Source organism: Elgaria multicarinata, chromosome 6 (genome assembly GCF_023053635.1).
Source record: "Elgaria multicarinata webbii isolate HBS135686 ecotype San Diego chromosome 6, rElgMul1.1.pri, whole genome shotgun sequence".
NCBI lineage: Eukaryota > Metazoa > Chordata > Lepidosauria > Squamata > Anguidae > Elgaria > Elgaria multicarinata.
The window spans coordinates 120830671-121385543 of record NC_086176.1 but is presented as its reverse complement, the minus strand read 5'-3'; the positions used below and the strand labels follow the sequence as shown (position 1 = coordinate 121385543).

The 554873-nt window shown below is 53.0% G+C and overlaps 8 protein-coding genes across 16 annotated transcripts; 3 read left to right on the top strand and 5 right to left on the bottom strand.

The window, feature by feature from the left end:
• The first annotated feature begins 4119 nt into the window (after positions 1-4119).
• Positions 4120-21364, top strand: LOC134400479 (B-cell differentiation antigen CD72-like). Its single transcript, XM_063128811.1, has 6 exons — positions 4120-4342; positions 6544-6633; positions 6909-7298; positions 10388-10563; positions 14842-14948; positions 21142-21364. Exons 1-6 carry the CDS (start codon positions 4120-4122, stop codon positions 21272-21274), a joined length of 1119 nt encoding a protein of 372 aa, XP_062984881.1. The 3' UTR covers positions 21275-21364.
• A 6533-nt stretch (positions 21365-27897) lies between these two features.
• CD72 (CD72 molecule) lies at positions 27898-40695 on the top strand. The gene is made up of 7 exons (XM_063128810.1): positions 27898-28000; positions 28111-28194; positions 31801-31884; positions 33462-33671; positions 35149-35300; positions 35901-36004; positions 40521-40695. The coding sequence occupies exons 1-7, from the start codon at positions 27922-27924 to the stop codon at positions 40693-40695; spliced, it is 888 nt and encodes a 295-aa protein (XP_062984880.1). The 5' UTR covers positions 27898-27921.
• A 338-nt stretch (positions 40696-41033) lies between these two features.
• On the bottom strand, positions 41034-70769 carry TESK1 (testis associated actin remodelling kinase 1). The gene is made up of 10 exons (XM_063128371.1): positions 70564-70769; positions 51555-51676; positions 50642-50690; positions 50338-50484; positions 50116-50198; positions 49909-49999; positions 49593-49676; positions 45912-46001; positions 44434-44590; positions 41034-43104 (listed from the first exon to the last, which is right to left on the bottom strand). The coding sequence occupies exons 2-10, from the start codon at positions 51647-51649 to the stop codon at positions 42152-42154; spliced, it is 1749 nt and encodes a 582-aa protein (XP_062984441.1). The 5' UTR covers positions 51650-51676; positions 70564-70769; the 3' UTR covers positions 41034-42151.
• A 16658-nt stretch (positions 70770-87427) lies between these two features.
• LOC134400477 (receptor-type tyrosine-protein phosphatase kappa-like) lies at positions 87428-121720 on the bottom strand. Its single transcript, XM_063128809.1, has 25 exons — positions 121606-121720; positions 114090-114395; positions 113699-113796; positions 112135-112327; positions 110191-110302; positions 108798-109053; positions 108138-108194; positions 107646-107755; positions 107189-107259; positions 105802-105950; positions 105581-105668; positions 104319-104389; positions 103543-103579; positions 101825-101922; positions 101414-101530; positions 99443-99603; positions 99220-99355; positions 98151-98303; positions 96955-97054; positions 93301-93380; positions 92644-92778; positions 91904-92029; positions 88793-88950; positions 88184-88319; positions 87428-87487 (listed from the first exon to the last, which is right to left on the bottom strand). Exons 1-25 carry the CDS (start codon positions 121718-121720, stop codon positions 87428-87430), a joined length of 3123 nt encoding a protein of 1040 aa, XP_062984879.1.
• Positions 121721-128411: 6691 nt separating this feature from the next.
• Positions 128412-135934, top strand: CIMIP2B (ciliary microtubule inner protein 2B). The gene is made up of 6 exons (XM_063128380.1): positions 128412-128479; positions 130191-130414; positions 131534-131697; positions 133192-133330; positions 134278-134502; positions 135755-135934. Exons 1-6 carry the CDS (start codon positions 128412-128414, stop codon positions 135856-135858), a joined length of 924 nt encoding a protein of 307 aa, XP_062984450.1. The 3' UTR covers positions 135859-135934.
• A 1605-nt stretch (positions 135935-137539) lies between these two features.
• RUSC2 (RUN and SH3 domain containing 2) lies at positions 137540-193072 on the bottom strand. Its single transcript, XM_063128359.1, is given in 13 exon segments — positions 137540-138334; positions 139539-139721; positions 140617-141015; positions 141017-141560; positions 142297-142343; positions 143324-143429; positions 144319-144493; positions 146240-146316; positions 148536-148679; positions 151065-151280; positions 153195-153983; positions 163227-165254; positions 193058-193072. Coding segments are annotated over 12 exon segments (4788 nt in total). The 5' UTR covers positions 165154-165254; positions 193058-193072; the 3' UTR covers positions 137540-138153.
• Positions 193073-211617: 18545 nt separating this feature from the next.
• Positions 211618-294163, bottom strand: LOC134400092 (phospholipid-transporting ATPase ID-like). 3 transcript variants are annotated; one of them, XM_063128365.1, is made up of 28 exons: positions 293929-294163; positions 272479-272557; positions 255792-255850; positions 249565-249678; positions 249218-249316; positions 248148-248209; positions 246327-246399; positions 245950-246020; positions 244834-244916; positions 241000-241158; positions 234293-234381; positions 232646-232842; positions 231351-231559; positions 230600-230643; positions 230058-230223; positions 229740-229928; positions 229105-229220; positions 228235-228399; positions 225947-226058; positions 225081-225186; positions 224548-224692; positions 223467-223650; positions 220487-220710; positions 217330-217413; positions 216680-216925; positions 215820-215958; positions 214936-215066; positions 211618-213493 (listed from the first exon to the last, which is right to left on the bottom strand). In XM_063128365.1, exons 2-28 carry the CDS (start codon positions 272519-272521, stop codon positions 213275-213277), a joined length of 3528 nt encoding a protein of 1175 aa, XP_062984435.1. In that variant the 5' UTR covers positions 272522-272557; positions 293929-294163; the 3' UTR covers positions 211618-213274. The 3 variants fall into 3 exon arrangements, with proteins under 3 accessions (XP_062984435.1, XP_062984434.1, XP_062984436.1); XM_063128364.1 differs by lacking the exon at positions 293929-294163 and adding an exon at positions 279591-279740; XM_063128366.1 differs by lacking the exons at positions 244834-244916; positions 245950-246020; positions 246327-246399; ... (4 more) ...; positions 272479-272557; positions 293929-294163 and adding an exon at positions 242063-242132 and having other exon boundaries at positions 211620-213493.
• A 2789-nt stretch (positions 294164-296952) lies between these two features.
• Positions 296953-522188, bottom strand: UNC13B (unc-13 homolog B). 7 transcript variants are annotated; one of them, XM_063128352.1, is made up of 41 exons: positions 522110-522187; positions 477827-477856; positions 477046-477145; positions 474331-474448; positions 472694-472817; positions 469198-469271; positions 466880-466937; positions 452231-452266; positions 445087-445309; positions 441400-441525; positions 428664-428975; positions 428183-428273; positions 378570-378616; positions 371389-371467; positions 368899-368973; positions 367724-367943; positions 364253-364480; positions 363963-364104; positions 355048-355217; positions 349365-349480; positions 347126-347289; positions 344997-345147; positions 343954-344022; positions 341609-341698; positions 338222-338356; positions 337095-337228; positions 335942-336027; positions 330937-331063; positions 325187-325283; positions 323815-323958; positions 323610-323687; positions 322843-322920; positions 317211-317299; positions 315942-316085; positions 308994-309117; positions 305930-305986; positions 303910-303990; positions 303065-303212; positions 299941-300033; positions 299012-299171; positions 296953-297416 (listed from the first exon to the last, which is right to left on the bottom strand). In XM_063128352.1, exons 1-41 carry the CDS (start codon positions 522129-522131, stop codon positions 297131-297133), a joined length of 4926 nt encoding a protein of 1641 aa, XP_062984422.1. In that variant the 5' UTR covers positions 522132-522187; the 3' UTR covers positions 296953-297130. The 7 variants fall into 7 exon arrangements, with proteins under 7 accessions (XP_062984422.1, XP_062984423.1, XP_062984425.1 ...); XM_063128353.1 differs by having other exon boundaries at positions 441400-441522; XM_063128355.1 differs by lacking the exon at positions 305930-305986 and having other exon boundaries at positions 522110-522188.
• Between the last annotated feature and the right edge of the window lie 32685 nt (positions 522189-554873).

Here is a 554873-nt window from a genome sequence, read left to right as displayed (position 1 = left end):
TTTAAAGGCAGCCCCACATGGAGTGCATTGCAGTAATCCAGCCTTGAGGTTACTAGTGCCTGTACCACCGTGGCCAAGCTATCCCTGTCCAGGAGAGGCCGTAGCTGGGGAACCAGGTGAAGCTGGTAAAAGGCACTCCAAGCAGCTGCAGACACTTGGACCTCCAGCAACAGAGATCGATCTAGGAGTCAACCATCTGTCAGGGATGCTTTAGGGTGGATTCCTGCATTGAGCAGGGGGTTGGACTCAATGGCCTTGTAGGCCCCTTCCAACTCTGCTATTCTATGATTCTATGAGTGCCCCCAAACTACGAACCTGATCTTGAAGAGGGAGCGCAACCCCATCCAGAACAGAGAATGAGCCTGTCTCCCGGACTCGGGAACCACTCCCCCACAGGGCTTCCGTCTTGCCAGGACTCAGTTTCAGTTTATTGGCCCTCGTCCTGTGAGTATAACCCATCTCTGACTTTTAACCTTAGATTCACTTAAATGAAAGGAAGCTAATGAGAGAGAGAAAATGGGTGTGCCTTTCAAAAGAGGAAAAGAGCACAGTTTAGCCAAATCAACCAGGTAAATCAACCAACCTTTTCAAATTAAAAAAAAAAAAGCCTTGCTCACTCTAATAGGAATTGATGGTGGGTCTTACGCGTACACTGTCCACCGGGACCAGTATTGCCTACACTGACAGGCAGCAGCTCTCCAGGGAGTCAAACAAGGATCTTTCCCAGCCATCTTTGGGATCCTGGGAGCTGAATCTGGCACTTCAGACCCAAGCATGATGGGCCAGAGGCTCTCTGGCGTCTCTGCTGCTGGAAAAAACCCACACAGATCAAAACACCTTTACTAAACAGGGCAGTCACTGTCTCTGTCAAGGGCTGGATCGACATGTAGCCTCATTTAGTGATGAACCCACTGTAGTAATGCGATTTCTGTCTTGCGCAGCAATACCTCATAGGGCACACAGTGCTAATTACGGCAGTTTTTACAATCACTTACTTCCTATGCATAAGACTACAAGAGGGCATTTCGCTTCCCCTATGTTATTTAACATCTACATGAAGCCGTTGGGAGCGGTCATTAGGGGATTTGGAGTTAAATGCCATCAATACGCTGATGACACGCAGCTCTATCTCCCTGTGACAACTGAATCAGGTGAGGCTGTGCAGGTCCTGGACCAGTGCCTAGACTCAGTAACGGGCTGGATATGGGCCAATAAACTGAGACTGAATCCTGGCAAGACGGAAGCCCCGTGGGGGAGTGGTTCCCGAGTCCGGCAGGGAGGCTCATTGCCTGTTCTGGATGGGGTTGCACTGCCTCTGAAAGAACAGGTTCGTAGTTTGGGGGTATTCTTAGACCCATTTCTGTCGTTGGAGGCTCAAGTAGCCGCCACAGCTCGGAGTGCCTTTTACCATCTTCGGTTGGTTCACCAACTACAGGGATAGCTTGGCCCCAGTGTTACAGGCGTTAGTAACCTCAAGGCTGGATTACTGCAACGCGCTCTATGTGGGGCTGCCCTTGAAGCTGCTCCGGAAGCTGGAGCTAGTGCAGAATGCTGCAGGTCGGCTGTTGTCTGGAGCTGCCCCTTTCCAGCATGTAACTCCTCTGCTGAGGGAACTGCACTGGCTGCCTATTCGCTACCGGGCCAGGTTGAAGGTTCTTGTACTTGTGTACAAAGCCCTACACAACTTGGGACCAGGATACCTGAGAGAGCGCCTTCTCCCTTACCAACCTGCCCGGTCACTGAGGTCATCCGAGGGCCTTCTCCTGGTGGTTCCACCTAGATCCATCCTCCGATTGGAATCCACCAGGGGAAGAGCCTTCAGCGTGGTGGCGCCCCTCCTGTGGAATTCCCTGCCTCTGGAGGTCAGGCAGGTTCCAACCTTGTACTCCTTTCAGCGCCTCCTGAAAACATCTTTATTCCAAGAAGCCTTTCCTTAATATGCAGCCTTGGATCTCTGTTTTTGCCTCTTTTAAATTTTGTTTTAACTGTTATATTCTGTTTTTATTTTCATTTTACCTTGTACACCGCTCTGAAATTTTTCAATGGGGAGCGGTATATAAATATTCTAAATAAATAAATAAATAAATAAATATGCTAATAATGTCTTCTTTGCAAGATCCTGTGTTGAACCACTCTGATTTCCCCTAATTTCCTGCACATGTGCGGACGATGCAGGGAAATCCCAATTATTATTTAAAAGAGGAAGAAGCAGCAGCAGAAGCAGCTGAGTAAGCACTCTGTAGCTGTTTGAAATGGCAGCGACCAGCCAGGGCGGGCTGGTGACTCCAGTTTTGGAGGGGCAGTGATTCAATTCTGGGTTTTAGTCAGAAGCAGCCAGAACTCTAAAGGAACTATGTTGGTTCTGACTAAAATCCAGAATGGAATCACAGCCCCACTGAAATTGGAGCCACCAGCCTCCGCTGAGTAAACTTGAGCCCGCTGAAGACCTCTGCAGCCCCCCCTCCCCCACCAGCCATAGGCTATTGGAATGTCAACCAGTGTTGGAACACACCCAAGACCAGAGACTGGAGCACACAGCTAGGACACGCAGCAGCAGCAGCAGCACATACTGAGCAAAGAAGGAGGTAAAAAAGGGAATACTCGTTGAAAAGGAGGGTTGGGATAATAATACAGCATTAAAAGTGGAAAATACCGCTTGTACACCAGGGGCAGCATCATGTGCCCCAACAGTTATCACTGCACGACAATAACAGTAAAAAGCCTGAGTGTAGCTCCTCCCTCTGTCTCACGCACATGCACATGTGCTCACACACTTGCACACACTTTAGTTTGCTGCTTCTGCAGCTGCACTTCACCAAAGAGCCACCCTAGGAAATCAGCGATACAATATTCGGCCTCATGTTTACTTTGGCTTGGAGGCAAAGCTGTTAACACATTTTTTTATAATGAACATGCAAAACATCAGTTAATCATGAACTGCACACACACACACCTCCTTGTAGTGCATGAACACACACACACACACACACACACACACACACACACACACACACACACACACCCCTCTTAAGAGGGGGCATTATGGGAAGCACAGGGGTTTTCTTTTGAAAGAGACGCCTGGGCTTCTAAGTGACCCTTTTGCCAGGATGCCAACACAACCAGTTGGGCTCTCAGTTCTCCCTCTGCTCCTTCAGGAACCTGCACCTACATTTGCGGGCTCTTTCTCTCTGACTTCTGCAGATGTCTGTTCCATGACACCAGCACCCTGGGAGTCTTGGATTGGGGCCTCTTCCCTCTATGAAAGCCGCCAGGGTTATTTATTTATTTATTTGTTTGTTTGTTTGTTTGTTTGTTTATTCACATTTATAAACCACCTTACCTGCTAAAAAGCCATCAATAATAAATTGCGAAATATTAAAATTAAAAACAAGAACATTAGAAATGATAAGAACGTTAGGACATTCAACTACGTATTTTAAAAGGCTCGATGGAAATGATGCATCTTTACACCCTTTCTCAACGTGGGGCGGAGGGCAAGCGTAGTTCTTGAGAGAGCGCCTGCCATAGTTTGGGGGTGGCCCAGGAGAAGGCCCTTCCGCACGTGCCGGACAAAAGGGCCTCTGTGGCTCATGGCTCCCTGCCAAGGCCCTCGCCGGCAGGTCTTAATGCCTGGACAGGGTCCTGGCAAGACAGGTGGCCCCGTGGGTTGCGGAGAGGAAGGAGAGCGAAAGGCGGGCAAGTCACACACCCTCCAGGATAGTCTGGTGCCTTCCTGGCCAGGGGAGAGCAATGCATCACTGGGGTGGGCAAGCGGAGGGGGGGGAGAGAGTGGGGAGAGGGCGGCAGTTGAGATTTGCAGCTTGTGGGCCCAAGAGAGGCGGCTGGTGCTGCAGGCGGACCCGGCTTCGTGCTCCGCTGGCTCCACTTCTGCTTTCAGTCCCCAGTCGCAGCCACATCTTTTCTGCAGAGAGAAGCTGACATCCCAGCCCATCGACAACACACACACACACACACACACACACACACATGGTGGGGAGGCTCAGCGACACCTCTTCCCAGAAAGGGCACAAGTTCCAGCAAGCTGGGTGCTTCCTCTGGCCACTGCCAGCCACCCTCAAGTGCCGCCACAGAGGCCCAGCAGCTCTTCCCAGCCACGGGATGTCTCAGGGCGTGACCTACGCTGACCTGAGGTTCGTGAGGAGCCCTCTGGAGAAGAGCCAGCCGGAAGGCTCAGAGCCCCCACAGGGCTCCCCTCCCAGGTGCCTCCTCACCCCATCTCCTCTCCCAGAGGCCGGCCATGACGGGGAGCTCACCTATGAGAACATCCAGGGGCCCAGAGCCCAGGAAGAGAAGGCTCTCGGCAGCCCCAAGGGCACTCCAGGTGAGTCCCTGGCACCGTCCCTCCCGAGGCCCCTGGAGTGACTTGGCCTTCAGGGTCCACGGAAAGCTCCGTGCCAGACACAAATTCTAACCTTGTGTGGTATCGCGGTGGGTGAATTGCAGGGTGGGTGTTGTAGCAGAGGCATGGAAGGGAGCTGGGACAAAGAAGAAGTGTGAGGAGGAGCCAGGAGGACGGGAGAGGGATCGTGTTGGTGGCTGTTTTCAGCTCCAGTAGAGGCCAAGCATCAAGCAGCCTTTAAGGAGCTGCTTCTGGTGTCTTAGGATCCACACAGCGATTTGGCAACAAAGGTGTGGTGGCTCTTCTAGCTTTGACTCCCCCCCTTTCTCCAAACTCCAGGTGAGCCAGTGATTCCCTTTACTCCTTGGATTAGCATGTTTTAGGGTGACCCTATGAAATGGAAGACAGGGCTCCTGTATCTTTAACAGTTGTATTGAAAAGGGAATTTCAGCAGGTGTCATTTGTATATATGGGGAACCTGGTGAAATTCCCTCTTCATCACAACAGTTAAAGCTGCAGGTGCCCTGCCCTCTTTTGAACCTGTTCACTTTAGTATAGCTCCTGCAGCTTTAACTGTTGTGACGAAGGGGGGAATTTCACCAGACGCTGCATGCATACAATTAACACTTGCTGAAGTTCCCTTTTCTATGCAACTGTTAAAGATACAGGAGCCCTGTCCTCCTTTTCATAGGGTCACCCTAACGTGTTTGATACGTATGTGCTGGTTATTCATGATAAGGAACTTCCAGAGGCAAGGAAGTGTGCATTACTCCTCTGTTGCTGGACAAACAGCAGGAGAAACCACATTGCTTTGTGCATATGTGAGGAATGACAAACTGGGCCAATGAGAATAGGAGTTTAAAGCTGCGATCCAAGGAGAACTGGCTTTACCTGCCATTGTTCTACACCTGGCCCAGGCAGGACACCTGTCAAGTATTAAGCAATTAACACCTGTTAACAGATTTCCCACAGGATAGAGGGGAAAGGTGTAGGACTCCAAACAATATAGGGGCAGGGCTACCTGCCTTGTCACATGGGTGGGAGCAAGGCCAGTGCACAGTGCTTTCCTGATCAACGTTTACAAGGAGGAAATTGGACTTTTCCACAGCCACATAGTCGAACTTCCCCAACAATGTAGCAGCCCTGGATAAGAGAAGAGGTCTACTTATGTATCAATAACTGGTTTAAGAGCAGAAAGCAGAGCAGTGGTCACGTCTGGCATAGAACACACACACACACACACACACACACACACACACACACACACACACCATTCTCTTTTGTCACACACACTGTTACAGACTGGGAGGAAAAACTTTCCCTACTGGTAGAACTCTTCTTTACAAAGGTTTCTGTTCATAGAATCATAGAATAGCAGAGTTGGAAGGGGCCTCTAAGGCCATCGAGTCCAACCCCCTGCTCAATGCAGGAATCCACCCTAAAGCATCCCCGACAGATGGTTGTCCAGCTGCCTCTTGAAGGCCTCTAGGGTGGGAGAGGCATTCAAGAGGCAGCTGGACAACCATCTGTCAGGGATGCTTTAGGGTGGATTCCTGCATTAAGCAGGGGGTTCAAAATATCCAGCCAATTTGAACCAGTTAGTCTACTAATAACAAGTTTATGGATGATTATTGGAGAACAAGAATGTGAGATATGCCTATTTAGGTGTCCCAGCATGGTACCAACTTTCCAGATGTTCTAGGGGGCGCTGTTGAGCTACATCAGAATATAGGAGTTTGTCATTGCCGCAAATGTGTGCACATGGACACCCCACCACCACCCATTTTCTCTCTTTCTTTCGCACACACACACACAACCTGACACACCATTCACTCTCTTCAAAGACCACCAGTCTCAACTGAACCATGAACAACAGCTGTGGAAAGGTCCTTCTTTATTCCAGCCACGAAGCACTGGGCTGAGGAGTGGTTTAAATCTTCCCGTGGAGATAAGGAGCTGCTCCTCTCCACAGCACAAATTCATGACCTTGAATGCAGCAAAGCATACTGGGCTATTTCAAGGAATGGGAGGCCAATGCACTCCTTATGTCCACCGTGCCGTCTCTTGAGCAAAATGCAAGTTACTCCAACTGCCCAGTTCCCATCCACAGCCAGACTCCTTTCAGGGTAGAAGAAGCCATCCCATAAGACCCCCAAACTGACCCCAGTGGATTTCTCTTGCAGGGTCAGACCGTCGGACGTGGTACGCGGCCGTGGCTGTGCTGGGCACCTGCCTCTTTCTTCTAGCCACCACCATAGGACTTGGTGTCCGAAGTGAGTAGCAGGCGCTCCTGGACAAAGCCAGCCCTCCTCCAACAGGCGGGGGGGCGGATGGGTTGAACTTTCACCTGGACGGGGCATGGATTTATGCTGATCCATAGCTTACTTGGGGGCTTGTGTCTTAGAACTCCGAGGAGCTGCCCGGTCGGGCAGAGGTCGCACGGCTGTGACCGCCCTTAGTAGAGCACGTGGTTGCACTCTTGGCCAAGGGAACAGCCTTGCTCATCACCTCTCTCTTTCCTCCCGTGGCCTGTGGCTGTTCTCTGCAGCCTGGAAGGTCTCGCAGCAGCTCCAGCAGGCCTCCCACGAGCACGTGGCAGAGAGCAGCATCCTGACACAGAGAATCGAGGCCAAGGAAGGGAGCCTGGCACAGACCCAGCTCCGGCTGGACCAGGCCGAGGCAGAGCTCAGCTCCACCAGGCTGGCCCTTCACGAGAGCTGGGCAGCCGGAAACGAGACCCTGCAGCAGCTGCAGCTGCGAGAAGACTCGCTGAGGCGAATGAGCGACAATCTGGCTCGTGTGTCGCAGGAGAAGGGCGAACAACTGCGGCAACTAGAAGGGAAGCTGAGGGAAGCGGCGGACACTCTGGCTCGCGAGCAGCAGGTCCGGGAGAAAACGGAGGCAGACCTGCGCCAGGCCACGTCTTGCCAGCAGATGGGTAGGTCATAGAATCATAGAATCATGGAATAGCAGAGTTGGAAGGGGCCTCCAAGGCCATCGAGTCCAACCCCCTGCTCAGTGCAGGAATCCAGCCTAAAGCATCCCTGCAACTCTTTCTCGTTCTCTTTTAACGGGGTTGTTTTGATGCATTTCTCCAATACAGGCTTCAGTCATCGTTCCCACTCCTCAGGGAATCCTGGTGGTTGTAGTTCTATGAGAGGAAGTTTGGGATCCAATCCCTATCAGAGCAGTCTCTGCACTATCACCAAACTACAATTCCCAGAATTCTTTGGGAGAGAAGCAACAACGAGTAAAGCTGACGGTGGTTAGTGTAAAGGCTTTAAAACGGCGCATTCCCGCATTCCTCCCTTCTTAATTCACAACCTGAACGCAACATTTCCAGTCTAGGTGCATCTCCTGTCCCTCACTGGGCAAACGTCTTTCCTCAGTGTAGCAGCAGACCCACCGCCTGTCCCTCTCTCGTACTTCTGACCTCTGGGTTGCAAGTGTTTATTTGACTTATAGCCCACTTTTCTTCCATCATGGAACTCAAGATGGCTACATGGGGGTTCCCAGGTGGTCCTCCCTGCCAAGGTTCCAGGCCTTCCCATCAAAATGTGAGGCCACAGAGACTCGCTGAGCAACCCACAACGTCTACATTCAGCAACACAACAGCAGCAGCAGCCAGCTCTTCCCACCTCTGGGGTCTGTGAAGGCCAGGAGCTGCCTCCTCAGCCGGCGGCCGAGTAAGCAAAACAAAACAAGGCAGTTGCCTGTCTACTCAACCTACGGCTTCCCTACTGAGCCCCACAGGCATTTGCCAGACTCCTCCTTCAGGGAGGGCCCTCTTGACCTGGCTCCTGGCCCACAGCCCATCTTGGGCAGCTGGTCCCAACGTCTCCTGATCCCTCGGCCCTCAGTGACCCAACTCTAAAAGAAAATAGTCCTCTTTGTTCTTGGGTTCTGCCTGTAACCCAGGTAGGTTTGTGAGTATTGGTGCTTTTGGTGTAGATGGGATCCTGCACCCCCCAAGACTCTCTCTTTGGCATGGTCCAGACCCATTCCAGTCTGGGTTTCAACCTGGTTATGGGACTGAATCAGCCTTGGTCGCCCTGATGGGGACAGGGGAACGCAACCCTGTCAATCCTGCTCGATCTCTCATCAGCTTCTGATACCATTGAACATGGTGTCCTCTGGGAGGCTCCTTGGGATGGACATTGGAGGCCCTGTGTCCCAGTGGTCCCCATCCTACCTGCAGCACTGATGTCCGAAAGTAACATTGGTCCCCTCCCTTGGCCACTTGGCAACTGAACTCAGGGGTTCCGCAATGTTGTTTAACATATTTATGGAGCCACTGGCAGCGGACATTAGGGGATTCAGAGTCAAATGCCATCAGTATGCAGGGGGCCTTTTACCAGCTTTGTCTAGCTGTAAATCCTCTCAATTTTTCACTGCTGCTTCCATGGTCTTTGCCACCTTTACGGCTTTATCCCAGGTCAGATTCCCTTCTTCCAATTATTTCTTTTGGACGTTAACATTCCCAACTCCACCAAAAAAATAAAAATGTCTCTCAATATGTCCTTCAGAACATTCTCATAGGAATTCAGGGAGCTTCAGCTATTGGGTGGTATAAAAATGCAATAATAAAAAACAAAAATAAAAAACGGTGCTCATTGAGTTTTTGGAGGTCAGTTCTATACTCTGATATACCGTAGATTCACCTTCCTTCCTCCTGTTACAAAATTTGAATTTTTCCGCGATTATACTTGGCTTTGAAGTATAGATCTTTTGCAACTGCCAAACATTGATTCCCTGGCTTTTATGGCTGCAGCAAGCTTCTCAAAACAGCGCAGGGTTTTTGTTTTTACTGGCACACAACCGGAGGGATCTTGCTTTTTGCTTGTCCCCAGCAGTGATCTCATTTGCCAGAAAACAGTGGCCCAATCTCTGCACTGATTGCTGTCGGTCCCGCCTCCGGATCTGATTCCTCAGTTGTCCCGTGGGATGACGCAGGGAGGATTCCTCTTCTTCGCCACTGTGCCACTGCTCACTTTTCAGAGAACTCAGACTCTGCTCACTTTTGTCGGCCCAGGTCACGGCCTGTTTACTGAAGAACAAACCCAATTGCACTGAGAAGGAAAAGGAAGGAGTGCTCAAGCGCTAAGACATCCCCTGAGCAGACGATTACTGCATTACAGCTGAAATGGCCCCAATACAGATCCTCTTATGAAGCATCTCACCTCTGGATTTTCATAGACTAGGTAGAAATGCAGCATGCAATGCAAGGACTGCCCTGCCCTGAGCCATAAGAACAGAAGAAGAGCCATCAAGCCAAGGGTCCATCTAGTCCAGCACTCTTTTCACATAGTGGCCAATCATAGAATAGCAGAGTCAGAAGGGGCCTCTAAGGCCATGGAGTCCAACCCCCTGCTCAATGCAGGAATCCACCCTAAAGCATCCCTGACAGATGGTTGTCCAGCTGCCTCTTGAAGGCCTCTAGGGTGGGAGAGCCCACCACCTCCCTGGGTCATTCATTCCATTGTCATACTGCTCCTACAGTCAGGAAATTTTTCCTGATGTCCAGCCGGAATCTGGCTTCCTGTCACTTGAGCCCTTTATTCTGTGACTTGCACCAGCTGTCGACCAGGAACCCACAAGCAGGCCATAGGTGTAACAGCACACTCCCACCCATGTTCCCCAACAACTGGTGCATACAGGCTTACTGCCTCTGATACTGGAGTTAACATAGAAGCACCAGGACTAGTAGCCATTGTTAGCCTTCTCTTCCAGGAATTTATCCAACCCCCATTTAAAGTCATCCAGATTGGTGGCCATCACCACATCTTGTGGTTTATGAACAAGTTGAAAAGCATTGGTCCCAGTACAGGCTCCTGTGGGACCCCACTATTTACTCCCCCCCCCCATTGGGAGAATGTGCCATTAATTCCTACTCTCTGCTTTCTGTTCGTTAATCAGCTATTGATCCATGATCGGACCTCTCCTCTTATTCCATGACTGCTGGGCCCAGAAGCAGTTCCAGAGCTGGATGTGACAAGAACTTTTCTTGCCCTTCTATCTTTTCTCTAGGCTGTTGTCCTGATGGATGGAAGCTCTTCAGATGGAAATGCCTGTGGATTTCAACAGATCAAAAGACTTGGGCAGACAGCAAGGCCAGCTGTAAAAGCGAACAGTCTCAGCTGCTTATTTTAAAGCCCTGGAGTGCAAGAGAACTATGGGATGCTGTACTAGTAAACTATGCACAGGTCAGTAGGGTCCAAATGGTCAGTAGGGTCCAAATGGCCAGGGCTGAGTGGTGGACTCCATTCTCTTGCTTTCTAGCCAGAAGGAGGAATCTGGAAGTGCCCTCTAGTGGCAGAATTATAGCACAGCTCCAGCTTTACACACGGCCAATTTGGAGCCATTAAGGTTTATTCCAGTTTATCTCTGATCTTTTTCAAAGAGGAAAAACATGGGAGATGTCATGTAAGGGACTCGCAAACTTCCATAAGTCGCCAATTGTGAACATGCAATCAATCACTCATTTAAAGAAGCTCATAGACTTGGAAAGATAATTCTACAATTAAGCCTACCCCTGTATCTGTCTCAGGTCAGACTCAGAACTTCTCTACACTGTTGCATGCTCATGATTGGCCACTCATGGAAGTTTGCAGTTCCTTGACATGATGCCATCAACCTCCAGGATGTCTCCCGTGCTTTCCCCCAGTAATCTCACTTTAAAAACCATCAGAGATAAAATTATGGTGGGATATCGCGGGATATCCCAGTATGTAAAGTTGGCGTTATGCTATAAGATAGCCACAAGATGGTGCTGTTTCAGTTAACATTATGGAACATTGCCAAGAGGGGAAGTTTTCAATTGCAAATCACATGATCACTGTTGGTCGCCGTCTAAAAAAGACCCATAGTAAACATGAAAAGACCCCGGAAGAAGAAAGCCTGGTAAGAAAGCAGGGTTTTTCCTTAAGGTAGAGATGCTTTTAAGCTATCCAGAGAAATGCCCCCCCCATCTGTTTTCTAAAGCCTCCAAGGTCATCTTACACGACTTGTTTTCTGCTGCTGGGTTTCTCCTCTGATAAGACTCATTTTTCCAGTGTTTATTCTAAAGTACTTTTCCCGAAATATAGATGCAGCACTTTTTGTTCTTTTCTCCATGAAACGGAGTAGGGCAAACCTTCCCCAATCTGGTGCCTCCAGGTTGCAATTCCCAGAATTCCTACTCATTGGCCTTGCTGTCTGGAGCTGATGGCGTTAAAGTCCACAATATCTGGAGAGCACAAGGTTGGGGAAGGCAGCGTGCATTTCTTTTGGAACAAATGGAAAATAGCACCCACGGAGGCCCAACTGGCTAAGTTTTCATTCATTTCCAAATGAATTCTCGGAGGTTGTTTTTCATTATTATTATTATTATTATTATTATTATTATTATTATTATTATATTTATTTGTATCCCGCCTTTTGCCCAATGCTGGGCCTCAAGGCGGCCTTACAAAGTTTAAAATATACATGGGGGGGGGAGGGAAACAAAACCATAAACAATTAAAAAATACACAACAAAATTATAAAACATTAACATAGATGGAGGGCTGGATTATTCTCCAAAGGCCTGCTTGAACAAAAGAGTTTTAGCCTGCTTCCGAAAGTCCATCAAGGAGGGAGCCAGCCTAACTTCCCCAGGAAGATCTCTACACAATCCTCATTCATTTGGGGTTCAACCTTCTTTTGTTGGTGGCCACTCAGTGGCAGGGCCGGGATGGAGGGCAGCTGCCAGTGGGGTCTGACCTTTTTTTTTTTTTTAACCTTTTTTGTTGTTATTGTTGTCATAGAAGCTGACATTTCCCTCCAGAATGCCCCAGAAAGACTGGACTTGATAGGATGCTCCTTAGTGAAAGTCCTTTAGTGGCCCTGAGCAAATTAAATATTATAAGTCAATACTCTTTTTAAAATATCATGGATTTGTTTTAACACACACACACACACACACACACACCAACTCCTACATCCTTGCAACATTCACCCCATAATCCAGGGGTTGCCAGCACAGCACCCACAGGTACCAGGGCACCAGCGGACACCTCCAATGGTGCTCACAAAGGGGTCCCCAAGGGGTTGCTCATGGGCACCCACAAAACAATATACATACACATACATGGATTTTTATACATCCATAGCAATGAACACATACAAAATGCACACTGGTTTCTAGCCATTATATATGGGCTTCAACAAAAGCAGACCAAATACCCAAATAATTATCCATCTGAAGGTGGTGTTTATATGCCTCCCATTCAAATACCAAAAACATCATAAGGTTCTCAATATTCATTGCATTCTAGGCAGTGAGTGCTTATCCTTCCAATCTTGTAGTATCAGACTTTTAGCTGTCAAAAGGGTGCAGAGAGTCCATTGACCATTTATAAAAATTTCCATAAAGCAGGAATACAATTTAAAAGACAATGTACTGGGGAAAAGGAGGGATGATGATGATGATGATGATGATGATAATGATGATGATGATGAAAGTCAGTGAATATCACAGACTATTCCAGTACAAAATGGATCTCTGTAATAACCTCCTCCCAAAAAGAAGCAACTACTGGACATCCCCAAAACATACGTTGAAAAGAAGCATTGGCTGCATTGCACCGCCAGCAGTTCAGCGAATTAGACACTCCGGTATTAAAGAGAAGTTCTGGTGTCCAATAGAAATGAAACCATTTGTTTTTGCTGAACAAGATGCAGCCTAAGATCCTTAGACACAGCAGGCAGACGCCAAATGGTGAGCTACTGATTGGGCCTTTTGCGATGGTCCCCACAGCAGTTCCCAAAATTCCCAATTTTGCCCACAGGTCCAAATCGTTTGGGGAACCGTGCCACAATCTATTCACACGTGCACATTCACAACCACAGTCTGCTACACCGTGCTCACACAACAGACTCCACACACACACACACACACACACACATACACACAGAGATTTCAGAATAATTTGTGGGGTCTGGGGTCCTGCCTCCGTGTTTTCCTAAATACAGACCCCCTACTGCCTCTTTTCCATATGAGTAAGTGGGAGACAGTCCACTGCATGAAGCTTATGAAAGATGAAAAGGACGATCCCATCAGGACAACCATTTGCCTCCCAACACAGACCCCGTTGGGCCCAGAGTGGGGACAGCAGCAAAATGGGGCCCCCACCCGAACTGTTTCCTGGATTGGACCCCAACGAGCAGGAAAAGAGAACCGGGTGGAGGCAAAGGACGTGGTTTTGTTTGTTTGTTTATTCATTCATTCAATTTATGAGCCACCCTGTAGCCAAAGCTCTCAGGGCAACATACATAATAAAAGCAGAAACAATAAAACCAATTACAATAAGACCATTTTTGAAACTATTAAAAGTATTGTTTTAATAGCAGGAACAACAATTCAGCATTTAAATGAGACAAATAACTGAGCAGCTAAAAAGTTAGAGAAGATTATTTTTAAATGCAGCATTAAAGATATTAAGAATAAATGAAGGAGCAATTAAAATGCTTTTGAGAGGCCTGGGAGAATAAAAAACATTGAAAAGCTGAACAAAGTAGGTGCCAGTCGGTCTCCTCCAGGGATGGCATTATGTAGTTTGGGGGCCGTTGCAGAAAAGGCCGGCTCACGAGTAGCCCTCCGCTGAATCTCAGGGATCCATCACACCTATTTCCCCTCTCTGGTTTGTCTCCGAGTTTTTTACCTCCGTTTCATAAGCACTGCAAGGGCTCCCTCGCACACGGTCCCTTTCACGTGGGTTTTCGCGTGTTTGCTCTTCCATTCCATTCCACCCCGCCCCTCCTCCTCCAATTCATTGGTTGTGGGACTCTGATGGGTGTGGGCTCTCCCCCCCTTGCTCTGGCTTTGTTATCTACCGATTACTTTTAAGGTTTCATCTGAGCTCCATTTCTGCAGGCAATGGGGGTGGGTGGAGTTGGAGCACTAAAAAGTCCATTCAAGTGACTAATAAGACCCTACGATGACTGAGCTGGAGGAGGAGAACCGCCCCGCCCTCCCCTTTCTCCAGCAAGATTCCATTAGCCCCCAACAAAGGAAAAAGCGAGAGAGTAAAATAATCCAGACTTTCTCTGCACTGGGGGAAGGGGCGAGATGAGTGCAGGACAGGGACGACATCATGTGAGTCCTGCACTGCAAATCCACCTACCAGGCATGGCGAGTGTGTGATAAATCACTGGTGTGATGGAGCACCCAGTCAGTGTATGTGGGAGTACTTGGAGCGATGCTGGCCAGCGGCCTTCTGCCCGGTCAGTGCCGGGAGTCCTTCTCCGTTGAACCTTTAGCCATGCCGTTTCCCTGCCCACTGCAGCCAGAAGACAGGGACACTGGTTGGGGATCGGGGAGGGGGAGCAGAAATATCTTTTCCCTTTCTAAAAATCTTACACTAGTAAGGATTGGGACATTTACTTGATTAATCTGTGAAATTAACCCCTCCTCCAGAAACAGTGTGCTTAACTAATCCAACACCCTTTCTGTATTACCCTAGCATTATCCTCAATCATATGGATACTGGATTGGACTTAATAAAACGTGGCCTAGCAAGTTTACGTCCAAGTATATTTTGCTTTGGGACGACGGGTCTCGCTATGAAGGGTAAGTGCAGGAGGGACTCTCCGTTTGGTTCGTCGTCAGGCTGGATGGAAGGTCGGCACGGCCCACGCCCCCCCCTCCCCAGCAGCGGAACCGGCAGCCTTTTTCTGCCCCCCTTTAGGGACACGAGGTTTCACCTCATGGCTCCACTGAGCGCCACTGGGTCTCTTCTGACTGACTGCAGATCACCGAGGGAGGGGCCTCAGGGCAAACCTTTTACAGGAGAAGCAGGAGCGCCTCTACTGAGCAATGCCCCCCCCCACGCAGCCCTTCCGGTTCACAAAGTAACACGACATCCCCCCCCCAACAACCATACGACCCTCTGGGGTGCGGAGCAGCACAGATGGGCAGACAATGCCGTCACTCCATGTTTCTGAGGTGCGTTGGCGGATCGGATCAGATCAGCATCGGCCCTGGAAGCAGCTGGCCTGGGGCCCCTCTCTGGCCTCCCTCTCGGCTTCCTCTGCCCCTGGTGGCTTTACCAAGCCCTAATCAAGATGCAAACCAGATTATTAGAAGGGAGGGGGGTTGATTCCACTTCCATGAGTAAAGCCAAGAAGCAGTGGGGCTCCATGCACACACACACACCACCAATCCTATCATCCTGCCACGTGCATCAGGAAAAGCCAGCGCCATGGCGACCTCCTATTCCTCAGCCTCCCCTCCCCCATTCGTGGCTGTATCCCAGCCCCACGCGTGGGCTCCATGTCTGTGAGACCCCAGTTGACCACAAGGGGAGGCTGACTGTGTTGTCATGTGCTCCCCACTTCGCTGACCGGTGAGGCATTCCGGGGCAAGCCCCATCCTGCTTTGGAAGGAGAGCTCACTGGAGGCTTGGAGCATCGTCAGATGAGTGTTCGGCTCGAAATCGGCAGCATGTGAAGCTGCATTGCGCTATGAAAGGGTGCCAAGGGTTGCAGACCTGGGCCTCATCTACACCAAGCAGGATATTGCACTATGGAAGTGGTATATAAAAGGCAGGAGCCACACGACTGCTTTATAGTGGTACTGAAGTGCACTGACCACTGTTGGGGCCCATTGACTCAGACCACATGCCGCTTTCATACTGCTATATGCTGCTTGCTGTGGATCCTGCCGTTTATATACCGCTTGCATACTGCTTTCGTAGTACAATATCCTGCTTGGTGTAGATGAGGCCTTCAGCACAACCTTACATCTACTCAGAAGTAAGTCCTGGCTTTCCTGGGGGCTGTGAGGAAACAGATGATAACAAGACTCCCCTCCCCTGCTCCTTTGCACACTTGCCAGGCAGGGAGGGAGCCCCAGCAGACAGCAGGATCTTCCACCTTGTCACCCCTCTCCTCCTGTGTAATCCAGCCCGTATCAATTGCGCCAAAGTACCAGGAAGCACAACAGCCCTGGGTAAACAATGTGACTTCCCTTAATGTAGAGACCCTATACATCCATGAAAGCTTGTGTCAGAATAAACTGTTAGTCTTTAAGTACCCAAAGACCACTGCTTGGTTTGCTGTGACAGGCTAACACAGCTACCCCTTTTGAAAAATGTTACCTATGAACGTGTAACTTTTCCTCTGATCTAGAGAGGCAACTTCTCTCTCTTTGCAGGGAGCTCCTAGGAGACCTAGGCCAATTTAAGAACATCCTCCTGGACTAGCCATGTATGGGTCCAGCCCACACTGGACAATTCAGGGCCAAACTACAAGTGATACTAAGTGGCACCATAGGTCTGATCATAGAATCATAGAATAGCAGAGTTGGAAGGGGCCTACAAGGCCATCGAGTCCAACCCCCTGCTCAATGCAGGAATACCCTAAAGCATCCCTGACAGATGGTTGTCCAGCTGCCTCTTGAAGGCCTCTAGTGTGGGAGAGCCCACCACCTCCCTAGGTAACTGGTTCCATTGTCGTACTGCTCTAACAGTCAGGAAGTTTTTTCTGATGTCCAGCTGGAATCTGGCTTCCTTTAACTTGAGCCTGTTATTCCGTGTCCTGCACTCTGGGAGGATCGAGAAGAGATCTTGAATTGTGGAGCCCAGAACTGGACGCAATACTCTAGATGAGGCCTAACCAGGGCCGAATAGAGAGGAACCAGTATCTCATGTGATTTGGAAGCTATACTTGTACTAATGCAGCCCAAAATAGGATTGGCCTTTCTTGCAGCCATATCGCACTGTTGGCTCATATTCAGCTTGCAGTCTACAACAATTCCAAGACCCTTCTCGTTCGTAGTATTGCTGAGCCAAGTATCCCCCATCTTGTAACTGTGCATTTGGTTTCTTTTTCCTAAATGTAGAACTTGGCATTTATCCCTATTAAATTTCACCCTGTTGTTTTCAGCCCAGCACTCCAGCCTATCAAGATCACTTTGAAGTTTGTTTCTGTCTTCCAGGGTATTAGCTATCCCACACAATTTGGTGTCATCTGCAAATCTGATAAGCGTTCCCTGCACCTCTTCGTCCAAATCATTAATAAAAATGTTGAAGAGCACTGGGCCCAGGACTGAGCCCTGCGGTACCCCACTCGTTGCCTCTCCCCAGTTTGAGAAGGTTCCATTGATAAGTACTCTTTGAGTCCGATTCTGTAGCCAACTGTGAATCCACCTAATAGTTGTTCCATCTAGCCCACTTTTAGCTAGTTTGTTAATCAGAATATCATGGGGCACTTTGTCAAAAGCTTTGCTGAAGTCAAGATATATGACGTCCACAGCATTCCCACGGTCCACAAGGGAGGTTACCTTATCAAAAAATGAGATCAAATTAGTCTGACAGGACTTGTTCTTGACAAATCCATGTTGGCTTCTAGTGATCACCGCATTGATTTCAAGGTGTTTACAGATTGACTTCTTTGTAATCTGCTCCAGAATTTTCCCAGGGATGGATGTCAGACTGACTGGTCTGTAGTTCCCAGGTTCCTCCTTTTTGCCCTTTTTGAAGATAGGGACAACGTTAGCCCTCCTCCAGTCGTCCAGCACCTCACCCATCTTCCATGATGTTGCAAAGATAATAGACAAAGGTTCTGAGAGTTCTTCCGCTAGCTCCTTCATTACTCTAGGATGCAGTTCATCAGGCCCTGGAGATTTGAACTCATTCAAGGAAATTAGGTGTTCTTTGACCATTTGTTTATCAATCTCAAACTGCAATCCTGCCCCCTCAACTTCTGCTTCACTTTTTCCAGGGGGGTCATAGACCCGCTTTTGGGAGAAGTCTGAGGCAAAGTAGGAATTGAGCACTTCAGCCTTTTCTTTGTCATCTGTTATCAATTTGCCATCCTCATTAAGCAGTTGAACCACCATTTCTTTCCTCTGCCTTTTACTACTCACATATCTGAAGAAAGCCTTTTTATTGCTTTTAGCATCCCTTGCTAATCTCAGCTCATTCTGAGCTTTAGCCTTCCTGACGTCATTTCGGCACTTCTGCGCCACATGTCTGTACTCTTCTTTTGTAGCCTGGCCTTCCTTCCACTTCCTATATGTATCCCTTTTTGTTTTCAGGTCATCTCTAAGCTTTTTGTGGAGCCACATTGGTTTCCTCTGCTGTCTTCCATCTTTTCTCCTTGTTGGAATTGTTTGTAATTGTGCCTTTAAAATTTCCTTTTTTAAATAATCCCACCCATCTTGCACTCCTTTTCTCATTAGGCTCACTTGCCACGGGACCTTACTTATCATAGTTCTGAGTTTATTAAAATCAGCTTTCCTAAAATCCAGAGTACGTGTATGGCTACGCTCGACTTTTGTCTCCTTCATAATCAAGAATTCAAGTATGACGTGGTCACTTTCCCCCAGAGTTCCTGTAACTGCCACTTTATCCACTAAGTCATCCCTATTGGTCAATAACAAGTCAAGGATTGCCGATCCTCTAGTTCCTTCCTCCACTTTCTGTAGGAGAAAGTTATCACCCATACATGTCAGGAATTTCTTGGAAGGGCCGCTTTTGGCAGTATTGGTCTCCCCACAGATATCAGGGTAATTGAAGTCCCCCATCACTACTACATCACACTTCCTTGAAACACTGGCAAGTTGTTTCTCAAAAGTTTCTTCCTCGTCTTCTCCTTGATTGGCTGGTCGGTAGTAGACTCCGATTATCATGTTCTTTTTATTCCTTGCCCCATTTATTTTAATCCAGATGCTCTCGATAGGGCTCCCAGTCTGATCCACCTGTATTCTGTGCAGGGATAGGTATTTTTAACATACAGTGCAACTCCACTTCCCTTTCTATTTCTTCTGTTCTTTTTGAACAAGTTATATCCTTCAATTGCTATATTCCAGTCATGGGAGTCATCCCACCAAGTTTCAGTTATACCTATCAAGTCATATTTGCCTTCATGTAATAAGAGTTCAAGTTCGTTCTGTTTGTTTCCAATGCTCTGGGCATTAGTATATAGACATCGAAGACCATGTGTTTTATAGTCTGGCTTTGTTCCTACCTTGTTGCAGACACTATTTTGGGGCACTATTGGAGCTGTTCTCTGTACTGTGGTGCCTTGGCCTTCATCCATTGTTGCCTCGAGGTTTTCGTCTCCCGCCCCGGTAAGATTCAGTTTAAAGCCCTCCTGATCAAGTTCTTCACGCTGTGGCCGAACTCATTCTTTCCAGCCCTTGTGAGGTGCAACCCATCCCTTGCCAGCAGTCCATGTTCCAAGTAGCGTAGCCCGTGGTCCCAGAATACAAAATTCTCACGTCGTCACCACCACTGATCCAGCATCAGTGCTCTTCTTATGTACATTAATGCATTTAACGTCACATGGCTTTTGGCCCTCAAGCACTACAAAGTGTGGGTGTTGCGAATGGCCCTGCAATGATGCTTTATAAGCTGGAATAAACAAGGTACAGCTTGTAGGGTGAGCATATTTATTTATTTATTGCATTTGTGTATCGCCCCATAGCCAAAGCTCTCTGGGCGGTTTACATATGAAAAAGAGGACAGGGCTCCTGTATCTTTTACAGTTCTGTTGAAAGGGGAATTTCAGCAGATGTCTCTGGTCACGCTAATATAGCTCCTGCACTTTAACTGTTGTGATCAAGAGGGAATTTCACCCGGCGCTGCATGTATACAAATTCTCTTTTCTACAGAACAGTTAAAGATACAGGAGCCCAGACCTCATTTCCGTATGGTCACCATGTATTCTGATTCCCCACCCCTGCTTTTATGTCACAATACGGTTACTCTCTGAGCAGAGAAATGTCAGGGGTGCAGCTTTCGTGTCCTTTGCAAGAGGCCACAGAGGACTTGCTGGCATTTTGTGACATTTGCATTTATTTAGCAATATGCAGGCCGATCCAAGGTTGTTCCAACAGCCACGGCTTCCCCATTAGATTTCTGGGGAACCCGCCAATGCCAGGGGACCCTCACTGGGAGCAAGGATGGTGCTTTCTGCTTTTCAGTTCTCTCAGGCCTCATTGTTGTTTACAAACCCCACCACCCCAACGGGTGTAACTCAGGAGGACATGTCACAGACCTTCTGCCACGGGAAGGCCATCCGGTACCTTCAAGGTATTTGGGGGTTCAGATCCTTCAATCCCAGGCAGCATCCCCAGTGGTTGGGGATTATGGGCATTGCAGTCCACACATCTAGAGGACACCAGGTTGCTTAGCCTGCCCTTATTTACTCCCAAGGCAATGTGTTAATCTTTAAGGTGCCGCAAGACTAGGGTGACCATACGAAAAGGAGGACAGGGCTCCTGTATCTTTAAAGTTGTATTGAAAAGGGAATTTCAGCAGGTGTCCATTTGTATATATGGAGAACCTGGTGAAATTTCCTCTTCATCACAACATTTAAATCCTGGTTGTGCTTTTTATACTGTATTTTGTATTTGTGCTTTTAACCTGTTGGTTGTTTTATTATGGTTTTGATTTTTGTGAACGCCCAGAGAGCTTCGGCTATTGGGCAGTATAAAAATGTAATAAATAAAATAAAAAAATAAATAATAAATAAAGCTGCAGGTGCCCTGCCCTCTTTTAAATCTGGTCACTCTAGTATAGTTCCTGCAGCTTTAACTGTGGTGATGAAGAAAGAATTTCACCAGGTTCTCCATATATACAAATGACACCTGCTGAAATTCCCTTTTCTATGCAATTGTTAAAGATACAGGAGCCCTGTCCTCCTTTTCATATGGTCACCCTACACAAGACTCTTCAGTGTTTCCACTGCCACAGACTAACATAGCTTTCCCCCTGGAATTTGCATCTGGTGCAGTTTTTATTTTATTTCATTTCCAGAACTGAGAAACCTCTTGGTAATTACTATGATGATTTTATCAAAATTCACAATGGAGCCCTGGAATATGGTTGGCGTAATACACTGCAGCAATACATCTGTGAGAAGGCGGCCAACTCAATACAGCCCAGCTAATCTCCCGGTCAACAGGTGGAAAGACCTGAGGTGGCCAAGGAGGTGCAAAGTGGAGGTGTGTCCTGACCCCGAGCTTTGACCTGGAACCTGATTTGGCACTTTGGAAAATACCCCAACTCTGGTCGAACTCATTTAGGGGCTGCCTCTTTGACTTGAGCACCAAACCAGTCGAGATTTGGAAATCCAACTTTTGTGCCTCTTGTTGTCGGTCATGGAAAATCATAAAATAGCTACAGCTTTTTTTTCTGTTTGTCAGAACTGGATGAAATCTGCAGGCATAGTGGCTCCGTGGGAGGGGATTATGCTTGCCAAGTTTCAGAAAAATATATATGGTGGGTTTTGTGCTACGCACCTTTACATTTTGATTTTTTAAATTATTATTTTAGAGGCACTGCTGATAGCGTTATTATTTCTTGGCAGACTTGGATGAAATTTGCAGGCATAGCTGCCCCTTCTCAGGGGATCAAGCTGGCCATATTTCAGATGAATAGGTGCAGGGATTTTTGTGCAAGAGCAGCCTTTACATTTTAAGGGTACCTCAAAAAGGATGCACATCCCTAGTACAAAGCCTAAAAAAGGAAGGCCTTTTCCAGGGGACCAGATGGTTTCCTACAGCAAACTACCCACCACAAACTCTGCCAGTTGTGCCTGCCTACATGTCCCTACTAGTCTATCCTATAGGTCAACCGCTCTGCTGGCAGGAACAGTGCCTGCACAGGCTGGCAGGAGGAAGCCCTGCTTTGTCCCTGCTTTTATCAAAACCGCTCCTCCTGCATCCACTGCAATGCAAAAAAGGAGAAGAGGGGGCAGGGGGAGCATAGAGTCAAAGAATAGCAGAGTTGGAAGGGGCCTACAAGGCCATCAAGTCCAACCCCCTGCTCAATGCAGGAATCCACCCTAAAGCGTCCCTGACAGGTGGTTGTCTAGAGGCATTCAAGAGGCAGCTGGACAACCATCTGTCAGGGATGCATCCCAAAGAAGTCCCCTTCCCCTGCCAGTATTGGGTGGGGTGACCATATGGAAAAGAGGACAGGGCTCCAGTTGAATAGAAAAGGGGATTTCAGCAGGTGTCACTTGGGGCGGGAAATCATAGAATAGTAGAGTTGTATGCATGCATCGCCTGGTGAAATTCCCTCTTCATCACAAAGCTGCAGGAGCTATACTAGAGTGACCAGATACAAAAGAGGGTAGGGTTGCTCTCTTTCAGACTAACCTCTCTACAATAAACTCTGCATATGCTCTGAAACACCAGACTCTACTTAAGTAGGTAACATGCAACTTGCTTTAATTGACTGCACTGATTTATTTGCAATTCTCTGTGCAAGATAATTCCCCCCTCCACTTTTCCCATTTCTTTTTCCCGATTAAATTTATCTTTATATTGAGACGTTTGGCTGTGTTGTTTTAAAGGGAATTTCTCACTAAAAAAACCTCCCTCACATGACAGACGGCAAAGCTATCAAGCTACTGCTTGTGGTCTTAGGACTTCCACAAGGCTTTATGGAGTTTTATGTGTGTGGGCTTTGGGCAGGAGAATCCAAGGCACCCCTCTTTCCAGTGTGTCCCAGGGCTGGGCTGAAGAGGAGAGCCCCTGGAAGAAGGGCAGGGAAGTCCCCCAAGCAGCCAGGCAGAGGGGGGGTGTCAGGAGGGGCAGCCTCAATGGGGGCAGCCTCCCCCCCCGCCATCCCCCTTGTGAAGAAGGGGCCCACCAGCAAGGAACGTCAACGGCTCCCTTTAATGTTTTCTGTTTCTCCATCCAATTACTGAACATTGATCCACTTAGATCCTTATGGAAGTTTATGGATGAAGATGCTAATTGACGAAGTATACAGTCCATGGTTTCCCCCGTTGCCACTTTTCCTATATGACCCTGATAAGGCTAGATCCTGGATCGTCCAGTATTAAAGATACAGGTGTCCAAGTTTCACTTGCAGAAGGAAATACTACCTGCTGTCCCTTGGCATTTATCCAGCTTCTGTTAACTCTGAAGCCAAATACTTGTGAATATTAAGCACACAAAAGTGCAGGCGGGCGTTTACCCCTGCACATGTTCATGTGATACCTTCAGCCCATTTGAGTGGGACTTTGAGAGGGGATTCCTTATCCCAACAGGCTATGGCCTTGTGGCTCAGAAGAAATTGAAACCCTAAGCCATGCTTTGCTTTTCTGTAATTTTTATCAACATCTCCGTAATGAGCTGGTTAGCCCATAAATCGCTTTGAATCCCGGAAGATTGGTTGAATACCACGTACTTTTTCTTCTTTCTGATACAAAAGTGTCTGTTACAAAAATTGTCGCTAAATACTGCTGAGAGCAATGAGGATATGGTGTGAAATATTATTGAACTGGACTAAACTTTCTGCTTTCTGTTTTATGCTTTCTTTGTTCTTTATCTATAGTATAAATAAAGATATTTGATATATGTTTTAGGATTTTACTTCTGTAAGTCAAGTTATGGCTTTGTATTTTATCCTAACATGTCATCTATTGTTGTTCAGGACTTATTGTGGATCAATAAACTGATTGATTGATTGACATTATGAAAGTACAGTATGTCTTTAAGTAGCTTCTATCTTCTCCAATCAAACTGGGAGAATGGGCATTAAGACAGCAACCCCAAGGTCCCTTGGAGAGTGTTTCATAGGATATTGTGGAGTTCTCGTCGCTGTGAGGCCGTAGGCACAGCTGTGATCTTGGGAGCGGAAATCCAAATGGGAATTCTCCCCCTCCCCTCCGCAGCTGCCCCCCCCCCCCGGCCTGCCAACAGCCAACACAGAAATCCACCCATGGAAGGATATACAAGTTCCTTGACCCCACGGCCACTTGCATCCCTGGAACTCCAGTAGACATGCTCAAAAGTGCGCCTAGTGGAATGTCGGAAGGAAGGAAGGAAGGAAGGAAGGAAGGAAGGAAGGAAGGAAGGAAGGTGGAGAGAGGCCGCAATCCCTCCTACTCCTCTGGGCATCTCCTGGAGGAGGAGAGGGAGGTTTTGGGAGCCCTCCAGCATCTGAGCATTTCCTAGGTGCCCACTGGGTTGCTCTGCTCTATGGCAAATGCAGTTCAATATAAGCAAGTGTGAAGTGATGCACGTTGAGGCAAAAAATCCCATCTTCACATACAACCTGACGGGATCTGAGCTAGCCGTGACTGACCAAGAAAAAGATTGTGGGGTTGTGATGGACCAGCTCCGCGTTAGGCATCCTTAGAAAGGAAACTGTCAATAGTTTTCTATAGCCTCCTCTCATATGTACCTGCCCGGACCCTAAGGTCATCCTCAGGGGTCCTTCTCCATGAGCCCCTGCCAAAGGAAGCGAGGCAGGTGGCTACCAGGAGCAGGGCCTTCTCTGCTGTGGCACCCCAGCTGTGGAATAAGCTCCCTAAGGAGGTTCGCTTGGCACCTACATTATATGTCTTTAGACGCCAGGTGAAGACCTTTTTATTCTCCCAGCGTTTTAACAGTCTATAAATAAATTTTAACTTGGTGTTTTAAATTTGTAATTTTGCATTGCTGCTGTTTTTATCTGGTTGAGCTTTTATATTGTATTTTATATTATGGTTTTAAACTGTTGTTTTATACTTTGAATGGTTTTAATTTTTGTGAACTGCCCAGAGAGCTCTGGCTATTGGGTGGTATAGAAATGTAATAAATAAATAAATAAATAAATAAATACCGTGCTGCGCCTTTATACAAATCTGTGGTACGACCACCCTTGCTGTCTTCACGGGAGGTTTTGCGCAGCCAGGTTCCCACAATGACTTGGGGTTTGCTTAGATGCCAGGTGTGTGAGAAGTGATTTACGAGAAGCGATTTTGACAAATAGTTGCAAATGCAGCAAAGAGGTTGAGAAAAACAGGGACAGAGTAGCGATGGCTCACAACTGGAGTCAGATGCACGCAGGCTGAGGGGCCAAACTTGCCGCGGACCTGCAGTCACTCCTTTCTGGACAGACAGACAACTGTCCAAATGGAATCGAACCCAGGAGCGAATGGCTCTTCTCCTCTGCTGATTGGCTGGCTGTTGTGGCACTCAGAAGCCACTTCCTACACACACACACACACACACACACACACACACACACACACACACTGAGCAAGTAAAATGTCTTTTACAGCACAATTGCATGCATGTCTACTCAGGCGAAAGTCCCATTGAGATCATGGGACTTACTCTCAGGTAAATGGGATATGATTGCAGCCTAAAAACCCTGAACAGACTGACTTTTTAAAAATAATAATAAAAGCAATGGAAAATTTATATAATGGGGAAAATGGACTGTGATTCTGGGAAGAAAGGTAAAGCGCAGCCTGCCTGATTCATAGGGAGAGGTGAAAATTGATGCCAGACTCTAAGCTGGGTATGGCAGTAAAGAGCAGCAGCAACAGCATGGTGGCGCCGGCACACGGAGCGTGGGGGTGGGGGGCTGCAGCGCCTACGCTTCGCTTTGGCAGCCACTTTATAGCAAGGGCAGAACCCAGGTTGTAGCGGCTTGAGAAAGGCCCCGCGAAGGACGCTGCAGGCCAACAGCCCACTGCAGGAGTCTGTAAGGACAGGAAAGAAATGAGAGTATCCCCCATCATGAGAATAACCCCCGTCATGCACAGAAATGAGAGTATCCCCCATCATGCACAGTTACAAGATGGGGAATACTTGGCTCAGCAATACTACGAACGAGAAAGATCTTGGAATTCTTGTAGATCACAAGCTGAAAATGAGCCAACAGTGCGATATGGCTGCAAGAAAGGCAAGTGCTATTTTGGGCTGCATTAATAGAAGTATAACTTCCAAATCACGTGAGGTACTGGTTCCTCTCTATTCGGCCCTGGTTAGGCCTCTTCTAGAGTATTGCGTCCAGTTCTGGGCTCCACAATTCAAGAAGGACGCAGACAAGCTGTAGCGTGTTCAGAGGAGGGCAACCAGAATGATCAGGGGTCTGGAAATAAAGCCCTATGAAGAGAGACTGAAGGAACTGGGCAGGTTTAGCCTGGAGAAGAGAAGATTGAGGGGAGACATGATAGCACTCTTCAAATACTTAAAAGGTTGTTACACAGAGGAGGGCCAGGATCTCTTCTCGATCCTCCCAGAGTGCAGGACACGGAATAACAGGCTCAAGTTAAAGGAAGCCAGATTCCAGCTGGACATCAGAAAAAACTTCCTGACTGTTAGAGCAGTACGACAATGGAATCAGTTACCTAGGGAGGTTGTGGGCTCTCCCACACTAGAGGCCTTCAAGAGGCAGCTGGACAACCATCTGTCAGGGATGCTTTAGGGTGGATTCCTGCATTGAGCAGGGGGTTGAACTCGATGGCCTTGTAGGCCCCTTCCGACTCTGCTATTCTATGATTCTATGATTGCATGAGAGGAGATCCAGGTAGGGTGGCTTGGCCACGGCCAGCCTTGCAATCCCAGTGCAGGTCGAAAGTGCCGTTGATCACCTTCATGCCTTCCAAGACGGGCCTGCATCCTCCGTTAAAAAAAATACAAAAATACGCGTGGCTTGGTCTCAGAGCTGTTCTTCTACTTTGCCCAGACACAAAGGGCGCATCCTCCAGGGGAAATGCATCAGTTGAAGTCATCTTCTTTCTTGGCAAGTTCCTTCTCTTCTTGCATTTTAGGGACTTGTCTGAGAAGAATTGCTCCACTGGTTGTGCTATACCGAGAAGGACCCGGACCTCATGGATCCTGTCACAACGAAGGTGCAATTCTGGGCAAGAGAAAGGGGCCGCAGAGGTGGTGCACCACGGAGCTGTGGGGAGGCAGCCCATGGAGTCATGGCGGGCAGCTGGCTGGCTCAGTAGGACCAGCACCCTTGGTGCCTAGGAACTGGGAGGAAGGGCGTGTCAATATCGTGACATGACATATCTTTTGAAGGATGAAATTGGCAAGCAGAGCTCTGCCTCACGTTCACCCGTGACATCAACTGCGTTCCAGACAGACTGTCTAAGACCGGCGTGGGCCTCTCATTGCCGGTTTGCTGCATGTCAAGGATCGGAAATCATTCTCTGGCAGAGTTGCAGCCTTAGAGTTAGGACTGGGTGTGTGGCTGGGTGTTCATGTTCCCTTGGAGCCTCAGTGCAACGTGCCTCCCCTTTAGTTAGTTACCTGAGGAGTATTTACTTAACGTTCTTTCAAAAACTGCATCTCAGGGCCAAAGGTGTCCCTCGGTTGTTTGGACATGGAGGCTGAAACGCATCCCTCCAAGCAAAAGCAAAACTTTCTTATAAGCAGAAGCTAAACTCTTTTACTCTAACATGAGAAATTGGTGCCATCAAGTAACCAGGAAATCCTGTCTGCAGGCAAGAGGGTTCTGGTCTAAGACTTCCTTATTTCTAGGGTGATTTCCCAATGAACTGAAGCTATGCAGCATAAGGGGAGGTGGGATCAACGTACCAGTTTTTGTTCCCAGCTGAAAGGCAGTAAAGGACAGGAGTAAAGGACAGGAGAATTTCATTTCTTGCACTCCGCTGACGCGGTGGGCCGGGCCGGGAGTCCTGGGTTTCTGCTTGGGCAGCCCCATCTGCTCTAACTTCTGCTTATAAGTCATGCGTTACCCCAACCACATTCCTTCTGCAGCAAGTACATGACGTTCCAGGCTGCAGTCTGGCTGCTTTTGTCTCCCTGGCTCCCCGTGAGTGCCCCCCGCCTCAGGATGTCTCAGGCTGTGACTTATGCAGACCTGAGGTTCACAATGGCCCCTCGAGAGAAGAGTCTCCAAGCCCAGCAAGAAGGTAGAGAGTCAGGCAACACCGACAACGCCACCATCACCACCTCCCAGGTCTCCAGACAAAATTGCCCTTCTGCAGCCCAGCTAATATTTTGCTCCATCTCCTCTTCCCAGTGACAGGTGATGGGGAGCTCACCTATGAGAACATCCATGTGTCCAGCAGCCCCCAAGAGAAGGAGACTGCAAGCGCCTCAAAAGGTGAGCACCACACTTTTGTAATGTTGTAAGGAGGAAACCAGCATGATGACTTGGTGACAGCCTGAGTATGGGAACGAGAGAGAGAGAGAGAGAGAGAGAGAGAGAGAGAGAGAGAGAGAGAGAGAGATGGGGGAAGGGGCGGTGGACGGGCAAGCATGGAGGAATCACAGATAAAGTGAAGGCAGGTGGTGAGTGGCGACATTGTCATTGGATAAGTAGAAATTACCCTTCTTCTCTCTGGCCTTCCTTCGTCTCACATCAGTCCGCTGGTCTCTGTCCACCACTCTGCCGCTAAGATCATCTTCTTGGCCCGCCGCTCTGACCATGTCACTCCACTTCTGAAATCTCTTCATTGGCTTCCAATTCACTTCAGAATCCAATATAAACTTCTCCTGTTGACCTTCAAAGCTTTTCACGGCCTAGCTCCTGCCTATCTCTCCTCTCTCATCTCACACTATTGCCCCGCTCGTGCTCTCCGCTCCTCTGATGCCATGCTTCTCGCCTGCCCAAGGACCTCCACTTCCCTTACTCGGCTTCATCCTTTTTCTTCTGCTGCTCCTTACGCCTGGAACGCTCTTCCAGAACACTTGAGAACTACAAACTCAATCACTGCTTTTAAAACTCAGCTAAAAACTTTTCTTTTCCCTATAGCCTTCAAATATTGAGTTTGTTCTGACTCTATACTGTTTAGCTTCACCCTACCCGGTGCCTGTTTACACTTCCCTGTGCCTGTTCGCATTCTCCTTCCCTCTTTATTGTTTACTACAACTTATTAGATTGTAAGCCTACGCGGCAGGGTCCTGCTATTTACTGTGTTATCTGTACAGCACCATGTACATTGATGGTGCTATATATATATATATAAATAATAATAATAATAATAATAATAATAATAATAATAATAATAATACAACTGGAGGGCTTGGGAAGAGAGATGTCCAGAGGTTTATTTTTAAATATTCGTTATGTAACCATTTTATAGGCAGATACACTCCAGTCACTATTTATGCCTGGGCCAAGCGAAGGTCCTTGGTCCTTCATTGATCGCCTGTCTCTCCTGGGCCTTCTTCCAAGGAGCTTGGAGAGGCCCATCTGGGCCTTCCCTAGGGTGTGACCACACTTGGAAGACTGTGGGCAGTTCTGGTCACCACACCTAAAAAAGAAGATATTGTAGAGCTGAAGACAGTGCAGAAAAGGGCAACTAAAATGATGAAGGGTCTGGAGCATCTCCCCTATGAGGGAAAGTGACAACAGCTGGGATTGTTTAGCTTGGAAAAAAGGAGGCTGAGGGGAGACGTGATGGAGGTGGACAAAATGACACCTGGTGTGGAGAACGTGGACAGAGAGACATTTTTCTCCCTGCCTCAAAATACTAGAACCCAAGGGTGTCATCCCATGAAGCTGATTGGTGGGAGATTCAGGGCAAATAAAAGGAAGCACTTCTTCACACAGCTTAAATTATGGAACTCACTACCACAAGATGTAGTGATAGCCACCAATTTTTATGGCTTTAAAAGGGGGTTGGATAAATTCCTGGAGGAGAAGGCAATCCATGGCTACTAGCCCTGATGGTTGTGTTCTATCTGTTGTATTTGAGGCAGCAAGCCCGTGTGCATCAGTGGCTGGGGAACATGGGTGGGAGGGTGCTGTTGCACCATGTCCTGCTTTGTTGGTCCCTGGCCGACAGTTGGTTGGCCACTGGGTGAACAGAGTATGGGACTAGATGGACCCTTGGTCTGATCCAGCCTCAAGGCCCTTCTTATGTTCCCTCCCCCAGCAATTTTATCTTCACCACAGTCTTAGGGTGGTCGGATGGGCAGAGTGGTGGTGATGGCCCCATCTGCCCCACGCCGGCTGGGCTGTTTCCTCCCTTGCCTTTGTGCTTTTTCACATGCTGGGCAGCGCAAGAAAGCCATATTAAATGAGGCAGAGTTGCTGGAGCTTTCGTTTTTGTGCATTTTCATCTGCCACTGCTTATGCCCTTCCCTGTACAACTGGGTTTATGACCCAACTAGCCATAACTGGAGATTAAAATGTCTTGACCGTGTCTCCTGGGAAACAGGAGGCATCTGCCCAGCAGAGGATCTCTAAGCTGCCTGCACCCACCTCCCTCCTTTAAACATGCAGGCAGCGCCCACCTCTGCCCAACACACGCTCACATCTGAGCCATTGGTCTTTTGGCCCTTGCCTGCGCTATGGCTGGGTTTTCTATGAGCAATGAAAACCGTTTTCAAAATACAGTCTTTTTAAAAAGCCGTTGCTGTGTGAAGGCTAGTCAGGTGAGGAGGATTGCGCAAAAGAACATCAGACAAGCCCTGATGCTAGATTAGACCAGGGGTCCATCTAGTCCAGCACTCTGTTCAGAGTGGCCAGGGACCCACAAGCAGAACACGAGTGCAACAGCACACTCTGACCCATGTTCCCCAACAATTGGTGCATCTTGGTTTACTGCCTCTGATACTGGAGGCAGCATCCAGCCATCAAGATTAATAGCCATTGCTAGCTATTTATCCAATCCCCTTTTAAAGCCATTCAAATGGATGGCCATCACCACATCTTGTGGTAGTGAGTTCCATAGCTTAACTGTGTGCTGTGCGAAGGAGTCCTTCCTTTTATCTGTCCTGAATCCCCCACCAATCAGCTTCAAGGGATAATGACCCCACTGGGTTCTAGTCTTCTGAGAGTGAGAAAAATGCCTCCCTCTCCACATTCTCCACCCCATGCATAAAATTCAGCAGGGTCTCTCTATGCTCCTTAGAAGCCATGTCCAGGAAAGGATCAGGGCTCCATCCAAAGCTTTCTCACTGGCCCTGAGCCTCCTGCTCCTGTCCGGAAGGACCACGGAAGTCTCCAGGCAGGGCCACATGCATGCTGCAACTCTGTGGCAGCTGCCCACGGCCATGCCGTCACTCCGAGGGTGGTCACAGCCTGGGTGCTTCCAAGCGGAAGAGGGTGCTTGTGGTGAACACTCTGCAGCCAGGGCACCTTTTCTTCCTCGGTGGGTTTTTTTTTCTTTCTGGTAAGAAAAGAGAAAGACGTAGCGGCGGGGAGAAGTGGTGGTGGTGGTGGAAAAGGGCGCCCATGAGGCCTGGGAACTCCCCCGCCCCCTGCACTGCCCCAACTTCCGTGTTTGAGGCTGCACATTTGCACAATGGCAGAAGTCAGAGCAGGAGGGGGCGGGAGCGGGCAGTTCCCCACCGTCAGTCGTGCTTTCCTACTCCCGAGGAGTGCAGTCGCTGCTGTGGTAGTTCCACCACCACTAGAGGCGGGCCCAGGCCCCCCCTCCCACTACACCAGCTTGACTTATCTTACAGAGGGCAAGCAAGACACTGGCCTTCCGCCCCACACACAACCCCCCCCACACACACACACCCCATCACCCCTGCAATGCTGCTTTTCCCTTTCATCCTGGAGCTGAAAGGGGGCCGGGGGCCGGGGCCATATTTTTGCATGCTTGCCTTCATTCATTCATTCATTCATTCATTTTTAAACGCCTTTTACATTCCAAAGGAGCCTGTCAGAGAGCCGACGAGGCACAGGGACTCAGGGACCATTTCCTCCTGCCCAAAGGAGCCCGAAGTGAATCCTAACACGTTTCTCTTGCAGGCCCAAGCAGGCGACTCTGGCTGGCGGTGGCCCTGGGGCTTTCCCTCGTGCTCCTGGTCACCATCATAGGACTTGGCGTGCTGCGTAAGTAGTGCCAGAGAGAGAGGGAGAGAGGGAGGGAGGGAGGGAGGGGCGTGGAGGGAGGGGGGCCTCCCTCGTCTTTCCTGCCCATGAGACCCTGGCAACCGGGCTGGGGGGTCGGGTCCGTCGGCTGGCGGGCGGGCGGGCGGGCGGACCTGCAGGCAGCGTCCCCCAAAGCAATGCTCAGCTCATGTGTGACCTCTGTGGAGTCCTGGGCCTCAAAAGCAGCCCAAGCCGAGGGTGTGGCAGTTTTAGGAGCCGGCGGTGGGTGGGAGGCTGCCCCTGCCCCATGACAGAGTCTCATCTTCCAGAGGGCACGAATGAAGAGGGGTGGGTGGGTGGGGTGGCACAGGGAAGGCAGCCTTTCTTGCGCTGGCTCTGAGATGCAGCAGCCTGGCACACTCTGCTTCACGTGCAGGCTGCTTCTCTGCTCTTCTGGACGAGGGCAGCACACCCACACACCCACACCCTCAGCACCCTGGTTGTGGGGCAGGTGGAGCAGCTGCCGCAGGTGTGTTTGGGGTTCAGCAGCCCCACAGTCCTCCCTGCTTGCTGAGGTTGCGCTCCTTCTCGGCTCGCTTTCTGAGAGCCTTCTCCCCCCCCCTCCCCAGTCACGCACACACACCCCACACCCCGCCTCACGCCAGTCTGGCCAGCTCAGGCTGGGGCTGCTCCACGCCTCATGAAAGAAAGGCCTTTGCTGCAACTTAACCCACTCTGGCGAGGGTGCTGAGGACTTGGAAATCTCTCTGCAATAAGACTCGCTAAAACATTTTTTTAGAATGAAAAAGCTTGTCAATGGCCACCTTTTGCCATCGCTGCAAGGATATCATGCAGAAAATAGAAAAGTGTGAGTGGGGTGGACCCATTTGAGGATGCTCCACCCCAGGCAGCAACAGGTCTTGGGCCAGGACTGGTGCTGCAGGATGCGCTGGACTGAGTTTCAGACGAATGGTGGGCCGTCAGGGCTGGCTCGTGAGTTTGAACTTGGTTCTCACAGCTGTATTCGCCTACAGGGAAGGCCACTCTTTTCGCTACTAACAGAAGCTAGAGCAGAGTGCAATTGTCGCTCTGCACGGTGTGCACTTTCTGTACTGTGAGAAACTTATTTTACTGTTGAGGAGAGAGGGAAACCCCTCCTCCTCCGGGGTAAAGGGAGGGGTGTGTGTGTGTGTGTGTGTGTGTGTGTGTGTGTGTGTGTTCTGACCATTTGAACTAGAGGACAAGACGGGCTCTATAAAACCCTGAGCACATTGGCCGGCTACCTGTTCTCACCTGAGAGGGGGAAGGAGCACCATTTGTCCAGGTCAAGAGCCACGGACGATGTCCGTCACCCACACTGGCCGCTCCAGGAACCAGGGTGACCGAACGGAGAGTGGAGGGGACGTGTGAGCGTCTTTGCTTTTATTCTACCTGCATCCATTTCCCACCAATACACTCTGCCGTTCCTTCACAAGTGGACTTGAGCCACACTGGCGTCCTGGAACCCGGTGAGCGTGGTTCCAGGTCGGACCAGGCCCCGGCTTCAGACGCAGCAGCAGGGCATTGTTGTGGACTCACCCGGGCCGGTGCTTTTGCAGTCCAGCGGGTCTCCCAGCAGCTTCAGGAAACTTCTCAAGCGTACAAGGCAGATAACAGCAGCCTGGCAAAGAGAATTGAGGCCCAGGAAGAGAGCCTGCGGCAGAAGCAGACACAGCTGCAGAAAGCGCAGGACCAGCTGCTCTCCAGGGCAAAGGAGAAACGAGACTCGGAAGAGGCGCTGAACGCAACGTGGACCGAGGCTTGCAATGGTGAGCGGAGAAGCCCCCGGCCCTGACGCGCCATTTCCGTGGTCTGCGATTGCCCCCCCACCTCACCCCATAGCTCTCTCTCACTGCCAGGGGGTGGGAAGCAGCCAGCGGAGGGGTTTATGAAGATGCCACTGAATGGTGAGGTCTTGACCTGCATTCTGCCATCTAGCACTGAACTGAGCATGACTCAGGGCTACGTTTGACCCCTGCAAGACGTGTGGGGTGGAGCCAGGGGCTGTTTTCAGCACCGCTCATCCCTAGAGAGAGCTGGGCGTGTTGGGCAGCATAGACATGAACCAAATAAATGTATAAATGAAATGGACAGCAGACTTCCTCAGCAATTTGGCAGCCTCTCCATTGAGCCCAGGGGAACGTTCTCACTCTCCCAGGGGAGGCCCCCCTGGGATATGGGGCTGGGAAAGACCCCCACCCCCGTCTGAAGCCTTGGAGAGCTGCTAGGCGGACTGGCGGTGCAATTCGGTACACGGCAACTCCATTGCCGCCATCTTTTGCCAGCTGAGATTTCTGCCGCACAACATCCCCCCTTACCCTCTGTAACACTTGCCGCTGCAAAGTAAAACGGCTTCTTTCTGGATGCCCCCACCCCTTCGGTGACATGTGATCGTTCTGATCTCGTGGGTCACCCGGGGCTTGTCTGTACGCCCCACATATATTCCCCATCGTGGCTGCACAGTGGCACCCCGCTGTTTCTATGACACAGGCCGCCAACCCGCAGCTGTATTGGGCTTTTCCTCACAAAACTGCGCTTTTTCGAAGTGTTGTTTTACTGCGACTGTTTCCATTGCTCCGATGCCACCACAGTTGCCTCTTCGTCTGCCGGTGGTGGCTCCGATTTGGATTAAGCACATGGGCGCAGCTCTGAGCGGCTCACAATGCAGGGAAGGCAGGGGAAGGCAGGGCAGCGGCCGGGGTGTGTGTGCGGTGGGCAGGAGAAGCCTCGGAACGGCCGCCATGGAGTCCAGGGAATGAAAGGAAGGGCAGTGACGAAAGACAACCCAGAAATTCAGTGCCCTGTAGCAGCGCATCTGTGCTGCGAGCAGCTTCCAAGTTGCACAGCGCTGTCAGCGGGAGAAAAAGCTGTTCGTGGTTTTCCGGTCCTTCGGTATTTGCTCCCCAATCCCACCGTCTGACAACTGCGCTGCCTGGACGCCCGCGCTCACTCCTGCCGTGCAACGCTGTCAATCCTTGGGGGGAGTCAGCGAGCAAAGAGGCGGCGTATAGATGCCCCCCCCCCCCGATCGCATTTGTACTGATGCTTCCTCCAGAAGCAGCCACGTGGCTGGATCATGACCCCACATGGCATGGGAACAGGTGGACTCGCCTCAGCGTTCAGGGCAAGGGGGTGGGCGGTGCTGGCTGGAAAGACAGTGGGCCCCAAAGCCCCAACTTTGGGGGCCTCAGAAGGACGCCCTATGGGGCCCCCTCCCAGCCCCTTCCTGTCTTCTGTCTTCGGCAGACTGGTGCCCGCAGGACTGGGTGCTCTTCCAGGGGAAGTGCCTGCTCTTCTCCAGAGAAAAGAAGACGTGGAAAGAGAGCCAGAGGGCCTGCGAGGCCGCATCTTCCCGGCTGCTCATCATCACCAAGTCCTGGGGGGCGGTGCAGTTTCCGGTAAGGTGCAAACGGCCTTCACCCTACGGCGGGGCGCTTCTGCAGTAGGAACGAGCGGCCAGACGGACAGTGGTGCCGCCCCCTCCTGTGCAATCTGGGACGGGCGAGGGAGGGGCTCCCGCAGCATGCTCAGAGGTACTGCTTTCTCTGGGCTACATCCGCATCCCGAGCGCAGTGGCTCCGGGGAGGCTTTCAACCGCCCTGGCTTCTGTCCCTGAAGGGATCACGGGAGCAGATGCCCAACAGCAGGACCTGCCATGGTGAAGAAGCAACGTTAGAAATGCCACCACCGTAAAAACAGGTTTTGCCAAAGCCAGTCAGTTTATCTCAGCGTTACAAGCCAGACAAACTGAGCCAGGAAAGAGTTTATTTATTAATTAAATCTACGGTATATACTGCCCCATAGCCGAAGCTCTCTGGGCGGTTTCCCTAAGGATGGCGGGTTTGATGGCCATGAGCCCTCGAGGTTATTCACCCTCCTGAGCCACGAGAGCGGCCGCTCCCGGTCGCAGCAGGTCCAGGGGTGGCCAGGAGAGCCAGCGGGCAGGACGCTACCCAAGCTCATGGTCACCCAGCCCAGGGCTTTCTTTTTGTCCCCAGGGAGCTCTGCAGGGAGCTGGACATTGGATTGGACTTACTGCATCATGGTTGGCAGAGCAGCAAAAGTGGACGTGGGTCTGGGTCAATGGCGCACACTACGAAGGGTAAGATCCATTTGCTACCTATCCTGCCGGTTGCTATTTTAATATTGTTGTACTTATTGTTTTTGTTACTATTGCTGGCTGCCTTCATAAAATCACAGAATCGTAGAATAGCAGAGTTGGAAGGGGCCTACAAGGCCATCGAGTCCAACCCCCTGCTCAATGCAGGAATCCACCCTAAAGCATCCCTGACAGAGGGTTGTCCAGCTGCCTCTTGAAGGCCTCTAGTGTGGGAGAGCCCACAACCCCCCTAGGGAACTGATTCCATTGTCGTACTGCTCTAACAGTCAGGAAGTTTTTTCTGATGTCCAGCTGGAATCTGGCTTCCTTTAACTTGAGCCTTTGATTCTCCTTGGAAACGAAAAGTGGTGCATAGTTTGCAGTGGAGAAGCAGAAGTACGTGGGGGGGGGGCTCGACCCACCCTCACCTGCTGCTTTCCCTCCCCTCCCCCTTGCCCAGAAGCACGTTTGCCCCATTGCAGAGAAAAGTAGCTGCAATGGGGAGGGGGCAGGGGAGGGATAAGGGCTTCTTCCCCCACCCCTGACACACTGCTCTCCCACTTCAAACTGTGCCCCCTCCCCACACGGTCTGCCACTGTTCAGCAGAGTCCTGGGATCCCCAACCAAGGTCTGTTGCTGAACGTGGATGCCTGGTGGCCGTGAATGGGCACAGCCAGCCTTTGTGGGAGGGGGGGAGGGAGGGAGGGAGGGAGCGAGGCAGAGCTTGTCCGTGCGCTTTGCCTGGAGGAGTCCTGGATGCAGCAGAAGTCCCTGGCAGCACCTCCGTCTTTAAAAACTGGCAGGCAACCTTTTTAGGCCCATGGGCACATTCGGCAATTGGATAAACTGTCCTGAGCACCGCCAGAAAATGGCTGCCATGGGAGGCACAGCGAAGGACAAGCTGCTTGTCCCAAAGACTGAGGCCCTGTTCAAACGATGCACTAAGCCATGGTTAGGCTGCCGGCCCATTATTATTATTATTATTATTATTATTATTATTATTTATTGCATTTTGCAGCAAATGTTTAGTGAGTGTGTTTAAACTGTGGTTATGTCACCACCATGGTTAGGAAGGGTTTACATGACACACTACGTTTTTATTTACTTATTAAAACATTTGTACCCCGCCCTGTATCATTGGGATCTCAGGGCAGTGTACAGATAAAATCAAACAGTATAAAACAATAAATTGTGTACATAGCTAAAAACATATTAAACCATTAACAAGCTAAAAACGGGGGTGGAATCAAAAGCAATTAAAAACAATTAAAACTATGTGCAGCTTCAGTCTTCAAAGGCTTTGATAAAAAGCTATGTTTTAACTTGGTGCCCAAACGAAGCCAGCATGAGCACCAGTCAGGCCTCCAAGGGGAGGGCATTCCACAGCCTGGGAGCCACCACAGAGAAGGCCCCTCTCCCACATCTCACCACAGTGAAAGTCTCACGTTGGTGGGACGCAGAGGAGGTCTCAAATCTCGGGCAGGCATCTATAGGGAGAGGCACTCCCTCAAATACCGAGGTCCCACGCCATTCGAGGCCAGTGTTATGTGGCCTCTTCGTGATGTTCCGGTCAGCAGTCCAGCTGCTGCATGGATCTAGGAGAGCCCCCAAGCTACGCACCGGCCCCTTCGGAGGGAGTGCCACCCCATCCAGGGCAGGTCGCTTTCTCATTTCCTGGACTCAGGAAGTTATGATGTTTAGCTCAAAATGCTTAACCACCATGCCAGAGTGTCATCTGACGAGGGTCTGTGTGTGAGGTGGGGGGCTAAGCCCCCCCAACGGAATGGCTCCTTTGAACTCAGTTCTCAGTGTCAACAAAACCTGTTTCACAGCAGGCAAATTCCATGTTGTGGTGGAACAGGTTTTTACTCTATTTCTTCCTTTTTGTTTCTCTCTTTCTCCAGGACTTCCATATGGACATACAGTTCCTCAGCAAACGTCCCTTGCGCAATACTGAAAGAAGGTACCCTATCAAATCATCATTGCGATAAAAGGGCTTCATACATCTGTGAGAAGACAGCAGCTGACAAGGGGCAGCCGGACTCATTTCTCGGCTGATGGACCCGAAATGGGCAGGCTGCCCGTCAGCACCCACACTGGCCACATAGCTCCCATTGTGGCTTCTGGGACTCTATCCACGCGTGGCCGATAAAGGGCTCGGTGTTTCATCCTCAACAGGAGTAAATGTTTAGATGTTTTTGGCAGGTGGGCACCCTACCTGCAGGGCCGGGCTCTGAGACCGGTGCTGTTCAAGGAGGGGAGGGGGGCGGTGGGAGTATGAGAGGAAAGCCATTTGCACTTTTGAGCTGGAGAGTGGAGCTGGAGCCCTCCAACTACATATGCAACCTTTTGTGGGGGTGCCCCCCCAGGTGTCGAAGGGTAGGTCTTTGGTAGCCCATTTGCCACCACTGATGCTCTGCTTTTCCCTGTGTAAATCAAGCAAGTAGCGCAAAGATGGCTCAAGTCCTGCCAAAGAAGCGAAATGCCACGTCTGCCCTGCCGCACACGCCGGCTGCAGCCCATACGGTCTATTTCAGGATATTACTCAGAAGAGCCTCCTTCTAAAAGTGCCGCCTTCCACAAGATTCTCTATCTATGACCAAGCCCTGTGATGCAACCATATTTATTCTGCTTCTCAATTTATGGTTTTATTGTATTACTAGCTGATATACCTGCCATTGCTCAGGCCCCGTAAGATATATGTCTGCAAGGTAATCATCTTAAAATAGTAGGCCGGCGCTAGGCCTGGGAGTTAACTTTTAAACCTATTAAATTTGCATCTTTTTTTTTACCTCTCTCACCCTCACAACAACCCTGCAAGGTAGACTGGTGCTAGACCTGTGATGTAACCTTAAAACAAAATACATTAGTTTCTTCTCTCAATTTCTCTCTCCCTCTCTCACCCCCAACACATGGGGGTATCAGGGTTGCCTCCATAATTTTCCTTGTCTCCAGCGAAAACAACTTGCGGTGCCAACTGGCCCAATGGGAGCCCTGCCACTGAGGCTCATGGGAAGTGAAGTCTGGCTGAGCCAGCCCACGCTGTCCTGTGCCATCAGTGCCCAGAGGCAGGCTGTGAGGGGGCCGGATGGCTCACTGACTGACTGACAGTCAGTTTGGTTGTTGCCATTGGCGACAGCCCCGGAACTGCGCCCTCCTCCCCTGCTGCTGCCAGTGGTGCCTAACAACCCATTTATGTGGGTTGCTTCTTTTTATGTGGAATTGGGTTAACAACTCAAGACTGACCTTAGGAATCTGGGTTGTGAAAGGTATGCAGCAGCCACATGCCTGCGCACTCACAGTGACCATCACAGTCTAGTAAGTCTGGCCTCCTGCCCAAGGCATGCTGGGAGTTGTAGGCATAAGCCTAGGTTTTTATTAAATTCTTTAAAAAATACTTTTAACCCCCAAATTTCATGTTTTTAGATTTTTCTAGTACATTGTACAGCCACACCTATCAGCATGCCTAATTTCAACTTTCTACCTCATCTGGAAGTGGATAAACATTTCTGGACATACATCCCACACACATACGTTCAGGTTTAAAGGTAGAGATTGTATTTTATGGTTTTAAGTTTTGTTCTGTGAACTGCCCAAAGAGCTTTGGCTGATGGCCGGTATAGCAATGCAATGAACAAATGAATGGATAAATAATGTGTTGGGACAGAGACAGACTCATGACTGCTAGACTTGCATCAGCCATTTCTTAAACTACACTCCCCAACTGATGGACTGGGAAAGCAGCTCATCAAGGCCAGACTGGTGTCAAGGAAGAATCTACTTCTAGGCAGGACTCAAAGGGGACGTGGCCTGAGAGCGCTTTGCTCTCCCCAGCTCTTCCCAGCTCAAACCATGCCGACACCTCAATGAGCTGCAGCCTACAGGCCACCCTGGGCCAAACCGCTTCCCTCACACAGGCCTTCAGCTCCCCTACAGGCCCCGAACCTCTGACAGCTCACCAGCAACAAGAGTCCAGATGAAAGAGGCACAACCCCAGGGACCAGGCACTGCTACAGACCCAGATGCCGACTCGTGCCCCATATCCACTCTGACAACACTATTACAGGACCTAATAATGTCAGGCCCAACCTCAGGCGTTGGTTCACCCGCTTATCTTCCACTGTGGCAGATGCTGCCAACTTCTAGCAATGCCCTTCCACATGGGGTGAACAGGCCAGTCCCCATGGAAAAGGATAAATGGTATCAGAAAGCAAATATTCAGAAACCAGTGGAAGAACATTTCAGCCCACCCGGACAGTCTGTCGTTGACCTTAAAGTGACAGTTCTTGAACAAAAAAGCTTCATAGAGACTCTCCAGTGTGAAACCACTAAATTACAACTATCTAAGAAGTTAAATTATTTTATCTGTGGCCTGAACCTAGATAAAGGTTTATTCCACTACATGTGTCAATTAACTTATCAATGCCAGGACATCTGTGATAACATCAGTACTGCTTTGTGAATTGCCACAGTAATGATTAACCTATGTTTACAGGCTTTTACCATTCTTGTCCTTCAGGGAGGGTCCTCTTGACCCAACTTCTGACATGCAGCCAGTCTGGTGGACCACCTCCCACCTCCACCCGCTTGACCCTGGGGCAGAGTCTGGGATGTTGGCGAATCCAGTGCTCCCTCCCCCTCCGACGAAGGCTGAGTTCCCAAAGGTCCCTGAACCTGGGCCTCCTGTCCGATAAGCTCCTGGGGAGATTCCTCCCTGACTTGACTCCTGGAGAGTCTTGGGGAATTTCCTTCCCTTCCCTGCCCTTTGTCTTGACGAAACTTCTTTTAGCTCTGCCTCCAATGACTCAGGATCTGAAACCAAAGCAGAGAGCCTGGGCTCCATCTTGACCCCCTGGCCTGCCTAAACGGAGCCTCCCAAAGCACAGCAGAGCGCAGGGCTGCTTGCCAGTTTGTGGCCCAGTCGGGCATGATTCGGACACTCAGTCCCTGCTGGGGACAACCAGACACCCCGCAAGCAAACCTGAGCTCACAGGACCCCTCCGGAGAGGTAGCAAAAACCAGGCCAGCCAGGGGCAGTTGGACAGTCGTCTGTTTTTATTTTTCCAACACTTTAAATAAGCTGAATATATTAAGTAGCATTTATCATTATTAAAATGCAGCTGCATTCTCCACCAGTGCATTGAATATAGGAGGGCAAAAGGGAGTGCTGAGCCTCACACAGGATGGCGCTGATACACAGCCAGGAATATCTCCAGCCATCATTATTGCACCAGGGCAGGAAAGGAGAGGGCAGGTTGGGGAGATGTGTGGGTTACCCCCGCCCCCCCACCAGCCTCCGACTCCATCCGGTCCCGCGTATAGCTCAAGGCCACGCCAAGAGCTCGTGAATCCCGCCTGCGTCATGGAACCAAACGTGCATGCCCCCACCTACCAGCCCCCAAATGTTATACACACACACAGAGCTCCCTGCACATTTTTGCTCTCGTCACCCATGGGAGCGCCTGTCCCACCCACCCCCTGCGCTCCACGCCTCTGTCTCCCCTGACCCTCCCAAGCAGAGCAAGAATGGCAGGAACATGAGACCACCCTACAGAGGGACCAAGATCCGCCCCGCACCCCCGGCCAGTGCTGGAGGGGCTTCACCCTGCCTGGACAGCTGCTCTAAGGCTACAAGGGCGATGGGGCTGGGAGCGAGGCACTGAACTGAGCAGGGCAGAGCCCAAACACCCTGAAGGCAGCCTATGGAGGTCTCGGGTGCAACTGCCCCCCTCTCTCACAGGGAAGCCTCCAGTCCCCCGGTGGGTATGCGCACGTGGGTGCGGGGAGCCAAGTTATTGCACTTCAGCCTGGCTTTGTGGGGAGGGACCTTCCCTTCCTTGCGTCTCCACAGCACCTGTCAGGGCCAGAACGCCTTGCTAAGGCAGGCAGGCCAGCAGGCTGGAGGCTGGAGCTTTCGCCGCCTCGGCCTCCTGGTCCCCGGTGTGGCTCTCTGCAGGCTTCCACTTGCCAGGCCCTATAGTAGGCCGAGCATTGCCATGGGAACAGCTGCCAAGTTTCAGACGCTGCCGCATCCCCGAGGCTGCCTGAGGAGTGGAGGGCAGGGGGCCAGCGGCGCGAGGGTCCGTCGTGGATTCACAGCCCCCTTCCACCCCGCCGGGTGCGTCCGTAGCCCCGTCCGTCTCGCCGGCCTTAGGACTGTGCTTCCGGCAACTTGAGGCTGGGCTCTGACAACACGGGCCCCAGGCCTTTGCGGTGCCGCTGCGGGTGCCTCTCTGGGCACTGCAGGCTCTTGGCCTCACAGTTGAGGTTCTGGTAGCGAGGCGTGCTGGCGGCAGGCCGGTGGCAGACGGAGGCAAAGCTGAAACTGAAGGGGCCCAGGCAGCAGGCGGGGCAGGCCAGCACCTCGTCCTGCTCCATCACGCCAGGCGCGTTCAGGGCCAGGGCCGCACCTGCGTGTTCCGGCTGCACCCCGTCCACGCTGGGGGGCACGCTCAGCTCCGAGAACCCCCCAGCCCAGCCGTGGGGCTTGCTGTTGTTGTTCAGGAGGAGTCCATTTGGAGGCCACGGCTGGACACCGGACACCGCGGTGCTGATGAAGTTGCCGTTGGCCAGAGGCGGAGCGAGGGCCGGCGCAGCAGGGCCGGGCGGCTCCGGGGCGGGGCTGTCGGGGCTGCAGTCCATGAGCTCGCTGGCAGGGGAGCAGGGGGGCTCCGGGCTGACGCAGCCCAGCGCTAGGAGGTCGCTGCTGTGAGGCTGGGGGGGTTGCCCTCGGCGGGGCAGCTCCGGGGAGGCGGGGAGGGAGCGGCACCTGCGCGTGAAGGCGACGGGCTCAGAGAAGTCGCACTGCGCCTCCACCCCGGGCTCTGGGGTGATCGGGGTGCCTGGCGGGAAAGGCGAGGGGGGCGGCAGGTCGAAGGTCAGGGATATCAAAGACTTGCTGGGCGTGTCAAAGAGCTTGATCCTGCCCCCTTTGAGGTCCTGGCGCTGAGAGAAGGGGTTGACGCGCTGAGGAGTGTCCTGGGCACGAGGCGCGGCCGGCGGTCGGGGTGGGAACATGTCGGACTGGCTGCGGGAAAGGCGCTGGTCCAGGGGCAGGAGGCCGGACGGAGCGTTGGGGACGAGTGTTTCTTTTGCTGCTTTCCCTGGAAACAAAGGAAGGGCGGTCAGGGGCCAGCCAGAGTGGGAGGCTGAGGCGTGCTGTAGGACCATGAAGCTGTAGTCGAGGCCCAGCGTGAGAGCTGGGAGCTGAACCCCATCATGTACGAGGTGTCCCTGCATGTAGCCTTTGCTGGATGGTTATTTGCCTGGGCCAGAAACGCTCATTAGGACCAATCAGGAATGGGACCCCCCAGCTCCACCCTTTGCTCAGAGGAAGGAGGAGCTACAGCGATGGCTCTGCCGTGTCCCCCGTCCAGCAGTGGCAGGACCAGCGTGGCACGGTCCTCCTTCAGGACTCGCCGGCCTAGAATCACAGAATACTAGAGTTGGAAGCGGCCTATCAGGCCATCGAGTCCAATGCAGGAATCCGCCTCAAAGCAACCCTGGCAGTTGGCTGTCCAGCTGCCTCTTGAAGGCCTCTAGGGTGTGATTGTGTGTGATTGTCTTCACTGCCTTCGTCTCATCATTGGCACCCCTCTCTCCAAATACCAGAACCCAACAGGGTCCTCCCATGATGCTGATTGGAGGGAGATTCAGGACAAATAAAAGGAAGGAATTCTACACACCGCGCATAGTTAAACTATGGAATTCAGTACCACAAAATGTAGTGATGGCCACCCATTTGGATGGCTTTAAAAGGAAAGGAAAGGAACCTCTCATGCAAGCACTTGAGTCATTGCTGACTCCTAGAGGGACGCCTGCTTTCACGGACGTTTTCTTGGCAGACTTTGTAGCGGGGTGGTTTGCCGTTGCCTTCCCCAGTCGCGGTTACCTTTCCCCCAGCTAGCTGGCTACTCATTTTGCCAACCTCGGAAGGATGGAAGGCTGAGTCGACCTGAGCCGGCTGCCTGAGAACCAGCTTCCGCTGGGATCGAACTCAGGCCGTGGGGAGAGTTTCGGCTGCAGTAACTGCCGCTTACCACTCTGAGCCACACGAGGCTTTAAAAGGGAGTTGGATAAATTCCTGGAGAAGGAGAAGGCTATCAATGGCTACTAGTCCTGATGGTTACGTGCTCACTCCAGTATCCAAGGCAGTACGCCTGTATGCACCAATTGCTGGGGAACATGGGTGGGAGGGTGCTGTTGCACCTGCGTCCTGCTTTGTGGGTCAACAGCTAGTTGGCCCCTCTGTGAACAGAGTGCTGGACGAGAGGGCCCCTCGGTCTGACCCAGCCTCAGGGCTCTTCTCATGTTCTTAAGGCAGTGAATACCGTTGCCGTACGTCCCCACGCTACAAAGACAGCCGTGACCACGGGGCTGCACTTTGAAGGTGGCACTGAAAAACATCCACGTTCCGCCTCCCAAAGCAGTACCGTTCAGCACAGCTGCTGCCGCTGGGCTCCCGGGCGTGATCTTCACGTCCCCCACCAGGACACCCTCGCTGGAGCCTCTGGCTGCCCGCTGCTGCTCCAGGAACGCCTCCAGGCGCTGTGTGATCTCCAGGAAAGAGGGCCGAGACGTGGGGTCCATCTGTAAGGGAGGGGGATAGGGAGGAGGAGAGGAGAGGAGGCACATTCAGCAGCAGCAACTAAGGCAAGGAGGGCAACCCTGTCTTGGCAGGGGCCGCGCTCCCCTCAGAAGCTTGGCCCCCATCTGGGAGACTTGCTGTTGGCAGTGGCTGGGGAGCTTTTGGACGGCTGAAGCTAGCGGTCCCCCATTCCTGCAAATGTCAGATCCGGCCATGATGGCTGAGTTACATTCGTTTTGTCCCACCAACACGTCTGATGGGAATGTGAGGCGGGGCCTCCTTGGCAGCTGCTCCCAGGCTCTGGAACTCCTGGTTGAGAAAAGCAGCTTTATTCAGACTGTTTGGCCTCACTAGCTGATTTGTTACGGCCACTGCAAAGATGACGTAAGGCGTGTAACACGTTTTTATCAGCCTCACTCACTGCACTGATGTGTTTCACCTTGTTTTAATGCTTTTCACGTTGCATGTTCTCGCTGTCAGCTACCTGGAGAACCATGTGGTGGGAAGGGGGGACCCACACGGAACCAGTGAGGAAACGAAATCTGGGCTCTAACATCCGGAACTGCCAAGGGATTCAGTCAGTGGCTGCTGGAGGCCAAAGATGCCACCAACACTCCCAGGGGACGGCAGAGAACTCCACTGGGCAGGCCCAAGGCCAGGCTCATGGCTCCCAAGGGCCAGTGGGACCCAGGAGAGGCCCAGGAGCCTCCGGGGCTGGGGCTACCTCCAAGGGCTTGGGGCACTGCCCACGATGGTGGTTTCATGGCCACCTCAGCAGACTTGGCTAACTCAGGCACGAGGGCAGCCCAGGGGTTGCCGGGGCCACTTTGTGCTTGGGGAGAAAACAGCCGTGACGGATCCCTTGAAAGAAGAGGAAAGCGCTTCCAAGGGCAGGGACGCAGCTCCAGCGAGCCCTCTTTATCCCTCACAGCCTGGAGCACCCACAAGGCCAACCCCACTCCTCCACGCCCCACCCAAAAGCCAGGGCTGCAGCATCACGCAGAGGCGGCTGCTGCTACTGCTGCTGTGAATCAGCGGTCGCAGCTTCCAAGCGCAGAGCGGCTTGTCCGTGACATCGAGAGGGCGCGTGCCTCTAGCAGCCGGGCCTCTGGGAGCAGGCTTCCCTCTCTCACTGCAGGCACCCCACAGCTTGAGTGAGCGGCACTGGGTCACCCTCCCCACACGTGGCCTGCAATAGCTCTGCTAGTGGGGCGAGGGGAGCAGAGGCGGTTCTGAAAAGCACTCTGGGGCACCCCGCTGTCCCCGCAAGGGGGCCCTCAGGGGCCAGGGCAGGAGGGCGGGCATGGCATGGCAGGGGCTTACGCTGCAGCAGTGGAAGGCCAGCTGGAGGAACGTCGTGGGGCAGTCAGCGCCCACCAGGTTGCAGAATGCGGCCACGTCCAGCCCAAAGTCCTGCAGTAGAGAAAGGGAGGGAGGTGAAGGCGCTTTCGGTGCAGGCGCCCGCCGAAGCCCAGGCCGCCCACCTGCCCCGGTCCCATTCAGCGGAACACAAACCTCTGCCTGACCCACACGAGAAGCGCACTGGGGGAAACAGCCCCCACGGGCAGGCACAAACCAGCCAAAGCCTGTGCCGGAGAAGGCGAGAAGGGGAGAACTCGGGGCGAGGGACCTGGCGTATGAACCCGTGACAGGCAGGGCCGGCTCAAGCCCACGTGCAATCCGGAGCCAGCGCTCAGCCCACGGTTTGCCCCCTTTAGGGCAGCCCCGGCCGGCCTGTCAGGTGCAGCCCAATGGAGGACTCTGGGGAAAAACTCTCTCCCCCATGGCACGCTCAGAAAGATCAGCGCAATGCGGATCCCGGCCACCAGGTGGCAAGCGCCCCCTTTTCAGCACGGGGACAGGCCCCACCGCTGCTCCCCCACCCCCCTTGCTCTGCCCTGCCAGCCTCTGAGGTCCAGGAGGCCTTTCCTCTACCTGGCATTCTCCAGAGGGAGCCCAGGAGCGGTCACCCGTCACTGCGATGGGCCGGCCCAGGACCTCAGAATAACATCCCACACAATATCCTTGACCCCCTGCAGAAGTTCTGCCTCCAGCCTGGCTGCACCTGGGCTCTGGTCCGGCAGCTGAGCACCTCCAGGGAAGAGGGATGAAATGGCTTCCTTTGCCCACCGCTGGGAGGGAGCGGCAGGTCTGGTGATGGGGCTGGGACCAGGGACCCTGAGGGGCCACGTGCAATGCTGCCCCCTCCCTCCGGCAGCCCCCTTTCAATTCGGAGGAGGGCCAGGGGGAGCAATCAGGGACAAGGGATCACACTGAGCCGTGCTCCGGCAGACTGGCACGACTGAAGCTCCTGTAGGGCCCGGGGGAAGGGGGGAGGCAGGGGTGTCTGAAGCCCCACGGGCCCAAGAGAGCAGCCTTCCTTGGCTTTGGGCCAAGGGAGAGAGCCTCTTCACAGGGGCCACACTGGGCAATGGGCATGCCCCACGCAAAGAAGCATAGAATCATAGAATAGCAGAGTTGGAAGGGGCCTACAAGGCCATCGAGTCCAACCCCCTGCTCAATGCAGGGATCCACCCTAAAGCATCCCTGACAGGTGGTTGTCCAGCTGCCTCTTGAAGGCCTCTAGGGTGGGAGAGCCCACAACCTCCCCAGGCAACTGGTTCCATGGTCGTACTGCTCTAACAGTCAGGAAGTTTTTCCTGATGTCCAGCCGGAATCTGGCTTCCTTTAACTTGAGCCCGTTATTCCGTGTCCTGCACTCTGGGAGGATCGAGAAGAGATCCTGGCCCTCCTCTGTGTGACAACCTTTCAAGTCTTTGAAGAGTGCTATCATGTCTCCCCTCCATCTTCTCTTCTCCAGGCTCAACATGCCCAGTTCTTTCAGTCTCTCCTCATGGGGCTTTGTTTCCAGACCCCTGATCATCCTGGTTGCCCTCCTCTGAACACGCTCCTCTGAACACGCATCTCCCCTCTCCCAGCCCCACAGGGTCCAGATCCGCCGGAAGCGTCTACCCAAAGGGGCTCCTGCAAGACCAGAGGAGAAAGGAAGGGGGCTTCACCGGGAGCAGGGGGGGGGAGAGGAGGGGGCACAGCGCAGCCAGCACACAGCTGTCCTCCCTGGTCCCTCTCCTTCCTCCAGCCTGGCCTTGTCAGGCTAACTCTCCCGTGGCGCTGGGAGAGGTTCTGGGCCCTGCACAACCAGTCCGGAAACGCCAGCCTGCCAAGGGATTAGGAGGACGCCGTGCCGCTTGCCACAATGAGGCCACGGGCCGCTCGCGGGAGATGCTTTGCCAGGCGACTCAGCAGGTGATGCAAGAGCTGCCGAGGCTCCTGCCTGCCTTGCACAACGCCTCCCCAGGAGCAGGCGGGGGAACTGGGCCCGCTCGCCCCCCCTCCACTTGGCCACCAGCCAGAGCTTGAGGAGCCTATCTCTCGCAGAGGAAGCTTTTGGAAGAGCCGTTCTCTTCAAGGGAGGGGACCAGGCAAGGAGGAGAAAGATGCCAAGGGGCGGCCGGGGGGGGGGGGGGGCGTTGTCACTAAAAGCACGCCGCAGTGGTTTCGGTTCTTCCTCCTCTCCTTGGCTTAATGGCTCCAGTGCCACCGGCCTCCCTGTGAGCCATCCCTAGCCACCCAGGCCGATGCATTTATTCACTGGTTAAATCAGGACTCAAGCGGGGGGTGGGGTGGGGGATCCACACCATCTCCTCTTGCTGTGGTCCTGACTGGGATCATCCCCCCCCCCCCATCCACTATCGAAAGGGAGTTCTTGAAAACGTAATTTTAAAAAGCCCGTTAACATAATGTGTAGTTTGGCCCTGAATGGTCTCACGAACATCCCTGCCAGACATGCCAGGGATCTGCCGTAATCTGTATCTGACAGCGAGTTCTCTGCGGGCCACGGCAGATGTGGGGTCGAGTCCAAACTGTGACTCCCTGCCGTTGCTTTTAAGGGTTTAGAAACAACCACAACACCCTACGCGGGGAGGGGGGAGGCTGAGCAGGGACCTGGCGCGCTGGTCCTCCAGAGCGAGGGAAGCGAGCCCGCCCAGGGGCCTGTCCGAGCAGCGGGAGTTCCCTTGCGCCTCCACCTTTTAGTGTCACGCCATCAATGAATCCACACATTCCTGGAGAGGAAACCACCCGTTTGCTTACAAAGGCTCAGGTAAATCCTCCAGGGTTCCGCACAAGATACACATTCCACAGGTGGGAGAGGAGGGCCAATTAGCCGCCTTCCGCAACGGCAACCCGGGCAATTAAGTGCCTGCGGAACTCCCAGTGGGAGGGAGGGTGGGGGGAGGGAGGAGGCCAACTGGTTCAGCAGGGCTGGGCGGGCATCACCTGCTGAGTTATCGATGGATTGCTGCCGTTTAAATCCCGCCTTCCTACACACAGCACCCAAAGTGGCTAAGAGCCACGGCCACAAAAATACACGAGGGTAATGTTCTGAGCGTCTGCAACAGTAAGGAAGAGCTGGAAGGAAAAGCCCATCAAGCACGCACCAAACAAGGGCCCCATGAGAACACGCATTCAAGAGGCAGCTGGACAACCCTCTGTCAGGGATGCTTTAGGGTGGATTCCTGCGTTGAGCAGGGGGTTGGACTCGATGGCCTTGTAGGCCCCTTCCAAATCTGCTATTCTATGATTCTAAGATCACCCGTACAGAGCTGAGCTCTCTCCAGCCAAGCTACATGCCCTCCTCGCTCGGAAGGGGCGGCTGGGGCTATTTGAGGCCAACCCCCTCCCTGAGATTTAGCGAGACCCTAATTCTGCTGGCTGAACAGCACCGAAGTCTCGCTTCGAAAGCTTCGGCTGGCTTTGTGCATCGCCTGCCCTTTGGGGCTGGGAGGGGCCCTTCGGACCAGGCCTCCCGGTGCCCCAGAAAGCTCCTGCAGCCCTGCCATTCGCTGCCCCTCGGCCCCTGGCCCAGTCTCGGCTGACCGCTCCACACCGAACAGGCAGGGCAGGGCAGCGGCACAGACCTCAGCAAGTGGCACCCCCCAGCCAGAACACTGCAGGGAGGGAGGCAGGGAGGGAGGGGCTCACCTCAGTGCGGGGCAGATAGTCTGGGTCAGCGGGCACCCGAGCGATGGTCTCGCACAGGATGATGCCGTACGCAAAGACGTCCGCCTGGCGGGATGGAAGAGAGGAGACAGGCCGTCAGGCAGGCAGCAGAGGGGGAGCCACTACTGCAGCCCCCCACCCCCGTGGAGAGCCAGCAAGAGGAGAGGAGACCTGGCCACCCTGTCCAGCCTCCGCAGGACACTCGAGGCCCAGCGCCTCCATCCGCCACGCTGGCCCACAGCCAGGCTGATGCAGCTGTAAGCGGGGGGGGGGGTCGTGCATCCCACAGCACCGTTACCTTCTCGTTGTAGAGCTCCCCCCGGAGAACCTCTGGTGCCATCCAGTAGGGCGAACCAACCACAGCCAGGGGCTCCTTTCCGCCCCCCTCGCTGGAGGGAGAGAGGGGAGGGGGTGAAAGCAGTAGGATTAGCACGGAAGAGGAGCCCCCAGGGCACGCACACACACACACACACACCCGAGGCAGGGTGGGGAGAGCCAGACTCACCTGTACGTGGGGATCTTCTCGGCCAGGCCAAAGTCCCCCACGACAGCCGTGTAGCCGTTGTCGTCACACCTCACGAGGCAGTTCTGGGCGGGAGGAGAACAATGGTGGCGCGTGAAGCCCCCACCCCCCCCAGCCCAGGCAGGCAGCCGCTTCCCTGCACAGGGGGAACTGCAGCAGCACGGGCCAGCGGGGGAGGGGGGCAAGCCAGGAGGAGCCCCCTACCTTGGAAGTGAGGTCACGGTGGAAGATGCCCTTGCTGTGCAGGTAGCGCAGGCCGCGGGCGATGTCCAGCGCCAGCTGGATGCGGACCGGCCAGGGCAAGGGGGTGGGGCTGTCCAGCAGCTGCTCCAAGTTCCCACCGTTAATGTACTGCAGGGGGGGAGGGCAGAAAGCAGGGAGGGAGGGGGAGGTCAGGCGTCGCCCCTCCTCTGAGCCCCCACCGCCCCACTTCCCTCAGGAACAGGCCTGGGCCAGCAGCGGCTCCCCGGCTGCCTCTCCTTGGCCCAGGCAGGCAGGTGGCTCTCACCTCCGTCAGTGCATGGAGCTGGCCCTGGTGAACGCAGACGCCCATGAACCTAGGACAGAGGGATGGACAGACAGGAGCCAGTCAGGACTCAAGCCCCCGAGGGCACGTTCCCCGTGGAGCCCTGCCAGCCACCCTGCCAGCCACCGCCTCGGCCCCCAGTGAGCCCCCCCTCCGACCCAATCCCTGCTCAGCCACAGGCTCCTGAAGCCGTGCTGAGCAAGCGCCTGGCAGCCTCAGTCCTCACTCTGTAAAATGGGACTGACCAAAGGGTGGAAAGCCAAAATCTGAATTTCTGAAGAGGGGGCAGGAACAGCCGGTGGGATAGAAGACACGGAGACCAGGAAGAAGACGGGGAGCTGGGAGGACCCCCACCCCGCCAGCGCGTTTCTCAGCCTCTTCCAGAAAGTGCTGGCTGTTTTTCTCCACCGCCACCACCTCTATTATTTTAACATTTAAAGGCCAAAGACGTGCTAAGCAAGAGAAGCAGCAAGGACCCTGCCCAGAGGGGCACGATCCTCCTCTAGCCACTCCCCTGCGCCCTCCCTCCCGGCCTTGCTTCGAGAGCTCTGCTGGGATCTTGCACGTACGCTGCTCCAGCCAAGACTCTGCTGGGCACGTGGGGGCGAGCGAGGCAGAGAGAGCCAGGCGACCAGCTCCCGGCTACAGACAGGCACCTCGCGAGGAAGAGCAAGGACCTGGAGGGTCCGGCCCATGAGTAGCTCAGAGAGGACCCTCTCCAGGCATGGAAAGGGGGAAGGAGGCAGTGGAGGCTTTGAAACCAATGTGGCTGAGGCCGGCGGGGAGCGGGTAAAGGAGCAACCCCCCACTCACCACCCTTTTGGATCATGGCTCTCCCCATGCAGAGAGCAACGTCAGCCCCCCTCCCCTCCCCCCCATGCGCACGGGGCCTCACCGGAGGATGTTGGGATGCGAGAGGCGGTTCATGAGCTGCACTTCGCGCAGCATGTTGCCACGGTTACTCATCAGCTTGTTCATCTTCAGCACCATGATCTGCCCCGACTGGCGATGCCTCACCTGCAGGGAGGGGGCAGTTCTTAGGAGCCCCGGGAGCGGCCCTTGTGCAGAGACAGAGCCCACCCCCTCCCCCCGGCCCATCTGACCCAGGACTGGCGGGCCGGCAGCAGCGACACGGACTGGCAGCAACGCTCCCCCCCCCCCGGGTCAGGCCTCTTTCCTCGCCTTCCCTGGAGCTGCTGCTGGGCATCAAATCCGGGCCCTTCGGCACACAAAGCCAGGGTGTGACCCCCGAGCCACGGCACCAGCGGCATCTCCCAGTTCTCAGCCAGGCTACAACAGCGGTCCACAAGAGCTGGAGCAGAGGGGGGAGGAACCAGGAGCCCCAGCTGAGATGGCAGGAGAAGCAACCCACCACCTCGCAGTTGCACCCCGCAAGTGCCAGCCTCAGAAAGCCACCTGCCTTCAGCCTTTGCTGCCGGCAACAGCGTCAAAACACAGCAGCAGCCGACTGCAAAGCACTTTGTACGGAAGAGAGACGTGAAGAGTGGACTAGCAATGAGGACCTCATAGGTTCAGAGTAGCTTTATGGGGCCCACAAAAGCCACTGGGACTTCTAGCCAGCCAGCCAGCCAGGTAGCCAGCCCTCTGAAACACCAAAGAAAGGTAGGAACACGTCTGGCTGGAGCGAGAGGAGAGCATCACGTCCACCCACACAGAGCCCCTGCCCCCACCTGCCTCTAAAACTGGCACAACCAAACCCAGCTTCCACACTCCATGCGCCCACCCTGGCCTCAGTCCGCCCCATCCCCACTGGAACACCCCCAACACAAACCCCGCCCCCAGAGAACACAGCTGCCCAAGGAGCAGGCCTGAGAAACCCGCTTGAAGATACGTGTCTCATCAGTACAAGCCCATGAAGGATCACAGAATAGCAGAGTTGGAAGGGGCCTACAAGGTGATCGAGTCCAACCCCCTGTTCAGTGCAGGAATCCACCCTAAAGCATCCCTGACAGATCCAGCTGCCTCTTGAATAGGGTGACCCTATGAAAAGGAGGACAGGGCTCCTGTATCTTTAACAGTTGTATTAAAAAGGGAATTTCAGCAGGTATCATTTGTATATATGGGAAACCTGGTGAAATTTCCTCTTCATCACAACAGTTAAAGCTGCAGGTGCCCTGCCCTCTTTTAAATCTGGTCACTCTAGTATAGTTCCTGCACCTTTAACTGTTGTGATGAAGAGGAAATTTCACCAGGTGCTGCATGCATACAAATGACAGCTGCTGAAATTCTCTTTTCAATGCAACTGTTAAAGATACAGGAGCCCTGTCCTCTTTTCCATATGGTCACCCTACTCTTGAAGGCCTCTAGGGTGGGAGAGCCCACAACCTCCCTAGGTCACTGGTTCCATTGTCGTACTGCTCTAACAGTCAGGAAGTTTTTCCTGATGTCCAGCTGGAATCCTGTCACTTGAGCCCGTTATTCCGTGCCCTGCACTCTGGGAGAATCGGGAAGAGAGTCCAGGGTACCAAGTGGCAGTTCAAAAGCGGCCGGGGGGCGGAGGGCAGGGTAGAACCAAGGAAATGCAGATCGCGCCTGTGCTTGGGACTTGCTCCTAAACATGTCAACTGCACATGTTCAGGGCACGGGTGTGAGACTGTCCCCCCATCTCCCCCCCCCCCCCGCCCCCCAGAAGCCTGCTGAAGGTTTTGGAAAGACATTCCTAGTTCAAACAGCTTTTTATTATTAATTGCAGATTTCAACCAAAGACCTCCGTGTGGCTGTATATTTTTATTGACTTATTATTGCCCCTAAAATCCTCATGTGCTGTACAGAAATGAGGGACACCCCACCCACTGCCTGCCGGCTTACAAAGGAAAGAGAAGACGTTTGGAAAGGAAGGAGCGGCGAGCGAGACGGAAGCCGGGTCAGTCGCCGCCGTGCGCCAGGGTGAACAGAGGGGTCTTAAGGGGTCACTTGAAGGGACTCGTGGAGGAAGAGGGGGCTGGACATTGCGGGGGTCCCATCCAGCCCTCGGAGCTTCCCCAGAGGACCATGGCCCTCCCCCCAGCCCCACCCTGAAGGCTGTCTTTCGGGTGGCCATTACATCAGCCAGGTGGGCCTTGGAGAGGGGAGGCCCAGGAATCTGCCCCCCAGTCACGCAGTCCCCTTCGACACAAGGTGGGCCTCGCGTCCAGAGATGATCTCTGCCTTCAGTCAGGTCCAGGAAACAGCGCTGCCTTCCTCCTGTCAGGACGAGGTCTGGCACATGATGGGAGCCTACAGGGTGCTCCGGTTCTAGCTCCAGCAGGGCTCATCAGCCCTTGGCCAGCGTAGCCAGGGTCCCCGGGAGCTGTTGGCCAAAACATCGGCAGGGCCACAAGTTGCTCAGCCCTGATCTAAACAGAACCCCACCAGTCAGGCAGACAGACAGACAGACAGGCATTCTCTCAGGGCAGCGACCACAGCAGCATTTAGGAGCAATGCTCTTATGGAAGCAGCCCCCTGGCCCACGTCTGTCCAACACTACAAGACCGATGTGTTCCCCTGGGTGGCAGAAGGATTTTGCAGGGCCCAGCACAGAGGGGTTAATTACGATTCACCGCAGACCCGCCTGGGGAACACATATAGTTTTACATGTCCTCCTGAAGATAGGAGAAATTTCCCTTTCTGACCATGAATTTCTGCTTTGTCACTCTACGTACAATTGACCAGGCGTGGGTGCCTGCAATGAACAGGCCTGTTTGAAGGCCTACTCCGCGGCAATACAGGCAGTGAAAAAACTTCTTTTCTCTGCCACTCTTGCGTCTGCAAAGAGCCGTCCAGTGGAGCTGTTTCAGGTGTTCAGGGGTCTTTTACACACTGGCCCCCAAGAAGAGAATTCAGACCTTTCAACAGCCCTCTGTGACCAATTTGCCAAGCCCAATTTGTGGACAAAATCGCTCAGATCCACTCTGACTTGGATGCTGTAGTTGATACAGACCCAGTGGACGTAACTTTGGCACCTGCTTTACAGTGGCTCCATTCCTTCCTGGATGGGCAGGCCCAGAAGGTGGTGCTGGGGGGCTCCTGTTCGACTCCTTGGCCTGAGGGTTCTGTTTTGTCCCCTATGCTATTTAACATATACACAAAATCGTTGGGAGAGGTTATCCGGAGTTTCGGGGTGTGGTGCCACCAGTACACTGATGACACCCAACTCTACTACTCCTTTCCACCCAATTCCAAGGAAGCTGTTTTGGTGCTAAACCGGTGTCTGTTGGCAGAAATGGATTGGATGAGGCCAAACAAATTGAAGCTTAATCCAGACAAGTCAGAGGTGCTCCTGGCTAGTTGAAAGGCAGATCAGGGAATAGGGATTCAGCTTGTGCTGGATGGGGTTACACTCCCCATGAAGACAGAGGTCCGCAGCTTGGGTGTACTTCTGGATTCAGCCCTGAGCCTGGATGCTCAGGTTTCGGCGGTGGCCAGGAGTGCATTTGCACAGTTAAAGCTAGTGCGCCAGCTGCGCCCATTCCTAGAGATGTCAGACCTGGCCACGGTGACACATGCCTCAGTCACACCCCGATTGGATTGCTGTAACGGGCTCTACGTGGGGCTGCCTTTGAAGAGTGTTCGGAAACTCCAGCTGGTTCAAAGAGCTGCAGCTAGAATGTTGACCAGGGCTGGTAACAGGGAGCCGACAACTTCCCTGTTAAAACAGCTCCACTGGCTTCCAATCCAAAGTGCTGGTTATGACCTAAAAAGCCTACGACGCTTGCTTGCAACACACAGAGAGAGAGAGAGAGAGAGAGTGGTAGCTCAGTTGGAAATAGTTCAATTGGGAACAGGTGCTCCTGGCTACCAGAGGCCATTTCTGTCCCATTCTGTGTGATGGGATAAGACAAAGGCAGATAAAGCCTGGTCAAGTTAGGCAAAGACATTACAACAGACAAGGTCAAATAAAGTGCATCAAGTCTAGCCAGTCATGGCAGGCAAAGACAAGGCAGCGGACCTCTGACTCAGAGTAACAATGACAACAGGACCTTGGAGAGCTCCAAGTGAGCCCTCAGGACCATAGGAGGATGTTGTCTCAGCAGGGAGCTAGGCTGACAAGGCCTGTAGTGTGGTTAACTCCACCTGCCTGGAGGGACTGGACTGTAAACATAGGAAGGCCCACGCTGGATCAGACCAAAGCCCTTTTTAGTCCTGCATTCAATTCTTACAGTGGCCAAGCAGGTGCCAATGGGAAGGCCACAAGCAGGGCTTGAGTGCAAGGGGCCCCTTGCTTTACAGCGGCTACCATACAGAGACTTATTACCCATAAAACTGAAGACAATATATACACCCACCATGCCTTGTAGCCATTGAAAGCCTTATCTTCCACGAATCTCTCTAATCAGTCCAAGTTCTTGGCCAGTACTACTACCTGTAGAAGCATATCCCATAATCTAACTATGTGCAATGTGAAGAAGTACTTCCTTTCGTTTGTCCTAAATCTCCTACTATTCAGCTTCATGGGATGATCTTTTTGGGATCATTCACATTATAGATAATTTTAAAAACTTCTAGTATGCCCCTACCTTACTCTCCTTTTTTCTCAGCTGGGAATCCTAACGCTGTCATCCTTTTTTGAGACGCACCAGCCAGAGCAGTCCACCGTATTCTAAATGTAGTCACACCATTGATTTGTAGAAGACCTAGGGGGAATCCGCACATCATTCCGAGATCGCTTCTAAGCGACCCCAGTGCGGCGTGAAAGCGAGCGTGTAACTTGCCTTTTGAAGAGCCGACGAAGAGACATCCTTGCCGCCGCCGCCACCCACAGACCTCCTCGCCGACCGGCGAGGAGAGCTCGGCTGAAGAAGGCGGGGTTGAGAGCGGAAGAAGCTCTCCACCCCGCCTTCTTCCCCCAAGCTTTCCGTCCCAGCCGGCAAGGGAGTTGGGTGGCGGCGGCGGCGGGAAGGACCTCTCTTCGTCGGCTCTTCAAAAGGCAAGTTACACGCTCGCTTTCACGCCGCACTGGGGTCGCTTAGAAGCGATCTCAGAACGACGTGCGGATTCCCCCCAACTGTGATATTGTCAGTCTTATTTTCAATTCCTTTCTTAATAATCCCCAACAAGGAATATGCCCTTTTTTCACAGCAGCTGCACAGTGGGGTGACATTTTCATTGTGGTTTTCATCACAATTCCAAGATTCCTTTCCTGGTCAGTCACTGACAGCTCAAATCCTATCAGCAGCACATACGTGCATTTAGGATTTTGGGCCCCAAGCTGCATTACTTCCCACTTGCTTACATGCAACTGCATTTGCCATGTTGATGCCCACTCCTCAAGTCTGGAGAGATCCTTTTGGAATGCCTCACAGCCCCGTTTTGTTTAAACCACCCTAAATACTTTGGTCAGCAGCACACATTACTCCTAACTCCAGATCATTTATAAAGATTAAAAAAGCCCTGGTCCCCAAACAGATCGTGGGACGATGGCGACACTGCTTACATCCCTCCAGTGCGAGAACGGGCCAGTTATTCCTACCCTTGGCTTCCTATTCTTTAACCAGGAAGCAGAGCGAGCCCTTCAGCATACTGTGAAAAGGCCCTCCTGACGTGATCAGGCAGTCGCAGACTCCTATGAGGCCGGAGAAAGGGAGGCTGCACCGAGGGCAGGTGAGGGTGGCAGGGCTGTGCGCATTAGCCAGGGCGTCCCTGAGTAAGGTGCTGGAGCGGCACCCTTCCCTTGAGGAAGCAGCCTGAGCCTCGTCCTCATCAGCATCCTCCGCTCCGCCCTGCAAGGCCCAAGGGGCGCAGGGGGCCCTGACCACCTCCAGGCCCTCTTCTGGCTGCATCCTGCCCTCCCTCTCTTCCGACCCCGCTGAAATCTCAGGTCTGTCTGAGGAAGGGCTCCGGCTCACTCTGCCACCACAGCCCTCCAGGTGGTTGAACGAACAGGAAAGGGAACTTTAAAGGAAAAACCCACTGAAAGCTGCCAAGCTCACAAGGGCTCAGGCTGGTCCCTGTTACACGGAATCTAGGCATGGCCGGTCGGGGGGGGGGCAGGGTAGCCCCTCCCCCCGAGAGGGGCACTGGGATGAGACCCCTGCCTGCAGCCCAGAGGGAGGGGCCGGCCCAAAAGCTCCTGGAACACCCGCCAGGTGATACAGGAGCACAGACTTCGGGGGTTACTTGCACCCCGCACCACCTCTAACAGGCATTCGAGGCGCAGGATCCGGAGGGGCTCACAGCTTTGGCCCAGACCACTACACAGAGACACTGCAACGTGGCACTTGCCCAGTGTCCAATGGGGGTGCCACTGCTTCATGCCAGTGGGGGTTACCATGGGCTGCTGTAGGCATATGATGCTATGATTCTATAACCCCATCATAGCCTCCGCTATGTGGACTGGGTAGGCGCTGTCCCTCGCAGCACCAATGCCCACAATGATGCCGACGCCAGCCAAGCCCCACCTTCCACCTTGGAGCCTCAGAGCACGTGCAAAGGACTTTCACCGCCACACTGAGACGTTGCCTTAATGAAGCATCTTGCTGGTGAGGTGCAGCACTCTACACACGCTCAGTGGTTGCTTTGTGTCTGGGCAGAAGATCCATTGGCCAGCTGCCGCCGAGTGAGTCTTCTCCTGAACATGCTGCAAAGCTGGGGAATGCGGCACCCAGCGGCCGCCTCTCGCCTGGCAGCCTCAATCACCATTATTATTTATTTATTTATTTATTTATTTATTTATTTAGCACCATCAATGTACATGGTGCTGTACAGAGTAAAACAGTAAATAGCAAGACCCTGCCGCATAGGCTTACATTCTAATTAAATCATGGTAAGACAATAAGGAGGGGAAGAGAATGCAGACAGGATTGCTGAGGGGTGGGGTGGGGTGGGGTGGGGCGGGGTGTCACACCCTCTTTCTAAAGCAAGCACACCTGATGTCACCTCTTAGGCAGCCCCCCGCGTGCCCTGCCTGAAAGGGGCACAGGAAGAGGTCCTGCCTCAAACGCCAGGCTTGGAGCGCAGCCTGGGGAGGAAGAAGACCGTTTCCCCAAATGGGGACCAGCCAGGACCGGCAGCCCTGTAGCCCAATGCCACATGCCCAGGGCCGGGCGAGGAGTTCCCGGAGCCAGTAGAAGCCTCACAGCTGAGAAGGACGTGCCTCAGGTCTCCTAGAGGACGTGCAGAGAGCCCTTCGCTTCAGCCGGTCTCTGCTGTGGGGACCGGGCCCCACCACCCCTCACGCCAGCACTCAGGGCTGGACACAGCCTGGCAGGAGCCGCGCCGCAGCCAGACAGGCTCCAGAGCACGGCCTGATCCTGCCTCGGACCAGCACAGCCAGGCAATGCACCCAGCGGAGGCACAAACCCAGCAAAGACTGGCTCTCAGGCCCCCACCTGCGGGGACAGGCCTCCCTGAGCAGCTGCCCGGCCCAGCGGCTGCCCCCCCACCCCGGCCGCTCCTCCAGGGAGCCTCCCAAATTCCTCGGTGCTGCCGTCAGCGGCCTGCGCTTTGCCCTTTTTAGTCAATGCTCTCGCAACGCAGCCACGCCAGACCAGGCCTCTGTTGCCGCCTGCTTCCCTCCTCCCACAGAGGAGGCCACAGAGACCCCCACGCGGCCCGGCCCAGCCTCAGCACACCCGGCCTGCACGCTGGTGGAAACCGGGAAAGGGAGGGAGGGAGGGAGGGAGGGAGGGAGGCCCCTCCCCACTGCTGGAAGACCTTGGGTGCGGGGGCCGGGGGGGGGGGAGGAAGAGCATCTGTGACTGGGTTGGCTGCCAGGACAGGCCAGCAGAGCCCGGCCTCCACTCCCTGCCCCACCAGAAGGAGGAGGGGAAGTGGCCATTCCCAGCTTTGCTGACGGGGCCGCCTCCAGCCCCCTGCCTTGGCACATCCCAGCCTCCACGCCAGAAACAAGGAGAGGAGCTGGGGCTCAGGCCCAGCCGGAAGCTGCATTCTCCAGCCAGGAAGCCCTGCTCCACACCCAAAGGCATGGGAGGAAAATGCCCTCTGCACGTGCTCAGGGCCCCTTGCTTTATTACTTCTTTGCATCATCCTCAAAGGAGCTCTGGGCGCTTCTGGGGCTGAGTCTGCACCCAGCCCAGGGCTTCCTGGTCAGACAGCGGGCCGCGTCTCAGCTCCAGAAAGATCAAGTTCCGCACCAACACACGACCTTGCTTAGCTAAGGTGCCGGGTGGAGGCAGGGCTGTGGGGGACATGCCTGGGAGGGGCAGAGCCCCACAGCCCTGCCTGGGCCGTCACAGCCATGCCCAACCCCCTGGCACACCTGGTCAGACGCTAGATAAACGCTCTGGAACTAGGGGGCAGTGTGTGTGCTGGGGGTGGGGGGTGTCTCCCGACCGGCTCCCCCACCCACCCACCCGCCGCCTGTTGTGCAGGCTTGATCCGCGAAACCCGATGAGGCAGCCCAGCCTCACACATTCAGGCCTCCGTGCAGCTCTTTAATTATTGAGCCGTTCAGCCCTTGGCGGCCACAGGGATCAGGTGTTGCCCCATCTTGTCTTCCCTCCCAGGCGAGGAGGATAAAGGAGACCAGTTAGGCATGACCACCCACACAAGCGCTGGGATCCCGCCAACAAGAAAGCTTCCCTCAGACTTCTATTTATTTTATTTATTATTGCATTTATACCCTGCCTTTTTTCCTCCAAGGAACCCAAGGCGGCGTACATAATCCTCCTCCTCTCCACTTTATCCTCACAACAACAAACCTGTGAGGTGGGTTGGGCTGAGAGTCTGTGACTGGCCCAAAGCCGCCCAGTGGATTTCCATGGCCGAGTGGGGCCCAGAGCCCGGATCTCCTGACTCCCAGTCTGACACTCTAACCACTACACCACACTGGCTCTAGTCCCCGATCATGGCAGAGGACGGGGGTGGTCAACTTGTGGCCCTCCAGATGGCGTGGCCTACAATTGCCCTAGCCAGTACAGCCGTGACGGATGATGGGAATTGTAGGCCAAAACATCTGGAGGGCCACAAGCTGCCCTCCCCCGGCACAGGACAACTTCCCGTGCGTTGCCTGTTTTTACTAAAAAAGGGGGCAGAGGGGGCCCTCCCTGCCACTGGAGGAGAGGACATTTGGACTCCGATAGAAGCCCCTCCCCACAGCCCTCAGTTGCACGTGGAGAAAAGCCAGCCCAAACCCAGGAATTACACTGCTCTAAGCTCTTGGGTTAACATTTAAGCTTTTGCAAACGTTAACACACCCTCCCTGATGTTAGAGAACCAACAGGCTTATCCTGCAGTGGAATGGGGGATGTCCAGAGTTCGGCAGAAGTCCTTCCTCTGGATCCTCTCGCCCACTGTCAAAACAGGGTCAGGACGCACCTTTGGGACAAGGGCCTCTCTTTCTTGCTTGCATAAGAATAAATTGATAGCTGGAACAGGGAGGTTTGAGCATATAACACCGATTCTGGCCCACTTTTATTGGCTGCCTATACGTTTCCGAGCCCAATTTAAGGTGCTGGTTTTAACCTATAAAGCCCTACATGGCTTGGGACCGCAATACCTGACAGAATGCCTCTCCCGACATGAACCTACCCGTACACCGCGCTCGACATCTAAGGTCCTCCTCCGAGTGCCTACTCCGAGGGAAGCTCGGAGGATGGCAACAAGGGAGAGGGCCTTCTTGGTGGTGGCCCCCTGACTGTGGAATGATTTCCCCAATGAGGCTCACTTGGTGCCAAAATTGTTATCTTTTCGGTGCCAGGTCAAGACTTTTCTCTTCTCCCAGGCATTTTAACAGGATTTTAACAGCATTTAACAACATTAGTTTGTTTTAATGGCCCCCAGAATTGTTGTTTTTCATAGAATCATAGAATCATAGAATAGCAGAGTTGGAAGGGGTTAAATGGATACTGTTGTTTTTATACCGTTTTTATTTTTTGATGGTTTTTAAATTTTGTATACTTTTTAATGTTTACCATTTTTAACTGTTGTAAACCGCCCAGAGAGCTTTGGCTGTGGGGCGGTATATAAATGTAATAAATAAATAAATAAATAAAATGATAAAATACAGAATTCCTTCCAGAGGCTCCAAATACAGCCCCCACCTTTCCAGAATGCCGCTTTGTGCTACACGTAACCATTGGCCATGGAACGCATTTAACATCCATCAATTGCTGCCGTCTTTACCTTGCTTGTCTTTCCACACACAGAGACCAATTTACAGACTGGGGAACCAAGGCAGAGGCATGACCATTGGCCCGAGGCCCCACCAGGTGTGTGGCAGGGGCTTCTGTGGATCCCACCATCTCAGGTCATACAGCCACTGCCAAACGCTGGGGGCGGGGCGGCCAGTGTGTTGGTGCCCGAATTTGATGCCTCTCCTGTGGGGTTTCCCAACAGCCTGGCAGAAGCCTGGAGCTGCACACGGAACGGGCCTCTAGTGCGGACAAGCGGCCGGGGGGGGGGGGGGGGCAGCAAGAGAGCCTAAACCAGGAGGTTGAGGCAATGAGCCAAGGCCCCTCCCTCCCGGGAAGCTCCACACTCTGCAGCAGCCAGCGCGACCCAGCGCCTAGTGGACAGAGCCAAGGCCCAGCACCTTGGTGCCCTCGGCCTTCTGTGGCCTCTAAGATCTGAAACGAGGCCGTGGCGGCTCTCAGGCGGGTTGGTGCTTATCTTCTTAGAGGCCTGATCTTAAGTTTTCTTCTGATTAGCCTGGATTTTTTAAAAAAGAACATCTTAAGAGCCCTGAAGGAACAAACCAGAGCCACCGCCCCCCCCCCATGCCCTGCCCACATAGTTTTGCATGTTTGGCCTTGGCCGGCCCAGGCCTCCAGTCGCCTCCAGCCTGGCTCTTCACCACCTGGCATGAAGAGCAGGGCTGTCGCACAGTGCCGCTTGCAAGCATTCAGAGCCTTTTGCCTCCACTATGGAAGCCAGCTGGGAAGTGGAAGCGCGCACACACACACACACACACTTGCCCCATCGGGGGGAGGGGGGTGCCTCCCTGTGCCACCCGTCCCAGGCCCCCCTTGTGCTGCCCAGGCTCCCTGAGCAGCCCGGAGAGGTGTAGTTTTAAAACTTGATTTTGATCTTACTTTTATACTGTTAGTTTTACTCTCCCCTGTGCCTGTTTGGTGCATTCTCTTCCCCTTCTTATTGTTTTATTATGATTCTATTAGAATGTAAGCCTATGCGGCAGGGTTTTGCTATTTTATTGTTTTACTCTGTACAGCACCAGGTACACGGATGGTGCTATATAAATAAATAAATAATATTAATAGTGGGGCAAAGGGGAGGTAGCTGCCCCCGGTGCCACCGGCATCTCCCGTTAGCCTGTTCTCGTGCGAGGGGACCCGCCGCCCCGCCTGTGACTGGTGTCAGAGGGGGCTCAAGGCTGGGCTGCCCCAGACTTGGTACCTGACCGGGATGCTTCCAGTGAGGAGAGTCCAGGCAGCCACGCAGCTGTGGGAGGGCTGTGCGTGGGCCAGGCCTGGGCTGGCTGCTCAACCCTCCACACAGCAGCAAAACACAGCCAAGGTGAGCCAGGCTGTAAGGAGGCTCAGATGCCAGGGCTTCTGAGCAAGAGCCCCCGGGAGCCGTCACCCTGTACAGGAGCTAATCGGTCCTCGTCAGCACCATCACCAGACCACGAGGCCCAGCGCTATCCAGGGGGAAGTCCAGGGGCGCAGAAAGGCTTCCTGTTCCTCGCGCTCGCTGGCCAGGGGCGGCCTCCCTTCGGCACGGGGCCTACCCAATGGGCACTCACAAGCCGCACCAGCAGATCGGACTCAACAGAATCAGGAGGAGGAGCTGCACAGCCGTGGGCGAAAAGCAAGCAGCCGGCATCTTCGGGGGCGAACGTCTGCATGCCGCTTGCAGGGTTTGGGGCCCTGGCCGTGGGCATTTCGGCAGCATTCGGGGACCAGGCAGGCTGCTGCACCAACAAGCCTCAGGGGGGAAGCTCGGCCTTCTGCCGCATCCGTGGTGGGGCCACTGCAGCCTCGCCATGAAACATCCGGAGACGCAAACGCCCATGAAGCGACAAGCCAGAAGGCAACATCACGGCACAAGCCCCAGCAACCCACGGCATTTCTTGGAGAGCCGACAGAGGAGAAGGGGGTCCCCGGCCAGACCCAGCCGCCGGCTCCTTGCCCTCCTGTTCTCAGCAAGCCTTTCCTCCTCTCCTGAACGTTTCACACACACACACCCTTCTGCCCCGTTTCAGCAGTGTAGTAATGGCCACCCATTTGGGTGGTTTAAAAGAGGGTTGGATAAATGCCAGGAGGTGAAGGCTATCCATGGCTACTAGCCCTGATGGCTGTGTGCTATCTCCAGTATTCAAGGCAACAAGCCTGTGTGCACCAGTTGCTGGGGAACATGGCTGGGAGGGTGCTGCTGCACCCATGTCCTGCCTTGTTGGTCCCTGGCAGACGGCTGCCTGGCCACCGTGTGAACAGAGTGCTGAACTAGACGGACCCTCGGTCTGATCCAGCCTCAGGGCTCTTCTGATGTTCTTAACAGGCCCAGGCGGTGAACACCAGCAAAGGCACAATCATCCTCGGAGGCCCGGTAGGGAACATGTTGCAAGGCTGCTGCCGTTAGCTAACCCTTAGACGTACAAACAGGACGGAACAGGAGGCCAGGAGGCCACAAGGGCTCCTCACCACGGAGGCAGGCGCCAGGCGTCCCTCCGACACCTTTGAAGGCGCCAAGCCTCAAAGCCGGCAAGGACGCACGGTAATGTTTCCGGCCTGCGAGGGACGGAGACGCGCTCCTGAAGCAGCGTGGGGCTGCTGCCCTGCTTTGGCAAAGTCCCGCTGAACTTGGAAGTGTCAGCAGCTCTGGGCCTGCGGCCGGGGTGGGTGGGGCGTGACTGCAAAAGGCACGGCTGGGGCTGAATTGCTCCTTCCCTCACAGCGGGGAGTCAGGTTTCTAAATGTTTGGAAGGGAGGGAGCCAGAGCCCAGATTCTGCAGGCAGGCTGGCGGTTCAGTTACAAGCATCTCCAGGAGCAGGACTTGCAAAAACCTCCCACCCCTCTCACCCTCACCCCGCTCCTCCCTCCCTCCCTCCCTCCCTCCCTCTCTCTCTCTCTCTCTCTCTGTGTGTCTCTCTGTGCCTAAGACCGTGGAGACCCCCGGCTCAGCCCTTGCAGATGATTCTGGGCTTCAGGGGAACAATGGTTTGACGACTCAGTAGAAAGCAGCTTGCAATGAAGGGACAGAGCTCGCAGAACTCTGCTGACCATTCCTGCATTGAGCAGGGGGTTGGACTCGATGGCCTTGTAGGCCCCTTCCAACTCTCCTCTCCGTGGAGCCTGCTGGGCCGGGCCTGGGCACCTGATGCCTCCCCCCTCCCAGAGTCCCTGCAAACAGGCTGGGAAGGAGATCAAAGGAGACGGCTGGGCTACGGCCTAGGGGTGGGGGGAGGGCGAAGGGGGAGCACAAAACCTGCTCTTGCGTGGCAGAGGCGGGATCATCTCTCTCCACCCCCCCTCAAGGGGCACACAGCACACACACCCCTGCAAGGGTAGCTGAAAGGGCCACCCCACCCACTCCAATGCCTGGATCAAGATGAAGCCACTCCTGGCAGAGACGAGAGCCACCCCCACCATCACACACCCCTCTTGGCAGGACCACCCGGCTGGAGGCTGCACCCAAAAGGACCCGGGCAGGGGGCTCCTCCACCAACCTTGGTGAGGGGCTGCTGAGGCCTCCCAACTCCGGTCCGGCCGAGAGAAAGAGGGGCGAGAGCAGCCGAGATGCCTGCCGTGATGCCAACCGCCCTCCTCTCCTCCCCCACCCCGGCCATTCCCACCTCCTGGCACCAGGCCCGCCGTCCTGGCACATTCCTGGCGTTGAGCCCTGTCAGGCCTGCCACCCACCTCCCAACACCAGCCAGAGCCAAGCCGGGCCTCCACACACACACACACACACTCCCTGGGCTGAGCCCTTCGCCTCCCCACGGGCTCCCAGGCCTTCGCCTCCCACCTCCTGCTCTGCTCTGCCTCCCCACGGCTTCCAATCCCATTCCCTACAGCCTGGCTGGCAGCTCCGGCCCCAGAGATCTCCTCGGTGGCTTTGACAGGAAACGCTGCCGCCTTGATTACAGCAACATTAATGAGCCGGTCCCAAGGCGCCAAGCTGGGCCTCTCCCTTCTCTAGGCCTCAGTGCAAACACACAGAAAATGCGCCACAGCCTCTCCGCTGGGCCTGCGCCACGGGCTGAGCCAGCAAGCCGAAGGCAGGGCAGAAGCCACACCTGGGGGTTGGTGGGCTTCCCTTGCCTGGGCGGGTCACAAGTGCACAAGCCTGGCCTGGAGGCTGCAGCATGTGTGCGCGCGCATGCGTGCGCCTTTCTACTACCTCAAACACCCTGTCAGGAACCTCCACTTGCTGCTTGCTTTTTTCTTTGGGTAGGAGGGGAGGCTCATACAAAAAGCTCCAGTTGCCATGTTTTGGAACCTGCTACAACTCCCCAAATACAGAGGAGGGGAGGGGAGGGGAGTCCTCCCCGTCCATTGTGGTGTTAAGTTAACCTTCCTTTCGGAGAGAGCCAGGGCTGAAAACCAGCTTCAAGGTTCAGCCTCCAGCGGAGCCACAAAGCAGCAAACTTCCTGAGCAAAGCTTTGGCACAATGCGCAATCCCCTCTGATGCACAGCCCCCAAAGTTCACCACATGCACCTCCTCTGTGGGAAACACTTCCTGCAGCACATGGGCCTGGTGGCAGAAATCCAAACCACCAGTGCGCCTCGCGGGAGGGAAACCAAACGGCCAACCCCAACCCCCCCCAGAAAGGTAGGGCCGGCCCCGCTCCGGCTCCACCAGGCAATCTTCCGCAAGCTGCGAGGGGCCCCTCAGGAAGGGCCCTGCAGGGCAAAGACAGCCTCCAGCTGATCCAAGCCAGAGAGGCAAGGCTCACGCGACTGGAGAAACCCAGCTGAATAGCAGCAAAATCCTGCCCTGACTCCAAAGCCTCAGCCTCAGCTCCCAACACAAAGAAAAGCACCCAGCAGGGCGTCCACGATTTTCACCAACGAAAAAGCCTCCACAAGCTGGAACGGACCCAGCGACATGGAGCCACTGAGGACTCCAGCATCCCTAGTGCAGAAAGGACAGGAGGCGGCAGCCAAGCGACCCAGCCAAAGGCAGGAGCTTCCTGGCACCAACGGCTGACCAAGCAGAAGCACCCAATCCAGGGAGGTGCTGAGCAGAATCATCAGAGGATGAAGGGGATCCTTGGTAAAAGGAGAAACCCAATCAGCTCAAAGACGCCCTTTTGGCCTACGAACACAGTCAGGAGCGGGGCAAAGAAGGCACAGATTGACTGCCCAGGAGCGGGGGTGGGGGGGGGTGGGGGGAGCCCGATCCACACACAGCACCCAAACTGCGCAGCTGGGAGTCTCCGAAGAGCAAGTCCGTTTGGCTCAGAAAGGCCTTTGGGAGGAACGGGCGCAAAGCCCCCTTCGCCTACCAACACAAGGTGCAGCAGCAGCAGCAGCTGTCCACAAACAGGCCAGGGCAAAACCCAGTCTCCACAGCCCAGTGGCACCAGCCACGGGAGCACTGGGCGTAAGAAAAGACGCAGCCCTCTGGTGGCCTTCGCCTGTTCCACAGCTTTTCACCCTCACAAAGAACTTTTCCTATTTACAACAAACACCCCCCCCCCCCCCGGTGTTTTTCATTTTAAACGGAACGCGATGCTCTGAGCTTCAATATCTGGAACCCTGGATCTGCCCTCGAACCGGGAGCCCAGAAGGGAGGCTCCCTGAGGAGCAACGAGCCAGCTGGCTGGGAACGCCAGGGGTGCTGCCGGGGGCAGGGCTGTGAAGGGCCTCGCGCAGTTGCTGCCCCCTTTGCAGAGAGGAGTGACAAATCCAGCGGACATGGGGCTGGAACAGACCGAAAGAGCAGGCGGCTCTGCTGCAGACAGAGCGGGGCAGAGCCCCTCACGCCCGGCCTGGCCCTCCCTCTCCCCCACAGGTCCGCCTTCTATTATTTATTTATTTATTTATTTATTCCTATAGCACCGACAATGTACTTGGTGCTGTACAGAATATACAAATAAAACAGCGATACCCTGCCTAGAGGCTTAGTCTTCTGACTGAAAGTCTCCCGGAAAGGGCCCCTGCTTCTCCCAGTTGCTCCCCAGCCGCGCTGCACGCTCACCAAGCATGTCACCGTCCCACCTCACTCCGGTGTGGCCCTGCAAGAGCCCTGCGCTCGGGGAACAGGGTCGGCCCAACTGCACAAGCAGCAGAAGCAGCTGTCCAGGGCAGGCCGTGGGGCCTTTTGTGCTCCAGCAGTCTGGGCCTGCGTGTGCAACGTTGAGAAAGACCTCTGGCCCGGCCGGGCAGCTATTCAGGGGCCCAAATGGCTTGGACCAGCCTTGGCAAGAGCTGCGTGTCTCTTCCTTTGAATGAGCCGTGTGGATGCGCCCTGGCTGGACCATGGCCCACACTGCAGGAGTGTGGTGAACTCCAGTTCAGAGCCTATCTGCAAGGCGCAGCGAAATGAACGCACAGATCTCTTAGGCAGACTCACCCTGGGCTTGGCTGAGGATTGGGCCCCACCTGAGGTGGCAGAAGCCTGGTGACAAACAGCCCAACAGGCCAGCCGGGATGATGCAAACGCCACAAGGAAACCCTGCCCGGACCAGCCATCGCCGGAGACCCGGACCAGCAGCCCTCCCTCCCCAGAGCCAGCTGCAAGGTGCACCTCGCTCTCACCGCCCTCCCCTGTACCTCAGCAGCTCACGGCTTATTTCACGGAGCTGGCAGCTCCTCTCCCGCCTGGGCACCGACAGGCACCGTGGACGTGGCTGCCCTGAGAGTCCTCTCCTCCTCAAAGTCCTGCCAAGAACGCAGAGGCGGCCACAGGCATGGCACAATCCCAGCATGCACTGCTCCAGAAACTGGGACACCTTCAGGGCCACGTCTAAACAGTTCAGGAGACGCTGTGGCTATAAGGAAGCCTCTGCCACCAAGACGACCAGAGAGCCCGTCCAAATCAAGGTGCCTTCAGCAAACTGGTCACAGGACAGCCAGGTCAAGCAGAGACGGGCACATCACATTGCCAGAGGCCAGCAGCAGGCAGCCAGGTAGCCGGCGGGGCAGAAGCAGTGCTAGAGAACCACTGGACGGGGTGGGTGGGGAGGAGAACGGGCCGACTGGCAGAAAGCTCCAAGGGGCGCGGGGTCATGGCCAGAATGAAGATACGCCTGCGCTAAGGCCCAATGAAGAGTTCCTTTCTCCTTCCTGCTCAGGAGAGGGGCATGAAGCCCTAGGCAGATGGGGAAGGCTGGGGTGTGAGGGTGCACTGCCACAGGAGACACCCCGGCATGCCACAGTGGCTGGTTGCTCAGAGCTCCCACGTGGGAGAGGCCACAGCACAGCTCTCCTGGGTGACTCCAGCGTAGCACCGGCTACCTGTGTGGTCACAGAGAGATGGGCCTGGAGCCGTGTGGCCTCCGTTCAAAGGGTGGCTCACGAGGGTGATGAACCGCACCACTGGACATGAAGCAGGCCGGACTGCAGACATCCTCCTCATCAAAGGGTGCCAGAGGACCACGGACCCAAACAAGCCAGGGGCACACCCAGCAGAAGAGCTGTCCCCCCCCCCCCCCAGTCTCCAGCAGCCTTCTTGGCCAGGACAGGGTCCCCCAGGTGCAGGCTCTGCCCACTCGGGATTCCTCAGAGAACAAGAATAGGAGCGGCATTTGAATTCCTGCTTTGCATAGATGACCTCAGTCACCTTTACCACTGCCCTGTAAGGTAGGCCAGGGTAGCTCTCCCCCATCTTGCACATGGCTGAAACTGAGAGTCAAAGGCTTGCTGGAGGACTCCAAGTGGTCCTGCCAAAGGTCAAATTGGAACTGACGCCCTTTTCACCCAGTGCTCGGACTCTCGGCTGCTGGACTGCTGAGGAGCTTTCTTCTCATGCCACAGACAGGCCCAGTGGCTGGAGGAGGCTGCCTTTCCCCAAACTGGAACAGCCCTCCTCTGGCCAGCTCAAGAGCAGGCAGGAGCTGGCCTTCCGGGGCCAGACACTGGTTCACGCGGCCCGGGCAACAGCAGCACCTGACCCAATCCTGCCTCCCAATCCCCCACCCCCAGGGGCGGAAGCCTCACCCACACTGCCTGAAAGAGGCGGGCAACCCCACATCTGCCCCAGTTCATACGCGACCTCTACATTTGGGGCTGGACAGCCAGCCCCCCCCTTCCAGGGCCTCCTCCGGCCAGCCATAGGGGGCAGAGGCGGGGGTGCCCTTTCCTGGTCTCCCCCAGGCGCAGGCCTGGCTGTGCCCCGAGAAGCGCCCGCCGGCCCACCCAGGCACCCACCCGCGGCCTGGGTGCTTCACCCCTCCCTCCTCAGCCAGGCTCGCAGGCTGTAAACAGAGCCGGACCCTCCTCCTCGCTCGCTCGCTCGCTGTCAAACGCGGCCTCAGCAGCAGCGGCCGTGGCGGAGGCAGAAGGCGCCTCCTGCCCGCCCCCTCCCTCCCTGCCGTGGCCTGGAGCAGATCCCATTCTTAGCGCCACAAAGCTCCGAGCTGTCAACTCCGAGCCAGGCCTGGAAGCACGCCGCGATCAGGCCGGAGCCACGCGGGGCGATCCTGGAACAGGGTGGCCCGGGAGGCCCCCACACGACAGCGCCGTCCCCCGCAAGGCACGGGAGCCCGCGGGGTCCGGGAGGCTGCCCCGCGCAAGGCCGCGCCGCCCTGGCAAGGGCCGGGGCGCCCAGTGCGCCCCCGAAAGCCCTGGGGGAGCCCGAGGGCCCTGCGACCGGCGGCCCCGGCTGGATGGAGGCGCCCCGGCCCCGCAACGCCGCCAGCCCCCCGGGCCCTGCGCTGCCCAGCCCCCGAGGAGCGCGCCGCCTGCCCTGCCCTGCCCTGCCCTGCCCGGAGGGGGCCGCCCACGGGCGCCGCGGGCCCCGGCCGAAAGGCCGACAGCAGGAGCCGCGCACCGAGGCGAGGCGCCCCCGCCGCCGCCCCCCGCCGCTCGCCCCGCTCACCTTGAAGACCTCCGAGAAGAAGCCGGCGCCAATCTTCTCGCAGTAGAAGTCGTCGATGCGCGCCAGCGTGGAGACGGCGCTGCGCAGCGCCCGGTAGGAGGAAGGCCGCAGGCGCCCCCCGCCCGGCCAGCCCCCCGGCGGCTCCCCCTCGGCCTCGTCCAGCCGCAGGGAGAGCCCGGGCCGCCGGGGCAGCTTCTCCCAGTCCATGTCCGGGGTGGCCAGCAGCAGCGGCCCCAGGGCCATTCACATGGTGCCCGGCGCGCGGCGGCGGCGGCGGCCCCTTCGCCCGGGCGCCGAGAGGGGCGGCGGCGGCGGCGGCGGCGGCGGCGAGGGGGGCGGGGCGCGGGCCCGACACCCGCGGGAGGATCGGCGGCGCGAGGCGGCGGGGCGCGCGGGGGGGGGGGCAAGGCGCGACGCGCGGGGCTCCGGCGGCCGGGGGCGCGGCGGCGCGGGGCGGCTTGCTCTGCGCTGAGCTGCGACGGCGCGGGGCTCGGCCGCTCGGGATCTCGCCTTCCCTACGGCCCGCGGAGCGGAGGCGGAGTCGGGGCGGGCCGGCAGGCGGGGCGAGCCTTAACTCCTCGGCTGCCGCGGCCGGAGCCGAACCGAGCGCCCCAGCAGCAGCGGAGCGCTGGCGGCCCTGCCGGGCTTAGCCTGGGCACCTCAAGGCAGCGGCCGCGGAGAGCTCCGCGCCCGGGACGGGACGGGACGGCTGCCTCGGGCCCGGGCCCAGCGCGGGGGCTTCGCGACAGGCCGGCCTGCGCCCCGGCACCCGCCGCGGCGCCCCTCCCTTTCTTCGGCCGGAGCGCCGCCTGACGCCGGAGAAGCCCCCAGGCTCGCTCGCCCCTTCCTCCGCCCCGCTTGGCTTGGCCGCGCCTGCCCTGCTCCTCCCTTGGAGAAAAGCGGGGCCCCCGAGAGCCCCGGGGCAGGCAGCGGGAGGCGGCCTTGGAGGCCAAGCCGGGGCGGAGGCGACAGGCAGCCCGCCGCCCTGTGCCGCTTCCCCGAGACTGGCCCTCCCTCTGCCCACGGTCGACCCGCGTCCCCGCGAGGGCTCGGGAAACACGCTTGCTGCTGGAACTCCCTGCCTCAGGATGTGGCCAGGGCCACCGAGGCTATAAGGGGGCGGGGCGGGGGGTCAGACAAAACGATGGCGGTGTCTGCTTGCCCAGGGTCATCCATTCCTCAGGATGCCCCCCACCCCACCCCGGTCTACTTTCTTTGAAGCATTTTTATGCCGGGCCTCATCCCGGCATAGCCGTCTTACATGCACTGAGTAAAACAAGTCAGAGCCCCTCTTTGCAGGCTGCCAATCTAAAAAGACACAGCACACAAGGAATAAAGGAATGGTGGGATAGAGGGGATGAGGAAAAATGAAGCTGTCCTTCAGCAGGCGTGGCCCCCTTCCCCTCTCATCTCCCTCATAGAATCATAGAATAGCAGAGTTAGAAGGACCCTACAAGGCCATCGAGTCCAACCCCCTGCTCAATGCAGGAATCCACCTTAAAGCATCCCTGACAGATGGTTGTCCAGCTGCCTCTTGAAGGCCTCTAGTGTGGGAGAGCCCACGACCTCCCTAGGTAACTGGTTCCATTGTCGTACTGCTCTAACAGTCAGGAAGTTTTTCCTGATGTCCAGCTGGAATCTGGCTTCCTTTAACTTGAGCCCGTTATTCCGTGTCCTGCACTCTGGGAGGATTGAGAAGAGATCCTGGCCCTCCTCTGTGTGACAACCTTTTAAGTCTTTGAAGAGTGCTCTCATGTCTCCCTCAATCTTCTGTTCTCCAGGCTAAACATGCCCAGTCTCTCTTCATAGGGCTTTGTTTCTAGACCCCTGATCATCCTGGTTGCCCTCCTCTGAACACGCTCCAGCTTGTCTGCGGCCTTTTTGAATTGTGGAGCCCAGAACTGGACGCAATACTCTAGATGAGGCCTAACCAGGGCCGAATAGAGAGGAACCAGGACCTCACGTGATTTGGAAGCTGTACTTCTATTAATGCATTTGCCTTTCTTGCAGCCATATTGCAAGAACCTCTGTACAACCTGCTGGAATTGCCTCAAGACCAGAGGCCCCTTGCCCCTGAAGGCCAGGCTCTGAGTAGCAGCAGCAGAGCGTGGTGATGGGGGGGGGGGGGGCTATGGTCATAGAATAATAGAGTTGGAAGAGGCTTATAAGGCCAGTGAGTCCAACCCCCTGCCCAATGCAGTGGGCTTCCCCACCCACCCCCTGGACATCTGCTTGGCCACCATGGGCCTTTGGACTGACCCTGCCTCAGGGCTCTTCTCATGCTCCTGATTGTCCATCCAGACTTTGTCTCATTCACCACCTTTTGGGGCAGCGAATTCCATGAACTAATGATGTGCTGTGTGAAGAAGGGCTTCCTTTTGTCTGCCCCTGAATCTCCTGCCAATCAATTCCTGGATGATCTCCAAGTCCTACTGTTATGAAAGAGAATTTTCCCTTTCCTCTCCAACCTCTTACGGCTTTCCTCATTGGGAAGATCCACACACACACACACCCGCCTAGCCTAGCATTTGCAAGGGACCGTCCTTTTCCATCCCTTCAGCAACATCCCAGCATCTATTCCTGGGATGGAGTGGCCGGGGATGGGCCCCCAGCTGTGCCACATGCAGCAGGGGGAAACTGGAAGGGCCCCGGCAAGCGCTCTCCAGGTGAGGGAGGAGAGGACAAAAAGAACCACGGATGCCACGTGCCACTTTTTTTTTAAAAGGCAAGAGCAGGTGCAGAGAGGCCGTCAGGGCTGTGACGCAAGAGAGGTGTGTAAGCGTGTGTGTGCAGTGGAGGGGGCATTAACAGCAGCATCTGTGAACTGTGTGTTATGTGTGTGGAGGATCAACGCAAATCCCACCCTAGGCAGGACAGTTAACAAGAAGATGAGGTCATAGGTCAGAAGTCCAGCAGAGAAATAACATTTCTCAGGATGCTTTTTAGAAGAGCTGGTTAATCATGCACCAGAAGGGTTCTCAGGAGGCATCTTCTGCCCCATTGCAGGAGCAATGACCTTGAAGGTCAGCATGGGCCCGCACTGAGACACTCTCTCTTGGAAATGACCCTTGGATGGATGTGCTGCAAGATGGGGCAGCTGGTTCCCTCATTTTCCTTCGGAGCAGCAGGCTGGGAACTGTAAATCCCAGGGCGGAAGGTAGTCCTGAGATGGGCCGTCACTGGGGCGGCCTTACGGCTGTCCATCACCCGCACCCACCACTGCTGTGGCTACTTGCCATTTCATATTGCGGACCCATTAAGTTGCCAGCTAGAGGTCTCCTTGGACACCTTCAGTCTGGGCTTGGAAACAGAGCTCAGGCAGCCTGAAGGAGGGGGTGGTTGGCACCAGTCAGCCAGCCCCAGGCTCTGGCCCAGCCAGAGACACTCTACAGCAGCGGGGTCTTCTTCTGGGAGGGAATGCCATTGTTCAACTCTGCGCTGTGTGAAGAAGTCCTTCCTTTCATCTGTCCTGAATCTCCCACCCATCAGCTTCATGAGATAGGACCCCACTGGTTTCTGGTATGATGGGAGAGGGGGGAGAGGTCTCCCTCCCCACTTTCTCCACACCTGGCACCATTGCTCCTCTACTTTCAGAGCAGCTCAGTGAATTCCTCTCCGCCTCCAGCTTGGTTTTCAGGGTCTCTTCCTGCCCACAGACTCTTTTCTATACATAACTTGGGCTCCAGAATTGCAGCAGTCAGAGAGAGGCGGTGGCGGCTGTAGCTGCAGATGGACGGTTGGGACTGATGCAAGGCGGCTCTTGCAAGCTTAGCAACCGGGGGCTGGGCTGGAGATCACGAGATCTTCACGAGCCAGTGATTCAGCAAGCAGGGCTGGGAATCCAGGGGCGACGCACTCCCGCAGCGGCTCCTGCACCTCGTAGAGCCACAGCAACGGGCCAGTGCATGCAGCACATGCCCCACGCTCTGGAGACAGGGCTGGAGGAGGCTGGTGGCGGGCATGATAGGCAGCTACGCATCTTCACAGGTTTCCAGTCACTCACTGTTGTGGTGCCCACATGACTTGGCTCTCCAAGGATCAAATTACACCTGACATTTGTCAGGTGCTTAAACAAGCATGCTTCACCTGGCCTCTTCTATTGTGGAGAAAAAGCAGCCATTGGGCTTGACCCAGAACATGCTCCCAGTCCTGTTGAGGGGCCCATGCGGGTTTCCTGCAGAAAAGCAGTACGACAATGGAACCAGTTACCTAGGGAAGTCGTGGGCTCTCCCCACTAGAGGCCTTCAAGAGGCAGCTGGACAACCGTCTGCCAGGGATGCTTTAAGGTAGATTCCTGCACTGAGCAGGGGGTTGGACTTGATGGCCTTTGAGGCCCCTTCCAACTCTACTATTCTATGGTTCTATGAAATTGCTCCCTCCTGGCTACTTTCTCCCCCACCCCACCCCACCCGAAAGTGCTGTCTGCTGCAAACAACGTCGTCAGGGCAAATAGCTCAGTTGTGTGGGGGTGGGGGAGGGGCGTTCAGTAGGGGAATTGCTACCTGGATCTGGGCCCTTGGCTGCTTTTTTCTTCCAAACAGAAGTGGCTAAGTGAAGCATGCTGGTCTGAACACATGACTCAAAATGTCACCTGTAGTTTGGCCCTGCGACACGCAGGCAAGGTGCAAGTCCTCTCTGCACAAGGCAACACAGTATAACAAACACATGACACATACCTACGGGGAGGGGGGTGAGAAAAGCCCGAGGGAGGTTTGCGTCCCCCACAGCTTGTGGTTGGCCTGGGTGCCAGCGTGGATGACACATCCAGGACCACAGGAAGGGAGCCTGGAAATGGGAACAAAGCTCTGCTCCAAGCCTCCCTCCCCCTTTCTGCATGAACTGTTTTCTCGAGATCGTATGAGGAGGGAAGCTGCCCGGTGCAGAGGACCATGGTCACCTCCTTCGCTGTCCGAACTGGACCGAGCGTGCTAAGAGCCCGTCTGTCTGGGGCTGCGGAAGGGTGGGATGTCCGGAGGCCTGCCAAGAAATTGTGCTTCCTGCTGACTCCAGGAACCGCCAGGGAGGGAAGTCCGTGGTGCCGGCTGGCACCCAGATATCCACGACTGGCAGGGTTCCCAGCTGCCCCTGCCCCACGCCCCTTCTGCCTGCCCCAGGAAGGGCTGGGCTGGGCTGGGCCGGGCGTTCACCTGGCTTGGGGCCAGGCCGGGGAGGAAGCTGGCCTTGCCTTCCCAGCCAGGGCTGTGTCCAGCGGGTGCTTTGGTCTGTCAGAGCACAGCTCACAGGGCACCTTCCCGGCAGGAGCACCCACAAGCCCTGCGCCTCCCCCGCCATGTGCCATGGACTCCACTGGCTGAGAGTCAGTGGCAGGCGGTGTTTCTGCTCCAGAAGCCGGCCTCCGCGCCCTTTACAGGCCTCGAAAGGTCCGGGGCGTCATGCACAGCTGGGCCCCTGCACTGACTTGGCAGGTCAGCAGGCCTGGATGGATGGATGGTGGGGCAGGAGAGGAGGGCGGTGTAATCCTCCCCTGTGATGGCTTCTTCCAGCCAAGGCTCATTTGCAGCTAACCAGTTGTGTGCACATCATCTCTGCTGACATTTTCATCTCCTTTGCAGCCAGCCCAAGCTCCCAGGGTGAAGCCCTTGATAGGGCAGAGTTCGGGGTGGGGGGGGGCCTGCAGCCGGCATCACTCACTCAGATGCTGCAGAGCCTGTGAGGGGGCAGCAGAAGGGCTCTGCACCACAGCTGAGGGAGCCAGAGCCTCCCCTAAACATCCCCACATCTGGGCTGTGCAGATACTTCCCAGCAAGCTCAGTTGGAGCATGGAGGGGGCGGAGGGGCAGGGGACCAAACGCATTATTTTGTGAACCGCCCAGAGCGCTCTGGCTATTGGGTGGTATAGAAATGTAATAAATACATACATACATACATACATTTACTCATTGTATTTTAAATCACCCTTTCATCCTTACAGATACTGGAAGATCAAACAACAACAACGTAAGATGGGAAAAGAGCAGCAAATTCCTATCCCGAAGCTCTGGAAATATTGTCATGTCGGCATCTGTGCCAGCACCTCCCTTGGGAGGGTCTTCCACCCCTGGGGTCCCCTTCCACAAAATGCTGCTTCCTTTGCTGGCAGACAGCCCAGAGAGATGCTCCTGCGGAGGCTGATGCCTCAAGCCGTGGTTGGGCAGAGTCGTGGAGTGAGAGCAGGAGCTCCCCAAGGCGGGGGGGGGCAGCGAATACCCCTCCCTCTGTTGGCAATCCAGGAAGCAAGCCCCACGGAGGAGGAGGCCCACGGACCCAACAACCACTGGAGCCAGTTTATACCTTTGCATCAAGGTGTGATGCACTCACAGCCTTGAGCACCAAAGCCTTCCTGCAAGTAGACAGCTGCTCTGAGACCTGGGTGCAAGGCTCACCTTTGCCACAGCATGGGCACATTGCTCCTTCTCACCTCTTTTCCTTGTACCTCTACAGTGCAAGGAAGAGGGACCACATTTTGTGAGTGACAGACAGCCCCCCCCCATCCTGCTCAGCCTGTCCAAAAGGCTGATCCTCCCCTCTGTGATGCATGGGGGGGTGAACTGGCTGCTTCACCCTCCTCAGAAGGATTGCAGCTTTTGCTTCCAAGGCAGGGGGGCTTCTAATTTCTCCCTTGATTGACTTAGAAATGCATTATAACTGGGAAACTAAAATAACCAGAGCTGACATACCCACACCACCAGGGTGAGGGTGGGTTGGGTTGAGCGGCCTGTTCCTTCCCGTGTCACTGCTGGGGCTGGGCCTTGAGTCACTAAGATGGGAAATTGGAGATAAACACAATGAGCCAAGGAGGTCACCTGGTTCATCTGTCAGGTGGTGCAGGATGTAGGCAACAACAGGGAAACCGAGGCCTTCAATCAGGGAAGAGGAATCCAGCATAATAACAATTCCTGGGAGAACTGATCATGCTCAGCCCTGCCCTTTTCAGCCTACACAGCAGTGACCTACAGCTGACTAGCTTAGGAGATGTCCCAGTGAGAAGAGGCCACTGTTCAATGGACGCTGGTGGCTTTGGTCATCATGTCCTCCCCTGCACAGAATGGTCTGCAAAGAAGAACCCAGGAAAGGAAAGGCCAGGGAACTGCCAAGGGTGCCCAGGTCCCCTCCCCTCCCCTCGCCTCCCCTCCCAGGGCCAGAAAGATGGGGACAAAAAGAGCCGTGCTTGTTACAAGAGACCAAGGCCCAGCTAACCCACCTTCCTGCTTCCTGGTGTGCAGCCCTGACATGCTCCTTTGAATCTCAAAGGAAGGTCGCTGTATGAAAGTGACAGGCCTCCCCCAATGTCTGTCCCCATAAGAACACAAGAAGAGACCGGACTGTGGATCAGACCAAGGGTCCATCTAGTCCAGCATTCTGTTCACACAGTGGCCAACCAGGGACCCACAAGCAGGACAGGAGAGCAACAGCACCCTCCCACCCATGTTCCCCAACAACTAGTATATATAGGCTTACTGCCTCTGATACTGGAGGTTGCACTTAGCCATCAGGACTAGTAGCCATTGATAGCCTTCTCCTCCAGGAATTTATCCATGCTTCTTTACAGCTGCTGCACACTGGGTGGACCTTTTCACTGAGCTGTCCACTGCAACCACAAGAACTCTTTCTTGTTCGGCCACTGCCAGCTCAGATCCCATCAGGTTAAAAACTTGGGTTTTTTTGTCCCAACGTGAATCACCTTACACTTGCTTACATTGAACAGCACCTGCCATTTGGACGCCCACTCTCCCAACTTGTGGAGATGCCTTTGGAGCTCCTCCCAATCCCTGTTTATTTTAAGCACCTTAAATAATTTGGTGTCATTGGCAAACTTGGCCACGTCACTGCTCACTCCTAATTCCAGATCATTTATGGACAAGTTGAGAAGAATTGATCCCAATACGATCCCTGTGGGACCCCACTATTTACTTCCCTCTATTGGTAGAATTGACCATTTATTCCCACTCTCTGCTTTCTGTTCTTTAATCACTTAATGATCCATAGAGGACATCTCAGGAGTCTTTGATGAGGGACTTTATCAAAAGCCTTTTGGAAGTCCAAGTAAACAATGTCCACTGGATCCCCCCTGTCTACATGTTTATTGACATTCTCAAAGCACTCTAAAAGATTACTGAGACAGGACTTGCCTTTGCAGAAGCCATGTTGATTCTTCAGTAGGACTTGTCCTTCTATATGCTTACTAATTTTGTCTTTAATAATACTTTCAAGCAACTTACCTGGAAACTAACCGGCCTATACCCCCGGATCCCTTTTTAAAAATTGGTTTTACATTGACCATCCTCCAGTCCTCTGGTACAGAGGCTGAGCTTAGGGACATGTTGCATATTTTGGTTAACGTTGCATATTTCGGTGGGCCTGGAGCCTTTCCTTAGGTGTCCTGGTGGAAGGCCTCTCCCCTCCTTCACCTGTCCAATCCACTCTATTTGCTTGTGTTATTTAAAATATTTTATCCCTCTTTTGTACTAGGCCTAATCTACACCAAGCAGGATATTGCACTATGAAAGCGGTCTATGGTCTGTGTCAATGGGCCCCAACAGTTGTCCGTGCACTTCAATACTGCTCTGAAGCAGTAGTGTGGTTCTTGCTTTTTATATACTGCTTTCATAGTGCAATATCCTGCTTGGTATAGATCAGGCCCTAGTCATATCTAAGGCAGCTCACAATTCTAAAAATCATAAAAAAAACCCTAAAAATCATAAAAGAAAAACAATTAGCAATTGACACAACAAACATTACAACTAGAACAGCAACACCAATAGAGGAAGCAAAAAACCCCAAAGCCTCCACAGCTGAGAAGTCATGAAAGAAATGTGCCAAACGGTCAGCGGAAGAGGAAGCGTCAAACTCCGTATCTTTTCCCTTCCTCCGGCAGAAGGTTCCGTGTTACCTCTCTTTGTGCCTTTTCCAGCTCTGATGTGCTTCCGCCACTGGGATGAAGTGGCCTGGGGCCTCCTGGGCCTGGGGGAGCCATTTCACGGCCAATCAACCCCTCCTCCTCCTCCGCCTCCCCCTCCCCTCCTCTCTTTTGAAATGAGCACCCCCAGCTCTTGTGGCATTAAGTATATGCATCACGCAAAGAACTTCTGTTTGCCTTGCATGCACCTGGGTCCCAGCTTCAAGCCCAAGTTTTCGTGGGGCCGGTGATGCTCCCACCCCGCCTGCCCACCGCACCCCTCTCCCTCCACAGCACTCGGGGCTCCATCCGTTGCACCGTTTCCTTCCCCCTTCCGTCTTCCTTCTTGGCCCAGCTATTTTCAGCTACTTCCCTGTTCCCCAACCAGAAAGAGGTTGAGCATATTTTTCCTATGTATTTATATCATATTTTAATACTAGCTGAGTGGCCTCTTTGAAGAGGGTTCCCCCCCACTCAACCCCAAGACGTGGATGCCATCTTCTGGGGCAAGTGGCCCTGGGACGTTGCTCCAGGTGCACCCAGGCCTGGCAGCCTCAGGTGAGGCCTCCTCCTCCTCCTCTGTATCAGGGGACACGTCAGGGTAGAGAGATGAGGGCGAGGGGGCTCTGCAGCGGAGGGAGGGAGGGAGGGGCCTCCGGGAGGGGGGACCCCTTTGCTGGGCGAGAGAGAGCCAGATTGCCTCGTGCGCCTTCCCACTCCCTTGGCCTGCTTGACCAAGAAGGAGGGGCATTCTCCCATCAGGGGGGCACCTCCAGCCTCCCTCACTAGCCCCTTTCCTGAGGGAGGGGTTGGGAAGGCCTTTAAATACGTACATGGAAAAGCCCCGGTTACCTAAGAACTAACAGAAACTTACGTAACCCCAAGTGTCTCTGTGGGTATTTTAGTGTCTACGAAATGTTCGCCTTGGAAATTTATCAATCCCATCTATTTTTCAGTCCACAGGCGCTACCGCTTTGGGAGACCACCTGCCGCCACGGATTCTTAACTTTCTTTTCCCCTAACCAGACAATCCCTTATTTTAAAAACAAGCTCTCGTTCTTTCAATGGAAGCCGGTGTGAGATAAATGCAACAGGTCAGTGGGTTTTCAGAACTGCCCTTGGCAAGCCAAATCAGGGCTCCGGGGCTCGTCTCCTGCCTCTTGAAGGAAGGGCCGTAGCTCAGCAGCAGAAGAGCCCCCGCTCTGCAGGCAGAAGGTCCCGGGTTCGAGTCCCCAGAAGCATCACTAGGTGGGGCCGAATGGGAAAGAACCACCTGAAACCTTGGAGCACCATTGCTAGATGGCCCAAGGCCCGGACTGGTGTGAGGGCTGCCTCGGAGGCTCCTCTTACACAAACGGCCGCGCAAGCCCAGTGCAGAGCGGCTGCCGCGGCCACTTGCTGCTGTGCCTCGAGACGCTTCATAAACGCAGAAGCTCCGTTTGTGCCAGAAAGTAAGGTCTGCCCCTCCCCAAAGAGTTGCAGGCAGCTGATCAATCAAGAGAAACATACGGAGAGATTTAATCCAAACTGTTGGGGCATAAATGGAGACAATAGATTTGTGTTCCAGTACATGTAATCACACCTGGTTAATCAACCAGGATGAAGGTATTCAGTCAGTCAGTCAAGTTTATTGCTTTTGGCCAATGGCCTTTGCATAAAACAAACACCACAACAACAGTACAATCAGCAACAAATATGAGAAGACACAGAATTTACAGAAGTTAAACATGTGCATATAGACATCATTCATAGAACACTTGATATACAAAATTTAAAAATATAAAATAGTCTAAAATAGTGTGTCATCGTTGATCCATAAGTGATATGATGTAAATCAGATATGGTCAAATGCAATCATCTCCTTTACAACTGACGGCTATCTCTGCTATGTATTTCTTTCTGATCTTTTTGGCAGCTGTGGCAAACAGAGCTACACGCCGTCACATATTTATCCATATCCAATAGGAGGTAAAAAATCACATCCAGTGGGCTCTGGGAAGGACAATTTTCAATCAAGGGTGTCACAAATCATTCCCTTGGGTCACTGTACAGTGGACAGTGCAAAACAGAATGGACAAGGTCCTGTGGCTCAGGGCGACCACAACTGCAAGTAGGCTCATTTATCGGGACACCCCTGTGTCTCCCATCTCTATAGGCAGTATCCACCATATTTAGCCTTAACTCTGTGAAAGATTTCCCAAGTTGTACAAATGTTAAATTGTTAAAGTAATCTGCACATTCACAAGCCTCTTTGAGTTTAAAATATAATGGTGTGCATGGGGATATATAAGCAGAGTTTAGGTCCTTTTGGGTGTCAACCTCCCTTATAATTCTCTTGATGGTGGTTTTCTGTATATCTGGTGGGAAGCTTTTAAGCTCAGTTAGTGAAAACCCATATTTGATGGTGAGTTGAGCAGCATGATGTACCCAATTTTTAATTGGTAATCCATTACATAATTCTATCAGACATTTTTGGATAGTCTAGTATTATCCATCTGTTGTACCTTAAACCAATAGCATATTATTCTTTTATCAATTTGGCTCTCTATACTCAGGTTTCTAACCTAATCATAGCAGACAATACATCTTTAGGCAAGCCTAGCAAGGCTCTCAAAAAGTAGTTTTGAAGTGGTTCTAAGCCTAACACCTTCGAGGTGCCCCAAACCTCTGCCCCATAAAGGATTTGTGCCATTGTTTTGGCTTTGTAAACAGTTAAGGCAGGGTGATCATTTATTTATTTTATTATTACACTTATATACCGCCCCCATTGCCAGAGCTCTCTGGGCGGTTTACAGAAATTCTAAAATTGAGATAAAAACAAGAATACAAAATTTAAAAATTTAAAACACAGAACATACACACATAAAGCATTAAAAACTGTTAAAAAACTAAACGTGTGTGGTTAAGATGTGCTGCCATATGCCTGGGCAAATGGCATCATCCATTATTATTCTGAAGGGTCACTTAATGGAATGGTCACAGACTTCTTTTTTGCAGGCCATTGCCTGTTCTGACCCCTGTTTACATCTCCACCCCACATACCCTGGTGTCTATGTACCTGGCAGCTGAGGAGAAGACTTTGTGAGTCTGATGAAGTGGGCAGCCAGCTCATGAAAGCTTAATCGTTTGAATTAGTTGTATGTATTTTATGGTGTTTTTATTTGTATTGTACCCTGCCTCAATCCAGAGAGAGAGGTGGGTAACAATTATTATTATTATTATTATTATTATTATTATTATTATTATTATTATTATTATATGCAAAGTGCCCTGATGCTGGATCTGACCACGGGTCCGTCTAGCTCAGCATTCTGTCCACACAGTGGCCAACGAGCAGGACCTGCATGCAACAGCATTCTCCTGCCCACATTCCCCAGTAACTGGGGCACATAGGCGTATACCAGAGGAAGGATATAGCCTTCAGGGTTGCAGCCTCCAATCACCTTCTCCTCCTCCATGAATTTGGCCAATCCCCTTTTAAAGCCGTGCTAGCTGGCAATGCTGGGAGTTGCAACCCAATGAATCCGGATGGCACCAGGTTGGGGAAGTGGAAGAAAGAGAGGCGAGCTCTGGTGCTGTGTGTAAATAAACAATGAACGTTTTATTTTTGTAACGATGTAAAAACGCTCGACGTTTCGGATTCAGAAGAATCCTTCCTCAGGAATAAGAAAAAAGGATGGACAAGCTGCAAAACTGCAAACACAGTTGGCTTGATTAAGAAGCCTCAGCGTTTGTTAACCCAGCTCACACAACCCAGAAAATTTGTTAGTTCTGATAGCAAGACACTCTACAAACGCTTGGTGCCAATTCCCTTCACCTACCAGTACCAGGTTGGGGAAGCCTAGTTTAGGGCGCTACCAGACGTGTGGTGGTTCCCACGGGGCGGAAGGGCCCCCTGCTGGCTCCTTCCGAAATGACACCGCTGCTGCCACCACAGAAAGAGTGGCAGCCTTCCGCCCCTGGGGCTGCAGCGGGGCTTCCAGACGTGGTGCCATGAGCCATTCCCTGTGGCCGTCCTGAGCAGATGTCTGGGCACTTCCAGAGGAGGCCTCGATCATCCCATTGCCCGGCTGCTGTCTCAGCCACAGAGTTTTCCTCGGGGGTCCAGACACCCCCTCCAAGATTCCACAGATGGGAAGAGGGGCCAGCTCGACAGACCCCCAGTTCTCCTCCCACGGCTTTCTGCCCACCAGACCTTTCAGCGGAACAGGGGAGCCCTCAATTCTAGGTGCTGTAATGCCCAGCTCCCACCCACTCCTTACTACCTTCTGCGAGAAGTCTGTGCCACAGGCCCCTCCGAAGGCAACCACGTGCTGTGGATTGTTGCATCTGCTCTTGGCCCCGGCACCAGAGGAGGCCGGCTGGACATCAGGAAAAACTTCCTGTTAGAGCAGTACAACAATGGAATCAGTTACCTAGGGAGGTTGTGGGCTCTCCCGCACTAGAGGCATACAAGAGGCAGCTGGACAACCATCTGTCAGGGATGCTTTGGGGTGGATTCCTGCACTGAGCAGGGGGTTGGACTTGATGGCCTTGTAGGCCCCTTCCAACTATGCTATTCTATGATTCTACATTCCCCAAGGCTCCCCCTCTCTTTCTCCGGACTACTGTTCAAAACAAATCCGCACTACTTATGCGCTCATGGAGGGGGGCATTTTGTTCTCCCCGCAGATGCAATGATTTGAGATGCATCTGCGGCAAAACAAAATGGTGGCTGCAATTTTTAAAAAATACGTTGTTGTTTATTCGTTCAGTCGTTTCCGACTCTTCGTGACTTCATGGACCAGCCCACGCCAGAGCTTTCTGTCGGCTGTCGCCACCCCTAGCTCCCCCAAGGTCAAGTCTGTCACCTCCAGAATATCATCCATCCATCTTGCCTTTGGTCGGCCCCTCTTCCTTTTGCCTTCCACTTTCGCTAGCATCAGCCTCTTCTCCAGGGTATCCTGTCTTCTCATTATGTGGCCAAAGTACTTCAGTTTTGCCTTTAATACCATTCCCTCAAGTGAGCAGTCTGGCTTTATTTCCTGGAGTATGGACTGGTTTGATCTTCTTGCAGTCCAAGGCACTCTCAGAATTTTCCTCCAACACCACAGTTCAAAAGCATCTATCTTCCTTCTATCTAGCTTTCCTTATGGTCCAGCTCTTGCAGCCATAGGTTACTACGGGGAATACTATTGCTTTAACTATGCGGACCTTTGTTGTCAGTGTGCTGTCTCTGCTCTTAACTATTTTATCAAGATTTGTCATTGCTCTCCTCCCAAGAAGTAAACGTCTTCTGATTTCCTGGCTGCAGTCAGCGTCTGCAGTAATCTTTGCGCCCAGGAATACAAAGTCTGTCACTGCCTCCATGTTTTCTCCCTCTATTTGCCAGTTATCAATCAAGCTGGTTGCCATAATCTTGGTTTTTTTGAGGTTTAACTGCAACCCAGCTTTTGCACTTTCTTCTTTCACCTTCGTCCTAAGGCTCCTCAGCTCCTCCTCGCTTTCAGCCATCAAAGTGGTGTCATCTGCATATCTGAGATTGTTAATGTTTCTTCCTGCGATTTTAACTCCAGCCTTGGATTCGTCAAGCCCAGCACGTTGCATGATGTGTTCTGCATACAAGTTGAATAGGTAAGGTGAGAGTATACAGCCCTGCCGTACTCCTTTCCCAATCTTAAACCAGTCCGTTGTTCCGTGGTCTGTTCTTACCGTTGCTACTTGTTCGTTATACAGATTCCTCAGGAGGCAGACAAGATGACTTGGTATCCCCATGCCACCAAGAACTTGACACAGTTTGTTATGATCCACACAGTCAAAGGCTTTAGAATAATCAATAAAACAGAAATAGATGTTTTTCTGGAACTCCCTGGCTTTCTCCATTATCCAGCGGATATTGGCAATTTGGTCTCTAGTTCCTCTGCCTTTTCTAAACCCAGCTTGTACATCTGGCAATTCTCTCTCCATGAATTGCTGGAGTCTACCTTGCAGGATCTTGAGCATTACCTTGCTGGCATGTGAAATAAGTGCCACTGTCCGATAGTTTGAACATTCTTTAGTGTTTCCCTTTTTTGGTATGGGGATATAAGTTGATTTTTTCCAGTCTGATGGCCATTCTTGTGTTTTCCAAATTTGCTGGCATATGGCATGCATCACCTTGACAGCATCATCTTGCAATATTTTAAACAGTTCAGCTGTTCAATTGTCGTCTCCTGCTGCCTTGTTATTAGCAATAACAATATAGCAGGGTAGAATTATGTGCCTTATTTGGGGGGGGGGGGATATAGAAATAAAGTACCTGTTCAAATTTGTTTTTAAAAGAGGGGAGATGAAAGAGGAATACGGTGCCAAAACACATTAGGTTTGTTTGTTTGTTACATTTTGAACTGCCCAATAACCGAAGTCCTTTAGGCAATGCAGAAATTAAAAGCATTGGGCTGTATACAAGGCTGCCACGGTGCTAACAGCCATAGTGCTGATGGCGTTGCACGAGCGTAAGCCCACATGAACGCAACATCCTTTGCACAAGGCAGGGATTCGCTGCCCTATTTCAGCGGTGAAGTTTGCCGCCGGGCGTCCGTCGCCCATCACCACTTTCCCTGAGCCTAGCAAGCGCTGATGAAATCTCGGCAGCCTCCTGCCCATGAAATGCTGGGTCACAACAATAAAAGAAGTCAGATAAAAACAATATAAAACCAACAGCAGCATGCATTATTTATTTATTTATTATTGCATTTACATCCCGCCTTTTCCCCCGCAAGGAACCCAAGGCGGCGGACATAATCCTCCTCCTCTCCACTTTATCCTCACAGCAACAACCCTGTGAGGTGGGCTGGGCTGAGAGTCTGTGACTGGCCCAAAATCACCCAGTGGGTTTCCATGGCCGAGTGTGGGGCTAGAACCGGGATCTCCCGGCTGGCTCCCAGTCTGACACTTCAGCCACTACACCACACTGGCATTAAAATGGAAAGTGAAACCATCAGTAGGGATAAAACAGTGCAAAGATCTAAAAGCACTAAAAACTATTCATAAAAAGCCTGGGGAAAGTAAGAAGGGCTTTTAGCCGGCACCCAAAAGAGCACAAGGCAGGACCCCGGTGAGTCTCTCTTGGGAGGGCATCCCACGGGGCGGGGGCAGCCTCCGAAAAGCCCCTCTCTCTTGTAGCCGCCCATCTCACTTCACTTGGCAGGGGCCCTGGGGGAAGGGCCTCAGGAACTGGGTAGGTAAATATGGCTGGAGACCCTCCCTCGGCTCACCTAGCCCCAAGCCATTTAGGGCTTTCAAGTTTAAAACCGGAGCTTTGACCTGGGCCTGGAAACGGACTGGCAGCCAGTGGAGGAGGACGAGCACCCAGTGATCACATCAACCAGATCTCATTAAACCCTGCTGTCCTGCTTTGGATTAGCTGAAGGTTGGGCGTGGTTTTTCAAAGGCTGCCCCGTGCATTGCAACGATGGGAGTGGGGGGTGGGGGGTAATTCCCTTCAAAGATTCATTATTTAACTGGGGGTTGTCAAGCAGGTTAGAAAGAGATATTTACTTTTTCATGGGGCGGGGGGGGGAGTTTGGAACAAATAGGTCTTTAAAAATTAAGGTGGGGAAGGAACTGTGAGAGCAACATGGTGTGTGTGTGTGTGTGTGTGTCAGCATTCCATTTTCTCTGAAAATGGTCCCAGAAAGATGGACTCCAATGTTTAGAGTCAGAGAGAATGGGAAAGAGAGACAGACAGACGGGTGGAGGGCAGGGAAGGCGAGAGGTTGTTGGTCCTTTTGTAGGCCACAGTTGGGCTCCTCATTTCAGAAGGTCCAGGAGGTCATTCGTGGAGAAGCGCTGTGATGAGGCTCTCCTAGAGAGACAGAATCCGGGATTCCACCCACGGCTCTCCAGCCGAGCACGGGCCCCTCTCCGCAGGCCTGTCCTGCAGCGGGAGGCGCGCCAGAAGGTGCCAGCCCAGAAAGGCACTGGGCTGGACCCCCACCCGATGGGCCCCTACGGTTGAAAGGCGGCCACGTGACGAAGGGCCAGCTCGTAGCACAGTCTGTACTGCCCCTGTGGAAAGAAGTGGGGGAGGCAGAGGTGGGCCGTCACCCTCTGCTCAGCTGATGCATCAAATGGGATTTTGCGTAGGGGGGAGCCCAGGTCTTCAGGAAGTGATGCTGCTCTTGAGCCTGCCTGTCAGAGTGCACCGTTCCTGACCATGGACCTCTGAGGAGGGCTCCCTCAGGGGTGGGGCAGCCTTGGAGGCCACCTGAATGCCCAACTAAAGCTGTGTGCCACCACAGTACATAGCTAGGAGCAACAGGCATCTCAAGCCCAGGGGAGAGGCAAAAACCTCCGATGGAGCTTCTGTCAGCACACTGACGCCGCTGCGCAGAAGCAACGCCAGCAGAAATCTGAGCAAATGCTGCCTGACGCAGCCACAGCCTTGCATGCCCCCCATCTGAAGAGAGCTAGACCCGTGAAACTCTCCACGAATCAGAAACCTCCCAGAGGGCGCCTTCTCTCATACACCAGCCTTGATGAGCTGAAAATCCTCACAGGTCGGTCCCTACAGTGGCCTGTGGGTGGAATTCTGCCAGGGCAGGGAGGGGGGGCACCAGACCCACCTCCCCCCGCTTTGCACCGCCTCTCCGGTTTGTGGGCTTCGGTCCATTCCTGTGCCTCACCTAAGGATGGACTGAAGGGGAGGGTCACGCCGGTCATGTCCATGTCAGGTGAGGGGAAGGGGGAGACACGGGCACTCACCACGTCCCCGATGAACCGTGGCTGGCGCCGTTTCAGCATCCGCACCGCCTGGGAGACGTCCAGCAGCCCTTCTGCCCGGATCTGCTCACACAGGAAGCTGGTGGCGCAGAAGAGGCCGCAGCGGCTGACCCCATCCCTGGAGAGGCAACAGGACAGTGGTGGTGATCACACAGGGGGAGGAGGGTCAAGACCCGGGCTGTGCATGCAGGGAGGATCTGGCAGGAGCCCCCCAGGCCCTCACCGGTGGTGCCTCAGGACGCTCTCCTGGCTGGCACGCAAACACGGCTTGCCCCGGATGCTCAAGACCCATCCTGCTTTCCTTGGCAACGGGCCTCGGTCGGAGCGCTACAGACAATCTGATGACTTAATGAGATTCCAGGTGACCCTCTGGGCTGCCCCCACGCTTTCAGTCAACACAGATCTGAGATGTTTCCTGCACGCACACATCAAACGGGGGGCAACTTCATAACTGATCCACTCTAAGAGAGCCAGTTTGGTGTAGTGGGTCATGTTTAGGATTTAAATACGAAGAGCTGGGTTCAAATCCCTGCTAACGACATTAACTAGACAAAGACGGGATGGAGGAATGGCGAGGCCGTGCGTGCTCACCGGCAAGTGACGAGGACAGGGCGGTCTGGGTTGCTCTGCGAAGACTCCTCCACTTCTGCCCACAGCTGCAGGAGGGTGGCCGGATACTGTGGAAGCCGTTGCGCCGTGGGCCAGTCATCCAACTGCCAGAACCGGACCCCCAAGGGAGGGGTCTGGGGCTAACGTAATGATAAAAGAGTAATCGTGACCGGGGGCCAGGAAGATGTGGGTTCTGAGTGGTGGGGGAGGTCAGGGAGGAAGACATGGGCCAGTCTAGGGGAGGGCTAAATGCTGACTTGAACGCCGCTATTGACTCAGAGTCTGAAGAAGTGTCCAGTGCGTCGTCTCATCCCGTTCTGTGGGATCAATTTCAGGTTTTGGAGCCTGAGGATGGGGACAAGACACTCGCATCTCTTCGACCCACCACATAGAATCATAGAATAGCAGAGTTGGAAGGGGCCTACAAGGCCATCGAGTCCAACCCCCTGCTCAATGCAGGAATCCACCCTAAAGCATCCCTGACAGATCGTTGTCCAGCTGCCTCTTGGAGGCCTCTAGTGTGGGAGAGGCCACAACCTCCCCAGGTAACTGATTCCATTGTCATACTGCTCTAACAGTCAGGAAGTTTTTCCTGATGTCCAGCCAGAATTTGGCTTCCTTTAACTTGAGCCCGTTATTCCGTGTCCTGCACTCTGGGAGGATCGAGAAGAGATCCTGGCCCTCCTCTGTGTGACAACCTTTCAAGTACTTGAAGTGTGCTATCATGTCTCCCCTCAATCTTCTCTTCTCCAGGCTAAACATGCCACATGCTCTCTCTACCCTTGCCCATCATGGCATGTTCGAGCTAGCCACGGTGGGGTGGGGTGGATCAGGGGAGTGGTGGATGCATGTCTGTGGAATAGTGTGGTCCCCACTGCCTTGAAGGAGGCGGTGGTGCGACCACTCCTGAAAAAACTCTCCCTTGACCCACAGATGTATAGCAACTGATCCGGTCGCCAATACCCCATTTCTGAGCAAGATGCTCGAGAGAGTGGTGGCGTCTCAGCTGCAGGCACTCGTGGATGGAACTGATTATCTGGATCCATTCCAGTCTGGGTTCAGGCCTGGTTTTAGGACGGAATCAGCCTTGGTTGCCTTGACGGTCAACCTCCGGGAGAAGGAAATGGGGAGTGCGACCCTGTTACTGTTCCTTGATCTCTCCGCGGCTTTTGGTACTGTTGACCTGTTATTCCCTTGGACCGCCTCCATGAGTTGGGAGTTGGAGGCCCTGTTCTACAGCGGTTCGACTCCTACTTGCGGGGCCACTTCCAGAGAATAGCACTGGGGGGCTGCACTTCTGCCCCATGGCAGTTGAACTGTGGCGTCCCACAGGGCACCAACCTTCCACAATGTTATTCAATACCTACATGAAGCCGTTGGGAACGGTCATCAGGAGATTTGGGACAAGGTCTCATCAGTATGCTGACGACACCCAGCTGTGTCTCTCTATGACATCTGAATCGGGAGAGGCTGTGCACGTTCTGAACCAGTGCCAGGATACAGTTATGGCTCGGATGAGGGCCAATAAACTGAAGCTGAATCCCAATAAGACAGAGACCTTGTAGATCAGTGGTTCCCAGGTCCGGGAATTGGGGTGTTTTCTTGTTCTGGATGGGGTTCCAACTCCGTCTGAAGCAGCAGTTCCAGAGTTTTGGGGTGCTCCTGGATCCATCTTTGTCATTGGAGGCCCAGGTGACCTCAGTGACCTGGAGTGCCCATTATCAACTACGCCAGCTATGCCCGTTCCTGGATAGGGATAGCCTGGCCACGGTCATTCATGCACTGGTAACCTCACGATTACGACTACTGTAACACACTCTATGTGGGGCTACCCATGTGTGTGGTTCGGAAGCTGCAGTTGAGTGGCAATGAAGCGCTCTTCTTTAACATATGAGCAGCAGCGAGGGTGCTCACAGGGACACCTCGCTCTGCCCACATAAAACCCAGGGTTAGCAACTGAGCCACATACAAAGTCATGCTTTTATCTTTGTTGTTGTTGTTTATTCGTTCAGTCGCTTCCGACTCTTCGTGACTTCATGGACCAGCCCACGCCAGAGCTTTCTGTCGGCTGTCGCCACCCCTAGCTCCCCCAAGGTCAAGTCTGTCACCTCCAGAATATCATCCATCCATCTTGCCCTTGGTCAGCCCCTAAAAAACTTGGGACCAGGTTACCTAGCAGACCACCTCCCCTTATATACACCCAGGGGGCATTTACAATCTTCAGAGGAGGCCCTGCTTGTGATTCCAAGATGAAGAGATTGTCGCCATGAAGAACCTCGACGGCGGGGCCTTCTCTGTGGCAGCCCCCTTCCTATGGAAAATCCTCCCTCGTGCGGTTCAGGAGGCGGAAAATGAAATTTCTTTTAAATGCATCCTAAAAACATGTCTTTTTAGACAAGCCTTCCCTGGACCATAACTTAGCTGGTTTTATAATGGTTTTTTAAACTTTTAATGTTTGAAATTTATCTGGCAATGTTGTATTTGGTAGTTTTAACTGTGCACTGCCCAGAAAGCCTTGGCTAATGGGCAGTATAAAAATGTAATAAATAAAATAAAAATAAATAAATGCACTTGCATCCCTTCTACAAGTTCCTGGTCCTCAGTGTTGTGCAAAAAGTGTTAGAAGCAGACAGACAACCAGAGACGTTTAAGAAAAGAGCTGGGAAGCGTTACTCAAATCTAAAAGGTGCTTGGGGGAGGAATGCTATTTCGTCTGCTTTTGTTCCTATGCTGCAATGAATAAGTTACAGAAATGACACGCCCACGGCTGGTCATCTTATTTTGGCAACAGAAGCAGAAAATCTCTTCCCCCCCCTTCCCTTGGCAGTAAAAATACAATTATAATAAATTCAATCACTGATTTTTTTGCAGCCCTTTTGTCACACCTAAATCATCTGCCTGAAGCTTACACACATACAGCTCTGCCTCATGGTAGGACCAGCCCAGTAATGGACAGTATCCCGCTCTGTTCCCACTACGTTCATGATAATCCAGCCCCAGCGGGGCAGGGCCCCCTCACTCCCCAGGCACATAGCAGGTGCCAACAGCAGAAGGCCCCAGCACCCAACGGCCCCATCCCTCCTTGGCTCCCACCTGTCGGCTGTTGGCTACCGTGAGCGTCCGCAGGGTGAAGCCAGTCCGTGGCTCTTCTGAGGACAGTTTGATGCTGAATGTGCCATACGTGGAGTTGCTGGATGAGGACCAGAACCTGGGGTATGTCTGGGTGGGAGGGAAGAGGCACGTTAGCTCTGGGGAAAGAGGGAGGAGGCTGGAGCATCCTCTGTCCAGGGCAAGGGGGGACGTCCAGGCACAGGCAGCGCGGGAAGCAGACTCCTAGCAGGACAGCTTCGGCTGCTCCATCGTCAGACGCTGCACCTGCATGAGCCACCCGCCTCCCTTCCTGGCTCTTCTCAAAACCCACGACGCCTCGGCTCAAACCCCAGTTCCTCTGCTCGCCTGTCACGGAGCCCAAGGTCACGATTCACCCCACCTCTCCCTTTCTCTTCCTTCTGAGCGCTCCCAGGCAAAGTTTTTACCCTGCATGGATTGGGGTGGGGGGAGGTGTCCAGATGAATTCTTCCCCCTCTAACCCTCTCATGTCATCCCACTGCTTCCTTTGGCTCCCCCCCCCCCCCCGCGCCCCACCACACACACACAATCTGTTAAGGAAGAAAAGGAGGATCAGCTGCATGCTCCCTTTCGACTGGGAGTGCCAGGAGCCCTCTGCGTCAGTTTTGGAAGTCTGCAATCCCCTTGGGGCAGGGACCTGTCCTCTTGTAGTTTGAAAAGCACCGTGCCCACTGGCTGAGGAGCAGGGCAGCAGAGGAACTCACCTGGTCCAAATCCTGCAGGCTGTTCAGCAGGACCAGGGCCGTGCAGCCATAGTCCCAGACCAAAGCCCAGAAGTCCAGGAGCGTCTCCGAGAGTGGCAGTTGCGTGGCAATGAAGCGCTCTTCTTTGGCATATGTCTGCAAAGGACAGAGACGCTCTGAGAGCCACCACCAAGAAGTCCCAGCCCAGGCCCAACATGCTCAGCTTCTTGATCCGACCCTCAGCCGCGCCGTCCTCCTGCCCTCTCTGGGACCGGCTAGATGCCTCCAGACCCCCAGCACTGCCCCCATGGCAAAGCAAGGGGGCAAAGACAGTGGCATGCCTGCCGTGGACCAGAGCTGGATCTCCTCCATGTCTGGGACAGATGAGACCTGTGCAGTCAGGATTCGCCCTCGGAGGAGACGCCTGGAGAAACCCTGGCCCTGATCCTCGGCAGCGGCCACCTCTCTATGGAAATTATTGACATTTCCTTTAAAGAGATGCTACATTGTGTTTCCAAATTTCATGGGATCCCTGCGGGTGTTTTTAAGGTGGAAAGGGGGCATATAAGTCTTCTGAACCACATGCTTTTAGCATCAATGCAGGCGAACGTGTGTGATCTTTTGGGGCTGCAGCTGTTTCCAAGGAGCTGTGGAGTGGTGCCGGACCCAGAGCCTTACATCCACAAAGGTGGCGTTGATGTAGCCTGGCGTGCCGTCTGAGCTCAAGGATGACATCAGGATGGGGCGGCTGCAGTCCGCTGGTGAGGAAAAGCAAGGAAAAGATGGTCAGGGTATCGTTGAGTGGGGGCCCTGGGGCTTCCGACAACGAGACCTGCCATTCCGGAAGGAGAGCTGAGCCCTGGATCACTGGAAGGCGAGGCTTTGGGGCTTGGAGACCGGAACAGGATTGTGTGAGACCCTGGCGCTGGGTTCCCCATCCAGAAGAGGGAAACACCCCAATTCCTGGACCTGGGAACCTCCAACCCACAAAGCCTTTGTCTTATCACGATTCATCTTCAGTTTGTTGGCCCTCATCCAAGCCATAACTGTATCCAGGCACCGGTTCAGAACGTGCACGGCCTCTCCCGATTCAGATGTTACAGAGAAATAGAGTTGGGAGTCATCAGCGTACTGCTGACACTTTGCCCCAAATCTTCTGATGACCATTCCCAACGGCTTCATATAGATATTGAATAACATTGGGGACAGGATGGTGCCGTGGGGGACACCACCGTTCAACTTCCATGCGGCAGAAGTGCAGACCTCCCGTGCTATCATCTGGAAGTGGCCCCCCAAGTAGGAGTTGAACTGCTGTAGAACAGGGCTGCTGAGAGATCGAGACGTAACAGGGTCGCACTCCCCCTGTCTCTCTCTCAAAAGAGGTCATCCATTAGGGTGACCAAGGCCGATTCTGTCCCCAAACCAGGCCTGAACCCAGACTGGAATGGATACAGAGAATCAGTTCCATCAAAGAGTGGCTGCAGCTGAGATGCCACCACTCTCTCAAGCACCTTGCTCAAAAATGGGGTATTTGCAACCTCACACTAGTTAGCATAAGTCTCTGGGTCAAGGGAGGTGTTTGTTCCCCCCCCCCCAGGAGTGGTCACAGCACCGCCTCCTTCAAGGCAGCAGGGACCACCCCATTGCGCAATGATGCATTCACCACTCCCCTGACCCTGTCGGTCAGCCACCCCTCCGTGGCTAGCTCAAACAAGCTCAACCAAGCCAAGATGGCCAAGGGTCGAGAGAGCATGTGGTGGGTCAAACAGATGCCAGCATCTTGTCCACATCCTCAGGCTCCAAAATCTGAAACTGATCTCACAAAACGGGATAAGACGATGCACTGGACACCTCATCAGACTCTGAGTCAATAGCAGTGTTCAAGTCAGCATGAAGGTGAGCGATTTTATCATCAGTAGGCACAATTATACGCTCTTACGCGTGTTCAGTCACCTTCATGACAAGTCTTACGCCACTTATGCTCCAGCCGTCTTCATTGCCCGGAGTTTCCCAGTAAACCAGGGGGCCTTCCGAGCTCCACAGTGTCAAAGAGGGCCTTGTAGGCCCCTTCCAACTCTACTATTCTATGATTCCATGAAGAGGGTGCTCAGGAGCGGTTGTGTCAATGGCCCTTTGCACACTACCCTTCCACAGTGCAACAAGGTCCTCAACAGAATCTCCAGCGCTGGCTACTGAATATTTCCCTAGAGCATTCAGGAATCACTCAGATTCCATAAACGTCCGGGGGCAGAATGGGTCCCCTACCTCTGCAGGGTGGGACTGGCACCGCGAGACCAAATTTCACCAGGAAGTGGTCTGACCAAGACAACCGGGGGGGGGGGGGATGGCCTTGGAGGCCCCTTCCAACTCTGCTATTGTATGATTCTATGATTTTATGATTGAGACAGCCCCATGGTTGTCATGAAGGCCATGAAGTCCTGAGCTGGTCCTGGTAAGGCAGCCTCAGTGTGAATATTGAAATCTCCAAGGACCAAGGACGCCCTAGGATTTTCCAACATCATATCCGAGACCACCTCAGCCAGTCTGTCTCTTAGGTCCAGCACAAGGTACAGACCCTCACTGCCTATCCCAGGGCGGAGGGGTTTCCTGGCAAGCAAGATTGAACTTTTATGGATCATGGCGACTCCCTCCGCCCCCCCCCCCCCTGCCCCGGCCCTCAAGCCTGGGTTGCTGATGCACTGAATAACCAGATGGGCAAAGCTGGGCCGTATCCACACCTCCCAGCTCAGTCATCCAGGTCTCATTGGTGCACACCAGGTCGGCTCCCTTATCCACGACCATATCATGAAGGAGTGAGGTCTTGCTGCGAACCGACCTGGCACTCAGCAGCAGCACCACTGAAGGTGCAGTAGCACCTTCCACCAGGAACCTGCGGCATGGGGGGGGATCAGAGAGGGGAAAGAGCTCACAGCCATCTGGCTCCCCCACAGTTTTGATGACATTTCCTCCCCATCGCGCCAGACCTTCCTTTGCCCATGGCAACTGCTATGGCAGCACCCTCTGCCTCCATGTTACCCACTCTTCCACCTTGGCGCATCCTTGTTCGAAACAACCTCTGCCCCAGAAATGTAGGGAAGAGAGAAAGGATAAGGAAAGAGAAAGGAGAGAGAAAGAGGGGAAAAGGTTAAGAAGCTGCAACAAAGGGTTAGGGCACATACACAACGCTCCCCTGTAGTGACATTCCACCACCGCCGCCTCGGAGCTCTGAACATCTACTCCTGCCTCCCCTCCTCCCCTGACTCTCCCTCAGGGGGGGACCCCACGTGACACAGCTCCCCAACACACACCTAGGCTCTCGCCCTCGGTCGGGGACACAGGCCGGTCTCTCACACAGAGCCTGGCAGCCTATAACCAGCCCATGGCAGGGCTGGCTCCTTTTATGAGCCTCTTCCCTGAGCCGGTCCAATCCCCGGTGAGGTTCCAGCCCCAGTGCAGCCCCCAGCTGCAGGCACGGAGCAGCAAGCGGCAAGTTAAAGCAGTCCAGCAAAGCAAGCTAGCAAGCAGAGCTAAGAATTCAAGAGGCACAAGACGGCGCTGACAGGTGGAACGCTGTCGAGGCAGAGGGCGCGACGTTGTCGCCAGCCAGCCAGCCCGTCCCGCTCTGCCAGTTGTTCCTCTGCATTGCTCCCGGGAAGCAGTTTTCCTGCCCTCCCTGGAGACGCTGCTGGGGATTGAACTGGGCACCTCCTGCGTGCAAAGCGGGGGTCTTCCACTCAGCTACGGCCCTTCCCATTGCTGGGAATGTGCTCCTGATGCAGGTCAGGGGGGCGTGCCGGCGGGCGGGCAGCCTGCCTGCTGAAACCTCTGCCCCTGCTGCCCTTTGCCCTCGAGGGTGAGGAGGCAGGTTCGGCAGGAGGTGCTGTGAGCCCGAATCTGGGCCAGGAGCCCGTTCCCGTTCCACCTGGTGGCTTTTTCTAAAAGCATGTGCGGTGCTTGCGTCCTGCCATGGGCGCCTTGGCCCTCCAGCTCTCCAGGCAGCACTGAAACGGTCAGGGGCAGTGAAACGGTCAGGGGCACCCTGGAGGTCTGCCTCTCCACCTGCCTCTCCAGACGCATGGAGGTGGGATGCTTAGGGGGCAGCGCCCACGTCTGCCTTGGCTGCGAGCCCCATAAGGGAATCCTCACGAAGAAGGGTGACCCAGGAAGAGGCCCTATGCAAGGAGGCAGACGGACGGACCAGGAGGGGGCAGGATCCAGGGGAAGGGAGCTGCCACCACTAGGCCTGGGAGGGGGAGGGACACCCCTCCATCAGGCAGGAAAGAAAGTCCCCGTTTGGTCTTGTCCCCTGGAAGCCCCACGTGCAGAACTCACCCGGCAGAATCTCCGGGCTCCGGTTCTTGGAGTGGTTGTGCCCTTTCTGGGCTTCAGCGTATGAAGTCAGCTGGAAGAACTCAGAGAGACGTTCAAGGGCCTGGAAAGGGGAGGAGACGTTGCAGGATCCACACCCAAATAGCGGTCTCTCCCCGCCCCCTGCCCCCCCAACACCTGCCTTCCTAAGCACACTCATTCATTCATTCATGATTGCATTTATATCCCGCCTTTTTTCCTCCAAGGAACCCAAGGCGGCATACATAATCCTCCTCCGCTCCATTTTATCCTCACAACAACCACCCTGTGAGGTGGGTTGGGCTGAGAGTCCGTGATTGGCCCAAAGTCACCCAGTGGGTTTCCATGGCCAAGTGGGGACTAGAACCCGGATCTCCCGACTCTCAGTCCAACACTTTAGCCACTACACCACTCACAATGCCAACCGCTTTATTGGAACCAGAGGAAGTGGGGTGGGGAATGGGGCATGTCACGTGAATTCTCTTCAGTGTTTTGCTCCTGATTTCTACGGAAACAAGTGTGGCATTTATTTATTTTGAAATGGGCGCAATCCACCAGGACATTCCACCACGCAAGCCCAGCTGAAAGAAGTTGGAGCCACACAAGCGAGACCCTCCCGGCAGGGGTGGGTGGGTTTGTGCTCAAATCATCCACGGTAATCGCCGGATTCAGAGACCGCTCTTTGCCTGCCTGCCTGCCTGCCCTGGCATTTGTTATTCATCTGTTTACTAAATGCTGAGCTTGCATAGAAAACTATGCATAGAAAACCGAAGTGGAGCACACTTTAAACCTAATGGATTCCTCCTCCAAGGCTGTGACCCCCACCTTCCACCCGACTGACCTACTGAACCAGAAGCAGCCATCACAGACAGCCATGTCCAGATGAGGCATTTGTGGGGCCCCATTCGCAGAACGTTGTGGGGAGGGGGCCCAGGCGCCGTACCCCTCCCACGCCCCTTCCTCGCAACTTTTCTCTTGCTGCGGAAAGCGCATTCAGAAAGAGAAGCCGGGCGAGGCCTTCTCGCTGGTGGTGGTGCTGGGCGCTCTCCATCTGGAAGCCCCCGAGAGACTTGTGGCACCTGAAAGACGGACACGCCTTCGTGGGCTGCTGTGGGGGCCACTTCCTCAGGCGCACGAAGCCCAGCCTTCCCTCCGTCTCCTGCCCTGGGCCCTCCGGCTACCTGGAATTCCTGCGCGTATCCGTCGCTCTGCCTCGGGCCCCGCAAGGCTTCCAAGCGGCCGGCGTGGTGGCTGGCTGCCCTCTCCACCGGGAGCCCCGTGTGGCCACAGAGCAGCCCCTCCAGCAGCACTTCGTAGAGGAAGGCATATTGGTCCTGCGGGGGAGCAAGGCGCGTGGTCAGTTCAGCCTGAGCCCAGGATCGGGCCCCAGCAGACACCCCACTCCCCCCAAGCAGCCTGGAAGCGGAGCCAGAAAGGAGCAGCAGAATCCAGGAGGGCTGATGAGGCCAGGTGGGGCAGGGAGGGAGAGGAGGAGGAAGAGGAGGAGGAGGAGGGCCGGGCAGCCCCAGGCCGGGCGACCTCTTTGCGGCCGGACCGAATCCCATGTTTTGAACGCCTGGGTAGAGTCTCATGAAATCTCCGAGGCCAGCGGGGGCTGCTGGGTCAGGATGTTTCATCTCCCTCCAGGAGATGAAGATCCTAGACCATCCAAAGGTGGATTCCTGAGCAGTGTTCCGGGATGAAATCCATAATATAATAAAAACTCCATAAGACATCAATCCATAGAACTGAGAGGGATAAAACAGTAGCCCATTAAGCAACCCCAGACCATACAAACGTGGGCAGCTGTAAACCAATTAAAATGCCTCAGCAAAACGTTTTAACCTGGCACTTAAAGGGTGGCGGCAGCATTGGGGGCAGCTGGATCTCCTGAAGGAGGACATTCCAAAGAATTAATCATGTAGATTTTTTTTTTTTAAAAAAAGTGTTTATTAAGGTAGCAAGGTGCAGAATTTCGTGGCATAAAACCTAGGCGGAACCACAGAGGGCTGGAAAGTCAGTGGTGGTGTTTCTCCAGAGGAAGCGGGATTCTGGGCCAGATGCCCAGCTTTTCGTGTCTGCAGCAAAAGCACACAGCGTTGTGTGGGGACACTTCGAGGGCGGGGCAGGGCGGAGCAGGGGGTCGGTAGTGAACTCTTTGCCTCCTTTGGCCTTGCGGGAGGAGCGGGGCCACCCTCGGGGTGGAGCAGGATTCCTCGTCAGGAGGGAGGGAGAGGACACGCGGCTTGCCTTCGTCTGCACCATGCAGGTCCGTTGCTCCCGCAGCCCCTGCACGCAGCGGAAGACGTCCACGTGGCCCTCGGATCGGGCCATCTTTAAGAGGCAGTCCAAGGCAATGAAGGTCCCCGTGCGGCCGACCCCTGCACTGAGGCGGGAAGAGGGGGAATGAAGAGGGGGTACTGCGCCAGCCACGCCACTGACCCTGCTGCTGCCCCACCCCACCCCTCCCTACCTGCAGTGCACCAGCACTGGGCCCGTGGCTGGGGCTTCGGCCACCTGCTCATTCACAGCCTCCACCAGTGTCAGGAGCCTGGCAGGGTTCTGGGGGAGTCCGTGGTCCGGCCACAGCAGGCACTGGAACTGCTCTACCTGCCTGGGATGAGCACAGCCGGCCTGTGGAGCAGAGACAAGAGGCTGGAGGGAGGCAGACTGGGCCCAGGCCAGGCAGAGCCCAGGGACAAGAGTGTGTGTGTGAGAGTGAGTGTGTGTGTGTTGGGGGGCATTATGTCCCTCTCGGGTGACACAATTCTGGCTCATAGGCAGCAGGAGAGGGTTCTCCATACCTCCTGTGGGCATCAGGGATTGCCCCACCTGGAGCTGTGGTGCCAGATGGTATGGAGCTGGGGGCCATAAAATGCCCACTTACAGTCACAGAATCATAGAATCATAGAATAGCAGAGTTGGAAGGGGCCTACAAGGCCATCAAGTCCAACCCCCTGCTCAATGCAGGAATCCACCCTAAAGCATCCCTGACAGATGGTTGTCCAGCTGCCTCTTGAAGGCCTCCAGTGTGGGAGAGCCCACAACCTCCCTGGGTAACTGATTCCATTGTCGTACTGCTCTAACAGTCAGGAAGTCCAGGTTGTGTCTCGCATTTTTTATTGAAAGCCAGAATTAAGAACAGAAGAGGAGCCCTGCTGGGTCAGGCCAAAGGCTGGACTGCTGGTATTTTGGGAAAGGGAGGCAAAAAAACCTCCTCTCTGCCCATTTCCATCCCCCAACCCCCGTATGCGTAATTTCATACACCTGCATCAGGTCCCAGGAAGGCATCAGTGTGAGAACAGTGTGTGTCTCTAGAAGGGGCTAAAAAGAAATGTTGATATCTGTGAGTGATAAATGGATGGATAAAGTCCAGAATCCTGCGTTGGGGAACAAAGGAAGAATTTTCTTCTACAATGAAATGGACACATGTTTAGTAAATAACTTCTTATGACCTGCACTGAGCAGGGGGTTGGACTCGATGGCCTTATAGGCCCCTTCCAACTCTACTATTCTATGATTCTATGATTGACCAGGTAGGGATTCAGGTATAAATACCTCAAGATGCTTTATGAAACTTTAAAAACAAAATAGAAAATAGCATTTGCTTTAATAAAATTATGTAATCAGGGTATCCTTATGTGAGAGTTCATGTAATACTATTGATGTGTGAAGTGGATCCTTTTTGAAAAAAATAAAATGGTTCTCTAATGACCTGAACTGTGTGTGGCAAGATTGTTTTAAATTGCAAGTGACTGGAGTGATCATACACAGTTCTATCATTTTTCTTCATGTCGCTGCTTTTGAGTGTGGGATTATCAGTTGCCCAAGCTGGTCTGACCCTTAACAGCATCAGAAGAGCCCTGAGGCTGGATCAGACCCAGAGTTCATCCAGTCCAGCATTCTCTTCACACAATGGCCACCAGCTGCCCCGATGGGGAAGCCCACAGGCAGGACAGGAGCGCTCTTCAAGCACCCTGCTGCCCATGTTCCCCAGCTACTGGAATTGAGAGACACGCTGCCTTTGATTCTGGAGGCTGTGCACGGCCACCAGGACTGGGGCTGCCAGGGATGGCCTCCTCCTCCGGCATGATTTGGTCTAATCCCCCTTAAGCACTATCCAGCTTGGTGGCCATCACTACATCCTGCGTTCATGAGTTCCACAAGTTGGCCGTGCCGTTTTGGATTCAGACTCTCTCTTCAGTGCCTCCCACAAGTGCTGGGTGCCTTGCTCAGCCCCACCCCAAGCTTTGCATGGTGGGGTCGCAGAGTCCAGGAGGCACACAGCCCCACTCTGCAATGGCTCTCCAGATCCAGCTGGCATTCCAGCCACACCCAAAGTTGCCCCCAATTGGGTCCAAAAGCCGTGGAGGTGGCTGGGAGGAGCCTCCTGGCCAGGGTGTCTCTGCCATTCCTCCCCCCACCACCTCAGCTTTCCTCCTACCTTCCTGAGGCCAAAGGTGCGGGTGATGAGGCCAGGCGTGGCCCGCGTGCTGCGCAGCGTCACCGTGATGTCACCGTGCGTCTGCTCCTCCGTCGGCCAGTATTGCTCACACTTGCGCTGCCCAGGAAACAAAGGAGCCTGAGCCCACCCACCGCCAGGTCCCAGGGCGGCATGCAGGGTGAGAGGGCAGGTTCCAAAGAGGCAGAAGGGCTCAGCACCTCACTCCGGATGCAGGGAAACTCAGCTCTCCTCACATCTGGGAAAGCCAGAGTATCACCACAGCCCATCCGCGTATGGGAACAGCGAGGCTCCCTCCCTGCCCGTCCATGCAGCCTGAGGAAGTGTGGCTGGGGAGATGGGAAAGAGGCCCAAGGTCATCTGGGAGGGGGGGCAGCCCTCTCCTCTCCTTACCTTGTTCTGCTCCACCAGATCTGTCAGCATCACAATGACCGGAGTCTTCTCCTGCCAGATCATCCGCCAGAAATCCAGCACCGTGCCAGAAAGAGGGCCTACACACCAGGAGAGGAGGGGACACTCATAGAATCATAGAATGGTAGAGTTGGAAGGGGCCTACAAGGCCATCGAGTCCAACCCCCTGCTCAAGGCAGGAATCCACCTTAAAGCATCCCTGACAGATGGTTGTCCAGCTGCCTCTTGAAGAACTCTAGTGTGGGAGAGCCCACAACCTCCCTAGGGAACTGATTCCATTGTCGTACTGCTCTAACAGTCAGGAAGTTTTTCCTGATGTCCAGCTGGAATCTGGCTTCCTGTAACTTGAGACCATTATTCTGTGTCCTGCACTCTGGGAGGATCAAGAAGAGATCCTGGCCCTCCTCTGTGTGACAACCTTTGAAGTATTTGAAGAGTGCTACCATGTCTCCCCTCAATCTCCTCTTCTCCAGGCTAAACATACCCAGTTCATAGAATCATAGAACCATAGAATAGCAGAGTTGGAAGGGGCCTACAAGGCCATCGAGTCCAACCCCCTGCTCAAGGCAGGAATCCACCCTAAAGCATCCCTGACAGATGGTTGTCCAGCTGCCTCTTGAAGAACTCTAGTGTGGGAGAGCCCACAACCTCCCTAGGGAACTGATTCCATTGTCGTACTGCTCTAACAGTCAGGAAGTTTTTCCTGATGTCCAGCTGGAATCTGGCTTCCTGTAACTTGAGACCATTATTCTGTGTCCTGCACTCTGGGAGGATCAAGAAGAGATCCTGGCCCTCCTCTGTGTGACAACCTTTGAAGTATTTGAAGAGTGCTATCATGTCTCCCCTCAATCTCCTCTTCTCCAGGCTAAACATACCCAGTTCATAGAATCATAGAACCATAGAATAGCAGAGTTGGAAGGGGCCTACAAGGCCATCGAGTCCAACCCCCTGCTCAATGCAGGAATCCACCCTAAAGCATCCCCGACAGTTCTTTCAGTCTCTCCTCATAGTGCTTTGTTTCGAGACCCCTGATCATCTTGGTTGCCCTCCTCCGGGGGTGGGGGCTGTAGGGGTCTGGAGCAGGGGCCAAGCTGCTCCCGGCCCCACCCACAGCATCATGAAGTCTCATGTTATGGGGCTGGGAGGGGGAGCTTTGCAAGATGGAAATCCACCCCTCCTTCAGCGTTGCCTATGGGCAATTCTGGCGTCAAGGCAAGAAGCTGTCTGACTCTTTCTCAGCTAGTCCTTCATCCTTGTTATCTCTACACACACACACACACACACACACACACACACACACACACACACCCCTTTCCCAGAAGTAACCCTTCCTGATGGGGGTTGGAACCCAAATAACTCCAGATGAAGGTGCCAGAATAAGCAGCAGCCATTGGTGGAAAGCTGCTGCAGGGAGAGAAACATTCCAGCTGAGGAGCCACGAAGTGGCCGGTTTGGCTGGCTTGACTTTGCCTGCTTCCATTCTCCCAAGGGGCTGCCTGGCCACAGGGGCTGTTCACAGGGCGCCGTCGTCCTCTGTTTCAAGTGTGGCCGGGCAAAACTTGCGCTGCAGCAGAAGGCCGGCACTAAAGCAAGCGGCTGAGAGCAGACCCCTGGCCAGATGGGCACTGCTGGGAGCCCATTTCCAGGCACCAAGGCTGGGGGGGGGCAGCAAACATCCTCCAGCAACCAGGTGCACCTACCCTGAGCAGCAATGAAGAACTTGGGACTCCGGTAGCTCTGTGGGGAGAGGAAAACAAGGGCAGTCAGTCAGCAGGGGCTGCGCACACATCTACGTGGATGGAATCTGGGGGAGGAGGAGGAGGAGGAGGAGGAGGAGGAGGAGGAGGATTCACTTTAATAATCATGATCACGATAGGAGCCGGAATAAAAACAACAACCAGTTTCCAGATCTCATGGCCGCAGTGCAAAAACGACGTCCGAGCCAGCTCACGAGCCCCCGCAGTCTATGCACAGCTCTCCATCCCTCTAGCCTGGTTAAAGCTCTTTGCTCCCCTCCCCCGAGGACAACTGACCACGCTCTCCACGTGCCGTGTCCTCCACGAAGTTCCTGCCTTCTCTTCCTCCCCAGCTCTTCACCCTCTGCAAACACAACAGCAAAATCTCGTATGCTGAGAGATGGTGCAAAGCAAGGAAACGGAGCCGTGCCAATGCAGGACGTGCTCATGGCTTGTTGTGGTTGAAGAATAGGCATTTCCTTGGCCGACGGTCAATACAGAGACCACGTGTGGCAACCGCGTATCACTTAGGTGGGTGAGCTGGGGAGACGTCCCCCTTGCCATCCTCAGGAAAATGCTTTCTCTCTCTCCCCCCCCCCCCCCCCGGCCAGCATGAGAAGCCTTGAAGGCTCTGGGCTGCCAAGGAGGGATGGTGCGCCTCCATGAATGCATCCGGTGCATGGGGGTGGTCAGGATTGGGGCCAAGCAGATGCTCCCTCCACCAGCATCCCGGCACTCACATCTACGTAGCTGGCATTGATGTAATCGGCTGTGGGGTCGAGGGCCTGGAGCACCACCCGGGACTCATCGTCTGCAACGGAAGAAGTGGGAGAGGCGGTGGGTCACGGCCAGCCTCTGGCATGCAGCGTGTAAGCAGCGGAGGCTTCCCCCTCCCTGACAGAAACGCTCCACCTCCTGAGCCTCTGCATGTTGGTCTGCTTTAAAGGCATGGGGGCCAGTAGCCAGAAACCACGGGCCCAAAACCGAGCTCTGTCATACCCTGCAGTGTCGCACCTAACAGCGGAGGCCTCCAGAAATCACTAACGGTGTGAACGACTAAGCATAGGACCAGCCAGGAACACTGGAAGCTGCCAGGCCCAGAGGCAGACCAGGGCGGCCTCTAGCCCAGTACTGTCAACACTGACTGGCAGCAGCAGGCTCTCCAGAGTATCAGGCAGTGGTTTCCCCAGCTCCGCCTGGATTGAACCTGGGGCCTTCCGTGTGAGAAGCAGGGGCTCGGCCACTGAACCACGGCCCTCTCCAAGTACCCTGTGGCAGCTTCCCAAGCGGGAGTTAGGTAGAGGATCAGCCGGCCATTCACGGGGCCACGCTATCCACAATGGCTCTGCCACGCCTGCCTGCCTCCCTCCCACGGCTGGGCAGCCTTCCCAGAACTGAGCTCTCTACTGCCCCCTGCTGCCCTTGAGTGGAAGAGCACTGCAAGGGGGCGTCTCTGCCACGCCGCTTTGCCTACTGGCTTTGCACTGCCACAATTCATTGAATTTATGTGACATTCATCATAACTGCCCTTACTTTTGTTCCCCAGAGCTCAATATCGCCACGGCGGCCATTACCAGGCTTGTTGAGCCCGGCCCCCGGCCCTGCATTCCCACACCTGGCCTGCACTGGGATCTGCCCCTAACTCCGCCCACTCTCTTAATGCGAACTGAAGCCGCCACTGACAAGCACCAAACAACCATGGTGACATCAGAGCAATGTAAAAAGTCCCAGTAAAATGACACATTGAGAAAGCACAGCTCCACGGGGAATAGCGCCATGCGGCTGCGTCATATAAGCAATGGGGCACAACTGCACAGCCACGACGGAGTACATAGAATGTATGGACAAGCCCCAGGACAAGCCCCTCATCCCCCTAACCCCTCTTCTGCGCTGCCCCTGCCCCTGGCGAAACCCACGAGGCAGGCAGTGGCTTCTTCCTTTCCCCAGGGAGCCCCCCGGGCCGTTGCTGCTCCCCTGGAGCGCCAGGCCCAGCTGTGCTCACATGGAAGGATGTCCTTGTAGCGGTTCTTGGGCCAATTGCGGGGCTCCTTCCCAGCCAGGCAGGGATGCAGCAATCCCGAGACAAGCTTCTGTAGGGGGAAGAGAAGGAGGTGAACGGGGGGCGGGGGGCGGGGGGAGAGCAGGGGGAGAGCACAGCTAAGTCAACAAAACACCCCAGGACGCTGCCATGGCCCCAAATGTGGCGCCCGGCTTGCCACACACCTGGTATTCAGCATCTCGCCCGGTGGCAAGCTTCTCGAGCGTGGCCTCGTCACCTTCCGTGGCAGCCGCCTCCATCTCTACTTGTCTAAACCTCTTCAGCACCTCCAGGAGCTTGGCCACCGGGATCCGGGTGTGCAGCTTGCTTGCCCCTGCAGGCCGATGGAAAGCAAGGCATTGGCAAGGCCCTGTAGCAGCGGGACAACATGCCCCAGAGCCCAGCCTCCGGGGAGGGGATGGCATCCATCTGCCTTCAGCCCCGCTCGAGAGAAAACGGCTGGGATTTCCGCTTGGAAGTTGGGATGGTTTTAATTCAGAAAACATCAACCACCCACCACGGCTCCTGTTCCGATGTACGTCCCTCCCTAGCAGCATGCTGGTTGTGTGTACATGCATCAAGCCCAGTGGTCTCGAGGCATGGATCTCTTATGCCACAAGGCTTGGGCTTTGGCCTGAAGACGGGTTTACGTTGCATTCCCAAAACCCAAGGTGAGTGACTGGAAAGCGTCAGGCCCTGGAGTCTCTTGTCATATCGCAGTTTGTACAAAACAGGACTTTGTTTAAGCCAGGATGCAACCGCAGAACCCGTGAGTTCAGCCCTCCCCGCCACCCCCTGCCAAAGTGCCTTCATCCCAGGTGGTCAGTCCTTGAACATGCGACGTAATGACAAAGAAGAGAAGGCCTCAGAGCATGTGCAGGGTGTGCATTTCTCTCGTCACCCCCACGACCAAGTCATGACAAGTTCACCATCACTTGGCAGCCACTTTTGGGATTGGGGGGGGCAGGAGGAGGTCCAGGTGGGCTTGAGCATCAGGACCCCTCTCCCTCTAGAAAGGAGGGGGACTGTCTTGGCCCCACAAGCCCTCTATTGGGATATGTTGGTTTTATATTTACAACCTTATTTAGTTATTGCCAGACTGGGCTTCTGGCCAATAACCTTATAGCAGAGTTTTTGCAGCGGTTTTCAGCAAAGTCAGCACAGACACAGATTAAGACTGAGACTTTCAATAGGTTTAAACAAACCTTTACTGGCATTTAAAAATATAATTTAGTTATGGCAATCACAAATACAAATACTTACATACGGTCAGTCAATACAGCTCTGATACATAGATGGCGTGATCTCTGATACAATGATCTCTGATCTCTGATACATGTACATGGGAATACAATCCTTTTTATAGGCTAACTGTACAGTGATGCAACTGCTTGCAATCCCTTAATTGAAACAATCAAGTTACCAATTATTCAATCATGACATCAATGTCCAGGTGCAACGTTGACCTTTAAGTTTTCTGCTGAGTCTTCTGATTCCTCCAGCTCCTCAGCAATTAGTAAATCCATGGAAACATAACCAGAATCCATTCCAGGATCCAACACCCTCACCCACCTCCACGGCAGCGCTGCAAGGGGACAGCCCCGGCGTGGCTTCCGGGCTCCTTCCTCTTGCTCGTCTTCTTCCTGCAGAGAACAGCGTGAGCCTGGAGAGCCAGTGGAGGGATGCTCTCTTCTCAGTGCTCGTGGGTCCTCAGTGGCGTGTGAGCCGAACAATGCATCAAGCAGGGATGTGCTTGAGCCCAGGCAGACATTTTGCTGGGAGAGGAGCCCCGGAGAGACGGGCCGTTGCTCCATTCCCCTGTTCCAGAGAAGCAGGGAGAGGCACATCCCACCGGAGACCCAGGCTTCAAAGAGAGAAACACACACACACACACCCCGCTTCCACCCTGCATGGCAGCACCTCGGCCCAGCAGCAGAAGCTGCCCAGTGAGGCGGCCAAGGGGAGGACTGGGCTCCCAGCACCCAGGCAGCCCATCCTGCTCCCAGGGAGGAAGCTCTGCAGCACTGACCTGGCCACCACAAGCCCTAGCAGGAGCAGCCCAGCCAGCACCAGAGCCAGCAGCAGCAGGGCCGTCACTATCAGTGGCATCACCGCTCCCGTCTGCTCACCAACCTGGGGCTCCCCTGCAATGAGAAGGAGGACAGGCGAGGGCAGCCCAGGCCAGAGCTCTTCCTCGCCAGAGCTGCCTGGCTTCCGGGGTTTCATGCATGCAGACCGTGGCTTGGTTGTGACATGCAGTCCTGGGTGTTTGAGTCTTCATTTGTGGATGGAAACAAATCCAATGTAATCTGAGGTTGCGTTAATGGAACCATCGCTCCACGACAAGCAATAGTTCCACTTCAGTCCGGACGCCTCATCTGGAATCCTGTGCCCAGCTCTGAGCCCTGCGCTTTGAGGAGGAACCGGGTCAGGAGAGGACAATGAGGATGGTCGATTTGGGGGGAGGGCGAAGGGCGAAAGGGCTCCCAGGAAAGCAGGCCGGGGCTGAGGAGGAATGAACGGCCAAGTGCAACTTACCAACCGAGAAGTCGTAGTGCACACAGCTGCAGGTCTCCTCCTGCGGGGAAGCGAGAGCGGCAGCGGTGAGTCCAAAGAGATCCGGCGGCTCTAGAGGGCAGCGCTGGGCCAGCAGCTGCTCCCTGGGTCTCCCTCTAGGATACAGCCAGAGCGCTTTTCAGCCACGGGGAGGGAGCAGCCCCACCCTGGCCTGGCCGACTCCAAGGGATCGGGCTGAAGGAGGAGCGGCTCCTCTCCAGATTGCCCCGGGGGAGGGGGAGGAAGCCCCCCTGCGGGGCCAACATGAGGAGAGAAATGGGGGCAATCGTCCAGGCAACCCCCTACCTTGGATCTTGCCTTGCCCCGGGGGGGGGGAGTGGGGCAGGGGGGAATCAGATCCCTCTGGTCTGAACGGGAGACCCAGGGCTGAATTTAGGTCAGGCCCAGCCTAGTTTGGCCTCAGTCACTGGCTCCCATTTTGCAACTCAGCCCTTCGGACAGGCGATGTGGCAACAGGGGGGCACTGAGCAGGTCCAGAGTGCCTTCGCCTTCCCATGGAGTGACTGCAATGCCCCCCCTGGACCTGGGATTGGGGGGTTGATGGATATGATGTACCCATCGCCAGAACCTATCTTCTTTGGAAGGACACCCCAGGGAGACCCACCTGCTTCCAGCGACTGACGATGCGGAGCAGGGCCGTGTAGTTTCTTCCAGGGTGAAGAGGGGCATTGTAGAAGCCATGCTGGCTTGTCCCATCCCCAATGACAATGTCAGTTGGCCACGTCAGGTTGCGTGTCGGGAGCACAGCAGCCACATACACATGGCTGCCCAGGCTGGAGTTAAAATGCTGGAGCTCCAGGGAACGGCAGGCGCTGGAATCACTGGTGTTCTGCAGAGGGGCCACGAAGATCTGGTACTCCCTGCGAGGAAATGAGAGGAAGGGAAGGGAGGGAAGGCAGGGGCAGAAAAGGGGGCCACAGAGACCTTTTAGGCATAAGTACCAGGCTTCTCGTGGCTTCTTGTGTCCAACCCGGGAGGCCTGGCTGGTTGGAAGTGGGCAGCCACCCAAATGGGTGGTTGGAGGGTGGCTGCCCACTCCACGAAGCCAGGCTGCCTCGGTTTGCAAAACACGGCATGATGGTGGGGAAAATGTCACCGTGGCTTGTTTTCCACACCATGATGGTGCGAACCCCGTCTCTAGTTCCCCCGTTCGATAGATGCCTGCATCTGAAGAGACTGACTTTGTCCGCATGACACGACAGCCCACCATGGGTTACTTTCTCCATGGGGCTGTCACGTTGTGCTGGGCATAAGAACATCAGAAGAGCCCTGAGGCTGGATCAGACCAAGGGTCCATCTAGCCCAGCACTCTGTTCACGCAGTGGCCAGGCAGCTGTCGACTGGGAAGCCCACAACCAGGACACGGGTGCAACAGCACCCTCCCGCCCATGTTCCCCAGCAGCTGGTGTATATAGGCTTACTGCCTCGGATACTGAGAACCATGCAGAAATGGTGCTCAGGACACTCAGCACCACACAACAACCCCCATGCATAGATTAACCCACGGTGGGCTGTCGTGCTGTGCAAGCCCATTCTCCCCGGTATCTTCCCAAAGCCTTAGGCCTGTATGTTCTGTAAGGACAGAACACGTTTCCTCAGCCACAAATGCTTTTTGCCCGCGTCCTCATAGTTCAAAATCGTACACACTCCCTCTGCTCACAGTCGTCACGCTAACAGGAACCAACTCTGCCTTGGCGTACCTCTGATGGAGGCCACCAGCTGTGAAGACCCTTTCAAGGCAGCCCAAATGGTGGCGAAACATTTAACACCTGGGCTCCGAGGATTATGATCGTGTGACGATACGCTTTGGGCTGATTTATCTAAGATGAATCGGGACCCTCTTTCTTTCCATTGACTTGGGTTCCTCTGTGGAGCGGCCCACCTCCATGCCATTGGGGAGAGAGCTCAGCACGTGTCAGGATGGAGCCCTGCATGCCAGGGCAGGGGAGAGGCTCCCTCGGCACTGCAAGGAGGGGGCAGCAAGACGCGCTGCTTACCTGATGGGCCCGTGCAGGTCCGGGAGGGGTTCCAGCGGGAGCACAGCCGTCCCCGCCGAGGCCGAGATGTTATAAACGCTCAGCGCCCTCACGCTGGGGGGAACGAAGGGTTCTGCCGGGATCAGGAATAGTGTCGTTGGAGACCATAATTTTAACTTGGTGTTTTAAATTTGTAATTTTGCATTGCTGCTGTTTTTATCTGGTTGAGCTTTTATATTGTATTTTATATTATGGTTTTATACTGTTGTTTTATACTTTGAATGGTTTTAATTTTTGTGAACCGCCCAAAGAGCTCTGGCTATTGGGCGGTATAGAAATGTAATAAATAAATAAATAAATAAATAAATAAATAAATAAAATAAGTAATCCTGGGTCCAAAGGGTCACATGAGCTTCGTGTGTGCTCTGCTCTTTCATCCGGACAATGAGAACAATGCAATAATACGCTGAGCACTCAGGCCAAGCCGGGCTGAACCCTGTACAGCTCACGGCCCCTGAAGCTGCTCCAGCCCCATCAGCCCCAGCTCCAGTTCACTGCCTCCGGGGCATGTGGCGGGGGGTGGGGTGGGGTGCAGAAGCTCCAACTGGGGCTGCTCTGGGCTTATAGAAGACAAGGAAGGAAACGAGAGAGGGGCTGGGGGTTTGAACTGAGTTGGAACCCCCCACCCCAACAGGGCCGTCTATGGGGTGGCAACCAGGGAGGTTCCATGGGGGGGGCAGGGAGTGTGCCTGTGCATCACCTCAATGCTCCGGCCAAAAAAAGGAACCTCCGGAAGGCCACACAGACTTGCAGGAGCCTCCTGGACAACGGCAGGCCAGAGGAGAGCAGGTGACGCACCGACCCGGGCCTGCCTCTAAGGACTGCGGGCCTGGTCTGAGCATCAAAGGTCCAGCTCCCAAACGTACGTCCTTCGGTGGGTCCTGAGCAGCAAAGGGGCACAACCGGCTGGCCCTGATCTGTGCACTGCCCACCCCCACCCACCCCACGCAGATCCCTCGTTTGAGCTTGGGCCTCTGGCTGTGAGCACCCCGTTGCCTGGACTGCCCCCTCCATGCCGGCACCAGCACCAGCGCCTTTAAATGCTGCTGAGGCACGGCCACGGCCAGCCGGCACGGCCACGGTGGCTCCCCTCAGCCCCTAAAGCAGCATTATCCTATTCCCCACTGGCCCTCCTGGGGCAAAGGCAAACGTGGGCCTCGTATCGCTGCAGCAGCCCCAACCAAAACGGTCAGGCAGTTGCTCGCTGACTTTGTTTATTTTACTTTTCCTTAGCAGACTTGTGCTTTAACACACAAGGGGAAAGGGAGGGGTGTGTGGGTGTGTGTGTGTGTGTGTGTGTGTGTGTGTGTGTGTGTGTGTGTGTGTGATATGCTGTCTCGTGAAAGAAATGGGGGAAGGGGACTGCTGGCTAAGCCCCACTGAGCAGCGCTTGGGCCAGGAAGGGGGCCGGGGAGGGAGTGGGGCCCACACACCCCTCTTCCACACAGCTGGCCTGAGGAATGTTCCCCTTTCCTGAAAGGGCACCAAGGGTGCAGGGCAGGCAACGGGCAGCTGGGACCTGCAGATCAGCAACGTGGGCAGGCGTGCGGCTGTCACCAGCCACATCGTGAGCTGCGTAGTGGGGCGCTCCTTCCCCCAAGGCAATCCACCGCCCTTTTGCTGTTCTGCTCTGGACAGGCGGCACTGGAACCGCACTGCCCATCAGAAAATGTCCCACCGACCAGGTCTTCCAAACGACAGGCGGGCACCGGGAACTCACTGGAATCCCACCGTGGGGCGGGGTTCTTCTCGTCCACATACTCCACCATCACCAAGTGACCAAATGATGCCAAATCCAGGGGAAGGAAAGCCTTGCTTACGGTGGGTCGTCCGTGTCAGGCTGCTGTGTGGAGCTGTGGCGGAGGAGTGCCCCTCCCTCGCGTGCAAAGCCACAGAGGCGCTCACCTCCAATCCCAGTCTCCAGCTCCCAGCGCAGCGGCTTCCCCTGGCCGGCGGACGTGAGGCCCTGCACGGTCACTGTGTAGCTGGTGCCGCACTTCCAGGAGCGCTTCCGGTACTCGGTAACCGAGGAGTTGAGCCGCATCCGCTCCTCTTCCAGGAAAGTGGCATTGTAGGTTCTGGTGCCGGTGATGTTCACCTGGGGGGACCAGCCCGTCAGGGGTCGTCCAGAGGGGCTGCCGCCCTCCCCTCCCCAAAAACAGGGGTGGGGCGCCACCGTCGCTGGGCCCAACAACAGCCGCCCGTGCAGCGCCCAGGCAGCAGGGGAGAAACCCCCAAGGGCTGCGTGGCCCCGTAGCACTGCAGGCGCCTTCCCATGACGTGTTAGCCAGCCAGCGCTGGCTTTCCCAGGGGAGTGCTACCCCTCAACATCCCAAGCCAGACCCCGGCTCCTCCTGGCCGGTGTTGCTGACCCTGACCGGCAGCAGTGGCTCCCCGGGGCTTCAGGCGGGATTCCTCCTGAGCCTTCCCAGGAGACGCTGCTGCAGACCTGGACCAGGACCTCCTGCCAAGCGGGAGCTTGGAGCCCTCAGCTCCGCTCCCTCCCTGTTTGTGCTCTGTTGCAGAGACTTTTGTTTGACCCGGGCAGCCCCAGCCGGCCACCTGAGGTGGTAGAGAACCCACGGAGCCCCATCGCGCCCCTTCGCACCACCACCGCCTCACATCCCCCCTTCCTATTCCCTTTGCTGTCTGTGGAGCTCTGGTGAGAACGCAGCGAGCCTGGACTCACCCCCGGCTCGGCCAGCCAGATCTCCCAAGCGCTCGCTGGGATCTCCTGAGGCTCAGGGAAGCTCTCACGGAAGTCCCACGGCCACTGCTTCCAGTTGTGCGGCCCTCATGGCTGTGGCAAAGGCAGAGGTGCGCACCGAGGGGAGCAAGGGGCAGGGCGCTGCTCCAGAGAGCCGCCCCACCAGCCGCCCTCTCTCTGCAGCAAATGCCACGGCAGGAGAGTGGCTGGCTGGTGGAGCTCTCCGGAGCGCCCGCTGGAGGTGGCAGGGCAGCAGCAGTGGAGGGGGTGGTCGTGGGTCCTCTTGATGGGGACAGGGGTAGCGGGGAGCAGTGCAATTCACCGCTCCTCTCACTCCGCCACCTGATGCCGGCAGCCCACCCTGCACCAAGACAGGGCCGGCCCTGAGCATGGGCAGATGGGACTGCTCAGCATGAGTCCACCTATTAGCGGGCCTTAAAGGGGAGGGGGGGATTGGCCTGGCTTAGCCAGAAGGGGGCAGTTTGGACACACAAGGACCTTCTTTGGAAGATACATGGGCAAAGCAGGTGGGCGGGCGGGCGGGGATTCCAGCAGCCTTTTAACAACCCGTCCCGTAGGCACCTCCCCTCCTTTGGGGACTATCCTGTGATAGGTGACCCTGCGATGAAAGTGTCAAATCGCTAGGCTCTTGCGTGGTATGTGATGGAAAGAGTGACAGACACCTAGAAAGCCAATCCGCCTTCCTCACAGCGCTCAGAGCCATTCTGAGCTGAGCCATTCCTGAGAGCCGCTCACACGCACCTGGTACCCGAGAATCTCTCCTTTGCAAGGTGCAAGGGGCTTCCACCTCAGGACTCTGGAGGAAAGGTCCAACAATGCTCTCTCTGGCTTGTCTGGAACTGAAAGCGAGGAATTGCGGGTCGCTGCACTGGTCTCGGTGGCCCGAGATCCCTCCAGACTTCTGTCTAGCCAGCTATGGGGCAGGGAGTGGGGTCTACATAGCCTCCTCTTCCCCTTTGCATACAGCTCCAGAGGCAGCAGCAGCAGCAGCAGGAGACCCGGTGTGTTTTTTAGAACTGCCTTGCTGGGTCAGGCCAAGCCCACCCACCCTATAGTCCCACCTTCTGCTTCCCAGGTCATCCTGGCCAGGGGGCTCCAGAGGAGAAGGCCTTGCTTGCTTCTCCCCACTTACCTCCTTCCTTTGTTGTAAAATTTACTTCATAAAAAGTATGGGACCAGGTGGTGGAGGAGGACCCAAAGACTGCAATGCGATACACAGAGAAGGGCTTCAAATTGTTGCACTGCAGCTGAGGCTTCGCCGTGAAGCCCTGCTTTCCCTCTTTGGCTGGCCTCTTGCAGGAGCCCGTGGCAGGACCAGCCAGTTGACAGAAAGCCCTCACTTTCCAGGCCTGGCAGGATTCAGAGGGGCTGCAGCTCCAGGTGAGCCTGATCCTGGTTGCTGAGATCTGCACGTCTCCTGTGGCAATTTGGGGGCGTTCTGAAACATGAACGTGGGAGAGAAGTTTCCTTGAAGCCCGGCCATGGCCTGCCTTGTAGGCCCTGCTTTTGTCGCTCAGCCCCACCGCAGTTGGGGATGCGAATCAGCAGCATATGAGCATGGTCACACCGTGGCTTCCGTTGCCGTCTGCAACAGGCAAGAGCCCTTTAAGAGCCAAGATAGCTGCCCAGTAGGGGCAGAACCAGCAGCAGGACCAGGTTGGCCAACCATTAGAAGGTGTCAGAAGGCTTTTGGGTCCTGCTGAAGCAACAATTCCCCTTGCTCTAGGGCAGGGGTCTTCCACTGGTTCAGGCCAGAGACTCCCTTTGGACTCCCAACCTGCAAGAAGGGAACCATTTTCACAATTGCCCAACGTGGCGGTAACAGCTTTGCCACAACCCAGCTGGACTGATCTCGTGACCCACTTTGGGGTCTTGTGAAGACCACTGCTCTAGAGGAGGAAGCCTTCAGCCAGTGATCTGTCCAAGGTGCTGATTAGCTCTGCCTAGTGCTGGCCGCATTCTGCTCTACCAGCTAAGTCCAGGCTTTGCCCTGGACCAAGTTTGCATTCGCTTTACCTACTGAAACTGGACTGTGATCCGTTTGACTCTACTCCACCAGCTGCTAGGCCACCTGGTTAAGAGGTGCCACACCTGTCGCCCCTTCCCTGAGAGCTCAAGCTAAGGCAACACAGGACAACACCCATTGTTTAGCATCGTCTTCCCCAACAGGATGCCCTTCAGATGTTTAGACTACAACTCCCATCATCCCTGACCATTGGCATCAAGGCTGGGAAGGCTGGCTTAGCACCACAGTCTAAGTTCCCTCCCATAGTCTCCCCAGTGTGGGACTCACCAGTGCGGCGTGTACATCCCACTCCACACGCCCACCCTGGGCCAGTACGGGTCCCGTGCTGGCCCAAGTTACTGCTCCCGATGACAGGTAACCCAAGCCCAGTCATTGGCTGAGAAAAATCTTTTTCTGGAGAGGCAGCAGAGTCCAACCGGGGCAGGTCAGGACTTGAGCAAAACCCAGTGAGGAACGCCGTAACCGCTGGTATCTGCCTTTTGGTTCTCCAACTCCTGCCCTCCCTTCCCTTGAAGGCTCACCCAATAAATAACAGTGTAAAGCAGCTGGTTCTGCTCGGATTGTGGCCCTTCAGTCTGGCCCAGGAAGAGTTTAGTAGCAGCAGAGGAGTCAGGAAGAGATTGCTGTCTATAGGAGCAAAAGCTTTTGTTTGACAAAGTAAGAAGAAATGTTTTGATGTTTTGATTTTCCACCAGGGGTGGTGGGGGGAGGGGTCATAAAATAAAAGGTCACGCGGCTGACGTCCCAGACGGGGCGGCCCCTGTGCTGCACACAAATGGCTTGGCCTCCCATGGCCCAGCCAGGACAGGACACTCCGAAGGCGTTTGGCCCGAGGGAAACGTTGGCCTTCTGCATCCAGGGTTCCTCCATCTGGCACTTTGGGTGGTCTACAGGAACGGGGGGGAGGGGCGCAGTTAGGCCGTGGGGCGTCTGGTGTGGGGGGAAACAATGGCTCATCCTCCCTCTCCTGGCAGCTTCCATTGCTGTCCACGTTTTTTTATTAGTAAACAAATTAATCACAAGTACGCAGTTTCTCAAAGGAGGGGGCATCTCTGTGGCATGGCCGGAGCGGGCAGCCGGTGGTGCTCCATGCTCCAGCCTGCAACCCCTCAGCCAGCAGCCGAGCCTATGGGGAGGATTCCTTACAGCTGTCCCCTCTTCTAGTCCTTCCCCCAACCAGATGGTTCCTGGCGGCCTTATCAGCTTGCTCTCGGGTCTGGTGGTGCTGCTGCTGAATGCCAGGTCAGTCCAAAACAAAATCTCTCTCATCCATGATCTGATTGTGGATGAGGGGGCTGACCTGGTATGCATCACTGAGACCTGGGTGGGGGAACTGGGAGGGGTTGCTCTCACCCAGCTCTGCCCTCCTGGGTACTCGGTGCAGCACCAGCACAGACTCGAGGGCCGGGGAGGGGGGGTTGCCGTGATCTATAGGAATACAATCTCCCTCTCTAGGCTTCCTGTTCAGTCGAGTGCTGATCTTGAGTGTCTGTACTGTGTGTTGGGTACTCGAGACAGATTAGGGATTCTGCTGGTGTACCGTCCACCCCGCTGCCCCACAGTCTCCCTGCCTGAGCTGACGGAGGTTGTCTCGGACCTGGTGTTGAGAACCCCCAGGATGGTGGTTCTGGGGGATCTCAACTTCCATGCCGAGGCTGCTGTCTCTGGAGCGGCTCAGGACTTCATGGCTGCCATGACAACCATGGGGCTGTCTCAACATGTCATCGGCCCAACACACGCAAAGGGACACACGCTTGATCTGGTTTTCTCGACTGGGCAGGAGGATGGTGATCTGGAAGTGGGGGAACTAACATCTACCCCCTTGTCATGGTCAGATCACTTCCTACTGAGGTTTAGACTCTCGGCGGCCTTTCCCCTCTGCAAGGGTGGGGGGCCTATTAAAATGGTCCGCCCCCGGAGGCTAATGGACTCCGATGGATTCCAGAGGGCTCTGGGGGATTTTCCTGCTGGTATGGCCGGTGCTCCTGTCGAAGCCCAGGTCGCTCTGTGGAATGCAGAGATGACTCGGGCGGTTGACACGATCGCGCCCAAGCGTCCTCTCCCTCTGAGCAGAGCCCGGTCAGCTCCTTGGTATACACCTGAGCTGAGGGCGATGAAGCAAGAGGGGAGACGGCTAGAACGCAGGTGGAGGAAGACTCGTGCTGGGTCTGATCGAACACGGGTTAGAGCTCACTATCGAGCCTACTCTGTGGCGGTGAGGGTGGCAAAGAGGCAGTTCTTTTCCACCAGCATTGCGTCTTCTCAGTGTCGTCCGGCGGAGCTTTTCCGGGTGGTTCGCGGCCTGTTACACTCTGGGCCAGGGCGAGAGATGGTGGAACCCTCGGTAGCACGCTGTGACAAATTTGCACGGCACTTTGAAGATAAAGTCGCTCAGATTCGTCATGAATTGGACACCACACTTAATGCAGCTCCACTAGTAGAGGTGTTCAGAGCGCCGCCCGGTTCAGTTTTATTGGATGAGTTTCAGTTAGTGAGGCCCGAGGATGTGGACAAGGTGCTTGGCCAAGTCCGGTCGACCACCTGTGTGCTTGACCCTTGCCCCTCATGGCTCATTACATCAAATAAGGAGGGGATCGCCGGCTGGGTCCAGGAGGTTGTAAATGCCTCCTTGAGAGAGGGAGTGGTGCCGGCCTCTTTAAAAGAGGCGGTAATTAGACCACTCCTGAAGAAGCCTAATCTGGACCCGGAGGATGTTAACAACTATAGGCCGGTGGCTAATATCCCTTTCCTGGGCAAGGTGCTTGAGCGGGTGGTTGCAGGACAACTCCAGGCACTCTTGAATGAAACGGATTATCTAGATCCATTTCAATCGGGCTTCAGGCCTGGTTTTGGAACGGAAACTGCCTTGGTCGCCCTGTGGGATGACCTCTGTCGGGAGAGAGACAGGGGGAGTGCGACCCTGTTGGTTCTCCTGGACCTCTCAGCGGCCTTCGATACCATCGACCATGGTATCCTTCGGGATAGGTTGTCTGAGCTGGGAGTTGGAGGTACTGCGTTGCAGTGGTTCCGCTCCTACTTGGATGGCCGATTCCAGAAGGTGGTGCTGGGGGATTATTGCTCTGTGCCGTGGCACCTAAGCCATGGGGTTCCACAGGGCTCTATCTTATCCCCTATGCTGTTTAACATATACATGAAGCCGCTGGGGGAGGTTATCCGGAGATGTGGACTGAGGTGTCATCAATATGCGGATGATACCCAGCTCTACCTTTCCTTTTCATCAAACCCAGGTGAGGCAGTGGCTGTTCTGAACCAGTGTCTGGGCACGGTAATGGACTGGATGAGGGCTAATAAACTGAGACTCAATCCAGACAAGACGGAGGTACTGTTAGCGGGTGGTTCTTCTGTCCGGCGAGGTGATGTTTGCCCTGTCCTGGACGGGGTTGCACTCCCCCTAAAGGATCGGGTCCGTAGTTTGGGGGTGCTCTTGGATCCAGAACTGTCACTTGAGGCACAGGTGAACTCAGTGGCAAAGAGCACCTTTTATCAGCTCAGGCTGATATACCAGCTGCGCCCTTATCTGGACAGAGATAGCTTAGCTACAGTTATCCATGCTCTGATAACCTCTCGTTTGGATTACTGCAATGCGTTATACGTGGGGCTGCCTTTGAAAACGGTCCGGAAACTTCAACTGGTGCAAAACAGGGCAGCAAGGTTATTAACAGGGACTGGCCGGCGAGATCACATTACGCCAGTCCTTTTACAACTTCACTGGCTGCCAGTCCAGGTCCGGGCCCAATTCAAAGTGCTGGTATTAACATTTAAAGCCCTAAACGGTTTGGGGCCAGGTTATCTGAAGGAACGCCTCCTCCCATATGTACCTACCCGGACCTTAAGATCATCTACAGGGGGCCTTCTCCATGAGCCCCTGCCAAAGGAAGTGAGGCAGGTGGCTACTAGGAGGAGGGCTTTCTCCGCTGTGGCACCCCGGTTGTGGAACGAGCTCCCCAGAGAGGTCCGCTTGGCGCCTACACTGTACTGCTTTCGTCGCCAGCTGAAGACCTTTTTATTCACTCAGTATTTTAACACTTAATTTTAACTTAAATTTAAATTTTACTGTTTTAACTCTGTATTTTAATTCTATATCAACTTTGCTGTGTGGTTTTATCCTGGTTGCGCTTTTTATACTGTATTTCGTAATTGTGTTTTAAACTGTTGGGTGTTTTACTGTGGTTTTAATTTTTGTGAACCGCCCAGAGAGCTTCGGCTATTGGGCGGTATAAAAATGTAATAAATAAATAAATAAATAAATAAATAAATTGCTCTGCCAGGAGATGCTGCTGGGCCTTCCAGCCCGTCCAAAGAGCCCTTCGTGGGGCCACGAGGAAAGGCGATGAGCTTCACAGTCCGCGTTGTTCTAGCCATGAGGTGCGGAATATGGGAAGTGGGGGCGGCTTCCTTCGTTAAGCCTTTGGGCCCCAGCTCCCCCAAGGCGGCTCTCGCCATGCTCAAAACACGCAATGCACTGCAAGCCGCTACGGGCTGTGCGGCTCACACTGAGCGCCACGGGGCAGCCCTCTTCTTTGATGACAAAAGGCACCTCCGAGATGGCTTTAGTGTGGATGCCAGCGAGGCAGATCCACAGGCTTCAGGATGTTGAGGTCTCCGGATATGGTGCGCTGTAAGCCTCAGCTGTGGCTTTGAAGCCGCCGCTGCCGCCGCCGCCAATCCCTCCCTCATTCCCTCACTCCTGAGGCCCCTGGAAAGGGCGAAGCCCTCCTCAGGTGGGCAGCAGTGCATGAAAGGAACTCGGCCGAACGCTGAGCCCCCTCGTCAAACTCACAAAGGAAAAGAGAAGTGTCGCCTTCCTGTTCATGCGCCATCATACGACATGACGGGCCAGATCCTGCTCTTGGCAGCTGCTCTTCAGGAGTTGGAGGCCTCTTGGCTCAGTGCAGCCACACCGCCTCACTCAGCAGGAAGTGTGTGTGTGTGTGTGTGTGTGTGTGTGTGTGCGCGCGCCTGTGGACCCACAGAGCTCAGCCTCAGAGCACACACAGCCCCAGCTGTTCCGTAAGTCACAAATCTCAGAGGCCTGTGGTTCCCCAAGAACCAGGGCGAGTTGGTTGGATGTGTCACGCAGAGGGCTGGAGAGAGACCCAGGGGGAGCAGGCTGTCTCTGCACTCTCTCCTCCGGGTCACAGGCCAAGGCCGTATTTGGGTGACTTGGCTCGCCAGCACCGCGCTACTATCAGTTCGACGGAGGAGCTCAGTCCTGCTGCCAGCATTACTTTACTTTGCAGCGAGTCCTGTGCCTTTTTTCAGTTGTGTGGGGAGCCGTCACTCATGCCTTGTTCTGAGAATCGGGGGGGGGGGGGAGGAGGAGGAGGAGGCCTGGGAAAAGTGCCGCTGAGCAGCTGTTTCTGCCCCCTTAGCAATGAACGCCATGCCGGCCACTGGCATAAACCTGAGGGTCAGGCCTCTTCCCATCTCAAATCATCATCATCACCATCACGTAATTTGTATTCTGCCAAAACGGTGCTTAAGACAGCTGACAATGACCCTGTTCCGACGACACGCCAAGCCACGGTGGTGAAGCACGTTGAGCTACACATTCTGGCTTCGGGTGCCGTGTGAACCATTCCTCACCATAGTGGCTACATAGCTACAGTTTAAACACGCTCACTAACCAATCGCTGCAAAAGGGGTGGCAGCCTAACCATGGCTTAGCGTGTTGTCTAAACAGTCCCAAAAATAAAATACAGCTTAAAAACAAAGCCTCAGTTAAAACCGATCCATTAAAACATGACAATAAAAGGAATAGGGAGCAGCCCTTCCGCCACAGGCCAGCTTACATGCCAATGTCCTGCCTGAATCCTTTCAGATCTGCCTGATGGCCCAAGGCAGGATACGCCCCCACACCCACCCACACACCTCATACACACGCATATATGCATGCACACACACGCGCACACCCCAACACTGTCACGCCATCCCAAACCAATAGTTTGCTATAAGCACTGAGGAAGAGGCAGGAAACTGAACCTCAAGAAGGTGCGTGCAGAGCAGGTGACCCCAGCATATCTCAAACAAGTATAAGGGGGAGTAAAAAGAAAAAGAGAAAAAGCCACTTACAGTGACTCATCCAGATGACGAGCCCATCTGGGTTGTGTGGGGCAGAATTCATTCCTCATCCCGCTATGGTGAGCTGTCAGATCTCGACTCTCGAGTAAAATCCGTTCACTGAGCATTCCCGCCTCCCACCTTTTTCTCAGCGTAGTCCGCCCAGCCCAACTTGCATCCCGTCTTCCCTTACCACAGTCCCTGATGCCCCGGGAGTGGAGCAGTGCCCAGCCCCACACAACAGCCTGACACCCGAGGTGTGGAAGACAACACTTCCAGAATTCAAGGGCTCACCACTTGGCCTCCTGGAGCAGAACTCCCAGGATGTCCTTCAAAATGCACCTGGTGCAAAGCTGCAGAGCTGCAAGAGGACAGCTGCTCCAGGACTCTGTGCTGCCCTGGACCTTCTCCTAAGGGCGGATTTGTAGGCAAAGGAACAGCGGCCTCTCTTGCTGCCCGGCAGCTCCTCCGCCCACCGCTAGAAGGAGGGGAGCCCACTAGGCAGATCATGCAAGCAACGGACGGCTCCCCTTTTACTTACCTGCCTTGGCCTGCTCCGGGCCTCCAGGCCCAGTCGGTTCTGCTTGCATTGAATACAGGAGAAACAGCACAGAGGCCAGGAGGGTGGCAAGAGCCCTGGGGGCCCACAGGGCCATGTTGCCAGGTAGCCACACACAGTCCGCTCCGTTTGCTTTCTTCGTCAGCTCTGAAAGTCTGCAGGCACCACCCAGGAACCCGGCAGCCCAGAGAGGAAACGTTCTTGCATCTGCTCTGAGATGCTTCCTTTTCTGCCATGGGAACACGCGGCCCGGGCAGCACCAGCCTCTCTCCAGTACACTCAGAGAGAGCGGTTCGCACAGCAACTCTGGCCCTGATGGCCACTAACTGCCCGGAGAGATGGGCTACCTTGCAACACAGCAAGGCTACAAGAGCAAATTGCTCTTGTGTTTACTACAATCAACAGAATGTTCACCTGCACCTAAAATTGGACTTTCTTTGGCCTCATATATTATCTGTACTTACTGCAAGCTCTCAAGGTTTCCCCAACACCTGTGGGCTCTCTGTCACCCACCCACCTACCCCCACTGACTGTTGTGAATTTGTTTCACCTGGGGGAGGGGCTGCACATTTCAAAGGAACCTCAGTTGGGTTACTTTAAACTTGCCCTGGATGCCTAACAGAATGTGTTTGCCTCCTGCAGTGGGGGTGCTAATACTTGAATGGGTTCAGATGTGAGGAGCACGGTGGATTTATATTATGATTTCGCAGCAGAGCTAGAATAACCCTCACCTGAACTACTGAAAAATGTGGTATCACCTGCACCCATTCACTGTATTAGGTGACTGAGGAAGCTTGTGAAACCTTGTATCTGCATTTTAATACTTCATGCTCCCTACTTTGGGTTTAGCATCCAGATTTGTTTTTATTTATTTCTGACTATTTGGCTCTTGTACTTCTTATTACAGCTTTTGCAGGACACTTATTTAGTAGAGATTTAGCACTGGTTGCAACTTGGGAGGCTTTAAAGAGGTGTTGGACAAATTCATGGAGGAGGAGGGCTAGTCCTGATGGCTCCATGCTATCTCCAGTATCATAGACAGCGTGCCTTTGTACACCAGTTGCTGGGGAACATGGGAGGGAGGGTGCTGTGGCACTCATGTCCTGCTTGTGAGTTTCAGATGAGGATCTCTCTCGGCTGCATCCACCTGGGTGCAGCGTCAACATAGGTTTGGGGGAGGGGGAGTTCCCCAACGTGATGCCCTCCAGATGTATTGGATCACAAGTCCCATCTTGCCCAGCCAGCCTGACCCAGGGGAATTCCATCGCCCTCTCCAGAATGCCTGTCCAGCTGAGTCTTTTGCTTTCTTATGGATTTCCTATCAGATTTCTGTGAGAGGGCAGATCAGTGGTGTTTGCTCTGAGGCAAGACCGAAAAAAGTGTGAACAGCCTGGTGATCTGTTGCCATGGGAACTAAATATTTAGCAAATTGCTTCATTCTACAGGATGGGAAGGAAGGCCCAGTTGCTCAGGATGTCATCGGGCCTTGATGTTAAAAGGAAACAGAAAGACCTGCCGTAATCTGAGGAAAGACACCGGCAGAGAGCCGGGTCTGCCACTCTGTGGGCCGGCTCCTAGCTGGGGGTCTCTCCGGGGATCGGATGGAGGAGCGGAGTGAGTTTGGTTGGTCTGTTGCAGAATTCAGTTGTGCTTCCACCTATATTCGGTTATTGGGTAGTTAAAAATGTAAGTAACAAATACAGGTTTATAAATAAATGCAATTATTCTGTGCCTCCAGTGACAGCCTTCCAAAGGAAACCTTGCCTGGGTCTGCCCTGCACCACTTTGCACCGCTTGTAGAAATGGGGTGCACTTAAAAGTATTTTTGGGCTGGACCATCAAGACAGAGATGGGGCTCTGCTGGCATAGTGCCCATCCCCCGGCCCAGCAGTCTCTACACCTGAGCTGACAGGGGTAGCCCTGGATTTGGTAGTGAGCACACCAGGGTGTGAAGTCTTGGGGAACCTCAGTACATAAGAACATCAGAAGAGGCCTGACGCTGGACGAGGCCAAGGGTCCATCTAGCCCAGCACTCTGTTCACACAGGGGCCAGGCAGCCATCAGCCAGGGATGAACAAGCAGGACACAGTGCAACAGCACCCTCCCACCCATGTTCCCCAGCAACTGATGCACACAGGCTGACTACCTGGGATGCTGGAGGTAGCACTCATGCCAAGATGGCCTTGACAGTAGTGGTTCAGGACTTGGAGGGTTCATGTGTTCAAAGAGGATACTTAGTAACCCAGGTACGCGGGTTCAGAGGTACTCCCGCTAAGGGACCTTTGAACCTTGGCAATGGCAGAAGTGCCCCAATGATACACATATACACATATACACAATGATACACATATACAGGTTGCCTTGGAAACCGAGGGAATTTTATTAAGCACACAAGAATCAAAAGGTGCACACTGGTTAGTCTGAGGAAATCAGCTGCTTGGCAAAAGGCACTTCTACAAACTCTAAGAAGGATTCAATTAGTTCATAGATTACAAACAAAAATATGCAGAGCAAACAAATACTCATAATTGCAAAATGAAGAGTGTAAATACCCATGCACTGGGTTTGAATGTTGGGGAAATTAGCTTTGAAATCCACTCTGTGGTCAGCACAAGGGCTGTGGTGCAAGGATGACTTAGACATGGACGTGCCTGGATGGTCTGGGTTGGGCATCAGCTCTGTGTAAATATTGCTTAACCAATCGGTAACAGCGGCCACAGTGCTATCAGATTCAATATATACTTCAGTGGGAAACAGCCCAGGAAGTCCAACACAGTCACATTTGACTCCAAAAGAGGAAACTTTTAGAGATGAGGGAACTGGTGAAAAGGAAGTTGAAAGTTGAAAATCCTTGCAAAATGCATGGAGCTGACTTAAAAGCACAATAATAGAAGCTCAACTAAAATGTATTCCACAGGTTACGAAAGGTAGCACCAAGTCCAAGAGGTCACCAGCATGGCTAACAAGCAATGTCAAGGAAGCTACTGTAGAAAAGAGGGCTTCCTTCAGAAAATAGAAGTCTTGCCCAAGTGAGGAAAATAAAAGGGAGCACAAGCTGGCACAAAGGCAATGCAAACAGACAATGAGACTCAAAAAAGCATTTTGAAGAGCATATTGCTACACTATCAAGACCAACAATAAAGAATTATTTAACTCTATCAGAAGCAGGGAACCAGCTAGGGAAGCAGTTGGACCAATGGATGACAATGAAGTTAAGGGAGTACTAAAGGAGGACAAGGAGATTGCAGAGAAGCTGAATGAATTCTTCGCGTCAGCATTTACTGCAGAAGATACAGGACAGATGCCTGTGCCTGAACTGATGTTTTCAGGAAGGGAGTGTGAGGAACTGAAGCAAATAGTACTGACAAAAGATGAAGTTCTCAACTTTATTGACAAATTGAAATCAAATAAATCACCGGGCCCACATGGTATCTATCCTTATGTTCTCAAAGAACTCAAATATGAAATTGTGGATCTTCTAACCAACATGTCTCAAACCTCAGCTACTATACCAGAAAACTGGAAGATGGCCAATGTAATACCAATTTTTAAAAAGGGATCCAGAGTGGTCCAGGAAATTACAGGCTAGTTAGCTTGACATTTAGGGAGCTTCGGCTATTGGGCGGTATAAAAATGCAATAAATAAATAAAATAAAAAAATAAAAATATACCAAGTAAATTGGTTGAAAGCATTATTAAAGACAAAATTAGTAAGCCTATAGAAGAACATGTCCTGCTGATGAAGAATCTACACGGCTTCCGCAAAGGCAAGTCCTGCCTGTCCCACTAATCTAGAATTCTTTGAGCATGTCAACAAACATGTAGACGGGTGATCTGGTGGACATGGTTTACTTGGACTTCCAAAAGGCTTTTGATAAAGTCCCTCACCAAAGACTCCTGAACAAACTTAGCAGTCATGGGATAAGAGGAGAGGTCCTCTTATGGATCAGTAACTGGTTGAAGAACAGAAAGCAGAGAATAGGAATAAATGGTCAATTCTCCCAATGGAGGGAAATCAATAGTGGGGTCCCACAGGGATCGGTATTGGAACCAATGCTTTGCAACTTCTTCATAAATGATCTGTAATTAGGAGTGAGTGGTGAAGTGGCCAAATTTGCAAATGACACCAAATTATTTAAGGTTGTTAAAATAAAAAGGGATTGTGAGGAGCTCCAAAGGGATCTCTCAAAGCTGGGAGAGTGGGCGTCCAAATGGCAGATGCAATTCGATGTAAGCAAGTGTAAGGTGATGCACGTTGGGGCAAAAAAACCCCAACTTCAAGTATAACCTGATGGGATCTGAGCTGGTGATGACCGACCAAGAAAAAGATCCTGCAGTTGTGGTGGACAGCTCGATGACAAGAACCCAGTGTGTGACCACTGTGAAGAAGACAACTCCATGTTAGGTATTATTAGAAAAGGAATTGAGAATAAAACTGTCAATATCATACTGCCCTTGTAGAACTCTATCATGTGACCACACTTGGAATACTATGTACAGTTCTGGTCACAACACCTAGAGCTGGAAAAAGTGCAGACAAGGGCAAGTAAAATGATCCAGGGCCTGCAGCATCTTCCCTGTGAGGAAAAGTTAAAAGAGTTAGGATTGTTTAGCTTGGGAAGGGGGGGGGGGAGAGGCTGAGGGAAGACCTGATAGAGGTGTACAAATTTATGTACAGTATGGTGTGAAGAAGGTGGACAGGGAGGCATCTTTCTCCCTCTCTCAAAATACTAGAATTTACGTGTTACATTTTTATACTACCCCATAGCCAAAGCTCTCTGGGTGGTTTACAAAAGATTAAAACAATAAGAAACAATATACAAATATTAAAACCACAAAAACATACAACATACACAGAAACATATATCTAAAAACAGATCCAGGATCAGTGAAGCTCGTCACATACTGCTAAATGCCTGGGAAGAGAAGGCTACCCATGGCTACTAGCCCTGGTGGCTATGTGTTGCCTCCAGTATCAGAGGCAGTAAGCCTGTATACACTAGTTGCTGGGGAACATGGGTGGGTGGGTGCTGCTGCACCCATGTCCTGTTTGTTCATCCCTGGCAGACGGCTGCCTGGCCACTGTGTGAGCAGAGTGCTGGATTAGATGGACCCTTGGTCAGATCCAGTCTCAGGGCACTTCCGATGTGCTTATGTTCTGTGGATGCTGGCACTCAGCAAATGCTACTGGAAGAGTGAAGGAAAGGGGGGGAAAGCTTCAGGCGAAGACCTTGCAAGAGCAGGAAGGAGAGGAAGAATTCATGGAAAGTTTGGGTTTACCAGGGGGTGGCACACCAAGCCTGGTCCTTGTGCCCAGTCCCTGTGATGAAAGGGGAGGTCAGGACTGGGGGTGCCCACTGCCAGCACACCCACCCGCTGCCACCCGCACTCCTTGTGGGCCCTGCGCACACGCCCCTCCCCCTTGTCCTTTGGCAGTCTTCCTCCAGAAAGTGGCCCCAAGAGACCCCGCGTGTCAAGACGCCCTCTCCAGAGACTTTGGCTTGATTGCCATGGAGTGCGGGAGGGACAAGGCCAGGGCCAGTCAGGGGAACGCCTCGTAGGAAGTCTGGCTGCGATCCTTCTCACCAGTCTACCGGGGCAAGGTTGCACTCAAGCGGCCGAGAACGTGGAGGCTCATTGCCCTTTGGAGCAGCAGAGCCCCCCTGGGCCCAGGAGGACATCGGGGTGGGTGGGGAGCAACAGGAACCCCAGCCAGGCTGTGTGGCCAGAGAGGGACCTTCGGTCTGATCCCCCACGGCTCTCCTTCTGTTTATTTTATTTATTTATTTATTTATTTATTTATTTATTACATTTTTATACTGCCCAATAGCCGAAGCTCTCTGAGCGGTTCACAAAAGTTAAAACCATAATAAAACAACCAACATGTTCTTAAGGACGGACCCCAGGAGGGCATCTCACTCAATCTCCAGGCCCAGCACAGAGCAGAATATGGGGTGGGTGGGTGGGTGGCATTTTATTGATAATTATGCTTAGCTGTTTTAAGTTGTTTAAAAAATTTGTGTGCTTTAATTTGGTTGCAAATCGCCTTGGCTCTTTTTTTTTAGGATGGAGCCTAAGAAATTAATAAATTAACAAGAACAGCCTTTGGGCTCCTTCCTCCAGATAGCCATTTCCCCTCTGCTGCATCTGGCGCGATTTCTGGGAATCCCCCTGCCTGCCCCCCGCCCCCAGTCCCTGCCTGCTCAGCACTAAATCGGAGTTCTGGGTCCAGAAGAAGGAAGTCGGGCCGCCCCCAGTCATCCTCCCCCCAACCCCACCGAAGACCGGACACCCTTTCCGGGCCAGGCTCCCTCCCCGCAGCCCCCGCGCCTCCCCGCCCCCAGTCCACAGCCCTCTCAAAGGGGCCCTTTCCGCTTTTTTTCTGTTTTGGAATGGCAACCTGCGCCCCCCCCTTCCCCGCCTCTTCTGCTCCCCGGCCGTGGCACAGGAAGGAACGGAGGCTGGCAGGAGCACCTGGGGGGGGGGCTTTCCCGGGGGCGCCGAAGCATCCCCCGCGGCGGGAATGGGGGCGGCGGCGCTGGGGCACACGGCTGCCTCCCTGCCTGGCCGCGCCAGCCCGGAGTTCGCAAGGCGGCCCGTCGCTCAGCCGCCCAGCCCCGGGCGAGGAGGGGCGCGCCTGCCTGCCCGTGCCTGCCTGCCTGGGTCCTTCTGCGCGCGACGGCGGGGCGCGTGGCGTTGCCCGGGCCACCGGCTCCGGCTCCGCCCCCGCCGCCCTGCGCCAGAGCCCCTTCCCGGCCCCGCCGCCCAGCCCGCCAGCCCCGCCGGAGATGGCCGCAGCCTTCGCCCCCCAGGCCAGCCCGGCCCTCCTGACCGCCGACCCGCACTACATCCCGGGGTGAGTGCAGCCCGCGCGCCCCAGGCCCCTCGCGGCGCCTCCGCTCCTCCGCCCGCCCTCGCCCTTGTCCGGCTCCTGCGAGCCTTCGGGGTCGCCCTGGCGCAGGACGCCGGGCACGGGCAGGGCACGCGGCCCCCTGCCCCCCCCCGCTCTGCCCCGGCCCCGGGCGGTTTGCGGCTCCCTCGCCACGCCGGCTGCGCCCGGGGACCTCCGAGCAAGCGGGCAGGAACCCGGGCCGGGCAGGGGGGCCCTGAGGAAGAAGCGCCGGCCTCGGAAAGGAGAGCCCCGGGAGGAGGGGGCGCGTCCCCGCGGGCCGGGGAGCAGCACGCGCCCGGGAAGGGCTTGGAACGGGCGGGGCGCGGGGGGGGGGTCCCTCTGGCCAGGATCGCCTTGGAGGGTGTGTGTGTGTGTGTGTGCGCGCGCGCGCGCGTGTTTATTTAAGGTTGTCAAAATACAGAAGTAACCAGGATGTACACAGTTTTCATAGAAATCTACATGTATACTTCCTTTTCCAGTGGAGGAGATCAGCCCTATCAAGTTGGCTTTCTCCTTCACTTCTTTCTTTTTATAGATAGATAGATAGATAGAATGATTTGCTCTGGATCAGAGGCTACAGACGGAACAGTTGAAATTGGGGCATGGGCGAGCACCTAAATCAATGGGAAAGATCTAGCAAATAGAAGAGCATCAGAAGAGCCCTGAGGCTGGATCAGACCCAGGGTCCATCTAGTCCAGCACTCCGTTCCCACAGTGGCCGACCAGCTATTGACCAGGGTTCCCCAAGCAAGACGCCATGCAACAGCATCCTCCCACCCATGTTCCCCAGCAATTGGTGCATACAGGCTTCCTGCCTCGAATACTGGGGATAGCACACAACCATCAGGGCTAATAGCCATTGATAGCCTTCGCCTCCAGGAATTGATCCAACCCCCTTTTAAAGGGGGGGTTGGACTCGATGGCCTTGTAGGCCCCTTCCAACTCTGCTATTCTATGATTCTATAAAGCCATCCAAACTGGTGGCCATCATCACCATCTTGTGGTGGAGAATTCCATAGTTTAAATATGTGCTGTGTGAAGAAGTCCTTCATTTTATTTGTCCTGAATCTCCCACCAATCAGCTTCATGGGATGACCCCATTGGGTTTCTAGTATTATGCCTGGTGTGGACAATGTCCACATTGTCCACACCAGGCATAATTTTGTACCCCTCTATCATGTCTCCCCCGTAGCCTTTTCCCCCAGCTAAACAAATCCCAGCTGTTGTAACCTTCCCTCACAGGGGAGATGCTCCGGCCCCTTCATCATCCTTTGTACCTTTTCCAGCTCCATAGTATCTTTTCTTAGGTGTGGTGACTAGAACTGCCCACCGTATTCCACGTGTGGTCGCACCATCTCTAACTGCAAGCCATGTAAGTGTTTAATGTGCAGTCAGCTCATTTATTAAATGCTCTCCATGATAGTGGCATGTGCCTCTCAATCCCCCGGTGCCTTTGGTCAGAACACAACTCAGTCGAGGGGCAGGAAGCCCCGGGACGTTTGCGTCTCCATCAACAAGAGGCCTCACGGACCCTCTAGGGACGTCGCTCGGGCTCATGCTTGCTCACAGCCATCCCAGGCGTGAGCGGGCCCTGGCGGAGCGGGGCCAGTTCGCACACTGGCACCCCCGTCCGGGGGCTGCTCTCACCCACGCTGCTGTCCTGCCGCCCTTCCAGCTACAGCGGCTACTGCCCCCGCTACAAGTTCACACTGGGCCAGACGTACGGGAAACTCACCTCAGAGCTGCTCGCTAGCCCCGAGGCAGCTCACCCTGGCCGGCGCCTGTTGCAGTCCACCCGCTCCCCCGGCAGCCGTGATGAGAGCCCAGAGCAGGAAGAGGGAGCGCCCCAGGGAGAAAAGGCCCCCCTGCTTGGCCACAGCAGGATCCCCGGATACACAGGTAACCCCACGATTCCCTCCCTCCCTCGTCTTTTGTCAGGGTGAGCTTTGGGTCAGGCCACACCTGGCATCCGATTCCGGCAAGGCAGGGGAGGGGCCGAAAAAGTGGCCACGGGCGGGCTGGAAGTCCGGCACGGGCGCAAGCCCAGAGGCAGAACCGCGGCCCAGACACAGGCGGGAGGCTGGCCCTTTGCGCCTTCTGCCAACTTGCAAAGGTCAGGAGAGGAGCCAGCGCAGAAGACCAAGAAAGGGCCCCCCAGTTGTCCCACACCTGCAACCCCTGCTGACTGGGGGCACTTGGGAAACCCCGCGAGGATCAGACTGTCTAGAACCAGCTAGCGCTCCATTGGCCCCTCCGGTCACATGGTCCTCCCAGCTGGGCTGAAGAGCTGCAGTCGCAGTTCCGCCTCTGGCCACCACATGGGCGGCGCTGCAGAGACGAGGGGCTGAAGCCCTTCCCCGGAGCCCTCTGGCGCCTTCCCATCCCTCTAGACGTGAACTCGGTTGGTGCGGGCCACCGGAATTCAAGCCAAAACCTGGCCTCTGAGGGGTGGGAAGGAGGGGGTGGGCGCGCTCGAGAGAAAGGGCTCCAGGATCTTCAGAAGCAGGAAATAAAAATCTTTCAAAAAACAAACGCAGACTGTCCAGAGAGGGCTGAGCGTGCTCAGTGGCCACAGAAGAGTGAGGCTCTGTCAGAAAACAGACATGCCAAATTTCAGGGGTTCCACCACTGACCCAAGGTTCAGCTTCCTTTGGCAGGAGGTCACCGGAAGTTTCATATTTAAAGAAACCGTTAACTGTAGGGTGGCCCTATGGAAAGGAGGACAGGGCTCCTGTAACTATAACTGTTGTATAGAAAAGGGGATTTCAGCACCAGATACAAAAGAGGGCAGGGCTCCGGCAGCTTTAACTGTTGTGATGAAGAGGGACTTTCACCAGGTGCTGCAGGGGGCTGAGACGGAAAGGGGGCTGCAGGCCAGGTACCTGCCTGCCCAGACTACGGAGAGGCGTTTGCCAGAGGGGCCGGCCTGACGGATTCTGCTGGGACCGCCCCTCCTCCATCCAGCTGCACCCCATCCTGTGGGGCCTGTTCAAGCACTTCTCGTGTGTCTCCTGGCAGGATTCATCCCCCGGGCCCAAAACCACTTTGCCAAGACCTACACCGAGATCTGCAAGGAGGCCCGGAGTGAGTTTGCCCGGCAGCTGGCAAGGGGCGCTGCCAGGAGGCAGGCGTGGCAAGTGGCCGGAGGAGAGCCTCCACGGGACACCAAGCCCGTGCCTAAAGTGAGTGAGCGGCACCCGGGGGGGTAGCGGACTGCGTGGCCGCTGGCAGGCCCCTTCTCCCCTGCAAGCTGGTGGCAGACTCTGGACCCTCCATGGCTGCCTTGCAAAGCGTGTCGGGGCAGGGGGGCTCCCTGCCTCCCCATTGCCACGGAGCCCCCATGGTGTCCGCTGAGCGAGTCCCGTGGCCCCAAAGCCCACTGCAAGGGCCCGTGCCGCCTTCCTTCCCTGGGGCAAGAGCTCTCTGGCCTTGGGGAGGAAAAAAGACGGTGGGGGTGGAAGCAGGGAGGCGTCTCTGCCCCCCCCCCCAGCAGTTGCCTCTCTAGCAGCACAGGGCAGAAGGGGGGGACCAGCTGGCCCAGAGGCAAAGGCTGGATGGCCGTCAGCCAGGGGTGCTGCAGCTGCACCCTCCGGGAGAGAGCCTGTATGGTGCAGGGGGTGGGCTAGATGGTCTCTTAGACCCATCCAGCTCTCAGACTCTGATCTAGCCGGGGCACTTCTTCATGTGGAGGTGTATGAGCAGAGGCCAGTCTGGGGTGCTGGAGCGGCAAGGCCCCTGCCTGAGCAAGGGCTGGACTAGATGTTCTCTGAGGTGCCTTCCCACTCCGTGACTCTAGCCAGAGGCTCCTAGGCCAGCTGTAAGTGAGGAGGAATTCATGACACGCCAACAACTTGGCTGCAGAGTCTGAAAAGGGATCCAGGTCCGCGGTCCTTGCGGGAACAGCAGCCCCAGGCTTGTGCGAGTGAGGGGCTCCACACACGCCCCTCACCCTCCCGGCATCAGGACTCTGAGCTCAGCCACGCCAGGGCACAAGCAGGCCTCTCTGGGGCTTTGGGCAAGCACTCCGGGAGGGCCCCGTGCTCCACTCGGGGGCTCCCCACTCCTTCAGTAGCAGCCCTCTGAGCCTGTTTTAGTGGATCCTGTAGATGGAACGGTGGGGCAGTGCCCCCCCCCCCCAAGCACCTTCTCTGGGTAAAACTCAGAGGTTTGGGCAGACAGAAACACCCACCCACCCCCGCACACACAGAGCTGCACACTTTCACAGTCTTCAATTCAGGTCATTGGACCACAAATCGGACGTCTTCTGACCGACTGCTTGGGCTTCCGCTGTGATGGAGAGGAGGGGGGCGGGGGGGTTATATCCTACTATTTCCTCCTTGCCAGGAACCCAGGGCAGCTTTCATGGTCCTCCTCCTCCTCTCCATTTTCTCCTCACAACAACCCTGTGAGGTAGGTTAGGCTGAAAGTCAGTGACTGGCCCCACTGAGTGGGACTTCAACTCGGGTCCCCCCCACTCCCGGTCCAGCCCTCTAGCCACTGCCTCACAGGGGCTCCTTGAATGGAGCAATTCCTTTTCTGTCTGCCCCCCCCGCCCCCTCCCTTTACCACACTGGGAGAAGAACCTGCCAGCCAGGGGGGCGGTGCACCACGTTTCCCGTTGCCAGCCCATCGTGTCGGACTAACTGGGCCGGGCTTTGCCGCTTCTGTGCCCCCAGCTCTTCACCGCCAACTACAAGGCCCCACTTTTAGCCGTGTCCAAAGCTGCGGCCCCCTACGTGTCTCGCTGTGCCTTCAAGCCCCACGGCTCGCCCTACTCGCTGGAGAGCAGCAGCCCCCAGAAGTCCTTCATTCCAGGTGAGGCTGGGGGCGGCTTTCCCTCCCAGGGCAAAGAGCACCTTGAGGATCATGGGGGGGGGGGCATTGCCCCCAAAGGCTTCACATGTGAAAGGCAGAGCTGCCTTCACGCCAGCCTCTTGAGGCCCGGCAGGTGTGGGGCAAGGACAGTGCCACAGCCAGGCTTCCCTACGCGGTGCTGGCAGAGCCCTGATGCCATGTGCCACCCTCCAGTTCGTGGCAACCAGCGCCTGTTTTTCATTTCGGGGCGGCTGGGCCCATGGCATAGGCTGGAGCCACCTCCATTTCCCCAGAGTGGCTCTGGGCCCACCTGGCACTCCGCTCTGGGGCCCTGAGTTTTCTGTAAGGAATTTCCCTGCCCTCAGGGCACCTAGTAAGCCACAGGGGAGCAACGGCGGGGGTTCAGCAGTGGGAATGGCGGTGCAGCGGTCCACGTGGAAGTGCAGGCAGCCCCACGCCCCCCACCCCGCCCCCAAGGAGAGTCCCCAATGCTGCAGGGGCAGCTGGGCTCATCCAGCAGTTTTCCTCTCCGGCAGGAGGGGCAGGCAGGTCTCCTGGAGAGCAGCTGTTTCTTCTTTGCAAAGTTCAGAGGGAACGGGGCTGATGGATGTGTCCTTAGCCCAGCGGGAACGTCCTTCAGCCGGACCACTTTGCCTTCTGTGGAATGGGTGCATCGTTGTGCTACATGGGGTCCGCTCGGCGGTTTAGTATTTGGGCCTCAAATCCAGCCTCAGCCTCGTACGCAGTTTCTCAGGCACGCTACGTCCTTTGTGACTAGCCGTGCCCCACGACAGCCATTTTGTGAGAGTGCCCATGAGTTCCTCAACCGTGGCAGGGTTTGTCCTCTGTGCAGAGCCGCTGCTAGTAGCCCTGAGCCCCGGTGCTCCTGGGAAGGGCCTGTGTGGACTTCTGCTGAGGCTCAGCTTCTCATGTCCCATGTGATGCAGGATTCACTGGATTTGTGCCTCGTGCCCGGTATCTGATCGGGGCGAGCTACCCAGTCACCACGCACCGGGCTCTGGTGGAGTTTGATCGAATGCTTCGGAGGCAGGCGCGGGGGCCTTTGGGGAGCGATGCTGAGGCCCAGGAGGAGGGCGACGCCCTCCCACCGCTAGCAAAGACCTACCCCACGGACATGGGCCTCCTGCCCCACTACAAGGGCTACGTGCCAGGTGAGCAGGCCTCCTGGTTCCCTCTCCACCCAGCCCATGGCTCTCTACCCCGCACCTGACTGCAGCCCAGGGCTTGGGCAACACAGAAGCTTGCAACAGCAGTTAGGACAGGTGTCATTCGTGTCCCCCCCTGTGTCTCCTGTTCCAAATATGAGCATTGCGAGAGGGGGCAAACGGCCATCTTTTCAAAGCTGCCCTGAGGTGTCCCAAATAGGGGGCGGAGGGGGGCTCTGCTCGCTGGCCTGAATCTTGCACCCACTTCCGTTCAACACCTCTTGAGTTGGGGCGCAGGGGGGGGGGAAGCACCCGGTTCACCTGCCCTGGAGCTCCAGACTTCCTTTGCCTCCGGTTGGGACTCAGCTTCTGGGGTGGCCAAAGGAGCTGGATCAGAGGCCTTCATGCCCACATTGCTTTTGGGTGGCTACCAGATGAAGACCGTCTGGGATTGCTCCACACGGCTGTGGAAAGCAACCAAGAAGGTGGAAGATTCCAAGGGTGTCTCTGCATGAGCGGATTGGTCCCTCCCCCTTCCCGCTTCAGGCCGTGGGCTGTCAGGGCCTGCAAAGGTCAGGCACATCCCCGGGGGACCTTCTCTCCAGCTCCCCCCCCCACTTCACAGAAATGCCTGAAGCCTTGGGGTGCAATGGGGAGACTCCCCGTGACCCCAGGGCCTCTATCCACAGAAAGTGGTGAGGGAAGCAAGTTCAGCCGCCGCATATTGGGGGTGGGGGCTGAGCAGGCCAGACGTGCATTGGAACACGACCCAGGTGCCCGTCCCTGGCCCAGCCCCCTTGCTTCATGCTCTTAATCACTGCATGTGGAACCTCTATGCTTTGGAGGGGGCAGGGGGGGTTCTTTACTTTGCTCCCCCTTGGTGCTTTTGTCAAAACAAAATAAAAAGGAGCGAGTCTCAGGCAATCAGAGCGACTCTCTGCATTCAAATGGTCACTTAAATCACCCCACCCGCACTCTCTGGGGGAAATAGGGCAGGGAGAGGAGCAGGAGGCCAACGTTCCTATGGATTGTGCCCACTGATCATTTGCCAGACGCTACTCTGGGTAGCCGGCCAGCCAGCCAGCCTCCCCTCGGCTTTGGTTCTCCCTTCCAGGATGCCCCCCTGCACAAGAACCTCCCAGCCTTGCTCCTCGGAAAGGCCTCTGCCTGCAGCATTTGCCCCGCTGGGGCTCCGGAGGACTCTCAGCCTGGTGCACCTGGCAAGGCGTTGCTCACAGTCTTTTCTGTCTGCCTGCAGGCTACAAGTTCCAATTTGGCCACACCTATGGCCACCTTACCCGTAACGCTCTGGGCCAGAGCACACTGGAGAAGCAGATGCTGGACGTGCCGCCGCTGCTGTGAGCCGTGTTGTGGGGGGGGAGGGGGGAGGAGACACCCCCAACTCCCGCTCTTCTCCAAAACAAGGCCCTCGAGAAGGCTGGACTATTGGGGCAGGGGGGAACCCAGGGATGCTAGAGGCCAGGTAGCCCTGCTTTTGGGGCTGGACTAGAAGGCCTTTCGATCCCTCCTACCTCTTTGAATCTAGGCAGTCTCTTTTTCCTGAGGCTCTTGAACCATCAGAATCCTTGATGGGGCAAAGGGAAGTGTGGGGGAGGGAATTGCGCATCCGTCCGTGGCATTCACAAAGCCCTCTGGAGGGTTTTTCCCCCCCCTCACACACACACACACACACCAGGGATCCCAGTTTTGAGACGGGCAGAATTGCAGGCATCTCCACGGAACTCCCACCCTCTCTGCTCGAGAGTTGCTGCATGTTTGAGCAGACCCAGGCAGAGCAGGGGCCTGACCCGGCGTGAGGCAGCTGCGCAGAAATCCATCTTTCACTGGGACTCTGGAGAGGAGAACAGGGTGTTTGGGGCTGTGTTTATAAAAAGGGTAGTTTTCATCTAATAATGAGGAGAAAACATTTGGCTCAATGAGGCCTGCCAGGATTTGAATGTGTGGAGGCGGGGTGTGTGGGGTGGGCTTTTAGTGGCTTTCCAATAAAATACTGGAAATGAGAAAATGCAGGAAGTGTATTTTTTGCTCTAAATCTTTCAGCCACACTGAGGGTTTAGCCCTCACCGCTTGAAATCAATGCAACCTCTGCAGAACCTGTTCTAAATGAATCTTTTCCCCCTTCAGAGGCAACAACTTTGGGTTTCTGAGCCGTGGGTGGCCAGAGCATTAAGAGGGGCAGCCTCAAACGACCGGAGCTAAATGGGGGGGGGCAGGGGGGAGCCCCAACGTGGGGCAGAATCACCATTCATTGTCACAGGCGGGGGCTCTTAATCAGCACCTTTTTTATTAATATGCGTCATAAATAAAGAAATAAATAAAGGCGAGACACCCTGTTTTAACGCCAGAAATACAAATTAAATATGTCGCCATTTCCGCAAGAGCCTTTATGTACACGCAGGAGCAAACTTAGCGACATCAGCAATCCCCTTGGAATGGATGAGGCAGGGGCGGGTGGGGGGGTCAGGACCCCCCCGCCGAGCCCCTGAACACTGAGTGGCAGGCCGTGGCCCAAATACTGTCCACTGACCACCTGAAGGTGGGGGCGAGCGCATGGCCTGGAGCTCCCCCCCCTTCTCACTGTGGGTAGGAACACAGCACAGAAAGGGGCCACGGGAGTTTCCAGGCCCACAGGAAGCCCTTTTCTGGAACTTGGCAGGGGGCGATCCACCCGCACTGTCCTGGCTGGGCCTTGGCGGCACTGCCAGGCCCTCGGCTGCTGCTGTGCTGCGATGCCCATGATAATGATTAACTCTGGCGGGAGAGCCGCCCCCCCCCCCCACTGTGGCTGGAAGCACAGCCTCCCCCCACCCCACCCCACCCCTGCTCCAGCAGGGCCACCCCCTTCCCTGTTGCCCCTCCGTGGGCAATGCCCACAGACCAGCTACTTCTAACACGGAACAGCCGTCAACCCCTACCAACCACGACACACGTACACACACTGGCCGGACTACTTACCTGCGCAGGGGGCTCAGCGCCCTCCCTCCTCCCTCCCGGGGGGCTCAGCGCCCTCCCTCCGCCCCCCTCCCCCAGCTAGCCCTCAAAGTGGTTCTGCTCACGCTGGCTGCACGTGGGCCCCTGCGGTGTGGCGGGTCACTAGATGCATTGCAGGGTTTATATATCTACCTACCTATATATCAACGTTAGCACACAGTCCTAGAGGGTCTCGGGCAGGGGCTTCCTGAAATCCTGCCTGCAGCCACGAGGGGCAGCCTGCAGAGGAGGGGAGCCCCCCCTCCCCCGCCGGCACACTGAGATGGAAGAGAAGCGATGCATGCTGGGGGCTGTAGTTTAACCGCCATACTTAGTGAGGCCAGCCACATCCTGCCCACACTGCGTTAGCTAGTCCCAGCAGCCTCGAGTCTCTGCTGGATGAACGGCAGGCAAGAGTGGAGGAGGAGGAGGAGGAGGAGAGCACGAGGCGTTCCCCGGCAGAGCCAGGAGCAGGAGCATGCGTGGTGATGCTTGGCAACATGAGATCCCCGACCGCAGGGAGGAGGAGGACGAGGACGAGGAGGAGGAGGAGGGCGGCTGCAGCGGCTGAGTTTCCTGAACGGGAGGAGAGCAGCCGCGTCCGCCACGGCCTGGCCGGCTGGCCTGTCACACTCCGTGGGCCTCTGCGCCTGGCCGTGCGTCCCGTCAATAGTCCTCGTCCTCCACGTGGGTGACGTACATGATGGGCACCAGCCCGCTCTCGGCTCCTCGGCTGCACCGCAGCCAGTCGGCGTCCACCTTGCCCAGCACGCGCAGGACGTCGCCCTTCTTGAAGCTCAGCTGCCCGGACTCGGTGGCGATGTGGTGGCAGAGGGCCTTCACCCCGCTGGGGAGGAAGGGAAGGAGCCGTCAGGTGGCAGAAGGGCGCTGCGCCTGGGGACGGTGGGCGCAGCGCCGCCTCCTGGCACGCCGCTCTGCTGCCCGGGGCAAGAGGGTTCTGCATCCCTACCTCGCCTTTCGGGGCCCGGATCCGCTGACTCAGAGGCTGGGGACTGATAGCACCCCCGTGGCATCACCTCGCCTCGGCCGGGAGGGGGAAGCAGGGCTGCTGTAAAGCGCTCCTTCGGGAAGAGGGGCGCCCAGCCACGGGGTGGGTTGAGGCAGGCGGGAGGGGGCCGCCCCGAGGCCAACACTGCTGCTGCTCCTCTCCCCCTGGATGCGGGGCCAAGGGTGGCGTGTGCCTGGCGGGGGCCCGCCCTGTCCCTTCTAGCCCTCCCCTGGCTCAGGCAAAGGCATCCTTGCAGCACAGAAGCCCACCGGACGGACGCCTGCTGGGGCTAAAGCCAGGCTGAGGCCTTCAGCTGGCCACTGGGGGAGGAGGAGGAGGAGGAGGAGGAGGAGCGGAGTGGGCAGCTGCTGGGCTCCCCAGCCCCTCCCCCTCCCCCACCAGCCCGTCCGCACGTCTTTTGCCCTCGAGCCTCCTTAGTCCTCAGGGAGCTGTTCCTGCCCCCCAGATCCCTCCAGGATTCTTCCATCTCACGCACAGGTGATGCTGCTTTGATTACATAGGGCAACGGCACTCCCCCCCGCCCCCCCCCCTCAAGACTGGTAATATAGGGAGTGGCAAAGAGGCAGTGCCCACACTCAGGAGGCCCTGCAGAGAAATGAAACAGGCTCTCCAGTTCCAAGCAGGAGGCTTAAGTGACATCCTTGGGCACACCACTGGGGCTGGCTCTGAGGTCTCTCGCCTCTCCCCAGCCCCCTCCCAGAGAGCTCAGGGTCCCAAGGCACGCAAGGCCCCTGTCGCCAGCCCCCCCCCCCCGCAAACCATTCTCACACGGGTGGGGCCCTCGGTCAGGGCCTTCCATCCCCCACCCCGGGCTCTCTAGCCAGGCTGGTGTCAGGGCACCGTTGGGGCCAGGGGCCACGTTTGGAAGGCGCCTGGGAGTTTGCCACACAGCGGCCTGAGCTTGTGGCAAATCACTCCAAAGAGCCCTCTGGCCTGAGTGCGGCTGGCAAAGGGCCGCAGCCAGTGACCGGCCCCCCGCCGGCCCACTGTCCTCCATTCGGGCCAGGCCTGCGTCACTCACCACGGTGTCTCAGGGGACGCGCTCCTCTCCGGCTGCCCTGCTGGCCTTGTGGAGCGTGAAGGGGAGAGATCCGCAGGCAGCCCCTCGGGCTCCGAGGCAGCCCCTCGCCACACGCCGGCCCCCACCGTCTGGGCCATCAGCTGGAACACGGAGCGATCCAAGCTCAGCCACCCGGACGGCAGCCTGGAAAGAGAGCCGGAGGTCAGGCACGGCCAGGGCTCGCGGCAGGCGGCCCGGGAAGGGCAGCGCAGCTCTCGTGGAAGCCGAGGCCTGGGAACTCCCGCCTGGAGCAGGCACCCCAGGGCCTCGTCCGCTGGCGGCCCAAGGCCCAGCTAGCAGCTGTAGGAAGGGGGCGGCACCTGGCAGGGCCGCCGGGCGCAAGCCTGGCCCCCTGTTCCACCCCAGCCCGCGGCAGGACGACCCACAGGCAGAGCCTTTCCGAGGGCTCCAGATGACGCGCGGCAGAGGAGGCCGCCAGGGCTGCTCGGTTTCGTCCGTGGACGAGCGGCCCCCCATCTCACTGGCAGGCAGCAGTTGTTCAGTGGGGCAGCCCCGGTTTTGCATGCCAGAGGTCCCCGGCTCAATCCCCAGAAGCCTCTCCAGGGAGGGCTGGAAGAAGTGGGGCAGCCACTGCTGCCAGTCAGTGTTGGCAATACTGGCCACACATCGCAAGCCGCCGGACAAGTTTCCCCACGGACACTGGGTAGCCCCCACGGTTCTGCCGTTCAAACACCGCCTTCTGAAAACGCATCTCTGCACGCGGGCTTTCCCCGGAGCGTGGCCTAGCCAGCTATGGGGCTTGTAGCGCGCAGCAGAGCGTGCGGAGTTAGCGGTGATCCATTTGTGTTGTTTTTACGGTTTCATTTATTGCTGTTCTGATGCCATTGCGTTTCATGCCGGCGCTTGGATCCCTTTGTGGAAAGCGGCAGCGCATGGGGCAGAACCGCAACGAGGAGAACGCCGCCGGCCCTCCTTGGCCTGTGCCAGGCGCCCAGCCCAGCCCACGCTTCAAAGGTCCCCCCCCCAGCCCAGCCCAGCCCAGCCCAGCCCAGCCCAGGGCCCCGCTGTCCCCTCCTACCTGCTGGCCTGCTTGGGCTCCTTGGGCACCTTCCGAGAGCCGAAGAGGTGCCCCCACTTGGGCTGGCCGCCGGCGCTGCCCCCCTCCGGGCCCTGCTGCCTCGGGCCTGGCCCGCTCTCCTTCGCCTGGGTGCGTTTCAGCTCCGTGACCACACAGTCCGGGGGGCTGCCCATCCAGGAGGGCCGGCTCCCCTCCTTCGCAGGGTCCTCCCGGGCTGCGGGCTGGGGCTTCCGTGGGGGCTCCGTTGCCGCTGCCGGGGGCCTGTCTCGGAGGGGCACTTCGGTGATGGGGCAAGCCTCGGCCCCTTCCACCACTCCCTCCCGTGGGGGAGGCCCCTTCTCGGGCTCCGCTGGCCGGCCGCCCGCCCCCCGCCTTCTTCTTGCGCTCGTAGCGGATGCAGCGCGCGCCCTCGGCGGAGCCCTCAATGTAGACCTGGGAGCTCTGCATGAGCTGGTACCACCAGCTGGCCTGCTTGTCCTTCTTCCGCTCCGCGACGCCCTCCCGGGCCCTCCGCCGCTCCGCCTCCCCCCCTCCCTCAGGGCCTCCAGAGGGGGCGCCCACCCCCTTGAGTCTGGGTGGCGGCGGCGGCGGCGGCGCCTTCTCCGCGGGGGCCCCGCAGCCTCCTGGCCCGGGCTGCTGCTGCTGCTGCTCCGCCAGGCCCCAGCTGCCGGCGCCGCTCCTCTCGGGGCTGCTCCCGCGGGTCCTCATCAGCTGCAGGGTGGAGTGCGCCGAGAGCACCAGGCCCTGCTTGACGCGGAGCAGCTCCTTGCGCTGCTGCTGCTCTTTGCCCATCTGCAGCAGGCGGTGCTCGAAGAGGAGGTCCAGGCTGAAGGGCAGCAGCGAGAGCGGCTGCAGCAGGAGCAGCACCTCCTCGAAGAGGCCCCGGCAGACCCCGTGGGACAGCGGCAGGAAGCCCACCGGCTGGTAGTGCATCTGGACGATGTCTGGGGGCGGAGGGGACGGAGGTCACGGCCAGCCGCAGCCCAGGCCCTCTCAGCGCTTCCCGCCCTGGCACTTTGGGGCACGAGGGACCCCGGGATCCTTTCCCCTCCCTGAATGGGGCTGGACCGACGGCCAGCTACGCCGGACGACAAAGGTGCCCCAGCTTCTGCCGGAGGCCCCGAGCGGCTCTTCGCCCTCAGCTGCCGGACAGCCCCTCGCGGCACGGCGGGGAGGCCTCGCTGCAACTCCAGGGCCTGCAGCCCCCGCCTTAGCTTCTGCCCCCGGCTGCATTTCTTAAGCACCACCGCCAAGCGGGACGAAGGAGCATCAGGGCTTCCGGAAGAGGTGGGCCGTCAGGGCCCATCGACCTGCCTTGAGGCGCCTCCTCCTTTCTCCCCACCCCGCCCTGCCCCACCTCCCCAACAGGAAGGGCCTCTGGGGTTTCTGGGTCCCTCCCCCTTGGAAGGCCGCCCCGGGGCCAGATGCAGGCTCTGCAGGCTCCGCCTCCTGTCCCTGCCTCTGGGGCATCTCGCCCCAGCCCACCCCCTCAGGGGAAACGGCTAAACTGAGGCTGGGCGGCCATCCCCTGCTTTGCACAGTCTGCATTCCTTGGGGGGCGGGGGAGATCTAGTTTCTAAGACACCCCCCACAACCTCCAGGGCACCTGGCCCTGAGTGGGCCTGACATGCCAGCCTCACACACACACCTCCCTCCCCCCCAATGGCCAGGTGTTCTTACCTTCATGGTTGTAGAGGTGGTTAAACCAGAACTCCAGGGAACGGATGCTGTGGGAGAAGGAAGCAGATGAATGTCTTGACCGAGAACCCCACAGGGAAGGAGGGCGGCTGCCTCATAACCCATGGCACAAATGTGGAAGCAGGCAGACTCAGGGCCAGATCAAGAACAACAGGCTCAAGTTAAAGGAAGCCAGATTCCAGCTGGACATCAGGAAAAACGTCCTGACTGTTAGAGCAGTGCGACGGTGGAATCAGCTACCTAGGGAGGTTGTGGGCTCTCCCACACTCGAGGCCTTCAAGAGGCAGCTGGACAACCATCTGTCAGGGATGCTTTAGGGTGGCTTCCTGCATTGAGCAGGGGGTTGGACTTGATGGCCTTGTAGGGCCCTTCCAACTCCGCTATTCTATGATTCTATGATTCCATAAGAGCCTGCCTCGGAGCAGGAAGGGGTGGCGGCTGCTCTGCCGGTGGAGGACCTGGACTGCCACCGCCCCACGCGGAGGGACACCATCTGTGACAGTTGTTCTGTGCTCAGCAGCAACTGCCCATGTTCCTCCTCAGCCCCATGTGGCACCGCCAGCTGGACGGCCACGCCGGGCAGGGAAGAGCCCATCCAAAGACCCCGTGGGTCGCCACAGCTCCCGAGAAAAGCCCGGCTGTCGCACGAAGACCTCTGGCCAGAGAACTTCCTCGTGGGAAAAGGAAGGGTCTGGGACCCCGTGCCCAGGATTGGCTTAGGACCCAAAAGGCCTACCTCGAGGGAGGGAGGGAGGGAGGGAGGGAGCGTGCGGCTCAGCTGCCTCCGCCACCCACGCTCTCGGACGTGGCTTGACTGCTCTTGCCCGTCACGGGCAGCCAACAGGCTCACACCCACCTCCCTTGCTCCCGCCAGCAGCTTCAGAGACGGGCCTAAGACTTGCCCGTGGACGTAGCGGCTCCTTCCCCTCACCCGCCCTCCTTCAACGCCAGGAGGCCACAGCGGCCCACCCCCACCCCGTGGCAGGGAGACGCAGCAGCGGGGGCTTACTTCAGAAGGCCGAAGATGAAGGCGTTGAAGCGCATGGCGTGGGTGCAGAGCTCCGGGGACTGGCTGACTCGGCTGTAGAGGCCGTGCAGGACTTTGGTGGAGGGTCCTGAGGGGACAGAGGGAAGAACAGAGGCAAACGGTTTTCCCTTACTAATTCTTGTACAAAACCAAAATGAAATCAGCCCTAGAATTATTTTTGGCCCATGCTTCGTTTGAAGTGTATTCATCAACCGCAGCCCAGAGTTTCCTAAATACTGGAACTATCGTTTAAAAACACTCAGCAAAGGCCAAATTGGTCACAATTCAGTCAGAGTAGAAAGTCCTGGACCCGACGGATGGGGCTGTCGCCTGGTTCAGTCTACCGTGGGTTCCTGGTCCCCAGAGGAACGTGAGCCACGCGTGGGAACCTCCTAAGCTACGGATAGCGGGGCGGGGGGGTTTCTTGGGGGCCCAGCAGGGGAGTGGCCCCTCACCAACCAGCTGGGACACTTGGGGAGGTGGGAGAGCACAGCAAGGCAGAGGACCCCCACCCCACCCCACCCCCCACGGGCCCTCGCAGGTGCCAGCTCTCGCTTGTGAGCAGCTTGTGCAAACAACCCAAGACCGCTGGAGAAAGTGGCAGCAGGCCCACGCCACCCCCCCCCCCCCACGGCTGCTCCTCCCACCCACCCCCACCTGCACTTCAGAGCCCCGCCAGTCCCACTTCTTCAGCCTCATCCTGATTCGACCCGTGGCCCCAAAACGGACCCCCCCTTTCCCCCCACTCCAATTCACTCCTGGCTGTGCTGTAACTTTCCTTTAAATATATATATAAATGCTTTAGCAGACAGGCTCTGCAGGCCTCCCAGGTAACTTATCAGGGCCCCAGGTAGAGGTGTGTGTGTGTGTGTGTGTGTGTGTGTGTGTGAGAGAGAGAGAGAGAGAGAGAGAGAGAGAGAGATGAGCTTCAGCAAAGAGCCCGTGTCGGAGCCAGGCCCGCCCAAAGAGCCCCCTACCCAGCTGGGTGGAGGCCTCCACAACGCTCCAGGGGATGTTCCGCCTTTGGCCGATGATGACATCCAGCACGTAGGCCTTGAGCCCATCGCTCAGGACGTCACGGAGGGCCGGGCACAAGTACTTCAGGATCAGATGCCCCACGTTGGGGCTCACGGAGCTGTTCCCCAGCTTGGCCTGGAAAACAAGGGTGGAGAGCACAAGGCCTCAGAGCTGGGAGTGTGGGGCTGGGCCTCCTCCTTGGAGGCACCTGGGCGGCGGCGGTGGCAGCAGCCTCTCCCCCACCCCGTGCTCCCAGGACCTGGCTCCTCTCCACCTGCCATGCCTCCTCCTCCTCCTCCTCCTCCTCCTCCTCCTCTTTTGCATTTCCAGTGGATTTCCCGAAAACACGTCAGCAGAGGGGTGTGGGTGAGTGAGGTATGGTCAGGAGACCCCCCTGCCCGCCTTGCAGAATCCCGCCTGCTTCCCGGAGGCATCCAGGGAGAAAAGGAGGCGACCCAGGAAGAGCAGGCACAGCCTGCAAGCGTGGCGGGTCGAAGGGCAAATGCCCGTGAATGGCACAGCCGGCAGCGGCGGCGGCAGCAGGGCAAGGGGCACGTGGCCCCCAGTCACCAAGCGGCTCTGCGTGGAGGAAGCAGGGACACCCTTCGGCACTTGCATCCCAGGCAGGTTTTGGCGCCCGCGGCTCCCGTTCCCGAGGGAAGGGCCACGGTGCCACAGCAAGGCGCCTGCTTTGTGTGTTCAGAGCCCCAGGCGCCACCCCCCACTGGTGATCAAGGAGGTTGGGAGCGACGGCCGGGCCGAGGGGACAACGCCGGGCTGGGAGTCTGGCCCGGCCCACGGCCGCTTCTGCACGGGGGCCCCCTCCTCCCCACCGTTTCTCCCTTCCGGAGCACTGTTAGCTGTGTGTGTGGGGGGAGAGTGGCCTGCGTCACAGGGGCGTGGTGTGCAACTGCTAGGCATGACCCCCTGTGACCTTCCCTTCTACAGGTGGAGAACGGAGGCCGAGTAGTGACTCGCTAGGAGCGCGCAGTGTGGCTTTGCCCGTGGATCCCGAGGCTGCCGGGGCCACATCAGCTGTTTCACTGACTCATTGCGGGCGGGCCTGAGACACCGCACGCCGCTTTGGCACAAGGCAGGGGTGGGGGTGTTGTTGTTGTTATTCAAAACCAGCCTTGAACGGAGCCAAAGGCAAACGGAAGACCTTCCTCTCCGCGGGGTGAAGAGACACTCCGGTCTGCTTTAAGTCCAGGCTGTAAATCCTCGGGATTACTATAAATGAGGCTGCGACTGAGGCCCGGCTGGTACAGGGAGGGAGGCAGGGGGGCAGGCAGGCAGGCAGGCAGGCGGGCGGGCGGGCGGGGAGGCTCCTTCCAGGCTGCTCCCATCCAGCTTACGGAGCAACCGGCTGCTCTCCAGAAAGCACGGCCCAAGCTGCCCGCCCGAGCGGCCTTTCTCACTGGCCCCGGGAGCCCCGCTGAGAGCCGGGAGGGGCAGGGGATGGGGGGGGAGGAAGGGGAGAAGTGAAGAGAGAGGGAGGACTAACTCTGCCTGCAACGTCCCCCCCCCCCTGTCCTCCGCCTCCAGGTCGGGCCCAAGGTCCGGATTCAGAGTTTTCCCAGGCCCTGCAATCCCGGCGGCTCTCAGCATTGCCTCTGGGGCCTCCCAGCCTTGCGCCATTCTGCTCTGGCCTCCGCGGCTCTCTTGCCCGCCCCCACTCGCTCCGTTCCGCTCTGGAGAACCGGAAGCTGGAGGCAGCAGGCAGCGTTGGAGGCGCTCACGGGGCGCTGTGCTGGAGGCGTCCCCAGAGGAGGCGCCCACGCAGGGGCCCACCCCACGCGGGGCTCAGGATCCCTTCGGAGTCGAGGCGAGGCGGGAGGGAGGCGGACGGAAAGGCAGGCTCCGCGGGGGCCCTGGGCTCACCTTCACCCCGAGGTCTCTGCTGCTCCCGAAATGCGCCACAATCAGATCCACGGCCATGTTGATTGCCTTGACCAGACCTGGTGGGCAGAAAGACGAGAGAAGGGGTGACGGCCTGCTGCTGCATCAGCCGCCGCGCCCCCCAAGCGACGGAACCCCCGGCGGAGAGCGTTCCTCGGCAGCCTTCCCTGGGCCCCGAAGTCCCCTCCTCACACGCCTCCTCCGAGGGCCCAGGACCGAGCAGCGGCCTCCGGCCCCCGTTTCTGGCAGGAGGCTGGTGCCGGGCAGGAGGGGCAGCCAGGGAATGGCCAGGCCAGACGGGATCCTGCGCCACCTGGCTACAAGAGAGCAAGTGGGGAGGACAAGGCGCAGCCCCCAGCCCTGCTCCAGGCGCTGGAAGAGGAAGCTGCAGGAGGGCGGGCGGGGGGAGAGGGCCCCCCGTGTCCTGCGGGCAGAGGGACGGTCTCCTCTGAGGGAGGGTGGGCAAGCCTCTCCGGAGCCCTTTGGGCTGAGGAGCGGGAATAAAAGGCTGCCAATGGAAACAGAAGCCCGGATGTGTTCCTGGGGCATCAAGGTCCGTGACTGGATTTCCCAAAGTCTTTATCTCCCGCCCCCCCCCCCCACACACATACTTTAAATGAGTGGCTGGCAGGGGTCAAAGGCACTGGATTGGGCCCCTGGTGCTTGAGGGAGGAGAGTGGACTAATCATTTGCCCGATTCCAGTTGCCCTTATGGGAAAGGGCTGGGCCACCCCCCACCCCCACCCCGTGTTTCACGGCAGCTTCGGAGGTGCAGGAGCTTGATTTCTGCCAGGGAAACAGCATGGCTGGCGGGGAGGGGGGAGGGGGGAGAAGTAAAACCACCTCTCCCAATGCCGTGGTCCCAATCCATATACCCAGCCCTATGGCTGCATTTAAGCACAGGAAAGGACAGCAGATCCCCCGCGCGACCGTCGTGTTTGCCCAACGCCCCCCCCCCGAAAGGTCTCTCTTGGCAGTGGAGTCGTCTCCTTCCAGGAGAGGAGGAGGCTTCCTTCTGCAGGCCACGCAAGGCCTCCTGGCGGATCCTACCCACGGCAGCACTTCAAAATCTGCCTGCCTGCTCTTAAGGACGGGTGTGTGTGCTCCATTTTTCCCTCTCCACCCTTTGTGTCTCTCATGCCTGGAGCCTGGCCCTTGAACCCCTGCCTGCCTGCCTGCACACACGCTCACTCGCCCTCGGTCTCCGCCTTCACGCACTGCTGCCTTTTAAGTCAAGCCTTTGACTGGAGCGTGTTCAGAGGAGGGCAACCAGGGTGATCAGGGGTTTGGAAACAAAGCCCTATGAAGAGAGACTGAAAGAACTGGGCATGTTTAGCCTGGAGAAGAGAAGACGGAGGGGAGACATGAGAGCACTCTTCAAATCCTTAAAAGGTTGTCACACAGAGGAGGGCCAGGATCTCTTCTCGATCCTCCCAGAGTGCAGGACACGGAATAACGGGCTCAAGTTAAAGAAAGCCAGATTCCAGCTGGACATCAGGAAAAACTTCCTGACTGTTAGAGCAGTACGACACTGGAATCAGTTATCTAGGGAGGTTGTGGGCTCTCCCCCACTAGAGGCCTTCAAGAGGCAGCTGGACAACCATCTGTCAGGGATGCTTTAGGGTGGATTCCTGCACTGAGCAGGGGGTTGGACTCGATGGCCTTGTAGGCCCCTTCCAACTCTGCGATTCTATGATTCTATGAAGTGGCCCTCAGCTCACTGGAAGGACCCCTGCTTGGCATGCAGGAAGGTCCCAGGTTCAGTCTCCACCAGCATCTCCGGTTAAAAGGGGCCCAGTGGTTAGAGCTGACTGGGAAACGCCGCTCCCCCCTCCCCCTCCCCCTATCTCTGCCTGAGACTTTTGGAGGGCTCCTGCCAAGCAGAGGAGATAACCACCACACTGGGCTGGCTGGATTAAGGCCAGGGAGGGAAGCAGGATAGGTTGGTGGGCTTAGTGGAAACGAAGGCCGAGGGCGAGCGCCTGCCTTTTCTCAGCCCCCCCCTCCCCGCCCACATGCTGAAACCACGGAGACAGGAAGCTCATCTGGAGCAGGGCGTGTGTCCTCCTGGCCTTGGCTGCTCTGTGAAGCGCCATATAAAAGGAAGACCCCCGATGACCACACAGTGGCAAACCCCCCTTCTCCCCCCCCCACGCTCAGAGCATGCCACTGGCCAGAGGGTGAGAGGAATCGGGGCGCCACCGCAGGGCTCCCCCTCCTGCCTCCCCACTCCCCACCCCCGTCCTGTGGGGCTGCAGCAGCAGCAGCAAGGACCTACCCTTCTTCTGCAACAGATCAATGGAGATGGACTCTGTGTTGCCATCTGGCGAGAGGCAGAATTCAGCAGGTGGTTTTTCTGCCAAGGAGAAATAGTCTGGGAAGAAGTCGGAGTAGTTGAGCTGCGGATGTTTCATTGACTGCCCTGCAGGGGATCAAAAGGGGGGGGGACACACAGGGTCAGAGCCCCCTCCTTGGCAACACAAGAAGCAGAGTCAGCTTTGGGACTGGGGGAAGGGGGCTGTCATAGTGTAAGCTGTTTAAAGCCCTAAACAGCTTGGGGCCAGGTTATCTGAAGGAACGCCTCCTCCCATATGTACCTGCCTGGACCTTAAGATCATCCACAGGGGCCCTGCTCCGTGAGCCCCTGCCAAGGGAAGTGAGGCGGGTGCCTACTAGGAGGAGGGCCTTCTCTGTTGTGGCACACCGGTTGTGGAACGAGCTCCCCAGAGAGGTCCGCCTGGCGCCTACACTGTACTGCTTTCGTCGCCAGCTGAAGACCTTTTTATTCTCTCAGTATTTTAACACTTAATTTTAACTTAAATTTAAATCTTACTGTTTTAACTCTGTATTTTAATCTTATATCAATTTTGCTGCGTGGTTTTATCCTGGTTGTGCTTTTTATACTGTATTTTGTATTTGTGCTTTTTACCTGTTGGTTGTTTTATTATGGTTTTAATTTTTGTGAACCGCCCAGAGAGCTTCGGCTATTGGGTGGTATAAAAATGTAATAAATAAATAAATAAATAAATAAATAAGCAGACCAGCCGAACCCCCAACCATGTCATTTTACAAGGGGTCCAGAGATCGCCCTCTTCCGTTTGTAAAACAAACACCCCCAATCTTTTCCCACCGCTTCTCTTGTCTCCCCCATTAAAAAAAATAAACATTACGGAGGAAAAGAAAGAAGCGCTCTGCAAAAGCTGCCCAAGGTTGCCGCGGTTAGTACAGATGGGAGCAAAGAAGGTGGGGGTGGGGGGTGGCTTGTAGACCTCTCCGAGAAAGACCGGCTGGAGCCGAGGGCAAGGGTGGGCTCGAAGGAGGGCGCCCCCAAGGGCCAGGGCAACATTTGCAAACCCCAGGGGGCCACCATGCCAAGGAGGTGATCGTGACCCCTTTTCCCCACCTGTCTACTGTCAAAGCCGGTTAAATCAGCCTCTCGTCAGTTACCTTACGTGTTTGAAACATACAAGGATTTAAAGAATAAAATAGTTTTTAACACGTTTATCAAGCACCAGAGTTGATTTCTCTTTTTAGCATCCAAGCACACAAGGCAAGCCTATGTATTTTGGCAACTTCACATCTCTGACCAAAATATAAAGAAATAAAATATGCAAAGACGTTTGCACATATCCTAGGGCTGAAATCGTCGTCATCATTTCAGCCCCATGGGGGCAAACGTTGGAGCCTGAAGAAATAAAAAGGGTGTCGGGTTGGCAAATGAGTGGCAGCCCCTCCAAAGTGCCGCTTGGGCACCCCCGGAAGCCTGCCACTGTGACGTGGGCAAGATCACTCAGGATGAGCAGCAGGGGTTTCCGCCGCTCCTGCTGTGCGGCTCACACACCACGCCCACAAAGAACAAGCCACCTGGAGAACCCGTGGGGTTTTGTTGGGTTGTTCAGGATGGTGAAGAAGCCCCCAGCATGGTTAACAAGCCACCCTGCGGAAAACGTCCCGGGTTCGCACAACACAATAACCCACGGTTCAACAAACAATCCGTGGTTCCACAGCAACCCACACTCCGCCATTGAGCATGGGCTGGCGTGTTGTGTGAGCAGCCCCCAACTCCCCACCCCCGAGCTCCAAGGCTGTTCAGGCTTCTTTCTGGCTGCTGTTCACATCACAAGACACTTGCCTCTTCCTACCTCTTTTGGCCCACAGGCAAACATTAGGAAGAGCTAACTTGAACATCAATTCAGCCATGGAACCAACTGCCTGGGGAACGTTACGGAATCGCTGGGGCCCAGTTGTGTGGAAAAGAGCCAGAAGGACATTCCAGAGAAACCAGTCGCACTACTGCGCCGTGTGGAAGTGGCCAGAGGCCCACGCCCAAGGCTTTAGCGGTGCAATGAAGACGCAGCACTCTGTGCCACCGTGAAGGCTCACCCGTGGCTACCTCCTGCCTGCATTTCAGCGCCGCCACAGCAGAGGGCGGTACTGCAGGGGCCTGCTCAGCCTCATCACACGGCTCGGTCTCGTGTCCACTGGCTCCTGGACTAGGTTGTGACGGACCTGAGCGGGTCGGGGCCCCCAGGAGAATTTAGTGAATGGGGAGCAGTCTGATGACGTAGTAGGGACGTACGTTGGGGATGCCCAGTGACAGAGCCGTGGGCCAGCCTGCAGGAGCCCCTGTACTCTCATTCCAGGTGTAGGGCATGATCACAGGAGGCCCAAAGTCACGGTACTCTGTTGCCGCCTAGCCCCCCACCCCAGCAGCAGCCTTCCTCCCCGGGCCGAAGGGAGTAGAGCCTAGCAGGCCACGCAGTGAGCCGGGGAGGAGGGGGGCCTGAAGATGGCCGAGGGGGCGCACCGTTGAGTCGGCCGTTGGAGCGGCCCGCATTCAGGGCTGCAGGGAACTCGCAGGCGGGGTTCCTCCAGGGCAGCCGGCTCTCGTGCTGCTGCTGCTGCTGCTGCTTCCAGTCCAGGCTGCCCGCCAGACCCGCCGGCCCCGGGGCGCGGTCCAGCCCCAGCGGGTTTCTTCGCCGATACTCCCGCCACTTGAGCGCTTGCGGAGACAGGTGGTTGGCTGCACAGCCAGCCAGGAGAGCGGAGAGAGGAAGGCAGAGAGAGCAAAAGGGAGGGGACAGAGACAGCAGGTTAGAAGGGCGACAGCAGCATTTGCCTGTTTACACGGGGGTGGGGAGACGCGGAGTGTGGAGGAGAGGGCCCTGGGCACGCTCGGGGGTCAGGGGAGGGAGCCGTCAGTGCCGGAGGGGGCCTGGCGGAGGAGGCTGCAGAGGCCCCGGACAGCCACCTGGGCCCTGGGCCTGGGGGGTTCCCTGATTTGTGGCGTGAAACGGGGATCCTGTCATGATTTGCTGTGTGAAATGATGCCTTGTGTGTGCGGAACAGGGTGGAGAGATCCCCCTTCCCTCCAGGCGCTCTCTGGGCTCTCCAGGAGAGGCGCTGCACCGGAGGCAGGCCGCCCTCGAGGCGCAGGCCTCGAGGAGAGGAGCCCCCAGCCCCCCTGGACGAGGAGTCCAAGGGCGTTTACGCCCCTCCAGGGCGAGCGTGGGTGTCCACGTGGTGGAGGCCTCGCCCTTCCCACCACGCCCAGGGAAGGTGGCAAACTGGCCCTGGCAAAGGGGTGCGCGGGGCACCTGCAGGGAGGGCTGGGTCGAGCACGGCTTTTCGGCGCCATGTTCGTTTCTCCTGCCTAGGGTTTTTACGCCTTTGACAAGGCGCTTCACAAGGACGTGTGTGTGTGTGGTGTGTGGTTAAGCTGGCCCTGAAGCCACGTGCGCCCCGAAAAGCAAGCAGACCAAAAGCAGCAGCAGCAGCAGCAGGAGGGGGGCTGGGAGACCCCCACTTGGGGAAGGGGTCCCTGCCTGGCCGGAGCCCCACCGGGCCCCAGGGGAGCCTGAGGCACCAAGAGGAGCTCCTGCCTTCTCAGGCCCGTTGTGGTTGGGGCATCCAGGAGCACCCAGTGACCACGCAGAAGGAGTGGGACGGCTGTGCCTGCCCAGAGAGGGTGGGCCTCCACCCGTGGGCCTCCCCGTCTTGGGATGGTGAAAGCAGAAGGCTCCAGGCATCTGCACGACTGCTAATTTGATCGACAACGACCACTGCATGGCACAGTCTAGTTGGGTGCTGTTAAGAGTGGGATATAATCGTGAGTTTCTTTTCTTCAGGTGGGATACAGGGGCAGGCACGTGAGTGGTGAGGCCCCTGGCTCACGCGTCCCGTCTGGCACACACTCACTCCCCAGTGGCCTTGAGCAAGCCGCTCTCTCTCAGGGCTCAGCCCCAGGCCTGCAGTACAGGGACAGCAGCACCGGCCGACCTTGCCGGGACCTCCGAGGCCTGGTTTAGCCATGAGGCTGGGTGTGCAAGAAGAGCTGACCCACGAGGCATCCCATGCGCCTGGCCTGCCACTTAAACTGGGAACGCCTCACCTGCACGGGCAGCATGAACAGGGAGGGCCCAGGTGGCACTGCAGGCAGAGTGGCTACGGGCCGGTCTCCTCACGAAGCCCTGTTGCAGGAACGCTGCGCAGCACTGGCCCCTTGCACGCACAGCACCACAGGGACCCTGGCCCCTTGCACAGCACCACGGGGACTCTGGCCCCTTGCACAGCACCACGGGGACTCTGGCCCCTTGCACGCACAGCACCACGGGGACCCTGAGCCCGAGGTCAAGGGCGCAAAGCGCCCCGAACACTCTGCGGGAACGCTGCACAATCTCAGTCTCCCTCCTGACAGAGTTGGGCTGCTTCATGGTCCACCTCACTCCTTCCCCGAGGAAAATGACCCACGCAGAAAGTCCGTTAATTGCTGGAAGTATTTCAGGGTTTCGCAAAACGCCCCGTGTCTCCCTCCCTCCCTCCCTCCCCCACCCACAGAGGAAAACGAAACAGCCCCCTCACCGCCCGCAAAGCCTTTTCTCCTGGCCTGCAAAGTGGGACCCCCGGCAATCCCGCTGCCTCTCCCTTGGCTACCTACCATTGAGGGGCCGGGTGACGACGGTGCCCAAGGAGCCCACGTTGGCGGCCTCACTGCAGCCGGCCTTCCACTGGGGCTCGGCGTGGCCCCCTGCGCCGGCCACGGGCGGGGAGGAGCTGCCCTGGAGCTCGTACTCCACGAGCAGCACGCTCGGTTCTGGCGGCGTGGCCTCCTCCTCCTCCTCCTTGGACAGCAGCCTGGGGCTCCCCTTGGCCTTGCGGAGGCTGCTGCCGGCGGCGCTGGCACCGGGGGCCTGGCTGCCCGTGGCTGGGGAAGGCCTGGCGGTCGGCAGGAGGCCGGCAGAGATGGGGCAGGAGCGGCTGCGGGGGGGCTGGCTGCCTGGCGTCGGCGAGAGGCAGGAAGAGTCCACGCTCTGGAAGAAAGGCACGTTGCTCCGCACGGGAGAATAGCTACCCAGCGGGGACGGGCGGGTGGTCTCCGGGACGGGCTTCTTGGCGTAGCCGTCGGCGAGGGAGGCAGCGCCGTCCGCGGAACGCTGGCTGTGCACCAGGGCGCCCACCGCCATGGGCTGGTCGGCCGAGGTGGCGGAGGCCGAGGACTGGGAGGCGGAGGAGAGCTGCTGGCTGGCAGGCCGGTTGGCGGAGGCGGCGGCGGCAGCGGAGAGGCTGTAGAGCTGCGACAGGCTGGAGGCAAAATGGCTGTGCAGCGCCCGGGCCTTGCTGGGCTGCTTGGGGAAGTGGTGCTGGAACACGAAGGGCTGGATGGGCAGCGTGGTCGGCCGCTGGTCCTTGCTGTAGCGCACGACGCCCTTGCTGTCTGCTGCACCGCCTGCAGGGGGAGGCGGAGAGAGAGACAGAGAGTGAAGGGTGACTGAGACAGAGAGGAAGCCACACACCACACACACACACACACACATGGGGGGGGGGAGCAAAAGGCTGGGTGGCTGCTACAGGTGCAAACACCAGGGACAGGTGCAGGGTGGGGTGAAGGCCTGATGCGCAAAGCCCGGAGTTTGCCCAGACGTCCTTCCCATGCTCCACACAGTGGCATCAGTCTCAGATGCAAAGGGGAAATGGGGTCTCTGCACCCCACAGGCCACAGAAAACCTATTCACTCAAGCCTCCCTGGAGGGAAAGCGCTGCCATCCAATGCAGGGAATGGCGGGGGGGGGGGGCAGCATAAACACTGAAGCTGTTCAGTCATTGTTCTGTAGGCACCGCCCAAGCACATCCCATGGAGAGGAGACCGGCATGGCCACCCTCCCTCCCTCCTTCCCTCTCCCTTTAGAAAGGATGGCGCTGTTCCACCTCTACAGGTCAGGATGATTCAGCCCAACTCTCAGAATCCCCATCAAGCTGCCTCTGATACAGCCCATCTGCAGGCAAGGCACCTGGTACAGCACTCCAAATAAAACGACTGACCACTACTAGCACATCCAATTAATATTTTTCAATATAGATGTAAAGTTTTAAACACTCTAAAAAGTTAGAAAATAAATTTAAAAATGTTATCGCTTTAAAAAAAATTAAACATATACATTGTCTTAATTTTGCAAGGTTAATGATAGCTAGAAAATGGAAGGTTCAAGGGGATTATTATATAGAAGATTGGTATAAATAAATATGGGATATCGCTGTTAATGATAAACTAACATGTAATATTAGAGTAAGAAGAGGAGTAACAAAAAATAATGATTTTGAAGAGATATGGAAACCGTTTCTAGAATTTGTTTTATTAAAGGGCAGAGGAAAAACACCTCCAGAGGATTCAATGCATTTTTGCAAAGTAGAATAAGATCCCTGGGGATGCGGTGCACTTATTAATGTTAATGGGTAATAATAAGTATAATGTGTAGTTAAATATTGAAGATGGGCGTTATTGTTATGTATGTGTATTGTTCATATATGTGTAGTTAAATAAAAAATAAAAAAAGAATTTTGTAAATTGCGTAGAGAGCTTCGGCTTTGGGTAGTATAGAAATGCAATAAATAGATAGATAGATAGATAGATAGATAGATAGATAGATAGATAGATAGGTTTTAAAATCCAGTGCCTGTGATGCTGGAGGTAACATAGCCATCAGGGCTAGTAGCCACCGATAGCCTTCTCTTTCTCCAGCAATTTATCCAACCCAATTTTGAAGCCATCCAAAGTGGTGGCCATCACCACCATAGTTAAGCTATGTGTGGTGTGAAGAAGTCCTTCCTTTTATCTGCCCTGAATCTCTCACCAAAGGGAGAGGGAGAAAAATGCCTCCCTGTCCACGTTCTCCACACCAGGTGTCATTTTGTCCACCTCCACCATGTCTCCCCTCAGCCTCCTTTTTTCCAAGCTAAACAATCCCAGCTGTGTAATCTTCCCTCATAGGGGAGATGCTCCAGACCCTTCATCCTTTGAGTTGTCCTTTTCTGCACTGTCTCCAGCTCTATCATATCCTTTTTTCAGTGTGGCGACCAGAACTGTACACAGTATTCTAAGTGTGGTCGCACGATAGATTTGCATAAAATAGATAGGTGTTTCATGAAAAACACCATGCCGAGTGTTTCATGAAAAAGCACAACGCGGGAAACGGCTCTCAGGCATCCCAGGCTCCAGCAGAGATCCCTTAGCAAAGCAGCCTCCAGGAGCTTGGAGGGGATTGACCTGGGCGAACCAGGAGTCTTTCCTGGATCATAGAATAGTAGAGTCAGAAGGGGCCACTAAGGCCATTGAGTCCAACCCCCTGCTCAATGCAGGAATCCACCCTAAAGCATCCCTGACAGAGGGCTGTCCAGCTGCCTCTTGAAGGCCTCTAGGGTGGGAGAGCCCACAACCTCCCTAGGTCATGGGTTCCATTGTCGTACTGCTCTAACAGTCAGGAAGCTTTTCCTGATGTCCAGCCAGAACCTGGCTTCCTTTAACTTGAGCCCATTATTCCATGTCCTGCACTCTGGGAGGATCGAGAAGAGATCATGGCCCTCCTCTGTGTGACAACCTTTCAAGTCTTTGAAGAGTGCTCACACAGAGGAGGGCCAGGATCTCTTCTTGATCTCTCTGAGTGCAGGAGATAGAATAATGGGCTCAAGTTGCAGGAAGCCTGGGGGGAATCCGCACGTCGTTCTCAGGGCGCTTCCATCCGCCCCCAGTGCACCCCGAAAACGATCGTGTAACTCGCCTGTAAAAGAGCCGAGGAAGAAGCGTCCTTGCCGGCGCCGCTGCCGGCGCCGCCGCCACCCAACTCCCTCCTCGCCAGCCGGCTCGGAGAGCTCAGCAGAAGAAGGCGGGGTGGAGAGCAGAAGAAGCTCTCCACCCCGCCTTCTTCCCCCGAGCTCTCCGTCCCAGCCGGCGAGGAGGGAGTTGGTTGGCGCCGGCAGCGCCGGCAAGGACGCTTCTTCCTCGGCTCTTTTACAGGCGAGTTACACGATCGTTTTCGGGGTGCACTGGGGGCGGATGGAAGCGCCCTGAGAACAACGTGCAGATTCCCCCCAGATGCCCAGATTCCGGCTGGGCATCAGGAAAAACTTCCCGACTGTTAGAGCAGTACGACAAAGGGGGTGTTTAGCAGAAATATGTACAATGCTTGGGGAATGGGAACCGGACTGCTTTGCCCTCAGTGTCTGTGACTGGAGGGAATGGAACCACTGGGCTCCGAAGCCTGCAGTGGCCAAATACAAGCAAGCCCACCCAACACTGTGGGTTGCGCTTTGGGCTCAGAATGACGACGGGGAGATGTCCTAGCCCAGCCCACCCTGCCCCCAGCCTTGGTTGCTGTGGCTCACCAGGAGGCGAAGGAGCTTGGCACAACATGGGGTATGCATGACGGAAGGGCACCCTGCATGAAACCCGCATCCGGCCTTTCTCCAAACGTTTGTGCCCCTGGGACCCGTGGGGACTAAAAGGGCAGAGGCTGATGAGAGCTGCAGAGGAAAGCCAAGAGCAGAGCAGCTGCAGCAGCCTCCTTGCCAGGGCAGAGCTCCTCCCAGCCGCCCGTATCCTGGAGGAGGAGGTGCATCAGCATCCCAGAGAAAGGCTGGTTCTACCGTGAGGGCTCCCCTGAAGCCCACATCCTCTTCTCCGCACTCTGGGGTCTCCCAGGGCTCCCCGTGAAGAAAAACCGGGCGGCTCTTAACAGATTTTCTGGGGAAAGAGAAAAGGCAGGAGGGAGGGAGTGTTGCAAACCGAAGCCAACGTTGCCTGGGCTGCCCCCCCCCCAATTCCACAAAGGAGGTCCGGTCAAGGGGGCTGGACTCGATGGCCTTATAGGCCCCTTCCAGCTCTACTATTCTATGATTCTATAAGGCCAGGCCTGGAGGCCCCCTTCGCTCTTCACTTGTAAGCAGCCCTCATCCTCCTGGTTTCCCGCAACCCTTTGGGGCATCCACAGGCCCTGGAGCTGGACATGCACATGGCGCGCGCTCTAAGCCCTCCATCTTCTCTCCTGCCCTCCTCCAAAACTGCCCATTTTTCTTTTCCATGAGTTACACGCAAGCCGTCTCTCTCCTTCACAGACGTTGACCTCATATTACCATGGAGGCACCTTCCACCGGTCCAGCCACCAGCACCGCCAGCACCTCGTGCCCCATCAGGGGCTTCTGCTGGCCCCAAACCTTCTGCCCCCCTGTTCTGCCACCCCAAGGGCAAGAGACCCCTCTGGGCAGGGCACGGCCGTAGCTGCTGCTGCTGCTCGCCTGAGTGCAGCACGACATGTTGAGCGCGGCGCTGCACGGGGCCAGGAGCTGGAGCGCCCCCCCTCCCCTGCACACGGCTCAGCCAGATGCAAAACCCGGGGCGGGGGTGGGTGGCATTGCTCCCACTGGAGTCTCACCAGTGCCAAGTGGAGGGAGGCTTGCGCAATGTTTCTATGAATGACCATCAAAAGGGCGTCTGTCTCGGTGGCAATAATAAATAGTGGCTCGTTGCTGGCTTTCATTCAGCCGCAGAGGAGGCGCTGATATTGCCTCCCACCCCTCCCCTCTGCAGCATTTGGCCCCTGGGCGTCTCAGCGTATTTCGTGGCAAACATCTGCACCCCGGCACCTCTTCACACCTTCCATGTTTGAGCCTCAATGTCCCCCTCCAGTTCCTCAAGAGATTCCTGCACATTTCCGTTTGGGAATTTCCTCTCCCTCAAAATTGAGGGCTAAACATTTCCACGGTCACCTCTGCATCCTTACACGCACGCACACACTAACCTTGCTGGAATGCAAAAAGTAGTTTGCATTCTTTGATGTTCAGAACAAGCTGGGACTGTGCATTGTCCCCCCCCTCAACCAAAAAAAAAAAAAAAGCACAGTGAAACAAAACCCCAAAGAAACGAGACGTCTGTTGGTCCAGACCCACCTTTACTAAAACTGCCCTTTAAAGTTTCAATACTGCAGAAAGAGGACACAAAGGGTAGAAGGTGGGGGGGGACATACGGGTGTGCGGAGGGGAGGGGGCTGCCCAAACGAGCTGCAACTGCCCTTTGCACAAAGGAGGAAGCGCTGTTGACCATGTTAAAACAAACCCCTCACACACACACACACACACACACACACACACACACACACCACCAGCCAAAAACAGCCGGTGTGGCTCTGTGGCTGCTGAATCAGGAACCCCCTGATCTCACCCTCTGCCACGAAACTCACTGAGGCAGCCCCTGAACTGGGACACGTTTTCTCCTCCTGAAATCGCCCCTCCATCACCTCGGGTGACTCATAGTGCTATCGATCAACAGGCCCCGAGCAGCTCTGTATTCATATAATCATAGACTAGCAGAGTTGGAAGGGGCCTACGAGGCCATGGAGTCCAACCCCCTGCTCAATGCAGGGATCCACCCTAAAGCATCCCTGACAGAGGCTTGTCCAGCTGCCTCTTGAAGGCCTCTGATTATTTTATATTGTATTATTACAAATACATTTTTGTGTAAACTGCTTGGAGTTTATATTACATTAAATAAATACTCCATGTTTCTTCCCTCCATAACACATTTTTCCAGAAGAAAAGAGGCGGAAGAAGCAGTGAGCGAAAACCCATCGTCTGCCCCCTCCCCACCTGCAAATTCCGTGAATGAGGCAGGACCATTGCACCGGAAAGGCCTCGTGTGAAGGCACCACCTGTGATTTCGGATGGGGGGCAATACAAGGGTCAGGAGCACAGCTAACTGGGAAGGAGGGAACGGCAGAGCCTTTGCAGTCCATGCAGGTAGAAAGCGCAGCCCAAAGGGCGCCGGTGGGGGGGGGACCCCGCCCCTCTGCAGAGGAAATGCTTGTCAGCTGGAGCTCTGTGACTCAGCCAAATTCTGCAAATTTGCGGTGAGCAGAATCAACGAGGGGGATGAAGTTGCTGGATCATTTGATGCAATCCATCCTGTTCCCTTCAGCCTCTGGAGATGGGAGCTCACAGCTTCTCAGAGCCCAGAGGACCCACGCTGGGCTGGGCGCCTGCCAAATAATGTCAGAGCAAGGTGGGAAGAGCAGAAAGACTCCTCGGAAGGCGTTGGGTTGTGGGAGGGGAGTCGCAGGTGAGGCGAGGCAAGCAAAGGACTAGGAAGAGCGGAGAGGTGTGTCCCCCACACACCCCTCAATTCACGGCCTCCCCCTGCCCCCAGGCCCTCCCCCCATGTTACAGGGCCTATGCAGAGTACAACCACTGCGCTGGCCCTGGCTGGAGGCTGCCCAACAGGACCCCACACCCCTGGACAGGGGGGTGCCGGTCCTGAAGCCGCCCCACTAGTGCCCGAACTGGAATCAGCTGGACCTGTTCGTACTCGGCTCACACAGCGGCAGAAGGGCCCCCCCACAGCACGCAACCCTAACCACCCCCTCCAAAAAAACACATTTTTCTGGTGATCTCACGGCTAGAGACGCAGATCCTGTGGTTGGCTCACACCGGGCTATGAAGATGAGTGCCTGGCCCGGCCGGGGCTGCCTGGGATGGGAGAGCCCAGCCCCAGAGGGGGGTCACATGCGAGGCAGCCGCCTCCGCTCCCGGTGCACAAAACAGGCTTCTCCCCTTTCAGCCCCCCCCCCGCCCCTGGAGCCCTGGCCAGGCCGGCCGGTCCAGCTCCAGAGGAGGGGAGGCGGCTCCCTGAATGCACCAGCCGGCCTCTGGCTGCAGACGGACGCCTCTGGAAGACAGGCAAAGTCTGCCGCCTCCCAAAGAAGCCGTCTCCCATGCAGGAAATCTGGGGATGCCTCCCTGGGTAGGGGCAGCAAGTCCCAGTTCTACTGGGCAGCTTTTAAAGCTCAGCTAAAAACTTTTCTTTTTCCTAAAGCTTTTAAAACTTGATTTTGTTCTCACTTTTATACTGTTAGTTTTACTCTACCCTGTGCCTGTTTGGTGCATTCTCTTCCCCTCCTTATTGTTTTATTATGATTTTATTAGAACGTAAGCCTATGCGGCAGGGTTTTGCTATTTTATTTTACTCTGTACAGCACCAGGTACATGGATGGTGCTATATAAATAAATAAATAAATAAATAAATAAATAAATAATAATACTGGCAGACCATGGAAAGTGGGCAGCGGAGAAAAGAAACGCACCCCCAGTGCCCCAAGCCCACGGCAGGGCAGGACAGGGCAGGGCAGGGCAGGGCAGGCCCTTCTTCTGGCCGGCCGTGCGCAGCAGAAACTGCCCTGGAACACAGGAGCAGAAAAGACGAGGGAAGAAACGGGCCCGGGCGGGGTGCGGGGGGTCCCTCCGTGGCTCTGTGGCCCAGGGTGGGGTGGGGCCAAAGCTGGGGTTCCAGCTGCCTCATCTGGAAGCGCTGAGGTACATAACTCCCCCCTCCCCACTCCCCCCCTACACACACAGATGCCAGGTGGATTCGGGAGGCCCAGGTCTGCGCAGGCCCCTAAGAACAGATCGGGGGTGGGGGTGGGGGGTGAGTTGAGCGGAGCAGCCAGGCACTTGCACCGTGCTTTGACACATGCTGGGTAGCCTTTGGGATTGGGGCCCATCTTGGTAGAAACCGTGCAGAGTTCTCTTCCTCTCTGGAACCCAACAAGCTTTCTCTAAATTTAGAGCCGCCGCCGCCGCCGCCGCCTTTGGAAGATCCGCCAACGCAGAGCAATGAGCTGCTCTCCCGTGGGGGGAGGGGAGGGAAAAGGCCAAGCCCCGGAGCGGTGCCCTTTCGTGGGCCTCAGCCGCCCTTTGGGGAGTTTTATTTACTTGTTTGTTTCCTGCCCTCCTCTCCTCCGCAGCTGTTGGGCCGCAACCCCGTGGCCCAGACCCAGCTGAGGCATCCACGATGTTGCGCAAGCCAGCCCAGCGAGGGAGGGAGGGGGCGCAAGCCAGGAAAAGAGCTTCCTTGCAAACCTTCCCAGGACGTTTTCTGAGCACAGAGGCTCTGTGCGTGTGTGCGCGTGCAGGCGGAGAGAGCGCCAAGCCCTGCTGAAGGCTTCCTGCTCTCTTGGGCGCTGACCGCCTGGCACAGAGGAGGCCCAAACGGCGGCCACCACGCTCACAACCCAGCAGGAGCCAAAGAGGTGAGGGAGCCAAGCCTTCCCAGGCCAAAGCACAGCATCAAATTGCCCGAGCCCACGTGCTTGAGAAGAAAACGAAACAAGATCCTCCCAGAGGGCAGGACACGGAATAACGGGCTCAAGTGAAAGGAAGCCAGATTCCGGCTGGACATCAGGAAAAACTTCCTGACTGTTAGAGCAGTACGACAATGGAACCAGTGCCCTAGGGAGGTGGTGGGCTCTCCCACACTCGAGGCCTTCAAGAGGCAGCTGGACAACCATCTGTCAGGGATGCTTTAGGGTGGATTCCTGCATTGAGCAGGGGGTTGGACTCGGTGGCCTTGGAGGCCCCTTCCAACTCTGCTATTCTATGATTCTATGATTTTATGATTGAGACAGCCCCATGGTTGTCATGGAGGCCATGAAGTCCTGAGCTGGTCCTGTTAAGGCAGCCTCAGTGTGAATGTTGAAATCTCCAAGGACCAAGGACACCCTAGGATTTTCCAACATCATATCCGAGACCACCTCAGCCAGTCTGTCTCTTAGGCCCAGCACAAGGTACAGACCCTCACTGCCTATCCCAGGGCGGAGGGGTTTCCTGGCGAGCAAGATTGAACTTTTATGGATCACGGCAACTCCCTCCCCCCCCCCACATGTCAGGGATGCTTTAGGGTGGATTCCTGCATTGAGCAGGGGGTTGGACTGGATGGCCTTGTAGGCCCCTTCCAGCTCTGCTATTCTATGGTTCTATGATTGTGGTCACTTCCCTTGTACTTCTCCTAGATGTCTTTGGGCATCTGGGCCTGTTGCTCCTGCAACCGCAGAGGTGAGCCTGATGCCTCCCCAGAGAGCCCTCCCCACGCGATGATTCTGACCCCCACATTCAAAAGATGCCGCCCTTGTCCTCTGAATCCGTCAGCCTGCAGTAAGCCCCCTCCCCCTCCCCAACCCCCCAAACACCCCCCCACTGCTTCCAGGCCTCATCACAGCTGCTTCCCCGAGCCATCTCTGCCTAACGGCTCCACACAGGGAGTGTGAGGCGGGGGGGGGGCACAGTTTCTCACACGGACCCACCCTGCTTTGTGCCAAGCCGCCTGGCCAGCGCAGCCCATTCCTGAGGGGTGCCAGCGTTGGCACACTGATTCTCCCGAGAGCCGGGCTGACCCACGTGGGGAACAGTGCTCACGAGCCTTGCTGACGCACTGCTGAACCCCACGGAGAAGGGCTTTTCAGCAGCCGCCACCCTGCTGCCTCGTCCAGGACGTCTCCCTAAGAGGGGCTTCGGTTCAAACCGAAGCACCCGCTCCGCTAGGAAATGCCCACCGTCAGCCACTCCCCAAACCCAGCCTGCTTGGAGCCTCCTCTCCATTTGCAAAGAGGAGCAAGTCCTGGCTGCCAGAGCCTGGGGTGCCCCAGTTCCCTGCCACCATGGCGCTTGGCCTAGCAACCGAGGCCAGAGCTCTCCTTGCCCCACCCGGCGCTTAGCAAACCCCACTCCGGCATTCCGGGTCTTGGACAAACAGACACCAGCCAGCCAGCCAGCCCATCTCCGCTCCTTGGGGGCGGGGGGCCTCTGCTGCTCCCCTCTGCCAGCTACGAGGGAGAAGCCCAGATGCAAGGCAATTCCGGACCCGGAGGAGGCTTACCATCAGCACGGGCTCGAATGTCCTTCTGGCCATGGCTGCTGGCAGCGTTGGCCCCCGCTTCCGTCAACTCAGAGAAGAAGGGTTGCGCGGCAGCCGTCTCTGGCCCACAGGCAGGCCTCTCCCTGGCGCCCGCGTCCTTGCGGCAGGCGCTAAGTCCCCACTCGGCCCGGTGGTAGCTCTCACAGCTGCGGTTGAGGGAGTGTCGCAGGGGCATGGGCGGGAGGCTCTGGCTGTACGGCCCCCGGTCTTCGCGGAAGACGGAGCCGTCCTGCTGGTACTCCGGGATAGGGGAGAACTCCAGGGACGAGTCCCGGCTGGTCCGAAGCGGCGGGGAGGAGCCGTTCTTCTTCCGGCCTTTGGCCAGCTCTGCGAAGGACGTGACCCGCTTGGGCGGGGAGCTCTGGATGAGCTCGGGGTGACTCAGCTTGACCGGGCAGCTCATCATGCGTTCCAGCGCGCCCAGGCGGCCGGTGGGACTGTGGTCCAGGCTGCGGTCGTAGCTGCGGGAGCGCGGCCTGCCCCCGGCCAGGGTGGGAGGCGAGATGTTGACGTAGACCTGGCCTTCGATGGCGTTCCTCTCGGCCTCCCCCGGCCGCGACTCCTCCCTGGAGCAGTCCGCCTCGCTCTCCGGCTGCTGGGCCTCCGGCCTCTGGAACAGGTAGTACTCCGTGGGCTGGACGGGGCTGCCTTTGGTGTGCTCCTCGGAGCAGCTGGTGATGGAAGAGCCAGCCGGGCTGGGAGAAGACTGGGAAGACAAGTCGCACGTGACCAGTTTGTAGTAGTTCTGAGTGGCCACCACGAGCCGCGCCTGGCTTTGGAAGCAGGCGGTGAGGTCGGAGCCCTCCGAGGCGCATGGGTCGCAGAGCGGCGGGTACGAGTTGCAGTTGGCGTCCAAGACGGGGGAGGGCGGGTGGAGGCAGCCGCAGGCTTTCCCGGAGCCCTCCGGCAGGTGCGACTTGCAGGGCATCTCGGACTCCCTCGGCGACGAGTGCAAGTCGAGGTAAAAGGCCCCCGTGTCCGAGTGGCTGCCGGAGGAGGAGTCGCAGGACAGGTTGCCCGAGTTCAGGTTGGGGTGCGGGTGGCCGTTCATCTTGTTGTAGAGGGCGCTGAAGTTCACCAGGACCCCATCGGAGCTGTTGCAGGAGGAGTCGCTGATGTAGCCCATCTGCTGGTCCAGAGGCTCCGACTGGCTCGAGAGGCTGTAGCAGCGGCAGCGCTGCAGCTCCGAGCTGGAGCAGCTGCAGGTCCGGCTGCGGGGGCCCTCCGGGTTGTGGACGAGGTCGTCGGCGTCGCTGGCCCACTCCTGCTCAAAGGAGAGGCTGGCCGGGTCCCCGCGGTGGCAGCTGTACTCGTCCAGCTCCATGCATTCCGGCGCCAGGCGGCTCCTCTTCCGCACGTCGTCCTCGGCCAGCTCGTCTTCTTGGCCCTCCACCACGTCCAAGCGGCTGCTGGCGCTCCATGGCTTCACCACCGAGTGGGTGTCGTGCAGGCGGAAAGGGGGCAGGGTCAACTCGCGCAGCTGGAAGGCCGGCTTGCCATTGTGCAGGCGGAAGGAGGCCTGGGCCAGGTCCTCGGCGCAGAGGTCCTGGGCCTCGCCGTCGCTCTGCAGGAATGGATTCTGCCGCTTGTTGGCTCCGGGGGCAGCCGGGTCGCGAGGCTTGCCCTCTTTGTGCTCTGGCGTCTCCACCGGGGCCAGGTCCACGTTCGGAGCCTGAAGCAAGCTGCTGTAGAGCAACGAGTCCGTCTGCAAGAGGTCCCGCTCAGGGAGGGAGCCGGTCCGCGCGAGCCCCACGTCGGATGGGCAGAAAGGGTTGGTCCTCTTGCTGGTGCCACAGCACTGCCTGTCCGGGACCTGGCAATGCACCAAGGGAATGTGATGGACAATCAGCGTTTCTCCGGTCAGCTTTGGGGGGCTAGCCATCATCATCAGTGCTCTCCAGGCCCCCTGCGGGGTGGAAGCCACCCATGGAAGGCCCCTGGTCAGCAGCAGAGGCCACGGGAATGCATCTCATCAAGGCGTTCAGAGACCTGCAGAGACAAGAAGCAACACAAGGAGTCACCAGCCTGGAAAGGTGCCAGTGGCAAAAAGACTGAGCAGCCACCCCCACCCCCAAAGAACTCCTGGCAATTCTGGGCATTCAGCAATTGACAGAGAAATCTCACCACAAGGTGAGAAATCCATGCAATGCTTATGCAGTGATTTATTCTCAGAGCTGTGCTTACAAAGCACTTACAGCCCACCGCAGATCTGCCTGAATTGCCATTTTCCTCTATTTAAGAACATAAGAACATCAGAAGAGCCCTGAGGCTGGATCAGACCAAGGGTCCACCTAGCCCAGCACTCTGTTCACACAGTGGCCAACCAGCCGTCGGACAGGGATGAAAAAGCAGGACATGGTGCAGCAGCACCCTCCCACCCAAGTTCCCCAGCAACTGGTGGAACTGGTCCCTATGAAGAGAGACTGAAAGAACTGGGCCTGTTTAGCTTGGAGAAGAGAAGATGGAGGGGAGACATGAGAGCACTCTTAAAATACTTAAAAGGTTGTCACACAGAGGAGGGCCAGGATCTCTTCTCGATGCTCCCAGAGTGCAGGACACAGAATAACGGGCTCAAGTTAAAGGAAGCCAGATTCCAGCTGGACATCAGGAAAAATTTCCTGACTGTTAGAGCAGTATGACAGTGGAACCAGTTACTTGGGGAGGTGGTGGGCTCTCCCACACTAGAGGCCTTCAAGAGGCAGCTGGACAACCCTCTGTCAGGGATGCTTTAGGGTGGATTCCTGCATTGAGCAGGGGGTTGGACTTGATGGCCTTGTAGGACCCTTCCAACTCTGCTATTCTATGATTCTATGGTGCACACAGGCTTACTGCCTCGGATACTGGAGGGAGCACACCACCCTTGCAAGAGAAAGCAACTGAAGAAGGACTACAAGGACCTCTCAAGTCACGGTGAGGCTTCTGTATAGAATTGCCAGTTGGTGGAGTACCAGAGTATGTGGGTGGGTGGGGAGCTGTTTTGCTCACGTCCTGCTTGTGGGCTTCCCATTGGGGTATCTGGATGACCACGGTGGGAATAGACAGCTGAGCCATCTGGGCCTCTGGTCTGAACCAGCAGAACTCTTCTTATGCTCCCTGTAGATTTATGTCCAGGATCAACCTGAAAGGCGGAAGATTGAGACCCTTGTCTGGAGGGAGGAGAAGGTCGGGGGGGGGGGGCGGTGAGTGTTGCGAGCCATTTGTAACTCTACGCCTTTGGGTTTAGCACACGTTAAGCTGGCCATTGCCATGAGCCCGGGGGAATCCAGCCCGACCCAATCTCCACAACAGCCACGTGTCTGTGGTTGGGGGAGGGCAGGGCACGCGTGAGCACCACTTTCCTACCACCAAGTCAGCAGGCCAACCGAGGGAAGTGTTGGGCCATTGCAATTCATGGAATACCCACAGGAGGGAGCAAACATCTCACCTACTGGTTCCCCTGGACTAAACTGGAGTAAACTGTGTGGCCAGAGGCTGGTGGGTGGATAGAAGAACCTGCCCTTGGAAGGAGGGTTGGACAAGACGGCCTATAAACTACACATTGTACTTGTGGGATTCATTGCCACAAGAAGTTGAGATCACCACTAGCTTGGAGGACTTTAAAAAGAGATCAGACCAATTTATGGAGGCTAGTTGATCAATGGTAATTAGCCATGGTAGCTAAATGGAACCTCCAGCTTCAGAGGCAGCCTACCTTAGAATGCCAGCTGCTTGGCAGCTGACAGTGGAGAGAAGCCATGGCCTTCATGCCCTGGTTTTGGGCTTCATATCAGTATCTGGCTGGCCACAGTTGAAAGCAGGATGCTAGGCTACAGAGATGGTGGATTAGAAAGCCAGGTCCTCTTATGCACACAGGGGGCAACAGAGCACACACCATTGCATGCTTTCACAGAGCTCTAAGGGTGAAAGAGGCCAACCCCCTCGGGCAGGGATGGGGGATCTTTTTCATGTCAACAGCCACATTCCCAGGGGCAGTCTGTCAGGGGCTGCACTGGACAAAGCTACCACCCCCTTCTCAACGCGCCCCCCCCCGTCCACTCTGAGAAGGGTCAGATTGCTCTTGTCAGAGTACTAAACTGACCTCCCCCAGCCAGCCAGCCAGCCTGCCAGCCAGCCCCCCACCTGCCTCTTCACCCATTCCAGCTCCCGGCCCCTGCTTCCCCCCAGCCTGCTGCTCTCCTTGTCTTCATCTGGGCTCTCTTCCCCTGCATGCAGCCTTTGGGCGGCCAGTTGCCCGTTCCTGCCCTAAGGTGAGGCTGCACCCACACTGCGCGAAGTAGGAGGCTGCAACCATCCCCAAAGGGGCTGCATTTTGTACGGCAGAACAGATCCTCCGTCTCCTCTGCTAGAATTTCTGAGCCTTTTCATTCCGAAGAATCAGAACAGTAGAGTTGGAAGGGGCCTATAAGGCCATCAAGTCCAACCCCCTGCTCATTGCAGGAATACAATGCAGGAGGCCTTGTTACAAAGCAGCCCAAATGCCGCTCTTTGGGGAAGAGGGGGCCGGCCGGTCTCTGAAAAGGGACGAGGCCTTGCGTTTCCCTATTTCTATTTATTTATGCTTCTATTTCATTTCTATACTGCCCCATAGCCGAAGCGTGTCCCATGTGGCGTGGCCGACTTCTGGCGATACAACTTTCTGGCTAGCCATGGTGATCTGATGGCCTTCATTCCTGGGCGTGGACACCTGCAAATTTCAGAACCTGCCTCAGAGTGACAACCACAGAAGCCCTCACAGTGAAAGAATTTGTTCTGATTTCTAACCTTCTTTATTAAGCCAAATTGAAAGAGAAATTAAGAATTCAACACCTTTTAAAGCTGATGAGATGCTGAAAGCCAATATTGTGCAAACAGGCTTGCCTCCATGGCTCCTTTATCACCAAAATCCACCCGTTATCTTGCTCACCTAGACCGAATACAGCCAAATACGTGCAAATATCCGACCTACCAGCTCCCCCACTCCTGCTTTCCACACATCAGGAAGGAAAGTAGAGTCCACGGTCTTCTTCCTTCCCTTAATGCCTGCCACCTAAAAATCCATTTTCCAGCGTCCATGAGAAATTTTGGAGGAAGAACTTATTTTGCTTTGAATACTAAATCCTGAGAAGAGGGATAAAAAGAGCAACCCAAATCCATGGATTACACGGAAAGCAGAAAGGGAAGAAGATTCCTTCTAACCAGGAGCCCACCCCACCCACCCCGTACTTTCCGCTTGGAAGAGCACCACACACACCCTTTTCTCCTCTCCATCCCCCCTTCTTTTCCAGAGGAGTTCAACAGAGTTTCCCATCATCACTCTGCAGATCTGCAGATGCAGAGAGACAGATCTTTGCATAACTTCTATTGAATTAGGGTGACCCTATGGAAAAGGAGGGTAGGGCTCCTTTATCTTTAACAGTTGTACAGAAGAGGGGATTTCAGCAGGTGCCCTTTGTGTGCATGCAGCACCTGCTGAAATTCCCTCTTCATCACAGCAGTTAAAGCTGCAGGACCCGCTGAAGTAACCAGATGCAAAAGAGGACGGGTCCCATGTATGCCTGCAGCACCTATTTTCCTTCCAAGTAGTCCATACTCCAGTTAGTCTCATTTCCTTCCTCTTTTCTAATATTCCACCCCATTCCAGACTCCAGAAGCTCCCTGCTGCTCTTTTATATTTCTCAATCCATTTTCTTCCAAAAACCCTACATTTGCTCTAATCCTCTCCTTCAAAACTCTCCCATAATTCCCCAAATCAGCCTATTTGGTGCCACAACTCTGCACCGAGGGAGACGGAACCTGCCGTGGGACCCCTTCCGTAGATCTGAATGGGCTACAGGAGGGTGAATCACAAACAGCTTGGCAATTCAGCAATGGTTCTTGCGGCAGAAGCTGTTGTGAATCACAGCACACTTTACTGGGATGCATGAAACGGCCTCTGAAGCAGGCGGTTTCATTTGCTTGGGGACGGGGATTTGCAGAGTGAAGCCAAGAGCCTCAAATAGCGCTCGCTGCGCGCCCTGTTTCTATGCAGAGCACAAATGAATCTAGGACCCAATCGGGGCGGGTCCTGAGTGAGGAGCTTAGGGGAGCAGCAGACAGAGGAATGTCTCAGTGACACAGAGGGAAGAGGAGAGCAAACACGAATGACTCAGCAGCACAGCAGCAGAGAGACAGAGGGGGCGGTGGGCGCGGGGAGAGAGACAAGAGGTTCAGCAGGCTTCTCAAACCAAAGAGAGCTCAGTTGGGGTCACTCCTGGCAGGCTGCCCTTCTTCTGTTTCCAAACACCTCTTCCCACATCGGTAACCCAGAGGAGGGCAACTAAAATGCTCAAGGGCCTGGTGCATCATCTCCCCTATGAGGAAAAGTTGCAACATCTGTCATCGGAGATTGTTTAGCTTAGGCAAAAGGAAGCTACGGGGGGGGGGGGACCTGATAGTGATGTACAAAATCACGGCTAGGGCGGAGAATGTAGAGAGGGAGGCGTTTTCCTCTCCCCTAATACTAGAACCCAACGGAGTCACCATCCCATGAAGCTGGGCGGTGGGAGATTCAGGACAGGTGAAAGGCAGGACTCCTTCACACAACGCAGAGTTAAAACTATGTCATTCACTTCCACAAGATGTAGCGATGGCCACCAGTTTGGATGGCTTTAAAAGGGGGCTGGACAAATTCATGGAGGAGGAGAAGGCTCTCAAGGGCTGCTAGTCCTGATGGCTATATGTTACCCCCAGGTGGACATGGTATGCCTCTGTACACCAGCAGCTGGGGCACATGGATTGGAGGGGCTGTTGCAATCCCGTCCTGGGGTTTTTCCTGCCCTGTGGCCGGCCGTTGTATGAATGGAATGCTGGACTAGATGGCGTCTTGGTCTGATCCAGCATCAGGGCTCTTCTTGTGTTCTTATGAGGCTTTGATCTGCAGTCACCCTGCATCATTCACAGGAATTTTACACCGGGGAGGGGGGTGCGATCCAGATGACACCAGGTGCTTCTAAGAGAGGGACCCTAATGCTACCACTCTGAAGGCATGGCACAGCTATTTCCTATTCTCTTACTTAATGAATTTTCCACAGAGAGAAAATGGTGGAAGAAGCAGAAGGAAAAACCCAGGAGAGTTACAAGTGGATTGCAACAACGTCTCCCGCTCCCCCAGTAAAATTCCATAAATGAGGCAGTGCAATGGATGGCACCAGAAAAGCTTCATCTGGAAGCAGCCTGGATTCGGTTGCAGTCTGTTTACCCTCATACTATTGCAGACACAATCTCCTTCAACCAGTTACAGATCCCAGCCGAAAACCACCACTCTTGGATCTGATGAGAATGTAAGCTAGGGCTGGGTACCGTCAGCGCATCACACAGCCTGCCCCGCCAGGCCCATAGCTGTGCTCACCAAACCCATACTAGGCTGGGATCTTGGGGCAACAACACCACAAGGCAGGCAGGCTGTCCGTCCCACAGACCCCCACCACCACCAAAGCGTGTTGTCCAACCAACAATTCAGTCCAATACCTGATAGTCTCAGAACCCCCCCCCCCCGAGAGGGCCAGAAGGAATCACAGAGCGACGTTTGCCCTGCTAGGCTGTGTACACAGAGGTTGTTCGCCAGAGCCCCCCAAATGGCCTCGATCCCAAAACCAGGCCTGAAGAAGCCTGACTGGAGTTAGGCGAGAAGAATCAGCTGAGGAGGAAGCCTGACTTAGGAGCCCAAGACTGGGCTGCTGCCCAGAATACAGCTCAGCCTGGAGGCCCCAGCGGTTTCCCTCTAGCTCTGCCCAAATGACGGCTTTCCTCCCTCCAGGCTGGAAGCCTCCTCCTCACCCTCCTCCCTGCACCGCCTTCGGTTCCTGCTGCCTCCTCATGAGGCTGAATCATGCGCCAGTTCCCCCTTCGCCACCCAGGCCACCTCAAAGCCTCCGGAGGCCCTGCCCCACTAGGCCAGGAGAGCATCTTACAGCGATCTCGATTGCCACACCTGTGCGTGCCTGTAAACACAACACACACACAGAGACACACTAGCTAACAGAGAAGCTTTTGACCCTTATCTGCTCCAGACATTCAAGCCCTGCCGGCTGCGGATTGTTTATCTTGGACAAAGACAGACTCCCTCCAGAAGTGGTCTTTTCTTTGAGGAACCCACCATCAAGGGCTCCTCCGCCCAAGGGCCCTGTTAACCTCCTGACTTCTGGCCACCCGTCATTTGTTAAAAACTCTTAAAATTATAAAGATACAAACATACAAAGAACTACTCGCATTACAAAACAAAAAAACCACAAATGCAAATTAAAGCATACAGACCAAGATGCTCAAGTAATTCTTAACAACTGTCAGTCGCCAAGTATTCTAAGCCTTCTTAATTTTCCTAACTTTTGCAACAGATTATTATTGATAGTACATTGATGGTGCTATATAAATAAATAATAATAATAATAATTTATTTATTTATTTATATAGCACCATCAGTGTACACGGTGCTGTACAGAGTAAAACAATAAAATAGCAAAACCTTGCCGCATAGGCTTACATAATAATCCAGTATCCACATAAAAATTATACTAATAATGCAAAAGCTTTACATTTATTAATGTCCAAATTATATTGTTTCGTATATGAAATAAATGGCATCCAAAATGGATCAAATTTTTGTTTGTCTACCTTGCCATAGGTGAACAAATTCTATTAATTTAACCATTGAGGCAATGTACTATATCTTATTAATTCATTCTTTAAAATAATAATTAAAAAGGGAGTGATGGCTAATTGCCATTTGTCAGCTATGACTAATTTTGTAGCTATTAAAAGACTTCCTACTAATTCCACATGCTTGTTTCTTACAACACCATTAAGTCTCCAATCCTAGGCATGTTTACTCAGAAAAAGTCCACAAATCCCAGTATTCCCTAACCAGCCTGGGAGTCATAGGACTTATTTCTGTCTAAGCATGCATAGGATTGACCCTTAAGATACCCACACAAGATGTCCATTGGGTTCGTAAACGAAGGATATCCAATCTCTTCAAATAGGCTTTTTCCAACAAACATTTCCTAACACTAGAACACATCTTTGCCAGTCCTTGTGGTGTCATGTACAGACAGTGTAGTGCTTTATTGAAATTTTCTTTTAAATTAACACATGGGTCACAGGAAAAAATTATGTCTGTCATAAAATAAATATCTTCACTGATCCACAGAAATTTCTGCGGCTAATATCTTTTCCCCTTTGAACTTAAAATAATTTCCTTTATCCTCATCTGCTGCAATTAATACCTCATAAATATGAGATAACAATTTCTTAGTTTTATATCCTTAGTTAATTTTTAAAAAACTCTTAAACTTAGGATATTGATGCTACAAAGACTTTCATATTTTCCTTTTACTTACTAGATCAACCAAAGTTATTAATTTTCCAGGCTTTATCACATCACCAAATGTCAAAATTGTATGCCAAATCCAGTCTTCTCTGTCACCAAATAGTTGGAATGTACCATCATATTTAAAAGACTGCAGCAAAGAGATTTTACTTCTGAACACCTTTCTTCTGAACACCCCTGCTCACAGATCACTTTCATCCTGGCCAAGGGTGTGCCCAGCTACATGGGTACATAGAGCCATTGACTGGCCAATTCATGTGCTGAATGGAAACGGATATTGTGCGTGCTCCATTTTTGTACGTATCTAGCAGGACTTTAATTAAGTCTTGTTCCCATCAGAAGTTAGGTTAATGTGATAGTGTGCAAACCTACAAAGAACCCACGACGATTGCCCTCACGGTGTGGAAAGGGCCCTAGCCTACCATTCGCAGCTAAAGCCTTGGAGTCATGCCAGGAGCAACAGCAGAAGAAACTGCCTTATACAGAACCAGGGGCCCCATTGGTCCATTTAGCCCAGTGTTGTCAACACTGACTGGCAGCCGTGGCTCCTCAGGATTTCCGGCAGGAGCTTTTCCTGCCCTCCGCAGAGGCGCTGCCACCGGGGGCTGAAGCAGGGCCCTTCTGGATGCCAAGCAGGGGTTTCTGTGCAGTCAGCTAGCGCGCCCCCCTCCAGATAAGCCCTTTAGCCCCCTTAGCAACCACCTGAAGGGATACAAGATCCCCCGTCGTGACTGGGATGCTGTGGTGACCCATGAAGGGCAAGGGATGACTCAGCAGCCGGGTTAGATCATGGCACCAGAAAGGGTGATGAGCCGCGGTGAAGGGTGAAATGCAGCCCTGTGTTACGAAGCAGCCCCAAATGCTGCTGTTTTGGGAAGATGGGGCCCATATTTATTATTTATTTATTTATTTATTTATTTCATTTTTATACTGCCCAATAGCCGAAGCTCTCTGGGCAGTTCACAAAAATTAAAACCACAATAAAACAACCAACAGGTTAAAAGCACAATTACAAAATACAGTATAAAAAGCACAACCAGGATAAAACCACGCAGCAAAATTGATATAAGGTTAAAATACAGAGTTAGAACAGTAGAATTTAAATTTAAGTTAAAATTAAGTGTTAAAATACTGAGAGAATAAAAAGGTCTTCAGCTGGCGACGAAAGCAGTACAGTGTAGGAGCCAGGCGGACCTCTCTGGGGAGCTCATTCCACAACCGGGGTGCCACAGCGGAGAAAGCCCTCTTTCTACTAGCCACCTGCCTCACTTCCTTTGGCAGGGGCTCACGGAGAAGGGCTCCTGTAGATGATCTTAAGGTCCAGACAGGAACATATGGGAGGAGGCGTTCCTTCAAATAACCTGGCCCCAAACTGTTTAGGGCTTTAAATGTCAATGCCAGCACTTTGAATCGGGCCCGGACCTGGACTGGCAGCCAATGAAGCTGGAAAAGGACTGGTGTAATGTGATCTCGCCAGCCAGTCCATGTTAGTAAACGGGCTGCCCTGTTTTGTACCAGCTGAAGCTTCCGGACCGTTTTCAAAGGCAGCCCCACGTATAACGCATTGCAGTAATCCATGCGAGAGGTTATCAGAGCATGGATAACTGTAGCTAGGCTATCTCTTTCCAGATAAGGGCGTAGTTGGTATATCAGCCTGAGCTGATAAAAGGTGCTCTTTGCCACTGAGTTCACCTGTGCCTCAAGTGACAGTTCTGGATCCAAGAGCACCCCCAAACTACAGACCCGATCCTTTAGGGAGAGTGCAACCCCGTCCAGGACAGGGCAAACATCACCTCGCCGGACAGATGAACCACCCGCTAACAGTACCTCCGTCTTGTCTGGATTGAGTCTCAGTTTGTTAGCCCTCATCCAGTCCATTACCGTGCCTAGGCACTGGTTCAGAACAGTCACTGCCTCACCTGGGTTTGATGAAAAGGAAAGGTAGAGCTGGGTATCATCCGCATATTGATGACACCTCAGTCCACATCTCCAGGTAACCTCCCCTAGAGGCTTCATCTATATGTTAAACAGCATAGGGGATAAGATAGAGCCCTGTGGAACCCCATGGCTTAGGAGCCATGGCACAGAGCAATAATCCCCCAGCACCACTTTCTGGAATTTGGATGGGGACGAGTGTTTTCCTGGTCTTGAAGAAGACCAGAAAGGTGGTTCCATGGGATACGGAGGCCTTGCACAGCCCAAGTGCAGCTGCAGGTGTCTTGCATACAACTTCCTGGCCAGATGGCTTTCGTTCCCCAGTAAACACTTGCAAATTTCAGATCGTGCCTCAGGACAACAGCCACAGAAGCCCCCACCCTGAAATAGTGATTAAGCCATGATTAAATAAAAGGAAGAATAAAGAATTCTTTGGCGGGCGGTTTACAGCTGTAAGGCTCTGAAAACCCAATACTGGGTAAGAAGGCATGCCTACATGACACCTGCTGAAATTCCCTTTTCTACACAACTGTTAAAGCTACAGAAGCCCTGTCCTCCTTTCCATAGGGTCACCCTACCCCAAACAGTCTGTTTCTCCCCCATTCAAAGTATTCCAAGCTAAAACTTCTTTCCGTCCCCTCTTCCATGACACCCACTTTTTGATGCCTCCTAATGTATCGCATCTAGTTTTACTATTGACTTTGAATGCTTGATTATCTGTAACCTTCTCGGTGCTAAAGTGTGATTCTAATTCCCCAGATGTATGTACAATTCTAATTCCTCCAATGAGTGATTTCAATTCATTTTAAAGTCTTTTTAAATAAAACCATTAATTGCTTTCAGAGACCTTGCTTTGGTCCCAGACTCTCTCAACTTCTAGGGATATTCTAGGGATTCCTAAGTGCCCTCACGTGCATGTTTCATTTACATGTATGTCAGATGCACATCCGTGTAAATTAAAGCACACCGTAACACGTGCCTCATCTTGGCATCATGAAATCTGGCCCGTGGGAGGACTATTCATTGGACCGGGCGTTCATTCATCCAGCCTTCCTCTTTATTGCTAAAAAATGTGCACTCCAATTAATTTGAGGCAGCTTCACAATGACCAAATAAAATCACACACAACTAAAAGCAACAGGGTCTAAAGCAACTGAAGGAGGACAGCACTGAAAAAGCAAAGCAAAAACCCATGTGGAAATACAGCCAGAGTCAGATTAAGACCAGCAGCAATAAAATGCCAAAGTATTTTTAGGATCTGGAAACAAAGCCCTATGAAGAGAGACTGAAAGAACTGGGCATGTTTAGCCTGGAGAAGAGATTGAGGGGAGACATGATAGCACTCTTCAAAGACTTGAAAGGTTGTCTCACAGAGGAGGGCCAGGATCTCTTCTCGATCCTCCCAGAGTGCAGGACAAGGAATAACGGGCTCAAGTTAAAGGAAGCCAGATTCCAGCTGGACAACAGGAAAAACTTCCTGACTGTTAGAGCAGTACGAAAATGGAATCAGTGACCTAGGGAGGTTGTGGGCTCTTCTCCCACACTAGAGGCCTTCAGGAGGCAGCTGGACAACCATCTGTCAGGGATGCTTTAGGGTGGATTCCTGCATTGAGCAGGGGGTTGGACTCGATGGCCTTTTAGGCCCCTTCCAACTCTACTATTCTATGGTTCTATGATTTTCACCTGTCCCCCAAAAGCCATCAGCGTAGGTGCCAGGCATACTGGAGGCGTGAGGGCTTTCCCGAGACAAGGAGTCACCCCCAAAAAGACCATTCCTTGGTCGCCCCCTGCCTGACCTGAGCCAGTTGGGAACCCGGAGACAGGCCTCAGCAGCCCATCTCAAAGCACAGGCAGCCCTGTACAGGGCAAAGGTGCTGGTCTTTTCCGCTTGTTACTCATAGAATCATAGAATCATAGAATCATAGAAAAGCAGAGTTGGAAGGGTCCTACAAGGCCATCGAGTCCAACCCCCTGCTCAATGCAGGAATCCACCCTAAAGCAGCCCTGACATGTGGTTGTCCAGCTGCCTCCTGAAGGCCTCCAGTGTGGGAGAGCCCACAATGTGCATCAGTGCATCATATGCATCAGTGTTGTTGCATATTTTTTTAAAAAAGGAATCTATTATCACACAGGCATAAACGGAAATAGGAATAAATGAGGGCTTTTGAAAACTGCTACCCTTAAGGTGGCAACAGGTGAGACAGCAGATGGGTGCTTGTGTGATGCACGAGATGCACAAACTTTCATTACTGGAATAACTACACCAGGCCTGAAATCTGCAACCAGTAGCAGACATTCGAACCCACATTTTGCCCATAAGCATTGACTGGGGCTGTTTATTATTATTTTAAAGCAGAACCTGAGGACCACTTTCTATCAGATTTACAGTGCTGGGGGGGGGGGGCGGTGAGGGGGTGAATACTTTCCCCACACACAGTTTCGCCAGCCCAACACAAAGAAATACACATCCCTAAACTACTTGCTAATTGCCCCACCAGGGAAAACAGGCCTATGTGAACCACTCTCAGCATGTTTACCTCCTTTCATTGTGGGGAAGTTAAAGTCTGTTAAGGGACGGGGAATTTTAGATTCAGAATGAAATTGAATAGGGGTAAATGCCAAGTTCTACATCTAGGAAATAGAAACCAAATGCACAGTTACAAGATGGGGGTACTTGGCTCAGCAATACTACACACAAGAAGGATCTTGGAATTGTTGAAGATCACAAGCTGAATATGAGCCAACAGTACGTGGCTGCAAGAAAGGCAAATGCTATTTTGGGCTGCATTAATAGAAGTATAGCTTCATAGAATCATAGAATAGCATAGTTGGAAGGGGCCTACAAGGTCATCGAGTCCAACCCCCTGCTCAGAGCAGGGGGTTGGACTCCCGTGAGGTACTGGTTCCTCTCTATTCGGCCCTGGTTAGGCCTCATCTAGAGTATTGTGTCCAGTTCTGGGCTCCACAATTCAAGAAGGACGCAGACAAGCTGGAGCGTGTTCAGAGGAGGGCAACCAGGATGATCAGGGGTCTGGAAACAAAGCCCTATGAAGAGAGACTGAAAGAACAGTTTAGCCTGGAGAAGAGAAGATTGAGGGGAGACATGAGAGCACCCTTCAAATACTTGAAAGGTTGTCACACAGAGGAGGGCCAGGATCTCTTCTTGATCCTCCCAGAGTGCAGGACACGGAATAACGGGCTCAAGTTAAAGGAAGCCAGATTCCAGCTGGACATCAGGAAAAACTTCCTGACAGTTAGAGCAGTACGACAATGGAACCAGTTACCTAGGGAGGTTGTGGGCTCTCTCACACTAGAGTAATTCAAGAGGCAGCTGGACAGCCATCTGTCAGGGATGCTCTAAGGTGGATTCCTGCATTGAGCAGGGGTTGGCCTCAATGGCCTTAGAGGCCCCTTCCAATTCAACTATTCTATGATTCTCTGATCTTTTAGGGTCTTATGAGGTGGGGTGAGGGCTCCATCTTTAGAAAGCTTTGTCTGTTGGGCAGTATATTGCTTCGCTTGCTTCAAAATAAGGTACACGCCAACCCTGCTACACTGGGACGTTCCCCACCCACCACCCACCACCCACCCAATCCTGTCCTAACAGCACTAGTTTGTGGGATGCATAGAACACAATCCCATCGGTGCTGTGCAAACGCCAGGATGCACCCCGTGACACAACCAGAGCCTTGGCTAAACAACGAGGCAGAACAACATGGAAGATGAGACTTGACATGGCTGTGGAGAGAGAGGAGGCTGGGCAGTCAGCCTGTGGGCGTGCGTGCGTGCGTGCGTGCTGGCAGGAGGGAGCAGCCCAGCCCAGCCCAGCGTTGCTCGGGCGCTGTCAGGCCTGATGCATTTGCTCTCAGCTGAGCGTGTTCCCAGCCTCCTCCGAGGGACGCCCAGCCCCCATCCAGCCCCGCAAGGATGGAAGCCGCATCACAGCCGCCACCCCTGCCGCTGCCATCGGCTGGCCTGCTTTCTTCCAGCAGCTTCTCTGCCTTCCCGCTGCCTCTCCACACGGCCATCCCCCGTTGCCCTTGACGCCTGCCAGCGCTGCAAAAGGCTTTTATCTTTCAGTGGCGCCAGAGATTCTGCCAGCAGCAGCAGCAGTGGGGGGGGGGGCAGGGGGGCTGCAAGGAAGGGAGCATGTGCCCGCCAGTGGTGCTCACAGGCCCAGGGGAGGGGACCCACTCTGGTCGGGGGAGAAAAGGGAGCCAGGCTGGTGGGGGCTGAGCAGAGCCCAGGCAAAACAGTCCGACTTTAAGCATGCAAATGGAGGAGCCGGAGGAAAGAGGAAAAGGCCAGGCCAGGCCTCAAACCACTGAGCTCCAGCAATCACCCCAGGGATTGGGGTGCCAGGCAGAAGCTGTGCCAGCCAGCCAGCCCCCCCAGCACCACCCTCTGGCAAAACACCAGGGGGTCTTGCTTGCCCAAAGCACACTGTGTGCACTCGATCGTGTGACAGGTTTATTTGATTTATTTGTGCCCTTCTCTTCAGTAACATTCCCAGGATGGCTTACAAAATTTCAGAACGCCATAAGACAAATTAAAAATACACAAATTTAAATATAAAAAATACATTAAAACAGTAAAACTATTAGGTGTAGCAAGGAAACACCAAACTCAGCCAAGATGAAACAAATCAAATTATTATTATTATTATTATTATTATTATTATTATTTATTTATTTATTTATTTATATAGCACCATCAATGTACATGGTGCTGTACAGAGTAAAACAGTAAATAGCAAAACCCTGCCGCATAGGCTTACATTCTAATAAAATCATAGTAAAGCAATAAGGATGGGAAGAGAATGCAAACAGGCACAGGGTAGGGTAAACAGGCACTGGGTAGGGTAAACAGGCACATCGTTCACCAAAAAGGCATCGCGTGAGGCATCAGGCCAGCCTCCCCGGGCAGAACATTCTACGCCGAGGGAACCACCACAAAGAAGGCCCCTTCCAGGAGCTACCTGCTGCACCTCCGATGGCGGAGGAACCCTCTGGAGCATACAGGGAGGGGGAGGGGGCAAAGCCACCAATTCTAACTGAATGGAGATTTCAGATGTTTCTAATTGAAGAGAGATTTGAACTCTGGCTTTCCCAAGCTGCTCTCTCTCATCCTCAGATGCCTGTCTGTAAAACAGGAATAGCAGCCGCAGCAGCAGCAGCCGCCTACCCCACAGGGTTGTTATGAAGAGGCCTGAGAGAAGGAAATGCTGTTCCCTGCCAGGGGCAGCTGTGCCCAAAAGAACAACACGCTGACTTGCCCTGTGCCCTGCGGAATCCTTCCCTTGGTCCATCTAACCCAGTGCTGCCCGGTCTGACTGGCAGCAGCTCACCAGGACTTTTGGGCAGAGAGAGGCCTCCTCTCCCTGCCTTGCTGCTGCTGCTGCTGCTGAGGGCCACAGGACAGAAGAAGGCAGAGGCTCAGCCTGGCACCGCATACAGGCACAGCACTGAACAGCACCGAGTGGGGAGGGCCATGGCTGCAGGGCAGAGGCCTGGCTTGGCCTGCAGAAGGCCCCACCTTCACCCCCACCCCCAACTCTCTCTCTCTCTCTCTCTCTCTCCAGGAAACACTGAGAAAGAGCCCGCCTCAAGCCCTGGAGAGACGTTGCTGCCAGCTAGTGCAAGAATGCTGAGCCACAGACCCCACTCCAGAAACAGGGGGGGGCACTGGTCAGTCGCCCCTGGGTGTCCCTCCCCCATCCGGCACCCACTGCTACTTGCCCCACCCCCACTCCGGTCGTAAGGTGGTATGCTGCTGCAGCTGCCCCTCCCCCACCACCATGCAGACTTACCCAGGGGAGGTGCCGTAATGAGCCAGGGAGCCCAGCGGGTGCTCAGACCCCAGCCTATTGCGTCCCAGCTGCAGCAGCATACAAGTGCTCCTGTGAGCGGGTGGGGCAGCTGCAAACGCCCCCTCCCCCTCGCACTCCCAAGCCGGCACCATCATGAGCTGCAGCCCAGGCAGTTCTTGACCCATTACAGGGGGGCTGCCTCAACCGCCTCCAGGTGAGCCCACAAGCAAAGTGCCCAGAGGGCCAAGCAACACATCGCCTCGGGGGCCCACGGGGGCCCAGCAAATGCCTCAATATGCCGGCTGATGAGCAGGCCTCCTGAGCGAGACGGAGTATTGCGCTGACCCGGCAGAGGGCAGCTCCTCCCCTGCCGCGCCAAAGCCCCCTCTTTGCAATCCGGGGAGCCGGGAGGGGAACCCCACTGCCCACCGCTTCAAAAGGCGTTGAGGCCAGGCCTGGGGAGGACGAGGAGGCCAGGGCCCAGAGTGATCCAGCAGTTGTTAGACAGCTGGGCCTGGAATGCCCGACGCGGCTTCCTCTGCCAACGGCTCCCCAGGTGGCATGAAAGCCTCAGGTAACCCCCCCACACACACACACACCTGTAAAATGGGAATCACCGTGAGCTATTTTGAGGGAAGAAGCTGCAAGAAAGGCTCAAGGATCTTTGCAGATTAAAACAGCAATGCAAGCGGTATGTATCTCTCTGTCAGGGTCGAGCCTCTTGGGGAGGCTCCCCTCCCCTCCCCCCCTCCCCCGCTTCATCCATGTGGACAGGCTTGTGGGCAGTTTGAGGTGGGAGGGAACGGAGGGCTGGCCAGGGGCCCTGTGCTTGGAGCCACCGTCCCTCCAGCCGGAGGAAAACAGGCCCAGCGGCTTGGCCAAGGCGTTCCCGGGGGGGGGGGGAGGGGGGGGAGAGCGCAATCCCGGCTTCTTCTTCTGGGATGCATCTCAGCCTCAAACACCAGCCAACATTCAACCCGGACACAAGCTCTCGAGGGAATGTCGTCCCAGGCCCAGAAAGCTAACTGAGGTAGACGTTGCTGCTGCTGCTGCTGTTCTCATCAAGAGGAATAAATCTGCATCGCGCAACTGTACAAATCCGGACTCATCCGCAGCAGCCCTGAACCCAGCTCCTTTATTCTTCCCATTTTGCGGATGGAGAAGCTGAGGCTGGAAGCGGCTTTGCCAAGGGCAACCCCACGAGCTCTCGCTCCAGATGGGCTCCGCACGGCAGCACCCGACCCCTGTGGCGTCCAGGGCCCCGGGCCAGCCTGCAGGATCAGGCGCGCCTCGTGGGAATCCCAAGAGTGGCTCGGGATCCATCTGGGGAAGGCGTCCTGGCCCAGGGAGGCTCGGCTCAGCAGAAGCCCTCCAGGGCACACCGGGCCGCCCGCCTAAGGGTCGCGAGACCTCCCCCACCCGAACCCACTGGGCCTGCCTGGAAGCCCCCCGCCCTGCACGGAGACGCCCCCCCCCCCGGCCGCAGCGCAGCGCCACAACCCTGCAAGCAGAGATGGGTCCAAGACTGCCGCTGGGCCGGTCCGCCGGGGCCCTCGGCCCTGCTCCAGGCAGCCATTCTGAGCCCGCCCGGCACCGACAGAGCCCGTTCGGGCGGCCGCTCCGGGCGCCTTGGCGAACCTGGGGGCTTCCCTGACCCGGCAGCCCGCTCCCCGCTCGGTCCACGGCCCACCTGGCGCGGACTTGCGGGAGGAAGAAGGGGGAAACGGGGTCCCCCCCCCCAGCGCCGCCCGCTCCTCCAGCCCAGAAGCAGCTGCGCCGAGGACGGCAGCGCTGGCAGCCTCGAGCGGGTCGGGGGGGGGGGGGCTGGCGGCGGCGGCGGCCACGCCCGACGGAGCCTCCTCCTCGGGCCGGGTCCTCGGGCGGAGGGAGCAGCTGCCCAAGCGCCCGGCCAGGCCCGCCGCGGCAGGTGCGGCAGCAGGAGGAAGCGCGGCGGCAGCAGCATCCCTCCTCCCCCCCCCCCACGCCTGGCTGTCGCCCGCCCGCCTCGCCCGCCGCCGCTTCCCCCTCGCCCGCTCCCCCTCCCCGCGTCTACCGGCAGCATCTTCCTTTGTGTGGCCGTGGCGCTCCCTTCGCGGGGGGGGGCGAAGCACCAATGTCTCCCCCCTCTCTCCCCTCCCTCGCGGCTCCATCCCTTTGCTCGCAGCCCGGCTCTGCAGCGGCGCCGCGGACACACCCTGCGCACACAAAGGCGCCGCCGCTGCTGGGGGGGGGGGCCTCCGCCGCAGCCCGCGCCCCGCTGCGCCCCCAGCCCTCCCCGCCAGAGCCCGCGGGAAGGAAGGCGGAGGGCGGGCGGCGCGCCGGAGCCGCGATGCTCAGCGGGACCCAGACAGGCCGGCCAGGCGCGAGCCCGGCGCCCCCTCCCTCCCCTCCCCTCCCCTCCCGCGAGGCCAGGACTGACAGCCGCGGCCTGCGAGCCCCCGCCCCGCTCACCTGGGCCAGCGCCTCTCCCGCCGCGCAGGGCCCGGGCAGCCAGCGAGCGAGCGGGCGGGCGGGCGGCGACGTCGGGCTCCGGCTGCTGCTGCTGCTGCTGCCGCTCCTGCTCGCCTCCCAGCTGCATCCCTGGCAATGCGGCGGGGCTGCGCAATCCGCGCTCCGCCGCCGCCGCCGCCGCCGTGACGTCGCGGGCATGCCCACGCTCCCGCCGGGGCGCGGGGGGCGGGGAGGAGCGAAGGCCGCCTCTGCCCGCCCGCCCGCCTGCCTGTCCGGCGCGCGCCGCCGCTCCTCCCGCCCGGCCACAGCCCGGCTCGGTTCCCCCCTCTGCCATGGCTCACGCGGCGGGGCCCCAGAAGAGGAGGCCCGGGCCCGGGCCCGGCTGCGTCCTGTTCAGCCCGCGGCCCCCACGGGAAGCCCACAAGCAGGACCCCAGGGGCGGCGCAGCAGCAGCAGCAGCCCGTCCTGCCCAGCCCCGGGGGCGCCCGGCACCCCGCCTCTGTCGCGTGCAGCCCCGGCAAGAAGGGGCTGCCTGGGGTCCGCCCCACTCAGCTTCCCGGGGCGGCCCCTTTGCGTTCCCAGGCCACGAGAGAGGCAGAAAAAGGCCTCCGGCTCCCCGGCCTCCCCCCCCCCCAGGCACACTGTTGCGCCCCTCCGCCATGTCTCCCCTTTTCCCAAGCTGAACCGTCCCAAACATGGGGGGGGGGGCTTGCCTCACCTGCTGCAGCCCTTCGGTCCTGTCCGTCGCCCTTCACTGCACCTTTTCCCAGTCAGCCAAACCCTTTCCCCTTTTCTAGGTGACCAGAACTGTACACCTGGTTCCATTACAAGGATGTTCTTGCAGGGGGGCAAGGGGAGCACCCAGACTTTCCCCTTGCTCCCCAGACAAGTCACTCACAGAGGCAGGGGCTGAGGCTGCCTCAGGCAGCAGATGCAGCGGGGGGGGGGGGGGCGTTCTCTGCTCCTTCTGGGACTCCCCTCTCCCCTCCCTCCCCTGCTGGGCTAAAGGCAGAGTCAAGGACCCCCTGCAGTCACTGGTGTCTCTATGCTGGAGCTGGGTGGGGTGGGGGTTCTCGGCCTTCCTCTCAAGCAGCCTCGTGTCCCTGGCCAGCCCTGCACAGGTCAGGCCTCAGCCAGCTCCGAAGGAGCTGCAGCTGCACCTGGCAGGGAGGCCGCGGGAGACAGCTGGCTTGTGGTGGAGTAACTCAAGGACAGGGGAAGCAAGCCACAAGGAGCCGCTCAGCTCAGCAGCAGCCCTGCCTCCCCCCCCCCCCAGCTAAGAGAGAGAGAGAGCGCATCCGGGCCAACAGCATTGTCCTGTCAGCCCTAAGCAAGGCCGAGGTGCTGTAATGAGCAGCAGCAGCCCCAGAGCCTGGAAGGGGCCACTCCTTGCCCTACCAAGACCGCCCTCCCAGCGCCTGGCAAGAGGGACGCCCCCATCCCACCTGCCCACTCGGGCAGTGAGCGCTGCAGGGGCCCCAGCAGAGAGCCCCCCCCCTCGGCTGAGCAGGCCACAGGGTAGGTGAGCGGCCTGGTCCAGGTCACAGGCTGCAGCAGCCGAGGGCCTGCCGGGCAGGGACATGGCTGAGCACTTAGAGGATTGGGGGCCCAAAGACCCAGATCTGCGAAGGCTCATTGATACCTGTATCAATGCACACTGAAAAATTATTAGTAGGATTTATTTAAATTTCACAGGAGGCAAAGCCCTCCAAATTACTTTCTTATCTAAACCTTTTCAAATAAAATAAATTTTTCAATTAATGTGGCTCAGATCATCCTAAACTAATGGGGAAAGCCTTTCTCTATGCTTAGTTTCCATGCAGGGAAAGATTGGCAGAGGGCCTTGGCAAGGGTGGGGGTGGGTGGGGGTATTGCAGCTTGTGGGCAGGGGAGAGCTAACCCTTCTGCCCCTGTCTTCCATCCCCTTCAAAATTGCCTCCTGCGGGGCAATTAAACTGAGAAGAAGAAGAAGGGGAAAAACCTTCCACTGGCCCAAATGGACACTGTGGAATAGGTGGGGGGGACGGGGGGATGGGGAAATAGGTTCAGGGCCAGGCCTAGCAATGCCCCTGCTGTCAGCGTCTTCTCCAGCAGCAGCTCAAGTGTTCAGTCTCCGTGGGAAGGCACAGCCGGGGCAGGCCTGAAGACATGGAGCCTGTCCCTCCCTCCACTTCAAGAAGCAAAATGCCACTGAGCTCAGTAGCCCGGAGTAATCTGGTGGCAACACATTGCAGCTGGTCTACAGGGGTTATTTTTAACACTGTCTCACATCTGAATGCCTGATGCATTCAGAGAATGAAAATAGGCTGTTGTGTGTGTGGGGGGGGGGTATTTATACCCCAGAGCACCAGAGAGTGTTTCTCTTACTACAGACCCTCTTGTCGTTTTGAATCACACACACACACACACACACACACACACACACACCCGCAGGAGCACATAGGGATGGCTGGCACTAACCCTCAGTGTTTCCAGTTGCAGTTAAAGCCTCTCCTTATCTGTACCACCCGGATGGAAACGCTGGGGGGGCTGGAGCCAAGCAGAGCAGACCCTTTGGGGAAGGGAGGGGCAGCACACACACACACACCATGCACACACAGTTCCAGCCAGTGTGATTCAGCAGATCGAGAAATGGGGGTGGATCCAGGAGACAGACATTCACGATGCGCAAGTACACACACACACACACACACACACACACACATGCCTTCCCCACTACAGTGGCCACACTCTCACAGCCTCTGTCCTCCATCTGTAAAATGGGAATAACAATGATTCACCCCACGTGATAGTTGGGGAGTGAAAACACAAGGCGATGTGAATGACAGCCAACTCTTTGTTTTTAAGGTGTGAGGGGGCAGGTCCTAACAAGTCTCCATTGGGCCATATCATCCGTACAGTTTGCACAACCCGAGGGTGGTTAATAAGCCACCAGGACTTGTTAACCACACGTGGTCTGTTGTTGGGTAGTTGGGTGAAGCCTCCCAACCAGCCACCCTTCCCAGTTTCAGATGTCACCACAAGCTGCCCCTGGTGACAGTAAAATTCTGCAAGGCGGGCTGGCATATGTGGGGGCCGGGGGAAGAAGTCCCCATGTCTTACTAACCACCCTCATGTCATGCAAACCAGGCCTCTCTTTTAATCCAGGGGTGGTGGTGGTGGTGGTTCTGAAACGTTTCTAGATTTCTAAGGGAACTACCAAGAAGACACAACCATAAAACACTAAAACCTCATGAAATATCAACAGCATACTGTATAAATAATGTCTACTGATACTAACCATCTATAAACATATTGGGTGTTTGCAATTTGGGGACCAGCGAGGGTAGGAATATTTACAGATCAGATAATGGAAAGACAATTGATATCACCTAAGCAAGTGCTGAACAGAATTGCAGGAGCAGAGCACTACGTCTTTATCAGTCTTTCAAGGGCCCTGAAGTGACCAATGCCAACTAGTCAAAAAGCGGGCAGGAAAACCTTTCTGTCAAAGAGAGGCTGAGAGATTCAGGCAGACAAAAAGCTTGGCACAAGAGACCAGCATCTGAAGGTTAAGAGGAAAACGGGGTTAGGAAAGCGCCAGGGACTAGCACCTCTCCTCAATTTTAATATCCATGTAAGCCAGGGTGAGGAAGCCAAGGGCCTAATCCATTCCACCGGGCTCCCCAATCCAGCCTGCAAAGCTGACGGCCGAGGCAATGCCCCTCTTCCTGCAGCCACGGCCACTTGCCACGGACTTTCCTGTTCACTTTTTAAATTTGCCCTGTTTCTGCTTTTGATCCTTGATTGCTGGGACGAGATCCGTGGCTTTCCCACACATTCCAACTGGTCCTGACCTCAGGTGCCCTACTGGGTAGGGTGACTATATGGAAAGGAGAACAGGGCTCCTGTATCTTTAACAATTGTATTGAAAAGGGAATTTCATCAGGTGTCTTCACCTGGTGACATTCCCTCTTCATCACAACAGTTAAAGCTGAGAGGGCAGGGCACCTGCAGCTTTAGCAGTTGTATCAAAAAGGGAATTTCACCAGGTGCTGCATGCATACCAATGACACCTGCTGAAATTTCCTTTTCTATGCACCTGTTAAAGCTGCAGGAGCCCTGTCCTCCTTTCCATAGGGCCACCCTACCTACTGAGAAACCCTCCCCCTTCCTGGAGCACGTCAGCCTTTTCCATTCCTTCGCTTCTTTCTGGAGCTGCCTTGGGCGCTTCGTTCACCTCTGGATCTCCAGTGCAGCTTCAGAGCGACCTCCGCCACGGCTCAGCTCAGCTCTCCTCATTTAGGCACAACTGGCAAAGGTCCCTCTTTCAGCAAATGTGGGCAGGGAAGCGGGCGCTCTGGCCAGGGTTCAGAACTCCTCTTTCATTTCTGTACATCCTAGTGCACAGTGCAGGCCCAGCACCACTCCTTTCACCAGGGGGCAAGCAGAATCCGCTCCTTCTGGCTTGCAGGGAGCAGGCAGCCCTGGAAGAAACTCTCCCTTGAGGCCAGGTCTCTTCCTGGCCCGCTGCCCCAGACTCTGCCATGGTGCCCAGGAGCCCCACGGATGGGGGTCTCTGTTTCTGGCAGGGTGGGTTGGCCGGGGGCTCTTGCTACTGTTGTGCACTGCCTGGGGGGGGGGGGCTCCTGCTCTGAAAGGCAGCCTAGAGATACCATGAGTAGCTTTAAGTAAGAATAACATCTGAAGCAAGCAGTGGGGAAGGTATTGGGCCCAGCGGCCGGCTAGCTTGCTGTGACAATCCTTTGCCTCTGCTGGGCAGGGTGCTGGCTACCAGGGAGGGAGGGAGGGGCCCTCATGCCAGGCCCAGCAGCCAGCTCTGCTCTCCATGCTTTGGAGCAGTCAGCCACTGTGCCCCTGCCTGCCCCCCCCACCTCTTCTGCCGGGTTCCTCCCCCTTGCGGTCTGCAGAGCTTCTGTTTGGGAGGCGGAGAGAGGGAGCTCTTGTCCACCAGGGAAGCCAGGCCCAGCTGCTGATGAAAAGGCTCAGTGTCCGTGCAAAGGCCTCTGCCAGGGGCCTGGCACAGGCACAGTTCGGGTTTGCTTGGGAACTGGCCAGGAGGCCGTTGCTCTGCAGGCTTGCACTGAATCCGCTGGCCCAGGCATGGTGGCCCCATCACCGCTGCTGCCGCCACCAGCAGCACGACTCCCCTGGCTAGCCGTGTGAGTCTCTGTGAACCTGTGGGTCCTCCACATTGCCCTGACTGCTAACCCAGAGATCTCCCTGGCCCGTGAGAGGCATGGCAGCACCCACCGGTCCATCGGCTCCTGGCTTGGCTTGTTTCAAAACACTGGCTAGCAGCCCAAGGCCGGGACTCCTCCCTCTCCGTCTACAACATGCACAATCTCTAAAACCAAACTACTTAGAGATTTTATTATATGAAGAGGTATATAAGTATTACCAATAAATAGAAATTGCTAAATCCATCACGCTGTTCTTTTCTGTAACAGAAAGCCAAAGTTTAAACAAAGGTGCAAGCAACAGTGCACAAGTAGCTTCTGTTTGGGTCACCAGGTCCTTTTTGGGACATTTGTCCATTTCCAGGCTCATGGAGCAAGACACACTATTTCAGAGGCGGATGGTCACGTCACTGCTCCCCTGTCCATCCATGCCCTACAGCCGATCATACAAGAGCATCTCCTGGCATTTACAATGCTTGCTCAGCACCAATGATTATGTCCACCACTGTGATCCTGTGTGATGCATAAATGCATCAAGGCTTCTGCCCCTGGGCTTTGGTTCCTCAAAGCCACAGTCCAGCTCAGCATTGCAGCTCGTTAAAAACAGCTCACTGCCAGATGCTCCCTTTGCAGCATTGCTGCCTGGAGTACAGGGCTACTTGAAGGAAAGCCCAGCAGCTCCTGTGGCAGACAGGTGGACAGGCACGGTGGCCAGCTGGGATTTAGCTGCCTTCCTGCCAGAAAACCCCACTGAGCAAAACAGCTGCTGACCCAAAACCAGCCAGCCTTACTTGTGTTTTGCTGCCCTGGCCCAGGCAGGCCCCAGGCATGTAAGCAGGCATGTTTGGTTGACTCAAAAGCGGAAAGATTTTCTTTTCTAGCCAGACACACGCAGAAGCTGCAAGCACAGCAAGCCCCAGCTGAGCCTCTTGCAAGCAAAGGAATCTCCTAGTCTCTCAGCTCAGGAGTGGGGCTACGAAGATTTGCTCTAAGGAGCAGAAGGGATACGGGAAAGATGCATGCATTCCTGAGGCTGTCTCCCCATTTGCAAACCAGTTAGCAGGGAGCCGGTGTCACAACCACACTGGCCATCAGGCAGATTCCAGGGACAGGTCTGCTCAGCTTAGGAGCAGAACCTGGTCTGCACCGTCAAGCAATACGCCCCACCAAAACATCAAGTGAACCACCCTCTGTTTATTCCAGGGCACCAGAGCACCCTCCTGGCATCGACTCTTTATTACACAGCAGCCTTCCCAAATTTGCTCTTTCAATGACCCCCCCTGTGGCGTTACACCCCACAAGTCAGTTCCCAAATGTATGTCTGCGGTTTGTAAGTCTGTGGTGAGTTTAGAATATTGGCCTGAGTGGGCGGAGTCAGAATGTCTTGGGAGGGGGAGGAGCGATATATAAGGGAAGGACGGAGGGGATTTGGGGGAGACTTTTGAGGTCCTCTTAGAGTCTTTAGTGCTCTCTGTGTTTAGAGTACTTAAGTTCTGGGAAATTTGAGGTTCAGTGTAGAGAGTGGTGTCTTTGGAGTGTGGTGTGCACATAGTTGATGTATATTAATCAATATAGATAATAAAGAAAGCTCAAGAGAGATTGTGTGAGGGAAAGGAAAGCGTGTATGTGAATGAGTGAAAGGACTGGATGAAAGGTTTCAAAAAGGGTTTTAAATGTTTTATTTGAAACAAAGCCTGTGAACTTTTAAAAATACATTTTAATTATTTTGTTTTTAACTACCACAAAAATCCCACGTGTCTGTTTGGCATTTATCATCTGAAGTTTTCACATTTAGCACCCACTCTGACAGTCATTCACCTCAGCACATATAACTCACAGCGTTTTATTTTATATATTGACATCCTTCTCCATTTAACCCCTTTCTCCACATAGTTTGGAGGAAGGGGTTTTTTATCCCTCGCCTCAGGCGTATCAAGCGGTGGGGCTTGGCTTGAGCAGGGAGTAGCCGTGGCCGGGCCTGGTGTTCAGAGCCTGCGTCGTGGCAGCCGTCCCCCTGCAGTTTTGTCTTTTCTGTTCTTGTAAGATCCAAAAAGGACTGAGGACTGGGGGTGGGGTCCTATGGTGTAGGGGTGGATCTTTCCATGCCAAGCTTCCCTCACAGCTGCTTATTGGTGGGTGGGTGGGTGGGTGGGTGTGCACGCGCAGATATGTATGTACGTGTGTGTGTGTGTTAGCCTTGTGGTGCTGGAGGAACTGGGAAGCACAAATCCCCGGAGGCAGGCTGTTGGTAACCCAACCCAATTAACTTTCCTCTCCTTCTGATTGTTCTAGAAACAGCAAGGTTCGGCCACGGCGCCACCAGCTTTGGCCATTTAGCACCTTGGTTATTATTTTTTTATCTGAACCTCTAAGCCTCACCAAGAATGTCTAGCTGGAAAGCCTGCTAGCTGCTTCAAGCAAAGGCACCCTGTTACACCCGTCTGTTGCTCGCTATAGGGGAGCAAGATGGCTACAGGATACCTTACAGTAGGGTGACCATATGGAAAGGAGGACTGGGCTCCTGTATCTTTAACAGTTGTATAGAAAAGGGAATGTCAGATGGTGTCATTTGTATGCATGCAGCACCTGGTGAAATTCCTTCTTCATCATAACAATGAAAGCTTGCATCTGGTCACTCTAGCGGGTCCTGCAGCTCAAACTGTTGTGATGTAGAGGGAATTTCACCAGGTGCTGCAGGCATACAAAGGACACCTGCTGAATTTCCGTTTTCAATGCAACTGTTAAAGAAAAAGGAGCCCTGTCCTCCTTTCCGCATGGGCACCCTCCCTTACACAGCTCCCATTGTGCCTTTTCCTTTTCGATCTTTTGAGCTGCTCTCCCTCGGCTGAGCTCAGGGCCTTTCCTGGGTCTTTCGCTGTGTGACCAACCATCTTTAAGAGGAAGACAGTAAGGTGCCTGGATTGCCAAAGCACAGTGCAAACAGTAAAACTACAGTACCCAGCATGCAATGCACTGGGAGGACCAGACGAAGGCTCCCAGCTGTGTCTGCCCAATTGCATGCTGGACTATGTGGTATTCAAAAGGCAGATCTGCCTCTTTAGCGTCAACTCTCGAATTCGAAGCAGATTCTCGGAGCTGTATTTGACATCTTGAGCCTAATTTTCATTGCTTTGCCAGTTGGAGGGGGGCGGAGGGGGCAACGGGGGCGTTTAAATTTGCCTTCCCTAGCTGTCCTCCCAGCAGCAGCTGCACATCTGCCAAACTCTGACTCAGCTAAAGATGCAGTTCATTCAGGAGGAGCACAGCCCCCATTTCAAAACCGACCCACTTCCCAGGCTCTGCAAGGCTCGTCCTGGAACAAATCCCTCGAGGCATCAGCAAGTAGCAGCACCTACATCTCTCTCTCTCTCTCTCTCTCTCTCTCTCTCTCTCTCTCTCTCTCTCTCTCTCTCTCTCTCTCGTCTCACTCACACACACATCAGGGAGCAATGCTAAGATCACGCGGCTAGAGGAAGGTTGTCACTACATCGAGATAGTTCCTTTGATCTAACCCTACATGCAGACCTGGGAAAACTACTCTCCAGTGGGCCTGTGACGGAAAGGCACTCTGCACCTGATCAGAAACACTCTATTACTGACTTTCACGTGAGGGCTAAGCCCTTCCTTGGGGTCCGTTCTGGCCAACTGGGCTGCATCAGGGGAAGCTACAGCCTGAGTCACTTCCTCTCACTAATTTTAAGAACAGGACTTGCTTTGCTGAATCACATGGAAGACCTATTTGCTCAGTGTTGCTGGTTGGTCAGCTGATGGAGCTCTCCAGAGCAGGGGGCCGGCAAATTGTGGCCATCCAGGTGTCTGGGCCAACAACTCCCATGATGCCTCACCATTGGCTGTTCTGTCTGCGGCTGGTGGGAGCTGTAGTCCAACGGTTGCCCTCCCCACCCACCCCAGGTGTAGAAGTTCACAAATAGACCAGTCATCCCCTACTGCTTGTCCTCTGCAGAGGAGAGACTTCCTCTAGGCCCACCATCCATGAATTGCTTGGGTAATAATGTTCATTTGCATCTCACTTGATTGCTCACAACCCACCACACTCCCTCCCTTAACGTTTCCCTCTTGTCCAATTGTCTGCCCGGCACGTCTCCCCAGCATTCAAACGGCCACGTTCAGCTTCTCTGAAACAGCCGCTCCTTACCCCCAGATTTATTACTACTGGGATTACTGGGTGGCAGGTGTCGATGTGGATAGCGTTTAGGAACTGAATTATTATTATTATTATTATTATTATTATTATTATTATTATTGTTGTTGTTGTATTATTTACACTATTTATATACCACTCCCCATTCAAGAATTTCCAAATGGTGAACCAATAGAACAAAGAATAAAAACAAAATAAAAACACATTAAAATACATTTTTAAAAGAAACAAAGTGCAAATAAAATCGTGGCTGGTCATGAAAGGAAAAGGCTTCCTGGAACAATGTTTTCAGAGGCGCTGGAAGGAATACAAAGTTGGCGCCTGCCTACCCTCCAGAGGCAGGGAGTTCCATAGGAGGGGGGCCACCACGCTAAAGGCTCTTCTCCTGGTGGACTCCAATTGGACCATCGGACCATGTGGAACCACCGGGAGCATGTTCTCAGACGACATCAATGACTGGATAGGTTGATAAAAGGCGCTCTCTCAGGTATCCTGGTCCTACTCCCCCACACACACACACTGCCATTGTGTTAACTTCATTTAGATTTAAAAGCCATTTAGCTTTTAATTCTCTCAAGGCTGCACAGCCCCTCCTGCTGTGAAGCAGGCATCTAGGCACATTTTGAAAGGATAGGGTGGAGGCCAGCAGCAGCAGCAGCAGCAGTGTGACCCTTCCACGTCTTCATCATTACCTACAAACGTGTCCAGCACCTGTGCAAAGACTCAGACGCGGCTGCTGGGCTTTTACCAACCCTGACCCCTTAGAAACGGCACAGAACCCACCTCAAAGAAGTGGAAACAGCGACACACACCCCTTCTTTCTTCGCTACCCTCACCAGCCGTTGCGCACGGGGTGCACTCTGACACCCCGCTGAGCAAAGGAACAGGAGCCTCCACCAGCTCAGAACTCACCCAGATGTCAGCCTCTTGCCGGGCTCTGCTGCCGCGCAGGAGCGTTCCCCCGTGTGAGTGCCAGATCACAAGCCCAAGCTGGCTCTCCCTCCAGCACGCGCTGCCTGTCACTAACAGGCCAAGCAAGGCAGCGAACGGCGCACCAGGAAGGGCCGGGCTGGGTGTGCGCCGCTCTGGAATGTCAGCAATGCACGCTATGCTACACGCATGACTCTAGCCTAGGCCCCACGAGGTCCTGGGAATATCAAAACAACCACTCCAGGACAGCTCCGAGCAGGGCTCAGTTTAGCAGCACAGACAGCCGCCTGCCCTTAGCTTAGATCGCCACGAGTTTTACTTCTTGCGCTCAAAGCCACTTCTTGTCTGTGGTGGAAAGACCAGCGTCTCGAGGGGCTTTTAGCTGAGAAAAAGGGGGCTAAGGGTTAGGGGACAAGGTTTATCCATGGATGCCCGGTGTGGAAAAAATGGAGAGGGAGACGTTTTCTGCCTATAGCTCACCGTACCAGAATCCAACGGGGCCACCCTATGAACATGAACGGTGGGGGCGTCAGGAGGGACCGTAGTAGCTCAGCGACCGACCTACTGCTTTGCCTGCAGAAGGAAGGTCCCAGGTTCGATCTCCGGCAGCGTCTCCACACAGGGCTAGGGAAGGACCCTGCCGGCAATGCTGGGGAGCGGCTGCCCGTCCGTTTCAACCATGCAGGGGCAGACAGACCATGGGTCTGGCTCGGTCCAAGGCCGCTCGCGGTGCTCTTCTTCATGCGGCACGTCGTTGTGTCCGTCTGCGGTCAGGCTGCCGGACGGCACCCCTGGCAGCGGCGAACGCCCTTCCATCGGCCTGGCTGCGACGCACTCTCCTCTCCAAACAGCCTCCTGCAGTGACCATGCGGCCACAGCCATATTTATTTATTTATTGCATTTCTACACCGCCCAACAGCCAAAGCTCTTATTGAGCAGCTAAACAGAGCCCCGGGCAACAGGCGAGCGAAAATGCTCCCGCCGCTTCGCCACCAGCAAGTTCTAAACACGCCGTCATCTGGCACTGAGCGGTGCTCTTTAGCTGGAAGGAGACTTGCCAGCAGACACCCACCAACAGGCCCAGCCGAGATCACATGTTTCGGCCCAGAGAGAATTGGAGGTTGAGAGAAGCAGCAGAGATCCAGGTGTCCTGTGAGGTTTTTGTCTTGTAAGCCATCCTGAGGGCTTACAAGGTCAGGAAGAAGTGCCCTCAATAAATACATAGATAAACCACAGGTGGAATACACTGCCCCAAGGCGTGGCGGTCCTGGCTGCCGGCTTAGTTAAAAGGCACTTGCACACATTTATGAAGGAGGGCAGGTATATCAATGGCCATTAGCTTTGGTAACTGAAGGGCCTCCACGGTCAAAGGCAGCAGCGTACCACTAAATGCCAGCTGCCGGGGGGGGGGGGCAATCAGTGGCGGAGAGTGATGGCTTTCCCATCATGGCTTGCGTGCTTTTGAGAGGCCCCTGGCTGGCCCCTGTGGGAAGTCAGATGCTGGACATGAGGGTTACAAGGCACCCCCACATTCTGCTGTTTAGGGAAGAAGGGGCCCTGTATCCTGAAGGGGACCAGGGGGTTTTGGTTTTTGGTTTTGGAGAAGAACAGAAAAGCAAGTTCTGTTAGGATTCCACATCCCAAGTGAGGCTGCAGACTTTTTGCATACAACTTTCTGGCCGACCATTGAGGCCTGATTGCCTTAATACGTTTGCGTCAATACTTGCAGATTTCAGATCTTGTCTCAGGGTGTCAAGAAAGAAGCATGAAATATTTTATGCTGATTTCTAACTTTCCTGTTTAAGCTGAGTGGAAGGAAAAATTAAGAATACATCATGGTTTTTAAAGCTGTGAGACCCTAAAAATGTAATATTGTGTAAGCGGATGTGCATAAGGGACTCTTCTGTCACCCTTGTGTAAGACAATCACCAAAATCCCACTGGCTCACCAGGACCTGTGATAGGCGGAGATATTTATGCAAAAATACTTACCATCAACCACCCCCACCCCCAACACGCATTTCCTCACTCAGCCATTGTCTTCTTTCTTCTCTCAATCTGATACCTGCAAATCCATTCCAACATCTGATGGGCAACGTCAAGAAGGGACTTGTTTTGTTTTTAATTTGATTACTAAATCCTAAAAAGTGAGATAAAAAGAGCAATCCAAATACCTGTATTTTAGGAGAAGAAGAAGGAGGAGGAGGAGGAGCAGGAGGAGAAGCAGCAGCTGCTGCTCAACAGGGCTTACCATCACTTCATAGATATGGAGAGGTAAACATCTTTGCATTAACTCCTATTTTTCTTCTAATTGGTTCATGTTTCAATTATTCTCTCCCCCCCTTTTCCTAATATTCCACCCCACCCCCCAAAACGGCTTTTGGGCTTCCTTTTGCTCTGTGAATCCTCTCCATACACTTTCTCCCTAAACCCCTGGCATTTGTTCTAATTCCCCCCGCCCCGCAAATTCTCTCACAATTCAAAAACAGCCCCGTTTCTCCCCGAATTCAAATGATCTAGGCTGAAAGAACTTCAACATTTTTATTAATGATTTGGACGAGGAGGTGTAAACACCTTGAAATCAATGCAGTGATTACTAGAAGCCAACATGGATTTGTCAAGAACGAGTCCTGTCAGACTAATTTGATCTCATTTTTTGATAGGATAACCTCCCTTGTGGACTGTGGGAATGCTGTGGACGTCATATATCTTGACTTCAGCAAAGCTTTTGACAAAGTACCACATGACATTCTGATTAACAAACTAGCTAAAAGTGGGCTAGATGGAACAACTATTAGGTGGATCCACAGTTGGCTACAGAATCGGACTCAAAGAGTACTTATCAATGGAACCTTCTCAAACTGGGGAGAGGCAACGAGTGGGGTGCCACAGGGCTCAGTCCTGGGCCCAGTGCTCTTCAACATTTTTATTAATGATTTGGACGAGGAGGTGCAGGGAACGCTGATCAAATTTGCAGATGACGCAAAATTGGGTGGGATAGCTAATACCCTGGAAGACAGAAACAAACTTCAAAGTGATCTTGATAGGCTGGAGTGCTGGGCTGAAAACAACAGAATGAAATTTAATAGGGATAAATGCCAAGTTCTACATTTAGGGAATAGAAACCAAATGCACAGTTACAAGATGGGGGACACTTGGCTCAGCAATACTACAAACGAGAAAGATCTTGGAATTGTTGTAGATCACAAGCTGAATATGAGCCAACAGTGCGATATGGCTGCAAGAAAGGCAAATGCTATTTTGGGCTGCATTAATAGAAGTATAGCTTCCAAATCATGTGAGGTACTGGTTCCTCTCTATTTGGCCCTGGTTAGGCCTCATCTAGAGTATTATGTCTAGTTCTGGGCCCCACACTTTAAGAAGGACGCAGACAAGCTGGAGCGTGTTCAGAGGAAGGCAACCAGGATGATCGGGGTCTGGAAACAAAGCCCTATGAAGAGAGATAAACTCTTCTCCAGGCTAAACTGGGCATGTTTAGCATGGAGAAGAGAAGATTGAGGGGAGACATGATAGCACTCTTCAAATACTTAAAAGGTTGTCATACAGAGGAGGGCCAGGATCTCTTCTCGATCCTCCCAGAGTGCAGGACACGGAATAACGGGCGCAAATTAAAGGAAGCCAGATTCCAGCTGGACATCAGGAAAAACCTCCTGACTTAGAGCAGTGCGACAATGGAATCAGTTACCTAGGGAGGTGGTGGGCTCTCCCACACTAGAGGCCTTCAAGAGGCAGCTGGACAACCACCTGTCAGGGATGCTTTAGGGTGGATTCCTGCATTGAGCAGGAGGTTGGACTCGATGGCCTTGTAGGCCCCTTCCAACTCTGCTATTCTATGATTCTATGCACACCCACGGATCATCGGTCAATTGCACCAGCACCTCTTTTGCGACTGTGGGCTACAGACCGAGTGAGTGGCATCCCAGCCTTTAGTCTGATCTAATAAGGCGTTGCTTACAGTTGTCTCTAGGAGGAGTATGTACGCCGCCTTGGGTTCCTTGGAGGAAAAAAGGCGGGATATAAATGCAATAAATAAATAAATAAATAAAAGAAGGGGAAGATGCAAAGGCTAATATACAGCTTCAGCTCTCTGGCAGTATAGAAATGCCATAGGTAAAACAGAAATAGAGCACGTACCATTGCCAAGTCCTAACCTGAAGGCTACAGCTGTGCTTCGGATATGGGGCGGTATATAAATGTCATAAATCATCATCATCATCATCATCATCATCATCATCAACATCTCAAGGCTGCCATTTGCTATCTAGTTTTGTCCCAGAGCAAGCAGGAGCGGTGTGGGTGGGGAGGGGGGGTCCACCGGGTGGGGGGCAAAAAACCCACTCTTGATCGACTATCTCTGTCTAACTACCGACCTGTCTCTCTGTTGCCTCTTGTCTCAAAGATCCTGGAACGTGTGGTCTACTCTCGTTGTCTTGACTTTCTCTCTAGCAACTCTGCTCTGGATACCCTTCAATCTGGATTCCGTCCTCTGCATTCCACTGAAACAGCCCTTACTAAGATCACCAATGATCTTCTTACTGCCAAGTCTAAAGGCCATTATTCCGTTTTTATTCTCCTTGATCTAACTGCAGCCTTTGACACGGTTGATCACGATCTTCTCGTAGATTCCCTCCATGACCTTGGACTCTGTGGCTGTGTCTATAACTGGTTCGCCTCCTATCTAGAGGGTCGCTCTTTCAGCGTGTCGGCTAACGGCAGCTCGTCCTCCTCTTTTCCCCTTTCAGTAGGGGTTCCGCAAGGCTCGGTGCTTGGCCCGTTGTTGTTTTCTTTATACATGCTGCCCTTGGGTAAGCTTATTCAATCTCATGGCCTCTAATATCACCTGTATGCCGATGATACACAATTATATCTCTCATCTCCGGAACTTTCTCCTGATGTTCACGATTGTATCTCGGCATGTCTTTCAGATATCTCAGCCTGGCTGCTTCATCGTCGTTTGAAACTTAATATGGCAAAAACTGAACTGCTTGTTTTTCCTCCTAAACCTTCTCCTCACCTCTCATTCTCTCTTACTGTCAACGATGTCACGCTTACTCCGGTCAAGGAAGCTCGTAGTCTTGGCTTTATATTTGATTCCTCGCTCTCCTTTATTCCTCATATTGAGGCAGTAGCTAAATCCTGTCGTTTCTTCCTGTATAATATTGCCAGGATTCGACCATTTTTGTCTGTCTCTTCTGCCAAGACTCTTGTTCACGCACTGGTTATCTCTCAGTTGGACTACTGCAACCTTCTTCTCTCTGGCCTTCCTTCTTCTCACATCAGTCCGTTGGTTTCTGTTCACCACTCTGCCGCAAAGATCATCTTCTTAGCTCGCCGCTCCGACCATGTTACTCCGCTTCTGAAATCTCTTCATTGGCTTCCAATTCACTCCAGAATCCAATATAAACTTCTCCTGTTGACCTTCAAAGCTTTTCACGGTCTAGCTCCTTCCTATCTCTCCTCTCTCATCTCACACTATTGCCCCGCTCGTGCTCTCCGCTCCTCTGATGCCATGCTTCTCGCCTGCCCAAGGGCCTCTACTTCCCTTACTCGGCTTCGTCCTTTTTCTTCTGCTGCCCCTTACGCCTGGAACGCTCTTCCAGAACACTTGAGAACTACAAGTTCAACCGCAGCTTTTAAAGCTCAGCTAAAAACTTTTCTGTTCCCTATAGCTTTTAAATATTGAGTTTGTTCTGACTCTATACTGTTAGCTTCACCCCACTCAGTGCCTGTTTACACTTCCCTGTGCCTGTTTGCATTCTCTTTCCCTCCTTATTGTTTACTACAACTTTATTAGATTGTAAGCCTATGCGGCAGGGTCTTGCTATTTACTGTGTAATCTGTACAGCACCATGTACATTGATGGTGCTATATAAATAAATAAATAAATAAATAAATAATAATAATAATAATAATAATAATAATAATAATAATAATAATAATATTTTGGCCTGGTTGAAGCAACAGCCATAGTTACTTATTTGTTTTGCAGCTTTTCTATCAAAAATGTCACTCAAGGCGGCCAGGTCAGATGTTGGCAATTTATCACATGGAGCTCTTAGCTGATTCCTGAAAAAGACATATTCCAGATGTTCATTAGACTGAACTATCTGATTCCGAGAATCTGCCACAATCCCCCCCCCCCGCTTAGTAAGAGGCCGACATTTCACTGATGTCCGGGAGGCGCCCCAAGGGCAGGGGGACGTGGGTGAGTGGCACCAGGACCACGCCAAACGGGCAGCTGTGGAAGTGACCAGCGGTCAGAGAGAGGAATTTCCTGCCATGGCGGTTTCCTAGTGGGCAATTAGTGGATGTGTGTGTGGGGGGGTGTCACTGGGGGGGGGGGTGCAACAAAGGCAGTGATTGGGAGCCTCCCTGGCTGTGCCTTCCAGAGGGCAGGATCCTGTCCCTCAGCAGGTGGAAACCAGGAGCAAGGGTTAGGGTTAGGGTTAGGGTTAGGGTTGTGAGTAACGGATGGAGCAAATCCAGAGAAATCCAGTGCCATGCTTTGGTGAAAGACAAAATGAAGGCACACAATTAAGGGCGCAGCCCTGTTTAGGCCGAGTCCTATCTATGCAGGAACCGTGCGACTTCTTTCTGTCTAAACGTGCATAAGATTGCACCCTAAGAGACTTTAAATGCCAATTAAAGGAAACAGCAGCTCTTAATGCCGAATGGGCAAGCTCTAACTCTGTGCCGTAAAGGGACAGGGTGGAAAGGAATGGGCACAAAATCCACACAAAATTCAGTTGACGGCTTTCTGGCAACCATAAAAAAAATAGGGGAAACGTCATAATCAACTCAGTATATATTTGAGCTAGTTGCACGTCATTCATATTCGGTGGGAGAGCAGAGAAAAAAGAAATTGCATCCTTTTATTGATATAACCGTTTGGGAACCTTCTCTTCACTTGTTGATGTTACTTCGGCCCCACTTTGCTACCTTTAACATGTATTCAGAGCAGTTTCAAGTTAAAGGAAACCTTAACAATTGGTAACAATATTTGAGAGCCGTCTGTACTATCACAGAGTTAAACAGCCACGTTGACCGTGGGGGGTGGGGAGCACGTGCCCCGTGGTGCTTCCGGGTATGGGGGGGTGTTGGGTGTTGTTGCAGCAGCCCCACTGAAGCCCAAGAGGTCGTCCTTTGCCACATTGGTGTGGGGAGGGACAGTCTTTGTGTGGGGCAGAACTAAGGAGAAGTGAGACGGTGAGGGTGCAGAGGAGGAAGAGGCACAATGATGCCCGGCTGCGGTGGAGGCCAGAAGCACCACACCTGTGGCCGGCAGAGACCGGGGGTGGGGTGGGGGCAGGGAGACAGAAGTGCAAAAGCCTTTTCCGTATTACTGGGATGGACCCAAGCGCACTGTTGCTACGGTTACCAGATCCACAGGCTGGGCCTGGCTAGTGGCCCTTGTGTCTAGGGCTGCCATGGCAACTGTGCCAGGAGGCCTCTGCCTCGAAAGCAGGCCTGGCCGCCCCAGCAGAGCAACTGGTCCAGAGACACCCCCACCCCTGTTCCCTGAGCGAGTCAGAAACGCTCCGCTTCCTGCTCCCGCCCAACAGAGCCTTTGCCGCCCTTCCTCTCTGCGTGCAAGGAGGAAATGGGCCTTCCTTCCTGTCTCCTCGTGGCCAAGTCCTTTGGCTCCCACATCCTCCTTCTCCTCCTCCTCTCCCAAACTGAGCTGAGAACTCTGAGAAAGGGCTGGGCAGGCTGACCGAAAGCTGAAGGACAGGCCTGCCACGGGAGCGTGAGGCCAGCCTGGATGACCCCCAGAGCGGCCCAGCTCCTAAGATGGTTGTTGTGGGCGGCCACGACTGTCGGGCGGGCAGCCTCCTTTTTTGCAATATAGGAATAGACAAACTTATGTTTCTTTATTCAGAACTCTTTCCCCAGGCCTCTCTGTGGCTCAAAACAGCTCACTGCTTTTAAACAAACACAAACGTCACCAAAGTGAGTTTATAAACCTAAAAAAAACCCCGCCCAACAGCTGCATAGTTAAAATTATTCATCACAAACCATTCAGACTGCCAAAAGATCAAGAGATTCCATCCAAAGCTAATAATAGAAGCTAATTCATAACTAGACAGAGAGGAAAGTTGGCTACCAAAGAAACTATTTTAAGGGGAGTATTTGTGGACACGCCGGGCCTCTCGGAACAAGCAGCCATGACTTTGACCAGCTGATTAAGAAGTTGCAGGTTTTTAAATGGATATGTTCAGAAACAGGTGCTGTGGCACCATAAGCTAAATAAAAAACAGGTATTTGTGTACTTATCAACTAATTTAATTTGTGTCCCACCATTCCACCAAATATGGCACTCAAGGTTCTTCTTCGTGGTCTCTGTGCATGACACATATGGGCTCTGCGCCTGCGCAGGGCCAGCTTCGGAAACTTCTCTAGCTGAAAGTCTTTTAGGCGGGAACCCCTTCCCCACCGTCCACTGAGCATGCTCAGGGGTTCCCGCCTAATCCCGTCAGCTCTCGTCAACCGCCTGTAGGGTCAACAGCTTGTGGAGACTTCTCGTGTGTGGTATACTTTACCTCAGCTGAAAATATTCTATTTTCCTTCTTGTCTTTTCTCTCCAGTTTTCTAATCTTTTCTATTTAGTTATATATATTAAAAAAAAATCGTTTGTTGTTAGTTAGCCTTGTGGCTTATGGCACATCAAGGCCTCTTCAAGAAGTGCCCCGTTTGCGGGCTGAAGATCACGCTAACCGACGGACATTCCCTTTGTTTGCTTTGCTTGGGGGACACACATTGTGGAATCTTGTGTGTTTTGTCTAAAATTCTCGAGGCAAGCGAGAAAAAACCGATCAGACCGCCTTCGGGCGTTGTTCTGAAAAAAGGCGTTGGAGGCAGTGGAGGTACCGAGAGGATCTCGACGCTCCAAATCTCCTATTATAATGGAGTCTATGCCCCAACCTCCTCCCGCGCTTAGTGAAGCCTTATCGGTTCCCCCTTCCTCCTCTCAGCCGCATCAACAAAGGCAGCAAAGATGATTTCTAAGAGAGTGAGAGAGCATTCTGGGGCTGACAACCCCAGAAAGAAAAGAGCAAACTTAAGACGGAAAATGGGAAGAAAAAACCCCGTTGAAACCGACTTCGTCGGTACCGAGGAGCCCGGTACCAAGCACTTCGGTACCGGGGCATCCGACAGGGCACAGGAGCCCGATGTCGAGCCTTTCATTGCAAAGGTCTCCTCCGGAACCGATAAGCCCGATACCGAGGCTATCGCTACCGAGACCATTTTCGATACCGAGATGGGCAACACCATCTGCACCACCGGTATCGAATTCTCCGCCCCAGGCAGGACATGGTATCGGCTCACCGATACTTTCTCCACTGCAGATCATCACGGTACCGACAGATGACCCCAGCGTAAGAGCATTGATTTCGGAAGGCGAAATTAGAGGTTCCTCCCTGGATAATACCGTACCTGATCGGGGTCCCAGTTCCCCTCGGTACTGAGAGGAACCACAGCCCATCGATACCGACGGACGTCGGTACCGACAAGTGCCCCAGCAACCACCGGTCGATACCGAAGGCTATCGATACGCCTCCTTACAGATACGACCGGGGTCGTTCACCGGCTTTAGCTCATTCAGGTCCTCAATATATGACCTATGACGAGCGACATCTGTCCCCTTCAAGAATGTGGGACTATTACGCTGATTGGCAACCTCCCTAGTATCCTCTGTATTATTACGAGGATTGGAGACACAGAAGGCACCAAGATTACTATTATCGGTATACGTAGGAACGGCAACACGAGCCGTACCCGCGTTTCCGCCAACCACCCTCCAAAGCGATCTTCCCTCCATCCCTCCCAGAGGATGTCTTGGCCATGCCACCGCCGCCTCTACCATCTGTACCGAGGCGCGCTCCGCAACCAACGCAAACCGCAGTACCAACCGCTTCGGTACCATCGGAAGCATTGCAAACGTTGCCTACATCAGACATGGGACTGGATGTTCCATTGGAGGAGGATTACCAATCGGACTCCTCACAAGATACATCACCACCAGATGACCTCGTGGTCACTGCAGACGTGGTGTCCCCTTCAGAGGACTTAGCACACTTTACTGATAAGGTACAAAGAATGGCAAGGTCCCTAGGGGCTCAAATATCCCAACCTATAGAGAAATTTAATGACCCAGTTTACGATGATGTATACTGTGGGTCATCAACCCCAGTGGCTATTCCATATTTGCCTGTGCTGCTGCGCACAGCACAACAATCATGGAAGCTGCCCTCCTCTATGCCACAATGTCGAGGAGGCTAGACAACATATATTTATAAGATGCAGGACTAAATTGTCCCGTTCCTATTTACATACAAATAATGCACCAGTGGACAAAGAAGGCCGTAGGTTGCACGGCCTGGGGAGAAGAGTATACTCTTCTACAGCTTTATCCCTTCGTGTGCATAATTACCAAGCCACAATGGAAAAACGTAAGCTCTTTTTACGGGGGAATATTACATCTCTCTCCGGATTCTTGCCAGATGACCAAAGGGAACTGGCAGATGTTTTTGTATTGAGGCTATGAGACTTTCTCGACAATAGCTTAATACAGCACGCCACGCTACGGACTGCGCCTCAGAGCCATGGTAGTTTCCATTGCGCTACGAAGGCATGCGTAGCTGAGGTCCGCAGGGCTGTCCCAGCAGGCACGCACCCGCATAGAGGATCTGCCGTTCGATGGAAGCCAGATCTAACCACTACTGTTAGAGTCCCCATGGCTGGCCTCCTCGGTAGCAATAATAACTAGGTTCTTCAGTACACTGAAGCCTCTCGATACCGAGACTTGCAACAATGTAACTAGCTTCTTCAGTGCCTAGCCTGTGACCTCTCGGTACCTAGACTGCTCTCAATACCGAGAAACAATCTAACTAGCTTCTTCAGTGCGGAGCCTGAAGCCTCTCAGTACCGAGTCTGGCAACAATATAACTAGTTTCTTCGGTACCGAGAATGAATCCCTCAATGCCGAGACCGGCAACAATGTAGCTTCTTCGGTACAGACTGGAGCCCTCGATACCAACAGTGGCAATTACATAACTAGCATCTACAATGCAGACGCTGGAGTTCTCTATGCTGACACTGGCAATGAACATAACTGGCTTTTTTGGTACCAAGGTTGAAATTTTTGGTACTGAAAATGACAATAACATAACAATAATGTTAATAGCTCTTTGGTACAAACGCTGAGACTCTTGATACCAAGAGGGCATCTCGCATGCAGCTTCAATGTCAGAGGGTGAGATGTAATATCTCTCCCCTCCAAAGCCAATGGACATCTGTCCACCACATCAGGCAGTGTATACCTTGCAAGCTAACCACCTATTTCAAGGTCCCCATTCCAGAGTCTCTACGCTCTGAGTGCTTTGCTTTCAGTGGAGAGCGTTTTATTACCATGATGTCTGATGTCATCATTCTTGGGGCTCCCCCCCTCCCTTGGAAGAGGAGGGCATACAACGTTAAATGGGCCACGTCTCCTGAGAATACCATACAAGCATGGGTACTGGCTTTAGTACCGTGATGGGGATACGTACAACCATGGTCACTGTCATTGCGACCGATACACAGGGCTCAGCTGTTACAGCCACAATGCGTCAGCACAATTACTTAGCTCTTCCTCATTCCACCCCCATTCCATGGGACATTAGGAGATCAACTTGGGGAAGATGAGTTAGAGCATAAGAATAGACCTGATTCCCTTCAATCCTTTGAGGACCATCAGTCGGTCTCAACATGGCTCTCTTCTGCATCACCTACACAGGGCAGAACCTCCTTTGGAGGACTTATACCACTTCCCGGTCATTGAGGATGACCAGGCTTGGTATTGAGACACGTAACTGGGAAAATAAAGTGCAGGATTTTGTATCTCATGCTGTATGCACTGGAGAAGCCAACTCCAGTGTCGATATTTTTCCTCCCAGCACTGCTTCTGACAGTTAAGAATTCCTGGAAGGGCCCTTCTTCGATGGCTCTGAGATTGGAAAGTGCAGAATCTTTAAAGTGCAGTAATGGACATGGGGCTTGTTCTTTATGCACCCGTGTTCCAATTCTATATTAGTTCAGTTAGCCCCAAGGGGAGTTTTCAGAACATATTCATCTGCTTTGGGCCCCAGAGTCATACACTATCTAGTAGGCATGTGCTCCGCTCCGATTAGGAGCGGAGAAGCAGTAGCGGATTGGCCTGCTCCGCCTTACCCAGAGGCGGAGTAGAAGCGGACCGCGGACCCCTAGAAGCAAGGCGAAGAGAAGCGACCATTTTTCGGAGCGCCTAGTTCAGGCAGAGCGCTCCGGTCGCCATCTTGAAAACATTTCGCCATAGGATTGCATTGCGGGAAATAATCGCGCATAACTAGGTTGTTTTTGAAGCTATCGTTCTGGAAATTCTTGTGCACAGAGAGTCGTGGATGGGGGTCATTTTGAGACTACTCTCACCTCTCTGCGTCGTGCGGGTCGCGTGCTATATTTTTTAAAAAATTGGGTCAACAAACAGGGACAGCGCGGCTCAAACGGCAGTTTTTGGCTTTTCGCCCATAGGATTGCATTGCGGGAAAGAATCGGGGATAACTGGGTTGATTTTTAAGCTATCGTTCTGGAAATTCTTGTGCACAGAGAGTCGTGGATGGGGGTCATTTTGAGACTACTCTTACCTCTCTGCGTGGTGCGGGTCGCGCGCTAGAATTTTTTAAAAAATCAGCGGGAAAAATACCTTTTTCAAAGGGCTGAGGGGCAGAGTCAGCTCCCGGTCATGATCACATGATCCCAAAGTTAGAGGAGGGCATAGGCAAAACGGGTAACTTGGGATTCTGGGAAACTTCTCTTTCTTCATCTGAACGGACTTTTCCCAGTGTTTTTTAGCACAGTAGCCCCACCAAATGCACAAACACAACCTGAAATCATATACTAAGCCAAGAATAAGAGAGCACTGCTACCCACCCTAACTTTGGGGAAAAACTGAAAAGATGTGGTGCAAGGGGATGAGCTCCCCTAGGGCATCTCATCATGGACGTGCCCCCACTCTCTCCTGCACTGGAAGGCCATCAGAGCCTTCCAAAGAGAGTAAAACGGTGGAGCAATGCCTATCATGAGTCGAAGTGAGCGTTTACTTCTTAGTGGTGGAGCGATGCCTATTATGAGTTGAAGTGAGCGTTTACCTCAGAGCTCTTGGTGAAGCAATGGCTGTCTTGAGTTGAACTGGCAGCTGCTTCCCTCTCCCCCGGGCACGTCCCCCTATTACTGGTAAAAGACAGATATAGCCTTTTTTTAAAAGTTCTTCTTGTTGTTTATTCAGCAACACTGCTGCTTTTAATTCCACCCCTCCTTCGTTTATTTATTTATTTATTTATTTATTCCATTTTATATGCATTACTGGCTTATCCTTGGCTCACTTCCTTATGCCCCCAGAAATGTCTGCTGCCTGCCTGCCTGCCTTCCCTCTCTCCTCCCCTGCCCGCCTTGCAGGGATGTTGTGTGTGTCTGGCTTTGACTCAGGGGAGAAGTCCTTCCTGTGCTCAAGTTCCAAATCCATTTTTCAAGTGTGGAAGAAGATTCATATAGGTTGATCTCTACTCCCCAATTCATGGCATGTTGGGATTTCCTTTGAAATGCCCCCATTGAGAGGTCTGCAGGTTTAAGCCCTGCCAAAAAACAGGGGATGATGGGACTGCCTTGAGTCTCGGCGTGCGGTGTATGTGTATCCCTGGATAAGCTGTCATGGTGGTGAGTTTGAGGTTTCTAACGTGCAAATTGACGGAGCTATGGAAAGGGGTGTGAATGGGGTGCCCGATTTTCAAAAATTCCCCCAAAATCAGGGGATGATGGGATTGCCTTGAAACTTGGCATGCATGTGGACACATGGATAAGCTATCATGGTGGCGAGTTTGAGGTTTCTAACGTGCAAATTGACGGAGCTATGGAAAGGGGTCTGAATGGGGTGCCCGATTTTCAAAAATTCCCCAAAAATTAGGGGATGATGGGATTGCCTTGAAACTTGGCGTCCATGTGGACACATGGATAAGCTATCATGGTGGTGAGTTTGAGGTTTCTAACGTGCAAATTGACGGAGCTATGGAAAGGGGTCTGAATGGGGTGCCCGATTTTCAAAATTTCCCCAAAAATCAGAGGATGATGGGATTGCCTTGAAACTTGGCATCCATGTGGACACATGGATAAGCTATCATGGTGGCGAGTTTGAGGTTTCTAACGTGCAAATTGACGGAGCTATGGAAAGGGGTCTGAATGGGGTGCCCGATTTTCAAAAATTCCCCAAAAATCAGGGGATGATGGGATTGGCTTGAAACTTGGCGTCCATGTGGACACATGGATAAGCTATCATGGTGGCAAGTTTGAGGTTTCTAACTTGCAAATTGACGGAGTTATGGAAAGGGGTCTGAATGGGGTGCCCGATTTTCAAAAAATCCCCAAAAATCAGGGGATGATGGGATTGGCTTGAAACTTGGCGTGCATGTGTATACCCCCATGAGGTGTCATGGTGCCAAACGTGAGGTTTCTAACTTGAACAGAAAAAAAGTTGTTTACTTTTTTAGCTTTCAATGCAACCCTATGGGGGGGGGAAACGGAGCTCCGATCCGGATCCGGAGCTCCGAGCGGAGCGGAGCGGAAATGGGCGGAGCGGGGGCGGGGCGAAGCGGCCCGCTCCGAATATGGTGGATCTGCAAGTGAAGCAAACGCGTCGGCAGGAGAGGCTGCTTCTTCTCCAGTTCAGCCCAGAGGTGGGCGGAGGAAAGGGCGGATCCAGACGTGCAGCGAAAGGCGCTCACTCCTCCACCTCACCATCTATTCGTTCATGAGCAGGACAGGCGGAGCCGCGATGACCCGTCCTAGGACCAGGCAGGGCAGGGGGTATTTTAGGGCAGATTCCTGCCTGCAGGTATTGCATGCGCAAGGCTGAGCTGCTCTCTCAGCCAGAAAGCGGACACAAAAGGGGACGGTGCTGGTGTCATTTGCAGGTGAAGTTGTGGACGTAAGTGCACAAACATCTCTGTGGCTTGTTCTGGAACTGGACATTCATCCCTTAAGTGCATGATGAGTCCTAGTCCCAGGGCAAGGTCGGTGGGCAAAGGGCTTCGCCAATCTGCTGAACCAAAGTGGGTTTGGACTCGGTCAGGGCTTGGATGGCAGGCTGTCTGGAAGGAACCCCATGAAGGAAGAAGGGGGGGGGGATGCACAAAACCAAGGAGGACACCCACCAAGTGGGTGGGTGGATGGATGGATGTGGTCTTGTGAAATCAGCCTGCTGGCCAAGTGCACTCACGCCATCTGCATGAACAATGACTCCCCCCATGGCTCCAAGGAGAGGCCATTCCCAGCTCAACCATGTCAAGGCCTTTGGCATGGAAAGCCGAGCTATGGGGCCTGCCCACAGCTACGCTGCACCTGTTTATCTGGCCCCCTTTCACTAGTGCTGCAGCTTAAAACCATTGAATATTGGATTGTTCTTGATCAATAATTGTTTCTGAAGAGGGGAATAGATCATTCTGCTCTGAGAATGCTTCAAGTATTTGAAACCTCTGTGTCCTGTAAATAATGTTTTCTCTAAAATAAACAAACAAATATACCAGTTACTCTTCAGCGTATTTACAGGATTTGCTTCCTGGAGGCATCTTTGCGGACCTCCAGGGAACGCTTTCCAATTTGTCAGCATCCTCCTCCTTGAATCTGCTCCCTGGAAATCCAGCCAGTTCTCCCAAACCTGAGCCTCAGCAATTACGCAGAGCTATTCCCCTCCGCCGCCTCTCTTGGCAGCCTGCGATGTTCTAAAGAAAAGTAGCCAGGAGAGAAGAGCAGAAGGTGTTGGGGGACAGGTTGAGCGTCACACTGTTGAGAAACCTGTAAGGTCCACCCCATCTTGGAAACCACCACAAAGGGCTCATCATGCAGTGAGGGTCAACTGGGCGTCCATCGCTGGATCTGGCTTTGGGATGTATTGAAGCTCAAGAAGGCCCAACGTGCTCCCTTTTGCAAGGAAGGCAGCTGAACAGGACCAGGGCCGGATCTACACTACTGCTTTAAAGCACTTTATAACAGTTTTATAGCGCTTTAAAGCAGTTAAAGTGCTTTATAACTGTTATAAAGCGCTTTAAAGCAGTAGTGTAGATCTGGCCCAGATGTGAAGCTTCAGCTGGCCTAGGCTAAGTGGAGCAGGCGCCCGGTGGTAATGAGCTTTGCTGCTTGCCAGGAGAAGGGGCGAGGCGTTTTCCAACGCCAGAGAAACTCTCAAGAGGCAGCCATGAGTCTGCTAAGAGGATGGCCAGGAACTCAAAGCTTTCAAAGGCTCATCAGACATATCAGGGAAACTGCTTCCTAGTAGTAGCAGCACCAGGGCAGCCCAAGGGAGTGTGTGTGTGTTGGAGCCCAAGGGGACACATTGAGCACAGCTGAGCTTTCAAGAGAGTCAGCCTCCATTCTGGAAATCTGGCGATGTTTAACAACTCAGCAACCATAGGACAACTGCAATTTGTAATCACACCTGCATGGCCCAGTTCAAAGCCCTATGAAGAGAGACTAAAAGAACTGGGCATGTTTAGCCTGGAGAAGAGAAGATTGAGGGGAGACATGACAGCACTCTTCAAATACTTAAAAGGTTGTCACCCAGAGGAGGGCCAGGATCTCTTCTCGATCCTCCCAGAGTGCAGGACACGGAATAACGGGCTCAAGTTAAAGGAAGCCAGATTCCAGCTGGACATCAGGAAAAACTTCCTGACTGTTAGAGCAGTGCGACGGTGGAATCAGTTACCTAGGGAGGTTGTGGGCTCTCCCACACTAGAGGCCTTCAAGAGGCAGCTGGACAACCATCTGTCAAGGATGCTTTAGGGTGGATTCCTGCATTGAGCAGGGGGTTGGACTCAATGGCCTTGTAGGCCCCTTCCAACGCTGCTATTCTATGATTCTATGCACACCCACGGATCATTGGTCAATTGCACCAGTACCTCCTTTGCGATTGTGGGCTACGGATTGAGCTAGTGGCATCCTAGCCTGGGACTGTCATGTCCTTCTCACCTTGGGGAGGTGGGGGCACAAGGTGTGCTAATTGGGGCATTTAGCTTTAAGCTAAATCTGGGCTGAGGCTCAGCTGGGGGTGGCGGGCGGTATACACCCTGGTGAGAAAGATGAGATAGCCTCTGTGCACATGAAGAGTGCTTTTCTCCTGGGAGCAGTGTTGTGGGTTTTCTGGAAAAACTTGAACAGGAACACTGTCCAGGCGTTTCCCCGCTGCTGTTAGCGTCTTTCAGCTGGGGTCGATTCCCTTTCAGGGGGCAGCTCTGTGGGGCAGCGTCCCAGGCCTGAGGTTCTAAACCCCTGCTATAAATTCATGGAGATAATTAGCATTTTTACACGTATCCGAGTAGACAAAACTTTAAAAGTACGGCATGTTAATTTTGTGTGCTCTACAAATATGTGAAAAGTTTCTCCGGTAGGCAAAAGAAACTGAATGGCAATAACGGTTAGAAAACACAAAGTGCAGTTACAGTGCAATCTTATGCATGTTTTTTCAGAAGCAAGTCCTGCTATGTTCAATGGGGCTTACTCCTAGGTCAATGAAGCTATCATCCTATACCCAGTTTCCTGGGAGTAAAAGCCCCACCGGCACTTTTAAGTATACATGTGTTGGATTGTGCCATTGGGATGCATTAAATGTTATATTAAAATAAATTTAAAAATCAGGCTTTTCTTTCACTGCAAATATGTATAAATATTTTATTTACTACTCAAATAACACTTTCCTTATATTATTTAAAACTTGTGTGGGGAGGAGGGGGATGAAAACCAAAACCTTAATTTTAGCATGCATGAAGAGCTGTGTGCATAACCAGATACGTGCTTCAAAAAAGTTAATTGCATCATTGATTTTAAATTTGACTATTATAATATCCATTCCTATTGCCTAATTGACTTCGGTTGTGTTGTATTCATTCACTATATTCCTAACCATTATGAACCAATGCAGTTCTAGACATGGAAAGGAAAAAAACTCTGCAGAAAATACATAACGTAGCAGAGGAAGACTGAGCCTGCAAAAGTTCCCACCCCGCCCTGCACCAGGGCCAGGTCTCCGGGGTTTGGGGATCAACCCAAAAGGAAGAGGGATCTTCTGGGCCGTGTCCAGCTTCTGATGGGGCCACCAGATGGGTTGGGCTGGTGAACATTGTGCTGAAGGCCTAAGTTGAGAAGACGAACCCAGGCCCCTCTGGCCATTCTCTGCCCTCCTACCGCTCCAGCTGTGCTGCCCCTGTTGGTTTCTTCTCCAGGAGAGGCGGAGCCTGCTGGCAAGCCCCACCCACAGGGCATGGCTTAGCCTCAAGTGTCCCCCATCAGCCTCCCTTGCAGGAGAAGCTGGGCAGGCCGGGCCCCGCCTGCAAGCCACCTCAGCCTCTTCCCCCTGGGCTGCCTCCTCCTGGCCAGGGCAGAGCGTGGCAGCCCTGGCCACGTGCAAGAGTGCTTTCCACGAGGCTCCTGGCCGGGGGGGGGGCTCCCTGAGGCAGGGCTGGTCCTCGGAGCACTGCTGGCTGCCCCTTCCTGCTCAGGCGCTGCTGGGGATGAAAGGCCACTTTGCACACAGGCAGCATCCTTTGGATGTGGTTTTATTCAACGTTGTTGTACAGAAGGAAGACGGAAGTGTTTGCAACCCCCACAGCCCCTCCCCAGCTCAGCCCAGCCACAGCACTCCCACGGCACTGCCCCTCCCTGGCAGAGAAACGCCACACGGATGCGTGCACCCCCTTCTCCCCCCCCACCTCTGGATCCCAGGGGGCCAAACCGGGCCAGGGTGGATTCTGCTTCTCCTGGCCTGAGCACCAGCTGGATACACCGGGACATGGGCCCCACCCCATTCAGTGGCCCTCCTCTGAGCCCACTGGGGCAGGCCTTCCGGAATGGGAACGCACACGGAATGCGGCAAAGGCTGAGATCTGCTGCGCCGCTTCTGTCAGCACCCGGAGAGCCAGGTTCACACACACACACCCATCCCTGTGGACCACTCTGAAGGAGAAGTGGGGTGGGGAGCCTGAGGAGTGTCCAGCACCGAGACCGCCCCAGTGCTTCAGCCGCAGGTGCTGGCACCTTCTACCCTAAATGTGGCCAGCGCATCGGTCCAGCCAGAGCCCCCGTGCTCCTCCTCCTCCGAGTTCCATCCCAGGCCCCAGGGCAGCAGGGCCCAGCTCCAACGCACGCCCCTGCAAGCTGAGCTGCTCTGGGGCTTCTAACCTCCACAAGCCAAAGGCCCCTGGGGCTCTGGATTGGCTCCAAGGCCGTCAGTTCTCTCCCAGGGGCTCAGAGCCCAGGCTTGATCCCAGCACTGGGGGGAGGGAGACACCCCACCCCTTGCTGCAGGCCAGCTCGGTCCTTCCTTTGTACTACTCCACGGGGCTGTCTGAGCGCACATGCGTTGGGGCGGATGCCGAGGGCGGCCGTTCGGCCCCCACCCCGGCAGGTGGGCTTTCAGGCTCTTCATCCGGCAAGCTCCTTCCCTGCTCCAGATCTATGTGAACGTGGATTCAGATGAAGCGGGGGGGGGGCTGCCTTGCCCGGCAGGTATTTGGAGGCCTGGCCGCCGGTCAGTTTTATGCCCCAATAAACCCAGCGCTTGCCGAGGTTGTGCTTGACTGGAATCCCTTTGATCCTGCTGCACATCTGTGCCACATCGGAGCATTCAAACGGCCGCTGGAAACACGCCACCCGTCCGTGGCCTCAGCGCTCTCTGTGGAAGCCGCCCCGTTTTGGACGGGCAGCTGCAGATGTACTTGGCTTGCCAGTTGCCGCCCGCTGGGCTTGGGGGATGCCTCGGATTAATACGGCTCTGCGGGGAGGAAGGGTCCCTGCAACCCCACCATGTCCCTCTTTTTGATAGGGCTACGCCGGATCGATCAGGAGGGCGGCGAAGCTGCCAGATGGGCCTTTCTGTGCTGGGGGGAGGAGCGCAGAACAGTGTACATGTGGGGCGTTCCTCCACGGTGTGGTACGGAATAGGCCCCTGCTCTCCTCCCCGCCCACCCACCCTGGCGTCCCAGGCCCAAAGGGTCTCATCTCAGAGAGCCTGGAGGCAGGAGGAGGATCCGCTCCGCGGAGTTCGCCCCTGCAGTGGCCGCAGGGCAGAGTCCCGAGCTGGGAAGGGGCGCCGGGGCGCACGCGGCCTTCTCTCTTCCCCGACTCACTTCAGAGTGTATTTCTCACTGTTGGGCGAGAAAGACCCCGAGATGCCGAAAGGGGACTTTGGGCGCATGTTCAGTCCAGAGGTGATGAGGGCCCCGAAACCGTGCTGGTGGGAGAAGGCGTAGCCGGAGCGGCGGGAGGCCCTGCGCTGCAAATGCTGCGGCTTGGGCACCAGGGGGTGCGCCGTCTTCCGGAGCATGTTCACCTGGTGCAAAACCTGCAATCAGAAAGAGGGACGGAGCAGGGCGTGAGCATCAGGCCAGGCCATGCAGGGAGCCGGCCCGGGCCTCCACCTGAACCAAGCTGGCACTAAGGAGGCCTGGGTGGGCCCAGTCAGGAGCCGCTCCCCTCCTCCGTGGCGCCCGGCGGGCGCTACAGACCCAAAGGCCGAGGGGGGAGACACAGCGTTCAATGGACCTTTCGCGTTTTCTCTCATCGCACTCGAGACAGAAACGTCGGTTCCCCAAATACAGCCAGCATTCCCCCTCCCTCCCTCCCTCCCTCCCTCAGCACTGAAGTTGCTAAAAATGGGGGGGGGTTGTCCCTCCCCTCCCTGGAGTCGGAAGCTGAAATAGCTTTATTTGCACTACATTTCACTAACTCCTGAAGAATCCGAAACCCCGGTCGTCTCTCCCCCCTGTGCCAAAGTTTTAAATTAATTCACTGGGGTTTTTGCTTGTGTGTGCGTGTTACCTAAATGTGCCTATTGTCCTTAACACAGCCCACGTTTTAATAAATGGTGCCAGAAGTGTTTTGCTGTTATGCATTCAGACCAACAGAGAAACAGGTCTGGGTCTGGGTGTCCCTTCTAGGCCAAGGCCTCCGGCCCAGCCCCCACCCCCCACCCCCAGCCTCCAGCCCCTGCCAGGGGCTCTTCTCAGGGTCTGGGCAGCCTCTGTCCCTTTCATCGCACAGGAGTCTGCTTTAGGGGCTGGTGGCTGAATGGAAGTACCCAAAGGAAGCACTAGGTGGCAGTCAAGCTGCACGTGGCAGCCGTGGGGGGGGGGGCATGACTGGAACGGATCTAAGGTGAGAGCCGCCTCGCTCTCTCTCGCTCTCTGCCCTGAATGAGAGCCTCAGCTCGGGTTGGATCCTGCTGCAGGGCTTCCCGCCGCTGGGCTGGTAGGGCACATTTGCACGGCACGCCTGTGAAAGGGGCGCGCATGCACGGCGGTGCTCCTAGCCCAAAAGCTGTAGGCATTTCACACCGACACACACACACACACCGCCGCTTTTGCCGCGTGGAGCACGACTCCCCCTTCGGCAGGGCCTCTGCTGTCCTTTCCAGGGACTTTGCCTTCAGAGCTGAGGGCTCCAGGAGGCCCTGGCTGGGAGCAGAGAGGCCTCTTCCCGCGGGGGGCACGGCGCAGGAGACGGGCGCTCAGGCGTCAAGCTGCAGGCCTTGCGCACACTTCTAAAAATAGGCCTCCCTCCCGGCCCCAGCTCCGCCTAGCCTAATCCGTGTCTGTAATCCACACTTGGCTCCCAGCCGCAGATGGCCTGACCTGGGTCAGGAGCACCCTCGGCCCGGGCAGGCTGGCGCACAGGCGGCTGGGCGGCCGGCGCGAGGAGAGGCACACACACACAGCCCTGCTCCTCCTCCCGAAGGCGCAAGCAGGCCGAGGCTCTAGCCTGCAGCAAAGGCTGGCAGAGAGCTACCTTGTCACTGACGGTCGGCTTCAGCTGCTTCTTCAGGAACCGGAAACCAACGACAGGCAGGACGCAGAGGATCACGCAGAGGAAGACGGACAGCCACACGCTGGGCTGGTTCAAGGTGTTCCGAGCCGTGCCTGGCAAAGCGGGACACGGACAATGCAGCTGGCAGGAGGGCTGCCCTAGTCCCAAAATGCCTGTCCCAAAATGGGGCTGGGGGTCCTAGGTTAGGGGGGCTTCCCCCCCCTGAATTCAGGGTCCCTTTCAGGAGGTGGCAGTGCCCGGGTTTCATTGCGAGAAGCCTCAAGGCCCCCCTGCGCCTGGCCCTTGGCATGGCTGCCTTCCTGCCCCCCAACTTGCAGGCAGCGGCCACCGGCAGCCCCGTTGCGGCTGCCCTGTTTTCCAGGCTGCCGATGCACAAGGCTCTTCCTTGCTGGGGTGTGGAAGAGGCTGACTGTGGGCAAGAGGGCAGCTTCCTCCCACTTTTACCCACTGGATTGGGGGTTTCCCACCTGGCTTTAATGGGAGGCATCCTCAGTGCCCCCTGTTCTGCAGCTTCAGAGAGAATTACAGAGTTGGAAGGTCCTTAGAGGCCATCTAGTCCAACCCCCAGCCCCAATCAATGCAGGAATCTTCAACATCCCTGAGAGGTAGCCACCCAGCCTCTCTTGCAGTGAAGGACCCAGCCTGCCCGGCTGCTGAATCGCTCTCACTGCTGGGAAGTTTCTCCTAACGTTAAACTGAAACCTGCTTCCCGGCAGTTCCTACCCGTTGGTTCTGGTCCCGCCCTCGGGAGCAACTGAGAGCAAGTCTGCTCCGTCTTCTGCATGGCAGCCTTTCAGACACTGGGAGAGACCCCGCCCCACCCCCGCTGCGCCCCCAATACCTACCAACAAAGGGGAAGGAAGCGGTGAAGATCAGGTACATGCCGTCACTGTACATGGTGAAGGTGATGGCGAAATACAAGGCCAGGCTGCCCCAGATGAACAGCTGGTTCATGGCGGTCCAGTAGGCCGTGTCCAGGCCCATCTGCAACAGAGAGGTCAGGGAATCCAGGGGCCTTGCGTGCCTCAACTTGGCTGGCAAAAGGGGGAGGCATGCGCCTCTCTCGAACCCTCCCTCAGGCTCTGGCGCTGTTCCTCCAGCACCACCAGTGCTTGGTCTGCTCTGCACACCCGGCAGATAAGAACACAGGAGCCCTGCTGGATCGGGCCATCTGGTCCAGCGTTCCGTTCACACCGTGGCCAACCAGCTGCCCACGGGAAACCCACAAGCGGGCCATGAGCACAACAGCGCCCTCCCGCCCATGATCCCCAGCAACCGGAGGGCCACCCACTGCGGGCATCACTCCTGCTGCAGCAAGACCCTGCCTGAAGGTCAGCTGATCCCTAAGGGCCAATCCCTATGAAGCTCAGAGCGCCCGCCTCCGTCTGAGTGGCAGCAGCAGGAGGAAGACTCGGCCGACGGCGGGTCGTAGAAGCCAGCCTGGGTCGCTCAGGAATAAATCTGGCCCACTTTTGGGATTGGGTCACTAACTCAGTGGATCGTGGGACAGCGGTGGGCCAAAATTATCTGGATTTCAGCCCTTCCTGGCAAAGGCCATGAGGCCTCATAGAGCAGCGGCCACGGCAGGTGGAGAACTCACAGCACTTCCTGTACATGCTCAGTAATCCTTACAACAGCCCTGAGAGGCAGGCCAGTACACTCATCATCCCCATGTTGCAGATGGAGCTGGGGGGCGGCCCGTTACCTGGACAGAGACCACAATGAGCAGGCAGGTCTGAGCCGTGAGGGCGAAGGACTGGTAGTCCGCGATGGCCTTCCCGTCGCTCCGCACCGAGTCGATCATGGTCCCGTAGGGAATGAAGAAGAGCACCAGGGAGCTGTAGACGCTGTACAGCGTGCACTTGACAAACTCCCGCTTGTTGAAGTAGCGGTTCTCCTGGCCGGGCGCGTACAGCTGGGGGAACTGCAGGCTCCAGCGGTCGTCCACGTCCTGGCGGCCAAAGGAGGGGGCTGAAGACCGACGCAGGTGGGCTACGGAGGGGGCTGCCCTCAGCACCGGGCGCCGCCTCAGGGCCCACCATCCCTCCGGCCTCAGCCCAGCCGAGGCCATTTGCTCCCTTTCAGCGCTTGGATCGGGCCCACGCCTCTCCCCCTCATGAGAATATAAACGGCCCGGCTCTGCAGCTGTGGTCCCCCTGCGGGGAGGGGGGCACCCGCATGGGCAGGCCGCCACCGCCTCTGCAGCCCGTGGGCACTGTGGTGCCAGCTGCCCGGCCAAAGGAAAGCCCCGGTGCTCAGCAGAAGCTGTGCATCAGCATCGGGGCTGAAACATGCCGCCCTGGGCGAAACCCCTGCAGGACAAGGTCCCAGCAACGCGCTGCACATGAGGCGCACCTGGTCGAAGAGGCTCATTCCCAGCACAGGCATGGAGGTGTAGACCATGTTGTACAGGGTGATGAACCACTCATCATACACCGTCTGCGGAGAAGAAGAAGAAGAAGAAGGAGAAGGAGGAGGAGGAGGAGGAGGAGGAGGAGGAGGAGGAGGAGGAGGAGGGGCGGTGGGTGCAGGGAGGAATGTCCACGGGAGGCACAAACCAGTCCCAGCAAAAGGGGTCCCCTGGAAGGCAGCCAGCACAGGGGGCAGGGGCATAAGCCAAGGATCAGTGACCCAAGCTCAGACAGGCCGTCTCTGGCAGCCACGGTGACAAATGGCGTTGAGGAGGGCAGCCGACAGGCAGAAGCAAAGAGCCCACAGGTGAGCCTCCAGGAGGGGGTGCGGCAGGCCAAGGCGGAGTGTGGCGGGGAGGCCCAGGTCCCAGCCGCCACGGGAGGCCATGAATCTGAGGGGTGTCAATGCACACCTCTTCCCTGGGTACTGGTGCTGGGGTGGTGGTGGGGAAGCCAACGGAAGCCTGGACCTTATGTGGCCCCAAAAGCCTGGTTCAGGACCCCACCACGGGGCAGAAAAAGCTGAAGCGAGCAGGCCGTGTGCGCGTCCTTGAAGGACTGGAATGCCGGAGACACCAACACCAGAGTCCTCTTTTTCTGTCTAAACCCTAAGGAAAGGGTGAAGCCTCCTCCTCCTCCTCCTCCCCCCCCCAACAAGCAGGGGCGGGGGGGGGGGCTGGCAGCAGACCTCCCTGAGAGAGAGCACACGGGGTGATTCAAGTCTCCCTGCTGTAAAATAATCATGCCAAGGAGCGTTCACCTCTCAGATGTCCTTGTCTGGCTACGCACAATACAGAATATATTTTTAATTGGGATCTGCATCGAAGGGGGAGATCAGTCAATGAAAACATAGGAAATTTGGGGGGTGGCATTGAGAAAGAACCGGAAGGGTTCCTTTTGGCTCCTGGGCTTCGCTGCACTCCTCTTTTTCTCTCCTCGTCGCCCTCCTCGGCTTGACTGCTGGGGCGCGTCCCCCGACCTCGGCTCCTGCGCACCCGAGCCTCCTGCCCCTCTGAGGCTTTGCCCTCGGTGGGCTTTTCTTTTCAGAGCTGGAGCCACGTCCGAGTCTCGCTCCCTTTCTCCCTTCTATGTTTTTGGAAGTTTCACTCAATCTGTCACACAAGGTAATTATTTCCTTTTAATTATAATTTCCCCCTTCCTTGGATTTGAAGTTTTTAAATATTTTGGTGGGAAACTATTTTACTCGTGCTTCAGTGCAGACCCACTGAAATCAGTGACACTTAAGCTAGCCATGAATTCCAGCCGCTCTGCTCGAAGTTGGACTCCGTCTGGGTCCAATGAAAACGGGATGTGAAGGAGGCCAATCGGTGACAGCGGGGGGGGGGGGGGGGCTCCCCTTCTGGCCAGGTCCCCCCATTTGGTGCTTTGCCCTTTCTCACCTGTGTGCAAATATCTGTGACGATGGCGGTCTCCTGAAGAGATGTTGAGGGTTCTCAGCTGCCCCCCACCCACCCCCATTAAACTGGAAGAACAAAGGATCCCAGCCTGACCATTCATCGACACAGAACTCATTTTAAATTGGAGTGGAAATTCCTAATAATACTAGCAGTGCGTGGAAACCGACCCGAATGTTGCCGGTTTGTGCTGGTGGTGTCCGGGGGACGCCTTTCCTTGCACACCCGCGTCCCCTTCCCTGCTGCCTGTTGCAAAGCACACCCAGGTTCCACTGTTCTGGGAAGAAGGGGGGGGCTGTATCTGGAAGGGGACTAGGGCAGAGGAGCACATGATGACGCAGGGCAACGCCACACCCGCCCCAACCCACTGGAAGCACCTCCAGCCTCAGGAGGGTCTCAAGCCCAGATCACCCAATGGCATGGCTCACTTGGCATTTCCAAGCCACGGTCAGTAGGGGGCAGCAGCAGCCCACCAGATGCCCACGAGAAAGGGGAAGAATCAGCATGCTGGCAGGGGAGGGGGGGACTCACAGCGAGCCCTTCCCAGGCTACAAATGCCAGCATTGCTCTCTGTAACTGGAGGCGTGTCACAGGCTGAAGCCTGCCTGCCTGCGAGGTTGCAGAGGGCTGATTCTCACCTGACGCTTGATGTTCAGAAGAGCTCTTGCCCGTGGGAATTTGCCTGGAAAGTGTCAGGGATTGGCCAGCGCCCCCCACCCCCTGCTCCTCCATCATAAGACTGCAACCAAAATCAGCCCCCCACCCCATCCCCGGTGGCATGAACATCAGCCGCTCCAGCCCTGGTGTTGTTTCGTTTCTCATCTTGCCTGTTGAAGAGTTCTGGAGAACTCAGAAGCTTGCACACTACTTTGCGATCCTTCCCCTCCTGTTGGTTGCAACGGGAGGCGACCCATCTCCACCCCCTCCAGGGCTGGGATAGACTTGCAGCCTCTTTGGGGAAGGCGTGGGGTGCTGCAGCCCCTCTGCCCTGTGGCTGGGGGAGGGGGGAGGGAGGGAGGGGTTTCCAAGGTCCGGTCTCCCCCTCCCAGGGCAACTGTTCTGCCCCTCCACACACACCCCCAGAGGGGGAGATCCGAAGCTTCGCTCTGCCTTCCCTGGGGCATCCAGCCAGGGACCACAGGGCTGCAGCCTGACCGGGCTCTTTCAGGCAGACACGCTCTGTCCTGCCAGGCCAGGAAGAAGGTGCCCTTTCGGGGCTCCTGGGAGAAAAGGGCCGGGTGGAATTACATGCAGCCCGTGAGCTCTGGATGCGGGCAGGCCGGCCGTCAGGAAAAGCGATCCCCGGGTTTCGTGTTCATCAGATTTGGCACAGGGGGGATTAGATGTTGTGGGCGGGCGGCGGAGTGGGGGCGGGAATGGCTTCTTGCCACCCACCTTCTGCCTGGAGGAGAAAGCCTGCTAGCACCACTACAGTCTGCAGCCAGGGGTGTCTCACCTGCCCGCGGGGCACATTCTACAGCTAAGGGGGCAGAGGAGGAAAAGGCGGAGGAGGAGGTGGAGGAGGAGGAGGAGGAGGAGGAGGAGGAGGAGGAGGGCCTCTCTTTGTTTTGCCCCATGGGCATCCTGGACACACAGGAATCCTTCCCTCCCTCCCTCCCTCCCTCCTCGTGGACGGGTGGGGGCATTTATCAGAAGCCGAAGCGCCAAGGCGGAAGCCGGACCTACCTGCGCAGAGAAGCCAGAGAAGAACCCGTACCAGAAGTGCAGCAGCGTGAAGGCAAAGTTCTTGTAGAAGAAGTAGGCCAGGAACTTGCACATGCGGATGTAGGACCACCGGCCGTGGACCAAAAGCAGCCGCTGCAGGTAGCGGAACTGGGCGAAGCAGAAGTCGCTGGCCAGCACCGCCTGCATCCCCTCCTGGCCGCTGATGCCAACGCCGATGTGGGCGGCTGGAAGGGAAGCAGGAGACGGGGGGTCACGCGGGGAGCAGGGCCACAGGCCACGTCCAGCCAGGGCGCCTGCTTGCTTCCTCACGGCAAGGAGCGGAGGCCGTGGCTTGAGCGTTGTGCAGGCCCCCCGGTCCATTCCTGCCTCGGGTCCCACTTGAGAACCACCACCCCTCCTCCTCCTCTTCCCCCCTTGCAGATCTGCTTTGGACAGGACCCCACCCATAAGGATTCGGTCCCATGTGAACAGGTAGCAGCAGGAATGGGCCTCTGGGGAAGTTTGGCCTTTGGCAATAAATCACAGAGTCAGAATTCAAAGGATCCAAAGGTCACCTGGCGCAGAGCACCCACCCAGCAGCCCCTGCACATCACCCTCAAGAATGAGAAGGCGACCAGGAGGGCAGAGGGGCCGGTGCAAAGCAGGCCCTGTAAGCCACACCCCCGATGAATGAGGAGGAGGAAGGCCAGGGCTCCAAGGGCAACCGGGCTGTGGATGTCAAGGAGGGAGGCCATGGGGCTCCATTTTGCTCCCAAAGATGCCAGTCAGAGATTCCAGCCCAGCACTGAGCCAGGCCCCTTGTGGGATGGTCCACACTGACTGGCCTCCAGCAGAGAGGGGTCCTTCCACAGCCCCGTTGGGAGAGGCTGCCTGGGACTGAGGTGGGCCTCGTGCGTGTCAGTGGCGTGCTCTGCTCTGCCCCCCCCTCGAGCCACCTGCGCCTCCCACCCACGGAGGCATCCAAGCGGGCAGCAGCTGGCCAGGCTCCCTGGGCCTTCCGCAGACCCCTGGCGGCCCCTCCCCTTGCTTGGCCAAGGGCTCTGCTGCAAGATGAATACATTCACGGCTCCCCATTTTGCCTGCTTATAAAGAAGGCTCAAACAGCCCTTCCCTCCCGAGCAAGGCTGGCAGCAGCAGCTCTGGGTGGGGGCTGCAGGGAGCACGGTGGTAGCAGCAGCGGCGCTACCCCCTCCCGCAGAAGACAAGCTGCCCCTCCCTGCCACGTGCCTCTTCCCGCAACGTCCGCTGAGACCCAGACTGGCCACGCGCCTGGGTTCGTTGGAGGGCGGGGGCGGATGCCTGGGGCACCTGTGCTTTGGGACAGGGGCCTGGGGGTGGGGCTGAGCTTCTGCCCACGAAAATAATCCCAGGGTTCCCCTCCAGCCGCTCACGGCTTCATCCCCGGGGGCCCTTGCAATCAAGGCAGAGACTTTGAAGAGAAAGCCGCAGCCTTTTCCACATGATAAGAAACCGAGACGTCCCGTTTGCTCTGACAGCTAATTAGGCACATTTAACTAATGAGAGCCTCAGCGGCGCCTGGAGGCTGGCTGTGCAGATTTCCACGGCACGGTTTGCTGATCAGGTCTCTTCAGCCACTGCCACCCCTCACCCACGCCGGCTTCTGTGTCCCACGTGTGGCCAACTGCGCTGGCAGACTCCCGTGCGTCGTCACCGAGAGGCCCCCGCAGAGACGTTTTGGCAAATTAGCACAAGGCAGACGAGAAAGGGGCTCTTTGGAGGAACCTTGATTAAATTATGCAAACTTGGACGATTTTTGATTTTGGCATAACGAAATGCCAAAGGACAGCCAAGCACTTGCAGGGGTGGGAGGGATCAGAGAGCTGCCCCTGAACCGGATCCACGGGAACCCACGAACTTTTCATCTCTCTCTTGGGGGGCTGTGGCACTCGGGAGAGCCACATGGGCCGCCTCCAGGTAGAAATGCACGTTCGATGGCCCCGTAGGCCCCTTCCAACTCTGCTATTCTATGATTCTATGATTCCATGATCCTAGCTCTGACAGCCTGCTTTCTGGGAGGGAAATTTATCCCTATCCTGCTGATACTGGGGGAGCTCAAAAAACGCAGGGGGGTTCTCTACATTCAGCAAAACTCCCACAGCCTCGCCGGGGCCTTGTCTTCTGCAGTCTCCGCAGGTTTACAATCAGCACAATACATAGAATCATAGAATCATAGAATAGCAGAGCTGGAAGGGGCCCACAAGGCCATCGAGTCCAATCCCCTGCTCAATGCAGGAATCCACCCTAAAGCATCCCTGACAGAGGGTTGTCCAGCTGCCTCTTGAAGGCCTCTAGGGTGGGAGAGCCCACAACCTCCCTAGGTCACTGGTTCCATTGTCGTACTGCTCTAACAGTCAGGAAGTTTTTCCTGATGTCCAGCTGGAATCCGGCTTCCTTTAACTTGAGCCCGTTATTCCGTGTCCTGCACTCTGGGAGGATCGAGAAGAGATCCTGGCCCCCCTCTGTGTGACAACCTTGCAAGTCTTTGAAGAGGGCTCTCGTGTCTCCCCTCCGTCTTCTCTTCCCAGGCTAAAGCTGCCCCCAGCTCTTTCAGTCCCTCTAAACATGCACTCCTCACGCCCCTTTTTGCTGGTTCCTTCCTCCACCTGGTGCTGGGGTGGAGTGGGGGCATGACGAGAACTGCAGCCCGACACATTCAGAGGGTGTCGGGTGGAGGAAGGCTGCAGGGAGCAAACCACAGGCAGTGCCGTCCGCAGCTCCTCACCCCCCCCACCCCCCTTGTCTGGGCTGGAGCGAGAGGGAGGAGAACAAGCAGGCTGCAAGGCTGAAGAGGAGGAGGAGGAGAAGGAGGAGCAGCTCCAGGGTGCTCTTGCCGGGGGGTGCTGCTGCTGCTGCTGCGCCCCAGACCGCAAGCACGTCTGCTCCCAAGGGAGCCGAAGGGATTCCGTACTCCCCCTGGCCCAGGCCCAGGGAGAGGGTCGCGCCGCCCTGCCCCACTCACTCTTGATCATGCTGACGTCGTTGGCGCCGTCCCCAATGGCCAGCGTCACGGCGTCCTTGTGCCTCTTCACCAACTCCACCACTTGGGCCTTCTGCAGCGGGGTCACCCGGCAGCAGATCACCACCTTGCACAGGCAGGCCGTCCGCACCAGCTCCTGCTCCAGCGCCCCCTCCAGCGCGTAGGCCTGCAGCGGGAAGCACGCGCCCAGCACAGGCACATATATGAGAGGGGGGGGCAGGAGAAGGCCGTCCCGATGAGCCCACCCTGCCCCAGAGGGATAATGCAGAATTTGGGGGCGGGGGAGAAGCAGCCCCAAACCCTGGAGGGCCATTGCTGCTCAGAGCAGACAGTACTGAGCCAGAGAGACCAGTGGCCCGGCACGCATGCCAGGCCCTTGCCCACATCCCGATGCTGACCCTGGAGCTGGCAGGCCGCAGAGTGTTGGAGGGGGCAGCTGGCGCGGCGGTGTTCCGCATGTGACTCACTCAACGTTCCTTCCAAAAATAATTTGGCCAAAAAGGCCCCCCCCCTCTCTGCCTATCGCAGCCGGAAAGCCTGTTCTATATCATGGAGCTCTGGCGGTGGCCCTCCCTCAGCCCCGGGTTGCCATGGTGTCCAGCGGAGGCTCTCAGGGAGGCTCTCAGGGAGGCAGGGTCTTCGTGCCCCAGAGGCCCACGGACGGGCTGCACGACTGCTGCTCTTGCCAACTTCCTCCACGCAGGACTCTCGCATTGCAGCGAGAGCTCTTACATGCCGGAGGGGCCGTGGAGGGGGTCAGCTCCCTGGCTGCACCCCCCCTCGCCCCGGTCAGCAGCAATCGTATGAGTGGCTCAACTTCAGCACGTTAGGAAATGTTGTGCAAATGGGATGGCCGCTGCTGCACCCCCTGCATCCCAGGGGCATCCCAGGGCGCCTTCCTGCAAACACCTGCGTTGGCCCGGCTGGAGGAGATCCAGGTGGGCCTGCCCAGCCCAGCCCAGCCCCCTGCTTCCCAGAGCGGCTAGCGCTGCGCCGTCCTCGGAGAGAAGCCCTGGCGCCCAGAGGCCCCTCCCGTGAGCACGGCCCGCTGCCCCCTCCTCACCAAGCTGTGCCCGTTGATCACCAGGCCGTACTCCCCGTTGGGCTGCTCGTCGGGCAAGGCCCTGGAGCTGCCGGCCTTCTTGACCTGGACGTCGGGCTCTTCATCGCCCACCTGCGCGTCGGGCATCATCTTCCTCCTGGCTTTCCTAGCAGAAGATCCACAATGGCAAACGCCTCAGAGTGTTTGTCATTGACAAACGGCCTGTGACCTCCGAGCTTTGGGCTCCCTAACGGGGGTGGGGGGAGGCCTCCAAGGAAACGGGGCAGGGTGGCCTCTGCATGTTGGGTCAAGGGCCCCTCTGCTTGACCGAGGGGCCCCTGGATCCCTCTCACAGACGTCCATGGCCACGGCAACCCGGCCTGACACAGCCACGGACAGAGCCGGTGGGGCGTAGTGGACTGTGCTGAAGTCGCTGGGCCGGGGAGACCCACATTCGAATCCTACTCAGCTATCATGCCTGGGGCCAGGCGCCATCTCTCAACCCAGCCCACCACTCTGGGGTGGGGGCAGGAGGAAGTGGGGCAGCCCCTCACCTGAGCTCCTGCCGCACTGCCTCCGAGGTGTTCCCGTGGATGATGAAGATGTCCTTCATGGCGTCATAGAGCATGTTGCAGGAGTAGCCGATGTTCACTGCCGTCTCTGGAGGAGAAGACCCAGCCCCAACACCCCCACACACCCCCACACACAGAGCTCAACTGACTATTTATGGCAAGAAAAACAACGGAAGAAATACGGGACGGTTGCAAATGGGAGACGGCTCTGCCTGGAGCCCGCCATGACGTTCCACGAGGGTGAGGGCACAATTCGGGCCTCATCCGGAAGCACCCAAAGATGACATCCGAAGCTGAGGTGACGTCTGGGGTCTTGAGGCCCAAAGGAGCCCTGCGGTAGGCGCTCCACCTCTAGCTATATCTACGATTCAGCCCCCCCACTCATTGAGAAAAGCCTCAAGAGGCGTCTGTTTTCCCAGCACCCCCCTCCTCTAATTTCCTGACATGGCTCCAGCATGAATTTTGTATTTATTTATTTAAAAATTTTTTGGCTGCCTTTAAGGGTAAAAGCCACTCAAGGCACTAAAAGGGCCAGTTCTGGGTCTGCAAAACAAGCCCAGCTCCTAAGCAAGCGAGAAAGAACGGGCTGCCCCCCCCCCCCCCCGGCCTCTGACATTGACCCTGAACCCAGGGAGAGCGCTAGACGTTTGGCCCCACCAGTTGTGTGTGTGTGGGGGGGAACCAGCCCAGTGTGGGTTGAGAAGGGTTTTCAAAGGATTCTGGGGTTTTCAATGGGCGCCTTGCCGGAAAGAGAAGGTCGGGGCAGAATCCCCCGCTGTTCAGCTGGTGCCCCATGCACTGTGCCCCCCTCCGCCCCTGGCAGCCTCTGTGTCCTTGCCCCCCCTCACCTTGTTTGTCCCCAGTGAGCACCCAGATTTTAATCTGAGCTCTTCCCAAGATCTCAATAGTCTGAGGAACTCCATCTTGCAGCTTGTCCTCAATGGCTGTGGCACCGAGTAGCTGCGGGGGGGAGAGAGAGGGGGAAAGCGCTGGGTGGTGGGTGGCGGGGGGGGGACCTTCCAAACGACGGCTTCACCCACCACAGTCAAGCCCAGAGCCAGCCCCCTGCCTATGGGGCACAAGGGAACTGCCCCCAGATTACAGCGGGTCAGGCAATGGCTGGCAGAGTGTGTTCATGGTGGCCTGGGGAGGTTGAGTACGCCAGGACTCTCCTAAAATCAAGGAGCTGGAAGGGGCCACGAATCCTTGTGGCCTGCCCTGCATCGCCTGCCCTCACACACACACACACACACCACCACCACCACTATGAGTATTGCGTCCAGTTCTGGGCTCCACAATTCAAGAAGGACACAGACAAGCTGGAGCGTGTTCAGAGGAGGGCAACCAGGGTGATCAGGGGTCTGGAAACAAAGCCCTATGAGGAGAGACTGAAAGAACTGGGCATGTTTAGCCTAGGGAAGAGAAGATGGAGGGCAGACATGATAGCAGTCTTCAAATACTTGAAAGGTTGTCACACAGAGGAGGGCCAGGATCTCTTCTCGATCCTCCCAGAGTGCAGGACACGGAATAATGGGCTCAAGTTAAAGGAAGCCAGATTCCGGCTGGACATCAGGGAAAACTTCCTGACTGTTAGAGCAGTACGACAATGGAACCAGTTACCTAGGGAGGTTGTGGGCTCTTCCACACTAGAGGCATTGAAGAGAGGCAGCTGGACAACCCTCTGTCAGGGCTGCTTTAGGGTGGATTCCTGCATTGAGCAGGGGGTTGGACTCGATGGCCTTGCAGGCCCCTTCCGACTCTGCTGTTCTATGATTCTATGATTCTATGACCCTTGGTCTGATCCAGCATGACACTTCTTCTGCCCACACACACACACACACACACACACCACCACCACCACCGAGTACTATTTTGGCATTTCATTGCAGAGCGGAGAAAGGAAGACAGAAGGCCCAAGGCGCCCACTGGGAGACGCGCACAATAAACGGAAGGAAGGAAGGGCAACATCTCTTGGGAAGCCTCGAGAGCAGAGGCCAGCGTGAGGAAGGCCCTGTGGTCAAACGCAGAGGTTTTAGCAGGGGGCGGAAGGAGGAAGCGGAGGGGTCGGAATCGAGAGCTGAGCCCGGGTTCTGTGGCTCAGCAGAGAGCTGAGACAAGAGAAGGCCGGTGGGGGAGGAGTTGGCAAAGTTGGGCGTTTCCCAGTTGCAGCAGCCGGGCAGTGGAGCTCCCAGCCCTGAGGGTTGACGGCTCGACGTCACTGGGAAATATTCTAATTTCAGCAGCCTTTAAACTGGCTGGAGTTTGACCGTTGCCATCATTCATCATTTGATCTACTGTCCCGGCCATTTTTCAATTTGTTAGATGTGTGTGTGTGTGTGTGTGTGTGTGTGTGTGTTTTAATTGTCATTTTAGCTGCCTTGGACATTTTTGTTAAAATGGAAAGTTGACATATAAATGATTTAATGAATGAATAAACAAACAAAAAAACTACCTCACTTGGGACCCATTGCTCCAAGATTGTTATTTTTTAAAAAATATGTGAGGTCTTTAGAGGAGGAGCCTTGTGGCCTCCCTTTGCCTCCAACGGGCAGATTCCAGGGACTGACCAGGGGGGGCGGTTGGGTCCTGCTTGGGAGCTGGACTCCTCTTGAAGGAAGGTAACGCTGAGCAAGCCGCCCACTGCCTTGGCCCCGTGAGCCCGTTCTGCTGACCTTCCGGTGGCCCAGGCACCCTCACAGCTGTCAGCTGCCCGTCACCTCTGCTAGCTCCAGTCTTGCTTTAAAAGTGAGCAGCCCCCTCTCAAGCCCCCCCTCCCATCCCGTCCCGCTGAGAGAGTCCAAGCAGAAGCTGGGAAGCCGAGGGAGTGGAGCCGCCCGGCCCGCCTCTGGCCTTGCTGATCGGTTCCTATAATTCGGGGGTGGGGGGGTGGGAGGAGCAACTTGCGGCCCTCTTGAAGTTTTGGCTTGCAGCACCCATCAGCCATAGGCAGCATAGCCACTGGTGAGGGATGATGGGAGATGTAGGCCAAAACATTCGAGCGGCGTGAGTGCTGTTTTCGTGGTGGAAAGGCGGGGGAATGAATTGAATTACTAGACAAACGTTTGGAGGGCTACACGTTGCCCGGCCCTCTCTCGGGCTGATCCCTGACCGCTCTGTCTCCGCTCCGGCCACCTACCATCAGGTCCCTTTCAATTTCTTCATAGAGTTCAGACAGCTTCTCCTCGCGGTCCTCCAAGCTTGTGCTGGCCTCGTGATGCCGTTTCTGCCAGTCCTCAAAATAGGTCTCCTCCAGGTCTTTGTAGGCCACAACCAACGTCCGCAGCCCTTCCCCGGCAAACTCCTAGGAAGACACAGGCAGAGATGCAGGAGGGGGGGGGGGGTCAAAGCAGACCACCAGGTGAGACACCTCTCTCCTAAAAAAACATCCTTCCCCATTTCCACAGAGAAAAGGTTTGGCAGTTCAAGCCCTCGAAAGCCAGGAGGCCCAAAGCTCACGTTGTTTCGGAGGCCCAAAGGGGACAGAGGAAAGGGCCGCCCGGCCCGGCCATTCACAACGGGCAAAGGGGTGCACAACTGGCAACGGGCCAGCCAAAGCCTGGCAGATTCAGGGGGCGCCACTCTGCGAACACGGCCTGGGGCACCGAGGGGCCCAGCCCAGTTTAGCAGCTGACAGGCCCTCTGGCCAGCTCAGAGACCGGCCCCCAGCAGAAGGCTCATCAGAAAAGAGTCCACCTCGGAGTGCTCCCACTTCTCGCCTTGGGGGGTGGGCGGGGCGCATTTGTCCAGGGGCATGCAGGGGTGTTATTCTTCGGGAGGAGGAAGGGCAAGGGCAAGGGAGACTCTCCGTAGCTCACCTGGGGCCCACCTGCTGTACCTGGCTCTGGGCAGGAAAAAGACCAACAGGGTTTATTGGCGGGGGGGGGGTTAGGGGGTGTATCTTGCGTATTTTGAAAGCCACCCTGGGGATCCTTCTGGGCTGAAATGACAAACTTGGATGCCAGCTGGGTCGGCAGCACCAGCAGCGAGTCGAGGGGGCACCACTTACATCCAGGTGGGTCGTGGTCTCTTCCTTGAGGGTTCCACAGGAGTGATGGAGGAGTTCGAACAGGATCGTGTCCGCACCCTTGCAGTAAAGGGTTAGTTTACCTTTGGGGCTCCGGACTGCGGACAAGGGAGGAAGGGGAGAAAATGAGGGTGCAGAGAATTGTCTGGATCAAGCAGGATGAAGACACACAGAGAGAGACAGAGACAGAGAGACAGAGATGCGGAGAGCCCACCGGGCAGGGGGAGGGGTGGGGCGGTGCCCCTCCTTGCGTGTGTGCCCCCCCCCCCTCAACACAAGGGGATGGGCAGTCCTCTCCCTCCCTTCGAGGGTCTCTCACACAATCCATCAAGGTGAGCCACTGCTGGGTCGTTTGCAAGGCTCCAGTCCAAGGGAAGATTCATGTCCGTGGCAAACGGATTGTCAGAACTGCTCACCACAAGCACAAGCTGCAATTTCGCCTCACTCCAATAAAACTCCTGCTGAGGAGGTCCATGTCGATGGCCGTACAGAACTGCAGCTTGCGCTTGTGGTGAAGGACCCAGGGGCTCAATCAGGGCATGAAGAAAAGGTCCGGGCACTCGCACAGGCCAGCCACGCCCGGGGGGGGGGGGGGGATGGAGGAACGGGAGACCCACCGATGACGGACATCCTTTTGCGCACATTGTTGAAATCCAGGATGGCCAGCAGTTCGTAGACCAGCGTTTCTCCCATTTCCACCACAGTGATGGTCTCTGGCGTCCGGCCGCGAAACACGAAGCCAAAGTTCCGGGCAGCCGTCACCAGGGCTCCTTCGTCAGGGGACTGGGCCTGGTACACCAGTGTGCCTGCCGGGGTGGGGAAGAGACCGGCCGTGGCACCCGCGTACGAGCCCCGCCCAGGCCCCGCCTGGCACAGCTCCTGCAGCCGGGGCTGCCCCTCCCTGCCCACGGGGCCAGGGGCGCTCGCAGCCTCACCTTCCTTCTTCTCTTCCGGCATCACCGTGTGGCAGAGGGAAAGCAGGCGGAAAAACCTCCGGGTGGGGACGTCCCCCACCTTCACTGCTTCAACCAGGCTGTGGTCGTAGAAGGCGAACTTTGGGTCCGCCAGAGGGTTGTGCGAGAAATCGACCTTCTCCGTTTTCTGCAAGAGCAAGGAATTGGCCATCAAGCCTCTCTGCTCGCTTCCTGTCTGCCCGGAGGCCATGAGCAGTTCCACAGATCCTCTTCCTGTGTTGGAGCCCTTCCCACGCTGCCTCTGAAAGGGCATTGGCAGCCTCAACCCGGGAAGACACAGAAGGATCAGAAGGACCCCCAAGCCCAGGCAGGGGAGGAAAAGGCCTTCAGGAACCCAGCCACCTCACCGTGCCACCTACGGGCTGGGCTGGGCTGGCCAGCGCACTCTGGCAACGGCCAGGGCTGGGAACACAACAGCCCTTGAGCTGCTACACGGCATTCAGAATACAGAAGGGCAACACTGCCGGGGGGGCGGGGCTGGGGCGGGGTCCCTCAGTCCTTACCTCTGTGACCTCCAGCCGCTGCCCATCCACATCCAAGACCTCCCCTGTGGGTTAGGAGCACAGGCCAGTGTTAAGACGACAGCAAAACAGCCAGGCTGTTTTGGCCTGGGCAAGCCAGATGGCAGAAGGTGACGGGGCCCCTCTGAGGTTCCTGCTTTCCTTCTGGTCTGGTGCTTACCGGGGTGTGTGTGTCTATATGCTCAATTTACCCCGCCGTGGCTGCGCAGTGGCACTGCATTGTTTATATGATGCAGCCACCAACTTACAGCCATGATGGGTTTTTCCCCCCAAAACGGCGCTTTTTAAGTGTTGATTTACCGCAACTTTTCCCTTTGTTCCGAGGTCTCCACATTGATTTTTCGTGTGTCAGTGGTGGCCTCGGTTCGGATGATCTCATGGGCAGATCAGTAATCATTTCCTCATCAGGGCAGGGTCAGGCTTAACTAGCCAAATGGCCACCGGCTTATAGCTGTGGGGTTTTGAGGTGCCCTGGCACAAGAAAGCCCCAGAAAGCCACGAAGCAATGAACCAGCGCCCCTCTCTGGGCCAGGGCAGCCACTCAGGGCCAGGCAGAACAACCCCTTGATCAGTTCCACCTCTTGCACAACTGGGTTTTTCTCCCTACGTGAGGTTAAAAAACACAGACCAGTCTAGCCTATGCTGAGCGGGGGGTCGGATTTGATGGCCTTGTAGGCCCCTTCCAACTGTGCTGTTCTATGATTCTATGACATCTGAGACAAGGAGCCCCCACCGTAGGAACACCCATTGATGGAACACTTGTTGAAGGCCATGATGTTCTGGGTGAGCGTGCCCGTCTTGTCCGAGAAGATGTATTTGATCTGCCCCAGCTCCTCGTTGAGGGTGGTGGTGCGGGCCTGGGCGGGCATGTCGTTCACTGGGTAGTACATCTTGCGGTCCCAGTCGATGTAGAAGCTGTTGCCCAAACGGATGATCTCTACGCTGAAAGAAAGGAGGGAGAAGAGGAGGAGGAACTTCCTGGGCCCCTCAGGAGCAGCGCCTCCTCCGTCCTCAGCCGGCAGGGCAGCCCTGGCAGCTAGACAGGGGTCCTGAGCACCGAAGGCACGGGGCTCGCCTCCCTGCCCCTCTTGACCCGAAGCCGCCACCTTGAGCCGCAGGGCCTTCCCCGAAGGGGCTCCGTTTCGGGAGGAATCGGCGTGCGACCTGTGCACAGATTGTCAAGGGCCACCGCCCTACGTAGTGATTGGGAGGAGCCTCCACATGCGCCGCGAAGCTGCAGCTGCCACTGGCTTTGTAGCAGCGAGCCCTGAGTGGCCGTTGCCGTGAGGAAATGGCGGGTGTTCACTGAGGGAAGCATCTCTATTTCACTAGGCGATGTTAACGTTCATGGAACACCTTAGTTATGTACGACTGACCTGGGACCTCAGGTGGCGAGCGGGGCCTTGTCGCCGTCACCCCCCTCTGCTCCACCCCAGAGGCCACAGCGAGCCTCCCAAGCCTGCATCAACCAGCTATTCCCCCTCCTTTCACGGAGCTCCTTTGGAACGTGCTGGCAGCTCCCTCCTCTCCTGGCCAGGAGCGGCAGGCGCAGCCCAGGGTCGGCCCACAAAAGAAACCACGCGAGAAGGGGGGAGGGGGCAATAGCGGAGAAGCGGTGCATGCTGGGAACAGCACGTCTCCCACGGTGGGGTCAAGGCCTTGCCCAGTTGCTCCTGCCTGGGATGGATGCATGCCAAAGGGTTTAACTGGGCAGAAGGGGTGGGAGCGCCACGCAAAATGGAGCATGTGGCTTCCAGAAGCAAGGGGAGAGAGAGAGAGAGAGAGAGAGAGAGAGAGAGAGAGAGAGAGAGAGAGAGAGACCCGCCCTTTCTGTCAAAGGAGCTGCTGCTTAGAGAGGAGGAAGCCGTGGCCACGGCCGTTTCAGAGGAAGCCCAGAGCGCCCCCTCACCCTCCTTCCGGCAGAGTGGGGGGCTCGCTGAGCAGCCTCCTCTTTGGCAGCCGAGGGGCCATCCTGAGGGGCTTCCCGGCTGGGGCTGGCCCGGGCCCCTCCCTGGTCCCCCTTCTTACCTGACATAGAGAGAGATGGGCACCAAGGTGTTGAGGATGATGACGTAGGACCAGAAGACGAGGAAGGCAGAGAAGAAGGCAGAGTGGGTGTCCTCCGCCCAGGGCAGGTACACCTGGAAGTAGTAGCCCTCGTTGTACTCCCAAATGCTGTGGCCAACAGCCAGGACCAAGCACAGGGCAGCCAAAAAGGCAAAGATCTGCGAACAAGAGGAGAGGCCAAGTCAGAGGGAGGGAGGGAGAGAAGGGTTCACTCAGATTAGCCAGGAAATAACTGGGGTGAGCAACCAAGGGGTACAGCACGAGAGGACAGCCCGCAGGTCCAGGGACGGACTTGTGGCCACCCGGGGAGCTGCTCTCACACCCGGCCTTTTCACCCAGGCTCTGCGTAAGCCACGGCTGCCCACCCTGAAGAACGCTGGCCCTAGCGTCCTCCCAGAGACGGACTCTCCACAGGAGAGTCACCGCAAACATGGTCTAATCCAGACTTCCTCAGCCTGGTCCTCTCCAAAGGTGTTGGACTACAACTCCCATCATCCCCAGTCAGCAAACCTCCCTACGCAATCCAGACCACAACAATACTGTTAAAACTGTCAGACTGGGTCGGACCAAGAGCCCAGCAGAGACAAAACAAGGGTGGGAAAAGCCATCCCACGGGAAGCCGGACGGGTGCTGATCGGGTCCTGAACGCTGCAGGCCCCTTCGGCTAGAAGCGATTACGAGCCCTCTATGAACCTAGCTAATCTTGTTTTAAAAAGAAAAATCAAGTGCCCATGAATTCCACAGCTGAGTTCGGGCGAATGGCTCCTTCTGCAGCCCCCCCCCCCTGCCCTGCCCTACTGCCAATCAACTCGCGGACAGAGGGGTTCTCTTGCTGCCCTGATGCTCCTGAGACCAGAGGCAGGGAAGAAGACGTTCACACGCCTTTCATCCACAAACTCCGCCCTTCCTCCCCACTGGCCATCATCGCTGCTCTTCCCATGCACCTTAGAATCATAGAATCATAGAAGGCCTACAAGGCCATCAAGTCCAACCCCCTGCTCAATGCAGGAATCCACCCTAAAGCATCCCTGACAGATGGTTGTCCAGCTGCCTCTTGAAGGCCTCTAGTGTGGGAAAGCCCACAACCTCCCTAGGTAACTGGTTCCATTGTCGTACTGCTCTAACAGTCAGGAAGTTTTTCCTGATGTCCAGCTGGAATCTGGCTTCCTTTAACTTGAGCCCATTATTCCGTGTCCTGCACTCTGGGAGGATCGAGAAGAGATCCTGGCCCTCCTCTGTGTGACAACCTTTTAAGTATTTGAAGAGTGCTCTCATGTCTCCCCTCAATCTTCTCTTCTCCAGGCTAAACATGCCCAGTTTAGCCTGGAGTAGAGTTTATCTCTCTTCATAGGGCTTTGTTTCCAGACCCCTGATCATCCTGGTTGCCCTCCTCTGAACATGCTCCAGCTTGTCTGCGTCCTTCTTGAATTGTGGAGCCCAGAACTGGACGCAATACTCTAGATGAGGCCTAGCCAGGGCCGAATAGAGAGGAACCAGGACCTCACGCGATTTGGAAGCTATACTTCTATTAATGCAGCCCAAAATAGCATTTGCCTTCCTGCACTTCAGCCGAAATTCTGAACTGGGGCAAAGCAGGTTGGGACTCACCACCAGCACCAAGAAGTTCATCAGGCGCTCAATGCTCGTCCTTTTAAAAGTTGTCCTTCCACTGTTCTGCATTAATTTGGTGTCTGGCCCTGGGAGATCAAACAGACAGAATTTGCGCCGCTGTGTCTGATTTAATTCCAGGATCAAAGGCACTTCACACCCACACAGCCCTCCTGACAGGCATGCAATCCCGCTCCCTGCCTCTGCCTCCTCACACTCCCATCATCCACCACCCCCGGCCCGGAATTGGAACGAGAAAGAGATGCGTTTGAAGAGACCCAAAGAAGGGCAGCGTTTGGCCTGAAGGAAAGGCAGAGACACCCTTCAAAGCCAACTCTTCTTCAAGCAGCAGCGCCTGTGAGTGGGGGAGGTAGCCAGGGGACCCACTGCGAGCCCCGCCAGCACTGAACAGCACCTGTGCTGCGCTTCCCAGGGGCGGGCTGGCCGCGGTCTCCTGAGCCAGAGAAGCAGGTGCTGGAGGAGGCCAGTCAAGGCGGGCTGCTGGGAAGCTGGACACCAGTCTCACCTAGTGCAACGGACCGGTCAGGCCCACGAAGGCCATGTCGCCCATTCAGCTTTTAGCATGTATGTAAGGCAACTGCGCTGGCATCAAAAATGTAGACCTGCGCCAGGGCAAGCAGGAGCCATCCAGGAGCCCACCACGCCGGCACACCTTTAAAAGGATGCCTCCGCCTCCTCTTGCATTCGCCAGGGCAACAGCAGCCCCCGGCCCAGAACTAGAGGTGTTCCCAGAACTGCTGGCTCTCTGACCAGCTTGCCAGACCAACTCAACGGCTTCTTGGAAGTTAACACATGGTCAGCGCAAATGGATTTTCAGAGCCTTTATGACAGGCAAAAGACTTATACAATCACGTTGGAAGGGCAAACGCTCACCTCCCATCATGCAATGGACTGGGAACTTAACAACGCTATCAACATTTGAACGGGTGCTAATAGGCGCGACTTGCAAGTGGATAAAGACATGGATGTTTGGTCTGCTTTTCTTGGAACTCTCTCCCTTTTTTTCTTTTTTTTTAATGAACGGTATATCTGATGGAAAAAATGATGATATTCCTAGATATGTAATTTTCCCCCATGCTTTATCTTTTTGTTCTGTTTTGTTAATATTCATAATAAAAAGAGAGAGAGAGAGATTTTTAAAAAACTTATCATGGAATCATAGAATCCAAGAATAGCAGAGTTGGAAGGGGCCTACAAGGCCATCGAGTCCAACCCCCTGCTCAATGCAGGAATCCACTTCCCAGGCCCTGTAACAGGACAAGGGGAGGGAGAAGAGAAACACACACACACACCGCAATAAGTTGTGTTTTTTCCTCATCAATTCCTGTATTCTTCTGAGACTTAGTGTAAAGCCCAACGAGTCGCCAAGGGCCCTAGTGGCCTGAGGGCGAAAGGTACACTTCCCGCGATGTCCGTCCTCCAGAAGCTGTATGGCGGTTACTTTCCTTCAAGGCAACTGAGGACTTTTGGCCTTTATTTCTTCACACTGAACAACATTCGCTTCTTCCCCTCAGGCCTCAAGTCCACCTCCTTCCCTCTTCACCCGCATTTTAAAACCCGGTTTTTCCTAGGGCCACCCAAAAACATTCGCCACTACGTCTGCCACCGTCCCTGCGGCCAATATGGCCACTCCGAAAGTGAGCTCAATTGGCAGAGCCCAAGGCCCGCCCCTGCCTCCCTCCCTCCCTCCCTGCACCGCCTGCCTTTTCTCCCTGCGCGCCTGCGCAGTGCAGAGCTACGTGGCAGCTGTAGACCCCCAAACAAAACATACTATTTGGCTATTAAAGCTCAAGCGTTGAACTTCCTTGAACTTCTCAAATTGTCTGCACATCTCCTCCTCCTCTTCTGAGGAGCTGCAACTCCCTGAGTAGGGAATCAGTTCCCTAGGGAGGTTGTGAGCTCTCCCACACTAGAGGCCTTCAAGAGGCAGCTGGACAACCCTCTGTCAGGGATGCTTTAGGGGGGATTCCTGCATTGAGCAGAAGGGGGTTGGACTCGATGGCCTTGGAGGCCCCTTCCAACTCTGCTATTCTATGATTCTATGATTCTATGAAGCGTGACTTGGGAATTCCAGGGGAATTTCCATTTCTATTCCAGCCAGTGGCAGTGGGCTGTACTGGTTTGTTTTGTTTTTCCTTATTCAAGAAATGTTTTGCACATTTTTCTCCCCTGGGTTCTGCCATTTGTGCAAATTGTAATTTGCACAATTTGGGGGGGGGGAGATTTGACACTTGCGCAAATGGTGTTGTAATAGTTTTTTTTAAAAAAAATTATCGCCGCTCCTGCGCAAGAGCGCACAGTCGGGAGTCAGTCTGCCCTCTGCAGTCTGCAGAGGCCGGTTCCCTCCTTGTCCACCTCCTTGTCAGTTCCGCCTTCTCTACCCACTCCTTAGTTTAGCCCAGCAGAACCAGATTGCCTCTACTTTGTCACCCAATTCATCCCTTCATCCCTCCACTTTGGCATTTCCTGAGCAAAGTGGGGCTGGGTGGGGCAGGAAGGGAAGTGACTAGTTTTTATTCTCCCAGGATTTATGCATGCTGAATCCTGCCTCTTTAAAACTATTGTTTTACTGCCAGTTTGCATCTTTCTCTCTTCTTTTTTTTTAAATGTTATTATGAATGGGAAACTTGCCTGGGAACCACTTGGGGTGGGGTGGGGGGAAGGTCAGTATGCAAATGTCTTAAGTAAATAAAATGCAAAAACAAAGGGCAAAACTGAAGGTGGAGCTGAGGAGCAGGGCCTGCCTAGGCAGAGGGCGCTGGAGGGTCAGGCATCAACATGATCTCTCTCTCTCTCTCTCTCTCACACACACACACACACACACACACACACACACACACAGAGGCCTCATCTTGACAAGCATGGGAGGAAAGCACCTGGCTCTTAGGTTGGCAGGTGGGTTGGGGGGTTGGCAGGGTAGAACGTCAGCGAGTGAGGCCTGTCACACACACACACACACACACAGGCTCCCCCTGCTCCTGGTTGTATGAATGGGATTGGGAAGGAACTCATGGGGCCAGCCGGCCGGCCTCCCTTTCGATCGACTGGAGAAGCGCAGCTGTGCAAGGGCAAAGGAAAGTGTAAAAACTCCCTGTTAGCAAGCCTAGAAATGCACAGTTCTGGATCACAGAATCACAGAACAGCAGAGCTGGAAGGGGCCTACAAGGCCATCGAGTCCAACCCCCTGCTCAATGCAGGAATCCCCCCTAAAGCATCCCTGACAGAGGGTTGTCCAGCTGCCTCGTGAAGGCCTCTAGTGTGGGAGAGCCCACAACCTCCCTAAGTAACTGATTCCATTGTTGCACTACTCTAACAGTCAGGACGTTTTTCCTGATGTCCAGATGGAATCTGGCTTCCTTTAACTTGAGCCCGTTATTCCGTGTCCTGCACTCTGGGAGGATCGAGAAGAGATCCTGGCCCTCCTCTGTGGGACAACCTTTTAAGTATTTGAAGAGTGCTCTTATGTCTCCCCTCAATCTTCTCTTCTCCAGGCTAAACATGCCCAGTTCTTTCAGTCTCTCTTCATAGGGCTTTGTTTCCAGACCCCTGATCATCCTGGTTGCCCTCCTCTGAACACGCTCCAGCTTGTCTGCGTCCTTCTTGAAGTGTGGAGCCCAGAACTAGACGCAATACTCTAGATGAGGCCTAACCAGGGCCGAATAGACAGGAACCAGTACCTCACGTGATTTGGAAGCTATACTTCTATTAAAGCAGCCCCAAATAACATTTGCCTTTCTTGCAGCCATATCGCACTGTTGGCTCATATTCAGCTTGTGATCTACAACAATTCCAAGATCCTTCTCGTTTGTAGTATTGCTGAGCCAAGTATCCCCCATCTTGTTCTTTTTCCTAAAGCTTTTAAAACTTGATTTTGTTCTGACTTTATACTGTTAGTTTTACCCTACCCAGTGCCTGTTTACCCTACCCTGTGCCTGTTTGCATTCTCTTCCCCTCCTTATTGTTTTATTATGATTTTATTAGAATGTAAGCCTATGCGGCAGGGTCTTGCTATTTACTGTTTTACTCTGTACAGCACCATGTACATTGATGGTGCTATATAAACAAATAAATAAATAAATAAATAATAATAATAATAATAATAATTGTAACTGTGCCTTTGGTTTCTATTTCCTAAATGTAGAACTTGGCATTTATCCCTATTAAATTTCATCCTGTTGTTTTCAGCCCAGCACTCCAGCCTATCAAGATCACTTTGAAGTTTGTTTCTGTCTTCCAGGGTTTTAGCTATCCCACCCAATTTTGTGTCATCTGCAAATCTGATAAGCGTTCCCTGCACCTCCTCGTCCAAATCATTAATAAAAATGTGAAGAGCACTGGGCCCAGGACTGAGCCCTGCGGTACCCCACTCGTTGCCTCTCCCCAGTTTGAGAAGGTTCCATTGATAAGTACTCTTTGAGTCCGATTCTGTAGCCAACTGTGGATCTACCTAACTGTGGATCTACCTAATAGTTGTTCCATCTAGCCCCTTTTAGCTAGTTTGTTAATCAGAATGTCATGTGGTACTTTGTCAAAAGCTTTGCTGAAGTCAAGATATATGACATCCACAGCATTCCCACAGTCCACAAGGGAGGTTACCTGATCAAAAAATGAGATCAAATTAGTCTGACAGGACTTGTTCCTGACAAATCCATGTCGGCTTCTAGTGATCACCGCATTGATTTCAAGGTGTTTACAGATTGACTTCTTTATAATCTGCTCCAGAATTTTCCCAGGGATGGATGTCAGACTGACTGGTCTGTAGTTCCCATGTTCCTCCTTTTTGCCCTTTTTGAAGATAGGGACAACGTTAGCCCTCCTCCAGTCGTCCGGCACCTCACCCGTCTTCCATGATTTTGCAAAGATAATAGACAAATATGTGGAAATGTTCCAAACAGAGGGGTGGGAGAATGGATTGGAACAGAGGCAACAGCCAAATAGAGGAGAACAGGGCAATAGGGGGGAAACAGCTCAATTTTCCTCGAGGAAGCAAAAATCCCCAAGGATACTGGATTAGAATCATAGAATCATAGAATAGCAGAGTTGGAAGGTGCCTACAAGGCCATCGAGTCCAACCCCCTGCTCAATGCAGGAATCCACCCTAAAGCATCCCTGATAGATGCTTGTCCAACTGCCTCTTGAAGGACTCTAGTGTGGGAGAGCCCACAACCTCCCTAGGTAACTGGTTCCATTGTCGTACTGCTCTAACAGTCAGGAAGTTTTTCCTGATGTCCAGCCGGAATATGGCTTCCTGTCACTTGAGCCCGTTATTCCGTGTCCTGCACTCTGGGAGGATCGAGAAGAGATCCTGGCCCTCCTCTGTGTGACAACCTTTTAAGGATTTGAAGAGTGCTATCATGTCTCCCCTCAATCTTCTCTTCTCCAGGCTAAACATGCCCAGTTCTTTAGGGCCTGAAGGCTCCCTATGAGAGGGCCCTGTCACCCCACCCCAACTTCGTCACATTCCAGCAAACAGTAAGGGAGTAATAGCTGCTCCCCCCTCACTTCTCTCCCCCACCCCCCACCCCATTATGCCCACTGTTCCATGAAGAAGCAAAATCGCAAGTAATCCAAGGAGGATCTAAAACCTTGTTACTCACTCCTTACAGCTCCCCCTGCTACATTGTGGGAAGGGGAAGGAATGAATGTGGCAGAACTCTATGTTTATAAAACGGAGAAGCGCAGCTGAGCAGCACTAAAGTAAAGAATAAATCTCCCTCCAGCAATGTGCAGGTTTGGATATAGGTTGAAGCGAACTAACACGGCATCAGGGAAGCCCAAGCAAGGCAGCAGTTCAACATCTTCAACATCTAAAGTCCCCCTCCAGGTGCCTACTCCGAGAGAGGCTCGGAGCGTGGCAACGAGGGACAGGACCTTTTCGGTGGTGGCCTCCAGACTATGGAACGATCTCCCTGACGAGGCTCGCCTGGCGCCAACGCTGCTATCTTTCCGGCGCCAGGTTAAGACTTTCCTCTTTGCCCAGGCATATGGCGGCACATCTTAATCACCCACATGTTTAGTTTTTTAACGGTTTTTAATGCTTTATGAGTGTATGTTCTGTGTTTTAGAATTTTAAATTTTGTATACTCGTTTTTATCTTAATTTTAAAATTTCTGTAAACCGCCCAGAGAGCTCTGGCTATGGGGGCGGTATAGAAGTGTAATAAATAAATAAATAGTAAGGAAGCGCCCTAATCACAGCTCCCAATGGAACAGGCTAGGAAAGGGAATGCCCCCCCCCGAAGGGGCAGCCCCACCCCTTGGCCCCGTCGCAGCCAGGGCACAGGCGTGCCCAGGTTTAATGCAGAGGAGCAGGGGGCACGTGGCAGAGCAAGCGCCCGGGAGCCGCCTCAACTAAAAGGAATGAAGTAATAAAGCGACTGCCAGACTGTGGTCTCTTGAGGCAGGAGTGGCTGGCGAGATCGACATCATTTATTTATTTATTTATTTATTTTATTACATTTTTATTCCGCCCAATAGCCAAAGCTCTCTGGGCGATTCATCTGCCCCAAAGGACCTGACGTCGCACCCAAGCCACAGGAACTACCCCCCCCCCTGTGAAGACAGCTCCCCTCCGCTCCAGCCTTCCCTTCAGCCGGACGCTAAACGGCAGCAGTTCTCTCTCTCTCTCTCTCTCTCTTCCTGCCCCCGCCATGGAAATCCCACAGCTGCTCTGAGTTCCGATCTTACCTGCGAAGATGACGAGGCCGAAGCACCAGTCCGTGTTGCGCAGCGTGCAGCCCCTGAGCAGCATCTTCTCGTTGTCCAGGGCATACTTCCTCCTCTTGAAGACCAGGGTGCCCGTGAACCTGTCCAGCTTGTTATTTGGCGCTTCACACCTGATCTCACCTGCAAACAAATGCAAGAAGGACCCCCTGGGGGTGAACAACGGTCTCTCCTTGGGCCGGCCGTTTCCACGTTCCGCCGGCGGCTTCCTCAGTTGAGCCCAGGACTGAGCAAACTGGCGATCTGACCTGATGCCTTACTGGGGGCAGAGGTGGAGGGGAGCAAGGGGGGGGGAGGCAGGTGAACAGGCGGAAGAGGAGCACCTATGAGCTCACAGGCAGCCCTGGTGAAGGAGGGCGAGGCGGAGAGGCAGCAGCGGGCACGAGCCAATGCCGTGGGTGCCAAGGTGAGGCGGGCTCTCTTCGCTCTCCGTCTGCTTCTAGATGGCTCAGCCATCGAGCCACTGGGCTGCTGTTGCTTGGAATGCTGCTGTCACCTACCTTGCATGATTTTATTTGGGGAAACGGTGGAGGATTAAAGCATAAAAGTTCCAGGGGGTCACTGAGGACAGCCTCTGCCCTCCCCACTAGGAACACCGCTGACCCCCGCCCTCCATGCCCGCAGCTGCGCATGAAGCGGCTCTTTGCCCTTCACAGCCGTCGCAGCGGCTCCCCCCTCAGTGCACATGCTACGGCGGCAAAGACGGGAGGTGCTCCTGAGCACCCAACCATCCCATCCCACCAAGGGATGCTTTCAAGCCCCCCCCCCCCCCGATCCCTCCAACTCCAAGCCAGCCCCCTCTCCAGCCACTCGGTCTAAACAGCAACCGGGCAGATTCAGCATGGCCAGGACGGGTGGCAAAACCCAAAGCTGGGACTAGCGGCCCTGGGCTGGTTGCCGAACGGCTCGCCTGATGGCGCGGCCCGTGGTGTTGTTTGCCAGCATCCTCTCCAGCCGGCCTCGTCACACGGATGAGCAAGCGCCACGCCACGTGGAGCCAGAGTGGGAGACGGCGCTGCCAACCTACCCATCCGCAGAGGAGCCGCCACGCAGAGTCTCCCTCAAACAGTGTGAATACCCAGAGGAGTGAAGTGAGGCAGGAAAGGGCTCAGAAGAGGAGCCAAGAGGGCAAAGATCTGTGAAAAGAAAGGAGTGGGGGGTCTCTCGTGGGGGCAAAGAAACAGGCCGAAAGCAGCGCAGAGGCCACCCCCCCACCCACCCCCTTTCGTTCACTCCTGCCCCCTGGTGAAATGTGCGGAAGGCGCATGCAGGGCTGGATCCAGGGGCCTTTCTATGCTGCCCAGTAGCCAAAGCTCTCTGGGCGGTTCAAAACAGCTGTGAATAGAGGACAGCTTCCGCATTGCACTCTGAGCATGCAAAAGGTGCTACAATCCTGGTTTCCTTCATCATCGCGTCAACCCTGCAAGGGAGGCCCATGAAACTCCTCCACCCCACCTACCCCACCATGCACACTGTGCAGCCTGGGAGCAGAGACCAAGAGTTGCTGTCCGTGAGCCTCTGGCTGAAGAGGGAGTTGACCCTGGCTCTTCGTCCAGTGCCCTTCTCACTGGACTGCATCCGCTGCTTCTCTGGCATCTTCGCCATGTGCAAAGGGCCCTTCCCAGGGCAAATGCAGAAAGGGCCACCTTAAAAAAAGACACGCCCCGGCGTGGAGGCAAAAGTGTTCCCCAAACTCCTCCACAGTCAGAGTCAGACAAACTCTCCTGAATCCCTGCCTGGCCACGTGCATGTTTGACTGCATTTCCTGGGTGATTGCATTGCCCAGAAAATAATAATAATAATAATAATAATAATAATAATAATAATAATAATAATAATAACAACAACAACAACAACAACAACAACAACAACAACAACTGAAATGGATGGTGGGATAGTTTCGCTTCTCCCAACACACTCCTCCACCACTCCCGCAGCTGCAGACACAACGCCGCCCGCACCAGTCTCATCTGAAGGTCAAGATCTTCTCCGAGTTCTCTGGCGGCTTCTGGCAGCCACGGTGCCTTAAAGCGTTAAATGCCCAGGAGGAAGCTGGACCCAGAATATTGCTTCCTCTCCGCTTCCCTGAACAGCGCTGGAAGCCGCCATTAGTAAAAACAGTCGGGCAGCATCACTTCTTACACCGCCGCCCACATCAAAAGAGGTCCAACTTCCCGCCCATTGTTTATTTTCAGGGGCCGGGGGGGGGGGGGGGGAAACGGTCTCTTCGCAGGCTTGGGCGTAAGTCTCTAGTACTTGTCCAGGCAACCAAGCGGTGAAAGCAGACGGCCCAGAGCCTGGTCAAATATAAATCAGAGCTACACTTCAAAACTGCCCACGGAACCACAAGGGGACCCCCCCCCCCCCCGCCCTTTGACGGGTGCAAAGGGTTTTTGTATGAGACGACGGGCCCAGATGACGGGTGCTTTAAAACGCAAAGCAAAGGCTCCGAACGAGCACCCGGGGAGTCTCCTAAGAGGCAGCTGCCCAAGAATGCGTTTCTCCGGCGCATGGACCTGCCTGGGGCGGAGCCGGGCCACGGGTCCTTCCTGCCCAATCCCTGCCTGCTCCCCTTGGCAGAGGCTCTTTCCCCGGCCCGGTTCCCCGAGACCCTTTGAAAGTGAAGAGCCGAGAGCCGGAGCCCGCAGCGGCACGCAACGCTGCCGTCCTCCTAGCGCCGCCTAATCCTCCGGGGGCCTGGCAGAGGCCTGATCCTGCCCACAGGCCGAGGCTGGCCTTCCTCTCTCGGGATCCTCTTGCTCAGGGAGACCTGATCAAAGGGATTGGTAGAAGCTTTGGGGTGGATTTAAAACGTTCTTCTTCACGCGGTGAAGGCACGGCGCTCCTGCTGCAAGAGCTGGTGATGGCTAGATAAACTTACGGAGAAGGACGCGGAGAGGCCTATCAGGGGCTACTGGTCACGGGGACTGAGCCTCCACGTCCCGAGGCACCATACCCATGACTACCAAATCGTGCCTGGTCTTGCTCCAGCACCATCGCGCTCACGTGGAAGGGCCTTGCCCAGTGCAGGAGCGCCGTCCCAGGCGAAGGGGCCCTCCCGCCTCCTCCTAGCTACTTCTTGCCTTGCTGAGCGCACCAGGCTGCAAGAGGAACGTCTCTCTCCTCCCTGTTCAGCCCTGAGATTCCCAACCTTGGAAGACCAGGACAGCCAGTGGCAAAGCCCCCAGCGCCTGCCCTCATGTCCAGGGGCGAGAGGGCAGAAGGCGATGCCAGGCGCCGGGTCCCCTCGGCACAGAAACCCAGCACTCCCAAAACGCCACCTGGCTTCTCGGAAAGCTCTCCGGCCACGTTTTTGCCAACGCCCCGTGCTCGATGAAGTGTAGGGGAAATGTGTGGGCAAGACGGAGCGGGTGGAGAGCAGCCTGAGAAGAGGGGAAGAAATAACGGGGAAAGCCGAGGAGTCAAAGCCACCAGCCAGGAGTGCATCAAGCACCAGCTCTGCTTTCACTATAGTTGCAACACTGAGAGTTCACACACACACACACACACACACAGGACGCTGCGAGCGGAATGAGGGAGCCGCTGCAATGGGGCACCTGGCAGGCCCTTCTCCAAAGGCCCTGGTCATTGCTCCAGGGCTATGACATGGCCCTGGGGTCAGTGGCGGCCGCCCTCCCGGGGGCTGCAGGCAGGGAAGCCCCTCCCTCCCTCCTCAGCCCAGCGCCTGCCATCCCCGGCCGGCCAAGCTTCCTTTCCAGTGCAGCGGCAGCAGCGGAGGGGCTGGGGGGTTGGGGAAGGAGTCCGCTTGGGCTGCCCAGCTCCTCCCTCCCTGCTCACCATCAAAGCTGGTCAGTGCCTGCAGATCCTCTCCCATCTCCGCGGTGACGGTCAGAGCCTGTTTCACCTTCAGGTTGGTTTCCCTGAAAGAACAGATGGGACGGGGCACGAAACCCCAAGTCACATCTCTGAACAGACCCATCTCTGTCCTCGCTGCTGACGGGGGCGGGGGCTTTTCCGTGGCTGGCCACGTCCCATTCTTTGCCATGCTGGTTGCCAGCAGCAGCAGCAGCTCCTGGGTTGCATTTGCACCTGCAGCTGGTTTGGGCTGGTGGGCCGGAAGCCTCCGTGGCTTTAAAGGAAAGCTATGTGGGACATCTCAGCACAAAGGACCCAAGAGCTGGAAGGGACTGAAAGGCAGGTTGACAATTCCTTCAATAAATAAATGCGCCCTACTCTAGGACAGGGTGTCTTGACCCTTCCCCTCACCCCAAAATCACCCATGACTTTTGTCCACTCAACCTTTCCTTGCAAGCGCCCCCCCCACCTCCTCGGGCAGCTCATTGTCCCAGGCTGGGCTGCTCTTATGGGGCACACGATGGAGAAAGCAGGATTGAGCTCAGGTTTCTCCAACCTCGCTTGCTTGCACACACGGACCCCTCTGCTGGTTTCAGTGCTAAGCACACTTAGAATCATAGCACACTTAGAATCATAGCATCATAGAAGGACCTACAAGGCCATCAAGTCCAACCCCCCGCTCAATGCAGGAATCCACCTTGCTTCTGTGGAAGCAAGGCGGGGCTAAGGTACACGCTGCCTCCACCCCCACTGGGACCAGAAAAAGAGGGGGGAACTCTTGGCACCAAAATGGTTTATACACTGTTGGAAGGAAAGGAGGAAGGGATTCTTTGGAGCTCTCTGGGATCCTGCTCGGGGCCCCATCCAGCCATCTATCCCATCAGGAGAACAACCCCGGCTCACTCCAGCCACTCCTCTTCCTCACAGCTGTCCTTGGTGATCCCAAACCGGCTCAGCCCAGTTCTCATGAGCTAAGCACCGCTCCTAGCGCCCAGCTCAGGTCGCCTCAGCCCCACCGTGCGCCGCCTCCTTGCCCCCGTCGTCTTTGCGACGGCTGACATCCCATCAGCGGAGGCTCCGTGGCGCTCCAGCACTCACCCGTCCAGCTCGACGGTCTCGATGTACGTCAGGCTGTGAGGTTCGCTGCTTGACAGCAAGAGCAGGTCAGCCTGGGGGTGGTGGGAGGAAACAGCAGGAGACAGGTGTGACCCCCCCTCCAGGGCAGAGCAGCCGGAGGCACCGCCCACCCCGACCAACTGCTCCCCCGGCCACTCATCATTTCAGACCTTCCTCTTCCCCGCCAACAAAAGGTACCAGCCCCTTATACTCGCAATCAAGCAAAGCTAAACACAGTTCAGATTTAGCCACCTGACGTTATATTTTTCAGTTGGTGACCTTGTGAAAAGTTACCCACAAACTTCTCTGAGGACACGATAAAAGCCGAGGGGCCACCTGGGCGGGCCAGCGTTACTCACCGTCACAAAGTTATTGTTCTCCAACTTGATGATGTCCCCAACTTGAACGTTCAGCCACAGGTCCTCCTTCAAGCTGGAAGAAAGTCACACTTGACAAAGACAGCAGTGGGGGGTGGGGAGGGGGCAGAGGGTCTCCCAGCCTGCCTTCCTGAGGGACGGTGCGCTTGTTTCAGCAAGCGTCGAACGGATTGCTTGTTTTTTTATGTTCTGCTTTCTGCCTGTCTGGATGGAAGGATGGACTTTGAAATCAGGGATGGGGAACCTCCAGCTGGCTGGGCCAAGCTCTCTGGCCTACAGGGCTTCAGGTCATGAGTCCCCCCCCCAAAGCCCTTCCCCCTCCGAGAAGGGAGAGGGGCGGGAGCAACTGTGTCACAGCCTAGGGCAGCGGGCTTTGAGGCCGGGGCTCAGCTCGCTTTGCTCCTCCAGACGGTGGAGAGAAGCTGGCTGAGCACTCACCCAGCACCACAAAGAGCTTTCTCAGCCCCGGTTTCCAAATCGAGCCATCGATCGCGGGGCCAGGATGGTCTTGCAACCGACTGATGAACAGACACATCGGCTGATGGCAGGCGGGCTCCATGGGGAGCCTTTCTCCTCCCGCTGTGCTCGAGCTGGGCTGTGTGTGATCTGTGTGCGATCTGGACTCACCCAGCCACCCTCTGGGTCCTCAGGCTGGGGAAAGGGAATGGAGCACCCCTCAGCCACAGAAGCCACTGGAACCCGGAGAGGAGAGCAATTCTCCCAAGGAGAAGGCAGGGAACGCCACGGGCAGCCCAAGGAAAGGCCCAGCTTCCTCCTGAGGGAAGCTCGCTTCCTACAGGCCAAGGAAGTGGAGGTTTTGCCTTGGGGGCGGAGGGCGCTCAGGCCTGCCGAATCTGAGCTGCCTGTGGAGGCAGGCCTGAGGATGAGGGCAACCAGGATGATCAGGGGTCTAGAAACAGAGCCCTATGAAGAGAGACTGGAAGAACTGGGCATGTTTAGCCTGGAGAAGAGAAGATGGAGGGGAGACATGATGGCATTCTTAAAATACTTAAAAGGTTGTCACACAGAGGAGGGCCGGGATCTCTTCTCGATCCTCCCAGAGTGCAGGATACAGAATAACAGGCTCAAGTTAAAGGAAGCCAGATTCCGGCTGGACATCAGGAAAAACTTCCTGACTGTTAGAGCAGTATGGCAATGGAACCAGTTACCTAGGGAGGTGGTGGGCTCTCCCACCCTAGAGGCCTTCAAGAGGCAGCTGGACAACCATCTGTCAGGGATGCTTTAGGGTGGATTCCTGCATTGAGCAGGGGGGCGTTGGACTCAATGGCCTTGTAGTCCCCTTCCAACTCTGCTATTCTATGATTCTATGATTCTATGATAAAGGGCTTAAGTCAAAGGAAGCCAGATTCCGGCTGGACATCAGGAAAAACTTCCTGACGGTAAGAGCAGTACGACAATGGAATCAGTTACCTAGGGAGGTTGTGGCCTCTCTCACACTAGAGGCCTTCAAGAGGCAGCTGGACAACCCTCTGTCAGGAATGCCTTAGGGTGGATTCCTGCATTGAGCAGGGGGTTGGCCTTGTAGGCCCCTTCCAACTCTGCTATTCTACGATTCTATGATTCTATGCTCAGCCAAGGCCCAGAGGGAGCCTGTGGGGCAAGAGCAAGCAAGGCCACTGGCCGACCGCCGACGTGAATGCAGCACACCCACGCCCCACTTGTCCTGGGCTTAGGCAGCCCTCCGAAGGGTACTTGGGGCGAGCACGCCGGCCGCCTGGGCCTGGAAGGCTGGGAGTACAGCCTAGAAAGCAGTCTCCCAGGAGGGAAGAGAGCCCTGCTCACCTGCCGTTGACCAGCACCTTGACGGGGCGGTTGTTGACTTGCTTGTCGCTTGCATGTCGATTCTGGAAAACATGGAACAGCCAAGCTGTGGAATGGGAGGGCGCCTCCTGGGCCGCCCTCCCTCCCTCCCTCAGGCAGAACATCCTTTGCACAGAGCGCCTTGAGAAGAGTGTGTGCCCTGAGTGTGTCTTTGGAAAACCCTCCAGGAGAAGATTCCAGAGCCTGACCAAGGCAGCTGGACACCAGCACTGAACTCTCACTCCACAGGAAGTTCTCCCCAATATCTGACCCCAATGTCACTCCCCATAGTGGCGTTAGGGGAGGCCAGGGCAAGCAATAATTGCCCCCATATACAAAGGCTTCCAGAATACCTCCTCTCTGCCCCCAAACCACAGCCTGCATTGCTTTGGAATTTCACAAAGGAACGGGGTGTTCTGGAAAGAAGGAACCATCCCGGTAGGCCCAGAGGCCAGGAAGTTGTGTTCTTGCCACAACTGCGGCACAAGGCAGCCTCCGGAGACGGCCGATGCCCTCGGAGGCCCCGACTTTACCAGCTGCTACCTGCCTGTGTATGACTCAGTAACGTTTGCCAAGCCCTTCACTCTCTTAATTTAGTCTCCTGTATTCAACCACTTCTGCCAACAACTGTCAGCCACAAGATAGATGGGCAGGTAGATGTTTTCCTGACGGGAGGTCCTCCTGGCAGCAGCTTTTTTGCCTCCTGATGCCAGAAATAGCTATTAGAGGGCTCCAGGTGGCCTGTTTCTTCATCCTCCACGGTATGGCGACCTTTGCAAGCGCTGTGCAGTGAGACCCACCTGGACCGCTTACAGGATCAGCAGTGACCTCTTTCCACTGCACAGGGGCTCTGCTTCTCCATTATCTTGGGATCCCCTCTACCCTGACCTCAGTGGGGCAAATTGGCCGTGTCACTGCCAGGCACCCAGCAACACTGAGAGGCCCATTTATGAAAAGGAAGCTGGCCGTTACGTTTCTGGGGGTGTCTGCTTTGATCAGCCCCCGGCCATGCTCTGGGAGGGAAGCCCTTGCAGGCACGTGGTCTTGCTTACAACGTCGTCGATGGCATCCTTTGCTGCCGACACCGCCAGCACCAAGACCAGGGGCACCACGGTGGTGGACCAGGACAGGGAGGAAATGGCAGGGATGAGCTGCAAGCGGAGAGGAGAACAAGTGTTACGGATGTCTCCCGGAAGGACCCGCAGCGTTGTTAAAAGGCCCCCCTTCTCTCGCCCTGCCCCTGCCCCCGCAGGTCTGCAGCACTGGCCCAAAACGGGCCGTGGCAGAGCATGCGATCGCCGGACGATGCCCAACACGCGGCGTCCGGAGGCACTTTGCCGTTCCTCTCCTTCGAAGGGTGGGGCGGCGGCTGCACCACTAACGAGGGACGCGCTCCTACCTGCAAGATGAGCAGGACGAGGAAGTAGGCATTGGCAATCCGCTGGAACTGCTCAAACAGGTTGAGAGGGAGGAAGGTGAACAAGTTGTACTTGGACGTTTTAATGGAGTTTTTCTGTGGGAAGACAAAGTCAATGGTACAGCGACCGGGAGAGAAACTGCCAGGCAGCGTCCCTCGTGCGCCGCTGGCAGCAGCCCCGGCCCCCGGGGGCAGTTTCTGCTCCCCTGCGCCGGCTGCAGCAGAGCCTGACCTCAGTGGGCGCCTGCAGGGGACTCTCGAGCCGGGGGCGAGGGAGAGGGCAGCACAGGGGGCAAGGGGGCCTGCCGCAGTCCCAGGAACTGAGCGGGATTCTGCCCCACACCAAGAAGCAGCGAGCCGGGGGCAGGAGCGCCAGCCCTGGATATAGCTTTTGAGAAGGGCTCCTTTCTTGGCCTTTGGTACAATTTTGTATAGGTCTGCATTTGATTTTTTTTCTAGGCCGCCTTTCAGGGCAAAAGCCCTCCCAAGGTGACTCACAACATCAAACGTAATGCTGAAAGACTGGTATGATAATAAGGCAGAAAACATTCAGAAAACAACAAACTGTAGTCAAATCTACAACGTAAATCCGCATCGTACAGAGGAGAGCGCTCCAGGAAAACACGGCCAAGGGAAGGCCGGAGTAAACAAGTAGTATTTCAGGGCCTCCCTAAAAGCCTGCGGTGTTGGGGCCAGACGGACAGGCAACGGCAAACCATTGCAGAGGCGTGGGGCCGCTGCGGAAAAGGCCCTCTCTCGCGTCCTCGCCCACCTGACTGCCCTCAAAGCACCTCTGCTGCTGATCAGGGAGACGGGAGCTTAACTTCCCTTCACAGAAAAAATGAGCACGGCGTGGCCTATGCTGGGACACCAAAGGAGGCAGGCACCAGGACTGCCACGGAGCCACGGGGCCACGCAGGCAGGCGGGGCTTCCCATCCATGGCCTGCAGATACTTTTCCGCCTGAACCTTGCTCCAAGGCCCCTTATGTGGTGGGTGCACTGCCCAGTGCTGGCCTTGGGTGCTCTAGCCGGGGCTTGAGGACCGGGCAGCCCAGACTTGCTTTCTCCCACTCGGGGTTTCCTAGCAGGCTAGTTGGATTCTCCCAGGTCTCAAGCAACGGAACAACGGACCAGCCCAAAGCAGAGAGCAAGGCATTTGGGGTGTGTGGAAGCCCTGGAAACAGGCAGGAGATTGGTTCAGTCCAACAAGGCCGGGCTGTGCCCCTTGCAGAAGAGGTGGAGGGGGGGCGGCTGTCAAGGTGAGCACACTGCGCCCAACTTCCAAGCATGAAGCTGCCCATCCGTCCTGGAAGCAAGTGGGAAGGCTTGGAGCCTCAAAATGCTTTGAAACCATTTCAGAGACTAACTTCCTGCTAATCACGGGGGGGGGGGGGCTGGAGACCTCTCCCTGCCTCTCCCTGCCCCAAAATACAACTGTAAACAGAACCTCACCCCTCGAGAGGGAGCGGCCTTTTCCAGAAGCACATCTGACCCCCGCCGCCTTTGAGGTAGCTCTGGCATCCGCTTTCCAGCGATAGCCTCCCGGAAAGCAACTCAGTGCAATGCCTCTGCTTTCCGCACAGGTGTGCATCTAAGCCCCCGATCAAGAAGTTGCAGTCAAACTCTCACACATCCACACCCACGGACGCCCTGCGCCAGAAAACATGTCAGGGGGAGAATTTCTGTTCCCCTAAGAAGCAGTGCTCAGCAGACCTGAGCGCCTCTGGCCGCGGTGCTCACATGCTCAGTTCTACAACGTTTCTGGATGTGTTCCCAGATACACCATCAGGAGCGGGGAGGCACAGTTTGTGCTTACGACAATTCACAGGTGTCTCTCAAAACAGAGAGATTACACCGCAAGTGATTTCCAGTGCACGGGGGGGGGGGGGGGGGGCGCTGAAACGGGGCCTTTGTGGCCGGCCCCTTCTTGGCTTGGCTTTGGCGGCTCAGGTTGCAGGCAGCCCTCCTGGATTTCTTGGGCCGCCGGCAGAGAGTGACTTGCACCTGCCGTTGCCGCCTTTGGGAGTCGGTCACGACTGGATCAGTTAACGCCGTGGCCACGCGGCAAGTCTCCGTGGGGACTGCCGCCTTTTTGTGAAGCTGCTACAGAAACATCCTCTTATCAGACGGCCCCCTTGCTGCCGCCCCCCCCCCACTGGATGCTGCTGTCTTCCCTCGCCTTTACAGACCTGCATGTGCGAACTACGAGGAAAGGGATCCAGCATAAGCAGCAGGGAAGGGCCACGTGAGCCACGATCGTGAGCCCACTACAGGCTTTCCTGCAGGGTAGTTGCCAGACCTGGCAGGGAATCGCCCTCCTGGGGCCAGAGCTGGACCTCTTTGCAGTGGCTCTGCCCCCCGTGCCGCACAGGCCAGCAAGCCAGGTGGGGCTGGGCGAGTCCGCCTTCTTGGGACGACTTCCAGGCGGCAGGCAGAGGGAGGCAGCTCATCACCCAGAGGGGCGCAGCAGGGCCTGTTGCTGCCCGCGTGTTCCACACACACACACACACACACACACACAGAGTTCACACCAAGGTGAGACCGACCAGGAGCCAGCGGCAGAGCTGCAGTGCCAGCAAGAGCGTTTGCAGAAGGTGTCTGCTTCCCATGTCAACCACACAGCGTCCCGCTGGAACAGTCACGCTTAGAGAGCCTGGAAACGAGGCCGGGGACGGAGGGAGCGCGTCTGGCTGTTGCTTCGGAGAGAGCAGAAGACGGGCGCGAGAGGAGGCAGCCGGACCCGCAGACGAGCTTTGGGGCCCTGCCCAAGCTGGAAACAGCCCGTCACAGCACCCCCACCCCGCCCCCACCCCGTGGCCATCAGGTTCCGTGGGTGCTCTGGCCCTTCCGGCACCGTTTCCTGCCGTGTACAAAGCCAGGCAGCCGGCCACAGATTTCCTGCCAAGCAGCCACCTGCGTTTCCGGTGTTCATCTGATCAAAAGTGAAACCACGGAGGCTGGCGTGACTGAAGTTGGTGGGGTTTTTGTTTTAATTGTGGCATGTTGCTCCCAAACCTATAGGAACAGGCAGATCGCAGGTTGGGGGCAGCTACTTTTGAGGCTCAGGAGGGAGCTGCTCCAGATGCCACGGGACCCCAGAGCTCCAGGGCACCAGAGTCTGTGGGGCCAGCACAGGCGCTTAGCCCTGTGGGGCGCAGACCAGCTTTCCCCCGCTCGCTCGGTCCCTCCGGCTGTGTTGAACTCCCCTCACCGGCCATGGTGGGTGGGGACAATGGGAGCTGTAGTCCAGCAGATCTGAAGAGGCAGGCTGGCGTAAGCCATTGACTGACCTGTCTACGCTCAGGACCGTAAGTCTGGGCTACTGGAAAGATGCTGCTGCCCCAAGAGGAAGAAGAGACCAAGGGCCCCCCTGCCCCCCACACGCACGCATGCACGCACGCACGCACGGCTCCTTCTCCCTGGCACTCCTGAAGCAGCCATCATGGGATGGGGAGAGAGACTGGGATCTGCGGGTACAAAGCCACCCGCGATTCTCCTGCATCCCTCTGGGGTCTCCCCAGGAACCCTCCCCAATCCTCTCCAGAGGCCTGTATTGCTGCCCCGCTTGTGAGCACACAAGAAACCCCACTTTACTCATGGGAGGGCGATGACAGAACAGTTTCGAAATCTGGGTAGTCTCCTGGAAATCCTATTCTGCTACCTGGTCACCGCACAAAATGTTGCCAGGTCTGTCCGGGGAGTGTGTGCAATAAATCTGGGCAAAGAAACAGCCTACGGGTCTCCCACGTGTCTTATCATGGCAGATTATCCAGGCTGCTTCTCTCCCTCCCTCCCTCCCTCCCTCCCTCCCTCCCTCCCTCCCTCCCTTCCATGCCTACCGTGTGCTTACCACCTCCCGTCCTGCCCGGCCCATGCCCCTCTGGCACGTTCACTGGCATGGGAACTCCTCACACACAAAGCTACCTGAAACAAGCCCAAGATGGAGGCCCTCAGGGTGTGAGATGGCAGCAACGAGTGGGAAACCCAGAGGGATATTTTGGGAGCGCAGAGGAGGCTTGACGCAGAGCAGAGCAACTGTCAACGTGAGATGCTGGGCAGGTGGTGTGTGTCCCCCCCCCGTCCCCCCCGCACAGGCTGTTGAGGTTCTTGGGTTCCCTCTCCCCCCCACACACACACACGTCCTCCTCCTCACTCTCATGGAGCCTTCTGCATAAGTGATATCCGTAAGGGATGGGTCCATGGTCGGTTTTCTGCCTTGCTTGCCTCAGGCTTTACAGCAGGAAAATGCTTCTCAAGGCCTAAAGGGATCGTGGAGCGGAACCCCTGGCTTGTTTTGCCAAGTGGCACCAACGTTCAGAACGGAGCTGAAACGCACTCGGCGGAGGCCGTGCCAGGAAGCAGAGCTCATTAGCGGCACTATGAGGACCACTTTCACGGGACGTACAAACAGCCCAGAGCAGCCCAGGAACCCCATCGGTTGGTGCGGCTGAGGGCTTTGCTGCCTCCAGAAAGCTCTCAGCTGCTCCAGGTGACAGTGGCCTCCCTGAGACGAATGGTAAGCAGAACCTGCCAGAGTCTTTGGACAATCCAACATCCTTTTTAGCTTCATGGGGCTTTAAAACCACCCCCAGCAACAACCGCTTGCAATTTGCAAAGGTAAACTTCAAGCACATTGACAGCATGAACCAAGCCATAAGGGAGCCTCTGGAGCCCCAGGGGCAGTGGACACCCGGACAGCATCTTGGACAGGTGTCACAACAGGTTTATAGTCATCAAGACTAGAAACCAGAGGACGGATGGGCAAAATCGCCTGCGACAACTACAGACTTTGAAAGCCGAGGGATGCAGACAGAAGAGAGCTTCTCCTTGCAGGGTCGTCACCCGCCAGCCCTCCTGAGGAGGGGCAACGCACCCTCCCCCACCCCCGCTTGGACCCGGCAACCGCACAGCCGCCAGCGAGTGCTGGAAATATTTCCACTGTCTTCTCCCCAAAGCAAAGCAAAGCAAACAAGCAAGCACCTCAACGCACAGAGAAATGCATTTAGCGAAATCCGGTCGCCAAGCAGGACCAGGGAGGCAGCGGCAGGGGAGGGGGCGCAGGCATCCCGCCAAGCACGGACCACCAGCTGCTTCGCCCCCTCTTACAGAGCTTGCACCCACCGCGGCAGTGCGCCCCACGGTTCTCCCCCTCCACGAGGCCCCCCCGAGCACTCCGGCCGCAGCAAGCACTGGAGGGGGGTCCCGAGACGGGCTCTCTCTTCCGGCATGTCCTGCAGACGGAGATTTCATAACGGCGGTTTTGTGGGGCTGCCCTAGAGGACAACGAACCCGGAGCACAGCGTGGTGCCGCTTAGCACCGCCTGAGGCGGGCCTTCGAGCTCTCCGGCACCCTGGCTGCCACCCCGCAAGCTTCGTTTACTGCTTGAGCTTTGGGCTTCCAAGAATCCAGGCCAGGCTGGAGGCACAGCTGAGCCGGAAGAGTGCCAGCAAAACAGAGCACCCTCAAAGGGCTCCAGCAGCAGCCAGCAAGAAGCTCCAGCGGTTTGCTCATACATTTACTAGGATTTATATACCGCCGAACTGGCAAAAGCCCCTGGAGCAGTTTACAAGCATATAAACACGAAATAACAGTAAAATAACAACCCACCCAATGATACAGCTGATGAAAATATCGAAAAATTAAGGTATCAAAAACTTTTAAAATATTAAAAGAAAACAAAAAAACCAAGAGCAAATGAAGACTCAACGCTGCTTGGCGTCTCACGGCATACAAGGAAGTCGCCAGGCAGATCTCCCTGGGAAGGGCTTTCCACAGATGCGGGGCCACCGCGGAGAAGGCCCTCTCCGTGGCGGCCTCCTGCCACATCACAGTGCAGGCGTGAGCTCTTCCGGCAGCGCCCCAGGCCCCAGGAAACAGCCCCTGGCCTCCGAGTGACCCACCGGAGAGGGCGCAGCCTCAATCCCACGGATGTGGAGGGCGCGAGCGGCCCCCTCGGCACCTCCACGAGGCGTCCTGCCACTTACACACTCTTCTGTCATTATGTAAATAGTCCTGGATGGAGTGAGGTCGGGGAGGGAGTTTCGCGCACACAGGGGTGCGTTCCCAACTCTTTGCGTTTCAAGGGAAGCTCCCCCTCCTCACCCCCCTCCACAAGGCTGCTCAGATTCCCCACCCCACCCCCACTCCCTTCTCTTTACATAACCTTCAGCCCTTGAGTCTGAAGCCACGTCAGTGCTGGTTACTTACAGTGTAATCGAATTGCAGGTTGAAGGCCCGGTCGTTTGCTCGGAGGTGTCTCTCTTCCTCTGCAGGGAATAATAATAAGAAGAAGACGACGAGCGCATGAATCGCAGGCTGCCAAAGAGCCCCAAGGCCGGCAGTGCCCGCCTGGCAGAGGCCGCAGAGAGCGGGCAAGACGCAGGCAGGCATTAAGCTGACCAAGAGGAGAAAGGAAGCGGGCTGGAGGGGGGGGACGCACCCCCCTCCCACCCTGCTATAATATGTTTTCCTTTGCAATGAGAAGAAGCTGCAGCCAGGAGGGTCAGCCCTGGTGGGCCCCAACCTACCCCCCCCCCCGGTGGCCCCAGGGCTGGCACCGGCATGTTGGGCAGGCGTGCCTGCAGCTGGGCTCCACCACCGCCACCAAGCCAAGTCAACCCAGAGCCTCTTGTCTGCCCACTTTGGCACTGGGGGTGGTCGGCTGGTTGGAGGGAGGGAGGGAGGGAGGGAGGGAGGGAGGGAGGTGGGCGGGCTGGCTGGTGGGGAGCGGCCACCCCATCTTCTGCCCCTTCCACCCTTTGTTCCTGCAGCATCCCCTCTCAAGGTGCACCTCTTTGGCCCAGGCCTCAACCAATGGGGCTCAGGGGTGGGGTGGGGTGGGGGGTTGCTGGGTTTTACAGTTGCAAGAGAAGCACAGGCTGAAGAGGAACAAGGGGGGAATCCGCATGCCGTTCTCAGGGCGCTTCCATCCGCCCCCAGTGCACCCCGAAAATGATTGTGTAACTTGCCTGTAAAAGAGCCGAGGAAGAAGCGTCCTTGCCAGCACCGCTGGCGCCGGCGCCACCCAACTCCCTCCTCGCCGGCTGGCTCGGAGAGCTCGGCAGAAGAAGGCGGGGTGGAGAGTGGAGGAAGCTCTCCACCCCGCCTTCTTCCCCCGAGCTCTCCGTCCCAGCCGGTGAGGAGGTCTGTGGGTGGTGGCGGCAGCAGCAAGGACGCTTCTTCCTCAGCTCTTCCAAAGGCAAGTTACACGATCGTTTTCAGGGTGCACTGGGGGCGGATGGAAGCGCCCTGAGAACGACGTGCGGATTCCCCCATGGACTCGCATGGCTTCCCCCTCCCCCCCCCGAAAGGGCAGATTCTGGCTCCAGTGCTGGGAATGGAAACCCCACCTCCACAGCCTCCTGCTCCAAGCACTGGGAGAGAGTTGCCTGCATATCTCGCACTCAGGGCCCCAGCAGTTGGGCTGCGGAGTGGGGAAGAAACGTCCACCTTGCCAGGCCCAGAAACCCGACACGGCTCGGCTGCAGCCCGTTTCAATGAAGAGATGAGGGAGAGGATTATGCCAGAGGACGTTATTTGCCGAAGCTCATCAGAAGCAGTGTTAGATCACCACAAGCAACATTCAGAACAGGGGGTTGCTGCCCACCCACCCCCAGAGAAAAAAGCCAGGCTCTTCTCTAGAAGATAATTTGTGCAGTCAAAGTGGGAGTGACACAGCTTCATCAAGCTGGGCATTGCACCATAAAAGCAGTATGGAAGGCGCATAGAAAAGGCAGGAGCCACACCAAGCAGGATATCGCGGTATGAAAGCGGTGTGGAAACGGCACATGGTGTACATGTGTCCATGGGCCCCAACCGTTGTCCGTGCACTTCAAGACCGCTATAGAACTGTCGTGTGGCTCCTGCCTCTTATATACCGCTTCATCGTGCAATATCCTGCTTGGTGTAGATCAGGCCGCCGTCTTCCCCTGGGACACGCCGCCTCAAGAACTACCACTCCCAGAGGCCCTTGTGCATGGGCAGAAATGGGGAGGGGTGGGTGTGAGAAGGAGGGATGAAGAACCACAATAACCACGGAGATGGCAGACGCCAGGGGCAAGGGAGGCTGCCTGCAGGGGTTACAGGTCCAAAATACATCTACGTTCACAAGTCTCCTACGGACTTTTCTGAGTATTTTCCTTGTTCAATGTTCCACCTGAGAAAAGAAAACATTCAAATCTGCTTTTTGCCCAATTCTCTAATTAAATAAAATTTACCAAAAACAAAAACTGCAACTAATTCTCAGGGATGTGTGGCAGACTGAGGAGGAGGAGGAGGAGGCCTGGCCGGAGATGAAAGCAGTTTTGGAAAGCCAGAACTTCTTAAAAACCTGCAGGCTTTCTACTATGGGACAAGGACAGTGACACCACCTGGCTATTTTGTCTATCGAGGCTGAACTTGAACTATATGTAGACTTCGGGGAGATACCGTTACGCCAATGGAAAAGGCCAGGAAAATAAAGGTTCAAAAGGGGGGAATTGGGCCTTTGCCTAAAATGCTTGCAGGTGTGTTGGTCCATTCGAATAAACAAAAGAAAATAAAACATCAGCAGGTCATTCTCTTCATTTCAACCAATCAAAAAGTTATAAAATAGTCAGCAAACGCAGGAAAATTTGTCAGGCTGGATATTATGTTAAACAAAAATAGCAAGGGTTGGGGTGTTTCAGTAGCATGGTAGAAAAAGCCTGTGTGAGCCACGGAGCAATTTCAGAAATAGGGAAAATGTAACTAAAACCGAAACTTTTCTTTCGTGGCTCCTGAGATTGCATTTATGGATGGGATCCTGTCGTGTGGGGGGGGGAGGGGGGCTCTCCTGCAAGTTTGTTCTGGGGGCCCCAGAATGATGCTTGAGCCCTGCCTACAACCCCAGGGTAATCCTGACCTCACAGATGGCTCGGATCCAGAAAGCCTGTTACCCTTCCAACGCACTGCAGGTACCATTCACCTGGTGCCAAGAGCATGCAAAGTGGTGCAAAGAGCTGATAACATCCCTGCTGTTGCCCGAGGGACAGAGCAATCAAAGGTTGCGTTCTGGGACAAAGGTGGAGGAGGGAGGCAGCTGATAAAGGAGCAGTGGGGGTGATAAACCAGGGCAGGAATGGCAAGGAAATCAAGGTACTTGTGTTAATGAAGAAAATATGGGTGCACCAGGTAGCCCTTCCCCCAGCCCCATTGCCACGAACCCCCACCCCCACCCCCACTCTATTTGGGGCTGCATGCAAGCCCATGGAGGATGCAGGAAGGGGTCACACCAAACACCAGTGCTGAAAACAGCCTCGAAGTGGCTACCTGTGGAGGTCCTTGAGCTCCCCCACTGGGGATGCAAGGGGAGAAGCCGCGGAGAAGCTCAATACCCCAGCAGCAGCACCACACACACACACACACCCAGCAGCAGCAGCCCCCCCCCGCCCCCCGCCCCCCCCCCCCCGGGCACTCACGCCCTCTAGTCCACAACACGGATTATTATTCCGGCCGCAGATCCAAGCCTTCCTATCAAGCTGTGGAGAGAGCTAGCATCTTATCTGCTGCCCAGCCCAGGGACAAGGGTGTTCGCAGCCCTTTGGGACTGAGGCCAGCAGGCCCGAGAGCACAAGAGAAACCTCTTGGTCCCTTTTGAATGTGGACAAGACGAGCCCTCGGGGGATCGTGGGTCTTGTCAAGGTCAACCACAAAAGGCCGCATTCAAACCCTGCTGGAACTCAATAAAGCCTGCTGGGGGATGGAGGCCACTCTTGTGTTTTCAGAGGGCAGGCAGGAAAAAAATGTGAACAAGAGAGAAACATGTTCATGTGCTGCTGCTGCTGCTGGAGAAAATGACGAATGAAACCTCAAATTTCACTCCATGGAACACAAACAAGATTCCAGGCCTTGCTCCAACCACAGAAATTAGAGCACGTCCTCCCCCCTGCCCCCCGCCCCATCCCGGGAGAGATGCCACAGGACAACATCCGGACCGAACAGCCGCAGGGCCCCGACAGAAGGCAGCTGGGCCTGGAAAGGGACGGCAGCAGCGGGTGGGACATCTCTCCCCCATCCCAGGGGGTCGCCTGGTGTTTGGGGTCCTGCGGCTGCGACTGCCGCTGCTGCTGCCTTTCAACACAATCTGAAACACGTTTTCTTAAAAGTAAGCCCCACTGAGTCTAATCATTTTTATTAATGATTTCGACGAGGAGGTGCAGGGGACGCTGATCAAATTTGCAGATGACACAAAATTGGGTGGGATAGCTAATACCCTGGAAGACAGAAACAAACTTCAAAGGGATCTTGATAGGCTGAAGTGCTGGGCTGAAAACAACAGAATGAAATTTAATAGGGATAAATGCCAAGTTCTACATTTAGGGAATAGAAACCAAATGCACAGTTACAAGATGGGGGACACTTGGCTCAGCAATACTACAAACGAGAAAGATCTTGGAATTGTTGTAGATCACAAGATGAATATGAGCCAACAGTGCGATATGGCTGCAAGAAAGGCAAATGCTATTTTGGGCTGCATTAATAGAAGTATAGCTTCCAAATCACGTGAGGTACTGGTTCCTCTCTATTCGGCCCTGGTTAGGCCTCATCTAGAGTATTGCGTCCAGTTCTGGGCTCCACAATTCAAGAAGGACACAGACAAGCTGGAGCGTGTTCAGAAGAGGGCAACCAGGATGATCAGGGGTCTAGAAACAAAGCCCTATGAAGAGAGACTGAAAGAACTGGGCATGTTTAGCCTGGAGAAGATAAGATTGAGGGGAGACATGATAGCACTCTTCAAATACTTAAAAGGTTGTCACACAGAGGAGGGCCAGGATCTCTTCTTGATCCTCCCAGAGTGCAGGACACGGAATAACGGGCTCAAGTTAAAGGAAGCCAGATTCCAGCTGGACATCAGGAAAAACTTCCTGACTGTTAGAGCAGTGCGACGGTGGAATCAGCTACCTAGGGAGGTTGTGGGCTCTCCCACACTAGAGGCCTTCAAGAGGCAGCTGGACAACCATCTGTCAGGGATGCTTTAGGGTGGATTCCTGCATTGAGCAGGGGGTTGGACTCGATGGCCTTGTAGGCCCCTTCCAACTCTGCTATTCTATAAGTCTATGATTCTATGATAATGAGGCTTACTCACTAGTAAGTGTGTTTAGGATTACAGCCTTAGCTAAAGTGGTGCAAAAAGTAAGAAAACTGCTGCAGGCTGGAATGAGCCTGCCAGGCATAGAAGACCCCCCCCTCACATGCTCTCTCTCTCTCTCTCTCTCTCTCTCTCTCTCTCACACACACACACACACACACACACACACACACACAGAGAGAGAGAGAGAGAGAGAGAGAGAGAGAGAGAGAGAGAGCGCACCCCATCAACCTGCTCGGAACCTCTCACGTGGGGTGGGTGTCCTTCAGCTTTGATCCTAGTTGTGGCTCCTTCAGGGCTGCTGCCTTCATCCCAAGCACATACGGGAGCAGGAAACTTCCCTCACAGGTAAGGCAGGGAGTTTGCCCTCCCCCCCACCTCTGACACGGAGGTGCATTTGCCTGCCCGGCTTTCCTTCTCGAGGCCCACAGTGCCTGCTGCAGCCCGTGGAGCGCCCCTCTTCAATGCTCGGGGTGAAGCAGGGCTGGGAGGCCTCTTTTCTGCTCCCAGAGCCATTGGCCATCGTCCTCAAGGACCGGAAGCCTTGTTCAGCAGCCTTCCTGGCAGCCCGGAGCAGGCCATGCACAGACCACGGGCTGACTGACTCGAGTCCTTCGTCACAAGGGGAGCCCACTGTCATGTACTCTCCCCCCCACACACACAACTAAAGAGAAGCAAATTATTATTTTTTAAAAAAATTGTAGAGCCTCACAACAAAATAGCACAGACAAGCGTGGGAGAACTGTGTCACTAATCAACACATCAAACAAGGCATTTATTTATTTAAGAGCTTATATCCTGCACAGCTGTAGAAACGGTGCTCAAGGTGGCTTACAGCCATGCAAAAGTGAAGGAATCAACCCCCACTATGCTCAGCCCGGCGGCCCTCTGAGTACTCCAGCAACTTTAGATCCTTGCAACGCACGCACCGCCTCAAGGGGAGACCTGCAGGGCCAGGGCTCAGGTGCGGTCCCAAGCCCACCAGCGACTCCCGTTAAAAGGATCTCAGGTGGCTTGGCAGGGCCAGCCGGGGGGTGGGGGGGGTAGGCGAAGCCGTTGGAGAGCTGTGGGCAGTCAGGGCAGGCAGTGCGACACTCAGGGGACCACTGGATTGGTTCAGCATGAGGTTGGTTGAGGATCTTCTTTCAGTCCATTTTTGGATAAGAATTTAACAGAATCGCACAGTTCCTCATGTCTGGGATGGAAATAACCTGAGGTTTTTGTTTTTGTTCTTAAAAATCTTACGTGGGAGGAAGTGAAACTGACACATTTATCAATCCCTGGTGTTAGGTGGCTTCATGTGTTCCTAAGAGATGGGGATCGATCGGGCCTAGATCCAACCCAGTGGAAGGCCCAGGGAGGAGCTGGCGAATGGGGATGGCCGGAGGCTCTTGTACTCCACCCTTCGCAAACACCATGGGGGTGAATTTGTTAATACTTTGCTACCAACATCGTCACTTTGGGCATGCAGTAGTCTTAACACTTAAGCCCTAAAGAGAGGCGCGCGCAGGGGTCAAGGTGGCTGAGGAATCATAGAATCATAGAATAGCAGAATTGGAGGGGGCCTACAAGGCCATGGAGTCCAACCCCCTGCTCAATGTAGGAATCCGCCCTAAAGCATCCCTGACAGGTGGTTGTCCAGCTGCCTCTTGAAGGCCTCTAGTGTGGGAGAGCCCACCACCTCCCTAGGTCACTGGTTCCACTGTCGCACTGCTCTAACCGTCAGGAAGTTTTTCCTGATGTCCAGCTGGAATCTGGCTTCCTTTAACTTGAGCCCGTTATTCCGTGTCCTGCACTCTGGGAGGATCGAGAAGAGATCTGGGCCCTCCTCTGTGTGACAACCTTTTACGTATTTGAAGAGTGCTACCATTTCTCCCCTCAATCTTCTCTTCTCCAGGCTAAACATGCCCAGTTCTTTCAGTCTCTCTTCATAGGGCTTTGTTTCCAGACCCTGATCATCCTGGTTGCCCTCCTCTGAACACGATCCAGCTTGTCTGCGTCCTTCTTGAATTGCCACCCTCCCACTGAGACCCAAGCCTGCTGCTTAAGCGCAGACCAGGGGAGCTGGCCAGGATTATGAGCAGAAGCAGAGCCTTGCTATGCTCCTCTTTGTTACGCCATGGGTCTGACGGCGGACCCCTGGATCAAAGCCAGGGTTCTGGGGTAATCCTGACGCTTACAGTTCCCAGCAGCCCCTGCAGCCCTAAACGCAGCACGCTCACTTCCCCCACAATGCAAGGCCTGGCCTAGCCACAGCCTCTTCCCGTCTTTCTGGCAAGTACTAGGACTTCAGCAAGCATTCCTGGCCTAGGCTCATGACAGCTGGGTCCGCCCACCCAAACCCACATCATTCCTGCAAGGCAACTCTGGGAAGGCGGGCGGGCAGCCGGGCAGCCGGGCAGGCAAGCAGGCTGGCTGGCTGGCTGGCTGGCTGCTCTCAGTAAAAGGGTAAATGATTAAACAGTGAGAGGAATATCGTGAACTGTCAGTCAGGGCTTTCCAAGACCTCTTGCACGGCACTGGCACAAGGAATGTGGCGCAACGAGGAAGTGGCCACGCGTAACCCAGGCAACCCCCCACTCACCGCAAGCACCTCTGTCACAGGGGGGCAGCAACGTCCCAGCACCCACACAGCTGGACCGAGGTGCCAGGGCGATGGGCAGCCTCCATCAAACTCCGCATGGAGAAGGTACAGCACCATGTACATTGACGGTACCATATAAATAAATAAATAAATAATAATAATAAAGGCTGAGAGTCCCGGGCGCCTTTCCTATGGAAAGCTGCCGCCCTTTCTTCCTCCATGATTTTGATGGGGGTGTGTGTGTGTTGTTCATGATTCTGTATGTTCTGTTCTGTTTCGTTGTAAGATGCCATGGATGCACGTTGGGGCAGGAAAACCGGATAGGCATCATTTAAATACATAAATATGGTGACAATTCTTCCACACCCCACAACCCCTCGGCCACTCAGGAAACTTGGTAAAGAGCTACTGTAGGAGTTTGGCTTTGTCTCTTGGTCGGAGATCCGCCTTCTCCCACCAAGCACAGATCTTTTTTGGTTTTGCTTTAATTCTCTCTGGATTGTGGGCTCTGCCTGCCTTGAGCTGCAGCGCGCACGTTCTTTGCAAGGCATCTTGCTGTTTGGACCAATGAACTGGGGGCTGTCTTCATGGCGCGGGGGTGGCGATGCGTTCCCCCCACCCCAAACCCCACACTTTCGCTCCTGTGGGGTTGCGCCAGATAATCCCCATGCCGAGGAGCAAGTGAGGGGCTTATGGCGGTCATCCGCTCCCTCCACCATCTCTCCCTCAGCAATGTAGGGTGAGGAGGAGGAGGAGGAGGAGGAGGAGGAGGAGGAGGAGGCGGCAGCGGCAGCTTGGGGAAAGAATTCCCAAGTCTAAGTAACACATCAGTGTTTAAAACCAGTCTTACAATTTGGTAGTCAGGGATTAGCAGGCACAGAGCTGAAAAAAGGATGAGAAACAGATAAATGACACACTGGATGATTACAATGGGGAAAAATATATTTTGAGCAAGGCAATGGGGGGGGGGCATTCTAGTGGCCATTCGGCTCACCCAGCCCCTGCCAATCAGGGGTCACCAACCGCCGGGAACGCTGCCAGAGTGGCTCCTGTGCCAGGCTGCCCTCGCTCTGGCTGGGAAAGTCAGGGTAAGTCCCTCACGTTTCAGCCGCACGTCTTCGGCTCTTTCTTCCGGGGTGGTTTCGAATCTGCGGTTGCATCGGCTAACTGACGCCACGCAGATTCGGAAACACACCAGGGCAAAGAAGACATCAAGACACCCCCCACCCCACCCCAGCAAAGCATGCAGCCTGGATAGAGGCTAACGTCAAGGGATCCTTGCTAGGTCTACTTTTAGCGAGACAGTGTGGTGCAGTGGTTAGAATCTTGGACTGGGACTGTTGGTGTGAGGATAAAATGGAGAGGAGGAGGATTGTGTAGGGCCGCCTTGAGTTCCTTAAAGGGGTGGGGGAGGCAGGATATAAATGTAACAAATAAATAAATACTTCAGCTAAGAATAAACGCTGTTATTTTTCTCCCACCTGAAGCCCACAGAAACACGCTGTCAAAACGCCAATATGGACGACGAACCCGTCTCTCACTCATGAAGGCAGAATCCGGATTGCTCCTTGGGAGGAATCTACCCCATTGTGAAGCAACCGGCCATGGCGCAGAATCCCATGGAGCTGGGGGGCTTGCAGGTGTCTCCCACTTATTAAGGCACTAGAGGAGGGCCCCTGCGAAGAGGAACATGGCAGCAGCACAAAGAATTATTCATTTCTTCACTCACTAAACATGCCGTTACGCTATGAGTCACTGCTGCTGCTGCCCACTTTTCACCATCACTGAATTGGGAACGTTTAAGCCCCCCCCGGCCCTCCAGGCCCACATTGCCGGCCTACTTCTCCATTCCTACCTGCCACCCTCTGGAGGCCACTCTGCCTGCCATGCAGAAAGCCGCCCACCCTTGGGCTCCTCTCCACCCACCGGCTCCGCCCACCTGCAAGGTAAGAGCATGGCGGCGATGTGGATGTCGGGAGCCACTCTGACTGCATGGCCCTCTCACTACAACATCCCGCAGGGAGACAAGAGGGAGCAATGGTGCCCCATCTACTGAGGAGCAACGAGAGGTCATGGCAGGTGAGACGTCGGAAGAAACGTCCCACCTGGAGCGGGTCAGCAGCAAAACCAAGTCAGGCCCCTGGCTGGGATGTTTTGGGTAGAGGACCTCCCATCTCAGGGCAGCAGGGCTGACTTAGGAAGGTCCGCCGCTCAGTGGCAGAAAGTCTGCTTTGCCTGCAGGCGGCCCTGACACCTCCAATCAAAGCATCTCGGGGAGCTGGGCTGAGGAAGACCCCCTTGCCAGGGACCCAAAGGAGCCACTGCCAGTCAGAGAAGACCAAACGGGACGAGAGGCCACCTGGCCACCTGGCTCAGTGGAAGGCAGAGGTCCTGGGCCTGGCGTTCAGAAGGCCTCTAACGCCTACCGTTATGAAGATCTCCTGTAGCAGCAGGGCTGGCGAGGGCCTTCCTTTGCCTCCGCTCTCCGAGAGCTGATGCCAACCAGCATCAACAAAATGAGCCGTTGGCCTGACCCCACAGGAGGTGACTTCCCAGGTTCAGCTAGGTGTGTTTTCTTTCGAGGTCAAGGATGGGCCAAGCATGACTAGGACAGGTAAGTGCAGCCAGGTGGGTAAAAGAGTAAGGCATTCGTCCGGGGTCGTAACTTGTGTGGCCACATTGGCAAGGCTGCTTCAGTGCTTGCTCAAAAGCGGGACAGCAGGAGGGGACCATCTCAACGGTGCACGGTGCACGGTGGGTTAAACGCATCAGATCTCATAGTGCCTGTTGCGAAGCAGAAGGTGGCCTTGTGGAGATCTGTGGGTCTCTTAGCAGGATCCGGGCACCCCACGCACCAGCAAACATCTCCAGACTTTCCTTGGAAGCTTGTCTTTGGGCAGCTTATTGTCTCTTGAAGCAGGAAAGGGATGGGGTCAACTCCATGCTGTACAAAATTATGCAGGGTATGGAGAATGTGGAAAGGGAGACATTTTTCTCCTTCTCTTAACATACTAGAACCCACTGGGGTCATCATCCCATGAAGCTGATCGGTGGGAGATCCAGGAGAGATCAAAGGCAGGACTTCTTCACACAGCACATAGTTAAATTATGGAACTCACTACCACAAGATGTGGTGATGGCCACCCATTTGGATGGCTTTAAAAGGGGGTTGGATACATTCCTGGAGACGAAGGCTATCCGTGGCTACTGGCCCTGATGGTTGTGTGCTGTCTACAGTATCTGAGGCAGGAAGCCTGTGTGTACCAGTCGCTGGGAACATGGGTGGGAGGCTGCTGTTGCACCATGTCCTGCTTGTTCGTCCCTGGCCGATGGCTGCCTGGCCCCTGTGTGAACAGAGTGCTGGACTAGATGGACCCTTGGTCTGATCCAGCACCAGGGCACTTCTTCTGTTCTTAAAGCATGGGTTTTATCCAGGTGGGCAGGATTACAGCGGCCCTCAGGAAAGCTTGGTGACTGCCCTGGGCTGGGCTGGGTGGGCGGCCCACGCCTGCCCTGGAGATCCAGCCCCACCTACTGCTCCCCTCTATGGGCCAGAGGAAGTGGGCCTTTCATCTGACGCTGCAACCAGTTTCATGTCATTCCAGCCATTCAGTATCCTCCTCCTTTGTCAGGATGGAAGGATCCACTTTGCATTCAGGTGTTTTCACTCTCAAGCCTTCTCTCCCGTGTGCCTGTGTGCAGCTCAGCTGGACAGGGGACGGATGTTCCGGCTTCTCTTTGAATAGGGAGGCAGTCAGTCCTCCCCCCTCAGCACTAGAGAGCCACTGTAAAAGTCCTTTTCTTCCACGTTACATGCAAGCAACACCCAAAGGGCTCAGCTCGGTGTACCTCTGCTTGAATCCACCCAAGAAGCAGAGCTCTGACCCAGGAGGGAACGGCTAACGTTGCCCTCTGTTCCCATTACACCAGCCTTCGCCCTTCTGGCAGCCTCCAGGCACGGTGGACTACAATCCCATCATCCCACCGCCAGCTATCAGGCAGCCAGGAGTGGGAAGGAGGGGGGAGTCTCCGTAAAGGAGAAGCCAAATGCCTGATAACAGCTTTCAGATTTGTTTGACTGCAGGAACTGCTTCAGAGTTACCAAGTCTTGGGTTCCACCCTCAAGGGCAGCCTAGAAATAACTGCAGAGAGATTTCAGGCGGCTACTTCACGCAAACAGCCCAGTCCGCTCCTCAACAGCCATGTCTTGAGCCAGAGAGGAGGAAGCTGGCCGGCCCCACCCCAGCCAAGAGGCGACTTCTGTGATCCTTTCAGCATCCAGGAAAAGCCTCCGGTAAGGCCGCCACCGCTGCACCACCCCAGTTTACGCGAAACCGATGAAAAGGACGCTGCGCTTCATCTCCCGGGCGGGGCCAAGTGGGATTTTCCACTCGCCAAGACGATAACTCTCCACGTGGACCCTTCGTCTTTCCAGGAAAAGTAGTTGGCCTCCGTTCTCTTGGAAAGTTTTCGGTTTATTCATCTTTCTCATGAAACAGAGCTGAGCGTGAAGAAAAGCAGGAAGCTGTAAAGTCAACTTCTGTTCACGCTAGAGAGCTGAGCAGCCAGGAAGATGACAAACCCTGTTTGCTCCATCAGCTCTAAATTTGGGAATAAAGAGCTATCTTTAAAGCTGTGGCAAAGAAACAAGGCCATAAAGAGGAAGAAAGCGACACTCCTGAGGCGGGGCTCCCGGTGCCTTGGCTCTTAAAGCCTCCGTGGCGTGCAAGAGCCCTTCCCTCCCCTCCCCCTCAGTTCCTCTGCAGCTCTGCAGACCATGAGAGTTGACGCCCTGATCCTGGTGTTGACAAAATGTTAAGGCAAAATGGAGGCGGGAGGGGAGGGGGGCTTCTCAATTGCCACACTGCTCAGCCCAGCCCAGCCCAGCCCAGCCCAGCCCGTCTTGTCTTCCTCGGATGCCGGCCGGTCTTCTGTCAGGACTGCGCCAACCGATCCGGCCCTACTCCCACTGTCCAGGAGGCACGCGGGGCTCACGCCTGCGCTGCTTGGTTCAACGGCTTCCCGCCATGACTGCAACGGGGAGCAGGGGGGCACCGTTCTTCGGGTGCAACCCACAGCTTGGCCACATCCTCAGAGTAGAGCTGCACGCATTCTTTGGTCCACCAGATGCACTAGCGGTTTGCCACGCATTTGGTGTGCGCTGAGGTGCAATCTGCAGCCACCTCTTGCTGATGGGCTGGCCGGCCGGGCCAGGCCAGGCCAAGGCTGCTGCCCCCTTTGCCATCCTCCCACATCGGCTCCTCTGATGGATCCCTTCCGATACAAGGAGCAGCTTTTATACCAAGGCGAGGAAGAGTGAGAAGGTGTCAGCAGCTTCTGGACCTGCTCAGACCCATCCAGTGAAAATGCTACCTGGCTGAACCGGGAGTCTTCTCCCTGCAAAGGGCAGGCTTTGGACACCTCCTTGCCTGACCTCCCCTGTGGTTTGCTTCACTAGATCCTGACCATAGCACTCACCTCACTATAGAAACGGATCCCAAACGCGGCTGAGCACCCCGGCACAGCTGCCAGCCCTGTGCAGCTCCGTCCTCAGATGGGCTACCGAGCATCGGACAGGCTGCCTTGATTCTGCCCCAGACTCCGTGCAGCCTGCATGGCAGGCACCAAGCTACATGGGAGTGATGGTTTCTCCCAGGGCCTCAGACCTGTTTTCAAGGGCAGAGCAAAGCCATGGCCCAAGTGGAGGCACGGCAGAGGAAAGTCGGCCTCAGCTGGGATCGGGAATCGGGGCTTCAGAACAGGGCTCCATCCCGCCCCTCTCTTTTTTTGAAAGCAGCGATTTAAAACAACAACAGTGGTGTGTGTGTGTGTGGGGGGGGTTCAGAAGGGACCTACTTCATCTCTGACATCCCTGTGTGGCTCTTCTGGGTTGTTGCTCTTCTTGCCTTTCCGTTACTGAACCAGATCTCGCTCCTCCAAGACCAGGATCTGCAAAGGTTGTCATACCAAGCCTCCCAAAACCATAAGTAGACATTGACTTGAGCTTTCCCGGGGTTTAATCCATGGCTAAAGGAGGACAGCTCAACTGGCAGCGTTCACCACTCATCACCGGCAATATGAGAAGGGAGAGAATGGGGGCCGGTGTAAAGGGGGGCAGGGGGGCGCGTGGAATGCTGGGGAGCATCCAAGGAAAGGAGAAGTCCGTTGGTGACAGTTGGAGGGAGAAGAGGAGAGATCGTGGGGGGGGGGGGGGGAGGGAGGGAGGAGGAGGAGGAGGAGGAAAGCCGTGAGGATGAGAGCGGTCACTGGAAGGAAGAGGGAGACCGGACCCTATAATAAAAATAACAGAACTTTTTTTTATTACGGGATCCAACTACTATCCACCCAGTGACTTATAACTGACATCAGTGCCACATACTGAAAAGTCATTTGAGGCTGGACGCATTTGCATTTTTGTTTTTCCTTTGCTCATATGTGTTATTAACTTTGTGTTTAACGGTTGTAATCTATCCTATAAATAATTATTGTTAAGCATCTATCAGATTGTCAGTCCGATTCTCCTCATCACAATCATGTGCCAAGTGCATTACATGGAGCAAAGGTTCTGGTCTCCGAAGGAAACATCATCACCTCCCCTCCCTGCCCCCCCTGTCTCTCACACACACACTCGCAAAGGAAAATGGTTTGCAAAAAGTAAGTGGCGTGTGTGTGTGTGTGTGTGTGTGTGTGTGTGTGTGTGTGTGTGTGTGTGTGTGTGTTAAATCCCACAGGAGTGAAGGTCCTGCATTTTCTCCAGCTTACATGGGCAACCCTATTGCCAACGTGGGAAACCTTGGCAGGGCGAGGGAGCAGGTATCTTACACGGCCACATCAGAGGAGCAACAGACACACTACAGGGCATGGAGCAAGGGGCTTGATTTCCAGGCAGCAGAGGAACCGTAGCTCAGTGGTCATTGCCCCCCCCCCTTTGCAAGCAGAAGGTCCCAGGTTCAAGCCCTGACTTCTCCAAGGAGGGCAGCAAAAAGAGCCCTGCCTGGAACCCTGGAGAGCTGCTGCCAGTCAGTGTCAACAATACTAGGCTAAATGGACCAGTGGTCTGACTCTGAGCTTTTTCTAGACAGGGCTTTTAATCGACACTATCTGCTTTGGTTTTGTCAAAGAATTGAGATCCGAGCATTACATGAAGGGTGTTTCTTTTCCTGCTTTTCCACTACTTAAAAGGTTGTCACACAGAGGAGGGCCAGGATCTCTTCTCGATCCTCCCAGAGTGCAGGACATGGAATAACAGGCTCAAGTTACAGGAAGCCAGATTCCAGATGGACATCAGGAAAAACTTCTTGACTGTTAGAGCAGTATGGCAATGGAACCAGTTACCTAGGGAGGTTGTGGGCTCTTCCACACTAGAGTCATTCAAGAGGCAGCTGGACAACCATCTGTCAGGGATGCTTTAGGGTGGATTCCTGCATTGAGCAGGGGGTTGGACTCGATGGCCTTGTAGGTCCCTTCCAACTCTGCTATTCTATGATTCTATGATTCTATATATAACGTCTAAGAGGCACTGAGGTACAGCAAAGTAGCACAAATACACAAGAGGAAATTGTGCTTTCTTTTGCTTTCACTATTAAATGCTGCATTCCCCTGTGCTAAAAAAAAGAAAAGAAGAAGAAGAAGCACTTGCCGACAGTGCTGGTTAGATACAGAAGTGAAACTAAAGGGTCATAAGGCCATCTAAAGAACCTGTGAGTAGGGAATGACAAGCACACAATAAACGCCTCATGTAGAAACGCAACTTCCTACACCAGCACAGACTTGCTTCTGGCTCTGACAGGTTGTGCAACTTCCGCCCCTGTTGCTTAAGCTTCCCATTGAACAAGGAATTGCCGCCCGCCACCTCTCCACCCACCCACCGCTCACCGCCACCAAAAGGCTGTTGGAGAACATGGAAGCAGAAGCGAATGACGCTTTGAGTGATAAGACCAAAAGAAGGGAAAAGACCTGCAAGCAAGAGTCTTGGAGCTACGGGAAACAACCCCCGCCCCGCCCCGGTCCCTCTGGGAAAGGTCCTTTCCTTCCTCCAGGACGGCCCCTCTGCTGCACAGGGCCCCACCCAGAGGGGGCTGGATTGGAAAGGACCCCCAAAGGCCATCAGGGCGTGTGGTTGGACCCCCAAGCCTGCTACGCTTTGAGCCGGCCATGCCAAGGCTAAGAGTATCCCAGGATCCTGCCATCACACCAGCTCAAACTTCAGACTGGCAGGATTCCATTCCACATGGATCCACTCTCATTGGGAGTCATGTGTCCAGCTTTGTGCGCTGCGCATTGGAACGGGTTTCTGAGGGCAACAAAGATGGTCAGGGGGAGGGAGGGGAAATGTCCAATGAGGAAAGTTCGAAGGAACTGGGGCTGTTTAGCCTGGAGAAGCGAAGACAAAGAGGGGTAAATGACGGCACTGGGACCAGAGAAGAGGGCCAAGACAGGTCTGCTTCTGCCCCAGAGGGCAGGACTAGATCTAGAGGGCTGAAGTTACAGGCGGTCAGATGGTGGCTGCACACTAAGAGACGCTTCTTAATGGCAAAAGCTGTTTGAGACTGGAAATCGGGATCCAGAGGGCGGCTGGAGGACTCTCCTTAGCTGCAGGTCCTCAAGCAGCAGCTGTTGAAGACCTGCCAGGAACGCTCCAGCGTGGGGTTTCCTGCCTTGGCAGCAGGACACACGAGGTGGCCCTGAAAGCCCCCTCCCCCCTTAGATTATATAAGGAAGACTTGGATGGAAGGAGAAGTTGACAAGGACATCTCCACCAGTCGGCCTGCTTTCCCTAACAAATTGCAACTTAAGCTAATTTTTAAAGGGATGCATCCGCAAGGAGGCATTCCATGGGCTGAAGTGATGCTCCCACTCTGACCCCTTCAGAGGGAAAGAATCCCAAGAAACAAACACGCACGCACACTCCTTAAAAGTTATCTCATTCACTTCTTGCTGGAAGATGTTGCTCTGGAGCCCCCGTCTGCTCCTCAACCCCCCTCCCCAAATCCAAGCCCAGCCCAGCCCCCGCCCCCCAGCCCCGCTGCATCATTCAGGCACTTCTGCCTCCATCAGCTCACAGCACTTCTCCCAGGATAGTGGCTGTAACCAGAGTGCCAGGCCAGTGGGCGCTGCGCGGCTGCTACTGGGCGGGCGGGTTTGCACCCCCCAAGGAGCCTGGCAGGAGCCTGGCAGCTGCCTCGACGGCTCGGCTCACTTACCTTTCAAACGCTTTTTGCCAGATTTCAGTTCAAACCGCGGCATCCTGGCGGCTCCTTTCAGCAGGCTCCTCCGGAGTTCCTGGAGACCAGACAGAGAGAGGCTCTTTACTCGGGGGCCATCCCTCCCCTACCTGGCCTGGCCACTGCGGGAATAAGGTCCTCCAAAGCCTATTTCCTGAGGAAGCGGACACGGTTCATGTGGCAGGTATGGTTACACGGCCGCCGCCGCCGCCGCCACCACCGCCGCTGCCACCGCCTCGCTTCCACTCACCTTTCCAATGCACTCTGCGGAGAGGGGGCAGGTGGTTGGATTGTGGCGCCCACCTACCCGGGATTGGGAAGAGGGCGGAGGAGATGAGAAGGCGCAAGGCAGCTCCCACCCACCCCTCCGTTGGAAGGCAGGTGCCCAGCCAGCGTGGCAGAAGCCTGGCCAAGAGGCCCCGTTCGGCAGGGGACGCGTTTTGCTTCCTGGCCCTCTGGCTCACAACGCCAGGCCAGTGGGGGGAGGAGGGATGTCAGTCTGGGCCAAGAGGTGGAAAAGCCAAGAGTCAAACAAGAGCTTTGCCCAAACAAAAAAACCACCCTCCAACCTGGAGCGCTGTTGCAGGGCTCCGGGCGCCTCTTTTGATTTGAATGGGCCTCCCCTGGACGAGCTGCATTTGAAATAAGCGGAGCGTGACCCTGTAGCAGCAGCAGCAGCAGCAGCCAGCACAACGCACCCAGCCTGTCTGTCGGCACAACCGAGGGCCCACCTGCTCCTGCCACACCTCCGTCAGCCCTTGGGCAAAGCTCCACCCTCTTGCCTACCTAAGATCCTGGCAGAATGGAAGAAGCAAGAAGGGGAGAAAGGCAGGACCGGCCCCCGAAGGCCCCCTGCAGAGCAAGCAGCTCTTCCAAATGAGACAATCCACCTGTCCCAGGGAAAAGCCACCGGCTCGTACCCCTCAGCTCAGGCTCCTGGTCCCTGGGGGGCCTTAGGCAGACACGCTCCATGGCAGCCCTCCCTCCCTCCCTCCCGCCAGCCCCTTCCCTCTCACTGCCGCCCGCTGCTCGCGCTCCTCGCCCTCTTCCTCATCGTTGCTCCACCAGCTTGACGGGCAGAGGGGCCAGGAGCAAGCAGGCCGCGGCATCGGAGGCTCCTGCGTGCTGCTGGCACTAAATCAATGCTAAACAGCAGCAGCAGCTGCAGCAGCCCTAGTGGTGGTAACAGACTTGTAAAGCGTATAAATGCATCCATCCTTTGTTACTCTTTTCTCTCCGTTCTTTTGTCGTCCAAGTCTCCCTTCGCCTCCTGCCCCTGTCAACAGTGCCGGTTCCTCACGACAGGGATGACGTTTGCAGAGACGGTTGGAAAGCAGCATGTACACGGAGGATGAGGATGAGGATGAGGATGATTTCTCCAGCTGAGGAGACGCCATGGGGAGCCCAGAGCAGCAGAGGAGGCCAGATTGAAGGCGTTCGTCAGAGACCTCCCAGGGCACGGAGCAGCCGCCGGGAGACAGGGTCTGGTTCAAGGCCATGACGGGGGGAGCATGGCGCCCCCCTCCCTCTCCGCTGCAGCCCCAATCCAGGTCAGGGGGCCTGTGACAGTTTCGTAAACCAACATCGAGCCGGCAAGGGCCACGCGTGCGAGTCCTGCCGTGTGTAGTTTGGCTCTTTAGAGAGTGGAACGGCACGGGGAATGGCGAATGGGTGACGTTCCGGGAAGCAGAAGGGGACCTGGGAGCTGAAGGCATCAGGAGCATTTGGCAATGATACTGTTACATGCACAGAGAGGTGGCAAGTAACCAAAGAAGGGCATGTGTAGGCTACTATCTGGGAAGAAAATAATCTCCGGTAACATGAGAGGCTGAGCAATTAAAAGCCACCTAGTTTACCTTCTGTGCCCAGAGTTCGCTCATTTTAAACAGCAGAGAGAGAGCGAGAGAGCAAGAGAGAGAATGAGATCACGCATCAACAGCAGTCAACTTCATCAGATGGCTAAAATAATTTGCACGCAACACCGTGATGCCGTGAAATTGCCGCGACCAGGCCCTTTACACCATGGTTGCTCATAACCAGCTGTATGAAGGCTCCAGCAGGTAGACAGACCCATTGGGAAGGTTTTTCTCCCCACCCGCTCCAGAAGTGGGGAGACCCAATCTTGACACCCAATGGGAGACACGTTAGAGCATTCCTAAAGCTCCCCCCCCCCAGTCATGTAAAAGCACGGCAACATCACCACGTCGCAGTAAAAGAGTCCTCAGCAGCAGATGAGCGGAGATACAGGATTCCCCCCCCCACTCACCCCCCTCCCTATAAGATGCATTTAGGCTGTTTTAAAACCCTCTGTTGGTGCCAATGGAGGCTTTTTAGGAGGGCAGGTTTTTGGGGAGGGGGGTTGCTGCTGGAGAGGGGAAGGCTAACCTTTCCAATGCTGTGACCCCCCCGACCCCCTCCAAAAAACTTGCCCACTGTAATCATGCTTTTTAAAAGCCTCTGTCAGTGCCAATCAGGGTTTTTAAAAAGCCAAATTGCAGCAGGGGAGGGGCGATTTCATGGGGGGGGCGGATGAAGAAGGAAGGGCTACTCCTCCCTGTCCCTCCCCAATGCTGTGACCCCCCTCCCATACTCCATTTAGGCTTTTTAAAAGCCTCCATTGTTGCCAGTGGATGCTTTTTAAAGGTCTACTTGCAGGGCATTTTGAGTAGGGGGGAGTCTGTGTGCACGCAAGCGAGCGAGCGAGTGTACATGAGCGTGCCCTCAACGCATTGGTTTTATTTATTTCTTAAAAGCTTAGTAGTGCCCTGGGGGCAGTGAGGCCTGGAGCCATGGAGCAGCCCACCCTGTACGCTCCTATTTCGTTTTCCGTTGTTTTCAAGGCAGGCACGGCATCTGGGCTGGAGCCCCAGAGATCGTGGGCCAGAAGCTGTAGCCCCACCCCACCCTGAGGTCAATGGTTAATCCAGCCCTGCTGACCTGGGCTGGAAAAGGTGCCAGACTGAAGCCCCAGAACGCCACGAAGCTCGAGGGCGCCACGGCCAGTGGTGGCAAAGCAGTGCTGGAGGGGCTGGGGGGGGAGGTTGAGGGAGCCGAGAGGCCGCTCCCGCTGTCCCACCCCCACTGCCGCTCCTCAACGTCCTCTGGCAGAGTCGGTCATTCCTCCCCCCACTCTCAAGGCGTCCCGGAATTACCCTCCCAGCTGCAGGATTCGAAGGCGCAGCTGAGAAGCAGGAGCGGGCTCATGGGAGGAGGATCTGGCCGGCCGTCAAGCAGCGAGCAGGGGGGCGGGGGGCTCAGGCCGCGGCGGTGATGCTGTCCTTCTCTCAGCAACATGAACACCAGCTGCCCTTGGGGCACAAAGGCAGACGTGGAGCAGAGGGGACTTCCAAGGCACGGGGTGGGGGGTGGGGTGGGGAGGTCCTTCCCTGGCTGGCACGACCCTGGAGCATCTGCCACTCCTGCCTGCTGAAGGCCCCTCACATGAGAGGGCCCCCTCGGAAGCCTCTCCCTCTGGCCGCCCCCAGGCACGACCCCCAGGCCAAAAGCAATGACCTCCTGAATGCTCCAGGCCAGGAGTTCCCTTGCCCTGCCCCACTGGCACAAGCTCACCCACCCCCCAAGCGTGAAGGAAAGTGGCAGCGAATGCAAGACAAAGCTCTAGAATGGCTCCAGGAAGCCCTTGGCAGCCAGCGCTGCAACCGAAGTTCGGAAGGAAGGGTGTTGCTGCCACAATACTGAGGCACCACCTTGCTAATGCTCTGAGGGCACGGCATTGTAGCCCTTCCTGCCTCACCCAAAGCAACCCTTTGAGACTGAGGTCTGGGGCCAAAAAAGAAAAGAAAAAAGAAATAATAAATGTGTGAGACACAGCAGTGGGGAGTCCCAGTCCCGACCCGTCCCCAACGCCCCTCTCCCAGTTCTAATGAGATCAGCCCATGAAGGGAAGTCGGCCCTTGATTGCACACCGCTTTGCAGCCCTCTTGCTCCCAAAAGAGCCCTCCGACTACGTTCAGTCCCTAGAAGCAGCAGCAGCAGCCTAAGTTCACCAGGGGCAAATCTACACAGAGTCTTCGGGGCGCCTGGAGTGCGCCTGCAGTGCGCCCCGAAATCAATGATGTAGACAGTACCTTAAGCGTTCCAAGAAGAGGCGGAGGAGGAGGAGGAGGAGGCCCCGCATCGCCCCTCGCGGGGACGGGGTGAAGAGTTGCCGGGCCCGGCGGCTTCGCCGGGGAATCGGCTGCGTCCTTGGTGCCGCCCACCTGCCTGCCGGCCTCCTGTTGCCGGCGAAAGAGCCACCTGGGCCCACCCGTGTCGGAGATCTCGGCGGAAGAAGCCGCCGCCGGCTTCTTCCACCGAGCTCTATGACCCGAGTGGCTCTTTCGCCGGCAACAGGAGGCCGGCAGGCAGGTGGGCGGCGCCAACTCTTCACCCCGTCCCCGCGAGGGGCGATGCGGGGCCTCCTCCTCCTCCTCCTCCTTCCCCTCTTCTTGGAACGCTTAAGGTACTGTCTACATCATCGATTTCGGGGCGCACTGCAGGCGCCCCGAAGACTCTGTGTAGATTTGCCCCAGGAGGAAGCCCATGACCCTCACTCCATGACGGTCAGGCCAAGGGATGCCCTCAAAGCAGGTGTGTTGCCCGGCACTTAAAGATTTGGGGCCCAAACCCCACAGGATACAAATTTGCACAACATTTGCATGTGTTCTTCATATGCAAATGTAGAAATAATTACTGGGATTTATTTAAATTTCGCAGGAGGCAAAGCCAGCCAATTAGTTTCGCATCCAAACCACCCCAAATAAAATAAATTCTTCAATCAATTTGCACTTCACCTGGGATGATACCAAATCAGTGGCCCCTCTTTCGTTACGGTTGATTTGCAACGGAGGGAGAAAAGGTAACCTGAAGGGGAAGTAGGTGGGGGAGAGAGAAGAAAGACAGAGGAGGGTGCGTTGTGTGTGTGTGGGGGGGGGAAGAGGCAGAGTGGGCACACGGGGGGTGCCAAGAGGAGGGGGCTGCAGAGCCAACCTCACCCTGGGCCCCAGGAGTCAAGGCGTCGCTTACTGTTGTTGCCAGGAAAGGGCAGGGGGGGATCCCAGGGGGCTGCTGGGCGAGCACGGAGACAAGCCGGAGAGCGGGCAGCAGCTCAAAGTCAGCTCTGGGGTGGAAAAGCCATCCTGACAGGGCGCCCTTGAGGAAGGCGGCATGCTAGCCGAAGGGCCAGTCGGCCACTGGCTTCAGAAGGCCCGGTGGCCGGAGGGAGTCAGCTGGGGCCGCCCTCCCCTGCTGGGCAAACCAGAAGCCGGAGTCAGCAGGGGGGGGGGCTTTACAAGCCGCTTGAACTCTGCTGTGGACCTGTCAGCCCTTGTTGGAAGGAGGGAGGCTGGCTGCGAAGGCCAAGCCAGCCCCTGGCCCAGAAGCGCGGCCTCTTGAGGGAGGGGAAGCCCTGCTGGCCCTGAGGGAGGACTCTGAAAGGCAGCTGAGCCTGGGTCCCCTCTCCATTCCTCAGGGCTACGTGCCCCCGGACAGCCTTCAGGGTGCCTAAAAGCTCTTCACGTGGCCTGGTGGGTTTCATTTGGTGGTGGGTACTCACGTGGCTGTGAGAATAATCTGTGTGTGTGTGTGTGTGTGTGTGTGTGTGTGTGTGTGAGAGAGAGAGAGAGAGAGAGAGAGAGAGAGAGAGAGAGAGAGAGAGAGAGAGAGAGAAGAGAGACAGAGACTGAGAGAAACCCGGACAGAAAAGGGAAGATGCCATTCTTACTTGGACAGGCCACTGGTTCTGCTGAGTGACTGCAATGGGGCATGACAAAGGAACTCCAGCTTTTCCTTCTAAAGGTGAGTGGCAGCTGCTTTGGGCTGGGCTGCTTAATAGTCCTTTGCCTCTCACCTTTCCCCACCTGACCCTCAAAACAGCGCCAGTACTGACATTTGGGTAATAGGCAAACGCCTTCAAATGCAAATCACTTAAAGTGGTGGACGGACCAAGGATTGTTTACACCCGCCAGGAGCTTTGGGGGACTGGGTTAGTTCCCAAAGGTAAAATGTAATTAATGAAAACTAACAAATATTTTCTTTGCTCCTGATCTGAGGAGGCCTGGAATTAAACGCAGGTTCTGCTTTTAAGCTGGCCTCTCAGCTTCGGGATTTTAGCCCGCAATGCCTGTACTTGAGCGCGTTGTGCTGGAAAGGTTCAACCCGTAGGTGAAATTCAGAAATGAGCCTGTTCTTCACATAGGCTGTAGTTGGGTTTGGTGGTGGGGGTGGGGCGGTGGTGAATCACCCTAACTTAGGGCTGCAACGAGGAAGTGACCCTCACTGAGGGGCTGTCCAGCACGTTGCTAAGGTCTCTGTGATGTCCCCCAGAGCTCTCTTGCTCCCCAAATGGGCCCTTTCCTGCCCCTTCTCATCTCCATCGCCCCTGGCAACCTGATCTGTTAGCCCTAGCCTTCTGGCAACACCAAATACTAGGAAAGGTGGCAACCACAATGACCAGTGAAGACAGGTGACAGGCCAACCCAAGTCACAGAAGAAGAAGAAGAAGAAGAAGAAGAAGAAGAAGAAGAAGAAGAAGAAGAAGAAGAAGAAGAAGAAGAAGAAGAAGAAGAAGAAGAAGAAGAAGAAGAAGAAGCCGCGCCTAAACAAGAATGTCAGTGGTGGTCACATTTGCAAAGGTCTTTCACAAGAAGAACATGTGTATTCCCAGCGGCATCCTGAGTCTCAGGTATCCGCTGGTACCACATGGCGTGCTGCAGCTGAGCCCACAACAGAAATCCAGCTCTGTTTAAGGTCCTCTTTGGACCTAGACTCAGCTCCTCGGGAGGATGAGTTGCCCCGTTGCTTCTTCACTGCCAGGCTAAGGCACTCTGCACGAGTCAAAACACCACCGTCAGCAATTCCTTTCTTCCCCCAGGTAAGAGAGTTGCTCTCCAAAAGAGCCCAGTGGGTGCTTTGGACACTATCCAGCTTGCTCCACCTAGTGAAACAGCTACGTTTGCCTCGGACTCAAACCTCCTCCTAGACAGCAGGCGCTGGGAGCAGAGTTTCCCAGGCCCTTCCTCTCGAACACCAGCCAGGCCGCATCTGGGGCCAACAGGAAAGTAAACACATCACCAAATGAGGTCCCGTCTTACCCTTGAAGGTTTCTACCAGCCCCAGAAACAGCGGTGCTGGCTGCCCCCATGGCACTTTCCGACTTCCAGATGTGTCAGGCTTCGTCCCGCCCTAGTTCAAATCAGATTCGTCTCGCACGGTGGTGCGTGGGAGCGCAGAGGAAACAAAGAGAAGCCCATGCACATCTGACATGAGGAGCCAGCCCCGTGCACGCCCGTCTGAGGGTCTCAGCTCCAGGCAAAGGCGGGCAGGCGGGCCTCTCTGCGAGGTGACGTCCCAGGGACTGCAGAAGTTGGCTCTGCAGAGTTTCCTCCTCCTCCTCCTCCTCCCCACGCTGCTCTGTGGGCTTGGCCACGGGCCAAAGGCTTCTGTCAAGTTTCTTTTTTCCTGTTTCCTGCCGATAGGGAGAGCGCATTTGCTTCTTTCAACAAGTCCCTCCAGCTGCCAGGCACAAGAGGCAAAGAACTTAGATACCCAAGGCTGAAACTGAAGTCCGTAGGGCAAGCAAAGGAGGGCCAGGTGGTGCCAGTCAGGGCACCGATCAAAATCAAGGAAGAGACAGCAGGCACCCCCCTTCTCTCCCTTCCTCCTGGGAGACGGCCTCCTCCAGAGCTCTCCCAACCGGCTCTTGGATGTTCTGCCTCTCCCCACCCCACACACGCGCCTTGACACTCCTTTGCCCATACATGGGGGGCGGGGGAGACCGAGTCCAGAAAACAACAACATTCAGAAGCAGACTTAGGATCAAGTGGAACCTGCCACGGTTCTCAGTGACTCTGTTGCCAATTCGGGTTCCGGGATGTTCTCCCATCATGCCAGGCCACACTCTGCCTCACCCAAAGACGTCCAGGCCTTTGCTCCAGCAGATGACATCACTGATGCCTGCAGATCATGGTGGCTAAGCGAGACATCGAGACAAACCAGTTGCTCAGCTCCAGCGCTCCACAACTAGTGGAGAAGTAGAGCTTCCAAATCACGTGAGGTCCTGGTTCCTCTCTATTCAGCCCTGGTTAGGCGTCATCTAGAGTATTGCGTCCATTTCTGGGCTCAACAATTCAAGAAGGACGCAGACAAGCTGGAGCGTGTTCAGAGGAGGGCAGCCGGGATGATCAGGGGTCTGGAGACAAAGCCCTATGAAGAGAGACTGAAAGAACTGGGCCTGTTTAGCCTGGAGAAGAGAAGATCGAGGGGAGACATGAGAGCACTCTTCAAAGACTTAAAAGGTTGTCACACAGAGGAGGGCCAGGATCTCTTCTCGATCCTCCCAGAGTGCAGGACACGGAATAACGGGCTCAAGTTACAGGAAGCCAGATTCTGGCTGGACATCAGGAAAAACTTCCTGACTGTTAGAGCAGTACGACAATGGAATCAGTTACCTAGGGAGGTTGTGGGCTCTCCCACACTAGAGGCCTTCAAGAGGCAGCTGGACAATCATCTGTCAGGGATGCTTTCATCAAGGGATTCCTGCATTGAGCAGGGGGTTGGACTTGATGGCCTTTTAGGCCCCTTCCAACTCTGCTATTCTGATTCTATGATTCTAGTAGTACGATCTTTGGATCCAGGCTAGGCAAGGCACCCCCTGGTAGGCACCACGCAGCCATGCGCTGAAGGGTGGGGGCGGCTCACAGGATCCATTTCATTGCTAGAATCCCAAGATCCACCAACCAGACCCAGGTGGAAAACTTTGGGCTTAGGGCCCAGAAATCCACTTAGAAGCCAAGAACTGAGTAGCTCTGACCACATGCTCAGCTTGGGAATTTGTTTTGCTCACACACCCCTTTCACGCACAAATCCTGTCATCTTCTCTTAACCTTTCATTTCAGCATCCTAATTTGGGGGTGGAGGAGCCTTTTCCATCGGCTTCAGTTGCTAACGTCTGGGACTCAGGCGGCCTTTCTGCCCATCGACTGCAGGTTGCCCAGGGACGATTGCCCAGCGGAGCCTCGCCTGCCTTCTGCCCCCATCCCTGCTGTCTGGGGTAAACACTGAAGTGGTGGCGCGGCCTTCCCAAGTTGACGTGAGGGACACCGCCGTGTAACTGAGGGGCCGTGACCAGGCAGCCATAGGCAGGCAGCAGGCCAGGCCAGGCCAGGGCAGCTCAGGAGAGACTTTGCTGATGAAGGGCACCCTGAGGAACCGCTCTGGAGGAGGAGGAGGAGGAGGAGGAGGAGGAGGAGGAGGAGGAGGAGGAGAATTCTTTCATCAGCGACACGCTCCCAATAATTCAAGCAGTCTTATGAGGAGGGCGGCCAGCCTATAGAGCTCATGAACCCAAATAAAGCTTATCGGTCAACGTCGCCACCCAGAAATGAGGCGAGGTTTGGAGCAGGGAGCCGAGCAGGCCGGAAGGTCTGGTTTGAGAAGAGCTGATACTCCAGCAGCAAGGTATGTTCAGCTGCAAGGGGAGCGCTACAAGGCAGGCGCATGGGTGGCCCTCCCCCCCCCCCCGCAGCAGGCGTTGGGTGATGGGTCGGGGAGCCTTGCCCAATTGAGAACAGACCCAGGGCAACCTTCTTCCGGAATCTCCTAAAGGACGCTGTGGTTGACTGCAGGATTCAACTTCGGAATGGTGCTGTTCATCCGGTCTTCCTGCAGGTCTTGCCGTGGCCCATGGGGCGCGTCAGCTTAGACTTGAAGATGGGGCTGAAGTCGCTGGATGGAACGTTTAAAAACAAATTTGGTTGCCCTCCTGGCTGAAGGAAGAGAGAAAAACGAGCCTGCGGGCTGATTCAGACCTGGCACAAGGCACAGAGAGGGGAGCAGCAGCAGGGAGAGAAGGCGTGTGGCCGATTTGCTTGTATGGAACTGTAGATGCAGCGAGAAGGGGCAGCCGAGGCAGAAAGGAAGGGATACGGGCCCAAGGCAGCCCCAGGCCCTGCCCTCTCGTGCTCGTGGCCTGGACGAAAGACACTCGGCCTGCCTTCGTGGCACCGCGCAGCTGCCGCTAAACCCCGCAGCTTTGCCGCTGCGGGTGGTGGCAGGTAATGCCGGTGGCCATTCAGCCCGCCGGGTCTGGCCCTGCCTAGCTTCCGGTGACCAGTCAGAAGTCGCCTTCCGCCTGGCAATGCCCCCGGCTTGATGATGGAGTGAGGTCAGATGGCGGAAGAGCCGTGGTGACCTCGCTTCAGTGGGAAAAGTCAGGGCAAGTCCCCGACCTTTCTCAAAGTGCAGCTTCATCTGTTTGCCCCACAGTGGCTCTGAATCGGTGGCTGCATCATGTATGTGACGCAGCGCCAACTTGCAGCCACCGCAGAGCGAAGACAACGTTGAGACAGACTTCCCCCACAGCCACCTGCCAGGACTTTTTTCTTTGCTTTGCTTTTCTGCCTGTTTTTACCTACTCCACCCTCACAGTAAGGATGTTTGCAGATATACATTATAACCCACCCCACCCCCCAGAATATCATATAACAGCAGCCAGGACTGGATACTGGTAGCAGCAATATACAGCAAAGGGAAGGAGGCTGTAGGGGAAAGAAAAGCGGAGCGGGGATGAGCGGAGGAAGTGGGGCCTCTCTCCATGTGGCGGAGATGCACTGTCTGATGTGGTCTCTGGTCCCACGGCAGAGGTTAAGGTGACGACCACGGAAAAGGCCAACACTGTTATCTTTCCGGCGCCAGGTTAAGACTTTCCTCTTTGCCCAGGCATATGGCGGCACATCTTAATCACCCACTTGTTTAGGTTTGTAACAGTTTTTAATGCTTTACGTTTGTATGTTCTGTGTTTTAGAATTTAGAATTTTGTATACTTGTTTTTATCTCAATTTTAGAATTCCTGTAAACTGCCCAGAGAGCTCTGGCTATGGGGGTGGTGTATAAGTGCAATAAATAAATAAACAAACAAACCAAAGTGAGGGCCGCACACGTTTCTGGTCCCCACAAGTCTCCTGTAGCTCCCATTTAGTTATCATGACAGACAGGCGGGACTGAACCCTCCGTGAGTTTTCTCTTCAACTGATCCAAAGCAAATCTTGCAGCCCCTGTTTAAGCCTGCTGCCTGCGGGTGGAGGAAGGGTCTGTCCCTAGCCAGACAGGTCGGCCGCTGGGCCCCTCTCTGTGGCTCTCCCTGTTGAGCTGGAAGTCTCCTCAGCGTGCGCTGAAGCCCCGTCAGGCACCTCACAGCATTAGAACATCTGCCCTGTTCACATTCTTCAATGCTCCCACTGGGCTCCAGCTTCGGATTATTCTGCGCGAGTCAAGATGCAGCAAACCCACCCACCCACCCCCAATTTACCTTTGAGCGCATTTTCTGGTGATTGCCAGGGGAATCTCACAAGGGAAGGATAATTATAACTAATCAAGCCAAAGACACAAGGAAGTCAATAAGCCAGGAGACGAAAGCAGCAGAACTTGTTAAAGCTGCACAGGGATTAAAGGTCTTTTGGGAAGCGGCATGTTATAGCAGGACTCGTGCTGGCAACACACACAGCCATCAGCTCCAGCAAACAGCTGCACACGGCTGCGAGCCCCGGCGGCTCCGGCCCTGCTGCGTGGCTGCGCTTCCCTCTGGCGAAGCAGAAGCCTCCGAGCAATGCTCGACTCACTTTCCCCCCAACACCGCTGTGCACTTTCTGGAAGGATACAAAGAGCACAGAGGTATCTTCTCCCCAAAGCTCCTCTGATTCAGAGTTGGCAAGTTAAGATAACGCCACATAAAACAAGAGCAACTGACGAGTGATACGCTTACAGCGGTAACTGTCTAAGCCTCCAAAGTAGTTGCGTGAATGGGACGGCTCGCTGCTTCCTAATAACTCTTTGTCCCAATTCACACAGAATGGTCTGGGTGTCTGTGGCGTTACACCCCACAAGTCAATTCCCAAATGTATGTCTGCAGTGTGCAAGTCTGTGGTTTGTAGAATGTTGGCCTGAGTGGGCGGAGTTAGAACATCTTGGGAGGGGGGAGGAGTGAGATATATAAGGGAAGGACTGAGCGGATTGGGAGTTCTTGTTCTTGTCCTTTTCAGGAAACCTTTTCAGGGAGACTGGTTAGGGACTCTTAGAGTCTGTAGTGCTCTCTGTGTTTATGGTACTTAAGTTCTGGGGAATTTGAGAGTCAGTGTAGTGAGTGGTGTCTTTAGAGTGCCCGTAGTGGAAGTATATTAATCAATACTGATAATAAAGAAAGTTCGAGAGTGATTGTGTGAGAAAAAGGAAAGCGCGAATGTGAATGAGTGACCGGATTGTATGAAAGGTTTCAAAAAGGTTTTTAAATGTTGTTATTTGAAACAAAGCTTATGAACTTTTAAAAATAAATTTTGATTGTTTGTTTTAAAACTACCACAAAAATCCCACGTGTCTGTTTGGCGTTTATCATCTTAAGTTTACACATTCAGCACCCACTCTGACAATCATTCACCTCGGCAGATATAACTCACAGCGCATTATTATATATATTAAAATCCTTCTCCATTTTAAACCCCTTTCTCCACATAGTTTGGAGGAAGGTGGGCTTTATCCCTTGCCTCAGGCATATCAAGCGGTGGTGCTTGGCTTGAGCAGGGAGTAGCCTCGGCCGGGTCTGGGGTTCAGAGCCTGTGTCGCCCCATAATAAGTGGTGGCAGACGTGAGGTCTGGTGTTCAGAGCCTGTGTCGTGGCAGTGTCCCATCTCAAAAAAAGAAAGAAAAGGATATCAGAGAGCTGGAAAATAGCATTTTGGGTCTCATGAAGGCGCACGGCATTGCACAACAAGTTATTGTTTATTTATTTATTTATTTATTTATTTATTTCATTTTTATACCGCCCAATAGCCGAAGCTCTCTGAGCGGTTCACAAAAATTAAAAACATAATGAAACAACCACAAAATACAGTATCAAAAGCACAACCAGGATAAAACCACGAAGCAAAATTGATGTAAGATTAAAATACAGAGTTAGAACAGTAAAATTTAAATGTAAGTTAAAATTAAGTGTTAAAATACTGAGTGAATAAAAAGGTCTTCAGCTGGCGACAAAAGGAGTACAGTGTAGGCGCCAGGCGGACCTCTCTGGGGAGCTCATTCCACAGCCGGGCTGCCACAGAGGAGAAAGCCGCCCTCCTAGTAGCCACCTGCCTCACTTCCTTTGGCATCTTCGATGGCAAAGGAAAGCTGTCATGATCATGAACAAGTAGTTCCACATCTGACAGGCAACGCTTCGACACCGTGTTTTATTGGCCCCTTTCCCCAGCCTCCACTGAGGGATACCAGGATGCACAAACCAGGCAATCCTGGGCAACCCATAATTTTGGGCTTTGGCTCTATCATGGTTGGGTGTTGTCAGGTATAGGTTTCAGCAAGTTGTAGTTAGATTTATTAGAACTACATTGGAATGTCTGCACAAGCTTATCTCTGTCAGGATTCTCAGGGAAAGAGTTCACCCCCCTCCGCCCTCTGGCCTTGAGCCGCATAGAGTTCCCTGGGAAAGGGGGGGGCTTGTTGAAGGAGTCACTCAGATTGTAGCGTCATCTTGGTGGGCTGAGCGGTGCTGCCCTGTTTGGACACAGCCATGGCTTATGGGCCAGAGCCCCTGTCTGTTAGGTGGTTTGAGGCAGGCCCATGCCTTCCTTTATAAGCTGGAGCAAAGCCAAGGAGCCTTTGCTAGGATCATCTTTTGACTCATGGCCTGAAATCCCTCCCTGTTTGGACCCGTCACTGTTTGGGACTTTGAAAACACTCTGCACATGGACTCTCTCCTATTTGGACTTCAGATTTCTAAGAACTCTGCCATAAAAAATACTCTGAGGCTTTTCATAGACTTGAACTCTCGTTTGTTGTAGATTGTGCGTGTTTGTTCATCAGCCGCTCAGTGTAAGGGTAGACTGGGGCTGATTTTTATTGTTGGACTTCTTCTGTGCAGACTCAGGTGGCAGGGAGTTCCCTGTGCTAAAGCAGCAGCACGGGAGTTATTGTGCCTGAGATTTTTACCCAGCCCGGGATCTTGTTTAGGCTTTGGCCATGTTCCCCGAGTTACCCACGTGTGGCCGCGTTTGCTCGCTCCCTTGGGATGGTTTGTTAAGCCTTTCAAGAATTCCCCATTGTAATTGCCTGAAGGTTTGTATCAGGAATCTTTCCCCTCCCTTGGTCAGGTTTGGAAACCATTTTTGGAACTGTTAAGATGGCAACTGGGAAACTAGCGGCTTTGCTAGACCTACCGGGTGTTCCGTTGTTGAGGAGCGGTTGTTATTGTAATGAGTAGCATTTTCACTGTACGTTACTTTTTACCCTAAAGCTTTCTGACCATATATCAGCTGACCATCTATCATACTAGAACCCAGGGTCATCCCATGAAGCTGATTGGTGGGAGATCCAGGACAAATAAAAGGAAGGACTTCTTCAAACAGCACATAGTGAAATTATGGAACTCACTACCACAAGATGTAGTGATGGCCACCCATTTGGATGGCTTTAAAAGGGGGTTGGACAAATTCCTGGAGACGAAGGCTATCCATGGCTACTAGCCCTGATGGTTGTGTGCTGCCTCCAGTATTCAAGGCAGTAAACCTGTGTGCACCAGTTGCTGGGGAACATGGGTGGGAGGGTGCTCTTGCACCATGTCCTGCCTTGTTGGTCCCTGGCCGATGGCTGGTTGGCCACTGTGTGAACAGAGTGCTGGACTAGATGGACCCTTGGTCTGATCCAGCATCAAGGCACTTGCGTTCTTATGTTCGTAAGTATTTTTGAAGTGTGTAACCATTAAGCTTTTTACCATGAGATTTCCTCAAATAAAAGAAGTCTCACCGATTGGGCGTCCTGTGTCAATTTGTTAGCATGTGTGAATGCTGGAGGGAACGGGAATCCACAACAGGTTTCTGGCCAATAGGGACTCTGTTCTCGGACCACAGGCCACTAATGCTCCAAGTTACATATGGGACTGTTCCTGAGTCAGACCAGTATTGTCCACACTGACAGGCAGCGGTTCGCTAGGGTTATAGGGCAGGATTCTTTCCTCACCCTACCTGGAGAAGCCGGGGATAGACCCTAAGACCGTCTGCATGCAAAGCCCATGCTCTGTCACACTGAGCTGTGGCTCCTCCTATCTGCCAGAGAAGCCCATCCTAGCAGCCACGGATGATGGGGCACTCTACTCCACCGTCCCCCACAAAGATGGACTTCAAGCCATCAGGAATATTATCTGCGGTGGTATTATAGCACATCTTGTTACCAAACTCTGCCCCCCTCACCCACAATTGCTTCATCTTTGGGAGAACAGGCATCTACGGATCAATAGCGCTGCGCCAGGCTCACACGGGGTTCCACCACAATATGCCAAGACCTAGGCTGACCTGAAATCGTTTCTTGGCTCCTGCCCCCCAAATCCTCTCCTCTGCCTTAGGTGCCTTGGTGACATCTTTATTATCAGGAGAAGCCTGCCCAGTGAGAAGCATTGTCACTGGGACCGACCCCCAATATCCTAGTAATCCAGGGGAGATGGCATAAAACCCTTTAGCAGTTCTCCTCCATACGTTGCAGAAATAGGCCTGGGCTAACCCACGTTCCTAACATGATGTGGTTACAGGCCACAAAGCTGCCGCTGTCTTTTCTTAACCACCCTTTGCAACATCTGAAACAGTTGCATCTTGCTAAGCTTCCCCCCTTCCGAAATGCGTCTCGCTGATCCCAATCGTCATTTTATTCAGGCCTGTTTCCACATGGAGGCTGTAGCGCAGTCACGGCTGTTGCGTCTCAGGCAGCCCAGGCTGCAGGAGCGTAGCCGCGGCCCCAAGCCTCGCCCAGTAGAGGAGTCTCTGCTGTGACACTGCATCCTCAGCCCACACGTGGTCAAGAGGGTCAAGAAGAAGACCATTGGCATCATATTATGTTGAGTTAGCGGAAGGGCAGATCTCCTTTTAAAACTGCCTCTAGTATCAGCTGCAAGGGCCCTTGTCCCCAGAGAAGCCACCGCTTCCACTGTGTGCTGCTCACACAGCCAGATGCCCGGGTTCTAACAGCACGCGCCGATTCGGCATATGTGTGCAAACTGTGGGACAGACCTTTTCCTAGTACTAACAAAGAGCCTGTCCCAAGTACCTCTGCCTTCAGACCTGAGGCAAGAGGGGACAGGGCCTTAGAATCATAGAATAGCAGAGTTGGAAGGGGCCTACAAGGCCATCGAGTCCAACCCCCTGCTCAAGGAAGGAATTCACCCTAAAGCTTCCCTGACAGATGGTTGTCCAGCTGCCTCTTGAACGCCTCTAGTGTGGGAGAGGCAACAACCTCACCAGGCAACTGATTTATTATTATTATTATTATTTATTTATATAGCACCATCAATGTACATGGTGCTGTACAGAGTAAGACAGTAAATCGCAAGACCCTGCCGCATAGGCTTACAATCTTCTATCTTAACTATATCTCCACAGACAAATACATCGTTTCTCTCAGTTTCTTGCAAAAATGCTATCAGAGGTTTCCATTCAGATATAAATGTGGATGTGGACATTTCTGCTCTAACAGTCAGGAAGTTTTTCCTGATGTCCAGCTGGAATCTGGCATCCTTTAACTTGAGCCCGTTATTCTGTGTCCTGCACTCTGGGAGGATCGAGAAGAGATCCTGGCCCTCCTCTGTGTGACAACCTTTCAAGTATTTGAAGAGTGCTCTCATGTCTCCCCTCAATCTTCTCTTCTCCAGGCTAAACATGCCCAGTTCTTTCAGTCTCTCTTCATAGGGCTTTGTTTCCAGACCCCTGATCATCCTGGTTGCCCTCCTCTTAATATGCTCCAGCTTGTCTGCGTCCTTCTTGAATTGTGGAGCCCAGAACTGGATGCAATACTCTAGATGAGGCATAACCAGGGCCGAATAGAGTTGAACCAGTACCTCACGTGATTTGGAAGCCTTCACAGGCATAGCACACACACACTCCTTTGGACCACCCTACCCCAGAGGAAACGCAGGTTAGCACACCTGCTTTGCAGGCAGAAGATCCCAGGTTCATCCCCCGGTTTCTCCAGGTGGGGCTAGGAAAGAGAACCCAGCCCTGTAACACTGGGGAACCATGGCTGTCCGCACTCGCTGCTGGGCTGGATGGGGCCAAGGCTCCGAGCTCGGTAGAAGGCAGCCTCCTATGTCCTGTTTCAGTTCTCGTTTATCTGGCCAGAAAGAACTTCTCTTTTCTCTTGGGAATTTTTCCTGATGGACGTAGTCTGCTAGTTGCGCTGCCTCTCTGGTATATTTTTGATGTGCGTGACTATATTCTTGTTATTTTCTTTATATTTTGTTGTATTAATCATGATTTTATGTAAGCTGCCTTGGTCATCAAACAATGGAAATAATTGGTCTCCAGACCAACTCACAGAATATCAGAAATAATAATTAAAAAAGGGATGAAAATGAAATATAAATAAAGGAAGACAATGATGGGATGAGAATCGCGACTGCAATTGAGGATTGAAGGGTATAACCTGTTCAAAAGGAACAGACGAAACAGAGGGGGGAAGGATGTATACGCTGGCCAAGAAATCCATGAATCTGAGCATGGGAGAATAGTCAAGAGCATCTGGGTAAAAATAAAAGGAGAGGAAAATATTACCTGTATGTAGGGGTCTGCTTCGGACCACCAAGCCAGGCAGATAACGTGAATGACGCTTTCCTAGGCCAGATTACCGGACTTCCAAAGAGGAGAAACACGGCAGTATTGGGAGACTTCAGCTGCTCTGACATCAGTTGGAAGTCAAATTCTGCTGAAATCTCATCAATTCCTGCCTTGCCTTGATGACAATTTCACCTTCAAGAAAGCGAAGGAGCTCAAGAGACCTGATCCTTCACCAACAAGGAAAAACTGATTGAAAACGTGGGGACCTTAGGTGGAAGTCACCACGTTATCTTGGGATTTGGGATCCTGAGGAAAAACAAAGCCAGTATGGTCAGAGATGCACCCTGAACTTGAAGCAAGCCGAAATAATCAAGGAAATGCTTTAAGTGTTCCCATGGGCAGAAGCCACCCAGGAGCAGCGAGTTCACGATGGGCAGGAGTTCCTTGTATCTGAAATACTGAGGCTCAGCCACAAACAATTCCCCTGAGGAAGAAGGGAAAAAGGGAGCTTGTCAGGCCCTGGAAGGCTTTAATTCACTTTTTGATGAACAAGGAGCTTTCTGAGGCACTCAGACTTAAAAGGGACATGTTTGAAAAAAGGAAGGAGAGGCAGAACTCTGAGGATGAGAACAAAAACAAGCAGCCAAAACTTGTAAAGAAAGTGTCAGGAGAGCGAAGGCTCAAAATGACCGTTTTGCAAGGGATATGAAAACGAACAAAAGGGTCAAGGGGCGGCATTTGCAATGTTCAGACCGAGAGGAAGAACAAGGAAGCGGTGGGTCTACTGTGAGGCGGAGATGGAGAAATGTTAACGGGCAACAAAGAGAAGGCAGAAATGCTCCGTCTTCTCCCGCAAGGGAAACGAAGGAATTTCAGCTCAAAATAGGTAGAGATGGTACAGGAGATCCTGCCCACTCCAAATGAATTGAAGTCTTCCAGGGCCTGACAAGTGCCATTGTAGGGTACTGAAGGACTTTGCAGGTGCAATCTCTGAATATCTATGTTGAAAATTCTTGGAGAACAGGTTACGCGCAAATGCCATCCAGTGACAAAAGGTTGAAGGAGCTGCGTACGTTTAGCCTGAAGAACGGATGAGTAAGAGGCACTAGCATAGCCGTCTTCAAACGATTGAAGGGTTAACACATAGATGATGGAGAACATTCATTTTCTGTTGCTCCGGAGGCCACCCCCCCCCCAAACCAACAGATTCAAAATACAGAGAGCTTTGGCTATTGGGCGATATAGAAATGGAATAAATAAATGAATATCTTCCAACACTATGATTTTATGAAACTAGATCAACACAATCTCCAGCCCACTGAAAATGGCCCGGGGCCTTCTCTTCCTTATTATATTCAGTTCCCCAACTTCATCAGAGGAAGGAAAAATTATCGAGAGTTTCAGGTATATCTATATAGCACATGCGGTATGGGGGTGTATGAATTATAAATAGTGAGGTCAGAAGGAAATTAAACGCAGAAAATACTGCATTATTATCTACTGCACATTATTAACTGTGGCACAAAACAGTCGCTGCTGATAACATACACACATCCTAGCACTAGGTAAACCAATTAATACATGAAGATTGGGTTGCTGTTTTTTAGAAAAATCCTTTATCCCAGTTCAAACCTGTGTTGCTAGAATTGAATCGTTTCGTGAATTCTAACTCACCAGTCTCTCGCTCTAACCCCCTCTTCGAAATTTCTTGCTCTGCAATGACCTTTTTAAAGTCGGGGATAGACTGTCCTGGGAGGCAGAAGTATTCTCCCCCTGTTTTTTAATACTGCCATTTCTGATGTCAGAGTTGTGTCCATTTATTCGTGGAGAATATGGAAATACTTGCCAAGGTTGCTACCCACCAAACTCTGACTCAACTCACATTTCAAAAGTTTTGCAAGATGTTGCAAGGAGAGCATTACGCATGTTAAAGGACTTCACTTCTGTGATGGGACATTAAAAAATAATAGTATGCATCTACTGCTGAGTCCTGTGCGTATACACAGCTTCCAGCATAGGGTTGGCTCCAAGTCTGAAGGGCCCCTGGCCAAGATGACCTCTGGTGGGGCCCTTTGGACTTACCTGGCATCAGCAGTGCTACAAGCAGTGCTGCGTGGCTGCCTAGGTGCACTTTAATTTTCCACATTTCTATTTTCTACCAATGCTATATTGGGGTTCTTGTGTGAAACTAGCATGGCAGATAGACCGAGCCACCCCAGGGAGGTTTTTTTTAGAGCAGGGAAAATGCAGCATTTAATTGTGAAAGTGAAAGGAAGTGTTTTTCTACCTGGTAGTAGTTGCGCTATTCTGCTATACCACAGTGACACCTAGAGGTTATGCAACGGAAAAGAAGAAAAGGAAATGCTCTCTGTGTAGTGTTTGGATCTCAATTCTGCATTGAAACCGAGCAGGTGCAGCGTATTAACAGTAGGTTAACAGCCTCCTGTAGAAAAGCTCCGAGATGCTCAGTGCTGATGTGGGCCCCGTCTTGCAATCCACAGAAGCCGCCACCCTGCTCCCCTCACGCACCTTCCAAGACAGTGCAGAGATTTACCTCTGCAGCCCCTTGTCGTCTCTCTCACACACATTGTTTTCCTTTCAACAGAGTAGATATAAAAAAATGAAACCAAGCCGTCCTTGGGATTACAAATGACCACAAATGGAGAAATGATCCAAGCCAAAACGAAGCGACTGCTTGTGGCACATTCCTTCTTGTGGGCAAAGGACAGTCTAGCACCAGGTTCCCAAAAGGAAAATGGATCTTAACTGTTTTAACACGCTTTGATGGATCTGCAAGAGCCGAGGAAGAGCTCACCGACCAGTGCAAAGGGTACCAAAGTCCAGAGCCAGCTCTGCCTCCGGCCCCAGGCCGGGCTTCGGAGCTAATAGACAGTTCTGTTGACTTCCTGTCTGTTTCGAGGCATGATCCGAAGTGCTGCTGGGTCTGACCGCGAAAGCCCTGCAAAGGTGGGGACCTGGTGGTCTGATGGTCCCCTGCTCCTATAGGATCCTGCCATGATGCTGAGGCCCACCTGCCCCCTTCAGAGGTGAGGCCTGTGAGGCAGCCAGGGGGGAGGGCCTTCTCTGAAACAGCAAACTCTTCAGAGGCTGCCTGGTTCGCGGGACCAGATTAAAACCAGACCTTTTAGCCATACTTTTAAGAAACTGGGGGTTTTCACGCTGCTACTGATTTTTTTCTCTCATAAGGAGTCGTCGTTATCGCAGGGTTGATTTTGTCCGCGTTACCATCGTTGGTGCAGCCTTATTTTTTTTTACTTTCTATTTTATTAGTGTCCATTTTTGGAAGCCACTTTGTGAATTTCTTGTTGAATTCAAAGGTGAGAAAAATAAATCAAAGTAACCAATAGGAAAAAGAAGGTACCGAGAGGCCCATGGGCCTAGGTAGAAAGGCTTCAGGTAGGGCGGATTCCCGCCTTGAGCAGGGGGTGGGACTCGATGGCCTTGTGGGCCCCTTCCAACTCTGCTGTTCTATGATAAGTAAGGTGGAAGGTCTCTGTAACCAGGAGGTGAAGGGCATTTCTGGGGAACGGCCCCCATCACTTATTCCCTTCCAGAGGAGAGGGGATCAGGCCATAAAAAGTGTGCCAGGGCTCAGCCCCCAAACCTGTTTTCAATGCCAGTGTTGAGCCCTGGGATGTGTAAAGGAAGAAGAGACAAGCCCGGGTCACGTTCAGAGTGTGAGATTGTCCTCAGGCGTCAGGGGTGGGGCGGAGGGAGGATGTCAGGGCCGTCCCAATGGCGTTTGCGGCTTCGTGCCCTTGGAGCCAGGCGAGATCTACGGCTCTGAGGAGGCCGCTGCCCTTGGAGCCATTCCGGTGCTTGGACTTACCTGACCACTTGTTGCAGATGCTCCTTTTCCCTCTGTTGCTCTTCCAAAAAATCAGGCGCCCTTCGCTTTCCAGATGCCAAAGGACGGTTGCAACTCTTTTGAAGCACACAGGTGCGTGCAGTCCTGAAAGGAAAGGGTTCAGACGTCTGCTAGTAACCCATCAGCGCCTCAGCGCCCAGTAAATCCCAGTAGAATTGCATTGATACTGGCAGCACAGCTCAGCGGCACCTGGGCAGGCCAGCACAGACAAAGACAGACGGAGGGAGCGGGTGTCACTTCCTGTATCTGTGGGTGGGACGTGGCACCGAGTAGCACTGAACAAATAAAAGCGTTTGATCATTGGACTTGCCATTGAATCAAAAAAAGCAGCTGGAGTTGGCTCTTTGACACTGCCGCTTCATACTGGCTGATACTCCCTGAGAAGTGGGACAGGTCTTTGCCACACTTTGTACTGGGGCCTTCTGTGAAACCAATCGCACACAGGAATCGGAGGGGGGAACGCTGCAACTTTGGGAGCAGCATGAATAAAGGAAGATGGTCAGTAAAGGGTCGATGGGAAATCCTGACACTCCCAACGGCAGGGCTCCTGCAGAAGGAAAAAGCAGCTGATGGCGAAGCGTCAGTGGGAATGCCAGAATCAGACAGGGAACCTGAAGAAACGTCCATCCTGTCCTGTTCGATGGTTGGTGGCAGTGAGGGAGCAACACTCACTGAACCGCCCAGAGAGCTTCGGCTATTGGGTGGTACAGAAATGTAATAAATAAATAAATAAATAAATAAATAAGCACTCCGCAGAGAGTTTTCTGGCCGAGGCTGCAAAAGCTTGTCATGTCAGATCTAGCACTGAGAGGCCCGGTTCTCAAGCATTTGGCTCTCTCTCTCTCTCTCACACACACACACGTGGGAGGCTGTGGGATCTCGCTGCATCTCTGCTGAGAGCAGAATTTCTGGGCAGAGAGCGCAAGAGCAGCACAGGGCTCCTGGATGGGAAAGTTGTGCCCAGCGACCGTTTCACCATCCGAGCACTTTCCCCGGGTCTTCCAGGCCCTTTCGGAATCACAGGGGCCAAAGGAACATCTGGCTCCCACTGCTGCCACGGCACGGCACATCTGCCCCTGTGGAAAACCTCTAGCCAAGGTCCTGCGGCTGCTCTTGGTGGCCCTTTCCCGTGGGGGCCGGTCCTGGCAGGAGCCTCCTAATCCTAACAGCCAGGCAGTTATTTCCTGGGCAGCCCTGCTCCCAGGCCCAGGCCCACCTCCCTCCCTGTCCACACAATGAAAGTTTCCAAGGCAGCGTCCCAAGAATGACTGGGATGCTTTATGCCATCCTGTGGTCTTTATTTCAGAAAGGAATGTGAAATACTAAAACGCAGGCTGGACAAAACCCGGCAGCCTTGACAAAGGCCAAAACAGCCCATCCGTTTCGCAATCAGTGACTTCTAGCCCACCTCGGAAGAGTGGGACGCAGCCCAGTGGCCCACCTGGTCCCATGAGAGCAGCCCTTCCACAGGCAGGGGAGGGGAGGGGGTCCTGTCCTTTTCGTGACCTCCGACTCTCCCACTGCCATTTCCCTCTAGACGGTGTGCCATAAGCTCCTCGTCTCTTTTGGCTGCTGCTACTCAAGGCAGCGCAGTGCAGCACATTAATAAAAGCTCTCCGCCTGGCTAAATTCAAGCAGGGATCCAACCCATGGGAGAGGGAGGGGGAGGGGGAGGGGGGTGAACGCAACCTTCTTCGCTGCCCCTCCCTCCCAGGAAAACCTCCTCCTCTTGCAATTTGGACCGGCCCCTTTCTAAGCTCCCATTCAGAAGTCCCCAACCCATCTCGTGTTGTCCAATAGGTGCCAGCAGGGAGGACTTTGCTTCCTTTGGAACAGCACTCGAAGCATCTCGCACACGGCTGTGCAAGAAGGAAGCGGCTCAGCTGGGCCGGCAGCGCAGTTAGACAGGGCGAGAGTCCGCAGACCGCGCACATGCTGCTAAAAGATCCTTTATTCAAGGCTACACCGACCTCTTCCTGCAATAGTGGCACATTAAACAGTGATTACAAATTGAAACAATAATATTGTGGTGATCCAAAGAACATTTTTATATTACATCCATTGACAACAGCTAAGCAGCATCTAAAAGCAGGTTTGTGAAGTGCAAGGTTCATATCATACAGCTGTACAAATGCCAAGAGAAAAATAGAAAAAAAACCCACCTCCCCAAATGTACAAATAGACCCCCGACCCCCAGCCCCACGCAGTCCTCCCTCGGGTGTTTATGGAGAGGGCTGCAGTGGATGACGCGCGAGGACCGGACGGACGGCCCCCCTCGGCAGCCAAGGGCAGATCCAGGCTGCCCGTAGTCTGGCTTGTTCCTGTAACCTAGTGCAAAGTCACTTCCCGGGGGGCCCTGGGCGGCCCTCCTCCCTGCACGGCCAGCGGCGACACCGGGGTGGGGTGGGGGGCAGGAGGAGAAGAGCAGCCTTCTCCCTTGGTGTAGAAACAGACGGAAAATAAGGCGGCCCTTGAAGAGGACAACGCTGAGGAGGCAACGGGGGATCAGGGCCAGGGTTGTGCTTGTTCCACGGGGCCAGCGGAGCGCCTGCCGGCCGCTCCCTCCTGCTTTCACCCAGAACAGTTTCAGGCGCCGTCTGCGTAGACCTCGGCCACAGCCACGCTCTGGGCAAGACACCGCTGGCCGTGGGCAACTGCAGAAAACCTGCCAGCGCTTCAGACCCCCAAAAGGTTCAGGCTCACAGACATGCCCCCCCCCCCCCGCCAGCACTCAGCTCTGCCACTTGCTGGAGCGAAGTGGAGGACTCTGGGGAGAACAGCCGTTGCCCCTCCTCCGCTCCTTTGAGCTCACGTTTCCTCCGCAGGAGGGGGAGCCCCCGCCCCCGCCCTGCAGCCAGCAGGGGCTCACCCTGGTTCCATTTTAAAGGCCGGCCGACTCAAGAGAACGGCATTCCTCGTCCTACAGCACCAACCCCAGAGGGACAACCCCCAAACAGCCTCCCTCCCTCCCCTCCCCGCCCCACGTTCCTGCCTTGGCCTGATAACGGATCTCTCTGCTCAGGGCCGGCAGGGTCCTCTGTGGGCAGCAGCAGGCTGGCAGAGACGTGGCGCTCCGTCCGTCCGGGATGCAAGAGGGCAAACTGTGGCTGCACGTGTGGCACATGTTGGCACGAGGCGCACGCTGCGCGTGGGCACGGGGGTCTCAGCTGCCTTCCTCTGTGGAGCGGGACTCGGACTTCAACTTGACAAATTCCTTGGCCACCTCATCGTTGGTTCTTTGAGAGAGGATCCTCAGGACGGTGAGCCCCGTATCATCCATGTGGATCCTGCGCCCCAGCGGGCACCAGCAAGCGCAGCTCCCCTTGTCTGCCACATCCCTGAGCTGCATGACGGCGATGCCCAGGACCCGGTCCTCGCGGGCAAAGCAGTAGTCCTTCAGGCACACCTGCAGCTCATAGGCGTCAGGCCCGTCCTCGTTTCCAAGGATGCTGCAAGAGACACGGAGGGCAGGCCGTGAGGAGAAACCCCCAGGCGGAGGGGGCGTCTGCACCCCTCCACCGCTTCAACCGGGGACCGTTCAGAGAAATACTCCCCACCCCACCCCACCCCTCCTTCTTCCTGCCTTACTTTACACATGGCCTAGGAAACCCGAAGCCTGCAGCTCACGAGTCAAACAGGCCAGCATGAATCCTGTCTCTCTGAGGCGAGGGAGGGGCAACTCCTGCAAGGCAACACACCGGGGCCTCACCCGCACCAAGCAGGATGTTCCACTGCGAAAGCGGTGCATTTATTTATTTATTACATTTCTATACCGCCCCATAGCCGAAGCTCTCTGGGCGGTTCACAAAAGGCAGGAGCCACACGACTGCTTCACAGCAGTACCAGCTGATATGCCCGTCGCTGCTCAGGTCCGTGAATTATTATTATTATTTATTTATATAGCACCATCAATGTACATGGTTTATAACATTTATAACATGGTTTATAACATTTATTTGATAAATAATAAATTTCTCTGCAGCTTATTCATCTTTGGGTTGATTGTTTTTTTTTAGTTTGGTTGAGTTAGTAAATTGTTTCGTCAGAATAAATGGAAATAAATAAATACAAATCTTGTTAATAAGAACTGTATTTTAAATTAGAGCTTTAGGCTAAATCACACTTTTTTGTTTTACCTGAAACGTCTACGTCTCCCATCATGCCTTGGCCGGAGCAGCCGTCTAAACTTCAAAAACAGTCAGGACACACAACACCCTTTCTACTAGCTAAAAAAGATGCAAACCTAAGAATAGTGACTGCATTAATGGCTTTTCAGCGCCAAGTGGTTTTTTTTAAAAAAATACTTTCTGAGACCTTTTAACTTGATGAGATTTTTTCTGCTGCGTTTTTGTAATGCTGCGGGGTTTTTTTCTGTTTTACCGAAACCACAACATTCCAAGACAGATGCAAGAATTCCTGAATACATTTTATGTAAAAGCCTGACTATATCATTGAAACAGAAGAGTGAATGGAGGAATGACTGACAGCGGAGGCTAGAATGGAAAGGTGGGCAGGGTTAGTGGCAGTTGGAGAGAGTCACTTAGAAGGAGAACGACTACACTTCCCAACATGCCTTTGGCAGCCCTCAGGTGCCCATGTCCTCTCGCGCTTTCCTCCTCTCGCTGCTGCTGCTGCTCCTTGACACAGCATCGAGGAGTAGCATCACCGAGGAGGGAAGTGGCTGTCAGTGGACGCGCACAACTCCTCCGGCCAAGTCCGCTGGGACTGCTTCAGCCTCAGCCCACACTTCTCCCCCACGAAGTGCTCCATCAGGAGCCTGTACTGAAGGGCCCTGACAAGTGTTGGGGCCCATAGACACAGACCATCGACCGCTTCCATAGTGCCACATCCTGCTTGGCGTAGATGAGGCCCAGTTGTCCTGAACTTACGTGGAGAAAGAATTAAGGCCAGGCGTGCGCAGTGTGGGGCGAGAGGAGGCAAAGGGGGGCACTTGCATGTCCCTTCCCAGAGAGGGGAGAGTGGGCAAAGAAACAGAGCAGAGACACCGACCAGGACAGAGAGGAAGGAGGGCGGAAGGACTTACAAGTGGAACGTTTCATTGTACTTGGGAGCCCAATTGTTGCTTTTTGACTTGGTGGTGAATTTCCGTTTCTTGTCGCTTTGGTGTGGACCAATCATGGTGACCTCCACGAAAGGACGGAACATGCCGGAGGTTTGCCACTTCAGGTCGTTGGCAGCCACGACTGCACAGAAGAGAGAGGGAGAAGGATGCGCCATCAAAACCCACTGCTCCAACCACAACTGGGTCTCCCCCAGTGTGGCCCGGATTCATTCCACATGGAAGAGGGCAAGTTCTGGTCTCACACGCTGGGCGAGCGGCACCTCACGTGGCTTCCCAAAGCCGCTCTCCAGAAGCCCAGAGCACCCCAGCCCTGTCCTCGGCATCACCCCAAAGACACAGGCCGACGGCACGGGCTCCCGTGGGTTCCTTCCTCCACAAGTGCCCTCAGCTACTGGGCCCCCACTCCCGGTGCTCAGCCTCTTGCTGCCTCTTAGCACTAAGCGTTCCTGCTCTGACCCGAGACAGGACAAGGGAAGCGGCACGGGGCCGAGACATAGCATTCTTCCGGCCATTTCTGAAGCCCGCCGTGCACTACTCGGCTGAGCCCAGGTGGCCACACAGCTGATGCCAGAGGGAGGCGGGCACCCCCACAGCACTGCAAATAACCTCCCACTTCTTCTCATCTACGCAAGGCCTTAAGAGAGAAGCCTCAGCCAGATCCTCACGTCTACTCAAGAAGGAAGGCCTGATCCCCAGGGCTGAGTGCTGGACCTTCTTGCTGGGGGCGGGCAGGGCAGCCTGGCAGTGGGATCCCGGAGCCCGGCTCGAGGCCTCATTGACTGCCCGTCGGGTGGCTGATTCCAGCCTCTGGAACGTCCCCTCAAGGGCTGCTGCCCAGGCAGGAGGCTCAGCCTGGCCGGCCCCTCCAGCGGAGGCCTGTGCTCCGGTACCTTTCACGGTGACCTTGTGCTCCCCGGTGCCTGGGTGCGTGTAGAGGTCAATCTGAATGGACACTTCTCCCACAGGGTCATCCACGCCCGAGCCTGCGAGGGGAGAAAGCCACAGTGGCGTCACAGTACACCCACGGCTGAGAGGCCTCCCCGCCCCAAGAGCAGAGTTGCCCCCGACCCTTCCCTTAGCGCAGGGAAGAGGGCCCCCCTGCCACCACGGTCCTCCTCCTCCTCCTCCTCTCAAGGATAGAAACATCCAGGTTCCCCCTTCTCCACCGCATTTCTATGGAGGTGTAAGACTTTTGACGGTGGTTCTTCTTTTGGATGCATCCTTGGAGAACCTCCTCTGGGCCAAGCCTCACTCAAGGTGTGGGCAACCCAGACCCAAAGCCCTGCTCCTCCCACCCACCCCAGAAGGGAGGCCACTGACATGCCCCCCCTTTTCTTGCCAAGAGAGCACCATTGCTGAGCCATACGCAGCACTCTGGCCTCCCTCGCCCCCTCCCCCCCCGCATCCTTCTCAGCAACACCCCCCACCAGTGATGCCTGCGGATGCATTTCAGCACTCAGTGCGCCGTGTGAAGACACAAGGTGGGAGAGCCCCAGGCCGGTGGCAGATGGCAGGGTCTGCTCACGGAAGGAGCACAGACCCGCCGCTCCAGGCTTGGTTCTCCCTCTCTCTCTCTTGCGCGCGTGCACATGGGGGAGGGGGGAGGCTGCTCTTTCAGCCACCACCACGAAGGGAAGAGGCGGGCCAAAGACGCCAGGCTGGGGCCGGCTGCAGCAGCCTTTGCACAACAGAGTCCTGAACTCCCAACACTGACTCTGCACTCTGGGCCCCGAAGACCACGTGGGATTTTAAAGGCTCATTGCGTTCAGAAAACCGAATGTGGGTCTTGGGGACCGAGAGGGATCTGCTCACTTTGCCTTGGTCTGAAGTTAAGGGAAAGGACGTTAAGGGAAGCCAGATTCCAGCTGGACATCAGGAAAAACTTCCTGACTGTCGGAGCAGTACGGCAATGGAATCAGTGACCTAGGTAGGTGGTGGCCTCTCCCACACTAGAGGCCTTCAAGAGGCACCTGGACAACCACCTGTCAGGGATGCTTTAGGGTGGATTCCTGCATTGAGCAGGGGGTTGGACTCGATGGCCTTGTAGGCCCCTTCCAACTCTGCTATTCTATGATTCTATGAATCAAAGCACAGCGTCCGAGCCAGCTCTGGAGTCGTCACCGGCCCCTACTGGCCCAGGGCACGGCCCCGACTTCCAAATTTGCCACAAGCACTGAAAGTCAGCACTGAGCCATCGTCTGACTGATCTGCCCCGTACGGAGGCAATGACTTGCGGCAAGCGGTGCTGGTATCCCTGTTGCTTCGTTTTGGCAAAGGCCGGGGCGCTGCACTGAGCCACCGCCACGGGCCACTGCTTCCCAGTGCATCCAGTGCTCAGCCAGCAGAGCACCTATGGTTACACGAAATGCCCCCTAGCGGAGGGCCCTGCCCTTGCCACACCAGCTGCCCAGCCCCCATGAGCCCCCAGAGGTCTGTCATCACAACCCAGCCCCGAGACGGACAGAACGCCCCAGGCAGCCCGGTTCACCCGCCAGGGAGAGGGCCTGGAAGCGTAACACAGCCCACAAGCCACACCACCAACTACGAGGAGCAGCGGAAAAGGCAGGGCCTGGAGGAGCCACAGGGCGGGGGGGGGCAAGGCGAGGAGGGGGACTCCGACAGCACGGAACAGGTGTGCAGCTGGCCAGTGTCGTCGCGGCAACGTCGGCCTTGAACCTACCCTTCTCAGGACGGACCTCCTCATTGGCCGTATACCTAACACCTTTCCCACCATGCACTGTGGCCAGCAGCAGGCAGGACAGAGAAAGAGAAGAGGGGGGGCGTTACAACTCAGGCGGCCACGACGCACCAGCGAGCGCCCTCCCCAGGGGCAGAGCCGGCCTCGGAAGTGCTGCTCCCGAATGCAGCTGGGCTGGGGGCGCTGGGATGGCAGGTGGCACAAGGCCGCTGGGCTGGGGGAGCCAGCATGCCTTTTCGGGTCAGCCGGGACCCTCAGAGGGCCGGGCGCGTGCCGTGCCTGAGCCGCTGAGGGCAAGGAGCACCTCCCTCGCCCAGAGAGAGAGAGAGAGAGAGAGAGGCCCGTGGCCCGGCTGCAGAGGGACCGGGCCGAGCAGGAGTGAAGAGTGCCTCCGCTGCTCCGTCCAGCCCCGGCAGCAGCTCAGGCGCGGGACTCTTAAAGCCGGGCTCCCCTGCTCCCGCCCCGAGCTCTGCAGATGCGGCTCTCAGCCCACTGCTGGGCTCCCGGCTGCCCCTCAGGGGCCGTGCAGCAGAGGCCCGGTCAGCCTGGGGCCAGGAGGAAGGAGGCCCCTCTCTCCGGCACCCTTCGCTCGGCCTCTCCAAGCAAAGCAGCGGCAGCTACTCCCCCTCCCACCCCCGTTCTCAGGACGGCCAATCCCAGCTGTGAGCAGAAGCGCCGGCTGGGGGTCTCCCCTGGAGCAGGCGTTTGCCCGTGCCCTTAGCAGGGTGGCAGGGGAAGAGCCGGGCCCTTTCCAGAGCAGATCCGGCACAGGAACGCCGCAAGCCCGCTTCCCTGCCCCTGCAGAGAGGCCCCCCAACCCGAAAGGCGAGCCCCGGCACCTTGCGACAGACTATCGGGGGTCCCCCGGGCTGCACTGCTCCAGTGAGCCCGTGGACAGGAGGGGCTGGGAAACAACTGCACTTAACCCGAATAGCCACCAGGTGGCACCATCTGCCAGGGCAGCGGCACCAGCATGGCTTCCTCCTGGGGGGGGGCAAGGAGCCAAGCCCCCCCTCCGCCCCCGGACACAGACTGGCAGCAGCGGCTGTCCAGGGTTTGGGGCAGGATCCTTTCCCAGCACTAGCTGGAGACGCCGATGGGGAACGGACCCAAGACCTTGCGCTGGTGAGGCGCATGCCTGCCACTGGGCCGTGGCCCCTGGGGCATCGGGTGCTCAAGCCACGGCCACTGAAACGCTCCCACGAGAGCGGCACTCGCCAGAGCCCCCTCCTCTCCCTGAGCAGATGCATCCTGGGACTCTGCGGGCCCCACGGACTGGCCTATCCGCCAGGGGCCCCCCCATGCACGGCCCTCACCTTGCGCCGTCTGCGTCTGCACGAAGGTCTTGATGAGGGTGTCTGTGGTCTGGGTGTAGAGGGACAGCGCGTAGCGCAGTGACTGCAGGTCGGAGCTCTTCTCCAGGAAGGTCTTCTTCAGGCCGTTTCCTCCAGCGTGGAAATATTGCTGGGGGGGGGGGGCGGGGGAAGAGGCAGCTGAGGCTGGGCAGAGAAGGCTCAAGGGGGGGTCATGCCTATGGCCCAAGGGGCAGGGAGGGGCCCTTCTGGGATCGTCACCCCCCATAACATGGGAGGCCAAGATTCCTTCCCCCAGGGTCCCTTCCAGGGCAAGGAGCCTGCCTGCGACTCCACCTCCCCTCCCCGCCAGACCCTTCTTCAATCTCAAGGAATCATCTCAGGAGGAGGAGGAGACGCCAGTGCATCTTCCCAACACGGCTCTTCGGATTAGATCTCCCTCAAAACCAGGACACTTTACGGGAGGAGCCACCGTCTCAGCCTCGTAACTTTGGCTACGGGGAGGCCGCCTCACTCCAGCCAAAGCCACGAAGCGGCAGCCGCCACTTGGCCCCGGTGGTAGAAGGCTGCGAGAGGAGGGGGGACATCTCTCTCGTGGACTAAGAGGCGCCGGCCCCCCCTTTCCGCCCTGCAGGCGTCCTTCTCCCTCGTGGACTGAACAAGTGACTGGGACCCTGATGGCTTCTGCAACTGGCTCAGAACTTATTTTCAAGGTATTCTGGACCACGCCTGAACGCAGTGGATTCCATACAGGGCCACTGCTCTGCGTGCTCCGGAACTGTGGGTCTGTGCACCCCTGGGGTGTGTGCTGGTGGTGGCGGTGGCGGTGGGTAGACGGGACCACTCACCTTAATCGTGTCTAGAGCCAGTTCCAGCACTGCACACTGCTTCGGGGTGAGGCTTCGGGTTTCCTCCCTGACCATGTGATCCTGAAACGGAAGCCAGCGAGGTTAGCGTTGGCTGGGGAGGGGAGGGGAGGGGAGGGGAGGGGCAGAGTCCCTTGGGGCTCTTCTCGAGTGATGGAGGCACGGAAGGAAGGGTCGGGGCGTGGACAGGACTTGGATGGAGCTGGGTATCACGCAGCCACCTGCAGCAGAATTAATCATGAGACGCACAAGGCCACGTGCATTTTGGCCAGTGGCAGCCACGACGTGGTTCCAGATGCCTGCAAAGAGCCGCGGGACAGAAGAGGGGGGGAGCCCGCCCCTCAGCAAGAAAGACACCCCCCTCAAATGCCTCTGGCAAGAGCCTCCCTCATGACTGAAAGGCAGAGGGCACACGCTGCCGCCCGGCTGGAACTTTCCCACTACCTTAAGGCTCAGCTTTGCTGAAGCCGTGAAAGAACCACCGTGGGGGGCGGGGGGGGGGGGCTGCTGAGCTTGTCATTGGGGAAGAGCAGCCGGAGTCATGTCTGTTTGTGCATCACAAAAGAAAACCCAGCACCCGGCCCAGAGACTCGTGCGCCACAGCCTGAAAAGAGCCAGGCATTGCCTGGTTCACACGGTCACAGTGAGGGAAATAGCCACGGCCACGTCTTCCACCCCGCCGCCCCTGTCTAACAAACTCCTTCAGGGTTCTGGGGCGGCTTCTTAACCCCAGCAACAAGCCAGCCTCACTGGCTTCACATGAGATGGCAAAGCCACGCCGGCAAGGGTACTTATGCAAATCCCCGTGGCAGGGGCAATAGGCCACCATGGCTTATTTCCCCTGCTGTGATTGTGCAAACTGAGTCGTCTCAGCTGCAGCAAACCAGGGATGGGGCTTCCATGCCCTGGCAGAGTGAGTTGCCTTCCTCCCACACCCTTACGGCTTTCCCAGATCCCTAACTGCTGGGTCTGAATGAAGCCCTGGAGTCTAACAAAACTCACCCCTGGAATGGGATGAAATGGCGCCACGTCTGTACTCTCACACGGCATCGATTAGTCGGTGCCAGGCCTTGTTTCTTAGAGCGGGGAGCTGCACAGTCGGCAGCCTTAGCAAAGCCCCGTTACGAGCCCAGCGGCCAGCGCTGCCTCCCCCCTACAACCTGCCTCACACCATGCAACCTCACTCCTTCCCTCCAGCCCTTGCGGCTTTTCTCCCACGGATTTCCAGGCGGAAGTAAAGTACCTGCACAAGGCACCCTGGGTGGGACTCCACGGGGCAGCAGGGAAGGGTTCAGGATCTCTGCCTGAGGGCCCTAAAGCTACGAGGCGTCTTTGCCACGGGATCCTGCAAGGGTCCATCTCGTCCCCTGGGCTTTTTTAAACATGTCTATGAAGCCTCTGGAAGAGGCCATTTGGAGATTTGGGGTGAACCGTCGTCAGCCTGCAGCACCATCCTAGTTGATGTCAGAAGAGGCAGTGGACGTGCTGAATCCATGCCCGGAATCGACAAAGGGCCGGCTGAGAGCCCAGGGAATAAGCATCCCCCGAAGTTCCAGGCAGCCGTTTCCCAGAGCTGGACCAAAATGGAAGCCCCCTGCCCCCCCCAGCTTCCCCTACTGCACTCCTCTGCACCCCCACCCCGCCCCTTCCGAGTCTCCCTCACACAGCCATGGGGAGGGATGGGGGGGACACAGGGGCTTCGTTCTTGCTGGGACGGGCGGCTGAGAAAGGCCGGGATGGTTTCAAGGCCAAGCAGCATGCGCTCACAGCCAGGGTGGAGTCCAGTGCCAGGACACAGCAGCTCACACCTGGACTGGGGTTCAGCCACGTGCTCAGAGGAGGGACACGAGACACGGCACAAACACAGGAGCCCTGCCTTCGAAAGCTTGCTCACGCGCACTGCAAAAAGCCACAGGTACAGGAATGGGGGTGGGGCATGGGCGGATGGACAGACACGCACACAAGCGCATTGCACTAGCTGCTACGTTCTCAAAGCCAATACCTTCAGCTTCGATAAATGTCCCAGTTCTTTAGCAGCACTGAAAATCAGCTGGGTCCCCTAAGGGTGCGATGAGCAAGAGAGGTAGAAAGACAGAAGGGGAAAAGGTTACAAACTAGGTTTTGAGCAGGCAAAGGAATAACAGGCGGTGTCCGGATACAAACGGGCCCGTGGGCGTGGGCAGCTCTGGCCGTGGGAGGCTGCTCTCCTGGACAACGTATTTTTGCACCTTCTATCGCAACTGTATGAAGAAGAAAACCGACAGCACCGACCTGCATGGATTTACACAGAAGTAACAAGGGAGCAGAGCAAGACCGCCTCAAAGGCCAGCGAGGAGGGAAGAGGCCTGCTGCGGAAAGGCAAGCGGCACACTGACCTGGGCTTAGTGGCGGAACAGGCTCCTGGGCCCCGGTCAGGTCTCCAGCCTGAAGGGGGGGGTTGCTGTGGGAGCCATCCAGGGCAACGTGTGCAAGCCACAAAAGTGGGCGTGGCCCTGCTCAGAGGATGCCACGGCCGGCCTCCGCTCAAGCATCAGACACCAAATACTGACGGGGACCATGAAACCTTCTGGGCTGGTTTGGCTTCTCCCCTTCTCCCCCAACCATCCCCCTTTGCTCAGATTTTAAAGTCTGCAGTGGCTACCTCTGGTCTGTGACTCTTCTTTCTGGCAAACCTCCCCCCCCCCAAAAAAAAATTCTGCTGTTCTAGGAAGGCAGGGGCCCATATCTGGAAGGGGACAAAGTTTTATTTGGTCTTAGAGAAGAGCAGAAAAACAGGTGCCGTAGAAGGCGGAGGCCTTGCACAGCCCACGTGCTTTGCGGATGACTTGCATACGAGTTTCTGGCCAGCTGCTGTGCTCCGACAGCCTTCATTTCTCAGTTAACACTTGCAAATTTCAGATCCTGCCTCAGGACAACAGAAGCCACGGAAGTGCCACGCCCTGAAAGAGTTTATGCTGGTTTCTAAGCATTTGTGTTTAAGCCAAATGGAAGGAAAAATAAAGAATCTGATGCCTTTTACAGCTGTAAGACCCTGGAAACCCCAAATGGCGTAAGCAGGCAAGGCCTACGTGACTCTTTGGTCACCTCTGTTTAAGCCAATCAGCAAAGTCTCCCCCGAGCTGCCTTGCCCACCCGGACCTGTGGAAGCCAGAGACGTGGCAGCCATCAACTCCCATCAGGAAAGGAAGAAAGAGCAGCCCCGTTGTCCTCTCTCTTCCTCCTTAACGTTCTAGGCCTAAAAATCCATTTTCCAACATCCATGAGCAATCTTAGAAGAAAGACTAGTTTTGCTTTATTTTAATTACTACATCCTGTGAGAAGAGGGATAAAAACTGCAACCCAAATTCATAGAACAGGTGCAAGAGGGAGGGAAGGCTAGAGCCCCCCCCCCCAGCCTTTCTGCTCAGAAGAGCAACAGCCCCCCTCCTCCTCCTCCTCCCCCCACTCTCCTTTCCCAGAGAAGGAGCTCAATGGAGCTCCCATCACCTTCACAAGTCAGCAGATAAAAGACAGGCAAATCTTTTGCATTATCTTCTGTTCTCCTTCTGAGTGAGCCATACTCACATTATTCTCTTTTCCTCTCTTTTTTCTAATATTCCATCCCATTCCAAACTCAAAACCCCACTGGCTTTGGAACTCTTCGTTGTTCTTTTATGCCCCTCCGTCCACCCATTTTCTCCCCAAAACCCTACATTTGTTCTCGGCCCCTCTTCCAAAACGCTCACACAGCCCCCACCCCAAAAAACAGTCTGCTTCTCACCCATTCAAATTATCCCAAGCCGAAACTTCTTTCTGTCCCTCCACTTTCCCCAAGATCAGCTACACACGAGAGCACCTTGCTAAGAGTTAAAATTGCTCTTTGAAGTGCTGCACTCCTATCAAACCCCTTTTAAACACACACACGCACACACACACAATTTTCTATGCATCCCAGTGTACCTAAACTTCACTACTGACTTTAAAAACTAGGTCATCTGAAACTTTCTCACTGCTTATATTATCCTAACTCCCCAAATGTATGTATGATTCTAATTCCCCTGATGTGGGATTTTAATTCGTTTTAAATTCTTCTGTAATAAATAAAAGAATTGCTTTCAAAGACCTTGTTGTGGTCTCTGACTCTCTTAGCTTTTACTGGTATCAGGTTTTCCTAAGGGCCCAGTGTTCAACGCCAAAAAGATCCCTCAGGTAAGTGTTTGGTTTGCATGTACGTGAGATGGACATCCGTGTAAATTAAACTAAATTCAAGAGGCAGCTAGACAAGCATCTGTCAGGGATGCTTTAGGGTGGATTCCTGCATTGAGCAGGGGTTGGACTCGATGGCCTTGTAGGCCCCTCCCAACTCTGCTACTTGCTCAGCTGGAACTGAATTTGTGCAGAGTGCCATCAAGGAGAAGGACAGGAATGCCCGTTACCGTCACCTTGTAGGGCTGAGATGCCCAACTACTGTGACTGCTGCCCACGGACCATTCTGCAGAGAGGAAACAGCCAAGCAGAGGGCTTCGCCACCTTCAACCAACCCGGGCTGGATCTCGGCATGGAAGCACCTCCCAAAGATGGCTTCCCAGTCCCCACCCTTGACAGCAACTGGACCTCTGGCTGGCAACTCCGTCCCCCGGCAGCCAGCAAAGGGAGGCCCTTCCTAGTTCCAAGGAAGCTCCTGCCTTGGTTGACAAGGGCCCCAATCCAGCCACTCTGTAAAATGAAGCACTCCCACCGGAGGCTGGAGACAGCAGAGTCGCACCCAGAGTGCAAGATATAGATCAGTCCCACCAGAAGTGCCATCAACCCCATGTTGCAGCTGGGGGACGCAGGCACAAATACTCAGGCAGCCCCCAATTCTCTGAGGTTATCACCCTTCCCTAGGACCTTTCCTCGGCCTCTAGGGAATACTCAGCAGCACCCTCTTGCAAAGGCAGCAGGCGCCTCCTCTCTGGCCAAGGGAAGGCGGGCGTCCCCATCCCACCCACCCCGATTTGCTTCCAGGAGCAAGCAAAAGCTTCCATCACAAGCAGCCCAGGCCGGTTTTGCTGCCAACTGACCCACAAAGGGAGGGAGAGCTTTACCGTGTGATCTGAGAGAGGAGGCAGAACAATGATCTTCTCCAGGGTGTTCATCACGACCCTCCAGAGATCCTTCAGCACCCGCTTGAGCACCGTCTTCTCACACACATCTGCGAAGAGCGTCAGGCTGCAGGGGAATAACCAGGGCTGGGGTTAAGCCAGAGAGCCTCGTCATGGCAAAGGGGTGTGTGTGGATGGAGCAGAAGAGAGAAAAACGAACAGGCAGCCACAACTACTTTGCTAGGCCAAAAGGTCCATCTGGGCCAACCTCTGGCCTCCAGCAGCGTCCCACCCAATACTTCAGCCCACCCCAACACCTGATCCTCAGAGGTATTCTGCCTCTGATCATGGAGGCTCTATTGAGCGCTGACTGTCAACTGCCTTCCTCCACCTCCGCACACTCGCCCGGTCCTTTTCTTATAGCCGCCTTGCGAGGGAGGCAGCTCTCCGAGCGCCAGGAGCCCCAGCGCCGAAGCATCCTCACACACATGAGTTACGCACAAATGGGAGTTTAGCAGCAGGGCAAAGAAGCAAAGGCAGAGTCGACTCTTCCCTCCCTACTCAGAGCAAGTAACTGTAAATAAAGAACTATAAATAAATTGACCGCCTTCTCCTAGTAAAAACTTAGGTTTTCTAGATAATCTCACCCCCCAATAATGACAATAAAAAAAGTTATGAAGGCAAAAAGCCAGCAGGAGTGTAGGGACTATCCAGGGTATTGCACTGAGAGCCACACGTATGACGATCTGCCTGCTGGACAGACGTCGTGGCCGTGCGCGCCGTGTAATGAGCTCCTGGCTCTCAGGGAACAAGTTTGTTCCCTTGAAGCCAAGGTTGCTGACCTGGAGAAGCTGAGAGGCAGGGAGATTGGCAGATGAGATGTTCAGGGACTTAACAGTGGTGTCCCACTCTGCTGTCATGGAGAATGTGGCTCTCAGGGAAGGAAGGAGGGCATTAATCTGAGGAAGGGGGAAATGATCCATTAGAAGGGACCCGTTCTTTGGAAGATGAGCAAATGCCAGCTCTCGCACCAAGGATGTGCCTCCCGGGCTGTGTGCATGTGCTTGTGGCAGCTTCAGTCATTAGACACACAGACAGCCGGGTCTGCGATGGCCATGTAGACCACATGGCAAATTGCCTGCCTGGTGCGAAGGCTGTGGCTATCACACTGTCTAGATAGCCTTTTGATAGTGCTGGAGCGGAGTCAGTGGCAGTGGTCCATGTTGGTACCCATGATGTTAGGAAATGTAGACGTAAGATCCTGGAAGCTATATTTAGGTTTCTAGGTAGGAGGTTGAAATCCAGGACCCGCCCAGATGGCTTTTTCTGAAATGCTACCTCTTCCACGCACAGGACCAGCTAGCCAGGTGAAGCTGAGGAGTGGATGAGACGATGGTGCAGAGAGGAGTGCTTCAGATTCGTTAGGGACTGGGGAACTTTTTGGGACAATTCGACCTGTACAAGAGGGGCGGGCTCCAGTTGAACCAAAATGGAACCAGACCGCTGCGCTAAACATAAAAAAGGTGGCAGAGCAGCTTTTAAAGTAATCCCTGGGGGAAAGCTGACAAGGGCTGTGAAGCATCCGGTCCGGGTTAAATCATCCCTAGGGGATGAAAATGGAAATATTTTCAATTGCCCGAATGTAGAAAGGGAGGAAGCAGGCCCTGAGTGTATGAGTGGAACATGATAGCCAAACAAAGAGGCCTAGGTGCCATAGCAAAAGACACACACACCAGCAACGTCTGGGAATCACAGAATCATAGACTAGTAGAGTTGGAAGGGTCCTATGAGGCCATCGAGTCCAACCCCTGCTCGGGACACCGTGGACAGGTGGTTCCTATGCAAATGCTAGAAGCCTCCAGGCCCAAATGGGAGAGCTGGTGTGCCTGGTTTCAAAGGAGAACCTGGACATAGTGGGCAGTCCAGAAACCTGGTGGAACATAGAGAACTCGTGGGATACGGTCATCTCTGGATATAAACTCCACAGAAAGGCCAGGGAAGGGCGTACTGAGGTCGGTGTTGCTCTCTACGTCAAAGAGGACACAGTGTCAAACAGACTAGAATGCCTAAATGGATCAGAGTCTTCCATAGAAGTGCTCTGGGTGGCAATACTGGGCTCCAAAACTAACTTAGTGCTAGGAACGTGCAGTCGTCCCCCAGACCAGAATGCCCAGGGTGACCTTGAGGGGGGCGGGTGGAGGAAAACAAAACGAGGAAGGCTTTCAAACGAGGAAGCATTGAAATAATGGGTGACTTCAGGTACCCCCACATTGATTGGATACATGCATCTTCCAGTCACTGCAAAGAGGCACAATCAATGTCCTAAATGACTGTGCCCTAGAACGTTTGGCCATGGAACAGACCAGAGGGGAGGGGAGCCTGGATTTAATCTTAAATGGCGTTTCCCAGGTGCTAGTAAGAGATATGAATGTTGTTGAACCAACTAAAAGCAGTGACTATCAGATTTAATATATATTTCAGTGAAAAATTGCCAAAGAAGTCCAATGCAGTCACATTTGACTTCAAAAGACAAAATTTCTCTGAATTTCCTCTTTTGGAAATTTTTGGAACTGGTAAAAAGGAAGATGAAAGGGGGAGTCAAAGGGTTTGAATCCCTTCAAAATGCTTGGAGATTACTTAAAACTTTAACAATAAAACCTCAGCGCAAGTGTATAACATAGTTTAGGAAAGGTAGCACCAAGTCCAAGAGGTCACCAGGATGGTTAATGAGCTATATGAAGAAAGTCATTAGAAAAAAGGAGGCTTCCTTCAGAAAACGTAAAACTTGCCCAAACAAGGACCACTGGATGACAACGGAGTTAAAGGAGTACTAAAGTAGGATCGGGAGATTGCAGAGAAGCTGAATGAATTCTTCTCATTGGTCTTCATAGAATAATAGAATGATTCTTTCAGCGCTTGTGGCAAATTTGGAAGTCGGGGCCGTGCCCTGGGCCAGTAGGGGCCAGTGACGACACCAGAGCTGGCTCGGACGCTGTGCTTTGATTCATAGAATCATAGAACGGCAGAGCTGGAAGGGGCCTACAAGGCCATCGAGTCCAACTCCCTGCTCAGTGCAGGAATCCACCCTAAAGCATCCCTGACAGATGGTTGTCCAGCTGCCTCTTGAAGGCCTCCAGTGTGGGAGAGCCCACAACGTCCCTAGGTAACTGGTTCCACTGTCGTACTGCTCTAACAGTCAGGAAGTTTTTCCTGATGTCCATCCAGAATCTGGCTTCCTTTAACTTGAGCCCGTTATTCCGTGTCCTGCACTCTGGGAGGATCGAGAAGAGATCCTGGCCCTCCTCTGTGTGACAACCTTTCAAGTATTTGAGGAGTGCTCTCATGTCTCCCCTCAATCTTCTCTTCTCCAGGCTAAACATGCCCAATTCTTTCAGTCTCTCTTCATAGGGCTTTGTTTCCAGACCCCTGATCATCCTGGCTGCCCTCCTCTGAACACGCTCCAGCTTGTCTCCATCCTTCTTGAATCCCTAAACTCAGCCTCTGTACCAGAGGACCGGAAAATGGCCAGTGTAACAGCAATTTTTAAAAAGGGATCCGGGGGGATCTGGGAATTACAGGCCAGTTAGTTTTACGTCTGTTCTAGGTAAATCGTTTGAAAACATTATTAAAGATAAAATTAGTAAGCATATAGGACAAGCCTTGCAAGTGTGTACAAAGGAAGGAGGCACAGGAAACCCAGGCCAGTGGTGGACGGCTGCGCCCAGAGAGAAAGTTCTTTGCACTGGAACCTGGGAGCCTGCTGGGCTACAGAGCGAGACACCACCAGCCCTGCATCCATGTAGCCCAGTCTTGCCTGCAGGGACTGGCAGTAACGACTCCCCAGGGCCTCAGGTGTGTGGGTGAGTTTTCATCCATCACTCGCTACCTGGGTTTCTTTTAACCAGAGATGCCAGGGGTGGAACCTGGGGCCTTCTTCAAGGAAAGCCGGGGCTCTACGACTGAGCTATGGCTGTTTCCCTCCAGAGAATCCTCTTTTACAGAGCGACACACACACACGCACACGCACACCCGGCCAGACAGCAGCAGCGGCTCTGCCAATAAGGCTCAAGCCTCAGCCGCATATTAGGAACATTCAGTAAGACCCAGGAGAAGCGCTGGAATCCAGGGGATAACTTTTGCTCCCTCCTGCCACTGCAGAGCTTTAGAAAGCAGCTTTCCCGAAGGCTAGATTGCCATGGAGAGAGAAAATGGACAGAAAGGGCTGTTTAATTGGAATACTCTAGACTGAGATTGGCAGAGGAGGGTGATGGAACTTGGATAATTTGGTTCAATTCTTTTTGCTCCTCCTCCTGCCCAAACACGATCCTCAAGGTCAGCACCAAACCATCTTGGAACTTGGCCAAACGCCCAAACTCACAAGAGTCCGCACGAAGCGTTTAAACAGAAAAGCCAGGCTGGGAGGGAGGGAAGGAGGGCAGCACCGGCGAAAGAGACCCTCATCGAAGGAGACCTGAAACGGGTCTGCCTCAAACCCTGAAGCTTATTCTCCCAGAGGTGAATAGGAGCTTAGGAAGCTGCTGGATCCAGAGTCAGACGCTTGGCCCAACTAGCCCAGTACTGTTGACACTGACTGGCAGCAACAGCTCTCCCGGGTTTCAGGTAGGATTCTTCCTTAGTCCGACCTGGAGACGCCGCCGGGGATTGAACCTGGGAGCTTCTATGGGCAAAGCAAGGGCTCTCCTGCCACGCAGCCACGGCCCCTCCCCAGAGAGCTCTGCAATCGGGGTAGGAGAGAGCGAGGAGGACTGTGCGGTAACCGGACATGGGCCTGCAGAGATGGGAGGATGAATAGATCTGCAGGGACAGGGGGATCCACTGAGCTGGTCTGCCATCGGAGACCTCTGGAGTCTGCTGGGCTCCTGAATGCTCCGGGGGATTCCCCAGTTGCTCGAGCAGGTGATTCTGCCGAGGCCCCGGTCTCGCTGTGGGATGGCCAGACGCAACAGGCAATGGACACGACAGCTCCTGCGGGCCCTCTCTGACCCCGTGGAGCACGGGGCTGCTCTCTGGTTGCCTGGGGAGCGCCAAGCGAGGAAGGAGGCTGGACGACGGCTGGAACGCAGGCGGCAGGAGGCTCAATGTGAGGCCGCCCGAGCACCCGTGAGAAGGCAGCGCTGCGCCGTCTCCTGCGGAACGATCCCCCTCCCCCGCTTGAGGTGTGCCAGGCCTCAGCGCCGGCGTGTTTTAGGCCTTCACTGAAAGCGCGTCTGGCTGCTTCGGCTCCCTCCCGGCCACGAGCTCTTTTTCTACCAGCCTTACGGCCCTTTTGCGTGGGCTGCTGTTGGCTTTTCTTCTTTTGTCAACAGCTGCGGGCTTTGTTTCAAATGAGCAGCGGTCTATAAATATTGCTAATAAAAATAATAATAATAATAAACAAGCAAACTGGGAACTAAATGATCTTCATCAGGGAATAATTTCTGGAACAGGCACTGATTGTATGATTGTCTCATTAATGCACCAATACTTCAGAGGTGCTGTTAGCAGCTGCTGAACGCTTCTGAATGCAGAACATGCACTGGCTGAGCCCGACTCTTTCACGCTGAGCGCCTGGGGGCCGATCTGACATAGCGAGTTGGAACCAGCTCCGCTCCTCAACTATGGGACTTCGACTCTGTGCAAAGGAAGCGGGACGACTCGTGGCGTGGGAGGCGTGGAGAGACGCAAAGGAAGGAAGGAACCCTCCTAGAAGTACCCACACTTTAGAACCATCCGGATCCTGTTTGCATCAAGTTCCACACGGGCACACGGCATCTGTCGGGGATGCTTTAGGGTGGCTTCCTGCATTGAGCAGGGGGTTGGACTCCATGGCCTTGTAGGCCCCTTCCAACTCTGCTATTCTATGATTCTATGTAATACCGTAAAGAGGAGTAGATCTGTTATATATCCTTCTTAAAGGATTCAGAAAGGATTGGTAACCTCATTTGCTAGCGCAGCCCCTGAGCATGTACAGAAAGCACACCAGAAGCCAAGCTATAAAAATAATTTTTGAGAGATTCAAAAAGTTACCTGTGATCTGTCAAAACAACGTTCTTGCCAGAATTAGGGGGGCCTTGGATTGGAGCCATAACTTTTTAACCTCAGATTCAGGAAGATTTGGCTTTGAATTCCCAGGGATCAAGTTGGACCAGTTCACTAATTTACAACTGCAGGACTAGATCCATGGCGCTAGCTAGAGAGAACCTGCTTCCCAGTGCCTTGGTGGGGATGATTTCACTAGGCACATTGTTTTAACTGTTTTAAAATAGTTTTACTGCTTTTAAATTATATATTGTTTTAACTTGGTTTATGGTTTAGTTTGTTTTTAGCTGTGTATATTTACTGTTTTATACTGTATGCTTTTACCTGAACGCTGCCCTGAGATCTTATTGATATAGGACGGGATATAAATGTTTTAAATAAATAAATAAATACGCCACCCATCCTGGCAGAGTCCTCCAAGGCAGAACTCCCCCGCCATATTCACTTCCCAAAGTGCTGCGTCCCCAGCCGCCTGTGCACGGAAGGGGTGCTTCCCCTGCCACCTCCCCCCCCCGGACCCTCCTGTGTCCCTTTCCCTGGTGCAGCCATTGGAGCATTGCCGGACCTAAAGCTGGGCAAACCCAATGGCTCCCCTTTCCCCCACTCCTCAGGGAAGCCTCTTGTATTAACTGGACTTTTCTCTGGCCGTTTCAGAAGTTCTTCTACCCCTCGGCCTCTGCTAGGACAGGAGCTGCTCAGGCGGGAGAAATCCGGCAGACAGGCAAGAGACGCAGGCCACCGGGAAGCCCCTTCCCCAGGTTCTCACAGGGCAGCTGGAAAACCCTCCCCCAGTGGATGTTATGGCCTGCTAGCCAGAAGGGCTCCGTTGCCCAGCCAAGGGGCTCCCAGCCCTGCCTTCGCTGCCGAATCTCTCTGCAGGTGGCCCCTCATGTCCTCTGCATGCCTCCTTACTTTCCATCCAGGAAGTCCATTAAGGGCCGGAGGACGTTGTCTGCATCTTGGGCCACGACATTGGGCGGGGCGTTGCCAGCCCCTTTCACCTGGCACAGGATATCCGACATCTGCTTGACACACTCGTCGATCCGTGCCTGGAAACTGGAGACAAAGGGCGGCGCGATTACTCCCGGCACGGCACACCCCAGCGCCAAAGCCCTCCCACCCACCTCTTGCAGGTTGATGCGACCGGCTTCCTTCCCTCGGATCCACAGCTGTGCATTGCTCCAAGAAAGCAGGAGACGACGGGTGTCCTCGAGCAGCAGGCTGCCCGGCACATGGCAGTTCATCGTGACGAGGATTTCTCTTCCCAGAAACGAAGGGCCTCCCCTTCGCCAACAGCCATAGGTGTGCGCATAAAGGAGCCGCATCTTTCAAAGGCCCAAGAAGTTCTCAACGGCCGTCCGAGGCCCCTCCTAAACCTCCCCGTGTTGCTGAAGGGCTGACCTGCCCTTCCCCAGGTCAGACCAAGGTGCTTCTCCCCCATCCCTTGTTAGCGTTTGGCTGAGAAACGCCCCTGCACCATCCTTTGCTGAGACAGCACTAGGAAACGCAAGGCAGGCCTGTTGCCAGCCAAGCTTGCAGGCCGGGGCCACGTAGGATACCGCTCCCGGGGAGAGAGAGAGAGAGAGAGAGAGAGACAGACAGACAGACAGACAGACAGACAGAGTCATCCTACAGAGAGGCCCTTTTCGTGGGCCCCTAGAACTTATGATCAGTTTTGATCTCCCAGTCCAGAGGAGGAACTCTCCCACACCCTCCTGTGAATACTGGGGCCGGGGGCGTGGGGGGAGAAAGCGGACAGGACTGTACTTATCGCTCAGCTCTTACTAAGCCGGTGAGCTGATAGCAGCGCCGCCGCGGACCTGGGCATTAATAGAACTGCTGCTTGCTAAATCCACCAGATTACCTTTTGAATGTTAAAACAGAAATTGCCCTTGATCAATGAGCCGGTGAGCTCCATCCCGCGGCGATAGGATTCCACGGATATGAACTCCAGACAGATTTCACAGTTCAAGGCACATTTCCCTTTGTGCTGGGAGAGCAACACGCAAACATTTCTCCATTTCTCCATTGCTTTTATGCATGAGGACTTGGGATTAAAGTCCAGACCAATTTCTACACCCACGAGGTTATGCTTTTCTCTCAATCTTCTGAGGCACAAAGTCAGGCACAGGGAAAACGCTTAAAAGAAGAAAAGGGAGAAAGGAAACGCAGGGCACCCACCTGTTCCCAAACACAGCACTGAGCTCGTCCAGGACGTTGTTCAGTTTCACCTGCAGCTCCTTGAGGGAGTCACTGGCTTCTGGATCCAACTGCAGACAGACAAAAGACAGCAGGTTTTTGCCAGGGCTCTGCTAAGGGCACCCGGCGCCCGTTGGCACACAGAGACTAGAGCCGAGGCCAGCAAGCCTGGAGGGTGGATCTATGCGCCAGCAGCAGAACGGCGTGGAACTCATTGGACGCAACACAGCGGTAGTGTCAGGTGGCCCCTGAGGGTCCTCAGCTACGTCTCACTGGGGCCAGAGCGCCCTGCCTGATACTGACCCCGCCCTGCCCTACCCATGACAGCAAGTGAACAGGCACCCATGAAGCTGGGCTACAAAAGCCGTGCTTGGGCCGTGTCTGTCTGCCCGTCGAAGCCCAGCGACAGCTGAGCCTCTTTCTGGGCTCTTGGAGAGTTACAGCCTGTTCAGACCTTCTGAGTCAAAACAACAAGACTGTGCAGACGTCGAGCTGCCATTTGCTCCCTCTTTCTGTCATGTGGCAAACACAAGGGTCCCTTCCCTACACACGGGGCGCTGTGCACGCTTGCTGCCCACTCAGGTCTCCTGTGAAAGGGGCAGGCACGTCCGGCTCCCGGGGCAAGACGCGGACACGGGCCTAGGCACCAAGCACAACGATGGCCGAGAACGGCCCTTCACAAAGCTCCCCTGGCTGGGCCCCTCCCTGGCACAGCGTGCCGAATGCTACTGAGCCACTGGGATGAGAGCCTGCTGAGCCACGGGCCCACCCTCACGCATTCCTGGCACTGCCACCAAGAAAGGCCCCAGACCAAGTCACTCTGGACTGCGCCTCTTGCAGGCCTGCTGTTCGATTTCTTCCCGGAGACCTCTACTTTGACTATTAAACGTATTCTTATATCACCCTTCAAACATATTCCGGGGGGGGGGGAATATTGAGTGGGGGGGAGAGGTCAGCCTGTCAGCACGTGGTGCACCCCAGAGCCAAAAGCCACACAAGGCCTCAGCCCTGGGCCGATGCCTCACGCGTCTCCTCCCAGAAAGCGCCCCAGAGCCAAAGCCCCAACGACGAAGACGGGTCAACAGGGCCTTTGGGCACCGCTTTGCGATGGCAGAGCCCAGGGGCACACGCTTCTCTGATGGATGGATGGATTGACGGCGTTTATATACCACCCCATAGCCATAACCGCTCTCTGGGCGGTTTACAAAGATTAAAAAAACTGGACATTAAAAACCAATATTCAAAATTTAAAACCACAAAAACATAAAAGCAGCTAACATTTTAAACAACATTTAAACTCCCAGCCAGGCCAAAGACAGTTAACAGTGAACTCCCAGCCAGGCCAAAGACAGTCCTTGCTGAAGCTCAGGCGGCCGACGGGCTTTCAGTTCCTGGCTGGGGTTTTGGAGCTTTCTCACTTGCCCAGACAGAACAAACTCCGCCTTGCAGCCCCTCAGTGGGGATGTGGCCAGGGAGCTGGCTCGGAGCATCCCAGCACTCCGCTCCCAATGGGTGTGTGTGTGTGCCCGTGTGCCCTAGGGGAGGACCCGCCACCTCCAAGCCAGCTGCCAGAGCGGCCCTTTACCAACTCAGCTTTTTCTGGCTCCACCTTCTCCTCCTCCTCCTCCTCCTCCACGCTGGGCCTCGATGAAGCAGCCCCATTTCCCCAGGCTCAGGAGAGCGCAGGGGGAGGTGCGTGCTCATTCCAGCCTCTCGAGATGTACGCGGCTGAAGCTGGCAAGTGCCAGGCCTTGATAGAGAGCCCGGCGTGTGGCTGTGCAGGGGCCGAGGGAACGGCTGCCCCCCTCCCGGAATCACGCCGCCCAGGACAGACAGGCAGCCGTCAGGGCAGGGAGCAGGACTCCCGTTGTGGGCCCTGCAGACTGCTCTCGGGTGTGGACGGCAGCGAGACGCAGGGGCGGCAGGCGGCAAGACCAGCTCTCAGCTCAGCCAGGACCTGCTCGGCCGGCTGACGTCAGGGATCAGCGTCAGCTTGGCTTTCGGCCGGTCACATCCGCCCGTGACACGGCGGAAAACATGGCGGCGCCTGGGCTGCTGCACCCCCCACAACTAGGCAATTCCTCGCTCCCCTCATTTGTAAATGGGTTCTGGAGCAGCCCTTGCAGAATAGCCACAAAGGCAAGGGAAGCTTTTGTGCTTTATGAGACTCCTAAAATAGAGAAACTTTCCCTCTTTGACCACTCTGGGCGTTCGCACGAGTGAGCCTGTTGTGGGTTTGTGTTTAGACTGATGACTGCTGTTTAATATTTTCACTTTTAGTATAGTTGCTGATGTGCTTACAAATCTTGGTGTATCCCTCTTGCAAATGAAAGAATGCAGGGAAGGTGCATGAAAGGCTAAAGCATCAATGCCCCAAACTCTGGTTGAGCATGTTCTTTGCTACGAATGCGAAGCGATGGTTCACTCTCTGTCTAATTACAAAGCCGTGATGATCTTGACGGGCAGCGTGCTTAAGGCAAACAGAAGTGAGTGCTGTGACATGCACTACACAGTCATGCGGCGGAAATCATGGCTCCAAGGTATTATGGACAGAAGGTATGAGAGAAGAAGTAAAAACACGGAGAAACGATTACCAAGTCAAACCTCTTCCATCAAAGACGGCCTAAGAGGCGGCCGAAATGCTTGGAAAGCTCAGGGATGGGCGCGCAGTGGCGCAGCGTCAATTATATGACACCGCAGCAATCACACAACCACCCCGGGGCTTTTTGCCAAAGCCGCAGAGAAAAGAAGTTGGGAACTTACCCTGATTTTTTCCCTCCAGAGCAAAGTGAGGATGGCACATCCGCCATCTAAGCCATGCTCCGGAGTCGCAGTGGAGATATGGCCGAGCGGATGGCGACTCCTGATTGGTCGCCATCCACCCGAGCAGAGGATGCGACGAGCACTGGAAACCCCACGTTTTCACTGTGGCGGCAAAATCAGCTGCCGCCACCCCAAAGCAGTGAAAGTGTGGGGTTTGGGCTGCCCTAAAGACAGCCAGGAGCTCTGTTCACTTGTAAAGCGAGAGCGCGGGACCCTCCCGCAGATGCCTTCACAGGTGCTCAGTGCCCCATCGCAACCTGGTCCTGGACTCGCCATTTCTCCTGTGTCATTAACCTGGCCACAGTGACTAAGGGTTTGACTACAGCTGAGCCCCCAGCAGCTGCAGAGCCATTTCTCAGCGCCATTGGATGCAGACCCAGCCGAGCGAGTGAGCGGAAGGCGCCACGTTGTGCCCCACGGTAGAGAAGAGTGACGGCTGCCCCACGTGTCGCCACAATTAACCTCCTGCAGCAATACGGCTACGCTAATTAACTAGGCCAGAAAAATATGCCGTGGAAAACACAATTGGCCCTAGCTGTGCACACGACGCTTTCCAGCTGTGAACGCAATGGAATATTTCCGTAGCATCCAGCGTCCGCTGCTGTAACAGAATCAGGACAGCTCCGAAACCAAATGTTCCAGTCCTCAGAGGCACATTTGCAAATGTACACCTGCAAAGAGGGATGGGACGATGATTCCAAGAGGGAGGGCTCAGCCCGGCCATCACCCCCGTTCGAATTGGAAGAGCTCCAGGCTGAGGTGACATCGGGTGTTGCCCCCCCGCCCCACAGCAGGTCCTCCCTCAAATCTGGGCCCACACCCCACCTCTGTGCTTCTTAACCTCCTGGAATCATAGAACAGTAGAGTTGGAAAGGGGCTATAAGGCCTCTCAACCTGGTCTAAAAAAGGCCTTTCTTTAGGGAAGGAGACAGAGTAAACAGGTGTCAGATGGAGGATTCCCTTAACACGAACACATGAAAATGCCGTCACGTGGGGGCGATTGCAGGGGTTCAGCCACATGGCCACAGGGCATTGCACATGTGCACACAGGTGGAGCCGGGGAATTCACATGTGAATCCCATCAGTTCTGGGGCTCAGTCGTGATCTCAGCTTCCGTTTCCCATCTGTAAAACACGAACTCCCACCCAGAACCCATTGGCTGTTTTAGGGCTGTGGGTGGCTTGTCACGCCTACAACCGGGTGCGCATAACATGACAACCTGCGATGGGGGAGGGGGCTGGGTTGTGGGAAGGGTGCCCGTGGGCGCCTGCAAGCCACAGCGGCTGACGTGCTGGATAAAGCCACCCCCATCTCTGAGTGCGCGATTTCCTGAAAGGCCTTTTTCTCCCTCTTCCCTGGCAAATCCTTCCAGCTGAAATCCTGGGGGAAATGTTGGTGACTCATGGGAAATCCTAGGTCAGGAAGGGATGGGGAGGGGGGGGGATGAAGCTTTGCATTAGATGAGCAGCAAACGTTTCTAGCCATTTGCTCAGCTGACTAAAGCTGGAAGCAGGAGCTCTATATTATATATATCTCTGCGGCCGGCACTCACTAGCCAAGTTGAAAACAGTACTCAGAGCCTCTACGCACCGCACAGACTAGGACCGGGGCCTATTCTAGCAAGGACGGGAAAACTGCACCGAGCAGAGCCCTACACGGATGCACCACGGGGGGGGGGGACCAGGGAGCCCCACGGAAGCCGTTTCAAGGAAACCAAAGCTTCTTGCAAACAGCAGCGGTGGCTGCAGCTGCCTCGAAGGAGCAAGAGGCAGCAAAAGGCCCGAGGAATCCGGCAAGCCCCTTCCACGAGCTGCCACGTGCCACGTGCCTCCTCTGGGGCTGCTCACCCTGCTAACCAGGAGCCCCCGTCGTAATATTTGATGCCTTGTCTTAAGGCTGTTTGGAAGAGCTTTTAGCTGCCTCCTGAAATGCTGTCAGCAGCTTCAGCAAGAGGCTGATGGAATCCGCCCAGCGCCAGGCCGGCCACCGCGGAGTTCCCACTGGGTGCAGAAACTACAGGTGTAGGGTCTAGTGAGTCACACAGCTAAGGAGGGCGGGCCTCAAGGCCCAAACAAGGCAAATTTGGTTCTAACAGCAATAGGATCCCTCTGTTCAGGATCCTTCTCCTCCTTCTCCTTCTCTTCACCATCCTCAATCTTGGAAAGCAAGGAAAAGACAAAGACAGAGAGACAGAGACAGACAGACACAGGTTAAGACCAAACATGCTGAGGACACCGGTTCGAATCAGCTAAGGAGCAAAGCCCTGCTGCCTCCGGTGAGGGCAAACGCTCTCTGAGCGAGCGGCCGAAAGACGGAAAGGGAGGCGCACGCCGTGCGTCCGGCTGCCAAGAACGACCCTGAGCCCCCAGCGGCAGGTGAGGCGGGCTTTGGGAAGGCATCCCTCCAACTCCAGACTGACCCTCCAAAGTCCTTTGCGTATTTTTGCCTCCCTTTCCAGCAAGGCAGTTTCATTCTGGCTGACCATTCGTTGCCCGGTGAAACGGTTGCGTGAATGTTTCGGCGCCTCTTCAGCATGCCAACGGGAGTGCTTGTGCGGCCTTCCGGAAATGCCGTGCTCGGGAACGGATCCCGTGCAGGCGGTGGCACCGTCTCCCCCTGCGGAGGGCATCCCTTCTGCTTCCCGCTTGCCAGGCCGCCCAAGAACGCCACTCCCCATCCAGGCGCAGAGGTAGCGCTAAAACGGCGCACAGAAGGGGGCGCTACACCCACCCACGGCATTCCCCCCCCCGCTGTTGGCTGATCCGCTCCCCCATCACCACACAGCTCTTACCTCCTTGGCCCCCATAGCCTCAAACATCTTCTCCAGCTGCACTCTTAGCTGCTGGATGTTGTTCATCAGGATGCAGGGCTGAGCACCGGGAGAGAACGGCAAAGTTACTGACAAGGGCGACAAAGGCGAAAAGCTCACTGGCTTCCTCTGTGCAAAGGCTTGGGGGGCAGGAACGGGGGACAAGGTTGGCGGTGACGGAGGGAGAAGCAAGCCTTGCGCATTGGAAGGGGCGGCGAGCAGGAAGCGAACGGACCCCCCTCCCAGCCATCCCTGCTTCCCCCAACACCAACGGAGAAGTCCGACCGAGAAACAGCGCTGGACGAGGGGCGAAGGCCTGGGGCAGTCGCGTCCCCCAGGGCAACGCGCGTTCTGCTGCCACCGCCGTCCCTTGTCCTGACAGGGAGGAGGCTCACCTTCCATTGCTTGCAAAGGTGAGCTAAGGGTGGCCGGCAGCCTTCTGCTCCAAGCCAAGGCTGGTGAGAGACCTTCTGCCCTGACAGCTAGGCTGCAACTTCTGTCGTCCCCATTACGGCTATGATTTCTTAGCCGTCCTTCTCTTGAAAAAGACCCAAGAGACTGCACAGGCTTGCACATCTGGCTAATGCACCTGCACATCTGGCCAGGCGTCGTTACTTAGCTGCTGCTAAATCAACCCAAGAGCCCTTGAGAGGGCCACCAGCTAAAAGACGCCCAAGAAAGGAACGGCCAAGAAAGGGCCGGATTCTCTTCTCGGCTATTCATCTGAAGGGTGCGGCCGAGGGACTCACCAGCTTCTCCTTCAAGCAGTAGGTCTGGAAGTTCCGGGAGACGATGTCTGCGTACTGCATCAGCACCTTCCCGATGGTCTGCAAGTAGACCACAAACATGACCCTCGCCTCCTTTCTGGGAGCCGGGAGACAGAGGGGGACCCGCTGAGAACCGCCACCCCAGCGAGGCGGTCTCGGGGGAAGCCAAAAGCCGAGCGGGCGTTACCTTGGCAAAGCGCCGCATGTAGCGGGCTACAATGGCAGGATCGGGGCACTCCAGCTTCTTGATGATCTCAAAGCTCTGGTTGAGCTGCGTGAAGACGTCCACCACCGAGCAGGAGAACAGGGCGTGCTCAGAGGTCTGCTGGAACTAGAGCCGACACGGAAAGAGCAGGGATTGGAGCGCCCGAGTGTGGAACGGAGCAGGGCTGCGCCCCGCCAGAGCCACGGGGGAGCCGTGCCTGGAGTCCCCAATGGCAGCAGCTCTCAGGCACAAGCCTTTGAGTGGCATTTACTGACTGAATTCATGCCCCCCGCCCCCTGCCTTCCAGACAAGGCACGCAAGGTGCCACCCTTGCTGGGGACGATGGAGCCTCAGGCCTTCCCGAGATAAAAGCCTGCGCGCCACACCTGGCCCTGACCTGGGCTCTGCACTACACAGCGATGCCCGGGGGAGGTTTCTGCCCCAAACAGCTGCGGGCAGCCCCACCGGGCGGCATGGAAGTGGTGGCGTGGGCGATGGGACCACAGCGGTAGCGATGCAGGAAGCCTTTTGCCTTCTTGCAAGCCCCAAACGTAGCTGTTTGTTGCTTGGAAAGGCTGAGTGTCAAAACCAATCCTAGTTTAGACACCGATCTTTAAAGCTCTCTTGGTCTCTCACGGCCTCCGAGCAATGGGGAACGATATTCACCCTTGTAAATGAGTCTGTGGCCTTTCGCCAGCCAGCCTCCCTTTTGCTGTCATTCAAATACCAGCCACAAGCGCATTTAGTCCGCTTGTATCTGCTTCTCATTCGCCACTGAAGCAATAGACGGGATAATTCTAAACAAGGAAAACTGAATGCAGTGGGGCTGGGTGGGGGGCAGGAGGCAGGGCATCCCTGGCGGGTTTCCTGTTATTGTGAAAACAAGCCCTGGCAAGCGTGAGTCAGTGTGCGTGCGTGCGTGCGCACGTGCAGAATCGGGCAGAGAAGATAGGAGTGTGTCAGACTGTTTGGTTTGCTGGCATATTTATTTAAAGATAAAACATCTTTATTCCAGGAAGCCTTTCCTTAATATGCAGCCTTGAGTCTCTGTATTTGCTTCTTTTAAAATTTGTTTTAAGTGTTTTATTCTGTTTTTATTTTTATTTTATCTCATACACCGCTCCGAAATTTTCCAGTGGGGAGTGGTATATAAATATTCTAAATAAATAAATAAGATTACCACCACCGGGAGCAGCAACAAAGAGCCCAAAGGACTTGCTCTGATTTCCCCAGCAGGTTAAAATGCTTCCCTGTCTCCCAAGCGGGAGCCATTTCTCCGCCCCCGCCCCGCCCCAAGACCGCTCGCTCCGCCCCAGTGCACAGCCTCTGGGGCAGAGCAGCTCCATGTACCTACCCCGTCCTTCTTATCTCTCTCCAGAGCCCCATGCAAGAACTCCATGGACACGTCTTCGTTCTCATCCAGCCACTGCATCACAAACTGCTCAAACCACCTGCGTGGGGACAGGGACACACGTCATTTGGCTCCGCGCCCCTCTTTCGCGCTGCACCGCCTCCGAAGCAGCTGGCAGGGGCGAAGCACAGCGAGTCCCGCCGGAGCCACCGAGGCGCTAGAGGGCCTTTCCCCCGGCTGGTCTCAGCAGCTGAGCCCCTGCTGCGTCGACTCAGAACGGGTTCGCTGCTTCCTTAGTTCCAGCTCTTTCCTTCAGTAATCTCAATAACGGTGTCATCTTGTCCCTGGGTCTCCTGCTTTCTCCTTCGCACCCCTCTCCTCTTTGCCCAAAGTTTGGCTGCCAACCTCATTTGCGAGGCTCCTCCTCTGACCGTCTCTTTCCTTTCTCCAGTTCCCTCCACTGGCTTCCTCTTTATTACCGGGCCCAGTGCAAAGCTCCTCCTCGTTGCCTTGACATTTCAGCCTAACCTTGGACCTCCGTGCCTTTGCTTCCCATCTCTCTCTGGCCTCATCTACACCAAGCAGGATATTGCACTATGGAAGCGGTATGTAACAGGCAGGAGCCACACGACCGATTTATAGCGGTATTGAAGTGCACGGACAACTGTTGGGGCCCATGGACACATATACTGTAGGCCGCATTCATACCACTATATCCTGCTTGGTGCGGCTCCTGCCTTTTATATACCTCTTTCAGGCCTCGGCCTGCCTGCCTCTCTCTCTCTCTCAGAACTCCTCAGCTCGCCTGTTTGGACTCGTGCTGACTCAGGTGGTTGTTTGAACATAGGATCAAGCCAGCCCTGAGAGTGTAAATCTGCTAGGCAGCAGCTTCTAGTGCACAAGGCCTGGCACAAGGCACCATCCACACAGCATCCCAGGGGTGACACCGCAGAGGCCACGAGACGAGCCAAGAGGCAGCCCTTCTTCTCCCATCCTGCTTGCCACTGGCCTCTCTTTCTCCCTTTTTAAACGAGCCAACAAAACTCATCGCTTTCCTTTAGCTGTTCCTCCTTCGTTCTTTTTCCATATTTGACAACGGCCCTCAGCCTGCCACCATCTAGTAATTAAAGAAGCGCACAGATGTGTGAATATGAGCGTTCGCTTGCCTCTCCCTCTCTCCCCCACCTCCTCTGTTTCGTTTTTCTCACGTCTCTCAACTTTTGTAGATTGCAGGGAGATTATTTATTTTTAAGTCTGATCGTACAGCTCCTCGTAGGATTTTTAAGGGAGCCGTCGACAGAAATGCACGTGGATGAACACAGTGCAAGAAGCCAAAGTCTGGATTTGGCCCTTCAGGCTGTGAATGTCCTGGCAGGGCCTCTCAGATCCTTCACTCTTTTGTGGAACTGATCGTGGGTCTCTTTGCCGAGACGGTTCCCAGCACGGAAGAGGCACCGGACAGAACGCTGCCCCAGGGGCAGGCCGACACCAGGTCAGCTGGGGGGAAATTCGTCTCCCCTGGTGCCCTGTCAAGGAGTTGGCGCTGCGAGACGTCTTCTCTTCTGCAGCATAACGCCTTTGAGGGACGGAGCAACAGTGGCCGTGATTCTGCCTAAGTGGGAAAAAGAGACGGACCCCCCTGCTGACAGGTGTCGCTGGAGCACAGCTATTGCTGCACCTTTCAGTCCAGATGTGCATGATCTCGGCCAGCCAAGCCAACGCCCTCCCCGGCGTGCCTTCCCACGGGCTTGCAAGCTCTCTCCGCTCACCCGCCAGCCAGCCCTATGGCCTGATTCCCACTTCCAAGCAGCAGTGGGGCAGAAGGTTGGAACGGCTTTCGCAGGAGAGGCGGCAGAATCCCCTCCTCTCACTCCCGGCCTCCAGGGTGGCAGCCAACGCTTAGCCACGGCAGCCCTGAACCCTCCCCGGCCAAGTCTGTGCTCCCGGCCTCCTCCGAGCGTCTGCCTTCCTTGCCCTGCTTCCAGCCCCCCATCGCACCCTCACCTACAAAGTACCCGTTCCCCACCCCCCATCTCTAAGAGCCACGCAGGACGCAGCGCAGAGGCACTGAAGCTTCCGGTGTACAGAGAACCTGTCCGGCGCTCCCTTCCGGCGGGGCCACGGTTTGCACGCAGCACTGAAGCCTCTTGGGAAACGTTACCAAAACAAAGCGCTTGCAAGGAAGGCCGGGAGAGTCAACAGAGCCGCACACCGCGCCGATCTTTGTGGTCGATTACAGCCCTCTCCAGAGCGGCAGCTGAGCTTATACAAAGGGCGCTAATTATGGGCTGCTTAACTTTGCACAGAACGTGAGAGACGCTACGGAGGGAAGTGAGCGCAAGGCCCGTGGCACGCCGGGGAGCCTGAAATAACCCCCTTCACACTTCAGAATAGAAGCGCTCAGGCTGCCGAAGACTGGCGTTATAGCTGATGCCGCGCTAAAATGCCAGCATCGCCCCTGTCTGCCCCGCAGTCACCAAGTTGCCACCAAGCTGCACGTTCCACGAGGTGACGGAGGGTTTTGTGCGTGTTTTGTTTCAACGCTCCTATTGCAGGGCGTTTTGTTGTTACAAAACTTCACACAGGTTAAACGAAACCTGTTAGTCACGCGCAGAGTCACGGTCTGCGCGATGCTCACTCCCTAACACGATGCCAAAGAGCAAAATGGGGAGTTTCCTCTTGGCTCTTCCTCTAGATTCTACGTGAACAAAGGGCAGCGATGCCACCACGACATCTGGAGCTGTGGGAAAGGCTGCCCCTGACCACGACCTCAACACACCTCCCCCCACCACCCAGAAAGTGCTTTCTACCCGGAAGGGCAGTGCTGCCCAACCGCATCAACTTCGCAACTGTCTTTGGCAAGGATGCTCAGAGGAATCCCAGGGCTGCAGCTTGGCTAAGAGTTCCTTGGCCCCCTGGGGCAGCTGAGAGAGAGAGAGAGAGAGGGAGAGAGAGGCCTCTGCTGCCGCCGCTGCCAGTAACCAGCAGACAAGCGCCAAAAGACCTTCAGCATTTCATGCAACCAGCTGAGCCAGCCAGGAACGAGGAGAGGCAGCGCGCCATGTGTCTTGGGAGCGCCGAGCATACGCCAGCACGCTTGAGAGGGTTGCTGCTACTCCCGTGAGGCTCAGCTGCAGGCAAAGAGAAGGGACTTCATGAAGTCCCACTTGCCGTCCGTGCCCTGCCTGCCTGTCCCAGCGCGGAGGCTGAAAGGAAGGGAAGCAAAACCCGGGCGCTCGCACTCTGGCCCTCCACCTGCCCTTGGTGCCAACGCGCCTCCCAGCAGCGGGGAGAGGGCCTCGCGCTTGTCCCATCTCTCGCCCACTCAGCCTCGGCTTCTGACTGGGATGAGGCTCTGGTTTGTCTTCACTTGTTTGCTGACCCTTGGAGAGAAAGCAGAAGCGGAGAAGTTTTAATATCTTCCACCTTTGATGAAGATGCAGATTATTAGTAAAGCAAATGACTCAGCACTCCCCACGTGCATCAAATCTGGTAGAGCGCTGAGGCTGTTGCCAGGAGGCGAGCCGGGCACAGTGGCAGAGGCAGGCGGGGGGGGGGGGTCCGTCACAGCCCCAGGGCTCAAAAGACGAGCCCGGCTCAACGGCACGGAAGCGCCACGGCAACAGGGGCGTCGTTACCGAGGCACAAACCTAGAGAGAAGCCAAGTTCGCTTCCTCTGGCGAAGGCAGCGGCCCCCTGCTTAGTAACGCCTAACATTTAGATCCGTTTTCCATCTGCGGATGGCAGACTGACTAAGAGCCCAATTTGCCCCACAGCCAAGACAAAACAGCTGACTGGAGCCAACTGCGATCCAAGTTCTTTGCCTCAGCGCCTAGGTGGGTGCAACGTTATCCTGCGTCTACAGGTGGGCCGTGGGTGGGCTCCACCTGCAAGGCGAGGTGCCTGGCAGGGCCCCGCCGTGACGAGGCTTTCGTGCTGTTATTCTCTTGGACGCCGCTGAATCACTCTTGCGCACTCCGAATCAGGGCTGAGCGTGACAAAAGCATGCCGTGAGGAGCCCAATCTGGGTGAGTAACTGGAAGCCAAGGATAATCAGCTCGGGAATAATTATCCTTCATTAATTAACTCGATAGAACAAGTGTGATCGTTTGGATATGGCCTGAACGCTCTACAGTTCAATGATCGGAAACCTACAGACACAATCTGGCTACTGTCACGGCCGCCCTTGTGAGCTGTTTCTTGTTCGACGACGCTATGCCTGGCCACATCCCAAATGGCCCACGTACTCTAGGCCCACAGCACAGTCTTATTTTGTGGGGAGACGCTTGCCGATGGCTGTCCAGGCCTCTACAGAGAGACGGGCTCCATGAAAGACCTTCCATCATTTTTCAGAATGCTCCATTCCATAGTTTTACACACACCCCTATCGTGCTCTTACTTAAGAGGCCTGTTTAGCTTGCAGAAAAACAAAGGGCAGAAGAGAAAAAACTCCTGTCTGCTCACCGTTTTCAAAAGGGATCTCAGAAAGAGAGCCTTTCTCTCTCTCTCTCTCTCTCTCTCTCTCTCCATCCTATCCCCTAAGGAGAGGCCATAGAGCTTGCAAAAGATTTAAACTGAACATGACCCATAACAATTCAGATCCCACTGAAGAGATGAAGCTGGAGATGTCAGCCTTGCTCCAGAGCAGCGGTCACGCAGGGCCTCGGAGGCGAGGGTGATATTTGGGGGCTGGACCAGGTCCTGCATTAATCCACTGTCTGGCCAACTCTGGGTGCAGTTTGGCAGCAGAACGAAGCTGCCCTGAGAGCGCGTTGCAACTATTATTATTTATTTATTTATTTATTTATTTCTATATATAGCACCATCAATGTACATGGTGCTGTACAGAGTAAAACAGTAAATCGCAAGACTCTGCCGCATAGGCTTACAATCTAATAAAATCATAGTAAAGCAATAAGGAGGGGAGGAGAATGTAAACAGGCACTGGGTAGGGTAAACAGGCACAGGGTAGGGTAAAACTAACAGTGTAAAGTCCAAACAACATCAAGTTTTAAAAGCTTTAGGAAAAAGAAAAGTCCCAGGGCACCCTGGCAGGAGCCCGTCGGGAGGTTCTGAACGGGTGAGTGGCCATCACCCCACTCTTAGGAGTCCCCCCTTTTCAGATCTTTTAGGCTTACATGGCCCAAGCACGGCTGACTCGAGTTTCCAGAGCCCAGGAGAGCCCACAAGCAGGGGTGCGAAGGCAGCACTCCCAGCTGCGTTTGGCTCTGTTAGCATCCCAGATCAGGCCTCCGTTTGCAAACAGGTGGAGACAGAAGCGGCATCTGGGGCAGGATTGAGATTCTCAAGGAAATCAGCCGAGCGAGAGTCACCCCACGCACAAGAAGAGAAGGCGGATGGCTTGGGCTGAGGCCCCCTCTGAGGCCTAGAACTGGGGCTTGGCTCGCCTAAGGCGGGCGCTCGCGGTTAGCAAGCATGAGCAGGGATGTGATCCCATTGGACGCCCCAAACCGTATCTGCCGGGGGCCTCTCCGGAAGGGAACCAGACACTGCCACCACTTTCTGGGGAGCAAGGAGGGGCCGCCGAGCGCGCAACGACGGGAGGCAGGTCTCCCCGTGCAGCCCAGCCTCAGCCACTGCTCCTCAACCCCATCTTAACGCCGCTGGGCAACATCCGGTTCCCCTGAAGGATGAACAGGGAGAGACCAGGGAGCCACACAGCAGCAGAGTGCGCCAGGGAAACTGAGGCAGGACGGGGCAAGGGGGTCTCAGAGGGCGCTCAGGGGACTTACGCCGGGTATTCAGGCACCTTCTCCTTGAAGGCCGGCAGGCCGCAGAGGTACTCGTTGTAGAGCCACTTCACCTTGAAGTGCAGGTTCATGTAGTCGGCGCTCTTGCACAGCTGGTGCTTCTCGTGTTCTGTAGGAAAGGGGGGTGGGGGTGGGGGTGGGGGTGGGGGTGGGGAGGGGCGAAACAGTCAGCCGGGCCGCTCAATTCGCCCCCTCCCGCAATCTGGAGCCTCAGCCCACCCGCAGGGCCGGCTGCGCCACGTGACACGCGTCCAAAACCCGTGAAACCTCAGCGAGTCAGGACCCTCCGAACGACGCCGGGATCGTGTAGCTCATCAGGTTGAAGCCTGCCGCTGGTTTTCCACCCAGCGCTTCCAAAATAGCAGGGAAGAGTTTCTGGTTGCCATGGCAATGAGAGGAGAGCAGGCTCATATAGCCCATCGTGCTCCTGCTCCCGAGAGGACCCACGTTTCCTACTCAAGAGGAGGAAGCTCAAAGCAGATCCCGAGAAACGGAACGTGCACTCGCTCAAGGCGAGGGAGCCTTCAGCGCAGCCGGCCCGCCCCCCCCCCGCCTCTCCTCCGGGCCTGGCCGGCTCTTGGAGCACCAGAAGGGGAAGGGGGCACTGGGTGGGCCTCGGGCCTTTGGGCCCCGCCCAGCATGGCCGCAATGAGCTCCCAGCCCCGGCACAGGCAGCTTCCTGAGCCTCGGCCTGGTCTTGCAGCCTGGCTGCACCACGAAGGTCCTAGGGCCTGGCCTGAGGCCCACAAAGCAGCCACTGGGACCTGGTCAGGGCCCGAGTGGGAGCCCACCTGGGAGCCCTGGGGGCGTCACCTTGGGCTCCATCATGGGAGAAAGGCAGGGCGCAAGTATGAATCAAGCCCAGAACACGGACGGCAGGCTGTTGGTCCGTCTGGGCAGGGGAAGCGCACCTCGCCGCTTGGCTTTTCGGGCTCAGGCCTCCCCGCGGCTCAGATCAGTCGCCTTCAACCCTCCCATCCTCAGAACCCACCTTGGGCCCCAATGTGCGACATGAGACCAGCTTAAAATTCTACCACGTGTCCCGTTTTCTTCTGCCTTTCTGGTTCCCCCCCTCTTCCTCTCCCTTTCTCCAACTCTCTCTACCCCTTCCCTGAGAGACCCTCCTAAAGGGTGGGGATGCCAACGGTGCAGCCCACGTTAGGGGGCAGCGCGACCCACTGGTCAGTCCCGAGCCCCTAGCTGAAGCCCAACGCCCTGCGGCAACTGGCCGGCTGCCAGTCCCCCCCCCCCCCCGCTTTGCCACCTTCTGCGGATGGATCCTGAACATGGACCGAGTGGCGGCGAGCCCCAGGCGATGTGACCAGCGCAGGACGCATGGCAGGCAAATGCTCCCAGATCAGTGGCGCATTTCCCCAAGAGACGGCCCTGTGTTGGGCCCCTCGTGTAGGGAATGACAAAGGGCTTTGAGGACGTTGGGTCTCTCCTGGCTCAAGGCCATTAGTGGCTCCTCAGTGGCTCCTCAATGGCCCCCACTGCCAAAGGCTGAGCGACCGGAGCCCAAGGTCTGAGCGGCCCCAGAGCACTTCGGCCGGCCTGCGAGGAGGCCTGGCAGGCTTTTTTGCTCCCACTGGGCCCGAGCTGTGGACTGGCGCGGGGGCCCAGGCGCCTCTCCCCCTTCTCCCAGAGAGGCCTCGAAAGAGCACACCAGCTGCCTCTCCTGCCAGCGTTGACCAGGCCCAGCCGGCTGAGCTTCAGCAGAGGGCCCAGGCCCAGGCTGCTCTCAAACGGCCAGGTGAGCCCTGGGCTGCATCCCGTCTGGAACCAACTAGGCCCTCGCGCAGCCTCTCCTTTGAACCGTGCCACTGGAGCCGTCTCCTAAGAGCGCCGGAACCCCCCGGGAGCTGGGCGGAGGCCTTTTCATGGCGCTCTTTCCCCGGGACGTCTGCTGAGGGGAAACACCGGCCCCAAAGGGCTTCGTTTCAACAAGTGCAAGCGGCAGGGCTCCAGCAACGGAAGGAGGACAAGCCAAGCGACGATCCTATCTAGCAGCTGGGGAAAAGCAGAGCAAGAAGGTACGTGAAGAGCAGAGGAGCGGAGAAGGCCGGGATTCCCCACTGCGTGGGAATCTCCAGTTCCCGTTTGCCTGCAATTCAAAGGCTGCAAAGGTGCCAAAGCGGAACTTTGCTGTGTCGGCCAAGCATCGTTGGAGGGGTCCTCCAGCTCCATCTACAAGGCTAGAGGAGGGAGGGAGGGATCTGCTATGAGCCAAACTAGAGAAAGGAAGAAGAAGAAGAAGAAGAAGAAGAAGAAGAAGAAGAAGAAGAAGAAGAAGAAGAAGAAGAAGAAGAAGAAGAAGAAGAAGAAGAAGAAGAAGAGTCATCTCTTACCACCATAAAAGAGGACCATGCGCAGGCGAAAGACAGGCGGGGCTTGAGACAGAGGAGAGACAAGCGTGAACCACCACAGAACTTCGCCCAGGACTCAGAACACTGAGAGGCCGCGACCCAAAGGGGCGTCCCTCTCGCCTGGCCGCCCCAGATCCATTTCGGAGGCTGCAAAGGGGGCGGGGGCTACGAGTCGGCTGTGGTTGGTCCCCTCCCACCCGCAAGGCGACTCTCAGGCAGTCCCGCTGCTGCTTCTGAAAGGCATCACCGCCCGGCTGCTGGCTTGCCGGAACTCCCATCTCCACGGGGCGCTCCAGAGTAACGTTGCTCTGGCAAGCTCCTGGCGCCAGAGCTGGCTCAGGGCAAATTTACGCGCAAAATGTGGGCGGGTTCTGAGCCCCCAGAGCAGTCCCAAAGTTTCCCTGTTCACTCTGCCACAAAAGGGGCCAGTCCAAGCACCACTTCACATAACGCACTGAGCGGGGGGTTGGACTCGATGGCCTCATAGGCCCCTTCCAGCTCTACTATTCTATGCGTCTAATAAAGTGGCGCTGCTGGGCAAGGGAGCCAAAAGCCACAGCCCAGAATCTACTTGTGAGGCAAAATGCCAGGCGAACTCCGATCCCTGGAGAGCTGACCTCTTGCAGCAGGAGCGCACGCGGCACAGCCCCGACAGCGATGGGTGGTCCAGGGGGGCCCAAGCCCCACGTCTGCAAGCCGGAACCACGGAGCTGGGAACGGAGCTGCCCGCTGTGCCCAGGAAGCGGCCGGCAGCAGAAGTCCCCCCGCCCCCCGGCACGCCAGGAGGCGAGGGCTGCCGTTTCCAAGTGAGGCTAATAACAAAGAATACTGCCTCCCCGCTCCCCCAGTGAATACGCCCGGGGCCCGGGCGGGGGGCTAGGGCTCTGCCCTGAGAAGTCTGCAGGCTGTCCTTTGCCAGCCAGCACCTGAGAAGCCATCACTGGCCATTTCTGGAGGTGACTTCACCCCTCAGCTGGTATTTTATTTGTAGTCTTTCTACCTGGCCTTTCTGAGCAGACAATTAAAAGCAGCGCTGGTGAAATCGTCCCACTTCCAGTGAAAACGGAAGGGCCCCAGCGCCTCGTGGCCTAACTTTTCCAGAGGGCTGCCCCCCCCTTAGGCTGGGGCAGCCTGTTCTCCCCCAAACCAGACCCGAGCCCCACCGCCAGCTGCACCCACCTGGGCAAGCCAGCCTCCGAGGCCGGCCACGAAGCCTCTGCGTTCTACGTCTACATCTGTGGCTGAATAGGCTACTCTAGGGGGAAGGATCCGCGTGACTCTTCTCACGAGGAGGGGGAGGGTTCAGCGACTCACACCTAGGGTTACCCACGGAAAGTCTCTTACCCCGTGACGCCTTGACGGAGCTCATTTTATCCAGAACTTAAGAGATGAACCAGGTAGCAAGACAAAAAAGCACAGCACAGAAACCGTTAGGAGCACAAGCAGACGGCCCTCAGCCCTCAAAAGCCAGGCTCATCCTGGACAGGAGGTGGAACAGTCACACTGAGGACACGCCGCGCCTGGCTCAGGGGGAGGGGGAACTGCCCAGTGCAATTGAACAGCAGCTGCGGGAGGGCAAAATCCCAGGAAAGGGAGAGGGACCCCTCTTTTCAAGCCCAGGGCCGATGCCAATCATCCGAAGCAACGTCTGAAAATATAGTTCACACCTTGTACCTACTATTCATGACCAACCTTCAAATGAGAGTAACTAGATTTTGAAAAGAGAATAAGGATAGCAAACAATTTAGAAGTTAAAAATAAAATAAGTGCAATTTTTTAGATGGCCCATTAATTACGGCCCTGGTACAGGTCCTTAAAGACTTCCTTGGCAGGTGCTTGACGACTGAGTCCGCTTCTGCCCTCTGCGAGGCTGGGGGCGAGATGTACAGGAAGGGGGGGGGCTTCCAAGGATTCCGAGAACCCTGCCTCTGACCAGCTGGTGTGGAAGGGGGGCGGGACGGGACACACCACACTATTCCAGCAAGGGGGAGAAGGAAAGAACGGGACTGAGCCAGCCGCTGTTCTAAACTGTCCGGCTCAGCTTTTCATTGGGTACCAGGCCAGGCCAAGTGCTCTGTCTCCTGAAGGGACTAAGAATGCCGGGTTCTAATCCAGCAGCTAACGGAGAGGCCGGAGGGCTGGCCGGCTCTCTATGGATTCCCTGAGGGACGTCCCAAAGTGATGGGGACCCCCAGTTTGCAGCATTACGTACACGTCCATTACACAAACGGCCTCTCTTTAGAGGCTGCTCTCCAAGCAGGCATGTCCAGCCGGTAAAAAAGCAACAAGGTGGGAAGACGACCCAGGAAAGCCCGGCTGCAGAGCACACGACGGGATTTGGAAGAGCCCCTGGGAAGGCGTTTCTTTCTTCTGACTCCTCGGAGGGTCTGATAGGGACTCCCTGGATATCAAAATGAATTGGAACCCAGACCCTGAATCCCATTCCTCGCCCTGGGGTAATATGTGATTGTCGGCAGGGACCTCGGCAAGGGCTTTCGGCAATGCTGCAAAACTACTCCAAACCGTAAAACGTTGATCTTGTGCAAAATGGCAGAAACAGTAAAGCAACAGCCCCCCACCCCCCACCTCCGCAGCAGTGAGAAACGCGGAGACCAGCTTACCTTCCATGGCGTATTTCATATCCTGAGCGAAGAGGTTCCACATGACTTCAGCACTGATCTTTCCAACAGCGAGCTCTTGCGGAAACCTAAAAGGAAGAAATGGCGCTGAGGCGGAGGCATTTGGGGGAACTGCCCAGAGGCACAAGGATGAACACGTGCATCCTTCTGGGGAAGGAACAGGTAAGAAAGGGCTGGGAGTGTTCCGTTGGCAAGCGTGGGCAGGGCAGCACTCTCGATGCTTAAAGTTTCACTCAAGGACTCGATCTTTCCCACTGAGAAAGCTCCCGGCTTCTCTGTCTGGGTTCCCACCAGGCGGTTCAGGCCGTTGGCTGAAACCAGCAGCGTGGAAGCGATGCCAGTCCTTTCCATGCAGGGTGCAGCAGCCAAGAGGGCAGAAACAAGGCCGACGGGACCAAAGGGCCGACGGGGCCAAGGCTCTGCCTGGAAAGCCCACCTTGCTCCTCCCAGGAAGCCCCGTCAGTAAGAACTGCCTGCTCCCAGTCACTCCTGCTCTTGAAAGCTTCTCATTGGAGTGGGCATTCAATTTGCACCCGAGGGAGTCCTGTTCTCCCGGATCACTCTCAGTCAGAGCAGCAAGCGGCCCTTCTGCAGCCCTTCCACCACCTTTGGGCCCCTTCTGTTTTCTGATGCAGCACCTTGGGTGACTGAGCGACCGCGGGCTAAACCCTTCTTCCTGGACTCCCGTCCTCTCTTGAACCCCGGCAATCTGATTTCCCCCACGGGCCTGCTCTCTGACTTCCGCGGTGCGACAGACACATGCAGCCACCCTCAGAGCTCAAGAGTCAGGGCAGGGCTCCTGCGCATGCACATGCAGAGGAGGAGGAAGGCTTCCCCCAAAGGCGAGCAAGAAGAGGAGCTGCTCTCACCCCACTTTGCCAGCTGTGAATCTCACCCTCAGGGCTCTAAGGGTCAAGGTGCATGAATGGGAACGTCACCGAAACGCCGTCATCTCAATTACAGAGGGATTTTTTAAAAAATAATAAAAAAAGAGACAGACAAGACGAAAAGACAAGACAGACAATATAAATGTTCTGGACAAGGGGCACGGTGAAAAAGACAGACAAAACGAACTCGAGAGACGCCTGGAGTCGACTTTGAGCAAGACGGGCAGCAAACCCGGCGGGCTCCTTACTGATTCAGGACGGGGGCGTAGGAGTTCTTGTCCTCCTCAATGATGGAGACGATCAGGGTGATGAGTTTGGGCCAGAAGTCCAGGTTCTTGATGCTGGGGCCTGGCTCCTCCGGGGGGACGTCCTGGGCTTTGTTCTGAAGGCAAAGAAAAGGGCGTGAGGCAGGAGCAGCGGCGGGGCAGCAAGCAGGGCGGCGGTGGCGGCAGCCCCACAGGCTGGGAAGTGGTGCTGCGAACCCCGCCAGGCCACGACAAGGGTGACGCCGCGCCACGACATCATCCCAAAGCGAAGCTGGTTGACCCCGGGGACACTGGCAGTCCCACTTCTCAACACACACGGCAGCGGCTGGGCTTGCTAACGGCCCAATGCAGCTAGGAACCGCTTAAAGCAAGGGAAAACAGACTAAAAGGGCGCCCTTGAGCCACCTTGTCAAAGCAAGCAATCCCTTTTGAGGCAGGATTTTCTGCAGATTTCTTTAGCAAGCATCAATGGGATGGAACGCCCTTCAAGAAGTAAACAGCAAAAGCGGAGTGAACGCAAATGAGTCCATAGAATCATCGAATCATCGAATAGCAGAGTTGGAAGGGGCCTACAAGGCCATCGAGTCCAACCCCCTGCTCAACGCAGGAATCCACCCTGAAGCATCCCCGACAGATGGTTGTCCAGCTGCCTCTTGAAGGCCTCTGGTGTGGGAGAGCCCACCACCTCCCTAGGTAACTGGCTCCATTGTCGTACTCCTCTAACAGTCAGGAAGTTTTTCCTGACGTCCAGCCGGAATCCGGCTTCCTTTAACTTGAGCCCATTATTCCGTGTCCTGCACTCTGGGAGGATCGAGAAGAGATCCTGGCCCTCCTCTGTGTGACAACCTTTGAAGTCTTTGAAGAGTCCAGTCTGCCTGTCCCTAACAGCAGCCTCCCAGAAAGGTGTTCCCTTTCTGCAGGACAGCTGCCCCTTCCCTCCTCCTCTGTCCTTGACCTGCGCTATATGTACAACTTCACAGAAGAAGGCTCAGGACGGGCTGTGAGTAGGGCTCCCAGGCCCCTTTTATTCCCTGTGAAAACTTACAGCCCAACCTGTACTCAACCCAACCTGGCAGGAGTTTCTGAATCCCCCTGCTTCAGACACTCACAGGGTCTGCCTGGTATTCGCGGCTGTATAACTCTTGGCAATTGTTGAAGATGTATTCATAGGTTGAATTGAGGCAGGCTTTGACACAATCCTTCACCACCTGGCTGGCACGAGGGGGGCTCTGCAGCTCCTGCACCTGGAAAGGAAGGCAAGAAAGGAAGTGGGCACCAGCCGGCAGTGCGCCACGGAACCCCTGGGCCTCCACCCGCAGCCCGGTTGCTGGACAAGAAGCCTCAACCTCTGCCTCCCAACTGTCTCTGTACGGAGCTCCTGTGACACTTCGTGGGCTACGAAGACGGCGTGTGACAGGACTGCTCCACGGTTCTCACTGCTGTCCTCCTGGTTTCCTTCCAAGCACGCTTGAGCCGACCAAAGCCGTCCAGAATGGCTCCCCTGTCCCCATTTCACCTCTAAGATGAACGGAGGGCGGCCCTCACGACAGCGTTGCCCACAAGTGCCCAGTCCGGATGGGGCAGGGGGGGCAGAGTGGCTCTGCCTTCCTCCCCAGCCACAGGAGACGCCATCAGTCATCCAAGACAGCCCGCCTGCCTGAGCCGTGGAGAAGGATCCTGGGGTGCCGGGCCAGGAAAGGTCTCCGCCCAAGGTGTTGGAGAGCTATTGCAGTACTGGCCGAAGCAGGTGAAGAGTCGGGTGCCGTGGGAGGCAGCTCCGAACGCTCCAGCGCCACTCTGGCCCTCTGTGAACGGCGGAGACACTGGCAAGGCCTTGATGCAGCTGGAGGATCTCTGCCAGCAGCTCTGCTGCGCCCCCAGCCCCCGCCCTGAAGCGGCTGCGGAGCACCACCGTGGGGGCTCCAGCGCGCCACGGCCACCGTCAGCAGAGCGCTCCGCAGTCACTCTGGAGGCACGGGGCCCACGGCCACGCTGATCCTGCCCGGCTCCCCTTCCTCTTTGTTCGGGGAAGGCTCTTGGCCCGCATCAAGTGAATGGAGCAAAAGGGGGCTGTGGAAAGCCGGCAACGGCGTTGCCAAGGAATGGAGAATTCTATCCATGTAGAATAGCTTTTCCCCCGGACTTTAAATTGAGGTTTTTTTTGGGGGGGGGGCGGGCAAAATTTGAACAGAGACTCTCAGAAGATTTGCAAATCAAGGGCAAAAAAGCATTACAGACATGGCTTTTGGTTTCTTTGGCACATTAAATATTCTTGGATGCCTGGCCTGAAAAACCAACTTGACAGCCAAGTACAGCTATTCTAAGAGCCAAAGACGCCCGTCTGTTTAGACCAAATGAGCCTGCCTGCCCCTTCCTGCGCCAGCACTGTGCTCCCGGCAGCAAAGCCCTGATAGGCAGAGCAACCAGGAAAGCCTCCCGTGGCCTCGCTGTGGGCTGGAAAGGGACGGAGGCAGACGGCAAGAGCCCTACGCAGTTTTCACTGTAAAATGAATTGTTTTGTTCCAGTATTTAATTTAATTTTCAGGGATATTCATTAAAAACAACGAGCGTTTAATTAATTGGCAACTGAATGTTTGGCAAAGATGCAGCTGCAAAAGGCTGCGAGCAAACAGGAAAGTTCACGACCCTGTTGCCAACGAGCCGAGATGCAACGAGGGCTTTGTGGGATTCCCATCCGCTGAAGGGGCTTGCAGGGATGCCCCACTGCCACGCGGTCAGCCAAGATCGAGGGAGGACAGAGGAGGGGGCCTCTCTTGAAACCAGAGGTGGGAAACCCTTTTCCTGTTGGGGGCTATCTGTTGGGGCGTGGGTGTGGGGGGGCATGCTGAAAGCGGGAGGAGCCAGAGCCCCTTTTCCCTGCTTGGGAAGGAGCCCCACTGAACCAAGCGGAACTCCCTTCTGCGTGGACAGGCACTCGCTCACTGGGAGCAACTGAGAGCATCCAGCCAACAGGTCCTTCTGAAGGCGAAAAAGGAAAGGAAAAAAGGGAAGCTCTAGGTTGCTCTGGTTTAGGATGCCTAAAAGGGCATCCGGAAGCCGGTTTAAAGCAGCAGGAAGGGTGACTCATCAAACCCTAAATCAGTACTGCTTGAGCCTTGGGGGCTGGGGGGAGAAGACCCCCTTTTAGGTGGACACTCACTCGCCCTGGGTGTCTCCCACAGAAAGAGCCAGAAAGTAACTAAGCAGACAGAAGGGTCCCTCTTCCCAGAGAGAGGGGGCGGGTTGTACCTGTGCCTCTCCCCAGCAATGGGGGCGGGAATCAGCTTTGGGTTGATGCGATCCTCCCCCCTTCACTTCCCCGACCCAAGCAGTCAGATTTCTTCCTCATATCCTGAGCTTAGGAGAACTCGGCAGCTGTGCATCAATAAAGCACTGGAGGAGGAGGAGGAGGTATTGCCAGGATTCGACCATTTTTGTCTGTCTCTTCTGCCAAGACTCTCGTTCACGCACTGGTTATCTCTCGGTTGGACTACTGCAACCTCCTTCTCTCTGGCCTCCCCTCATCTCACATCAGTCCGCTGGTCTCTGTCCACCACTCTGCCGCTAAGATCATCTTCCTGGCCCGCCGCTCTGACCATGTCACTCCGCTTCTGAAATCTCTTCATTGGCTCCCAATTCACTCCAGAATCCAATATAAACTTCTCCTGTTGACCTTCAAAGCTTTTCACGGTCTAGCTCCTGCCTATCTCTCCTCTCTCATCTCACACTATTGCCCCACTCGTGCTCTCCGCTCCTCTGATGCCATGCTTCTCGCCTGCCCAAGGACCTCCACTTCCCTTACTCGGCTTCGTCCTTTTTCCTCTGCTGCCCCTCATGCCTGGAACGCTCTTCCAGAACACTTGAGAACTACCAACTCAATCACAGCTTTTAAAACTCAGCTAAAAACTTTTCTTTCCCTATAGCTTTTAAACATTGAGTTGTTCTGACTCTATACTGTTAGCTTCACCCTACCCAGTGCCTGTTTACACTTCCCTGTGCCTGTTTGCGTTCTCTTTCCCTCCTTATTGTTTACTACAACTTTATTAGATTGTAAGCCTATGCGGCAGGGTCTTGCTATTTACTGTTTTACTCTGTACAGCACCATGTACATCGATGGTGCTATATAAATAAATAAATAAATAAATAAATAAATAAATAAATAAATAATAATAATAAAAATAATAACTGGTGGAGTGTTGCAGAAGACAGGGTGATTGTGGCTGAGGAGAAGGTTGCAGGTCTGTGTGCAGGAGGAAACTCAGGCGGGCAGGGGCCGAGCACCAGAAAGGAAGCAAGACCGTGCCAGAGCACCAAGCGGCAGATGCAGAAGAAGCCACAGACGGGATGGAGAAGGCTCCGTGGGCCTGGCCCAGGCCTGCATCCCTGCGCTAAAGGCTGTGTGCAAGAGAGGGAGGATTCTGCCTGAGGCCAAGCGCTTTGCTCAGGGAAGCTGGCCGGCCCTGGGACAGGACAGCAGCCTGGAAGCGGAGCCCTACCTTCATCCTGAAAAAGGTGATGCTGGTCAGCAAGTCCACTGTCGATTTCAAGTCCTGCAAGCGCTCCCGGCTGCTGGCTGGGAAGTTGTTCTGCGGGCAGGAAAACCACTTTTGAAACGGACATCCTGAAAACGTGCAACACACAGCAGGCAAAGGGGAAACAGGCAACCCAGCGGCTCCCAACGCTGCCCAGCTGCCCAGACAGACAGCAGGGCGGGGGGGCTGAGCCCCCAACATGCCCAAACCGGTCGGATTGTGCAGCTTGAGCTAACGCCGTGAGTTGACGATAAAGACACCGTCCGAGGAAAGCCAGCGTTTCCCTTCCCAACCCACGCTGGGAGCTTCGGCCTTCTTCTCCGTGGGTGTCGCCCCTTTGGGGTATCTTTATACAACACAAACATCCCCCAACAGGGTCCCTCTCCCACCCCCACAAGGTATGAGGATTTCCCCAAATTCTAGTTTTGTATCAAACTTCCAGTGGGGTCATGGGTGGGGAGGGGAGGGGAGGGGAGGGGAGGGGAGGGGAGGGGAGGGATCACCTCACCCGGGGCTTTCGGTATCTTTCTCCTTCGCAAGAATGTGCGACACAACACTAAGCGGGGTGCACGGATTGGGGGGTTTATGGGTGAGAACGGCCCGGTGCACGTGAGACCTGCGTGACAGGAGTCGCCTGAGGGCACTGAGGGCCCCGAGCGCCTTGCAGCTCTGAGGCCGGCCAGCCGGCCGGCGGCCTCAGCAGCCCTCCATAGATGGGGAGCATTCGGCGAATCACAGGGGAAAACACTCCCATTGCATCCAGAGCAGGGCAGTGAGCAGAAGAGGAAGGAAGATTCCACCTCCACATGACGCCACACGATCACAACAATGATGCAAAAATCCACTCAACGGGAACATCCTTGGTTCCCTCTGCAGCAATTACATCTTCAAAACTAAACCTCCACAAAATTGTTCAGGCCCTTTCATTTAAAAGCCGGCCGTGAGCAAGAGACAGCGAAAAGGCAAGACCAAAAACGGAGGCGCTGGAACCCGGAGCCGGCTTCTGGGGCAGGGAGACCCTCCCTTCTCGTTAGCGTTTCCAGGGCAGAAGACGCCTTTAATTAAGGGCAAACGGCTTCTCCTTCAGCTACCCAAGACGCAACATCAGCTGTACTTTGGGGACAATCAATTAGGAGCCCATTTATGCAACAGAGACTTATCATTATAAATTAGATTTAATTACATTTTAGTGCCGCCGCTCACACTAGGCTACTATTTTTGGCAGCAAAATGAACTAGCATCTCATCCAAGGATTAACTATTTCCCCCCAATAATGAGCAGTGTTATTCTACTATGCATAATTATGCAGTTCCCAGAGGGCAGTTCCTTGTACTCTCTCTGGCCGCTGGTGCGTGCACGTCCACGTGTGCTTCTGCTACCCGAAAGTGCAAAATGATCACCAGACCGACTGACGGAAGGTAGGCCAGCACCGAGCGGCCTCCTAGGTTGGGGGTACAATGGGGAGAAACTCCCGCTGCAGTTCTATGGGGGCAGGGGGCTGCCTAACGGTGGTGATGCGAAAGAAAGAAAGAAAGAAAGGGGAAAGGCCTCTCTACAGGAGGAAACGGAAAGTATTTAGGCAACAGGGGCGGCTCTGGCGAGATCTGGTGCCACTGAGCTGGGGGCCCTAATCCAGAGCCAAAGGGGCACCGGAAACAAACGGAACACTCTCAGCTCATCCAAACTCTGAGCACGACAGACGGGGATCTCTTCGCATAGGTGCAGCTGTATTGAATCCTTCTGTGCAGGGATGTTCATTGGTTGGGGTTCAGGTAAGATGGGGGGCACCCCTTCCCCACCCATTCCAAGCCCTTCTGAGTAATCGTTAGCCTGGCCAGAGCACAAAAGCTCCGTCCCTAGCCAGGATCACCGTCGCTGCTGATTTGGACAGACGCACAGCCGCTCGGCACAAGGGCGCCGCATTTGCACACGGAGAAGAGCCAGAGGCAGAAGGGACGCCTCCCCTGCCCAGCCACCCGTGGCTCAGACACAGACTCTCTGTTGGTTTGAGTTAAAACACACAAGCAAACAAGGAGCAAAAGAGAGCAAAACGCCCGCGGTCTCGGTCCCTGAGCCCTGGCTGGAGCGCTGAGCCAGGGAGCCCCCAGGCCGACTCTCCCACCCGCCCAGCCCCACAGCGGGGGCCCAGGCAAGCCGCTCTGGCTCTCTCGGGCCTCTCCCTGGAACCGGGGCGATTTAGCAGCACCGGTGGAAGGACGGCTGCGGTCGCGCACATGAAGCACGCTGGAGGCTCCGAGGAGCTTTGCCCAGGCCAAGGGCCGTCACGACTTGCCACGCTGGGCACTTACCCGGTACATGGACAGGTCAATGCGCAGGGAATTGTGCAGCTGGTCCAGAAGCTTAACGAATCTCTCTTTCTGTTTGCAGCGGGAAAAGAAGAAAACAGGCTTCAGGGGTGCTTTGAAAGTGCTAACTAGTTCTAGAGCTAACTTGAAACGGGAGTCCCCACTTTGAGAAGCAGTCGTCTCCCGCAAAAAGGGCCCACCCCTTTCCGCATCTTTCGGGGCACATCAATGGGGTGAAAGTATCTGCAATTTTTAAGTGGCCGTGGAGGCCACCCCCCCCCTCACTATGGAGGGCACGATCCTCCCCCAGCAGGGCGCGTCTCACAATTCTGCAGCAAAAGGTGAAATCCCCGGCCCCCGGAAGTGCTGCTCTTTCAGGGGGATAAACGGTGGCGCCCCACCTCAATGTCATCTCTGCCTGAGAGAAGAATAAAGCCTGATGACATTAAAACGTCCGAGTGGTCTCACTGTGGCGCACGGAGTCCCAGGAAATTTCAAAAGGGATAAAAACAGTGTTTTCACTGCTCACTTTAAAGGCCGGGACCATCACCGTTGAAGGGAAGCCTGGTTGGAATGGTTTAAAGCGGAAACCGTAAAGCAGCACCAGAAATAGGGCTCTGCCCTTAAAGACAGCCGAAATATTATCTTAAAATAAAATAGATGTCGAAACGGCATGATTAGGCACGCCTCGTTAAGACTTTACTGAAGTTCGTCCAACCCATTCACTCCCTTCAAGCACAGTCGGGTCCCGGCCTCCCTGGAGCAAACGCCTTTGTTATCTGTAAGGAGCTCCCACAGGCACGTCCGAAGTTCCTGGCTCTTTCCCCAGACGGCAGCCACGTAAGGAGCTCCCACAGGAACGTCCGAAGTTCCTGGCTCTTTCCCCAGACGGCGGCCACGTAAGGAGCTCCCACGGGCACGTCCGAAGTTCCTGGCTCTTTCCCCAGACGGCGGCCACCGCTGCTGCCACCGCCGCTCACGGTCACTCGGAGGAGCATAGCTGGACCCAGAAACAAGCAGGGAAGGACGCGGCAGCGGCCCCTTACCCCAAAGTTGGAGGCCGAGAAGCGGTCGGAGGCCGAGACGTTGGTGGAGGCGGTGGTGTGGGCGTAATACGCATTGATGTTTGCCAGCAAGGTGCTCATGACGGCCGGCACGCCGGGACACATGTACTTGGAGGAGAGACACGCAAAGTGCCTGGAGGAGCAGAAGGGAGGGCCGTCAGGCACGGGGGGGGGGGGAGGCGCTCTGAGCCGTCTTGAGGGGGACGTGAGGAGGCGGCTGCCTCTCCAAAACATCCCAAACCCAAGCCAGCATCAACGCAGACTCTCCACGCAGAACCCACAGAAGTACTGGCCTGAATCCCCCCGCGTGTGCGCACACACACACACACACACACACACACACACACACACGGTGCCAATCCCTTGAGAAGCGATTGGCAGAAACCAGGGCCATAGCATGCAGGCCGCAAAGCTGAGAGCAGGAGTCCTCCGCCAGCCCTGCACAGGGGCCTCCCCAACGGACAGCTCTGAGAGACTCAAGCAGGGGGGGCCGGGCTGGGTGCTACGGGGGGACGGGACGGGACCCAGAATCCCAAAGCCAGCCTCCCATGGAGAAACCCCATTAAGTTAACGAGCCTTGGCCCCCAGTAAGGCAACGCGCCAGGCCCTGAACATGGGAAAGGCCCACCCACCGAGCCAGACCCCAACAGAATGACGACGGCTGCAAGTGGAGCAGCACCAGAGGACCCAGCCCAACAGGGAGAGACCCAAAGTCACGTATGTGTGCGCGTGGGCGTGTGTTTGGTGGAGGTGGGGGGAGCCCCCTTCCTAATCCCATCCATCCAGGAGGTCACAACTTGATGTTTAACCCACTAACTTACTGTTTTTATCCACCGCCTGAACAGATGCAGGAGTGTAACAAAAACGCCCCCCCCACACACACACACACCCGCTCGGCCCAACAGCCTCCGCTTCCCTCCCTTTGCTCTTGCTGCAAGGACATTCCCAAAGGCCAAGAGGCCCCTTTGCAAGAGAACAGCGCCAGCGTTGGCCACGCAAAGGCTCCCTCGCTCAGCCTTTCCCCCAGTGGCCCCTAAGTGCCTCTGGCGAGCCGGGCTGAAGGAGGGCAAGAGGGAGCCCCTCCCCTACTGCTCCCCCCCCTCCGAGCAACTGGGGTTCAGAGGCCACCCGCTTGTTGCTCCCGGCCCTTCCGCCCCAGCTGGGCCTGCTGCGGAGGAAGCCCGAGCAGGAGCTCTTCCCCCTCCGGCACGCTCCCCCCAAGGCCGCGGGCGGTCCCGTACCCGCCCGGCCTCTCCTCATGGTTGCCGGCTCTGTTAATTAGGGAGCGCTGCTCTCCTGTCATGTCTTGTAACACAATCTCTTTCCAAGCACTGTTTTGCCTTATTTATAGCCGGTTTTCTTTGACTGTTTACGTTAATCATCCCACAAGCCCAAGTGCTGCTGGAATAATTCTGGGGAGGGCTCCCCCCTCCTTTTTGCTCTTTAACGAGAGCAATTAAATGAGAAAATGCAAATGAGACCACTTCCTTCCTGAGGATGGCAGGATTAGCCCAAAGGAATTAACCAGCTCTCTGGGCCTCACGAGACACGCCAGGACTCAGATCCCAGGACTCAGATCCCGCAGCAGCCAGGCGAGGGCCAGGCACAGCTGGCTGCTGCCTCCGCTCTCCATCAGGCAGGCCCAGGCCCAGTCTCTGTGTGTGTGTGTGTGTGTGTATACAGTCTTTGGCATCTGGGACCAAGGAAAAACAGTCAGGTAAGGCGTGAGCCGGTGCTCGCAGAATCGGAGCTCCTGAAGTGAGCGAAACTGTTGTTTTGAATGGAATCCCCCAAGCAGGAGTTTGGGGGCTGACAATGGCCAGGAACCCACAGAGGAGAAAGGCGTCTGTCCTGCCTCCCCACTTCCCCTCCCACGAGAAGAGGGCCGCTTCTGGCAGGCCTTCAACCATCGCAACACCCTGGGCCGAGCCCGGACTGTTGGACTCGATGGCCTTAGAGGCCCCTTCCACCTCTACTCGTCTCTGATTCCAGGACTTCCCCTGCCCCGAGCCTCAAGCCCCCAAGCATGGCCTGTTCTAACTCGCCACCCTGTTTTGCTTTCCACGGCTCCTGGGGCGGAGGAGAAGGATCAGCCTGAGGCAGGGACTCACGTCATGGCCTGGTAGATGGACTCGATTCCGTATCGCATGGCAAACTCATCCACTATCTCCTGGCCTGTCTCATCGAAGTACACCTTCCAGGCGTCGTCTCCTTTGGCATCAGGAATCTTCACCACCCCGTTCCCTTGAACATCTGTCAGGTGGTGGAAGAGGTTCTGGAAGAGAAAGCGGGAGCCAGCCCTGAAGAGGCTTGTGGGGCTCAACGAAGCGACCCACCCACCCACGGCGCTTCGCCTCTGGCTAAACTAATAGGAAGCTCTGGGTAGTTTGCGCTCAGGCTTCCATCTATTCTCCACCAAGGCATTAAAAGTAAGCAAAGGAATGCTGTTCACTGCCCCAGCTGCCAAGAACTCGTTGAGGGGCTCCCGTTCAAATCCCGCTCTGCCATGAAGCTCACTGGGTGACCTCGGGACAGTCACTTCCTCTCCATCCCGGAGGAACGGCAGGCAGCGCCCCCAGAGGCTGCACCAGCAGCTTCGCTCCCCCACTTTAGCCACTGCCACGGGCGCAGCAGTGCCCCCCAGCAGTCCTTCCTTCCCCTTGGAACTTCCGTCTCCCAGCACCACAGGCATGCAAGGCGTTTTGACTGGGTCAGAGGACAACTGAGACACAGATTCTGCAGCTGTGCTGGTCAGAGAGGGCCAGAGAAAACCATCACACACACACACACACACACACACACACAAACACACAATCTCTAGGACAAGGTATAAGGGAGACGTTTTTCTCCCTCTCTCAAAATTCTAGAACCCAATGGGGTCATCATCCCATGAAGCTGATGGGTGGGGGATTCAGGACAAATAAGAGGAAGTACGTCTTCACACAGCACAGAGTCAAATTATGGAACTCACTACCACAAGATGTAATGATGGCCACCAATCTGGATGGCTTTGAAAGGGGGTTGGATACATTCCTGGAGGCGAAAGCTATCCATGGCTACTAGCCCTGATGGTTGTGTGCTGCCTCCAGTATCTGAGGCAGGAAGCCTGTGTGCAGAAGTTGCTGGGGAAGATGGGTGGGAGGGTTCTGTTGCACCATGTCCTGCTTGTTCATCCCTGGGCGATGGCTGGTTGGCCCCTGTGTGAGCAGAGCGCTGGACTGGATGGACCCTTGGTCTGATCCAGCATCAGGGCACTTCTCCTGTTCTTATAAGCTTCCTAGCCACAAGACAAACTGAGTTACTCTTAGAGGAGCTCTGGTTGTGAAGTAGCTTGCAAGGTGGGATCGCCCTTGCCCAGAGCGAAATGGACTCTCTAAAGTGAGCGGGATCCCCCACCCCACCCAGCCCCAATAAAACATCTTTCGGATGTGTGATGAAAAGCTACCATGGCAGGACAGAGAAAGAAGGAGAAAAAAGGATTTAAGAAGGCTCCAATCGCTGTGTTTTGCCAGGCTGTCATTCGCTGGCAAACTTTCTGTTTGCTGTCATTGTTAGGCAAAAGGATCCCTAACGGCCTCCCTACTGACTTGATTTCAGGCACAAATTGTCCTTGAACTCCTGGCCTTGTCAGGCTACTGCGGGGGGGGCGGGGGCGGGGGGGCAGCTTTCGTCTGCTCTTGCGCTGCAAGTAATGAACAGACAAACCAGTGTGGGGTGGGAGGCTTCAGCCGCCCCATCTTTAAAATTACACAGTGGATTCAGGCTCCTTTTTCTCTTGGCTCCTTCTTTGACCTTTCCGAACATGGCCATCCATTATAGCACAACTGTGAGGACTAGAATCTTACCTATTTTAAAGCATGGAAGTTGAAATTTCTAGGAATTTAAAACCAGACCTCACAGGCTGCCCTACAGTAGATGGTGCAAACAATGCCAGCAGGCCAGGAACCGTCCTGCCGCCCACGGCTGCAACGAAAGCGCTGGAATGGACCTGCCGTGCCTTCCCAAAAGACACCCATGCAGAGCTGGCTGCAATGTTCCATGCAGATGATGCCCCAGCCTACCTGGAAATCACTCTGGGTACCAGCCCGGAAATCTTTACAGGAACCAACAAGACTATTTGGATGAAAATCTGCCCTGGCTGCCCTTAATGCAGTTCTCCTCCCATTTCACCTGCAGTTAAAGCTCAGGGGTGGGGTGGGGGGTGGGGAGGAGCCACATCAGGGCCCTGGATTATGAGATCTGGAGGGATCCTTTGTGGAGGAGAAGTGTGGTTCACTAGGCGGCGTTTCTGCCTGTCAGAGGAGAAAGGACCTGCAGGTTCCCCTCTGTGCTCCCGCTGCTGCAACGTACCTCGTGGAGGCAAGTGTACTGGACGTGGTAAGGAGCCACTTTCTCTTCCCCTTTGATCTCAACGTTGATCTGCAGGCGGATGGCGCCTGACACGGCGGATTTGTCCGTCCTTTTCTCTGGAAGGAAAAAGGAGCCTGTTCAAGGCGTGCCCCGTCTCAGCCCCGACAGTCCGGACGGGCAACAGAAGCACGGCCACTTAGAGAAAGCCAGCCAGCGTGGAACAGGCCGCTCCAAACCAGAGGCCAGCCAGCAGCATCCTGCCCTCAGGGCTGGAGAGGCCCCAGCCCAACCCACTGCCTCTGGTCTTGGAGGGAGGGAAACCCCTGCGTCGCTTCCCTCCTGCAAGACACCATTCCAGAGGAAGGACGCCGGAGGCATTCAGGGCCCCGGAGTGGCTCAGCGAGAAGTGGTGAGCAGGGGCCGTCCACTCACCAGTCAGCTCCAGCAGCCTTCCCAGGCCGTGTGGCCAAACTCAGCGAAGAGACCCTTCAACGGCCACGGCCTGGGGGACCGTTCTCAAAGTAGCAGCCACAGCTGCTGCTTGCTCTCTCTCTCTCTCTCTCTCATGTCTCTCTCTCTGCTGCAAGGTCACTCCTGAAATCCCGTCCACCTTCTCATAGCCCCAACAGACCAGGGTTAGGGGATCTGGGCACCCTTCTGAGGAACAGCACCCAAGGAGCCTCCCCTCCTCCCACTTTGTGGACGCTCTCTGCTGGTGTGCTGGAGAATCACGGCAGGAAAACTGACAGCAGCTTAGCGGAACACGGGTGATTCTTGCTGGCAACCAAGCCCACCCCGAAACTCAGGCGCCATCTGCCTGGAGCTGTACAAGGAAACAAAGTTTTCCCTCCTCCTCTCACCCAGCCAGACTCTTGCCCAAATAATGCCACCTTGTTGAGATGCTAAATAGAAGCACCTGAGGCTGGCTTGGGCTGAGCCCACACAGCTCCCCCTTCCTGGGGGCTTCCGGGCAGCAGCCGTTCTCTCGCCGGCGTGCACAGCGGCGGGAATGGATCTGGATTTTGAGCCCAGCCTGAGGTTGTTAAGTATATGAAAAGAAATACTTGCTTAGTCATTAAAATTGTGTGTGTATGGCTATCTCAGGGTTAAACAGAGAAAGTCTATCTGTGGGCAATTACCTTGAGATAGAGGCTGTTCTGGGAACCTTGCCAAGATTCTAAGTTAGCCTCATCACAGCTGTATGTAATGTAGATAAGAATTGTGTAGATCTGTATATAGTTTCTCACTTGTGTAAAATGGAACTGATCACTGCTCTATGATCACTGCTCTCTGTGTATGCCTCAGTGTGCTGATCTGAACTGATCTGAATTGGACTGCACAGAAGCCTGAAGGAAATAAACCAGCTCTGCTGTGTAAGACCTGCGTGATGTGTGTTTGTTTTCTGAGCACAAACAGAGTTCCAGAGGGAGAAAAGTTCTGGCACAATAACCCAACAAAGGTTATGGGCCCAGTCCAGTCCAGGAAGCCTACGCCAGCCTAACCCAGGCAGAAGAACCAGAACTTGGTGGGAACGGTGCAGTATCAGAACCAGAACCAGGAGTCTGCTAAAACAGAAAACTGTTGATGAAGGAAGACATCAAGCTAAAGCCAGTGCTGCAAAGTGAGGAAAAATCTCAGTCGGCTGACTCTGAGGAGGACTCTGAGCAGGAAGACGGTGAGATACCAATTCCTAAAGCAGAGGAAATGGCAGGAGCTAATATGTCTGGTTTGCATCAATTGTTGGAAAAGCTGAATGACTCTAACTATGCATTATGGTCTTACAAAATGCAAATGTATCTGATTCAGGCTGAACTGTGGTATGTAGTCACAGAGGATCCACCAGATAGAGCAGATCCACAGAATGCTAAATGGTTTAAGGACGATGCAAAAGCAATGGCAGTTATTGCATTGGCTGTGGAAGACTCTCAAATTTCCTTCATTCAGTTTTTGAATACATCAAAAGAGTGCTGGAATGTGCTACAAGCTGTATATCAAAGAGAAACAGCGGGCAGTAAAATAATTCTAACCCGGAAGCTGTATGGAATGAAGCTGAAACCAGGGGAGTCTATGTCAAACCATTTGAAAAGCATGAGAGAAATCTTCAATCAACTCAGGGCACGAGGGATGGAGTTTACAACTATACACCAAGTCTATGTGATTTTGTCAAGTCTTGATTCATCGTACGACGCGGTAGTCACCATGATGGAAAGTCAAGAGGAGAAAAATTTAACCCTCGAGTATGTAGCTGGAAAACTACTGGAAACCTATGAGAGAAGACAAGCTTCAAAACAACAGAGCCTTAAACATCCTGTGGCTGAATTTCAACAAAGCCATAAATCTTCTGACGTGGTGGCTGCATTAAAGGCAAGGAAATGCTTTAATTGTGGTTCCACAGAACATTTACGGCGGGATTGCAACAACAACAAGAAGAAAAAGCAGTCGACAGCAAAATGGAGAGAAGAAAACAACATGAATGAAGCTGAATCAACAAAGAAGTGTCTTCTAGCAAGAGTCAAAGAGACAATGAATCCTTGGTTTTTGGACTCTGGGGCTTCAATAAGTATGGCAAAAGACAAACTTTCATTTGTAACATTGGAAACTTCTACTTCAAAGCAAAAGTGTGTTACCCTTGCAAATGGATCAAAAATCCAGATTTGTGGTGTGGGTAATGTATATTTTGATTGTCTGGGAGTTGAACTACAAAGTGTTTTATATGTACCAGAATTAGAAACAAACCTTCTAAGTGTGTTTCAGTTAACAGAAATGGGGTATGAGGTTTGTTTTACTGAAGAAAATTGTACTATAAAACAGGGAAACAAGGTGTGTGTGCAGGGAATAATGAAAGAATCTTTGTATGTGATTAATACTTGTACAGTAGCCAGCAAAGTCACAACAAAAACAATAGCCAATTGCAAACCACACCAAGAGTGTATCCATTTAACTCATAAAAGGTTTGGTCATGCTAACTATAAAACAATTTCTAAGATTCCAGAATTGTGTGAAGGGGTGAAAATCAAACCATGTTCTAACTATGTAGAATGTAATGTATGCAGTGAAACCAAGTGTCATAAGTCAAACATTCCAAAACATAGTGAGAGAACAACAAAAAGAATTTTTGAATTAATTCATGCAGATCTTGCAGGTCCTTTTGAGACAAGTCAAGGAGGAAACAGATTTTTCTTGTCTATTGTTGATGATTACAGTAGATTTGGATTTGTGTATGTGTTAAAACAGAAGAGTGAAACTTTTGGAAAGTTCAAAGCGTTTGTTAAGTGGAGTAAAAATAGATTTAAAGAACCTATAGCTAATCTAAGAACGGACCGGGGAGGTGAATTTCTTAGCAACCAATTTAAAAAATTCCTCAGTGATGAGGGTATACAACATGACCTTACTGCTCCATATTCACCATTTCAAAATGGAGTTGCAGAAAGGAAAAACAGAACCTTGCAGAACATGTTAAGAGCTCTATTGAAAGAGTCAGGATTGTCTAATCTGTTCTGGGCAGAAGCTTTGTCCACCTCAAATTATTTGTTAAACAGGCTTTACCACTCTGTACATGAAAAAACTCCATATGAAATGTTTTACAAAAGAAAACCTAGAGTGTCACATATAAGGGTTTTTGGAAGTAAATGTTTTGCTCATGTTCAGAAAGAAAACAGACCAGGAAAGCTAGCTCAAAGAGGTTTGGAATGTAAACTGTTGGGATATGATACACAAACAAAAGGCTATCGTTTGTGGTCTCCATATCACAAAAGTGTAATTGTGAGCAGAGATGTAGTTTTTCATGAACAAATGCAGTAAACAAAACAGTATGTAAGTTTGCCTGTAGAACAGAAAGCTGTAGAAACAGAAGAAATTCCTGAACAATCTCAGCAAGAGAGGGAGGGGGAAGAAACTGTAAAGGAGGAAACTATGCCTGTAACTATGCCAAGACGATCAGAAAGGGAACGCAAAGCTCCAATTCGTTATTCAGATGAATACCAAAGCAAACAGGTTTCTCATAGAGCTTTACTAATAGCCTATGAACCTACTTCATTTGAGGAAATTCAGGAAATGGAACCTACAGAAGCTCAGGGCTGGCATGAAGCAATGTCAGAGGAAATCAGAGCAATGGAAAAAAATGAAACGTGGGAGCTAGTACCTTTACCTGAAGGTCGTAAAGCCATTACCTGTAAATGGGTATTCAAAATAAAACAAAATGAGAAAGGACAGGTGGAACGTTCAATGGTAAAACACAAAGAGATGCTTTTAAAGCTGGGTCTCAGATTGTAACACAATTTAAACAACATGCGCAAGAGGAGGACTGTTAAGTATATGAAAAGAAATACTTGCTTAGTCATTAAAATTGTGTGTGTATGGCTATCTCAGGGTTAAACAGAGAAAGTCTATCTGTGGGCAATTACCTTGAGATAGAGGCTGTTCTGGGAACCTTGCCAAGATTCTAAGTTAGCCTCATCACAGCTGTATGTAATGTAGATAAGAATTGTGTAGATCTGTATATAGTTTCTCACTTGTGTAAAATGGAACTGATCACTGCTCTATGATCACTGCTCTCTGTGTATGCCTCAGTGTGCTGATCTGAACTGATCTGAATTGGACTGCACAGAAGCCTGAAGGAAATAAACCAGCTCTGCTGTGTAAGACCTGCGTGATGTGTGTTTGTTTTCTGAGCACAAACAGAGTTCCAGAGGGAGAAAAGTTCTGGCACAATAACCCAACAGAGGTGACCCACAGTGTCGGCATCCGAGCAGAGCCGGAGCTCAGGAGGCAGCGGACGCCACCCACCTGTCGGGGGGAGATGCCCAAGGAAGCAGCCGGCACCTCCGGGAACAGGGACACCAGGCCCACCCTGCGCTCGATGGCAGTGAATGGAAGGTGGAAACTCGCTCCCCATTGCCCATGGCAAAATTTCTCATCAAATTCACAGAATAAATTATTGGATCAAAATCCACTGGAAAAGTCATTGGAAGCAGTCGGGACAGGGTGTAAACCCGCCGGCTAAGTGAGCTTAAGACGACGTGGCACAACAGGGTAGAAAAACTACAGGCCACGCCTAGCGTGATCAGGGCAAAACCCCTGCGGGGGCACCTGGGCCTGAAGGGGCAGCCGAGGACCCACATCTCACCCAAGGTCCCAGCGGCCAAGTCCGGGCAGCAGCAACCACCGGCAGATCAAAGCAGACGGGGGCAGAGGACGAGAGGAGCCGCTGCGGAAGAAAGCCACGCGCAGCTCCCCGCTCCGGATCGGGCCCAACTAAGAGCGCTTGGGTGGAGGCGGCCTGGTGCTACCCTAGGCTTGCAAACGGGCCTCTGCCAGGCCGACCGGGGCTATCAGCTGACGCTCTCTGCACATTTCTGGGGTGGAAGTGATATGAGCGTTCTCTGACCCGGCAAGGCCTCCGTCCCGTATCGGCCGCTCCACCAGACCTCTCTTTATTCCAGTTGGGACGGTGTTCTATTTTGAGGCCCAGGCACATGCCGGCGTTGCCTGCTGCGGGGAGGGCGAAGCGGCAGAGGCGGCTCCGGCTCGCGCCCTCTGGCTTCCTCTCCGCATTCCCCCTGGCTGAGGCCGCCGGCCGTGTGTTCTCTTAAGCCAGGCCGCCAAGGCACAGTCCTGCCCTGCGCAGCCTCCAACTCGAGCCAAGAAGCACCGGCTCAAATGCCCGCAAAGCTACGGGACTCACCGAGGTTGTACCAGACGTCCATCTCGCCACTCAGGGTGCGCACTTCAATGATGGTCTGCCCCAGAAAGTCATCGGACTCGCGTTTCAGCCTCTGCTTGACCCGGGACTTGATGTCGTCGTCCTCATCCCAGACCCGCACTTTGATTCGATCGGAGGAGTTATGGCACTCGCTGCAAGCAAGGCAGGAAGAGGAGATCAGGGGCACGACGCCAACGAGAGCTGCAGGCTCGCTCTTTCTATGTTCGGAGGCGCAGGCGCACGCACACGCTTTCTCGTAATAAAACTGCCCACCACAACTACCAGTGCACCACAATGCCTATCCAGATGTTCCAGTGGTTCTGAAAGAACCACACGGCCGGGAACAGGGGCCGCCGCCGCCACGGATGTGCTCAGTCACAACACCCCCGGGTGAGGCTGCAAGAGGAGTAACTTTCCCAGGAAGCCGAGGACAAGGCAGAGGCGGAGCGCAAAACACAGGACCGTTCTTTGGGGGACACAGTTGCCGTTTCCCTTTCGCAGGAGGCAAACGGACGGGGCTCCCAGGCAAGTAACTTGGCAAAGAAACGGAGCACAAGACAGAAGTAGTGGCCCAAAAGGCCAAATCACCTATTCCCCTCCACCCAAAAAGCACAACAAGATACCTATCTCACAAAAGTCAAAGTGGTGGTGCTCAGGGAAACACACCCGCGCCCCCCACCCATACCCAAAAAGCTCCAAGTAGAACACACACACACACACACACACACTATTCAGGTGATGCATAAAGCACCCAGCAAACAAACAAAACTCTCTCTCACACACACACAGCACAGGCAAGACACCTGCTCACTCCCACCATCCCCTCTAATCCCCCAGGACGATCCCTGCCACCCCCAGCCCACCTTTCCCTTGGCGCACTTTGAAAGGAGACCCAGGGCTGCAGCCGGCCAGCAGGCTGCCATGTCTGCTTCCTAAGGCGGCCTCTGCGGCCTTCGGTTGGCAGCCTCCCAATGGATGAAGGCTAAAAGAGCGGGTTGGGCTGGGACTGGGCATACCTGGGTTCGAGTCCCCGTTCAGCTCACTGGGGCCACTCGTGGACTCTCAGCCTAACCTACCTCACAGGGTTGTGGTGAGAATAAAATGGAGCAGGGGAGAATCAGGCTCAGCCAGGAGGCCTCACAGCCTCACGCACCCTTGGAGGGCTGACGAAGCGATGGCTGGGGCCCACGTGGGCTCCCCTTTGGCACCAGGTCAAGGCGCTCCTCTCTCCCCGGGCGTTGGGCAGCGGGCGACGAGGCCTGACAGATCCTGGGTTTAAACGTTCGGCTCCTGGCTCAAAGTTGGTTTTTAGAGATATGTTGTCTCTGCGTACATCGTCTTTTGTATGTATTTAAATTCTGCATATTGTTTTTAATGTTTATAATCTTTGTAAGCTGCCCAGAGAGCTTCAGCCATAGAAATGTAATAAATCCTCGTCATCCTCCAGGAAAGTTGGCTGAGCCAAAGCGCCAGGCACGCCTTCCCCAGACACCGACGACGCACCGTTCCCTCTGTGCGTGAAGGCAGGGCAGCAGTTCCTTTTGAGGCGCGTTTCAAACCCATTGATTATCCAGTCAATTCAAAAGCACCTCGTCTCTGCATGATGCATACGTTCCCAGCAGGAAGCAGAGCTCATGTCCAAGAGGAAGGCCTTGGACCAGCCTCTTCTGGCAAGGGCTCCACAGGAACACTTTAGCCCCTTGCCCACCCCCATCCCCCCCCCCCCCCCGGCTTATTGGCACACACGGGAAAATGGTACAACATGGAAATTCACCCCAGGACCCACCCACCCACCTTCCATGCAGGGATGTTGGGCCCTCAAGAGGTGAGGGAGACAGAAGATGCCCGTGGTTGGACTGAGACCCTCCTTGGCTTCCTCACATCAGGGGAGCGGGGGCAGCCGGACAGGCCGGCTCTTCTAGCTCACGACCCAACGTGACAAGCGCCCCACCACTAAAGCACGGCTCACAGAGGGCGAGCCACAGAGCGGATGAGGCAGGCCGCAGAGGCCCAGGTGGACACACACACGGGGGACGATGGCTCATCAGCACTAACCCCGGCAGCCGCCTGGCCTCAGGAGAGAAAAGACATGGCCTGGATCATGGCAGGGCCCAGCGCTGGAGGCTGGGAATTTAAGCCTGCTTAAAAATGCACCATCTGTTGCCAAGCAACTGGAAGAATCTGAAGAAAGAAGTGAAGAAATGGGTCATGAGCAATCGTCAAAGCCTCGTCCATCGGAGTGGCGGTGGCGGCAGGAGCGGTGGCATTTGCCGGGCTGCCCACCGGGTTCTCGTTTGACCTCCCCTGGCCATTTACTGCAATTCAGGGTTTGTTAATTAACGCCTTTTAAACTCCTGCCAATTTGCACAAAAATGTTACAGTTCGGAGAGAATTAAGTAGGAAACACTCCCCGGCAAGCCGGTCCACCTCCATCCCTGCGCTAGTTCGCACGAGTGCTGGAGCTCATTGTACTTATTTAAACCACAGTGGGTTGCGGCGTGTGCATTAAGTGGTTACCGTGGCTTATTGTGACTTGTGAACCTGGAACAGGGTGGGCTGCTGCCGTGGTTAACAAACCATCCACAACCAAAGAACAGCCCATGGGTTGTTAACCATGGCAACAACCCACCCTTGCTGGGTTCACATGTCACGATAAGCCACGGTGGTCAACTTCAGCGGCTTGAATAATAACAATGGCCACCGGCATGTACCACCACCCACCGTGGCTCAAATAAGCTAGGCTGGGCTGTGGCGGTCATGCAAAGCGGGCCAGAGATTCCTGAAGAGGTTATTTTTTGCTGCATTTCTTTCAGGTTATTTTTGGAAATGGTGCATCAGGTCTTTCTAGACCAGCCTTCCTCAACCTGGGGCGCTCCAGATGTGTTGGACTGCATCTCCCAGAATGCCCCAGCCAGCTGGCTGGGGCATTCTGGGAGATGCAGTCCAACACATCTGGAGCGCCCCAGGTTGAGGAAGGCTGCTCTAGACTAAAGCACGTTAGTTTAAAGCACATTAGGGGATATTTAGTCTCTAGTCTAAAGCATGTTAAAGGGGACTTTTAAAAGTAATAATTTTGATTTATTTTTAAATTGTAACCAAAAAGTGATCAGTCCCCTAACAATTGATGTCTAAACAGTTGTTATATAAGAATAAGAAAAATGGATTAATGCAATTTTAGGGGGGGGATAATATAAGGAGGAGAAGAAAAAAGAAATAAAAAAGGGGGAAGGAAAGAGAAAGAAGAAGAAAAAGAAATAACCAAATAAACAAATATACTAATTAAAAAGGGTGCTTTATGATCTTCATTTGCTGTTACAATGCCCAAATGCTCAAGGCTGAAGCGGGCATATACTGTTGAAAATCCGGTTGTGATGTATGTTGAATAAATCTCCACCATATAGCATGAAAAGACAGCAGTTCTGTTTTTCCTTGGATCAGAAGCGAATTGTGAGTTATTTTTTCTGATATTGCCACAGACCATATATTTTGGTACCATTAAAGGGAAAATAAACCAATTTCAAGATTTTGGAAATAAGTTAAGAGGGCTGACACCACGGTAAGGGGATGCAACTCCTTGTTTAGCCCCAAAACAATGTTATGGGGGGGGGGGGGCTTTCATTCCGAGAACCCAAAAATTCATCAGCCAATGATATCTATTTTGTTAAGGGCAGCAAAAATGGTTATTGCCAAGCACTAGAAAAATATAAAACCAATCACAGGTAAATAACAGTTTGTTAAAGTTTGGCAAATTACTGAAGATTAACAAGGTAGTTAAATTGCACAATTTTTATAGAGGAATGGAAACCTTTTATTGACTATTGGAAAAAATAATTATGGTGTAGAAATTAATATCCTTGCCTGCTCCTTCGTAAATTAATGCTGTGAAGATATGTAAAATGTGATGCTATATGTTATCTAACCTATTTGATATTTCATTTAAAGAAAGATGTGTATATCTAGGGTTCTACAGGATTTCTTTGTTTGAGTAACTAATATATTTGAATGTATACACTGATTGTGCTACATAATGATATGCTGTATATTGTCTCTATGTATTAATAATATTGATAAATAATTAAAGTAACTAAATACTGGGACTGGTTCCTCTCTATTCGGCCCTGGTTAGGCCTCATCTAGAGTATTGTGTCCAGTTCTGGGCTCCACAATTCAAGAAGGACGCAGACAAGCTGGAGCGTGTTCAGAGGAGGGCAACCAGGATGATCAGGGAGAGACTGAAAGAACTGGGCACGTTTAGCCTGGAGAAGAGAAGATTGAGGGGAGACATGAGAGCACTCTTCAAATCCTTAAAAGGTTGTCACACAGAGGAGGGCCAGGATCTCTCCTCGATCCTCCCAGAGTGCAGGACACGGAATAACGGGCTCAAGTTAAAGGAAGCCAGATTCCAGCTGGACATCAGGAAAAAACTTCCTGACTGTCAGAGCAGTACAACAATGGAGCCAGTGACCTAGGGAGGTTGTGGGTTCTCCCACACTAGAGGCCTTCAAGAGGCAGCTGGACAACCCTCTGTCAGGGATGCTTTAGGGTGGATTCCTGCAATGAGCGAGGGGTTGGACTAGATGGCCTTAGAGGCTCCTTCCAACTCTGCTATTCTATGATTCTATGAAATAAACTAAGACATAGACAATAAGCACAGGGTCGGGATGTCCATTGCCTGGCCCTTTTGGGGGGTCGCCAGAGTTCCTGACTTCCCCTTGCAACTACAAGCCAAGCCATGGGCCAAGCCACGCGTTTCCTCCAAACTCCAGGGACTTTTTACACAGTGTGTGTGCGTGTGTTTGTGCTGGCTAGGATTTACGGAAATAGAGATTTGCACAAATTACAGCCACAATTGGTATAATTTGGTCCAGCCTGCAGAGGACCGGGCGAAGTATTGGGTGGGGGGAGCAGCTGATGACAGCTCATTGATCTCCACCCCTCAAACAGATTCCTGTGACTTCCCTAGTGCAGGTATCATGCTTACGACTTTGCAAGGTTTTCCTGTAAAAAGGCAACCACCTCCATCCCACAGAAATAAAGGGGCTTCAATCCAGCTTCGCGAAAGGCGCAGAGAACAGGTTCTCAAGTTGCTTCACTGCAGAGCGTTTCATCGGCTCCACACGCCTCCATGAGACACGAATGGATCCCGACCACACTTGGCGATGGAAAGCCAGTGGCAGTAAGCCCCAGACAAGACTGAAACCACAGCAGGGGATCGTCTACCCTGTAGGCCAGGACTGTCTCTTCTGACTGCCAGGGGCTTCCCAGGTCTCAGGCAGAAGCCAGTTCCAGCCTTGCTAGCCAAGAGCTTCTGAAATGGAGGCAGCCAGGATGCAGGTGGCTCAAGGAATCAGTTAAAAAAACTGCATCCCACGTTGCCAGAAAAACAGTTGCGCTAATTCAGTGGCCAGAGTGAAGAAGCAGCGTTCCTTGGGACGTTTATGGAAGACTCTTTCATCCGGCTGGGTTTGCTCAGCTTCACTAGCGTAGGTACAGAGAAACACGTGCGTATAATGGGATCATTCTGGCCATGGCAGAATGTGGGCCAGGGCCGCGGTGCAACAGGAAGGTCGGCGTGGAATTCTCCCAACATGACAATAGGACAGGACCCTTGTGACGTATGGAATCCTTCGCTACCGGAAGCGGCCTAAATGGGTTAGAAGGGAGGAGAAGCCTCCCTGCAGCCAACAGCCAGTATCAGGCTCTGGCAGAGGCAGCTGCAAAGAACAGATCTGATTATCATTCAAGCCCCCAGCACCAGCCAGCTGGGTAGTTAACTACAGTGGAGCCGTTTGAAAGCTTCCGCGTGGCCTCTGTAATCTTTCCCGTAGGAGCCCAGCCTATGATCGTGTTTAGCATCTCACCGGAATCCTGTGTTTACGCGTGATTATTCCCCCTGCTGAGCCGTGCTTTCAGAGACCCCTTTCGAGACAATTACATCTGAAAACGTCAGCAGCCGAGGGACGCGCACACGTCTCCGCTGCCCGGCTCCAGCGCAGTGAGCGGGCAGCTCCGCTGTTCCCCCAATGGATGGGCCGTGGACGGCCAAAAGAAATCGGCTTCTCAGCCCAGAGACCAGGGAATACTTTGGCCTGGAACAGAGACCCCTGAGTTCATCTGGGAGGAAGCCAGGATCAGACCTGGTGAACACGCAGTGCCACTTCTGTGCCCTTTGCAGATTGAAGGGCCACACAGCTCCCTTTGCTGCACGAGGGCCTCAGGTGACAGCACCATGAGGGCAGCTGGTTCCTGAGAGAATCGTACGTCCCCTTCAACCCAGCGCAGCTGTGGACCCTCTGGGCAGAGCTAGCCCAGTCCAGCTACTTCGCCCCGCCCTTCCCCCTCTGGAAAACAAGGACCGTATCGCCCTAGCCAAGCCGTCGTGCAAGGGCTGAACTAGGATTGCCGATGGCAAGTGAAGAAAAGGACTCAGCCACTTCTAGGAGGGGAAAAGCGGTCTGGGTCTTGGTAAGGAGGAGACCTTCTAAAGAAGAAGTCCCGGGCTCGTACGTTTCCTCAAACAAACCAGTCAGCTCTTTAGCTTTAATTAAACGTGAAATGGTAGGAACAACTGGAGGGCATTTCTCATCAGCTTGGCAACCACTCTGCAGGCTAACAGACTCCTTCACGTTTGTTGCCTGCCAGATTTCACTCCACTGGGCAAAGATAAGGCAGCTACACGGTAAACCAAGAAGTGCCCTGGAGGTATCCTGGCGTCCTTCCTAAAGCAAGTTTAGGCGAGCACAACCCGTTTCAAGCCCTACAACAGAGAATCAACAACCCCTGTAAGCTAACAAAAAGTTATACCCTGCCTTTCAACTGTAAAAGCCCTCAAGGTACCTTATAAATACCACTACAACTAGCATTCATTACAAGGAAACCCCCCAGAAATAATAGAAATACTTCAAAATAGATAAATAGTACAAATAAAGATCAAAGCCGTTAAAGCTCAGGAATCCCAACTGCTGTTAAAAGAACGGGCAAATAGAACATCTAGCAGATACTAAGGAAGACGCCCAGTAGGACTTCTCGGGAGAGCAACACCCGTGAGCCATCACCACCGGACAGTCCCTCTCGCGAGAAGCACCGGCCAGGAGGACCTCTCTTCCGAACAGCAGGGTCCTTGGGGAGAAGACGGGCCTTGAGATACCCTGAGCCTGGACCACGTCGGGCCTTCCCTGTAACGTCAGCATTTTGAATTGAGCCCGGAAGCAAATCAGATGCCAGCGGCGTATCGCTGCAGTTCCCCACAATGACTCCCAGTTCACCCTGTGCCTGCCATGCTCCGGACCGGCTCAGAGTCCTGCTGACCCTTTGAACAGGCAGCCCCAAGCAGTGCCGTCATTGAGCCCAGGTGTCACTGAAGCCTGGCGCCTGCGTTGAGGTCATCTCCTGGCAGAAGGGCTCCTGCCTGCCCCGGCTGCCGAGGGCTCCATCTAGAGTCAGAGACGGAAGGACCCGCCCGAGGGCTCAGGCAAACTCTGCAAGGCCAGGCTGCTGGGAGCGGGCCTCTCCCAAGCTTCTCGGAAGGGCGTAGTTGGGGGGAGTCAGTTACCACGGAAGGCCACGCATGTGCCAGCACAGCTTGGGCAACGTGACACTCCTTGATAAGCCTTTCAGCCACAGGGGATGAAGCTCCCCCCCCCTTTGCGGGTCATCTGGCTGTTAAAGGCGGCACCTCTGTGAAAAGCACAGGGCAGCAAGAAGCCAGAGCAAGGCAGGGCCCCACCGTGGAACCCTTCGGCACAGGCACACGACACTCTCCTTGAGTTCCCCACATCTCTGCTGCATCTCCCCGGGTCTGACCCCATTTTGCATGCCCAGAGGTTAATTACCCTAATGATACATCCCCCCCCACCGCTGCCGCCGCCACTTGCAAGTGTGGGGAAGGCCGTGCCCGCAGGAGGAGAGACCGAGCGCTTCCATTTCTGTCACAGCAATCAGCGACTGAAAACGTGCTGGAGGAAGCAGAGCAGGAAGCCGCGCGTCCCACGGTGCAGTCAAATTAAACTGCCAAATTGGCAGACTCGACCCTCTGAATGCCAAAGGCTGGAGCGTGTGTCGCACACCGTGGCGAATGGATTTGGGCAGCGTTAAGCTCGTCTTTGGGGAAAACCAGCCAGGCCAGGCCTGCCCAGAGCACGTCGGCTCCACGAGCATCTCCTCGCTATCGGACAGGCACGTCAGTGGCATCGCCCTGCGGCCCTTTTGGATGGTGTTCTGAAGCCCAAAGCCGGCTTGTTCAGGGGCACGGCTTTGGGCTGCAACTGCGCAAGCCACATCTGCAGGAGCTCCCTGGCCTGAGCCTCAGTTTATTTATTAAACTTATTTATTTATTAAATGTGTATACCGCCTCATAGCCAAAGCTCTCTGGGCGGTTTACAAAAGGGGCCCCACTCCCTGGAACGCCCCCAGACGGAGGATGCCCAGGCAGGTCACGCTGAACACTTTCAGGTGAGCCGGCTTGATCACCGAGCTGGCCTTGCTGCATGTTCCCTCCGAGGCGGGCTGGCTGGCTGGCTGGCTGGCTGAGGGGCTCTCTCTCTCTCCTGGGAGGTCAGCTCAGCTTCCTCCCTCTTCGCCCTCAGGGGCAGGGCGAAGACCTCCCTCTTTCAGACAGCTGTGGCTGACCTGGGCCACCCAACTGTCTGCCAACTGCTGCTGATCTGTGATGAGGCTGCCGCTTTTCTTCATAGTTTTTGAGCTCTCTTGCATTTTTATTACAAGTGTATTATTATGACTATCCACTTTTCCCCACTTCTGTGATTTAGTTTTTATCCAGATGATTTGCTTTTGTAAGCTGCCTTGAAGAAATCCATATTTAAGAAAGCAGAATGAAATACATGCAATATACGAATGAAAATAAATAGTGTTGGGGCACATGATGTCCAGATACTTACAAATGGAACTTCTCGTCCCAAATGGGATTCAGGTTCCCAAATATAGTTTTTGTTCTCTTCTTTGTCTTGCCGACTTGGACAGTCACATAAGGATCGCTGGACCCGGTTTTGTCCTTGGCTTGCAGGCCTTGAGCACAGACCACTGCGGGAAAGAAAACGTGGCTCAGAAAGACTCACTGTGAGATGATGGAAGAGCTAGAGAAAGTCTCACGTGCCGGTTAGCGGCAGGAGCGGTTAGGGCCCAACGCCGGGGCCCGGCGGCGGCTGAAGGCCTCCACTGCTTTGCTCACCTGTGATGGTGATTTTGGCCGACCACTTGGAGGTGCCATCCAGAACACTCTGCTTCACGGTCTTCATCTGCTGAGAATGGGTCATTTTGCTCTCACTGAAGACATCTCTGATCAGGTCAAAGATCTCTGGTTTGTTCCGCTCCCGGATTTTCATGCGGTCCTTCATGGCCATGATGATGTTCTGAGTGCGATCCTCAGCCCCGTGCTTCGAACTCTTCTCAGCCGCTCCTTCGGAAGAGGAGGACAGAAATGGCGGGGTGGGTGGGAGAATGTTTAAGAGCCAGCCTGAAGGACGGCTAAGAGTTCATTGCACCAAGCTGAATGAGGTAAGAGAGCAATGTACAGCCTTGGGGATCCTGCCGGTTGGCCGAAACGGGGGACCCCACTCACTTCCCCTCGCCCAGGCTCCCTGGTGTGCTCAATCCAGCTCCAGGCCACTTATTATTATTATTATTATTATTTATTTATATAGCACCATCGATGTACATGGTGCTGTACAGATAACACAGTAAATAGCAAGACCCTGCCGCATAGGCTTACAATCTAATAAAGTTGTAGTAAACAATAAGAAGGGAAAGAGAATGCAAACAGGCACAGGGAAGTGTAAACAGGCACCAGGAAGGGTGAAGCTAACAGTATAGAGTCAGAACAAACTCAAAGTTTAAAAGCTATAGGGAAAAGAAAAGTTTTTAGCTGTGTTTTAAAAGCTGTGATTGAGTTCTCCCACTAAGACAAGCTTTTCCCAGCTGCATCTCCTGACCGGCGCAGTTAACGAGAGGCTACTAGTAACCAAGCTTCCTCCCATTCTCTGCTCTTGTAGATTTGGGTTACGTACGTCTTCTATGTGCAGGGGTTATCTCTGTCCTCTGCAGGCCCTAGCGTCTGTTTGGTTTTAACTTAAAAGCAATACACAAAACCCTTCAGCTTCGGGAATATCCCCTAAACCTGAACCCTGATCAACTGAAAGCCAGTTCACAAAACTACACTTGGCACATTGTCAATGTGGGTTGAGTGGATCCGTGTCGGAAGAGGGTCACACAGTTTAGGGGAAACCCGCCCAACCTGTCACAACCATCTGCCTTACGATGGAGAGGAGGAGGACCATGGAGGCCGCCTGGGGCACTTGGGAGGACGAGCAGGATATAAACGAAACTAATAAATAAAACAAGTCAGCAAAGCGTGTATTGATTTAAGCAGAGTTTTGCAATCTCTGACTTCCTATCAGCAAATGAATAGGCAGAACAGACTGAGACTCCTGCTTCTAGTGATGCCAAAAGATCAAATTCATAGCCATGTGGCAGTCTGAGACAGACAGGTTGTGGCCCACGGAAGTGATGTGAACGCAGCTTATAAATACCAAGGAAGAGTTTAAAAGCAGAAGCAGAGACTTCTAAAAAGGCTGCCCTGCTAGTCTGCGACTTGAAGCAGGTCTCCGAGCTGCCTGATGGGGCCACAAAACAGTCTGGAGAAGTTTGGAGACGCTTCGTGACCGCCTCTCCCCTTCTCTCTCTCTCTCTCTCTGCAAGGCGTGGTCACGACAAAGGCACGCTGGCTGCACCAGAACTGGGAATACCCTCCGGCGCTCTTCACAAAGTGCCATTTGCCTCGATGGAGAAAGACCAGCCCTCCTGCTGCTGATGGTATAGAGGACATCTGTTAGGTGGGAGGGTAATGCCTGAAAAGGATTTGTTCTTGGGAGCTAAAATAGGCCCAGTGACTTAAAATAAAAAACCAAATTCCTTGTTCTGCGCAAACGTGTCTTGACAGAGAGCCCCATGACGGAACTGGCACTCGCGAAGGCTGGGCTTTAATCATCGCCTGAACATTCAGCACCATCGAGGTTTGCAAGAACGTGCCCGGCTCCATCAGGTCAAGTCGCCCAGTTTGGAGGCAGCTGCTGAGCCGGAGCCCAGCCACAGGAGGACGAGGCGGCGCTTCGCCTTCCCAATGTGCCCGGCTGGCTTCCAGGCTTGATTCAAGAGAGCCCCGGCTTGAGGGTTCCCCCAGTGCTGGACATCCTCCTCCCCCCCCCCCCACCCCACCCCACGCCACGATGGGCCCCAGTCGGCTCTGTTGCCTGACAAGCTTCCTTCGGGTGAACGAGGCCACTGATGCTGGGCTGCAGACCTGGCCTGGAGGCTGGAAAGGGGGGCGCCCCATTAGCAACACGGTGCGGATCCCACGGCTCACAGCAGGAATCGAGCCGTGTCCCAAGCCATGCGGAAATGAAACTTTCGCAAGGGGCACTAAAGACCCTTCTACCCCCCGAGCAGAGTCTATTCCGAGTGCTTCCACAGAGGGAGCAGAGGGAAGCGCGCACGGCCAAGGAAGGGAACACTGCCAGGCCGCGGCCTCCAGGCCTGAGCAGTTCCCCAGCGGAGCCCTTGAGAGCCACTGTTCTGCCGCCTCTGCTCCACTCCTCAGGTCACGGGTGGAAAAGTGACTCTGTGGCCCACGGCTTTGGGTGGGGCTCATCCCACCCCCTCCGTTGCCAACTTCTGCGATCCAGCTTCCTTCAGGGGGTCAGGCTGGGAAAGGAAGACCCGGCGACTCCCCGCTCAGTCCTCCTGGGCAGGATGCTGACCTCAGAGCCCCTCTGCTGAACTCTTTGCCGTGGCCCCGGGCTGCCTGGGCCCTGCCCTTCACCTCTGCATCTCAGCTGGGGGATGCTTCTCACCTCCGCCCTCCCTGAGGCAGAAAAGGCCTCTTGGCACAATCCGCTTACGACGCCATCGGAAGCCCCCGAAAGGCGGGCTCAGGGAAGTGCTGCCCAGAGCGGCAGAGAGCTGCGTCCATCCCAGCGTGCCAAAGCCAGGCGAGGCCTCGCTGCTCCTGCACAGGATCCCACGGAACAAAGCGGGCAAAGAGCCAGCACTTGCAGCATCAGGGCCTCGGAGGCGGCTCCTCCCGCACCACGGTGCCGCCACGCGTCCTGTCCCGCGTGGCTGGCAGGCTGGCTGGCTGTTGCAAGCCCATCTTGCCTGAGCATGAACGCGTCTCACCATGAACACGAAAGGGTAAGAAGGCCACGGGAAGAGCTGGCTTCCTTACCAAGGGAGCGCTCTGCGACGACCGAGGCCCAAGCCAGCGGAAGAGCGCTGCCTTTCTCTGGGGCAGGCATCACCCACCCCTCCGCCCCAAAAGGGCTCCTAGAGCAGCTGGCTATCGCACAACACTTGGCTCCAACCCAGCTGGCGGAAGGTGCTTTGTGCCGCAGAGACCACGTGGGCCTTCCAGGACAAGGCTGCATCTAAGAGTGGGCCCAGAGGGTGGGGCCCGTGCAGGCTGAGCACCCCCAACGCAGCCACGCGTCAAAGGCTGGAGAAATGCCTCTCTCTTCTCTTGCACCTCCTCTGTTTCCGGCCATTTCCTTCCCCCCACAAAACGCAGCTGGTGCCCACGCACCGTGGCTTCTTTCCTGGGAAACAGGCCACTGAACCCCCCCCCCCCAAAAGCAGAGCAGGCACTCACTCTGCAAGCAGTCGGCATTGAGCAGGTCCTGGCACTTCTCGTGGCACTTGACCCCACACTCTGTGCAGCGCATCCCTTGCCGGGCGATGCCCCACAGCAGCCCCTCGCACTCGTAGCAGTAGGTGGGCGTCGTAGCCGTCCACACCTCAAAGTTGTGTGGGGTCGTGCAGGAAATGGGGTAGATTAAGGCTTGCAAGGTCTTCTTATAGACGTGTGATTTCTGAAATAGGAAGGCAAGACAAGTCACCGCCCGAGGAGGGGACAGGCGGGCCCTGGCGGCTGGAGGGAACAGCTCCCCTTCCTTTCCTCGAAGGGGAGAGCGCTGAGCCCATCCAGACCCAGTGGCTTTATGGGCCGCCTGCCGGTCTCAGCTGCGAAGGCCCAACTCAGTGCAGGCCCAGATCTCTGCGTTCGCACACAAAGAACTCCTGACGGCTCACATTTCACTGGAAACATTGTGCGTGCGTGTTCAATGCCAGTGCCCAAACCCAAAGGCGATCGCAAGGGAGTTTTCGGAGTGTGCCAACCTGGGGCGAAGCCCTGCTCCTTTTCGATGTTTTTAGCAACGGAGAGCGGAGCTTTCCTTTATCAATCCAGGCCGGGGGAAGAGGGTGGACCCACACGGGCTCAGAAAACGGCCCCTGGACCGTGAGCTTCATTTCAAGGAGGCCCAACTGGGCCAGCATTGCCTGAAAGGCTTTCCCTCAGGGCCCTGCGTCACAGTGGCCCTGCGTGGCACAGCCAGCCCAGCCCCGTGGCCTTTTCAAAGGCCAGGCAAGGAGTCGGGGCCCTGGCTTTCTCGAGCAGGGAGCGGCTTCCTCCCATCTCCTCATGCGCTGCCTCTTCCCCTCGGTCCCTTCCCGGTCAACCACGAAGAGTCCCACCGCACCGTTGTCCTCGCAGCGCCTCTCTGCGGGAGGGGCGCTGGGCTGCCTTTGGGGCGGTCTCCCCCTTCGTGCCATTTGGCTCTCGACTTGCTGACAAGGGCAGGCTTCCCCCGCCAGCTTCGTCCCCAACCACCAAGCCGATAGGCCTCGGCTGGCCGGATCGACACCCCAGGGGGACCTGCGGCGCTCGGCTCCATGCTGCAGGGAGCGCTGGAGGAGCCCCTGAGCCCCAGCCCCTCCGACCGAAGGCTTCCCGGGGCCCACGGAGCGCACCCCTCCCGTCCTTACCAGCTCCTCATCCTTGAGCGATGTTCGGGTGGCCATGGCTGAGGTAATTCCGGCCTTGCGGGACTGAACCAGTGACTGGGAAAGGAAAGCAGCCAGTTATCCAGGGCACGTGGGAAGGGCGTGTTTTCAAAGAGCAAGATGGCTTGGGTGTGCCTGAGCGTGTGTGTGCTTGCAGGGAGTTGACCTCCGCCCCCCTGTAAGATGCCCTGAGCTCCTTGAGGAGAGGGCAGAACATTTTCTGTAACACACAGAAAACCGAGGAAGGGGCTTTCAGACATCCTCCGCCCTGACTGCTAAGCCGTCCCCACCCTGGGGGCAGCTCCTCCGCCCCTGAGATCCAGAAGAGCATGAAGACCTGCGTCCCATCGGGCCCTTCAAGGACCTGCTCTTCAAGGGCTGCCTAACGAGCCACCTGGTTCCTCTTCCTCTTGTCATCAGCAAGGCCCACAAGAGGCCCCTCCAAGACGGACAGACTCAGAAACACACCGAGGGAGCATGCCACTGGACCAATTTCATCCGGCCTCTTGCTTTAAAAGCAAGACTAGACATTTTACTTATTCGCCTATTACATTTCTACACCACCCCACAGCTGAAGCTCTCTGGGTGGATATACCCAAAGCATCCCCAGTAGACCTTGGTCCAACCTCTTGTGGACACCTTTTCACGATGCTTCACCGTCTCTTCCACGGCAGAATAGAGTACGGAAGACTTTCCCCTGCAGTAAGCGGGAAGAAGACCAAGCAATCCCCCCTGCCCACTCCACTGCAAACCTTTTGGGGGATTTTTAAATCATTACCCGTCATCACCATTACCCCTCCCTCCCCTCCCCTCCCCTCCCCCAGTGCTCCTGCCATGGCCTTAACTGTGTCTTCTCCAGGCTCTGTATCCCGTTCCCTGCCAGGCCCTTTCACGAGCTCCCATTTTTTCACAGACAAAAAGGGCAGGTCTGGAACTAGGCAAGACGGAAGTTCCCTACAAGAGGAACAACATCTGACCTAGAAGGGGCCGGACGGCACGTGGAGCCTTCAGCAAGGCAGAGAAGGGGCAGCCAGGCTTCAGCATGCTGGGATGTGCCTGCCTGCCTGCCTGCCTGCCTGCCAGCTGCATTCAGCAGCCGCCCTCAACTGCAATGACCCTACGAGGAGAGAGCTCTAGCCTCTTCTCCACTGCGCCACACCTGCCACACGTGAGATGGCCCTGACTTTAGGAGGAGGCCCAAGCACACGAGGTGGGTGCCGTCCAAGGCAAGACGGTGTGGGTTCATTAGATGGATAAGATGGGGGGAGCAGGGCAAGCCGACCAAAAGGGCAGTTCTGGAGCTAGTTAGCAGGGGGCAGGAATCAACATAAAAAGGGGGCGAAAGCAGCCAGGAAGGGAAAAGCAAAACAAGTATTGCATCTACGGGTGGCTGTGGAAAGGAGCATGTGTGGGTGGGGGTTTGATCTCCACTTACCATGGCCTGTGGGAAGAGAGTGTCAGCATACAAGAGAAGCATAACAGGTTAATTCCACAGGTTAATCTTAGGTTAGTTCTATGCTGGCTGGGGGATTATGGGAGTTGTAGTCCAACACAGCTGGAGGGCACTAGCTATTCCACCTGGCACGATTTAGGCAGATTGAGGGTTAGGCTGCCCAAAAGGAAAGTAACAACACGCCGTAACAACCATGAGGAACAAACCTTGGGTTGTGGAGACGATGAGCAGGAGCACGTGCAACCCAGACGCCCCTGCTACAACAAACAACCCAGGGATGTTCATCCAACCTGGACTTCTGGGTTGTTGCTGGATGAACAACTCAGTTTGAACCCACCCTAACAAACCAGAGTTCCGGCTTCAGAAGTCACAATAAACAAACATAGGACGGAGTCTCCCTGGGTTGTCCATCGCAGCGGGAGCAGGCGGGTACCAGCACGCCCACTCACTCCGGCTCATCTTCTCACCGCTGCATGGTTTCCTAACTGTGGTCTGTTATGGCGTGTGAACCGGGCCTTGGACTCATGGACTGATAAACTATTAGTTTTGGCTTGGGGGAAAGAGACAAAGGACTGAGCCATTTCTGGGTTGTGTGACGCACACAGGACCCTGCTAGGGCTGCATGAAAGTTAAACAGCAGCAGCAGCACAGAGTGAAACATGTAGAAGGGGGCGAGTATATGAAATCCACGCTGTAAACTGAGGCAAAGTCGAGGCCAGCACAGATTTCAGAGAAGACAGGAGTTACAGTAATGTTTTAAAGAGGGTTTGCTTTATCATGCGCCCTGAACCTCCCGTTTAGGCCAGAGGGGCTGGACTGAGAGGGCAGGAAGCTGCGGTGCGGACGCCTCCCTTGGCAGCACGCTGAAGATGCGCTGCAGTTTTTTCACATCAGCATTTTCCCGGAATCCAAATTACACAAATCTAACAGCTCATAAAAAGTTTCCTTCTGTAACATTTCTGCACTTGAAGAACAGCCACTGCTGCATTTACAGAGAGTGGGGGGAGGGAAGCTCTCACCAAGTCACTGACAAGCGGGATGGGCTTCTTCTTGCGCAGATCGGGCATGCTGTCGATGCCATAGAGACCACCTGCCGGCCTAGAAACACAAGGAGGAAATGCATTAAGGCAAGCCGAGGTTACAAGCCACGAGCACTAATCTGTCAGCCAGAGTCCTGGAGGAGCCTAGCAAGGCCTCCGACAGGCACAGACTCACTGGGGCAGGGAAGTAGTCAATGGGAACAGGAGGAACCGGCCGGCTCTAGGAAGAGCCAACGGCAAGAAGCATGGCTCGGTCCCACAAGGCCCGGGATGGCGAGCGCTGCCGCTAATCGCCCCGAGGTGCTCGCGTGCCGAGAAGCTCACGCGCGGCCTTGTGAACCCTGCAAATTATTCCGTCGTCTTGAGTTACCCAGGCTGAGCACCTCATAGAATAATAGAATAGAGAGTTGGAAGGGGCCTACAAGGCCATCGAGTCCAACCCCCTGCTCAATGCAGGAATCCACCCTAAAGCATCCCTGACAGGTGGTTGTCCAGCTGCCTCTTGAAGGCCTCTAGTGTGGGAGAGCCCACCACCTCCCTAGGTAACTGGTTCCATTGCCGTACTGCTCTAACAGTCAGTAAGTTTTTCCTGATGTCCAGCTGGAACCTGGCTTCCTTTAACTTGAGCCCGTTATTCCGTGTCCTGCACCTCGAAAGATCCAAAACTGGGGCAATTTGCTCAAATCCACTCCACGGACAAATTAATCAGGTTTTGTTCTCCTCTTTTCTCTAAAGGGGAACGACAAGCCGCAATGCCAGAGCAGCAAACTCTTTGAATGGCAGAGACCCTCAACAGAGAAAGCACTTCAGTCTCCTGCGATCCACCTTTGAAAAGAGCGAAGCACCAGCTCGTCCGCTGGGCCCACAAGACGGCAGCCCGGCTCAGGGATCGCTTCGCGCTTGCTGCCTTCCACTGAGCTGCGTTTGGCACCTGAATGCCAATTCCTCTAGTCTGGAGAGGCCCTTCGCCGTCTCTTTTGGTTTTAATCACCTTAAATAATTTGGTGTCATCAACAAACTTGGCCACCTCACTGCTCACTCCTAACTCAATCCAGACAAGACTGAGATGCTGCTGGTGGGTGGTTCCTCTGATCGGATGGGGGGCGTTCAACCGGTTCTGGATGGGGTTGCACTCCCCCTGAAGGAGCAGGTTCGTAGCTTGGGGGTTCTCCTAGAACCATCTATGTCACTTGAGGCTCAGGTGGCCTCGGTGGCAAGGAGTGCTTTCTACCAACTCCAGTTGGTGGCCCAGCTACGCCCCTATCTGGACAGGGATAACCTAGCTTCACTTGCCCATACTCTGGTAACTTCCAAATTAGATTACTGCAATGCCCTCTACATGGGGCAGCCTTTGAAGATGGTCCGGAAGCTGCAGCTTGTGCAAAATGTGGCGGCCAGATTGATAGCTGGAACAGGGAGGTTTGAGTATATAACACCGATTCTGGCACACTTGCATTGGCTGCCTATACGTTTCCGAGCCCAATTCAAGGTGCTGGTTTTAACCTATAAAGCCCTACATGGCTTGGGACCGCAATACCTGATGGAACACCTCTCCTGACATGAACCTACCTGTACACTGCGCTCAACATCTAAGGTCCTCCTCCGAGTGCCTACTCTGAAGCTCGGAGGGAAGCTCGGAGGATGGCAACAAGGGAGAGGGCCTTCTTGGTGGTGGCCCCCCAACTGTGGAATGATCTCCCCGATGAGGCTCGCCTGGCGCAAACATTGTTATCTTTTCAGCGCCAGGGTCAAGACTTTTCTCTTCTCCCAGGCATTTTAACAGCATTTAACAACGTTAAGTTTGTTTTTAATGGACCTTTGAATTGTTGTTTTTTAATGGATACTGTTGTTTTTATACTGTTTTTTATGTTTTTGATGGTTTTTAAATTTTGTACACTTTTAATGTTTACCATTTTTAATTGTTGTAAACCGCCCAGAGAGCTTCGGCTGTGGGGTGGTATATAAATGCAATAAAATAAATAAATAAATAAATAAACCCCAGATCATTTATGGACAAGTTGAAAAGTACCGGCCCCAATTCAGATCGTTGGAGAAACCCGCTTCTGCCGGGATGCAGGCTGAATTCCTGGCCAGCAAGGAAGATGGGAAGAATTCACTGGGCTGGAATAAGTCCCTGCAGCCTCCCTTGCTGTGCTGCAGGTGAGCAAAATCCTGGAGCGAAGCGGTCACTGAGACCTTAAATATTGTTGTAGCAAGATACATATATTTCACACTGAATAACTCCAGGAGTGTATTATCTGCGCTGTGCTGGAAGCCTCTGGCCCTCAGGAGAATGCTTGTCGGCTTTAATAATGCCGTGTCACATTGATGTGCACACAGACGTTTGGAAAAACGTGAGCAGCGAAGCCAGAGATGAGCGGATGGGGATAATTGGCTTGAGTGCAACGGAGACGCAGGGATAATGATCGCTCCAAGGCGGGGGCATGGAAAGGGGGCCGGGCCAGGAAGCCTCGTGGAGACGGGGGGGGGGGCAGGACACACCGGCCCCCTCCCTCTTCGGAACACCTGTTCCCACGACTCAGCCCAGCCCAGTCCCTTGCAGGCACCCCCACCTGCGGCTTCATTCATTGCCCGCCCCAGGCCCAGCTTTCCCTCCTGCTCAACTGGCCTTCATCGCTTCTCCCCCCGCCCAGGGCAGCTTTTCTACAGCCTGCTCCGTTTCTTCCCTTCTCCAGCAGCCCAGGCCTGGCCCTTTTCCGCCTGCCGCTTGCTACGACCTCCGGTTGCCCAACACCACCTGGTTGTGCTTTTATATTGTATTTTATATTAGGGTTTTATACTGTTGTTTTATACTTTGAATGGTTTTAATTTTTTTGAACAGCCCAGAGAGCTTCAGCTATCGGACGGTAAAGAAATGCCATAAATAAATATAAATAAAGGAATATTATTTATAACATTCCAGAGCAACTACGTACTACAAGTTCCATTGTAGATTTTAAACGCGTTTGAAAACTCATTTGTTTTCAATAGCTTTTGGTATTTTAGCTTGATTTACTGTTCTTATTACTATGATTATTCTCTTATTTCTGTTTTGTGAACCCCTTCCCCCGCCCTTCATATGTTTTAATGTGATTTTAGATTGTAAGCCTCTAGGCAGGGTATCACTGTTTAGCCTGGAGAAGAGAAGATTGAGGGGAGACATGAGTGCACTCTTCAAATACTTGAAAGGTTGTCACACAGAGGAGGGCCAGGATCTCTTCTCGATCCTCCCAGAGTGCAGGACACGGAATAACGGGCTCAAGTTAAAGGAAGACAGATTCCGGCTGGACATCAGGAAAAACTTCCTGACTGTTAGAGCAGTATGACAGTGGAACCAGTTACCTAGGGAGGTGGTGGGCTCTCCCACACTCGAGGCCTTCAAGAGGCAGCTGGACAACTACCTGTCAGGGATGCTTTAGGGTGGATTCCTGCATTGAGCAGGGGGTTGGACTTGATGGCCTTGTACGCCCCTTCCAACTCTGCTATTCTATGATTCTATTATTTGTATATTTTGTACAGCACCAAGTACATTGATGGTGCTATATAAATAAATAAATAAATAAATAATGAATAAATAATTCTCCGTGGGAAAGAAGGGGGAAGGTGAGGGGGTTGCTGTGGCTCCTTCCCCACCTCGTCCCAGGGCCCGGGGCTGCAGCCACTTGCCTCTGGGTGCCGGGAACGTGGCTGTGAGCAGCGCAGGCGCTTTCGGCCTCCAGTGTTTCTGAAAGGGAGGCGCCAGGCCCAGGCGAGCTCCCCCTTCCTCTCTTTCTGCACAGGGGATGGCACAAGGGAGAGCCGGGCCCAAACCAAAGGGCCGGCCTCCGTGGGTTCTAGCCCCACGCCGCAAAGCCTCCTCCTTTGCCATCAATGAAAGGAAGGAGGCCTCTCTTGGCGAAGGAACAGAGCCGCGTGGGGCTGCGGGCAGGCGTGAAGACTGCTCCCCCGTGCTCAGCCACCCTCTCCCTCTATTTCCAGCGCTGCCCTCTGTTCAGCTTCTTCAGCAACGCCAGGCATCATTGCCCCATTGTGCACCCCCCCTCTCTCTCTCTTGCTCTCTCTCTCTCTCTCTCAAAGCCACTTCCCTTGGGCCAGGCCTGGAAAACTACCTGCCACAGACTGAGGCTGGCTAATAATTCCATTCAGCAAAGAAAGGGCTGAGAGTTTTGCCCTACATACTGCCGGCTTGGCTAAAGTGATGCATTCTGGGATACATTTCCTGCTCTTCTTTCAAGCCAGCGACACATCCTGAAAGCATCCTGCGCGTTCTGCAAGCAGCTCATTAACGGCAGAGGAGAAGGCGCTGCTCCCACAAGAAAAGACCAGCGGCTCCCATGGCTGCTAATTGCCGGCAGCCCAGGCTCCCTTGGCGTGCGAGGGTTGCTAGGCAGCAGAGCAGGCCCTGCAGGTGTGGCAGGAGACCCTCCCTGGCACAGCCGACCTCGGAAAGGAGGACTAAGCAAAAAAGGGCTGCCAAAATTAGCGCCTCCTCCAGCTTAATTTCATGTTTGATTCATTTCCCCAATTGATTGTTCAGAAATCTGGTTTAAACCGGGGGGGGGGGGAGAGAGAGAGAGAGAGACTTATGCAGCCGATTCGGGATGGAGCTACCAATCCCCCCCACACACACACACAACCCCCCCAGCTACATCAGAAGAGTAGAGAATTCAAATGTTACAGATCAAAGCCATATGGCTCTAATCAAATATATTAACACATTTAAAACCAAACAGCCTGTAAAAAGGGCCCCTTCCCATCTTTCTTCTGGCAAGCCTTCAAGCGCACAAAGGGAAAAGCATCAAGAGCAGCCGCTCCGTGCAAGATCACGCGGACTTCAAATGCGCCCCAGAACTCTTTGGAGGAGAGGCGGCAGCCGCAGCAGCCTCCTCCTCCTCTCTGGCTGGCCAGTCCAAGGCAAGGCTGCGGGGGCGGAAGTGACGCATAAAGGACGCGCCGCTGCGTGCAGAAGCCCTCGAGGTACAGACACCTGCTGGGCTCCCCGCAGCCAAGGTGGACGGACGGCTGGCTGTAACCCTGCAAGGCTCCTCGAGATGGAAGCAGCCTCACCTCACTCAAAGGGCCACGTCACACTCCCACGTTTTGCTAAGCCGGCACGGCTTCCACGGAGGAGAAAGCGTGCGGCCTCCCTGCATTTTTGTCACGCACAAATGGCATATTTTGCAGGCTTTCCCCCTGTGGAAGAGATCACCTGTGCAGGGCAGCCGTTACAGGTGAAGCATGCTAGAGCCCTCCCCTCTCTTTGCTACCTGTGACCATGGGCTGGGAAGGAGTGAGCCGCTGAGCCCCAGAGGCCAGAAAATAACAACGAGAGGTCTTAGCTATGCCTTGGGTCCCTCCAACAGAAGACTGCTCCACTGGTATAGAGAGGGGAGAAATGAGAAAGAACACTCTGATCTAGGAAGCCTGACAGGAGCTCTCCTTGGGATCATACAATCATAGAATGGCAGAGTTGGAAGGGGCCTACAAGGCCATCGAGTCCAACCCCCTGCTCAATGCAGGAATCCACCCTAAAGCATCCCTGACAGATGGCTGTCCTGCTGCCTCTTGAAGGCCTCCAGTGTGGGAGAAGAGCCCACAGCCTCCCTAGGTCATTGACTAGATAGACCAATGTTCTGATTCATAGTATCATAGAAGAGTAGAGTTGGAAGGGGCCTATAAGGCCATCGTGTCCAACCCCCTGCTCAGTGCAGGAATCCCCCCTAAAGCATCCCTGACAGGTGGTTGTCCAGCTGCCTCTTGTGTATGGGAGAGCCCACAACCTCCCTAGGTAACTGGTTCCATTGTCGTACTGCTCTAACAGTCAGGAAGTTTAAACACAACAGCACGACCTGCTTCTGTGCAGCCTAAAGGACAAATTGCTCCACCTATTAAAACGTAGCGTACCGCTGACCCCTCTTTTACGTGCAAGTAAGCACGTGGAGCCCTGATGTGGATGGGGCTCTGTCATGTGCGGCTAAGGGAGGTTTAAACCTTCTCCTTCAGCCACCGGGTTTCTAAACATTCTTTTGCTTCCACCTGGGGGCTGGGAGAGGATTTTGAGGAACAGGGCTGCTGGGGATGGGTGTGAACTCTCCCCCGCCCCGCCCCGCGAGCAGTCTCCTCATGCAAATAGGGGGCCTGCACGCTTACCTGGGAGTAAAGAAGAAAGACAGGCTCATCTATCCATGACGTCTTTAATATATCCTGTGGTCTGACTTCAAGAGAAGCCCACAGTCACGGCCCCACCACTGCTGCTGGGGGCAGGGAGCCTTGCAGGCCCACCAAGGGGCTCAGGAGGCTGACGGCAGCAGCAGCAGCAGGACGACCCGAGACAAGGCAGGTCCTACGCTGGGCCTGCGGCTACAAGGAGCTGCTCTGAGGCTCCCCCAGAGGCTTGGAGGCAGAAGGCTTGGAATCAGGCTCCGAGGGCAGAAGGCGCCAGTGTGGGCGGCCAAGTGAAGAGTGCCCGTGGGTAATCTGAACGCCTGGCCCAACGTGGAGCCTCGGCCAGGTGTACGCCTCAAGAGTGGAAATGGGGTGCCTGTTGCCTCCTTCCAAACCTGCAGAAGTGGGGCGCACTGCGCAGGCCAGCGGATCTCCCTCGATTGCCTCCGCGCCCGTCTTCAGATGGTGAAAGGGGCCGTGAGCCCGCTTGCCTGCAGCTCTCCTGCTCCAAACAGAGCCCTGGCCTGGGGAAAGCTGCGGGTGGATGCAAACGGCAAGGGGCGGAGCGGGGGCGACTTGGATTCTGGCTCTCTGGGGCCTGCAGTGCTGCAAACCTATAGCAGGGACGGCCTGTAACGGCATGGGCCGGGGCAGCAGTGGGGTGTCCTGAGGTGCCGCTCACGGGGCGTGATTGGCTTGGAGCAATCCCTGTGCCAGGGGACTTAAAACAAGCACCGCGTGGTGGCTAGTCGGTTGGCTGAATTCTCCTCGCATCCCGTCTTTGCAACACAGAAAGACTGCTGTTTGCCAACAGAAGACAGCAGTTCCACTACTACTGCAGGGAATCTGTGAAACATCCCAGCTTCTGGCTAAGTCCTTCCTCTCCTCATTCCCATCGCTAGCGAGAGAGAGAGAGAGAGAGAGAGAGAGAGAGAGAGAGAGAGAGAGAGAGAGACAGGTACGGACACCTGTGAACATTTAGCCAGGCCACTTACCCTCCTTTGAACCACGGTGACTTTGATGGATCGCCATCGTCCTGCCCCTTAAGCGATGGAAAAGAGAGAAAGGAATTGGAATTAGTTTTCCTGGGCAAAGTTTAAGTCAACTGCAGAGCTCAGAATTAGGGAGGATGTTACATGCAAGGACATCCACACAAGCACCGCGTCTTAGGAGACTGCAGTGAGGCCGGGCAGGTCACAGAAAGCACCGGCATGAACATGACCGCACACTGGCTCATGCACACCCAGGAGAGGGCCCCCAAAGAGCCTGTTCAGTGCAACATGTGTGTGTGTGTGTGTGTGTGTGTGTGTGTTTGTGTAGAAGAACCCTCAACCATTTCCTCTTCAAAAACTAGCCTGTCGAGAACAGCTCCTGAGCGTTTTATTTGAATGTCTGAGGCTCTGATGTTCGTGAGGAGAGTCTGTCCAAATATTGAGCTTTTCACAACGCGTAAACACTGTAAATAAGATGCACGGATAAAATTATGGGGCTCTACTCAGCCACCAGCCTTCCATTCGGTCCCTTTAGAACCTGCCAAGCACGCCTGTTCCGGGCTCCTAAGCCAAAAGGCAGCAAAGGCTGAAGCTCCTGCGGGAAGCCAGGCTGCCCCCCTCCCCCAGGCGTTCCTCACACGCGCATCGACATGTCTGGAAGTAGCCTTGACGCCGAACGCGCCTTGCCACTGGTCTCAGTCAGGCAGAGGAGTAAAGAGGTATGGAGCGCGGCCACCTTTGCCTAGAAAGGACAAGTGGTGCCACGCGGGAGACGGAAGACTGGTCCAGACGCTGCGCCCATTTCCAAGGGCAGGAGGGCCTGCCCAGGGTTCCTAAGTGTGCAGATGGGAACCGGGAGGCTGGCTGGCTGGCTGGCTGGCTGGCTGGCTGGCTGGCACTCACAAGGGGTTTGTAACCAACTGTGTTACTCCAGCGTCAAGCCAGTGCACTAAGCCACGGAAATGAGCTTTGAGAGGAAACTGAATATTTCAGCCCATGAAAGCTAACTCCAGAGGGAACAGCTAGTTTCAGGTCCGTTGCCCTGTTTGAACAGGAGTTGCCAAGTGAGGGAACAAGGACCGGCCTCCTCAGCAAAGTGAAAAGCAAAAGCTGGGGTTTTTTTTTGTTCTTTGCCACCTTGATAGCTGAATGTAAAAATGAAGGCTCCTCCTCCTCCTCCTCCTCCTCCTCTCCCTTTATTGGCTAAGAGGTTAGTTACAAGCCTGAGATCTTTGCAAAGAAAGGGGGAGCCATTCATTCTCGGCCTTTCCCCACTACAGGCCAAGCAGCGGATGTCTCAGTAGACAAGAGAAGCGTTCACTAGGGCCCCCCTGGGAATTTAGAGATATGGCCGCCAGAGCATCCAACCGGCAGTGGAATACTGCAGAGGCAAGGATGAAGTCAACAGAAAGGGAAGTCACAAAGAGATCATGCAGAACGAAAGAAACAAACTCACAGTGAGGGCAGCTCAGGGCACTTAAGCAGTACGCTTGAATCATCCCAGCGACATACAAGGGAAAGCCCCCCAAATGCACAAGTGTCATCATGGCAGAACAAGAAGCTAGGAAGCAGCGCTTCAGAACCAAACCTGAGTCAAAGGGGCTTGCCTCAAGAGACCAATGCGATTTTAGCGGCACGAATTCCAAAATGTGGAAAGACAGATTTGCTCTGCTCAGCAGGAGACAGACCAAATCTGGACTCCTGCATTCAAATTCTGGGCACCCAGTTCAATACTGACACTCTGGAAAGCAACAAGAAGAAAAGCTACAAGGACGACCTAGGATCTGTGCTTGGGGGAGAGAAATAAGACTGCATCTTTCAAATATCTCAAAGAGAACATTATTGTTTCCTTTCTCCACTGAGCACAGAACAAAACAGCAGGAGTTCGAAGCTATTAGGAGGTAAATCTGGGCTAAAAACCAGAGGAAGGTTTCCAACAAAGCAGGCATAAGTGCCGTTCAGAACTCTGTCTAGAAAATAAGTCTGTGGTGTCCTTTTCATAAAGGCTTTAAAAAAATCCCAAAAGAGTGTGAACGGACATGGCAACATCAACAACCAAGATGCAGGAGTCGTGGTTTGAACCACCACAGCACACAGCAAGTCCCTATAGACTCAGGCAGGAATTTGGGCCGTGCCACTTTGGGAGTGCTGAACTTCCTACTGGCTGGGGAAGATATTAGAAATAGATGTTTTTACAGCATGTGGGCAATCCATCCCCACGGCCAAAGCAAATGACAGAGAAATCTGCCCATGGGAGGCTGGGGTCAGGATGCAGGAAGGCTGAGCAGCAGACAGAAGCGAAGTTGGGAAAGGAAACTTTATAAGGCAGAGCCAGGCTGTCAGGGATGCTTTAGGGTGGATCCCTGCCTTGAGCAGGGGGTTGGACTCGATGGCCTCGTAGGCCCCTTCCAACTCTGCTATTCTACGATTCTATGATCAGGCAGGAAGCTGAAGCATGGAGGCAGGAAGAGAATCATGTCACCTGTCGCTAGCAAGGGCTGACCTGGGAGCTCTGGGAGCCTAGCAAGGCCACCGGAGGCCAATGGGAAGGTTCTGGGAGAAGAAGCATCCATGGAGCTATGGTGTGAGGACAGGTCCTCCTCCCAAAATGCCAGTGGTCCTCTGCAGCAGTGGCGAGACTGGGAAGGTCCCCAGCCCACAACTGACTAGCCCAATCAAACAGAGATGCCCCTAAACCCTCCATGGGAGACTAACAAGAAGCCAGCGCTGACTTCTGGGGACAAAGCGTGAAGATCTAGGCACGAAAACCCCACCGCACCCCCAGGCATACAGTGGACATCCCTATCCTCAGAGTGGGAGACGTGCTCTTGAGGAGCAAGGAGGTGTGGGAAGAGGCCATAAAAGGGCTGGATCCAGAAACTGGCGCCCTTCGCAGCACAGAAAAGGGCCCGCGCTGTAAAAGTTGGACATTAATGAGGTAATCCAAGGCACAGTTTCCAAGTCTACAAGCTTTATGCTGTTGTAAGGAAGCAGTCGACGAGGGCAGCAGAGGCCACTGTTGGGAGCCCAGAGCAGCAGACGCAGCTAAGGGCAGTGCACACTCCAGAGAAAACGACCCTATTTAGATAAAACCCTACACGACACAAAAGGCTACTGAAGCAGGTGCTGGGTGACCGATGTCCCATCTCCTAACAGTGCTGCGGCTGCAATTAATGGCAGCTTTTGAGAACTACAAGTTCAATCGCAGCTTTTAAAGCTCAGCTAAAAACTTTTCTTTTTTCTAAAGCTTTTAAAACTAGATTTTGTTCTGACTTTTATACTGTTAGTTTTACTCTACCCTGTGCCTGTTTGGTGCATTCTCTTCCCCTTCTTATTGTTTTATTATGATTTTATTAGAATGTAAGCCTATGCGGCAGGGTTTTGCTATTTTATTTTACTCTGTACAGCACCATGTACATTGATGGTGCTATATAAATAAATAATAATAAGGAGGAGGAAGCAAAGCCCTCACAAGCTCACAGAGGGACCTGCTGGCTTCCCTCTTCGTCATCTAGCTGTGGTGAACAGCATGGAAATCCACTGTGACCCTACCCATGATGACAGACTAACTCCTAAGGAGTCCTGAAATGCCACCCATCTATACCCCAAACCATAGCTAGTTACAATGGCCCATTAGAAAAACCCAAAAGCCACAGAAAGGTAAGGCTTTTATCCTAATAAGACCTGCTGTGGCTTTGAGATTTTTTTTTTATGAGGAATTAGCACAGCTACCTATGATACATCTGTTTTGGTGAATACTAAACTTAGCTAGATCCTAAAACTGGAGGATCATACAGACCCTCTACCCTCTAAAGATTGGTCTTAGCTTTGAGGGTGGGGTTGCACACTCTCCAATCACTAGGTAACATAATCCAATTTGGCTTTAATTGAATCTTTATAAGACATCGTATAAGAAGACTACATGTTTCTCTTTATGTCTGCTCTACTGGTGATGATCGGAGCAACTGCTGAATTTGTGCGTGTGTATGTGTGTGTGTGTACACACATACAGGAGAGAACATTGCTTCTTTGCTTTGTACCTAGAATGGTCTAATCTAATTTAGTCTGCGTAACACCTCCTGCATTTCCCATTTTAAGACTGCTCCGAACTGCAGATTTAGGAGAATTTTCATCATGGCCCAATTTCCAAACCCATTCTGGTACTTTGTGTCCGGCTTAAAGAACAGATCTGGAGAACATGAAAGCCTCCACTTTTGTATTTAGTTTAGTTTTAGGATATTATGGGGTGGAATCTTTGTGTGAGTGAGGGCACTAGTCAATTTCAGCCCAAAAGTTATTAGTTTAGAGTTCAACATTTAGTTAGAACTTAGAGGTCAGGAAGTTCACTCAGTAAGTCAGGAGATCCCAAAGTCACTTCAATTCCAAGAAGTTACTCGTGGCATTAAACATTAGTTCTTCTAATGTTTCTGTAAACCGTCCAGAGAGCCCTGGCTATGGGAGCGGTATTATAAGTGCAATAAATAAAATAAATAAATTAAATAATGCTAAGCTCTGAAATAATTCGGGCTTGGTTTTTCAGAGGTTGAATGCAGTATTTAAGAACAAAAACTAGCAACTACTATCTGACATTTAATAGGCTTTGATGTAGTGTTGTGCCGTGTGCCATGTGCTCCCCCCACACCCCACCAAATCCCTGAATTCAAGAACTTATTCCGTGCAAAGTGGCTCAATTCCTAACTGAGAAGGGCCGGCTCCACTCGGTCTAGGAGCACCTCCCCTGCCCCTGTGCCTTCTCACATGGAAGCCAGCCTTCTAGTCAGGGGTGTATAGAGAACAGCTGGCTTTCTCAGTGGGGAGGCTATGGCACTCTGCACAGGTTTAGAGGCACTCTTTCCTTTATAAGTACAAGACAAGCCCTGTGAGGAAGGAAGGGGTTTAAACACTGCAGCTCCACAGGTCTGAAAGACGTCGTCGTCAACTACCAGCATTCCTCGCTGGTGAGCACCTCGCAGGCTCTCAGACGAGGCGGTTCTTCATAAGCAATTCCTCATTTCTAACCAGAGGTGCCGGCTCCACTCGGCCTGGGAGGGCCCTCCCGCCCCCCGCGCCGTCACACAGGGAAGCCACCCTTTTATCCATGGGTATCAATCACCAATCTGACGAGAAACACCACAGGAACTGGTGGCTCTTATCCGTCCCCTCTCAGCTTTTTAAAGAACGAGCACCTTTCTTCTGCCAAAGACACCTCCTTAAAAGAAAAAGTGCCAGAGTTCAAGGAGTATGACTTCGTTGCATTCATGTTATTTAAAATACTGTTTTAATTGCCCTTGACCTAGAGCAGTGGTTCTCAACCTGGGGCACTCCAGATGTGTTGGACTGCATCTCCCAGAATGCCCCAGCCGGGGCATTCTGGGAGTTGTAGTCCAACACATCTGGAGTGCCCCAGGTTGAGAAAGGCTGACCTAGAGGATTCCAGGGCAAGTACAAAAGGGTGACTCAACGAGCAGGGCTTTGGACTCGATGGCTTTGTAGGCCCCTTCCAACTCTACTATTCTATGATTCTATGAAGCTACTTGAGCCTCTGTGGCCCACTGATAGACAACAGATCTTTGTCCAACCGTCTCCTGGCACGCAGCTCATTTGTCCTCGGCTGGAACTGGGGAGGCCCTCGGCAAGGGCGGCAGACGCGGCTTCGCAAAATCAGGAAGGCATTCAGTTATGATATATAGGAATGTGTTGCTCCTGTCTAAAAGCCACCTGCACTGAACAGACTCTTCTTAGTTCGTGCCCACGGCCGGCAGCCCCTCCCTCCCTCTTTCCCTCCCTCCCTCCCTCCCAGAGCCGACCCATGCCGCACTTGCTGAAGGGGTGGACGGAGGTGGGGGGAGAAGCTTGTCAAAGCTCAGCCAAAGCAGCCAGGTTACAATTCAACAGGGCATGCAAAAACACCACACTGGAGTGTCCAAGGCAGAGAGACACACGGGTGAAAAAGGATAGTGTATAACCTGGAGTTCTCCTCTAGTTCCTTCTGCAAAGGAGAAGACAAGAAAACAGAGAGGAAAGGACAGGAACACCGTTAGCAGGACAGGTTGCAGTCATGGGCCGAGCTCAGAGAAGGGAGCAAAGCTGCACCGTGAGCCCTGAGGCGGCTTCTGTGGCTCCCCTTGAAGTCCGGATGCCGCTTCCGCTTTCTCACACAAGCTCAGCTTCGAACAGGGAGGCAAGGAGCAGGAAGGTGGGTGAGGGTTGGTTGTTTCAAAACCAGATTTCAGCTCCCCTTTCAATAAAAACACTCACATTCATTTTCTTCTTAGTATTAGTCACCATTAAAAAAGCCCCTGGAGTTTAATACAGACACATAAGGTCAAGCAAATCTCCTAAAACGAGGCCCAGAAATGCACACAACATGCCCCCATCTGCCCCCAAACTGACAGCAGAGCGGATTATCTGAATAAAAACCTTGGCTGCACTGGCCAGTCCTGTCTCCTCTCCTTCCACAAGGCAGAGAAAAGCCCCAAGCTGGACTGGGTAGAGTTTCTCTGTGCCTGGACAAAGATGTCTTGGGAAGCAGCGGTGTCAACAGGTTCAAAACTGGCTACATTTTTGTTCCATATCTAAGAGAAATGCCAAATGCTTCCGTATTGCAGAGTCACAAAGATACTTGGTTAATCCCACACTTTCACTTCTGCTCTCAAAACGACAACAGTTTCATCAAACACTAATGGAGATTTCCTCTAACAAATGATTTTATTTCATCTGCGGAGAGGTCCTTATCCCTCACACCAAAGTAACTAGTTTAGAAATGCATGCAAAGCCTTTCAGCCGCCCTGATTTCCAAATGCTTTAGCTTTTCCCCCCTACAAGTATCAACGATGTTAGAGGTTATTATTGGCTTTCACTGTGGCAATTTGTCATACTGAGCACTCCAAGGAGAAGCAAGAAGAGTGGCAAAGTCAGGATGCCCAGCTGAAACATCATGGCTCCCTGGACACCCCTTAAAACAACTTTAGAGGGCAACTTTTCCGTTTCCCTCCAACGCAGAGCCTTGGCAGGCAACCGAGGCCACTTGTCAAATCCAGCACCATGGCCAGCACCCATCAAGACCATTGCCGCTGGGGCTACGAAACCTCCTCCCTGAATCTGCCACTGTCCCCAGATTTGCTATGCTTCGAAGGGCGGTAGGAAGCCCAGCTCCATTAACGTATGTTCAATGGATGAGATTTGCGCCTTCACAATCTGTGATAAAATATGGAAATATTAAGTACCTTACATGAATTGCAATTTTAATCCATAATCGTGATTGTGAGCACAAACCCTGAATGTGGCAGTTTGCCTCTCTTTGGCCTTAAAAACAGAAGAAGAGGAAGAAGGGGCCAGGTTTACCCCTAGGAAGGGAGAGCAACCCACACCGCAAGCAAGTGAACCGAGGATTCACCAGGGCCAACCAGCAGCTTACCAGGGTGCCTGAAACTGCCCTGGTTAGAGAACCTGACAAGTTCTGCTCTGAAGTTCTGCCTCCCCATGGCAAGAAAAGTGCTTTTTCTCAGGACGTACACAAAATCTGCTCACATGAGCATAGATTTGGATGGGACAAAATTAACAGCTGGAAAAATTCATCCTTTCCCCATCTGTTTCCTAAAAAGGTGTGAGGGACTTCTTGAAAAATGTAGCGCTACAATGCTAGCTAATTCTTAGCAAAAGCTCCCTTTTCACTTTTAGTAATCTATTCAGTGTCAGATCAAAGACACAAGAAATTAGGCAAATGAATGGCTCATTAAAAGCTTTCTGACAGTGCTACAATATCAAATATTTATTTCCAAGGCCTTTTGTTTTGTATTTTAAAGGGTGGCCAGAAAATGAAAGGTTAGAGATACTTGCAATCAGATACCGCCTCCATTTACAAATCATGTATTCTAAGCAAGATTAAGGCTTCTTACAAAGGTCAAGGCGTTCTTGCGTTTAAATTAGTCTATTTCAAAAGATGTGGGAAATGCTCCAAAGTTTTGCCAGCCCTCAGAAAAACTGACTTCTCTCCCTCAAACAGTACTGTGATAATTTCATAAAGACTTTGGTTAAATTAAAGTGATTATGCTGTTTTTCGAAGCAGAAGCTGGGGGGTCCCTCAATATGAAACACCAAACAAACAAATCAATATAAATCACTAGTGATGTATCTCTTGTCTCCGCTGTCATCCCAGTGACAAGAACCCCACTATCGGGGAGGTCATTCACACACTACAGAAACAGGGAGGGGGGCTCACATGTAGACACGGTATCCCCCACCAGGTGGCTTTTTAAAAAGTACATCATGTGAAGTATCAGCTGCAGAAAACAACCGTTGTTCTGGTCTATCTGAGTGACAGCAGGGTCCTAAGGCCGGTACCACCCCCTCCTGATGCTACAGGGTATCGTGGCGCCAGGCCCCTTGCCTACTGCACCCAGGAGAGGAGAGCCCCATCTCTCTCCTTGAAAGGAGGGCAGGAGACATGTCATGCCCTGACACCAAGAGCACCAGAGAGCATTCCTGTGGACCCAACTGCCAGCCATTTCCGCAAGCCTTTGTCACATCCAAGGGAGCCTGCAATCAGGTGGTGGATTCCTCAGGGACAACTCAAGCACCTTTGCCACTATGAACAGCAGCAGGGATGCCATTTCAGTCCAACGCACGCGACCCTTTGCCTATTCAAGCGAATGAGCAAATGGTTCCTCCCCAGCCTTGCATTCTGGACAACGTCCCTTTGGCGCTCAGTAGCACAGAGCTGCAAGCACAGCAGCTCCCTGAATCATCCTGGGGTGCCACACCTCCTAGGAATCCCCATGTCCCCCCCCCCGGCCATTGAATGCCTCTTCAACCAGGATAGTCCCTCTCTCGCAAACTCCCCTACGGGTACCTGCAGCCCACCTCCACTGTTTTCAAAGTTTCACTCCCTTTTACACACAAACGCATTTGGGTAATACTAAACACAGCAAGCCTAACCAAATTAGACTCTGAAGTGCGCACAACTCCAAGCAAGGGCTGCACATGGACCCTACACATTATTATTTGCAATCCTCAAGGCCAACCCTGCGCCTTCAACCTGATGTGAGTGTAACGTTGTTCCTTTGAAGGCAGCCACAAGACAGCCATTCCCAGAGCACCCACATCCCCACGGATTCTGAAGCCTGGCCACGGATTCTTCAAGGGACAGTCTGCCATGGAGAGTGAGTTACAACGGATATTTAAAGCATTTCAGGACTAAGCATCTCCTGGCTGATTTCAACTTCCCTTGACAGTTTATATGGGAAATGGCTGCTGGTTCATACTTCAAATATTTCCCAAGACACTGATTTGAATAGGCGAAAGCCCAAATCGCCTGGCTAATGGTATTGGGAACACTTTCCCTTCATGCTTTGGAAAAGTTTCTTTGCCAGCTTCCTTGGAGAGAGAGAGAGAGAGAGAGAGAGAGAGAGAGAGAGAGAGAGAGAGAGAGAGAGAGAGAGAGGAAGAGGCCACCCCCACCGTGACGACTGCCAACTGGCATGGTTTGGCAGCAACTCCAGAACTGGACTTTTTGCATTTGTGGAGAAGGTTGCTTTCTTTTTATAAGTAAATGAGCAACAACTCCACTTCAGTTCATCTCTGCTCTCTAATTCCCAAACTTCAAGACACCATTTCTAACGGCTGCTGCTGCCTGCCGCGCTGCTACACATCTGACAGACCTCCTGCCCACAGCAGACAGGCATTTATTTACAAGGCAGCCTCAAAGGCTGCGCTGTACCTGGGTGAATCTCCTCAGCAGAGGACGTCCAGCTCCCCTCCTGGGCCAGGTCCTTCAAGAGCCTCCGGCGCATTTGCCGTTTTTCCCTCAGGACATTTTTGAAGTTGTTGATGCACTTGTTCAAATAGATGGTCTCAGCGCACACCTTCTCCAGGCTCATGGGCCTGCATCCGCTCGGCTGCCCAGGCTCAGAACCAGAGTCCTGCTGGGCCTGCTCAGAGGGAAAGGGCTCCTCCACATCCTCCCCAGGTTCCAGAGGGGGCACCAGATCCAGGACAGGAGCCTCCTCCAGGGGCGGTGAAGCACGGGGAAGAGCAGCCCTCCGCGCCACGCCCACGCTGTCGCTGCTCACCGTAGTGTTCGCTGGGCTCTCGGAAGACAGGCTGGGGGGGCTTTCGGCAAAGTTTTCCAAGTTGCCCTGCACGCTTGAGCTGCAGAGCGCAGGCGCCGGCTCAGTGGCCACGCGGAAGCTCTTTTCGCTTTCAAGGAGGACTTCAGGGTCACCGGTTTCCAACTTGTGGAATACAACCTGCAGGGCAGACCTGAAGTGACTTAGGGCTTTCCCCAGTTTATTGGTGTAGAACCTCATGTCCACAAGGTCAATGCTATCCCGAGAATGTTCGAGGAAGTACTGGGAATTCTCCAAGACATCCCGGAACACCTGGTCAGTCGGATCCTGCTCATTCAGGTCGATCTGGATCATGTCTTTGAGAGTCTCGCTGCTACCAACCAACTTGCGCACAGCCCCGTCACAGCCTGGGGTTGTCACCCCCACTGGCGCCTCCTCCAAGAGGCTCACTTGCTCAGGACTGAGGAACTCCAGGGTGGTAGCGTCGCAGTCTGTCTCACTTTCCCCTGGAGTGAGCCCTCCTGCTTTGTCCTCTTCCACGGGGGAGGAGGAGCAACCCTTTGTGGCATTCCCAGCGTCTAAGCCACGGCCCCCTTCCTCATGCAAGGTAGGCAGCTTGCCTGTGAGATTTAAGGACTCTGCTGAAGGCCAGGAGTTACCGCCAGAGTTTTCAGGCCCAGGGCCTTCCAGGGGCTTGGGGGATGCTTCAAGGATGCAGGTGGGCGCGCTGCTTTTGTGCAAAGTCTGCTCATTACTGCTGATTATTTGCACAACCCTCCCCACTTTTTCTTCAAACTCAGTAATCAACTTGCTCTCCCTAGCTAGGGTGGACTTCTGTTGAAAGCTAAACCTCTCCCCTGCATGGCGAGCCTCTGGACTTGGGTCCTCACGCTGAACCTGGCAAGGGTCCATTTGGAACTGCCCATCCCCAGCCGTTCTTACCACTTTCTCCTGAAGACTCGGGGAGTCCCAGTGGTTTTGCCCCTGGCCCGGTGACGGCAAAGCATCCAAGTGTATTCCAAGTCCCACCTGGCCATTCTGGTGGCTTTGCTCACCACTGGTGACAATTGTTACTCCTGCACTTTGCAAGAGAATTGATTTCTGGAGAATGAGGTCCCGCTGTTCGGCATTAGCAAGTCTCACAACTGCAGGGCGCGGTGCTAACTGGAGGCCCGTTGCTGCTCCGGACCTGTAAGCATCCCTGATGTACTTGCTGTGCTGCACGCCGTTGAAACAGTGGTATTCTGACAAGAAGCTATAAACTAGCTCCTTTGTGTTCTCCCCGTCCTGCTCAGGGAGGCCGTAAAGATACAGCACCGGCTCTTTGCCGTGGGCTCCTAGAAAGGACTCCCTGGCTTTGGGCCCGGCAGAGGCCTTGCTGGTGGGGCCACTGCTGCTTTGTAGGCCTTCAATCTCACTCAAGACGGTGTCAACGCAGCTGGAGACTTCGTCCACAGACCCTTTGATCAAGGTGAGGTGCTGCTGGAGCTCAGCGATCTCTGTCTGGATGCGGCTGATGCCTTGCAGCTCTTTCACAATGTACTCAATGACGTCAGCGGAGCGGTCCCTGGGCCCAGGACTGGAGGGCGCGAACGCTGGGGCCTTGCTGGGCAGGCAGAGCTCTTCTCTGAGGCTCAGAGCAGTGAGATCTTGCCCCCCGGAGCTCTTGCTTTGCTCCAGAAGGTTGTCTGATGTGAGGCGGTCAGGCACCCTCCCCGAGTCACACCGCTGCTGCTGCTGCTGCTGGACAGGCGCACCTGGCATTTTGAGGCATCCATCCCAGGTCAGCTGCATCTCATCAGCCCCAGTGCGACTCGCCTCCCTGGTCCCACTGCTCCTGCCCGGACTGACAGAAAAGTCAGTGCTGGTGGGTTTCCTCTTGATCCCGCAGAACAAGATGTCTGTTTCTTTCTCCACAGGGGAAAGCTTGCGATGGTGGCTTTGGCCCAGGGAGAGTTCGCTGGTGGGGCCTTGGAGAAGCTTCTTCATCGTCCCCTCCAGAAACAGCTGGAGCCTTTGTCCCTGGGGAAGCTGCCTGGCTAAGAGTTTCACAGCAGACTTCTGAAGTGCAAAAGCCACGTCATCGTCTGGCCTCTGGATCCCTCGGCTACTGCACATAATCAGGGGCCGCCCGGGCTCTCGATCTCATACCGCCACAAAGCGGCAGCGGTCTGTGCACCACAGTGCCTGCCCAAGCTGGGCTCTTTCAGCCAGGGCTTAAGACTCCTATGAAGCCGCTGTCAAGAGAAGGGACAGAGGCTCTGTTCGAGTCAGAGAAGAAAGAGAAAAGACAACACACACAGGCAGAGCTTTGGCCATATAATCAACAAAATTGCATCCGTGCAGCAGAACAAATCTATTTTTGCAAGCATTCCAGTAGAACCTGCTGTTCAATTCCACCCGTTTCATTGAATGCTGGTCCTGGGGTAAGTGGACTTTGATAAAACGGGGAAGTCTGCCTGATTCTTCCCACAAATTAAATGTGCCTTCAGTTTCCATCCCTTTGTTCCCCCATCCCAAATCAAGTCTAAAGGAATAATTTCTTTTCCACTGCTGAGACTAAAATTTTGTCAGAACTAAAGCCTTATTAGTGACAACCTACATATTTATCCCTGTCAGGCACAACATCCTTCATACCCAGGTGCTATTTTTAGGGTCCAGGGAGGCTGGGGACAAGGCCGACACAGAGCGATGGAGCAGAATGGAAGGAATGTTTGGTTTGGCTCATAAACACGTGGCTGCCTGTTTCCTGCTGGGAGAGAGGAGAGATGATCTTGGCCAGGAGCTATGAAATGAGGGGAAAGACAGATAAATGGCTGCTGTGATGACCAGGCCTTGGCCAAGCCATGGGACAATGGATCCGTGTGGAGAAGGTATGAAGTAGGATATTTCCACTGTCTCTGTGCCCAAGCTGAATATGAGCCAACAGTGCGATATGGCTGCAAGAAAGGCAAATGCTATTTTGGGCTGCATTAATAGAAGTATAGCTTCTATTAATGCGTGAGGTACTGGATCCTCTCTATTCGGCCCGGGTCAGGCCTCATCCAGTTCTGGGCTCCACACTTCAAGAAGGACGCAGACAAGCTGGAGCGTGTTCAGAGGAGGGCAACCAGGATGATCAGGAGTCTGGAAACAAAGCCCTATGAAGAGAGACTGAAAGAACTGGGCATGTTTAGCCTGGAGAAGAGAAGATTGAGGGGAGACATGAGAGCACTCTTCAAATACTCGAAAGGTTGTCCCACACAGGAGGGCCAGGATCTCTTCTCGATCCTCCCAGAGTGCAGGACATGGAATAATGGGCTCAAGTTACAGGAAGCCAGATTCCGGCTGGACTTCAGGAAAAACTTCCTGACTGTTAGAGCAGTACGACAATGGAACCCATGACCTAGGGAGGTGTTGGGCTCTCCCACCCTAGAAGCCTTCAAGAGGCAGCAGGACAGCCATCTGTGAGGGATGCTTTAAGGTGGATTCCTGCATTGAGCAGGGGGTTGTCCTCAATGGCCTTGTAGGCCCCTTCCAACTCTGCTTTTCTATGATTCTATGAGTTCCCTATAGACAATGGGGAGCAGTTTCTGGGCAGTAAAGGGAAGGGGTGTAATGAACTCCCCCCCCCCCACAACTGACCCTCTACCAATTTTAGTTCTTGGGTGGGTCAGAGGTAGGAGTGGGTGAGCAGAAAGGAGGAACAAGCAGAGAGCAGGAAGAGGAGTTGAGGAATATAGAGAACATTCAGGTCTTCTTCACTGGACTCTATCTTAGCTTCAGCTCTCTTCATCCACGCACACGTTAAGGTTTCTCCCACACGCACCCTCCTGACACCTTACATACACAGAAACAACTCTCTCTCCTGTAGAGCACAGAGAGAAGGGGGCTTTGCTTTTAGATTGAATTATTTTTGTAGACAGCAATTTTATAATGGTTACTTTTTTCTGTGTTCTACAGACTCTTTGCACAGCTCTGAATATCCTTTTTGCTTCTTTGGGGAGTTTGAATTAGCTGTTTGTATTGTATGATGTTTTTATTAGTGTTGTACCCCGCCTCGATCCAGAGGGAGAGGCGGGTAACAAATAAATATATTATTATTATTATTATTATTATTATTATTATTATTATTATTATTATTATTATTCAGTTATCAGAACATTTCTTTGTGATGCTTACACAGAACCATCTTTTTCCTGGGTTAGCTTCTTAGCTTGTGGTCAGCTTTGAATAAGAGCCTAGGTTTCCCTTCTTTTCTCCTTATTTTATTTATTTATTTATTTATTTATTTATTTATTGCATTTATATTCCGCTTTTTTCCTCCAAGGAACTCTGGGCAGCGTACATAATCCCCCTCCTCTCCATTTTATCCTCACAATAACTCAGCGAGGTAGTTTGGGCTGAGAGTCCGTACTGACCCAAAGTCTCCCAGTGAGCTTCCATGGCTGAGTAGAGACGAGAACCATCAATGGCTACTAGCCCTGGTGGTTGTGTGCTACTTCCAGTATCCAAGGCAGTAAGCCTGTGTGTACCAGTTGCTGGGGAACATGGGTGGGAGGGTGCTGTTGCACCCTGTCCTACCTTGTGGGTCCCTTGTCAACAGCTGGTTGGCCCTGTGTGAGCAGAGTGCTCGACTAGATGGAGCCTTGGTCTGATCCAGCCTGAGGGCGCTTCTTACGTTCCTAGAACCCAGATCTCCCAATTCCCAGTCTAACGCTCTAGCCACTACACCACACTGGGTCTCTTTTATTTTATTTTATTTCCTGGAGAGGCTCAGACTCCATTATTTAATTTTAACTTTTACATTTTCTTCAATTCCTATGTAAATTAATGTTCTATTTGAATTCCATTGGATCCTAAACCTTGGATCCTGGGATTTCCATCTAAGGCCACATGAGCCTGTCTCCTCTGCTTAGAACAGGTAGTGATATGTTTTTCTCTGTTAATCTTTAGGCCAAACTGCTACATAGCTGGGAATGTAGTAAGCTTAAACTAGGGGGCTGATGGAAGATGAGGGGCAAAAGTAGGGTTTTATAAACTTTACACACCGTAAACGCTGTACGTAAGAACTACTTCATCTTATCATAGAATAGCAGAGTTGGAAGGGGCCTACAAGGCCATCAAGACCAACCCCCTGCTCAATGCAGGGATCCACCCTAAAGCATCCCTGACAGGTGGTTGCCCAGCTGCCTCTTGAAGGCCTCTAGTGTGGGAGAGCCCACCACCTCCCTAGGGAACTGATTCTATTGTTGTACTGCTTTACGTATGCTTTACATATGCTTTACGTATGCTTTAATCCAAGCTGTTACACGTTTTTCTTTTTCATGGAATCACTGTAGCGTGTTTCCCGTGGAAATAATGATCATTATGTTTTTCCTAAGATTCATTCTTATATAGTGTGATGTATTCTGAAATCTGTTGCACTGTGCCTTCATCTCATAGATCTGATTTCTTGTTTATCTGCCTTGAAATCTTGAAAATGCCCTGCCCTTGTAACCAGCCTCTAGACATCTCTCACTGCACCGAGGCCTTGCCCGCTGGGCAAAGAAAGAACCTCATTTTCAATCCTGGCATTGCAATTACTTGCTGAAGTCCTCCTTGGCCTCAAGCCAGGAGCTTCGCTCTACAACGAACTCCTGCTTCACCTTCAGGAAAGGACATTGCATGGGGCACCGCTTTCTGTGTACAAGGTTGTCAGGAAAGTGAACAATTTTGCAAGAACATTCTGTATTATGACAGAACAACCAGAAGAGGCTTTGCCGGCATACAGCTGCTTCCTTTTTATAGCTTAAAGTTTAGTAGCTAATATACCAAAATAAGTATAAGTATTCAAGGTAGACTTGGCAAAACCACCTAGCTTCCCATTCTGGAACTAAACCTAAGTGAACCAAATGCACATTCTTCCTCTTTTCCCATCTCCTTTCCCTACTTCTATAGCCCTCAACACTACCACCACAAGGCCTAATTATAAATGGTAAGTTCTGCTCGTTGTTACCCTGGTGCACACTGGAGGGACCACATAAACAATAAGGCCAATATTTTTTAGCATACCAATTCCTGTTGGTGAAGAAATATACAGGGGCTTTCAAAGTAACACAGAATTCTTCACAGTATTCAATTCTGTAAGTTCTGTCTAACTTGAAAGCTACACAAATTGAAGTTCGCCTAATAAAAAGGACAGAGATTGCCATCATTCAGTTTCTGAAAGTAGACATTGCACAGGTGGATTTAGAACATAAGAAGAGCCATACTAGATCAGATGAAGGGTCCATCTAGTCTAGCACCCTGTTCTCACAGTGGCCAACCAGCTGCCCATGGAAACCCACGAGCAGGACATGAGGGCAACAGCACCCTCCTGCCCATGTTCCCCAGAAACTGGAGCATAAAGGCAGATTGCCTCTCATACTGGAGGTAACCTATAGAAATCAGGAACAGCAGCCACGGAAAGCCTTCCCCTCCAGGTCCAATCCCCTTTGAAAGCCATCCAAATTGGTGGCCATCACTATGTTGTGTGTAGTGAAGAAGTCCTTTTATTTGTCCTGAATCTCCCACCAACCAGCTTCCTGGGATGACCTCATTGGGTTCTAGTATAATGGGAGAGAGAGAGCAATGTCTCCCTATCCTCATTCTCCACACCAGGCATAATTTTGTACACCTCTATCATGTCCCCCCTTACTCGTGCTTTTTCTAACCTAAACGATCCCAGTTTTTGTCACCTTTCCACATAGAGGAGTTGCTCCAGCTCCTTGGTCATTTTAGTTGGCCTTCTCTGAACTTTTTCCAGCTCTACAACACCTTTTTGTTTAGGTGACCAGAACTGTACGCAGTATTCTAAGTGCAGTCGCACCATAGATTTTTATAAGGGGAGGACGACCTTGGCAGTCTTATTTTTAATTCCTTTCCTAGTTATGCCTAACATGATATTTGCCTTTTTCACAGCAGCCACACACTGGGTGGACATTTTCATTGATCTGTCCACCACAACTCCAAGATCTCTTTCTTGTTTGGTCACTGCCAGCTCAGATTCCATCAGGTTATACTTGAAGTCGGGATTTTTTTGCCCCAACGTGCATCATTTTTCACTTGCTTACATTGAACTGCATCTGGCATTTGGACGCCCACTCTCCCAGCTTGGAGAGATCCCTTTGGAGCTCCTCACAATCCCTTTGTGTTTTAACCACCTTAAATAATTTGGTGTCATTAGCAAACTTGACCACTTCACCGCTCACTCCTAATTCCAGATCATTTATGAACAAGTTGAAAAGTATCTGTCTCTATACAAATCCCGTGGGACCCCACTGTTTACAACCCTCCACTGGGAGAATTTACTTTCTGCTTTCTGATCTCAAACCAGTTACTGATCTATCAGAGGGCCTCTCCTCTTATTCCATGACTGCTAAGTTTGCTCAGCAGTCTTTGGTGAGGGACTTTGTCAAAAGCCTTGACCAAAAGCCTTGTCACACAGAGGAGGGCCAGGATCTCTTCTTGATCCTGCCAGAGTGCAGGACACGGAATAACGGGCTCAAGTTAAAGGAAGCCAGATTCCGGCTGGACATCAGGAAAAACTTCCTGACTGTTAGAGCAGTGCGACGGTGGAACCAGTTACCCAGGGAGGTTGTGGGCTCTCCCACGCTAGAGGCCTTCAAGAGGCAGCTGGACAACCATCTGTCAGGGATGCTTTAGGGTGGATTCCTGCATTGAGCAGGGGGTTGGACTCGATGGCCTTGTAGGCCCCTTCCAACTCTGCTATTCTATGATTCTATGATTCTATGAAAGCTTATCAAGCTTTTCTAACATAAAATTATGCCACTCTCTAGCCTGATGTTCATATGACTTTCTGATGTAGGGAAGTCACCACACAAGGCAATTTTTGTCTACATGGGTTCGTGGTGGATATTGTGTGACGATGGCCTGAAGTGTTAAATATTCTAGGTAGGAAAGATCCCTGGGCTGGTAAATTCCAGCTCTTAGCATGCAAGCAAAGGCATCTTGACGAGGACTTGAGCATGCCTAAAAGCGTCCTGAGAGTCAGGCCCCAATCCACTTGTAAAGGGCTCCAGTGCTTAGCAACACATTGGGGCCACCCTCGGCCTCTCAGGGATTCTGCCACTTGCAGCTGGCCCAGTGGGACTCTGAGTCCAGCACATGCTTGGCTTGAGCTGCAAAGGCCAAAGGAGGAGGTTCCATTCCTCCCAGGGTCCGAGAGAGACCTGTTGGCTCACAAGACTGACAAGAGCACAATGAAGGCTGCTCAGAGCATGGATGCCATTGGAATCCCCAGCAGAGTCAAGTGAGTTCAGATTTCTATGCATCCGACCTGCAGATTCCGCAGCAGAACAGCTTTTTCCAAGTCACACGAATTTGTGGACTGGTTTTTCCGTATTTGTGCCAATTCACACTCATGACAATCCACTAAAACACAGACAGGATGGATTTAATGCAATTTGCACATCCCTAGTTCAGAGCAGCACCACTGGCCTGGCGGTGGGATAGGTGACTTTAAGGGAGGTGGGGACACGTCCTGCCCACAAGCCCCCAGACACACTTACTGATGCATACAGCCCCATCCGTCTGTCAGGTGCTGTACAGAGGACAGAGCTCTGAGCCAAGGAGCTTACAATTTAAACCTCAACATGTAGAAGACAAATGAGAAAGGGGAAGAAAGCAGAAACTGGAGAAGGCAGGAGAAGACGGTGCATCCTTTGAGTAAGACAGACTAGAGCTTAAGGTGGCAGAGGGAGGGAGGCGGGAGGGAGAAGGCCATGGTGCACGGGCTTCACCAGGCAAAGGCCTTTCGTCTCTCTTCCAGAGGGTTTACATTCACTTGTTTAAGTTCTAAGACCGCTGGAATTTGTTGTTTTATAATGACCTCTGGTGGGTTTTTTTTAAAACAAACACTGGATCGTTATTTTTAGTTTTTAATTACCCCACCACCACCTCAAGAAACCTGCCACTGAAAGTGTGGTGTGTATAAATTCCTCACACAGAAATAAACGTGTTTGGTTCTTCCGGCTCCAGCGCTGCTGCAAAGCCTGTCCCACAGCAGAGGCCTCCCTAGATGTCCCCAGCATTGCCCACCCCTGGGCTGGCCTGGGCCTGGCCCTGGCCCTAGGTGGGGCCCAGTCACGAAGGGGTGAACAGAGGATGCCGTCCTCTGCCTGGCCGCTTCCCCCAGGGCCAAGCATTCTCCCTGGCAAGGCGAGGGAAAGCAACGCAAGGCAAGGTCCAGCCACGCACACACACACGTACGCCGTGCGCCACTCATAGGTCGCCCCCTCATGCACACCGCGGCCCCTGCCACCTTCTCCATGCCTGGAGTCCAGCGCCTTCCGCCTCGTGCAAAGCAACATCTCTTCAGGGGCTCAGCTGGAAGCGGTCTGCAGTGTTGTGCCTACTTCTCAGTTTATTTTTCTGATAATGTATTTGAAGGGTGCAACAGATATCTTAAGTAAATAAATACATTTCAGGAGGTATTGTCTGCATTTGTAAAACAAACACGCAGAACGAAGGCCCCCATCCGTCCCTGCCATTGGACTGTTCGGAGCGTGCCGGGAGCTGGGCACGCCATCTCGCGGCTTTCTCCGAGGGGTAGCAGCTTCGGCCTGCAAAAGCTCCTTCCTTGTGAGGGCAGATCCACGACAGGGTTGCCGTTCCAGCCCTCGGAGCAAACAGCCATGCATTTCCAGCCGTTCAAGAGGCAGCTGGACCACTATCTGTCAGGGATGCTTTAGGGTGGATTCCTGCATTGAGCAGGGGGTTGGACTCCATGACCTTGTAGGCCCCTTCCAATTCTGTTATTCTATGATTCTATGAAAACCACTCGCCATTCCGAAGCGACTAAGCCTATGAGAGCACGGAGCAGGACTGGCGACCGAGATGCTGGTTAGTGGGAGAGGGGAAAGGGCAAAAGCTGGTCCTGCCCCAGCCCAGCTCAATTCTCAAAGAGGGGTGATGGTGCTTCTGGGGCGCAGAGTGGGGGAGGCAGCGGGGACAACGACTTGGGCCTGGAGACCAAGTCAAAAACTGCCAGGGTTGCAACTTGCACTGAAGCCACTAGCACAGTCGGGTGTGGGTGTGGGTGCGCCCACGCTGGCAAAAGGGTCCGCTTGACCTGGCTACCTGCCTTAAACAAAAGGTTCAGGGTTAGGGTAACCATTTTAAAGAAGTGCTTAATAAAGGGATTCCAAATCACTGAGCACCAAGTTTAACCCACTTAATACTAGCACCAAAATATAATCTTTCACTTTTTCTGAAGCGGCTCATATGGAAAGCTTTGCAGAGTCCTCAGAGACAGAGAACTCCCTCAACGGAAGGGAGGGCACCTTCCACTTCTGGGCTCCACAATTCAAGAAGGACGCAGACAAGCTGGAGCGTGTTCACAGGAGGGCAACCAGGATGATCAGGGGTCTGGAAACAAAGCCCTATGAGGAGAGGCTGAAAGAACTGGGCCTGTTTAGCCTGGAGAAGAGAAGATGGAGGGGAGACATGATAGCACTCTTCAAATCCTTAAAAGGTTGTCACACAGAGGAGGGCCAGGATCTCTTCACGATCCTCCCAGAGTGCAGGACACGGAATAATGGGCTCAAGTGACAGGAAGCCATATTCCGTTTGGACATCAGGAAAAACTTCCTGATGACCGTTAGAGCAGTATGACAATGGAACCAGTTACCTAGGGAGGCCGTGGCCTCTCCCACCCTAGAGGCCTTCAAGATGCAGCTGGACAGGGATGCTTTAAGGAGGATTCCTGCATTGAGCAGGGGGTTGGACTTGATGGCCTTATCGGCCCCTTCCAACTCTGCTATTCTATGATTCTAAGGGCAGGCCCCAAGAACGTCTCTCTACAAGCCCTTTGTTATTCCCAGGTAGCCCCTGGTGCATATCAAGGGGAAGCTCTAGCTGGCCACTTAGACTGAAATGAATCACCAGGGAGCAGTGGGCAACCAGCACCACAAATTAGTGCCAAGAAAGCTGGTTGAGAATGAATACGGCGTGCACTGGGGGAGGCAGGCGCAACCCAAATGCCCTCCCCCCCTTTCAGGTGCTGACCATCTCTGGAAGGAAGCCCCACGCGGAAGGCTTTCCTCACCTCTCTTGGGAACCCTTAACGCTCAAGGCCGTTAAGAAGTGGAGCCCCTGGGGGGTCAGAGCCCTTTGCTAGAACACGTAGAGGCCACTGGAGTTTTCACAGGGAACCACAGGGGTTGGAGGAGCGGTTCATACCCACAGCAGCCCAACACAGAGGGCAGCACCAGAACTGCTCTTCCCAGCTCTCCTCCAGTCCTAAGCGCTTCTCAATGGCAAACCAACTGGATCTTGCGGGTGAAGATCACAGCTGATCCAAGATGCTCTGCAGCTTCCCACAGCAATATGGAAGACCAGGATGGAGTATTTGATCTATGATCTCATTTTTTGATCAGGTAACCTCCCTTGTGGACTGTGGGAATGCTGTGGACGTCATTTATCTTGACTTCAGTGCCCCATGATATTCTGATTAACAAACTAGCTAAAAGTGGGCTAGATGGAACAACTATTAGGTGGATTCACAGTTGGCTACAGAATCGGACTCAAAAGAGTGCTTATCAATGGAACCTTCTCAAACTGGGGAGAGGCAACGAGTGGGGTACCGCAGGGCTCAGTCCTGGGCCCAGAGCTCTTCAACATTTTTATTAATGATTTGGACGAGGAGGTGCAGGGAACGCTGATCAAATTTGCAGATGACACAAAATTGGGTGGGATAGCTAATACCCTGGAAGACAGAAACAAACTTCAAAGTGATCTTGATAGGCTGGAGTGCAGGGCTGAAAACAACAGAATGAAATTTATTAGGGATTAATGCCAAGTTCTACATTTAGGAAATAGAAACCAAATGCACAGTTACAAGATGGGGGATACTTGGCTCAGCAATACTACAAACGAGAAGGATCTTGGAATAGTTGTAGATCGCAAGCGGAATATGAGCCAACAGTGCAATATGGCTGCAAGAAAGGCAAATGCTATTTTGGGCTGCATTAATAGAAGTATAGCTTCCAAATCACATGAGGTACTGGTTCCTCTCTATTTGGCCCTGGTTAGGCCTCATCTAGAGTATTGTGTCCAGTTCTGGGCTCCACAATTCAAGAAGGATGCAGACAAGCTGGAGCGTGTTCAGAGGAGGGCAACCAGGATGATCAGGGGTCTGGAAACAAAGCCCTATGAAGAGAGACTGAAAGAACTGGGCATGTTTAGCCTGGAGAAGAGAAGATTGAGGGGAGACATGAGAGCACTCTTCAAATACTTAAAAGGTTGTCACACAGAGGAGGGCCAGGATCTCTTCTCGATCCTCCCAGAGTGCAGGACACGGAATAACAGGCTCAAGTTAAAGGAAGCCAGATTCCAGCTGGACATCAGGAAAAACTTCCTGACTGTTAGAGCAGTACGACAACGGAATCAGTTGCCTGGTGAGGTTGTGGGCTCTCCCACCCTAGAGGCCTTCAAGAGGCAGCTGGACAACCCTCTGTCAGGGATGCTTTAGGGTGGATTCCTGCATTGAGCAGGGGGTTGGACTCGATGGCCTTGTAGGCCCCTTCCAACTCTGCTATTCTATGATTCTATGATTCTAAAAGCATTCACTGCCACCCACCCCTGCCCTGCTGACAGGCAGATACCAGAAGGACTTCTAGAGTGGGACAAAGGGGAGGCCCGATGGCCCCTTTCACCTGGGTTTCTCTCCTGCTGCTGCAATCCCCCCCTCCATGGGATCTTGATGTAGCATTCAGGAGAGCTGCAGAATTGCTTCTGTGCAAAGTCCAAATGCCTATTTGTCCCTTGCAAGGACTGGGATATCTGAGAAATAGAGAGCAAGTGGCATGGTGGCTCATGAGTCGTTCAAATGCTGGCAACCACCTTCCACATTATACTGAACCCCCCTTCAGGCTTACATGGCCAGAGTTCCAGCGGGGTGGGTGGGTGGTTTGGAATGCAAAAGGGAAGTTGATACAATCAAAGATATTGTTGTCTTGGATTGCTGAAAATAGCTAACTGTAGTTCTTGGGCTATCCTGTCAAGTTCGTAAGATGCACGATTAGCTAAAATGCCAGACCATTCCTCTCACTAGGGCTTGGGCTGGAAGTGGGTCCAGCAGCAGTTGACCTCTGGAGGGCCAGATGCTGGGGGACCAGTGGGGAGGGAGGGCTGTCGCCTTCACATCCCACTGCTGCCTGCCCTGCAGTTGGAAACGAGGCACTTGGACTGTTGGGGGGGGGAGCTTGGTCAAATCCAGCAAGGCAGCTCTGGCATCCCTTATTTTCCTTGGAACGGCAAAAGGCTCGAACAGAAGCTAGGGAACGAAAACTCACACAGCTGAGCGCCAAAGGAAAGGTTGCTATGGCAGCCCTCCTCGACACGCTGCAACGCGGACTCTTGCTGGGAATTCATACACAGCACCTTTTATAGTCACAGAGGACTCGGCGTGTGCTTCAAGTAAAGCCACCCCAGCGTGCCTGGATGATGCAGCGTTCTTGGCTCAATCATCCCTGGAGGCTGGCAAAGCTGCATCTCCAATTCACAAGCGAAGATTACAATTGCAATTTGATGACACTTCAGGACGGCGGCTTCCGTCCTTTGCGGGTTGGTTTTGAAATTGCTTCTTTTCCAAAGCCTAGTCTGCCAATAAGCAAGCGGACTAGGAATTTCAGTTAGCGCTGAAATATATATTATAGTGCTGAAAAAATCAGGTTGAGCGGGGGGCATCACCAGATCCTGGAAGCAAGAGAACTGAGCCGTAATTCTCATCTGAGAAAGAACAATAAAAACAGTATTTTAAAGGCAAACAGGTGAGAAAACTCCTCGCCAAGTTGAAAGGGAACAGTGGCCCCAGTCAAAATGTTTGCATCGCAAGTTGACGAACACTGGAGCAGAAGGAAGGCAAAGAACGAAGGGAGCTGCAGAAGACGCCCCACGCTGCGAGCCTGGCCCAGATGAACAGGAGCCGACCAAAACCTTGGGATCGGCGCAGCCTCCTGTGCCAAGGGATCTTTTGGGAGCGGAAGGGAACTCATGAGTACAAGATTGCAGGGCGCCACCGGTGCCCCACGCGGAGACAGTGAAGTGGCAGCCAGTTGCAACGGGGCAGGAGGCAACGGCATCCAAAGTGACGGGGGCGACAACACGATGCACGCTGATTGAGGCGCAAAGCCTCTGATGGAACCCGTCAAGTCACTCGGCCTTAAGTAACCCACACTGACTGCTACAAGCCTCTGCCGCCCTTTCAGCTTCTTCCCTTTTTTGGAAGGGCCAGAAATGGCAGACGCTAACTTGAAAGACAAAAGGACATCTCACTGAAGCTCCCACAGGCTGACATTAAATAGCGTATTCCATGGAAATGTTCACTTTCCTCATTTCTGTAGTTCTCACACTAAAGCTGTCTCTGAACAAAAGTGTGCAACACCGACACCCAAGACAAGTTAGAAGCACTGGAACCATGGACAGGGGGCAACAATCTTCCTTGAGAAGGTTCAGCAGCCCAGGAGCAAAAGGGTGAAGGCTGAGAGCCAGGAGGCTGGCCTCCATGACCCACGCGGAGGCTTCTCCACCAGCACACGTCCGAGCTGCTGAGCTGGCACCTGGGCTTGCCTCTTCTGGGACGGGTGCAGACCGCATGTTCCTATGCGCGCCGGCGCACACACACAGAGGCCGTTGCAAGGATCTCGTTTGCATCACTCCTCATTACACCCCTTCAGACAGACAATCTAGATCCATATGATTTCTGTTAATGGTTTCTTCGTGGCTTCTGAAGATCCCATTAACATGCTGCTACGTGGTTCAAGGAATTGCAGTTGTGTTAGCCCCACAAAAGTAGAGGTGAGGAGAACGCCTTTTACCAGCTGAGTTGAAAGCAAAAATGCATGCCGTGGGCTTCTAAGGTCCTCTGGGTGCATCTGATACAGGAGACGCGAACACAGAGGGAGCACAGCGGCTGGCCTCCCTTTGATCTATAGGTTAAGAAGCACGTTTCATGCTGGCAAGAATGTACAGCACCACGAGGGGCAAAGGGGCATTTTGCTTCTGCTCTCCGGGAGGATTCAAAGCCGGTTCTCTGGCCTGACGAACATGAAATGAGGACCACACATGGGGGAGGTGACGGCTGGAGCCGTTTAGCCCAAGAAGGGGTGTGTGTGTGTGTGCGTGCGCCAGCAGAGCTAAGACAATGACTCAGACCAGCTCCTCCGGGCCCTTTCCACACACCCCAGCCCAGCTCCCACTCAGCCCCCGCTCGCACAGACGGCTTGCAAGGGAATCTGAAGGAATGGCAGCTTCTACCGGCAACGTGGACAGGGGGCCTCTCCGCCAATGAGGGCTGCCTATTCAGAGCTGAGGAGCAACTCCGAATGGCGCCCAGGTGAGCTGCATGCAAATGACCTGCCCAGCTTTCAGGTTATTGCTTTTAAAACTGCGCTTCTGAACTGGGCTCCAGGAAAGCTGGGCTGGACTGGCCACTTGCAGGTTGGCGAGAGCTCTGGCCAGAAAACTGGCTCTAATGATGGAAGTGATCAGCAAATGTCCTTTTGCAAGACTGGGTACCAATCGCCCGTAGCAAGGGAGTGTAAGAGGTGCGAGCGACCTGAACGTTGATATGGGCAGCACACACACACACACACACACACACACACACACACACACACGGAAGCCTCTTCCTTCAAAGACAAACCGCAATGCTTGGCAAATGGAACTTCTACAGAAGCAATATCAAACTGTCCAGCCGGAGGATTAGAATGGCAAAAAAAAGAGGTCAACTGACGTTCAGCTCAAACACACCCACCAACTGCTCTGCAAGCTGGTGCCACGTCCCTGAGCCCTTCCTGGGTGTCCCTGCTGGTCACTCAGAGGTGGCTTCGGACAGGACAATGGCACGAAGCAGCAAGGAGCTCAGGGGGGCTTCTTGCTCCTGAGTTCCATCCGCGGCGGAACTTCTGCGCCCGTCCCTCTCCCCAGCAGAGACCCAGTGCTCCCAACGCAGGGCTGGCGTGTGCCGCAGGAGACGGCAGCGTGCTCTTTTGGACGAGGCAGAAGTGTGGGAAAGGAAAGGGAATCCCAAGAGACGGCTACTTACTGCCCTCTCTCCAGCTGCCACCATCGTGCCTAAAGCCCCAGGCAGAGAACAAGGCCAATGGCAGAAGTATTTTCATCTTTGTATGGCACCTTGGTTGCCACTTGTTTTTAATTTAATGAAGTTGCTGTTGCACCAAACAACTGAATAAACTCCCAGACCACGTGCCCTTGAAGTGATGATATATATCTATCTATCTATCTATATTTTTTAAAAAATCTTCAATATAAACTAAGTAGCCTCCCAGCTGAGCCTCTGAGATGCTTGATTCCAGCAAAAATAATTGACATGCAATCTGGAGTTTATCAATACTAACAGGAGCAGCTTCCGATTTGTCGCTAAGCAGACATGGGTACGCAGACACAATCGGAACACAGAGCGTGCCAGTACACACAGGTTCCACTCCTCTGAGCATTAAGGGAAGCTGCTGGCCCATCTCTCTCTCTCTCTCTCTCTCTCTCTCTCTCTCTCTCTCACTCACTCTCACACACACACACACACACACACACACACACACTTGTGTCAATCTCTCTCCACCAAAACTTCCTTGGATCTGCCAAACTTCAGCACCTATTTCATAGTTAAGTATTAGAACTTACCTTCTTGCTGCTTTATACCCCAAACCCCAATAGTTTCAAATTAAAGGGAAAACTGGGGAAATCAAAGAAAAGCAGGAGAATTTGAAAGCTCCCTTGCCCACAAAAAGAACCCCTGATGGTGGCACAAGTGAGCCAAAACCTGACCCGTGTAGCGCTGGAATCTTTCACAAAAGGCGCCTGAAGTATCTAGTCCCACGGTCTCCAGACAGCAGGAGGTGCAGTGTTGAGGGCATTTCAGAAAATGCACAGCCGCCCCCAAAGCCCAGAAGGAACTGGAGAAGCAGAGGAACGGGAAGCTCAATCCGGGGGCTCCTCTCTCTCTCTCTCTCTCTCAAGGATGCTTCCAGAGGGAAGACTCCGCTGTCCAGCCTACATTCCTTTCACAGGCAGCCCCAGGAGCAGATGTGAACTTCATCCAGCTCTTCAGCATTGTACTTGGAAAGCAAAGGAAGCCGTGCCGTGCAGCTTGCGTTCCTCCTCCTCCTCCTCCTCCTCCTCCTCCTCCTCCTCCTCCTCCTCCTCCTCCTCCTCGGCTGCTCGCTGCCTGAAGCCTATTCCATGCAGCCTCCCTCCCTCCCTCTCCTGCTCACACCCAGGAGCTCCCTGGCACAGAACAAGCTCTTCAGTCTATTATCCATTCAGCGGCAAAACCGGAGAGAAGGAACGTGACAAAAAGCAAGCGTCTCCTCGGGGAAGATGAAAGCAGCCGGCGTGACACGGCGCAGAAGGCAGGCAGGCAGGCAGGCAGGCAGGCTCTGAGAGCGCGGAGCCCTTTCTGGCAGCACCCTGAACCGCGAGCTCCGACTCTCAGGGAGGGAGAGCGCTGGGGCGTGGGGGCTGGGGCTATAATTGCAATTGCATAATTGGGGCGGGGGGCAGATCGTTCCCCGCCCAGCTCCTTCACCACCTGCTTTATGGGCACGCTGCTGGGCATCAGTTGCCGAGATGTTGCTACAGCATCAGAACTCGAGCAAGAACCGGTGTCTTGGCTACAGTGAGACGACACCTTGGCCCTCCAGCCAGCCCCAGAGTTGATAGCTGCCGACTCAGACCACGTAGCCCAATACCCCATAAGAGCAAAAATCCCATGTGACGAAGGTTAGGGATTATATGCACAAAGCCAAGACACCCTCAGTCCCAGGTTCATAACCTTCCGCCGCGCTGTGGATGTTCTTAAATTGACCCCTTCTGTTGTAATGGACACCGTGCTCTTGTTTTTGTGGTATTGCTGTTTCGATTGTGCATTGTTCTATCTGCCGGCCATCCAAAAGCCATCTGTGCACACGATTTCTCCTAGAGAAGACTACCACCTTGGTTTTAGAATAATTGATTACTAATTTTTCCTTTTTACAGATCGGTGTTTCAATTGTATTCCTGTGGTTTAATTTGGAAACCACGGTGGGGGCTGAAACGTGAAACAGAAATCTCTAAACAAACCCACAGACACGCAAATGTTGAGCCGTCCTTTCTAATGTTGCCCTGAGCCGAGATAGTTCGGACCTTCTCTTGCGGGGTCAACTTCACAGGGCTTCTGCAAGCGCATCGTGCCCTCACCCACCCACCCACCCACCCTGGGCTCACATCAGCCGGTGCTGCTTGCCTCTCACCCTGAGGACCATGCACAGCGCCCCCCTCCTCCCCTCTTTATTCCTTCTCAGCATTTGCAAAGCTCTTGAGGGCTTGGCCCCGTGTTTTCTCCACCTCTTCTTCATGACGGGAATTCACTTTCCAGGGGAATCGGAGCAGAGGGCAACCAAGCCTCCCTCCAGATCTATACAATACTTGTGTAATCATCTTTCGGAGGTGGACTACCTTGGTTTGTAGACATCTGGGCAGGATTGCTTTTAAAGGCGTATTCTCTCTAAACCAGAATATGTGTGGGGTGGGTGGGTGGGTGGGTTTCATCAGCATCACAGAGCAGAGCATTAATCCTAAGAAAAACAGAAGTCAGCGCACCTCATCACACTGTGTGAATGGGCAACTAAATGGCAAATGCCATCAATATGCTGATGACACACAGCTCTATCTCCCTGTGATAACTGGATCAGGTGAGGCTGTGCAGGTCCTGGACCAGTGCCTAGACTCAGTAATTAGCTGGACGAGGGCCAATAAACTGAAACTGAGTCCTGGCAAGATGGAAGCCCTGTGGGTGAGTGGTTCCCGAGTCCAGGAGACATTGCCTGTTCCGGATGGGGTTGCGCTCCCTCTGAAAGATCAGGTTCGTAGTTTGGGGGAACTCTTAGACCCATCTCTGTCGCTGGAGGCTCAAGTGGCCGCGGCGGCTTGGAGTGCCTTTTACCAGCTTCGACTGATTCGCCAACTACAGCCTCTCCTGGACAGGGATAGCTTGGCCCCGGTGGTACAGGCATTAGTAACCTCAAGGCGGGATTACTGCAATGTGCTCTATGTGGGGCTGCCCTTGAAGCTGCTCCGGAAGCTGGAGCTAGTGCAGAACGCTGCAGCTCGGCTGTTCTCTGGAGCTGCCCCTTTCCAGCATGTAACTCCTCCGCTGAGGGAACTGCACTGGCTGCCTATTCACTACCGGTCCAGGTTGAAGGTTCTTGTACTTGTGTACAAAGCCTAAACAACTTGGGACCAGGATACCTAAGAGAGCGCCTTCTCCCCTATAAACCTGCCCGGTCACTGAGGTCATCCAAGGGCCTGCTCCTGGTGATTCCACATAGACCCATCCTCCGATTGGAGTCCACCAGTGGAAGAGCCTTCAGTGTGGTGGCCCCCCTCCTATGGAATTCCCTGCCTCTGGAGGTCAGGCAGGCGCCAACTTTGTATTCTTTTCAGCGCCTCCTGAAAACATCATTGCTCCAGGAAGCCTTTCCTTAATGACCAGCCACAGTTCACTGTACATTTTGCTTCTTTTAAAATCTTTTTTAAAGTGTTTTATTCTGTTTTTATTTTATTTTTTGTTGTACACCACTCCGAAATTTTGAATGGGGAGCAGTATATAAATATTGTAAATAAATAAATAATAAATGAAAATTCAATCTGAGTAAGGGAAAAGGTGATACACTGGGGTGAAAAAAAGACTAAAGACAAATATACTGATGGAGTTTAAACAGACAGTTATTGACTAGGAGAAAGTCCTTGAGTTCACGGCGAAGAGCTCAATTAAAATGCCAACGCTGTGTGAGGCGGCTGTGAAAAAGGCAAGTTCCACGCTAAGGATGATTTGGAAAGGGATTGAAAAGAAAATTGCCAGTCTCGCAATGCTATTATACAAATCAGTGGTCCAACCACCTCTGAAATGCTGCAAACGGCTCCGACCTGCCCCATCTCGAAAAGGTCACAGTGCTGGAAACGGTGCCGGGAAGGGAAGACCACGCCGGAGCACTTTCCTTATGAGGAAATACTAGAACATCTGGGGAGGGGGTTTAGTTAGGAAAGAGTCAACGGGGGCAGGGGGACGTGGCATTGGGAGTTATGAGGTTATGCACAGTGTGGGGAAATTGGATCAGGATTTCCGAATGAAATCGATTGGCAATAGATTCAGGATAGGCAAAAGAACACTCTTACCCACGTGCAATTAATTAAAGGGACTTGCTGCCACCAGATGTGGCTTTGGCCATTAGCTTAGACAGCTCTAAAAAAGCTTAGAGGAATTCATGGGGAAGAAGCCTGTTGGACACCTTTAGCCATGACAGGTCAAAGAACGAGAACTCTTTGCTCTTATGGTTGTGAATCAGCCGGTCTTCTGCTGCTGGTGTTATTATTACTATTTTCTTCATGACGATGCCATTTTTACTGTTTTAGTGTATTTTTTTTTTAAAAAAAGTGTGTGTGTATGTATGTGCTTGTGTACCTACATATGTTATTTATTTATTTATTTATTTATTACATTTCTATACCGCCCAATAGCTGAAGCTCTCTGGGCGGTTCACAAAAATTAAAACCATAATCAAACAACCAACAGGTTAAAAGCACAAATACAAAATACAGTATAAAAAGCATGGAGACATGGAAACATGTAGACATGGAAACATACATAGGCACCTATTCTAGCACCAATTTGTCTTCATTAACCAGATTTAACTTTTGAAGGTGGGCTATAAATGTTTTAATTCAATCAGCCAATCAATCAATCAAATAATAGGCAAGGTAAGTGTGACCTCCGTATTTAGGGGAGGTCTATGCCTGAACACCAGTTTCTGGGAGGCAAATAACAGGGGTGGGGGGGGGGGGTTGCCTTCATGCCCTGCTTGAAGGCTTACCTGGAGGTATCCAGCTGGAGACAAGCTGCTGGATTGGAGCCACCTTGGTCCAGCAGGGCTTCTTATATTCCTTGGGAACAAGGCCTTTGTCCCTTCTATCATAACCCTCTGGAGAGGGTGGGACCAGCCCTTCATCAGACAAGAATCTTGCACTGCTGGAACAAAGACGGTTTGGGGCCAGGTTATTTGAAGGAGCGCCTCCTCCCACATGTGCCTGCCCAGACCTTAAGGTCATCCTCAGGGGTCTTTCTCCGCGAGCCCCTGCCAAAGGAAGTGAGGCGGGTGGCTACTAGGAGGAGGGCTTTCTCCGCTGTGGCACCCCGGTTGTGGAATGAGCTCCCCAGAGAGGTCCGCCTGACGCCTACACTGTACTGCTTTCGTCGCCAGCTGAAGACCTTTTTATTCTCTCAGTATTTTAACACTTAATTGTAACTTAAATTTAAATTTTACTGTTCTAACTCTGTATTTTAATCTTTTATTAATTTTGCTGTGTGGTTTTATCCTGGTTGTGCTTTTTATACTGTAATTTGTATTTGTGTTTTTAACCTGTTGGTTGTTTTATTATGGTTTTAATTTTTGTGAACCACCCAGAGAGCTTCGGCTATTGGGCAGTATAAAAATGTAATAAATAAAATAAATTAAAAATAAAATAAAACAAAGAGCCCAGTCCTCTCTTGCTACAGCTTTTCAGAGGGAGCCATCCTGGGCTGATCCCTATGGCTGGTAGGGATCAAGGTGGCCCACAGGAATCTGTGAAAAGGGATGGGAAGCATCCCTTGTCCCCTTTCGCCAGACCCTAAGAGTGGTTGCCTTAGTACTGCAACTTATAAAACTGCAACTTACGAGACTGCAACTTCAGTTTCTCAGTCTTTGGTGCTGCCCCACAGCCAAGCAAGCTCAAAGGGAGGAAAGCCGAAGTCTACGAGAGAGTTGGGGCCTGTAGAGAGCAGAGGGTGGGGTGGATCTCAAACGATGAAAATGGCAGAGAGAAGCCTACACGTGGAAGAACGCTGCGTTTGCTCCTCGGAGTGGTGAATCCGATCCTTGGAAATAATGTGGGTTGAGAGTTTTAATGGAATTGTTTTATATGTTATTGTAAAGTGCCTCGATGCCAGAAATGGTGAGGCGGCGCTATAAAAATGCTTTAAATAAATAAATAAATAAATAACTACTCAACTTGGGAGCCAGCAGATGAGCCAATACGGACTCCAAACTCTACTTCATACAAGCGCGATCCCATTGGATCCCTGAACAGATTCCAGGACACGGCACACATTCAACACGTTGGTTAGGAAGAGCGGAACCAAATGCACGTCGCACAAAATAATCACAACTCCATCTGGATAGAAGTGTTATTTGTATACGCGTGAAAGTGAGGAAAGCGAGGCAAACCACCCTCGGAATATTATTTTTGGGGTGGGGGGGACGAAGAGCAGCAGATACATTCCTAAATAAATAAATACATGAAATTTGCATTCATGACAGAAATAAAGGGCTACAAGGTACTAGAAATTAAAGGGGGGGAAGACATACCAATACATCCCCCGAGGAGAGAAACACTGCAGAACATGGATAGAAGAACTGACGGTGGGTTAAGCATCACGTGGCAAGAGCAGAGCGGTGGCCTTTTCCTGCCTCTCTGCACCAACCATCTCGGCTTAAACTGTGCTTCCTATCCTGGTTGTGCTTTTATATTGTATTTTATTATCATGTTTTTATACTGTTTGTTTTATACTTTGAATGGTTTTGATTTTTGTGAACCGCCCAGGGAGCTCCGGCTACTGGGCAGTATAGAAATGCAATAAATAAATAAATAAATATTAGGTATCTCATGTAGGCAACTCCTTGTTCTTTGCATGATGCAGTAAAAATGCGCAAAGAACAAGAGGGAAACATTGAACGCAAGCCCAGTCTTGACTGAGAGAAAAAGCAGCAACGTACAGCTCTAAAAGGTACATTTCAAGAGAAAAGTTACTGGTCAGGAGATACGACGAGATGCAAATAGGAAGCAAGGATCCATGTGATGTGAGTAAAGACATCAAAATGGTCACACTAGAAAAGTAGTGATGAAACCGCTGATCGTGTTTCAGCCCCATTGCCTAGGCAGTGCTTATCAATGGAACCTTCTCAAACTGGGGGGAGGTAATGAGTGGGGTGCCGCAGGGCTCAGTCCTGGGCCCAGGGCTCTTCAACATTTTTACTAATGATTTGGATGAGGAGGTGCGGGAAACGCTTATCAAATTTGCAGATGACACAAAATTGGGTGGTTTATCTAATACCCTGGAAGACAGAAACAAACTTCAAAGTGATCTTGATAGGCTGGAACGCTGGGCTGAAAACAACAGAATGAAACTTAATAGGGATAAATGCCAAGTTCTACACCTAGGAAAAAGAAACCAAATGCACAGTTACAAGATGGGGGATACTTGGCTGAGCGGTACTACAAGCAAGAAGGATCTTGGAATTGTTGTAGATCACAAGCTGAATATGAGCCAACAGAGTGGTGTGGTTGCAAAAAGAGCAAATGCTGTTTTAGACTGCATTAATAGAGGTCTAGCCTACAAATCGCATGAGGTACTGGTTCCCCTCTATTCGGCACTGGTTAGGCCTCAACTTGAGTATTGTCTCCAGTTCTGGGCAACACACTTCAAGAAGGATGCAGACGTTATTCAGAGTGCAGGACATGGAATAACGGGCTCAAGTTAAACAAAGCCAGATTCCAGCTGGACATCAGGAAAAACCTCCTGACTGTTAGAGCAGTACGACAGTGGAATCACTGACCTAGGGAGGTTGTGGGCTCTCCCACACTAGAGGCATTCAAGAGGCAGCTGTACAACCATCTGTCAGGGATGCTTTAGGGTGGATTCCTGCATTGAGCAAGGGGTTGGACTCGATGGCCTTGTAGGTCCCTTCCAACTCTGCTATTCTATGATTCTATGATTCTATAAGCTGGAGCGTGTTCAGAGGAGGGCAACCAGGATGATCAGGGGTCTGGAAACAAAGTCCTATAAGGAGAGACTGAAAGAACTGGGCATGTTTAGCCTGAAGAAGAGATGACTGAAGGGAGACATGATAGCACTCTTCAAATACTTCAAAGGTTGTCACACAGAGGGCCAGGATCTCTTCTCGATCATCCCAGAGTGCAGGACACGGAATAATGGGCTCAAGTTACAGGAAGCCAGATTCCGTCTGGACACCAGGGAAAACTTCCTGACTGTTAGAGCAGTATAACAATGGAACCCATGACCTATGGAGGTTGTGGGCTCTCCCACGCTAGAGGCATTCAAGAGGCAGCTGGACAACCATCTGTCACGTATCCTTTAAAGTGGATCCCTGCATTGAGTAGGGGTCTGGACTCAATGGCCTTGTAGGCCCCTTCCAACTCTACTATTCTATGATTCTATGATTTATTTTGAAAATTGTCTTTAGAGATGGTGTCAGTTTCATGCCTATACCATAGGAACCATAGTGAGTTTCTCTTTGGTGAGATATAGTGTTTATTTTGGTGGCAGCAGTTAAAGGTTTTAAAGCCGGGGAAGCATTCTCTAACAGTAAGGTCTCACTGGTTTATTAAAACCCACTCTATTAAAAACTGTACCAGTACATTCTATAAACCTAAGCCTCAAAGGTGGCTTTCTTTTTTAAAAAAAGAAACATAGGTGGGATAACGCACACATTGTTCCATCACATGTGGTGACAGTGGGTAGATAACCTACAGTGTTTCTCTCACATGTGGGCTGTAGAACTACATTCATCGACTCCTACAGAATGTAACCAGAACAAGCCCTGAAACACAGGATTGTATACAACAAAACCCAAACTGTCAAGAAGGCACGCTACTTTCTTCACATGCTCTGATGTGGTGACTCTAAGTATATGGTGGGGAACTAACTTGCATTCATAGAATCATAGAATCATAGAATAGCAAAGTTGGAAGGGGCCTACAAGGCCATCGAGTCCTCAATGCAGGAATCCACCCTAAAGCATCCCTGACAGATGCTTGTCCAACTGCCTCTTGAAGGCCTCTAGTGTGGGAGAGCCCACAACCTCCCTAGGTAACTGATTCCATTGTCGTACTGCTCTAACAGTCAGGAAGCTTTTCCTGACGTCCAGCTGGAATCTGGCTTCCTTTAACTTGAGCCCATTATTCCGTGTCCTGCACTCTGGGAGGATCGAGAAGAGATCCTGACCCTACTCTGTGTGACAACCTTTTAAGTATTTGAAGACTGCTATCATGTCTCCCCTCAGTACCTCACGCGATTTGTAAAAGATACATCAGATCAATATTTTTATTGGGAATGGAAGAAATAATAATGCTGGGAATCTTACAGAGAGGATTAAAAAATCCTCATGGCTTCAACGTTTACAGAGTCTTCCTATTACATACAAATCATTTTGGCGGGAGTAAAGGCCAGGTAGTAATATATGAACACCTTGTCTTAAAGATGCTATTCATCATTCTGACAGAAAAGATTTGACAATTCAAAATTGTTCTATTTTTCCAATTCTTCAAGAAAAAAAACCCCAAGAAGGTTCTTAGAGGGGAAAAAGTGATTTCCTAGATTCTCATCTTCACCCCAGATGCAATCCTCATCTGTGAGACGCCGAACCCCACCAACTGAACATCTCCAGAAGAGACATTTGTGATCCTCAAGTCTCAGCACAGTTCAGGTAACAAACCATCTTCATAGAAATAATGCCATTTTGCATTAATGATTGAATTTATTACCATTACACTGATGTTAACATGATTTTGGAGGGATTGTCATGAGTCAGGAGTAGATCAAAGCATGGATCCATCCCAAGTGGGGTGAAGATAAAAGGGAAGTAACGGGCTCTGGCTTCCAAGGGCCCCAACAGACCTTTATTGTGCCTACTAGGAAGGAGAGGAAGAACCTGATCACCACTTCTTCATGACTACTAGAATCAAAATTCCCTGGAATTCCCTGCCTCTGGAGGTCAGGCAGGCGCCAACCTTGTACTCCTTTCAGCACCTCCTGAAAACATCTTTATTCCAAGAAGCCTTTCCTTAATATGCAGCCTTGGATCTCTGTTTTTGCTTCTTATAAATAATTGTTGTAACTGTTTTATTCTGTTTTTATTTTCATTTTATCTTGTACACCGCTCCGAAATTTTTCAATGGGGAGCGGTATATAAATATTCTAAATAAATAAATAAAAGCAAGGAGAAAATGCACAGGTCTTGGTTTAAGTAACTGCTCCAAGGATATGGGATGTTGGATGGAGCAGTTGAGCTGCTCCAGAAGGTTTTCGGGGAAAGAAATTTCAGAAAATGTGCTAGTGATAAAGCTCTAGTTAAGAGCGGAGACTGACAGTTCCCCAAAGATGACTGAAGGACTTGGTGAAGCGAAAATGTGTCCCAGTTCTCTCTGACCAGAACAAACACACCGTAGCCCAGGCAGTGAGCACAATGGGTCTGCAAGGACAGATCACTCACCAATCAGCTCAAGGTAGAAAATCACCTCCAGAGAGCAGAGGGAAGAAAAGGAGGAGGCACCAAGACCTTGCTGACTGAACCGCCCACTGACAAAGGCCAGACCCAAAAACATGAGAGCCCCAACAGGTAGAGAGTTGCTAAGACAGAACCTGCCTGGAAACCCACATAGGGAAACTCCCCACATGCATGGGGAACTCCTTCCTAATCTACTGGGGTTATGATATCTGCCTGGACCCTCCCTAAGGTCGCCTTCGGAGGCCCTCCTAGGAGTGACCCAGCCAAGTGAGGCACGGCCAGCCGCTGCTACTCAGCAGAGGGCCATTCAGTGGTGGCCCCCTGGTCATGGGGTTCTTTGCAGTGTGGCGTGGAGACCCTTCTTATCTTTCCAGGCATTTTAGCCTTTTAATCTTTGTCATTTTTAAATCTCTTACTGTATTTTAAAATATTTACACTGCTGCCAGATTTTACTTTGGTTTTATAGTGTAATTTTAATTGAAGAAATTGTATTATGTTTTATCATGGTGTATTTTAGGGTTTTCATTGTGAACCGCCCAAAGAGCTTTGGCTATTGGCTGATATAAAAATGTAATAAATAAATCAAGTGGCTCTCCAGATCCAGTTGCTGCCAGGCAGAAAACCACCCCGTGCCTTGACCTCACCGTCACCGTCGTGTTCGCCTTGGCCTTCAGTAGTCTGGGGACCCAAAACCCACCCACAAGGGAGGGGGCCAGGAGCAAAGGACGGTGAGGAAAACATTGTTCTGTGCAGGCTGGGCTCCCCCAGGGCCACACGCGCAGGCCACACGCAGGCCTGGACCCAGTCCGTACAGTCTGCTGGGACTGGCAGCAGCTCACCAGGCCCCCAGGCCCTCTTAACTGGCGGTGCTGAGCAATGACCCTGGAACCTGCTGCTTTCATGCATGCCAGCCAGCCAGCCTCTGCCCTGCCGCTGAGCTACAGCCCTTCCCCTGGGTGGAACATCCAGTTAGAAGTTTAAACAGTCTGCACTGTGGGGTTTTTTTTGGGGGGGGGGGGTATTTTTAATTCACCGATAAGTCTTAATTTTAGGCTGAATCAGTGAGGAATTATTAAAACTGATAAAGCAAGAGTTCAGCAATGTAGGCCAAGTGCTTTGATGTCTACGAGGTACACATTATTCTATATTTAAAAAATCCTCGTTATCTCACCACTTCATTCCAACTTCCTGAAGAGTAAAGCTCTGAACTACAGATAAAATTGTATAGTAAGCAATCCTTCCTCAAGCACGTGGGTGGATAAACCGGAGAGGATACAGCTGAGCCTCAAGCAGCACGCGGTCCCTCAGCCACGCACAAGAGCCCCCCCCCCCCCGCTCTGGAGAGGAGGGGCAAGCATGCCCCTGGCTGCGTCAGGGATCGAGGGGGAGGACTCCAGAGGCCGGGCGGGGGGCGGTGGAAGGGGAGCACCTGAAACACCCTCCTGCCTGGCCTGCAACACATCTCCACATTCCTCTGAAAACATCCATCTTACAGGAAAACCCCACTTTTCCGGGTAGCCAATGCTGACTGCTGAAAACATGCGAATGCTCTACGGGGTATCGTTTCCATTTAAGCTGTAAAAATTCCAGAGTGACTACTGAGCTCTGTGAATCCTGTTACAGACTGGGTTCTAGGCTGGGGAACCACCGGCACACAACACACACAATTAGGCAATTAGGTTTACAAAGAGTATTTCCACTTGTGTCAATGGAGGCTTTTTTCTCAGCCTAATTGCCAGGGGGATGGGCAGGCATGTGTGACACAAAGGGATAGCAGCTGGGGAGGAAAGGATTAACCCTCCCTACCCCACATGCTGTGAGGAGAGGAGAGGAGAGAAGGTTAGACAAGGAGGAAAGGGGGGTGGCACAGAGAGAGAGAGAAGGAAAGGGCGAGTTTGGGGACCTCAGCATGGATGAAGGCAAAGAAGTGGTTCCGACAAACCCATCCTAAGAGGAGCCCAAACACTCACTGAGAAACAAGCCAACGTCAGGCGAAATGGCTCTGGCCCACCTGGCCTAAATTTGGAACCCCTGCTTACAGGCTCTGAAGGCTCCTGGGTGCAGGCCACAAGGGTTGTTTCCCATGAATGGGTGTCTCTCCGGCTCCCCTTCCTGTCCCCCTTTGGTATGCAGCCTGTGAAAACTCCAGCATGGGGTAGACCACAGCAAAGAGATGACTTATTCACTAAGGTCAGATGGGCTAGACTTCCCTGAAATATACTAAAAACTCCCTGTGATGAATCGTAAGAACAGCAGAAGAGCCCTGAGGCTGGATCAGACCGGGGGCCATCTAGTCCAGCGCTCTGTTCACACAGTGGCCCACCAGCTGGGCATGGTGCAACAGCACCCTCCCACCCATGTTCCCCAGCAACTGGTGTACACAGGCTTACTGCTTCTGATCCTGTTGGTAGCACAGAGCCATCAGGACTAATAGCCATTGATAGACTTCTCCTCCAGGAAGTTATCGAACCCCCTTTTAAAGCCATCCAAATTGGTGGCCATCACAACTTCCTGTGATAGCGAATTCCAATCAGGAACGATGCCTTCAACGTCTATCGCCAACCTGGAGCACCCAAAAAGACAAAAGGCATGGTGGCAAGTGAACGCCAGGGCCCTTCTCCAGGCCACAGCAGAAGGCAGCTGGTGCCGCTGGCCGTGGTGCTGAATGGAATTCTCCGCTTGCCTCGCCAGATCGCCAGTCACATCCTCTAGCCCTGTAGCGTAGGCAGTTGCAACACCAGCAGCAGCAGCAACAGGAACTTCCGCCTTGCCTTCCGACAAAGCACCCCTCAAATGAATGCAGCCCAAGCGGGCAAAGAAGCAGGCAGAACACGGCTAGAAATGGGTTTGGTAGCTGCAGATATTACAAGCCCATTGCAGTGACTACTTGGCCGGTGAGGCATTCGCTCAGGATATTCTCAGCCGCATTCCTGAAGAATTTCACTAGTGCCCAGGTGTGGTTATACTAGCTGGCAGAGTTCAAACACTGTAGCCTTTGCCCTCCTTTTTGCCCTCCTGCAAAGGCTTCAGGTACAGGGGAAGGACGCTGGGTTGCCCAAGGGTGTCTCATGCTGATGCCAGGCCCTGCCCCTGCCCCCACAGAGCCACCTGCAGAGGGCCACTCAATGACAGCAGCTGCCTCCCTTTACAGCGGTCACCAAACCCATCATCCCCTGCCCTCAGCATGCATTCACAGTCAGCCCACAACAGCAAGGCAGGGTTTGCTGCAAGGAAATCTCCCGCTGCCACCGCTTCTGCTCCCAAACTGCCCCTCTCACTGCCAGGCAGGTGGAGATGCAAAGGCGAGTCCCCACGGCACTAGACCAGAGCGCAGCAATCCCACTTCAGTGAGGCACTTAGGGGGCATCTAGACAACGACACTTCGCTTGCTGATTTCCCCCCAAAACCTGCCGCATCACTGCTGTTAGATGACATCGACAGACTTACACAGAAAGAGGGGAAACCACAGTGCCATTGCCAGAAGGCGGGAATGAGGAGAAAATGGAGAGGAAATGGAGGGACCGGGAAAGCATTTTTGGGAGGGGGGAACTCCGTGCAACTCTGAAAGCCTGCAGCAGCACAGATGTGCTGCTACAGTCCAATTCACTTATCCAGGGAGTGTGTTATTGATGGAACTGCCCTTACTTTCATCCCCCTTAAGACGGCCATGGCGGCCATTCGACCTGTCAAGGCCCTTGACCTGCAGGCCCGTGCTTGCCTTGCACTGGGGATCTGCCTACAGCTATGCCCACTTTATTAACCCGAACCAAAGCCACCACCGACAGACAAGAAACAACAGCGGTGACTTCGGAGGAATAGGGAAAGTTGCGGTAAACCGACACTTAGGAAAAGTGCGTTTCCGCAGAGAAAAGCACAATGTGGCTACGAGTTGGCGGCTGCATCATATAAATGACAGGGCACAACTGCGCAGCCACAACAGGGTATTCGGAGTGTATAGATAAGCCCTTAATCATTCCTTCTGCCACAAAAAGCAAAGCTATCAGCCTACTGCTGCGGAGATCAAAGCAAGGGACAATAATAAGTTCTATTTGAAGAAGTGGTTACAAAACCCCACCAGGGGGAAGGCACAACTGAAGGCCCAGGCAAACGCCAACGACGGAAGCCAATTAGCCAGGAAGATAGCAGCAGACCAATTTTATTTATTTATTTATTTATTTATTTACCACATTTCTATACCGCCCAATAGCCGAAGCTCTCTGGGTGGTTCACAAAAATTAAAAACATTCAAAGTATAAAACAACAGTATAAAACCATAACATAAAATACAATATAAAAGCTCAACCAGATAAAAACAGCAGCACTGCAAAAAAGTTTGCAGAGGAATTTTTTTGCCCCTTGTTGCATTTGCAAACCCAGGGCCACTGCAGAATGAATTCATCGTGTGAGCAATTTTGTGCCATAGTCCAGGGCCCTGAATGCTAATCTTCAGAGGATCTTGGCCTTTTGTCCTTGGAAGAAGAGGCTCCTGGGTTAACAGCTCAGAGAGAGGACTTTGTAACAGAAAACCATCACGAGGCTTCCACTTCGTCAGGACTCAGTCTTCCAGGAAGATCCCAGGGACCTCCCCACTCTGTCCCCACCCCATGCCCAGAGGAGGTCACATTGCCATCCTCGGGCCCTGAGACCTGCAGGCTTAAAGATACCATCATTCCAAAGCCACTTCCATGTTGCTGCAGCCTGAAGCTGCAAAAACAGACCACGGCCCTTTGAGAGAAAAGACCTTAGTCAGTGTGGATGCAGTGCTAACCAACCTAAATGAAGCCAAATCCTTACTTAAAGCTCATTCACAATCTGCTGCTTGTTGGAGAAACATACAGACAAGCCTGACTTGATTCCAGCCACAACATCATTCATAGCTTTCCATGATGCTTTTCTATTCCCAGACCTTGCTGGAAAAAAACAATCTATAGGTGAACTCTGCAACCCAGGCCTCACTACTGCCTAAATATGTTATTCCCTTGCCACAGAAGAAGGGGACGTTTCAGCACTGATTTAAATGCAACCCCTTCCTAGTGGTACTACCATATCATTTTTATTGTGGGAGACCGTGTATTTTCCAGGTCCTTCAGTTCCATCTTCTAACCTCTAAATAGAGAAAAAATATATGCTATCTCTCAATATTGTAAATGAGCATATCTCCTAGGGAAGCCCTCTTTCTAGTAGCTGCTCACCTAAACGCATTTGACAGATTTTTATTTATTTTTTTCTTCCTTTAAAAAAAAGCATTTTATCCCTACCATATTGACTTAATATATATTTATTTATTAAATATATATACACACCACTTTATATTTCAAGCTGTCTGCAATACAATAAAAACTAAACAATTAAACCTTTAAAATAATTCAAGCAAAAACCTGAACGGCAAAAATCACAGCAACAAAAAAACTGGCATCCAAAAACAGCAGGTAATGGAGCATAAGAATAATAAAAAATACATCAAGAACACCAGAAGGTATGGAGCCATATGCATGGCCCTTGCCAGGGCACTCCACCACTCTGGAGCATCATCTGGAGGCTGGCTTGGCCTCTTCGTACAATGGAACCGGAGGCAGGATGTCCTCAGCTGATCTTAAATTACGAGGAGATCCTCAGGGCCCAATCAGAAGAACCAGGGCTTTATAGGTAAAACCACTTTGCATTGGACCAAGAAGCAGACTTGCTGCAGCATTTATTATCCACATTTGGAAACCATTGCCAAGGAGGCTGATATGGAATCGCACCCGACAGCGAGGTAGGAGGAAGAGGGCAGGTGTGGGTTTGTGTAGATGACTGCAACTGAAGTGTAGGAGAACTCTAGAGCTCTCAGTGTATGCAGGTCTTGGTGGCTCCATCTACAAAATATTAAATAACCATTTTCTCGTAATTAATGTTCAGGACATTCAGTACAGATTAGGGGGTCAGCCTCCCTGGCTTTGCGGGGGGAAAGGCAGGCAAGATGGAGGACGGCCACCATTCGAAGATGCTCCATGGAGATGTCCTAATAATCTGTACTAAAGCCTTCCTCTGCATCTCCTGCTTATTTCTATGAGGCTGAAAACGGGAGATATTCCCAAAGGGTTACAGCCTCAACTATAGACACAGCGCTAAATAAGACAAGAACACATTTGCATGACTTACTTTCTTCCAAAGACATTTCTTGCACATCCTGCTTTCACGCAAATGGTTTGGAGACCATTTGCATAATTTAGACTCTCCCCAGAATCCTGTTTTACATATTTGTTGTGGCTTAAGATTCAGTATTCCTTCTGTTTGTGGAAGCTTTCTGCGCTCTAATGACTTTACTCATTCATTATTCGAACTGAAAAGCACCAGCCGACGTTTACCCAAAAGTGCCCACAACGACTACTACTACGATTGCGTGCCATCGCCATCTCTACAGCAGACCTTCCCCATGAGTCATCCAGGTGGCAACCCTGGCCACAAAAATGGCAGCTGATACCCCATCCTCATCATGGATCCCTCAAAACCACAAGAGACATTCCAAATCATGAGGCCGTAACAGATGAAGGCTGCTTATGAGATTAGGCACCTTCCAAAATCAAGAAGAAAAGAACGTGTCTGAAAAGATCAATGAACACCGTCTGTATCTAACGGATACACAAGGCGAGAGTGTGTGTCTGAAGAACAGCGGCCGCTTCCCGGGGCACCTGCCCAGCGCTCCCCTCAAGGTGCTGGATTGATGTAGAATCATGTGAAGTGGCAGGTGGATCTCCCAGGGCGACTCGCGAGCAGGTCAGCCTGCCCGGAACGGTCAAAATCCCAAACATGCACGTGTTCCTGCTGGGGCTGTCTTTGATTCAGTTACTTTCAAATCAGTGAACTTGTAAGGGGAAGCTGCATTGCTTTTTGCTGTTTTTGCATTAACTGCTGCAATCATTAAACATGCCTAGGGACTTCAATTACAACCAAGAGAAGCAGGATTGAATGTGTTGCTATACAAAAATACATTTTAAACAGCTCTTTTTTAAAAAATAATGGAGAGAGGGCCATGGTCACGTTAGGCTCCACCCTGACAGAGCCTCCAGCGAGGTCAATGCCCCAGCTGGGCCTTCCTGAGAGAAGGAGCACACGCCCGGCCCACTGGGGTACAGACCTGGTATGCTACTGACTGGCTGAGTTCACACAACGCACCAACCCACCCTGCGCTACCATGTTGTCTGAACGTAGTGCATTTTATGCTGGGCGGCTTGTTAACCATGCAGTGTGCTTTATTTTTTCTCAAACAAACCACCTTGAGAATGCATGGCTTGTTGTTGGGTTGTTCAGGGTAGTTAACAAGCCACGCTGCATAGTTAACAAGCAACCCAGTGGAAAACATGCTGCGTTCCAACAACACAATAACCCACCTTGCGGAAAAAGCACTGCATTCAGACAACACAACAACCCATGGTTCAACAACAACCCACACTGGGCGGGTTAGTGTATTGTGTGAACCCAGCCACTGAGATGTTTAAGCCACCAGTAAGCATCACGGACCTCCTAATCTATAAGATTCCTGTTCCTCCTTCAAGCCCAGCATACGTATTTATTTTCAGACTACTTCTAGATCAGGAGTGGGCAGGAGGTAGATCCCCAGGTGTTTTGGACTTCAACTCCCAGAAGCCCCTGCCAACATGGCCAATGGCCAGCACTGTTCTGGATAATTGCGCCATACCACCACCACCACCACCACATGTTCAAAGTCATGTACAACTTTTAAAACACCACTAAACATCTCAAACATTTTAAAAAATCAAATGCAAACAAAAAGATTAAAGATGCCAGAAGGGCAGAAATGCCCCAGCCATTGTGCTGGAGAATGCTGACTCCAGTATTGCATGGGCATCAGCATATCAATCTGGTCCAATCAAGACCTAGGGCCAGGATGAGGCCTGTCTCCTTCGTGTGGATTTCAAATTGGAGGCTAAAGAAGGAGAAGACCAGCCAAGACAGGAAGCGTGCAGGAAATTCTCCAAGGCTCCCAAGCTCAGAGGTCATCCCCTGCCCTGCCTGGGAACTCAGACTTCTTTGGAGGGAGATGGAGCATCGGAATTGATAGATCCCAGAGCGGCCACTTGGGAAGAGGTTGCAGCTTGAAGACCCTGCCTGAAGGAGTAGTCCAGTTAAAGGCTGTTGGGCTTGGCAGGAAACGGTCCATTTTCTTGATAGGCAACTGGCCTTGCTCTGTTGGGCTCCTCAAGCTCCTAGCATTCACCCCCCGCCCGCCCTTCAGGTGTGAAGAGCTGCCTATTTACTGAATGACGGTTTGGTGGATTGCACAGCAGACCTCTTTATTGACTCACATCTCAGTGGGAGGGCTTGGAATCACGACACCTAGCTCATGACAACAGCTTTCCCAGGTCCTCTGTTTCCTTATCGACTGTGCTCAAGCTAGGAAGCGTTTCCCAATCCTGTGTACCTGCAATTTGTAATTCTTGCTTACCCTTGAGCAAAACTGAACCGTGCTATTCTCTCCGTGCCGGCGTTTTGAAAAATACTGGAAGACTTTCAAGATCCAATTTTCCTCCAGCCTCTTCTCATAATGATGCACTCCCTCAACCAGGGGTGTTGAACCTTTGGCCCACAGATAAACCTCTTGCCCAAATGTGGCCCCCGGATGGCCATATCCCCTTCCCCAAACACTGGCCGCTTCATGATTTTCCAGGGTTTGTGCAGTTTCCCCCCATTCTAGATGACTGAAATGCCTCTTCTAAGGCTCAGTTGCTGGAATATGCCGCTCCCCCACCCAAAATAGCATCCAGCCCTCAGGCTGAAAGAGGTCTGATGTCCTTGCCCAAAACATTTTAAGGGAAGTTGGCTACTCTCCACTGAATTCCAAAGATCACATTACTGAAAGGCCTCTGGATCTGAGAAAAACCACAGTCATCATGGCACTGAACTGCCACGGGCTGGCTGTCGTGAGTTCCATCCAAGGCCCAAACCAGAAAAAAGTCTCAATCTAGAGGCTGGGCTACAAGTTAGTCCAGTACTATCAACACTTCTGGAACTTCCAGAGACCTGGGAGACACACCTGACCCTGTGGACAACCTAATTTTCCTTGATTGTTCTCTTTCAAGAGCCAATTGGTCTTGGGAACAAGCCTCTTTGGCGTATGAACCAAGCAACTCAGCAGAGCTTCCTCTCTACGATAAAATAGGGAAGCACAGTCTTGAATCCCAAAGCAAAGCACATGAAACTTAACAAGAAGTATTTATAATACAGCAAAAAGGGGGGGGAAAGTTACAGGGTAGGAGATTAATGAAACGAAGAAGTAGCACTGCACTGGTGTCCTCTCTAGCCCTGCTTTCCTTGGGTTGGGGGAAGGTGTTTCAGGTGATCAATCAGAATCAGACTCTGAAGTAGAGGAGATGGCACCAGAAACAGGGCAGATTATACCAGTGCAGGAAGCAGCTCTCACAGGCTCTTCACCAGCTGGAAATGAACCTTTTCCAGAGCTTATCTCCTCAAGGGTAAACAACACACAGTTGGTGGGAAGCCAGTGTTCTTCCGAAGGGGAGGGCATGGAGAGATTAGCCGATCCTAGAGCATGCCGCAGACTAAAACGGGTGTTGCTAAAGGAAGGCGAGAGAAAGTCAGCCTGGCTGGCATCCCCTCAGAAGCTGCATCACAACCAGTCTCCCTGAAGTTAACGTGTTTTGGGAAAGGGCTTTCCATTCTTCTTGAAAGGATAATTGTCTCACTTAGTTTGCATAGTTTTGCCTAGAAGAAAGATCCTAGAGATTAGACTCCCTTCAGGTGGGAAGAGATGCTTATTGCTCGAATAAAGCTTTGTGGATTACTTAGCAGGCCTCATTATTGTCTCCCAAGAAGGCAGGAGGTCTTGGGAAACACAACAACTGGTTTATCTGCCCTACCGAGATGGAAGCTTGGCACAGGAGGATGCCTCAGTCTGGGCTCCTTCGCATGTTAAAAGAAACTGCGAAAAATCAAAATGCAAGTGGGCCCTCCCACCTCCCTTTCTGCTGCCCCTTCATTTCAGCCTAGATTTGCTTTAAAATCTATTTAGGGAGCCAGGAAATCTCCACCAGTTCCTCAGAGCAGATGGGCAAATTGCCACAGCAGGTATACTGCCACCTCCTGAGATTAATCTTTTTTTGTGTCCAAAATAGCCCTCCTCTGTTGGTGACAAGTAAGAAAGTTAAACACAGCCTATTTGCATTTCCTTAATTTGCCTGGCTATTAAGAGATCATTCTCTTCTAAAGTGATTCCAGGTGGATTCACTTTCAATTTACTTCAGAAGTCCTACAAATATAATATTCATTAACCTGGATATACATGTTAGAAACCTTAGCAAGGATGTGCAGACTGTGTAGAAGTTGAAGCTTGTATCTCAGGAGTTAATAGATATAAATGCCAATGCATAAAAAGGGACTACAATCCCCAGATGGCACTATAAATAGGGACTTGAAAAGGGAAGTCAACAGCACACACCACATAACAGTTTTGGAAAAATACAGTCTGTGGATCTGTTACAGCCTTTCATTCCCCACGAGAAAAGCTTCCATCCTGCAACTCCAGGAGAGACAGGCATTTCCGGCCAGTCTTCTGCCTCGGAGCACTTAAAGCCAGAAGGGTCGACGTGTGCATTTTACTTTCCATGCACAACAATTGTGGTGCCGGGAGCGGAGGAGCACAGCAAAACAACAATAACAACACACTCTTGTTTGCCTGTCTGAACCCGTAAAGCTCAACTGGTGTGAAAGAATTACACGCAGAGCGGTAAAGCAGCAGTTTCTGCAGCTGAAACTCTCCCCACGGCCTGAGTTCGATCCCAGCGGAAGCTGGTTTCAGGCAGCTGGCTCGGGTCGACTCAGCCTTCCATCCTCCCGAGGTTGGTAAAATGAGTACCCAGTTAGCTGGGGGAAAGGTAATAACAGCTGGGGAAGGCAACGGCAAACCACCCCGCTATGAGGCCTGCCAAGAAAACATCAGCGAAAGCTGGCGTCCCTCCAAGAGTCAGTAATGACTCAGTGCTTGCACGAGAGGTTCCTTTCCTTTCCTTCACCGTTCGCCAAACCCTGATTTGACCCAGGACCAGCTATGGCTCATTTAAAGCCAAGCTGAATAGGAGCGTTCCAAAATGGGGGAAGTTCACATGCCAACCCTTGCATGCCTTTCTTTGCATGCTTAAAAAGTCTCATGACCCATGGAGGCAGACGCTGCACGAAGCATGGAAAGGCATTTGCAGCAACGGCGTGTTCACAAACATGTTACAAAACTTTCCTTTTCTTGGTGACTCAGAATATGTAGGATGCACACATAGAAGCATTCACATGCGAGTGCCTCTCACCTTGACCGTGTGTGTGAGTGTGAGTGTGTGTGGGTTTCCATTGATGCCAATCCACACCGCAATGACCAATCCTGCCACCGACTCCCTTTTCAGATTCTGAAGCATATCAGTAGCTATCAGACTTGCGTCCCACAAGTCTCTTCCCCTTGGACGGCGCTGCAGTCAGACTTCTTACATGCCACGGTCCATATCTGAGACTGAATTTCCAGGCTCTGGTTTGGGTCAAAAGATTTCAGGAACGGACCCAATACCCTACCAGAACGCTCTGTGTTCCAGGTGCACTCCTGAGCCCATCATGCCGCTCTAACTGGAACCCAGGCTTCTGCCTCAAGTCTCGATCAGCTCTATGGATTATACTATTGAGGGTACGCAAGAACAAAAGGAAGCTTTTTGCAAACACAGTAAGTTGTGTGGCTGTTTAATAAGCGTTGAACTAAGTAGCTGTACACCCAGCTCTGCTTAAAGGATGTCCACTGAATGAAACTCTCCTCAAACAGCAAAGCACATCAAACAGAATCAGTTTAACCATCTTGACAGCCCGTGCAGCAGCTCCTGCACAAAGCAGGCGAGTTCTTACCCACGTCGCAAACCCCAAGGGAGCAAACGCCGCTGTTCCTGACCGAGTCCTCCACTGTCTCCGCAGCGGCAAAAGCTTTTCAAGGTGGAGCCTGACAATTCCTTTGCCCCACAACCAAGCAGACCGGAGGAGACACTTTTAAGGGAAAACGTGAGAAGTCTGCTTGCAAGTCGTCAGCCTCTGCTAGCCTTCTCCGCTGCCACCAATTCCCTTTGTGCACTAGAGCCTCCCAAATCTCTTGGGAACTTTTTACACTTTTCAAAATAATTTAGTAAAATATTCAAACTAGATTTTTTCAGAAGTTAAGACAGACAAGTCACAGGATTTTTTTTTCCTTTCAAAGCTCTTTGGTGACATATTTAAAAAAAACACCTTGCATTTTTCCTAAACCTGTCTGGAACGTTTAATTCAGCTCAACAGGCACCTGACTTCTATTAGAATTACAGAAGTGTTTGATGCTCTCTCTTTGCAGCAAACCACCATTTCTGCCCTGAAGGGAAAACTTCCTTTACTGCTCCTGAGAAAAACTGACGCGAGCCAAAGGCACGTGCGTCACCTGGATTCTGATGGGTCTAAAAGGCTATTCAGAGGAGGGCGCGACCTTGGTCTGAACCAGGGACAGAGCAGTAGCATGAGGGTGGCCCCAGGCAGCCTCCCCAAGGCACAAGGTGCAAGAATGCCCTATAGCCCCCTGTCTACGCAAACAGCCCCCTTCACGTGGCCAGCAGTGCAACGGGGCAGGAAGGGCACCTCTGCTCTCCTCCCCAAGACCCATTCAAGACCTCCCCAAGACGAGGAGGAGCAGCCAAAAGCAGCACAGCCAGTGAGGAGGGGCCTCCCTGCTCCTCCACTCACTGGCCTGCAACAGGGATCCCCTTCGGATCAGAAAGGCTAGGAAAGCATTTGCCCCAGGCCAACACGGGCCCCACGCCAACCATCAGGCCATGCCAATCCCATTGACTGCGATGGGTGTGCAACCATTCCCCAAAAAGGATCCGGTTCTGTAACGGGGCACAGCCTCCCATCCTGCCCCCGGCCCCATTCATCTGGCAACGAGGTTTACGGAGAGAAGCTCCCATTCATGCTTTTTTCCGACGCCTAATTGCCACGTGAGGGGAGGGAACCTGGGCTGCTGCAGCTGCCTGCCAGACACGCGGGAGCCCGTCCAGCCTATTTGCTCTGCCCTCTCCGGCGGGATGTCTGCCTTGGACAACGAAACGCCAAAGAACAACGCAGCGGAGCCTGCAAGCCCAGACGCAGAGAGAGGAAAGAAGCCCTCTTTGGACAGCCTTACCTCCTGCAACCGAAGTCTCACTTTATTAATGGCTCGGATCCAGCGGGTTCTGGCGGGGAGCAATGGCAGAGGCTCATTTTCATCGAGGGAACTTGCAAGAAAGAAAAAAGAGGGGCAGAGATGAATCCTGGATACTTAAGAGCTATCATGAGCCTCAATGTGCTACAGGCAGTGGCTTTTTGCATTGTGGGATCAAACGTTAAAAGCAGCAGGGTCAGCAAAGGGAGGAGCACGCGGCTGGGCCCAGCAGCACAGAGAGCGTAGAAGCACACGAGAAATGTAGGGGAATCTTCTTCAATAGACTGCAAGGAGTGTGGCCCGCTGTGACATGTGAGACTGGTGACATTCCCCTCTTCCTTTTCTGACGCAGAAATGGCAGGGCTACCAGAGATCACCCGTGGCACCACGTCCACTTTAAGTCTCCCTCTCCCCACCCCCTGCGTCATCTGCAAGAAACCTGGGGTGAATTCACATCACCTACCTGTCTGGTGGCCTGGTGGCCCCTTTGCTGGACTGCTGCACTTCTGCAGGTAGTTGTGCCGTGGCCTGCTCTCTCACTTTCTCCTCTCCCTCGGGCCTCTTCTCTCTTTTGCTGTGCGTTTCTTGGGACTCCTGCTGTTCGCCAGATGACCCACGGCCTTCCCTCTGGTGAGGAGCGGCAGGCGGCCCTTCTGGGAGCTCGTCCTCATGTTCAGAGCCCAGGACACTCCCATGATCATGGTCCAGCTCACTCAGCTGAGAGCTTCCCTGGCTGATGTTACAGGAGGAACCAAACTTACTACTGCTGGCAGGACTGTGAGAGAGCAAGACACTGGTAAGCCCAAAGGTAGTGGTAAGCAGGAAACAACTCAGCAGAAAGTGCACACACACACGCACACACGCACACACACACACACACACAGAGCAAGCCCTGGACACACAAAACCAAGGGATCAGATGGAAACCCCCGGGGAGTCAACCTCTCTCCCAAACTGGGCCAGATTGATTGTCACATCAGGACTGTACCTGCCATTTTAGGGCCAGGCCTAACCCTCCGGGCACTAATAATATCCGTCAAAGTGGCTTAGAAGATGAGCCACAGAGCAGCCTGCAAATGCTTTATATTCCCTTTTATATTGTATTTTATATTATGGTTTTATACTTTGAATGGTCTTAATTTTTGTGAACTGCCCAGAGAGCTTCGGCTATTAGGCGGTATAGAAATGCTATAAATAAATAAATAAATATATAAATCAGCCAGGTGCGGCAGGAAAGTGCTCAAGCCACTACAGTAGACCCTTGCACATTGCACCTCAAGTTCACCTTGCGTAGGGAGCATTCATTTATGTGATTTGTACCCTGCCTGTCTACCAAACGTGGCCCTCAAAGCAAACCACCAGGGTTCCATTTCCACTGCCATTTTGCACCACCTTAAAACATCTGCAGTGGCTGGGAAAAGGGTCCCATTGCAGTGGCTGCTGACCCAGACAGCACAACATGGGCCCTTTGCCTCGGAAGCGTCCAATTACTATAAGTGTGTGCGGCGTCAGGCTGGATCTAGAGCACCAGGAGCTATTCCCTCAAGAAGGCACCGACACACAGCGCTCTCCATTGCTGAAACCCAGAAGGCAAGAGGGGTGTGTGTGAATGCTGTGGGGCTGATATTCAAGTGCTGTCTGGCTTTTGGCAGCCAACACAGGCAGAGACCTCGACAGGGGAGTCCTAAAGCAGCTAGAGCAGTGGTTCTCAACCTGGGGCGCTCCAGATGTGTTGGACTGCATCTCCCAGAATGCCCCAGCCAGCAGAGCTGGCTGGGGCATTCTGGGAGTTGTAGTCCAACACATCTGGAGCGCCCCAGGTTGAGAAAGGTTGAGCTAGAGTGAAAAGCTCCAACTAAATCCTGGGAAACTGGCAGGAGGGGAAAGGGGAGTCCCTTTATCGGAGCTATAGGCTCATTGAAAGGATGAGGTCTGCAGGCTCGGCAAAGGTCCCAGGGTCTGGGAATGCTGCAACTGGGGCGAGGCAAGAGCGGCACCTGCCCTCGGCGTCACCTCGACAGGGACTGCGGGCAAAGGTCATTTAATATATGAATAGCTATCACAGCAGATGATTAGGGCCTTAGTATGGAATAGTTAAGCACATTTTCAAGATAGGATAGATAAAAGCCAGAGGCTAAGTGGGGGCAGCAGGCCAGGCAAAGTAGCACCCTTAGCAGCTCCTCATTGGCTTTAGATGCCTGCAGTCTAAAACAGTGAAGCAAAATCCGTTCAGCCAGCGCCACTGAATACTGCTGGCAAAAACAGAGGAAATATGAGCCACGGCAGCAGCAGCAGCAGCAGCAGCTGAGCAGTGAGAACTTGACATTTCAGCAGCAACAGTGGCCATAATGGTCCACAACCACGCTTAGTCCCTTCCTGGTGGAGACTGGTGGGAGGGGTGGGTGGGTGAGCAAACTCCCCTGGGTGCAGAAGTGACCAGTTTTGGCACAGGTGCAACTGAACTGCCCCGAGAAAACTCTAGAGCCGTTATTGCTAGCTGTCTTCCCCAACTCAACACCTGAATGCAACTAAGCCCTTTGCAAAACGTTTCACGCCGGCTCTTGGCTGGAGGCCCCGTTTCCTCTGAAGTATTGTTTGGCGGCGCAACGGCTCCTGTCGTGGTCCCGGCAGCCGCCCACTTGCCATAGAATCAGGAGGTGCCGGTTGTTCTCAAGCTGCCAGCTGTTCACACACAATCAATTAGGCCAAGAATGGCTAATGAAGCCAATATTCAAAGCTTCTCATTCACAGAGACACAAACACAAAAGCAGAAGCCGGGAACTAATCACAGCCTTTCGAAACAAAGGAACCCAGGAGCTGGGAAGGAAGGGCTTTGGGTGGGTAGTCCAGCAACGAGAGCCCACAGCTCCCTCCAACACCAGGCACTCTGGGCGCTACGCACCACTCAGAGGATCAGAGCTACATGGCCAGGGGTCTACTGCTACGGCACTTGCATTATAAATGGCCAACAAGTTGACACCATTTATTATGCTGGGTTTGCTACTGGCCTTTTCTTATGTGGGGGCTCTGTGCTGCTCTTCTCCACCGGCTGCAATCCAGGAACAAGCGCTTCTGTTTCTGGGCAAGGGGCGCTCTCCTTCTGCTCTTCTTGACCCTGAACACGTGCCGTCCCTTCGGCTGGTTCTTCCAAAGAGGGGCCAGGCGGCTCAGAGGAAACAGCGCTCAGCTCATCTTCAGGGGCTTTCGAGACACCAACCTCCAGCTCTTTGCTGGGCACCAGTAAAACGGCAGAAGTTGGGCCGTCGAAGCGTTCCCTGCTGAGGTTGTCAGAAGGAAGGCCAGAATCGGCAGGCTGCTCAGAGACCGCCAGGGCAGGAGTCCCCTCACCACTGACCGCCTCCAGGGCCTGCTGCTGGGGTTTGGCCGTGGCCTCTGGCGCCTTGCAGTCAAGTCCGGACGAAGCGCTTGAGGGCGCAATTTGTTTGGCGGAAGCTTTCAGCGGTGTCTCTGGTTCCTTCTTGGCACAGGCCTCCTTGGCGTCCTTCTGCCATGGAAACGAGAAGTCCAGCTTCCTCCCAAACACCGTCCCTTGGGCCCCCTCTGCTTTACTAGCCTTCTCATCACTTCCACCACCAAACAGTGTTGAGGAAAACTTGTTGAGACTCGACACAAGGCCTGGCTCAGCCGCAGACTTACTCGCTGAAGGGGGCTGTGGGGGGGAGGAGAAGAAGGACCCAAGCGGCTTGCTGCCCTCCGACGAAGGCATGAAGCTGAATTTTGGGAAAGCTGGCACGCTTGGAATTTCAAACATGGGCTTGGTGCCGCTGGCATCGACAGGAGCACGGGCTGGCCTGCTCGGGCTATCTGAACTACTCTTCAAGGTAACGCCCTCTGAGGCCACTTCATTGACTCGTAAAGGCTCCTTCTGCTCAGCTGGGACAGATTTCATTTCAGGAGCGCCATCCAGATCTTCCGAAAGCAAATTGAGGGCCTCACTTGCAGCAGCTTTTGGCTCCACTTCTAGGGTACCAGATGTGTACGGTGCACAAGCATCAACATCTACCTTGTTATTGATAGCTACTTGTTCAATCAAGTCCAAACGGCCCACATTTTCACCTGTCTTGTCAACCAACTCATGTGCACCATTCAATTCAGTCTGGCAAATACTAACACCAGTTCCCTGTTCCAGGGCTGGTTGCTCTTCAGCAGCAAGGACAGCTTCCTTTCCTAATGGCTCCATGTATATATCGGACTTCCCCAGAATTGCAGCCGTTTCTGTATCAACTGCATTATCTTGACCTTGACTACCCAGGTCAGCATTTCTCGTGTCTTCAGAAGTCAACAAGTTAGTGTCCTCCTGCACCACCTCAGGCCCTTGCTCCTCACCTGAGTCCAACTTTTCTGAAGCATTTAGCGAGGGCTCTTGACTGTTTTCAGGTATTTTGCGTGCTTCAGTTTCCATTTTCACAATATAGTCTTTTGTTGAATTTTCTTCTGCCAAGACTGTGGCAACAGCTTGTTTCGGGACCCTGCTAGCATTTGTCTCTAATATTTCACCTCTAGAAGTTTGGCCTTGTTGTTTCAAGGTATCATCAGCATTTGGTGGTTCAGCTCTAGATGTCTGGTCTGGTCTCATGGAGCCTTTGCCCAGGAGTGGGCCTCCAGCCTCCTTGGCTCTGCTGCTAGCATCCTGTGGTTTTGAGGACCCTGCAGGCATTGGAGGGGTCTCTGCTGTTGCTCCTTTAAAAATGCCAAAGAGATCACTTGTAAATGTTGGGGAGGGCCCACTTGGTAGAGATGAAAGTCCAAAAAATGAAGTGCTTTTCTTTTGTGCACTAGGAGGAGCTGCTGGAATTTGTGACTGGGAAAAGAAGCCAGATAAAGTTTTAGTGGGTTTCATTTTTGTCATGAAGCTTGAAAACATTTCAACAGAGCTATCTAGAACCGACTTGTCATTCTCAGGTTCTTTAGGCATCTCCTGCACGTTAGATGCTGCTGGCATTTTAGGGAGAGGTTTTTGACCCTGAGCCTGCTGTACTCCAGCATTTGAAGGAATATGATCCAGTGGCTTGGGATCTGGTAGCTTCGGCTCAGGAACATGTGGTTTTCCTTCAGGCACCACCTCTTGTGAAAGGTCTTCAGCAGCAGTAACAACCACTGCTAGATCCATAAAAGCCTCATTCCTGTCCGAAGGAGCACCTTCTTTCTCAGAGATCAACATGATATCATCGCTCTTTCCTGTGCTCTCTTGCTGATCTTCTGTTGGCTTTGAAATCTCCAGAGGGAAGGGTCCACTATCCTCCTGCAGCTGAGGAACATCAGGACCAGGACAAACGGGTTGATCTTCTCTATCTGTATCAGCTTCAGGAGCTAGACTGGCCACAAAAGGCGTCTCTGCCTCAGCTTTTGCTTCCAAAGCACTTTCCACCGCATGCTCAACCGCAGGGGGGCTTGATTCGCTTGCCTTGCTCTGCGGGACATCAACCGCTTGCTTACCAAGCACAGCCTCTATCATGCCAGCCACTGCCTCTTTATTCTCCAAGCCCTGCTGTCGGGCAACTCCAATGCCAGAGTCAACAGAAACACATGGCTTCATGGAGGGCTTCGCGTCAGCTTGCCGCAGAGGTGGCTGAGCAAGGCTGCCTGCTTGCTGTGGAGGTGGCTTTGTTAGATTTACCTTTTCGGGAGTAGCCGTTGGCTTTTCATCCAAGAAGGAGGTCAAATTGAAAAAGCTGAAGCTGGAGCTGCTTTGCGGCACACTTTTCTTTGCAGGGGCCCCTCCGGACAGAAAAGAAGGCATCTTGAACAGACCTTCAGCTTCTAGGGGCTTGGTGTTAGGAGCTGCTGGAGCAGGGGCTGGCGCTGGCGGGTTCTCGGAAGCAGTGAAGAACGAGAAGATGCTCCGGCTGGCTGGCTGCTGTGCCGGCTGAGGCTTTGAAGGCGTGGCCTGTGACAAGCCAAAGGGCAGGCTGAAGCCAGGTTCCCTGGGGGGCTGATCAGCCCTGCTGGGCTGTGTTTTATCAGGCGCGGCTGTTGCTGGCTGCTGTGCCGGCTGAGGCTTTGAAGGCGTGGCCTGTGACAAGCCAAAGGGCAGGCTAAAGCCAGGTTCCCTGGGGCGCTGATCAGCCCTGCTGGGCTGTGTTTTATCAGGCGCGGCTCCCATACGGCTGCCTCCATGCTGTCCCAATGAAACAGCTGTTCCATTGCCATATTGTGCCGACGGTTTGTGCTCTGCATTGCCAAGGGGAATCTCCTTCAGTTCAGCCATATCCTCCCCTAACTTTCTGTGCTGGACTTCATTAGGAACAATGGGCTTCTTGGCAACTTCCACACCAGCCTGCTCCTCAGGGACACGAGAGGCAGCTGCAGCGCTCTTACTTGGCCCTCTGCGCGGTTGGTCGGCCCTCTCCCTCGTTTCCAAGGAGATCTGGCTCCCACTCTTTGGAGAGGCAGGGGCACTTTGTGGGGAAGGGGCGGCATCCACTTTAAAAAGATCCCCTATGGAACCAAAAAATGACGAAATGCCTGTGGGGGGTTCCACCTTCTCCTGAGACATTTTCTTCTGAGTTTCATTTTTCGCCAAATTTGGTTGTGGTGCTGGTGAGGATTCTGGTGCTTTGTTTACTTGTGTTTTAAAGAAATCAAAAAACCCAGGCGCTTGGCTTTTATCAGGTGCTGCCACTGTAGAGGAGTCGTCTCCCAGATTAAACATCTTCAGAGCGCTTTTAAATAATGTTCCCTCGGCCTCGGTGGACGTTTGGCTAGGGACTGGCTGAGTTCTCTTGGGCTCATCCACACACACTTTGGGCTTATGCTGACCCGTGACGGGAGCTGCCTCAGCACTTTTATCCAGCTGACTGGCCTTGCTGTCCACAGGGCCCTGGCTTAGCCGAGAGGGGGATCGGGCCAGCTGGGCCCTTTTCTGGTGACCATTCTGAGAAAGGGTTGGCTTCTCATTCCTAGCAGAGTCTAACTTATCAGATCTGGCTGGATCTTTTATAACTGATTCATGTTTAACAGAAGTGTGCCAGACGCTTGGTACATCCTCCCCTATTTCCCTGGGTGGCACTGTTGAAAGCGCATCCTTTTTGGGTCCCAGCAACTCTGGCCAAGTGCCTACTTTCTTTGGAGCCACATCTTCCAAAGACTCATGCCCATCTGAACTCCTACTAATCAAGCCACCCAAAGCAGAAAATAAAGATGTGACTTTGTTCACCGGTGGCTTTTTATCTTCTTCCGATGATTTGACTTCGGTCAAACTCTGAGATACTATTGGAGGCTCAGACTTAGCAGAAGGCTGGAAAATATGGAAGCCAAACCGCCTTGACAGCCCACTTTCAGAAACTGTTGCAGCAGGGGTTCTGCCTGATGGCTTGGGTTGAATGTCCTCTTTTAACATCCCACTAGAAGCTATTCTGGAATGCACTCTAAGGTCAAGGGTCAGTGGGGGCTCTTCTGAGTGCCACTCCGTCTCCCTCTCAGGTCTGAAGTCCACCTTGAGCTTTTGAAGTTTGTACCCTGAAAAGTCTAAAGGCTGCTCTCTCTGGTGATAGATGGACTCCTCAAACATTTGCGAAAAGGTCTCTAAATTCATGTTCATAAGTTGATCACTCCTTTGCAGAGCTACAGACAAATCAAGTGGCTTGTTTACAAAGTAATTATCCAATTGCTCTTCTTCAGCAAACCAGAATAACTCATCTTCATTATCAAGAGGCACTTTGAAACCGCAAACGGCAATCATGCTGTCTTCCAAGGCAGTGCTTTGCAAAGTATCCTTTGGATAATTATAATCCCAATAGTCTGGATGAGTATATGTGTCGGGAGTGCATATATAGACGTACTGTCCAGTAGGATCCGTGAGTAGAGAATAAACATACTGACCATCACTGTACATGTAGTATCCACAGTCACCATCTTCTGAGGACCACCACACACCTTGCTCAAGCAGCATCAGCCAATCCTGATACTCTTGACTGTAAGATGAATATGTAAAACTTCCATCCATACTCAAGGACTCCTGATCAATTAAGGTCCACATATTACCATCACAAGCAGATGAATAGCTCAAGTCCATGGGCATCTCTTCCAAGACACAGTTGCAGTCAAATGGAGAAAGATTTCCATTCAAAGAATGAGTTGCCCACACCTCATTTTCTTCCAGGCATAAATCTTGTAAGCCTAACTGATCAAATGATTCATATGACATGACACTGAAATCTATGCTTTGAGTATCAAAATTTGCATTTGACCTCCAATCTACCATGTTTGCATTTCCATCTTTTTTACATAAGTTCATTACTGTCTCATTCGATTCTGACCAGTCCAGAAATTCAGCTAGTGGGGTCGAGTTCTGGTTTAAGACATAGTAAACTGGCAAGGAAAACTGGTGAGTATTGGCAGAAAACTCCCCTGTGTCATACTCCCAGTCAAAGCTTGAACGACGCCTTGTTTCTTCAAAAGCAAGATGGTGTCCTGATTGGCCATACAGTTTAGCATTTAGTAACGAAGAACCGAGAAATTCATGTGACCTTTCATCGAGAACCGTTTGATAAATATTGGAATCTGTATCTCGTCTATAAAGGGTTGGTCTCCCCGATAAATCTTGTGTCTTTTGCTGGGAACTTAAAACATTCTGGGAGACAGAGCGCCGATGGAAAGGAGCATGTTCATTGTCCATTTTGTTTATTTCTATGCTGGGCAAATGGGCATTTGCGTTACTGGAAGCCTCAGTAGTCACTCTCTCCTCTGCCTTTTCTTTTGGTTTGTGCATTATGCTCCTTAAGAAGCTGGCCGCCTCCTGCTTTTCTCCAGTGCTTTCTTGGATCCTGGGAGCAACATGTGAGCCAACAGATTTGCTTCTGGAACTGCTCTCCTCCTCATTCCTGTCAAAGATCTTCATTATACTTCCTAGAGAGCTTGTTTTCATCTTGTCTGCCTTACATTCAGACACATTTTCACTTGAAGAAAATTTGAATAATCCAGAAAGCAAGCCAGGTGCACCGCTCTTCTGATTACCCATTTCCTGTTTAACCTGGGTGATATTGTCAGATGAAGCACGCCGAAAAAGCCCTGAAAGCAAACCCTGTGGCGTGGCTTCCTTCTGAGCATCGTCCATTGTCTTGCCCTCTCTGGCTTCACTAGTAGCCCTGGGTTTTCCTACCACAGTATTCAGATCCAATTCTTTTGGCAGGCCTGCCATCACGGCCTCCACTCTGCCTTTTGGGTCTTTGTGATCCTGAGCACTCATGTGCTTCTGACCACGTTCCATGTGTGCAATTTTTGAAGAATCTAAAGCGATCTGATTTCGATTTCCACTTTCTGGTGCACACGAACCATTAACTTTACCCATTTCTTTTCTCCTCATCAGCTCCTCTTTACTCTCAGATCCGTCTGGAACTGAAGGAGATTTTAACGAAGTTTTGACAGCTTCTGAGCTGCTGCTTTCACGAGCCTCTTCAGCATTTAGGGGCTTGTCAGTAAAACTCTGTTGGCCAGTTTGATCTTTTGACGCTGCTAGGTTTTCAACAGAAGCAACGTTCAAGAATGAAGTGAAAATTCCTGATTTTTCTTTATTCTCCTGTTGCTTGTCTGCAAAGCTAAAGCTGCTCAAAAAGGGAATCTGTAGCTTTCCAGTGAAAGGGAAGTTAAGTTCACTGTTTGTAGAGCTCGTTTTTCTGACATCCTCCTCGGACTGGTGACTTTTGCCCAAGCCCAATTGTGCCTCGTTTGGCACAGGTTCAGTAGAAGAAGGAAGCAGCAACTGGCTGAAAGATTTTTTAAGTGGACTAAAGAAGTTATTGGATGATTCTCCCTGCTCTGATGATTGGGCATTAACCTCCTTGTAACCTTCGCTTTGCTTGTTTTCGATTACCTTTTTTGCAGGATGCTGCAGGATGTCTGGACGTTCTTTAACAACATTATCTGGCTGATTTGAGGTGTGAGGAGCATCAGAAGACTTCTGTGGCCCAGTTGACTGCTTGGGAACAGCCAGGCTCTCAAAACTGGCTCTCAAGCTGAAAGAACTAACAGAGCTTGACAATTTCCCAAAGATTGAGGACACTGGGCCACTGCTCGCGCTGGCTTCTGCTTCATCCTTGCTCATTTCAGGAGATGCATTCACAGGTTCAGGCGGCTTCTCGCTTGCTTTGACTTCAGCCTTAACAGGCTCCTCCTGTTTTACAGTGTCTTTCTTTGGTGTTTCTTTTTCAGAAAAGATTTTTAAAGGGTTGAACATGCCTAAGACAGAATTCACAACTGAAGTTGGATTTTGAGAGGAAGACTGGCTCTGAGCACTGTTTGTGGAAGGATCCTGAACACCAGGGACAGCAGAAGCCTTGACATCCCTGCACGCTTTTTCTGAGACGCCAACGTCACTGGTTCCTCTCTCAGAGCTATTCTGGGTCAAGGGAGACAATGTTGTAGACAACGTCGTATCAGGCTTACTTTCTGCTTTCAGTTCTGGAGAAACAATGTCAGATTTAGGCTTGCTTGAAAGCGTATTTGCAACGCCTCCCTCGGACTGAGCCAGGGCTTCCGATTTCTCGGGTGTTGAAGATACAAGCTTTTCAACGGATGCCGTTAAATGCTTTGTTCCTGAGCCCACTTTTTCAGTGAAAGAACTAAACAAGGAGTTTACAGTGTTCTTCACTCCAAACAAGTCTGGCAATGCCTCGGAAATGCCCCTGCTGCTCCCGCTCTCCTCTGCGACACTTGCTGGCTTTGCCTGCTCTGAAGGGGCCCTCTCCTCTGCCGACGTATCAGTGCCGCCTTGCTTCAGAGGTACATTCTCATTTGTATTTTTACTGTTTGGAAGGGTTCCAAATTTACTAATCTCTTCCTCCTTTTCGGCTAAGTATTCAGACACAGTTTCAACTAAGCACTGCAGTTCATCCATTGCATCAACATACTCCTCAGTAGGCTCTTCCACAGGAGAGAGTGTCACGTCTTGCTTCCGATAACCATGTTTCCCTCCTCTCACCCGATGTGGCTTCTTCTCCCTTTGTAGCAGGGATACGGCACTTCCACTATGGCTGTCGGAAAGGTCCCTAGCATGGCGAACATTGGATTCGCACCATGCTTGTGAAAGTATAGCTAGCTCTTCCATTTCATCGTCATCTGAAACAGGAGAGGCCTGAAGCTCATCAGATGCACTGCTATCCAATTCTTCCAGAATGCCTAACGGCAGAAAACAATTCGCTGGTTCTCCTGGGTGTGTCCCGTCCTCACCATCAAAGGGAAACGATCCTGAGTCACGATCTGCCTGTTTGCAGTTGGACAACTTGCCACTCTTGACTAGAAGACCATTCTTGTATGGACGCAAAACTGGATATACAGGTAACTGTTCTTGACTTTCAATGGGACTGCTGTCATACTTTTCAGTTTTATCATAATCTGGACAAATATTATGTTCAGTTCTTGTTTTAATGATACCTGAAGAAATCATTGTCTCACAAGAAGGCCTCAGGCTACCGTTGCTCTGTAGTCTTGTTCGTTCACATTCTTCGAAATTGTTGTATCTTAGTTTCTTTTTTCTTCTCCTATCTATTGTGTCATATTCCTCTGGATAACAAGGAACGTCCGGATTTCCTGTTTCCGCACAAAGTTTCCGTGAAAACCTCGATCGTTCGTGATGGCCGACGCTCTCCCTTTTTGAGAGCCTGGGGCTTCTTCGCTCCTGCCAACTTCTAGTCCTATGACTTTTTTCTAAAAAATCTTCTATTAACTGCTTGCCTAATTCCTCATAGTTCTCATCATACTCTTCTTGGCCAATGTCATAATCAAACGGAATGATTCTGACTTTTCCATTGCTAACTAAAGGTCCTTGTCTGATACATGTGGAGAAAGAAATATAAAAAGGACAGAAGGGCAAAGAAAAAAGGAAAGAGCAAGATGGGTGAAAAAGAGCTTCAGCATAATATTTGCAAAGGAGAGATTCATAAAGACCAAACTGAACAACGACTTGTACGCATAAAAAATAAACATATAAAAATGTCATAACACATACTTACAAGTACGCCAGCATTATTTAATACCACAAAATATTACAAAACATCCTGGTTTTACTATTAACACAGCTAATTCTTACATTGTACTTCAGAATTTTTAAGGCAGGAAGAGGAGGAGAGAATAAAACATATTGGGCTGGATCCAGACTTGCCCGTATGTAAACGGAAGGGCTCCTTCCACATCTGGAGGAGAGTGAGATCAAGAAGAAGAAACTCCTGCTGAAGGGATGGTGAGGTTTGCCAGTTCCCCCTTCTTCCAGAAGCCTATTATGCCCCCTCCCATGCTGTCCTGGAAGGTCCCACATTTTGGGGGGACCGGGGGGGGGGGAGGAGCCTGGGAAAAGGAAGAATGGCCGAAAATCGCCTCTGCCAAGACCCACCTGCCTATAGAGGAAAGATCCCTTGAAGCAGAGTTCTACTCACAGGTAGTCTGTATCTCAGCTATTCAGTCTATTGTTTTTTTGCAAGAGCTTTAAGCAGAACAGTCAAAAAAATAAGAACAAGCTATGCTTTTTATAAGCCTTCCTTAAATATAGGAATGGCATATTAAACGTGTCGATAAATAGCTAGCTAAAATGTTACAAGTCACTATCTGAACTGAAGTCTATCAGCAGGTATTTTAAGAAGGAACATTTTGCAATGTACTAATAATTTCATAACACTGAGCACATAATAAAAGCACGCTAATTTTACAAAATTGGTGATAATATGAGATAAACCCATCTGTACAGCCACCTCTCTAGAGGCTTACTGCTAGAGAGCAAAATGTAACTTTTCAGCAGCTGAACTCCAAAACCATTACTATTATTTGGAGTCACCATCATAACCATGTGGCTGCTGGGAACGCACCACAAACCATTATGCTCAAGTCAGAATTCTAAACATGCATCCCAGAATGCTGACAAAACAACCACAAGGTCCATACAAATTTACGAGCTAGAATAGCTGGGCAGATCAGAGCATATGAAAATACAAGACCTAGTTCGGAGGAGGGCTAATGATGTTTTCCATCTCTTCCCTCTTTATAGGACTAACAAAACATTTTACATTTTTCTTTGCAAGGAAGCCAACGTAAACAGGAAGCGCGATATCAAACAGCCAGCCTTGCTTCTAGGTGTGTGTAAGAGCAGGAAGGCATGCAAACACCGACAGCCACTTTGGCAGCCCCACCAGACCAAAGCCATGCCGCCACACACGACACCCGCGACGCGGAGGCTCGCGGAGCGCCACCCACCTATCTGGCGACCCTAGCGAGTGCCCGCTTTCTAGCGACAGCTGGCGGCTTGTCATCTGACTAGGCTGTGATGCAGATTCCAGGTCAGTTCGGCCACTCACGGTGGAGTCTAAGCTATCGTGTCTTCTTCAAAAGGCAAGGAAAAGTTAAGAGATATAAGGGACACGGGGCAACATAGAACGCTCGGGCGACTTCATATTGGCAAAATGGAAATAAAAGTGGGCACGTTCCACCGGATGCCCAGCCATGCCAGGAGGCTGCCTGGGCACAGGGCAAGGGAGGCCAACCCTCGGCAAGGGAGGCCATGAAGGCCAGCGCACCTTGTGACCGCGAGGGAGAGCGCGGAGAGCGTTCCAAGGATAGTGGCACCTTCTCCGGGTTATTCACGGTTTGCAGCTTTGGGATGCAGCTGGTATCCCAAATGTTAACAGTGGGGAGGAAAAAGCTCTCAATGGCTACTAGTTGAGATGGCTAGGTGCTACACCTCCTGTATACTCCAGTTGCTGGGGAACATGGGTGGGAGGGTGCTGCTGCACCGTGTCCTGCTTGTGGGTCCCTGGTCTACAGCTGGTCAGCCACTGTGAGAAAGGAGCGCTGGACTGGATGGACCCTGGGTCTGATCCAGCCTCAGGGCTCTTCTGATGCTCTTAGGATGGAGGTAGGCTGCAAAGAGGGCATTTCGCTCGCTCTCAGCCATCTGTCTCATTGCTCTGTTGTCTCCTACATCCAATTCTAAAGGGCAGCTTTTGACCCACTAACGCAGCCTCCCTCTCTGGCATTTTTTGTGTGCCTCCCCAACTCTGCAGCAGCCAAAAAGGACAGATTTTAAAAAATGTTTCCTTTCAAAGTTAAAGAAAACAACTCACAGTTCACCAACAAAATTTGGTGGAGCAGCAAAAAGAAAAAGAAAGAAAAGGGGGGTAATCAGACACTTTTGCTTCCACATTGCAACGTTTTGCCAGACCAATGGCAGCAGGGCTATGGCCCCCAGTGGCTTCTGGGCGGGTGGGTGGGAAGGGACTCCAGATGTTGCCCTAACCCTAACTGCTTGGGCACAGCGTCCTTTAGAGATCTCCTTGCGCCCACAGTGTCCCATCAGTATCCAGGAGCAATACAAGTACTGCCACTATTCCTTACGACAAGGGCACAATTCCCATACTCCAGGCCACACTAGACAGGATACAATTAATACAATTAGAAATTGTCAGAGCGGCGTCACATCAACTGAATTTCCATCTTCTCCAGGAGACGGAACATCCAAACCTAAACCGTCTCTGGAACTGCAGCAAAAGACCTTTAATTCAGGCTGACATTTAATGTCTGGAGTTAGGCAGGCATGGGGGTAATGTTGCATTTTAGTGGTTTTAATGCCTGCTCATGGGTTTAACTGGGCCTTGGATTGAGGGCTGTTGGGCCAGTGACCCTTGCTGAAGTTGAACACAGCAAAGGGCCTAGAGCCACCTGTAGGGAGAACGACAGGGCGGCTCCTGCTGTTCATACGTTCCCAATTTCTCTGGGCCCTTGCTAAGGAGATGCACGGCGTGCAGCAGAGGAATGTTCCACTGGGAACACAATGCTGCAGACGGGCAGATGGAAAGGGCAATACGTCATCCAATGCGAGGAGCAATTCACTGTTTCAGCAGCCGTTTCTGTGCTTGGGGTGCCCCAATTGCCAAGCTCAGAGGGGAACCACAAACAAAAGACACAAGACCCCCATGGGTTGAAAACTGAAATGCAATCTCTATTCCACTTAAAATGCAGAAATAGAAATAAACCATCCCTCAAGAAGGTCAGAACCCAGTTATGTCACGTCATTTATGGAGACTGCGTTTGGATCGCCTCCTCCATAGAATCATACAATAGCAGAGTTGGAAGGGGCCTACAAGGCCATCGAGTCCAACCCCCTGCTCAATGCAGGAATCCACCCCAAAGCATCCCTAACAGGTGATTGTCCAGCTGCCTCTTGAAGGTCTCTAGTGTGGGAGAGCCCACAACCTCCCTAGGTCACTGATTCCATTGTCGTACTGCTCTAACCGTCAGGAGGTTTTTCCTGATGTCCAGCCGGAATCTGGCTTCCTGTAACTTGAGTCCATTATTCTGTGTCCTGCACTCTGGGAGGATTGAGAAGAGATCCTGGCCCTCCTGTGTGTGACAACCTTTTAAGTTGTCCACTCAATGAATACTGGGGGTGATGTACAATAAAAATAGAAAATACATAAAAAATACAAAAACCTGAAACATATTTTAAAAACAGAGAAGTATTAATTATTAAAAGCTCAGCAGGACATTATCGTCTTCGCCAGTCATCTCTAGGACACTAAAGAGGAGGCTGCTCTAACCACCCTCAGAAGGGAGTTCCACCACCATTAACTTACACGTGAGAAGTGTTCTGGATCGCTACCTTACCCTTTTCTTTCTCCATCAGGGCTTAACGGTAATTTGGATTTCTCAGTATTTCTAAGCTTTGAAACCTCTGACTTATAAGGGGCCTATAAGGCCATCAAGTCCAACCTCCTGCTCAATGCAGGAACCCACCTTAAAAGCATCCCTGAAAGGGTTAATATAGTTATATAATTAATATAGTTATTAATATAGTTATTTAGATATGCTTGTGTAGGAGTTTGCTTAAATTTGATATTACAAGTCTTGTTAAATATGTTTGCATGGGTCGTATCCAATTATATCCTTCCACTGTCGGAACGCTCTGTGAGCCAGCAGAGACTTCTGTGCGCAGAAAATGGGGGGTGGTTATTTTTGAAAGCCGCTCTTTCGTTCTTCAGCCCCTCACACCACCTTCCACACTGTTCTAGGGTCCCCCAACCCTCTGGAACAGATTTTGCAGAGCGCAGGAGGCTGCAGAGGGAAGGGGGAACGGAGCAAAAACCGCTTCCCCTGCTCCACCCTGCCAGGGCCCAGCTTCAGCCCTGCAGAGGGCCCGGGAGTTCACAGCTGAAGGAACGACACTTAGGGTTCAAACCACTGTATATGGGTTGAATTATTTCAGCTTAATTCACGCATTTTAATTCTTATTTAATTATAGATAGTATAGAGATTGCATTCTTATTTTCATACAAAGGGGGTCTTGTTTGGTTGGTTTGTGCTCCCCAGTTACCAGGAAGTCATCCCATGAACGATAATTTTTAGAGGAAAGAAAAGATGGCGCGGCGACAAAGCTACTAAATCACATCTTTGTGTGTTTAATGAGTCCGTATTTCCTGCAAATGTTAGCCCGGCCAGTATGCCATCCTGCTGTCAGCTCAGGCAGAGAAGCAGCAGCATCTCATCTTATAGAATCATAGAATAGCAGAGTTGGAAGGGGCCTACAAGGCCATCGAGTCCAAGCCCCTGCTCAATGCAGGAATCCACCCTAAAGCATCCCTGACAGAGGGTTGTCCAGCTGCCTCTTGAAGGCCTCCAGTGTGGGAGAGCCCACCACCTCCCTAGGTAACTGATTCCATTGTCATACTACTCTAACAGTCAGGAAGTTTTTCCTGACGTCCAGCCGGAATCTGGCTTCCTTTAACTTGAGCCCGTTTCCTGCACTCTGGGAGGATCGATTACTTGACTACAACTTATTCTAAAGTGACAAAGCAGAGCCGCGCCATTTGCCGGCAGGTTCTCCTGCCGAGGCGGCGTGCACTTCGCGGGGCGGAGGCAGAACCACGTCGGTTTCAAAGGGAGACCCACCTGATAGCCGCTCTTTCCCGGTAGTCCAAATCATAGCCACGCATCGCCTCCACGCAAGCGTCTCGGGAGCCCCCTTGCTGCTGCAGGCGGGAAGCCACGGGGAACTGGTGCACTGAAGCGTTGGCCTGCGAGGTGGTGTGGTACGGGGGAGGGACGCTGCTGCTCGTCTCGCTGCGGTAGTCGCTGTCTCTGTCATCCACAGCGCTGTCGTGGTCTTCCAACGCTACAAGACAAAAGGCGTTTGAGCCCAGCGGCGAATCCCAGTCCCAGCCCGAGACAGGCCCACGCCCGCCTCAACTCCACACGTTTCGTCTTAGAGAAAAGGGAAAGGAGCCGCTGGGGCAGGGCCCTGCTCACTCGGGAAAGATCCTGCGCGGGCTGAGGGGCTGCGTCGTGAGGGAAGGTGCTCTCTGGGGTGCCCCCAAGCGCATCCCGCCAAAAGGCCGTTGAGTGGCTGATAGAAGAACGCAGAGCACAAATGCGAAAGGAAAGGAAGTGAACGAACTTCTCCGCTGCTTCTGTCCCCTTCAGCTTTTCAGCACAAGGCCCCTTCTCTCCTCCCAAAGCCCTCACTGGGGGGGGGGGTGCTTCCAGCCGGAGGGCTCCTAGCATTACCAATTAGAATCCACTGCGCTGCTGCTCCATCTTCTCTTACTGCATGGATTTTCTACAGTAAGGAAAAAAGGTGGAAGCAGCAGCAAGAAAACACGGGAGATTACGAGTGGAAGACAACCATGGCAGGAGCCCTAGCAAAACGCTGTGAATGAGGCAGGGCAATTGCACCTCAAGGGCCTTGTCGGGGAGCACCCGGCTAAGGCAGGATTTCCCTGATCAGGGCTGAGGAAGGATCATCGGTGGAAGGGGATGGCGGGTGTGGGAGTCAGGGGAGAGCAGCGTCTGAGCACCTGCGTTCAGTCCTGGACATTTCAGTTTAGGGATATTCCAGAAGGTGTCTATTGAAACAAATGACACCACTCGTAGATGCTGCCTGAGAGCAAAGAACGGATTCTGCTGGACACTCAGCCTCTAACTTGAAGGCAGCTTAACCATTCTTGGGGCCCAGGGGGCGGGGGGGGCGGGCGGGCGAAAGAGTGGCTCAGGATCACCTCCCCTAACTGGCAGGGGCTCTCTAGGGTCTTCCCCAGCCCTGTCTGGAGATGCCGAATCGGGGACCGTCCTCACACCAAGCGGGGGCTCCGCTGCTGAGCTACAGTCTCCTTGCAAGGGCTCATGCTGTGACTAGGAAGCAGAGTGGGGGAAACGTTCCTGGAGCATTTTTCTCTTTTTGGCTGAGAAAGTGAGAATGGTTAGGAGCTCCATCAACATTTGCAGAGTTCAAGAGAGGAACCCTGGGAAGATAACTTTGCACATCTACTCATTCTAACCAGCACGACATTACTGAGGGGTGGCAGTCAAACAAAGGCACTGCAGAAGAGCGCTGGCTCAAGCCAGGATGCGTGCCGCTGTCCCCGACAACTGCATAGGACGTTGCCAACAGCCCCTCCTTTTCTTTCATAAACATACAGAAATTGTGACCTGAAAGTTGTCCAGCGGGTAGGAGGAGGCTCTGCGGCTTATAAACTGTTTAGTTCCAAACACTTCTCATTGATTTAATCAAGGGTCAGTTTCTAGAGAATCAAGCCCTCCCCTCCCCAACATAAAGCAGGATTCTGACATGCATCACCATAAGGCAGTCAACACAAGAACAGGAAGCATCTCTGGCTGAGAATAACTTCAAACAGGCTCCTCCGAAGAAATTTGATTGTCCATGCTGGAAATGACAGAATCTCCCACTTTAGAAGCGGCTTAGAGCAGAAGTGTTCTTGTTAGTCTCCGTCCTTTGGGCACTGACATTTTTGGATTCACAGAAAGGTGTTCATCTTTTATGCCTAGTGGAATATAAATGAAGGGCCGCTCCTTCAAGTAAGAGCCACCACCATTTTGTTTTTGAGAAGGAGACACCTCACTGTTCCCAAAAGGGCATCCCTCAGATGCTGGGGCCAGAGTCTCTTGGGGTGGCTTCCTGAGGGATAAGGAGCTTCCACTTCAGCACTTGCGAGAATTTAGCAGCATCCCAAGATGAGATCGCCACCCGAAAGTCCCAAGCGCTCCTGCTGTGCGAGGACGGTTTTGGTAGGTCCACGGAAAATCCAGCCAATTGATTCCCCAGCACTGCTGTGACAACAATAATGACTACCACTGGAAGCCAGCCAGCTGGGAAACATCGATTAGAGCGTTCCCATTACCATTCCAGGGCATAAGCCCAGTGGCATGTCAGCCTCAGTTGAGCAGCTCAACCCACTGGGATCAACAAGAGCTCCCATTTAAGCCAACGAGGTTTGCTGACAAGGATCCCCTGGAGGACAATGCACCTTGGGTAGGTTTTCTGGAAAGGCGGTCTCCATAATTTGATGCGTCCCCCACCCCAGGGGTTATTTTCACAACTCACACTATACTGCTTTAAAATGTACAGAAGCATCTATGTGCTGCCAGCAAGAACGAGAACCAGCTTGCTCAGTTACCTCTGCCCCTGTGGCAACCATGGTCAGGCAGGAAACCTTGACCACCACGAGATTGTACCAAGCAGCCGTGGCCAAGCAGCCATATTTATTATTCCCAGGAGCCCTTTTGCATCTCTACATGGACAAAAGAAGCACCTGGATGCTCCTCTTGTTGTGGCACATTCATTGGGCCAAATCCCCTTCACTGAACAAATCACAGAATCATAGAAGAGTAGAGTTGGAAGGGGCCTCTAAGGCCATCGAGTCCAACCCCCTGCTCAGTGCAGGAATCCACCTCAAAGCATCCCTGACAGATGGCTATCCAGCTGCCTCTTTTAGGCCTCTAGCATGAGAGAGCCCACAACCTCCCTAAGTCATGGGTTCCATTGTCGTACTGCTCTAGCAGTCAGGAAGTTTTTCCTGATGTCCAGCTGGAATCTAGCTTCCTGTCACTTGAGCCCATTATTCCGTGTCCTGCACTCTGGGAGGATCGAGAAGAGATCCTGGCCCTCCTCTGTGTGACAACCTTTTAAGTATTTGAAGAGTGCTCTCATGTCTCCCCTCAGCCTTCTCTTCTCCAGGCTGAACATGCCCAGTTCTTTCAGTCTCTCCTCATAGGGCTTTGTTTCCAGACCCCTGATCATCCTCGTTGCCCTCCTCTGAATTGGTTCTTGTTCTTGCTGGTAGCATGGTGAAGCTACATTCGCCAGCAGCATGCAGCTCTCCTGATGCATCCTGGAGGCATTCTATGCAACCATCATGGCTGAACACCATATCTGCGGAGGAGACGAGGTATTCTGCACTGAAATTTGGGACCATGCCAGAAAGCAAGAAGGGTTGTGTGGTGGTGGTGGTGGTGGTAGTACACCCTCAGGGGCGATGTTTGAATACACAACCTCACCGAGAATGGCCCATTGTTCCATGAGCATTAAGCCATTGGCTGTGGCAGACGATGAGGGGTGAAGGTCTCCCATGTGGACGGGTGTGTAGAACTATTGCATTCCAAGAGGCCTGAAGAAGCAGTGGTGCATTTATTCATACACAAGGTGGCTCATTAGAAACCTTGCCGGTACCAAAATTGCAATTTTGTTCCTCCCAGATAAAGGAGACTAACAAACATTTCCCAAAACAGCTTGGGAAATGTTTTCAAGGTAAGAATGCAGTATCAGTGTTTTGTATGTTAAAAACAAGAATGGAGTAACTTTTAAGCAGTTCCGTGTAGTGGACAAATCTAACAAGCCATCTAACAAGCCTTTGCTTTACACGGCATAATGTTAGTCAAGTAAGATTTATTCTCCCTTCCCAACTATCCCACACTCCAACCCATAAAAGAAGTTTCACACACAAAACTCTGAAAAATGAGTGACGTTTGGGGAGGCAAAAGGGGGCAGACTTTGAGGAAGGGGGGAAAGAAGCATGCTCCACTTTGCAAGACAACTTTGGCATTCATGCATACAGGCTAGCAATAATAATAATAATAATAATAATAATAATAATAATAATAATAATAGGGCACAGAGGCTCACATCATTCAGTGGCACTTCATAAAAGATCTATCATCTAGAGTCTAGAAAAGAGAGAGAAAGAGAGAGAAAGAGAGAGGGGGGGAGAGCAAGTGAGAAGCTACAGCAGCAGCTGGAGGTAGGAAAAGGCCCCCTCCAAGTAAGACTGAACAGCAAAATTGAAGTTGTTTTCTGAAACATTACAGGGCATTGCTCTGGTCTCAAAATATTGGTAGGTATTCTGTGGCTACTGCTTTGTTGCAGCTACGCTTTATGTCCATCACGGGCTCCCTTGCAAGGGACCGTCCAGCCCACTAGCAATGCTGGCATGAAGGGGATGTGGAACTAGACAGAGGAACAACCCACAGGTAACGTCTTCTCACAAACTGGGCTGCGGGGGAGGCTCTCCTCAGGTTGCATGCCTTCCTAGACCACCAGCTTATCAGTACTGGGATCCTGCCAGTAAGCACTGGAACAGTATTTAATGGGATGGAGGGGGACTGATGAAGGCTCTCCAGTTTAAGGTCCACCTGCCTCTGCACGGCCATTTTAAAGGCTCACTACACTGGATAATCAGAGGCACAAACACTACAAGGCGGGAGGAGGAGGATGTGTCTTCAGCTAAGACGCTTCAAAACACGAACAGAATTGGTGGGTCTGGAGAATGCACCGGGTATCCTGGGGCAGCTTCCGTGGGGCCAGCGGGGCCCACACTGGAGGCCTACCTGGGACCCTAACGATTAAAAATTAAACGCAGCCCAGTAGCCAAAGAGCACTTGGCATCTAGTGGCCACACCACCTTCCCACAATGCCCTTGATGGGGCAGCCCTCCGCAAAGTCAAAATGCAGCCAGACTCAGCCAGCTGGTGCTGATTGCAGCATCGCTCAGAGGGCTGCTTGTCTTCTGGTGCTGCTAGGTCAGCCCGGATGGGGTGGGGGAGAGGCCACTTTGCCCAGGCACCCCTCAAACCTGGGAGTTGGGAGGATGAGCAATGCAGGGCCAGCGATCTCTCTGTTCTCCCACTGCTAGTCTATGAAACAAGTTCCTTTTTTTAAGAAACAAAAATACCAACATTTGCCATTCCAAAGGAGTCTGGAAACCTAATTACTCCCCCATTAGCCTTCAGAAAGTCACAAAATGCATCCTGAAATCTGGGCCATTGAATGCCAAGGTGGGAGGAGCGGGGGAACGGTGCTGCAAGAGCGCGCTTTAAACCTCCCTTCAACGAGGGAACAGCAGGAATCCGTATGACTGCCGCTGCGTGCCAAGAGCTGCGCCTCAACGTGCCAGTCAACAATAATGGATCCTGCCGAGAGAGAAAAGCTTGCATGGAAATAAAGCACTTGGCCATTCTCAAACTGCTGCTCACTGGAGAAAAGGAAGCGGCCTGCTCTGTCCCCTGCTGCTGCTGCTGCCACCACCGTCATCTCCACGGGCAGGCGCCCCGGAAGGAGGCGTGATCTACAGCAATGCCCATGCTGGAACCAGCTGCTTACCCTGGGAATCCAGTACACAACGCCTGCCTCTGCTGAAGTGATGCTTTGCACAAGCCCCAGGGTTACGCTTGTGAAACATGAGCTCAGGGGAATCTTCAGCCATCTCAAGGAATCGACCCTAAACCTACAGTCACTGTTCTTGGGGGAATTTGGCCCTGCACCATGGAGAAGGTGGGGGCTTCCCTTACCCACTACATACTTCACTGACTGAGTAGCGTGGAAGGGAATCGGCCTTCACTCTTCCAGGTAGAGGCCCTTCGGACCTCTGGACAGGATCCCCTCAGAACAAGGATAGGGTGCTGGTGGGGAAATGCCGCTTTAGGTCTTGTGCAGCAGAGAAGCACTGGGTAAACCTCGTAAGATCACCCAAATGGGCACAACTTTAACTTTCACGGCAAGGAAGCGTCTTGCTTCGGGGTTGCCAACTAACCACAGCCTGTTAAAAGAAAGAATCCTCCTCCTCCTCCTCCTCCCCTACCCAGCAAAGCAGAGGTTAGTTGGGATATTTCCGGAGGGACAATTATGTGTATCGTGAGAAAATGATACAAGACAGCGTAGACGAAAGAGATCAAATGAGGCGAGGAACAGACTCCTCATCCCACAGCACTGCAAATGCCACCCTTCACAGGACTTCAGACCAGAGTGGGCTCTGCTGTCCACACGCTGGACAAAGTCAATCAGCCCAGAAGGCAAGGGGCGGGCAGGGAGATGGGATCTCCTGCAGTGAGCCTCGTCCACGGCTAGAAGGTTATTCTATGTGAAAACCTCTCACAGCAACACAAGGCATAAGAGGAGGAGGACAGCAGGCCTGTCTCAGTGTTGAATGCTGCACACAGAGTTGACTTTAAAGAGCAATCTGAAGGCAGGAAAATCTTGCTTGCTTGGCCGCTGCCTGTCAAGCCAGGCTTTTGGAGATGCACCTGGTGCAAAAGGCAGACGTTACCACTCAAGAGTTATGGAGCACAGTAAGAAAGCCAAGCACCCCCTGTACGCCCCAGCTACCCTTCACGGTGCAAATGGGCCACAATGTGAAAAACGGAGGCTTCACTGAGAGCTGGCAGTGTGGACCCTGGTTGCCTCTTCTGTTAAAGGAGGGCGGGTAGAGTTTGTTGGAAGCAATCTAAAGAGATGGAGAAATACAAATAAATGCTTCATCATTTGTTGGCCAAAAGAGCTCCAGAGGCACAGATGAGGGTCAGGACTAGATCTTCAACCAAGGGAGCCCAGATTTTCAGAGTTTTTGTCAATGCACCAACTGGATCGATCAGAAGTGTGCCTCCTATTTTGCCCTAGTATCTGGCATTTAGAAGATAAGTAGTGACACAAACGCCACAGAGCGCCTCCTGCTTCCTGAACACACATCTCTTGCCTTTTTCCTGGGAATACAGGCACCGCGTGTCGCTAGACATCAGCGGGTGAGAGAAATCTCCCGTTCTAAGGATACTTTTCATCAGTTCACGTAGCAAGAAAGAGAGAAGGCTGGGCAGGCCACCCACAAGAATGAAATTCAGCGAAGATGAAATAGCAAAAGATCCAGTACATTTCCCACTTATGCATGAATATCCCAGCTATCCTCAGACTGGAGCATGGGGATGCGCTTCAGAACCACAGAACTAGCAAGAAGTTATTAAGGTGTTTACATACTCTGCTCTTTTCCCCATCCGAAATAACTCCAGGTGCCTGCATGTAACAAACGGAAGCAAGAAGATAGGAACAGGGGGGGAAATATAGAAAAACAAGATCAGTGAGAAAGGTTGTGAAATATCTTTGCTGGGGGAAATTTAAAACATGAAACGTTTTTATTTTTGCCAAACAATATCCCACATTTTCCAACAACTTACCACGTGTTGAGGGCATCTTAACTTCTTAAAAGATGGGAAATCATAAGTGAATGGTGAAGATTGCCCACTTAGCCTTTCAATGAATGCGCAGCACGTCCTTTAAGCTTTCTGTCCATTTTCCAATTCCCACCAAAAACCACTTATGAATTGTTTTGTGAAGTGCAGCGCTGGCAGACTCACGCTCTGCAGCAGCTCCTCTCAATCTCCTGAAGGACCCTCCGTCTCCAATATAACGTCCTTCTGATATCCACAGAGGCCCAGCGCAGGCCTCCGTCTTTCGCCCCTTCTCCCGTGTCCGTCCCCGGCAGCTCCGTTCTCCTTGCCCCTCCATCTCCCCCAGCGCATGTCATGACCTTTCCATGTTCATCCCTACACGATTCCCAAAGGACTGAACAGGCACAGACATCTCCATCCTCCATGAATTTGTGATAGTGAATTCTAAAAGTTAGTTGTGCATTACGCAAGTCACTCTCTTCTCTTTGTCCTAAACCTACCACCAACCCCTGAATGACCCCAAATGTCAACTTCCTTTATGAATAAATTAAATAGCACTGGTACAAATACAGATCCTTAAAGGAATCCAGTCTGTCCGTCCCCTCCACTGTGAAAATTGTGCCTTTGTTTATATTGGATAGTTGAAATTTATCTTATTCATAAAGGATTTTGAGTCAAAGATGAAAAGTGAAGTATAGTTTAAGGGGGGCACTTTCTTGGTTCTTTAATCTTCGTTTCATTGTGCAAAACGAACGCTAACTTTACAGAAACCAAAATGACTGAACATGATCACTGAAATTTTTATCCAACGGGATGTAGATAAAACCAACATTCACAAAAACCTGACTTTTGATGTCCTATCCTTAGCATGTTCATTTCATTCTCGGCACATATTGTTTCAAAAAAGCAAAAATCCTTTTACGATACTGCTACTTCTACTAAAGGTTCCTAAAGTACTGGCCAGGGGGCAAAGAGGCCAACCTTAAGGGACGCCTCACTTCCACACCCTTCTTCTGGATTCAGGCGCAAGCATTACCCACGGCGATCCTCCACACTGGGCATCCCTTTCTCAGGGAACATTTGGAGAGGCTTCCAGTTCTAACTTGCAGGTTTGAAGGAGCGGCTATTGCTGGGGCCATTGTCTGAGAGAGAATAAGAATAATCTCGAAGAATAAGAACACGAGAACATAGAAGTGCCCTGAGGCTGGATCAGACCCAGGGTCCATCTGGTCCAGCACTCTGTTCACACAGTGGCCAACCAGCCATCGGCCAGGGACCGACAAAGCAAGACATGGTGCAACAGCACCCTCCCACCCATGTTCCCCAGCAACTGGTGCACACAGGCTTCCTGCCTCAGATACTGGAGATAGAATCATAGAATCATAGAATAGTAGAGTTGGAAGGAGCCTATCAAATAGCACACAACCATCAGGGCTAGTAGCCATTGAAAGCCTTCTCCTCCAGGAATTTATCCAACCCCCTTTTAAAGCCATCCAAATGGGTGGCCATCACGACATCTTGTGGTAGTGGATTCCGTAATTTAACTATGTGCTGTGTGAAGCACTTCCTCTTATTTGTCCTGGATCTCCCACAAATCAGCTTCATGGGATGATGAATGGGCTCAGGTTAAAGGAAGCCAGATTCCAGCTGGACATCAGGAAAAACTTCCTGACTGTTAAAGCAGTACGACAATGGAACCAGTTACCTAGGGAGCTTGTGGGCTCTCCCACCCTGGAGGAATTCAAGAGGCAGCTGGACAACCACCTGTCAGGGATGCTTTAGGGTGGATTCCTGCATTGAGCAGGGGGTTGGACTCCATGGCCTTGTAGGCCCCTTCCAACTCTGCTATTCTATGATTCTATGAACCCATTGAGTTCTAGTATTTTGAGGGAGGGAGGAAAATGTCTCCCTATCCACATTCTCCATACCATACACAATTTTGTACACCTCTATCATGTCTCCCGTCAGCCTCCTTTTCTCCAAGCTAAACAATCCCAGTTGTTGTAACCTTCCCTCATAGGGGAGATGCTCCAGCCCCTGAATCATTTTAGTTGCCCTTTTCTGCACATTTTCCAGTTCTATAATATCCTTTTTTAGGTGTGGTGACCAGAACTGTACACAGTACTCTAAGCGTGGTCGCACCAGAGATTTGTATAAGGGCAGAATGATACTGGCAGTAAACAATGGGACAATGGAAAGGCTAGTAAGGAAGTAACAGCCCAGGGACCAGAAGGACAAGATTTCAGCAGTGAATGAGGAGAGATGGACGCTTTATCCAACTCGCAAACTCCAAACATCTGCTAATGCAGAACAGGGGACTTCTCATAAAGGGGAGGGTTTTCAAGAATCAAAAGCTTAGCTCAACAGATTTGGGCAGGGGGACAGGAGAGAACAACCTTGAAGTCACTTGGGACAGTAGCTTATCTGCATACATAAACAACATTTTAGGAAAGAGGGAGAGGTAAAATAAGAAGTGCTTGTTTAGCTCAAGTTTTTTTGTGTGTGTTTGTGAGTGACACCAAACTACACCAATCATGCCAATTGTTTGCACTGGTTCCTCGTTGCAACTCTGTCTTGCACCTGAGCAATGTCTTAGCAGTATTTTCCCCAACACCTCAAAGAACCACGCTGAAATGTTCAACAAAACAAGACAGTGATGCTTTTCATAGGCTAAATTCCTGAGCTACTATTCAACTGGAATACACACAGTTATGAACTTACTAAAACAGAGTTCTTTGTTTTTAGGAGTCTACGGAAGGAAACTACCTGCTGGGATCTTAAAGGCCCATCCAGTCCGGCTGGATTCCTCGCCCTTAAAACATGGAGCCAATCTCATCTTCAAATGTCTCCAGGGGAAAGAGGTCCCGACTTGTTTTTATGGCCCAGGCACGGCCCAATACTCAACGTGTGAACATGCCACTGGACCATTGTCTATTCCAGCCTCCCCAACCTGGGGCCCTTCAGATGTTTTGGACTTCAACTCCCCTCAGCTGCAACTGTGATAGCCAATGATCACGAATGCTGGGACATGCAGTCAGAACACCTGGAGGGCACCAGGTTGGGGAAGGCTGGCAGGGGCTCTTCAAGGTCTCCAAAATCCTCGTAACGGGAGATGTTGCCGGGATTGAATTCAGGACCTCCTGCCACCGAGCTGTGCCTCATCCCAAACCTTACACTTGAATCTAGCACTTCCCTTTTTTACTTGGGTCAACAGCAGTTCCTCGTCTGCTTTACAGCAGCTTTTCCTTCCCAGGCTGAATTTTCCTAGCTCCTTCAGCCTTTCCACACACTAGTCATGCATTTCAAGTATTTTTCATCGTAGTTGTTCTTTCCTAAAGTCTTTTGTTGGCATCCTTCCCAAAATCCCGTGACTAAAAACTGAAACTTGACAGCGTAATGCGACATCCCAGCAGCACAGGAAGCCAGCCTAAATGCGACTGATCACACATCAATATTATAACAGGTTGTGAACAAAGTGAAGAAGCCACTTTGAAAAAAGAAGCGGCTTCCTTTCAAAGAAGCAAATGCTGTTTTGTTGCAGACACACAAGCACACACACACCCGCTACAGACAGCACTCCGATTTCATGGGGTTTGCAAGCTACAGACCATCAAAACGACATTCTACAAACACCCAGAGCTAAAACCATCTCTGTCACTGCCATAGTTTATTAAAACACTTCCGACATTTTGCCCTCGGATGAGTCTCCATTATGTGGTGGGTGAAATATTCAGGAGACAATTTTAACTTCCAATTCGTGCTACACAAAAGCGCTGTCACCACCAGCAGGGAAGCTGACACAGAGGAAGAGAGCGTGGTGAAGAACTGATCTCAAGGGCTGAACGCCGCCTGCTCCCATAGCTGTGCTGCAAGGAGCTCTGATGGGGAACAAATATTATCCTTTTTTCTTTCTTTCTTTCTTTCTGGCTTTAAAGCTGCCCCAATCTTTCATCCTTCTATTATACCTCAAGTGTGCCTCCCAGACGGAGTGCACATTTCATTCATTATATTTCATTTATTGTACTTCACTCATTATATTGCTGTACTGCCCCATGGCCAAAGCTCACATAGCCACCAATCAAGCTTAACCAGCACAACCTGCACATGGAAAAGTCACACCAAGTGCCTCTGCAGTGATACCCGAGGTGGCCACCAACACCCTCTTGCCCCTCACTACTTCAGATGTATTTGTACTTGCAGCTGGGATGCAACTATGGTACTGGAAGGGCCGGATTACCACTAGTAAAGTAAGAGCACACATAAAGTAAGATGGACTGGAAATCACTCAAGAAGAGCTGTTGTCTCAGCAATATGTAGAGGCCTTCTGAAGGCTGCCAGGTCTGGACCTGCTGTTAAGGAGCTGTCTGCTTCTCAAAGGACCACTGCCCAATTCTGCAGCCATCAGCTCCTGAGGACTGCATCTGAGAGGTGCCCTCTGAGTCAAAGGACTCTGGTAAACCCACATCCTCTGGCTTGGAAAGGCCTGGAGTAGCAGGCAATGGGTTACTAAAAGAAGCCTCCTATCCCCTGAGAGCTCTTCTCTGAGCAAGAGATTGAGACCAGAGAACATGATGTCCAGCATACTACTTCAGCTTTAACACATTGTCCCGACTATATTCCCACTTGATAGAGATAATAGCAGAATCAATTAAATACTCTAAGCATTGTGGGATTTTTAAACTTTCTTTTTAGTAAAAAGGTTAAACCCTCTCTTAAACCCTCTCCCCCATGTAGGCGCCCTTTGAATCAAACAATCCCCTATAAAGATGGACTATGAGCCATCGTAAATATCATTCCTGATAGTATTACAGCACATAGAATCATAGAATAGTAGAGTTGGAAGGGGCCTATGAGGCCATCGAGTCCAACCCCCTGCTCAATGCAGGAATCCACCTTAAAGCATCCCTGACGGATGACTGTCCAGCTGCAACTTGAAGGCCTCTAGCGTAGGAGAGCCCACAAGCTCCCTAGGTAACTGGTTCCATTGTCGTACTGCTCTAACAGTCAGGAGGTTTTTCCTGATGTCCAGCCAGACCCTGGCTTCTTGCAACTTGAGCCCATTATTCCGTGTCCTGCACTCTGGCAGGATCGAGAAGAGATCCTGGCCCTCCTCTGTGTGACAACCTTTCAAGTCTTTGAAGAGTGCTGTCATGTCTCCCCTCAGTCTTCTCTTCTCCAGGCTAAACATGCCAAGTTCTTTCAGTCTCTCCTCATATGCCCAGTTCTTTCACTAAATGTTAGGCATTTTATTGGCTGCAATTTAAAGGCTGAGTTTTCCAGCAAATTTTGCTATAAAGCGGTATATAAATGTAATTAATACATAAATAAATTTGCTGTAATCATTGACAGTTGGACTTTCTTTCTTCTGCCTCGACTCTCGCGGCAAGGAGTAGTTTACGCGAAAGCAGTGGCATGAAACTCCTTGCATCTGAGGGTTCACCTTTCCCCGTGATCTTGTTTAAGCCTTGGCCATGTGGCCTTTGAATTACCAATGTATGATCCGCTGTTGGATTAGCTCCCTTAAGGCCTTTCAAGAATCTGCTCCTTTGATGGCCTGAGGGATCACGTCAGGAGTCATTCCCCTCCCTTGTCCGGGCTTGGAACCCAAGTATGGACTGACCTTCCCTTGTGTTCAGATCTGTGGAGATGGCGATGGGGAAACCACGTTGACGGAGATCTCCTCACGGTAGTAGTGATTAGCTTTTGGCACCTATAGCTATCGACCATCAGCTATATGATTTCTGAAGTGTGCAACCATTAAGCTTTACTTAATGGGATTTCCTGCAATAGAGAGGCTTGCCAGAACACGGGCTTGCGTGAGGCACCAGGAAACCTGACACGGGCCTCTCCCCATGTCTACTCTGGAAGCACTATTACAGGATCTAATAATGCCATCCACAATGTCAGGGGCTAATACACCTCCTCATCTTCTAGCGTGATGTTTGCTATCATCTGCCAGCGATGCCCTTCTGCATTCTGCATCTGGCAAAAAGGCCAGTCTCTTCACAAAAGAATAAATGGGCAAAACCCTGACATTTAGAAATGTCAGTATTCAACGGGCAACATTTCTGCCTCCGATTCCGGAGCAAAGAAACTTCAGTGGGAGATTAGAATAAGAGACTGTTGTGTTACATTTCATCAAGAGGTCAGCTTGAATCCATATAAAGGATTTTTTAAAATCACACTACATGTGTTAATTAGCTTACCTAGGTCCAGGATGATGGTGTGATCAGCAACAACTATTTTGAGAATGGCCACTGTTAATAATGTGATTGTCACTGTCAATACTTTCTGCATTTTACCCCTCTGACCTCACTCTGTACAATATATGTATAGCTCAGGGTGGAGGTACGGAATTTTAGACTTCCAACAGAGACCTTTGGCATGGCCAGAGGGCACATGACGCAGCCATCTTGCTAAAGCTAAGCAGGCCTGGGTCTGGTCAGCAGCTGGACAGGAGGCTGCCTAGGAACACCGCCTTGAGTTTCAGAAGGAAAGAGGGATATAAATGTAAACAAACACTGGAATTATCTGGGGATCATAGTATCATAGAATAATAGAGTTGGAAGGAGCCTCTACAGCCATCAAGTCCAAGCCCCTGCTCATTGCAGGAATCCACCTTAAAGCATCCCTGACAGATGGCTGTCCAGCTGCCTCTTGAAGGCCTCTAGTGTGGGAGAGCCCACAACCACCCTAGGTAACTGGTTCCATTGTCGAACTGCTCTAATAATCAGGAAGTTTTTTCTGATGTCCAGCCAGAATCTGGCTTCCTGTAACTTGAGCCCATTATTCTGTGTCTTGCACTCTGGGAGGATCGAGAAGAGATCCCGGCCTTCCTCTGTGTGACAACCTTTCAAGTCTTTGAAGAGTGCTGTCATGTCTCCCCTCAGTCATCTCTTCTCCAGGCTAAACATGCCCAGTTCTTTCAATCTCTCCTCATATGCCCAGTTCTTTCACTAAATGAGAGGCATTTTATTGGCTGCAATGTAAAGGCTGAGTTTTCTGGCAGCCCAAACATTCACTTCTTACAATGACTCATCTCTAGCAATGTGTTTTATACAAGAATGCAAGTCCCGAAAGAGAGCTTATCAGGCATAGGAACAGGTCAGTGCCAGTGCTATATAGCTGCTAATAAGGGAGAGAATTGAAAAAATGGTGAGAGAAATTATATAATAATATGTCTCACAAACAGTTATTGAATCAAGGGTTCATAAGGACAAGAAGCAGCTTGTTCAGGATCATTACATGCCACATGCACTTTTTGGAAAAGGGAACAGCTTTGATTATCCTTTTCTAAAATTATTTGTTATCAGGTTATAAAAACTCAAAAGATTTCCCCACATATTAACACACAGGTGCCAGCTGCAGTGGAATTTCACCTGTCTAGTTTCCCTTTGGAGATCAGCACAGCGAGAGAATTCCTTATCAAGCTAGAAAAGCGATTTAAAAGAAGAATGCAGCCACTCAACTTTTAACGAAGCAGGCTTGGAACCAGTTCCTATCGTCCCCCCGTCCCAGCTTCTGCTGTACACAAGATATTACTATAGCCTACGGTACCACAAGTATCTAGCTGACTTGGCAGTGAATTAACCTACATCTGTCGTGCCATTCATTTGCTACCATTCCTATCCCCCAGAGGAGGTTACAAAGATGGGGTAATGCTTTTTGCTCAGTAGGAACAGACGGAGCGATTTCAACCAGCCACAGACAATGGCACCTCCACCACCCCGCCTACAGCGCCATTTCCCAGGGGAGGCTGTGTCTGAGGGACAGGGTCCGTACGTTCACAATGACCTGCTTCGCACGACATGACAACCAGCCATAAGGAAAGTACAAGCCCTCCCGGGAGCAGCCAAAGAGTAGTACACACCCAGGCACCAGCGGACCAATGGCACACAGGCTGGTGATGTACTGACGCCCTCGCAAGCAGCTGCCTGCCCTTCCATGAAGCAAAGCCTCCAGAGATATGTGCTGGGAGCAGGGGAGGAGGGCAGAGGGAAAGAATCCACGGCCTGCAAAACAAGCCACGTGGTGCTCGATTGTCTGGCAGCAGTACCGTGGCTTAGCTATGGGTAAAAACAACCCACTATGGCTTGATTAGAAGATGGGCTGTTGTGTCATGTGAACTAGCCCAATATGGCATCAGAATCAGAGGAGGAGGAGGAGGAGGAGGAGGAGGGCCAGAGAGCAGGGCATGGAATTCCCTTGAGAGTCTGCCATTTGGTTGGAGATGCATTCCTGTGTCCTGCCGTTTTCTTCACAAAAATTCCAGGGCAAACTCCATCCTTCCAGGAACGCCGCTACACCCGTGGCCCACTGCAACTCACTGCCAAATGTGCAAGGGGCAGCACTTCACGGCACCTGACGCAGCGCTTTCAGCATTACATTAGAGGATCACAAACCAGTGTCTCAGGGGACAAAGCAATATAAGACATGGAGGAAGGAAAAGCATCTGCCTCAAACCAAAGGTGAAAAATATAGAAACCTGAAATATATGCAGCACATACTTTTCAACAAATGCCACAAGTTCTCCAACCCTTCTGCTCCTCCACACCATTGCAAATTTGTCTGCAGAAAACGTATTCTCTCCTGGCTTCAGATTTTCTAACCAGTCAGCCACGGTGGGTAGCCTGGGAAGAAGCAGAACCTGCCACGCTTCCACACTCTCACTTGCAGTAAGAGCGGGATATTGATGAGCCATAGAAAGGAACATGGGAAGTTGGTCCCATCTTCCTCTGAGGTCTTTCCCTTAATTACCAAATCTACCAACATCCACTCCTGAAAGCAGCGATTCCTTTAATGCAAGTTGACAAGAGGTTTTTCCACCTCGTTAGTTCTTCACACAATAAGTACTCGTACGTTTCTAAGTGGTGCACAGCCTATATATTATCCCTCAAGGTTCCACATTACTGGAATGTCACCGTTTCCAAACATCACATGCAGGGAATTTTATACCTGGAAAAATTCAACACATCCCCTCAAACAACACAAGTGATACTATTGCACTTGCTACATTAATGTAGTTGCACAAACAGCAGAGTGCTTCCTAATGATAATAGGCAAAATTATATTAGTGGCAATGAGCACCCTGCTATGGCTGAATCAGAGTCGGAGTTAGAGCAAATTACAGGGCAATCCAAAAGGCAAGGCAAGAAAGCAACCAAATGGCCCAAGTACAAAAGGTTTCAGTCCAGTATGAGATGAGACTAAGGCAGGAGTGGTCAAGATACAAGCAAAGGTCAAAGCACAGTTAAGCAGTCAGATGCAACACACAATCCACAAAGAGTCAAGCAGGAGTCCGAGGATCAGTAACACGGAGGTTTAATCACAAGGCAAGGATATGAAAACAAGATGCTAGGCACCGGAGCTGGTAGAAGGATTGTTCCAGCACTAGCTAGGCTAACCGTGAAGGTTTTATATCGCTAGAGCTTCCTGAGCCCCACCCAGGGCTCAGCTGCAGTGGCTACTAGGAGGAGGGCTTTCTCTGCTGGGGCACCCCGGCTGTGGAACAAGCTCCCCAGAGAGGTTCGCATGGCGCCTACATTGTTTCTTCCCGTCACCAGTTGAAGACCTTTTTATTTTCTCAGTATTTTAACACCTAATTTAATTTAAATTTAAACTCTGCTGTTTTAATTTCATATTTTAACCTATATCAATTTTTGCTGTGTGGTTTTATCCTGGTCGTGCTTTTTATATTGTATTTTGTATTTGTGTTTTTAAATTGTTGGTTGTTTTATTATGCTCTTCATGGTTTTAATTTTTGTGAACCGCCCAGAGAGCTTCGGCTATTGGGCGGTATAGAAATGAAATAAATAAATAAAAATATTACAGGCCCTCTGGCAAAAGTCCTACTAAGGAGGAAGGACTTGCTTCTGAGGAGTCCTCTTCTGTAACTGAGCGCTTATTTTTGGTCTGCTTCTTGAGGGGGCTAGGTGGTTGCCCAGCCTGTCTCAGTGGTGGAAGTCTCCTCCACCTGCAGGGGCGGAGTAACGTTGATCTTCCCTGATCTCCTGACATGGGTGACTCCCTGGTGTCGTCTGTCTCTGGGAGTTCTAGCGCTTACTCAGAGGAGGATTCTTCCAGTGGGGGCATGACAATGAGTGACAACTACTTCCCCATCCCATTTGCTATCCAATTTTGATCCAACAACTCTACACACCCAAGAAGCTCAATCCAGGCAAGATGGAGGTCCTTACTAGCAGGTGGTTTGTCTGCCCTATCCTGGAGAGGATTGCACTCCCTCTGAAAGATCAGGCATGCAGTTGGGGGCACTCTGGATCCATCATTGTCACGTGAGGTCCAGGTGGTCTCAGTGGTTAGGAGCACCTTTTATCAGTTCAGTTGATAGCCCAACTGCAACCCTATCTGGACAGAGATAGCCTGGCAATAGCTATCTACAGTCTGGTAACCTCCCACTTGGATGACATTATACACGGAGCTGCCTTTGAAGATGGTTAGAAATTTCAGTTAGTTCAAAACAGAGCTGTAGGGTTACTAACTGGAACTGGCTGATATGGTCATGTGATCTTATCAGCTTCTCTTGGCTTCCAATCCGTTTCCAAGCTCAGTGCAAAGGTGTTGACCTTTGGGGGCCTAAATGGCTTGGTACCAGAGTCTCTGAAGGAACGTCCCCTCCCGTATGTACCAGCTCAGACCCTTAGGTCATCTTTAGAGGCCCTCCTCCTGGTGCCCCTGCTGAAGGAAGCTAGACGGACAGCTACAAGAGAGAGGGTCTTCTCAGTGGTGGCACCCCATTATGGAGTGACCTCCCCAAAGAGATTCACCTGACACCTACGTTGTTATTTTTTTGGCACCAGGCAAAGAACTTTCTTTTCTCCCAGGCATTTGAGAGACCTAATTCTAGATTTTTATGGCTGCTTTATCGATTCCTGGGCTGTTTGCTTTGTGCAAATATTCTTTAAAATATCTGTATTGTAGTTTATATTTTAAATATTTATGTGGCATTTTAGTCTCTTAACTATTTGTAATCCTCCCAGGTTAGTTATTGGATGGATTAAAATATAATAAATAAATAAATGTGGAAATGGGAGAATCTGAGATTCTCTTAACGAGGCAGAATATCTGCGCCACTTTGCATTGTGACTGATTGACCGAAGAAGACAAGCCTGTGAGAGTGGGAAGAATGACTCACTGTGGAGTGTAATGGAAGTCGACACCGCTAGGAGCAAGCATGGGCTGGACATCACCGCCTTCAGAAAATACTAAGAGCCTTTGACACGCAGTGAAATGGCAAACCCATGGCAACCAAAGACTATGTACAGGCTCCTGTGTAAACAGTATTCGTTGAGCCAAGCATCAAGCATAACCAAGCATCAACACTGCCCAAACGGCATATGTGTATTTTGTTGGGTATACATTGGGTTAGGTTGCTCCTGAAGAAAGGACTTCCCTTTGACCAACTTTGGCCAGCACAGGGAGCACGCACACTTCTGAGCAAACACAGCACTACCGGTCTTCTAGCATACAGATGGCGAGCTTGGCCAGGAAGACAAGTCTGCAGGGAGAAGCCTCGCCTCAACTCCAAAAACGGCCACAGCAAGATGAGCAGCGAAGAGCTATTTATTTATTTATTTATTTATTTATTTATTTATTAATTACATTTCTATACTGCCCAATAGCCGGAGCTCTCTGGGCGGTTCACAAAAGAAGAGCTACAACAGTGAGACAACCCCCGAGGGCTGGGCTAGGGAGGGGCCGCTGCCCTGTACGTCATCTGCACTGTGTGCAGGGTCCGCTCCCAGGCTGAGGGGGGAGGGCACGAGGCGATGCCACCTCCGGTGGGCCCTTCCAGCTCGTTTCGTGCCTGTTCCACCGGGGCAGTACGGCTTTTAATGACTGGTATTTTAAACCAACAAAAAGTGGGAGCCACTTTGCAATCTGCTACGTGGACCTTGCTTAGAAATATGTCTTTCTAAGCAAGATATTTAAAGCCTTCAAATACTTTTAAATATATTTAAATACGATTTGTAAGAATATTTACACAGCAGGAGGTGTTTATCACTGGAGTGCTATAAAAACCAGCTCTGGAACTGAAGAATGCTGTAAAGACATCGTGCGTTAACCACTCTGAACAGACCTCCAATCAGCAACTGAGGTCATGAGCGGCTTTTCCGGAGCGGCAGCCGTGTCCCTGCAGCCCAACCCTCTGCATGTGCCCTTAGTCACGGGAGACGCCTGAGGGTGTTTCCATGCAGCCAGCTCCTAGCACGATCGGTCAAAAAAAGGCTCTGTGCTGCAGTTCCCTCTTTCCCTCCTTAACGGATTTTTTCTGGTAAGAAAAGAAAGATGAGAAAAGCAGATGGAAACCACAGGAGAGTTACAAATGGGGGCGGGGGGAGAGACACTGTGAACGCATCGGGGCAATTGCACGCTAAAAGCCTCGCCTGGCTTAGCCACAGGTAAGACTGCAGCCTCCGTGTGATGCCCTTCATTACTAACCCACCTCTGTTGCAGTCCCAAAGCTCTCTCTCAATCTTATTAATACTCTTACATGGAAAGGGGGAAGCTATTACAATCACAGGTTACGACATGCAAGACTCAGTGATATTACAAATGGACAGTCTAAACGGAACATGTTCAATGGACTTCTATCGGCTGGAAAAGAATCGTTTCCCAGTGTCAGAAGAGGCCTCGACACCTCAGCTGCTCCATCAGAACTCCATTTTTCCCGACTCGCTGCTCCATCACGCGGCCCTCCTGGCTCCTGCGGAGAGTGCCATACACAACTGGATGGAGTCATTTTAATGAACCGGAAAGATTTGTCTTCCACCCACTTGTCATCCATAGGTCTGATGATCTCCAGCCCTGCGGGGCTTAGAGCTGCACAGCTCAGTTGCATTAACTTCGCAAACGGAATCTCTGTCTCTTCTGCTCAGTTTCACGTGGATTTTAGAATGCAATTAAGTCCATGTCCTTCTCCCAACGCTGTGTGCTTCAGTAAAAATAAAGGGAGGTGAGGGGATCCTCTCTATGTGTTGATTTAGTTTTGTTTTCAAAGGTGCTCAAAACACCAATAATTAGTTATTGAGGAGTTCTTGTAATGTCATTCAGATATACTAAAGATGAAGTGATTAAGCTACTAGATCATTAATTTGCCTTTCCAGCAAGAGAGTAATTAACAATTCCTAATGTTAACCTCCTTGAAGAGAGCCTGTAATCAGCCTAGTGGATAAGCAACCTATAACATGTAATACTCTAAATACCCAAGTCTTATAGGCTTTCAACAGAGGAGGAGAGGAGAATTGCCCAGAGATAAAGAGCTGGAAGTTTATTATACCCACTGTTCAAGGAAACACTGGATCCATCCATTGCCTTTGCTAGTGCAACAGATCTGCCCATCAACAAACAGATCTGCCCAAACACCCACCCACAAAACCCACATTACACCACACACACACACACACACACAGCGCTTTGCAGATGTGCGTTGTAGAAGTTATAGCTTTGCGGTTGGCACTGCAAAGCAAGCACTGGGATCCCTGCACCACCTCTGCTCCTTCCCCCGCCCATCCAACCCAGTCAGTCTTTGGGAAAAGCAGACAGGCAGTGCTGACTTAAATGAGAAGGAACCCCCATGTTTAACACTTCCTGAGCCCCTTCCCTGACAGTGTGCTGAAGCAGAACCAAGGTCCCTACAAAGTGTTCCTTGAAGTGTGTTATTACGCAAAAGGTCACATTGACTTCTCATGCCAAAAACTCTCCCACTGGTGAACTCACTCCTGTGCACTGACAGACACTTGGACCAAGTGATCTAAAGTTCTTGAAAGTCAGTGAATGGCAGTTTTTCCAAGAGAGTAAGCAAAGGTTATCCACTCAACACAGAGGTCAGCTGGCATTTCAGCCTAGACAGCCTCGCATGGCCAAGGATGTTGTCATTAGCTGGGAAAGGGTTTGGCAAGGTAAGTGTCTACCCCTTGCATAAATATTTTAGGTCACAGTGGACATTCTCCAGTCCTCTGAACCACACTTTGAACAATAGTCGAAAATAATTTATTTTTTATTTTGTTTCATTTATATCCCACCTTTTTTCCTCGAAGGAACCCAAGGCGGCGTACATAATCCTCTTCCTCCTCTCCATTTTATCCTCCGCTCCATTTTATCCTCACAACAACAACCCTGTGAGGTAGGTTGGGCTGAGAGTCTGTGACTGGCCCAAAGTCACCCAGTGGGTTTCCATGGCCGAGTGGGGACTAGAACCCGGATCTCCCGACTCCTAGTCTAACACCTTAGCCACTACACCACCCTGGCTCTGAATGCATAATGTCTGAATGCAACTACTGAGAGGGACACAGACAGAAATGCAGGCACATGGACAGCTTTTCTAGAGCTCTTAAATACTGTGCGGTCATCAAAATACATCTCCTACCACTGAAAGAAAGGGGAAGAACACAGCTTGCTGAAGAATCAAAACAGTGAAAAAGTAAAATTTCTCACTTACAACACTGGGAGGCAGCAGTGGGCAGCGGTTGCTTCTGGACTTCTTCACTAAATGAATGCTATAGGGAGAAAACGAGTACAGATCAAGAAATGAATAAAGTGATTTTCAGGAAGTGGTGGCCGTCCAAGTCACATCTGGGGACACGTTTGGCTTCTGTCAAAGCAAATACTCCCCCTTACAAAGGAATATTTACAGTCTTCACCCAGGGCTCCCGGACACCTGCCCCAGGGTCTGCAAACTGTGTGTCCAAACACACTTCCCAAACAAGAATTTGCTTCACGAGTTTAGTCCATGTGTGACGCTCTGGATTTCTACCATGTGCAAAATTTCAAGTTGGAGGAGGAAGTAAAACTGCATGGCCCGGGGGGGGGACGGGGACCGGGGACTGGGACTTTTGTATTGGTGTGCTGTTTTTATTGTCCTGTGTGCGTGTTTAATCTTCCTTGTAAACTACCTTGAGTTTGGACGAGGCAGAATGTAAACACTTTAAATTAAACAAGCTAGCAAGCATTTGGAGGATGAAGGACGCTGAGAAAACTATCCAACAGGCAGAAGCCTCGTCCCACTTGTGCAGGGGAGGCGCCACCCTGAGCTTTCTAGCCAAGATGGCCCAAGGGTTCCCTAGAGCACAACGGCAGGCCAGGCAGGCCTTTTCACTGGCTGGCCCAAGCAAAGCCACCTCTGTCTGGCTACCGCAGGGCGTGCTGCACCAGCTTAACTGCTAGGGTCAGGCCCCCTGACAAGGGTAGGCTGGAAGGGCCCCTGGGTTTCAGAGTTGGAAGCGAGGGGGAGAGGGCTAAGGGTCTCCACCAGAAGACGAAGGGTCTCTTTGGTGCCATCCTTCCCTTCCCTCTCCCGTTCGTCCCTTACTTAAACGCTTGGATTTACAACCCCATCACCTTTTATTCATTTTGCAGTGTCCAAGCAGAAACAGTGCTGTGAACACTGCCGCCTGTTTTGCCAGCCCTGCGCTTGCACAAAATGGGAACCCGGAATGGCAGAGCCTCGGCCTCACCTGTCCGCAGCACAGAAATGCACATATCTGATGACTTTCCAGCACCAAGCAAAGGCCTTTCTATTGGCCCAGGCCTTATAAGGTTAATGGCTTTGGAGTTCTATTTATTTTAACATGGCAATGCTGGTGCTGCTGTTTTTCATTTATTTGTGATATTATTTAGATAATAGTTGTAAGCCATTTTGAAAATCCTTGACTGAAGAGCAGGATACACACACACACACACTCACTCACACTCACACACACACACACACACACCCTTGGTTAGCCCGTCACTTTGAAAATTCTCGAAGAAAGCTACCACTTTTTAGATTGTATGCTGGAAAGCTAGACTGCATGGTTTGTAGGGTGATCTTGACCCCATAGATTACTTATTTATTATTAAGATTTATATATTGCCTTATCTGCTAAAAAGCCATCAAGGGAGTGTACAACAATTTAAAGCAATAAAACCTTGCAATAACAAAAATAGTAAAAACAGTAAAAATATTAAAGTATTAAAAACGACACATTTTAAATCGCAAAGATCCTTCTCCTCGCACCCTTTGTAATAGCCAGGAGAGTGGGAGGCAATTATCATTCTTGAGGAAGCCCATTCCATCGTTTGGGGAAAACATGGGAGACAGTCCTTTCCTCTGTGCCTGACCGACAGGCCTTTGCGGGCCACGGGGCCCTCGGAAGGGCCCTCTCCTGCAGATCGCAATCCTTGGCTGGGCAGGTCCACAGTTGCCCAGCCACCATCCCCCGCCCCTCTTCTGGTTGCACACTGGCCACAAAAGCACCTCTGAAAGAGCCATGCATGCCAAAGCCACATGGAACTGCACCAGAGCTCAACAAATACGCCTTCCCCAAAGGCCTGAACTTTCACAGTCTTCCTACGAGATGCTCATCTCGGTTTGCTCCCCACTGAAAAAAGACATTGCTATTCACAGGAAACATCCCAGGGCTGAGGCTAGCAGAGAACCCTCGCCCCTGCTGCCATCTAGTTTTCTATGTACGGGAGGAGAAGGCGGCTTCTAGCCTAGAAGCCTTCTGCCCTGGGAAGTCCCCTGTGGGCAGGAATGATTCTTCAACAAGGAACATTCCACCCTGTGAGACCCCACGGGACAGAAACCAGAGACAGGTTTAACTTCTCGACCATAGTTTGCAAAACGAAGGCCAAAGACCAAATCCCCAGATGGCCAAAGGAGTTTGTGGCCAAAGGAGTTTGGCCATAATGGCGCGGAGAATGGATTATCCAAAAGCCCTGCGAAAGGTCCCAGAGTAGGAGCTCACCCAGCAAAGCAAAGCAAAGCAAACTCACCTCATCATCTTCATCCAATGAGTTTATCTGCTTTAACTTCTTGGTCCAGTATTTGGCTTCCTCTTCTGGAATGTCTGCAGAAGAGCAAAATGATCAGGCACGTCCCCAGTTGTTTAGGGCTTTATATGGTAGCATATTCACAGCCGGTGCAGTTCTTTTAGCAGAGGTGTAAATAGGCCATTGAAAAGAGGCCCACGAGTAGCCTCACAGCTGCACTCTGCACCAGCTGCAGCTTCCAGGCCAGGCCTAAGGGCAGCCCCACACAGAGAGCGTGGCAACAATCCAATCGTGAGACGGTACAGAATCTGGAGTACAGAACTTAGGCCTACAAGAGAGGACCTTCACAGTGGTGGCCCCCTGCCTGTGAAATGCTGTCCTTGGAGAGGCTGGCTGGGAGCCCTTATGTCCAATGCCTTTTGGCACCAACCAAAGACTTGTTCCCCACCACCCAGGCCTTTTGCAAAAGATTTATATTAATATAATTAGCTTTTATTCCTGGTGATTATTTTTAGCCTTTATACAGTTGCTTTAGCACTCTGTATGTGATTAGGTGATAGTTTGTGCTGCACGATACGTTTTCATTCTCCATGCTAGTTCTGGATTTTACTGTGCAATTTTACTGCATTCTCGTATTTCTCGTGTTTTAATTTTGTTTTAGATAACTACGTTATGAGGTGACTAACAATAATAGATAAACAGAAAGCAAACAAAAACCACACAGACACCACTCTGCAAACCTACAGAACAGTGGGTGACCACTTGCAGGATGGCCAGTTGGTTTATAGAAACAAGCCCTATTTGCAGCTGTCCCTTCAGAGAATAAAAAAGTTAAAATGGAGGGGGGGGGTCTTGTGTTTTTTAGTCCTCCACACCCCTGGGAAAGAGAGGGGGGATTTGGGGGGAATAGATTTAGACCTCCTCTACCCCCACCATGCATGGACCATCAGAAGCATGCCACCTATTTCACACAGGGTGCCATTCAAACCTCTGCAACTAACAGAGAAAAAGTACAGGCAGAACTAACGCATGATAGGTGGAGGCAGAGGAGGCTGGAGAGTGAGAACCATCGGGGCAGCGGCTCTAGCTTTGCAGCAGAGAAGATGCTTTGCATCAACACGTTTCAGGTTTAAATTAACATTTCATATCCCCAGATTCAAATCAAACCGAGAAACAGAGGGAGTAAAAGCACAACTAAGGCAGAAGAGCAGCTGTGCCTAGATGGAAACCCTAGAAAACATCCCACAACCAGCAATATAAAAATGAATAAACTTGCTCATTATTTCAGGCATTTAGGAAATCTGGGATTATGCATACGTTAGTCCAGTTCCAAGGACTGCATTACAGAGTGTTTGGAATTTCACTACAAGGGTAAAGGAAAGTCATGGAGATGAGAAGAGGACAGCAGAAGGAAGAAGGAAATTCAAAGAAGAAGAGAGGCATCATTCCTCCAACTGGAATCGATGCTAGGGACGTGCTCCTCCCTGGAAGCTTGACCAAAAAAATCCAGCAGGCAACTCTTGGAAGCAGAGTGCTGGACTAGGAGGGATCTCTTGCATTCGTCACATCTGGGAAGGGAATTTGGAATTGTGCTGAGCTCTACAATCCCCCTTAAAGAAGGCATAATCAAGGCATAAGGCTCCCTGTAGCTTCTGAGCTGCCCAAGGCCTCAGCTTGAGTCTTGTGTCCAGTTCTGGGCTCCACAATTCAAGAAGGACGCAGACAAGCTGGAGTGTGTTCAGAGGAGGGCAACGAGGATGATCAGGTCTCTGGAAACAAAGCTCTATGAGGAGAGACTGAAAGAACTGGGCATGTTTAGCCTGGAGAAGAGAAGATGGAGGGGAGACATGAGAGCCCTCTTCAAATACTTGAAAGGTTGTCACACAGAGGAGGGCCAGGATCTCTTCTTGATCCTCTCAGAGTGCAGGACACGGAATAACGGGCTCAAGTGACAGGAAGCCAGATTCCAGCTGGACATCAGGAAAAACTTCCTGACTGTTAGAGCAGTACGACAGTGGAATCACTGACCTAGGGAGCTTGTGGGCTCTCCCACACTAGAGGCCTTCAAGAGGCAGCTGGACAACCATCAGTCAGGGATGCTTCAAGGTGGATTCCTGCACTGAGCAGGGGGTTGGACTCGATGGCCTTAGAGGCCCCTTTCCACTCTACTATTCTATGATTCTATAAGACATGCCACACTACACAGGCAAGAGATCTTCTTTGAGAAAGGAAAGAACGGTTCCATTTCCTCAGAAGTATCCCCTGTTTGTGGCACACGTGCGGAGAAGCAGGCAACACACCAAGAGTCATTCAGCAGTTGGGGCTCCCGGATTCATCCCACCACAACATCCAGCCCCAAATCACCGGGCTAAGGTTGGTTGTTCTGCTAAACACCACCACAAAACATGCAACACTGCACATAAAGCCACTGTATTCTCTCTGCCTTCAAAACAGAATTCTCTCCGCCTTCAAAACTGTTGTTTTTATACTGTTTTTAATGTTTTTGATGGTTTTTAAATTTTGTATACTTTTAATGTTTACCATTTTTAATTGTTGTAAACCACCCAGAGAGCTTTGGCTGTGGGGCGGTATATAAATGTAATAAAATAAATAAATAAATAAATAAATAAATAAATAAATAAATAGAAAGCAGGCCTTAGGCAACTTTCGTAACAGTCAGTGCGAGGGCCCTGGTGTCACGTCAGCCAAAAACTCGCTCCCGGAACAAACCCAATGCACCAAACACACACAGATACCGTTTTCCCCAAGTCCATTTTATCGCATGGGGAGGAGCTGCCGCTGGGGAGATAAAGACAAGACTTCTAAATACAATCGGGACGGGGGCTGGAATCTTGCTGTAAAGGTGACAGGCGTTAAACGAGGTTGCAAGAAAAATGAGAAGGGCACTTAACTTTTTTTATCTTTAAAAATGTTTAGAAGTTTCTTCTTTAAAGAGAGAAGGTCAGAAGCCCCCAGCTGCCACTCTATACCCCCTCCCCTTCCCCTGAAACAAGTAGAAGCACTTTGCGCAACACCGTTTGCTTTCTGTGGTTCACCCCAAACCCCAAAATGGGAACAAAGGATACCAGCCCTACCTAAAAGTGATACTTTTCCAGAATTCTCTGTCCAGGAAGACCCCAGAAAGGACTAATCAATTATACTTTGCCTAGAAATTCACAGGCTGCACGAGCTCCATGCCTTCAGCTGCACACAGCCGGCCTGATTTGAATGAACCCGTCTGCATAAAGGTTATCGGTTGCTAGGCAACTTGAAATGAGCATTCCCCATTTGCCCACTTCCCACGTTTAAAAACTTATGGAAAGTGCTGCATCATAAGAAAATCCCAGGGCTTAAAAGACTCCCACTGCATGCCGTATATTAAGCTCATTTTAATTAGAGTTAACTAGCAGAAGGAAGACACTTAACACCTCTCCTCCCCCACATCCCAAGTGAACAACCATCGTAGGGAAATCGGCTGTGGACGGTTAGTTACACTCACCGAAAGGTAATTCAAATCTTGTATCCAACAAAATTTTATGAGGCGTTGGGGTTTTTGTGCCACAGACCTCATGGTCCTTCATCAAGACCTCTGCCTCCAGTGTAGACCACTCCCCGGGACCTTCCTGGAAAGAGAAGGCGCAACATTAACTTCACATAACGTTTCCCCATCAGTTATTAGTTCATGCGTCACCCCTATTACTCTGCGGGCCCAAAGGGTTCACAGGGATTACAACAGACGGCACTTTGAGAGGAATTCCAGGGAATAAGGAGTCAAGGCGCCAACCGCCACCCACCACAACGCAAGAGTGTGCGGCTCAGGAGCTGTGGCAGGAGCCCGGGGGGGGGGGGGGGGCTTTCACTTGCAGACTCAAAGCCTGAAACTAAACATCTTCTAGAGATAACAGAAACCTCTTGATTGTTCTCTGCTGGCTTTCAGAAAGAGGGCAAAGAGGTTAAGTTTAATTCACTATGGCCCTCTTTTTACTTTCTGAACAACAGCTTTCTCACTCATCTTCATCATTATTATTATTAACATTAACAACAACAACAACAACAACATTAATGTATTACATTTCATTATTATCCAAAGCTCTTCGAGAGGTTTCCAAAAATGTAAAAATGCAATATAAAACGTAATGCCCCTGTTCAGACGACACGCTAAGCCCTGGTGGTTGAGCATTTTGAGCTAAACATTATGGCTTAGCGTGTCACCTGAAACATTCCTAACCCTGGTTATGTAGCCCTGGTGGCTACATAACCACGGTTTAAACACGCTCACTAACCATTTGCTGCAAAAGGGTGAGCAGCCTAACCATGGCTTAGTGCAGAGCTTTCCAAACTTTTCACGTTGGTGACACACTTTTTAGACAGGCATCATTTCGCGGCACAGTAATTCAGTTTTACTAGCAAACCGGAGGTTAAACTAACCCCTTATAAGAGATACGGACACATACATAAATTGTAATACATTTGTGCGACACACCTACACACTGCAGCTGACACACTAATGTGTCGCGACACACAGTTTGGAAAGCTCTGGCCTAGTGTGTCATCTGGACAGGCCCAATATGATGAGGCGGAGGTGTATGGAGCTGCCGTTGAAAACTTCACAAATCCAACTGTGCGCATGCGCTTCTTTGGATCAGAGCCGAGAAAAAGGTTGATGCGTCTGTTTAGATGCATGAGCTGAGTCCCATGACTGGGGCAGTTGGGGAAGGGCAGGGCGCAGGCTGAATCCGAGAGTGGTGGTGGGAAGGCTTTAGAAGAAGCCCCCAGAATATGTTTCAATACCTGGATTTTGTACCAGTTCACGGAGGAAACAGACAACATTTCAGGGCCTTACTTGAGGAAGAGAGCAAAATGTCAAGCAATGCCAAGCGACTTGATCCCCGGACTGGCCCACAGCCGCCTCTGCTTCAATACAGATGTGCAAGCAAATGCTGAGCAGTGCTCTCAAAAGCGTACATTTCATTATTCCTGGAAGCCAGTGGGCATTTGCTTTCATTTGCATCCAGTGATCAGTGGTTCACAAGAACAGCTCCACAACGTTTCTCCATCCACGTTCCCATCCACCCCAAAAGGCACATGCTACAGAGGGACCAGGAAGAGCCGTCTTTGCCTTGGACGTCTACTGACCTCATCCGACTGCCGAATGGCCTTCAGCGCAATCCAAGCTGTTCCGACCATTGTGTCCCAGATCAACCCTTTGTTCCATACTTCCACAATCAAGCCCAGGTCCAGGCGGCTGATCTCACTGCAAAGAGGGGACGACGACACACACACACACACATAAACATCTGGAGAGAAACCAAATTCCACACCTTTGTTTTTTATACTGACCAATTCCTGTTCCGAACTGCCCTTTCTGACAACCGTACTCTAGTTTAACCTTAATAGCAGCAGCATTTTATTATTCCATGCCTCTCGGCAAGCCAAGACTCTCTGCAACCATACAAGCAGAAGAACCTGGAGGCGAAGACTCTCAATGGCTACTAGCCCTGATGGTTGTGTGCTGTCTCCAGTATTCAAGGCAGGAAGCCTGTGTTGCTGGGGGACATAGAATCATAGAATCATAGAATAGCAGAGTTGGAAGAGACCTACAAGGCCATCGAGTCCAACCCCCTGCTCAAGGCAGGAATCCACCCTAAAGCATCCCTGACAGATGGTTGTCCAGCTGCCTCTTGAAGGCCTCTAGTGTGGGAGAGCCCACAACCCCCCTAGGGAACTGATTCCATTGTCGTACTGCTCTAACAGTCAGGAAGTTTTTCCTGATGTCCAGCTGGAATCTGGACATCATGGGTGGGAGGATGCTGCTGCACCAATATCCTGCTTTGTTGGTCCCTGGCAGACAGCTGCCTGGCCCCTGTGTGAACAGAGTGCTGGACGAGATGGACCCTCAGTCTGATCCAGCATCAGGGTACTTCTTACGTTCTTAACCAGCAGGTAGGACGATAACCAGGATCTCACTGACTGCTGGCATTCGTACAGCCAGCTGTGTATGTGCATCTTGGCCACTAGAGGTCTATTAAGGACCACAAAGTCAGAGCCTTCTGGGCTGTTAAGCAGCCCTGATGCGAAGATGCTTCTCGGCACAGCAGATGACAAGGCGCCCTTGGAGCCACCAGCAAGTGTTCTATTCCCTTCCAAGCCCATGGGCCTGACAGGTCCCCCATTGGCCAGTAAGATCTGTGCCTCTTCCTTTGTGTCCATCCACAGGAGGGCATCCTGCCCACTGAACGTGCACAAGGAATGAACCTAACATTCCCCCCTCCGTTGTTCTAAATCAAGGATTTTGCCATGCAGTGCCAAGATCTTGAGCTCATGTGGGAACAGTAAACTGGTATTCTGTATATGTGTCGCATCTTCTTTTGTTTGTCTGAACTATGAGCCATCGAGACAATATTTGTTGATGTGCAGCCATGTAAATTTAATAAAATAAATCAAACAGATTTATGTTAAGAGCTACATGTGTTCCCTGACCCCACTATGCAAAAAAGGAACTAGATTATAAACACACAATTTAGCTTCCTGAGCATCTCCAATAAAAGAAGGCAAGTTTCTAGCTCTCAAAGTGGTAAAAATGCACTTGACGTGTTGAGACCATGCCTGGAGAGACCTCAGAGCAGGAGGGGACGGGGATGAGCAAGGATCCCCTTGGTCCAGACCTGAGGCCTCAGTGCACTTTGATCATAGAATCATAGAATAGCAGAGTTGGAAGGTGCCTACAAGGCCATCCAGTCCAACCCCCTGCTCAATGCAGGAATCCACCTCAAAGCATCCCTGACAGATGACTGTCCAGCTGCCTCTTGAAGGCCTCTAGTGTAGGAGAGACCACAAGCTCCCTAGGTAACTGATTCCATTGTCGTACTGCTCTAACAGTCAGGGGTTTTTTCCTGATGTCCAGCCAGACCCTGGCTTCTTGCAACTTGAGCCCATTATTCCGTGTCCTGCACCCTGGGAGGATCGAGAAGAGATCCTGGCCCTCCTCTGTGTGACAAACTTTCAAGTCTTTGAAGAGTGCTCTCATGTCTCCCCTCAGCCTTCTCTTCTTCAGGCTGAACATGCCCAGTTCCTTCAGTCTCTCCTCATAAGGCTTTGTTTCCAGACCCCTGATCATCCTGGTTGCCCTCCTCTGAACATGCTCCACAGCAACAGAGGGAGACTGAATTATGCAAACAATGTGAATGCATTCTGAGTATACTGCATTACCATCAGTTAGAATGGTTTCAGAAAGCTGCTCTTCCCATGTGCCCGTAAGTAAACTGATGGAATCCACACACCCTGCCAGACTTAGGATCATGGGAAACTGCCTTATATGGACTCAGACCAGGGACCATCTAAGTCCAGTATGGTCAAACATACTGGCAGTGGCCAGTCAACTTTTCCAACCCTTCTGGACTGGTCTGTCACAATCCTTGGCACAACTAACAAATTAGCCCTTTGATACACAGCAAATTCAAACTTCTTGTATATTAAGATAAAGTATATTAAGTCACCAGATCTTGGCACAATGTGGAGGAAAACTCAAGGCCAGATCTGGTGCAATGTTTACTCCCCTGAAATGCTTTGGAAGGAGTCCAGACACTTTATGCCTGAACAGAGGGTTGATAGGGATCTCCAAAGAGATCTCTTAAGTATAACAGCATTCACTCTATGGCAGGGCTGGGTAAAAGGCAGATCAAGATCTACTAGCAGATTAACAAGGGTTCCAGAACCCCAGTTGTAAACAACAACAACAGGGCTCACGTTGCGTCCTAAATTAGGACGCTAAAATGACAAATGAGGAGTGGACGTTTTGTGCAACGAAGCACTGTGAATGTATTTCTGGCAATGAAAACGACCTGTACTTACAAGAGGAAGTCTTGCTCCCAGCAGGGCTGCTCCCCACGAACAGCGACCGTCGTGCTCTTCACATTCTGCACCTTCAGAGTCACGTATGTATTGAATTTATCTGGGCAGAGAGCAGAGTCTGTTTCACACAAAGGAAGCCTCTACGATATTTGGTGGAAAGAAAAATGCTACCAAGGAGTTTTGCTACTGGCACATCAGAGGAACAAGGAGATGATGCAATGGTGTGGTGTGTGGGTGTGGGTGTGATGGCGGGGAATAACTATTTCAACGTTCACTTCCACAGCCTTCGTATTTAGCCTCGCTGACTGAAAAGGCTGGGATGCGCATTAAGGACGCCCAACAGGCCGCCATACGGAAGAAAGGCCTCACCACCCACCAACCCCTGCCCATAGCCTGCAGCAACTAGGAAGCTCAGTTGCAATTAAGCTCTTAACTCAAATTTAAGTTGCCAGTCCTCTTTCATCAGTGGAGTTGCTTAAGGTTAACATGGCACAGACCCTCGAGAGAGGCTGCCACACAGCCTTGGAACGCCCTTATCTCAAAGCCTCGCTAAAGCTGTTCTCAGAAGCCAAGGTTAAAACTTTAGCTAGGCATGGCTAAATTCTGGGTAATTGTACAAACTGCCACCTTCTGCAAGCCACAGGGATGGTCAGGCCAGCCGGTCACAACAAGCGGGAGATCGTGATAGACACCAAAGCGGCATGACTCAAGAGGCAAGAGAAGCAACACGGATGCCGGCTGACGATGCGACTTATTGAGCAAAAGAAGATTTTGTGCTTACCTGGTGGTCCCTGGAGCTTTGCTTTCTTAACTGTAAAGAAGAAAAAGAGAATGTAAGTTGATTATTCCACCCCAGAGCACTATTACTCTCAGGTTATTAAGTGTTTTGAGCACAGATAAAGGGGAAAGAAGCCTCCAAGTTATCGTTTCATTTTTCACAAGAGAGGAACCTAGAAAAGCAAGCCACTTCCCTGGTTTGCTCCGGTTTTCTTTTCTTTTTCAAAAACAACACCCTGGGGAATATTTAAACCCCAAGAACTACTAAAAACGAGAATGTAATCAAAGGAGTACAGCATTACCAGCATAAATTGGTTCACACCCACCCCACCCCAAAAGCAGGGATCTCTGGTTCATGCCGGTGTTCATATGGATCTTGGAAATGTTGTATCATGTGATGAAGGACACCTTCGGAGAGGCTGAGCTCTGCCTGGTGCACCCACCGTAGCCTTTTAACAGCAGTGCTAGAATGGGTGTGTACGCACACCCTCACTCTCCCCCGCCCCCCTAGCCAGCCCTCTAAACACAGAAGAGAGGACACACAGGAACAGGGAACCCGTAGTTTCCCACCCGCAATGGGTCAGCTGAATAGGAAGCTGCCTTATCTAGAGCCAGACCTCTGGTTCACGTAGCTCAATGTTGTCTACAACTGAGATGTGGAAGCTTTGACCCACAGGGCCTCCTTGGGGCACGGCTTAGCTTCCCCTGGAAGTCCCTGTTGCGTACACTCTGAGTTTGAAGATAATAGCAGGGTTCCTCTGTGCACCACTCCCCATCCCAAGAGTGGAGATAGCAGAGGGGATGTGGGCGGGTGGGAGGGGGCCCTCGGCTGCGCTGAGAAGAGCAGCCGTTCTTCCCAGCACTGGCCAAGTCCTTTGGCTTCCACTGTCACCAGGCCCACAGACAGACCAGTTGGAGAGCAACCCAGCCCCACATCACTTACGTGTTTGGCTCTCCTACTCTACGCTGATGGCAGGCTTTCAGACAGGGGGATCCTGGAGATTTTGTGAATGGGCTCATCCCCCTGGGAGCCATACTGTCATGCCATGCACAACGCGTTCTCAAAATTCCAAATGTGCCCACGGGCCCCCAAAAGTTGCAGACCTGCCATATTGCATAACTCCCTGGAGTATGGCTTCTAAGAACCAAGGGCCCGTCTAGTCCAGCACTCTGTTCACACAGTGGCCAACCAGCCATCGTCCAGAGACCAAACAAGGCAGGACATGGTACATGCAACAGCACTCTCCTACCCACGTTCCCCAGCAACTGGTGCACACAGGCTTATGGCCTCTGATGCTGGAAGTTGCACTTAGCCATCAGGGCTAGTAGCCATTGACAGCCTTCTCCTCCAGGTATTGATCCAACCCCCTTTTAAAGCCATCCAAATTGGTGGCCATCGCTACATCTTGTGGTAGCGAATTCCGGAGTTTGACTACGTGCTGCGTGAAGAAGTAATTCCTTTGAACTGTCCTGAATCTCTCAGCAATCAGCTTCATGGGATAATGACCCACTATTGGGTTTCTAGTATTATATGAGAGAGAGAGAGAGGGAGAGAGAGAGAGGGAGAGAGAGAGAGAGAGAGAGAGAGAGAGAGAGGTCTCCCTCTCCACATTCTCCACACCATACATAATTCTGTACCCCTCCATCCTGTCTCCCCTCAGCCTCCTTTTTTCCAAGCTGAACAACCCCAGCTGCTGTCACCTTCCCTCCTAGGGGAGATGCTCCAGGCCCTTGATCATTTTAGTTGCCCTTTTCTGCACTTTTTTTTCCAGTTCTACAAATATGGTGTGTGCGTGTGTGTGTGTGTGTGTGTGTGTGTGTGTGTGTGTGTGTGTGTGTGAGCAGAACTGTACACAGTATTCCAAGTGTGGTCGCACCATAGATTTGTGAAAGGGCAGTATGATCCTGGCCATTTTATTCTCAATTCCTTTTCCAATAGAACACTGAGGAAGCACCTGCATTGGAAACACCACATCTGGACTTTGTAGCCACCACGGTTAGTAATGGTTCACACGACATGCTAAACCATCATGTTTAGCTCAAAGTGCTGAACCCCCGTGGCTTAAGCGCGTCATCAGGGTCAATGATGGTGACAGGCAGTGATGGCTTAGATGGCTTTTTAGGAAAGGACTGGACAAATCTGAGGAGTGGGGGTTGGGTTTCTATCAGCAGCTATTAGCCACGAAACTCCCAGGGAGCCCCCATGTTCAGAGTCAGTGGGCCTCTGGATGGCCGTCGCTAGGGCTGCCTAGTCCTCGGGTCTGATCCCGCAGCGGCACGTTTCCCGTTCTTACAGCGTTGAGTCAGCATCTCCCACCAACCCACATCATGAACTTGTTCTGCTCCTGGTTCCACACCAATCCGCCCCTCCCACCTCAGCTGACACATTGGGGCTCGATTGGATTCAAGGCCCACTTAGCCCATCACCCTGTTTCCAACAGTGGGCAGGCACGTGTTTCTGGGAAGCTCACAAGGCGGGCCTGCGGGCAACTGCTCTCCCCTGCCGTGCCTACCTGCGCCCCATGGGGCCCCACCCACCCCTGGGGGGCTTGCATTTGCCAAGCCCATCCAGCCTCCAGGGCCCCCCCAGCCTTTCCAGCTGAGGGCAGGGCAGAGCAAACAGCAGCAAGCCCCCTGCTCAGCGTCAGCTTCGCAGGTGAGAAGGCCGCTGAAGATGGGGCAGGGGAGCTGGCCAGCCCTCCTTAGAATCATAGAATAGCAGAGTTGGAAGGGGCCTACAAGGCCATCGAGTCCAACCCCCTGCTCAATGCAGGAATCTACACTAAAGCATCCCTGACAGAGGGTTGTCCAGCTGCCTCTTGAAGGCCTCTAGTGTGGGAGAGCCCATAACCTCCCTAGGTAACTGGTTCCATTGCCGTACTGCTCTAACAGTCAGGAAGTTTTCCCTGATGTCCAGCTGGAATCTGGTTTCCTTTAACTTGAGCCTCTTACTCCGTGTCCTGTACTCTGGGATGATCGAGAAGAGATCCTGGCCCTCCTCTGTGTGACAACCTTTTAAGTCTTTGAAGAGTTCTCTCATGTCTCCCCTCAATCTTCTCTTCTCCTGGCTAAACATGCCCAGTTCCTTCAGTCTCTCTTCATAGGGCTTGGTTTCCAGACCCCTGATCATCCTGGTTGCCCTCCTCTGAACACGCTCCAGCTTGTCTACGTCCTTCTTGAGTTGTGGAGCCCAGAACTGGACGCAATACTCTAGATGAGGCCTAACCAGGGCTGAATAGAGAGGAACCAGGACCTCACGTGATTTGGAAGCGATACTTGCAAGCCAGGCAAAGACTTCTGAGTCTTTGCCTGGCTTGGTGAAGAGCTCTGCCCTGGGGCTTTCCCACAGCTGAGTGAGGGGCTGCCCAATTCCCAGCAAGAAATGGCAGGCACACTACAATGATTCCCCTGGTGCTCCCCTACTCCCCAACAATACAAAGGCATCCGACGGGGGGCTGCGCGGGGGCCCCCAAGACAACTCTAATTGCAACTTGGCCCCTCTTTACACTAAGCCTTCCACAGTTAGTAACACTGGCCTTTTGAATGTACACAGCAACTGGCTCCCCCCTGCCCAAATAATGAATAAGTACTCTCCAATTAAGAACAAGCATGGGGGAGCAGGGGGACGGGGGGACAGGACAGGATAACGACAGCCCTTAGTGGTCCACCCTAACACCCGGGCCCAAGAAAGCTGCCATCCCACAATTCCTGTGGCTCAATAAAGTAGCGGACTGAAGGCAATTAGTGCTGCAGCATCCCATTTCGTGTCAAGCAGACACCTGCACCGTCAGCAAACCTGGCTGCCTAAAGAAATGAGCACCCTCAATAGAAGAGAATTGCACCGGATGATTGTCTCCTGTGCTGCGCTGGTTGCTCAGATCAGCTTGAGGGAGGGATGGGGCGGGGGAGCAGAAGCGATGGGACACCAGAGCCCAAGCTGTGGCCTAGATACGGGGATTTGCAGAGCCACACGGAACATCTGGACAGGCTCCCCATGCGCTGCGCAGCTGATCCAGGAGGAGCATCACAGAGACTGCCAGGGAGGAAGCATTACTGAGGATCCGGTGTGTGTGTGTGTGTGTGTGTGTGTGTGTGTGTGTGTGTGATACATTGCTTACTATACAGCTTGGCATTCTACAAGTCACAACTTTTACTTTAAAAAGGGAAAGGGGCACGTGGACTCATCCCTGTAGTAAAAAGCTTGGGAAAGAAAGCGTGGCTTCTAATGAGCACAAAAGCAACCACAGGAAGAAAAATCAACGGAGCTTCCTGTGCCCTGTGGGTCAGCACCACACCACTGTCCCCATGTCACTGACCAGGTTCGCGTGATCGCCAGGGCTCATTGTGCCTGTGGGTGTCAGTCATCCTACACACTCAAGCTGCAGCTTTTCGTGTTGTCAAACCTGGGGGCGGGGGGCGCATGGGTTACGCAAGAGTTAAAACAACCCTCGCAGAAACCCATGGCCTGCTTTAGGATTGTGCAAGGGATGCTTAATCCTCACATAACCACAGTCCTGTTGTTCAGACAACATGACAAGCCCACAGTCGCAGGCTGAATATGCAAAACGGTCGTTGCCATGTGCTACAACCCACCATGGGTTGATTGTGTGAATCGGGCCATGCGTGCCCGCCCCCTCTGCTCCCCATCCTCCGCTCCCAACGCTTACTGCTTCACCCAGCTCTGGCGGAGGAAATGAATTTATTCCGAGTGCTGAATTATTATTTCTCCAGTGTACATTACATGGAACCTTGAATAGTATCTAGAACCACCCGATGCCTTATTTATTTATTGCCTTTCTATACCACCCATTAGCTGAAGCTCTCTGGTGGTTTACAAGACAAAGCTTGAAACCATAAATAGAATAACATCACAACACATAACATAAAAACCTTAAATTTAAAACTAAAGTAGTAACCAAGATATAAGCCAGCAACAGGGCAAAGATTTTTTTAAAAAAACCAATGCAGTTTTTAAAACTGAAGGCTAATGTCAAGAAATCTCTGCACAATTGATTAGCTATCCCACCCAAAATTGGGTGGGATAGCTAATACCCTGGAAGACAGAAACAAACTTCAAAGTGATCTTGATAGGCTGGAGTGCTGGGCTGAAAACAACAGGATGGAATTTAATAGGGGTAAATGCCAAGTTCTACATTTAGGGAATAGAAACCAAATGCACAGTTACAAGATGGGGGATACTTGGCTCAGCAATACTACAAACAAGAAGGATCTTGGAATTGTCATAGATCGCAAGCTGAATATGAGCCAACAGTGCGATATGGCTGCAAGAAAGGCCAATGCTATTTTGGGCTGCATTAATAGAAGTATAGCTTCCAAATCACGTGAGGTACTGGTTCCTCTCTATTCGGCCCTGGTTAGGCCTCATCTAGAGAATTGCGTCCAGTTCTGGGCTCCACAATTCAAGAAGGACGCAGACAAGCTGGAGCGTGTTCAGAGGAGGGCAACCAGGATGATCAGGGGTCTGGAAACAAAGCCCTATGAAGAGAGACTGAAAGAACTGGGCATGTTTAGCCTGGAGAAGAGAAGATTGAGGGGAGACATGAGAGCACTCTTCAAAAACTTCAAAGGTTGTCACACAGAGGAGGGCCAGGATCTCTTCTCGATCCTCCCAGAGTGCAGGACACGGAATAATGGGCTCAAGTTAAAGGAAGCCAGATTCCAGCTGGACATCATGAAAAACTTCCCGACTGTTAGAGCAGTACGACAATGGAATTAGTTACCTAGGGAGGTTGTGGGCTCTCCCACACTAGAGGCATTCAAGAGGCAGCTGGACAACCATCTGTCAGGGCTGCTTTAGGGTGGATTCCTGCATTGAGCAAGGGATTGGACTCGATGGCCTTGTAGGCCCCTTCCAACTCTGCTATTCTATGATTCTATGATTGAACCCAGCAGGAACAACTGCAGGCAAAAGGAGAGAAAGCTCACACATACAAGAATCCTGCTTGTCAAGAGCCGGCCTGCTGGCCACCAGTGGTGAGTAAACTCCAGGTGTCCTGATAGAGCTATTGTAAAAGTAGAAAGCGGGGGGGGATGGATCCCCCTCCATTGGAACCTTCCATATGGCGCATCTTGGAATCACCTGCCAGAGAACTCCACCCTACTTTTGAGGCCCAACTCTCCACCTGAAAATATGCAGTGGGTAGGTATGAGAAAGGAGCCTTGTGGGTTGTGGCACCCGGGATGTGGAATGGCCTCCTGTGTCTTGCCCCTTCATTTCTCCTTTCAGGTAAGCTCCAAAATCTCTTCTGTTCAAACAACACTTCTTCTTCTTTTATCCTATAATGCTTTACATTATATTTGGCTGTTTTACTTCATTTTAGGTTTGTATTTTTGTGACTGTAAGTTGACTCGAGTATACGCTTACTGAAAAGCACTCTATGTATTATAGTAACAAAATAAAAAAATCTGATTAAGGGCAGATATGCGCAGGCAGATGGACTCCGGAAAATTTGGTAATTAAGCTGGTTAGCAATTTTTATTAACTTGATTACAACACGAGTCAAAGCCAAGACAGTCACAGCTCCCTGAGGGTCAGCATTTTTATAATTTTTAAAAAGAATTTTAAAAGCCTCCAATTTAAACTACTGAAAATGTCAGCAGCTCTTTTCTCCTTTAAAATGCAGACATTCCAAAGCAACTTCTATTGAGCAGGGGGTTGGACTGGATGGCCTTATAGGACCCTTCCAACTCTACTATTCTATGATTCTATGCCCAAGTGAGTTGGCCCTGGGACACGACTGATGTCTAAGAGATTTCTTTTCCTATAACCCCCTTTCTACTTCTAAGGGATACCCAAGATGACTATCGAACAAAACAGGCAAAACAAATTCTAAGAAGTAATGGAAAACCAACACACGCAAATCAGGATGACGAAACAAGCCCCCATTCTTTGGGGTGAACAAGGTAGGGATGACGTGGCTCCGTGAGCTCCCAGCCACAAAGCCCAAAGGAGGATGCCACGCACCACACGCTCCCCTCTCTGCATCTCCCTGCCAGTCTCCAAAGTCTTCTCAATGAAGCCAACGCCCTCCTCAGCCCAACTGCTGCGATGATCTCAAAGCATGAAGCCCAGAAGCCTGCAGGTGAGGGAGGCGACAGCAAGCAGGCCCCGGGGCATGGGGGGCGCTAAGAAAAAGAGGACACTTTGTGATGATTTGCTGTCTCAAGCTCACTTTTAGAACTGGATTTGGGGGGAAATATATGGGATTGAGCTAGGGAGACAGAAGAATGAGCAGATGGCCGAAAGATTATAACCCAAATCCAGCACATGATTTGCAGAGCTCATCATTCACCATCATGCAAAACAGAGCCTTCTTCTTTCGGCTGCACTGAAGTCTAAAGCACTGAAGTAAGAACAGAGGAGATAAAAAGCAGCAAACTACATCCTTGAACCACACCCCCACCAGCATTCTTCTGACAGGAGTCCTCTTCCTCCTCCTCCTCCTCCTCCTCTTTCCCTCCTGCAGACGGCTTAGGCCGTGTCCAGATCCCGCATTCTGGACATTTGGCAGTTTTGCTTCTCCCTGTCCTGGAAAGGAGCTTCAAGTGCTTCCTATACATCCTTGCTCTATTCTCACACCTATACACAGATGTTTTGTGACTGGAGCAGGACTGTCGTGGAATCAATGCGAAACAGTAAACCCCTAAACACACACGATATTATAGTCAATATTGATAAAACAGTTTCTTTGGAACAGATTTTCCTCTTTACAGTTTCATCCTGTGTAAACAAAGTGTGCACAGAATTGCACTTCCTGGGGTAGTTGGGGGTAGTTTTTCGAATTGTATGTTTGTCCTTCTAGCTATATAAGTAAGAGGGCTAGAGATGCCTCGCCTACTCCAAGGGAGAACCATCTGCCACTGGGGCCAGGCCTCTCTGCGGCAGGGGGCAGGGCCCCACAGCCCTCCCCACACCTACCGTTGGAGGCATCATTACGGCATCAGTTCTACTCAGCTAGACACAGCCACGTGTTCCTGCCAAAGCCTCCCTCCTCAATCGTTGTTACAGAATCGGGCCCCAGAAAAGACGTATGCGAGGGATGGCTCACACACACCTTGAGGAGGGATGGCTGCCATCTCCACCGCATAGTTCTGCAAGGGGCTGCTCGTTTGGGGGGCTCGCACCCCCCTTGCATCCAATGGTCAGAATCCTTCGGGCACTGACGAATCGGAACCAAGCCTTGCACTTCTCCATAGCACGTCTCCATAATATATTATGGTTTTATACTGTTGCTTTATACTTTGAATGGTTTTAATTTTTGTGAACCGCCCAGAGAGCTCCGGCTATTGGGCGGTATAGAAATGCAATAAATTAATTAATTAATAAATAAGGGGGTTATCCTGAGCAGAGACGTCCCATTTCCGTTCAGATCCAAGGAAGCTGTTCTAGTTCTCAATCAGTGTCTGATGCTGGTAATGGACTGGATGTGAGGTAATGGACCTTTTGCACACAAGCACTCCGGCTCCTTTAAAAATTAAAAATTAAATGGCAGCCGCGACGTCCTCTTCCATATTGCAAGATCATACCCCCTCCGTCACGCTAGACCGGGTAGGTCTTGCCATGGCCCTAGTGTGTCGTGTGAAACATTCCTAACTCTGGTGTCTACATAACCACGGTTTAAACTCACTCACTAGCCATTTGCTGCAAAGGGGTTAGCAGCTTAACCATGGTTTAGTGTGTTGTCTAGAGGCCCAATCTGTTGGGGTTACATTGCCCTTAACGACTCCGGCTCACCGTCTGGATGCACTGCTAAATTCAGGCCTGAACTTGGATGCCCAGGTTCCAATTGTGGCCAGGAGCGGGTTTGCTGAGAGCTAGTGTGCCAACTGTGCCAACTCCTAGAGATATCTCATCTGGCCACAATCACACAGTGGGGCTGTCTTCGAAAATGTTTAGAAAACTTCTGCTGGTTCAGAAAGCTGCCGCCAAGCTGTTGAACAGAGTTTACTTACGGGGAACACGCGACTCCCTTGTTACAACAGCGTCCTTGGCTACGGTTCTGTTTCAGGGCTCAACTCACAAGCGCTGGTTATGACCCATGAAGCCCGATATAGCTTGGAACCAGGGCTACCTAGAAGCCCGCCTTCTCCCATACAAGCTGGCCCAGGCTCTTCTTCTCATACCACCACCTTCAGAGGCATATTTGGTGTCAGCGCAAAGGAGGGCCTTCTCGGTGGCTGCTCTCTGGTGAGGGAGGCTAGGTTTCCTTCCTCCCCTGTTGTCCTTCATTGGCAAAGACGTTTTCATTCAGACAGGCTTTTGGGACATAAGCTGGTCTTTTGCTGAAGGGATTTTTAATTGGCCGATGCTCTTTATTCCTTTTATTGGTGTGTATTTAAGTGTGCTTTTAATTTGCTTTTCTATGCTATGTTTTCTTTAAGATTTTGTCAGTCTAGCACAACAAAACGATCGTTTAATATTGGGCCACAGGCAGTCTTACAGAAGATTCTTATATTTAACATTTGTACTTCCACACCGAGCTTGGCCAAATGAGGGAAAGAGAACTGAACCAGTTGCTGGGGAACATGGGCGGGAGGGTGCTGTTGCACCATGTCCTGCCTTGTTTGGTCTCTGGACGATGGCTGGTTGGCCACTGTGTGAACAGAGTGAACTGAGATGAATTTCTGACCATTTACACAGCACATAATTAAACTATGGAATCCACTACCACAAGATGTGGTGATGGCCGCCAATTTGGATGGCTTTAAAAGGGGGTTGGATAAATTCCTGGAGGACAAGGTTATCACTGGCTACTAATTCTGATGGCTCTGTGCTACCTCCAGTAGCAGAAGCAGTAAGCCTGTATGCACCAGTTGCTGGGGAACATGGGTGGGAGGGTGCTGTTGCACCATGTCCTGCCTTGTTGGTCCCTGGCTGATGGCTGCCTGGCCACCATGTGAACAGAGTGCTGGACTAGATGGACCCTCGGTCTGATCCAGCATCAGGGCTCTTCTGATGTTCTTCTCAAGAAAATGACAGTTGTGAAACGATGGCTATTGCAACTCTGGGATCTTGCTTTCATGAGTAAAACAACACATTTTGATCGAATTAAAGGAGAACAAGTAACCCATTCTCTTGCAAAACAGTGCAGTGGAATAGTTTAGCCCTTATTGGAATGAAACACAAGACGGTGCCAAGCGAAACCCTTTCTCTTTGATAAGAGGAAGCAGATTTTGAGTTGTATGTTCTCAATGTTTTGATGTTCCTTTTGAGCTGTCAGGTTTGAATGCTTGTGTTTTTAGTAAGAAAAAACGTCTAAACATAAAATCAGACACAGACAGCCCTACAGAGGATTCGGTCAGTTGCCTCAAAGGCAGCCACATAGTGGCCGCACTGCTCACCAAGGAAATGACACGCTCTAGCTAATGCCAAAAACAGAGCAAGCAATTCTCCCTCCTTGCATAACGAAATGTCTTCTGTCGGTCACATTGAGCAGGCAAACAAAGATCATATGAACAAGTTGGATCAGCAAACCTCTATTTCCTTCCACCTCTAGTTTCCAGCCCAAAATTATCTACAGCCAGCTCCAAAAGGAAAACAATGAGCCTGTAGGCACCCTTTAACTAAGAACCATGGCCTTGGCTTGGTCACTCAGCTGGATGACCCACTGCAGTCCTGCCTACCTGCTTTGCCTCAGACCACCTGCAGCTTTTCCAGCTACTTGGCTATGGTCCTGCAGGCACAGGCAAAATGAGCCTCAGACACCATAGGACTCCTTTTTGTGTTTTGCCAACTGCCAGGTGACAACGGCCCTCCCAGATGACTCAAGCCAAACTTCCCGCCTTAGCCAAACACATTATGGAGGCTCACCCATTGCTCAGTGGTAACACACAGGCTGGCTGACACGCATAAGACATGAGAGCACTCTTCAAATACTTGAAAGGTTGTCACACAGAGGAGGGCCAGGATCTCCTCTCGATCATCCCAGAGTGCAGGACACGGAATAATGGGCTCAAGTTACAGGAAGCCAGATTCTGTCTGGACATCAGAAAAAACTTCCTGACTGTTAGAGCAGTACAACAATGGAACCAATGACCTAGGAAGGTCGTGGCCTCTCCCACACTAGAGGCCTTCAAGAGGCAGCTAGACAGCCATCTGTCAGGGATGCTTTAAGGTAGATTCCTGAGTGAGCAGGGGGTTGGACACGATGGCCTTATAGGCCCCTTTCAACTCCAGTATTCTATGATTCGGCCCCCAATGACATCCCAGACATTTCCTATTTAAAGGATGTCAGCTAGCAGGGTGTGGGGGGGGAAACCCTTCTCTGCCTGAGGTCTGGCAAAGCTGCTGCCATTCAGAATAGACATTGCTGGACTAGGTGGACCAGCAGCCAAGCTCTAAGGCAGCTTTCTGTGTTCATGCATCCTGATCCATGGTCTGGACCACAGCATCTGCGTCCACCTTTTCCCGATCTTCTCCCAGGGAAACTCAAAAGCAAGCATTTGTAAGCAATTGTAAGCCAGTCACTCATGAACCGGGATGAATTCCTGACTATTTGCACAGCAAATAGTTAAACTACAGAATTCACTACCACAAGATGTAGTGATGATCACCAATTTGGATGACTTTAAAAGGGGGTGGATAAATTCCTGGAGGAAAAGGCTATCAATGGCTACTTCCCCTGACAGTTATGTGCTACCTCCAGTAGCAGCAGCAGTAAGCCTGTGTGCACCAGTTGCTGGGGAACATGGATGGGAGGGTGCTGTTGCACGTGTGTCCTGCTTGTTCATCCCTGGGCGATGGCTGGTTGGCCACTGTGGGAACAGAGTGCTGGGCTAGATGGAAGCTTGGTCTGATCCAGCATCAGGGCACTTCTGATGTTCTTATTACACTTTTATACCATCCAGCAGCAGAAGCTCTCTGAGAGGTTCACAACAATTAAAACTATAAAATGCATAAAATAACAAAAGGTAAGATATAATATAAAAGATTAATAGTTTAAAACTACAATATAAAGATAAAGATAACTTAACAGCAGCTAGAAGCAACACAAAAAGTTAAGATATCATACCAAATAAAGACAAACTGAAAAGCTAAAATGCCTGGAAGAATTAAAAGGTCTCCACCTAGCACCAAAACGAGGCATCAGGCAAACCTCTCTGGGAAGGTCATTCAACAACTGGGATGCCACAGCAAAAAAAGCCCTCTTCTTAGTAGCCGTCCACCTCACTTCCTTTGGCAAGGGCTAGTAGAGAAGGGCTGCTGAAGCTGATCTTAAGGTCCGGGCAAGTGGATAGATGCCTTGAGTCTGGGCAGGTGATTTAGACGTTTGTGAAACACAGGAAAGGGTCCCATTCATGGATGTCCCATTGGAAACCGAATGAACGCTGCCCTGAGCACTGAGGCTGTAACAGGGCCCTATAATAGGGCCCTGGCTTGTACAATACATATTTGTTTTAAATAGGCTACTGCAACTAGAAAAAAAGAATTATTTTTGATATGACAAAACTCTTCTTATTGAGCTGCCTGGGAATTGACGGGAACTCACAGGGTACAGTGGGACAAGACAAACAGGCAGGCTGTAAGCTGCAGCACCAAGGAGAGCTCCGGGTAAACAGCATGCCCTGACAGCACTTCCCACGGAGCGGAACGGTGACTTTTACGCTCCCCTGGATTTTCCCTTCCTTGAGAGACGTAAGGTCTTAACCTCAGGCCCACGGCCCAAATCTGGCTGGCCTTACAGCAGCCTTCCTCAACCTGCGGCGCTCCAGATGTGTTGGACTGCACCTCCCAGAATGCCCCAGACAGCCGAGCTGGCTGGGGCATTGTGGGAGTTGTAGTCCAACACATCTGGAGCGCCCCAGGTTGAGGAAGGCTGCCCTACAGGCTTCCCCAGGAGGCCACATGAGAGGGATAACTGCCTTGTCTAGTCCAACTTCCTGTTCATGCAGGAAATCCTTTTCTGCACCGTCCCTGTTAGGCGGCCATCTAGCCTCTATTTATAAAACTACCCCTGCCTGTTAACAGCCCACCTCCTTCCAGGGCAATCTGTCCCACTACCAAACAATCTCGTAGCATCACTAAATCCTTCCTAATGTTGAGCTGAAATCCTTTTTCTTACAATCTGAACCCCCTTATTCTGGCCCTACTCTCTTAAGCAACAGAAAACAAATCCGGTCCATCATTTACACGACAGCACTTCAAACATTTGAAGATGTCTATCATAATTTTCATCCAAACACTCAGTTGTGCCAACACAAACAATTACCATAATAAGCTCAGTGAATAAAAAGCTTACATTCCTTATCATGACACTAAATAAAGTCCCCATATAACTCCATGAGGTCATGAACGCTCTTGAATCTTTTATAAATTCCCTGCCACGGGTGGAGTTGATACAGGATTCCTCGCTGCTTTCTTAACTTTGCTGCGCACCAATATTCTTGCATCCCATCGCAACCAAGTTTACTGCCGGCCCAAGCAAGAGTTTCAGTGCAGTGCGTAGTTTGATGGGTGCAATTGGCCTGTGCTGCTTTTCCCATTCAAGAATCATCCTGAAGTTTCTGCCCAGCTGCTGGTTTGAACTGAGCAGTGAGGACACGGACAAAATCTCTAATTCAATCACTGAGATTATGGCACGTTAATCCTGCTAACGCTAGCAAGGAAGACAGGAAACTCTTCCAGGTGACCTGGTTCCCCAAAGAAAACAAAACACACAAAAGGGGGTGTTAAGCCATAATTTAGGCCATTTTAAAAGCAATAGGGCTATTCCAAAATGGCTTGTCCTTTGGGGGGCGGGGGGGGGGGGCAAATCTTCAAAAAGCCATTAGGAAGTCAATTTCATGCCCAGCACCATGACAGCCCATGGCACAGATGGCCCGCCAGCCCTGTCTTCAAAGCATGTGCACGTTTCATTCTAAATTGAATTCTATTTTAATTTGCAACTTCCCCTCAGGAGGAGTTTCTGATTAAATTTGGTTTAAATTTAAATCCCTTTGTATCGGGAAGTTATTTGCTCATGAAAAGCAGCCCTTCCTGACAGACAGTCCTGCTGCAGATGAAAAAGCCCTTCTGTCCCAAACTTCACTGACTTTATGCCCCAGTTGGAAACTTCCACAACAAACAGAAAACTGAAATGTGGTTCATGTGTAGCTCAAGATCCCCTGATGTTCAAGAGAGACTGAAAAGACGGGCAGTTTTTATTTTATTTATTTATTTCATTTCATTTCATTTCATTTCTACACCGCCCAATAGCCGAAGCTCTCTGGGCGGTTCAGAAAAATTAAAACCATGAAGAGCATAATAAAACAACCAGCAATTTAAAAACACAAATACAAAATACAATATAAAAAGCACGACCAGGATAAAACCACACAGCAAAAATTGATATAGGTTAAAATATGAGATTAAAACAGCAGAGTTTAAATTTAAGTTAAATTAGGTGTTAAAATACTGAGAAAATAAAAAGGTCTTCAGCTGGCGAAGAAAGGAAAACAATGTAGGCGCCAAGCGAACCTCTCTGGGGAGCTCGTTCCACAGCCAGGGTGCCCCAGCGGAGAAAGCCTTCCTCCTAGTAGCCACCTGCCTCACTTCCTTCGGCAGATGCTCACGGAGAAGGACCCCTGTGGATTATCTTAATTATTATTATTATTATTTATTTATATAGCACCATCAATGTACATCTTAAGGTCCGGGCAGGTACATACGGGAGGAGGCGTTCCTTCAGATAGCCTGGCCCCAAGCTGTTTAGGGCTTTGAATGTTAATACCAGCACTTTGAATCGGGCCCGGACCTGGACTGGCAGCCAATGAAGTTGTAGAAGGACTAGCGTGATATGATCTCGTCGGCCAGTCCCTGTTAGTAACCGTGCTGCCCTGTTTTGTACCAGCTGAAGCTTCCGGACCGTTTTCAAAGGCAGCCCCACGTATAACGCATTGCAGTAATCCAAACGAGAGGTTATCAGAGCATGGATAACTGTAGCTAGGCTATCTCTGTCCAGATAAGGGCGTAGTTGGTATATCAGCCTGAGCTGGTAAAAGGTGCTCTTTGCCACTGAGTTCACCTGTGCCTCAAGTGACAGTTCTGGATCCCAGAGCACCCCCAAACTACAGACCCGATCCTTTAGGGAGAGCGCAACCCTGTCCAGGACAGGGCAAACATCACCTCACCGATTCTGAGCACGCTCGATTTCATCCCTCTTCTAGGCAGAAAACGGGGGCAAGCGTTTCTTTGAGGTTTGGAAAAGGAGAGCGCAAATAGCCATGTGTGCCCATTCACACTAGTCCAGGCTTCTGTGGCCAGTGCTGAGAGGAGAGCTGGGCTCCTCCTGCGGGCAACTGCTCCATGAGTTCCAAGAGGGCTTCCACACTAGAAAAGGGGCAGAAGCACCACACCATCGGCTCTGCTAAGAGTCCAACGGCCTCTGGCTCTCCCCCAACTGCCCCCTCGCGGCAGCAGTTCCATCAGGCAGCCTGAACTTTTCCATCCCAGCAGGTCATTATAGGAACAGTCGCTTTCAGAACTGGTGCTGGAGCTTGCTTTTCTCCTCCCTGCCCCACCAAACACCATCCCTTTTTCCTTTTGTGTTGTGCCTTTTAGACTGTAAAAGCTCCATCACACCTTGGAAGAAACGCTGGCTAACGCTGGCTTCTGTCGCTTCTCCGTGGACACTCAGTTACTTCCTGTTTTCAAACAGGAAGTAAACAAGGTGCACGAGGGCCATTCAATCCCTCATAGTGAACACGCTGCTTCTCCCACACACAGCAAGAGAGAGCAGCAACTTCGGTCTAATAAAACACAATTGCAGCATTGTGAACAGACAGAGTGCAACTGAGGTTTTTAAGGGCTCCTTTGCTTTTAAGTAAACACTTCCTGTTTGCAGATCAGCTATTTTATTGCTTCCTGATGAGCACAGATGGGACACTGGTGATGGACAGATGATTAACTGCTCCTCAAATAGTCTCGCTTAATTGTCTCCAAGATCTTTTTGTTTTCCCATCGAGGGATGTGTGTAAGAGAGGCATTAATTACTGATTTCTTCTTATTTTTTTCTGGTGAAATAGTATTATTTCACTATTTAAAATATGAAAAGAAAAATAATTAGAAGAAATCAGTGGCCATCATTATCTCAACACATATTCTAAAAACATTTAATAAAATAGAAAAGTTTTAGGTAACTTTGAATATTAAGTCTGCCCTATGACACAATTACATGTTCTTATCCCAAATACTGAATCAAAAGGCCAACTCCCATTTTAAATGACTGCAAATAATTCTCAGAAGTTTTTCAAACCTTCAAGTAAAGGAAGAGAAACCATCTCCACAACCAAAACTTTGCCACCATTGTTTTATTTACTTAGAATATTTATATTCCGCTTTTCAACAAAAGTTCTCAAAGCGGTCTACATAGTAAAAGGGTGGCATGTAAACATACAAATAGTTTTTGACAGAAGCCTCAGTAGAAGTGGTCTGCAGCCTCAGCAGGGGAGCGCTTTCACATGTAGATCTTTGGCCTTGAGGAACAGAACAGACTTCTAAAGAAGTCCCGGGTGTCCTGAAGAGCACCCTGCTCTTGGAAGCACTCACGTCACCACCACCCACCAGATTTGGGGACCGATCAGCTCAGGTCCAGGGCAGGGCTGTGCCTGCCATCACACAGATCTCACTCCAAAAGGTTGACTTGGTGGCAGTTGGAACTCTCACGGGAGAGGCCTGGGTGGACTTGCCTGCACACACACAACCCTGCACCAACAGAGTTTTCCCTTTGTGCAGAAACAGTCTGGGGGCCATAGGATATTTCAAACTCCTGGGCCTGAGGCCAGAGTCAGTGCCCAGACCTTGGAGTCCAAGCGACTCCGCCCTCTTGCAGACGGCGTGGAGAGAATTGCTCTGGCTGCCTCTATGAGCTCACAAACGTCAGCTTGGAGAGGAGGGAAATGGGGCAGTTCTGTGAGTGGGGAGGGGAGGGGAGGAGATCAGGGTGGCCAGCTTATGAAGAATCCTCCTGCCGCCCGAGTCTCCTTCCCTTCCCCTCTGCAGAGCTCCAGCTAGATGGGTGAAATCACCCGTCTAGTGAAATTGCAGGGCGGGAGGAGCACAAAGGCCAGGATTGCCTCCGTGCTCCTCCCACCCTGCATAAGATGCTCATTAGCCTCCGGATCTGGTGGCTGATGGGCCTCCCCATAGGACTGCGCCCTTAAGCCGGTATCATTACTGAAATTGGGCAGTGACGGGGGTGGACTGCGACGTTTCATTCCACTTGTTATGTTTCAATACCGCCCAATAGCCAACGCTCTCTGGGCAGTTTAAAAAACATGGTAGTAATAGAACACTTGCTTTGCTTGTAGAAAATCCCAAGTTCCAGCCCAGGATGTTCAGTTAAAGGATCTCAGGTAGCCACAGGTGAAAGATACCTTTGCAACAGACCCTGGAAACCAGCTGCCAATCAGAAGAGACAATACTAAGCAAGGTAAACAAAGAGTTGGATGTGAGAAAAGCTTCCTAAGTTCTTCAAGTTAGCTTCAAGTTACCCAAGGGTGCGTATTTTTGCTTAAGCTGGATAATTAAAACAGTTTTCAGCGTTCAGATATTAAAGCCTAAGTGTTGCCTACAAAGAGGGACGGGGAACTGCGCATGGCTGGAACCCACAAAGGTTCAACCACCAGAGACCTCCTCCAACACCTACCCACCCGCCCCAGCTATACGCCAGTTTACTCTGGTGTCTAAAAACTTCAGCCCAGACCAGCATGGCTTCCCACTCACAAAGCTGAAGACAACAACCGGCTGTTCACCTTTCCAGAATCTGTCTCGATATGGAGTAACATACAAATATTGCAAATTAAATAAATAAATTAAACCGGCCGGCCATGGAATGCAGCCTCTCAAGCATTCAAGAACAATCACTCGGCTTTGCAGGTTGAGCCAGGCAGCAAAATCCGGGGGTCAGCAAGCAATGCTGCTTGTACAATGAGGGGGATGGAGGTGGAAGTCCCGGGAGTCTCTCATCGGTTCGGAATGCGTTGTGTCTCTGCAACTTTATTTGCTACTCCTGTAAAGCCTTTTTGTCCCACTCTTTAGGCCCAGAGGCCCCAAATATCAGTAGTAATGAAGTCTCTGCCTTCAAGCTTACAACCTAAAAGACACGGCACACAGGGCGGGGAAAGGATGAGGAGGAAGGAGGAAGGAACCAGGCTCAGGGCAGCAGTCCTTGAAGTCACAAATGAGGCAACGCCCTCAGCCCTGGTGTATTTTCTCTTAACAAGCAAGAGCCACCTGACATGCCAATGTTCCTTTATACTCACAAGAAGGAAAATAAATAAGGGAAATCAGCAAGAGGAGTGACCCACAGCATGCACACGTGCTGCCTGCAGCAGGTGTGAGAGTTTTAGAAACAAGCTTCTAGCAAGTTTCTATTGCATTTTGCTATCAGATCCTGGCATTAAAAAATCTCTCCTTTGATCAGGCTCCAGAGACACTAGCTTAAAGTGGGTCCATTAAAAAAAAAGTGAAATCACTTTAACGGCACATGAATGTTCAGGATGTTCAAGATCATTTACGTCAAACCCCAGTGATCACTAACAAAATGAACGGCTAGTTCAAAAGCTAATATCCAATAGGCCCCATCTCCTCTTCCTTGGGCTTGTTCCAAAGTAAAGCTGCTATCCACACAAGCTGCTGTGGTAATTCATATGCATTTAATAACAGCCAAATGGGACATTATTTCTGACTGCTATTTTTACACAAATGCTGGAAGAGCAGATTAAAATATACTCAGGCTATTCAGTTGCAAAATACTGCAATGGCAACCAGCACCGTGACCCTGACTGAGACATTTCATTAGAAACCACATACAAACAGGCTGGGAGTGGCATGGGGACCTGAAACACTTTCATTTGGAAAGTCATCTAAAGTTGTGGCTCTGCGTAGGATGTGTGTGTGTGTGTGTATACATATATATACACACCCTTCACCTCCAATACTTTCCCTGGGGTAAAACACAAGCTAGCCTAGATAGACATACACTAGTATCGTCATATTTGGACCACTGTAATACACTCTAGAGGCAACCGGTCACGGCTCCACTACAGAGAAGGAAATTAAAAAGTTAAATAATTCCTCCATAGTGGTTCAACAATTTAGAGTGCTTAATTCAAATCAATCTTTATTAGTATGGAGAATTGAAACCTTGTCTTCGAAGAAGATTTTCCCCCAATTGGCTTTTTAGAACCAAGGCTCCTGCACTTTGCCCAAGTTTGCATGGCTTTCCCTACTAAGAGACAGGACTCCAGTTTCTTGGGAGATTTGTTGAAGATCCCCCTGGCTAAGAAGATTCTTGTTTCTTTGACAATATATATATTTATTTAAAGAACCATGAAGGCTGGACATTTTCTTCCAAAGCTTCTGTAAACTGATAACCCACATATGGACTCTGGCCACACTGGGTAGAGAGTTTTTAAAGAAATATTTAAATTGTTTAATTCCATGTGATCAATTTACCAAAACTTATTTTTTTATTCGACTGCAATTAATTTTACTCTGGATTTAAATCTTCTACTGACCTATCTACATTGTAAACAGGTATTTTGCTTTTCATAGGATAACTTGTGGCACTTCCAAATACTTAGGAGGAAATGAAAAGGAAGCCATTACTGCCCATCTAGAAAAACTGAAAGCAATTATCACTGTTTCTATGATTTTTAAAAATGTTAACAGGGATAAGAACATAAGAAGAGTGATTCTGGATCAGACCAAGGGTCCTAATGTTGAAATAAATAAATAAATAAATAAATAGGAGATTTTTAAACATCAAACATCTGGTTGCCTCCAGGTTTTCTACAGCTGAGCGGGTCTACCTTTGAAGACCCGGCGGAAACTACAAGAGGTACAGCCCAGTGTGACTGCAATTAGTCAATCACAGAGAACATGTCATGTCAATAGGTAATAGGACAGAAACCAAGAGATAGATCCAAATTGGGGGTGTGGATGTTGATTCATTTATTTGAGTTTTTGTTTCAGTTTTGCCCTTCATAAAATCTTATCCCAGGGTGGTTTTCAGTACAAGATAAAAAATAACACAATAAAATCTGCAATTCAAAATTAATAAAACAATTAAACAACCAAGAGGAAAATTACTAAGAACCCAGTGTTTAAAGCTTATGTATTTGCGAGAGAGCACAATTTCCACATGATCCGTGTTTTAAATATTATCTATATGAAGATTAGCTCTGAGTTGAAAAAAAAGTTACAGCCTGGATTGTTCCAACCTGAGTAGTGAATGAGTAAGACTACCACTTGGTTCTACCAAAGTCATTTATTTGTCAAGTGCTGGAATTAGCATTAGCAAAAAGCAGTTTTTTAAAAAAGCTTTAAATTTACCCAGTGCCCACCCCTGTGTAGCCAGAAACTCTTGCATCAGCGGTACCTCACTGGGCTGCTGTCAAGATGCTTCTATCAAGGCAAATAGAAGATGAACTAATCTGTTTTCTAGCACTAAGGAGAGCACAGAGCAAGGCCAAGACGTAACTACACACCGTAAACCCTTGTTCATTTGCATTTATGCAATTGGGCGAAGGGTGACACAGGCAAGGCATTGCTCGTAAGTTGTTGAGCAAGCATATGAGCGGACCGGCGTCATGCTAACAGAATACCAGGGTGAGTGAGAGCAGTTATGAGTGAGGCCTGAACCCAGAAAGGGCAGCATTCACCTGCAAGGCTGGGATACACTCAAGCGTCCTTTTGTCCTAATGGGGACACTATGAGAAGATAACCACTTCTTTTGCAGGCAAGGCCATTATTCATCAATGCCCTGGCATCGAAATAACCAACGCTCACAGTTCTTCCTTGTGCTTGGGCCCAGCCCTCCAGCGCACAGAAAAAGCTAAGGAACTGGTTTTCTGCTTTAACTCATCCTACCCACACTTCAAACTACTGAACGGAACATCATAGCCAGACCTCTCAACTCCCTCTTTCACCAATAAGTCAGTTTCAGAAGTCACATGGGAGTTTCACAAGCCAGCCAGCCAAACAGCTCCCACTTTTGTGGCCTGAGTTCCCTCCATTTCAGGGTCACAAGTTCTCAGTTTCCTGGCTCCATCAAAGTTGACAGAAAGGGCAGCTCTTTTGCCCAGGCCTCTGGCCTTATTAGCAGTTACAAGCTTGACCAAAACGCTCAATATTATATTCAGGGTCTTGCTTTGGCAGATATTTAAGTAGGGATTCATTCTTGCAATTGCGGAAACTCTCGCGATTCATTGAACTGCAAAGAATTAAGCGGCTTAAATCCCAGGAGCTGCAAGTAATTAGGCTAAACCAGGTATTCCTTTAAAAGACTCTAAAGCAGCCTTCCTCAACCTGGGGCGCTCCAGATGTGTTGGACTACAACTCCCAGAATGCCCCAGCCAGCTGGCTGGGGCATTCTGGGAGATGCAGTCCAACACATCTGGAGCGCCCCAGGTTGAGGAAGGCTGCTCTAAAGGCTGGTAGCCAATTTATTATGCTTGTGTCCTGCCCCCCCCCATCCTCCTTGTACTGAGGACTACAAACAAGCATGTATACAATACTTAAGGCTAAGTAGCCCAGCAGCCCAGAGTGTGACACAAGAAGCCCCCTGTTAAAGTCACACCTCTGAGATGACTTCACTAGGCAGCCTGAGGCGAGCCAATAGCTTTTTGCTTCACCACCACCCCCATCTGCAATGTAGGGGCAGTAGCGCTGGCCTTCCTTTCAAACAGTACAAATGTATGTGAAGAACCACTCAGAGATCTCTAAAGCACTGTTACTCCCATTATTTCCATTGAGACTGCTTCAAGATGAGGCTTTTAATGTGCAATCAGCATGCCTCATGCACCCCATTTTATGGAGGTTCCAGATGCCATCCTCCAGTTAAGAACATAAGAAGAGCCCTGATGCTGGATCATACCAAGGGTCTATCTAGTCCAGCACTCTGTTCACACAGTGGCCAACCAGCTGTTGACCATGGACCAACAAGCAGGACATGGTGCAACAGCACCTTCCCACCCATGTTCCCCAACAATTGATGAATATAGGCTTACTGCCTCGGATACTGGAGGTAGCACATAGCCATCAGGGCTAGTAGCCACTGATAGCCTTCTCCTTCCATTCTTCCATGTTTTCCCATCACTTCTTCCATTATTTTTACTGTAAAAAAATCATTAGGAAGAGAAGAGCAGCACAATCTCTTTGCACGTATAGGTAGGAAAACTTGTCATCGTTGGATAAGGTAGATGACGTGTTGAGGATTCTCCTCCCCTCCCTTAGTGCTTCCCCAAGAATTTCTGGTTTCAGAACCAACTAACAAGCAGGGGAAATCAGACCAACTAGCCAGGTTGTGAAACCGACTAGATCTGGTTGTGAAACTGACTAGCTCTGATTCTAATTTCCTAGGCATCTTTGTTTTTCTGTTCCTGTTGTTTTAAATCTGTTACTGTATTTTAAATCTTTGCATTCTGCTAGGTTTTATTTTGTTTTTTACTTCTATTTTATATTGTAATTTTAAACTTTTATAGTGTGTTTTATGTTGTATTTTATGGTTTTAATTGTTGGGAACCACCCAGAGATTTTTGGCTACTGCACGCAATAGAAGAAATGAATTGACTAGGTTCAAGATTAGGCAATTCCAGGGTAAAATCAATGGGACTTACATCCCGCTACATAATCATGTTTACTCAGAAGTAAACTTAGCTGCAATCATTTCTCAGTGCTGCAGACACCCTTTTAAAAACACTGTTGTTGTTGTTTGGTTATTAGAATATAAGCCTATGTGGCAAGGCGTTACTGTTTTATTGTTTTACTATGTACAGCACCATATACATTAGAATCATAGAATAGACTGCTCTAACAGTCAGAAAACTTCCTGACTGTTAGAGCAGTACGACAATGGAATCAGTTACCTAGGGAGGTGGTGGGCTCTCCCACACTAGAGGCCTTCAAGAATCAGCTGGATGCTTTAGGGTGGATTCCTGCATTGAGCAGGGGGTTGGACTCAATGGCCTTGTAGGCCCCTTCCAACTCTGCTATTCTATGATTCTAGTAGAGTTGGAAGGGGTCTACAAGGCCATCGAGTCCAACCCCCTGCTCAATGCAGGAATCCATTGATGGTGCTAAATAAATAAACAGTAATTATGCTGATTCAAAAACTAAACACACACACACACACATAGTAGCAATTCTCACCCCTTAACAACTGGACTGGCAGTTCTAAAAAAGAAAGGCAGCAAAGCGTCCCCAGCCTTTTGAGGCAGAAGAAAAAGAACCACCCTACGGACAGCCTTATGTGCTGCAATGCTGTAGTTCCAGCCAGCTGTTTGTGTAACTCTCTAACCCTCCTGAAGAGGAAAAACTGTACCAGCCGCCTCATGAAGGCAGAGCTGTAAAGTCTACAGCTCAAACATTCCCAAGTCATTATTTTGCATACCCCGGCCACGTCCCAAGCTTTAGGATGAACTTCTTCATGGCACACTCTTTGATCTCCTATTTAGATGTTTAGAGGGGAACCAACAGACAGAGAAAATGGAATACTTCTTTACAAAGTGCATAAACTAGGGAATGCTCTACTACAAGATGTAGCAATATCCAATATCAACCTGGGCGGCTTTAAAGGGGATTTAGACAAATTCATGGAAGATAAAGCTATCAATGGCTACTCTTCATGTTTGCCTCCCTCTAGTATTAGAGGCATCTCAATATCAGTTGCTGGGGAATACCAGTGTGTGTGGGGGGGGGGCTATCATGCTCGTGTTTTGCTTACGGACTTCCCAGAGGCTTCTGGTTAACCGCTGTGGGAACATGATGCTGAACTAGAGATGCCTTCAGTCTGATCCACAGAGCGCTTATTTATTTGTATGGCAACTTTCTACCAAGAAAATGGCTTACCATCATAGATGAATAAAAACTGATTAAAATAATAAAATGAATACATTAGAACAGAAAAACACCATATGCTGTGTTCCTATCTTTGACTTTAAGCAGAGGAGCAAAATGTGAGCCTTTATAGTCACAGTGATGTCCTGCTATATATAAAAAAACAACCGTCTCGGCCAAGGAAACCCAAGCCTTATTATGGACATCAGGAAAAACTTCCTGACTGTTAGAGCAGTACGACAATGGAATCAGTTGCCTGGTGAGGTTGTGGCCTCTCCCACACTAGAGGCCTTCAAGAGGCAGCTGGACAACCATCTGTCAGGGGTGCTTTAGGGTGGATTCCTGCACTGGGCAGGGGGTTGGACTCGATGGCCTTGTAGGCCCCTTCCAACTCTGCTGTTCTATGATTCTATGTTGCTTGGCATAGACATGGGGTTACCTTGCTCAACCCCGAGGGCCAGCTCACTATGACTGTGGACCCAAAGGCTGGAGCTGATCAGCCTATCAACCTGTTAAACTTGGGAGATCCGATTACAATAGGTGGGTATTTTGCACTTACTCTAAAAGTCTTCCCTGCACATGCAAGGCAGGGGGTGGAATGGAAGAAGACCGAGATGATAGATGACTAGGGAGGTAAAGGGTCCACCTTTTTCCAATGGTTTCTGTACAGTAGGACATTGAGGATGCAGATTGGGGATGCTGTATCAGTTTCCAAGGGCTTGCTAGGAAGAGCTCATTTGTGTCCCAGATACTCTGTTACATCTATTTGAGCCCACTGAGAAAGATAATCCATCAATCTATAGTTCTTTGTCATCAGTATGCCAATGGCATCAAGCTCTACATCCTAGTACACCTGTCAATCCTGACCAAGTGCACAGAAGCCATAGTCAAACAGATGAGTGTGAACAAACCGAAGTTGAATCCAGGAAAGGTGGAGGAGATGCTAACAGGGAACGTCTGTGATTGATGGAAACATTATTACCTTGAGCAGGTAAAGAGCCAGAGATCCTCTAGGGAGGATTACCTAGGGAGGTTGTGGGCTCTCCCACACTAGAGGCCTTCAAGAGGCAGCTGGACAACCACCTGTCAGGGATGCTTTAGGGTGGATTCCTGCATTGAGCAAGGGACTGGACTCGATGGCCTTGTAGGCCCCTTCCAACTCTGCTATTCTATGATTCTATGATTCTAGGACCAGGTGTGCTTTTTCAGAAGCAGGTTCGAGCTGTAGCTAGGAGCACTTTCTATCATTTGCACTCAGCACAAAGGCTTTCTTCCCTTTTCTACAGGTCAGACCCTGCTACGCTCGCCCATTTTGTCATTTTAGGGGTTGACTATGGCAATGAAAGTTATAAGGAGTCGCCATTGAAAAATTCTTGGAAGTTTCAAAAAGTGCAAAACACGGCTCCCCCATTTCTGTCACTTGTGGGGAGGTGAGACCATATCTAACTTGTTCTGTACCAATTTGTTTCCAAAGTCAGTTCAAGGTGTCTGTTCTAACATTTAAAAGGAAGATGCAGGTCTCATGATGCTTGAAAGTAATAATTTATTTTAGGAAACATGTCTAAAGTGGTAGGGGACAAGGTCTTCCTCAGAGCCAATCAGACTTCATGAGGTCCTCTGCCCCATGGAAGACTTTTGGCCAAAACACAATCAGCAATCTTCACAAAATGAATTACTAGACCTGTCTCTTGTTTTACATTTCTGGGTTGTTCATGCCACCTGCACGCGCACACATACACACACACACACTCCGCTCTCCCGCCTTTAGCCTTTAAAAGCCCTTCCTAGCCTGGGACCAACATATCTGAAGGGCCACGGCTTCTTATCTGAGCTCATGCACAGGCTCAGGCCAGGTCAGTTAGTATCGCTCACTCTTCCATCCTGCCAACAATCAAGAGGAATAACAGCTAGAAGGAGGGTCTCGATGGCAGCGGCTCTGGCTTTTGGAACCTTCTGCCTGAAAAAATTAGGGGGAAAACATATGTATTTATTATGTTTAATCTGCCCAATAACAGACATTCTCTGGGCAGATTATAAACAACCTCTCTGCTGGGATTTTTCCAGTGAGCATTGGTTAGATTTAGGTTCTGTGGCTAGTTTTTCTGTATTACGGTGTTTTGATTTTATATGGGTTTTATTGTTTTTTGTATGCATTCAGGACCTTGGAAAAGGGGTATATAAAAAACAAAACACTTTCTCTTTGACTGTAAACTATGGAAGCCAGCAAACACATCTTTACTTCTCTCTATACAATTCCACCACTTGGACTCCTTAGTTTCTTCCCCTTCTCCCTAATCTGTACCTGTCAATCACAGAAAGGGTGTCATGGCAGTCCCTAACTCATCCTCTAGCTCACATTTCAGCAAGCCTCCTGCTCCTCTGTTGTAGGAGGATGCTGGCTCACCTCTGACCTGTCACTATCTCCTGCCCTATTAAACACCTTGGGAACAGCATAATATGCCCACAGCCAGTCCAGCCCTGAAGGCTGCCGTTCCAAAGACTGCCATCAGCCCTTTTGCTCTGTTTGGGTCAAGAGGGAGGAGCTGCGATGCAGTGGCAGCTCTGCCTCAGGCCATGATAACAGCTCTTGGATTATCATTTTAATTCAATATTTGCAGCATTCATATCATGATATTGTACACCAAATATTAAAAGCACGTAATTGCAAGAGAAGATTAATAATCATGACTAATCCACAAGTTTATCCCAGATTCAAAGAAGGAACATTTAAAAATCTCGTGACACATAATTCAGAAGAAAAATACCAATAAGGTGCAGCCCATTGTCATTAGTAATACTTCACAAGCTTAAATAGTCTGAACATCATTCATAGGAATCATAGAACCATAGAATAGCAGAGTTGGAAGGGGCCTATAAGGCCATCAAGTCCAACCCCCTGCTCAATGCAGGAATCCACCCTAAAGCATCCCTGACAGAGGGTTGTCCAGCTGCTTCTTGAAGGCCTCTAGTGTGGGAGAGCCCACAACCTCCCTAGGGAACTGGTTCCATTGTCGTAAGGAAGTTTTTCCTGATGTCCAGCTGGAATCTGGCTTCCTTTAACTTGAGCCCGTTATTCCGTGTCCTGCACTCTGGGAGGATCGAGAAGAGATCCTGGTCCTCCTCTGTGTGACAACCTTTCAAGTATTTGAAGAGTGCTATCATGCCTCCCCTCCATCTTCTCTTCTCCAGGCTAAACATGCCCAATTCTTTCAGTCTCTCTTCATAGGGCTTTGTTTCCAGACCCCTGATCATCCTGGTTGCCCTCCTCTGAACACGCTCCAGCTTGTCTGCGTCCTTCTTGAATTGTGGAGCCCAGAACTGGACGCAATACTCTAGATGAGGCCTAACCAGGGCCGAATAGAGAGGATCCAGTACCTCACGTGATTTGGAAGCTCTACTTCTATTAATGCAGCCCAAAATAGCATTGGCCTTTCTTGCAGCCATATCGCACTGTTGGCTCATATTCAGCTTGCAATCTACAACAATTCCAAGATCCTTCTCGTTTGTAGTATTGCTGAGCCAAGTATCCCCCATCTTGTAACTGTGCATTTGGTTTCTATTTCCTAAATGTAGAACTTGGCACAAGTTATTAAATTCCATTCTGTTGTTTTCAGCCCAGCACTCCAGCCTATCAAGATCACTTTGAAGTTTGTTTCTGTCTTCCAGGGTATTCGCTATCCCACCATGTAAGAGTACAGCCCAAAGGCCAATCTTGCCCGGCACTCTGTTTCCCCAGGGGCCAAACAGATGCCCCAATGGGAGGCCCACAAGAGCCCCCCCCCCAGCTGTGAACCCCAACAACTGGCACCGACACACATGCTGCCTCTGACCCTGGAGGCAGCCTATAGCCATCTTGACTAGTAGCCACTCGCTAACCTCATTCTCCATGAAAGGCAACGTTTTCTAAACTGCCAAAGCCCTCTCTTATCCTTTTGACAATGAAGGAGGCATAAAGAACTCCAGCCTGTCTTGGGTTGCTTCCAGGTGAGCCTCTTTTACAGCACCATCGCCCTACGTCGTACGTGGAATTTCACAGGAGGCCTAGACATCGTCTTCCGCTGATAATGCTTCTGTGTTTTCCCACAAGGCATGCTTCGAGCCCTCTGTCTGGAAGTCCCTTGGTCACAAACAGCATCTGACCGGCAGTGCTCTCAGGGACAAGAGCCGTATTTAGGGGATCAAGGCTACTCCCAGATGGACAGCTTGTGGTACCACCAATCAAAAGGCCGTGTGTAGCTACTCCATCTTTCCCACCTGAACAAGAGGCTCGCTGGCCCTGCCCTAGCGGACAGCGACCAATCAGGAGTCGCCATCCACCTGGCCATGCCTCCACCACGACTCCAGAGTGAGGATAGACAGCGGATTTGCCATACTCACCTCACTCCGGAGAAAAAAGTTGGGGTGAGTCCCCAACCTTTTTCCTTTGCAGCTTCTCTGGAAAGCCCGGGGATAGGTGCGCGATGGCTGCTGCATCATATAATCGATGCAGTGCCGCCGCCACACACCCCGGGGGTTTCTGTGCATTTAGACAGCCCCAGAGTAATAGGAAGGACTGCCTTGTGGTGGATATAGATTTGCCAAGACGGGCTGAACTTGTAGAAAGGCAGTATCTTCTCAGGGTATACAGAGGAGAAGCCAATGAGAGCATTTCAGGGCCCTGGGCAGGGGCTAGGCTAATGGAGAGGGCTTGTCCAGCAATTCCCCCAAAACCTCTAGTAGTGGCAGCAGAGTAAGGTAGCTAAACTAACAGGCTGCTCTGAAGCAGGCAGGCAGGCGAAAAAGCATTGTCATACATTCCAATTCCAATTCAATTCTCCAAGAACTAGTCTTCATGGGATATTCAGAAACGTGGAGGCCTGCCCTGTCTTCCCACTTCTGGACACGACCATTTGGAAATTAGAAATGTGCTATTTAAACTTATCAGGAATCTAGGGGATTATTCTGGAGGCCATTAATGGTACAACTTATATAACACTTAGGCCTAAATCCAGTTCTATTCTGCTTGGTACAGGATCAGTTTTTCAAGGATATTCCATTGTAGGAATCAAGGAGCTTCTTTTAGAGATTTTTTTTTAAAAAAAGAACTATGATAATATTGCATTTTTCTTGGTAAATACTCTAATTCTATGTGGTATTTGTTTTCATTTTGTGTGTGTGTGGATTAACTTGTATGCTTAACTTTTGGGTGTAGGTAAAGTTCACAGTAGCTAAATATTTATTTAATGAGCTTTGTTTTAAGTGTATCCAAATATGTTTAGAGTCCACATGATTTTTACCAGCAAATTCTAAAAGAGATCTCTCTCTCTCTGTCCCTCTCAATCTCTCTGTTTTTGGTGCTTGTTTGAGGGATACAGTTTCTCCCCTTTATTGCAGTTGTTTTTCATTGTAGATATGTTGCTTATTAGTAAGCACAAGAGAACATCAATCTGTACATGGGTTCCAAATCCAGACAAGGAAGGACAATGAATGTGGACATGATCCCTCTGGGAGTCAAAGCAGCAAACTCTTGAAAGACCTAACCCGAAGAGCGCTAGCCCAACCTCAGATTATACATAGGTAACTCCAGGCAACATGGTCAAGGCCTAAACAAGATCCAGGGAACAGTAAACCCATAGATGCAAGGAGTTCCGTGCCACTGCTTTCACATGGTCAACTCCTAGCTGCAGGAGTTCAGGCAGTGGGGAAAGTTCAAGAGTCACAGATCAGTACACGAAGGCCACCAAGATGATGCTTCAATTTGTGTGATCCTTCTGCAACAGACACACACATTTCTCTATCAAGTTCTCACAGACAGTTTCTCTGCCAAGGCAACCAGGTGACTGTGGGGAGTAGGGAAAATCTCCATCCCTGCTCTGAGGAAGCTGACAGGGATCAGCTCACACAGATTCTGACATTCCAGAGGCCAAACAGGCCCAAAGCCTTCCAGACTACTTCTAATTAAATCTTAGCTAAAAAGTACAAGACTCCATGGCAATGCCAAAACCTTTCTCTGACAAGTGCTAAAAGGCTTGGGGCCTGGATATATAAAGGGGTGATGCCACCTTCTCCCACAGGAGTCTACCACAAATACCAAGATCATCAGACCTCCTTCTCTAAGTCCCTTTTCTGAGTGAGACAGGGGATGACCAGAGAGAGAGCCCGGGAAAAACCCTTCTTCCATTTACCCAGGACTTCCAGAACGCCATCTAGGCTGGTTTTGATTTGACTGGGGCTCAGCTCGGATGCTTACTGTTCTGCTACATTAATTTAGATGTTCTTATCTGGTATTGTTTTATCACTGTTGTGAGCTGCACTTGAGATTTACGTAAAATTGAACGGTGGCATTAAAATGTTTTAAATACATACATCCTATTCCACCACAATGATCAAAATCCTAAGCGCCGTAGAAGCGGAAGGAGGGAGGACGTTCCATTCGCACAAACAATTGAGCAAATAGGGAGAGGGAGGGGGCAGGCAGCGGAGCGCGGGAAGCTTCTCCAAGAGCCGTCCCCGAGGGGAGCGGCCCCATCAGGACAGGAAATGCTGACATCTGGGCAGGATGTGTGCACGCTGCTGGGAGACCAACGCCATGGCCATCTCCCTGGCCACATAGTGCTACCCTAACTCAAGTCAGATCATCAAGAAGAGCCCTGTTGTCTCCGTAACAGACAGCATAAGGGAGGGAGCCCAAAGAGTCTGCCTTGCCTTTGCCCTCCGGCAAGACCCCATTAATCCTTTGAAAGAAAGATCCCATCAAGGAAGGAAGGGAACTGGCAGAGGGCTCCGCTTTTTTTTGCCACAGGCGACAGTACAGAACCATGGAGCCAAATGCACCAGGCGGAAGCCCTCCCCATGCACTCCAGCCGTATTGACTTTGCGTTAGTCCCAAAGAATGACAGCAGCACGGAATAAGAAAGAAAAAGTCAGAGCCACTTTGGAGAGAAAGAGATTCAGGCGTCAGGACTCACAGCACTCAGACAAGGATCCCAATTCATCAGTGCCTGTTGGTCCAACCAAGAGCATCAGTGACTCCGTGTGGGATTTAGTGCCCACCACATCAGCTTTCCCCCAGAAAGTACAGTAACATGGACATGCCTGCCCCTGAGAGATATACTGTATTTCTTCGATTGTAAGACGCCATCGATTGTAAGACGCACAGTAATTTCAGTACCACCAACAGAAAAAAAGCTTTGATTCGAACAATAAATGCACCTGCGATTCTAAGGTGCACCCCGTTTTTAGAGATGTTTAAATGGGGGTAAAAGCCCGTCTTAGAATCGAAGAAATATGGTCGTTAGCTTCCACCTCCCCTGGCCTGAATCCTATAAAGTAGGGTGGATCTCCAGATGATTTGGACTCAGCTCTCAGAAGCCCCTGCCAGCATGCCCAATGGTCAGGAAAGCCGTCAGTTGAAGTCCAAAACATCTGGGTATTTACTGTCTGCCCAACCCTGCTGCAAAGGTGTCTTCTCACTAGTTTCGGAATACTGTAGCACAGCCTTCCTCAACCTGGGGCGCTCCAGATGTGTTAGACTACAACTCCCAGAATGCTCCAGCCAGCTGCTGGCTGGGGCATTCTGGGAGATGCAGTCCAACACATCTGGAGCCCCCCCAGGTTGAGGAAGGCTGCTGTAGCAGTTTGTACCAAATGGCATGACTAGCGCTTCACTATGGATTTAGGTGCAGAAAAAGAACAGCCTCAATAAAGAGGATGGCTAAAGAATCTGCAAGCAGAGAAGGTGTCCAGCTTCCTACTTCAAATAGAATCCTCCTCAGTTAGCAGTTCAGGTGCAGTGCTTTCTACCAGCTGGGGAGCGGCTCTTCTTCAGGTGGAAGGCTGAAGCCCTCCCCTCACCCAGCAGAGCCACACAATGGCAAGAAAGACAGAAGGCCGGGGGCAAACAGCACACCTGCAAAGGGCAGCAGCGCTCTCCAGAGGGAGAAACTGCCAGGTGTGCAGAGGCCCTGAGTCAAGACTGGCCAAAACAAGACCACAAATTCAAACAGAGATGTGCTTTCTGTAGACTGCAACTTGTGTCATAGAATCATAGAATAGCAGAGTTGGAAGGGGCCTACAAGGCCATCGAGTCCAACCCCCTGCTCAGTGCAGGAATCCACCCTAAAGCATCCTTGACAGATGGTTGTCCAGCTGCCTCTTGAATGCCTCTAGTGTGGGAGAGCCCACCACCTCCCTAGGAAACTGGTTCCATTGTCATACTGCTCTAACAAGTCAGGAAGTTTTTCCTGATGTCCAGCTGGAATCTGGCTTCCTTTAACTTGAGCCTGTTATTCCGTGTCCTGCACTCTGGGAGGATCGAGAAGAGATCCTGGCCCTCCTCTGTGTGACAACCTTTGAAGTATTTGAAGAGTGCTATCCTGTCTCCCCTCAATCTTCTCTTCTCCAGGCTCAACATGCCCAGTTCTTTCAGTCTCTCTTCATAGGGCTTTGTTTCCAGACCCCTGATCATCCTGGTTGCCCTCCTCTGAACACGCTCCAGCTTGTCTGCATCCTTCTTGAATTGTGGAGCCCTGAACTGGACGCAGTACTCTAGATGAGGCCTAACCAGGGCCGAGTAGAGAGGAACCAATCTTTCTATCATGCTGAAAATCTCAGCTTCGAAGGGGAGTCGGTTGGCATAAGAGAGGACTTCCTCACACAGCAGCTGACTTCAGTTCAAAGGTTTATCTGGCTGGGGTGAGTGTGGGTGTGCGTGTGGGTGTGCGTGTGTGCAGCCCAGATTTTGTACTGAACCTTTTACATCAGCGACTACAGGATACAACCCAAACTTCTTTAAAAACCACAGCTGGCCAAACACACATTCCCCACACAGCTTGTGGATCGAGTTCTCTTTCAGCCCACTCTTTCAGAAGGAGTTTTGCTTATCTACTACCCCACCAAAAAAAATCATTTGTGGTGCAGAATTTGGCTTCTACCCAGCCAATGTCAGAATTCCTTGAAGCACAGAAAATCAAACTACCAGTTACATCATTCAACTAAAGAGAAGCATTAAAATTTACCATTAGCACTGGACACAAACTTCAAGGAAAAAAGGTTCTGTGCTGCCTTTGAAACACAACGAGGAACAGGGACACACAGATTTCTGGGCCAAAGGAGAGGGACCACTGTGGAGGCCTTCTTCTCACATGCTCTCACTAAGATTGCACAAGGCCAAAAAAGGAGCAACGAGAATATATTGCCTATGCTGCTTCAGCTGTTTAACTTCTGAATTTGGCTTTTTTAAAAAACTGGTTCACTTTTAAGTTGTTTAAAACTGGTTATTTTATAATCTGAATTGTATGTTTTATATTTTATTTTATTTGTGATATTTATATACCGCTAAATATAATAAAATCCCTAAGCAGTTATCCCTAAGCTTCTTTAGATGTTCCCTTTATTATCCTTTTCATGGGAATATTTTGCAATTATGCCTTCCCTACTTCAGTTTTCAGATCTCCATCTTGAACTCTTTTTTCCTTCACAGTTCCTAACCATGGGATCAACCCAACTTTTCTCTGAGCTTTCTGAAATTGGCTTTCCTAAAGTCCATGCTGTGTATCCAACTAAGGCCATTCTTCAGAGTCTTCACTATCACGAATTCCAAGACGACACAGTCACTTGCCCCACAGGGTTCCTGCCAGTTTCACTTCATCAACCAGTTCTTCCTTGTTAGTCAGAATTGAGTCAAGGGCAGAGGATCACCTTCTACCTTCTGAGAGCTGAAGTTGCCAGAAAGACAAGTCAAAAGTGTCTTGAATGTTCTGTTCTTAGCAGAGTAAGACTTCCAGAAGATGTCAGGATCTATAGCTGTAACCTCCCATTACTATTATGGTTTATCCCGGTGAAGGTGTTGCCCTCCGTCCGGAGGAAGTGCCTCCCATGCCCTCCAGTTGCACAGGAACACCCTCCCCTTCTGTTAGGTCGATTCCTTCTGAACAAGATATACCCTACAATTGCTAGACTCCAGTCATGGGTTTCATCCCAACAACTCTCACGGACACCTATCAGATCATACTTACCATCTTGTATTAGGAGTTCAAGTTCATCTTATTTGTTCCCATGCTCCATACATCAGTAGTTAGACATCTGAGGCCAGGGGTATTGCACCGTCCTTCTTTCCCTGCTGTATTTGCTTGCAAATTACTGGGCTCTATCTCCACTGTTCCTCATGTTTGGTTCAATAGTTAGCTCTCGGCTTTTGCCACCAACCACCTTCCCAGAAGTTACTTTTAAGCCCTCTTGATCAAGTCTGCAAGGCTCCTGCCAAACACATTCTTCCCAGTCCCCAAGAAACGCACATCATCATCCACAGGAAGTCCTTCTCATTGGTATTTTAGGCCATGGTCTATGAAGCCAAACTTATTATTATTTTTATTTATTTATATAGCACCATCAATGTACATGGTGCTGTACAGAGTAAAACAATAAAATAGCAAGACCCTGCCGCATAGGCTTACATTCTAATAAAATCATAATAAAACAATAAGGAGGGGAAGAGAATGCACCAAACAGGCACAGGGTAGAGTAAAACTAACAGTATAAAAGTCAGAACAAAATCAAGTTTTAAAAGCTTTAGAAAAAAGAAAAGTTTTTAGCTGAGCTTGCTCGGGGGCCGCATAACTGACTTTGTCATCTGTAGTCCCATTATCCAGCTTTCCATATCCACAGTCTGGCTTTTGATAGGAAGGAGTGATGGAAACACCACTTGTGTTCCCAATTCACTTCCTTACCCAGGACCTCATAGTCTTTCAAGATCCATTCAACAGTTCCTCTGCTTGCAACATTTGTTCCCACATGGTTCATCAGGAAAGGAGAGAAGCCAGTTGGTTTGATGAGTCTCAGCCATTTCTCCATCACATCTTCAAAACACATTCCAGGAAGGTGTAACACCTCCTGAGCTGACATGTCTGCCCTGCACACAGCTGCTTCCATCCCTCACTGGAGGGAGTGTCCAACCACCACAGGTCCTGCTCCTCCTTGGGTTGGTGATTAAATTCCTTCCATCCATGTGGGCCTGAGATCTGAAACAGCTCTTCCCAGTCCAAGTCCAATATTCTGTCCATTGCATCACATCAAAGCCAGGACCCAGAACCTCATAGTCTTTCAAGATCCATTCAACAGTTCCTCTGCCTGCAACATTTGTTCCCACATGGTTCATCAGGAAAGGAGAGAAGCCAGTTGGTTTGATGAGTCTCAACCATCTCTCCATCACATCTTCAAAGCACGTTCCATCACATCTTCAAAACACGTGTTCAGAGGAGGGCAACCAGGATGATCAGGGGTCTGGAAACAAAGCCCTATGAAGAGAGACTGAAAGAACTGGGCATGTTTAGCCTGGGGAAGAGAAGACTGAGGGGAGACATGAGAGCACTCTTCAAAAACTTCAAAGGTTGTCACACAGAGGAGGGCCAGGATCTCTTCTCGATCCTCCCAGAGTGCAGGACACGGAATAACGGGCTCAAGTTAAAGGAAGCCAGATTCCAGCTGGACCTCAGGAAAAACTTCCTGACTGTTAGAGCAGTGCGACAATGGAATCAGTTCCCTAGGGAGGTTGTGGGCTCTCCCACACTAGAGGCCTTCAAGAGGCAGCTGGACAAGCATCTGTCGGGGATGCTTTAGGGTGGATTCCTGCATTGAGCAGGGGGTTGGACTCGATGGCCTTGTAGGCCCCTTCCAACTCTGCTATTCTATGATTCTATGAAGGTGTAACACCTCTTGAGCTGACATGTTTGCCCTGCACACAGCTGCTTCCATCCCTCACTGGAGGGAGTGTCCAACCACCACAGGTCCTGCTCCTCCTTGGGTTGGTGATTAAATTCCTTCCATCCATGTGGGCCTGGGATCTGAAACAGCTCTTCCCAGTCCAAGTCCAATATTCTGTCCATTGCATCACATCAAAGCCCCAATAACAGTTTCCATTTGAACGAACATACTCCCCACGGTGCCCAACAGACATGGTTGTGCTGTAATCCTTACAAAAGGGCAACACGCACAGACAGCAAGCCACATGTAGCTGCACCCTGACATGCTTGGGTTTTCTGGGTTTTCTATCTGATTTTCTTTTAAAATAGTTGCACTTTGCCACTAGTATGGAGGCTTAGAATGGGAAAATTTAGCTTGCTTCCAAGCTAAATTTGTCCATTCTCAGCCTTTGTAGCAGTCTGCCACCAAAATTCAGCAGCACGACTGAATTCAGCAGCACGACAAAATTCAGCAGCATCGTGGGGTGTGGCCCACAATGGGTGCAGTGGGGGGGGGGAATTGCCCCCGGGACCACCCAAAGTTGCACACCCCTGCCTCAGAAAAACCCCATAATACAGACCAGAAATAATTTTATTTATATTTAGGACTGTTAGCGACCCTTCAAAAGCTTTTCCTAAGGCAGCAATATTATGCCCATATGGCAAGTGAGCTGGGCAAGGCTGGGTGGGTCAGGGCTGTACTGATTGTGTAAATCCTGTTGCGTCTGTGTTGCGCAGTTTGTGAGGCGCCTTTTAATCCATTGTCTGCCCATCGATGGAATCAAATTTTTGTTTCTGAATTAGAGCAAATTCACATTTTCCCCAAAACACAATTTTTCACACTTCAGCCTATGGGGGAAATGTGCATTTTTGGCCAAGTTTTTTGGGGGGAGGGTATTTTTCTTCGATAAAATTTGCACAAAATTCCTGAAGGTTAGAAAAAGCTCCACAAGTCCACGGAATCCGCCAGACAGGAGGAAAGCCGGCCGCTGTGGAATCCGCAGGTTGGACTCATAAAACTCCAAACTCATTTGGTTCCATTGCAGATTTCCCCGACACCCCTGGGGAGTGCGTCTTGCCTAAGGTCAGAGGTAAGATTCAGAACAGGGAGTGAGTCCAGATTTGTAACGAAGCTCCTGATCCACCACAGTATATCAACTCTAGAGTTGCACAGGTGGGACTCAAAGGAGGAAAGGCGACCTCTAAGGCATTTGGGGCCCCAGGCTCTGAAGGGCTTGAGCATCCTGAAACAAGCCCCAACGTTACCTGGTTAACTGGTAGCTCGTAGAGTTGCTGTGGAAAAAGGCTGAATGGGTTCTGACATCCTGATGCTCAACAGAAAGTGAGCAGCAGAACTCTGCACTAGTTGAACCTGCCAAGCTGTCTTCCAGAGCAGCCCCACAAGGAGAACATTGCAGCAGTCAGTCCTAGAAGTTACAAAAGCATCAGAATGCATGACATGAAATCTCTTTGCACAACAAACAAAGTTTCTAAAAGATACTCCGGCAATCTTCACCTATGCCAATCACCCCAGGACCACCTCCAGGCTCCACAGTGGCACCGAGCAACATTCCCTCTCTTAAGAAGTTGGTTGTTTTATTATGGTTTTAATTTTTGTGAAACGCCCAGAGAGCTTCAGCTATTGGGCAGTATAAAAATGTAATAAATAAATAAAATAAACAAATAAATAAGAAGGGAGTTGAACATATTAAGTTCTTCCAAAATCCATGGATTGCACTAGCAAGAAATGTGCTACCCGGAACAGAATCCCTAAGGTTACAATTCTGTTTCAGAAAGCAGCTCCATAGCATGCATGGGCCCAGGTAACAGGATCGGACCTATTTCTATGGACTTTCTAGCCACATATATATATATATACTTACATATAGATTTACAACATTTGTATACTGCTCCATTTCTAAAACAGAATCCAGAGTGGTAAACTTAAGAGGTAAAATGAATCGCCCAGAGAGCTTCGGCTATTGGGCGGTATAGAAATGTAATAAATAAATTAATTAATTAATTAAAATAAAATAGTAAAAAGAGGTGGGGAAACAGTGAAAGTGTATGCAAACGTTTAATTAACCCAGACGAGGCTCGCCTGGCGCCAACATTGTTATCTTTTCGGCGCCAGGTCAAGACTTTTCTCTTCTCCCAGGCATTTAACAGCATATGCGGAGTTTTTAACTGACCCGAGAATAGTTGTTTTAAATGGATATTGTTGTTTTTTTATACTTTTGGTGGTTTAAAATTTTGTATATCTGTTTTTAATGTTCATTGTTTTTAACTTTTGTAAACCGCCCAGAGAGCTTCAGCTATGGGGCGGTATATAAATGTAATAAATAAATAAATAGTCTATAAATAAATTTTAACAGTCTATAAATAAATTTTAACTTGGTGTTTTAAATTTGTAATTTTGCATGGCTGCTGTTTTTATCTGGTTGAGCTTTTATATTGTATTTTATATTATGGTTTTATACTGTTGTTTTATACTTTGAATGTTTTTAATTTTTGTGAACCGCCCAGGGAGCTCCGGCTATTGGGCGGTATAAACATGTAATAAATTAAATAAATAAACCCACAAATGGTTGGGCCACGCACTGTGCACAAGCTGCTTTCAGCTTCCAGCAACAACCTATGAATGTCGCATACACAGATTGTTACCATGACATCTGAACAAGGGCACTTAGGGTTGTCCATGGGTTAAACTCAAGAACCGTCAATTAACTTGGGGTTATTTAACCCACGAACAACCCCAAGTGCCCAGATTCAGACGTCAGGGCAACAATCTATGAATGCAGCATTTTTAAGTTGTTGCTGGAAATGAGAAGCGTCTCGTGCACGCTCCCACAATTCAAGACTTAATTAACCCACAAATGGCACCAAACAGCCCCAATATTTCGAGTTGCAGAAAGTGGATTTCCTGGGCACAGAATATTACTAAGGGGGCCAGGAGCACAGACACAAACTTCCGATCCTTACAAGCTGCCACAATATCTTATTTTAGACAAAAAAGGATCCATAGATCCACAGAGGCAATGGATCTTTTAAACAAAATTTCTGGGCCAGCTATAACTCCATAACCAGAATTGCCAATCACGACTTAATCACTTATTAACCATCAGCAGCATCCTACCGTAGCCACTATCAACACACTCCCAGGTAAGGAGCCACGAAGGCAGCCCATCCTGCTGCTATGACCAAAGGGCTCCCGCCAGAGACATTTTAGTTTTCAATGCTATTATACAAATACAAGGAAGTGAAATGAGGAGCCATTTAATCCGGTGATGTCAGATGATTACACACAAGAGCAGCAACACGGAAGCTTAGAAGCAGCAGCAACAACTCTCTCTCTCTCTCTCTCTCTCATTCAATGTATTCTGGTAAGAAAGCTCAAAGGGCAAGTCAGGAGGCTGAGAAGATTTTTTTATTCGCCAGAAAACTGCAGAATTTGAGAAATCTGAAATTGTGACTCCTACATGATCCAGGCATTTCTCTGTCGTTGAGGAGACTCAGTTTTGTGCATCACAGAATTTGCTGAATGCTTTACAACTTGAGTTAAAGTATTGAGATTTCCCAACTCAGATACGCTCCCCTCAGTCAGTGCTCGTTATGTTTTCCATAGCAGCCTTCCCCAACCTGGTGAGCTCCAGATGTTTGGGACTATTATTATTATTATTTATTTATTTATATAGCACCATCAGTGTACATGGTGCTGTACAGAGTAAAACAGTAAATAGCAAGACCCTGCCGCATAGGCTTACAATCTCCCAGCATTCCTGACCATTGATAAAGCTGGCTGGGACTGATGAAGCCCAAATCATCTGGGGGGCACCATGGTTTGGAACGCTGCTCCACATTTACATAAGAACATCAGAAGAGCCCTGAGGCTGGATCAGACCCAGGGTCCATCTAGCCCAGCACTCTATTCCCCCAGTGGCCAACCAGCCATCGGCCAGGGACCAGCAAAGCAAGCCATGCTGCAACAGAACCCCCCATCCATGTTCCCCAGAAACTGCTGCACACAGGCTTACTGTCTCAGATACTGGAGATAGCACACAACCATCAGGGCTAGTAGCCATTGAGAGCTTTCGCCTCCAGGAATTGATCCAACCTCCTTTTAAAGCCATCCAAATGGGTGGCCATCAATCACTACATCTTGTGGTAGTGAGTTCCATAATTTAACTATGCGCTGTGAGAAGAAGTACCGTATTTCTTCGATTGTAAGACGCCATCGATTGTAAGACGCACACTAATTTCAGTACCACCAACAGAAAAAAAAAACCCTAAGACACACCCACGATTCTAAGACGCACCCCATTTTTAGAGATGTTTATATGGGGGGAAAAGTGCGTCTTAGAATCGAAGAAATAGGTACTTCCTTTTATCCGTCCTGAATCTCCCACCAATCAGCTTCATGAGATGACCCTGCTTGGTTTTAGTATTTTGAGAAAGGGAGAAAAATGTCTCCCTCTCCACATTCCATCCTTTTGCTCTTACACTTTCAGATCTCACCAAGAGCTGTGTCTGAAAGTGCTGAAGAGTTTTGATCTATTCCAAACTGCAGATTCTAGGTGATTGTCCAGGGTTTCAAAAGCAGAGAGTGCTTAGAGTTCTGCAAAGTAAAACCAGAAACACAGAACATGTCAGGGTCACAGAGATGCTATACTTTTCTTGAGCTGCCAAATCCAGAATTGAACCTGGCGCGCCGTGGGAACTAAGGAACGTTTAAGGCAGTGGTAACTGAAACCCTACCTCAAACAGAGCAAATGTTTTCAATGCAATGCTATTTGAGCACATTTCAATACTGTTATAGAATGCTCTTAAGTTGGGACCACAGATTCACAAGTCAATATATTACGTAATCTTATGCAATCTGCCGAAGTGAAAGGACGGACACTCTGGCCGCTATCACGGGATGGAGAATAAGGACCGCTGGGAGGCTGCACTCCTAGGAAGAATGCCACGGCACAAGGGAAAGCAATGGTACAAGCCTTTAAAATGAAAAATGACGAAGACACCAACAGACTGCCATTCCAGGGACCAGTATTAGTGACAATGATGCAGCTCCTCGAGAGAAAAGGCGTCAAGCAAGACGAGTGCCAACATCGCTAGATCCAGGGTGCTTCAGCCAAGGCCTGAAAAGAAGGGCAGCCCTGCACTGGCAAGGACGTTAATGTGGCGTCTCAAACTTTTAAAGCTGGAAGTATTATACAGATTGCGCCTCACATCATCCATGGGGCACACAATATGAAAATGCAACGGTACTACAAATTGCCGGCATGCCTTTAAACGAAGGGTGGGGAAGCATTTTAGGTATGGGGACCAGATGCCATCAGAGTAAGAGGGGGCATCTGTGATGTCAGAGGTGGGCACCACCACTGACATCATCGAGTCCACAGCTGAAGTACCAGAGTCTCAGTCCGGGAGCCTGCTTCACTCTGCATGCGGTTTCCCCAGCTGGGGAAAGCTCGGCTGGAGCACAGCTGGCTCCCAGACAGAGAACCACCTGCTGGCCCTTCAGCAAAGAAGCCAGTTTCACTCCACTGGGACTTTTCCCGGATAGGGAATGCCAGAGTGGTGTGAAGTGCTCAGTGGACCAGCTTCACTGCCCTGTTTCCTTCCCTGTGCAGGGTACACAGGGGTGGGGAGCAAAGTGGACTCAGCCAGCACCTTGAGGGGTGCCGAATAAGGAGCAGCCTTGATCCTCCATCTTCCCAGCACAGGGAGGGCAGCGGAGGAGCGAAGTGACTGAACCACGGCTCAGTCATTCTGCCACCCCTCTCCCTTCTGAGGGGGCAGGGCTTTGGGGAGAGGATGAGCTTCAGGGAGGGGGAGGAGGGACCTCACCTGAGGCCATGTGGGCCTGATGGCCTGGAGGGCCAAATCCTAGCCTTAAACAGACGTGATGCCCTATCCTGGGAAGCCAATGTCGGTGCCATCACTGTGGAATAATTGACCATAACCAGGGCTAGAAACCAGAACATTACATTTTTCTCCTAGATGTAAGCAGTTATAACTATCCCAGGGTAAATATTCACATGGACGGGGGTAATATGTATACCAGGTGATCAGAGATATGGCTCGATTTTGCTCGTGAGAACTATACGACCAGCACCTATGCCTCCCAGAGCCGAGCTTTTCAATCAGAAATCATAAAGAGGCAAGGCTAGAAAGAAGCTTTTGAGGCGCTGCCTAAACCCCTGCCAGATAAGACGCAGGCATCCTAAAGCTGTCCTTCTCCAAAGGCTGCAACACACACTCATTTCTCACTGTACAGTTCTGGGTGCCACATTTTAAGATGGGCACTGACAAACTGCATTGCGTCCAGAGGAAGGTGAACAGGATGGTGAAGGGACCTGTTAAAACTGAATCCCATTAAAGAGCCTGGTGTGTGTTACCTGGGGAAGAAAAGATTAAAGGGAGACGTAGCGATGTGAAGGCCTGGGGGGGGGGGGGGGAATGGAAAAATTCAGGGGGAAAGTCCCCTCCCCATTTTTTTCTGAAGACCTTTTGAGGGAGTTCTGAAAAATGGGGGGGAAATGAAGAAAAAAATGGATTGTAGAATGTTTTATTTTAGCATGATTAATAAAATGTTTAAGACAAGGAGTTCAGATATTTACTTCTCCAAATGATTCCTAAAAACGATGTACAGTATCAGATTATGACAATTTCTCTGCACCGAGGACAAGCACGTCCTAGATTGCAAACTGAGTCTACAACTCTCAAATGCAAGAGCAAGATGCATTTTGGCCTCCAGGGGGCAGCAGTGCCACTGAAGCAGGGACTGAAACTGATAGTGACATCTATCAGTCAGAAAATAAGTCTGATTAAATTTCATGCATAGTCACTGAATCTTATTTATTTATTTATTTATTTATTTATTTATTTATCCTCCCAGAGTGCAGGACACGGAATAACAGGCTCAAGTTAAAGGAAGCCAGATTCCGACTGGACATCAGTAAAAACTTCCTGGCGGTTAGAGCAGTACGACAATGGAACCAGTTACCTAGGGAGGTGGTGGGCTCTCCCACACTAGAGGCCTTCAAGAGACAGCTGGACAACCATCTGTCAGGGATGCTTTAGGGTGGATTCCTGCACTGAGCAGGGGGTTGGACTTGATGGCCTTGTAGGCCCCTTCCAACTCTGCCTATTCTATGATTCTATTACATTTCTATACCAGCCAATAGCCCAATAGCCGGAGCTCTCTGGGCGGTTCACAAATATTGGTCCTCCCCACCCTTTTCTCAGTTCTTTTTATGGGAATGGGGGCTTTATGTCTGCTTGACACTGTGGAGGACTAGCAGAAATAATTTTCTTTGTTACTAAATGCTGATGGCTTCTTCTGGGGGGTTTTAAATTGGTTTTTGCCTGCTCCTCATAAACTGGCAAAACCAAAGAGGTTCCTTACAGTTCAGGAGCTTGTAGCTACATTTGTTACCAAAAAAAGTTTAAAAATTTAAAAAGTAAATTCAGTTTGTAATGATTGCTTGAATACACTGTACTTTTAATATACCAAATATAATAATTTTATGCCAAACCAACTTGGACATAATTACATTTCTTGTTCCTAAAGTAACAAAGTGATTTCCAATCTGTGAAAAGTGCTAATATTGCATCCCCCCTCCCCATAAAATTCCCGTTTTTTTCTGAACCCCCCCCCCCAGGAATGTGTTGTTGTTTTTCCCACGGCTTCAAAATTTCTGGAAATTTTACATCTTTAGGGAGACATCATCACTGCGAGCCTTCAAATACCTCCGTTGCTCCCAAGGGCAGGTCTAAAGGGGGTTGGACTCGATGGCCTTGTAGGCCCCTTCCAACTCTGCTGTTCTATGATTCTATGATTCTAGAGCCAACAGGTGGAAACGGCAGATTTCGGCTGAACTTGAGTAGACATTTCCTGGCAGTGAGGGGCAGGTGGCCTGGGCAGGTGGCGGAGGGTCCTCCTTCGCCTGAGCCCACCTGGCAGGGATGCTGCTGTACCTGCCGCCTGCCTGGTAGGGAAGCAGGCTGGTCTGCAGGACCTCTGGGGAGGGGGGACCCGTCCAGTGGCCATTCCGTGATGGGATGCCCCCCCCGGGGCACGCGGGTGGGCAGTCCTCTGGCAGAGATCCCGGTCAAGGAGGGGAGGCGGGAGGGAGGGAGGGAGGGGGGCTCCCTCTTCTCCCTCCCTCCCTCCCTCCGCCCAAAGGCTTGTTCCAGCTTCCAGCGGCGGAGAACCCGCGAGCAGCATCCGCCGCTCCGGGGCGGGAGCAGAGGAGCCCGGGAGACGCCAGGGAGGGAGGGCGGTGAGTGGGGGTGTCCCCATGAGGCTTCAGAGGACCCCCACCCACCCCTCCTCCTCCTCCTCCTCCTCCATCCGCGGGTCCGAGGCGTCGGCCATCCGGGGGAGCTGCGCGCCAAGAGGGGGAGAGACCCCCCCACCCCCGATGCGAGGGGCGGCTGGGGCAGGGGAGGGGGGAGACCTACCTCCCCCCCCGCAGAGCCCCTGGGAGCAGCAGCGGCGCGCTCCACATGCTCAGAGGCACTCTCGCCTCTCCAAACTCCGGGCCCAGCAGTGGCGTGGGGTTGCGGGTGTTCGCCCGGGGGGGAGGCACGAGGGCTGCGCTCTGGGGGTCCCCTCCCTCCCCTCCCCCCCCGGGAAGGGGGCGGGGCTCGCGCCCGCCGGCCACCCACAGCGGAGCGGCACCTGCCAGCCGCGGGGCTGCGCGCGCCTTCGCCGGGGACTCACCGCGGACGCAGAGCAGGGACATGGTGGCCGCGGTCGGTCGGTCTGTCTGTCTGTCTGCCTGGGCCGGGCCTCAGCTCCGCGCGCCGGGCTCAGGGGCGGCGAGGGCCGGTCCGCGTCCCCGTGGCCGCCTCCGCCGCCGCCTGCGCCGCTTCTTCTTCCTGCCGCCCGGCGCCCGCGTCCTTCTCCTCATGCCCCCGGCCCGCCAGGCCGAGGCCGGGACTCGAACCCGCGGCCCTCAGGGGTCAGGCGCGGCGGTGGGGGCGGCCCCCCGGGAGGCGCGCAGGAGACCCCGTCGCGAAGGGCGACGCCGCCGGCAGCAGGAGCAGCGGGAGGGGGAGGGGCAGGGGGAGGGCGCGGCGCGCCGCCGGAGCCACAGCGGCGCCATCGCATAGGGGAGGAGCCCGCCCCGCCCCGCGGGGGGAGGAGCCCGCGCCCGCAGCCAATGGCCGGCCCGCACCTGCGCCCCGCCCAGCCGCGAGGGCACGCCCCCCGCGCCGCACTTCAGGCCGGGCCGCGCCCCCACACGCAGCCGGCCGAGGCCCCGCGGCTTCTGCCCCCGCCCTGGCTGTGGCTGGCTGCGGCCCCGGCGCCCCCCCCCGGCCACCCCCGCTGGGTCTTCCATCATGGGACTCACCTCGAGAGCCGTCCCAGCCGTTCACTGCGGGGCGCACTTTGCACGTGCGCAGGAGCACCCTTTCCTGCCCTGGCCCAGGGTGCAGCTAGCCCGGACATCCCAAGCACGTCTTGGGGGGGAGAGAAAACCCTTATTCAAGTTAACTTACATGCAGAGCCTGACTGCCCACTCTTTGGGAGGACTGGTGTCCTGAGAAGCAGGACATAAACAATTGCAAGAAAGCAGATTTCTATATTTATTTTTCAGGCTGCCTTTCAGGGCAGGAGCCCTTCTGTACGGTCGCAGAAGCTGAGGAGGCCGAATTCTAAGAGTAAAATCTTCCCCTGCAGGGATTCTCCAGCAGCACCTGTGGGGCCCGACCAGCCCCACAGAATAAAAGCACATCTCCAGGACTTTGGTATCTTCTCTCTCAGTGCAGCAGCCTGTTGTGTAATGAATTATCCGTACAAGAGCTGTGTGTTCGGAAGGGTGGTTAAGCCTCATTGGGAAGGCCCTCCACGCGGCTTCAGTGCAAGAGGTCTTGTCATTATCGGTGGCTTTCTCTACACATTCATGGCTGGTCTTTGAGAGAAGAGGAGTGCTAAAATATTGAAGTTGCAATCCTATACACACACGTACCTGGGAGTAAGTCCCATGGAACTTCATGAGTTTTACTTCCCCATTTACATGGGCATTGGATTGCACTGTAATAAACATAAGAACATCAGAAGAGCCCTGATGCTGGATCAGACCAAGGGTCCATCTAGTCCAGCACTTGGTTCACACAGTGGCCAGCCAACCAACATGGCCAACCAACCATCGGCCATGGACCAACAAGGCAGGACATGGTGCAACAGCACCCTCCCGCCCATGTTCCCCAGCAACTGGTGCACACAGGCTTCCTGCCTTGAATACTGGAGATATCACACCACTATCAGAGCTAGTAGCCATTGATAGCTTTTGCCTCCAGGAATTGATCCAACCCCTTTTAAAGCCATCCAAATGGGTGGCTATCACTACATCTTGTGGTAGTGAGTTCCATACTTTAACTATGCGCTGTGTGAAGAAGTACTTCCTTTTATTTGTCCTGAATCTCCCAGCAATCAGCTTCATGGGATATGACCCCAGTGGGTTCTGGTATTATGAGAGAAGGAAAAAAATGTCTCCCTCTCCACCTTCTCCACACCATGCATAATTTTGTACACCTCTATCATGTCTCCCCTCAGCCTCCTCTTCTAAACTATCCCAGTTGATGTAACCTTCCCTCGTAGGTTACACGCTTCAGCCCCTCGATCATGTTAGTTGCCCTTTTCTGCCCTTTTCCCAGCTCTATAATATCTTTTTTTAGTTATGGTGACCAGAACTGTACACAGTATTCTAAGTGTGGTCACACCATCGATTTGTATAAGGGCAGTAGGATCCTGGCCGTTTTATTCTCAATTCCTTTTCTTATAATGCCTAACATAGAGTTTGCCTTCTTTGCAGCAGCTGCACACTGGGTAGACATTTTCATTGAACTGTCCACCACAATCCCAAGATCTCTCTCTTGTTCAGTCACCACCAGCTCAGATCCATTAGGTTATACTTGAAGTTGGTGGTGGTGGGTTTTTTTGCCCCAACGTGCATCACCTTACACTAGCTTACATTGAACCACATCTGCCATTTGGACGCCCACTCTCCCAGCTTGGAGAAATCCCTTTGGAGCTCTTCACAATCCCTTTGTGTTTTAACCACCTTAAATAATTTGGTGTCGTTGGCAAACTTGGCCACTTCACTGCTCACTCCTAATTCCAGATCATTTATGAAGAAGTTGAAAAGAATGGGTCCCAATACCGATCCCTGTAGGACCCCGCTATTGACTTCCCTCCATTGGGAGAAGTGACCATTTGTTCCTACTCCCTGCTTTCTGTTATTTAACCAGTTGCTGACCCATAAGGCATAAGAGCCCATAAGAAAGCTGCCGGTTCTCCTGCACCTGGGAAGGGGCCCCCTTCTGCCGAGTAAGATGGACGTAGCAACAGCAGCAGCTGCGCTGCCTACCATTGAGCCGTGCATGGATTTAATCGGTGGGGCCACCTGTTCCTGTTTGCTTTTTGCTGCCGTTTGCTTTGTATTGCCTCTTGCTGGAAAAGCAAATAAGGAAAAGCCCCAGTTAAACACAATGATCTGCACAACATATGACCCGTGCGTGTGAACCACGCAGGCGAGCGCCGTGGCTGCCAGCTCACGCCAACTGCACCCAGAGCGAGCTTGGCTGAGGCTTGCTTTGGCTGACGGCCATCACCCAAAGGCCAAGCAGAACTTGGAGGGGGAGAGGCAGCGATCGAGGGAAAGGCAGGTGCCCCAGCTGCCAGGTGTTGGGTCACACCTGTGTGAAGCTGGCAGCTGGGCAGTCAATGGCTGTGTCCGTTGGCCTCATCAGAGGTTGCCTCAGTGACACCGCGTGCCCTCTGCCAACTCTGGTTGGTGGCCTAGCTACGCCCCTGTCTGGTCAGAGACAACCTGGCTTCAGTTAGCTATACTCTGGCAGTGTCCAAGTTAGATTACTACATCTACGTGGATTGCCCCTGAAGACGTTCAGAAGCCACAGGAAGTGCAAAATGCAGTGGCCAGGATGATGAGGGAAAGAAGGTCCGAACACAGAACACCGATTCTGGCCCGCATGCACGGGCTGCCTGTATGTTTCTGAGCCCAATTCAAGGTGCTTGGTTTCGATCTCTAAATGGCTTCGGACTGCGATACGTGTCAGATGGCCTCCTCCAGCATGAACCTACCTGTACATTATGCTTATCACCTAAGGCCCTCCTCCAAGGGAGGCTCAGAAGATGGCAACAAGAGAGAGGGCCTTCGCGGTGGCGGCCCCCCAATTGTGGAACTAACTCCCCAGTGAGGCCTGCCTGGTGCCAAGATTGTTATCTTCCTCTACTCCTAGGCATTTGGCAGTTTTAATCAGGTCATGGGATATTGTTTGAATATGTGTGTGCATGTGTCTGCTCTGTTGATAGGTTCTTCGCTAAATTGTTTTTATATTATGCATAATGCTGTATTTTAATGTTTTTAATCTTTGTAAGCCTTGTTGTTTTATTCTCTGATCCTTTGTTCAGGCTGTGTTATTTTTTTTTACTGCTCCTTTTTATTTTACTGCCAATGAATTTTTAAATCGTTTTGTTTCATATTGCAAGCGGCTCAGAGGACATTTCGTTACAGGTTGGCTTATAAATACAGTAAATAAACAAATAGGCTCCTTCTGACCCCCGGTTGCCTATAAATATTTCCAGGTCACTTTCTGGCCTTGCTGAGACGTTAATTTGGCACTCCCAGCTCTTGCTCCTGTGCTCCCTCTGCCTCTGCTGCCGTCCTGTGTTCATCCTTGCTGCTGCTTGCCTACCTGGCTGGCTGGGACTTTGCTGCAGCTTGGAGACCACAGAGGCCTTTGCCCACCTTGGGGCTCTGATCTCCCTGTCAAGACTCATTCAGCTTCTGCGAATCACTGTGGTGAGAATGCCGTCCATGGAGTTATCTGGCAGTTTCTGCATGCAGGAGCCCCACTAAAAAAATGAGTGAAGCCATTTTACTGTGGATGCATTTGCAGAGGCAGGCTGACCTCTGTGCGTGCTCCACTGGCTGGCATTTCTACTTGACAGGGGTGGGGGATTGACTATAATCTCATGGGGCATGTGACAGATTAACCAGGGCACTGTGGCAAAAACTTCTGCCCCAGTGTTAGCGAGAGGCTTCTGGTGCCACAGGACTAAAGGAACACCTTGTCCCTGTGAAGGATCTTTAAAGTCTCCCTGCATGGTCCTCACAGTAGAGGCCCCAAGTTGGGCACCTGCGCTCCGGGGCCCCCGCAGTGCTTCGGACTGAGTGACCCTGCTTTGATTCCATGGAGAAGCGCTTCCGGTGCTGGGTCAGCCTGCAACTTGCAAGGTGCTGCTACAGCAGCTGCCCGGTGGGAAAAGGGACTGGCATTGTTTTGCCCTTGCCTAGCAACAGGGCACCGGCTGAGCTCCACAAGAGCAGGGAGAATAACAGATAAAACCCCAAAAGCCTGGTGATGTCAGCCGGGTCTTAGCAGCGATCTCCACAGTGACACGATGTTGTCATAACAGGGCAATTTTGCAGGGAGGAATCCTATTTGTGGACAGCCTTCAGCCAGTTCTTTCAAATCCCCATTTTCTTTTAAGATTTATTTATTTGAGAGCATTTATGAATGTAAAACAAAGCTAAAACAATTCTAAAACCTCTAAAAAGGGGGGAAGATGGACATAGCAGATAGAACCAACTAAAGGGATCAGTCTGCTCAGATCTTCAACCTGGCCAGGGAATTCCCATGCAGAGAAGGACCAGATGCTGGACTGGTTGGACCCTTGCTCTGTTCCAGCAGGGCTGCTCTTATGTGCCAAGTTCCTGGTCTAAGGTGGTGAAGGCAGTTTGGTTCTGCTCTTTGTGAAATGCCAGGTCTGCAAGATTCCAAAATACATATTAGCTTAAAACCTCTATTAGGCCGACCCAAAGATCACAAATAATATGCAAGCTTCCAAGATCCTCAGATCTCATTATCTGCCCAGGACTTCATAGAATCATAGAATAGTAGAGTTGGGAGGGGCCTATAAGAATGATGGTTTCCACCTCAAAGCATACCTGAAAGGTGGTTGTCCAGCTACCTCTTGAAGGCCTCTAGGGTGGGAGAGCCCACCACCTCCCTAGGTCATTGGTTCCAGTGTCTTACTGCTCTAACAGGAAGATTTTCCTGTTGTCCAGCCAGAATCTGGCTTCCTGTAACTTGAGCCTGTTATTCCGTGTCCTGCACTCTGGGAGGATCGAGAAGAGATCCTGGCCCTCCTCTGTGTGACAACCTTTCAGGTATTTAAGAATGCTATCCTGTCTCCCCTCAATCTCCTCTTCTCCAGGCTAAACATTTATTTATTTATTTATTTATTGCATTTCTATACCGCCCAATAGCCGGAGCTATTTTTATGCTGCCATTCAGCCAAAAAAGGCTCTTATGCCCAGTTCTTTCAGTCTCTCTTCATAGGGCTTTGTTTCCAGACCCCTGGTCATCCTGGTTGCCCTCCTCTGAACACGCTCCAGCTTGTCTGCATCCTTCTTGAATTGTGGAGCCCAGAACTGGACCCAATACTCTAGATGAGGCCTAACCAGGGCCGAATAGAGAGGAACCAGGACCTCACGTGATTTGGAAGCGATACTTCTATTAATGCATCCCAAAATAACATTTGCTTTTTGTGCAGCCACATCACACTGTTGGCTCATATTCAGCTTGTGATCTCTTTATCAGAAAAAGAGCCAGTCTGTTGAAGATTGGTGACCGGCCTCCTCTTGCCCAGTCATGGTCTCTATTTGGAGTCGCACCAGGTCAGTGATGCTGACTGAAGGAATAAAGCACTTTGGAGGGACCAGAGGCCATTCCGCTTCTGGGATATCTGGCATAAGGGTCCTGCTCCACTATGCTCTGCTGGGCCCAGCTGGTTATCGAGAAAATGGGGCGTTTCCCTACATCTGGCGGCCTTCCTGGTCCAAGCGTTCAGCAGCCCTTTGGGACTTCCCAGCACAGCCATGCACGCTGGCTTTGTTTCCTCCTGTTGAGCGAAAAGGAAGCTGTGATCTCACAGCTGCTACATCGGGCGGAAGGCGGACTTTGACCCAGCGAGCTGCTTTGCCAGCCCTGATGGTCACCAATCATAGAATCATAGAATAGCAGAGCTGGAAGGGGCCTACAAGGCCATTGAGTCCAACCCCCCGCTCAATGCAGGAACCCACCTTAAAGTGGAGCAGCAAAAAATTAGTGGAGCAGCAAAACACAGGCAAGGGAAATCCAGCCAAACTGGAAATCCCCGTTGGCATTTGGGGGGTGGGGGGTTCAAACAACTCCCTCCGACACCTCACCCTCTGGGAGGAATGATGCTGGTCTTACCTGCCCAATGGCTGCGCTTGAGGGTTTTCCTCCCATTATCTCTGAGTAAACAAGGACAACATGGAAGTTGTCGTGAAGGATGTTAACATTCAGAATAACAACACGGGAGCTGGATTTCTTCAAGCCATGCTAGATAAGCAAGACTGCCTTTAAGTCTCCTTTTAAATCACAATGTTATGTCATTCTGCACAAAGTCCATCAAGCCAAGTTTAAGGACGCAGACAAGCTGCAGCGTGTTCAGAGGAGGGCAACCAGGGTGATCAGGGGTCTGGAAACAAAGCCCTATGAAGAGAGACTGAAAGAACTGGGCATGTTTAGCCTGGAGAAGAGAAGATGGAGGGGAGACATGATAGCACTCTTCAAATACTTCAAAGGTTGTCACACAGAGGAGGGCCAGGATCTCTTCTCGATCCTCCCAGAGTGCAGGACGTGGAATAACAGGCTCAAGTTAAAGGAAGCCAGATTCCAGCTGGACATCAGGAAAAACTTCCTGACTGTTAGAGCAGTGCGACAATGGAATCAGTTACCTAGGGAGGTTGTGGGCTCTCCCACACTGGAGGCCTTCAAGAGGCAGCTGGACAACCATCTGTCAGGGATGCTTTAGGGTGGATTCCTGCATTGAGCAGGGGGTTGGACTCGATGGCCTTAGAGGCCCCTTCCAAGTCTACTATTCTATGATTCTTCTGTGATGAGCCAGCAGCAGAATTAAAGGGTCCACCAGGCACTTCATGTAGTGCTAAATGTTACCCATGGCAACGCTACATTTCCTGTCCATACAGGGAAGCGCCCAAGTAAGCGCCCAAGTACAAAAAATAAATAAAATAAATTAAGGTCATGGGATGGCCCAGTGGCTGGTAGGATTTGGCTTCAGGGCGTTGTGGTCTATGCAACAATGGTGCCGTGCAGATGCGCTTTTGCTAGAGAGCGATGGGATGTTGTCAGCTGCAAGTCAGTTGCCTGGTGAGGAATCAGTTACCTAGGGAGGTTGTGGGCTCTCCCACACTGGAGGCCTTCAAGAGGCAGCTGGACAACCATCTGTCAGGGATGCTTTAGGGTGGATTCCTGCATTGAGCAGGGGGGTTGGACTCAATGGCCTTGTAGGCCCTTTCCAACTCTGCTATTCTATGATTCTATGATGCTAAGTATGTAATGAGCACGAAAGAAAGACAACACTTGGCCTCCTCTCTTACAGTAGCCATTGGCTTTATGCTAGTTCCCCCACAAACCCCCAAAGTACAAGACTGATGTTGCACACGCTACATATTCAGCCTCAGTCCTGCAATGCAACAACTCTCATCTCTCCACCGCCCAATCCCATCTTAGAAAATAAACTAAAACATATTGAAGTTTTACATCTTTAATTCTCTCTCAATATGTACATACATAGACACACACACACACAGAGAGAGAGAGAGAGAGAGACAAAATACCTAGATAACAGACTCACTCTTTTTAAAGGACATATATTTACATTATTTACCAAAGAAGAGACTCAGTACCCATCCACTGACTTCTTATGAAACATTTGAAATATTTCATTTGTTTTTTTTGTACTGAAGGACGCAATGCTGACATGCCCCATTTGCAGACCTGTGTAAGTAGAACATTTCTATGCAGTGAACAAGCACAACCTCATATTCTAATCAGCCTACTGAAGAGGCTTTTTAAAAGGAACAGAGTTATTTCACCCTCCCCACGGTTCTCTGCCGCCTCCCATCCCCTCCCCAAAACTCCAATGATACTCTTCTGAAGAATGACTTTATACAAAAAGTATATTACATTTTTGAATGCTGTACTCTTAGAACTTTAAACATTTTTGGGGGGGAAAAGAAAAAAAGAAAAGAAAGGAGATACTCTTCCTCTTATCTGAAATCACTAAAAAATAAAAGTGGTATTTTTCAAATGCACAAAAACATTGGTTTTAAAGAGAAAGCATTAGGACAGATGGTATGCTTTGGAGAAGTTAAGAGACCAGGACACACACATACACACAGAAACGCGGGCACACGCAAACACATAAAATGAGCATCTGAAAGACCCAAAAGGTAAAACCACAGCTAAAGTAAACTTAACAAGTTTCTCACACACACACACACATAGAGAGAGAGAGGCAGGGAGGCAAGTGGAGAGATGGGAGGTGGAGTCATACACCCATATTTCACATTTGATGATCTTTGCTATACACCAATAATTCCTCATTGGCTACACCCTTATCTCAGAGGGAGGCTGGGATCACAACAAATGCAAAGCCATCGTCCTTATTTTCACTTGCACCCCTCTCTCCCTCCATGGACATGTACAATGTCTCCCCTTCCTCTCTATTAGATCCTCACAACAGCCCTGTGAGGTAGATTAGGCTGGCAGATAGTGGCCGGCCCAAAGTCACCCAGTGGGGCCTTGAACCTGGGCCTTCCCTGTCCTAATCCAACTTTTTAACCCAGGGTGGGGGGACCTTTGTCAGCACCGGGGGGGGGGGGGCAGATTGCCACTCCCAGGGAGGTGCATGCCACCAGTGGCTGGGCCATGCCCAGTGGCTGGGCCATGCCCTCTCTTACACTTACACACACTTTTCTTAGCCCCCCCCCCCATCTTAGCTGATCCAGTTTCAACTGTCTCCATCCAGTGCGCCTCCGCACTCCTCAGGTGTTCTGCACCGCTCAGCTGTGGAGAGGGACCCATTTAATCCCCATTGCAGCATGCTGGGTGGAGAGTTCAAACCCTTCTCCCTCTGGCGCGCAGCGATGGGGGTTCAAAGCACGGAAGGGGAGGGGCCCGCGAGGGCGCTGCAGGGCAGACAACCTTCATCCCTGCTCTAACCACTACACCACACTGTTCTCACTGGTAGTAGCAAGACAGCATAAGAAGTTTCCCGGTACAGGCTGAGCCTTGGGCCACCTGGGCGGGTCTTGTCTGTTCTGCCTGGCAGCAGCTCTCCAGGGTCTCAGGGGCCCAGGTGTTTCCACAGCACCTGCCACCTGCTCCTTTTTTCAAATTGGTGGCACCAGAGACGGAGGGCGCCTGGGGCCTTCTGCATGCAAAGAGCCCAGGCCCCTCCCCTAACATCAGTCTCTGTGGAACAGTGAAGGAAGTAGGACAGAGAAGAGGGGAAATAACCCTGCTTGAGATCTAGCAACTTGAGATTCCAACATCGTGTCATGTTGCTGCTGCTGCTGCTGCTGCTGCTGCTGCACCCCACTCCTGAAAGGAGAGAACTTTTAGGGGCTTCTCTGTCTTGCTTCCAGGGCCTACTTTGGGCATCCTGATCACCCGTCATGACAACTAGATCCATCATTTGGAAACGCATCAGAGGGATTCATACGAAGCAAGACAACGATTCCGATTCAGTGTTCAAACACTGCAAGTGAAGGTGCCTCAGATGGCAGTTTCCTAGAAGGAGGGCACCGGAGACGTGTGGCGTTTCATTCGTAAGAGGTTTATTTACCCTGTGCTCAGGACGAAGGCCAACAACAACAAGGCCCCGCCTTCCGCTCAGCTGCCCAGGGATCTCCTTCTGCAAGACAAAAGCCGCTCTCACCTTTGCTCTTGGATTCAGCTTTCTCTCCTCTGCCGGCTGGCCGGCTGCTCATGTCTGAAAGAGCCATTCCTCGCCCCCCACCAGCAGAGCCCCTTTGCGCTTTTAAAGCCTTCCCTGTGTTACCTCAACCTCACCTTATTTTTGTATCGGTCTGCTAGGAGGTTAAAGACGGCCTGTAGGCAGAGGCGATGAACAGGACAAGGCCCCCTGCCCTCCCCCAAGGACCCATGGGCTGGGCTCTTCTTCCCCACCTGTCCCGGGGGGGGGGGGCTGCAAGCCCTCTAGCCAGGGACGGCCTGTTGAGCACCTAGTGTGCAAGACCAGCCTCCCCTGCTCCAGCACCCTCCACGTGTGTTGGACTACAACTCCCATAATCCCCAGACTGCAGTGATGGGGAGTGTGGCGCTCCCAGAGATGCTGCCATGGATGGGACCTGCTGCCTTCTGCATGCCCCCCACCCACCCCCAAGCTCTGGCCTCCACGGTTACGGCCCTTTGATTGGAAAGCGAATATTTCGCGCACAGGCTGATTTGGGGGTTTTCTCGACACTTCCCGACTAACTTCTGTAAACCGTACAGAGAGCTTTGGCTATGGGGTGGTATATAAATGTAATAAAATAAATAAAAATAAATCTCCTTTTCAGGGGTGTCCTCAAGTGGGCTGGGGGCTTCTCTCCCCGCCCTGGCACACACCTACTCTGCCCTCATTCCTGGAGGGCTGGGGAGGGGCTCTGGCCAAGCACTTGGCAAAGTGCTAGAGGGCAGGGCTGGTCTTCAGGCAGCGCGTCCTCCAAACCCCTCTCCTGGCCAAGCCCCGGCTGCTGCTGCTGCTGCGCTCGACCCCTTCTCTCCCCACCCCGCATCTGCTGGGCTCTTCGACGGGGCCCCAGTGGGTGTTCGCCGGCAGGAGGGGAAGTCTGCGGTTCCCACAGTTGCAGCGACGCGCCCGCACTGCCAAGGCGTGGGAAAGGGCAGCCGCAGCCCAAGCAGCTGGCCGGGCTGGCGGGGCTCTTTAGGCTCCCACCCAGAGCAGGGGATGGGGAGTATTTCTCCGGAGGAGGAGGCAGAGGACAGGCGGCGTCGCAGGGCAACAGCCTCTGCCTAGCCGGACGCAGAGGTCCCGGGCCGAGGCTCCGAGCCAGCCGGGCAGGGCAGGAGCCACTCCCAGGGCGCCCTCTGCTGCCCTCCTCTGGCACCACAGCATCTGTCGGCTCCATGAGCCACTGCGGAGGGAGCCCAGCCCGGTGAGGGCGGCAGGCAGGGCGAGTGGTCTGGGCGGCCCTGCGTGTCCTTCTGGCTGGAGGACCAGAGATGGAATAGATAGCTGGGATCTCGCTCGTACAACCAGTAACGCCGCACACGCTAAAGCTAAAAAGGCTACGATGCCCCCGAACGTACTTGCTCCGTATCTGGTGACGGTGAGGATGGCGGGGCGTTGCGGGCTCTGTGCCCACTCCACGGTTCCGGCGCCTCCTTACTTCCCAGCCCTCCCAGGGCCAGGCCAGCATAGCTGAGGGTTTAAATGTTACGTATGCGACAGGTTGGTTGGATACTGCACCGTCGGGGCCCAATGTATTATCTAATGTAACCCCAGGAAGCCGCCTTCTACAGAGCGAGACCCAGTGCTGTCGACACGGACTGGCATCAGTGGCTCTCCGGGGAGTCGGGCCGGGAGCGTTTCCATCCCTGGCCACCAGGGGGATCTACACTACAGCTTTAAAACGCTTTATAACAGTTTTGACAACTGTTGGAGCCCAGGACACACTGCATATAGAGTTTTCAAAACGTTTTCAAAGTGCTTTAAAGCGCTTTAACAGCAATAGTGTAGATGGTTCTGGCAGCTGGACAACCATCTGTCAGGGATGCTTTAGGGTGGATGCCTGCATTGAGCAGAGGGTTGGACTCGATGGGTTAGGCCCCTTCCAACTCTGCTATGATCCTATGAATGGGGCATCCAATAGAGCTTGGAGAGGTGAGGGCGAGCCAGAGGGGTGGCGTGGGGGCAAAGGGTCACCTGGGAGGTGCAGCGCCCTCTCTCTCAGGAGCTGATGTGCAAGAGCGGATTGGGGAAGGTAGCCTGGACGGAGGGGCTCCGGGCACCTCCAGCCTTCCTTGAAGCAAGTGGCTCACCACGCGGTGCCTTCTGTGGGATGGCAGCCGCTGCTGCCCTGCCTCATGGGCCCCTGCTACAGAGGGACCAGAACAGCAGAGCATTCGAGGGGCTGGGGGAGGGGCAAGCCTTACCTGCAGCTCCCCAGCACCAAACAAAGAACACCTGTGAGGGAAGTCATCGCTTCTACTGAACGGCCTCCAGCATGGAGACAAGTGGGAAAAGAAAAGATGCATGTCTAGGGTGGCCAATCCATCGGCCCAATGGGGCTCCTGTGCCTTGGTCAACGGCTCAACAGAAAGAAGGGCAGCCCGTGGCCCTTATGGCAACCGCTCCAGTTCGGGCTTCTAAACAGTTTGATGATAAATGGCTGTGATCTAAGGGTGTGTGCTGAAGATGTGTCCGCACAATGAGTTCATTGGCTCCCTCCACGCGGGCATTATTCATGGTGGGAAAAGCCTATCCAGGGCTACTAGCCACGGTGGCTGTCGATTGACCACAGTATCAAGAGGGCAGCTTGTCTCTCTCTGCACATGGGCAGGAGGTTGCTATAACTGTGCTCATGTCCTGCTTTGGGGGCTTCCCATGTGGCATCTGGCTGGCCATTGTGGGAGCAGGATGCTGGACGAAAGGGGGCTGGTTGGGTCTGGTCCAGCGGGGCTCTTAGGTCTTCTCTTTAGAAGAGTCCCTGACTGGTGGGTTGTGCTGTGGGTTTTTTCTGTATTTTCTGTATTGAATGTTGTCCCCTTTCCTCCTGGTCCTGCAAGGGTTAAACGTGTTTGCTAACCAAAGACTATGAGCCAACAGTGCGATATGGCTGCAAGAAAGGCAAATGCTATTTTGGGCTGCATTAATAGAAGTAGAGCTTCCAAATCACGTGAGGTACTGGTTCCTCTCTATTCAGCCCTGGTTAGGCCTCATCTAGAGTATTGCGTCCAGTTCTGGGTACCACACTTCAAGAAGGACGCAGACAAGCTGGAGCGTGTTCAGAGGAGGGCAACCAGGATGATCAGGGGTCTGGAAACAAAGCCCTATGAAGAGAGACTGAAAGAACTGGGCAGGTTTAGCCTGGAGAAGAGAAGATTGAGGGGAGACATGAGAGCACTCTTCAAATACTTCAAAGGTTGTCACACAGAGGAGGGCCAGGATCTCTTCTCGATCCTCCCAGAGTGCAGGACACGGAATAACGGGCTCAAGTTAAAGGAACTTCCTGACTGTTAGAGCAGTACGACAATGGAATCAGTTACCTAGGGAGGTTGTGGGCTCTCCCACACTAGAGGCCTTCAAGAGGCAGCTGGACAACCATCAATGTGCCTGGGTCTCTGATTGACCCTTTTATGTCTTGCCTGACGTATTCCAAAGCTACATGGGCATGAAATGCCGAGTTATTGGAGGGGGTAGATAGGGACCTTGCTTCTAAGCAGTGAGTGGCTGGCCTAACCACCCACACGCACCCTTTTTATTGGAAGACGGCTGTCTCATCACTCATTGGAGCTCCCACCTCCAGCCGGATCAGGTGTATCAAAGTCCAGGCAGCGAGAACTCTTTGGGTGGGCGGCTGCTCCCCGTCCCTCTCTCGCTGCTCCACCTATCTGGACCGCTGAACCCAAGGATTTGGGTAACTCTGGACCTCTTTAGACTCTTGGTCTTTAGAACTTGTTAATAATTTGAGATGCCTAGAGGAACTGAGTAATGTTTTAGCTTCGTTTTTTATGTTCAAGTAACATGCAGGAGGAAGTAAAGGGAGCATTGGCCATGTTTAGCATGTTTCAGGTGAGTTTTACCTGGCACATGGAATGCAGGAAGGTGGAGGAGGAGCCACATTTCCTTTCACTGACAATAATGTCATCATAGAGAAAAATTCCAATGTTCAAATAACCGCCGTGTCCTGCACTCTGGGAGGATCGAGAAGAGATCCTGGCCCTCCTCTGTGTGACAACCTTTTAAGGATTTGAAGAGTACTCTCATGTCTCCCCTCAATCTTCTCTTCTCCAGGCTAAACATAATTACAAGTAGCGTAATAGCTAGTCCTGGATGCATCGCCTTCTTCTCCTTAGAGATCCAGCGGGATCCACTGACCAAATGAATACCCATTGTTGGGTACTACAACCCATGGTTGCTTCAGAATTTGCAAATTGTTGCAAACTAGTTGCAGAATGGACTCAAATAAGTGAACAAATGTGAAGATTTTAACATTTTCTGGGTGTTATGGGTCAAACAACCCAACGATCAGGATCCGGTCAATATTTTATTTATTTACTTATTATTTATTTATTAATTACATTTCTATACCACCCAATAGCTGGAGCTCTCTGGGCAGTTCACAAAAATTAAAAACATTCAAAATATAAAACAACAGTGTAAAACCATAATATAAAATACAATATAAAAGCTCAACCAGATAAAATTTTAACCAAGTTTACTGATATTCTGTAGCATATCAATTGCAGGATCACAAACATGATGAATGGTTGGTCACTTCTTACAACAAAAATAAGTTACATAAATTTGACAAGTTTCAGCTGATGAAGATAATTCCATAATAAATGCGATAAGCCAGGGATGGCCACCAGTCAGGAGAAGAAGGGAGAGCTTTGGCCGGGTCTCTCCTTCCTCGCTACTGGATCTCCGTTGCTCCTTGAGTCTGGAGCTCCAGTGTTGATGCTATGGCTTGACCAGGACCAAGCGGCCGGCTCCCGGTGGTCTTCCGCTGTTGCCGCCGCCGCCGCCACTTTGCACTCCGCTCCCTGGCCTTCCTTGCTTGCTACATGACCTTTGGGGCTTGCTTTCCAGTTTCTTTTTTCTGCTGCCAAATATCCATTCCCTGATTTTTGACCCCTCTTCCTTGCCGCTTGACCTCTGTTCCTTCCTGCACGGCGTCCGCTCCTTGCTGCTTGACCTTTGGCTGCTTGACTGCCGCTCTTTGCTCCTTGACCGCCGCTCCTTGCTGCTCCACTTCTTGCTCCTTGACCCCCTCCGCTCCTTGCTGCTGGCCCTCTGCTCCCTGCTTCCAACCAGCATTCCTCGGCTGACAGTGCTTTGCACGGCCACCTTTGCCATGGGCCCCACGTCTCTGGCGCCATTCCTGCCTCTGCTGCTGGCTCTGCACAGGCCCACCAAGCTGTCTGCGCCCTTCAGGCTCACTGTGCAGGGTGTCAATGGAACGGACCCTACTGAGGGTTCTCCTGATCTGACCTGGGCCGCCCTCCTGCCTGAGGCCTGGAAGAGCGGTGTTCTTCCATGTTGACCTGTATCCTGGGCTTGAGGGTCCTTACCAGCCTGGAGAGCAAAGCTACACCCACACGGGGTCTCTTCCTGCCTCACCACGACACCTTCGCGGGGGGCCTGCTGGGCATCCCAGGGAGGCTGGGTTCGGGTTCCTTCGGCGTGCCGCAGCCCCTCGCCAGGGCCAGCTCCCCGGCGGCCTTGTCCCGCGTCCCTCTCCTGCAGCCTGTGCTGCTGATGGCGCAGCCAGATCTGCAGCCTCTCCTGTTTCAGTATCTGGTTCAGTTTCTTCTCCAGGATGGAGCCAGCTCCCCGGCGGCCTTGTCCCGCGTCCCTCTCCTGCAGCCTGTGCTGCTGATGGCGCAGCCAGATCTGCAGCCTCTCCTGTTTCAGTTTCTGGTTCAGTTTCTTCCCCAGGATGGAGCCAGCTCCCCGGCAGCCTTGTCCCTCCCCTGCAGCCTGTGCTGCTGATGGCGCAGCCAGATCTGCAGCCTCTCCTGTTTCAGTTTCTGGTTCAGTTTCTTCTCCAGGATGGAGCCAGCTCCCCGGCGGCCTTGTCCCGCGTCCCTCTCCTGCAGCCTGTGCTGCTGATGGCGCAGCCAGATCTGCAGCCTCTCCTGTTTCAGTTTCTGGTTCAGTTTCTTCTCCAGGATGGAGCCAGCTCCCCAGCGGCCTTGTCCCGCGTCCCTCTCCTGCAGCCTGTGCTGCTGATGGCGCAGCCAGATCTGCAGCCTCTCCTGTTTCAGTTTCTGGTTCAGTTTCTTCTCCAGGATGGAGCCAGCTCCCCGGCGGCCTTGTCCCTCCCCTGCAGCCTGTGCTGCTGATGGCGCAGCCAGATCTGCAGCCTCTCCTGTTTCAGTATCTGGTTCAGTTTCTTCTCCAGGATGGAGCCAGCTCCCCGGCGGCCTTGTCCCGCGTCCCTCTCCTGCAGCCTGTGCTGCTGATGGCGCAGCCAGATCTGCAGCCTCTCCTGTTTCAGTTTCTGGTTCAGTTTCTTCCCCAGGATGGAGCCAGCTCCCCGGTGGCCTTGTCCCTCCCCTGCAGCCTGTGCTGCTGATGGCGCAGCCAGATCTGCAGCATCTCCTGTTTCAGTATCTGGTTCAGTTTCTTCTCCAGGATGGAGCCAGCTCCCCGGCGGCCTTGTCCCGCGTCCCTCTCCTGCAGCCTGTGCTGCTGATGGCGCAGCCAGATCTGCAGCCTCTCCTGTTTCAGTTTCTGCTTCAGTTTCTTCTCCAGGATGGAGCCAGCTCCCCGGCGGCCTTGTCCCGTGTCCCTCTCCTGCAGCCTGTGCTGCTGATGGCGCAGCCAGATCTGCAGCCTCTCCTGTTTCAGTATCTGGTTCAGTTTCTTCTCCAGGATGGAGCCAGCTCCCCGGCGGCCTTGTCCCGCGTCCCTCTCCTGCAGCCTGTGCTGCTGATGGCGCAGCCAGATCTGCAGCCTCTCCTGTTTCAGTTTCTGGTTCAGTTTCTTCTCCAGGATGGAGCCAGCTCCCCGGCGGCCTTGTCCCGCGTCCCTCTCCTGCAGCCTGTGCTGCTGATGGCGCAGCCAGATCTGCAGCCTCTCCTGTTTCAGTTTCTGGTTCAGTTTCTTCCCCAGGATGGAGCCAGCTCCCCGGCGGCCTTGTCCCGCGTCCCTCTCCTGCAGCCTGTGCTGCTGATGGCGCAGCCAGATCTGCAGCCTCTCCTGTTTCAGTATCTGGTTCAGTTTCTTCTCCAGGATGGAGCCAGCTCCCCGGTGGCCTTGTCCCGCGTCCCTCTCCTGCAGCCTGTGCTGCTGATGGCGCAGCCAGATCTGCAGCCTCTCCTGTTTCAGTTTCTGGTTCAGTTTCTTCTCCAGGATGGAGCCAGCTCCCCGGCGGCCTTGTCCCGCGTCCCTCTCCTGCAGCCTGTGCTGCTGATGGCGCAGCCAGATCTGCAGCCTCTCCTGTTTCAGTTTCTGGTTCAGTTTCTTCCCCAGGATGGAGCCAGCTCCCCGGCGGCCTTGTCCCTCCCCTGCAGCCTGTGCTGCTGATGGCGCAGCCAGATCTGCAGCCTCTCCTGTTTCAGTATCTGGTTCAGTTTCTTCTCCAGGATGGAGCCAGCTCCCCGGCGGCCTTGTCCCGCGTCCCTCTCCTGCAGCCTGTGCTGCTGATGGCGCAGCCAGATCTGCAGCCTCTCCTGTTTCAGTTTCTGGTTCAGTTTCTTCTCCAGGATGGAGCCAGCTCCCCGGCGGCCTTGTCCCGTGTCCCTCTCCTGCAGCCTGTGCTGCTGATGGCGCAGCCAGATCTGCAGCCTCTCCTGTTTCAGTATCTGGTTCAGTTTCTTCTCCAGGATGGAGCCAGCTCCCCGGCGGCCTTGTCCCGCGTCCCTCTCCTGCAGCCTGTGCTGCTGATGGCGCAGCCAGATCTGCAGCCTCTCCTGTTTCAGTTTCTGGTTCAGTTTCTTCCCCAGGATGGAGCCAGCTCCCCGGCGGCCTTGTCCCGCGTCCCTCTCCTGCAGCCTGTGCTGCTGATGGCGCAGCCAGATCTGCAGCCTCTCCTGTTTCAGTATCTGGTTCAGTTTCTTCTCCAGGATGGAGCCAGCTCCCCGGCGGCCTTGTCCCGCGTCCCTCTCCTGCAGCCTGTGCTGCTGATGGCGCAGCCAGATCTGCAGCCTCTCCTGTTTCAGTTTCTGGTTCAGTTTCTTCCCCAGGATGGAGCCAGCTCCCCGGCGGCCTTGTCCCTCCCCTGCAGCCTGTGCTGCTGATGGCGCAGCCAGATCTGCAGCCTCTCCTGTTTCAGTATCTGGTTCAGTTTCTTCTCCAGGATGGAGCCAGCTCCCCGGCGGCCTTGTCCCGCGTCCCTCTCCTGCAGCCTGTGCTGCTGATGGCGCAGCCAGATCTGCAGCCTCTCCTGTTTCAGTTTCTGCTTCAGTTTCTTCTCCAGGATGGAGCCAGCTCCCCGGCGGCCTTGTCCCGTGTCCCTCTCCTGCAGCCTGTGCTGCTGATGGCGCAGCCAGATCTGCAGCCTCTCCTGTTTCAGTATCTGGTTCAGTTTCTTCTCCAGGATGGAGCCAGCTCCCCGGCGGCCTTGTCCCGCGTCCCTCTCCTGCAGCCTGTGCTGCTGATGGCGCAGCCAGATCTGCAGCCTCTCCTGTTTCAGTTTCTAGTTCAGTTTCTTCTCCAGGATGGAGCCAGCTCCCCGGCGGCCTTGTCCCGCGTCCCTCTCCTGCAGCCTGTGCTGCTGATGGCGCAGCCAGATCTGCAGCCTCTCCTGTTTCAGTATCTGGTTCAGTTTCTTCTCCAGGATGGAGCCAGCTCCCCGGTGGCCTTGTCCCGCGTCCCTCTCCTGCAGCCTGTGCTGCTGATGGTGCAGCCAGATCTGCAGCCTCTCCTGTTTCAGTTTCTGGTTCAGTTTCTTCTCCAGGATGGAGCCAGCTCCCCGGCGGCCTTGTCCCGCGTCCCTCTCCTGCAGCCTGTGCTGCTGATGGCGCAGCCAGATCTGCAGCCTCTCCTGTTTCAGTTTCTGGTTCAGTTTCTTCCCCAGGATGGAGCCAGCTCCCCGGCGGCCTTGTCCCTCCCCTGCAGCCTGTGCTGCTGATGGCGCAGCCAGATCTGCAGCCTCTCCTGTTTCAGTATCTGGTTCAGTTTCTTCTCCAGGATGGAGCCAGCTCCCCGGCGGCCTTGTCCCGCGTCCCTCTCCTGCAGCCTGTGCTGCTGATGGCGCAGCCAGATCTGCAGCCTCTCCTGTTTCAGTTTCTGGTTCAGTTTCTTCTCCAGGATGGAGCCAGCTCCCCGGCGGCCTTGTCCCGTGTCCCTCTCCTGCAGCCTGTGCTGCTGATGGCGCAGCCAGATCTGCAGCCTCTCCTGTTTCAGTATCTGGTTCAGTTTCTTCTCCAGGATGGAGCCAGCTCCCCGGCGGCCTTGTCCCGCGTCCCTCTCCTGCAGCCTGTGCTGCTGATGGCGCAGCCAGATCTGCAGCCTCTCCTGTTTCAGTTTCTGGTTCAGTTTCTTCCCCAGGATGGAGCCAGCTCCCCGGCGGCCTTGTCCCGCGTCCCTCTCCTGCAGCCTGTGCTGCTGATGGCGCAGCCAGATCTGCAGCCTCTCCTGTTTCAGTATCTGGTTCAGTTTCTTCTCCAGGATGGAGCCAGCTCCCCGGCGGCCTTGTCCCGCGTCCCTCTCCTGCAGCCTGTGCTGCTGATGGCGCAGCCAGATCTGCAGCCTCTCCTGTTTCAGTTTCTGGTTCAGTTTCTTCTCCAGGATGGAGCCAGCTCCCCGGCGGCCTTGTCCCGCGTCCCTCTCCTGCAGCCTGTGCTGCTGATGGCGCAGCCAGATCTGCAGCCTCTCCTGTTTCAGTTTCTGGTTCAGTTTCTTCTCCAGGATGGAGCCAGCTCCCCAGCGGCCTTGTCCCGCGTCCCTCTCCTGCAGCCTGTGCTGCTGATGGCGCAGCCAGATCTGCAGCCTCTCCTGTTTCAGTTTCTGGTTCAGTTTCTTCTCCAGGATGGAGCCAGCTCCCCGGCGGCCTTGTCCCGCGTCCCTCTCCTGCAGCCTGTGCTGCTGATGGCACAGCCAGATCTGCAGCCTCTCCTGTTTCAGTTTCTGCTTCAGTTTCTTCTCCAGGATGGAGCCAGCTCCCCGGCGGCCTTGTCCCGCGTCGCTCTCCTGCAGCCTGTGCTGCTGATGGCGCAGCCAGATCTGCAGCCTCTCCTGTTTCAGTTTCTGGTTCAGTTTCTTCTCCAGGATGGAGCCAGCTCCCCAGCGGCCTTGTCCCGCGTCCCTCTCCTGCAGCCTGTGCTGCTGATGGCGCAGCCAGATCTGCAGCCTCTCCTGTTTCAGTTTCTGGTTCAGTTTCTTCCCCAGGATGGAGCCAGCTCCCCGGCGGCCTTGTCCCTCCCCTGCAGCCTGTGCTGCTGATGGCGCAGCCAGATCTGCAGCCTCTCCTGTTTCAGTATCTGGTTCAGTTTCTTCTCCAGGATGGAGCCAGCTCCCCGGCGGCCTTGTCCCGCGTCCCTCTCCTGCAGCCTGTGCTGCTGATGGCGCAGCCAGATCTGCAGCCTCTCCTGTTTCAGTATCTGGTTCAGTTTCTTCTCCAGGATGGAGCCAGCTCCCCGGCGGCCTTGTCCCGCGTCCCTCTCCTGCAGCCTGTGCTGCTGATGGCGCAGCCAGATCTGCAGCCTCTCCTGTTTCAGTTTCTGCTTCAGTTTCTTCTCCAGGATGGAGCCAGCTCCCCGGCGGCCTTGTCCCGTGTCCCTCTCCTGCAGCCTGTGCTGCTGATGGCGCAGCCAGATCTGCAGCCTCTCCTGTTTCAGTATCTGGTTCAGTTTCTTCTCCAGGATGGAGCCAGCTCCCCGGCGGCCTTGTCCCGCGTCCCTCTCCTGCAGCCTGTGCTGCTGATGGCGCAGCCAGATCTGCAGCCTCTCCTGTTTCAGTTTCTGGTTCAGTTTCTTCCCCAGGATGGAGCCAGCTCCCCGGCGGCCTTGTCCCTCCCCTGCAGCCTGTGCTGCTGATGGCGCAGCCAGATCTGCAGCCTCTCCTGTTTCAGTTTCTGGTTCAGTTTCTTCTCCAGGATGGAGCCAGCTCCCCGGCGGCCTTGTCCCGCGTCCCTCTCCTGCAGCCTGTGCTGCTGATGGCGCAGCCAGATCTGCAGCCTCTCCTGTTTCAGTTTCTGCTTCAGTTTCTTCTCCAGGATGGAGCCAGCTCCCCGGCGGCCTTGTCCCGCGTCCCTCTCCTGCAGCCTGTGCTGCTGATGGCGCAGCCAGATCTGCAGCCTCTCCTGTTTCAGTTTCTGGTTCAGTTTCTTCTCCAGGATGGAGCCAGCTCCCCGGCGGCCTTGTCCCGCGTCCCTCTCCTGCAGCCTGTGCTGCTGATGGCGCAGCCAGGTCTGCAGCCCCTCCTGCAGGCTCAGTTTCTTCTCCAGGATGGAGCCGATGAGGGCCACTGGCGGGTCCACGTCCTGGGCGGAGCGGGCGCCTTCTCCCCCGCTGAGGCGCTGAGGGGGGCGGCCTCACTCCCCCCTCCCTTCCCTCTGGGCCTGTCTCCTCCTGAGAGAAGGCCCCTCCCCACAGAGGAGAGCGGGCCTCCCTTTCTGAGGGGTGGCCCCGCTTCCCTTGGCAACCGGGGGGCACAGGAGGTCCAAAGGGTCGCGACCCCCTCAGCCGGACGCTGCTCTTGCTTGCCGGCGCTGCTGGCTAGACGGACGCTGCCTTCAGAAGAGCAGTCTTTGCCACTCAAACGTCCTCCCGTGGGAGCCTCCCCGCCCCCGTCGAGGGGCGTCTCCTGCGGAAGACCCTCCGCTGGGGCTCCTGGCTGCCCGTCAGCGCCTGGCTGAACCCGGTCCAGCGTTCCTGCAGCGAAGGCCGGGGCTCCTGTGGCTGAACATGTTTCTTGAGCAGGAGGTTGCGGGGATCTTTGTGTTCTTTTCTCCTTTCCCAAATGACTTGACGGAACAAAGACGTTCAAGGTCTTGAGGACTCTGCCAGGTAATCCCCACCGGTGCTGGAGCTTCATCCTTTGGACATGGAGCTCCAAGCACCGGCAAGTGCCCAGAGTCAAGAACGAGAGCTCCAGCCGCCGAATGCGGACAACCACCGTGGTCTTCAGGCAGGTGGGTGCTGAGGGAGGCCTGAGCGCAAAGGCCCTCAGCGACCTCTGGTCCAGGGCTGGGGAGCCCCACGTGCGCTGGATCCTTTCCTTCCGCACATGCTGTTCCAGGATGTCCTTCTCCTGGACCAGGAGGAACGCAACCGTCCCTTCTGAAAAGGCAAAGGCCGCCGCTGTCCTCCGCCTGAGGGGCCGCAAAGGCAGCCTGGGCACCATCTGGCCCAGAGTCCTCGCGTGGCGGGTGCTCAGCCCCCAGAGGAACGTCAAGCGGTTGCACTGCACGCACAGCTCAATCCGAGCCACAGCCTTGGTCCGCTCAAAGGGCAGGAGGCGGCTGCAGGGTCGTGGCGGCCTGTGGCTGGGGGGCATCAGCCTGGGCAGGGGCGGCCTCCAAGCAAGGGAGGCGCATCGCCAGGACAACTGGACCAGGATGGGGAAAATGCCCAGCTGCTGCTCCACACATCTCTTGGCCAGGTAGATCTTGACCTTCTTCAGGTGACTGCGCTCCACCGCCAAGGACACCGGCAGGGGGGAAGCAGCCCCCGGCGGATGAACCTTTGTCCTGCCGCCACCGCCGCCCGGCCCCGTGCTCCCGAGACCCCCAGGCCAGGGCTCCGCAGGACGGCCGCAGCAGGAGCCCCCCGGGACAAAGGAAGGCCGTGCCGCCGTCTCCTGCCCACGGACGGGGCTTCTGGGCCCTGAGCACATCCGCTGGAGGGACTCCAGGGCCCTCCCGGGCAGCCCCCAGTGCCGCTGCAACGTCATCTTCTGCACGTGGATCTCCATGTGGCTGCATGCGGCCGAGGGAAGGAACGCCGGCTTCCGCTGCAAGACGCCCACCTGAGCCTTGGCCCTGGGGAGGGCAGGAAGCAAAGGGGGCCCCGGCATGAAGGGCCTCAGCGACCGACCGCTGGATGCGTGCGGGGAAACCCCGCTGGTGCTGCAGCCTCTTCCTCCTGACGCACAGTTCCAAAACGCCTCTGACCTGCTGGGGCAGGAATGGCGTCGACACCCCTGAGAACTCAGCGCCCCTCCGCCCAGTCCTGAGAGCGGGGGCAGAGGGCTGGGGCACCCCCGCGGGGAGGGCCTCCACGTAGCGCACTCTCAGCCCCCAGAGGGAGGCCAGGCGGCTGCGGCAGACGGCCACCTCGACCTGGCCCACGTCTTCCGGGCGCGCAAAGGGCAGGGAGCGGCTGCGAGGCTGTGGGGCTCCCTGGCCCGGAGGGATCAGCCTGGGCAGAGGCCCCCTGCCAGCTGCACAGGGAGGACTGGAACTGACTGGAAGAGGAGGCCTGGCTGAAGGAGACCGTGAGGGAGCTGGAGCTGGAGGAGGGGAGGCTCTCGCTTGGCCCTGTCCCGTCACCCGAGGAGGAGCAGGGAGAGCTGGGGGAGCAGCAGTGGCATGCCTCTTGGCTGTAGTAGGAACTGCTGCTGTGGCCCTCCTCGTCCGTCCACTCTGCTCTGCTCCTCTTCTTCCACGCTGCCTGCTTCTTCTCTGTCTTCTGCTTCTTTGGGAAGCCGCTTCCCGGGTGCCTGAGACGAAGGTCTCTTATGCCGGAGGGAGGGGGTTCCCCTGGATCGAAACGGGAGTGGCGACAGGCCAGGCCAGGCTCGCTGGTGCTCCGTGGCAAAGGCACCTGAGCTGGCAATTCGGAAATCTCTGGAAGGCTGGAGTGATCTGAGCAGAAGGGGACGTGGGCGGGTGGGGCTGGCGTCGCGGGGCACCAGAGGCACAGTCCTGTGGGGTAGACCATTTGCTCGGCTTCCGCAGCGGCCCGCTCACACACGGCACAAGCCGCGTCGTCACACAGCAGCTGGCGGATGGAATCCCGGCTAACCCACGAAACCCGCCAGGGACCTCTTCTTCACCGCCTGAAAGGAAGAAAGGGGCGACTTGTTTTGTTCAAGCTTATGCTTAGGCTGCCTTTAAGGGCACGACCCTCCCCGGGTGGCACACGAGATAACAACCACACAAAATATCCAAAGAACAAGTAGAAAAGCAATACATATCCAATAACATCCCATGAGTGTGTTATTAACACAGAAGGCACCAATAACCCTTGCTGCTTGGGGCCTGGCAAATCCCTGATAGGAGCTGTTAGTAGCCCGTCCGTCCGTCCGTCCGTCCGTCCCCGCCCAGCCCAGCCTGGGCGTCCAGGGGGCAGCCCTCTCGTCCTCCCTGCTGGTCAGCTCGTTCCCTCGTGACAAGGCGATGGTGGGGTGGTGGTGCACATTTAGGGTTAGGGTTCCTCTCCTGCAAGGCCTGAAGAGGGCGTCACCCCAGGAAGGGAGGGGAGGAGACACGCCCGGCGGTTTTGCGAGGGGACGGGACGGGCAGGAGCCGGCCACAGGAGCAGCGTGGGCAGGGGGGCCAGGGCCTGGCTCTTGGGAGGGTGGCAGGAGAGCTATGGGGCGCAGGGAGTGTGCTGGCGCAGCTGCTGTGAGTGGGGGTTGCTCTCTCGGACCCTGGCCTCCCTAGTAAAGCGTTTCCTTCTCCTAGTGGCCAACTGGCCAAACTGTTACTAGTGTCTGCACTTCACCTCCAGCACTCTTGCCACAGAGGGGTTCCGCCTTGCTGCCCCCCACCCTCTGGAACGCACCACGGCCAATGGTCCGCAGACCGCCCCCTCCCCACCCACCCCGCTGCCGGGTGCTGAGGTTCAGGGCTCCCCCTCCTCGAATCCCATCCCTTCACACACGGCTTTCCCTGAAGGGTGACCCAGCCAGCGGCCGTCTGTTGGGCCCAGGAGAGGGTGCAGTTTTAGTTTTGTGTTGTTTTATCATCTTACTGCTGTTTTCGTGGCGTGAAATTGTACGTTCACCGCTTTGAAACTTTGTGGGCAATGAGGGGAGAACTGATGAATACCCAGACTGCCGCGAGGTGTTCCCTGCAACCTGCCTCAGACGTCGCTGCGCCCCGTCCCAGCCACCCTGCAATGGGCTCTCCTGGGCTCTGTCTTACGGCCGTGACTGAACGCGGGACCGGGGCAGCTCTGACCGTCGGCCAGTTTGCCCTCCTGCCCGCTCCCCTTCTTTGCTTGACATCTTGCCTGATGAAGAGCACTGGGAAACTCCAAGGCTCGCTGGCTGTTTAGATACATTTCATGGACCCTAAAAAAGGGTCTGCCACAACGGCGGATTTGGAGATTTCTCCCACTTCGGAAGCCTTGTTGTTGTTTATTCGTTCAGTCGCTTCCGACCCTCCGTGACTTCATGGACCAGCCCACGCCAGAGCTTTCTGTTGGCCGACGCCACCCCCAGCTCCCCCAAGGTCAAGTCTGTCACCTCCAGAATATCCTCCATCCATCTTGCCCTCGGTCGGCCCCTCTTCCTTTTGCCTTCCACTTTCCCTAGCATCAGCCTCCTCTCCAGGGTGTCCTGTCTTCTCATGATGTGGCCAAAGTACTTCAAAGTACTTCAGAAGCCTCCTCTTGGGGAATTCTGCCCGTTGCCACTAGAGGGCAGGCGCCACCTTCTTGATGTTCTCATTCCCCGAAACGGAGCTACACCTGGGGGTGAGAGGAGGGCCTGCTTCGGCGCTCCATCCGAGTTGCGCGTTTCCCAAACTTCAACAGGTGTCCCTGGGATTCACCAACGCGAGGGCTTTAAAGCCAGACCCCACTCAGGGGTAGATTTGCAAATCTTTACCAGGTGTTCCGGGCTTCAAGAATTAAAGTTATACCGGTCGTGGTCTCTGAAACTTCCCTGAAGCCAGACAACACAAATATGGTAACAAAGAAGACATTTTTATTGCTCAAACAGTCTATGAGAATAACAAGCTTTGGCTAAGATGAGGCAGATCACAAACGTCCCCAAATGTTAGAATCTCTAAAGGTGCAATGAAGATAGCAGCGGGCCTCGTGGTATCACAGCAAAGCCCTCGTTTCCTCTCAAGTCTCACATTTCGGCAGTGTCCAGAAAGGGATTGCAGCTCCTTCCGGTTCGAGCCCCCAGCCTGAGCTGGGCACAGATGCCGGCTGCTTCCGCACAGAGAGCTCCTTGGGCAGCCGGTCCAAAGGCACTGGTCAGCCATTCCACCTTTTCCTCCTTTACAGAGTTTTTGTGGAAAGAAAAAAGACGTAAGACAGTGCAGGAAAACATGGGATGATTACAGAGAAGGCGACGTCATCTGGATCCCCCCCTCTCGGTAAAATCCTGTGAACGTGGCAGGGCAATTGCACACGAGAAGCCTCATCAGGAAACACCCGCTGTTTGTTTTTACAGCACTTTCATTTAAGTGCCTCTGAGCACGTCCAGAGTTTCTTCCCCCTCTCCCAAAGCAATGTTGTAAACCAAACAACAACAGCAAACAAACTTCGAGGTAAAGTGTCCTAACCTTTTTCTTTGTGAACGGTGCCTTGTCTGCCTGGGGACTCTCTGGACATAGTTTCGAATCCAGTAGCGCCCCTCCACCTGTGCCGCCTCCCTGCCGTGGATGGCAGGAGCGCCACGGAGCTGGGCTCCCCAGGCTAGAGTCTCCTCGGCCGTCAGGGCTTCGCCTCCAGCCCCCTCCCCCGATCTTAATCCAGTTAGCACACCCAGTCCCTGAAGCTGGAAGTCGGATACAGACGCCCTGGATCCCACTAGCCTTTTCCGCCCCGTGCCCTAATCCCACGCTCACTGTTAGAAGACAGGAAAAGCTGGTCGGAGGGGAGCTCAGCAGGACCTGCACCTGTTCCCTGCCACAGGAAAACTCCCAGTGCAGGCAGACTGTACAGGCCTCCCAGTGCAGGCAAACGGTGGCTCACCCTCCGCTCTTTCTGCCGCTCTATCCTCCTTCGCTGGCTTTCCCCTACAGACTCAGCCCCGCCTCTGGTTCTGAATCGCTTGAGTCACCTCAGCTCTCCTTTCTAGGGGACACCTGGACTTTCCCAAGGCATACAAAAGCACCCCAAGCTACTAAAAGAGTTGCAGCAATTCGTTAAAACCTCTCATGACAAATGCAACAGGGCCTTGTAGTGACTTCTTCTTCAGGCACAGGTGTTCAGTGCAAAAGTACAAGATGCGACTTGTTTTGACTGATGTTTACGCCGCTACGCTTCGTGCCCTTGAAGAAGAAAGGCGGTGATTCTGCCAGCCTTTCTAGATCTTTCTGGAACAAGCAGCAGGCCACTAGGTCTCACCAACACACCCTGCAAGGCTCTGGTACCTGATGCGAGGAGGACGCCAGGAGATTTTCCTGATCTAGCTGAGCATCTGCCTGAAACCAATGAAGGCTCTGTGGCCAGAAATGGTACCACACCACGGAGGAAGAGCTTCCGGCATGAGGGAGTCATCTTCATTGTTTATTTTTATTCTTTTTTCAAAAAATTTTTAATTTTTTTTTATTATTATTATTAGTTACATTACATTAAACAAAACAACAGTGCTACCATCACCGGGACCAACTACGCCTTCATCCCTTTCCCCAAAATTGTAACATTTCTTGTACAGGTGTACATCCTTTCCCTCTTAACAAAACAAATTCCAAAAACGGTTTCCATATGATCTCAAATTCATTATAATTGCACCTTCCTTTTTCTGTTTTAATATTACATGTTAATTTATCATTGATGGCTATGTCCCATACTTCTTTATACCATTCCTCAATCTGATACTCACTTTGTATCTTCCATTTCCTAGCTATTATTAATCTTGCTGCTGTTAATAAGTTCGTAATCAAATCCTTAATAGGTTGTGTGCAGTTCACCCCGTCGTATATTGACAACAGTGCTACGCTCGGGGAGAACTCTAAACTTATTCCAGTTATCTCTTTTATCTCTTTATACACCGATTGCCAAAAGTTTTGTACACATTTACATGCCCACCACATATGAACATAAGTGCCCACCTCCTGGCATCCTCTCCAACATAATATTGAATATTTCTTCTCGATTTGATTTAGTTTAACTGGTGTTAGGTACCACCGCCATACCAATTTATAAAAATTTTCTTTTATCCTTACTGATAAGGTTTTCAAATTCCATGTTTCCCATATCTTATCCCATCTCTGGTTACTTATTTGAAATTTAATATCATTTTCCCATACCAATTTATAACCATCTTCCTGATCCTCTCTTGCCGTCAATATTCTATATATTTCACTCGTTATTCCCTTTGTGATCAAATTCCCTTCTTTCTCTTGTCTTTGTACTATAATTTTTTCAAAACTCGTATACTCTCTAAGTTGTTTATTTTCTTTTATCTATTTCTTTACCCATTGTTCTAACTGCATATAGTTAAACCATGACAACTTTTCCCCCATCAAAATTTCTTTAATTTGATCTAACTCCTCTATTTTAACCACCCTTTCCAACCTATTTATATTCCGTTCCTTTAATACCTTCCCTACCACCTTTTTTAAATTTACTGGAAAATCCTCCATCATTACCACTGGAGTTAATGGGGAAATGGCAGGTATTAATTTTATTCTATTTTTAGCCCAAATTTCCATAATATTCTGTAATAAAGGATTTCCTATTCTTTGTAGAAATTCCTTGGTAATCTTATTAAAACAAATATTTTCTAATTCCATTTCTAATTCTTGTGTTTCAGTTTCCAACTGTTAGACAAATATCTGGTTCTTTCTTCCTAAGGGCGGATCCCATAGAAAGGCACAGATCAAGTTTGGAGGATGCAATAGATTTATTTTAGGCTTTCAGGCTGCAGCTCTGGGTGCGAAAAGCTTAAATGCCATTCAGACCCTGAGTACAAGAAATTACAATTATTTATACAGTTAACATTACATATGCCTCTTTCCTGCCATTGTTCTAAAAATGTGTACATTGTACTGGTTCTGACTAAATGTCAGCAGGCATCCGGGTTTGGTTCAAACCGATTCCTCAACTGCTGATTCTGAAAAACAACTTACATAGCACAGGGGGTTTGGGTGAAACAGAGTTCACTCCCAAGTCACACAGCAAGATTTTTCTAAAATGGAGTTACGTTTGCTAACATTTCTCCCTCCTCTAAAGCGTTTTACAGATCATAAATCACAGTTTATTTATTTATTTATTTATTTAAGTATTTTTATGCCGCCATTCAGCCAAAAAAGGCTCTCATGGCGGCTTACAAAAGTATTTCTTGACAGTCCCTGCCCACAGGCTTACAATCTAAAAGACATGACACAAAAGGAAAGGGGATTGGGAGGGAGGAGGAGGAGGGGGAAAAGGAAAGCAAATTCAGGCACTACAATCTTAGTTGGAAAAGTTCAGCAGTTACAGGGGACAGCAGGAGGGAGGGGGCTCTCAGCTGGAGCTGGACCCAGGCACGGTGGAGAAATGCCTGGCTGCTGCTTCCTCCCTCATGGTGGCCTCTGCAGTGGCAGTTGGTAGCAGGAGGGAGGGGGCTCTCAGCTGGAGCTGGACCCAGGCCCGGTGGAGAGATGCCTGGCTGCTGCTTCCTCCCTCATGGTGGCCTCTGCAGTGGCAGAGTTTATCATTGATTCTTTCATCTATTTGTTCATACATTACAAGCATTTGTTTTTGCATCAAGCTTTTTTGCATGTGGCGAATAAGAGCCATTAAACAGGGAAAGCAACAGGATAATACTAGACAAACAAACAATACGGCTAACATAATCATTATCAATCCCTTGAGCCAACTTAAATCAGGTAACCAGCTGGTAAGCCAGTTAAACCAATCATATGATCCGCTGATCCCTCTTGTATTTTGGCCATTCATATGTTGGAGATTCTCAAGTTCATTTTCAATAGTTTTATTTAAATCTTGAAAGGTGACTCGACACCCTTTACCAACTATCTTACAATATCCTCCTTGTTTGGCCAAAATATAATCTAATACAAAACGCTGCTGTGCAACTTCTTGACTAAGGTCTTCTATTTCAGATTGCATTGCTCTAATCATTCTTGCAGTAGCGTTTATAGTTTTCTCTAAGCGGCAGGTCAAGCCTAATATACTTTTGCGGTTTTCCTGTGCAATGATGCCAGGATATGCTCCTAATGTTAGGATTCCAGAGAATAATCCACCTGCTACTCTTGAAGGTTCTGTTTTAGACATTTGTTCTCCTACAATCACCATGTCATTACAATTCTTTCCTATGGGTCCTACTAGCTGTCCTAAGCCCCCTGTCTCTCTCCGAGTTCTGGTTCCAGCAAGTTTTACCACTTGCACTGGCATGGTCAGATACCCAACGCCCACACATTGGTAGTTTCCAGGGTGATAGTTAGTGGCCCATCCTTTATAAAAGAACCATAAATTGGGGTCTCTGGCTTGCCATCCAGAGCAAATACTTCCTCCTTTTCCTGAATATTTCGCCTGAAACATTGGGTATTCAGGGTATATATCAGAAAAAGTTGTTTGATTAGGAGAGTTAATAGACATGGAAGTATTTCTCTGTCCCCACAACCAAAATTTATCAGAACAATAGGAATAATTCTTTAATCGTTCATAGAATGGCTTCTATTTTCCCCAGTCTTTGGTCTTGTTATTCTAACTTCCTGAGTGTGAACAACAAAAACACATTCCTTTGGTGTACTTATTGGTTTTAAACCTTCAGTGTGGGTTTGCTCTGAATTCACTGCTACTTACTTTAGTAAAAAGAGTACCTGCTCCTTTATTCCCTAGCGTGGCTTGCAGAGCTCCTACAACCATGTCAGGATCAGTAATTAAACTAGGTATCATGGTAAAGTCTCTTACAGTAAGGGGATGTTCATAAAACAAAATTGCATCTTGTCTATGTTGGTTAAACATATATTCAGCATGTGTTTTGAACCAGTTTCCTTGTCCCGTCTGGATTAGGATCAAGCATTCAAGCAGGACCAAGGCCATGCTTCTGAATCTTTTAAAAGTAGACATGGCCTATCGTGGAAATGGCACACTTTGATGGGTGCCGATCGTGGTGTACACAAATGGGCCGAGGCCGATAATTCTCTGGATGCCGCCTATACCACAAAGGCCAGTAGATTTTGGGCTCTACAGTCCCTAATCTCTGAAAGATGTAGGGATTTTTCTGAGGCCCTTTTCCTTGTGTCCACACAACAGTGTTGTTCTGTTCTCCTTGGGGCAGTGGGTTTACAAAATTTCGAATGACTGGTTCAGCTGCTGTATGATAGTGCACACTTTGGAGGCCCACCCATCTACTGATTTTTCACAATTTTAACTATGGTGCCTCCAAGAGGTATACAAGTATACTTAACACGCTTGTCTTGATCCTTGTTGGATTCTTGTCCTATGCTCTGAGCTGCTTCCGGTGAGTTCAGAGAGGGAGGGTTGCTGTCCTCAAGGTTGCTCGTGTCCCTCGAGCACGCGAGGCTCGAAGGAGGCAGGGGTGGCCTGTAGGCTTTAATTCTAGAACAATGAGTCCATTTATTTAGTCCAATTAACTTAACTGCTGAATGGCTTACAAGTCCTACTGAATAAGGTCCTTCTCACCGTACGCCGTCAGAATCTGGGTTCCACCTTTTCAACAACACTTCATCTCCCGTCTGGAAGCGATGGATCGGGACATCAAGTGGCAATCGCTGGAAGGGTGCGGCGTACTTGTGGAGCTGTGTTAAAACAGACTGAAGGGCAGTTATATGACCAAATAACATCTGGTCTCCCATTTCCCACTTAACTTCTTCCCTTATCCCAGTCAGCACACGCGGTGGAAACCCAAACATCAATTCAAAAGGTGATGTCTTTAAACCCTTGCGAGGCATTCTCCTAAGCTTCGTTAAGGCTAGGGGCAAGGCATCTACCCAATTTTGAGAGGTTTCTAGCTGGATTTTCTTCAGTGTTTCTTTCAAGGGTTCTTCCTATTCATTCTTTCCACTTGTCCTGAGGCCTGTGGCCTCCAAGGAGTGTGGAGCTTCCAATCTATCCCTAGCTCTTTTAGCTACCCACTGCACTATCTTAGAAGTAAAATGGCTTCCTTGATCTGATCTCTATGACTTCAGGTAAGGAAAAGCAAGTTACAATTTCTGACATTAACTTTTGAACTACAGATTTAACCTGGTTATTCCGACAAGGAAAGGCCTCCATCCAACCTGTGAGCTGATCAACAAAAACTAACAAAAACGTAAACCCTTTGGCAGGAGGCATTTCGGCGAAGTCTACTTGTAGACGCTGAAATGGGTAGTGTGCCCACGGTCTTCCTCCCATCGCTGGAGGGGGTCGTCTGGGAATGTTGGTCTTCTGACAGATGGTGCAAGTTGAGGCTATTCTTTGGGCTTCTTGGTGCATCCCTTTTCCAATGTTCTTTGCAGGTGCTCCACCACGCTGCTGGCTCCAGGATGTCCCAGGTTCTGATGAAGATCTTGTAGGATTTTTCTCATGATCAATCGGGGCAGTACTGCAAGTCCTTTGGGGGTTATCCACCAACCACTCTCATTCTTCTAGGCTTTGGCTTCTCGAGCTATAGTCTCTCTGTGTGCTTGTTCACGGGTGGTGGCAGCTTGGTGGGATGGATTAGGAAAATTCCTGCTTCTCCTTGCAGGGCAGCCTGTTTAGCAGCTGGGTCTGCTTTCTGGTTTCCTTTTCTCAATTCTTCTCCAGGCGCACGTCCATGGGCTTGCACATGCATCACAGCCACTTCAAGGGGAAGCATCAGGGCTTGTAATAGGTCATTGATGAGACCTCAGTGCACGACAGGCTGTCCATTGGCAGTGATGAAACCTCTTTCTTTCCATAAGGCACCATGTACATATAATACAGAGAAAGCATAACGAGAGTCTGTATGTACATTTAGGCGTTTACCTGTTCCAAACTCGAGGGTTCGCGTTAAAGCAATCAATTCAGCGGCTTGTGCAGAGAAATGTGGAGGTAATCTCTCCTGCCATATGGTTTCTTCACTGGTTACCACAGCTGCTCCT

Coding starts and splice junctions, on each gene's coding strand:
- LOC134400479 (XM_063128811.1), top strand. CDS start 4,120: ATGTCTCAGGGCGTGACCTACGCTGACCTGAGGTTCGTGAGGAGCCCT. Junction 4,343..6,543: donor CAGCCCCAAGGGCACTCCAG/GTGAGTCCCTGG, acceptor TTTCTCTTGCAG/GGTCAGACCGTCGGACGTGG. Junction 14,949..21,141: donor GACGGGTCTCGCTATGAAGG/GTAAGTGCAGGA, acceptor TTTCATTTCCAG/AACTGAGAAACCTCTTGGTA.
- CD72 (XM_063128810.1), top strand. CDS start 27,922: ATGTCTCAGGCTGTGACTTATGCAGACCTGAGGTTCACAATGGCCCCT. Junction 31,885..33,461: donor CATAGGACTTGGCGTGCTGC/GTAAGTAGTGCC, acceptor GTGCTTTTGCAG/TCCAGCGGGTCTCCCAGCAG. Junction 36,005..40,520: donor AATGGCGCACACTACGAAGG/GTAAGATCCATT, acceptor CTTGTCCTTCAG/GGAGGGTCCTCTTGACCCAA.
- TESK1 (XM_063128371.1), bottom strand. CDS start 51,649: ATGGTGCTGAAGATGAACAAGCTGATGAGTAACCGTGGCAACATGCTG. Junction 50,691..51,554: donor TCGCATCCCAACATCCTCCG/GTGAGGCCCCGT, acceptor CCTCTGTCCTAG/GTTCATGGGCGTCTGCGTTC. Junction 43,105..44,433: donor GGCAGCAGCTGTGCTGAACG/GTACTGCTTTGG, acceptor CTTTGTTTCCAG/GGAAAGCAGCAAAAGAAACA.
- LOC134400477 (XM_063128809.1), bottom strand. CDS start 121,720: ATGGCCCTGTGGGCCCCCAGGGCTCTTGCCACCCTCCTGGCCTCTGTG. Junction 112,328..113,698: donor GAGAGATTCTCGGGTACCAG/GTGCGTGTGAGC, acceptor TGGTCCCCCCAG/GTGAACATCACCGGCACCAG. Junction 92,030..92,643: donor GCCTGCAGGATTTGGACCAG/GTGAGTTCCTCT, acceptor CCTCCCACCCAG/ACATACCCCAGGTTCTGGTC.
- CIMIP2B (XM_063128380.1), top strand. CDS start 128,412: ATGGCCGCAGCCTTCGCCCCCCAGGCCAGCCCGGCCCTCCTGACCGCC. Junction 128,480..130,190: donor GACCCGCACTACATCCCGGG/GTGAGTGCAGCC, acceptor CCGCCCTTCCAG/CTACAGCGGCTACTGCCCCC. Junction 131,698..133,191: donor ACACCAAGCCCGTGCCTAAA/GTGAGTGAGCGG, acceptor CTGTGCCCCCAG/CTCTTCACCGCCAACTACAA.
- LOC134400092 (XM_063128365.1), bottom strand. CDS start 272,521: ATGCCGCGGTTTGAACTGAAATCTGGCAAAAAGCGTTTGAAAG. Junction 246,400..248,147: donor AAGGTGCTGGTCAACGGCAG/GTGAGCAGGGCT, acceptor ACTTTCTTCCAG/CTTGAAGGAGGACCTGTGGC. Junction 223,651..224,547: donor TGATCAACGGGCACAGCTTG/GTGAGGAGGGGG, acceptor TTCCCGCTGCAG/GCCTACGCGCTGGAGGGGGC.
- UNC13B (XM_063128352.1), bottom strand. CDS start 522,131: ATGTCCCTGCTCTGCGTCCGCG. Junction 452,267..466,879: donor CACTGCTGCCTCCCAGTGTT/GTAAGTGAGAAA, acceptor TGTTACATGCAG/GCACCTGGAGTTATTTCGGA. Junction 337,229..338,221: donor GCGAATACCAGGCAGACCCT/GTGAGTGTCTGA, acceptor CTTTGCCTTCAG/AACAAAGCCCAGGACGTCCC.